Source organism: Parathielavia appendiculata (genome assembly GCF_033297405.1).
Source record: "Parathielavia appendiculata strain CBS 731.68 unplaced genomic scaffold N657scaffold_8, whole genome shotgun sequence".
Taxonomy (NCBI): domain Eukaryota; kingdom Fungi; phylum Ascomycota; class Sordariomycetes; order Sordariales; family Chaetomiaceae; genus Parathielavia; species Parathielavia appendiculata.
In genome coordinates, this window is record NW_026944227.1 from 390,255 (window position 1) to 894,635 (window position 504,381).

A 504,381-nucleotide genomic window follows, 5' to 3' on the forward strand; every position below is an offset into this window, starting at 1 on the left:
CAATGCCTCCATATCTCTGGGAAGCCATGCGGACCCGTGCTCATGTTGTTCAGGGTTAGCAAGATGAGGGATCTGGAGTGCGGTCAAGGGGAGTCACTCTGGCTTGAACAATATGACAGCAATAGAGTTAACGCAGTCCAAGAGCACATGAGTGACGCCTTGGATTGGAATGTTGTACGGAACAACGACCAGAACAACAAGAACTCAGGGCTTGGAGGAATCGGGCCGCAAGCGACAAGATTCGAGCTCAAGCCTCTCAGGTAGCCATATTTGGAGCGCAACCCGCCGTCCCAGATAGGAAGTCGTCCAGTTGGGCCAGTATTTGTTCGGAGCTCCATTCATTCGCGCCACCTGCCTTCTTCATGACAATCGGTTCAAATGTCACAAGTCGCCCTCTGTTTCCCCGAGTTGAAGAACTGTTTTGCCTTGGAATGTTTTGCGCCTCCCAAGGACGCCCAGTCGCTGACTGGATTGGAGGAGTTGAGAGAATGCACGGTAGAAACTCGCGGCGGGGCTCACCGGTGTCGCCACCTCTCGATTTCACTGCTTCCTGCCACCGGCCGAATGCCTTCAGCTGAACGATAACAAGCTCTCCTCAGAATCTCCGTAAACTCATCAATTCCAGCGACAGGCCCGTCGCCTGCAGCACCACGAGCAACCGAGTGAGAGCAAAATCGTATTGACCGCAAATGATGACCCTGAATGCAGAAGTTTTCCGAATGATCTCTAACCACCAACTCCACGCGCAAGCCACCTTCACGGTCCTGGCGAGTAGGTGCATTGCTGGTCGACCCATTTACTCTGTGACGTAGAGTACATGCCGTGCCATGCCGATATGCCATTGCTGGCAACCCAAGAGATAGTGAGATTATCCGCCGTCCGCTTTACGAGGGAGGGGCATCACCACGGCCGCCACGGCCACGACCGAAGCCGCCACGGCTGTCGAAGTCCCAGCGTTAGCAAGAATCGGCCCAAAGGGCACCGAGATTACAAGCCAACTTACAACTGAGGAGCAAAGTCGCTCGGCGCACCGCCCTCCTTGCCCTCACCAGCATCCCGGCGCCGGTAGCCGCCCTCCCTGTCACCACGGTCACCACGGTCACCACGGCCACGGCCACCAAACCTCCGCTCACCGCGCTCCTCGCCCAGCATGCCACGGGGAGGGGCGTGCGACCGCTGCTGCTTGATGTGGGTAGCCGGAACAATCTCGGCGGGGAGGTGCAGCCACTCGCGGAGGTAGTCGAGACCCTCAGGGGTGAGGGTATAGTAGTAGTATTGCCAGGAGAACTGGGTCTTGACGTAGCCGCGAGAGGTCAGGGACTGGCAGGCCTTGATGACATAGAGGTTGCGGATGCCGGTCTCGTGGGTCGTCTCATAACTGCAACAGTAACGAATTAGCATTCGCGGCTTCTTTTTTTCGAGGACCAATGTTCGGCCGCCGGGGTTGGTTCTCGCGTATCGTGACTGAAATGCAGCACATCATTCGAAGGGACAATCGAAGGCATCGCTTGTTTGATGGGTTTCGGGAGGTGGACCTACTTCTTCGCGGCGACCATGACACCCTCACGGAAGAGGTACTGTCTCAAGAAGTTAGCTACAGCTGCCAAAGGAGTATACATCCCCCAAGTCCTCCAAAGGTTCCCCAATCTTTGCGTCTTCGCACAAGAATACTCTCAGAGATCGTCATACCTCGTGGATCGCCTTGCGATCAGCCTTGGGGATAAGCATCTTGGCGGCTTGACCGGTGTCGACACAATTGGTGATCTTCCAGGTTGCTCTGGGGAGGTGTCGGCGTGGTGAGGCGGGCTCTTCAAAATTCAAGGTGGCAGCGATTTGTGGGCTCGCGCGCCAAAATTCCGATATGCTAGTAGGGCTCGGGATTTGCGGGGCGCACCGCCACAGGTTTGTCTTGGTAGATGAAAACTCTTGGCGCGGCTGAAAGTGTTATGGCTGGGGGACCCGCTTTCAGCCATGCACTCCTCCACCTCTTGAACCTGCAGCAAGCGTTCATCAGTTGCGACAACCAAACCGCTTCACAACAACGGAGTAACACGCGAAATCTAGCACAGTTCCAGCCGACTTCTCACAACGCCTTGGCAATTACACATTACTGATTGGTGCTCCGTTGACCAATATATCCGCCGGCGTTTGAATCGCCATCAGCACCCATCGCCAGTTGACTCAATCTTCCACCTGGTCGCTTGGCTGCGCAATGATCAACATGGCACCAAGCAAGATCAACGTCCTCATCACGACCTTTGCCGGCACTGGCCTGCCTTCGACACTTTCTCTCGCTCTACCGCCAACAACTCCGATCTCGGCTCTTTTCGACGAGCTCGACAGTCGCCTCCCAAAATCCGCTACCAGCTCCTCCGCCCGCCTCCTCCTCTCAACTCTCTCCAGCCGTCCCATCACCCTCAACTCGGCCCTCCCCATCTTCTCCCTCCTTTCCACCGTCAACACAGACCTCTCTGATGGTGAAAATGGTCTTGAAGAATCCGCCGACTTCCTCCCCTTGCGCCTCTCCGTCCCACTGCCAGGCGGCAAAGGCGGCTTCGGCTCGCAGCTCCGCGCGGCGGGCGGGCGCATGTCGAAGCGCAACAAAAAAAACTCGACAGCCGAGGAAAACGGCTCGTCGCGCAACCTCGACGGCCGCCGGCTGCGCACCGTCACCGAGGCCAAGGCGCTCGCCGAGTACCTGGCCATCAAGCCCGAGATGGAGCGCAAGGAAAAAGAGAGGCGGCGGCAGCGGTGGCAGCAGATTGTTGAGATGACGGAGCGGCGGCAGGAGGAGATTAAGTATGGCTCCAAGAAGGTCGGGCTGGACGGGAAGTGGGTCGAGGATAAGGAGGTGGTTGGTGAGAGGACCAGGGAGGCGGTGCTGGAGGCCATGCGGAAGGGGTCCTATCGGGATAATTTGGCTGGGGAGCTGGCCGGGGGGAGCGGGTCGTCGGCTGAAGAGGAAGATGGGGAGGACGAAGTGATGCAGGACGGGGAGGAGAAAAGCGGTGGTGGGTCGAAGGCTACTACTCCGCCTTCAGAGCCGGAGCCCGAACCCAAGTGGAAGGGGAAGGAGAAGGAGGTGGGGAATGGAAATGGGAACGGGAATGGGAATGGGACAGCGCGGAAGTTTTTGGGGTTCGATGAGGACGACGAGTTCATGAGCTCAGATGATGACGAGAGCGAAGGTGAAGGATCAGAGCCGTGAAGGATGGTTATCTCAACAAGCCGTTCTATTCAAGAGGGCCAATGCTTGGAGCGAATTTTTGTCTTTTGGCTGCAGCGTTGGGATGGCGTTTCGGGGTGCTCGGACAAATTACAGCAATTAATGATACCAACCACTTCACACATGCAACACGAAACGCATTGTATTGGCCTTCTCTCCTGCGCTACTGCTGTCATTGCATAAGCGTACACCGCCGAGCACCCTAATCTATGTGCATTCCCCTTACTGCCGCCAGTCTAGTGTTAACAGGGTCCGGGGCGCATTCCCGACGCCAACTATTCCGTCTCAAACATTCCATTACTGATCCAGCTTGACCGGGAAGTTGCCAGCCTCTGTTGGCCTGTCAGTACACTTTGCTCCCTCCAGTGCTTGAAAGGAATCGAGAGATCATCGTACCTCGCTGTGCATCCCACCGCTCATACCAACCGCTGGGGCACAGGGACCGGTAGGCGAGCCAAAACTGCCAAAAGTAACCCGGTGTTTAGCATCCGCATTTCAAGAAAGACACCTGTCTCTTCGCAGGGGCTTCAACAGCCTTTACCAGGTCAACAGCTGGCTAGGACGGGGGCGGGCTAACCTGGCGGCAGGGGGCAAAGTCCTCGCCCTTGGCGAGAATGCACTTGTGGTAGTCGACGTAGTTCTGCCAGCAGTGCTTGGTCTGGTTGGTGTTCGGGAAGCGGGCGTCGACACCTAAGAATGGAAAATGTCGTCAGATCGTGTCCCATGCGTCATCTCGGCCCATGGTCTCTCCTCTTGCCCTCCCCTCAAATCCGGCCCTCTGCCCTTCCTCCTCTTCTTCCCCAATTCGTCTCGCAGAAAACCAATTCAACTTCAAAGGCGGGCATGTGCAAGGTAAAATTCGTGGTGCGTGCATACCAGCTGCCGAAGGCGTTAGTGATACGTTTCTTCGTCATCAAGTCCGCATCAGGCCATGTTTTCTGCCGAGGGAATTTGCGGGCTGGGGGAGCTTCGCAATCGTACCTGTGACGAACTTGAAGGGCTTGGTAACGCGCTCGTCGTCGGACATGTTGGGCGGATCTTGAGGCTCGCGAAGAGAGGAGGCAGCTTCGGTGGGTTGGCCCGGAGTGAATGCAATTGCGTCGTCGTCGGGAATGGTCAGAGCTCGGGAGAGTTGAGGTCGGGTCGACGGGTAGGCAGTTTCGGCTCGCAGCACACAGCATTGAATGCGCAAAGTGGGCCATCTGAAGACGGCGGATGATTGGTTGGTGGCCTGAGCTTGGCTGGTGGACTGATCTCACTGGCCAAATCTCGCTGCTTGTGGGGGGCAACAGCTCCAAGGAACTTGAACCGAGCTCCTCTCGCCGTCGCTCGCCAGATCATCATCTCGAACTTCCCGAGGCTTTCCCAGAACACCCGAACAGGCTGTTGCGCAACCACAACCGTTTCCTTCAGAGGAACCTCTCCGCTCAGATCTTACACGAGATGTTTGCCACGCGGTCTCTGCGAATGTTCCGCCCCACGGCTCGCATGATGCGGCCGATTCCGGTAAGCCAGTGCTCGATGCGCCAGTTTTAAGTACTGCATCAGGACTGACCCAGCGCAGAAGGAGGAGCAGAGTGGTACGTGAAGCCAACGAGCGACGGCGACACCGATCAAACTCTTGATGACTTCAAATCTGGCGGAAGTTGTGGGGTATGGAGGCTGATACGAAACCCCGTCGATTCACAGCGCACACTGTCTCGCAGCGTCTCCGCCGTCTCAAGCAGATTCCGCCCGAGCTGATTCCCCTCGGTGAGCCGCCAAAATGCGCCCTCTGCTATTCTTTGTGGCCTGACAATCATGGAAAAATGCAGGTGTTGTCGTTGCTTTCGCCGTCACCGCTGCCGCTTACTCGTGCACCCGCCACCTGATCGTCGACAAGAACATCCGTCTTAAGAGGCAAAACCGTGCCGCGGATGCCGCTGCCCATGGCCACGCAGAGGAGCACCACTAAGGAAGGGTAGCCATGTGTTGGGTGTGGTGGAATTGGGCTCTTTAGACTTGGATGGTCGAGGGACTGTACAAGAATGGCGGGTCGGAATGATCGGAAGGAGTAAGGGCGTGTTTACCCCAGTTTGTGTCTCAGTACCTGTCCAAAGGCGTGTGAACAGACGCCCATCTCCTTGATTAACAGAACGATGCCTGAAGCTGCCCTAACGCCGTAGCTATGCAATTTCTTTGGTATCATCAACTTCCTTTCCCACCCTTGCACTCGACTCGGGAAGAGCCCTGCCCGCGAGACGTCTTTCTTCGTTGAACAAACCGAAGACAATCCCTTCATTCCGGCTTCGGCCCAGCAACATCCAGCCCTTCTAGCCCCTGCATTGGGTCTTCAGGCCTCGCGTTCTGCGCCTGGACCGCAGCCAACCTATCTTCCTCGTTAACCGCATGCTCAGCTAACCAACCTTCCTACAGTTCACCCACAGTTAGCATGACTTTACTCAAGAAACAAGAAAATGAGAATAACCGTACCTGCTCCCAAACAGCTGTCTTCCCGCCGAGCCCCTGCCCGGCGCTCTTGGGCGCCTTGGCCGCCGCCACCTTGATGACGCGCCCAAAGAGCTCGGCCTGGTCCATGTTGTCGATGGCCTCCTTGGCGTCCTCGGCGTCCTCATACTCGACGTAGGCGAACCCGCGGTGCGGCTCGTCGGCCGCCGTGTTGGGGTTCTCGTTGCGGGGCAGCGACACGTCAGCGATCTCGCCGAAAGGGAGGAAGGCCTCTTGCAGCGTTGTGATGGTGACGGCGGGAGCCAGGCCGCCGACGTAGATTGTGGATTTCCAGCGGGTTGTGTCTGTCATTCTTTTCTCTGGTCCTCTTCTTTTTCAGTGTTCCTTGGCTTGATTTGGGGGTTGTCCACCGGGTGAGAAAGGTGTGGGGCGACGTGAGAAGAGAGTCTTGTTGCTCTGTGTTCCTGTTGCTGGGCGGTTATCTCTCCGTCTTCCTATTACTTTGTAACCACTCGTTCCAACCTACGAATATCGGCCACTGTGAAGGCGGGGGTGTACACTTCTGAAGGCCTGTCGGGGGAATGTTGAAGATGGATATCACGTGAACGTGCAGCAGCGCAGAGAGCTTTTGACCTTCAGCTGTGGAATGGGAATTGGGGATGATACCCCACCATTACTTCAACAACCACAACCCCCTAATACGTCATTTTAGAAGTCGAATCGTACGCAAAGAAGGGTAGACTATCAGGACCTACAATTTGTAAGTTATGAAGGACTAATCCAACAGCTTCTATACCACCAAAAGCGAGAGCAACCGATTCTTGTTTTTCTTCCCATCCAGAGTCGAGGTGGGGGATGCTGCAGGGTTAGGGTTCTACGTGGTGCCTGGACACCTGCCAAACTTCTCAACGATCCCCTGCTGGCGCATGCCAGGACTCAGGAGTCGAGCTGGGAGGCAATCTGGCAACAGGCCCGCACCAACGTGATTGATCGACCAAAACCATTCGCACCTTCAACCCTCTCTCCCTCGCATCTCAGCGTCTTCTCTGCCGTAGGGCCTCTGGTGGCTGAGCATTAGAATTTGGACTTCTTTGCGGTTGAAATTATTTTCCTTTTCCCAGTACAACAATATAGCAATCACAGCGACCACTGAATATCGGCACCTTCTCGGCCTCAATCCCGTCCACAGCACTCGCCGCCATGGTCCGGCTAAGAGAGATTCCGCGGACGGCGGCCTTCGCTTGGTCCTCCGGCCCAAGCCCGATTCTGGTTACTGGCACCCGGTCAGGCGCCGTTGATGCTGACTTCTCGGACGAGACCAAGCTCGAGCTTTGGGACCTCAACCTCGACGCCTCAGAGGAAGGGCTGGAGTTGCAGCCAGTAGCTAGCATTAGCACCGAGTCCAGGTTTGCTCGTTCCATTGCACTGCTGAGATTTGTGTAGTATCTGACAGGTCAAAGATTCTACGACATAGCATGGGGAGGCCCCAGCGACGAGCACCCGCGGGGCGTCGTTGCTGGCGCGATGGAGGACGGCTCGCTGCAGCTGTGGGATGCCGCGAAGCTGCTTGCCGGAGAGGACGCTCTCATGTCGCGCGATACCAAGCATACGGGGCCGATCAAGGCTCTGCAGTTCAACCCACTGCGGCCCCAAGTACTGGCCACCGCAGGTGCAAAGGGCGAGCTCTTCGTCTGGGACATCAACGACACCTCGACCGCCTTCCGCCTCGGCACCGCCGCCGCTCACGACATCGATTGTGTGGCATGGAACCGGAAAGTCTCGAATATTCTGGCGACAGGCAGCGCGGGTGGCTTCGTTACGGTGTGGGATCTAAAGACTAAGAAAGCCTCGTTGACGCTGAACAATAACCGCAAGCCCGTCAGCGCGGTTGCCTGGGACCCCACCAATTCCACCAACCTTCTGACGGCCACGTCGGATGATAACACGCCAGTCATCCTTCTCTGGAACCTCAGAAATTCGCAGGCACCCGAGAGGACTCTGCAGGGCCACGACCAGGGCGTCCTGTCGTTGTCGTGGTGCCAGCAGGATCCCGGACTGCTGATATCTTGCGGCAAGGACAATCGAACGCTGGTATGGAACCCACAGACTGGGGAGCGATACGGCGAGTTTCCCGAGGCCACCAATTGGACCTTCCTGACGCGCTTCAACCCTGGCAACCCGAACCTCACGGCTACCGCCTCCTTTGACGGGAAGATCGCCATCCAGACCTTGCAGAACACGAACCCCTCTGCGAACCCCGCCGCGCAAGCCAGCACGGATGACGATGATTTCTTCTCCAAAGCACCCACCCAGCTTCAGGGGGCATCATTCTCGCTGGCGAGGGCACCCGTCTGGTTCGAGCGCCCGGTTGGTGTTTCTTTCGGGTACGGCGGAAAACTCATCACATTCAAGAAAAACGACTCTTCGCCCGGCCAACCCAGGTCGTCAAAGATTCAAATATCCAGCTTCTCGGTCGATTCCGACATTGGTTCAGCCACGGAGAAGTTCGAGGAGGAACTTAAGAGCGGGGACATTGCCGCCATTTGTGACTTTCATGTTGCAGACGCCAAGACGGAGGAGGAGAAGGCCGACTGGGAGGTTCTGAAGGCGTTGAGTGAGTCGGATGGTCGTGTCAAAATCGTCGACTATCTGGGCTTCGCCAAAGATGAGGACGGGTCTGGCGTAACCGAGGAGGCAGAGGCGTCTGAACAGAAAGAGGAGCAGAGGGAGACTGGGCTGGTCCCACCACAACTCAACGGCGACGATGCGGCTAAGAAGCATAAGCGTGTGACGAGCATGTGGGGCGATGTCGATGAGGGCGACGACTTTTTGTCCGACCTCGCCGCTACCAAGGGCGCCAAGACCGACAACCCTTTCCAGCTGCTCGGCGAAGGCAACACGGCCGATAACCAGGTCACCAAAGCCCTTATCGTCGGCAATTTTGAAAAGGCAGTCAATATCTGTCTGGAGGAGGACAGAATCGCCGACGCCTTCGTCCTTGCCAACTGTGGCGGCAAGGACCTAGTCGACAAGGTTCAGAAGGCCTATCTTACCCAGAAAAAGGGCACCCCGAGCTACCTGCGCCTCGTCCACTCAGTTGCCAGCAAGAACTTGTGGGATGTCGTGTACAACGCCGACCTCGGTAACTGGAAGGAGACCATGGTCACTCTCTGCACATTTGCTGAGCCCTCTGAGTTCCCTGATCTTTGCGAGGCCCTCGGCGACCGCATCTACGAGTCGGGCTCGAGGAAGGATGCTTCGTTCTGCTACCTTGTCGGGTCCAAGCTTGAGAAGGTGGTGGATATTTGGATTGCCGAGCTCCAAGAAGCGGAGCAGGTTGCGCTCAAGGAGGCGACTAACGATTCCAATTTCTCGGTTCATGCCCGGTCGCTGCAGCACTTCATTGAGAAGGTCACCGTCTTCCGTCATGTCACTAAGTTTGTGGACAACGAGAAGGACCTTACTGAGGGGTGGAAGCTCGCGTCGCTGTACGACAAGTACACCGAGTACGCAGATATCGTTGCCGCCCACGGCCAATTGGCTGTCGCACAGAGATATCTGGACCTGCTCCCGAATAGCTTTCCCGCTGCCGAAGTGGCCAGGAACCGCGTCCGGCTGGCTACGCAGAAGGCTGCGCCGCAAGCCGCCCCTCGTCAGGCTGCTCCCACTTCCCGTTCGGCTTCCCGCACCGCGGCGCCTGTTGGCTACCAGCCCCCGGCAGCTATTTCCCAGGTCGGACCCAATCCCCTGAACCCATATGCACCACCCGTTCCGGCCCAGCCTGTTGGTGCCGCGGCGAATCCATACTCGCCTCCGGTCACGTCCCAATATGCGCCGTCCGGAACGTCGCCGTACTCACCAGCGGGCGGATACGCGCCTTCCCCAGCAGTTGGAGGATACGGGCCGCCGCAGACCTTCAATCAGCCCGGGCCACAGGTGCCACCTCCTCCGAAGAGCAGTGGCCCTCCGCCCAACATCAAGAAGGACGCGGGTAGCTGGAATGATGTGCCCATGGTCACGAAGCCGCCAGTCCGCAGGAACACGCCGAGTGTGGCACCTATCACTTCCCCGTTCCCGGGCCAGGCAGGCTTCCAAATTCCTCCGCCAGTCGGGCCTTACCAGCGGAGCGCGCCCACTCCCCCTCCGCCGCCCCCGAAAGGATCTGCGCCTCCGCGCAACGTGACGTCCCCACCTGTTGGGCCGCCGCCAGCAGGCCAGCACCCAGTCCGGCCGGCTTCGACCGTGTCGAACGTCTCAACCAGCCAGTATGCGCCTCCGCCGACGGCCTCAGCTGGAGTGCCGTCTCCGATGGTGCCCCCGCCCATGCGGACGGCCTCCCCTTACAACCCTCCTCCTGCCGGTGCCCCGCCGTCCAACAGATACACGCCGGCGCCGCCGGCGCAAGGTTACGGCCAGGGCCCTACCTCAACGCCCCTCGCACGGCCTCCGTCGAACCCGTATGCTCCGGCTGCTCAACCCGGGGCTCCTCTCTCTGCTCAGTACGCGGCCCCGCTGCCGCAGGCGTCCCGCCCGCCGGTTGGGGCGCCGCCAATGGCAGGTCCTCCGCCGGCAGCAGGCGGCCCGCCTCCCGCGGCCCGAGCACCGCCAACGGCGGCGGCACAGGCAGCCGCACCACACCCGCCCCGAGCTGCTGCGGCGCCATCACCACAGCCGCAGCAAGCGGGCAGGCGGCCGCCCGGCGACCGGTCCAACATCCCACCAAACGCGCAGCGCATGGTGGAGCTGCTGAGCCAGGACATGCAGCGGGTGGCGGCCAAGGCGCCGGCGACGTTTGCACCGCAGGTCAAGGACACGCAGAAGAGGCTGAGTCTGCTATTTGACCACCTCAACAATGGCGAGCTTGTCCGGCCAGACACGGTGGAGATGCTGGGCAAGATTGCCGAGGCGATTGCGGGGAGGGATTATGAGAGTGCGTCGAGGATGCAGATGGAAGTTTTGAGGGAGAAGAATGACGAGTGTGGGCAGTGGATGGTAAGTTCCTCCATTCCGCGCGTTTTTTCCTGGGGTGATTCTGAGTTGTGCTGACGTGACTTCTACAGGTTGGGCTCAAGAGGTTGATTAGTATGAGTAAGGCTACGCCTTGAATCTGGATTGAGGGGAGGCTGGGGAGGTTGAGGTAGAGGGTGGTGTGACCTGTGTTATGGCTGGGGGTAGACTGTAGGCATGCGGAAGACAAAATGCGATATGGTAGAGTTAGGTTCGTGAGCTTGTGTTTGTTAAGCCCGAAGCATCATAAGACGGCCGTGTATTCGATCTTTGTCTAGCCTTGAGGTGGAAGCAGAGGAACCCTAACCCTAGTTAATTTTTGATAGCCTCGATAAGAGGCGAGTTCTCCATGCGACAACACAGCAAGGGTCCACATCATTGGCGCAACAGCTTGGTCAATGAGAGTTCGACGTCACCCACACAGACGGTTCTGCCTTTCAGAACCACAATTTCCTCCGAACTGAACCGCGGGTGCTTCGTCATTCAGCGTGTCATACAGACCAAAATATGACGGAAGTGCTGACGCCAGAGGAGCAAGCGGCTGCTGCTCGCGCCGCCGAGCAGGTTCGCTTGCGCAAGGCCCGCCGCGAAGCAAAGATAAAGGCCGGCGCCGAGAACAGGTTGAACAGAATCACCGGTCTCGGTGGAGGAGTTCAGCGAGGTGAGCCGTCTAAGACGGCTATTCAGAATCCAAGCGTCACCAGCAGACAAGCTAACCGTTCCAGTCGTAACAGACGCACCTCCCCCAACATCGGCACCCTCCGCGACAACAACAAGCGATGCAGCTGCCCAACCCCAGCACGCCGATCCCGAAGAGGTCGACATCTCGCAGCACTTTTACCAGCCCCAAACCACCCCACGCGTGGCCCCCCCGTCCAATGTCAACATCGACGACGCCCAGCTTCGCCAAATGATGCTCGGCACCGCTACACCCCCCCCAGGCATGCCCGGCATGCCGCCCGTCCCGCCAGGCATGGAAGACGACCCGATGCTGCGCATGATGATGCAGATGCTCGGCGGCGGCAACGGCAACGGCCAAAACCCCTTTGCAGCAGGAGCAGGAGCGGGCGGCATACCCTCCTTCCCCGCTTCCTCCTCCTTCGGCGCGAACAACAACAACAACAACAACACAGCAACAACAGCACCCCTCCCAAACCGCTACGCATCCCTCTGGCGCCTGCTACACACCCTCGTGGCCCTCGCGTTGGGCCTGTACATTACCGCGTGCACGCCCTTTACGGGAACCAAGCTGTCGCGGGACCGGGCGGCGGCCGCGGCAGCAGGGAGTGTCGTGGAGAGGGAGAATCTTGTTTTACTTAATAGTGGTGGTGGTGACGGAAGCGAGGTGACGCGGAACTTCTTTTGGGCGTTTGCCACGGCCGAGGCGCTGCTGCTCGGGAGTCGGTTCTTTGTCGAGCGAGGGCGGAGCAGGCTGGAGGCTGCCTTTGGCGGCGGGGGTAGTGGGTTGTTGGGGTTGGTGGCTGGGTTCTTGCCGGCCAGTGTCAGGGGGAAGGTGGAGTTGGCGATGCGGTATGGCGAGGTGCTGGGGACGGTAAGGCGGGATGTGCTGGTTTGTGTGTTTGTGCTTGGGGTGACGAGTTGGTGGAGGGGGTAGTCATCTAGGGTCTTGTTTAGGTTACTTGGGCTGGAGAATGGTGATGGATGCTGGTAAAGGAGCGAGCGGTTGCATTAGTGTTACCAGGTTGTGACTATGCGTTTGATCTACCTACATTCAACGTATCCGAATCCTCTCTGTGTTGGAACGGGATGTAATACTGTTGTAAGCAAGTGCCCGACTGCAGCCAGATAACAGTGAACGGTCATTTTCGTGTTGCCCTGGTGCAGGAGGGAGCACTTTAAGAATCCTTCCGTGAGGAGACGAGTCCCGAATCATTGATGGACTGATCCTCCCGGGAGGTATAATCCCTCCTCTTCGAGCGTCGGTTCTATCCCCACAACCTTTGCGCTTTCCAGGTCAAGCCACTAAGCTTGAGTCTTGATAAGTCTTCGCCAGACTTCTTGATTATCAAATCGTGAGCCTGCAACATACACTCTGATATCCCCAGTCCGCAGCTGGATGCCATGTATAAGCCCAAGTAGTCGTTTCAAGCGCTCTTGGTACCAATACAGCGACAAGCACTGATCACACAGCGGCACACACGTTGCAAGACAACAGGTTAGAGATATCGATCAACGAGGAGTGCGCATCATCTTGAGCCAGACGGCACGCTACCTGGTCAAAATGTCTCGTGGTTTGCGCCAGATGCTCTCGAGACTAGCAAACAAACCAACCGTCTGTGGGCAGCCCTAGGATAATAATACCTGACACTCCCTATTATCCCTAGTGCATTTTCAACGTGCTTAGGCTGGCCTTACCTTCTTCCCGTGGCTAGTCCCCTACGAGAGACTCATGCATGCAAATGCCCAACGACTCTGCAACCCGCAATAGCAAGCATTTGCCCTCTCAACAACCGTGTGCTGAATTATCTGCGTCATCAAACATCCCTGCGGCGAGAAACCGGCAGTAGAAAGATGTTTCTGCAATGTCGACCAGACAGACAAACTACCTAAGGTAGCTGGGCAACTCCAACCAGGACAGTCAACCTTGAGAACATTTCGCCAGGACTATCCATCCATAGATGTACCGGGAACGAGGAGCCAGAAAAGCACCATGCCGACCATCAGATCAGATAACCCAGAGGGGAGCTTGAACTCGCTTTCTCCTCATGTACCATCCTGACGATCAATCCCACTCCTGCAGATCTAAGCGGCAACTACAATTTTCGACAACGTCCAAAAGTGCCCAGGGCAAAGAACAGGCAAACCAGCCACACCGGCTAGGTCGGGCGAATGCTATGTTTCCTTTATATTTTCCTCCCCCCAATGTCCCAACCATGCCCACCACCCATGCACCCCCCATTCCATGCCACAATACCCACACGGTATAAGATGATAGTAGCTACTCACATTCACTACTCAGCACAACCCAGAGAAGACCCAGAAGAGCAACAGGCAAAGTGAACAGAGAAAACCCGTGGTATAGCCCGCCTCCCGGCCCCTCCCAAAGCTAGCCCATGCATAAAGAGGTATCTACGCAGAACCGTATAGGTGGTATATATGTGAGAGAGTCTGAAAAGCTCCCAGGGGAGGAGAAAACAACAAGCCCGCAGAGAAAACATGTAACGGCGCCTTTCCCAGCCCCCTTTCTTTCTTTCTCTCTGTCTCATGCCCCAAAGATGGTCCATCCGGTTAATGCATTTAAAAAGATCCAACCCGCCGCCGCCCGCCCAAGCCCAAAAGGTATGTTATGTTAAAAAAGCTCAACTACCCATTTCACCTCCAAACCGGACGTGGTACAAGAGAACCAGCCAAATGCAATTCCAAGCCCCTGTCCATTTCAAATTCATGCCATCCCATGGCAACCTGCAATAGAAGTTCATGACTCTGTCTGCGTCTGTGTTGGAACCGGAGTCTGCTGCGTCTGAGCACGCACCTCCTGACCCTGGCCCTCAGCCGAAGCCTCAGCCAGAGCAGGTGCCTCAGCGAGAGCTTCTTGAGCCTGGCCCTGCTCCCCCTGAGCCGAGAAACCATTCACTCCACTGTCACCACCACTCCCACTTCCTATGACAGCCGATTGGGCACCGGCCGCGCCAGACAAATACGCATCCAACTTCTTCTTCAACACCTCGCTCCGCACGGGCTTGGCCAGGTAATCATCCATGCCCGCCGCTAGACACTTTTCCCTGTCCCCCTGGATTGCCGACGCCGTCATGGCAATCACCAGCACCTTCCTGACCGACTCGAGCTCGTCGTGCCGCAACAGCTTGGTCGCCTCGTACCCGTCCAGCACCGGCATCTGCACGTCCATGAGGATGATGTGGTACGGCGTGCCCCGCCTCGCCTTCTCGCGCAGGCCCTCAACCGCCTTCAGCCCGTTGTCATACGTGTCCACGTTCGGATACCCCAGCCGGTGCATGTATTGCACCGCGATCCGCGCGTTGATCGTGTTGTCCTCGGCGATGCAGATCCGGAGTTGGTCTTTGGGGATCTTGGAGAGGTCCGGGGTCGTCGAAGCGGGCGCATGAGGGGCCGCGGTCGGGGCGTGAGAGGGGGAGGGGAGCTCCTCAACGGTTGGGAGGGGTTGCCTGCCGGGGTAGGAGCGGCCAGGTTCTGGGAGGACTCCGCGCGGCACGATCTGCTCGTCACCGGCGACTACTTCAGGCCTGGCCTTCTCGAACGTGACGGTGAACCAGGCGGTTGTGCCGACGCCCTCTTTGCTTTCGAGGCGGATCTTGCCCTTCATCATGGTCTCGATCAGGGACTTGCAGATGCTCAACCCCAGCCCACTGCCGCCGTATTTCCGCGCTGTGCTCGCGTCCGCTTGGCTGAACGGCTGAAAGAGGTTCTCGAGCTGCTGCGGCGAGATGCCGATTCCCGTATCCTTGACCCAGAACGTCAGCGTCGCATTGTCTTCGGTCTCGGAGTCGATCTGGGCGCCAATGGTAATTGACCCGTCCTCAGTGAACTTAAGGCTGTTCCCGATAAGATTGCCAAGGACCTGGTGCAGACGAATGGGATCGCCGTAGATGAGCATGGGAGGCAACTTGATGTCCTGGATGATCTTGACGTTCTTCTTGGACGCCTTCTCCCTGTTGCTATATGAGACAGCCCTGACAACCTCGCGCACCATCTCCTGGGGGTTGAAGGCAATGATGTAGAGCTTCATCTTGTCAGCCTCCATCCGGGAAAAGTCCAGAATGTCGTTGATGACGGCCAGAAGCAAGTCCGCGGAAACTCGGATCGAGTCGGCCATCTCGAGCTGCTCCTTGTTGAGGTTGCTGTCTCGCAGCAGCTCGGAATTGCCAATCACGCCATTCAGCGGTGTCCGCAGCTCGTGCGACACATTAGCGAGGAATATCGACTTGGCCTTGGTCGCGTCCTCGGCAAGCTTGACGTTGCGAATCGCCTCCGCCTCGGCGTTCTTTGCCTTGGTCTCGGCCTCTATCGCCTTGGCCAGCGCTCGTTTCTGGAGCTCCACCATTGAAATGTTCTCAGCCGACACCTTCTCAACCGCCTTCATGGCGAGCGCGTTGGAGAAGCTGATGCCAATCTGGTTGACCAAAAGCTGCAGGACGCTGACGTTGCGATCCGTGAAGGACCCGGGCGCGCCTTCGAGGTAGAGGACGCCCAACAGCGGCTTCATTCCGTGGCAGATAGGGATGGCAATAATGGCCTTGCTGCCTGGGTTTCTCCGCAGCCAAATCTCGCTGACATTGCCGAACCGTTCATCGCTGAGTAGGTCCTGGAGGAAGATGACCTCGCGGAAGCGGGTGCAGTAGAGCACAACGTTCTCCGCCACAAGATCCGTCACGCTCAGCGGGATGCCCGGCATATGTGCTTCAGCACCCTTCTCGGGATCACCGCTAGCAGCAACGCACCAGTCTGAACTACCTTCGTCCTGAACGACGATGGCAGCTAGCGTGGCCGAACCGCTACAGGTCTGGAGGATCACGTCGCACATTGTCTTCAAGAGCTCGTCAATTCTCAGCACCGAAGAAATGACCTGTGACGACACCAGGATTGCATGCAAGTCGATCATATCGAGCGCAGGCAACCCGACCCCGGCTTCTGGTTGCATCGAGCCCCGCCAAGCCGTCATGCGCTCTCCCCTCAGGGCAGCCACGGCGGCCTGGGAAGCTTGCTGGGATTCGTCAGGGCCGTCGCTCTCACCAGTTCGATACTGAGCGGCCGCGGCATCGCCGGCGAAGTCGGTCTGGACTCCCTGGTCAAGAGTGCGAGGATTCCGCATGGCCCGCTGGAGCAAGATGCTGTGGTCGCTCTCAATCCGGTCCGCAACGCCCGTCGCGCCGAACTGGCGATACAGGGCGATGGCATCGCGCAGGGCGGAACGCGCAGACCGTCTCGCCGCGTTCCTGATGAAGATATTGGCCATCAGGTAGTTTCCGAGCGCCTCCTCAAAGGTAAAGCTGTGTTCCGAGGCATGGTCCAGAGCCTCCTCGTACTGCTGGATGGCCGTGCCATGATTGCCGAGCATCTCCGAGATTGAAGCATCGAGCAGCTTCGACCACGCAAAGTAATTGACGCTACCGACAACCTGCCAGTCCTTAATCTTCCTGTTGACCGCCTCAACCTCCCGAACCGCTTCCTCCACATGGCTCTTGAGCATATCCGGTGAGCGAGGGTCCCCTTGGCGGCGCAGGACAGCACCAGTTAAAGCCAAGCCGTAGAAGAACATGGCTAGCCTCGTGTTGCGCGCTGACCACAGGAGATCGGCGCGTTCCCAACAAACCTTGCCGATCTCAATTGCCCGCTCGTAGTGCCCGTACAGGAACAAGGGCACGATCTCCATCGTCTCGTAGATCAGCAGCGACCGGCCGCCGTTGTTGGTGTTGGTCGTGAGCCAATTCTTGTAGGTGACAGTGTCATGGTGTTCGTCGCTCATGACCCCCATGGCATCCGATACGCGCGTCTTGCCTTGGAGTGCGCGGCAAACTTGTCTGAGAGCAATGAGGATCGTGCCACCTCGCGTGTCGAGATGCCAGCTCGGTATCTCTTCACAGCCATACTGGCAAAAGGCCTCCAGATCGGCGCAATTGTCGCTGGCAAAGAACTTGAGCTGCGCCGCGAGCCCAAAGCTGAGGATGGTCGATATCCTGTCTCCTGCGGCGGCAGCGTAATCCACCATTCCCTCGAGCTGGCCCACCGAAACGCTTATGGGATCTTGAACGTGACCGATGAAGTTGGCATAGATCATGTAAGCTCGAGCGACGTAGAAGGTATCGCGGCACTTATCCAACAGCTCGAGGCAGACGCTCGCCAACTGGGTCGCGAGCTTGCCGTTATTGAACCGCGACAGGGCGATGATGGACATGTACAGGAAGGCCATGCCCGACTGCGGGTACGCGCCTCGGGTGAAGTGTGTCTCCACCATGAGGAGGGTCAGCTGATAGAAGATTGCGCAGTCGGCCCACCATCCGGCGCTTGCTGTCTCGGCCAGCACCGCCCCGACCGATGACAGCATCGGATCCGTCGCCGAGGGGGGTTCCAGCACATGCTCGCGCGCCATTGTCTCAATCCTCTTGGTCAAGTGAGCAAAGTGCTCATCGCACTTCTCCATTGTCGGGCTGTCGTCTAGAACCACGTCGAGGGCTCTCAAACACTGTTCTAGCGAGTCCAGGGCCTGCTGTGAGTCGCCGCTGTGCGCGAAGATCCTCGACTGTAGCACCCACGCGGGCGCCTTGTCGAGAGTTGTCTTCGCGTGGTCAAAGATCGTCTGCAGGACCAGATTTGCGGCGTTGTGATGACCCATAAACAAGTAGCACTCGGCTGCTTGAAGATACAGCTGGAGGGTCTCATCATACGACACATCTTCAGCATTCTCGTCCCAGGGATTCGGCTGTAGTAGTGCCACAGCGTTACTGTAGTACTTGGACGCGGTGGGACGTGCGCCGCTTTCGGTGGCCTCTTGGGCGCGCTCAAAGAGCACCTTGCGGAAGGACCGTCGAACGCGGACTCGCTTTCTGATTATGTCGACAGATTCGCAGATGTGGGAAGCAGCATTGTCTTTCAGCGCCGGATTATCCGAGTAGTGCTTGAGGAGAACCTGGGCTATGACAAAATGCATCTGCCGGGCATTGCACTCTCTCAGTGCCGAGGCGGCTTGGATGTAGCGGTCGTGGGCGAAGCGGAAGTGGTCGTCCCGGTCGCTAGGGACGATGATGAAGGCTTGGATGGCGGCCTCGAGACCGGACACGACATCCTCCTGCGAGGATGAGGTGATCAACGGCTCGCCCGGAAATTCCGGGCAATCGTCGGCAAACCGTTGCGCGTCCATCAGCTTGCAGATCAACTCGAACGAAAATGTGTGCCCCAGGAGGGCCGCCCACGCAAGGATGGACCTGGAAGCCGCCGGCAGCTCGCTCAGGCGGCGTGTGATGAAGCCTGTGTCAAGCACATCGTAATCCTCCTCTCCCTTGAACTGATCAAAAAGCTTGTCCAGATCGTACGTCCAATGGCCGGCGATGTAGTCGTACCATATGCACTTCTTTCGGTGACCTGCGCTGAGCATTTCTCGCATATAAAAAGGATTCCCAGCCGTCTTGGACTGGATGACCAGGGCCAGCGGCAGCACCTTCTCCTTGGGCAGTGATAGGGTAGCCGAGACATAGCGGACAATGTCTTCCTCCCCAAGCGGCATCAGCGTAATCCTGGTCATGATGGGACCACCGGTTCTAGAAGAGTCGTCAGATTTGGCCGGGCTCAAGATGTCGCGCACAGTCTCGAAGGACATCTCTTCTGGGCGGTATGTGATGATGAGCATCAGCTTTAGCCTGGTGCCGACGATCTGGGCGATGAGCTCCAGGGATTCATCGTCGGCATATTGCAGATCATCCAGGCAAAAGCATATGAACTTGTGCTGAGTGAAGACCCTCAGTACGTCGAGGAAGGTGTTCATCAGCCGGTTAGTCTTTGTGGAAGCACCGGCACGGAGGAAGTCCCGCGAATTCCGCGACGACGACTTGCCGGATGACGCCGCCCGCAGGGCGGAGCGGCTAGGCGACAACTCCGGGGAGGAGCCATGTCTCTTGAGTTCAGGGCTAGGCGCCTGGGAACCGGAAGAGGAGCGTACGGGCTGTGCTTCTGCCGGCGGCGGGAGGAGAAAGTCTGGGAGGCCTAGAGCCTTGTGCAGCATCGGCCACATCGGTCGGACGTAATGTCTGAGGGATTGGTGAAACGGCGTTTCCGTGTTCCTCTCACCCTGCGCTTGGCGGAAGAGGGAGGAGAGAAGCTTTAATAGCGGCCCGAATGGTGTTCTCCTTGCCCGGTCAAACTTGGCAGTCGCACAATAGCCCCTTCGGCGGGCATCTCCGAGAACGGACTGGACCAGGCAGCTCTTGCCGAGGCCGCCGGCTCCCTCGACCAAGACGATATCGCAATAACCCTGTCTCCTAAACTTGGCTGTGCCGAGCTGCCGAGACAAGCTGGCAGACGTTGAATCTGTTGTCACAGTGGGGCCATGTCGTGAAGGCTCAGACGTTTGATCGGGGGTGTGGCCGCCATCAAAAATCGCGTTCATGTCCCATGGACGGAGGGGGCGAGGGCCGCCCGACAAAGCCGAGACACCGGAAGAACTGGTTGAGACAGAAGTTCTCGCCGAGTCAGCTCCGGTGGCTGGGGGTGAGGGTTGCAGTTCCGTCTTCTCTCGGGAATCTGCTTTTGGGACTGAGCCGTTCTGACGGTTCACACCGCCCGCCGAATACCCGCCGTCGCTAGAGGTGTCTCCGACATCGTTGGCGTCAGTACCGAAGCTGGATCCATCGGAATGCCGGTGCATGGCGCTGGTTTGAGTCACACAATGACTTCTTGCGGCCTTTTCGATGAGCTTGATGAGCTCATTCCGCTCTGCGTCTCGGCCTACCAACTCCGTTGTCAACCTGAATGAGGACGAGACGTCTCTGGTACCTATCGGCCAGTCTCGCAGGGCTGCCGAATCGCCGGCGCCAAGCATTTTTTGGACGGCAACCAAATCGTAGCGCAAACCACCGGCCGAATAATACCTATCGTTGACATTTTTTGCTGTGCATTTTTGAATGATCCTTCCAATGACCTCGGGAACATCCATGCGTATCGCGGTAACGTTGGATATCCTCCGGCCAAGCACAGCCTGAACGACGTCCAGCGGCGTTTCTCCCGGGAACACGGGTTGTTGCGTCAAAAGGATCCAGAACAGGATGCCAAGCGAGTAGATATCGGTGCGGGTGTCTGGCTCGGCAGGCATTCGTCCCGTCTGCTCGGGGCTGATGAACTGCAGCTTGTGTTTGGCACCCAGTGCTTTGGAGAGAGCTGACCAGCCGGTACTCGTCAGCCCGTGTTCAAAAGATCGGAGTCCCGATCCGAACGAAACCAGCTTGACTTGGTTCGTCTCAATGTTGTAATGGAAGGCGTCGCCTCGGATTTCACCGTGCACAATGCCCTGTCCGTGATGGACGATCTCCAAGCACTGGGCTGCGCCAATGGCGAAGTCGAGGAAATTTTGCAGGCTGATCGGCGGTTCCAAGGTTGGGTGGTCATTGTGGCAGGCCTCCCACCGGTCGTGTTCCTTTTTTGCAAAGTAAAATGCGGGCCCAAAGTCGAGGAGCCTAAACAGACTATTCGGGCCCGGGTCCTTGTAGATGGCCACAATCAGGGGGCCTCGGTCGCCGGGCGCTGGCGGCAACCGCACGACATCCAGCGGCTTGACGATACGCTCTCCTTTGGGGTCGACACTAGAGACCAAGCTTTTTGATATGTAGAAGGCCCTCTCCTCGCGCAAAACGTGATACGATACCTTGGCGACCACGCGCTGTTCGATGAACGTAGTACCCGTCATGGCGGTGGAGGTGGTCGGCGGAAGGGAACCGGCCGAGCGGTCGGAGAGCGGCTCTGATCCTGATGATACATTCGAGCAGTGATCTGCAGAGGATGCGCAGCTGGCCGGAGGGGGGCTCCCACGGTGATGGGGAGTGGGCGAAGCGATGCCCGCACTTGCGGCGGGTGGACGGGTCGAATGGGGCGAGACAAACCTCGTTCCGAAGACGTGCCAGTTGTCGTAGGTCGAGTGGTAGGGGCGCCGTGAGTCGTCCCAGGTGTAGCCGGCGATCTGGTGCAGTCGTTCGAGGATGCGGGCGGGCGACTCGAGCAGCTGGTCGTCGTGAGGCCGGCTAGCAGGCCCGGCGGTGGCGGCGGCGGCAGCCGAGTCCATGATCGCGAGCAATACCTCGGGCGGTATCCGCAGGACTCAAGTGTGGTAGGCTGGCCGGACAGAAATCAAGTGAGGTGAAACGGTCATGTTATGCTGCTGTAGTTGATGCTACTGCTGCTCCTGACCACTGCCCGCAATGGGTGGGAGCAAAACGGAGAATCGGCAAGCGGGGGCCGTGGGCAGAGGGCAAATAGCTGCACTCCAGAGCGGGACCCGCCAGAGGGTTCTCTGATTTCGCAAGCGGCCGTGATCACGGATATTCTCGAAGGCGGTCAAAATGTGTCTCGTGAGTTTTTACAGAAAAGAAAAGGGGGCTTGTCGGCGCGGTACTAGCGTTGCTTTGCGGTGGTGATGGTTGTGATGGTTGTGATGCGAAGGACCATAATCTCAGGACCCTGCGAGTTGTAATGCGTGCCGTGGCGAGGCCGACCTTGTTTCGGGGAGGCGGTACGGAGTACCTAAACAGTAACCGACGACCGAGCTCTCAGCTCAGGGCCCCATCCAAACAGAAACTCAGAAGTGGTGTGGTCACTGTGCTGGTTAGGGTCGTGCAGACCGTGGGGCCGAATTGGATGCGATGGGGCCTGTGGCGGCAGATGAGAGGTTGAGGGAGGGTTGCCGAAACCGCCGAGCAGCAGTGAGTGATGGACTCGGAGGCGGCAATGACAAAAGCAATCATGTAGAGGGGGACAGTCACCAGGTGCGGGTCCCCGGAACCCCGGGAAATGCAAGATCCCATGCGGATCCGTTCATACAGAGCATGAAGACACACTGCAACTCGGACAAGCGATTTGCACAGGCAGGAAAGAAGCGTCATCCTCTAAACATATTCACGGCCATTCTCTACACGTTTCGTCTTGGTTGGGAATGGTAACCTGCTGGGATCAATGCAAAGCAGCGACGACTTGGCGGCCAGCAGTATCCGCAAAATGGCGTGGTGTGCGAAAAGGGAAGCGCAATTACACTACGGAAAGGGATGGAAAGCGGGCTTTGACGGTTGTCAGTCGTTTCCAAGTTTTCCCATCATTCCACCTTGACCGGTTTGATCCTGCCGCAGCCCTCCTTTTTTAGGAGCAACAGCTCCCTTTAGTAACCTCGACAGGTCGGCGCCAAGATATACGTTGTCGGCGCTGAAGAAGACTGACAAGACCAACTCGCGCACCTAGTGTATTTGTGTCGGCACTGTCGGGTCATCGTATATAAAACCTCAATCGAATATGTCCAGCTGCGAAGAGTTCGGGGCCATTTGAGCCTCGTCACTTTTTCCCCGGTGACGCTAAAGCACCGTTGACGTCACTGAACAGCTGCAGCCAGTCAAGTGGAAGTGCTTCTGTTACAGCCCTGTCCGCCGACTTGATTTGAAGAACTGAAGTGAAACGACCGGACAAGCCATTCTCGCCAGCCACATCCCATACGAAATGCCAAGCATTTTAGTGAGAGTAAACCGACGGGAGGTAATAACAGATATAGAAGAAAGAATCCCCATCAAATTTTGTATTACCGGTATTCTATGCCCCTTTATCGGCTTCTATGCCGAACCGCTGGCAGAAAGTCTATCTAGTATCTAGTCTCCCAAACCAATACCACGGCCAAACAGCCGGACGTCAGGTTTTGAAGAGAAAGTACCGTGCGCCTCACGAACAATACCCGCGGCCAGTTCCAACCTGCCATGCACGCGAAAAATACTGCTTCCATCATCTCGGTCGCACACGACGTCAGAGCCCTTTCGTGCCTGGCCGGCTTCCGCGATTCGCTTCCCTCGTCCCTTATGCTCCTGACGCGGGTCTGGCAGGGAAGACGTCTGTAGGAACGCCGTTAGCTGACCCTGACCCCGACCCCGTATTGTAGAAGCTCTGCGCAAGCCGGCGCTCCGTGTTCTGGCGCGTGTTGACAAAATCGGGATAGTTGAGTGTCAGCTCGACGGCGCCGCAAACAATGTTGTCGACCGCCTCCACGCCGAGCATGAACGAGTGGTCCTGGTTTCCGACCTCGTACCGCCAGCTGCCGAACCGACCGCGCGACCAGATGTCCATGTCCTGGAGCTTGGGGAGGAGCTCCTTGAGCACGCCCTCTCTCTCGAGCGACGGCGTCGGGTAGCCATGGTCGAATTTGCGGTGATAAGTCGAGACGATCTCGTCCTCGGGCTTGATCATCTCGGTGTTGATGAGACCCTGGATGCAGTCCTTTAGGATATTCGCCTCGTCGACTAGTTTCATGCTGGACTGTGACACCTCGAGCATGATCGACCAGTAAGGACCCTCCTTTGCCTCGCTGCTCTTGGGCTTGCTTCCATCCGCATGGTACAGCGTCGGCAGCTTGACATCAGCTTGTGGCTGGTTGTACGGGGAGTAGTTGGAAAAGATGGTGGCGCGGTAGAACGGGCAGTTGCCCTCGGGGAAGTAGAGCTGTTCCAAGGGTTAGCGTTGCGTTCGGCAGCAGGAGCCGTGCGACCTGATCCTTACCCAGCATTTGTCACCAATTCGCTCCGGGCGCTCGCCACGGATACCAACGCCAATAACGTGGGTCGATGAGTAGAAGAGGCCCTTGGAAAGTTTGATCAGCTCCTGGTTGCCCATCTTCTCCACAAGATGGTCCACAGCCATTGTGTTGATGAGCTTGCCGTAGCCAATCGTGGTGCCGTCCTTCAACGTGACAATCTTCTTCTGAGCGTCAACCTTGGTAACCTCACCCTTTTGCCCGTACCGCTTCTTTTCCTTCGGGAGCGTATCTGACACAGCAACCCAGATGCCGCCAGTTCCGTCCCTCGCGGGGAACCTGAAGGTGGCATTGGGGCCCCAGTTGCCGGCAACTTTATTGAGGATAACGTTCTTGGTAACCAGCTTGACGTCGGGAGCGGCAACACGCTCACCAAGCCACTGGCATTGCATCTGGACATGTGGTAAGCATTGGGCCGGCAGAGCCAAGCACAGCAAGCGCATACCTTGGTAGTAGGCACCGCCCACACCTTGTAGTTGTAGGGCCGCATGAAGATATCCGCGACACCCTCGCCGCACGTCCGCAGAATCCACTCGTCAAAGTCCTTGGGCTTCGTTGTGGCAACACGAGAGGCCATGGCAGCGTCGATGAGCCCATCGATGCACTTCACCTGGTCTTCCTTGGGCAGCATCGAGATGTTGTTTTGGAATGGGTAGGGAACCCAGAGGCCCTTGTACCGGACGTAAGAAATGCGCTGGTGAGTATACCAGTCATCCTCCTTAGGAAGAGCCTCATCGAGGCAATCGTCAAAGTACTTGTAGTGCGAGAAAATAACGTGGCCGCCGACATCGTAGAGCTGGAACGGGTGCCCGTTAGCGGGGGGCTTCGTAGCGTGATGTCAATCGCCTGCCACTTACGAAGCCCTCAGGAGTAACGTCGGTGGAAGCAAGACCACCAGCCTTCTCGTTTGCGTCGACAATCAGCCACGAAGGACCATTCTAGCACTTTGGTCAGCAAAACAAGGGGTGGCGGCGGGAGAAAAGGTCATGAGCCTACGATATGGTTGAGACGCTTGGCAGCACCCAAGCCTGTCGGGCCGGCTCCAATGACAAGGACATCGACGTTGCTTTGGGGCTGAAGTCAGCGGACCTGATCTAAATTGATGATGTGGCATCTTTTGTCCCAAAACCTACATATCCGCCATTGTGAGAGCAGGTGGAGGTTGTAAAACGCTTGCGGGTGTCACGGAGGAGGATTTGGCCTTGGGTAAGGAGCAACGAGAGTGCTGGCTGTGCAGAGATGTTAGATCTGTATGAGTTTAAGCAAACGACCGATGATCACCTATAGCAAATAAAAACTAAAGGATTGTGGTGTTGATGTCAAGAAAAGGAAAGCCCGCTATCACACCGCGTCGTTCCTTCCAAGGGTGATGAGGCGGTAGTTACATTTTGAAGGTGTCGACCACATTTTTGAACCCCCGCCCGCAGCGATGCAGGTGTTGTCTGGGGTTCTTGCTGTTGCCAGGATTGGGCCAGGCCGCTGCCAAGCTCCAGGAAAGAGGCAACAAAAGGGGCGCTAAAATTGTACGCGTCTCGAAACGGCTGGTCAGTGGGATCTGCGATTGCATGCAACCCTGTGAGGCGTCGTTTCGAATCTCTTGGGGAACGATTTCTCCCATTTCCATGGATCATCCCGCGATGCCTCACTTCGCTTCGCGGTGGGGCATAACCTTGTTTGTCGGCATGCACGGCACCGGCAATGGCCCATGTATTGTACTTGTTCGAGCCAGGGGTACACAGTGTGGAGACAACATTGGTGTGTGGCGGCCACGGTTGCAACACAAAAGCCCAACAACGCTCATCATCTCGGTTCTCCGAAATTGGCGTCGACAATCACGGAGGAACAGGAGAAGTCGGTGGGACGACCATGTCAATGGCGAAGCGGTGTCCCGTTCTTTACTGTTCTGTGATATGGCGATGGCTGTGCCTTGACCCGCTCTCCATCTTGAATCCGAGACCTGGAGAACGGGCGGCGAGTTCCCAAGTTTTTGTGTACACCGCATATCGACCCACCATGCCGGCTGCGCTTGTTTCATGATCGCGATCGTCAGGGCAGCACGCCAAGTCTGAGTAGAATACCAGAACACAGCCGCCAGCGAATCGAAGGGATCAACATGAGCAACAAGGAACGGTTGCAGGTAGAAAAGGAGACTTGATTGAGCGAGACGAGGATCATCCGCAATGGGTCGTTCGAACCGGGTGCCGGTCTCAATTGGAGGCAAAGGGTGACGTCGCTCATGTGTGCGGGCCGGCTAATCGAGGCACGTTGTACGGAGTACGGCTTCGACAACAGATTTGAGGTCACAGCGGCGGCCTGGCAGGCTGCGTGAGCAGAAGGTTGAAACAAGCCAGGAAAGGGACGCTTCCGAAAGAACGCTGGCAGGCTGTATGCTTTGTGCACCTCGAAAGTCCCACCCTGTACCATGCCTGCATATAATAGTTGCCTGCAGTTTCATCACGGCGCTGCTCGTAGGCCAACGTGCCCGGCCCACAGGACGCGTGTACGACTCCTGTACCTGCCTCGCCCGCCAGAGGCCCGTGTGGGATGTGTCCAGCGCTGGTTCGCTTTTTCATTCAGTCAGTCTGCCGTCTGATACAGTAAGGCTGTGCTGGAACAATACCTTATGGGGCTACTCCGTTGGGGCGGTCAGCGATCTCGGCATGATACACACGGCACGGCAGGCTGATGGGAAGCGTCCCACGCAGCCTCAGCGCGAGGATCTGGCCGCTCCGAGATCCCTTGGCATGAATCTCGTTACCGTTTTGCAACAACGTCATAACGGGCTTCTCTAACGCCAATTCTCACACATCGTGGATCGGCGGGTTCAGGTCTTGAATCAACACCGCTAGCGTCATCGCCGCCAGCCTGACAACGACCTCCAACCATCACCAAACGGCACACCTCATGCATCCTGAGATGGCAGTGGAGCGAACGACACTAGAGAAATTCGATACTGTATTGCGCCGTCCCAAGCAGAAGACATTGACCGCACGACTCGCCAATGAGCTTCCAACCCGATGCACCTAAAGTCAGCACAATCGGCAGCGTTTGCGTCTGATGCCCCAATCTGACTGACACTCAGGTATCTTACCTACCGGCCTTACTTATAGTACTTTCTACTTCTTATTTTCTAGGTACAGGTAGTTTGCTAGAGACAGGTATTCATTCTGTCTTGCGTACGTTGTCGCAACCAGGGAAGCCCGAGTTGCGTTCCACAGCCCCACCCAGTACGTGGCGATCGGGAGGCTGCTGAGATGCAGGACAGCCCGCACCAGAATGCAATTCAACCCAATTTGTTTGCGCGAGATCCTGCTGGCAGAAGTTTCGGTCCACTCCTTCTCCCCTCTCATGGTGCCGATCCTGTAGTCAAAGAAAACGTTAGGAGCAGAGCCCACTCTGGGGCCGGTTTACCGACCGGAAGCCTGACAAGCCATGTTCCATAATAAGTCCACAACATGGTTCTGTGTCATTAAGTAATGTACCATTGTTTGACTCGTGGAATCTAACCAGTGCCCCATCTTCGAAGAACATATTCTGCATAGTTGCTGAACCTAGAAGTTGTTCTTTGCGGCTCTCCTGTATCAGTTGCCTTGCAGGTAAGGATCAACAGAAGCATCCATTCCTTTGACTGATCGCTCCACGCCACGTCCCCACTATGAGCCGCCTCCACGGACAGGGTTCCGACTCGGCAAGATCTGGAACCGTTTCCTCCTAAAACCAATTATCCTTGGCACAGTGCAAACGCAACTTTCCCCTGAGAGGTGCCAAGTCTAGGCTTGCTCTTTCCACAAGGCGACCGACCCCAATTAATTGCAAGACGTCCGCAACCTAAGTCCATGCTGCAGATTCTCACGTCGTCACTCTTCGCCGACCCTCTCGACATACACGATTCCCAACCGTCAGTCGCAGCTGGCTTTGACCATCCATTCGTTTTCTCCGTCTGGCGCTGCCGCTCGAACCGCCAACGGTTCCCCGCTTCCTGTCGACACGTCCGGGACCCCATCAATTTTTGACTCGAGATTGCGGCCGGTTCCAGCACCACAAAATCCAGGGATAGAAATGGGCGTCGAAGAAAAGACACGGGCGTCGGGCGATCAACCTAGAGAGGGAGATGGCCCGATTCTTCCGACCGTGGACCCCGAGGCCGAAAAACTTCAACCACCCAAGCCGTCACTGCATCCCGCTTTATACGTGAGGTGAGTCGATCAATGCCAGTGACGGACGGTACGCCTTCGACCGAGCGTACGGTTAACCCGTAACCCCGACAGCGTCTGGATCGCACTCAGTTCTTCGGTCATTCTGTTCAACAAATGGATACTCTCAACGCTCGGATTCGGTAAGGGCACCGAGATTGGGAGGACTGGAAGGCTCAAGACGAGATGCTGAGATTTGGCAGCGTACCCGGTCATTCTGACCACCTTTCACTTGACCTTTGCGACCATCATGACACAACTCCTGGCACGCTACACGACGCTCCTCGATGGACGCAAGACAGTCAAGATGACGGGCCGCGTCTACCTCCGCGCAATCGTCCCAATCGGCTTCTTCTTCAGCTTGAGCTTGATTTTCGGCAATCTCACATATCTCTACCTCAGCGTTGCGTTCATTCAGATGCTCAAGGTTGGTGCCGACGGTTACACTTTCGACTTTCCGCCAGACAGTTGTACTGATCCAGGCCCAGGCCACTACTCCTGTTGCGGTCCTTCTCTCTAGTTGGGCCCTCGGCGTCTCGCAGCCGAACCTCAAGGTCTTCCTCAATGTCTCGGCCATCGTCGTGGGTGTTGTCATTGCCTCGATCGGCGAAATCAAGTTCGTCTGGATCGGCTTCATCTACCAGATTGCCGGCATCATCTTTGAGGCGCTTCGTCTCACCATGGTCCAGCGACTCCTCAGCTCAGCCGAGTTCAAGATGGATCCTTTGGTGTCGCTGTACTACTTTGCCCCTGTCTGCGCCGTCATGAACTTTGTGGTGGCCCTCTTCTGGGAGATCCCCAAGGTTACCATGAGCGAAGTTTACAACGTCGGCCTGTTCATGTTCTTCCTGAACGGAATGTGCGCCTTCCTCTTGAATGTCTCGGTTGTCTTCCTGGTAAGTCCACTCTTATTCACGGAACCCACCGCGGAACTGCTTGCTAACCACGCCCCTCAATAGATCGGCAAGACCTCATCCCTCGTCCTCACCCTCTGTGGTGTTCTCAAGGACGTCCTCCTCGTCGTCGCGTCGATGATTATTTTTGGAACCCAGGTCACTGCCCTGCAGTTCTTCGGCTACAGCATCGCGCTCGGCGGCATGATCTACTACAAGCTCGGTTACGAGGCCATTAAGGGCTATGCTGGCGAGGCCGGTAGGCAATGGGCTGATTTCGGCAACCGCCGCCCAATACTCCGGCGCGTGGCCGTCATCTTGCTGGCGCTGATGACTGTCTTTGTCGTCCTTGGCGGCTTCGCGCCGTCGTATGATGCGACGCACGTACTCGACACGGCAAAGAATAAGATGGGCCTGTCCAAGTTCTGAGCGGCGACGACAAGTAGAATGTAATTTCAAGGCATGACAATGGTGTGGGCGGACGGGGGTGCATTCCCCACGGCTTCTTTCTTTATAATGCCCACGTTCTTTTTCAAGACCGGGAGTGCAAACAAAACGGGCTAGAGGTGGTACGGTGCTTGCATTTTCTGGAACCTCCGGCTGGGAGCCGCTGAGTAGCGTACGGACGGATGGCTGGGAGTTTATCTTACAATCAATTTGTCGACATGAACATCGATCGCGGTCAGCGGCGATAGCGTGTTTGGTCGGGATTACATACCCAACTCACCGCTGTCATCCCACCATTCTTGTATAAGTCCGTTCTCCCTTCGTTTCATGTACTTACATCCAGAAATTCAGGTCCCGTTCCACGGTGTCATGGCCAGCAGAACACGGGAGGGTGGGCTGAAAGCGTCACAGACCATACGGACTTATGTAAGGGGATAGACTTGTCCGGACAGCATTCGAATCATATCATGTTGTGTATCGTCTTCCAGATCTGGCGAGGTGCCAAATCTAGTGGTCATCGCGGAGGGAATTGCATAGGAGAGAGAAAGAGCTCCACAACATAATCAAGCAGGGAGAATGCCTTGAGCCCAGGATTCGTTACACTCGGCAAGCGCATGGAGAACAAGTACGATGTGGCGGCAGGGGACAGGATATCAGCCAAATGTTGCCCGAGAAGAAATCACATACAAACTTTCTCTCGTTTCGGTGACTGGGCATGTCATGTGTCACAGACAAACGGGAAGCGTTGGACATGTCTCCAAGGACTACCTTGCTCGTCCTACTCTGCGGCATCCCACCGCTAGGCCAGAACATGATCGGTCACTGAGTGCCACGCTGCCGCCAGGTCCGACTTTGCTGCATCCTGCTATGCTCAGGGTCGGCCTTCCGTGCAGCATCGGGAGGCAACGCACTCATCGAGGAGCCACGTTAATGCGGGCCGAATGGTGTCGTCGAATTGCCGTGAAATTCAGCTAGTGAGCCTCAGATTTTTATTCCGCGAATAATGCTGTGTACAGCCCCGAAAAAAACCCGTTCGCCCTGCCCAGCCAGTTGTGAGAATAAATCGATCAGAAACCTGCATTACAGTCAGTTATAGACATCCTTTCTGACTCCAGTCAAGAGTACGGCTCGGTGTGGGAGCGACATACGCAGAGGAGTGAAAAACCACCGGTTCTTGCCGCTCGTGTAGCGCTCCTCCAGGACCTTCTTGACGGTCTTCTTCGCCTCCTCGCGCTGGCTGACCTCCTTGAAGGTATCGGCATTCAGGACCGACTTGAGGCCCTCGAGCTCGAGCGTGTAGCGGGTGGGCATCAGGTGGTTGTAGTTGATGACCTTGATGAAAGGCTTGACCTTGGAGCGCTTCTCCTGCCTCGACTTGGACATGCGGCGCGTGATCTTGCTCGGGTACCGCTCGATGCCCGCAACCAGGGCGTGGCCGTAGGGGTGTGTCTTGCTGCCGGAGTCGACGGGTTGGATGATGACAACCTGAAGAGCCCCGAGTCAGTATTCAAATCTCAACTCTTTTTGCCAAACCCGCAATTTTCCCCTTCTCATGCTGCGATATCCGTGCCTCTCTCACTCATCGTCGCGCATTGCCGTCTGCTAAACCCCGGTAGCACATGTCCGTCCCCTCGCAGCCCAACTCTAAAACTATCGGTTCCGTCGAGGAAAAAGCAGATCCGTTCGGATGGCGTACCTTTTTGCCGGCATAGCGACCCCGGGTAACGAGGCAGACCCTCGACGTCTTAAGGAACTTCATTTTGTCGGTTCTGTTGGGTATAGGACAACAAGGTTAGCGACCCAAAGAACATTGACCGGAGTCACTCCAAATATTGGGGACGCAGCATGTGTTCGGGACATACCTGTTGTTTCCTCTGGCCTTTCCTAAAGTCGATTGCGGGCACAGAGAGTGAGAGCTGAACTGGGCTTGGACGTCCCCCGAAATAATTTCCAGTTTGTGGGCTCCCAAAATTGAGGTGGGCAAACACCGCGGATTGGTCAAATGGCTGACTAAAAGCTGGCCCGTGCGGATTAACCGCCAAGCTCAGCATTGAGCATGTAACATTCGGTAGAAACCCCACTCTCAGCTTCCTCCATTGGGCTCCGAAGAGAATAACCCTCCAAAATTGCACAGCGAGAGCGCCGTCCTGCTTGTTGATGCTTTAGACTCCGCCACTTCCCGACTATCCAGACGCACCCTCCGATAGCGTATATAGCTCCATGACAATGGCCACACCAGTCTACATCATTTCCCGCGTTGCGGACCCCGTCTTCGCCGTCTTTATCGGCATTTCGGCAGCCGCGCTGAGAATCAACCGTGAGGAGAAGGAGAAGGGCAGGACCACTCGGGAGACACTTGAGGCAGGTCGTCGGTAGGTTCAACATCCAGCTGTACGAACTCACTATATTTGCTGAGACGAGTCGGCACAGTCGTCTTGGTTTCCCAAAGAGCTCTTAAGTCGTCGGCGTTACTCGCTATCTAGATGCATCAAGATTTCGAACCTGGTAAACGAAAGACCGGAACGCCACCCTCACAGCCCTAAACGTCAAACGCCGAATCCATATACAAGCGCACTGTTGTGTTTGTCCGGCCGTCATGATGCGAAGCCCGGTCCATACTCCTTCTTCATGGCCTCCCGCACCATTTGGCCGCAGAGCTTGGCAGTCGGGTTTGTGCTTACCGCCAGGCCCTTTGCGATTTCATTCCCGTACCTGCCACCCATGGCAAAATCCCTTGATGCCCGCTCCTCGAATTCCAGCTTCAACCAGCTCGCCTCAGGCCTCGCCGCATCCACCGAGGCTGGCTTCGAACCCATCAGCTTGGAAGTCATCAGATAGATGGCCGCTCGCTGGGTGTGGGCGTTAGACAGTGTCCTCGCGACCTGCGGGTGCAGTCTCGAATACGCCACCTTGGGCGTGAGCAAGGAGATGGCATGGTCGAGGTCGCCCAGCGCAGTTTTTGCTGCCTCTAGCCGCTCGGCATCGTCGGCTTCATGGAGCAGTGCTAGCAGGCTCTCTGGCGCGTCGGCAACAAGCATCGCGTCTCCGTATAGTCGCCTCAAAGCTTGCGCCCTGTTATTGCGGGCGCTGGCATATTGTGGGTGTTCCTGGATGAGCTGGCCGAGCCTTGAGACACAGTTGCGGTACTCTGCAACAATGTCGATATTCGCCGCTCCGCTGGATTGTTGCCTGGTCTGTCGCATCTCGAGCTCCTGGATCGACACGATGATGTCGCGTTCTTGCTGGGAGATTTTTTGGTACTCCTCCGGATCTGAAATATGGGGGTCCTTGGGAAGGGTGGCATCAACCTGGACCAGGAGAGAGGGGTCGGACTCTGGGTCCTTGATCTTTTCGAGGACATTGATGTCGCGCCGGCTCAGCTCAAAGTACGCCATGGTGTCTGTTGATTGAGGCGTTCTGCGTCGTGGTGGTCCTGCTTCTTGACCGTTTTTGGTGGTATCTTGTGGTTGAGCAATACGAGAGAGTACAAATGTCCGAAGCAGTGGAATGGAAACCAAAGCAAATTGGTTGGCAGTTTTCAACCTTGGTGTCTTATGGGATATTCGTGGTGGTTTGCACTCGGATGGCCATCACAGTGGCAGGGTATGGTACGTTATCGATGTTGGCTATTTCACGCCAGAGTGCAGCGGTCGCGTGCATATGATGCTTAGGTCGCTGTTGCTGACCGTTGCCTCCGTCTCGGGTCGTGGTGCGGCTCTCTCGGCAAAAGGCGGCTTTGTGCGGCTTTGGTGGGACATCCATTTCAACTTCGGTGCCATTCCGCTTTCCCATCAACCAACGGGCGGCTCATAGCACCAAACACTCCCAACTCGGCTTTACCGCACCGTTCGTCATTATGCGCGGAGACGTGACAGGCGAGCCAGGACCGTCTGAACCTAGGGAAATGCAGCTCAGTTGCAGAAGGCAATGCTTCAATGGGCAAGAATGTGTTAAAAGTCAGGTATTAGGAAAGCCGTCTCTCCGCATATCTCCGCATAAGGATTTCTTCTACAGTGGGATTTCCATCCGCGCCAACATCATCAGACAAGCCGGGCTCCTCTGGTGTATCGGCTCTGCTTCAGGCAAGCAAAGGACTGGCCCGACCGCGGGTCTCGGGACCTCTGACGTGGGCAACTATGCCGGTCTTTGCCTACCTTAAGCCCCCCCTGGAAACCTTAGGGGGATTGTTAAGCCGAGTTGCTGTCTTCATACCGTCATGGCCCCATTCATATAAGCCGTGAGTCCCTCCTACTACCAATGATCTGAAATTTGATAACCAACGAACACCAAGCCATATCGAGCCATCCATTTGAACGAACTTCTGAACTTTCCGGCAATCAGGTAATTATCAACTCTGCCACAGTGCTCTATCGAATACCTCCCTCCTCAGTCAATCACCCACTCCAAAACCATCCCTGTGAGCATGTCACCGTCTGCAACCTCGGACATCTACGCTTCCTCCGGGGCTTCGGACTTCGCAGTCCAGAGCCCATCGCCCAACTTCAGCGGCTACGACCACATCACATGGTGGGTGGGCAACGCCAAGCAGGCCGCCGGCTTCTATACCACCTTCTTCGGCTTCAAGACCATCGCCTACCGCGGCCTGGAGACTGGCAGCCGCTACTTTGCCTCATATGTCGTGGCCAACAACGATGTGCGCTTCGTCTTCACATCGCCCATCCGTTCGGCCAAGCATCTGCCCGAAGATGAGCCCATCTCGCCCGAGGACAAGCACCTCCTCCAGGAGATGCACGAGCATCTGGAGAAGCACGGCGACGCAGTCAAGGACGTAGCCTTTGAGGTTGACAGCGTCGACGGCGTCTACGACAAGGCCGTGGTCGAGGGCGCCGACGCCGTCCAGCCGCCCATGACGACGGGCGACAAGGAGCAGGGCCACGTGCGCACCGCCGTCATCCGCACCTACGGCGACACTACGCACACACTCATCGCCCGTCAGAACTTCCGCGGCGCCTTCCTGCCGGGTTTCCGCGCCGTCCCGTCAACCTCCGGCACAGCCACCGCCGCCCTGCCCCCGGTCCCGCTCGCCCGCATCGACCACTGCGTCGGCAACCAGGACTGGAACGAGATGGTGTCGGCCTGCGCCTTCTACGAGCAGTGCCTCTCATTCCACCGCTTTTGGTCCGTCGACGACAGCCAGATCTGCACCGAGTTCAGCGCGCTCAGTTCCATCGTCATGGCGAGCCCCAATAACGTTGTCAAGATGCCCATCAACGAGCCCGCGCCGGGCAAGAAGAAGTCGCAGATCGAGGAGTACGTGCAGTTCAACTCGGGCCCGGGCGTCCAGCACATTGCGCTGCTCACGCCCGACATCATCGCCAGCGTGTCGGCTCTGCGCGCCCGCGGCGTGCAGTTCATCGACGTGCCCAAGACGTACTACGAGACGATACGGATGCGGCTCAAGACCGAGAGGCGGGACTGGGAGCTCAAGGAGGACCTGGACGTCATTGAGCGGCTGAATATCCTGATCGATTATGACGAGCGGGGTTATCTGCTGCAGCTGTTCACCAAGCCGCTGATGGACAGGCCAACGGTGTTTATTGAGATCATCCAGCGGAATGAGTTTGACGGATTCGGAGCGGGTAACTTTAAGAGCCTGTTTGAGGCTATAGAGCGGGAGCAGGCAGAGCGGGGGAATTTGTAACTGGGCTTGGTCGTTTGCGATGACGACGACAATGATGTAGATCTATGATAGCATCTGATTCGGTATTTTAGCATCTTAAGTTTTGCGATGCGTTCTCGCTTAAAGCCAAGCAGCCTGCTCTTATCCAACATTTGTCCATGAGGGATGCTCCCGCACCGTGCCATGCTCGCCATCCAACGCCGCAGCCAACCACAAAAGCACTCATATAAACTGAAAATTCACCGGGCCAAGCCTATGAGTCTATAACCATCGCCTCGTTTGCAGTTCCCTTTTCTTGATGTCCCTGGCCATTCATCCCTTCTCCATCCGCCTCCGGCTGCCCCTTAATGACCCTAGGGTCGCTCTGACACCCAGGGCAGTTATGGATGATCTCGTGGGCATACACATCGCAGTCGATGCAAAAGTGGTGACCGCACACCGTGCAAGCGTACCGCCCGCTCTCGCTCACCCCAGCCGTCTTGATCTCGGGCATCACCACGGCGGGGTCAACGCCCACACCCACACCACCACCTTTTCCATCCCCCTTTTCTCCCGCAGCGGACGCCGCCACCGCCTTACCCTTACCGGCCATCATCTTCCCCCGCGGAACAGCCGGAAAGGGCACCAGGCAGGCAAAACACGCCGCCGACTTGCCGGCCTCGGACCACGGCACCTCGACCCACCCCTTCAGGGGGAAGAGGTGGTGGTAGGAGCGCGCCAGGTGCGTGCTTAGCACCAGCGTCAGGCCGCACACGGGGCACTCGGCCGGCAGGCGGCAGACCTTGGTACGGCAGCGCGTGCAGGCGTACCCCTCACGGGTGGGCCGGTTGTGGCAGGCGCAGAGGCTGACGTGGTCCTTGGAGGCGAGCGTGCGGGAGGGGAAGCCCATCATCAGGAGCGAGGCCTGGGTACTACTACTGCCGCCGTTGTTGCTGTTGCTGTTGGCTTCTTTGGCATCGGAGGAGGAGGAGGGGAATGCGTGGGTTACGGGTGGAATGGTGGCGGCGAGGAGGAGCTCGCGGAAGTGCTGCTCGTGGAGGGCGATGGCGTACGAGGAGGGGTCGCCGCCGTTGGTGCGGCTGCAGAGCTCGGCGCAGATGGCTACTTGGGCGGCGAGACCCACGATCGAGACGCGGATGCGGTCGGTGAGGAGGTTGGCTATTGTGTCGTGGATGTCGCCCGGATCGCTGGAGAGGAGGGCGCCGTATATGATGAGGACTTCGCGCGTGCCGTGGGACGGAGTGTGGCTTGTCCAGCGTTAGCCTGGGATCAATTGTGCCTTTCAGAGAGGTTATAGTGAACGAACAACAATGCGCCGCGGCACATCTCCAGGGCATTCTGGAGACTTGGATTTCCCTGCGGCTCCTGCTGCTCCGCCCACGCCCTCAGTTTCTCAATGTGCTCTGTGGGATTCCCGCCCATGTCGCTGATCCTGACGGCAATGCCGTCGCGCATACCGACAATTCCCATTTGGCTGATGGGGTTCTGTTCGAAATATTCGCGCACAAAGTCGACGGCGTAGTTGAGCGTCAAAAGATAGCGGTTTGGTAAAAGGTCTTTCTCGGCCATGGCGAAGCTCATGTCGAGAACCAGCATCAAATGTCGGATGATGCCGCGCTGGAGCGGCGTTGTGTCGCGCATAAGCCGTCGACGCTTCTCGGCCTCAATGAGAGCCTCAATAGTGATACTGCCATCTTCTGTCTCAACCACATTCTCCCAGGATCGCTTGATGTCTTCCCAAGCAGCCTTCGAGCGACCGGCCTTCGCTTTGCGGCTGTCGCCTGCCTTTCCAGCCCGGCGGCCGGCCTTGGACCGTGTGCCATAGGAGCTGGCATCACCACCCGTATCAGCGCGATTGCCTCCGAGGTCGTCGTCCGAGAAGTCCTCGACATATTCGCCGTCAGAGTCGGCCATCGCGGTGGCGTGCAGGGACGAATGGGTGGGTTGGACGGATGGGTTCAGGTTTTTTTACAGATTGAGAGTTCAAGAGTTATCTGACGCTCCTGAATCATATCTTCAAAGCGTTCTGTTGATTACGCCGAATTGTAGAGGTATTTTGTCGCAACTAAGAACACGGTGATTGTTGGCTCGGAAGCATGATAGCGAGGCTGCTGCCGAGCCAAGGGAAGCTTCAGGGTTTGGGCAGCCTTGTGATATGGTGCCTTTTTTTGGCATTGTGGGCCAATAAGGTGTCGGAGCACTTACCCTTGTTCAATGTGGCAGTTTTGTCTTCTCGCTCAGCTTAGATTACGACGTTGAGCCGCGAGAGCCAATGTTAACTTATGACGTTTCCTGCGTTCATGATCATGCACTTCTGTCAGATTAAGCGGCGTCTGGGGACTGAAAGACACGAATGATACTCTGCCAGTAGGGAACGTCGTGCGACAAGGTAAAGGAAGCTCTGCAAGGTTTTCCTGATGTAATAACTCCCATCCGTACAGAGTACGTAAATTCATTGACAAATTTCATTGACTCTAAGTATGGCGCTAGGAGTATTCTGTCCGGGTGAGATGAATCTTCGCAAAGACGGGACTCTGCAATAAAAACCAACGTGGTGTGATATAAGAAATATGCACCGCATTAAATTAGCATCTCTTTTCAGGGCAACATCATTATCTGAGACTGCCGAAGTCTTGTAGCTAACATACGGAGGATGTACACGTGTACCCGCAGTCGGGGCGGCGGTTCTCACACCGATGAGGAAGTCGGTGGCCTGGAGGGGCATGAGCTCCCAGTAAGACACCCAACGAATCAAAGAGCAGCCCAGGTTCCGGCTCCTCAGGGTCTTGCCCCACATCAGCTGCCTCTCATCGGTTACGCTGCATGTTATGACGTCACTCTGCCAGTGATCGAACTGGCTTAATATGCAACGGGCTAAGTTCACTTGTTCTTGCAGAAGTGCAACCTCCTTCTCCGTTGACGGCAGCTTGCCGGTCTCGCCGGTCTCTCGCCGATTTCATCAAGGTTCCGAGCATACGTATCGGAAGGTACAATACGTGCACCTAGATGCTTTACATGATAAATCAGCCGAACGGTGTCGGGCCCTGACAGCGGACCCTGGGCCGTCCGACCTGGCATGGTCTTCCACCAGGACAGATCGGTTTGCTTCCAGCTGCCGCCCGATCAGCATTCCAAGAAGTTCCGAGCACCCGGCAACCGAGACACAAGACGTTTAACGAATCGCTTCCACGAGGCAGACATTGAAGCTAGGCTTCGCGCTAGCGATGCCGCTTGCGGAAGTTCAGGGTGTTCGATAAGTGTACTCCCACCGGCATTTCCGTGCTCTGCCTACACCTCAAGCCAAGGCATCTCAGAACTCTCTACATAACATCAGATTTGAACGGCTGTAATGTAGCCCAGAATGGCAAGCAAAGCGGTTTATCGTGGAGGGGGGAGAGTACCATTGGTACGGATACGGAGTCCCCTGGTAGTGCCAGACAAGAAACAGCCCCTTGGTTTGTTACTCGCTGGTGGAGGCTCAGAATGCTACGCTACGGAACGGACGTGCCTAGGCGTCCAATGAGCTGCTCTTTGGCGCCAGTGAGCTGCTTGCCTGGGCAAGTTAACCCCCCCAGCCAAGTGTGAAAATGCGGTGCTGCCAGGTAAAAGGAGCCCGAGGGAGCCATATGGGAATTTAGGGAGCTGGAAATTCCCCATTTACACGACTCGACACTGTTACGTATCCAATCTTTCTCTCTCTTTGTGCTTATTCCCAGCTACACAGCGTAAGAAAAAGAGAGGAAGAAAAGCTGCATTGTATTTGTGGATATGGATGTTCAGGGTCCAGTAGCCCGATCGTTGATGAATTGGTTGATGGGGTCAGAAAGCGTGCGCATCTGAGAAATTTGTGGGTTTACTGTCTCAGCTCCGAAGGCATAACGTCATTGTTCCCCTTTAGTTGGCCAGTCTGCCAGGGAGCGTTAGCCAAGTCTGCCGCCCTCGAACCTCCCACGGTCAAGTATCCGAGTCGCTCACATCAGCTTTGCCCTTTCCAAAATACGCATCTCCACGGGTTCCCATTCAGGTTTGCCCACTCCCGCTAGTTGCCTTACTCGCACCGCTGCCACTTGCCAACTGCCACACCCACAAGGCATGCCTAGCAAAGCACACCGCTGTGCAACGACACGGGATCCCTGTTCTGACTCTTTACTAGGCCCGGTCAAACCGTAACCCATCTCCTGCTCCCTCCAAGTGCCAGTTTGTGCGTCAAATTGCCGCTTTCCAAGTTTGACGGCAATCAGGCCGTCTCTCTCCCGCGTTTTCTTACAGCGAGTCGCGGTGGTAACCAGTCTTTAATTTCTATTTTCTTCTTCTCATACAACACAACAGAGACTTCAATAAGCACTTTTTTTGTCATCCCTGTAGCATCAGCGGCCGTTGCGGTGGATGTGCGCCCAGGCCCGGTCTCGAGCCTTTGTGGCCGCCTTCAACAGCCGACGTCACCGGGACTCTTGCTCTCGGGGGGATGAGGGCACGACCTTGCGAACCACCGACCTCTGGAGAATCGCCTGAACAGCGCAGACCACCGAAACCAGGCCCTGTGTGGGTTGAGCCACGCCCTGCGCATTGTCCTCCGCTACCATATTGGCCCGCTCCCGATAATGCTGTGACCCGTTCGCATCCGGCATTGAAGACCGCAGCAGAACAAATGTCAGGTGGCCCCGTGGCTAGGGAGGAAGGGCCACAGCCGCTCAGCGCTCCAGGCCCGGCCTCTCATCAAGCAACATCTGCCAAGAAAACCATCACTTTTAAGGACGACTCCGAATTTGATAGCAGCCGAGAGCCCAACGTATCGGCCGAAGAACAGGACGGGGAACATGACGACGACGAGACCCCTCGAAGGGAGGCCGGACCTGCTTCGCCTCCCGTCAAAGATGTTGGCCAGCCCCGGACGGGAAGGTTCACAAACTCGGAGCCTGGAGATGCGCAGCGGCAGCTGGACGAGTACCGTGAGCAGTTGGCCCGCGACTTGGAGACGAGAGAATATTCTCCAAGAGGGGCGCAGTTGCCCGTGCCTGGCCCAACCAGGGTTTCTCCCATCCAGGAAGAAACTTCGCCGTCGCCGCAGCCCGTCTTGTCCGGTCTGGGATTGCCGACCACCTCAACGTCGACTGGGTCTGGCTCTGGCCATACCATTCGAGGGACTCCCACACCTGGGGCGATCTCAGGGACGCCTTCATATCCGTTTCCGCGAATGGCTTCATCCGGCATCCTTTCTCCAGCTTCTCACCGCCCTTTCACGATGCTCTCGCCAACTGTCCCGCCAGACGGCCAGCCAACCCCGTCCGAGGGCGTCAGGAGCCGAGACACCGTCATGTCAAACCCTTCTACACCATCCTCCAACCTGACTTTTTTGCCACCGGGGTGCTCGCAGCCGCTGGCGGGCCAACCTGATTTCCCGAACCCAAATCTCTACGAGTTGTCCCTCATGCTCTCGGCCGAGCCAGGTCTGGATGCCTGGTGGCACACCGTTGTGCAGATAATGGTCGACGTGTACAGAGCCGAAAGGGTGACACTTGCCGTTCCAGCCGACTCGACCGACATCGAGAACGTGCCTTGGGGTCAAAAGGCCACGTACAATGCCCACCGCGAGGACGATTTGAGCCTGGGTTATCTGGCGAGGGGCTCGAGCCTCGTTCCAAGCAGCAACGCCGAGACGCCTGAGAGCTATTCCCGACCTGGTGAGCTCCAGGGCCAGCAGGATGCCATACGGCCCGCGCTGCAAAGTAGGCATTCCTTCACCTCGTACGAGAAAGACGCGCGAAGGGCAGCAAATGAGCAGCCATTGCTTGCTCAGGGTCGGCCTCAGCTTCTGTCAAGGAGTAAATCTCATCATTATCCGCCCACTACCTCCAGCCGCGACCCTGACCCTGACGGTTTCAACAGCCCGCCCAGCCTAAACCAACAAGCGCTGGAGCAGCACGATTCGCTGGAGGAGCACCAGGAAATTCCAAGCTGGGAGGCGCCTTTTAGCGCGCCGCGGGAGGGACATGGGAAGATGTTAAATGTGTTGCAGGCACTCGACTACGAGGCTGACCCGCTGATTGACCATAACGGTGTCCTCCGCGTATTAGAGCGTGGCCGCGTGGTAGCGCTTACCAGGAGTTACCCGTACCTCAGTCAGGACTCGGCACAGAAGAAGCCGTTCGAAGCTGCGGCCAAGTCGACTGAGGCACATCGCAAGAAGCTCAGGAAGCCGCGGGCAGATTCTCTGTCGAAGCTATCCTCATTCCTCGGCAGTGCTGCCACCCTCTCGTCCGCAACGGGCCGCGGTCCCAAGCCTCAGTCATTGGAGAGAAAGTCCACGATTGCGTCTCGGATGGACGAAGAATCGCCTAAGACGCCCAGTCCTAGGTACGAGGAATACGAGCAGGCACCACCGTCTCCATGGTCCCAGTCTCCCGCCCCTTCTCCTGCCGTGAGGCCCGACCCGACTGAGAACCCCTTCTTCACCGACGCCATGGTCGACGAGGAGTCTTTCAACCCGACCTGCGCCCCTGACGATTACTCGTCCATGATGCCGCCAGAGGCCATTGGCGTCGACAACGCGTGGACGGTGCTGCACATCCCCTTGACGCACGTCCTTCTGTCAAAGCCCAACCCCTCGTTCAAACTCGATCCCTCGATGATGGAGCAGAAGATGTCAGTAAGGAAATCCCGAGAGCCCTCGGGCACTGCGAATATATCTCCAGAGCGCCCGGTCAAGGAAAAACACGCCCCGATTGCCATACTTTCTATTCTGAGTCCCATCATCCCGTACCCATCCAACCTTCGGAACTCACTGGAGCACCTCGCCCCCCATCTCGCCACCTCCTTCTCTCTCTGTCGCCACTATACTAATCTGGAGACCGAGCTCAACGGGCTGCAGAAGCGCAGACCACAGACGGTGGGTTTTGGCGCCCTTGGGCCTGACGGACGACCGCTTGCCGACCCGACTGCTTTGGCTTCGTTGGCATACTTGCCCGCCGAGGATACTCCTTCCCGGGGCTCTCTCGCGGGCAGTATGACTAGCCCAAGCGACTATTCAGGGCCTTCTCGCAGCACTGCCGGCTCTCCCGGTGGGACACCGGGATGGGATCCGTCGTCCCTCGGATTCGTTATGACTGACAAGCGGGGCCCTACGTCGAGTCCAGCGCCCGTTAGCGCTGAGAGCTACTTCAGCGCAGTTCCCAGGAGCCAGGCCAACGCGGGGCCTCGGCCGAGGAGAAACTCCCGGGAAGTCTCCACCGCCGAGAAGCGATCATCGCTACGCCTATCGGGGGGCAAAGCACAGCAGCATGACACGACCACACTGAGCCCTTCCGCGGCCGAGTCTCGAAAGAGTAACGAGTCCGTCCGTCAGGACACAGAAGAAACCGGATCAGCGAATGCTCAGCACAAGCGACCTCCCTCAAGAGAGAAGAAAGATCAAGCGTTAGCTGAAAGAGGTGGTAGTGCGGCGGCCCAAGCGGAGATGATGCAGAACAAGGCTGCTGGCACTACAGGCCCGGCACCGCATCGCCATACCCAGCTACACTCATACGGCGCCGATTTCGCATCAACTTTCCAATCTCTCCCTCCGAGCTCAACAATCGGCAGAGCGGTCCCTCACTCGGCAGCTGTGCCCTCGAGAGCCGGGTCGATATCGCAAACCGATATGACACCGCCATCTGACAAGCTGAAGGGACTCATCCTGGACTCGCTACCCGTTCACGTGTTCGTTGCTCTGCCCCAAACAGGCGAAATAGTGTGGGTTAACAGTCGCTTCCTCACATACCGCGGGCAGACCTCGGGTGAATTGGCAGCCGACCCATGGGGCAGCATACATCCGGAGGACAGAGATGAGTATTTGCGCATGTGGAGCCATTCCGTCAGGACCGGCGAGCAGTTCTCGAAGACGGTGCGTATTCGACGGTTCGACGGTGCGTACAGATGGTTCTACGCGCGAGCCGTTGCATCCAAGGACAAGAGGGGCGTCATCCTGCAATTTCTGGGCTCGTACATGGACATTCATGACCAACACATTGCCGAAGTCAGAGCAGCTAGACAAGAGGAGGTTGAGGCGTCCGAGGCCAAGCATCGCCTGCTCGCCAACTTGATACCGCAGATTATTTTTACAGCTACCGAGGACGAAGGTATCACGTTCGCAAACGAGCAGTGGCTGTCGTACACGGGCCAGAGCTTCAATGATGCCTTGGGGCTCGGTTTCATGGACTATGTGCATCCAGACGATCTGGCTAAGTGCCGGATCCCCCTTGGCAGACAGTCAACCCCTAGTTCCAAGGCGGGTTCGGTGGCACATGGCCGTTCGTTTTCGGCTGATTATACGGCTGTTCGCCAGGTCGGGAGACACTTCGACACCCCTGATGGAAGCACCACAATTCCCGATGGCTCGCTCCCACGGCACAACAGCTCCAGCAGCACCGGCAGCGGTAGCAAGGACGGGTCCGCCTATGACCTTCCGACTGCCCATCTCACCGAACTTGCTAAGAAAGGAGTGATCAAAGTGTCGACAGATAGCAGTGGGAGACTTTCGTATACTACCGAGATCAGGCTCCGATCCAAGAGCGACGAATACCGGTGGCATTTGATCCGCTGCGTTGAGATCGACAACGCCGTCTTTGGCAACGGCACAAGTTCGTATTTTGGGTCAGCCACGGATATCAACGACCTGAAACTCCTCGAGACCAAGCTGAAAGAGGCCATGGACTCTAAGGGCCGCTTTCTCAGCAACATGTCGCACGAGATCCGTACTCCGCTTATCGGCATCTCGGGCATGGTCAGTTTCTTGCAGGACACGACCCTCAACGAGGAGCAGCGAGATTACACGAACACCATCCAGACGAGCGCCAACAGCCTGCTCATGATCATCAACGACATCCTCGACCTCTCCAAGGTGGACGCCGGCATGATGAAGCTGAGCTACGAGTGGTTCCACACCCGCTCCCTGATCGAGGACGTGAATGAGCTCGTGTCTACCATGGCCATTGCGAAGCGCCTCGAGCTCAACTATGTGGTCGAAGAAGATGTTCCCGCGTGGGTCAAGGGAGACCGAGTGCGCATCCGCCAAGTGTTGCTCAACGTCATTGGCAACGCCATCAAGTTCACCAGCCAGGGCGAAGTGTTCAGCAAGTGCAGGGTGATCACACCCGATTGGGCGCATCTGCAGCCAGACGAGATCATGCTCGAGTTCTCCATCATCGACACGGGCAGGGGCTTTACCAAGGAAGAAGCCGAGCTAATCTTCAAACCTTTTAGCCAAATTGACGGCAGCAGCACCCGGCAACACGGCGGTAGCGGGCTGGGCCTGGTCATCTCGCGCCAGCTGGTGGAGCTCCATGGAGGAAAAATGGAGGGCACTGCTGTCCCGGGTAAGGGGTCGACTTTCACCTTCAGCGCGAGGTTTGGTTTACCTACCGAGAAGGACCACCCCGACACCACCCCGCCTCCTCAGTCAACACCGGGTCTGGTGCGAGACTCGCCCGTTTCATCTGCCCAGACCCCGTTGGTGAGTTCACTCCAAGGCACGGTCTTGAGTAATAGCCCATCGACAACGGTTGGCGGCCTCACTTCTTCACCGGCAGTTCTTTCTAGTGAGAGCTCGGATCTATCCGTGTCTTCGGGCCGGACTGGTACGACAACCCGGTCGTCCATGTCATCAGTGAATGCTGGCTTGGTCCGCTTCAGCCAAGCGGCCCGGGCCAGCGGACAAGACCTCTCTCAGATGAAACTGGAGATGCCGCATCGCAAAGACACTCCCAGCAGCAGGCCCACTGGCAGCGGAGAGAGTCCCGCCAAACACCATGCGCCGCCGCTCATCTATTCCATCCTAATTATTTGCCCGCAAACCCACAGCCGCGAGGCGACTACCTCGCACATCGAGATGACGCTGCCCAAGCACATTCCCCACCAGATCACTGGCGTCGCTACGGTCGAAGAAGCAGACAATCTTATCAAGGGCGAGGACTCAGTCCGCTTCACGCACATCGTCGTCAACCTTTTCTCCGCCGAGGAAATCATCTCCCTCATGGATAGGATCATGATGAGTTCATCTGCGTCCAAGCTTCTCGACCACACGACCATCCTAATCCTCTCGGACTCGGTCCAGCGGCAGGCTGTCTCCAGGCTGGTGGCGGGCACAAAGTACGAGAGCATCCTCTCGGACGGCAACGTCACGTACATTTACAAGCCGGTCAAGCCGTCGCGGTTCGCCGTGATTTTCGACCCGGCCAAGGAGCGCGACATGAGCATCGATCACAACCGGTCTACGGCCCAGAGGCTGGTGGAGGATCAGCGCCAGAGCTACGTCGACATGGAGCGCCGGATGGGCGGCAAGGGGTACAAGGTCCTGCTGGTCGAGGATAACCCGGTCAACCAAAAGGTGCTGCAGAAGTACCTGAGGAGAGTCGGGGTCGAGGTGGAGCTGGCGGCGGATGGTGTCGAGTGTACCGAGATGGTATTTGACAAGGGATGGGGGTATTATTCGTTGATTTTGGTGCGTTATGCTCTCTCTCTCTTCTATATATCTATCTCGGCTTTTTTATTTTCCTTTCCCCCTCCATCCTGGCCTTTCTGTCCCCATTTTTCTTTCATGGCGCCCCTCAGCATATAACACTGTGTTGGCTTCTTATCGTGGTTTTACTGACTTGTCTTTCTTTTCTCTTCTCTTTCCAACAGTGCGACCTCCACATGCCCCGCATGGACGGCTACCAGGCCTGCCGCGAAATCAGGGCCTGGGAGGCACAGGGCGGGTTCGGCTCGCTGCCCATCATTGCCCTCTCGGCCAACGTCATGTCGGACGTCCAGGAGAAATGTGTCGAGGCCGGGTTCAACGACTACATCACCAAGCCGGTCGACTTCATTGACCTCAGCAGGGCGCTGTCGAAGTTCTTTTGAGGCGCCCGCGTGCCACTGGCTTGGAGATGGGTTGGGTGGTGGAGGAGGGAAGAGTGGCTGAAAAGGAGAGGAGGTTCCAACTGATTGAGTTGGGAATAGGAGGAATCATGTGAGTTGGGGAAAAGGAGTCGTGTTATTGGATGAGGAGGGAGGGTGGAGGGGACGTGGTTGGAGTGGGCTGGTTGTACATAATGGCACGCGAGGCGGGGGGAGGGGAACGAGTGCAGGGGTTGCTTGATGGATGAACTGATGGCTCTTTCGGTCTTTTGGCGGGAAAGGGGACTAACTTTTGGTTGCGGCTCCGTTGTTGCTTGGGACGAGGATGGTTTTCTACTGGAGCATTTCTTCTTGTTTGCATTGTCGGGCGTCATTGCGTATCCTGCCCTTTTTGATTGATGGGTGGTGGCGGGGCAGGCAGAATACCAATATTGCGGTTTTCCAGTTTCATTGTACATTACAGGTTAGCCAAGGATGGATAAGGTGCAGAGATAATGAAGTAGGGATGGCCAGCAAAATACATATGGATCAAAAAAATCTTAAAAGGTTAGTAGTATAGTTAAGATGGTGGCGAGTGAAGATTGTGGTGTAACTGGGGCGGACACTCAAATCCTCCTCCTCAGCAACCTCAGCTTCTGTATCTCCGGAGGTGACGAGCATCGATTCGCCAGGCCGCCGCGGGGATGGCTCGTGGGCGAGGAGGTGGTGTTATGCTAGAAGCCAGCCATCACCGCTAGAGTGGCGCTTCTCGTAACCAGCTGGAAGTTGGAACTCAAGCTTTCAACCTTCGTAACTTGGGAGCGCCGGATTCATGCTCTAACAGGCCCAACACAGTACCACTATACGTTTCTTTTTGCTGTCTCCTTCATTTGTATTGCACCGTCGACGTCCCTCAACTCCCGAGCTTACATATGTACCTACCCAGAGCAAGATCTCTCGCACCTCGCGCCACTGCGCGCCTATAGACCGCTGCAGTCACTTCCCTGTCCGGTAATCCGTCTATATTCTACCCACCGAGCAGGAGCTTAGATTCCCTTCATTACGCACAGTCTCGAGAAGCATGACATTACAGAAGCGGTGAGTGGACGGGCGCGCGTGGATGAGGATCGTAGAAACACAACTTAACGCATGCCCCCCAACGCGCCAGTCAGTCAAACCGTATCTCTTTCCCTTTCGGCATGCATGCCATGGTGTACCGTCCCGAGAGGGATACTAGTACACAAAATGAAACGAACAGCAAGACTTTCTTGGTCGTGACGACGAAGCAAATAGCCACATATGCATCTTCAAACGACCTTGGGAAGCCCCAACTTACCACCCAGAGAAGCACACCTCACGAGACACAATGACAATCGACGGGGCCAGAAGACGGCAGAGAAAGAAAGAGAGGGAACCTTACAAAAATTCGGTTAAGAATACCCCCGAAATGCTGCGTGCGGGAAGTGTAAATAATCCGCGACCAGAGCCAGCCCCTCAGACGGGCGGCGGACTGTTGTCCAGGTACGGATCCGTACCTGCTGACGTGACTTGGCGCCTTGCCATTTCCAACCCACGGTATGTTGACCGTGACCCGGAAACCTGACGTCAAGTTGGGAGCGAGAGCAGCATGGAGTGCGTTCGGCTGACAAACTCAGAGCCCCTCCGCCCCCCCCACACCCCCCCCCCCCCCCCCCCCCCCCCCCCCCCCCGAGACACCAGCAAACATGGCCAAGCTGCAGCCTTGCTTGCAACTCGGCTCATTGACTCAACATAAGAGAATGAAACCAAGCCAGAACGGACAATCCAGGGCCCGAAACATACTGCCGGCCCAACATAACCGTTCCCCTGCTCTCGTCCCGTTGAGAACCTAAGCCGCCGCCGTCCAACGTTGGGCGTCATCCAACCGTCTCCACACCCCCCCTCTCAACCGCGCGGATTGATGGCCCAAGGAGAGGGAGATGGGGAAATTGGATGACACGTACGGGAGTACTGATTGACGTCTTCTAGAGCACCGGCCAGTTCCGGTGGCTGTCAGTCATGGTAATCTCCCAACTTTCCCTGACGATCCTCGAGGACGGTAGATCTTGGAAAAACAGAAAGAAATCGACTGCGGATCGAGACGCTGTAAGACACAAAACCCCTTGGCGGAGCGTGCTGCCGTCCGATACGGCCAACAAAATATCCCAATCAACCCGAAACCATTGCCGATCTCGTACCACCTTCGAGAAAATGAGCAGCTCGGATTCCAGGGCACCACCCATCAGCCATTGGGCGATTCATCACCCGTTCGGGTTTCTTGGGATAGAGTAGCTCGGGAGCGTGCATGTCTTGCATGATGAATTCTAAGGTTACACGTTCCGTGCCGTCTGTTCTTATTTCCATCCCAGAAGCGGCCGTGCTCTGGGTCATCATTCATCATCGTCGGGCAAAGCTTGCTTTATTAGACTGGTTACGCAGATGACACCAATTCAACAGGTCAGACCAGCCGGCCCGTGATCTCCAATTTTCCTGTGCCTTGCCGAGACCAAGAGCCCAGCCGCCAACGCCGTCAAACCGAACGCAGGCAAGAGTTCGGAACCGAGAAAGAGTCGGCGGCTGGACGGAGTGTTGTTCTTCCTCTCTCTCCTTCCCCGCCCCCCCCCCCTCCCACCTAGCGCCTCATCACCTCGTCGAAGGGAGACTGCCGATCCGACAGGCGGGGTATTCGCCTTCCTTTTCGTTCTGGCTGGCGCTGGGAAGCGGCAGCGAGTGAGACGAGACGGCAGTATTGGGGGAAATGCCGTCGAACGTCACGCCGTTGTCACGTGGCGACGGCGGATGAACGGCGGTCCCGAGAAACAGCAACGGCAAGGTCAACAGTTTTCGGCGGAAGAGAGGCCCCAAAATGCCGTGCCGTACTTTCATCGCCTTGCCGTCACCCCGAGCATGGGCTATGTTGCCCTGACAAAGCGAGTGATCGTGCATTGGAGCGTCAAGCCACGTGGTCTCCGCCACAGGGCCGCATCTTCTCGGCCGGGCCCCTGGAAACGATCTTGGGCGATTGTGGCAGCTCTTGCCGTCCTCTCTCGCTCCTCCTCCCTCCCATCCAAAGCCAAGCGCGCGGGCAGGATAAAGTCTATTTAATGAGTCAAAATCCGCCACCAAAGATTTCCGGACAATGCAAGTATCAGACATATTGTTCGGGGTACGGTACGGAGTACAAGGGCAGCGAATCGCACTGACCCTCTGCCGCTGCGAGGTTTGGGAATCGCAGTTTAGCCGCAAATGCAGCTCGGATATCGAGCCAATCCAGCTATGACGACGGGACAAGCCAGACATGAAAGTCCCGTGGGTGCGCTTATCAGCGTACCAGAGGAGCACGATTCTTCCAACCTGACATCTCCCGTGCAGTGTAGCACTGGACGATTTTACCGCGAGCGGCTGGCGGAAGCGCGGCTCCAGCGTCGCGTCCGTTGTTGTCGTTTTGGCGTCCCGGAGAGTGCCGTCTCACTGTCCCGGGGAATTTTCCAGGGGTCGGGAGAACCAAACCAGATCTTGGGCGGACGGCATGTTCCGGCCGGTGGAAAATGGGAGCCAGATGACTCGAGGCACGTGGCGTCATCTGGAACCAAGCGCCATCTTCGGTTCATCTACTGTGGTAGCTAGCGATGTTTTCTTGGTATACCGAGATTGGCTTCGCTAAGTGCTTTGAGCTTTTAGGAAGGCCGAGCCCGGCACGGGTGCGGGCGATGGGTCCCAAGCGAGCAGTGAAAGGGCTGCGAGAGGCGAAATGCCTGTTCGGCACAGGACTGAGACAAAGCCGCAGAGTGTGGCGTGTTTCGGGCTGCCGGCTGCTGGGCACTGAATGAGCTCGAGAACACGGAGCACGGGTAAACTCGCATCACTTGGAGTTATACAGTATTGTGGTAGGTTGGCTGCGGATCTGGACTGTGATTGGCAACCTCGTCGGGCGAGCATTGCCGATCAGGCAGACCTTGCGTCTGCAGGGGCATTTGCCTCGCTTCGAGCGCTTGTTCGCGCAAAAATGTGGCACAGGGGAGGAGCAGGCGCAAGCGCGCAAAGTGTGTGGTGTTTTACCACAGTAACATAAAGGGGCGCTTCTGTCCAGAGGAGAGGCGCGCCAAGGTGGTGGGGCGATTGCGCGGTCTTTTACCCTGCCCTAGAGCTCATTCCGATGGAGCCAAACCTTTCTTGGGCTTTACAGGCACCCCAGTGTGTGTGCCCCAATCCTCGTTACCCAAGGTACCTTACCGAACCTGAATGGGGGCTGCGCAGCCCTATACTATGTACAGTAAGTAACAGCATCGTTCATGGCTGTACGAGGACCTCGCACGCTGGCCGATGGACAGTCTGCTATTTCCTTGACTTATTTGAACTCTCCCCGCAATTCCCCCCTACGTGCATTTGGCGAGACGCCTCGAAAAGCGGTGCGCTCCAAATTCGGTTCTTTTGTGTCGTGCGAGTTTGGAGAGCGCAGCGAATGAGAAATTGTCCGATATCCAGTTTGAGAAAGCATCTGCTTTGTGGGGCGTCCCAAAGTGGTGTTGAATTACCCGTTCGGGACTCTCCGTGTTCTGGGGTGCAAAAGGCTTCCAATGTCAGAGAGTCGTCTGCGATGTGGCTTCGGCTGCCTTGCTTGCTTGCTCCTGAAGATTGCATCAGTCAGGTTTTGTGTTTGGATTCCAGGACAAAGCGTTACAAACCGTTCCTGGTGCCGATTGATGATCAAGAAGCGCCGTCTGCAAAAGACTCTGACCATCCAAGGCCCGGCTGGCACCGGCTTACAAAGGCCGGACCGCGGAGTGCCCTCCGGGCTCCCGGCATCCGCCGTTGCGTCTTGGGGTTGTCCATCAATTGCCATTCTCGGCCATTGCAGATCAGGCTAGGCGCCTCGGCGGTTGAGAAGCGCTCAGGAATGACCATCATGAGCCACCTTAAGACAATACTTGATTGCCTTCAAGGGAATGGCCCGTGCAAAGTGGCATTTGTGCGGACAGGACTGTGAGCACGGGTTCTCTCGGCATGTTGGGCAATGGTTGCTTTTCTTTTCTTTCATTTGATGGGAACAACAAGGGAGGAGGTCATCACATCATGGCGTCGAAGTGACGGGAGAGGGGTTTGGAATTGCAGGATCCCGTTGTGGGGTGTTTGGTGGGGAGAATCGATGCCGAGCCTCAGTCTGGAACGGCGCCTCCACAACGGCCACGCCATTTCCCCACTCCCTAAGAACCTAAGAACGGCATCTTCCTTCGCACAAGCCGAGCTCAAGACTGGCAGGAGCCGGCCGCTTGTCCCAGATGTTGACAACCTGACGCTGGTGTGACGACGGCGCTGAAAACATGACTTTGGAACACATACGCCTTTGAAGTCCTCCCTAAGGTACACACGGAGCACTAATAACTGCGGAGTGCCCGACAGTAGTCTGTCATTGGCGAACTTTGTCGTTGTTCTTCTCCTTTGGGATGCTTCCCATACACAATAGTTACAGGGTGATGGGTCAGCTCCAACTGAGCTGGGATAAAGCTCATGTCCGTGCTTTTACCGAACCAGTCCTGGGAATTCGGGAAGCTGAGCCTCAGTCACACCCAACCGACAACCGCCCTTGGTTCCAGCCTCCGACGCCCCCTACCTTACCCCATTCGGTAAGTACATAACCTTACTGTGTGGGCGATGGCGCCAGTCCATCGCATTGTTCACCAACAGGCCAGCAAAAAGAGGGAAGCAAAAAAAAAAAAAAGAGAAAAAAAAAAGAAACAATGCTCACCCCCAAGACAACGCCAGCTGTTTTGCTCTCTTAGAACCCATCTTCTGATTTTGTTTTCCCCTGATGAATGTTGTTTGTCTCATCCACCCTATATAGGCTGCCCGCCCCACCTCTCTGCCGTCCCGCCAACAGGCAAAAAAATATAACATCAGAAAACACCACGATAGTAATACAGGACTAACAGACTATTGTAATACATGCCAAAATATACAGCGACAAATATGCGGAAATATTGAAAGATAACGAGTCAAGACGGCATAACGAACGGGAAAGAAAGACACCGCTAGCGTGTCCAAAACGGCCTTCTGCTCGTCGACAGCGGGGGACAGTTAACGAATTGGGAAATAGCCAGGTCCCAACGTCTCAAAGAACCGAGCGAATTCTTGCGCGGTGTGATCTGCTGAAAGGATGTCGTCCTTCCCAGTCAGGTTGGGTAGCATCCAAAGTAGCTGATCGAGTCCGCGTTGCCGGAAGACATGGCCCATTTACTTCCTGTTCCAGGAATCCTTCTCCCTAGCCCCCTGACCCCCTACCCTTGCCTTTGCAACGGTGTGTTAAGCAAAGTCCCCGGCTGGAAGTTACCGGAAAGGGAAAGGACGGGAAAATCGTGCCCAAGCCGCAATGAGTTTGGCTCGATTGACGAGGCTGAAACATGGTTGAAATTAATAAGGTTCAGTGGTTATCTCCCGGTCGCGTGGCTGACGATCCCTGAACTCCAATCCCACCGTGGAGCTGCTCCTCTGGCGACCGAGGCGAGTGTCTTCGCTCGCTCTCGCCAAACTGCGGCGCGGGTTGCTGCTGCTGCTGATGGTGATGGTGCTGCCGTGGTTCTGGCGCCATCCCCGACGTGTAGTTCATCGCCGTCGATTGCGGAGACGGCGGATTGTCTGACAGGAGCGATGAGACCGAGTGCGGCCCGGTCCGCCCGGATGCGGCCTGCGGAGGCGGAGGCGCAAACTGGGGGGCATGTCCTTGATGCAGAGTCGAGGATGGCGCATCGCCGCCGTCCCGCACAGAGCTTGCCCCTGAGGCGTGCATCGGCGACATCTCCCGCCCGGGTCCTAGGCTTTCTCCTCGCACACGACCACCGCCGGGCCGGTATGACCCCAAATCACTCCGCTGCCGCGAGTGTCCTCGCCTCCGACCCGGCGGTGGGTTGGACAGCCCCGAGCTGTGTAGAAAAGGCGGCGAGCGATGCCGGTGTGTCGCGGTTGGCGGTGGCGCTGGCTGCTGGGGTCCTGGCGCCTTTCGCTTCCGCGGCGATTCCCCTACTGCGTGAACACGACCCAGTTAGCCCGGGCCCCAGAGCCTCATGAGCGCGATTTGCGTTTGGACGAACCTGAGGGCGTGCTGGCGGGCTGCTCGGCACCGCCCCGCCCTCCTGCCTGCGTCGTCGGAGGCTGCCAGTGGTGGAAGTATATGGAGGGTGACGCCTGTGCCTCATGTTGTTGTTGCGACTGCGCCAGCCCGGATTGGTGGGCAGCCCCTGAAGCGGTCCCCGGGCCCCCCGGGACGTTGGTGTTCAGGTTTGGCAGATTTGATCCACTTCCGACAACTGATCGTCCCGCCATCGTTCCCGGCATGGTCTGCCCTCTCGGCCTTGTCGGCGAGCCTGGATAGCCCGACATGTACGCGCTTGGCGGCCCTTGCGCGGAGCCTGGGGTGGATGGGACACCGCCGCCGGTTATCGAGTACTGTCCATACGCCTGAGCCTGCGAATCCCGCCTCTGGTGCTCTGAAGAGACCATTCCAGGCGGCATCAATGCAGGCGGATGGTGTGGAGAGGATTGCGACACCATGAATTGCTGGGCCCAGTCCAAGGCTGCCGGCGACAGCGCTCCGCCGCCCATGCCTGCGAAGACAACCGGCACCAGCGGTGGCGGTATCCCCCCTTGCAGGGAAGTCCTCAAAATCTCGCACTCCATCCTCCTCTGTTCGAGACGGTAACTTTCCTGCCGCGTCCTCTCTTCCTCTTGCCTCCTTTTGTCTTCCTCTGCCTTGGCAGCAAGCCAGGCTCTCATGGATTCCTCGTGCCAAGATGGAGCCGCCGGCAGTTGACCCAATGGCTGACTGGTTTGCGAGGGCGGTGGCGGCGGAACAGGTTGGCCTGCTGACAGGCTCGGTGGTGGCTGCTGCGAGGGTCCAGATCCCGGGGCAGGTTGAACGGGAGGCAGAGCCGCCGGCGGAGGCAGACCTCGGTGAGATGCCGACATGGGCTGATCGGACAGGTTGCTGCCCCCGGAAGTGGCGAACGGCGGCTTCTGACCAGGATCCAGATATACTAAGGGAGGAGAAGGACGGGACGTGCTCGGCGGGGTTGGTAGGTCATGGACGGGCCGGTAGCCGTACTGCACTGGCTTGTTAATGGTAAGCATCTTCCATTTATACAATGAACGGGAAAGATGGGGGAACAAAAGTGCAGGGAAAGGGGAGGTAAAGTAGGGGGATGCCCCAGAGTTGATGAAGGGGTTTGGGATACGAATATAGGAAAGGAGAAATGGGGGGATGCGGCAGGGTTTGGAAGAAGTGGAAATAACCTATACCTTTGAATGGGCAAGCTGGATGTGGCGGCCAGCCTAGGTAGTGATGTAGCAAAGACGGGTAGCAGGCGGGGCGTGTGGTGATGAAACGTCGAAGTACTATGACAGAGCCCACCCAGATTTGGCCATTGGCGTTGCTGCAGTGAAATATAAGTACCTGCTTAGGTAGGAAAAAGGCGGGGGCGGCTGGTGGGTTGAGCAGACTGTCCAAGAACACCAAGGACCAAGAACTGCTTTGGGTGCAGTACACTAAGCTACGCTCAGGTCGAGGCGGAGTTAGTGTCAAGCGGGAGAGACGAGGGGGACCCTGGCTTGTGGCCTCCCTGCCCCGTCCTGATCTCGCCGGCTTTCGTCCTGTGTATACAGGATCGTGGGAAACCAAGCCTGTTGCGGACGGGAATGTAATCCGTGGCTTCTCCCAGCGCACGAACATGCAGTCAGGAGCCGAAGTCAGAGCAAATTGGTTGACGACCAGGGGCCTAAGAGGAAGGGCCAGCAATTTGTAAATCAGTTTGATGGTTTACTCCGTACCGTTTAGGCAAGCAAGCGAGAGCGGAAACAATGTGGAGCAAAAGGCCGTCCCGGAAGTACCTGTGAGCGATTTCATTTGGAAGCAGCGCGTATCAGAACAGATTAGCACAAGGGTCTGGGGGGTTTGAGCAGCAAAAGTGTCCCGAAAGACTTGAGACGGAAACTGAGCGAGTAGGGTAGACAGGGTACCAGGAGGCTTCGTAGGACCTCAAAGACCAAGCTTGGCCGGAGGAGCGTGGCCAGGAAGGCCTCGAGATGCAGAGTCACCAAGATGATACCGGGAACCTGGCGAGGAATACCAGCGAGGGAACGCAGGATGTAGACTTGTTTGGTCCCTGTCCTGTCTTGTCCATCCTACCTTAGACTGAAGGAATTGTGTTGTTCACACCAATGGAAATCAGTATGACAAGGAAAGCTGGCTGGCTGGCTGGGCTGGCGCTGTTACTCAGATGGGAGAGGTGCAGAAGTCGAGTTTTGTCTGTTTTTAGTACCCAGGTTCCGGGCCTTGGACGGTCCGCTTGGCCGTTTTGTTCCAACACTGAAGTGGATCCGGGTTGGCGCCAAGGGTGTGCTCCGAGAGAAGTAGAGCAGATCGCACACCGGCCACACAGAGCGATGAGGCGATGGGCAAATCAGGGCTTCGAACAGAGGAGTGAAATTAGCGAGTCAGTTGGCGTCTGCTCGAAGCTGGGCGGTGCTTATTCCGCGCCTCCCTCGTCACTGGGAAGCAGGACAATGGTGTGCTTGTGGACATGAGCGTGTGTGTCAAATACCTGGGCCAAGTTGGTCTGATTGGGATAGGCTGCGGCGAATTGTCCAGAGGAAGAGCCGGATTCAGATGCAAGATGGTGGCCGATGTGGTATACATGTCGGACGGCCAAGACCGGAAGCCCCAACGCCACAGGACATTTGATATTCGGCCGGAGAGATGCACACCAGACAATCAAGCAAAGCCGTTTGGGTTCAGGTGCAGCTGCCGCGGGGCGGGGGGGGGGAGGGGAGGGGTGTACGTTCGGGAGGGTGTCAACCGCGCTCTGCGGGCGGGCAGTTGGGTGCAACCCATTGAAAAGCAGCAAGGAATGAGGCGCTACATCCTTGATGAATCGAGCCCTCCTGATGCGAGCACTGCTCTGCTCACATGTGACCGGATGGCTAAGACGGGGAAATGCCCAGGCTTCTGGGCGTCGAGCACCTTGTGCTTGCTCCAACAGCGCGCTCTATTTATGGCTTCGAACGTCGCCGTGATCATCCCATCAAGCGCTGGGCTAGGGCCTCTTGGGGCGCTCGGACAGCATGTGTTATGCGTTGGACAGGTCGACAGCCTGGGCTCGCATCGTGATGCGAGCAATCCTCAACTCCTCGAGCAGCCGAGGCGGGTGGGGAAACAGTCGATCCCGCGCTTGTAGCCGCATTGCAACAGGCTCGTGCAACAGCTGTACCGTGTACAACATCGGCGGATAACTGCGAGAGATGTCTTCTGGCCAATTCACGGTTCTTGCCGCGGGTTGCGGATGACAGTTGCAGATCGGTGACCGGAGGAGGCCGAGATGAAAACTGAAAAGCAAGCACCAGATCTCACCATGCAACCACGGTAGCGGCGACTGGCAGGACCCGGAGGAGGAGATCAAGAACGATGATACGTACTGTGCATTGTAGTATGTGCCTGGCAGGAGACGCCGGCACTTGGCTATAACAACGCAACTTAAGACACGAAAATCTGGGACGAACTCGAGCTCGTTGAGGTGCGGTGAACCAAAGTTGGAATTCTGCGGATGGAGGAAACACACCTGCCCCGAGTTTATTTTCAGGCAAGACCGTGCACTCGGTGACAGGGGCAGAGCAGGTGCATTCCTGACAGCAAGAAAAGCATTTGGTGGATGGAAAATGACAGAAAAAATAAAAGAGACAAACAAATCCAAAGTAAAGTAAATCAGGATACAAGGAGCAAGCCCTACATACAAAAAGTATATCTGCTGAAGAACCAATACCTGAGCTCGCTTAGGTAACATGAAATCATCAACCAGAAGAGTTGTGTCTGCCATGTACGGATTACTCCGTACTGTAACTTATCAGCCTACTAGGCCTGTCCTCCAGTAGGGCTGAGCCGATTTCGGTTAGAACGCCCAGCCACCTTGGCCTCGTGGCATGGTGGGCAGTGTGGCACTGGTACGCGGGCATGCCATTGAAAACCGTCCAAGCTTCGAGGCCTCATGAACACGACCTGCTTCACGATTCGCGCCAAGTCTATTTCTTCCACTGCAAGCGCAAGGTATTGCACATCAATAACCGCCAAAGAACCCCATTGTCTTACTACGTTGCATCGCCGCTCTCTAATCATCTGAGGGAGTCTCAAGAGTCGGAAGAGCGAACAGGAATGACAAATGATCCATGGTAAAGTAGTATCTCCAAGGCCGGCGCGAGACTCCTTCACCTCAGCGCTGTATGATCGCTCATTTAGAGGTCGGGTTTAACTTTGCCGCATCGTTACCAGCTGGCCCAGCTACCAAAGAAGTTCCGTTTTATCCATCCAAAAAAATACCAAACACCATTAGCTCTTCGAAACTAAACCTACGTCGTCGGGACCTGCCGCAGTGTCACCAGAACACACGATCTGCGCTGAACCTTAGTTCATCTCCCATGGAGCATTCCTGGGCCGTGGTTCCAAAGGATATTATGCGCCATCGCCCACGCGCGAGAGCGTTTACGACTGCAGCCCTACACAGTGAAGGACTTCCAACAATCGCTTGCCGGCCGCTGAACATGGAAGCGAACACGGTAGTTAACGGCTATCTAAACATCGAGCTGTGTGGAACACTGTACTGGGCTGCTTTATTCGCATCCTTCGTGCGGCACCGTACTGACTTGAGGCGCTAACGCGACAGCAAGTTTCAAGTTTGCCGAAAGGAGAAACCACCTTCCGGGGGACCATCGCGGCAGCCGATGCACGAGAAGTTCCAGCCGAGCTGCAGGTGCGCAGACTCATAGGCGCATGAATGTTGCAGCAATTCAGCGAACGATCAACCAGAGTCACTCCGTTTCGTTCTTGACAACTCGAAGTATCCGCTTCATTTCTGAACGATGTTTCCAACAATTCGCGATCCGGAACCTGAGTGTGTAGGATGGTCCATGACCAGGTATGCTGGCACACCAACGGATGATTGATGTGCGTTCTACAGGTTTCATCCAGTGCTTTTCGCCGGCTTCAAAAAGCGCTGAGGGGATTGAGAGAGTCTCAGCTGCCTGCATGCACGGCCGCTTGTCAGGAGTCCGCCCCTCAAGAGCTGCAGAATGCAGGCCCTCGCCCGTCCGGCCTGGAGTAAGCCCCTAAGGACCCAGGACGCTTGCAGACGGTTATGCTTAACCGCCCTCTCAGAAACAACATATTCAACGGCGCATGCTGGATCATTCAGGAGAGTGCTCCATCCAAGACGCCCGACTGTGGCACTGCGAGCAGCGTGCACTCCCAACCCTGCAGTCCAACTAGCTAGGCCATGTCTGATATGCGAATCTTCAAGCACACGTCGCTGGAATAGAGAAAACAGTTTGCTTGGCCCAGTAGCACCCTGGGCACTTTATTTTAAAACAAAACCAAAATCCAGTTCCTGTTCCTGTTGCGAGTTTGGCACATCGACTCAGGCAAACTCTCAGCTCCATGCCTGTTCAACGGCCACTCATCAAGAGCTACGGCTTGATCAGATGTTTGATGCAACACCCACCCCTTTGTAGCTTCTGATCAGTTTCTTGTGCCCGAGGAGTTTCTGCTGACAGAGATCAACCTTGTAGGAGCCTGTCACCCCATAGACTCCTCACTTTCTCGATGTCGGGCATCATCTTGGCCTCACATCACTCACACCCATCGGTTAGTGAGACTGAGAGAACCTGGATCGTTCTACAAGCCACCACAAGGAGCAATATTGCTGTCATCCCGCACATGCGGCAGCTCCAGAGGCCTCACTGATGATTATCACGTCAACGGAAGCGCCACTCGTTCATGGGGCTGCCTCCCGAGGCGTCCCTTTTGTCTATGTCGCCTTCACCCTATGCAATGTGATTCAAGCTTACTGACTCGAACTCCCCGCCTTGGTTTATCCATCGCATTCATGTCTGTGGCTAATTGAGCCCCTGGAAGCAACGGAACGAGGTACTAAACCTTTTAAGTTGACAGCAACGGATTAGGCACTAGCAAACCTGCCGTGGTTGCTGCCCTTGCGATGCCCATCTTGGATCGAACCCGAACAAATAGGTTCGTTCAAGGACGGCAGCATATGGCTGTTATATGGAAATGTGGCTTTACCGGCGTGTCGTGTCCCGATCCATCGAGAGTCTCTTACAGGAATCTGTTCCATTTGGATCGTTCCGGCGCAGAAGTGCGTAGTGTACGCGTGGCAGTCAAGGACCCCTGTTTATTACGCTGGACCTGGGTCCCTTGGTCGACCGACAACCTGAAACAAGACCACTCCTCTACTCAGTAATTTTTGCGACTGATGAGAAGGTACTTTTTAAGGCTGGTCCGAGCGGATGTCACGTTGATTGCAACTCTTTCAGGGCTGAACTTGGCAATAAGGCGGCTGATGCTGAAAACTGCTTCCGCGTCTTCGCATAGGTAGTATCCTCCGTCCCGGAATCAGCAAGTCCGGAGACACAACGGGGTCCCTGTTATTCTTCTCCCATCCGCCGACAAAGGGCAACTTCATTTCACCGTTGGTAGAGAGTGACGCCTACAGATGCCGGACTATATGGGGGTTTTAAGCCATGGAAGCGCGCCGGCCGATGAATGCCACCACCCCCCTGGTATTGTACGAGGTCTCCCCAACTGGTTCATCCGGGTATCAAAGCGCGTGACGTGTCTCCGAACAGCACTCGGTGGAAACCATATCACCCGTCGCGCGGCCGCTCGTGACGTGTCATTGGGCACAGTTCGATCAACGGCACGTCCGAGTGATGAATGCAGGACCTCAACAGGGACCAGAAGGCAGTCCAGGATGATTCCTGGATTCAAGCTGGCCTCCAGTCTTGGTATGGAACGAGAACCTCTGCATATCCGGTCCGATGCACAAACTACGCCATTCTATACTTCTATCATCGCAGCCAGTTTTCGGAACCGGCAAAGCCCACATCTGAACCGGGACCAGGAACGGAGCACCCGTACATGCGGTACGTAAGCACCAACGAGGCTCATGAGACGGGTCCGGCGACGAGAGCGCAACATCTCACCGACAAAAGTGCACCTTGGCATCGGCTTCCTTGCACATTGGACTAGGTATATGGCGTCTGCCGAGGGACGGTTACCGGCATTGGAACATTCCTGAAATCCCCCCTTTCGGCCGGGTCCCAGCATGACAAGAAGAAGCAACTGGCTTCCGCGACTGGGTTTGAGCAGCTGCGGTTCCCGCGTTCGCGTCTACATACCGAGCTTCGAGAAGGTTTGAGAAACGGGAGGCCACATTGCTCATCGGACTTCCGCCCGCGTCACACAACCCGTGAGAGAATGCTATGAGACAAGTGGCTCAGGGGCGACTGCTTGCTCCCTGGCTGCCGGAGGCTGACACTCCTGAACGTCTAGGATATGTCCCAGGGGGTGAACAACATGGTGAGCAGTTGTGAGCCATCATTCATGTGCCGGGATGTCTTTTCCCGATGCCATACTCTGAAGGGGGCCAAGTTTGGAACCGGCCGCGACTTGAAGATGGAAAAGGCATCCATAGGATACTGCAACGCCGGATAATCGATCGTCGACCACTTTCAGTCTCCACCAGGTCCACGACCAAGGAGATAGATAGATACCTCGCTTGTCTCGGAGCTCTCGCATGGTGTGGTGTCTCGGGGACTCAACAACGCCGTCGTCATCTCACACACAGCCAGCCACGCGGTCACGTACTGATATCTGTCTGAGACCTGCCTACACGAACAAGAGCAATACGGCGGCTTGCAGGACGCATACCGTACAAGCCCACAGGCCAGCGCTCAAGGGAAGGTCAGTTGCCCTATTTTTGCGATCAACAACTTAACAGCTCCTTTTCGATTCATCAGTGCCGGGTGGGGGCTCAGAAACCACGCCACTGACTGCATATCACGTTGTAATCCTGTTGTCTGTTTTGAGGCATTGAAGAGAAAATGAAGAGGAAAGGTAACCGATGACGACCCCCTCCTCACACAGATACTTGTCGAACAGCACCAGTACTGTCCGGAAGTGGTACAGTAACGCAAGGTCTGGCGGCCTACAAGATAACCATTAACTGCTTAAAATTGTGGTGCTGTGGCAGAACTGAGCCAACTTGATCAGCCCCGTGCCCATGGGCTGCAAACCGGCCTGCATAGCCAGCGCCGACTTTTTCCATTTTCCCCTTTCATGTTGGTAGCGGTTCGATTCTTCCAATGAGGAAAGTTACTGGATATGGAGTAGGAGCACCATTCATGTGACAGCTTAGGCTCTTCCTTTTGGAAAGATGCCATGCGAAGATGCAATAGCTCATCTCACAGGCAAAGAGAGAAGGGAGTGGGCTGTGAACAAGGGCTGCATGTCAGGGAAGAGTCGAGACGGTCAACTCAATGCTGGACGTAAGAATGAAGCAACCCGATGGGTCTTGTTTCCAACAGGAGCATCTCATAGCCAGCTAAGCAGATGTCTAAACACGACAAACGTCAGCCGCCGGTTGCAGGGCGTCTACCAAGACAAAAAACACATCGATAGTATCGCACACATTATCAATTTTGTTCCGAGAGTGTGCTGATGGCAGGTCTTGCCCAGGCACGGAAACTGTGCATCTATCAAAATTAAATTGAGAAAAAGGGTATCAAGTTCTGTGCTGGAGAAAACAAAACAAAAACAGACTTGCAAAGAAAACCCAACCACACCTCGAGACAAAGCAAAGAGATGGTAGAGAACGTCGCCGGTCGGAGCCATCACCACCGCCCCCGTTGATCCACCCAACCGTTTCTCTCACCCTTTAACCAGTCGACCGTCAATCGAAACCCAACCATCCACAACTCCCCAAGATCTACGCCCTGCCCGTCTCTTTCACTTTTTCCTTATCCTTCTCCCTACCAACCCTCCCTCTCTCCCACAACCTCCCCACCCCACCTCCACTCCTCTCATTCACCTTGCCCTTTTCCTTCCCCTTCCCCTGCGCTCCTTTATCTTTCCCCTTCTCCTTCTCCTTCACTATGTCCCCATCGTTCTCCTTCCCCTTAACAACCCCATCCTTCCCTTTCCCCCCTCTCTCCCAGTCCCAGTCCCAATCCCACAACTTTCCTCCTCCCGCGCTGCCGCTGCCGCTGATGCCCCACCTCCCCGATCGATGCCGCCTCCACTCGGCCCGCGCAACCTTCATCAGCAAATCCTCGTCCTTGACAGGAATCCACGCCGTCAGCGCCTTCATGGCGTTCTCAAAGTCCGAGTCCAGCAGCACGTCCCGCAGCGCGTGGATCAGCGCCGCCGACGTGGCGTGCAGGATATCGAGGCCCTTGGGCGGCTTTTCTTGCTCTTGAGTTACTTCTCCTTGTTTTTGAGCGTGGGTGTTTGTTGTTGTTGTTGTTGAGGCTGGTGTGCTGGGGATTGTTAGAAGAGTAGTAATGGGGGCGATGGTTGAGTTTGTTGGCGTTGTTGAGTGCGGCGGCGACGAGGAAGAGGACAGTTCGGGCGGACAGTCGCCCAACAGCATGAACACGTCCCACACGCGCAGCTGCGCGGGGAAGGGGATCGACAGGTTGAAGAGGGTGAGATACCAGCGCGTGCCGTACGCGGTGGCGTCGATCGAGAGCTCGTTCTAATTGTCATACCACGTCAGCACGCCTGAGTAAACGGCTGTCAATCCTTCCTTTAGCGGCGACATACGAGTTTACCAGCAACATCCCTCCCCGCGCCAACCAACCATCTCCTCTCGAAATCCCCCAGAGCGGCCATCAGCCCCGCAAACCCGGGCTGGTACAGCCTCTCGAGCCCTCGATACCTCCACAGCCGCACCATCATCACAAACGCCCTCTCCTCGTCAAAGTAGCAGAGCAGCGTCGCCGCCAGGCTCGCCATGCCCTGGACGTACCCCGTGCCGGGGAAGTACAGGGAGATGGCGTGCAGAACGCGAAACAGCAGCCGCTGCCCTCCGCGGTAGCGGCGGCGGAACATGATGTGGCCGTTGACGGTGCGCGGCACGTCCAGGTCGATCTGGACGTCGTCTGGCGAAGAGACGGCCTGCAGGCGGTGGAACTCGGCGATGAGGTAGTCTTCGGTCTCGGGGGAGTTGTGCGACTTGGCCGAGGTGGCGAGGAACGAGTACCACGCCGCGGAGCGCCAGCAGTCGGGGATGCCTTTCCAGGTGCGGTCAATGAGCTTGGGAGAGGTGGTGTCGAACTCGTACGACATGCCTTCGCCTTGTGGGGTCTGCGTCATGGGATGGGAGGCGCTGCCTTGGCCAGTGTTGTCGCTACTCTTGATCGCGACGGCCATTTTGCGCCACTTCTCAGAGCGCTCTGCTTCCTTGCGCTTTTGTGCCTCTGCCGTTTTGCCCATCTTATCTTCATCTGTGATGCCGGTGAGGCCGGCTTGGAGGGACAGCATCTCGCCGGCCTCGTCCATCCATCTTCGGTCCCGGTTCTGCGGCAGGCGGTTTGTGGCAGAGCGAATGGATGACCGGGTTGATCGCCTTGACACGGTCGACAGCTCCGAGGTGTATGTGTTGAGTGACCGTGCAGAGACCTTTCGACTGGGAGGGCGGATAAAGCCACCTGGGAGGGATGCCGAGTAGGACGTGGACGGGCGCTTGGTCAAGACATTCCTCCTCCTGGACGGGAGTTGGGACGATTTACGGTCCGTGGTCTCTGCTCTTGACACCGGGCGTTTCGGCACGATGAAGCCATATCGGTCGACCTCGGCGCCCTCAAGGTCGGCCCAGTCCTCAATACCACCAGCCAGCTCGAAATCCCTTCTGACCTGGCTATCTCGTCGCGGAGACAAGGAATTGGCCGAACGTGGCGTAATGGTAGCGGGAGTCGGATTGGGGTGATCGCTTTGTGGCGCCGGACTTGATGCTGAAGGACGATCGGAGGGACGAGACGAACTATCATCAAAAGGAACAATCGCAGTTAGCATCAACGCCCGAGTACATGACCGCCCAGAGCGCAAGGAAAACCGTACACGACGTTCTCTTCCTCTTCGGATGGGACCTCGGCTGTGGGCTCGAGACGTTCGACGAACGAGACGCGCCCCCCATCTTCCCAATTCAGGTCGTCGCCGGATTCATAGAGCGATCTCACCTTTTGTGATTCCCTCTCTACATCCATCGACGAGACGCGAATGCTGGGGACAGGCTGTGCGTCGGCCAGCGGCGCCACACGGGGCTTCCCAGCTGTCGCGTCCGCCTCGTCCGCCTCGAAAGCGTCTGGCACGGTGGCTGCGGCATTGTCGGTGGGGGTTGTCATCAATGGGTGTTCGGGTGGTGATGCAGAAGAGGATGCGGTCGCGTGGGCATCGTCTGGGACGGACATAATCAGCGATTTGAACGTGTTGTTCTTCCCGCCAAACATTATGCTACCCCTCGTGGAGAAGGATACGGCGCCCAAGTCGTCCCATAGACTGTCCTCGGGGATGTGGGTCGTGATGGGCGCAAAGGATCTGGCTGTTGTTGCAGAGGAAAGGGGCTCTGGGCTCTGGGCCTGTCCCTTGTCGGCGCTAGAGCACCCAGGCCCTGTCAGCTGTGGGGGGCCCTTGGGCATTTTAGGCGACCTAGGCGAGCCCCGCACCGGCTCCATGTCGGGAGGCGCCTCGTGTGATGCAGCCCTGTCAGCGCCAAGCATCTTCTTCCGCAACCGTTTCGATCCGTCAGCTCCGATGCCGAAGCTAATGCTAAGTTTCCTGGTGAGCGAAACGCGTCGTGCGGGTGATGATGATGCCGGCGATTGCAGGGTCGAAGAACTGGTAGCGGTCTCTGTATTGTAAGTGCGCGGCGGGATTGACACAGTCAGCAGAGGCGGTGCGACCTGATGGCTCGTGGTCTGTGGTGCATCGATTCTCTCAGGAATGTCGTCGTCATTGGAGTACACCGATGGTGTGTCGGCAACGTCGTTCATGAGCTTCTGATGGATGGCCTCTTCACCGTGCTCTTCCCGGAGTGTTACGGATGACGAGGTAGGGGCGCCGGAATCCCTCTTCCGCTCCTCGGCCTGCGAAGGCCTGGGCGGTCTCTGGGTGCGGAACAACGGATGCTCTTCGTGCGGCGGAGGGATCGGCGGAGGGCTGATGGTGACGGGAGAGGTTGGGGATGTTGAGGATGCGAGGGTCGACGGAGAGCGGTTTATGCGACGTGGGTTGCGTGGCGGAGGTAGAGGGATTGGGGGCTCAGCCTGCTTGGTCTGTTCGTACCGCAGTGCAACCAGGCCGGTGTCGTCTCGGAAAGGGGCAAGACGTGTTGCTGTTGGCCTCGCCTTGTGGCGCACACTGCCGAATTTCTGAGGTGCCATTGCCGTGTCGTTGCAATTTCTTCTCGACTCGGCGCGGCCAGCGCAGCACAGCTCCTTTGCAGTGTCTTTGAGACCTCTATGAGCCCAGGAAAGGATTGATACAATTTTGATTTCAAAAGCGCAGAAAAACGACAATTGGCTGCAAGAAGGTAAAGAGAAACTCGTTCTGACGCTCAAGCAAGGCCTGTGTGTCAGTGCCCGGCTATGCACAGCAAATCCAGGCCCAACTAAACACCTCAGTGCGGGGGGTCACGGATTGTTTGCTTGCAACTGCGGAGCCGAGAACTCCAGAACTGCAGAGGAGGGGATCGGTTGGTCGTGCAGAGATTGCACAAACTTGGGCGTACAACAGAGATTTGCCAGATTTAGAGATGTGAGCGGCAGGATGGAGGAGGTCTTTAATTGTCTCCCTCGGCTGCTTCCAATTTTACCAGTTGCGGGCAATTGGCCACTTCATGATGCGGTGAGCTCAGTGAACGTGTGCACACGCTGACCACACAAAGACTGCCACACTGCCGTCAGCGTTTGCTGGGCAGAAACACCAAGGAACCACTCAGGCTGCACCGGCTGTGAATTCACGGGGGTCAAGTGTCCGAACACTTTCATGTGCCCAATTTGTCGGTAGAAGTCTCTGCTGGACACTCATCACAGCTGACTTGACTGGCGGGATACCGATGTCCTGCAGCGGTGTCCATCAACCCTGCATCAGAGACTCAAGGACTGTAGATCACGCTGAAAAGGAGCATGTCGGAGAAGCTTGAAGCGGACTGTCGATTCTTGAGCGGGATCGGCAGAATTTTGTGGGTCTGTCAAGAGCCTGAGCGATGACCAAACACTTGCAAAGTACACTGTGGCACCTCTCTACATTAATTGTTCTCGTCTCTTGAAGAACCTATGACCTGGAGAACAGAGCCGGTCTCTGACCCTTCTGTTGTGTTTCTTTGTTTTACAGTGGTACATCTTATCAACAATGGAAGGCCTGCCTCACTCTCCCTTGTAATTTCTTTTCTGACCTTTTATCATCCGAGCCTCCCGTTGTACTCCGGACGAAGTACGAATAGAGTTCTGGAAGCGGATTCGAATCTGACCCCGCCAGGTGCCCCCGCTTTGACTTCCCACGCTGCCGAGTGGGGCTTTCCCTCTTCCACTTCTTTTCCTCTGTTTACACCACACTCACAGAGCACAGACCCGACGCAAAAGAAAAAGTAGAGTTGCGACGACAGGCAGAGATAGAGACGATAGCCCAGTCGATAAGCGAGCTAACCTGTACATGACTCCCTCCAACGGAAGCACGGGTCCGACTTGGGCAATTCGACTGCTTGATTGGACCGTTTGGACGTGGCAGCAATTTAGCCAACTCATCCGCTCCCCATGCCCACGGAACAGAGAGTCAACCAGTACCGCTATTGGAAGCATGTGCTTTGCTTCCGTCTCCGTCCTACCACATCCGGCTTGGTCGGGCGTATGATTCCATTGTGTGGCAGAATGACACATATATGGCCAGGGAAATTGAACGTGAGATATGCCCTGTGAGGAAATAATAACTCATCAGACCCTCAGCTCTCGTGCTCCCGGGGAGAAGAAAGCCTTGTTCCAAAACGCTCTGCCCGATCCTGTTGTCGACTTAACTTGAATTGGGTTTCTGCGACCAACGAGGCACGACAGCCCGCTGCACGTCAACACGCGCCTCACAAGCCTCCCAGGGGCAAGTCAACTCTCACGCAGCACTTTAGCACAAACAAATTCGCATGCCATGATAGCATGGCGCAATGACGTATTGCTGGTCTGGTCACCCTATCAGACTCAAACGAGCCAGGCACCTCACGAAGCTGCTGATTCCAACCAACCCGTTCCAGCCAGCTGTCAAGTCCAATTTCAAGATCCCGTACTCAACTCACCACTCACAGAAACACCTCATAGCTCATCCAATCCCAAATCCAGGCTGTTCGAAACAAAATTCCCCATCAAGGCTTGGAATCCACCAGTCTGAAATCCATATGCCGTCAACCACGTGTGTTCCACATACCCGACCATCTCCCCTGTTGGCATCCGACAGCTCGGCGTACCTGGCCGTCACTCCAGCCAACCACACCGCCGCCAGCAGCCCATCAAGGCCCAACCCGGTTGTTGTCCCTTGCAGCTTGCATGTAATTAGCCACGAGCCAGCGAAGCCATACATAGAAAAAAGCAAACCAAACCATCGGCCACGACATCGGCAGAGGTGGGGGAGCGGCAGCGGCCCGAAAGCCAACAAACGCAGGGGTTTCACAGGGCGCAATCATCACATGGCCTGGTTCGAAGTACGTCCGTACCTAATTCTAGCCCGGTAGCCATCGTCACAAATAAAGACCCGACAGACAGCACCCTTCATTTCGCTTATGCCGGCAACGTCGTCGAGGTATCCATGATGTGGCACTGTATCACAGGACAGCAGTCACAAAGCGAAAGGTAACCGACAGTGGGAAAGCGAAGCGGGAGCACCTGAAAAGCAACGTTTCTATTCAAACGACCATAGCCCTTCTTGGTACCCAACTTTCCCGGCGTTCCATCGATACCCAGTGACTTAGGTCGACAACCAGCCCTCCAGGCCATCCCACATCTTTGTCTCACCCACATGCTTTATTCTCTCCATCGTTTCACCTCTCCCCGCTCCGACGGTACGCAAAGTTCCGTTCTGTGCCAGTCGCCTTCCATGTGCATCACCAACCCAGAAAGCAGAAAGGCCAGCCATATCGTCGTCACGGCGTGCCACATCTCGTCTTCCAATTGTCCCCCCAACTATCCTTCAACCAATCTCCAACACTTCTCAAGCCAAAGTCAGCAAGTAAAATTAGGCAGGTAGGCAAATGTAGGACACACAAGCTTCATCCACCACTCGCGGGCACACACACGCACGCACACACGCACACACGCACGCACACACGCACGCACACGCACACACACGCACACACACTCACATACACACACAGAGACACAGAGACACACATACATACACATACAGACAGGGAGACACACCCACCCAGAACCAATCACAGCAAAGTCAAACCACAAGAATAGCAGCGGTTACTCGGAGTAAAATTTAACCAAAAGAGAGAAACAACTAAACCGCCTCTTCATCCTCCCAGTTTCCCTCCGCAAACAACCTCCTCCCCACCCCACCTCGGGCCCCGGTACCCCCAACCCCACTACCACCACCACCCCCTGCCGCCTCAATCCTCTCCAAGAACTCGGCCGGTATGGTCGGAATATACTTCCTCTCGCGCTCCCTATTGACCCCTCCAAACCCAGCGCCGTAGCTGACCAGCATGTCCGTGACGCTCGGCAGCGTAAACGGCAGCATCAGCGCCGGGTCCATCAACAGATTCGCCGGCGCCTCGTCGTCGTCGTCGTCGTCGTCTTGTTGTTGTTGTTCCTCCCCGGCCATGGCGGCGGGCGGTTGTTGTTGTTTCGCCGCCGTCGGCGTGTCACCACCACCACCGCCGTGGCCGTTGGACCTGCCGCCGCCGCCGCCACCGCTTGTGGTCGTCTGTTTCCCCGGCGTAGCAGGCGGCGACGAAGAAGAAGTAGCGGCCGCGGCAGCTGCAGCAGCACGGTTCCTTTCCCTCCGCAGCGCGGCCTCCTTCTGAATCGCAACCAGGTATTTCATGGCGCTCTTGGGCAGCCCCTTCTCCCCAACCTCCGGGCGATAATGTGTCGCGGCGTGGATCAGCTGCTGCGGGCTGAGGGCTCTGAGCTGCTGGAGGGTGCCGACGAGGGCCTCGAGGTCGTCTGCACCGAGCGATGAGGAGCACTGCAGCCATTGCAGCAGCTGGATGACGGGAGCCAGGTGGCGCCGGGCGGCCTCGACGGTGGTCTCGCCCGACGACTTCATCTCGCCCTTTTCGTAATGCTCCGGCTGGCGGTTGTTTTGGCGCGCCCAGTCTTCGAGCGTCGAAATGTTCATGCGGATCTGCATGGCCTTGGTGCGGGCGAGGTATTTGCGGTTCGACATGATGCGGTTGAAGAGCTCGGCGCCGAGCCAGTAAATGAGTTGAGAGATGATCTGCGCCGTGATGACGGAGTGGACGTCGTAGAGGTCGAGGACGAAGAGCGTGGAGGAGAGGAGGGATGTGACGTTGCGTGGTGAGGGCTTCGCCCGTTGCTTGGGTGATGGCGGCCGTAGCCGTTTCTCCAGTGGCTCTTCCTTGACCTCCTTCTTCCGCTTGAAGATCTTCCACTCGTTTTGGAATGTGATGTCTTCGAAGCCTGGTATTGTCTCGTGGTCAAGCATGGCCACGTCCAGGACCTTGTCCAAACGCCGTTCGGCGTCCCTGACTATGAGTATAAAGATCTCGTTTATCAACTCAGCGAGCTGCGCTTGGAACTCGGTAGTAGCCTCGACGAGGCCAGCGTCTTTCTTGAGATAGTGTAATAGAAGGGTTGCATTGGACATCCAAAACGCGAGGATGGTCATGTCCCACTGGTGCTTTTCGACCACGGTGTTGATCTTGTCCATGGCAGTGATGAGCAGTTTCGCCAGCAGCTCGGGGCTGGAATGGTAGTGGGCGTATCTGGCGCCGAGAAAAACCATGTTGGCAGGGACGGGTTTCTGAGACGGTGACCGCTGCGGCGTCATGTTTGTGATGACCATGTCCAGTATCCTCTCCAGTTCGTTCTCCTGGAATACGAACATCTGGTCGTGAAGGCATCTCGACCAATCGAACTCTTGCTGTTCTTCCTCAAGCTCTTCCGGGGACTAGCGAGGTCAGCTTGGGATGCATCGCAAAACTGGTGCATTTGATGGCTCAATGGCATACCTCGGGCTGATCGTCCATACCCACGTTGCCAAGGTCGACTTCGAGGTCGCGCGCACTCTCCATCATCATGCGCCGCCGCATCTCGTTCTCAGCGAGTTCCTCTTCGAACTTGTCCTGGCTGAACCCAGGGTTGTAGAAGTCGTCGGCCGTCCCAGCATTTCCGATACCGTAGCCGCTAAGGTAGAACGACATGTCACTGTCAGGGGCTACAAAATCGAAGGCTGTCCTCCCTGTTGACGTCTTAGTTTCGGTAGAAGCGCCGTTATCTAGTAATAGTTTCGCGATGCCCTTGTGCCGGTTCGTCATGGCCCACATCAGAGCACTCCACTGATTGCGGTCCTGTTTGTTGACGTCGGCACCGGCGTCGATGAGCGCTTGAACGACCGAGTCATGGCCCTGAGCTCGACATTAGCGGAGGATGGGGGACCCAGCGACCACTCCAACCGACTCACAAAACAGCTTGCATAGATGAGCGCCGGGGTGCCCTCGTCGTCGGGCGCATTGACGTCGACGTACTCCCTGGCTCTGCCCTTGAGGATCTTGGCAACCGACTCGAGGTTGCCATTGCTCGCGGCCATGATGAACGTCCTCTGCAGTATGTCCTTCTTCTCGTCCTCGGATCTCTGCTCGTCGGCGGCGATTGTGTCCTCGTCGTCAAAGGCAGCGCTGGCCGCGTGGGCGGCCTGGGCGGCAAGCATTTCCATCAGGCGCGTTTCGCTGTCGGGGCCACCCTTGGTCAGGTCATCGCCGTAGTTGTCGTCGAGAGCCAGGTCGCTAAACGCCAGTGGCTTTGCGAGCATGGGCGAAGTCAAGAACTGAGATTGTCCTGGGCGAGCCATTCTTAGCCAGGAGCACATGGACGTGTGGGATGACGTGAGGACTAACCCTGCCATCCGTCGTACATCTCCGTCTCGGGCACCAGCTCGGTCGGGACATGTCGCCTGTCGTCGAGAGAACGGGGGAGATCGTCGGGCAGCACCCTTTTCTTCTGCGGCATTCCTTCAAAGCCGGCATCGAAGCCGCCCTGAGAATCCCCGAGATCCATGGCTCAGGGCGACGTAGAGTGGCATGCGACAGCCGGTCCTCAGCGGTTCATCAACTCATGGGATTCATTGGCGGTCAGACTGGCAGATCCTGGTGCGCATTCATAAACTCAGGTATAAGATGTTCGCAAGCCGTTGAATCTCGCTTCTTCAAATTTTCTTGGGTAGTAGGGGAGACAGAGAACAAGGCTCAAGTGCCCCAAAATTTAAAGGGATGATGAGCGATGCGGTCTGCTCGATATCCCCCACCAAGCCATGTTAGGCATGACCGAAGCTGGCTTGATCGTCCTGTTCCAGGGCCGAGACACCCCACAATACTGGCCCGTGCGCGGAGAGTCTAAGTTATCGATAGTGAGCGAAGGCAGTCATGGTTACAATCGGTCTACCATACACGTGTAGTCGGCCTAGGTTGTTCAAGTTGTCCCAAAACTGTCAAAATCCATACCCTGACAGATCACGCAGATTAGGCCGAGTGAATGTAATCAAAACAGGCCCAGCCCTACCTAGCCTTAGCTTTCAGCGCTTCAAGTATTTTGATTCTATAATCCTGCTGATCTGCTCTTCCCATCCTCTTTTTGGTGCTTTTCTGTCCCGTACCCTTGCAACCACCCCGCTGCGCTCACTCCAGCTTCATTTTGGCCTACGTTAAAGAGCCCGCTTCGAAAACACACGCAACCTCTTGACACCTCCGTCCGGTACCATGATGAGCTTCACATGGGTGAAGACCCGGTCCTTGACCAAGCTCTCGACCAGGTGTTCCATATCAGGGCCGCATTTGATGGGTCCTGCCACCTCGACCCATCCTTCGGCATCTGGTCCCGGTTCTGAGTCCCCCTTCCACTCGATGGCCTCCAGTTTCACCAGCTGCGGATAATTGCCCCGGAAATGTGCTGTGTCCACGACAAGGTTCTGAATATATCCTGGCGCCCCCAACCTGATGATGGCCCAGTCAAAGTGCCCCTTCGTGCGAGACCGAGCCGTCTCCCACCCGTCGCCCATGTCCTTGCCCCGGCCGGGAAGGATCAGGTTGTCCTTAGTCCCAAAATGCTGGTCGCTGCAGGACACAGCCACTCCGCCGTTTTGCGCGGCAGCGAGGTCGAATACGGCATCCTTGTTCACCGGAAAGACAGGCACGGCATGCCCAAAGAGCCGGAACCGGGCGATGCCTCCGTCAGGATACATGTTCAGCCGAACATGGGTGTACTGCTTCTTGGTGGGATTATCGAGCTTCCACCCGAATCGCTGGCTCGGGCCGCACTCCTGGATGCCGAGAATGGTCTCCCAGCCGCCGCGACTTCCCTTCCAGGAGAGGACCTCGTCGTCGTTCTGGCTGAAGCAGCCCTCGACTGAGATGGCCGGCGCGTGGTTGCCCGAGAAGAAGGCCGTGTCTACCTCGACTCCCTCGACCGTCCCAGAGGCTACACCTAGCCGGATCACCACCCAGTCAAACGGTTCCGGGTTGTGCCTCCTGGTCTCCCAGCCATCGTACCAAGCGCCCGTGTAGACCATCTTGCCCGGCTGCCGGATAGGGGCGGCCGGGTTGAGGAGGTTGGAGGCTTCGGCAAACCACTGGTCCGAGAAGCCGAGCACCTCGCTGCCGAGGGCGGCCGAGACGAGGTCTATGCATACCGTACGGCATCAGATAAACCGGCTCTGAGACGGGTCTGGTGGCTCAGACGAGGGACAAGAGATGAACAAACAAACCAATGCAGCCGGAGCGGAACGTCTTATCGATGTCCTCGGCCGAAATCCTGGTGGCCTTGACGGCATCGAGTTGATACTCAATATCCTCCATCATGATGATGATGCAATTGGCCGGACGGGAGCAAAGATCTAGAAAGGATCGCTGATGCCAATGATGAAGCTATACAGAATATGATGTTACTTTGAGACAGTCTCGCCAAAAGCGAAGAGAATTGTCTTATCTCTGGTCTGAGCATTGCGCTGGAACGTTCCACTCATCCATCCTCCGATCCGCGCCGGTCGACGTCGGCCGGCTCCGGTTCCACCCAGAAGCGGAGACAACACGATGGATCCATCTCGACTTCTGTTAGCACCGCTTATCAGACTTGCCAATACGTAAGGCGACGAGGTTTCCACTTGGCTTCCCGCTTTGGTCATCACTGAAAATGCAGGGAGGCGAGGGAGGGCAAAAGCTCTACGTGCCGACTGTGGATGGAGGGAAGTGCGCCCTTGCAGTTGGCCAGATCGGGCTCAAATTTGTGGTGATCTGATTGGCTTGAGTTTGGGAAGCTAACCACAATGCCGTCATCGCCGAGCCAAGGCCGCCAAGCCAGCCGTCACAGTCAACCCGCTGCAGCCGTCAACGACGAGCACACCACAGACAAGATGCTGCTTTCTTCAGCCGTCGACCATCGTGATGATCTCTGACCCTTCCGGAGCGTGGCTTGGCTTGTGACACCATATAGTTCCTCATTTTTCGTGCAGGCTCCCGGCGAGCTGGCCGTGTAGCATCACCCCCGCCTCAAAGATCTCGCACCATAAGACGCAAGCTTCCCCGCAACCCATGACAAGGGCATCCTACATCTGATGTTGAACTTCAAAACATCAGGCGTACAAGTCTCTGCCGCTGTAATCTCATATTTCAATAACCGTGCGATCAACCACTGCGCACAAATTAGCGTTCATCGGAATCCAGAAACCTAACTACTACTCATCTGGCCATCAAAAATGTCGCCCTCAGATGCTCCTCCCTTGGCCCAGGACGAAGGTCCTGCTCCCACCGAAAGCGCTCCTCTCCTGGGAAGACCCGGCGATGCGTTACAAAAACCCGACGCCCCAATATTTATGAATCTCCTTCTCGGTACGTCTCCATCAATTCCTACTCCTTCCCGACTCCCAGACGCTGACAGTTTCCTGCCCCAAGGAACCGCCTGGCTGGCGCAGATCGGCGCGGTGCTCCTCCTAACCATCGTCTGGACGGCCGTCTTTGCCCACACAACACTGCCGCTGGTTTCGCCGCACCCGCTGCTTAATTCGCTCGGCGTGTTCACCGTCCTGCAGGCTATCCTCGTCCTGCAGCCGACCAAGACGCCCGAGGCCAAGGTCATGGGCCAGCGCGTGCACGCCATGCTGCACGCACTGTCCTTCTCGCTGTTCGCCGCGGGGGTGGCCATCATTGAGACCAACAAATACCAGAACAGCTTCCCCCACTTCCACAGCGCGCACGCCTACCTGGGCGTTATCACCGCCGCGCTGCTGGGCGTGCAGTACCTTTTTGGCTTCACCATCTTGCTGACGCCGCGCATTTGGGGCGGCGTCGACAACGCTAAGGCCATGTGGAAGTACCGTATGTCATGTCACCCACCACCCGTCTCCCCCCCCCCCCCCACCCCCTTTAAAAAAAAGCCACACATGGAGAAGTGAAAGGCAAATTTTAGCTGACATCTCCCGTGTCTCGTCGGTGCTCCCGCAGACCGATTGGTAGGCTATACGGGTCTTCTGACGCTCCTGGCGACCGTCGCCCTGGCGGCTGAGACGGACTACAGCAAAGGCGTGCTAAAGATTAACCTGTTCGCGGTGCTGGCGGCCGAGGCGCTCATCGTCGCCGGCGTCTTCCCGCGAATTCACTTGCGCAAGCTGGGCATCAACACCGGTTCTGTGCACTTGCCCATCGCGGGGGAGCCCGGGGCCAGGTGAGAAGTGCGGTAGAAAGGGGGTGTGTGGGAGAAGACGGGGCATGTGCGCGGCATGGGAGATAAACTTACGAGTTCTGATCCTTGCGCATGTCTTTGGATGTGATGCTATGATTGGCTTTTTGTCCTAATACCCAAATGACATCTGGCATTGGGTTATCCGGATGTTGCTTGGGCATCCAAGCAGCCTGTTATTCGTCATCTGAGGTCGGCCTGAAGGTGTTCGAGAGTTGGGTTCACTCCTAAATAGCCACAAGTGGCCGACAATGGCTGTATACCAATCCTGGGGCGACATCGACAAGACCGACAACATCCTCATCACGACGACGGAGACGCAGTCGTGCTCGAGTTTGGCGGTGGCAACACCATTGGCTTGGGCCGACAGCAACAGGGACGGGCACAATGGAGGGCGAGGGACAGGGCTTCCGAAAGAGTACGGTACGGAGGCGCTTGGGAGCTGAATGCTCGGACGGGGAAGTGAGCGCCGTAACTGCGAGATAAACATGAGGACATAATACGCTTGCCTGCCTGGGCACACTGACCAGGAGCAATCTCCAAAGAGGCCCCAGGGCAACTATAAGCTTTGACTCTCCATTAAAACTCTCAGGGTATACAGACGCCAAATATATTCTAGCCTCCATGATACATGCTGTCACAGGCCAAAACACACACAATGATTGCACACGTCCCTCTCATTTCGTCTTCCTCAGCTCATTACTTCGTCCTTGCACCCAGCCACCTCGAGTTTATGTTACTCCTCGGCCCCCCACAACGCAATCAGCCACCGCCCAAAACCCTCCATTCCGATCGTCGAATGCAGGTGTGCCCGCTCGCACATTGTATTAGTCGTAATATTTCGGAATCCATCTCCCTCTCCCTTCTTATCTTTTCGCTCCGCTGTTCTTTTGATTGTTGGTGGTATTTCGCATTCGACTCGCTTGGACCCCGACATTCCACCGAGCAAAAGGAGAAGCAACTTCTGACCGCCGCCAAAAGGTATCATAAAAAAGGAGTGTCGTGAAAACATCCAACCGCTGAACTCCGATGCTCCTTGCTTGCCCGTGTAGTGCGTCAAACCCGACGCGGGTATCATCTCCATGATGGCTGTTTCTAAGGGTAGGGGGTCGACGTATCCATCGGCCAGTCGTCCTCGGTGATGCTGGACCAGAAGATCCAGACGAGCACCACCGACACTAGGGTGAAAAGCGTCTCGAAGAGGGCGCCGTCGATGGCGCCCGAGGTGCCGTTGCAGATGTAGGGGCTGACGACAAAGTCAAAGACCTGTCCCGCGGCGAAGGCAACCGCAGCTCCCACAAGGTACATCATGGGTCTTGTCTCGCCGAGCACCCGCAGGACGAGCACCGTCTCAAGCACGAAGAAGAGCACGATCCACAAGAGCGGAATCAGCAGGTACAGCACGTAGAGCGCGATGCTCCTGTTAGGAAGGTCGTAGCTCGAGTTCCAGTACCCGGTGAAGGAGAAGCCGGTGTCGAGGGCGATGTAGCCGACGCCGATGAGGAAGAGCAGCGCAGAGCCGAAGAGGAGGCCGAGGGATAAAGGCGTGCCGTCGTCCATTAGCTGGTAGCCGACAATGCCATTCAGGAAAAGAATCCAGGTGGTAGCCGCAATGGCCCCAATGTGGATGGCGCTGAATGCCTGTGTGAGGTTATTAGACCTGGCCACTGCCTCGATAATTGATTGCCTACTTACCAATCGCACTTTGGAATCCAACGGGAAGTCTCCTACTGAGAAGATTTCGCATATTGAGACGAGGAGGTACCCGAGGAGAAATGCTTGCATTTCTCTGCAAGATGGTCAGTCGGCCGGCGGAGTCACGGTACACAACCCGAGCTCACTTACCTCCGCCCGACAGCAGCCCGTTTCCTCTCTGAGCGAAGCAACAGAAGGATGGTGACGACGACTGCAATGCCGCATAGTATTATAGATCCTGAGAGGAGGTTAGCCGGCGCATCAGATGAGGTCATTGGAGCATGACGCACCTAAATTGCCCAGGTGCCTGTCACCGGAGAGGGGAACCCCCCTCAATTCGCAGCCCTGCCATGGCCCTCGCTGGTTATCTGTGGGTGATAGAAGCTGTAGAGACATGTGTGAGCAGCCCGAAACGTGTGCAGCCTCCGGAGTGAGTGGCGGGGATTTCCATTTCGGTGATACTCACATTGCAGACCGGAAGCGTTGTGTCTCGACAAAATTCCTAGCCGGCGACATTGGTTAGCAATCAGCCACGTGCAAAACCTGCGCATCACAGATTGTGTCGCTCACATCGAAGTTGCCAAACTTTGTTGAACCCATTGTGTAATGTGGAGCTCGGCCGTGGCAGGTCAATGATGAGTTCGAGCGACGAGATGCGACCGAATGCGACGCGCGGGTGTGTGTCCGTCAAGTATCAATTGAATGCAACGTCGACCTTCGTGAAGAGTCGGTAAAGTATTATCGTCTCGCTGTTTTCCGTCCCTCCCAATACATCGGCAACCGTCCGATGCAAGCAGAACGTCGACAGGGAGATGGCGATGGTTGGCGGTGGATAATTGCAGACTCGTTCCAACCTCGACGACGTCACCCCCAGGTCGCCTAACCTCTTTCGCAAGTGAGAATCCCACCTCTTCTGTTTCATACAATTCTCTCCAAGCGTCCGAGTAACTGTGCGCACCAGTGCGATGCGGCTTCGTAAGGAGCGATTGATGGGGCTGGGTCGTGATTCGGGCGTTCGGCCGCGCTGTTGCGGGATGAATTGCTGTGGTGACAGCTGCGAGAATGGAGCGCAGGCCGGGCCTGGGGTTTGGTCTGAGCTCACTCGAATATAATAAAACTCGCTGCCCTGTCGCAGACTGGGCAACTGCCACGCCTCGAGCCACTTTGAGGCAGGAACTGGGCCCGGCTATTCAGAGACCTCCCTGTCGCGTATACATCCCCTATACCACAGTAAATTGCAAGGGCAGACATGTTCTTCAGAGCGAGGATTGACGCAGAGAGTCACTCACAGAGTGCCCATGCAATGCGCTCTCAAGCCAGGCGCCGCGGATAACCTCGCAAAGGCTAATAGCAATAGGAGGAAGGCGCTATAGTCCAGGGCAACGGTAGGCGTGTAGCTATTGTCCTTGAAGCGCCCTACGTACCTATTTAATTTGAAGGTACACTAGAAGGCCTTTCTCAAAAGCAGACACCCTAACGGCAATACTCCAAGAGATAAGATCTCTTAAAGGGCCAAGTTCAAAGGACTGCTGCGGTTTGCAGTAACTACTGCGCAATGCTGTAAGAAGTTCAGTCGGGAAGTCGATGATTCATGACCAATGCATAGTTACGCAGTGTACTATCAAGAATGTTAAAGGAGGTCTGCTAATAACCGGCCCCATGGCAAGCCCCGCTTGGGTGGCACAGGAATGGACCCACATTACGATCTGAGGACAACGATTGGCCAGTGATCATGAGGTACTTGCTCATCCAGGGGCCAAGCCCAGCCTCTCGCGAAATGACACCGAGACTCGAACCAACCAGTTTCGATTCACTTGGCCAGGAACGGCAACTGGAACGTTTTGTTCCAAGGAACATTTGATCTCGGAATGTCAAAGTTTGAGAAAGATGAGGGCAGCTCGGCGGCTGTAACAGCTTACTATTAATTAATTCGACGATATCCGTATAGAGACATGTACGTGCGCTTCGAATGCTTGTTAGAGGAACGGCGCAGGCACTCGTATGCGGCGAAAGGGAGACCTTGGTGCCCCCGACCTCGCCCTCTAGCCGTTGAAAGACTCTCTCGACCTTGTTGCTCAAAACCGTATCCCCGACCAGTCAGCTGAGAACGTAGCTTCGAGCCTTTGACGGTCTTGCCAATGGTCAATGAAAGTACTGATTTAAGATCCCTACTGAACAAGGTGCATTTTGAATGGCGTCGACCTTTGTCCAAGCCACATTCGTACGTTGAAGGCATTTGTTGGCCTGTTGGCTGGCCTGGTTTGCGTTTACTAGAGGAGGATAAACGGATGCAAAAGTCAGTTATCCCTCGCATTGCCCTTCTCGTAGTCTAAGTCCACCATTGATCATCCAAGGTCTAACCCGCATGTGATCAACGCATGCACGTGAATTGCTTCATGGAGAGACTGGCCAACTGCGTGCTCAGTCCTGTTCCAGCTGATGTACATCGGCTGAAAGATCTCGAAAGCTCTTGCCGAGAGAGCAAGGTTTTCACCCGAATTACTCTGGGCTGCATAAGAGACTAGTTAAAGCGCTACCTTACTTGCGAGCACGGTGCATGTATCAAACATAAGGGGTGCGTTGCTCCCTGCAGGCTTAAAGTTTGAAATCTTCAGCTGTGTCCGGACAGGCATGTGGACAGAGGCATATATCCAGCACGAAGTCAGTCAATACGGGCCGACAAACCTCCCGTAGTAACCCACCATTGATCATTGACGGGGCCGACTCCGTGATGCCCAGGTCCGAGAAGGGACCGGCGAGTCATGCTTGAAACGGCATACCCCGGGTCGGGACACCGCTGCGCAAAACATGTCGGGAGGAAGAAATTGAGGGGAAAAGAGAAGGCCGTCAAGGCGCTCTGATCATGAAGCAGCACCAGAAGATTACGGGCCCCTTAGAGGGATCCAAGAGTCCGCCTACCCAGACTTGGGACGCCACTGTTTGCCGCTCGAGTTCGCAGTGATGCCGCCTCGGAGGCGGGGCGGTTTGGTGTTGTGTTGCACGCAACCGTTTGTTTCAAGTTTCTGCGTCGGTCAATGTTAGCCAAATCCAACATTTTTTGCCCTTTTGGGCAAGCTGTCTGCCTGCCTGTATGACCAGCGACGTGCCGACTTGCCGATTTTCCTGAGTGATTTGCAGTGATGAGCGTCCCAGCTGCCGGTATGACTTGGCAGGCAGTGCAAGGCGCAGAGCGAGAAGTTGGATGCGACAAGGGGAGGACCCATGTACTGTGGGTTAGTGGCTCGGCAGCCATGCGGATCCCATGCCGCTAAGACGGACGGCGCGGGTCTCACGTCAACGCCAACCCGGACCATCCTTACTGCGCCGCCGCTGCGACCCGGAGACTCGTGCACCCTGATAACCCAACTTTCCACCTGCACGTTCGTTTCATGATAACAGCCGACCCATGAGACCCTCCTCTGCGGAGCCCGTCAAGCTCGGATATCTCGCCCCAAGTCCCGCCACAACATCGACCATTGTGCAGCTGCACTCCCCGCGGACGAGGGCTGCTGCCAAACAGCCCCATATTCTTCAAGATTCCTGTCGCCAACCCAGCCCGTATCCCTTCCAACATACCCCTCCGAACCCTTCCCGCACGCAGCGAGCGACAGCATCCTCGGCCCGGCCGGGAGCAGTCATCCTGGCTACTCACGCCCCAAGGTCACGGCCACCCCGTCGACGAAGCGGGCTCTTCGGGGTCTGAGGACAACGACTCCTGGACCGACACGGGCGACCTTGCCGAGCAGCTGGCCGACGAAGATCCCCTGCGCCAGCGGCTGGACAGCGCAGCCCTTGACGACGACATCCTCGCGGGCGTCTTCAACAAGCGCCGTGCCAAACATCACAACCGCCAGTCCAAGCGCGTCCGGTATCGAGAGCCGCTGTCGTCGGGTAGCAGCCGGTCTACTTCACAACACCGCGGCGTCGTCCTCAGCAAAGAGGCTATCCGCATCCCCAGCGTGGTCCATCGCAGAACGTCCAGGGCGGAGCGCCTACTAGCCGCCATCATGGCGGGCGGCGCACGATCTGTTCACGGCCTGACCGGCAAGCCGTTACTGTTGGTCTAGCAACCCGTGTTTAGTGACGCGCCATATGTACTGACGAAGCTGCAGTTACTTTACCTCAATCTTTGTATCATTAGGCGTTTTCCTTTTTGGATATGATCAGGGCGTCATGTCGGGCGTTATCATGTACGTCTGTGATCCTCCTCTCCCATTCTCGGCTGTTCTAGCTAACCTACCGCCGCAGTGGGGATTATTTCAAAGAGTATTTCCGTGACCCGTCACCAGTTGAGATCGCGACCATGGTCGCCATTCTTGAGGTTGGCGCTTTCATATCCTCCCTCATGGTCGGCAGGATCGGCGACATCATTGGGCGGCGGAAAACCATCTTTTACGGATCCTGCGTCTTCTTTGTCGGTGGTGCCTTGCAGAGCTTTGCCACCAGCATGACCATGATGATGACCGGCAGAGTCCTCGCGGGTTTGGGCGTCGGCATGTTGTCGACCATAGTGCCGGTTTACCAGTCCGAGATTTCCCCTCCCCATAATCGGGGTAAGCTCGCCTGCATCGAGTTTACGGGAAATATCATTGGATATTGCACCTCTGTGTGGGTGGACTACTTTTGCGGGTTCATCAAAGGGAACCTGTCCTGGCGTCTGCCCCTGCTGATGCAGTGCGTCATGGGCGGTTTGCTCGGTCTGGGGAGCTTGATCATTGTCGAGTCCCCCAGATGGCTTTTGGACAACGACCACGACGAGGAGGGCATCGTGGTCATTGCCAACCTGTACGGCGGCGGCGACATCCACCACCCGCGCGCCAGGGACGAGTTCCGCGACATCAAAATGAACGTCCTCTTGCAGCGGCAGGAGGGCGAGCGTACCTACCGGGAGATGTTCAAGCGGTACGGCAGACGCGTCTTCATCGCCATGTCGGCGCAGGCGCTGGCCCAGCTGAACGGGATCAATGTTATTTCGTACTACGCACCGTTAGTGTTTGAGCGAGCCGGCTGGGTCGGCCACGATGCGGTGCTGATGGCCGGCATCAACGGCATCACCTACGTGCTGTCGACCATCCCGCCGTGGTACATTGTGGACCGGTGGGGCCGGCGGCCGATCCTACTGTCAGGGGCCCTCGCCATGGTGGTCTCGCTCTCGCTGATATCGTACGTCATGTACCTCAACATCGAGTCGACGCCAAAGCTGGTGGTCCTGCTGGTCGTCGTTTACAACGCCGCTTTCGGCTACTCGTGGGGCCCCATCCCCTGGCTCTACCCGCCTGAGATCCTGCCCCTCAAGATCCGCTCTAAGGGCGCCAGCCTGTCGACAGCGACCAACTGGGCCTTCAACTGGCTTGTCGGCGAGATGACGCCCATCCTGCAAGAGCTCATCGCCTGGCGCCTGTACCTCCTCCATGCCTTCTTCTGCGCAGTCAGCTTCGTCGTCGGTACGTTCCACCGAAACCTCGCTTTTCCATCCCCTCCCGGTCCAACCACCAGACTTTCATTTGTTAACATTTCTTTTTGTCTTTTGCTCCAGTATATTTCCTCTACCCAGAAACGTGTGGCGTCCGCCTCGAGGACATGGACGCCCTGTTCGGTGACTCGACGCGCGCCTTGGGCACACCCGCCGAGTCGCCCACCCCGGCTCTGCGCGCCGAGTCGGACGCCTTGCTCGGCCGCGCGTCGCCTGTCCCGCCGCTCGATGCCGCCTCGCCTGGAGGTGGTCGATTGAGGGTGGATAAACCCTATTTTGAACGGCACCCTGCTAATGCTGCGGCCATCCCCTGGTTGGATATCGACCCCGCTGAGGATCTCCGGGCGAATCGGGGCGGGAAGCCTTTGCGGGAAGCTGGGAGTCGTGTGGCTGAGGGGAAGGGTGCTGCTCGCGGTTGGGGTGGGTGGTTGGCGAGGATGATGGAGCGGGGAGGGCCTGGTGTGGAAAGGAGTGGTGGGGGGAGGTATGTGCCCGTTGAGCAGAGGGAGGACTAGCGATTGGATGCGTCGATGGGTCTCGAGGAAGATACCAGACGGTGTTGGGATGGGATTTGGCTGGCATACGTTACGGGTGCATATAGATGGCGCCGGAAGCTTTGGCCAGTACTTGCTGGCACTGCATGGCAATGATTCTTGCTTGCTGGTTACATTAGATCGTAATCCAGGTTGGTTACGTAGATGGAGGCTCTGCTGGGTTGCAGGCCTAGCACAGTCTTTCTGGTTTGATCTGGAATTGCTGAATGCTGGGTTGTGCTCCTCGCTTGCTTGCAGACATATTTCCTTCGCGATATGTACCGAACTACTGCCTACCCTGTTCTAGTTGTTGACTGCTCAGAGACAGACTCGAACTATCGTCATGAGAACTACTACCCTGACAGAGAACGGCTATTGCTTGTGCAAGTGGAGGTGACCGAAGGCGGTCCGTGCACCTGCCGTCAAATCTCAAGTTTTACGGATAATCCCACCTCAGTTCAGAACTTTACCTACGCAACAATCGTAACCGCGCCTCCCGCATCACCATCGATGGCCACCACCACAGAGCTCCTCCACGCATACCGTCGCCTCCTTCGTGCCGGCCTGCGGGCCGTTCAGTTCTCGCAGCCGTCCAGCTCAACGGTCAGGGAACGCCTGCAGGAAGGGTTTCGAGATCCCAAGGGCACGTTTGACGCCAAGCGGGTCCAGCGCACCATCTACTTCCTCAACGCGGCGGCCCAGGAGCGTGGGCTGGAACACAAGATACTCAAGAACCTGTGCCGCGTGCATTGGGAGAGGATGCGCGATCTACGGAGGACGCCGTGGAAGGTCAGGATCCGGACGGAGACGGAGAGTAAGAAGAAGAAGAAGTGAGTGTTGCCTCCTCCCTCTCGTTTCAACTTAGTCTATGGATGGTGCTTTCGGAGGGATGGGCTGTGTTGACTTTGTGTTGGAAAAGGGGCTTGGATGTCATCCAGGGCACGCAGTATGAGCATTATGAACGGACAATCGCGATGCTCAACGATGGCATGGGCTTGTGTCTGCGATGAGCTACGATGGCTTCAAAACTCATTCAACTGAGGCCAATGGACTCGTTAAGAAAAATGGAGGCAGCTTCCACATGTCCCCGGCGAGTTTCGCGGCTCGTACGAAGACTGGCCCCTCCCAGTCTCCCTCAGCCCTGTGGCTAATGCCGGTCGGAGCCGAGCCGTCGCGGTTGGCCGCGGCGGTTGGACGACGGCATTACCGTACCGAAGACTCTGACTCTGATGCGGCTTGAAGTCAACCCAAGACGCCGCTATCGCTCGTCAAGAGCTGGAAGGAATGTTGGGAACTTCAAGCGCACACAGCGCCCCACATACGCCGGGGCCGTCAAGCATATGCTAGCATCATTGCTTCTGATCTACAAACTTGCGTTTATAGGACCGAGGTTGTCAGGAGGCCGGATGGCGTGAGGGCGCGCTGAGGATGGTACTTGAAGTGGTGGGCCACCTCCTGTCACAGCTCGTGCCGTGGCCCGCAGGAAGGTATCAAATCGCGTCCGCTTCTTTGTCGGCATGGCGGGCAGGTCGGGTGGATCTTTAATTCAGGTTGCTTTTTGATATAAGTCCCTCGACCGGGTGTTGGGCCCATCCATCAACTCATCATGGCAGAAGAGAGCCAGTTCCCGAGCGAAGCAACGGCTTTTCGTCGATTAGAGACACAATGCTGCAGCTATGACGTTTACCCCACAGAGCTCTTATTAGAATGAAGCCATCGTCGAGCACCCTCCAAGTCCGGTCAATCAGTGCCGTGATGATCTGCAAGCAAATTGTATCTCGTCCTGTTTCGTTCATGAAGTGTTCAACTTGGCTGCGAGGGAAGGGATTTCCAGAAACCCCGCTAAGCTCGACCTTTGCGCTAAATAAAAGGAGCCGGGGGTACGGAGTATGGGTCATTGGACCTAGACGGTTCGTAGATTGGAAGCAGCTAAGGTTACTGTAGACGTGAACTTTGACCACCACACGACTCAGGTAAGCTAAGGCAGGGAGGGTAGCTTCTTTGTGCAGCAACCCCGCAATTGAGCTCGTCACCGATACCATCACCACCCCTCCTAACTGCAATCGCCGTTGCACAACCTGCCGGACTCGACGCCGATCAGCCAATTGACGCCCGACCCCAACGGGCAGGGCATCCGTATTGGGGCTGCCCATCTCCGCCCTCTCTCCTCGAACTCTTCGATTCTTTCACCAACCCAACTCTCCGTTCCTTTTCCCTGATCGACCACCCATCGACCGATCGAAGTGACCGCAAACGGGGAAGCTCCCGACCACACTGGCGGGGGTTCTTATGGACCCTCACCCGCCGGCCAAGGCCCTTCCGCGACCGTGCTGCTGATGATTCTGGTTCTGGGATCGACCGAAACCACCGTCTGCTGGCTGACGGCTGCCCGGTGCGAGGTGCTAGCCACGGCTTGACGAGAACGAGGCGAGAGAAGAGACGGGACGAAAGGGGAAAGCACCACATTAGCGCGAGACAAGACACGAACAGTAAAGGAAGGAGGGAGGGGCCCAGGGAGCTATTATGCCTGCTGAGCTCCAGTCCGCTGCCCACGACCACGATAACCACCGCCTCCGCCTACTGCAAAATGGTCCAGCCCACGGCGCCCGCCCTCAGTTTCCGATCATGCCTCCCTCTCCGACCTCTTCTCAGCAGCAGCAGCAGCAGCAGCAGAACGATGACCAGCAGAAGCACCAGGAGCCACAAGAACAGCGCAAAGGCCATTTGGGGAAGCGCCCCAACACCAACCTCGACGAAGATGTGTGCCCCGACCCGCGCCTCGCCTCAGCGGCGGCAGCAGCCGCAGCCTTGAGCCGCAGCACTGTCGCCAGCTCACCCGCAAGCAGCAGCAACAGCACGACCGCCGCCAGCGACACTGCCATCTCGAGCTACCAGCGCCTGGTCAAGCGGTACCGCGTCGAGGTGGCGGCTTCGGCGTCGAGCGTGCTGTCGACGCTGACGACGTTTCCGCTCGACAGCGTCAAGACGCGCATGCAGACGTACCGCTACGCCGGCTTCGTCGACTGTGTGCGGCACACGTACCGCACCGAGCACCTCCGGGGCTTCTTCCGCGGCGTCACAGCGCCCATGGCCAGCATCACGCTCGTGCGCACCGTCTCGTTTTCCATATATCAACGGTCTAAATACGTCTACTGCGACTGGGTCAAGCGCAAATTCAGCGTCGACGTCATGGCGCACGTGAGCTCGTCCGGGTCGTATCCGAACGGCTGGTCCGTGGCCACGTTTGGGGCGGCCGGCGCGACGGCGGGGAGCTGTATTACAGTCATTGCCTGTGAGTGGGTTTTGTCCCGTCCATGTTCGAGAGGGTGACCGGATTACGTGGGGGTTTGAGGGAAGACTGACGCGTGAGAGGCTAGGCCCGTTCGAGTTGACCAAGCTCAGTGCCCAGGTGTCGGTGCTGTTGGCGGACAAGAAGAACTGCCCAAAACCCGAAAGCCACGCGATCGCGGCGAGCTACCAAAACAAGGGCACCTTCAAGACGCTGGGGAACATCATCAAGCACCGCGGCGTCACCGGGCTGTACACCGGCTTCAGGTTACATCTGAGTACGTTACCTCTATCCCCTTTTTCATGTCGGAAAACAGAGGCTCTAATGACTTGGCCCGCAACAGTGCGCGACACCCTCGGCACAGCGACCTACTTCATGACGTACGAGAGCAGCAAGCAGCTCCTGACAACCTTTGGCGGTGACGGCACCCACTCCAACCCCCTCGCCGTGCTGGTGGCAGGCGGACTGTGCGGCATCGTCTCATGGGGCTTGATTTGTAAGACTTTCCATCCCCCCCCCTCCCCCCCAACACCAAAACAGCCCCTTTTTCGCCCCCATCTTTTCTTTTCTTTCCTTCTAACAAGTACAAACCAGATCCCATCGACTCGGCCAAGTCCAGATACCAGCGCAACTCGCTCATGTACTCGAAGGGCCAAAAGGTCGAGCCCGTTAAGATCCACTTCTTCCAGCGCAACATGTACACGGGCCTCGGCGTGTCTATGGGCCGGTCGTGCGCCGTCAACGCCGTGTTTTTCTCGTCGTTTGAGTTCCTCAAGAAGCGCATCAAGGCGTGGGATGAGCACTAGCGACTCTTTTTTTTCCCTTCTCTTTCTTATTTTCTGGCTTCCTTCTCCGTTTCTATGTCTCTCTGGGATTGGTTGGCAAATCATGGGTGTTTGGGCTGGCTGGTCTGGGTGCTTTTTTTTCTCTCTCTTTATCTACATTCTGTGGCTCTGTCTGGTACATTACTTTTATGGAGGGTCCCGTACCTGGGCTACTACATACCGTCATTTGCCTAACTTATTACACTGTAGTTTCTCGTGTTTACCGCCTGGTCTTTGGCCCCCCCGGGGCGGCGAAATTGTATCAAAATCGGGCTGGCGGAGGGTTTGGTTCACCCTGGTGGGTTGGTTCCGGCTTGGTGCGTGGTGGTGGTCGTGGTTCGGTGCATTACAAACGGAATTGGGATTGGGGGCTTGTATTTGTATCATGCGTATCTACATTTGCAAAGCGTCCTTTGAGGAGTTGCTGTTCTCAAATCCTTTTTATGGGGCTCCTTGGTGTCTTTCTCGCTGGGGCTGGGCAAATCCGGCGTTCATCATTTCTCCGTGCATGCATTGTTTGTTTGCGCTGTGAGGCGGCGGGCGTCAATCACTTTTTCATGATTCCTGCTGGGGAGAGGGCATGAAACTAGGCCCAGATTAGCCTGGACGGGAAGCAATTTTTGTGGTTTGTGTTGGAAGAAAGCAGCCGGATTGATGGCCATATTAGATACAGGCTTATTGTTTGTCTGTAGCGGGTTATCGGAACTCAAGAAGCATCCAGCAATGAGCTTCTCCGGGTTGGTGCTACTTGGATCATGAAGGTCGCGGATAGTATGAGCCATGAATGTGATTGTTGCTTGGGCGTCAAAGGGAACAAAGAAGAAATGGACCAACGGAAACTCCGCGAGGGGAGAGATGGAGCGGATGTGTTTCCGACTGGAGTTTGACGCCGGGCACCGCGGATGGCGAGCCGGAGAACGAGGCTGATACGGTCATTGTACGGAAGGTCACCGACAACAATGGGAGACATGCAGGTTCAATATGACAGGTGGCTGTGCCATGTCGAGGGGCTTTGTTGACGGGCCCTACTGTGGTCCGAGTCGAGGCTTGGGCTTCGTCTTCTGGTCAACATTGACCCGCCGGAGCACTGTAGTCAGACGTAGAAGGTCAGAAAAGGTGCGAGATGATTCTCAGGTTGGGATCATGAAGAAGCCCGTGGTGGTGACAGTTGGGGGTATACTTATATATGTGGCTGTCATCCGAAATGAAGCATGATGGTCCAGAGTGGTCGTCCGTGATAGACGGCCCTGAGCAATCTTGGCAGAGCACCTGGGTAGAGATCCTCCGATTCGCGGTATTTGCTCCTCAAAAATGCGGGAGCTGCAGCATCGAATCATCCACGAGCTGGGGAGCGGCGGTTTCGGCACCGTGTACAAATCCCGCCTCATGCCCTTCGGCCGTGTCATCGCCGTCAAGGTCCTACATAAAGGAGACCAGGAAGACGAGCAATGGGAAAAATCGACAGACCTGGCATACAAGGGAGAGGGGACCATCCTGCCCAGTCTCAACCACGTACGCATCTCCCCGTCCTCCGTAACCTCCTCTTCGTTTCTCATTGCTCACTAACAGCCATAGCCACATATCATCCGAGCCTTCCACTCCCAGGGCTGGGGCACCCCGCAGGTTGAGATCTTCATGGACCTGATGGACGGCACGCTCGCCGATCTCGCCTGGTCGCTTGTCCGGCCGTACCGCGCCCTGGCGGACACCGTCCTCTGCCAGATCCTCCAGGCTCTCGACTACCTCAACGGCCTGGGACTCGTCCACCGCGACGTCAAGCCGCAAAACATCTTTTACACGCGTCCGCCTCGTCCGTTCCCCGGTAGTACGACCCCGGACAGCACCATGCTCCTCCTCCGCCACCACCACTTCCGGCTCGGTGACTTTGGCCTCTGCGACAGCGAGTCGGCCGTTTCGGCAGCCCTCTCCCCGCGCGGCAGCTACCCGTACATGGCGCCGGAGCTGCTGGCGACGCCGCGGCCGCGGCACGCGCAGTCGCATAAGTCGGACGTGTGGGCGCTCTACGTGACCGTCTTGTGGACGCTGAATGTGAGGGGCTTGCGGCGGACCATGGAGAGGACGGGCGTAATTGGGGAGGTGCTGGCCGACGAGGTGTTTTACCTGGACAATGGGCTGCAGCATCTGGAGGGTATGGCGCAGGTCAATCCGCGGCACAGGGCGTCGGCGAGGCGGATGTTGAAGACGTTGGGTTGGAAGAGGCCTGTTGAGTGAACGTCTGGTGGTGTATCAAGGGGATATTTTGTTGGAGTCACTGGTTTGGTTAAGGGGCTGTTGGATAGAATTCTATGGCGAATAGACGGCGAAGCATGCTTGTGGTTGAGAACGGCTGGCAATACGGAGTAAGCTCGTGTGGGTTTGAAGAAGACCGTGGTAGGTGTTGGTGAACCACTGCCAAATTCGCAGATGTTAAAGCTTCCCTTGACTCCGTGCGTTGCTCAGCTCGGTGTTGCCCTCAAGATGAGACCAACCAGCCCAACCAGCAACAAAGAGACAACCATAGCCGTGATCGTGCTGGCACGAGTGTTTCAGTTCCACTCAAGGTAACATCAGTTCCGTTGACCATCACCGCCGAATGCGTAGAGTTGGCAGAATCGAAGGTACCTCGAAAGTCCACGGTGAAATTGAGAAAGGTTTTGTTGCGGACGCTGATCGGTAGGACGCCCTCAAGCGTGAGAGAAAGCGCGTCTCGCGATATCGATCCCCTGACGATGGTTCCGTTTGGGAATGTTGTGTCAACGACTGCTGTGTTGGAAGAGAGTGAGGATGTTGTGTCGAAAGTCGCAGCTTCGCAGAGGCTGCCACCTGGACGGAACTCATGCCAACGCACATCCCACATCGTTAAACCGGGATTGTAATCTTCTTTCGGGTGACCCATATAGGTGCCGTTGAAATACACGGTTGAGGAGATGTTTGACGCAGACAGACTCAGTTTTACCAGGTCGCGAGCGTCGGATATCTGCCCTTGAGGAGGGTTGTGATATTTCGATGTTGTTGCGAAGTGGATATTGTGAGGGAATGAGTAGCAACCGCTCCAGTCCAGAGGGTCAACATCATCGACGGGAGGGTCTGGCCGGTAGGCGTCGAAGCCGAGGATGAAGGTATTGGTCAGTCCGTCAATGTCGTACTGCGGCCCAAGTGCAGCCACTCCCAGCATCACCTCCGGAGATGCCGTGGCCTGCACGCCCTGGCTTCCACAAATGCCCCCGTCTCTAAGAACCTCGCCCTCCCCGTTTTCCAAGCTGTACTGGACTGTGGTTTTGCCAACGTAGTATGGCCCGGAGCAATCCTTGTCGCGGATTTTGCAACGACCCGTTGGAGAAGTAGTGAAACGGTGGCTGGGAAGATCGTAGTAGAGATACCGCGGGAGAACACCGTAAACGGCGCACCCAGCTCCTTCGCCTGAGCCGTTACCGTCAGAGCCGCCATCAGAACCCCTGTCCGACCCTGACCCTCCTCCTCCTCCTTTTCTGGCACCAACTGCACTCCCGAGGAGGCAGCATATCGCTCCGAGGAGCAACCATTGAAGACTAGCCGTTCGCATATCAGACGTGAATTGTAAATTGTAACTAAAAGTATCGAGTATGGGTAGAAAAAAGATGAGTGATACATGGATGAGGTTGATCGGGGCAACGTGCTTTCCTCAAGTATGTATACCCATCCGTACCTACCTTGCATTTCTGTCAGGGGTTCAATGCTACCTCCTTTCTCGGAGTGTTTACTTACTTCGTCTTCGTCTAACCTCCAACCAGTCATATGAGGTCTTAACGATGTTAACCGCTCGGCGCTCGCTAAAGCACAACACTGCCACCTCGCCGACCCTCTTTTCCAGCGTCTGACCGGGCCGAAAGGAAGTTAGAGTGTTGATTTCAGTCTTGGGTACGGATACACGCAAGGCGACTGCAAGGAGGATTGGCAAGGCAGCCTTGGGGATGTGGATGTGGCATGAAATTCAGTGAAGCTATTGCGTGACAGTTCTTAGCGACTTCTAAGACAAATGTGATGGTTTGCAGCACATCGCAGAGGTCCTATTGAGAAGACACCAATTGAGGGATGCCATCTCATTTCATATTTCAAGTTCCAGTCGTTGTAAGGCTCACAGCGCCTATCCAGGAAGACGAAGCTTGATGAAGTTGCCCGTTGAAATTGAGCCTTGAAGGTTGTACACCCGGCGTGTTCTCATTACCCGGCCAACCGGGGCTGCAGTCAGTGTTATAGTGTATTGTGATGCTCAAACGCCAGTTCAAACCCACGTCTATCTGGCTGCCACCCATCTCTCCAACAATGGGGTATTTAACCAGGAGAGCCAAAAACAAGATTCCACTATTGCAAGAATATAAGGCATGTGCGCACGTGCTTCCTATAGGAGGTAGTGAAATCCAGGCTCCCAACTCTGGTTTTACAACGCAATTGATTATGCGGGTGATACGCGTAGAGATATTGATGAATAGTTTTTCTTGCTCTCCCCTCAGGTCGAAGCTCAAACTTGATATTCGAGGAAACTCTATGCCTTGTCAGTTCTTGGCAAGCTCAATGAAATTCTTGTCTCAAGACCTCGATAAAAAGATTCATCAATAACTTCACGCGTATCACCCGTATCGTCAATCGCGTTATATGATTCAGAAAAAGGAGCCTGGATTCACTACTGTACTTCGTACCTCCTGTTCTTAGCGCGTGTCCGCATACCTTACATCGCTTATAATAGTGGGGATCTTGTTTTTTTGGCTCTGTTGGCTCACTGCCCGAATTGTTAAGGGGGGCGGCAGACCAGATTTGAAGTAGGGTTGACGGCTTTGAAGGAGAGTGGAAAAGCACCCTTGGACTACTGTCAGAAACAGCCGCTGAGCCCCACGTCAGCCTGGCGCCAATTCGCAGCCGCGACGCCCCACCCAAAATTTCAGCAACAGCAGCCCCAATTCCCAAGGCTGAGCTAAACCAAGCTTCCGTCTGCAACCTCCGTCTGCAACCAAGCCAGCACCAACAGCGAATCAGCCGATTGCGGAACTACCCGACCAGTTTTCAGGTCATACGGGAGCAAGGCCGAGGGTGGGAGATAGGAGAGAAAGAAAAAAAGAAAGGAGAAAGAACTGAATTCGGAAATGGCTTCAAGCCAACACGTCCTCCTCTCCCCAGCCGAGCTCGCCTACCTACACGCCTCGCTCTCGCTAGCCCCGCCCATCCGCCCAGACGGCCGCTCACCCACCCAGTTTCGCCCTCTTGTTGCCGAGACTGGCATTCTCCCCGGCACAAACGGCAGTGCGAGGATATGCTTTGCAGACGGCACCGAGGCGATTGTCGGCGTGAAGGCCGAGGTAGAGAGGACGGCGCAACGCTCCGGAGATGAGACCGTGTTCTTGGAGGAGGGTGGGGCAGGCGGTGATGACGATGACGAAGAGGAGGAAGCAGGACAGGGGCTGGAGAAGAGGAAGGGGGACGCCTCGTGGGTGGAGATGACGGTTGAGATTCCAGGACTTAGGGATGATGATTCCGGGACGGCATTCTTGGCCGCCATGCTGAGCGAGGCCTTGCTCGCCGACGGCGGGTTTACCAAGCGGCTGTGGATCAACAGGCGGTTCCATTGGAAGCTCTATCTCGACGTACGTTCCGATGCCTGTACAACACACCATCCTTTTGGACCAGCTGACGCTTGACAGATTATCCTCATCTCCCCACCACTCTCCTACCCCCTCCCTCTGCTCTCCCTGACAACACATCTAGCCCTCCTCTCCACCCGCCTCCCGCGTCTCAAATCCGAGGGCGATGAAGACCCCTTCTTCGACGACGACTGGGCGGCAGCGCCCTACCTCTTCCCGCGTACCTCCTCCACCAACATCGCCACCGCCAAGTCTACCACCCCCGCTGCCGCCATCCGCCCGCCGATAACCCTCCTCGTGATGGCCGTCGGCAACAACATCATCTTCGACCCATCCAAAGAAGAGCTCGCCGTGGCCGACGTGGCGCTCGCCGTCTCCGTCACCGGCTCGAGCCCATCACACTACGCCGCGACGGGGACGGGGGAAGAAGCGGGGAGGAACCTGAGGCTGCTGTCCATCAGGACGGTCGACCCTCCCTCGAGGCTGACGCCGCCTGGTCTCGCCAACGCGGCGAACACGGCGTATGGGCCGAGCAATGGGACGATGGGGACGCAGAAGATGGCCGAGGCGAGGGCGGCTGAGACGGAGGCTGCCGAGGGCGTGTGGAGGCCGCCGAGGGGCGGGGCGAAGAGGATGGTGCTTGGAGCGTTGGTGCAGAAGGTGCTTGAGAGAGGCGGCGTGGTGGATGAGGTGTTAGATGCGCTGGAGGGGGTTGATTCGGGGTAGTGAGTTAGGGAGTGAGAAGAGGGATGAGGGGCAAGGCAAGAGGAAGGAATTGCCGCCATGTTACTTCTTCCGCCCGTATCCGCGCCGATCCCAACCGGAATACACCCCCAACTAATGTACATACAACCCACCTGTGTGTGTCTAGTACAGAATTCACACCCACCATCATCAATCAAAAGATACCCAGCCACTTCCCCTTGGCCTTCTCCACCACCGCTCGCCTCTCCTCGTCAGTCAGCCTCCTCACCTCAGGCTCCTTACTCTGCACCTCCACCACAACAGCACCCTCCCCACCCTCCGCCTGCTGCTCCCGTACGCCCTCGCCCTCCCCAGCAGCCGCAGCCGCAGCCGAAGCCACTCTCCCCGCCTCCTCCCCTTGCTCTGCCCTGTCCCCATACTCAGTCCGAACTTTGGCCATGGGCTGGTTGAAGAGCCCCATCTCGTCCGGCAAGCCGTGCGCCTTGCGGTACGCGGCGCGCTTGGCCACGTCCTCGACGTTGCGCTTGCGCTTCTCGCTGATGCGCGCCGTCTTGTGCGCCTCGTGCAGCCGCAGCACCTCAATCAGCATGCGCGCCGAGCCGATGGGGTGGTACAGGTAGTCCGAGGCCGGCGGCAGCAGGTCGGCGAAGGGTGAGGTCGCCTGGAAGTTGATGGCGAAGGTGTAGATTGCTAGGGTTGAGAGGGTGCCCTGTGGTAAGGAAAATTATCTAGGTTAGTGGAGGCCGGAGGGGGGTAAGGGAAGAGAGGGGGGGAATAGAAGGTGGGTGGTGAGCGGTGGGGGGGTGCGTACGACGGTGATGACGACGTGGATCCAGCGGCTGTGGAGGAACCAGTGAGCGCGCGTTTGTGGGGGCGGCGGCAGGCCTGGGTAGTCGCGCGCTGCTTGGGCGGTGGCCTCATCGGCAGTCAGGTCGCCGCCGTACTGGCGCGGGGGTATCTTTTTGGGCAGGCGGGAGCCGTGCGAGGGTGGGTTGAAGCGTTCTGGTTTGGCCAGGACCCGGGGGCCGGAAGCAGGTGGTTTGACGCCGCTGCCGCTAATACTGCTGCTGCTGCTGCTGCTGGATAGGCGGAGGAAGAGGCGGCGCGGAGCGGACGACGAGCCCGCCCGGCGCCAGATCCGGCCGGATTGCGGGAGTAGGAACCGGGGGATGGAGGCTGTTGTGGACGCCATGATTAATCGGTCGGTTCAAATCCGGTCGCGGGAATAGTTAGTATGTAGCACCGGCCGTGCTACCCTGGTCGCTGAAAGAGCAATTGGCTTTGGCGACCCTCGAGCATCTACCCCGAAATTCAGGATGGACGTTGCGGTTGCGGCTCAATCTGGACGATTGACGAGTGGTCAGAAAATGGCATGCATCAGAGTCCTGCATGTTCCAGCAGCTATCCACTTGAGGTTAGCGCCATCACATGGTTATGTGCGGAGCTCGAGCCAAGTGATTCTGCCAGGCGGGCAGGGCCTGGTGATCCAGGAACCGAGAAACGCTCGGGCGCGCCATGCCGGTGGTTCCCGAGATCGCCCGGAGCGACTGACTAACAGTGCGAAGCTGATTGGCCCACATGATGAAAAGAGTGGGTATCTCATTCAGTCCTGCTGCGATGATGATGTGGGCTTGGCAAAGGCCAAAGGCAAGGCAACTGAAAAATTCCGGGACAGGTTCGGCGCAGCAGGCGGTGCAGCCAACTATAACACCTCATTCCCAAATTTTTCTTGAACTCTTTCCTGCATCCTACGCATCCATTTTCTTCAAGATACCCTCTTCTTTACCAACACCTACCTTTCCGTACCCTTTACTTCTAAGACCCAACCGCCAAGATGGGCTTCGCTCCTGGTACGTCCTTGTTAACTCCTGCTCACCTCCAATCTCTCGGTCTCGGACTCGGCTGGAAGCCTGGATTATCGTGACCTGTCATCGTGTTATGCACTGCATGGCCGCCACGAGCCATTGGCACCACATACGCGCCTGGATGGTGATGAGATCATATCCCTTTGTTGGACTTGACCTTATACCTGGAAGTGTTGGGTGCTTGTCCCGTGCCGCCTGCAGAAGTCGAGACTCGTCGCCGGCCGCGGCCCTGCGCCATTTTCCTTGTCGGAAAACCGAAGAACCGCTAGCCGGCGAGCGAGGCTCAACGATTGATTCTCTGCGCAGCAGATCACCACAACCGAGACCTTCCGCAAAACACGCGTCTTCCACACGGTCTAGCAGTCACCGTTGCTAACAGCCTACGGCATAGGTGACGCTAAGAAGGGTGCCAACCTCTTCAAGACGCGCTGCGCGCAGTGCCACACCCTCGAGGCCGGCGGCGGCAACAAGACGGGCCCCGGGCTGCACGGTCTGTTTGGCCGCAAGACCGGCTCCGTCGAGGGTTACGCCTACACCGACGCCAACAAGCAGAAGGGCATCACCTGGGACGAGAACACTCTGGTATGTGCCGTCTCTTAGATGATGAGAGAGCCGAGTCTTCGAGCTTGCACTAACTGTTTTTGTTCCAGTTCGAGTACCTCGAGAACCCCAAGAAGTACATTCCCGGCACCAAGATGGCTTTCGGCGGTCTGAAGAAGGACAAGGACAGGAACGACCTTATCACGTATGTCTCCCACTTTTTGTCACTCTCTTCATCCACACCGCAGCGCGAGACTGACCAATGCCTCACAGCTTCCTCAAGGAGTCGACGGCATAAATATCGGCATCCAAGGTTTAAGGCGTCGTTGTATTATTACCAAGCCAATCTCATCACCGGCAAAACAAAAACCAGTCCCGCATTTAGGGAGTTGGCTCGGCTGCGGCGAGAGGATTTGTCGTTTTTGCTACCGCTACACTGTTTTGGGCATTAGACGGGGCGGCTCTTGTAAACCACACCATATTACTACACTTGTACCATAGAAGAGACGACGACGACGAGATCACTAGACGATGTGCTTGGCGGCGCAGCCTGATGAATGATAATTCCCTGCTCTTGTTCCTGATATTCAATCGACTGCTTTTCAGGGTGAGGATTGCGTGCCGATATACCGAATGCCGAAACTTTAGGGCGCAAAGATGGGTACATGTACGTCGGATGGTGGTCAGTTAGATGTATTGCTGCTGTAAGGTTTACGGATCTATAGTTGCAGACGGAGAAGCTCAGGAGCTGTATACGTCCGGGTAGAGTCGTCATCAAGAACATATATATCCCTCGTAGATCTGTCAAAGCTGCTCGAAAGCCTTCAATACTCTCGCACCTCACGTCCCTGTCCCAAGTCACAACACAAACATTCCCTCGCTCACTTCTAATTCCATCTTTCACGATGGGTGTATCTGACTGGTTCAACTACTTTTTCTCATATCTTTGCTACTTCCTCTCAGATCTCGGGCTTTACTCTGACTACAGGGTCATCGTCGGGCTCGAGAACGCCGGGTAATCAAGGCTGCTCCAAACTAATCGCAAACAATGCGCCAGGCTCCGCTTTTGTCACATCCGAATCACTCCCCGACTCCGAGACGCTGACTGTGGGCAAGGTTTCCTTCACCACTCTGGACGTCGGCAATCAGCACGGAAACCGTGCGCTATGGATGAAGACCGTCTGCGGGACCTCGGCTATCATCTTCATGGTCGACGCCCGGGATACTGAGCGGTTCGACGAAGCCGCGGCGGAACTGCACGCCCTCGACGCTGCCAGGGGACTTGAGCGGGTGCCGTTCCCGGTGCTGGGCAATAAAATTGACTGTCCAGGTGCAGGTACGTGGTGAATCCCCCCAGTGGTCTGTTGAGATAACTCAGGCTGCCGCTTCGATTATGCTGTTGCTAACCTACGGTTTTTTATGGAATGGTCACTAAGGAACAAATCTGGTGGAATCGACTTCGGGTAATCCGTACACGAAATCAAAAATAGGCCAGTCAATGTTGTCCTGTGCTCCGTAGCCGAAAGGGTAGGATACCAGGGGGGTATTAAATTGCTTGCGCACAATTTACACAGTACATGTATAAAATTTACATACCTGTTCACGATCACGCGTGAATTTCAAAAGGTGCTGTGCTTGTGACATCTAATTACATACGGCGAAGGGCAATGTCGATCCCAAATGGGCGCCAATGTCAAGATTTTGATAGCTATGGACGGCTAGATTATTTAGAGCGCCAGCGGTGTGCTGAGATCCAGTTAGGTATGCGATTTGCTTCTCCCTGCAGATTGTGATAACAATCCTCCCCTCGAGAGGCTACATGACCCTGCAAAACGCCTCCCAGAATAGGTAATGTCACAACCATGTAAGGTGTGCTGCGTACCTCATCGTCTATACAGTGACGCCCACATTCCGTCAGTCTCAGGCTGTGTCCCAGTGCTATGCGAAGGACGTATGATTTATTGTCAACCGCTCGACGCGTTACTGAGCATATCAGAGACAGCATCCCAGGATAGGCGGCTTTGGGGGTCGCTGGAGTAGTTGGCGTTGATCAGGCACAGCGAATGTTATCGTCGAATAGCCTCTTCTTTTGGGTTCTATGCTCCTTAGAAGTGATGATATTCGGCGCGGGCAATACGAATGGTGATTGATGGTGACCCAGTGATGCTGCTGCAGAGACATGACCATTAGCTCACCTATCACTCATCCCTGCCAGTAGCGGAGGGATGGTTTACTTGAGGTTTGCCAGCACCCCTTGAAAGTCCAGCAACTGGGTAACTTGAGGCTCAGCCATCTACTTTCTCACACATCCTTCAAGGATGAAGCCAATGATCCGTCAGTTTCTAAACACGGAGCCATCTGGAAATCGCAAATTCATTGCTGGTGTCGGAAGCTTGCAAGTCGCGAACCCGGATATTCCCCGATGAATAAGAGAAAGACACGGCAAGACCTAATTAGACTCTTGATTGTTCCAACCACAGGGCCATGAAATCTGACAATTATCGCTGTACAGAATGAATTACAAACGCCAAAGCGTTTATCCAAGAAAAATAAAGAAAGAAAACATCGCTGGGGCAAGTGGAAGGCGGCCCCTGCCAACAAGGGTTCGATCGGGAGTACCGCAATCGAGGGATTACGGAGAGAAATGGGCGGGTCTGGTGGTGAAGAGGGTGGGGAGGAAGGGGGGATGGTGGAGGAGGCTCCCTGCAAGGCGGTGTATCTGGGGAAAGCAGACATTAGTCAAGGGTCTCTCGTAGGAACAGTGTGCATTGATGTTCTGCGCGTTGCATGCAAGCATATCCGTACCCGCGATGGACTCGCACATAGTGCGAGCAGGGCCGTCCGGGGGGATGAAGTAGAGCACAATGGGCGCCGGGGCTGGCCACTATGATGATACCGCAGAAGATCTTCGATTCTTGACGCTACTCATAATCAGCAGGCCCCCGCCGAATAAGAACATGAAGAAAAGGAAGATAAAAGATGGGAATAGAGAAGCAAAAAGGAAAATGAAAAGAAAGAGAGGAAGAAAAGAGACAAAATGGTTGAGTACTAACCCTCAACACTATACCAAAAAGAAAGATGAAAAGAAAGAGAGAAGGAAAACAGAAGAAGGTTGAGTACCTAGGTAACCCTCAACACTACCTTAGGCGGTTTGTCCTAATTATTTTCTTTCTGAATTATCAAAACAAGGATTTGGCTGGTGGTCCCCTGAACCACCAACTCTGAAACACTCAAAACCCACGTATTTGCACAGGGAAGCGACATCTGAATCAAAAAGTAACCAACAGAGCTGTTATTTCGACACAGAATAAGGTTATGCCACTCGGTATCCTACCCATCAAGAACGTCACGGTACTTGTCTGCATCCCTGACGCTCGGCTTGACCTCCTGCAGCGCCCTCTCCCAATCCTCCATGGTGATGACCGGATCCACCGCGGCAGCAGCAGCATCACCGCGGGCGTCGTCAACGGCCCCCTCCTTCTTCTGCGTCAGATACGCCCGCTCCAGACACGCCTGCGCCGCCGCCTGCAGGAGGTTGCCCAGGTCTGCGCCCGAGAAGCCCGTGCAGCGCATGTCGAGCGCCACTTTTTCCAGGTCGGCCTCGCGGGTGCCATGATGATCATCTATGCCTGCAGTATCCGGAGAGGTGGTGGTAGTTGTGGTGGCGAATTGCGCGTTAATATCCGGCATGTCCACGTCCGCATCCCTGCTGTTCTTTGCAGTAGCTGCTGCAGCTGCCGCCACGTCTCTGCGCGCCTTGGAGACCGTGTTGCGGTACAACGTTTTGAGGATCGCGACCCTGTCTTCGGCCGAGGGCAGGCCGACGTAGATGCTGGTTCCCAGCCGGCCCGGGCGACGGATGGCTTCGTCGATGATGTCGGGCCGGTTGGTCGCGCCAATGACGTAGATGCCGGACCGGTCGCCGACGCCGTCGAGCTCGGTGAGAAGCGTGTTGACGACGCGGGCGCTGGCGTCCGAGAGGGAGTCGTCGCGCTTTGGGACGAGAGCATCCATCTCGTCGAAGAACAGGATGCAGGGCGCGGAGGACTTGGCGCGTGCGAACAGCTGCCGGACGGCGCGCTCGGATTCGCCGACGTATTTGTTGAGTAGTTCGGGGCCCTTGATGGAGATAAAGTTGGCTTTGGACTCGTTGGCGACCGCTTTGGCAACCAAGGTTTTGCCGCACCCCGGTGGACCCCAGAGCAGGATACCTGCTGCGGGCTTGATGCCGACGCGGGAGAAGAGGTCTGGGTCCTTGATGGGGCCAATAATAGACATTTCGAGTTTCTTGCGGACATCTTCAAGCGCGCCGACGTGGGCCCAAGTCGTGTCCGGAATGGTGCTGAAGCCTTCACGTTTGGAAGCAGGTTGCACGCGCGACACGGCGGCTTTGAACTGAGCCATGGTGATGCGATTCTCGTCCCAGTGGGCGTGGCTGTCTTCAAGAAGGATCCAGTCGCGTTGTCTTTGGGAGGCCGAAAGGAGGTAGTCTGGGGGTTTTGAGGCACGGGCCTTGTGGATGAGCTCGTCGAGTTTGGTCCGACAGCTTACGGATACCGCGGCCTTGACGACGTACTGGAGATCGCTGCCAACGTAGCCCGGGGTCATCTTCGCCAGCTCTCGAAAGTTGACGTCGTCTGCCAGACTCAGATCGCGCGTGAGGGACCTGAGGATCGCTTCGCGGGCTGTCTCGTTCGGCATGCCTATGTCGATCTCGGAGCTGAAGCGGCGGCGGATAGCTGGGTCGAGGGATTCGGGTCTGGTGGTGGCGGCAAGCACGACGACGTTTTTCCCCAGGGGTGTGTTTTGTTTGATGCGGTCCATGCCATGCATAATCTCAGCCACAATGCGGCCCTCCATGCCCTTGTTGGCGCTCTCGCGCTTACCGGCGATGCTGTCAATCTCGTCGAAGAAGAGGAGACACGGGGCGAGGCGGATGGCTTCGTCAAAGACATCGCGGATGTTTTTCTCGGACTCGCCCGACGTTCCACCGATCACGGACGGCGCCGAGACTGGGATGAAGGCCGTACCAACGCTACGTGCGACAGCGTATGCGAGAGTCGTCTTTCCGCAGCCAGAGGGGCCGTGCAACAGGACGCCGTTATCATAGCGGTAGCCCATCTTTTCACAGGCTTCGCCTGCGCGAAGGGGAAACCAAAGCTCATCCAGAAGCCTTCCCAGCGTCTCATCGACGCCTGCAATGTCCAAGATGGAGACGCCGGCGGGAGGGCTCCGGTCGACCTCCTTCGGACCGCTCTTCCTCTTCTTGGGCCTCGGCTCGCCGTTAGCTTGCCTATCAGCGGCAAAGGCAGATGTGCCATCAATTCCATTGGGAGTTTCCATGCTAGGGGCGTCCTTAGCGACCTCGGACGATGGGCCACCAGGTGTTGTCGCAGGTGTTGTTGCGGCGGGTGTAGAAGTCGAGCTCGCGAAACCCCAGGACTTGGCAATCTGGCGGTTCAGCAGGTTGTGCTCTCGCTCGGCCTTTGCTGCCTTTGCTCTTTCCAGCTCCTGCGCCTCGAGCAGGTCGTCCGAGTCCTCCTGCTCGTCGACCTTGGCCTGCTCCTTTCGCACTGCAAGCACTCGTTCAATGGAGTCCTCCAGGGGCCGCTTCTTCTGCCGTGCCAAGCTCGAATTGGAGCGCTTGATGGTGTCGTAGACGAATCCTACCGTTAGCCGCGGTTTGCGGCCCTTCTCGTTTTCCTCTTGTTGTTCCTCGAGTTTGAGCACTATCTGGTAAACGTCCCGGTCTAAGCCCAGGTTGCCAAAACCTCGGCGAGACATGGTGGAAAATTGAAATTAACAAAAGACAAACAGGACAAATCACAAAGCGCCCGCTCAAAGCCAGCTGCCCAGGGCATCATCCAAAAGTGAACTTTGACCCAGCGCGGCAGCGGTGACGAATCTGGGTCATCGCGTGTGAGTGGATGATGGACTTTCGAAAGGAGTCGTGCATGAGGAAAAAATGTCGTCGAATGGATTGCAACGGTCAAACCGTGCAGTGGGTCTGATCTTGCTCCGTATTTAACGAGCGTACTTGTACTGTACAGTCCAGCCTGAATGTGGCACATGGCATGCGCTACACAAAGGGGAAAATGGAAGCAGTAAAAAAAGGAGAAAAGCTAATCAAATGAAAACAATAAGTAGAGTTAAGAAATTAGGTGAAAAGAAATAACATAAGATAAGAAGGAGAAGATAGGAAAATGAAATGAAAGGAAAACGAAAGAATAACAAACTCGAACCATAATAATTAGCCGCATGCTTGAAGAGGGTCCCGCGCTCGACGAAAGCGGATGAAGGGCTGGACTGTGATACCACCACATTACATTACACCACGAATAACGCTGGCTTCGAAGTTTGAAGTCCAATTCCAAGCCGCCTCAAGCAACGTAATCGTCGATGACAAGAAGAAAAAAAAGGAGATACTGGACGAAGACTGAGAACGGGAAAGAAGGTGGAGTGAAAACCAGGTAAGAAGGAGAAATGAACTCAAGAACTTCACGTTGATGCATATACTGTGGTACGGCATTTCTGGACAATGGTAGCAGCTCGACCCTAACCCCAACAGTTTTAGTTGGTTTTTTTCTTTTTGGTTTTTTGTATGTATACAACAAATATTGGCGCTTGTCTTCAACTTCGAATTCGTCTACTGTCGGTACATCATCAAGCTGGGAAGACGAGCGAAGTGACCATACCGATGCAAGGTGCAGGTATGTAAGTATCTTTGTCATGGTAAACCCAGGGTGAGGACGTGAGAGAAGAAGGAGAGAAGAAGATGTTGGCGAAGGCATACATCATCCCCCCAAATAAACATTTATGATTAAGCCACTGGGAGGCTTCCAAGGATTGAGACAAGCGTATCACCAGAGTCTGCATAAAGTAGTCAAGTCAAGAAAGGCAACTCTCTGAGATTAATGACTGTTATTCTCCGCCGTCTCCTAGGCTCATCAGGCTGTCTGACATTACTTTCACACTCAAATCATGAAATCAACCCCATATGCCAGCTCGTTCCTTCTTGAAATCGTCTGCAACTATGTCCATGTCCATGTCCATTTATGCTCTCCGCCTGTCTTCCCACCACCAAAAAGTACGCCATCCCACCCAGCCAAATGCAAAGCCTCGTAGAACGCCACATCCGCCAAACCCATCCAGAACCTCCCTCAATTTACACCAAATCAGTCCGTAGTCAGCAACGAGCAGCAGCGAGTCGAGAACTTCTAAAGACAACTCCACCCTCAGACGCCATTGGCAGTAACCCGCAAATCCTGGGGCACCGCCCAGCCATGCGATCGAACCGCCCTCTCAAACGCCTCAATCGCCTCGGCAACGCCATAGTCCTTTTTTCTCCCCGCCATGACCCTGCGATCCAGCCTTGCCGGCTTGGGTTCCAGACTGCACATAGCCATGCGCACCTGCAACAAGACGCTCTCCATGCTGCTAACGGGACTCCAGCCCGACGACGTCAGCAGCTCCATGCACATGGCGCCGCCCGCCGTGACATGCCCCCCGCCGCCCTCCATAAAGGGCAGGAACCGCGGGCGGACGACGCGCACAAACGGCGGCGCGAAGGGATACCCGCCCCCGAAGCGCACTTCGAGCACGACTGACGTGGTGCCCGCCTTCTTCATGTCCTGCGCCAGCGGCAGCGACGGGTTGAAGCTATGCAGCTGGACGATCCACTGGTAGAGGTTGCTGATGCTGTCAAAGTCCATGTACCAGCCCAGCTCGTGGAGCGACATCCTGGACTGGAGGGTCTGGAGGCGCACCAGCTCGCGGCTGAGGGACTTGGTGGCGGCCTCGGTTGCGAATGACGGCGGCGCGAGCCGCAAGAGCGACGACAGATCGAGCGAGCCCGGTTCAAAGTCGGTCATTGCTCGGTAGATGTTGATGTTAGCTGGGGTGGGGGGGCGCGCGCCGCCACTGTGGATGTCAGATAGGTTTGCTTTCGGGGGGTTGGTTTGCAGGCCTTAAACGTACACGTCCTGTGTCATCGCCATGTCCATGCTAGAGGCAGGCGACGCCGACTTCTTAGTTGGCGGGCCGTCGATAGCATCATGTTCGTCATCTGTGAGCAATATTGATACGTCTTCAGCGTCCTCTTCCCCGTCGCTATCCTCCAACTGGTGCACCGCTCGCTTGGTAGGGCTCAACGACGTTGTACCGGCTGCTGGGCCAATGGTTCGGAATGGGATGGCGGACAATGGAATTTGCAGCGGCTTGCCCGACTGCCCATAAATCTCGAGCCCTGGCGCCTGAGGGTAGAACGTTTCTTTCTTTAACGCCCGTCCTGCTTGGTGATCTGATCCCTTGTTCGTACTCTTGTTCCCTGTGCCATTATGAGTCACCCTCCCATGTGCCTGGACAAACAAATACCGGCATTGATGCCAGTCGAGTTGAGAGACCACAAAATGCGGCGTACGCGCCACGAATTCGTCCGACGCATTGATGATCTCGTTCAGGCTCAGACACGAGGTGATGTTGAGATCCGAGTTTGGCCATGCGTGTTGCCCCCCGGAGCTGTAGCTGATGCTCGTGCTGGAATGGGGACTAAAGTAAACACCATGACCGTAGGCGCGGCCACAGCGGATGTCCTGAAAGTCCAAGCCGGTACGCACGATGCTGTGCCAGTTGGCTATATTGCTTCCGTGCCAGGCAAAGATGGTCGGATTCTTGTGGATAGGTTTGCGTGCGGCAACCTCCTGGAGCGCCCGGTTGAAGCGCAGCTCCTTGTCCGGCGAGCCTTGAGCAAAGCGAAACTGGATCCAACCGTCCATTCCCAGGATGCGCTCATGTTCTCGGTTCCTGCCCTTACCAGCTACTCCTGAGAGCCCTTGACACCTCGTGTTCTGCCCTTTGGACCCGCCTGCTGGGGTTTCGGATCCTTTCTGCGCTGGTTGGGTGACAAGGCGCGACCGGTCGACTTGGAAGATACAAGAACGGTTCGAGGACACGATCCACCGGAGAAGGGATGCCGCGGCCGGAGAAATACGCTCCATGGAACGGAGGGTGCTGTGAGGATGGCTAGACAGCCAGTCCCCGATCTCGAGAATGGACGGCAGAGTATCAAGGACGTGGCGCATGGCAATTCCTTTGCTGGTGTCGTCCATTGAATCGAACTCGGCGTCGTAAGGGTAAACATCAGCGATGCCCATTTCCGCCGGGGTTGGATGAGGTTGGACCACGCCTGGATATGGACCATACATGGCGTCAAGCGCCGGCCCGGCTGTGCCCGGCAGCTGTTGTATCATAGCCCAGGTGGCGGCCGACTTACCCATCACGTCAATGGCAGCCGTTTTCATGGCAATATTGACTTCTCGTACACGTGCATGGAAGACTCCGCTCTCGCTAGGCGTGCGGAACGCGAGCCACCGAGCCGGGGCCAGATGGTCGACGAAGCCCTGGCCGCCCTCACCATCGAAAACCAGACGGGACTTGTCAGCCGTCACTTTTGCGTTCAGGGGAGTGGCCGTAACGCTGAGCAGGTCTGGGACCCTGAGGCGCAATCCAACTGGAAGGGAGCGAATTGGGAGCTTTGTTTCCGTTTGAGGCGCGACGCCGTAGCCATATCCCCGAAATGGCTGAATGGCGGTGTAGCACAGACTGACGAGAAGGTCGACGACGTAGGGTTCCGTGAGTATCTCGTGCTCCACGGCAGGACCAAATCCCATGGCCATGTACTGAAACAAGCACAGCGGGTCAGAGCAGACGTATGGCCTGAGAGCCTCGAAACCCTTTTCCAGCCGACGATGACACCGCAGGCAGTACTCGGTGCATTTGACAAAGTAGCGCATGGCGAACTGCATTGCTACGAGGGGCAGGCTGCGCTCATTTGCTGGACCCTCCTCCAGGAGATGGTCCCGACCGAGAATATCATGCCCGTCTGCTGCGAGGTCCGAAGTCTGGGATGCTTGGCCGGGAGCAGGGGGCTGCGGTGGCTGGTCGGCCTCAGTGCAGAAACCAGTCCGTGTCAGGAAGTATTCGTTTGCCCCCTCCCAATCCAGATGTGAGTTTTCGCGGATCTTCAGCAGAGAGATAAAACTCTCGTTCAGAAACGATTCCAGAGAATTGGAAATGAAGAGCTTCTCGAAGTGAGCTACGTCTGCATGCTTCGTCTCGCTGTTGTCAAGGGCTAGAGCGTGGGTGGATTCTGCAAAGGCGCCCAGCGCCTGGTGGAGGGATGGTTTGTATTTGTTGCATTTCCCGATGCGAAATGTCACCTCGGTGTGAGATGCGGCCTGGGCAATGACACGCTCCAAAGGGTCGTATTTCTTCGCGAAGCGAATAAGTAGGACGACATAATCGGGGAACTTCACGTCCCAGGCCTCCATGGCTTCGTCCGACAGGGCTAGTTTGTCCACGCGGACGGAGATGGAAACGATGCCGGTTGCGGCTGTCCTGCCAAAGCTGTCGAGGAAACCGACCTTGTATCCGGCTTGCTTAATTTGGCGCAGATCCCGTCTGATGCGCTGAAGTAGAGGCTTTGGTGTATCTACGGGCTTCGCGCGTTGATGGAACGATCGGAAAGTCGACGAGGGCAGGCCGAATTCGTCTCCATCGGAAGGGTAGTCTGCGTCATACGCGGCATCGTAGTCGTCGTTTTCATCCTCATCGTCGTACTCGTCCAGGCTGTCATCCTCGCCGCCGACGTCACGAACAATCTCCTTTTCGAGACGACCAGCAAATACGGCCACCATTTCGTAGACAGAGAGGCCAGAGAGACAATCCTGAGCGACCTTGACGGCAGCCTCGACAGGCGGGGGCGGATCGGGGTCGTCGGTCCAGAGCAGAAACGAGTTTCCGTCGGGATATTCGCTGACATCCTGGGCCAGGACTTGGATGTGTATGTCTCGTGTCAGGCTGTCGTGGTGGTATTTGATGACGACATTGCCGTCAGAATCGCCGTTTGTCACAGAGAGCACGCCGGAAATGGCACCGCTGGCGACTTTCTGGGCGGCCGTGGAAACATCTGCTCTGAACTTTTTGAAGCCCATGGCTGCTCCGGTGTGAGAATTCAAGAAGAGAGGCGCCGGTCCGGGCAGGGTGAGGGTAGAAGTCGGTCTGTTGGGTGCTGCCTTGCCAGATTCGTTGCGGACTGGGTTGGGCTGGGCAGCTTCTCAGGATGTCAGTCGCCCAGTCAAGGCAAGTTGCGTGGCTCACGACGAAATTTAGAGCCTTTCCTTTGGACTTTTTGATCAATTGGTCAACGAAAGAGCTTCCTTGTTCTGCCTTCTCTCTGCCTTCTGCCTTTTTTGCACCATGTCGTCCTGGTCTAGTCAAGAATGAAGCGACAACAACAAACACCAATGTGTTTCTTGTGGCAGCGTAACAGGTCGGAGGGAAGGCTGATGCAGGGACGGGAGGTGGATGACCAGTGAGGGTGAGGTGATAATGTCAGATGCCGCTACGCAACTTTGCGCAAGTTGAGATCTGATCAGGCCTCGGAAGTCGGCTCCGCCGAAGGTCCAGGAAGTTTGACCTGCGGACTTGTGCGAGATTCAGTTTGCTCTGTTGCCCTAGCATCATCAATGCCCGGTAAACTTGACGTATTTATCTCCCGCAACAAGTGCACCTTCCATCCCAAGAAACGCGCGGCAGGCAGCAACAGCGGGGTTTCAGCTTGAAAGGGAACAGTCGCAGGGCTGCCAGCTCCGCGAGTCGCTTTCTCTCCTGCCAACCACCGACAGGCGCGCATCGTGTCAATCGAGGACCGGGATTTCAGCTCAGGTAGGTAGCAAACGATTTGAACGTCAGGGGGAAGTTGCAATTTTCTCAACTCACAGAACACCCTACCGAATCAGCAACAGACACATCAATGCCAGGCACATCCAGCTCATCCCGATAAAGACGGCGGCAGCCATGCATCGCCCTAAGCAGTTGGGTGGGAACCAAAAATCGGTCATGATAGCTCGAACGATTCCCTGTATCTCGTAGTTCAGCTTGTTGCATGAAGCCTTTCGCGCAAGGAGACTGTTCCAAGTTGCACGTCGTTCAGACTCGGTGGAGTAAGGTAGCAATGTGGCAGCTGTGCCAGACAAGTACCAGCTGTGACAGCCTGACAGGGTATGCGCCAGCTGCCAGAGCCAAGCTTCAAGCTGGCCGCAAGCTTCAACCGCTATCCATGATCAGAGATTCAGAGAAGCCATCTTATTCTTGACCCAACAACGTTCTGAGTGAACCAGATAGGTATCTAACCACACCACTTCTACAGCTTTAAGGTAAACCGTCACAAGAATTCAACCGCACCTTGATATAGGACTCGAACCGGAAGTCGTACGATGGACTGAGCCAGAGCAGGAAAAAGCGACATTAACCCCACCGCCTCCAAAACACCAGCAGTGGGCGCTTCGGGTGTAAGCAATGGCTGGGGACTCGGAGCCTTCACGGCCAAGACAAAGTAGTGCCGCATCAGGCACACGGAGCATTGCCATCCACGCAAGGCAGCAGTCCAAACGACCTGTCCAGGCCCAGTCCCAACATGTCGCCGATCCCGTTCTGCACGACTTCTTGAGCCCTTCATATGATGCCGCCTCTTACCTCAACATTACTCTACCACCTTTGCAGACCTCGTCCCGAGTATTCGGAAGTCAGGGCTCCAACCAGGGCGCCGTGCCTCTTGCGGAGCTCTCCATCCAAACTCAGGCACTGCTGTCGCAGCTCAACGCCCACACCACTAGACTCACAGACACGCTGACTGAGCTTACAAACGACATTCTCAGGAGTGGCGGCCGGCTGGCCTACGAGGTAGAGCTATTGCGGGGCGAAACGCTCGGCTTGGCAGAGACTCTGACCGAGGGACTCGAGGACGACATTGCCAAGTTTGTGCCGGGCGGCATTCGGGACAGCATCACGGAGCCGAGGGGAGCGGCAGCCGACAGCCACGCGCCATCCTTTCATCAGCGGCGCATGTCACTACTTGCGCCGCCAGCAACCACTGCCACAACCGAGAAGAACAACACTCCATCAGGCGCAGCCCAAACTACCGGCCCACCCGACGAACCGCCCTACATCGCGCAGCTGCGCACTCTGACTCTCGTGCGGTCCCGCCTCGAGTCTGTCATCAAGATCTTTGGCGACGCCATGGAGTTTGTCTTCCCGCCCTCCGAACTGTCCGTGAGCTCGTCGTTCCTCTCCGTCTCGGCGCCCGACGCCGGCGGCGAGAGCCATAGCACCGAGGAGAAAGGGCGGCAGGTGCTGCAGTCGCTCCGGGACGAGATTGCCCGTCTCCTCGGCAACGCCGAGGACCCGATCAAGGGCATCGAGGATGCCGCGCGCCGCATCGAGGAGCTCAAGGAGCTGGCCACCGTTTGGAAGGGCACGGCCGAGGAGAAGGGGCGTTCCCGGTTCATTGAGAGCCTGGCCAAGATGGTGGAGGACAGGCATCGGGAGCTGCTGCGGGATGCGGACCAGTCGAGCCGGCGGGACAATGCCAGGCCTCAGATGGCGACGAGCAGCACAGGGGCGGCCGGTGCTGAGGTCGAGACCGGGCAGGCCGAGACCAAGGGGTATGGTGCTTACGGTCTCATCAGCCAGCTGCAAAAGCTGCGGAGTGGATTGTAGGGCGGCCGAGTGTGCTGGGGTGACATACTCGGCGAATTGGAATCGCTCGCATGTGCAAACACGAATATTCACCTGAGTTGGGAACTGTGCTTCTCAAATCGCACAGATCCATCAAGAAGTGCTCGTATTGCCGCCGCCATGGTTGGTGCCACGACTCAGAAGTAGTCGGCTGTTTCTCCCTATCACCCTCCGTTATTTGACCGCCATCTTGTTTCTCAGGCTTCATGTTGTCATGAGGGATATTGAGTGGATGATCCTGCGGGGTTCGCCATCTTCCTGCTAACATACCGTAAAATAACGTTGACTGGGCCATTCGATGCTCGGAGGCTTGCCCCACGTCACAAGTGTTTGGTTGACTGTGCTTACTGTTAGGGGTGAGGACAGAGAGTGTGACTGGTTGGGAGTCCTAGGACCTGTGCAGTCTCCCACCTTGGGACCATGCACTAAGACTTCCAATGATGGGGAGAGCCCAGGGAGAGTCCCCAAAATCCAAGGACAGTTCCCTATTACAGGGGACCCACCACAAAGACTTTCACACTCTGCCCCATAGACACCAGGCCTCTCACAGCCTCCCACCTCGCCGCATTGTCCTACCAACGCTACCCCAGGGATCGCACACGATCTCAGTCTGGTCGATGTCGCCCTGCACATACGGTATGTTGATCTCCTCGAGCGGCTGAAATTCTCCGTGTGCGTCCTTGCGCAGCGGAAGCGGTTTTATCCGAATCTCGCATGGTTTTCTCAGCCGAAAAGACCCAAACAATCATCAGAAACAAGCTCGATTGCTCACAGGTGACCACTCCTTGGTGCCTGATGTCTGAACCCCGACGAAGATGAATACTGGATCTGGGTGGTCGAAGTCGTTGGAGCCAACGTTCAACAAATCCGCACGCCCATATGAATTGTGCGGCAAAGCAACCCAATGACCATCCTTGTCCAAGCTGTAGGACGCACCCAGGCCCATTGCTGCCAGTCACCTTTCGGGATGACTTTTTGCCCATGTGGATCGTTCGGCATGCTGCCGGTTCAGTTGAGCCCGTATGTCGTCGGCCAGAGGATATCATGGTTCATGCGAGCATCCCAGCCGATGAGAGGAGCGATAAACCACATTGAAGGAGGCTTTGCCCGGAGCAGCCGCGACGGATTGGAAAACAGGAGCGAGAACTTGATTTCGTCCATTCCCAAGGTCTTCGTAGCTCGACCTGACTCTGGTTCACCTCGGCTTTGTACCGAGTGGGTGTAATGTTGGCAGCTGAGATGTTGGCAGGCGAGGGTGTGTCTTGGCCGATGGTCGACTTCAAGGGTCTGGGGAGAAGCAGAGTCAGGGAATGATTGGAAATTTTATAGACCTCTCGCTTTTCGGCTGCTGCTCACGGGCTCTTTATATAACCTTCGCTAGATCCTTTGCCTCGAGCGTCATCCTACCATCTCGTCCTTAGACGCGATACGTTTCCATAGCCGGGGCTTGTGGCTGGCTGAGCAGGCGGGCGCATAAATGCCCAACGTTATCACATTAGGATTACTTGGAAGTTTCGCATTGTGGGCTGGGAGGCGGAGAGGGAGAAGCGTGATCAGACTGTAGGTAACGTTAGCTGGCACTGCTGAATCAGCTCCAATGATACAAGCCACGCGCACGCAACTCCCTTGGGGAAATCTTGAAAGTTTCAATAATTTCTCCATCTCATCGCTAGATGAATGCGAGCACGATTCGCCCATATACCTGACTCCGACAGCAAGTGTTCGGCGATCGCGCACGCAGCGACGGAGGGTCAAAGTTTTTGCATTGCGACGAGATATCGCTGCAATCAGCGTTCATATTCCAAATTTCAAGCCACGTTTCATTGGAATGGAGATAGAACAAACGTCGAGCCGGGCTGTCGATGTTGAGAGACATCGTATGGTCACCGCTCCTTCCGATCGACGGGGACAGGACTGGCCCAAGTCCACCTGCACCCTTTCGGACAGGCCGTATCCTGTAATTGTACTAAGTATCCATGTCGAGGAGATGTTGATCTGGGCGCTTGGGACAATTGGTTGAGTTCTTTGCTGTGGTATCCGTGGGGATTTGGGAGTCCGCTCGATGTTTTGCCAGCTAGGAAATATCGAGCTACGACCGCAACGCAAGTTGTGCTTTGAATAACATATAAGAGAGGGCCAGAATAGACTTGGGATGACCTAAAAAGAGAGAAAGGGAAAGGAATAAAGTGCTCGCGTTCATCCAGGCGTGGCAATTTTCTCATTGAAACACGATTCTGGACCAGCTATTTAGGTACTGTAATTAACTATCAAATCGCTCTTGTAACTCGGGAGGCCTCCCTGCAACTCCCGAGAACCTACAATCACTTATATTCATTCGTTCGACATTCGCCAATCAGAGTATCAAATGTACAACGAGTATGTTGCTAATGTGCATGGGTCTCGCTACTGTGTCCTTTTTCAATCAAGTTTGCTGTATGCACGTGAGATGCCTCATGCCCTCCTTGGGGTACCAGGGTTACCAGGTAACTATTCGTCTCTGGTGTCTCGACTTGGCTGTGCTCTGGGTGGCAGACAAAGTAGTGTTCTTCGCATTCGATGGGAAGGACAACGATTTTGACTGGGACCGTCTGTGAGGTGAGAGAGTGGTACCAGACTATTTCCGTAGGAGGATACGGGTGCGTAGGAGGCATGCAGTCTCGGATTGGGTTGCTTATTAGACACCGGCGGCGTCATCGGAGAGCTGATATCGTCGTCGCGAGCGCCTTACATATTTGGTTGGGTAAGACGGCGGCTGCGGTGGGTATGCCACTCATGTCTAGCAAGGTAGCAGCACTGCGAAGAGCAAATCGTCCCGCACGTATCCGATGGATGAATTGGAACTTCGTAAAGGAGCATGTTAGGTTGCTGGCGGATAACGGGAGGCGCGTATGCGTGGCACCGCGCCGAAATCGCTCCTGCCTGCTCCCAAAATAGCCTGGAATGGCGATAAAATTCACGGGTTCGCTGGAGATATATGTGGCCAAGCAGGTAGGCCCATATCACGGGACGGGAGGGCCATGCGAGGCTGCATGAGGGGAGCATGGGGTAATCGGGTAACGTTGCTGTGGCTTGGTTTGGCTTCGCGGCTGTAAGTCTGTGTGAGACAGGCAGATGCTAGATGGCAGATGATGCTCAGATTCCAGTCTCCTGAGGTATGTTGTTAATTTCAAAATCTCATATCAACCTCGCCTTGCAGCCTGCATGTCAAAATTCCTTGCTCCGGTTTCAACCCAACGTCTTGATTTTCGTTAGCAGCAACAACAACAAATCACCCAAGTGTGGACCAGGTTTCGGCAGCGAGCAAGCATGCTTAAGTAGGCCTTCTCAGGGGACAGTTCTGGAGCAGCATCAATTGCCCTGCCTCGCGTTCCGGACCCGTTCCCTTGTCCACGCGGCCGTGTCCAACGAAGTGCACCTTGATGGTGGCCCGTCATGACAGGGCAAACATTCCTTCGGCAGGCATCAACAAGCTCGGTTAAGAAGACTTTACAAGAAGCATTGGAGCCTTTACTATTTCTTCATATTCACCTCAATTTCCATCACTTCGCACCCTCGTTCCAGCCCAGAACCTCTTCAGCGCTTCTCCCTCTCCAACAGTCATGCCACCGCAACCGATTATCAGCAGGCGACCATAATCATCTGCTGGTGTGCCAAATTGACGAGTTCCGAGATTCCCAAGCCAGCCCAGCCCAGCCCATGTCCTAGTCACACGACAACAAGCCCCTTTCGGTATAGCATCAATGTAAACAACCCCCACGTGGCGGACCGGCTGGCTCTTGACCGAGGCCGATTGAAAGAGGCAAGATGACAACATCATCACTTTCCCAATTCGTCTACCGAGCGTCCCTGTAAAAAAAACCTAAACACCTGGAAAAGCCCCCCTGCTTCATAGCGTCGAATTTCCCTGCCCGTCTCCTTTCCACGACATGTGCCTACCTTCCTTCCTCGACCACCTTTGTCTCAGCCTCTCACGTCATGTCCTTGTACAAGACAAGACCGCGTCCGTACATACAGTAAATAACGCAACCAGTAACGACATGGACCCCCGTACGCTACCTTACCTAGACAACAACCCCCCAACACCCATTGAAACCCCCAAACTCGCCCACCCCAGTCCCTCCCATATCCCTCATCAAACCAAGACCGAGCAAAGCGCAAAAAAGAAGCCCACAGCAAGGTAAGGTAAGGTAATCCGCGTTTTCAGCCGGAAACTCCCCTCTTCCGAAAATCAATACACACCTCGCCGACCAGGTCCGGCCCGACGGCCGCCACGAGCTCGGCGATGCGCGACTTGAGCGAGCCAAACTGCGCGATGTCCTCCGTCTCCCAGATGACCAGGTGCGAGGCCACAATCAGGTTGTCCGAGAAATCGGACCGCAGGACCAAGCGGTCCATGTCGACGTGGCGCATCTGCTCGAGCGACGGGATGCCCGGCATGCTGCTCGTCAGGAGGAACGCGTTGTCTTCCTCCTCCTCCTCCTCATCATCTTCTTCGTCGTCGGAGTCGGAGCCGGAGCCGTGTTCAGTGGGCTGGGGCGTGTTGGTATCGGCATCCTCTTCAGACGCGGTTTCTGCGGGTTTAATAGAGAGACCTTCTTGGGTGGCGGGGACGGCTGCTTCGGGTGGGTGAGAGGCCGAGGGACTGCTGTTGACGACGCCCTCCATGCTCTGCCCATTGCCATGGCCGCCTCCTGCCTCAGGCCTCTTTCTCGACGATGAAAAACATACATAGTGCCCCTTGTCAAAGAGCGCCAGCGCCTCCTTGTCCAGCAGGTACCACCTCAAGTCCTCCGGATCGAGGACGTACTGCGGCTTGTACTCGATCTTGTAGCGCATCTTGGCGCAGTTATGCACGTAATACCCAGGGTACCACCAGCGATAGCCCGCCTCGCGGGCCAGGGCAATCTCCCTGAGCGCGCCCAGTTTGCCGGGGTTGAGCCAGTGGATCGATTCGTGGTAGAGAAAGTAAACGGCGCTGACACAGTTTGGCAGCAAGTCGAGCACGCCCACGGCCACCAGTTCCCCGTCGATGCGGTAGCACTGGTGGAAGGAGCCCAGCGGGCGCTGCTTACCGTCCGGGCCGGCTATGCTCCCTCGTCGCAACGGTGAGTTGCACAGGAAGCGCCTGAATCCATTGCGTGAGATCTTGCTTGGCGGCTCGCGGTGGACGATGCGCTGATAGTTTTCAAAAACGGCGTATTTCTCCTCGGTGAACGTATCCGGTTCGAGCGTGACGGTGAAGACGTGGTCTGGGGACGGCGGGGACTTGAGGACCTCGGCCTCCGGCTCGTGGATCCTCTCGACTAGGTCAAAGACGTTGTGGCGCCTCCTCGCCTCGGCGCGGGACCGAGGGTGCAGCCGGGCCGCCTCCCTGGCATAGCTGTCTCCGAGGATGTGGCGGTTGAATCGGTTGACGGCCTGCCGCTGATCTTTTGTGGGCTTGAACTGGGCCGAGTCCAGCCGCAGAGTGTAGTGTGGGCAGCAAGAGTGTTTCTGATTCGGCCGGTACAGCAGAGTTCCGGAGCGCCTCCAACATCGATCCACGAGCTTTTGATAGAGGGCAGGCGTCAGGGATGTTGCGATGGCATAATAGGAATACCCTGCAGAGCCAGCTGTCAGACATCTCGCTGGACATGGGTAGGGAGCAGTTGGTAAGCGTTTGCTTGTGTGAGGATGGGGGTGGGGGACAAGGTTGGAAGGAGGTGTGAGTGAGCAGCTGATTCGCAAAATTAAGAGGGGCTTAAATTTTGAAATATCACAAGCACATGTTTTGGGACGTAGATGTCACAGTCAACCAATAAGGGAGGAGGATTCACGTTTTGTAGACTGACCACGGCGAGTCTGACGGCAGTACCCGCACTCGGACGAGTTGCTATAGCCTATGGAGTCCAGTCAGCATCTGCGTCCAGCGCCAACCGAGGGCGCCAAAGTATGTAGATATCACAATGTTTGTGAGAGCATGTGTGCGGATGAGGGTACGACAACGAGGTTAATGAAACAGAGAAGGCTTCCGTCCCGCTTAGGGCCACTGCGCACGTGATGGAAGAAGGTTGGGAAGAAGGAAATGGCCGTGTTTCCATGAGGGTAGGGCCAAAGTCTGGGGAAGTCTCGTGGTAGCGGCCGTTTCTCTGACAGGAGAAAACGAGTTGCAGCACTTGACTGAGCGTGGGATAACCAACGCAGGTAGGCCCCAGGAAACTTTCTGACGTGTAAGAGAAAAATGCGTAACACAAATCGGAAGCCACTAGGCGCAGAATGCGGGAGGAGATCGCGTGGCCGCCTGGGTGGGTTGGCCAACGATGGAGTGGCATTCATGCACATGGCCCGGATGGTTGGGTGAGATGGCTTGAAACGTCGGGACTCACCGATTGGGAACAGGAACGAGTACCGTTGTGCAGTATCATCAAGAGCCTGCATGCCTGTGCCCTCCATTTCCATCCTGCGAGCCCTAAGGCGGTGGAACCAAGCGGGTAAGACCCGGTTAGGCTTTCTCCGGCCCGGCAGCCTTCTGCGGGGGAGGGCTGGGCGGTTGGGCAATGTGTGAGGGCCACAGCCGCGGCGCGGCAGATGGTCAGACTCAACTTAGGTCCTGGGATCCAGTGAAGATATTATGTATAGGGGAACCGGCGACGTTTGTAATGGCCGGAAGCGGCGTGGCCAGATCGGAGACCTGGATGTGCCAGCTCGGGTGCGTTGAGCAATATAGAATCCGCAAGACTCGAGGCCGCTGACTGGATGGCGCGCGGCGTGGAATTCGGGACCTGCGGGCGTCGTCCGGAGGCTCCCAGTGGGCACTGGACGATAGGATTCCAGGATCCTGTGAATAGATCGGCGGGACTTGGCCGGGATGAGGGAGCTGGAGCAACAATCGGTGCTGAGTCGTGAGATGCTGTGAGATGCTGTGTTGCTGTTTTGAGATCACCCGACCGATGCCCCGCCCTTAAGCTCCGAGTGAACGTGGGGGAGCGAGACACACGAAATGCAAACGGGAGGTGACGGTGACGTCCAGCACAGCATGAGATGCCTTGCCTTGGCACTGCCAGAGAAAATCATATATTTCGGCAGCAAGAGCAAGAGGCTCCCGACGTTCGATGGTTGGTGACCCGAGTCAAGAGATGGGGATTGGATAACCGGACCAGTTCAGCATCTGAGAGCATCTACTGACCCCCACCGTCGGTGCCGTTTTCGCCTTGCCTGTCTGCCCCGCATTTCCCGCCACTCTGGGCTGGAGGGCACGCCTAACAAGCAACGACAGAAGTAGGAGTTCTGTCTGCATTTTCTTGACGTACCATTGACTGCTAGTAAAACAAATCTGAAAATTGACATATGTCTCTCGGCTTTGGCTTACTTTTTCGCAACAACATAGGCAGGAGGCTCAGTGTCTTCGTGCCTGCCGAAAGACTTTCAAGCTTGTTGATCATGAGCTGATGAGGTGCAGTGATGGATGGATGAGACTTTGTGTGGACCGCAAATTCAAGGGTCCAATCGGTTCCATAGCCCTGTTTTCATGGCCCGTGCACGCTCGGTCGGCTACGAGCAGTGCGGGGCACGAGATCTTGATCAGGGCGAGCAGGGGCGACGGAGTGAACGGAGTCGAAATTGGAGATCCTATCCGTACTTGGTATTGTTGTTCGCTTTAGTCTGGATTCTGGGCGTTTCGGACCAAAAATATTCTGGAAGACCCCTTGTGACGTGCTGGAACTTGCCCTTGTTGGCTGCGATTGCGAGCACGGAGACTGTGTGTAAATCAGCCACCCATGGGGATGCCAGCCGGTGCCTTACGTACATTCGAGGCTTTTACTCGCTCGAGCAAGCGTTGGTCAATTCCAGGCAAAGCAGAATATTCTCAGTTGACCGCTCGGAGTGATCGGGTTATTCTCTCGAGCAACGATACCTTACTCGGCGTCCTCTGGCCTGTTGTGTAAACTTGCAACCGTTGCTGCCAATCCGTGAGAGAACCCAAGTCGGGGAGCCGCTGCAGAACTTCCCGGTCACCGATTCAGGTCCGTCCCGTCAACTGCGGACAAGGAACGGGAGGAATGTGGAAGGTACGGTAAGTTTCGAGGTAAAGTTTAAGGGATTGCGCGCGCAGCTCACACCACGGCAGCTCCACCACACCAGCGTTTTTTGCGTTGGCAGCCCCGTTCAACAGGAATTGGCAAAAATTTCAGAGCCCTTGTTGCTCTTGTTGGAGTCTTTGTTCCCCCTCTCTCATCCTGCTTTTGCCCATCCGTTTTCCCCATCCTCTCTGCGCACGTCTGCCTTTGTCAAGGCCATTGCCTAGACGCCAATGTGGGGTATTCACCCACACCCTTGGGAAGACCAGTACTCCGGACAGTACATACAGCCAAAAGCTATGTACCTAACCCCTGCCGCCGCTTCAGATGCATGCGCAGTGGACAGGCCAGGCTTGTTAGCTTTCTTTTGCCTCAATGGAAGAGGCTTCTCTTTTTTCATGTACCTTACGACGTAATGTACTATTAGACTATAAAGACCAACCTGCTCCTCTTTTATCCCCAGAAACTGCCCCTCCATTCTGTGCTGGGGGCAAGCAACAGCCTGCCCGCGCACCAGCGGTCCCTTCCGTCACAATCCAGTCACTTCTGCGGGCGCAAACTTTGGGTACTCTCTGGACATCTCAGCACCCTCGCAGCGCATCAATCAAGCCTCGTTCATTTCCTCTGGCCTACCTCTGTAGCCCCGCTGCACTTTCTCTCTCCGCAGCCTGCTGCAAATCGTTGGGTGCTGTCCGTTGTTGGTGTGGCCGACTCTCGTTACCACCGCCACTTAGTTAGCTGCCAAGCGCGTGCGCGTTAAGAGCCAAAAAGTCTTTTTCGACGCCAGACCGCGCACCTACGAGCCCTTCTGCTGACTGCGAACCGACTGCGAATCGACTGCGAACCACAAAGTCTTGACCGCCTCTTTGGCTCGTCCGAGGAGTTCGTGGACGGAGCCGGGCTCACTTTCGCTTTGTGGAGACCTCCGTCGCCTCCTCGACTTCCTTCCCTCAAGCCGAACAGACCCTTGCACAAGACCTTTGCGCCGCAACAAGCCATCGGCCTGGTTCACTCGTTCAACATCTGCGAAAGACTCGGTGCTCCTGCCTCGTCTCTGAAGGATCCTTCGCCGCGGCTCTTCTGACTTCGTCCCGGAATTGAACCCTCAACAAACCGTACAACTCTTGGGGACCGCATCAAATCCACAGCGCTGAATCAAGCCAGAACAGAGCTAGTCGACCGAGATCTCCCCGCCTCATTCTGACTCGACACTTGAGCGACGACCATGCTGCGGACGACTTGTTAAGGACAGGCCGCATTTCTTTTCCTTCCACGACTGTCTCCTGCGGCCCGAGGATTGCCCGGAAGCTTCGGAGTCTGCTCAACCCCTACTCCGCGAGGACCTCTCAGTGCCACTTCGAACATCTTAAACACTCAGTAACCGGTCGACGGAATCAATCAGTGGGAATTATGGCGGCAAGTGGGAACAATCGTTCTATGGAGTCGCGGACGGGGAGGAGTAACCAGAGTGAGTTGCCCCTATGAGTTCGCGGGGGTGCGATCCGGGAACGGAAAGAACATGCATATGCAATTTTCCGTCGTGGTCCCCACTCTGCCGAATCCCTCCCGAAAACAGCGCGCAGCTCAGGAAACCTGACCTTGTATCACAGGATACAACTCGAAAGGCGAGCGCCTAGTCGCCGGCGTGGTGCCATTGACCGAGGACAAGACGTACGTGATGCTGATTCAGTCGACAAGGCGCAAGGGTTGGGTGCTGCCCAAGGGCGGCTGGGAGACGGACGAGGAGTGCCACGAAGCCGCGGCCCGCGAGGCGTGGGAGGAGGCGGGCATCTTTGTGCAGATCGACTACGACCTGGGCGACATCCAGGAGACGAGCCCGCGCAAAAAGGCATCGTCATCGTCGTCGTCTTCCTCGAGCTCGTCGTCCAAGAGCAAGGACTCATCGCACAAGGACGGCAAGGACACGTCAAAGGACAAGCAGCGCTCGCTGTACCGCTTTTACGAGGTCACCGTCACGAGCGAGGAGCAGGACTGGCCCGAGCGCGAGAAGCGCGAGCGCAAGTGGTTCACGTTTGCCGAGGCCAAGGAGCTGCTCAAAGACCGGCCCGAGCTGCAGACGGCGCTGGAGCGCTCGACCATGAAGAGGTAGCCGCGGGGCCATGCCATGTTGAAGGACGTGCCGGTCTTCCTCTTCAGTCCGTTGCCGCCCATATCCCCACGGTGGTCTATCACACCATGCAGCTTAAGGCAGACCGGCGTGTCAGGAAATGCTTGGTCAGCTTTTCTAGTTGCCTTTGGGATGACGATTGCCGCTCTTAATTGGACCTAGGGATTTGAAGAGCGGGACTCGCCGGCCTCCGTGAGCTTCCTTTTCTGGCTCTCCGGGTCGTTCTCGATATGGCAAAGGAATTCGTCCTGGTTTGCTTGTTCCTATCTGCTTTCTGTGCTTGGGGGTTCCGTCTCTCACGTCTCTGAATTTCTGCGCCATCGCCTGCTTTGGGGGAGATGGGACGACAGACGGGCCGTGCTTGGTCAGAAAGACCCGAGTGCGTCTCCCTGAGTTCCTAGGAACGGTGAGGCAGCATGGCCGGCATGCTCCATCTCTTCGGTTTCGGTTAACGGCAACAAAGGGGCACTTTCGGTCGTCTCCTCGAAGAATCGGTTGAACGGGTAAATCTGCATCTGTCTTCAGGAGTTTTGCGAGGGCGGGCCATGATAGATCTGTCATTGTATTTTTTCCTTTCCTTCCTGCCCTTTCCCTCTCTTCTTTCGGGAATCAAAGACACATACGGGGTGGGCATTCATGGGCAGGTCGTGTCTCTTGGGATGTCGGGTGCTCGAGAAAAGAAACAACGAAAATTCTAGGCGGGTTTGGGCGGCATTCTTGATTTTATCCAGCGAATTGCATTGTTGGGGGGCCGGGTTCGATGCAGAGCCATCTGTTAGAGGAGCAGCGCGTGGAAGAAAAGCCTCCTTAACGTCGCCAAGCTAAGTAAACAGTAATAAATGCATTCTGTCATTGGCCGGGTAACCAACCATTTCTTTACCTGGGATTGTATTATCAGACCCGGCCCCTGATTTCCAACACGTCGGGGCCGACTCCGAATCCATTGGGTTGATGCTAGAGGGCCGTGGAGAAGACGGACTTGGAAGATACGTTTTATCGGTTGGACTGGGAAACCCGGTGGCACCTTGCAGACACCTCCTGCTTTGAGGTCCTGGTTCGGGCTGCTCCTTCCACTAATGTGATATCGAGCTACCGCACCTGCCCGCCGAGTAGAATTTGTGCCGAACGGTAACCTCCAGGCCAGTCTTGGAAGTTTCCAAGGGTTCCAAACTTCAACCTCTCACCGTGCCCCTTCTCCCTCAACTTTCTGCGTTGATGTCTTGGATCTGTCCTGACCAGGCGCTCTTGACGGGCCGCCATCTACGGTCAGGCTTATTTGCTTGAAACTGCGATGCTCGCTGTGTCAGTAGACCTCGGAAGCTTCAAGGTCGCCGGAAAGACTCCGAACCTGACTCTAACGCTGTCGAGCTCGTTGAAGCTCGCCCTCCCTCCCTCGTGGGCCCACCCTCCAACCGCAGAAGAGCTGCGCCAGGCCTCCTCCGCAGGGACAATTTGGATATCAAAGGCTGGAGCCTGTCAAATCGAAGTCACGACTCTGATTAACGGCCAAGCGCCCGACGCGGCGACCCTCGACCCAAGCATAACGGCTGCCATTGCTAGCTTTCTGCCAGACTGTCCAGTAAGTAGCGCATTGTTCTTAGTCCGGGGTTTGTCTGACTTCACAGGTCTGGAAACACACGGGGCTCCAACTCCGGGCAAATCACGCCTCCCAAGCTCGGTCTGATCAAAGCGATGCTTTGGCTTCGTACTTTCTTCATCACCCAGACCTCTCATCCGAGATGATCGCGCCACCCGACGTGTCTGCTGGTCAGTTCCAGGGGCTGAGATGCGAGGTTGATTATGGCTTCACAACAGCGAGGAACAGAGCACACAGCCAGGCCCAGGCGTCACAACAAGCTTCGACAGAACCCTTCAGTTTGATACCGCAGGTACCTGAAGCGACACCAAGCCATTCATACGTGCTCAGGAGCAACCCTAAGAGGAGCAGAAAAGCGACCATGGCTCACGAGGAAGTCAACGACATCATTCCCGGCTCCCCGCCAATAACACAGCATCACATACATCCAGGCCATGACGGCGACGAGCAAGAAGACGTCGAGCTGCTGGTATCAGAAGCCATTGCGGACATGGCTTGCCTCTTGGACTTTGCATTTCGCAAGCTCATCGGGATCAAGGGAGCTGTCCTGGGGATGAGAACCATCAAGAGCATGGCGGCGCCCTCGTTGATCAATATTGCCCCGGCTGTTTGGGATCTCAATTATCTTCAGGTCAAATTACGCCCCCAGTCTTCGTTGACGTTGCTGACGAGAACCACAGACCATGTCCATCCACGCAGAGGTTATCCCATGGATTGCTTCCGGAATCGCTCGCTTGACGAATGCCCGGTCTGCGGCTCTCCGAGAAAAGTTGACGTTTCTTGTTCAAAGGAGGACGCCGGGTGATAACGCCCAGGGACCAGTCGACCAGGAAACAGAGACTAGAGACGAAGTGAGAAAGAGACTATGGTCGTTGTGCCAAACGCGCATCCGGCCGGAACCAATCAAGGCACCTTTCGTCAGGAAAGTGGTCCCAGAACAGGAGACATCACAGCTTGTCCTCGCAGAGCACGAACTAGAAGCGTCTCCACCTTATATCGAAGATTTCGACAGCGATGCTCTTGTCACCATGGCGCATTACGAACCGGTGCCCAACCAAGATCCCTATGCTGCTTTGCCTGAGAACCAGGCTGACCCAGACGAACCCGTGATGGACGATTCCTTGCTGGTACTCGAGCCGTACAATCCTGATGTTGGAGCGTCATCGTCGGACGGATGGATGCGTAGCTCTGAGGCCGAATACTTCTACACTGATGGGCAAGGAAACGTCTACCCGATAGAGAGGGAAATTGTTCGGGAGGACCACCAGATCGATTGGCCGTCAACCCCACAGCTTCTCGGCTCTGACGAGTTTGATCACGGAAACGAAGAAGACCCGGAAGAGGGTTTGGATGGCAGCATCAACCGCACATATATTATGTACGATGGAGGGCAACCTTGGCCCCCTTTATCGGGTGTCCACATCCACACCGAAGATGACCTGCCATACCCGCTGGCGCCGTATCTCGGCGACGCACCGTTCAACGATCGCGCGGGAGACTGAATTCACCCAAACTCATGCCGTTTACCATACACACAGCGTTGTCCAGGCTACCGGCGGGTAGAAACGGGAGACTGATGGTCTCCCAATCTTGGCGTGACTTTGATATGCAAGTCTGGAGGGTGGCTTGCTTGAACGCGCCTAAAGTCGTATGCTCGGATGGGAGACATGGGTATCGGCGATGATGGCAACCTTCTTCCATTTTCCTCCGACTTCCTCGCGAAGCAGGCCCTCGTGGCTTGAGCACGATCCCTTGCGACCCACCCTGGACCGAACCAAACCACTCTCTTTCCTGTCCGGTGCTGACAGGCCCTCATTTTTTTGCGGGCTTCTTCTTATCCTTCTTGACCTTCTGCTCGGGTTTCAGGGTGGCGTAGTGAATGTACCATATCAGCACGCATTGGAGGATGACGGCGAACAAGACGATGAGGAGGATGGTGAATAGGACGGGCTGGTCGTTGAGCACGGCGACGGCCTCTGGCGTGGCGCCGATGCTGCCGAACCAGTCAAACTGCCCCATGTTTTTGTTTGCTGGCTTTCTCGGTTCGAGATGTTGGCGGGCGGTTAGGGATGACGCTGGGGAATGAAGAAGGATATTGGATGTTTGAGAACGGATGAATGACAGCTGCCAGCGGGGTATCAAAGAACAAGCTTGAGCGGTCGCCTGCGCCGTAACAAGTAATTGTTGAGTTAAGGGAAAGGAAGTACGGATATTACAAGTTGATGGTGATCATGAAAGAGGTTGAAAGAAGGTGGAAAGGGAAAGGGAAAGGGGAAAGGGCTGGAGGTGGCCATATGAAACTGTCGACGTCACAATAGATCCGATTCAGCGGAGTTCAGTCTTCCCCTGCATGCGGTCTGCCAATGCATGAGCCGATCTCAAAAATGAGGGCTTGGTCTTGGGTCTCTTGGCCTTGCACAAGCGCAAGAAACCGCCCAAAATACGGGGGCTTGATTCTCGTCTGTGTTTCAGGCCCGCGCCAGACTCGAATGATTGGATCAGGTAAGCCAGAAACTGATTGATTGACTGCAGTTGACATGGAATCGTGGAAATTTGAGCCTCTAAGCCAGTCATGGCGACAAGACACCTTGGACTTTCAATGAGATCGAGCACGGTACCGGCTACAGAACTATCTTTGGGACTGCCGATATACTGCCCTGGGAGGCAGGAGGAGAATTGATGAAGGTCATAAGTCTAGTCAGGATGTCGGTGTACTCCGTACGAACTAGCTGGACCCACTCACCTGCAGAACGGATTGTGCCCGAGAAGTTAGGCATTCGCAACTTCTCCTTGGCGAGCTTAGACCCAGAAAAACTTGCTGGCTTCTGAACATATCGCATGCCGCCCCGGCCGAGATAGCAGCGAGACGTGACCCGGAGGAGTCGAGCGCCAAACCAGCAGCCACCCGGGTGCGACCGAGTCAATTGAATACGGGGAGCTATGAGTGTAGCACGTCCGGCTACCAGGAGACTCATCTCCGGGCGCCTGGCCGCATCGCCTGTTGCTCCATGCGCTGCTCCGACGCCGACGACGGCACCATGTCAACAGGTCTTTGCACACCAGTTCCACAGCTCGCGACAGTTGTCGGCGAGGCGGAGGCCACGGTTCGCCAATGTGCGCGCCGCCGACATGGGCTTGATGAGCGAGAAGCAGATCGACGACTTCACAAAAGAGAAGTTCCCCCAGTACACCAAGGAGGAGCTCGACCACCTGCGGACAAAGTATTCGCCCGCGCAGATTGCCGCCCTCGAAGCCGGTGAGGCCGCCATCAACCCGCGCGACCTGACGGTGCAGGGCCGCTTGCGCAACGACCCCTACACCATCCCCTACATCGACGACTTTGCCGAGACGCAGCCCGTCATCGACAAGCGGGCCAAGAACAAGGAGGCCCCCGACCCCTCGGCCCGCTTCATGAACATGGACGAGTTTACCCAGGATCTGATCATGTGGGCCGACAAGTTCCAGGTGGGCGACGTGACGGGGCAGCTCAAGACGCTGGTCGACTTCGTGCCGGAGGAGTTCAAGAAGGTGCCCGAGGGGAACTGGCCGGGCGACGTGCGGGAGGAGGCGCACAAGGCGTTTCAACAGTACCTCGAGGCCGAGGTCAAGCGGCAGAATGAGGCCAAGGACGTCGACGACGTGGGCGGGGGGCCGACCGACGCCGATATCCTGCAGTACATCCTGGAGCGGTCGGCCATGACGGACAACGGCCGGACGACCAACACGTCGCTGGCGCACGCGCTGCCAAGCAAGGTGCCCGGCGTGGCGGGCCTGTACAAGAAGGCCATCGACCCGGCCGACATGGGCCTTGACGACATCGGCGTCTACCAGGACCTCAAGCGGCGCACGGGCATGAGCGTCGTCGAGATCCTGCGGCTGCAGACCAAGCAGCTGGTGGACCGCAGCGTGGCCAATCAGACGCGTCTGGGCAAGGTGCGCAAGACGTCTGTCATGTACTGCGCCGGCAACGGTAACGGCTGGCTCGGCATTGGCGAGGCCAAGTCGACCGAGCCGTCGATCGCCATGCTCAAGGCCCGCCTGATGGCCATCCGCAACATGCAGCCCATCCGCCGGTACGAGAACAGGACTATCTACGGCACTGTCGAGGCCAAGGTGTCGGGCACGGTTGTCAGGATGTCTGCCCGTCCGCCAGGTGCGTCCCCCTCGTCTTTTCCGTACCCACAAACGTTTTTGGATGCTAACCGCTGTGACCCGCAGGATTCGGCCTACGCGTCTCTCACCGCATCTTTGAAATGTGCCGCGCTGCCGGCATCACGGACCTCGCCGCCACCATCCCGCGCTCGCGCAACCCCATGAACTCGGTCAAGGCGGCTTACAAGGCGCTCCTCACCCAGCCCGACCCGGAGGAGATTGCCATGGGCCGGGGCAAGAAGCTGGTCGATGTTCGCAAGGTGTACTATGGCGGGGCGGTGTACTAATCTGTCTGTGTTCTTGTCCTAACGCTAGAGGTAGATGGACCTTGTAGAAATCTTGTACCATATCATGTCGGCAGCATTGCGCTTCCTGGTAAATAGTTGGAGGGCTTTTGGGTCCCTGTCTGATTTTGATGCGTAGTGGTGAGATGGACTTCTCTGGACGCAGTTTGGTGTGTGTGACACGACGCCACAGTATCTTCTCCGGCAACCAGGCAAATCCGGATACGCCGGTTCCATTCTAGGCGCAGCTTGGATCCCCGTCGGCATGCCAGGCGGCATCTAGAAGCCCTTTCTCCTTGTCTCTCCATGGGCGCGCCGCGCCCCTCCATCCATTTAGCGTCGGGCATAGTTGAGGCAACTCATCCATGCCGCTTACCGCCCGCCACCACCCCATCGGCCATCGACTTTGAAAACCAAGCGGCCGGTATGGCATATATCATGGTTATCCTGCCCCTCAAGAGTAGAACTACCTGAGTATCAGTAGCACGATTCAGCCCTCCTCCTGATCATGCCCGGCCGCGTCTCCACCCTCGCCCCAGCCAATTTCCTGCTGCAGCACGATGCTGTAGACGCTCGCCTTGAGCAGCGTGAACACGAGGCTGGTCTTGCGCTCGAGCTCGCGCAGGCCGTCGAGAATGTCGGTGGCCGGGGCCGTTGCGAGGTGGTCCAGGAGGGTTGCCATCTAATAGAGTACATGAGTTTGTCTGCCTGTCAGTTTTTTCTCGTTCACTGACATGTGTCGATCTGTTTTCCCTCTCCAGGGCTGTACTGGGCGGGATACTAGAAGTCTGTAAAGAAAACAAAAACGCACCTTCCTCATGTTCTCTGCTAGCCGCTCATACTCATCTAGGACTTCTTGCTCGAGCGGCGTGAGCTCGGGCGGCGAGATGAGTAGTGAGCTATGTGGACGTGGTTGGGGGTCCATTGCTTGTGCTGGGCTGTTCTATTAAGGCAGTGATGATGTTGAACTGTTGATGTTCGATAGGGGAGATGCGATTGACGCGGCCAAGTGCGGGATGTGGGGTGCCGAGTGTGGGGTCGCTTGACGCCGCAGGCAGCTATGAAACGATGGAACCCCGAAATTGAATTCATGCGCTTGAACACACTTCACGAAAGTTTCAGTTATCATGCAAATAATGTCGTGGTGTGAAATATAACTGTGGATTCAGATCGTTATCAGTTCTAGCTCCTTCCGCTTTCAGGGGTTTGGAGACATTCGGGTCTATTGGATCTCATTCAAAGGTCAGTTAAACTTGCATATGTACTGTACTCCGATGAGCCGCTGGTTTGGAAACAAAGGAGGACAAAGACTCAGGCTGTCGGGAAGACTACCTTACGCCACAATCCTACAACCACTGAAGAACTATGATATCAGTGTGAATTACAGCTTGAACAGACATTCAGCTCAGTTCTCTGTTTTCTCGGTTCTAGAAAGCTCGCAGGTGGCATGAAGTGTGACTCTGGAAAATGACCCCACTTCACGCATTCAGCCTTAGATGGCCCGTGCAGTTGCATCTTTGAGCTTCTCATGAATTCCACCATCACCCTTGGCAGGCAAAGCGGTGGAAATCACAGCCGCCTCACCACATCCCGAATTCACCAGCCATCTCTTCCTCCAAACTTGAATCGCAACTACCTGCAGCTCTCTTCAGACGATTTCAGAACCTTGCTCTTCAACAAGAAGCGCCGTCTGACCGACTCTTAATTAGTTATTGTTGAACAGCAAAACGTTGGTCCCCAGCTCCCGACTCCAAGCTACCCCTCCTCGACAATCCCACTTGAACATTTGAGACACAACCACAGCCTACTTACACTTCCGCCACCTGACAGATCAAAATGGCCACCACCACAGTGACACCCGAGGGTGAGTTTTTTGCGCATTCCCTGCGACACTGCTCCCTTCACAGTGATTGCGATTTGCGCTACCGTGAAGCTCCTTGTTAGCTCAAGCTAATCGCATTCTCTCCACCCTCCACAGTCCTCTGGGCGCAGCGCTCATCCAACGTCGACGCCGAGAAGAACTTCATCTATCTCACCATCAGCGTGCCCGACGTGCCGCGGGAGAACCTCAAGCTTGACCTCAAGCCGACGGGGCTGACATTTGAAGGCCACTCGGACACGCTCAAGAAGACGTACCACGTCGAGCTCGAGTTCTACGCTGAGATCGACCCGGAGGCCAGCAAGGTTAACCACACGGCGCGCGACGTCGAGATGAAGCTGCGCAAGAAGGAGCTCAGCGAGTCGTACTGGCCGCGGCTGCTCAAGGACACCAAGAAGGCCCACTTCCTCAAGACCGATTTTGACAAGTGGGTGGACGAGGACGAGCAGAACGAGGCCGCCGAGGACGACTTTGCCAACTTTGGCGGAATGGGTGAGTAGTCGTGACTTCTTTTTTTTCTCTGCCACCTCCTCTCCCCTCCCCGAGAATAGGGCCGCGAAGGAGTGTGTACCTGGTCTGGGCTTGTATTGCTCCCATTGCTTACCCCTTTCGCGTGAACCCATCGCTTGGACTAAAACCTGGCACGACAGGAGGACTCCCGGGGATGGGTACGTAGCTGGAAGTGGTCGTTACGATACTGCATACTTGCACCCGCCACATGGCCTGCCCCTCTTCTGCTACCTGGTAGTAATGCAGCCGGCTAACCGTGATTTCCCAGGCGGCGGCGACTTTGGCGGCATCGACTTCTCGAAGCTCGGCAGCGGCGCTGGCATGCCTACTGGCGACGACGAGGACGACGAGTCAGACGACGACATGCCGCCACTCGAGGGCGAGGAGGAGGAGGGGGAGAAGAACAAGACCGAGAAGGTAGCCGAGGATGCCCCGGACGCCAAGGAGGTTGTCACCAGCTCCTAGATGCAACAGGTTGGGGGCAACAACCCTTTCGCCGGCGACATGAGACGCGTGGAGATCCCGTCGCGGATTGGGAGGTCGATGATGAAGCTATGAGATACGGATCGGCTAAACGGGCTATAGGTCGCTTCGCCAATGGGAGCTCAGGAGCGGGCGTCAATGACGAAGCAATCTGATGTATTGAGACAGGTCTATTCCCTCATGGTCTCGGCGAATGGAGCTCTTCGTCGCCTTCAAGTTTGGGCTTGCTTGCGCTGATAGTGATACGCTGATCTGTCCAGCAGTCATTGATTGACACGGAACGCCTGGGATTCCACGAGATACCTGACTATTGCCTTAGGAAGTGGGAGCGAGCTGGGAAACGTGTAACGATGGAATCACAGAGCCAGCTCCGAATAGGCCGTGCTCGGGCTACTGAGTTGCAATTTCTGGAAAACGAACATGAGCGTGGTCAGGCAGGTTGGCGTACCCTTTGTCAATTCAATCCTCCAATCAAGATGCCATTGTTCTTCTTCTCTCGCGCCAACGAGGTGGCTGCTCCCCATTTTGTGACGGCCGCAAGGGAGGGACCAATCTGCATGCCTGTACAGTGCCACATTTGTGTCCTCGTGGACATGTGTTTGCTACCCGATTCTGATCAGACTCATTTGGAGTGTGCCCAAAGGAACGCCATGCATATATATCTGCTACGACCTCCTTCCGGTTCGACGACTTGTGTTAGGATGACAGAGCATTGAAAACGACACATATCATCAGAAGCTGAACTTCCAAGCCACTCCCGCACTTTGGCCTCGAGGCACGTTTTTGATCCAGAAATAGGATTTGGGGAGGTCCGTTAGTCAAACAAAACGAGCATCACCATGCCCTCAAAGGCTTCCATAAACGGCGGCCCGTGTCTGGCGCCAGCCCTGAAAGCATCCGCGCCCTCGAAACGACGGCGCGTTGAAGCGTCGGCGCCATATACGGCAAAAGAGGCCGCCGAATTTGTGCGGATGGGCGCGTGCATGGTTGCCTTGCCGCCGGACGAGGGCTGGGTTGATCCTTTCGAGTGGGAGGTGGCGGGGAGAGGGGTGGAATATGTGTCGGGACGGTGAAGGGTATAGGTCCGGGAGGGAGTAAGGGGATGGTCGGCTGTAAATGCTCTTGTTGTGCTCAGGATTTCATAATATTTCGTGTTGGGAACCGTTTGGTTCTTAAGAACTCGTCTGAGGAGGAGAATGGGGAGGACGGGACGAGTTGAGCAGCAGATCAGGTTGCTCAATGAGAGCCATGTCACGGTAGAGAGTACTGTACTGTACATATAAGGTATGTCAGACGCTTCTGACTCTCCTCTTTTCGATACGCTTCGGCGATATGTTACTACCTCCCTCCTAGCAACGCCCCTCCGACCCGGCCCTGTGGCGATCGGCGATCCCGCTGTCATCCAGCTCGGAAATCTCGCTGGGGAACTCGCCGTGGATACACGGGTGAGGGTGTCGCGCACCGATGACTTTTAATGTACTAGAGCTCGACTGCTACAGTTGCTGCGGAGAGGGACAACCCGTTGTTCGGAACCAGGGCGAGACTAGAAGTGTCTGGCTGTGGTCCCATTCGAGTTTTGGGAATTAAGGAGTCAAGGCCGCGGATGGGGTAGTACATTGTTGACCCAATTGACGTGCAACGGTTCGGGCAGCAAGGGGAGCGGGTTGAAGGTGCCCCATGTGTTGCTGGCGGCGGTGGTGGCTTCTTCGGTTATGAGAACGGGGGAGGGTACATCTCACGGCCAGGCCCCAGGAGCGGCGGATATCCAGACGAAGGCGTTGGTGCCCGGGTGGTCATGCAGGATGTAGGAGGGCGCGTTGATCTTGTGTACGAACCGCAAGTGAATTATACAGTAACCGCAAAGCTCACAAGTGCCAATCTGTGCCTAAGAGATGCTCAGCCGCAAAGTCAAAGCTGTGCCCGACCCGTCCAACCCAAATGCCAAACCGCCCGAAACCCATTTCGTACATCAATAATGCCGCTAGTAACCCGCCTGGATACGGGGAATATACGCTCTCTGCGCGCCTATCATTTAAAGAACGTCTTCCTCCATCGGGGCATCACCGCCAGCAGCAGCCGGGGGGGCAGCGGCGTTGCCCGTGTTCTCAGTGTTCGCGCTGTCAAAGTAATCCGCCATCTCCGAGTCGAGCTCCTCCGCCGTCTTCTTAACCGGCCGGTTGCTGCGAGCACGCCGAGCCGGCTTCTTGCCCCCCTTGCCAGCCGCAGCACCGCCCTTCGCGCCGGCGCCGTTCTGCTTCACCGTGGCAGCAGACTTAGGCTGAGCCTTGGGCTGCGCGATGCGCTGAGAGAGCGGCTTGGGCTGAGGGATAAGTTCTGCAGAAGAAACCACAACTTCGACCTTTGACCAGAGTCAGCATTGGTGGGCAAAAGCTTCTGAGAACACGCTCGAGTCTTACCTTGACGGGCTTGTTATCGATGAGCAGTCCGTTGAGGGTCGAGAAAGCCTTGCTGGCGCCGTCCGCATGGTGGAAGGTGACATGGGCAATGCCGCGGCTAACTCCACCGGGTCCGTATGAGAGCTCGACCCTCTTGACCTGACCAACTGACTGCTGGAAATAGTCCTATCGAAGGGAATCCGTAGTTAGCGTCAAGCAAAATTTCGAAATCCCGCGCATTCGCATCCGTGGGCAGTCGACGTTGAATCCGACAAGGCATTCCGTCATGCAGGCGTCCGAAAGGAGGAAACCAAAAAGCAGCGAGCAGAGCAGTGAGCGAAGTCTCCAGGGTAGCGTCACCGGCGACTGGCAGGTGAGCCACGTCCGACGTCCACTGAAACCATTCGACCGACTCCAGGATCCAGACCACGGACCCCTGTTGAGAGGCGACAGTGTGTACGACGTGGCCCCGGCCATGCTAAGCCCTAACCCTAACCTGGATGTGTCCTCCAGAAAGTCCCAAGGAAGCCCCGAGAAGCCGGATTATCCCAGCAACGAAAAACAGCCAACTCCGCCACCATGTAGCCGACGAACTTGGAAAGGTTCGTGAAAGAGAAGAGCCGCATCCTTTGCTCACTGCTAAACTCGCTGATAAGCAGTATCATCAGGCTGGTTGCCAGCCAGCTGAGATATAACGTAAACACCCAGCTTGGCGGTTTCTGTCTGATATGTCGCCGGCGCCCTGTGGTCTGCGCACTGTTTCCGAGTCAGGGGAGCTTGCCAGGCAACCCAAACGGCGGGACGTGCAGCTAGACGGGGGCTTGCTCAACTTCCTGGCTTGACAGCCTCGATGACGCAGGAGAGCAGTGCCAGCTCTGCGCACCCGGAAGGAACTATGGCATCATGACAGGCGCACTCCAAAGCGCTGGGGTCCGAAGATGACCACCCTCATTGTCCACCGAGGACAAAACGTCGATAGGATATGCCGCGAAAGAGATGCGTCCACGGAAGTCCGAAGGCGATACGGCCTCATCGGTAATAACATACCTTGATCTGGCCTTCGGAAACATCCTTGGGCTATGACGAGGTTAGAAGCAGAACTCATAATGAGGTTGGTGTGATGATGCGACTTACCAGGTTGCTGACCATGATCTTGCTCTCGCCGGTCAGGCCAGCGGTCTTGGCGGGCGTGGGCTTGGCAGCGCCGCGCGCGGGCTTAGCGTTCTTCTGAATGCCGCCGGCCGGAGCAGCGGGTGCGGGCCTATCGGCGCCAGCAGCACGGCGCGTAGAGCGGCGACGGCCTTGCTGGTTGCGCCGTTGACTGGTAAGGATCTCATCGAGAGACTGGTCCAGCTTGCCGGACATGGTGGCGAGAGGAAATTGCGACGTGAATTAGGTGTGGTTCGAAGGTGGTGATGAATGGCTGAATAACGATCGCAGCTCTTTAACTGTCGAGCGCGATGCAGAAGCTTTGAAAGGCTTCGCTATCGATGGTTCAGAGGCAGGTTCGAGAAGGCGGTCGTGCGATCGCCGGGTCACCAGGTTTTGCTGCTGCACGTCGCGCCAAGTCGCGGTCGGTGCTTGAAAGCAGCAAAAGGGACGAGATATATCGCTTTATTTGTTAAAATGGGTTATTGTCGGCAGAGTCAAATAATCCAGGCAAGCGAGGATTGATGCAAGCCTGAAAGGAGCGAGCAGGAGGATGATGGATGTGATTGATGTGGTGGCTGATGGAGAAAAGACGGGGAAACAAGAGAGCGCACCAGAGTCGCGCGAGATTTTGAGGGAAGCAGTCGCTGCGGCGCAAGAGTTGGTTGGGCAAGAGGAGCCAGCTGCCAAGACAGGAGGCCTGTGAAAGTGGCGCAGACTCCCTCAGACATGACGCTAAGCTACAGATGAGCTAGCCGGCTTTAGCCACAGTGAGTGGCTGAAGACCCTATATTACAGGTACATACTGTATGTAGGCGTCTGGCGTAATGGACCGTAGGGCGCCACCGGCATCTACGAAAATGTAGTCCGGGAGGTTCTTAGTATTATAAAACACTCCCTGAAGCTATGTATTTGACCGTTAAAATCGTCAAGTAACCCGCTTACATCGACATTACTTATTAGGATTATACTCGTATAAGAGAAGGATAATCTCTCACTTCCAAAAGAGGATCTAACAAACGCTCATCCCTAAAGAAAAATCCTAATCTGAAAATAAAGGGTTAGACGAATATGATCTTCCCCCCTAAAGAGGGTTAGCTCGTTGAACAGCTCCCTTAATATTGAAGAGAATTGATCTCTAAGATGTTGAGGAGGCTCGTTCGTAATTGAAATACTCACCGAAGAATTTTACGTAGTGGAGGTATTTACAAAAACTGAGACACCTACTCAGCTTCTCAGAGGTGCGTTGCGCCATATGGGAAATCCGGTCAAGACGGACAATCAGAGATTCAGAAGTGGTGCCGCCCGGCTCGGTTGACAAGTTGATCGCCTTCACATGGCAGAAACTGCTGATGGAAGAGCCTCCCAAGCATAATCTGCCCGACGTTAGTTAGGTACTGTAACCCACGTCATGGAACTCAACTCGTTTTCGATAAAGCCCAGCTAACTGTCCTTCCGCCAACGCTCAAGACCGCTCGCTCGGAACAGCATTACCAAGTGGACTGTAGATTTAAGTTGTGGCGCCCTGTTTATTGAATCCTGGGCACCGTCCACCCTGTTTTCTTTGTTTTGAAAAGATCCATTTAACACCATATTCTGATAGCTTTACGGAGGTACTCATTCGTGGCCCTAGGTGACGGCATGCTTACATTGCGCGGGGACGAAGCTGAGGCTTGGGAGAACGCGGTTTGCCAGTGCATAAAAAGGAACCGACCACATACTGAATAATCATAGGTTTGGCTGCAAACTGTTGATAAGCGCTACTGCACCTCGGAAGACATATCCTTACCATGCACCGATTTTGCACATGTACAGTCGGAGTTGTGAAATTGGCTGCACTGTGTTTGAAATTCACGGTGGACAGCTTTGTGTTTCCATATAGGCAACCAAATGTCAAGCCGCATGCATCACAGTTGCCGATCCCCATGTAAAAATTGAGATCTTGGTGTGGAAGGACGGGGCATGGATATAATCGAATGGGTTGACTACCAACGTCTCATTACTTTACCTTCCTGCTATCCCTTCGAGCCCTTCCAATTCTCCCCATTGCACCGGCTGCCGAAATCTGCCACACAGGACCAACAAATGTGCCTAATAAACAACCGGCCCGCTGCACAGGAGCCCTCCACCTCGGCCTGGTGTGCCGTTGCGCCCCTGCGATCTTTCTTACGGCTTGGAACTGCCTCGCCGCAGCCGTAGGTCTCTTTCGCAAGCAGCTGCCGGGAGTCCTTAGAAAACTCCCTGCCGTAGTGAAAGAACGTCCTCAAGTATTGCATCGTACACCCCTTCTTGACATCATGCCAGCTATCTTGTCTTGGTGGTCGCCGGCGCGGATTGCGGCCCTGTTGTCAATGGTGCTTTCTCTTTGTCGGTTTCACGGTCGTCCGTCGTTGAGTTGACTTCGAAAAAGGTGTGCAGAATAATCAGCACCGCTGCCGCCGAGCCGAGAAAGATGGCAAGGCGGTAGAGCTCCCCGTCCGTGATCATGGTGTGATTGGGATCGACGGAGCCGGATGTTGGACCGGTGGTGCGGTTCTGCGTGAGCTTTGTTGACGGCGAGGCTGAATTCGCGAATATGTGATTAGTTTGAGAAGTACTGCGTCATAGGCCAAAGGGCGCCGTACCTTGCCTGTCTGATGTTGTTCTGTCGGCTGGTTGTTGAGAACAGCGCGCGATGTGGACAGCTTTCGAGAGCCGTCGCATCACTAACCGACGTTATCGTTATCAATATCGACGCTTGGCCATCACTGAAAGAATGTAACGGTAACCGTACGGAAAACAGACTGCGTATATGTCAGTAGCATACACTACCATGGAAGCACAGTGAAGATTACAGGTCACGTGCAGCAACCCTGTAGCCGGGCGGAAGTTAAGGGTTGAGTGCAGTGGAGCACAAAACGGAGCCATTGAGGGTTCTCAGCCTGGGCACTGTTTCTTGGACATCCCCGCCTGGAAACTTCGAGTTTGCCTTCGGGCAAATTCCGACAACCACCACACAACAGACCACCGCCTTCCGCGTCGCTCTCCATCGAGACTGTCCCCATCACCGCCTACCCTCGCGCTGTCAGACCCCACACAATTCGCCCACCATGCCTCCCAAGAAGGACCAAAAGGGCAGCGTCAAGAAGGATGCCAAAAAGATTGTCGAGGACAAGACCTTTGGCATGAAGAACAAGAAGGGCGCCGTAGCCAAGAAGACGATTGCCCAAATACAGTCGTCTGTGCAGGCAAGCGGGAGCGCTGAGCAGAAACGGAAGGAGGCCGAGAGGGCGGCACGCGAGCGCGAGAAGAAGGCTGCCGAGGAGGCCAAGCGGGAGGCCGAGGCGCTCCTCAACAAGCCAGCCCAGGTGCAGAAGGTGCCGTTCGGCGTCGACCCCAAGACGGTCGTTTGCATCTTCTACAAGAAGGGCAATTGCGAGAAGGGCAAGAAGTGCAAGTTTGCCCACAACCTCGATGTGGAGCGCAAGGTCGAGAAGAGGGACTTGTACCAGGACACGCGCAACGAGGACGAGGAGAAGAAGAAGCAGGAGACGTCGGCCGACTGGGACGAGGAGAAGCTGCGGTCCGTGGTGTTGTCCAAGAAGGGCAACCAGCGCACAACCACCGACAAGGTGTGCAAGTACTTTATCCAAGCCATCGAAGACGGCAAATACGGCTGGTTCTGGGTTTGCCCAAACGGTGGCGACAAGTGCATGTACAAGCATGCTCTTCCGCCTGGGTGCGTACTCCAAGTGATGTGCTTTGTCTTGGTTTCAGCTAACCCCTTGTCCAGCTTCGTGCTCAAGACAAAGGAGCAGAGGGCGGCAGAGAAGGCTCTGTTGGACAAATCGCCGCTCAAGACGCTCACGATCGAAGAATTCCTCGAGTCAGAACGGCACAAGCTTACGGGCACCCTTACACCGGTGACTCCCGAGACGTTCGCCAAGTGGAAGAAGGAGCGTCTGGATAAGAAGGCGGCAGAGGAACAGTTGCGCAAGGCCAAGGAGGCGACCGGCCGTGCCCTGTTCGAGAGCGGCAACTGGCGGACGGCTGACGACGACGACGAAGAGGAGGACGACGACGCATGGAACCTCGAGAAGCTACGGCGGGAGACGGAGGCGCTCAGGATCAAGAGAGAGGAGGAACGGCTGGCTGCCATGCATGGGCTTCCGCTGCCGAACGGTGGCACGAATGGTGTGGCAGATGAGGCAGCAGAGCCAGAAGGCGAGCCGGGAGCGGATCCAGAAGCAGTGCCCAACACCTGAAGTTCCGCTTGCGGAGGACGACCAAACCACGACGCCGCGCGGCCAGGTGAGGGCAGCGAGCCCAGAGAGCGCTCCTCCTCAACCGGCATGTGGGGTCGGCTATGCTGCCGGGACGTCTGACGAACGTTCGAGACTGGGTCACAAAGAAAAGTGTGTCCAGATTCAGCAAGGTTAGAACAGGGTAATCTGTGACAGAGCCAAAGGCGCAGGACCGGCTATATAGGGCTACGCCTAATATATCTCGATGTCGGAGCACTACTGGCCCCGAGCTGTCTCACGCCGTCTCCCGCGATGTGCTCACCCCGGGCAGTCTACTCCTGGCCATCTGCTCGATTGTCAACCGTGTACACACTAACGTTCACCGCATAGTCCCACCACGACCAAACTTTCCCGTCTAGTTCAACCGACGGCCTCTTCAGAACTTCTCAACATACGGCCTCAGATCAAGCTCATGCGTGAAGCTCGACCGATGCTGCGTATGCAAATGCCAGTAACTCTCGGCAATCTTCATGCCCGTCAGCAACACAGGCTCGCACACCACTGGCGTCTTGAGAATCGAAACTCACAGCATCAGCACTAATCTTTCCGTCCTCCTTTCCTTCGTTTACCGTATATCCCTTCGTCCGTGGGATATCAATCACACCGTCCAGTACCACATGCGCCACATGCACGCCCTGTGGGCCGAACTCCCTCGCCAGGCTCTGGCCCAGCGCCCGCACGGCGAATTTACCAGCCGCAAAGAGGCCGAAGCGGGCCGAACCGCGGACCGAGGCCGTGGCGCCCGAGATGATTAGGGACGGGGAATGCGGGCTGGTGGGGACGGATTCCAGGAGAGAGGGGAGGGTCGCCTGGGCGAAGTTGTAGAGGCCTCGGCTGGTTCAAGTCAGTGGGAGGGGGGTGCCATTGTCAGAAGATGATGGAGGTAGGTAAGGTTAGAGGGGAATTTGGAGGGGGAGGTGGGAGAGGGAATAATCAACGTACGCGTTGGCAGCCAAACTGGCATCGAGCTCCTCGACCGTCGTTTCAAGAAACGGCTTGACGCCGAACCCGGCGCCGACGTTGTCTATCATTATCATCCCCGCAAATCAGCACACACCCAATTCTTTCCAAATAAAAGCGACCACCCCACCAACAGCACGCAAGGTAACGGAAAGAAATGAAGATGGGAAATCTTACAAACAGCGACGGCCAACCCCAGGCCCTTCCCACCCTCTCCATTGTCGCTCTTGCCGGCAAACTCCCTCCTGACGACCTCCAGCGCAGATTGTACTGACGCCGCATCGGACGTGTCGGCGCTGACGCCAACCGCCTCGCCGCCCTGCCGCCGAATCTCGGCTACGATGCCCTCGTAGCTCTCGGGCTTGCGCGCCAGCAGCACGACCGGGTAGGCCCGCGCGAAGCGCAACGCCACGGCGCGGCCTGTGCCCGGGCCGACGCCGGCGATGAGGGCGTAGAAGGATTTGGAGATTGTTGAGGCTGTTGGGGTCGTCATTGTGGGTTGTATTTGATAAAGGGGGTTGGGTTGGATTGGATTGGATTGGATTGGACTGGACTGAATTGGATTGGATTGTTGAAGGTGGTGTGGTTTGAGGATTGTCGTGGGTACTGGTCAGTGGTGCAGGACGATGTTACTACGAGGGAGGCACGAGAAGTGGACGTGATAGAATTTTGATAGACACTTTAATATATGATGGATGTGTGTTCAAGAGGTGGGCGGCTTCAAAGAGGCGAGATGTTTGGTTGCTTATAGTTGAGTCTGGTATGACGAGATCACGTCGTTGAATTAGTAACCCCGGCGTGGGAGCAGTGGTGATTAATAATGTATGTTGTATCTTCCGCCGTGAAAGGATGGTGGAATTTGGATGATGGATGGCGACTGCGTTGCTGGCTTCGTTTCAGGTTATTACGCTGCTCTTTCCTGCGACTCGGGCAACTCCGTATCGTGAGGGAAGTGGACTCGTAGGTGTAAGGATCGGCAAACTGGTTCTTCTTGAAGGTGTGCTTGGTGAAGATACAGTGGGCCCAGAGCTTGCAGTTATCATGAGAGTTTACGAGCTAACCTTATCCGTAAACCGCCACTCGAATCGTTACCCTAGATAATGCCCTGGGTTACTCCGTACCACTCTTATTTCCAACGTTCAAAATTATTGTCCTCCCTATGACAGACTTGGTAAGAAATCCAAGGAGTGAGTAGGGTCTGGTGCTGGCCGAAGCACCACCGTGATGTCTCACCCTGAGCAACTGATACCCACTGCGGGAGTTAGGGCTCTAATTGGCGGACCCCCGTCTCGGTATCCGTACCCGACGGGCCCTGCCGCCCCCGCTTTGCGGCCCTCCTGGCTCCCGACACGGGTGTGTCTCCACAACATCCGGCCTTAACACCGCCAATCGTTGATCTCGTCGACTTCCCAAGCACTGAGCGCCATGTGATGTCGGTACAGGAACCGAAAGGGACATATATGTCTTGTCCTGTTCGCGATGGAACCAATACTGTTGACTGCTCCATAACAACGGCATAACCGTATCCGGGACATTCCCGTTTATCGTCGCACATTTCCGGTTTCTCGCCATGTTCCAAGCACTCATCTCGGCACTCCTTTCACTTGCAGGTATTGGGGTCGTCTTGGCCGTAGCTCTGGCGGTCACCATATGGCGAGCCTTCTTTACCCGTCTTGCCTCGGTGCCCGGGCCGGCCATTGCCCGCTTCACGGACCTGTGGTATGCCTACCGCATCTACCGGGGCAGTTTCGAGAAGGACAATGTCCGACTCCACCAAAAGTATGGTACGTTCGTCCTGATGGGCTAACCCAAGTATGCATTTGGTCTGAGTTATGGCTTGTATGAGACAGGACCGGTTGTGAGGTACGGCGTCAACCGCTTCAGCATCGCCGACCCCCAGGCAGCCAGCATCATCTACGGTCCTGCCAGTAAATTCACCAAGTCTTCCTGGTACCAGACCTGGGGCACCCCTTCCTCCCACGCCTGGTCGCTCTTCAGCGATCAGGACGCCAAGCGCCACGCCTCCAACCGCCGCCAGTACCAGAACACATACAGCATGTCCAGCCTCGTCCATTACGAATCCTACGTCGACGAGTGCGCCCATCTGTTCTGCCAGAGACTGTCCGAGATGGTCGCCGGCACCGACTGGAGCCGGCCTCTGGACATGGGCCACTGGCTGCAGTGTTACGCCTTCGACGTCATCGGCATGATCACGTACTCGAAACGCATCGGCTTCCTGGACTTTGGCGAGGACGTCGGCGACGTCATGCGGAATCTCGGCGACCACCTGGCCTACGCGAGCGTCGTCGGCGTGTACCCGCTGATGCACCCGATCCTCTTCCGGGTGCGGAACTGGCTGGCCGGCTCGCGCGGCAAGGGGAGGCAGTTCATTGTCAACTTCACCCAGGAGTGCATGGCGGCGCACCAGGCCACGCCCAAGGCACAGGTTATGGTTCCCGGAAAGAATTATGGCAAGGGCGAGGAGCAGGGACAGACGATGGACTTCCTCTCCAAGTTTGTCCAGAAACACTCGCAAGACCCGGCCGTCTTCACCACGTACCACGTTCTTTCGGGCTGCGTGTCCAACATGGTGGCCGGTTCCGACACGACGTCCATCAGCCTCAGCGCCATCCTGTACCATGTCCTGCACAACCCCGGCGTCCTGACGAAGCTGCGAGGCGAGGTGGACCAGCACTGCCCGCAGAACAAGGCTTCGCCCCATATCACGTTTGCCCAAAGTCAGGGCATGCCGTACCTTCAGGCCGTCATCAAGGAGGCGCTGCGAATGCATCCGGCCACGGGCCTGCCGCTCGAAAGAGTGGTTCCCGAAGGGGGCGCAACTATTAGCGGAGTCTTCTTTCCAGAAGGGGTAGGTTTAACATTTTTTTTTCCCCCCTCAAGTTGGCCTTTTCGTGCCATTCTCCCTCCGCAACAACTGGCTAATGGGGACACTCTTCTCCAGGCGATTGTAGGAATCAACAGCTGGGTGGAGCACAACAACAAAGCGATATTCGGCGATGACACAGACAGGTTCAACCCGGACAGATGGCTCCAGAAGGACAAGGAGAGGATCGGTGCCATGAATCGGCATTGGATGCCGGTAAGTTCTTCCCCTCTCCTCAGCTGCTATAGCGGAGTGACCGTGATGCTGATGAACAACCCAAGTTTGGCCTGGGCTCTCGCACCTGCATCGGGCGGCATATTTCGATGCTCGAAATGTGCAAGCTGGTGCCGAGGTTGGTTCGGGATTATGATATGGAACTCTGCAACATGGGACAGTGGCAGACGAAGGACCATTGGTTTGTCAAGCCCGAGAACTTCAAGGTTTTGGTTCGGCCCAGGCTGGTCGGCGATGGGCCGTGACTTGGATTGGTAGTTGCGGTAAAGTACCTGTGGAGTGTTATTCTCCGTGACCAGGTACTTCAAATCACTAAGGTACGTAAGGAAAAGTAGCTTCCCTCTGGGGACCGACTTTGTGGACCTCCAAGGTTGACAATCGAGCACCTCACGTTCCAAAGATTTCACGTCTCGTACGGAGGTTTATTGAATCAAACCGTGTACCTACAATCCAACGGAACTACCTACTTGCTGCACTCAATTCACTAGGGAACTTGCTCGACTTGCTAGCTTCTCAAAGCTAATCATCTTCCATTCACTATGATCAACCAAGCCTCGGTCCGAAGCATCGGGGGTCGTCCTTTCACCTTCTCCTCACGGAATGAAGGCAGAAGAAAATCAATCTTCTCGCTCATGTTTCCATCTAAGTTAAATATAGCCAAGTGTGAAGAATTCAAAACGTTCGAGAGGATGAGCCGTATATCCCCGCTTACACGTCTGAACTGCTACGTGACGGACGGGTTGGTTGCTTGTCGAACCATAGCCTCGAGCCGCCCGATATCCCAACGCTCCAGTGCTGCACTCCCAGCTACAGACCGTGTAATATGACTCTAGCCCGCTCATGCTCGTGAGCCAGAGAAGTCGGCCCCTCGCCATCAGGCCCCTTCAAGTTTCCCCGCCCACTTCCATCTCGTAGACTCACACCGCTCGGTACTGTTGGCCAACGTGCCCCGAGCATGATGTGTGCTCGGCATCACTCCCATGTCGGCCCGCCAAAGCAGAAGTTCTCGGTCATTTTAGGGGCGAGTTGGCGAGATATCTCCGTGTTTGTACAAGTAGTACATTGACCGATGTCTCCCAAGTCTTGGCCTTTCGGGTGGACGTCCTCCACTTCTCCCGATAGCACGACAAGGGTCACTCACCTGCAGGCATGCGAACTGGAATGCAGCCAGAGAGAAGTGTTGGGTAACCCAGCGTCATGCACCCCAGATTTGGATTTCTGGGGTACATTGCGGGGGATGGAGAATGCGACTCCATATTCCATCCTCGATTGAGATGGGCATCCGGATTCCGGGATCGATCGTGGAGTATTCGGTGTCGAGAGACCGAGGGGGCATCAAGATGCTCATCGCACTGTGTGAGAGAGCTCACTCGATGAGAAGCAGGACACACATGCAGACTTATGAATACTGGGCCGTCTATATAAATCAAACCAAGTCCCACCACCACAGTGGCGATGGCATCAAGTCCTAGCAACATAAACCCTTTGCTTTAAGCCTTGAGTCACCTCTTTCAGTACCTGCCTTATCCTCAAGCCAACAACATGTTTACCCGCCTCGCCACTTTTTCATGCTGCCTCGTGGGCCTGCAGCAGGTTCTCGCAGCGCCAGCCCCGTCCCCGTCCTACCTTGATTGGAGAACCTTCACGGCCAGAGGAGTCGACCTGGGCGGCTGGCTGCACCAAGAGGCCGTTATCGACCCCGGCTTCTGGTCCCAGCACGGCGGCAGCGCCCGCGACGAATGGGAGCTGTGCGTCAACCTGGGCAGCCGCTGCGGCTCCGTGCTGGAGCAGCGCTACGCCAGCTACATCCGGCCCTCGGACATCGACCGGCTGGCCGCCGCGGGCATCAACGTGCTCCGCATCCCCACAGGCTACAACGCGTGGGTCAAGGTGCCCGGCTCTCAGCTGTACACCGGCCGCCAGGTCGAACACCTCCGGTCCATCTCGCGCTACGCTATCGCACAGCACGGCATGCACGTCATCGTCGACATCCACTCCCTGCCCGGCGGCCTCAACGGCATGGGCCTCGGCGGCCGCGAGGGCGGCTACGACTGGTTTCAGAACCAAACCGCGCTCGACTACTCATACCGCGCCGTCGAGGCCGCCCTCGCCTTCATCCAGACCTCGGACCACCCGCACGGCTACACGCTCGCGCCCATCAACGAGCCCGTCGACAACCGCGATATGTCCAAGTTCGGCACGCCCGAGTCCCTGAGCGAGGACGGGCGGGCCTGGGTGCTGGCCTACTTCCGCGGCGTGCTCGACCGGGTGCGGCGCGTCAACCGGAACATCCCCGTCATGCTGCAGGGCGGGTTCCTGGGCGAGGAGTACTGGTCCCCCTTGTTCGAATCCGAGGCAAGAATCGTCTTTGACGTGCACAACTACTACTTTGCCGGCCGGCCGGCCACGTCGGCCAACCTGCCGCAGTTCCTCTGCGCCGACGCCCGCGCCTCGGCCGGCGACGGCAGGTTCCCCGTCTTTGTCGGCGAGTGTAAGCAACACCTTTTTTTTCTGTTGTTTGTAGACTGTTATTGCCTTTCCCATTTTATGGCTGCCTCGAAGGAAGCCATTCTGCTCCCGAGATAAGCGCGTTCTTTGATTCTGAGATCCCTCCAGTCCGGACATTTCACAGGATAGAAAATTCACGAGCTGACATCGTTCGTAGGGTCCATTCAGGCTACCAGCAATAATACACTGGCCAGCCGCAGGGTGAACCTGAACACGGGCCTGCAGGCCTGGGAGAAGTACACCAGCGGGAGCGCTTACTGGACGTATCGGTTCTATGGCAATGTTCCCGTTCAGGGGGAGGGTGTGCAGGGGGACTATTGGAGCTATGAGAAGTTCATGGACCTCGGCATCATTGACCCCTCGAAGGGAGTCAGCTGTGTGTAAAGGAAAGACGGGTGAATGCCGGGGATGATCTGCCAGGGAATTAGGTGAATCGGTGACCGGATGGCCAGTCACAAGCGGGAGTGTTAGTTAGCCTGGTATACGGAAGGGATCTTGGGCACTCTAAGTCAGCACCTCCACTCTTTCAGGCCGTCTGAGACCTCTGCCCATATGCCCAGAGCATCATCAAGTCCATGTTTGCTTTGAATTGATCTGTAGCTATGCCAAGAGAGATAGGGCAACCTCCCGACGGGCTTTTGTCGAATCTCCCTAAGGTACTGCACCTTACTTACAGTAACCTCCTACCGTAGACATCTCGCAATACATGCATAGCGACTACAAGCTGAATCAATTTTGAGCTGCCAACACCACCAAAGGCTTCCTACTCAATCTCTTCCTTCCCCCAAGCCAAGTTTTCTTATTCATTTCGGCGAGTTATGGGTGCCACGTGTGGCAACATCTAGGACTCTCCCAGCGGATTCAAGGCTCATGGTTCTCGCCCACGAGTTTAGACTCAACCCAAGGGAGCACTGCTCTTGGATAATGTCTTCTTGTCATTATACGGTACCAAACCACTCGCAACACCAAAGAAGTCACCCATGGATGGCTGACCTCGAAGCTCAGACAGACAGTGTACGCTTCTCACAGAGCAGGGTAGACCGCTGGCGTGCCCGGGAAGGTATACAATGACCGCTACACAAGGTAATTGCTGAAAGCAAACCCACCTATCAAAAGGTTCTAATCACCCACCCCGAGGTACCCAGGATACATGCTGGCAGACTTTCCAACATCCCGCCCACATGGAAGGTAGCCACTCCCGTTTCCACCCAGGCGCACTCTACGCGGCCTCCTGAGTAATGACAATCTCCTTTTCTCTCTCCGCAATCACCATATCCTTCACCGCAACAGGATGGTCTCCAAACAGCTCATCCATCTGCTCCAGCGTGCGGCCCATGGTCTCCGGGTAAAAGAAGATGTAGCACAGCATGGCGAACAGGTTGAAGACAAAAAACACATAAAAGTACTTGAACTCGATGGCCGTCAGCGCGTCGGGGGTAAACTGGGCAAAGATCAGGTTGACGGCCCAGTTGGTAAAGGTAGTAATGGCGTTGCCGAGCGCGCGGACTTCGACGGGGAAAATCTCGGCCGGGTACACCCACGAGATGATGCCGAGCGGGGTGTAAAACAGCGAGAAGATGAAGTTCATGGCCACCATGCTGCGCATCTGGTTGCCGTTGCCGGCGTCAAAGTACTGCCCCTGGACGGCGTTGACGAGCAGCGCCGCGGCGAGGCCGGCGGCCGACACGATCAGCGGCTTGACCCGGCCGACCTTCTCCAGCAGCCACAGGCCGATGGTGCAGTAGATGATGGAGAGGGCGCCGTTAATGCCGATGATCATGAGCGACGTCTGCGCCGAGATGCCGAGGATGCCGTATATCCGGGGCCCGTAGTAGTTAATGACGTTGATGCCCGAGAGCGGACCGAATGCTTGCACGCCGCAGCCGAGGAGCAGGCGCTTCCGCCAGGTCGGTCGCGTGACGATCGACTTCCAGCTGATGTCGCCCATTGCGCGGTCGGCCAGGATGGCCTCGCGGATTTCCTGGAGCTCTAGCTCAACGAGGTCCCTATCCTGGCCCGAACGGAGTCTGTCCAAGACAGCCCGGGCCTCCTCGTGCCGGTCCTTTTCCATCAGCCAGCGAGGCGACTCGTGCAGAAAGAAAATGCCGACGAGCAGGATGAGACTAGGTACGTTCTGAAAAGCAAGGGGGAAGCGCCCTGTGACACACACTCAAGTCAGTACTACTGCTCTCCGTTCCTAGGTATCTCATATGATTGACCGACATGAGAAAGAGCCCGCCACAAACGAGCAGCCGTAACCCAACCACTGGGCCACCAGAAAGCCCCAGCTCAACATCCACTGGAGCAGGCCCGAGAGGATACCCCTGAACTTGGCTTCGGACAGCTCGCCGGCGTACATGGGGATGGTCGAGGTCAGCATGCCGACCGCCACCCCGCCAATGAAGCGGCCGACGATGACCATGGGAATGCTGACAGCGCCCGCCTGGAGGGACGCTCCGAGACACGATACGGCGGAGCCGGCAAAGATGGTCCGTCGGCGGCCGAGCCGGTCGGCGGCGAACATGTTGATGATGGTGCCGAGAATGGCACCGCCCTGGAAGGCCGACACGATGCCCCCGATGGTTGTGTCGGACGGTTTGCCGAATGAGTCGACAAAGGTAGGGAGCGCAATGGTGGACGTGATGATGCCCGAGTCATAGCCAAAGAGGAAGCCTCCCAGGGCTAGGAACACAGCCGACAAGAAGGTGGTTGCGCGGCCCATTGTGTTGATTTGCGCACAAGGGCAGGTACTTTGCGTAAGTGGTAGTCGGCATCACGAGGAGCGGAGGCAAGGTCGTGTGCTCGATTTTTGTACTTGATGGCGGACGCTGTGGGCGATCAATCTTGCCCTAGCAATGGCCCCCCAGCACACACCCTTGCGAAGGAATCGCCACATGTCGTTGTCGAGGTCGTCCGAACGCTCCATCTCGGACATGACATGGCCCGAACAGCCCCTGAAGCACGGCGTCGCATTCGGACAAGGTGATGACCCAAGTGATGTCGCATCACCTTTCTTACATGTGTCCTCCACATCCCGATGCCTACCCCGGATCCCCATTCGTTGACATGCGAAGCTACCGGTCCCGGCGAGGGGAGAGTTGAGAGGCAGGGCCAGAACTTGCGGGCTTCGGTGTAAAGACGGTGTAAAACAGCCCGACGCTGATCATTGATTATGGAATCTCAGTGACTTGGGAGTCTCCTCGTGCCGAACAACACATGGTCTGTGGCAGCCCGACTTGACATCTGCGGAACCAAGTTACCAACAAGCAGCGCCGACAAAAATGGAAATCGTACGGTGTGGCATCCACGGCTTCCACGAGGTGCTCGGCATCGACGTGGACGAGATCCGCTTCTTTTGGATTCTGGACTCGCACGTCGAGAATGCCCGGCAGACGGCGTACCGCATCACGCTCGCCGCCAGTCCTCAGGGACAAGGTGGCGACGACTTGGTCCTTCTCTGGGACACCGGCAAGGTCCAGAGCAGTGAGCAACGGGACATTGTCTGTAGGCCAAAGGGCGGCTTCCTGTCAGCAACGTTTCACTACTGGCAGGTGACCGTGTGGGGTCAGAATGGCGTTCCGACGACGTCTCCGTCGAACGAGTTCTTCACGGCCTACCCGCGGTCCAACCGGCTGCTTCCCCCGTACAGCATGAACCAGACCTATGTAAGTCGAGCGTGGTTTAACTGAATCCGGTTCTGGTGTGCTGACCAACAGATGCCACACTCGAGCCTCATCTTCAAGACCTGGTTTGAGGACGAACCGAACCGCTGGAAGGCCGTATGGATTGGAAACGGCGGAGACAAGCCCTTGTACCTTCGCAAGTCCTTCGCGCTCGCCGAGAAGCCAGTTCGGGCCATCGCCTTTGCGTCGGGTCTCGGCCACTTCAACCTCTTCTGCAACGGGTTGCCGGCCTCCTCCCACGTGCTCGACCCGGGCTGGACCAACTACCACCGCACCGTCCAGTTTGTCGCCTACGACCTGTCCGGCAAACTCGCCGACGGAGAGAACGTCGTGGCTGCCCATGTCGGCAACGGCTTCTACGCCGGAGACCAAGGCGACCGATTCTTCTGGCCGACGTACGAGGACAACACATACGTGCGATATGGAAACGAGCTGTGCTTCTTCGCCGAACTACACCTCTTTTACGAGGACGGCCGGCGGGAGACAGTCATCTCGGGACCGGACTGGAAGGTTAGGGCCAGCGCGACGTCGCTCGCCAACGTCTACGCCTCGGAGACGCACGACAAGAGAGAGTACCCCGTCGGATGGGATGCTGCGTCGTTCGACGATTCGGCGTGGACTTGTGCAAAGCCTCTGACCGGCCCCAGGGGGAAGTTGGCATACCAGAGCCAGCCGCCAGTCATGCTCCACGAGACGGTGCTGCCGGTCTCGAAAAAAACCATCGCGCCGGCCATCGTCAGCTTCGACCTTGGACAAAACATGTCGACCATGGTGCATATCGAAGTGAGTGGGCCGGCGGGCGCCGAGGTCATTGTCCGCTACTCGGAGACGGTGGACGAGCACGGCGCCGTGTTGATGCCCGACCCGCTGTTCAAGGAGTTCGAGACGGGCGTCTACTCCAGAATAACTTTATCAGGCGAGGGCGTCGAGAGTTGGGCCCCCGACTTCTCCTTCACGAGCGCCCGGTACATCCAAGTCGAAGGCGTAGCGGTCGGGCCGGGCCTAGGTCTCCCCGTTATCCACTCGGTTTGGGGCCGCCACGTCTCATCGGCCGCCCGACGGCTGGGCTCCATGACGACCGACAACGAAGACGTCAATGCCCTCATCAACATGTGCCACTGGTCCATCTCCAGCAACCTCTTCAGCTACCACACCGACTGCCCGCAGATCGAGAAGTTCGCCTGGCTCGAGGTGACGCACCTCCTGGCGCCGGCAACCCAGTACATGCGCGACATGGAGAGCCTCTACTCCAAGATCCTTGCCGACATTGCCGACGCGCAGGAGCCCAATGGCCTGGTGCCCACCATGGCGCCCGAAATGCGCTACATGTGCGGGCCCCTCCACGACACCGTCACCTGGGGCGGCGCCATCGCGCTGCTGCCTGAGCTCCTCAAGCGCTACTACGGCTCGACCCACACCTTCTCCAGAATGTATGTCCCCTGCACGCGGTACCTCGACTACCTACGGACCAAGGAGCGCAGGGGCGGGCTCATCGAGCACGGGCTGGGCGACTGGGGCGTCGACATCGCCTATGGCAACCACCAGGCCAACATTGAGACGGCTATGTATTATCAATGCCTTCGCAACGTGGAGCTCATGGCCAACACGCTGGGCTACACGACCGACGCGGCCAAGTACCGCGCCTGGGCCGAGCGCATCCACCGGGTCTATAACGAGCACCTCCTCGTGCTCCCGTCCCACCCGCGCTCCAACCGGTCCTACGCCTTCTATACCTCCCTCGACCACGCCGACGGCAGGCACGACTGCACGGCCGTGGCGCAGGCCATGGCCCTACAGCTGGGCCTCGTCCCACCTCAGCACAAAGCTGACGTCCAGCACGCGTTCCTCACCGCCTGCTCCCCAGACGGTTCGTCACCCACCATTCGCGCGGGCTCCATCGGGCTCAAGCACGTGTGGAACACCTTAGCAGATCTCGACCGCGCTGATGTGGCGCTGGCGATGGCGCTGGGACCCTCCCGCCACGGCAGGGATGGGGAGGAGAATGGTCTGGCGCCGCCGCCGCACCCGTCGTACCTGCGCTTCCTCCGCCGCGGCGAGACGACGCTGTCCGAGTTCTGGCAGGACCACTGCCGCAGCAAGTGCCACGACATGTACGCGAGCGTGCTCGAGTGGTGCTATGGCGCCGTGCTGGGCGTGAGAGAGGTGACGGATGGGTACCGCGCGTGGACGGTGCGGCCGCCGCTGGGTCGCGGAGGAGAGAATTTTGGGAGGGGGGTGGAGGGCACGGTCGAGTGTCCGTATGGAAGGATTGAGGTGAGGTTTGAGAGGGAAGAAACACGAGGAAAGGCGAGGTTGAGGGTCAAGGTGCCGGTTGGGACGACCGCGACGGTGCTGCTTCCTGGGCCCGAGACGGCGGTGGAGCTGATGCGGGAGGGGTGGGACGAGGGGCGGAGGTTAAGGAGGCAGGGGCCGAGCGTTGAGCTGAATCATGGGACGTACGAGGTCGAGATCTTGTTGTAGAGTAAAGAGGAACCGTGTTGGTTGATCACCGTCTTTTGAGACTATTCAGTGGCTCGGTTGTTGGCCGTCGCTCAGCTTCCCCAGCCTCGTCCTCTCTGCCGCCGGATTCTCTCCAGATCTGTGACCCCAAGCCTCTAAGTCGTCCGGGGTAGTTCATTGAGAGCTCCATGAGAGAACTGACTGGAGATCTCATCCTTGATCATTTATTCAATCTCGCTGTGCTGTAGACGCAGGGATTTTTGTGGCAGCAGGGTTGTTGGTAACCGCTGGGGCAGCCCAGGCGGCAACAGGTGCGTCTGGCTCCGGCACGGGCCCCAGACGCGTCCAGGCTGATGATGAACTCCTGCGCCTCGGTCCCACTAACCGCACTCATCTGGCCGTACTTCTCTGTTCTTCAGGCTCAGCCCGCGCCTCGTTGCAACCTGTTAGCTACAGCAACATGTCAGTTGTCACCAGCTTACTTAGAAAGTTCGAGTCTGCCGGGCTTATTGTGAGCCAGCCGAATCAGCGCGAGCACGCTGGTCGGCATGGTTGATGAACGAGTATGGAAGGCTCGGTAGTGAAAGTCGAAAAGGGTGTGTTTTGAATATTTGCGTAGTATTGAAGTGCAATACTTTGGTCGATTACCCAGAGATGGAGCTGGAGCTTGAGGTACGGCAACAAGGCAGAAATACAGGTGCCAGCAGTTCCACCTACCTGATCGAAGAGGGCTAATGGTCAAATTGTCGGGAGAACTATGAGAAGCATGAGCTGGCCCCCCCCTCTGAATCAGGTACATTAAAAGAGCATCAGGAGCCACAGCTTGATTTGTGAGGAGTTAACAGGAAGGAAATGAAAGCTGAGGTCAGGGCACGAGGAGCGGAAGTGCACCCTAACCCGAAAATTACCTGTCATTGTCGCGGCTGTTGTGTGTGTGTGTATTGCAATGTTACCCTACACCACTTGGATATTAGTACTCACCAGTAATACACTCGAGCGCGTTAGAACTTAGCTCTCAACCTGGCACAAATTCATTCACTGACAGGATCGTTGGAATTCAACCTTTCTCTCAATTCATTTTACTTTTTTTCTTGCCGCGAGATCACTCGACGGAATATCGGGTTTGTTTTCATCAATTCTCATCAACAACTGCGAAAATCTAGTACACCCGACACCAATCTTCAAATCGGTTGCGCGCACAGGATGCCTTACGATCCGAACTGGGAATTGGAAGGCTTGGGCGGCACTGAAGCCGACTTCAGGAGCTTTTCATTTGAAGATGATGCGGACGGCATGCGGGCCGAGGAGGCGGGAGAAGAGGAGCTGAGCGATGAGGAGGAAGCAGAGGACATGGAGGTCGACTTGCCTCGGCCACCTCAGAGTCATCCTCCAGAGAAGGATCCCGATGTGACACCCAGACCTCGTTTGCCGTTCCCCGGAGCTGTTCCCACCGGGGGACTACCCCATATGGAAGTGGTCCTTCATTCGAGCCGTAGGAGAGTCGACTTCTCCGCACCGCCCGATGACCTTGCAGGCCATCTCGACGAAACAGACCTGGTCACCTCAAACATTATACCCCGACCAAGGAGTAAACGGCCGGAAGAGAAGACGGAAAAGGCCCCAGCCGCCCCTCCCCCGAAGACACACCCGCCCGTCGCGGCCCCTCCGATACCAACCGTCACACCTCAACCGAAAAAGCGCGGCCGCCCGTTTGGATGGGGACTCGACTACGGCTCATACTCAACACTGAGCGCAGGCTTTCCGCCCAGGTCATCAACGCCGCGGCCGAAACCCAAGAAGCCGGCCAGCGAGCAGAAACAGAGGCGTCGCCCTAGGCGCAAACCCGCTCCCACCGCCCGCCAGATTTACCTCAAGCTCAACCCACAGTTTTTTGCCTTCCGATGCGAGTGGGAGAACTGTCCGGCGGAGCTCCAAAATCATGAGACACTCCGCAAACACCTCCTCATCGTCCACGGCCGGCCCTCAACAAGATCCTCAACAGCAACAGTCACACCGTCACCACCCGCCGCTGCATTCTCATCACAACCAGCCCCCGCACCAATACAACCAGCCTTTTCCTGCAAATGGTCCACCTGCACCGCCGTCCTCCGCACCCACGACTCGTTCAAAGCCCACATCGAGAAATTCCACCTCCTCCCCTACCACTGGCACGCAGGCGACGGCCCTCGAAACACCACCCCTTCTTCTTCTTCCCCCTCTACCACCACCACCACCGCCACCACCTCACCCCCGCATAAACTCCCCTCATACCTCTTCAACGCCCTCGGCGAGCAGGTGACGCCCTCGGTGCACGACCAGCAGCTCGAGACGGAGGACGACCGCAAGAAGCGGCAGGCGCGCATCAACCGCGTGCTGCTGCTGCGGGACCGCAACGCGCCCGAGGAGCCGGGCTACACGGCCCGGGAGCTGGACATCATCGCGCAGGCGGTGGCCGAGAAGCGGGCGAGGCAGCGCATGCTTAGGGAGTATGCGGAGCGGGTGTGCGGTGGGGTTGAGGGGATGGAGGGGTGGAGGCCTTAGGGGGAGTGGAGTTGGGCTATGGGAACTGGGTTGCGGGTATTGGGGGATGTTGCACAGGGGGTTTGGATGTTTGTTGAGTACAGTCACTGGCTGGGGATTTCAGGCTGGTTTGATGAGAGGTCGTTGGGTTCTGGGTAATTGAGCCTTCTGAATCTACCTTAATCAGCTGGACATGGACGTGCAGCAGTCAAGGGCATACGGCAATGGAACATGGGCGTTGTTGATTGGAGTAAGCTGCCAGCTGGACTGTTGGTAGCCATATTGAGAGGTGATATAGCACATTAGGTGTTCTGCTACGGAGTCACATCTAGATGCTAGACTCAAGTTGACGCTGGAAAGTCAAAAGCACCCATATGAACATTCATGCCAACATCGTCCCTTAGACGGGTAGCCCAGCATGAGACAGGTCATGACTGACTGACGGAGACAGGTATAAAAATCCGATCTGCTTGTATAGTATCTGGAGGGGCCTCCTCGTGGTGTACTGTGTACGTATTGGTGGAGGCCATCGGCAACTCTGGCATTCCATTCCAGTTCCATGCGGTTCCTAGTTATTCCCGGCCTAGGTTGCTCAAGAACAGGAGGTGGTCAACTAGAAAGGTGTTCTACCCGCCTTCTATATCTTACAATGGCAGCGACGGAAAATTTCCGGTGTGCCCTGCTGATATGACGTCAAAATTTTGCCTTTATTGAGAAACAAAAATTTCCGTTGTTTTACGCGAAGCTAGCTTCTCAAAGGCAATCGACATCAGAGGGCCGAGTCCGGAGAGGCGAGGTGCGTTGGTTTGTCATCAAAACTCGGTCTCCATGCTGAATCCAGCCAACACGAGAAAACGTGCTACCGCGGATGAGGCGAGACAGTGTGCAATTCATGCAGATCGGGAGAATGGCCAGCTTAATGGCATGCCAATCTGGTGAACTCGTTGCGATAGGGACGGATCCAGTTCATCTTGGTTGAGCCCTGTCGCCGTAGGACATCAACCCGCGTGCATGCTTTGCGAGAAGTAGTTGTGATGCAAATAACTTTTCGTCCCTCCAGGCTGTCCGGGCTGAGATGAATTTGTATGGGCTGATGACTGCTCCGTATGGTAAACGGTGGCAGAGCAGGGCGCAAACACGGCAGTTGAAGAGGGCATTGGATATACGAATAGGCAGGATACCAAAGTAAGGTAGTACGGATTTGGGTGCTACGATCGGATGGCCGTCTGGCCATGAAGCATTCAATCCACGTATTGATGAGGAATCTCCATGGACGTGGGAAATGGAAGGTGCATGTGGAAGGTACTGTAACTCCGATGTGTCATGCTCAAACGCCAGGCCAATCCCACTCTAATTTGGCTGCTACACACACCTTTGCTTTAGGAGAGACCAGATGGCTTAGGATAGCTGTTGAACTATTGAAACCGTAGATATCTTCGAAATAGTCGTCAAAAGGCAATTTCTGGAGATTCTGAATATTAGTTTAAGATCTAGGAGCTTCTCTATTAGCTACCTTACTAAGCTTTTAAATATGTACCTCTTTTTGCTCTGAACTACTCTTTTGCTTCTATAATACGATCTGTACCCTATGATATATTATCATTATTATCATTCCTATACCGCTTGATGCAGGAGGCACCAGAGGGATGGCATGGTATGGGTGTAACTATGGCGGCATGTCCCGTGACACCCCATTGCCCCTGTAGAGGCTGCCTGTTAGCGTCTCGATCCCTGCGGCGATGCGGCCAGGCGCTCGTCGGTGCACTGTGGGCAGCTGCCATCTCCACTGGAAGACCGGCCACCAGCTCACCAATGACCAATCCTGGCACCCTGCCTCCCTGGATCAGTGCAGCCGTCCGACTCCCACCTTCATCCACAACGACAACCCATCGCCTTTTCCGAACCACCATGGTCTTCTCCCCATGATCATCTCAAAAACAACTACTCCCAGGATGCCGTCCACAAAGAATGGGAATGGAGACACCCATTTCCACCAAAAGGTGAAGGGCTGGTTCACGCGCAACTCGGCCAATCGCGACCGCGACACTACCACGCCCGGCACCCAGCAGCACCCTGGCCAAAGCGCTCCGCGCTCCGACACCAAGAGCACCTTCCGGCAGACCAAGTTTTGGACCGTCGGCCGACTGCGCAGCGCCACAACCGCCAGCGAGGGAAACCCGCTCGACAACGAGACCCTGAGCCCGACCGCCCTCGCAAACCCCTATTTCGCCCATCAGGGCCAGCCCGGCCTCCGCCACCATAACGATGGCTCTGTGCCTCCGAGCCCGCCAGACACCCCGTCCGTCCACGTGAACGCCCCCGACGGCGAAGCGCCCGAAACAGCCGCCACGGCCGCTCGCAAGGAAGAGCTCGCGAGGAAATTGAGGAGAGTGGCCAGCGCGCCAAACGCTCAAGGCCTGTTCTCCAAGGGGCGCAAGGGCGGCAGCGACAGTGATGGTGACGGGGAGCGGCCTGCCACGGCCGAGATGGGCAAGGAACCGCTGGAGGAGAGCAAGGACTCCAACACGGTGGGCTTCGCTGACAGCGGCAGCGGGGGGCCCACGGCCGGTTCCGAGGGCGGCTTGGCGCCGCCCGACTCGGACAGCCTGGGCGCCCTGCCGCCGCCCAACCAGTCGGCACTTGCCTTCCGTAGGACGTACAGCTCCAACTCGATCAAGGTCAGGAATGTCGAGGTGGGGCCGCAGAGCTTCGACAAGATCAAGTTGATTGGCAAGGGGGACGTGGGCAAGGTGTACCTGGTGAGGGAAAAGAAGAGCAGCAGGTTATATGCCATGAAGGGTCAGTTTGTGTTAGAGTTGGTCTAATGCCTTGGATGCTTGTTGACAGATTGCAGTCCTGAGCAAGAAGGAGATGATCAAGCGGAACAAGATCAAAAGGGCGCTGGCCGAGCAAGAGATTCTGGCGACGAGCAACCACCCGTTCATCGTGACGCTCTACCACTCGTTCCAGTCTGAGGACTACCTCTACCTCTGCATGGAATACTGCAGCGGCGGCGAGTTCTTCAGGGCCCTGCAGACGCGCCCAGGGAAGTGCATATCCGAGGACGACGCCCGCTTCTACGCGGCCGAGGTGACGGCGGCGCTGGAGTATTTACATCTGATGGGTTTCATTTACCGGGATTTGAAGCCAGAAAGTAAGTTACAAGGCTAACTCCCTCTACTTCGACGTTAGCTGACCCTCCAGACATCCTCCTCCACCAGTCAGGGCACATCATGCTGTCGGACTTTGACCTCTCAAAGCAGTCGGACCCTGGCGGCAAGCCGACCATGATCATTGGCAAGAACGGCACCAGCTCAAACTCGCTTCCGACCATTGACACCAAGTCGTGTATAGCCAACTTCCGGACCAATTCGTTTGTGGGCACGGAGGAGTACATCGCGCCCGAGGTGATCAAGGGCAGCGGGCACACGAGCGCCGTTGACTGGTGGACGCTGGGCATCCTCATCTACGAGATGCTGTACGGCACCACGCCGTTCAAGGGCAAGAACCGCAACGCGACGTTTGCCAACATCCTTCGCGAGGACATTCCGTTTCCCGACCACGCCGGCGCGCCCCAAATATCAAAGTCAGTCCTCACCCACTGCTTACCTATCCCCCTACCTCCCTTTCCCATACTAACATGTTGGGAAAAACATAAAGCCTCTGCAAATCCCTCATCCGCAAACTCCTCATCAAAGATGAAAACCGACGCCTCGGCGCCCGCGCGGGCGCGTCCGACATCAAATCGCACCCCTTCTTCCGCACCACGCAGTGGGCGCTAATCCGGCACATGAAGCCGCCCATCATCCCGCACCAGGGGCGAGGCATCGACACGGTCAACTTCCGCAACGTCAAGGAGAGCGAGAGCGTCGATATCAGCGGGAGCCGGCCATGGAACACCGCCGCCGCCGCCGCCGCCGGCGCAAAGGGCGTGCCGCTCGACAGCGGACTCGCGACGCCGGGGGCCGAGACGCCGGATCCGTTTGAGGAGTTCAACAGTGTTACGTTGCATCATGACGGGGAGGACTGGGGGGCGAGCAGTGATCGGGGGTAGCGGATGAGTGGGGGGCGGGGGTATATACTGGTTTTTTGACTTTGGTTTGTTTGGCTGGCATGAATCATGTGTGATGGTTGATGTTCGCTGCTCTTTTTCCTCTTTTTCTTTCATTCCGCTTGTGACCAATCATCACGCAATCCGCTCCTTTGATTAAACTTGTCCCTTCCTTGGTGCGGCTTGCACTAACGGGCATCACAGCAAGGGCAGACAGAGTACAGCGCGCGATGAGGGATGGAGGAGGCAAAAACACTGCGCGGGAATGCCGGCAGGAGATGATGGTGGTTGGCTGCCCATGTTCATATCTTCACGCTTCACTTGGACGGAGTTACAGGGGCCTTGGCGTTCTATCATCCCCCTTCTTCTTATCTCTCTTGAAGGAGGAAACGGGGAAGGGTCTCTGTTGACAGAAAAGAAGGACGACAGATGAAGAGGGGTGAGGAAGGAGGTTAAGGCGGCAAACTGAGACGTGAGCATGAGAAATATAGCCTTGGTGGATTTGATCAGGCTTTGGGGAGTGGTATCTACCTGCTCCCCTGACTCCGCATGATGGGGCGTCTTGCGGCTCTGAGTTACTGTACTTATAGTTCAGTTCAGCCTTGGTTGGTTTGTTAGCGCGGGATTTCGGCATTTAGACTTGTTCCTATCCTTTCACTATCCCCTTTCTTAGATCTTTCTTCCCTCTTCCTTTTTTCCTGATATCTCTCTTTGTCTTCGTCATTACTCTTCTCTTACTTTCTGCCTTCCTGCTGATTTTTTCTTCTTACCTACTCTCCCCGCTGTTGTGTTTTCATTTTTCTTATATTCCATTCTTCCGTTCATGTCTGAGGCATGGTAGTACCCGCCGTGGATGTGCCAGGCTCCCGAACAAACCAGACCTGGATTTGAAGGTAACGGGATAGGTCTGGATCACCAAAACTAGAAGGCCTTAGTGGGCAATTGGTGCATGTGCGCAGGTTGGGGAGGCTCAATCCGTAGGAAGCTGTTGCCGAATTGAGAGGTAGGTAAAGGTACGATCGGTGAGCGGCTATTGCCTTTTCCATAGTCTCGCTTCTTCATGTCCTCCTCCGCTGCGGGCATCGTATCAGTTCGAACTCTTGTCTCCCGCTTGTTCGTTTGTATCACCAGAGAATATTCTACGTTGCCCACGGCCCATCACGACGACGGTATTCATTCGTGTTTACATTAGCTTCACAAACATTCTTCACAACTGCTGTACAACACGACCGACCGATGGATCCGTCCGCGCAATCGCCTCCCGCTCAAGATCCAGCCGGACCACAGGCTCCCGACTGGATGTCCAACTCCGCACAGGATGCTAATGACCAAGCCCAGGCTTCCGGCTCGGCTCCTGGCCTCGCACAGCGGCTCACTGATTCGACTTACGCCCTTATCCAATCCGACATTGACCAATTCTTTTCTGACCTTGACCAACCCGCCCTTGACCAACTTTCCCCTGACGACAACCCCATTGTCCAATCGCTCATTGACAAAATCCTCGCTAAACAAGCCGCGAATCAACCAGCCCCGAACCAACTGGCCTTCAACCAGCCAGCCTTCAACCAGCCAGCCTTCAACCAGCCGGTCGCGTTTCAACCCTATGTCCTCACCTGGGCAGACTACGACCCTGTGACGGCCAAACCTCGAAGCTTTTAGCGGAAACCGATACCCACGGCCGAAGCCCTGCGGGAAGAGCTCAACCGCCCTCAGAGCCCCCCATTCAACCACGAGGGCGGCGAAGATGTCGGCGGCCCATTCCCCCGCGTTGTGGTCATGCACAGCATACCGAGGGAGGACTACGCCAAGGTACTCATGGGGGTGGGCGGAACACACCCGCAGGGTGCCGCGCAGCTGGCAGTGGAAAGGGCGTTTATCGAGGCGATGAAGTTCAAGGGCAGACGATATCGCCCGCCGGAGGGGCTCGAGTGGTTGGCGGGGAAGAGGAAGATGGTGGAATGGAATGACGTCAAAACCGCGACGGAAGGGAGTTATATTTGGGAGTATCCCGAGTTTGTCGACGCTGCTGCTGAGACACGTATTGGAGCAAAGTGGGCGCAGCAGATAGAGAGGAATAGTCTTCTCTCCAAAAATACACGACTTGCCAGGGAAGCTAAAAGACGGGAAAGCTGCTCGGGTGGTCTTTTGTCGAGTAGGGCTCTGGTTGCAGGGAGAAAGGATTGTGTTGTTTTTGCGCACGCCTGCGCCGGGCAGGGATGGAATGGGAAGGAAACTGGTATGGGAGGTGCGGAATGGGCCGATGAACCTGGAGGATGTTTTGCTCGCTGCGCTCAAAACCGGCTGGTCAGCTCTGGACGCCCGCAGCCGGGTGTCCGGAATCGTGGCCGAAGCGGTGCACCACCGGTGGCTGGAGATGTTCGATTTTTTGGACCCGTGGGTTTTACCGAAGAGCTTGAGCGAGCAAATGGCGACTTGCTACTCGCAGATGATGCGGTCGCTGGAAGCCAACTCGGAGGTGGACGATGACATACCATGGCGAGATCTTCTCGAGCGGGTTCAACGCCGTGTCGCCTTGCTCCACACGCGCCAAGCTGCGCCAGTTCATCCTGAGCTCTTCATGGGGCTTCATTCCTCGCCGCTATAAGGGTTAAGGAGTCCAAGAAAGCCACATCGCCAGAGGTCCGTCTGCGCAGACTAGCGAGCTCTCGTTCGGCTCAGCAAAAGTCCCTCGGCATTGCTAGCCAGGCTTGAAAAAGGGTCACGGCGACTAAACCAGGACTGGAAAAGAGGGATGTGTTTTTCCTGATAGCAAGTGTATCGGTTGCGTGTATTGGAAGTGATTAAGACAATGTCAGCAGCCTTCTGCAAGGCTCAACCTCGTACTGGCCGTTCTGTTTCACTATGAGTGGTATAAGGTGGCTCATCATGTACGTTTCCTGCCATTCGAAATTTCGTGTGGTGAGGCTTTTGAACGAGGTTGTGGATTGAGTTCGAAGAACGAAGTCGACATCCCAACTCCAGAGGCCAGATTCTCAATTACCATAAACTGTATGTAAGGCACAGGTACAGTACACAAATACGCGTAGCCGTTTTTGCAGGCCTGGTGTTAGTACAGTATTCACTGCGGGGCATCAGTGGCCAGGGCGGCGTCTTGACCAACCGGCGAGGCTGGCTCGGCTGGCTCACCAGGGGCCTGATGCGGCGCTAACGCTTGGCCGGATGGCCGACGTCAGCGCATCTCTCAAACGCACCTAAAACACACACACCGCTACACTTCCATTCAACAACTCAGGCTACCAACAGTAACCACATCCTTCTAAGGTATTGAGGGCACCCGCAATCTGCTCATCCCGCCCACAGCGGCTGCCGCAGCCATGGAGACGCTCAAGAGCATATTTGTGAAGCCAGACCCTCAGGCCCAAGTGCGTTCCCCTACCCACCCGCCATCCACTCGCTAACCACTCACGCTTCTGCCCGACAACAACAGTACCGCAAATGCAACGCCCTCCTCCGCAGCAACATGCGCAAGCTCGACCGCGACATTGCGCAGATCAAGGCGACCGAGATCAAGACCAAGAACCTCATCATCGCCGCCAACAAGCGGGCGCAGCGCGGCGACCCCTCGCGGCAGCGGCAGGCGCAGCGCGAGGTGCGCGAGTTTGCGCGCGAGCTGATCCGCACGCGCAAGGCCGGCCAGCGCCTCGTCACGGGTCGTGCCCAGCTTGCGAGCGTGCAGATGCAGGTTAGCGAGGCGTTTGCGCTGCGCCGCATCGAGGGCAACATCCGGGCGAGCGTGGGCGTCATGAAGGACGTCAACGCGCTGGTGCGGCTGCCCGAGTTTGCGCGCACGATGCAGGAGCTGAGCGTCGAGTTGATGAAGGCGGGTATTATCGAGGAGATGGTTGGGGATGTGCTGCCCGTGGATGGGGATCTGGTGGGCGAGGAGGAGGAGGAGGCGGAGAGTGAAGTGGATAAGGTGCTGGGCGAGATTCTGAAAGATCGGATGGAGACGGCTGGGAAGATGCCAAGTGCGCCGCTGCCGCAGCAACAACAGCAGCAGGTGCCGGCGCAACAACAGCTCGAGGAGGATGATGAAGAGGATACCGAGGCCATGATGGATCAGATGAGGAATCGGTTGGAGGCCCTGCGGAGTTAGTTGGGGTGGGTGGGGGTACCGACGTGTAATGTTGCTATGCTCAAGCGTGACGGACATCGGGAATGGCGGCGTTGGAGGCGTTTCGGGTTATTGGTTCGTCTGAGCAAACATCTTGACATACACACTTCCTTTAAAGCTTGCTGGTATACTGGGATATATTGGTCACGGCGTATCCGGGGCAGAACTGGTGCTTCTACTTTGAAGTCATCTCTGTACGGCCCGGGTCTCTTCAGTTTTTGCCCTGCATTAGTATCTACCTTCAATCTTTCTTTTCCTTGTTGTGTTTATCTCTCCTGTTCTGCTCTTTGGCTTTCTTTCCCCTGTATCTCTCATTTCCCTCTATGAGAGGAAATTGCGACCTCCATGGAGCTAGGAATTGCGCCGGAAGGAAGAGGAGGGAGGGGGGGGGTTTCATAGGCTATAAAGAAAGGAGCCGGTCTGCCGTAGCCAACGTCTACTTCTCGACGAGTACTTCTCATTTGTGGCCGATAAAGGACATGCAGGGCTCGAGGCGTATGCTTCTCACCCAATCTCAACTCTTATATTAGACTTGTGAGAGAAGAGTATTCTTCGGTTAGAGGCTTATGCCGTATGAATAGTCTCAAAAGGCTCACAAACAACGTAACCAACTGGCCCTTACTCACTCCCTATTGTTTTCAGAGGTCTACTAGCGAGCCCCAAAGCCCGAAGTCAACAAATTCCGGTCCCCCGTGTGGATCTCCCGGTATTCCCACATGCCCGGGTACAGTTGCCGCAAACAAAACCTCAGGGCCTACTCAGATATCACAACCCATCAGGCGGTAAAGCCCCAATGTGTCGTCAACCTCCTCTGCATGTACTGACTGTACATAAAAGGAAATGACCAGCATCGAGGTATCCCTAGCCCCAACAACCTGTAACATTAACCATTCAGCTGTGCTCTCACCTCTCTCATCTCACTCCTCTCTCCCCGAAAAGGAACAGAATGAGACAACGCCGGCGCGACAGAAGAAAACAAACTGTTGGTGTGCGACGGAGGACGCAGAAGCGAGGCCAAGACCCTCGAGCCTCTCACAATGGGGAGCTATCACCTCGCCCGTCATTGGTTGGGATCGGTCGGCTGTCACATCTCGTAAACGGCGTGATATTGGGTTTACCTACACCACTCTGGAATTCAGCAGAGAAAGATTACCAAACACTGCGTCCGGCGTCTATGGAAAATTGCGGATACCGGTGAATGATTTGTGCTGCAGGCGAGTGCGACGGGAGACTGGTGCCCATAGCGGGTCAAGACAAGGGGTAGAGAACGTGATTGATCTGCTTTGCGCTCCCTCCCAACGCATGCCACCCCACCTCCGGACTTATTTGGTGGTGTCGTTCGACCGTAATCAAAGTGTGTTGTGGCCTATCACTTGGCTTGTCCCATTCATGTCGGCGCGAGAATGGGAATGATGCTGAGATGGTGTTGTCCTTGAAGCTTGAAGCGTGCACTTATACGGAGGTATTGTACTACCTAACCTCCTCATATCCATCTGTCATGCAGGACTGTAATGTGATGGGATTGAGATCGTGAACGATCGATAATTGGTTCTTGGAATGTTCGTTCCCCATTTGCCTTGGGTGATAAACCTCCTATATTGGCGCACGAAAGTGTTGCAATATGGTTTGTTTGAGTATCCTCTGAGCCGGAGAAGGACAAATAGTCCGTACATGCCAACTGCACAGTTTGTTTCCTAGTTATCGCGAGGCACTGCGTGAAATACCCCAAGGTGCTCGACCCTGTATGGCCGAATGAGGGTGATGCAGTGGCCTGAACCATTCTCGCTTTCATTACTGGAGAGAGATCATGGTGTTCGTGGGCAGCGTTCCAGTGAGTCATTCGAAGTGCGCTTCAGTCCTCTCAACCATTGGTGTGCTGTTGACTGATGACGACCACTCGCGCTCGAGAACCGAGAGAGGCGATGCTGATGGGTGACAGCCGTTTCTGTGCTGCTTCCCACGTCGGAAACAGCATGGTAGCAAGAAATTTGAAACGAGTAGGCTTGATGGTATGACTATCCAGTCTTGAAGTGAAATACATGCGATTCGACAGCAGAAAGGAAGCCAGAGGAGCGTGTATAAGCGAGGCGTACTCCACTCATCTCCGCTTCCGGGGATCCGCATCTCCGAACTGGCCTCGGACGAAACGAGGCGCATTCGGGGGTGGCTGATCTTGCTGATCCAGCCTTTGGCCCTGCGAGCTGAAAAAGAGCTTGGCGAAGCGCGTCACCTCGCATGTCCGCTTGAGCACAAGACCATACCGCGACTCCAATCATGCTGCCAAAATGCCAGACGATAAGGTCATTGGCGGTTCAACGGGCTCTCGGCTGCGAGGAGGCCCGTCATGGAGAAGAAACCACGTCCATCACGGCAGCCGTTAGTGGCTTGGGATTTGGGTTTCCCAAAACGCTTACGATCCTGTTGTTCCGGATATGCAGCTCGACGATGAGTCGGCGGTTTCCGTCGTACCACCAGACCTTGAATCAGCTCTCCTTTCACAAACCAACTCCGTCTGGTGATGCCGTCAAATGAGTCCGTACGAACGCGACATGTCATGCCTAGCCTCCCACAACTAGAAGAGCAAACGGGATGCAGTGCCTTGTGACGCAAGCCAGACAGCCAATATCGCGCAATCCATCCATCACCCCCAACTCAGCGCTTCCCGAAGAAGAAAATGCTGGTGAAGAAACAGGAAAAGCATCCATGTCGCACCCCAAGCACTATCATCGCCCACCAGCGACACCGAGGAGCTGGGAGCTGGAACGGTCGCTTCTCGGCGATCTGTGAGTGGGGGCGGCGCTCTGCTGCCTCCGCTGCAGCCCAACGTCCAGCCCACGTGTTGTTCTGACCACTCAACTGTGGCTTGCACCACCTCACCCCCACGCCGACAAGTTTCAACCCAATCCGGAGTCCCCTCGGTGGACCATTTGTCGCGGGCCATATCCGTAACTCAAACCTTACTGGGATGAGGTGAGGACCTCTCTTTCCTCTGAATTTTAGGTTTTCATTCTTCTCAGGGGTTCTTTTAACGGCGGCGGTTTCGGAAACGCCCACTTCTTCATTCGCGAGCGAGACAGAGAGCAATGGGTTGACAGGGGATTTCGTTTACCGAAAACAGCAGCTTGAAGAAGAAAGGGGGGAATCTGCTCGGGGAACTCGATATGCCATCCATCTCTTCCACCCTCTCGGGTCTTCATTCACCGAGCCCATCGGAAAGGAATTTCGCCCTTTTTGCCTTTTGCAGATTGTGCACCCAGTCCCCACGTCCCGGACATTTGCGCTGCCAAGGGGTCGGGAAGCGATGACACAGCCGGGGCACCGTTCCGGTCCCACTCAAGATCCAGGAGCCCGGGCATGTTGCATGATAGGTGTGACGGGGTGTTAGATGGATAGGATGGGGCATTCCTGGGTCTCGTCTCGTCTCGTCTCATCTGATCTTCAGGGCGCCCTGCCCTGTTGTTTTCGCGGTTGCTCGGGCAGCATGCGATAGTTACCGTTCGTTGGCTTCAATGCGTGCAGCCCACGACCGGATGTACCAGTTTTCCCCTTGAGAGTAATTCAGCTGATGCGAGGTCCAACCAAATGGATCCGAGTTTGAGGTCTGATGAAGCTGGGTACTTGATTGAGAAAGAGGAAACAGGACGGCCGAAGGGGTTGAGTACGTCCGGGAAGAGCGTCAATTCACCTTCCCGCAAAACAGAGAGGTCCGTTGCAGGAACGGGTACCGGTCAAGTCCCGCGACCCTGAAGAACCCTTTCTTGCCTGCCCGGATTTCTGTGGAAGTGTGCTGTTCATCAGTATTGTTCATTCCGACGTCCTGGAGTGATGCATCGCGTGGAAACTGACAGGTCAGTGTTTGTTTGCTGTGACTTCTGGAGTAGTCGGCTGCAGACTCGATTTCGGCTGTCGAGCATCACATTCCGCGGCACCAGCTCCGCCGTGTCAGTGGAGAATCCCACCAGCTTGGAAATAAGAGCCTGGGCCCTGATGAAAGCTCAGGGGGAAAAAGAAATGGGACAAAAAGAATGCCTTGTCGTCATCTTCGCTTCATTTTGGCTGATTCCAACAGCTTGGGTTGATGTGGAGCCGGGTTACGGTCATCCTTGCTCACCGTTCCACATCGATCCAGGCGCCCAAGCTTCAGCCCGGACGAGGTGGGTCCGAGGTCCAGTCGCGTCAATTATTCCTCCCATCACGCATTGAGGCCCGTGAAAGGGCAAAAACGGGGCCCTCGTGTTTCGCTTGGGGAGAACAGCGATACTCGTATCGCACTACTCTACGATGATCAGGAATGGTAGTTATTGCGCAATTCGGCAGTCTGATAACACCCGACTCGCCAACGAGTCACCTTCTCTTCACGTCCAAGTGCTATCGCGATCTTCATCGCCGAGCCCACTGATAAGTAGCGCCTGTTGCGGCCCAGACCGCTGTGTGGACACACACCTTGACGGACAGGCCCTGGGGTAAGGAACGGAAGAGCGGAGCCCGCATTGCGCGCTAGCGGGCGGGACCCGCCTTCCGGTCCATCTGGCGCCGTCCGCCTGGGGATGCCAAGTCGGCAGGTCCGTCTCACAAAGTTACGGGTAGGCAGGGTAGTTAGCTGACTGTGATGGGGCCGGTGCACTTTTTGACTACCTTTGGAAAGCTGTCACCGACTTCTTAGAGTAGGAGATTGCGACAAGACCCAAGCTGTGAGGCTCCCCTATTTCAAGCCAGTTTCATCTGTCTGCATCCTAAGGTATGTACTAACGGCGTTTGTATCGATAGCGAATGCACCTGAGCTGTCCGCATCTCGGCCGGGAGGGAGTTTTACCCTTACCCGTCCGTAACCTCGCAGGCGGTCAAATAACCGGCAGCGAACAGATCGGGACCCGACGCCACATCGGCAAACTGCCGAGAGGCCCCCCTTTCGGCGACGGCAACGACCATGCTCACAGCCGACATGTACGGCCGACATCATGTGCATCCCACCATGGCCCTAGATATTTTTGGTTAATATGAAGCATGCGTCCTGCCTGTTCGTCCTTCATATCGTCTCCAGCAGATACAGTCAGACGCAAACGACGCTGGAGTAAGCAATCAATTACCTACTCCCCATCGACGCCCGTTGTTTGTGTTCCCCAGTCTGACTCAAGGCCGCAAATATGGGATTGCTGTAGCCAGCGATCTATTTCTGGATACCAGCGGGTAGCTAGGCAGCCCTATAATGAGACGGCAGCTGTTGTGTCGGTCGCGTAGGGCTTGCGCCCTCTGCATGCAACCACTCAACTCATACAACGTATAAGGTAGCCTCGCTTGCCCGATACGGCATCTCCCGATGGCATCGATGGCCGCCGTTTTTGAGCATCGGAACGGGAAAGCAGGCAAGAAGCCAGATGTGAGTGAGAGCTGACTAGTGGGCAGTTAGCCTTGCCGTCACGCTGCGTGCGCGCGGTTATTCAGGTATCTATCTATGGCTCGCGCGATAACGGCAAGAAGCCAGGCAGAAACAACACGAGGATAATCTGGTAAGTGCCCAACGTGAGGGGTGATGATGACGTTACATGCCACCGTCACCAGTTTCTGCAGCTTCCGCAAATTGCGGTGAGTGACTACAGATTTAAGAGATAGAGTTGGTACAGCGGGAAGACGCGGAATTAAGGACGCCTGGCATGGCAGCCCAGGTATTCTATTCCGAACCGCCCGCGGTCAAGGTCAGCACCATCAATTCATCATCAATGCGCGTTGGCAGCCAGCTATTTTGCGGTTGTCTCAATTGCTTGCTGCAAGGAGCGGGCGGTCCCGAACCTGATTGCAGCGTTGTCGGCGACTTTGTCGGGCACGTATCGCCGGTGTCGGTGCCGTCAGGTGCGAAAAAAAAACCTGAAAAGGGGGAGCAAGCAGGTTTTTCCCTGGTTTGTTGGCGCCTGCAACCAGTCATGCGTCAAGGTTGCGCTGCGACAGGTTTGCGCGTTGGTGATAAGTCAATTGTGAGCAAAGCCAATCCATCAAAGGGAGAGATACGCCGGCAAGCAGCCGACGGGAGTCAGGGGAGAGACAAGCAACAACGGCGTCTGCGAGAGCGCCTGTTCGTTTTCCGTCTCCCCCACAACCAACTGCCACCCTCAATGTCCATGTTGAGAAGGGTCGCTGAGTGGTGTCTTTTGCAGTTTGCAGGTTGCCATTTCAAGCGGTGAGGCGTAGATGCGGCAGCTTTGTATGTTGATTGCGTATCGAAATCGGTAGCAGGGAGGGGCTGTCTGTGATTTTCCGGGGAAAGCAGACCGGGAAGTTTGGGACCAGGTTGGGATCCTTGACTTCGCCAAGGCGGCGGATTGGGAGCCGGATCGAGGTTCAAACGGTCCCATCTTTTCGTTTTCCCCAGGAAACGGTTGCCTGGGCCGTTATTCCAAAACGCTGGCTCTCTCCCATGTAAACCCGGGGCGCTGGCCCAGAACGCTCAGGGTCCGATGAGGCCTTCCCCAGCTCAGCCAGCCCCGGTGAGGGATCGAATGAGTCGCCCACGTATTGGTGTCCTCGTGTCCCAGAAGTCTGGGGGCGGCGGCTCGATGGGTCGTCGCTCGTCTTGTCCTACCCAATCCCGAATTACAATCCAACTGAAGACTGACAACGTCTGGGCTGTGTCAGCCAGCGGCGAGGACAGCAAGTGTTTTCTGACTTGAGTCCTGCGATAGAAATGCAAGGAGCGGAAGGCGGTCAGACACCGCAACAATTTCCCCTACAGCAGGGTGTGCCGTGTGCACGGTGAGAGGGCGTTTGTCCAAGCGTACAGTATGCGTGGGGGCTAGCCGGTACCAATCCGCGCAAATCAACGACCGCGGACGGCACTCGCCGTTGGGCGTGCAGCTTCCAGACAGCCCTGTTGGTTGGGTGTGGGCGAATTGAGTGGGAGGTCACGATTCCATCCCGCGGGCACAACCCGACGGCCAGCAGCGTCCGGGGCCGTCAATGTACCTCCCTACCCTGGCCGAGGCAGCACCCTGATAATGAGCGCCGCATCCCGCCTCCCCCGTGTTGTCACGGTCCCCTTCCAACAACCCCTGCCTTGGTTTGCTTTTCTAGACCAACGCTACGCTTCGCCCGAGTTGCCATTTTTCGCTTTTAATCTGCCCCACGGCATCCTGCTTTCTGGGAAGCCCTACCTTGCTTTCTCACCCCCCCGTCCACCCGCGAGCCCGGAGGTATAAGACCGCTTCATCCCATCTCATCCAGCTTGGTGCGCCACATAACCGCTCGAACAACTACATCATCAGCAACATCATCAGTCCAGCACGGACATTCTCCTGCACGGATCCACAGGACCTCTACCTCCGTACCAGGCACTCTGCGTCATCTAACCCACCAACAATCGCGTCCTACATATAGCAATGTTCGGTTCATGCGGCTCGACACGCTCGTCGAGCAGCTCTCTCGACTCCTTCACATCCCGCAGCTCCTACAGCAGCATGTCCTCGCCCATGGACATCACACCGCGCGCATCGTCGCGCAGAGGGCCCGATCCCGAGTGCGCCTTTCCCTCGTGGCCGAGGCGGTCATCTCTAGGTGAGGGCGACTCGGAATATCGGGCGACATCATACATCACCGACGACGAGCTGTTCATGGATGTGTTTGAAGACGATGCGTGCAGCGTCTCGAGCCAGGGCAGCGCTTCCCCCGTGCACTCACCAGCGGCACCGGTTCTCACCGAGGCCGATTTCCTCCAGTTGCAGCGGGAGCAGCTGGCTTACCAGCGCGAGATGAGGAGGATCCTCTTGGCCGAGAAGGAGCTGCGGCGACGACAGGCCGAGCAAGAGCATCAACGGCGGCGGCCGGGTCCCAAACGGCGAACCGGTTCCGCATCCTCCAAAAAGGCCAAGAGCAAGCTCTCGGCCATGACCACCATCGCCGAAACCGACTGAGCGCCCATCGCCCTCCATCACAGTTGCGAATCGCAGTTTCATCCCGATCGGTAAGTGGCTTCTGTTCGCCGTGTACCGCTTACATGCCCGATATGGTGGCACATCTAAGCGGTGCATTATCCGAAACTACTCAAATGCGGCCAATAACAAGTTGGCTAACACACGGCAACAGACAGTCACAGCCACTATCACACTTGTTGACTCATACTTTCGAGCACTCGTCATCAACATCAATCAATGCTCGATGGTTACCCTCGTACCGAGGATAGAACTCGGAAATCCTGGCAGTGGCCACGGTTTTCTGGATCGGACATGAGCACCAGCGATGTGTTCAGTTCGGTGTCCCATCAATGTCTCGGCCCCTTCTAACCGAGGCGTTTTCTTGCAAGACATGAAAAAAACCTGGAAGCAAAATCCCGACAAGTTTTCGCTTGCCAACAAGCGCATAACATGGAATCCTCGGCGTCGGACCGCCCCGACCGAGCGCACCCGAATTTCCCCAGCTTGCCGGAAAGGATTCTAGCAACAGGCAAAAATGGTGCAGCCGAAAGACGTCCATGGCCTGTGGGGTGTCTGGTGCCTCGGGCCACTCACCCGATTCATCCGACAAACCATTTACACCCTTCACCGCCTCAGCATCGGGTTCCACTTTCGCACACCGGCCGGTATTTTGCCGAGGAGCATCCGTACTCTGAACGCTTCCACCAATGGGAGAAGAGGCGGTTCATCCTCCGTGACAAGACTTTGATCTTCTCTCTTCCTCTTTTCCCGTTCGGGCTTTTGTTTCCTCACCGACGATTCTTGTTTTCGGCCGGACCGACAATTTCTTTAACTTCTGCATCGCATTTCTAATCCTCCCTTCTCAAATCAGCGGTGAGCACACTGGTCAGCAAGGCGGACCGGCCCGCCTTTAATAATTTTCTCCGGGGTCTTTTTTTTTTTTGGTTTGGTTTTTTGTTATGGCTTTATGAGCCAACAGCCGGCGTTGGATGCATTTGAATGCAACGTGTCTTGCAATTTGTGGGACTGAGGACTTATCATTGATCGGGGGATACCAAAAAGTTTTCATTGTTCATGGGTACACTACACATGGGGTTTTCAGTACGCACTGACACACACATGGAGGGCATTGGGGGATCATGATCTGGAGTTTTATGTTTTGGTCATTGGTTTGGATACCCCTACTTTCTGTTGTACCCTGAGCGATACCCCCTTTTTGTCGTTGTTGCTTGTTGCCTTGCCGGCAGAGCTGTGTGTTTGTGTTGGGAGATGGGTTTGGCTGAGGGCTTGGTCTCCGTAATCATATTCGGTACTGCAGTAGATAGCTTCGAAGTTTGATGGTCATCATCATCATCTTGTCTGTCCACATGACTGTCGTCATTGATTTGTATGTTTGGTGACTCGCAAGAGATTTGCGGATATGTGGGCGACGAAATTGCAGTGGCTTGCCCCTGAGTCAGGTTCGGTAAGGGTTAAGATGAGATTGACGGCAGGCCATCATGATGTACATGTCCAGACGTCCTTTTGTTGTTAGTTGCTTATCTCTTCGAGGTGAACTTGGTTTGAGAAACCCCTGGCATTCGGGTAGCCCTGACAACCGCAGGACTGAGATCGTCTTACCACCGTGGTTGGGGCGTTTAGACTTAAACGCTGTAAGAACATCAAGCTTGTTGTTGACATATCGAGTCCCCTATTCTGAGACAGTGTGGTTTTAATATAGACAGCGGGCAATCCACCATTCAATAGAATGGCACATATCACCACATCGTGTCTTTCACACATTGTCCTCTTTGAACTCATCTCTTCCAGCTCGGACGACAATTCCGTTCAAGTGTAACTCTTGTATGTCCCGAGCAACAACAGCAAAAGCACAGTGAGAAGCTGCTTCAAAGGAAGATAGACGTCAGTCCAGGTTCCATTCCTGCAGCAGTCGAATGTAAGGAGCTAGGCGATCGGTTCCAACCTGATCTCCCCAGAGCCTCACAGATAATGTCAGGGCATGCCTTAGCCAGTGATCTCGTCTAATAATACAATATCACGGTTACATCCCTGAATTTTCATACATCTCTCGGTCTCATAAGAACGCCATGGCCAGCGGGATTTCAAGTTCCGCCCGTAGGCTGCATGCATTGCTTACTCACTTGAGTATCCTATATTGCTTGCGTCTCAAGTATAGCAAGGAGGTGCAGGGCATGCCTTCTTCCGCATGAGTCCGAGGCTACCACTCAGCTAAAGTCCTCATATCAGGCAACTTAGTATAGATATTCTAGGTGGTGATAAAACAGAGGCCTACGATGGCTGATTGCCCTTACCAGGCACGTAACCCTGAAGCAGTTCTCGCACAGTTTTAGCTTCTTTGTCTATAGACCTCGGCCTCCTGGAATGTCTCGTTGATATAGCCGGGCATCAATCAGGACACTTACTTTGTCTCCAAACTGAACTGTGTCAAGCAAAGACTGATGTTGTCCGAGTCTTTTGGGACAACCTTCCACCTCTGGGACCAAGATTGACAGTGTGGCACTCGAAGAAATGTCACAAGCAACAACCGCGCAACGTAAGGTAGTTTAATGTCTGAGCTACGTGGCAAACCTAGCGTCTGATGTCAGCGAAAGAGAGGCATGATATTGTGCCTTGTCGGCTCCTAAAAGGCAGTGGGGATTATTGATATCGCGTCAGGTCTGGATTGTCACGGGTAAGAATTCAGGCAGGCAGCAGCACGGGCTACTTGGCTCCTACCTTGGGGTAGGCAGGGAGTGGCAGACTCCAGAGTAGAAAGGAGGAGCTAACGTGGCCATGGCCATACGGCATGTTCACTGAAGTGTTCAGCAATCACAATACCTTCCGGCCTTGGGCTTGGGTTCTAAGGGCCGTGATGGGAGAAACCGAGCATCACTCAGGCCATTTGAGTTACAGAGTACCAGGTTGCCCCTAGTAAATCTTTGTGCTCAAGCACATGCAAGACATATCAGGAGAGTTGTGAACCTCAGCAAGTGACCCATGTTGTTGCTCGCCAGTATCCTGTGTCAAGTCTCTTTGGCGCCGGCTGGAAGTCGAAAGGCGTCAGGGCACCTCTTATTGATATCATCATTGAGCCAACAGCACTTCTTCCAGGGAGTATCTAAGATGAGGTAGGTGCTTATATCTAGGCGGGTCTTGCTTTCGAATGCCTTGAACAGCGATGAAGTTCCACGGACGAACAGAGGTTGTCCAGGGACTGCAGGCTGGGGCTGAACCATGACTGCCCGTCCAGCCGTCCAGAGACACTGGAGGGAGCAAGTGAAATCTGGCAGGTTCTCACAGAGATTGAAATGTGAGTGTCTATTTGTTGCTGAATGAAGAGTCTCTTCGTACTCCTCTGTCTCTATATAAACCTCCGACGTCTTCCGCCCTCAGGGCGAGTGTTCCATCTGATCAGGTACTGGATCGTTGACAATTCGACGTCTAAGCCAAACCGGATCTGGGATATCCAGTCGTTCCACATCAGATATACATGGCGGATCCCTCTCAGAACATTGCGATTCAACGTCGAACCCACCTCCCCCCCCCGCAAAAGTGTGATCCGAAGTTCGGCTTATGCTTAGTGCGTGACGAGAAATGTGGATTGAACTAGGCGGCGGCGCGATCACCCTGAAAACACACTTGCTTAAGTGTAAGGGATATTTTTGGGTTACAATGTTAATACACCGTAGTCTAAGATGGTTAAAGCGGAAGCCGGCCATGCTGTTTCTGGCGAGGCTTGGCCGCTGGCATGGTGTAAGGCATTGTGTAGAGGCTGAAGGATGCTCAGATGTTTGTGGCGGCATGGACGGATAACTCAGCCGCACCGATCAGCCATGCAAAGGTGAGGTAACTTGACTGAACCCACCCCAGGTGTGGGAAAGGGTTGGGCGAAAGGGGGTGATGATCTGGTTCATGCTTTCGTCTCCCCATAACTATCAACGGTATAACGATAGCGGAAGAAACCCATCACCGTCTGCGGTGTGGCGGGCTTATATTTGATGCGCGGGATTCCCTCGTTGCAATCGGAGGGGATGCTGTCAGATTTGAGCTGGCCCATGAGCGGACGAAACTGTCGTGGTTCCTGATGGTCTATCGAGAGAAATATGGCAATCAAGTGGTTAGCAATGAGATCCTGCCAGGTTAGACCGAAAGTGCCCGCCAACGCCGTGATCAATGGCATCGGCGTGATAAAATTCATTGGCGGCATGTCACCTCGCTTGGCGTTCATGTTGAGACCCTTTTTGAGTGTGTGATCCGTCGGGGCCCGGCATGCGATTGACTTCCGCGAAGAGGCACGGAGCCAATGAGCGCCATATGTCGCTTTGGTGCGAATCACACTGCCCTTTCTTCGCCCGCGTTTCGCTCGTTCCACAAAGCCGTTGTCTACTCCAGGGGTTCATACACAGTACACCGTTGACTCGAATCGGCGCCCGTTAGTCGGGTTTCAACAAGGAGTTTGTTGGCTCGGTGGATAGGAAACAGGTGTCGACGTCTCTCGGAAGGCGGCGGCGAGCTGCACATGCGAGCTTCGTCATCACGTTGCTGGGAAGCTGTTGTAGAGACCCAGAGGTGGAGACAGAGCCTGCGGTGAAGGTGTCGGCGGACAGAAATGGACGATACGGAATCGAGTGCCTAGGTAGGCGAGGATAATTAGGATCTCGATCGAGGCGTTGAGGCGTGGCGTTTCGAAGCTTGACTCGACCTGACTTGTTGCACGGCGAGTAGCCGGGGAAAATGACGGAAGCGCGGACCTATTGCCGAACTGAATGGATGATGCGTACGGAGTATCCGTAGATAGGTTCAGCTCGTTTGCAAGTGCTGCGAGGAGATGCTTCAAATGGGCAAGTTGTCTATGTGGACCTTGTCTTATGCTGCAGGTTTGCCGGCACGGCGTTGACTTGTGAGATATACACCGACAACTCCAACAGGCTGTAAGCTACCCGGGAGCTGTAGGCACAGCCAGGTGCAGCCAGGTGCTGGTGTGATGGCCATATTACATGACGTTTCGAGATCTGCGAAAGGGAGAAGCAGCTGTCATAGAGTGGGCGGGCAGGAAGCCAATGGCAGCATGTCCTCGCTGATGCTGAGGAATAGGAGTCACGGGCCAAGGTAGATGGTTGTCAGAAAGCAAATGCTGCGATATCATGCCGTGCAGGCGGTGCACCGAGATTGCGAATGTGCACCACTAACGTTACGCCCAAGGACGACGATAATTGAGATGTCCCTCCCAGTCTATTCGTACGTTTACAAATACCTCCTGGTAGCGACTCAGGCAATGGCAGCAGAGGCGGGGGAAGGGAGGTTTTTTGATGCCGCCGGCTGTGGATCCGCGAAAGGTTTGCAAGGAAACCCTGGGAGCGCGATATGCGATGGAAAGGGAGTTGCCGTCGGTCCCGCCCTTCCTTGCTTGCATGCGGAGGAGAGATGGAGCGAGAGGCCAAAGCGCCGTTCGGTCCCGCTTTACCCTCTTGCTGTTCGGGATCAGCAGATTTGAAAATTTCCCTCTCACTCCCCAAATCAATGGAACTGGATCGGTGGCGCGATTGATACAGCCTTCTCCTGTCCAAGCGTTCTTCGGCTCAAACCTTGACCACAGGCGATGAATTTGTCAGTCTCTGAAATCATTCTGCAACCGGTCCGAGTGACAACAGCCCCGGCGGTGACATCCGGGGTCCCGGAAGCGCCGCCGGAGAGGAAAACCGCACCTTGTCCGACCGTGCACGACTAAGACGCCGCTACCCAAACCTCTGTCTACAAGTTCTGATGCCCCCGGGTGATTGACGATGCCGCGGGCCTTCCAGAACGACTGAAGCAGATGGATGAGGTGACATTTGGCTTCGTTTGCCGTGGCAGGGCATATGCAATCACTCAAGTCTGACGTCGGACAGCATATACGACCATGCCAGGCACGGAGCGCGTGGGACTGGGCGCTGCCTGGTCGATTCTTCAGAGCGCTGCACAAGAGCACGGGGCACAGGGGCCACCGCAGGGCCACCGGTCCCAGCAGTCGGGTATGGGCCGCTTAAACGTGGCCGCCCGCCCTTCGTGGCAAAGCGACCTTGCAGACGAGGCCACAGCTTGAGGCCGCGCGGGGCGCCCTATTTCGCCCCAGCTGCAATCTGTGGGGAGAACGGATCGCATACATACGAAGAAGCAGGCTGTTGTGATGCATGGCCGGCTGGATGGCATGGGGACTTCTTTGACGACCCTGGAGCTTAAAGTAACCCAACCGGAAGTGTTGCTTTGGGTTTCATTGTCCGCGAGTGCAACGTGCTTGCAGCTGGCCAAAGGGATGGCACGGGGGTCTGATCTGTCAGCTCAACTCTCAAGAACGACAGTTTTTGCTTGTTGCATGCTGGTATGCACAAACCACAGGCAGCCCATCCGAAACAGCGTCAAGGGCGAATCAAGTTTTGCAGCTGCAGAACCGTTGACCATTGCCCAGGGACTGGAGACTACCAGGGAGAAGATATGGAGGCACGTGTTTCTGATATGATTGGGAAGCCGTGATGCGCATGAACAAAATCCCAAACCCATCTGATTTGAACCGTGGATGACGGCATCCCAGTGGGCAGGGCGTGACTTGAGGGTGTCTCGACGTATGGGCTCTGCATGCATGTTAATGAATCTGCAATTCTCAGATAGAGTGTGGACCTGCAGGATGGGTTGTAGTACGTACACTGCACCGTGATGAATTCGACCAAAAAGTTGGGGGTTTCAGAAGCGCAAGAAAAGCTGGTCGTACCTATGCAAGCAGCATCATCCTACCTTTATCATTCAGGCTTCACCGCTTAACTGTAATGATACGAATCCGAAGAGACAGTCTGCTTTGTATCTCCGGGAACTTTAAGTTTGACTTGAAAGCGTGAAGGCGGAACGAGCCGGAGATGATCAGCAGGGTTACAAGCGCTCAACATCCTGCTACCTTTATCACACCTACACATGTTGTAATTATTGTACAAGCGAGTCTGTGTGCAATAGATTTGGCTCTGTTATCTCCGACTTCGACGGCGAACCTCAAACTCACTTCTCTACACAATGTCCTTGAAGGCCAGTTTCTGCATTTCGAATGGATTCAGGGGCAAAAACTGCCACGTTCTCTGGCTTTCTTATTTGTTTTAAAGATTGACGAAGACTCGAGGCGAAAACAATGGGACAATACCGCAGGTGGTATCGAGAGATCGAAGGCGGGATAACGATAGGATCCCTGCGCCCATCGTGATGGCAGCCGTGATTGGCTGCAGGCCAGGGATCTACGAGCCAATCGCCAGACAAGGCGCTTAAGAACCCTGCCGAGGGGTGTAGGCTCTCCACTTCTAGCTGCCGCCAAAGCTCATCCATTCCCCACCCCACAGCCAACCAGATCGTGAATCTTGCAAGTCGCAAAATCCTAACACAACCATGAGCCATGATTCCAGATGGCGAGACGAACCCGATGTCACTCGCCGTGCTTTCATTCAATCCGAGATCGGCCGAGAGAATTCTTGTGATAGAGCGGCAATGGCAAGCGAGAACGAAATCAAGTGAGAGGAAAAGAAAAAGAAAAAGGCTGTTGGTCTCCGATGATTAACGGCACAGCTGCTGCGGGGCAAAGCTCCGCCTGTAGATCGTTGCAACGTCACCGGCAAGGTACGGGAGTACCGCTGGATATCAATCAGGCACGGCGAGGTACAGACGGTGCAAAAAGGCACAATTGGATGGCCATGCCCACTGCCCAATTCGCAGTGCCTGTCGCGCATTAACACAGCGCCCAGTCTGGCACATTGCCAAATGAAGCCCACGCGGTCCGTGGATCACGGCACACCCGGCCTCTCAACCCCGAGGCGGCCCAACCCAAGAAGACCTTTTCTCCTCATCTTGTCAGTTGATTGACGAGAAACGGACAAAAGAGTCTTCATCTGGAGAAGTGATCATGGGGGCCCCTCAGGAGCAGCATCTAAGATCTCCTCAGACGCTTCTCACACGCCAGGTCACGACCAAACCAGCGCGGCGACCTAATTATGGCAAATATTGATGAATGTAATCCGTACCATGTACGTTCGGCTGCTGCAGACCAACCACGGTTGATGCGGCCCGCTGCAAAAGCAGAGCTCAAGTCCAGGCTACTGCGCTTCCCACCAGTGACAGACCCAAACCGAAGTCACCCTCTGCTGTTGCAGACCAGGGTACGCTCCAGCCCAGGCGCAAGCCGCATTCCTACTCGACAAAGCACCCTGGTTCCTCACCCGCAGTTAGTTCCCCCCTAGTCAATGCGCATTCTGCCATCTCACCACAGAAACCCCCCTTGGCCCTGGCCGGCCCGCATCTGCTCCCAGATTCGCGCAATGGGGTTGCAAGCGAAAGAGGAGGCACGAAGAATTCGAACAGAGCAAAGGAGGGACCGGCCTTCCCCTTATACGTGCTCCGGGGTCTGCCCAGTGGCAGGTCAAGTCCATGCCCTTAAGCGCCTACCATGGCTGGGCTGGTCTTATTTTCCGGCACACCCTTGTGGCAGCAGAGTGTGTCTCCTTTGGATTCCCATTTTTCTCCTCTTTTTTTTGCGGTTCTGCTCTTTTGTTGATGCACGACGTGGATGCGCCAAAGCGGTAAAGAGAACGAGCCATCAGCGCCGGTAACAGAAAGTCGGGAGTTGCAAGTCTCGGACTTACACCACGCCCTGGCCCGGGACGGCACCTACGTCCCCGCCCGTTTGCCGCTGAGGTTGAAGCCTCTCCTACACTCCTTACAATACACGCCTCGAAGATACCGTCATTTGCCGCACGACAAGCGCCGGACGACTTACAACACCCTTGGAGGCCTTTGCATTAATGAGGCGAGGCCAGTAGACTTATCCTTGCCGCCCCCATACAGGCCTACCTGCCCACCCCTCCTTTCCTGCGTCTATCTGAGCGGACATTTTTGGTTCTCTCCACGCTCCCGCGAGTCCCGCCCAAAAGAAACATTCCCGGTGCAAGCTGTGGTTGACCCAATACCCTCCCAACCCTCGTCTGAGCTCGTCTCTTCATCCCGTCCTTCCCCCCACCGCACCACTGCCAGCAGACTACACCCTCCCGTTGGGGTCTTCGTCGGCGAAGTCACTCTCCGCCGTCTACCGCATCGACGTTTCCGAGACACGACGGCACGATTATTGCTCACACTTGCAACGGCTTGCCGACACATGCTGTGGGATACTCTGGAAGCCCGGCATTGGTAGGTGCACCGAACGTGGAGGAACCTGCCGGCCACGGGAGCTGACAGCGGGAGACACTGTTGTTCCATGTCATGGTTGGGGGTTGGACTGTGTAGCCTCGCCGCTTGTCCTGGTTCGCCGCTGCACGTTCCGGTTGGGTGTAATTCACCTCCCCATCGGTACGTTTTTGCGTTTTTCAACCCCTTGTGCTCGTCGACCTCTGAATGCTCTCGGCTGCCTGGCTGCCGAACGATGGCCGGGGACTCTGGGCTCGAATGCTGCCGGCTACCATCGCTTGCCAAAACCCGCACTGATGCCCTGCAAATGCAAGCAGCCGGCTGATCTACAAGCAGGTGGCTTCCACAAGCCCGTGAATCTTGAACAAGTCGGAACATATCTAGCGCCCCGTTGCCCGCCATGTCCGCCGCCGGTCCTCATAACTCGCGGAGCCGTGCTGGGTCGAGCACTGCCGCCCATGAAAAGCAGCGCCTCGCCCACATGCACGGCTACGCCATGGCGACGCCCAGCACAAGCAACGTCACCCGCTATTTCGAGCCATGTGCGGCAACGGCGTCCATGTTTCTGTACGCCCAAGGGACCTCAGTCGTCTGCTGCAACTACGACACTCTGGCGATAGAAAGACGGTTCGCACGGCATTCGGAGGAGGTACAGCTACTGGCCGTCGACAACCACAGCGACATTGGGGCGGGGAGATTGGTGGTTAGCTACGATGCAGGGCAGACGGCCATTGTGTGGGATCTCTTGACGGGAGACGAGGTTGCCCGGTTCGCCTCGTATGAGAATCTCACATGCGCTGCCTGGATGCGCAATGGCAATGTCGCCTTTGGTGAGTTGTGACAACGGTCACGGCTTTGCTGCCGTGGAGCTTAGCTGACGAGAGCGCAGGCAACATCCAAGGCAATGTGATCCTCTTCGAGCCCACAACATCAGAGCACCTCTCCGCGAGGACGATCGACCAGATTGCCATCACGGCCATTTCACCTGCAGCCGACTGCAGGACATTTGCAATTGGGTATGCCTAGCTCACTTCCCCGACTTGGCCTCCACGTTAACGTACTCCCATTTTAGCTACCAGAATGGCTCGCTCCTGATAGCGACACTTCAGCCAAGGTTTACAATCCTGCATAATCTCACCACTTCGAGAGGACCGTCTCCGATTGTGACGCTGTCGTGGCATGCATCGTCTCATCGGTCAAAGTCCGACATGTTGGCAGTACAGACGAACGACGGTGACCTTCGAGTTTGGAGCGTAGCCAAGGCGTACAGCACTGATGACCCGGCCAAGATTGTGCGCATCTTGAAGAGAACGGAGAACTATCTGACTGGGCCTAATTGGATGGGTTGGTCCAAGAACGGCCGGATCATCCAATATTCAGAATCGTGAGTCTCTGTGGGTTTCGCAAATGAATGCTTGCAGCAGCACTAAGCATCATAACAGTGAGACGATATCGTGGGATGTGCGGACAAAACATGTCACCTATGACACGATCCCGACTCTGGAGACCATCCGCGGGCTCGCGGTCTATGGCCCAGCGGCCACACTCTTCACGCTCGGAGCTAACAACACCGTTCAGCAATTCGACCTCAACGCACCAGCCATGATGGTTGCTAACGTACAGCACCCTGCAAACCTGCTCCCCCCATCGCCCCCTATTTCGCTAGAGGCAGAAGATAGTAAGAACCAACCTGCCAATGTCCCCGAGTCAGAATCCCAGGTCCAGATCACGTTCCGGCCAAGCGAACTGTCCGAGCCGGAAGAAGACAGGAGGTCACCATTGGCCCGATATCTCCAGACGCAGTCGGACACCTCAGACACCGAACCGTATCGGCCCGGCACCCCTGGTTCGCAGATCAGCCGGTCGAGCGTGTCAATATCGTCGTCCACGTCGCAAACAGCAGCTCGCCGGTATCCGGAATCCATTGTCTCGCGGGGCATGACCGAAAACACGTACATTTCAGCCGGCTCCTCGCTTAGGTCTAGCCATGCTCACCTCCGGGAAAGGCGGGGGGAGAGGGAATCGCTGTCGACCACAAGCTCGATCTCGATGGGAAGCTCTCACTATCGCTCGGCTCACAAGCCATCGAGGTTACGCCACGAGGTGCCTCGCAGCCCGGAAGACTCGAGAGTCGTTGATCTCTTCAAGTTCACCAAGAGCCGTCTCGCGGACGTGCCATACAAAGCTCCGTATTCCACTGACCATAGCCGCCTGACCAACGACGATCTGCGGCGACAGATGTTGAGCACTATTTTTGGGTGGCACAAGGATATTGAAGATCTGGTCCGGGACGAGATGTCTCGCCATCCCTTGGGCTCGACCAACCGCATCTTGTTGGCGAAGTGGCTCGGCGATATCAGCACCGACATCATGGCCATGGGATCCGAGAACATGACCTCCTCAGATTGGATGCTTTTGGCACTGAGCGGTATTGGCGGGCAGGCATCTCAGAACAAGCTGGGCCGTGCTTATGTGCAGCGTCTCTTGGAGGGCGGAGATGTTCACGCTGCCGCGACGATCATGGTTGGCATGGGCGACCACAATGATGCGGTCGAGATTTACATTTCGCACAAGAGGTACATGGAGGCGCTGATCCTCACCTGTCTCTTCTTCCCCTCGGCCTGGGAGCGGCAGGAGCAGATTGTCAGGAAATGGGGTGAGTGGGCGGTGCAACATGGTCAACAGCAGCTCGCCATCCGTTGCTTTGCGTGTACAGGCCGGGAGTCGACGGAACCGTGGACCTCGCCGTCCGCGGCGCAGCTCAATTTCCCGAGCATCACGCAGACTGTTCCCGAGTTGGCCAGCCCCCCGCTTTCGCCTCCGGTGATGAACCACGGCCCGCAGCGGAGTGTCGCCAAGAATTCGGCGCTGAAGCTTATCACTTCTTTTGGCGACGGGCAAGCCAAGAACAGGCTGTTGGCGAATGTGGACGACGGCAAGACGCCAATCGCCGCTGCGGGAACTCCCATTCTGCGGTCGGCGCTCTCGCCCGGCGGCGATGATCCGGCTACAGCGGTCCTAGTAGGGAATCGCAGTCAATTCAACACGCCAGCATCTGCTCGCCCGGTGCAGGGCTTCGGCCGTCAGCGGCTCCCCTCAATTGGCGAAGCCCCTGATTCCGGCTCCCGGGAACTCCTCACGGCGGTAACGAGACCGGGCGGAGACCCTTACGCCAACGCATTCCAGTCGATGGATGTTAGGGACACCGCCGTCAGGAACCTTGAGCTGACGAGACCGAACACGGCGAGCCCGAGGTTGGTGAAGGAAACCGTCAAAGGGCATCCTCCCCCCTCTCCGTCCCCGGCGGCGGTCGCTGCCTTCATGGAGGGCAGAAATTCCAGGAGGAACGGCTCTCGTAGCCGGATTCCCGAAGGCCTCGATCTGTCACTGCCCACATTCAAGGACTCACTGCCAGACGATCTCACGTCGCCAGAGCCATCGGCACACTCGTCGGTCCGGTACCACTGGCCGTCTAGGCGAAGAGGCCCTGGCTCGGTCGCCAGCTCCGTGACATCGGCGGCATCGAGCGTTGCCAGAAGTCAGCGCGGTCATCACCATAGTCAAGGTAAGAGCTTGGATGACTACATTCACAGCTTGGATACAGCGCAGAGCAGGCAACAAACTCGCGGGAGCAGCCGTGACGGCCGCCACGGGCGCGATCGCAGTCAATCACGCCAGGACAACCGCGAGAAGTCGCGGGATCGCGGGCGGGCTGCCTCGCGCAGTTTCACCCCCAAAGGCGGGAAACGGTCTCCCAAGTCGCCGGTGCCGATGTCGCCAGAGGATCTGATCAACTTGTCGACGCCGAATCCGGACGTCGACCAGCTACACTCTCGGTCGGGTATCAGGGGGCGGCTAATTGATCCGTCCCATGAGCTGGAGCCGTCAAGCCAGCCGAGCACGGCGAGAAAGGTAGGCTACGCGAACCGAGACAGTTCCCGCGTGAGAGGGTCGAGCCGTACCGGCAGTCAAAATGGCCGAGGCTCGCGTCGCGCGCGGAGTCCCGACAAACGCCATGTCCCGCCGGCACTGGACCTCCGCGGGCGCTCGACATCGCGTGGGCCGCCGTCGAACCGATCACCGTCGTCGCCGCAACCCATGTCGGCAAATCTCCAGCAGCATCACTACTTGTCCGATGACGAGGAAGACTACAGGCAAGCTGTCGAAGCCCAGGAGAGGTTTCGGAAGAGGAACAATCGGAGCGCAAGCAGGGCTAGTCGCGGAGACGGCCCTACTTCTCCGGTGTCCGTTCGATCAACCGCCTGGTCAACTCGCGAGACAACCAGGGAGAAGTCGGATATCCGGCGAACTACATCGCACGCCGGGTCAGAGGGCTCATCTCGCCGCCGTAAGATCGGCGCCCCGCTGCAGACTCCGGCGCCGATGCAGCTTATTACAGATGTGTCTGGGGACTTGAAGGTCATCAAGGATGAGAGACAGCTGAAGAAGGAGGCAGCCGCGCGGGAGCTGGAGGAGCGGCGGAAATCGCTTGCCAGGAGGCCCTCGGCACCTCCCATCATGCATCCGGATCAGATCACGCCTGCGCCGCACAGCGGGACGCCGCCCTCGCTCATGGCGCTTCCGAGCACGACCTATGTGCCGCCCAAGAAGGAAGATCTGCCGTCTCGCAGCGCGAGCGTGGACCCGTCCGCGGGGAGGAGCATGTATGCGAACCGCAATGGCCCTGTGATTGGGCTGCCGGCGACGCCCCGGGCGATGCGGCTGGTTATGGAGTCCGGGTCCGGTGGGCATAACGTGCCCATGCCGCCGATCCCAGCCACGTTTGTGCAGGCATCGCCTGCCATGCCGGCACAGTCGCAACGCCAGTCACCGAGTAGGCAGTCGCCGAAGCGGGTCGACAGTGAAACAAAGGAGCGGCATATCGACGATATTCCCATGCTTCTTCCATCGACCGTCTACACGCCCCCACCCCCCGCCAATTCAAGGCTGGCCGCTCAGATTGGGAGATCCATGTCGGCTCCTCCCGTGGATTTGGTGCAGCCACACAACCACTCCAGGAGACCCTCTGCTGTCAACTCGATATCCTTCCAGGGCCGAAGGCCGTCTCACGATGCGAACGCTTTCCCCAGCCGGAGACCATCCCATGACACAGGCATCCCGCCGCCACCTCCGCCGCCAGTACCCCCGATGCTCAAGGAGCTGCAACACCTCGCGCAACCCCCGCCTCCGCCGCCCGCGCCACTGCCACACCTCGGAAACGGCCCCAAGCCGGTCGTCTACGGCGGCAGCTCGGGCATGATCGAGATTGTCATGGACGATGACCAGCAGCAGCAGCAACAGCAATCACAGCCGTACCAACAATCGCAACAGCCCCCTCCCCCGCCGCCTCCCATCCCCGCCGCCATCCCCGTTAGCGAGGCCACCGTGCCCATCATCTCGGCGCCCAACCCACCGCCGCGCCACGGCAGCGTCAACCACAACCGCGGGCGAAGCAGCGTCGACAACAGCATCGGGGCGCGCATCTCGCGTGCGACGGAGCGCATGCGCTCGGCCAGCCGCAACCGGTCGCAGCAGCAGCAGCAGCAGCAGCAACAGCAACAGCATCAGAACAATAGCAGCAGCAACAGCAACGAGATGCAGTACGTGCCGGCGCCGTACGAGAGCGTGCCCCCGCCGATGCCGATGCCGCCGCAGCACCACATGAGCTCAATGAGCTACCGGCTGCAGAACCAGATGGTGCTGCAGCAGGTGCAGGCTCAGGTTGCGCAGCAGGAGGGGAGGAATGAGTTCCGCACGGGGTTGCATCGGAGTGAGATGATTTAGATCTAGATGGGAGGTGATGGGAGGTGTACTGCGCTATGAAAGTAGGAAGGGAAAGGGGGGTGTTCGAATTCGATTCGCCATGCTGAAGGCACTCAGCATTCATAACCATTTGGACTTTGGGGACCTGTCAGAGGAAGCGCGGGGTTTTGAGGTTGGGGGAGGAAAGTTGAGATATATGAGATACCTACTCACTGGTTCGAAAAACATGGTGTGGTGGCGGAGGGAGCCTAATCGGTTGAGATGAGAAATTGGAGTGATGAAGGTGGAAGGGGGAAGGGGGAAGGGGAGCAAGGCATTGATTGGTAGTTCCCTTGCTGCCTCTCTTCCTGCAAGTTGCAGTTTGCGGGTTTGCATTTGAATGTTTGGGTTTCTTGGTACTGCTTTACAAGTCTTGCTTTTCCGATGCTTTGGGATACCTCGTTTTCCTCTGAATTTCTTCATGACCTGACGACATGGCTGCTGAAGTGGTGGATGGATGGATTAGGGAGGGTAGGTGTGCAAGGATGAGGCAGATTGGATCTCGTACTTAAGCCTGTACATGCGGATGGTGGATGAGAGAACAGGCAAGAAACGCTGGCTGATGGACGGGTGAGAAGGTACATTGTTGCCTCGCGGCATCGTGGTGGAATGGTGTTCCGTTTCGGGGGAGCGAGATTTGTGAGACGATGGGACTTGTAATGTATGGCATATAACAGACTTGATTGATGTGCATTTATTCTGACTTTTTCTGTTTCAAAGCTAATTGATGGATTATGTCTCTTCCCATGGCTCTCGGGGGGGTGTGGTCCTGCTGGGTCAACTCCACGGGTGTTCAAGCGACCAACGAGCAAGTTGTGTTTCCGGGACCATTCCACAATCGCAAACATAAAGGAAACACATTTTGAGACTGAACAGAACCGACCTGGTGGATCTTGAGTAGTACGAGACAAATAAAAAAAATGACAAAAGTTGGAGTCGACATCTCCATCCCGCCGCTCTGCCCCAAGCTCCCAGCGATCGTTATCCAGCGCGCCATCTGACGGTGAAGATGTCTCTGCAGAGTGAAACCTCCCTCAAGTGTCATCTTCATTGCTTAGGGCCACGCGCAGCATCGCAGGTTACCCATGCGAGTGGGTGGCCACCGCGAGATTCGCGCTGGGCGCCGCTGGGGGGTTCTTATGGGAATGGAGTCGAGACTGCGAGAAAATCGAGTGCCTCCTAAACCAAACTAACCATTACAGTTAAAATTTGAGAAATTAGACCTAATACATATAGTGCGGTGGGTTTGCACTCACTTCTTCGTGGAGAGTATACAGGGTTAGGGTTTGTTTCGCATGGTTGGGCGAATCGATAACGAAACCTTATCTCATCTCACTTCACTCTATGATCTCCGTTCCTTTTCAACCATCAGCTCTGCCGGCGCAGCGCTTGCATGGAGTCGAGGACGGCAGGCTTTTCATGAGGAGAAAATGCATTAGGACAACCCACCGCGGGGACGCAACGCCCAAACTGCGACTAACAGTCTGACGCTCACTAGCACATTCCAACAAACCTAAATCGCGACTGACGACGGATCCTTCACTAAAACCGGGAGACCTCCACCATGCTCACCACCGCCCCCCGCCTCTACATCCGCCGCCCGTCCCCAACAACAGCAGAGTTCACAGTCACCACCTGCCCGCCACTGACCCTCCCGCTCCGCCTGATTCTCCTGACGCTGCACCTCCTCCGCCTCGTCCTCGTCGCAGCAGCGATCCTCACCCTCTACTCCCGCTTCCTCCTCTTGCCCACCACCACCACCACGACGACCAAGCAACTTCTCCCGCTGCTCCTCGCAGGCGACATCCTCACATTCCTGACAACCCTCCTGCAGACAGCCCACTTCTCCCCACCGGGCCTCTTCCTCACCCGTCTCGTTGCGCCCATCCCGGACTGGGCCCTCGCCCTGCTCTCGCTCGGCGCGATTTATGCGGCCGTCTGCTTCCAGCTGCACAAGACCGAGTCGGTTCTGGTATTGCGCGGCTTGGGAATTCAGACGTGTTCGTCTACTTCTTGTTGTGCTGCAGCCGTCCTGGGATCGGGCTGGGGTGGTGTGGGGCCAGCGAGAGGCGGAGGGCCTTCAAAATGGGGGTGGGGCACTCGGACGCGGTTTATTCCCACTGAGAAGATACGCGATGTGTTGATTAATGAGGCCTTTCGTGGGTTTGAGGTGCGGTATTATCTCATTGTTGTCGTGGAGGGGGAAGAGGAACTCGTCGTGTTGTTTCCTGGGTTGCTGCCGAGGAGGAAGATTGTGGAGGCGGTTTGGAGAGGGATTAGGGGGTGTTTGTTTGAGGGGGAGGGGGGTGAGAAGGGTGATGAGTAGCTAGTATATTTGTATGGCAGGATGGAATGGATTGGAACGGGGCTGGTTTATTTATCTGTCTGCGCTGCTGTCTAGTGCGCCGGCGCTCTTGTTTGCCTTGATGACGCTCCGCCAGTTTTTCGTTTTGGCCAGCTCCTCGGCGCTGGCAAATCCCTTGCTCTTCGCCCACTTGTCGTTGGCCTCTTCCGGCGTCGCCAGTAGCTGTTTTTTGAGCACAGGGAGATAGGTGCCCGACGCCTTGGCCGTGTTGCCACCCTCAAACACCCGCTGGCTGCTGCTCGGCTTCTCGGGCGAACCCGACTCGGCTAGCCTCCGACTGAGGTCTGCCTTGCGCGCCACCGAATCCAGCAGCTGGTTCGCCAGAAGTTCGTCCATCTTGCGCTCGCGCCAGCACTCCCACAGCTGGTCCACCATCCCGCTGGGCCCGTGCAGGTGCGATGGCTTGTCCTCGCCCAGCCAGACCCAGTCGATGCCGTCCTGCATGTTGGCATTGCCCTCGACGTCCGGGTTGTGCACCTCGACCGCCGCCTTCTTGGACATGGCCTCGTCAACCTTGGGGAAAATGCAGTCCCACAGCACGAGCGGTACCTCGTCGGCCATGGTGTAGTTTGGCTTCCGCGGGTGCCTGTCCACGTCGAGCAGCTCTGTGACGATCGACGGCTTCTCCAGCCCCTGGCCGATCATGAACAGGATGGCGACCATGTGTCGGATCTGATGCCACAGAAACGCCGAGCCGCGGACGTGGAAGTAGTATACCTTGGGGTACGTGCCCTCACCTCTCAATCCTTCGGGTCTGAAGTCGGACTGGCTCAGGTAGGGCAGCGCCGAGCCGGTATCCTCAACCTCGACAATATCCGCCTCAAACACCCTTCGCTGAAAGTTAGTGATCTGCTTCGCCCCGTCAACCTTGCAATAGTTCCGAAAGTCGTGCACCCCCTCGAACAATTTGGCCGCCTCCCGCATGGCGTCAATGTCCAGCCACCCTTCCTTGGCCTCTCTTTTCTCGTCCGGATCCATCGTGGCAGGCAGCGGCGTAAAGGCGGGCTGCGTGAAGAAATACCGGTACTGCCTCTCCCAGCACGAGAAGCGCGCCGAGAAGTTCTCGGGCAGCGTCGGCGCCCACGCCAGCACCCTGATATCCGGCGGCAGCAGCCGGTTCAGCACGCGCGGGTAATTGATCTCGTCGGCAACCGGATCCCACACTGGTTTCCGATCTCCATCCCTCTCCCCCTCGCCCTCGCCCTCACCCTCCCTCATCTCGACATCTGCCGCCTCCTCCCCCGTTTTACCAACATCCTCTCTCCTTTCCCCAACAGGCCGATTACTCCGCACCTGGATCCCAATGACCTGGCCGAACGCGCTGACGCCGCGGTCCGTGCGGCCGCACTTGGAGTAGTCCCAGGGCGCAAAGTCGACCTTGTCGGGGTCGTCGGGCCAGATCAGGCAGCTCTTGACGAGCGCCCGCCACAGCGCCTCCTCGACCGTCGGCACAGCCACGCCGGCCTGGTACTCGAAGCCGCCGTAACGCTTGCCAAGGTAGGCTAGCTTGAGCGCCACGAGCCGGGTCGAGTACTTGGACGGGTCGAGCTTCGACGACGACTTCTTTTTTTTCTTTTCCTTCTTTTCTGTCCCGGCTGGCGCTGTTCTTGTTGTTGCTGTACCTGGTTGTGATGGCGCAGGGGTTGTGGTCGGGGATGACGGTTTGGTCTTGGCTTGTTTGTGTTGCGGTTTTGACCCGTCTGTGGGGGGGTGTTGTCTCTGCAGTTGCTGTTCTAGTTCCCTGACGCGCTCGACTAGCTGGTCCTTGGTCCAGTTTTGGTAGTTGGAGTCGGCCATGTTGAGTGAGAATGAGGATGAACTGAAGGGGCGACCGTGCTGGTGAGAAAAAAAAGGGCCGAGTGATGAACACAACAGCAGCACGCTAGCTTTGGCTCTATGCCCTTGCGCCTGGGCGAGTGTCCTCTGAGCGACACGGCTGGTAGCGTTCATGTGGCCATTAAATGTCAGTTCTGGCCCTTCACTCAAGTCACCTCATCAAGTCGTCTCAGATTGGTTTGTTCAGAACAAATGTCGATTTCAGTGCTAAAGGACCCGCTTGGCATTGCCGATAAGACATGTGGGATACCGATAAGCACCGGGAACTTCATATGTAAGTGAAAGGAGCCCGCCTCGCGGTTCTGTTTGCCCTTTCGTACGCCTGTTGGTTCATCGTCAGATATGGAAGAACATACAATTACAATTCTGCTGGTAGGGGATGAGAAATGCGGGAAGTCTACTTTTCTATCGTCAGTATCCTGCAGGGAGTCCAAGATACAACCCTCAGAAGGCCTAGTAATAGCTAACTCCCCACAGAAGAATAAGCCAGGGCCGCCAGAACCTCCACGGCAAGACTCCCATTGCCCTCCTCAGAGACCTGGACCAGCCCTTTGTTTTTGAGATTCGCTCGCGAATAGGCCAGTACCGCTTCGAGTTTTACGACACCTCCAGCCCTGAAAACTGGCGACTACTCCGGCCAGACCTGGTCATCATCTGCTACGACATCAGCCAGCGGTTGGGCCTGATCAACCTCCAGCGTGTGGTAGGTCCCCGAAATCAATTCCCCCTTTCGAAGCGACCATGTTTCTGATGCCGCTCCCAGTGGATCAAAGAAGTCCGGAGGGCGTTCCCAGCAAGCGACGTCCTTCCGGTCCTGGTGTTGGGTCTCAAGCGGGACTTGCGGTCAGAGAGTGACCCCAACGGCATCATCTATCCGCAAGAGGCATACCAAGTGGCGCAGGAAATGCGTGTCGACAGATACATGGAGTGCTCAGCCATGACGGGCGAGCTGATGGCCCAGGTATTTGACGACATCTGCAACACCGCGCTCAAGACTACCACGCCTGATGGGGGCCAGAGCGTGGGAGGGTGCGTGGTTATGTAAACGGGATTCGCGTCGAAATACCGGTAGAAGGGTCGCTCAATACCCGTTCTCAACTGACGGCACCGCGTCGGTATCCATTTCTTCTCCCTCGGCATCCATCTCGTCCCCATCGGCCGGCTCCGGGCGGCCCAGCACCTCGCCGATGATGTCGACAATCTTGTTCTGCTCCTCGTCGCCGAACCGTTCCTCCATGTCCTCAATGGCTGTGCTCAACAGTGCACTAGACAACGGGCGCAGGTTGAGAATCGAAAGAATTTCGCCCTTGGTCAGCTCGCTCGAGAGATTGGCCTCGCGCAGCTTCTCGAGCAACTGAGAGATGGCGGTCGGGCTGTAGGCTTGGGTTTCATCTTGCTTCTCCAACGGACTGGGTTTTTCCTTCAAGTAGGTGACCACCTGATCTTGCCAGTTAGCCAGCGCCGGGGAATTTCAATACAATGGCAGGGCGTGAAGACCAACCTCGGTCATGATCTGGTGCGCATTTCCAGGCACGCGTCGATTTTGTTCTTTGTTTCGCTTCCTCTGGTCGATGATGTGCTGGTAGACCTCGTAATTGGAGAGAAGCGCATTTTGCGCCTCGAGGATTTTCATCTTGTCTTTGCCGGTGCCTTATCTGCGACACTTGCGACGGGTCCCCCGCTGAGAGTTGGGTCGCAGGGGTATTGTCTCGAGTCGGCAAACGTTTGCCAGCAACTTGAAAAGCAGATCGATTGCGAAATGCACAGCTGATGTACGTGCCTGGCGCGCTTCAATCTGTCATCAACGAGTCCCTCATCAAGGGCGCGACACGGGCTGCACTGGCGCTGTGAAAGGAGATATTGTGGACAAAGTCTAGAAACCAGAAGACTGAGTACACTGTATCACGGGTCGCGGTTCCGGAAGCTTGAGAAGCTGCCCCTCCAACGTCTCCACCCCACATGATGCACGTCCCCGATTCGATTCTCTCGGCCAATTGCAACTCCACTGTCGTGCCCCGCCCAAAAATTCTCTCATCGTCATTGCCGGCCAGGCAGGTACATACAGTACCATACAGTACCGGCGACTGTCCAGACCACCGTCAAAACCATGGAGGCGAGAAATCTGATTCACACACGGCGACCCTGTAAAGAAATTTCGGTTTTAACTAATTCCAAAAGCTGCCCTGCGGTGAGCCGCTTCCACCGCCCGGGCCAGAGTCACCCACATGTTTAAACATTGCCCGCCCCGACGTATTTTCAAGCCGGTCATCTTTTGACTTTCGACTTTTTCAAGATGACTCCCCTGTGATTGTCTCATCGTTCCTGTTCCTCCCATTTGGCTTCTTACTTTTCATTATTCCCTCACCCGTGCCCGTTACCACTCGATCGATCCGAGCCGTCCCCGGCCCCTCTTTCACACCTTGAAAAGTTGCCCAGCTTCCCTCGGCAATCTTGTTAGCGACCGGTCTCCGGCTTGATAGTCGATACATCTCCGGCCGTCGTCCCTCTCGTCCAACCTCGACAGAGCATAGAGTGCCTCACAACCGTGGTCTCATCCGTAGCAACATTGGTCGCGCCGTGTGGTTGAGGTCCTCCTCTGGCTTGAGCATCTGTCCCTGCAGAGCACTTGGGGGAGCTTGTCCCGCTCCTGCACCCCAATCTGCTCCCCAGGTTGCCTGCCGCCGCCACCCTTCTTTCTCCGATTCTGCTCCGCACCATCGTTCCTCGTCATCGCGTCATTCAACTCAGGTTCAGCTTGGACAAGCTAATTGAACTGCCATTATGGTTCGAAACATCGTGGTTCTCGGCGGCAACTCGCATCCCGCCCTGGTCGACAGCGTGTGCAACATGCTCGGCCTTCCCGCGTGCAACCGCATCCTAACCAAGTTCTCGTCCGGGGAGAGCCGCTGTGAGATCCAGGACTCGGTACGCGGCAAGGATGTCTACATCATCCAGACTGGTTTTGGCGGCAATGGCAGCAAGCTCAACGACCACTTCATGGATCTGTGCATCATGATTTCGGCGTGTAAGACAGGCTCGGCACGGAGGGTTACGGCGGTCCTGCCCCTCTTCCCCTACTCGAGGCAACCCGACCTGCCGTACAAGAAGTCTGGCGCGCCTCTGTTCAAGGCCGGTTCCGAGAGCGGCAGAAAGGACTACACATTTGATAGCGTTCCAGCCACACCAGCTCCCGGCGTCCCTCGGACCGCTGGGCTCATCAACGGCACCGACATCACAAACCGGCTGGCCAAGACAGTATTGACCAATGGCGTCAATGGCGCCAACGGCGTCGGCTCCATGTCGCCTGTCAAGCAGACCAACGGCGAGAGCTACTTCGGAGGAAATGGCGTCGCCAGCCCTGTGCAGAGCACCACTATTGGCAGTTACACGACGCACGACTACCAGAACGTGTCTCACATCGGAGCATTCCAAGCAAAGCCAGGGTACAAGCAATGGGTTGCACAGGCGGGGACATTGGTGGCCAATCTCCTGACCTGTGCCGGGGCTGATCATGGTATGATGTTCCTGAAATTCTATGCAGCTTTAGTATCCGGGCCTGGGAGCCGGCAGTGGATTCCACGGTTTTGAAGTGCTTTGCACTGTTCATTGTCCCGGAGTGAGACCTGGTGCTAACACACACCTTGCAGTGATTACCATGGATTTGCACGACCCTCAAGGTATGTGTAACGCTTGAGTGGCTTCTCGTCTACCGCTGCCAAGGCGGCGGCTCTGCTGTGTCAAACAGCCGCCATGACCACTTTTATGCTCCCATGACTCCTGCGGGCGAACACTAAGATATGCTGACGGCATTGTAGTCCAAGGATTCTTCGATGTACCCGTCGACAACCTATACGGCAGGCCCCTCCTCAAGCGATACATCCAGACGCACATTCCAAATTACAAGGATGCCGTGATCATTAGTCCTGATGCCGGTGGTGCAAAACGTGCGACAGCCATTGCAGACAGCATGGGTGTCGACTTTGCCCTCATCCACAAGGTACTGGTTTCTTTTCTCCCATCTCAGTCACTTACCAACCATTATGGCAGGAACGACGCCCAACCAAGATTACAGACAGGCAGAACGCAAGCATGATGCTTGTAGGCAACGTGGCCGATCGCGTATGCATTCTCATCGACGATCTTGTAGACACGGGAAACACCATTACCCGGGCCGCCAAGCTCCTTAAGAAAGAGGGCGCCACCACCATCTACGCACTGCTCACCCACGGCGTGTTCAGCGGAGACGCCATCAACCGCATCAAGGCATCAGCCATCGACAAGATTGTTGTGACCAACTCGGTGCCGCAAGACGAGCACAAGGCGCTTCTGGGCTCCAAGCTCGACGTGTTGGATATCTCGCCCATATTCGCCGAAGCCATCCGACGCGTCCATCACGGTGAATCTATCAGCGTTCTCTTCAACCAAGATTAACTGCACGGAGTCTGGGATTATCAAAAAGGTGTGCATTGAACATAACATGGCATTTGGCGTTCTCTTCTTCTGTCCATCTCTCTCTCCGGTCATGATCCCCCTTGGACAGTATACAAAGCCACAGCGCATTGGTGGTAGCAGTGCAAACATCTGTCATCACAGCATTCGTCCACATCAGCGTTCTTTCTTCTGGAGTTCCGGGGCCTTTGTCATCTTCTGTTTCTGTTTTTTTCGTGTGTGTCGAGATATCAAATTTGGGGTAGAAGACAGACTCGGGGTGGACACCGTTGCCTAGGACTAGACAAGCCATGCAGACAATGCATGCGCATACCATCATCCACAAGTTGAGGGCCTGGGGGCTGGGCAGTAGTCGTGTTTTTATCATTGCTGCTGTCTCTCTCGCTACGCGCCAGGACTAATGCTCTGTCATTCCCAAAGACTCCACCATTTGATCTCTGAACAACGCGCTGTGGTGCAGAGGACTGCTCATCGAAGGCTATGTCGTCTCTTGCTCGGGTGCTCGGCATGTTCCATACTTCTCTCCAACCGAGGATGAAGAAATAAGTGAGTTCAGGGGTTGAGAGCAGTGTTCTGGCGGCTTTTATGTGGAAAGAACCAGCTTGTGGTATCAAAGAAGGGATATCAAGACTTTTATAAATGTAACCAAGCGATTGGCTGTGTGGCTCTGTTGTACATATCTCGGCATGAAGATCTGCGATCCGAGATCCGGCCCCGATGCGGGTGGTCAGCTGGGCCAGATCGGCCGTCTTGGCATGCGTTGAAAAAGCCCGGAATGACGTCCTGCCTTGTTCAGTGTTGTTTCCCTTCTGGGTATCGCCTGGCTTTTGCCTGGATTCTATGCGAGGATCACAGGCATTCGGATTATACTTTCTGTATGTACGTCAACAGATTGACGAACCAGCGGCGAGCTGAGGGTTCTGTCGACCTACCTACTCAGTGGAAGAGAACAGGAGCAAGAACCAAACCAAACTCTGGAACGCATCTCAGATTGTTCCCTCCACACTCGACTTTTAGTACCACCTTGAGGTCCATAAGCCCCCTTGTCCAGTCAAGTGACTAGTCAAAACAAGCGTTTCCCACTGCCAGCACATTGAAAGATCAGCGCCCGAGAACGGCTGTCCGGCACTTACACAAGCCGCTGATGTCTTCCCTGTCAAGATACTTTACCCCCACGCACCGCATACTACACACAATCCACGTCATGGTACTGGCTCAAGATCACGGGCAACTAGCCTTGCGAGAGATAGGGTAAGTTCCCCTTCTCAGCATACGGTTCTCCCCACCATTCCAGACTCAACGCTCCAACCAGAACATTACCGTTTCCCCTACCTGTACTTCCTCGTATCAATTTACCTCATTTCCACACACCAAAAGTAGGTAGCAACCCCCTTCCAATCTCCGTCCTGTCCTAAAAACCAGTCACCTCCTCTGTTTGTCCTCCTAAGATATCCTTCCGCCCAACTCAACAGGCATATTGGCCGGTACCACCACTACTACTACTACACCGTACAGGGAAAAACGAAAACAATGCCCACAAGCATCATCACCAGCCCCGCCGGCGGCTGTGGTGTTGGTGGTAATGGCGGCGGTGGTCCGATCCGGCACCTAACATCCCACTCCGACTCCCGCCTCATCGTCGCCGTCGAGTCCCCCGAGTCCGTGTGCGGGTCCGGATACGAGACTCCCATGAACAATGGCAGTGCCGGCTTGTCGTTCCCGTTTCCGTCCTCCTTGCCCGCCGTGTCTGGGCCAGCTGTATCTGCTGCTGCTGCTGCTGGTGATGGTGATGGTGCTGGTGGTGGCGGTGGCTTGAGACGGTCGAGAACTCATGATGGCGGTTTCGAGGTGGTAGTGGATGGTGGCGCTGGATCGGGGGCCGTGGTGCCCGCGGGGAGGGTAAGGAGTGGTGGTGGTGGTGGTGGTGGTGGAAATGTGCATGTTATGCATGTGCAGAGGAGGGGGAATGGAGGTGATGATGAGCACGGAGGCGCGCAGGGGAGTGTTGATGAGGCGGGCTTGAGGGATGGTGGGGGGACGAGGAAGGTCGGACTGAGGGATCGGATTGGGTGTTTCCAGTGGACTTGGTTTACTATGACGATGGTATGTGCTGACCACAATCCCCGGAGAGGTGAGGGGAGAGTGGTGTGTGTTATGGGGAGGGTGGTGCTGAAGGGCGAGATATCTAGGCTACCGGGGGTATTGCGAATGTGTTGCACTCAAGTATGTGACTTTTCCTTTACTTCTGCTGAGTCTCGACCTGGAATGGGGAGAGTTGGCCGCTGATGGTGTGGACAGTGCCGTACAAGTCGCAATGGCTGAGTAGCATTGGGTTGGCTTTCCTCTTTTTGAACCTCTGTCTCTTCGTCATGAACTGCGTCTTGATTTCGCTGCGGTTCTACTGGCGGCCCGGGAGCCTGGTTGCCTCGTTCACAGACCAGTTTGAGAGTCTGTTCATCTCGGCCATTGTAAGTTGTGCTCACGCACGCCACCCCCTGAGTACGAACAACTAACATTGCCAAGATTGTCTCGTAAGTCCTGCCACCCTCTCCCATCCCAGTCCAGGCTCTCATATTTCCCGACAGAACAGCCACAATACTGATAACCATAACCCAATACGGCATTCCCCATACCGGGCCGTGGCTCCTCACCGTTATGGAGGCCCTCTTCTGGATCTACCTTGCCGCCAGCATCCTCATCAGCGCCGGCCTCTACCTGACTCTTTGGTCAACCCAGTATGCCTCACCCTGATTTTCCCAGCCCAGTCTCCCAAAACAAAATACTTCCAACACAGCACTCTAACAACCAAGCCAGAGCCTTCCCAATCCACACAATGACCCCCGTTTGGGTCTTTCCAGCATACCCCCTCCTCCTGAGCGCCCCTTTCGGAGGCAACCTGATCGCTGCCGCCGTCCGCACGGGCCGACTGCCGTCCCTCCACGCCGTGCCCGTCGCGCTGGCGGCCGTCACGGTGCAGGGCACCGGGTTCCTTATCAGCTTCATGGTGTGCGCGGCGTTTCTGTACCGGTTGATGACGCAGAAGCTGCCGAGGGATCATCAGCGGCCGGGCGTGTTTATCTCGATTGGACCTGGGGGGTTCACGGCTGCTGGGCTAGGTACGGACTTTTCTCTCCTTTCCCCTTTCCCTTGCTTTCTTGGGTTTCTACCCACTCCTCCATTGCTAAGGTGCGGAGAAAGCCGAGGGATGGGGTATGATTTCTACATGCATGACCGCAATAAGCAAGAGCAAAAGGGGAGGCTAACGGGGTGTGTAGTGCAGATAGGGAGTCAGACGACGGCCATCTTCCCCCGTGAGTTCCTAGGCTCAGAGCACACGGCCCACGTGCTGCGGATTCTGGCCTACATGACCGGGCTGTGGCTGTGGGGACTGAGCATCTGGTTCTTCTTGGTCTCGGTGGGCTCGCTGTGGAAGTACCTGCGGCCCGAGAGCAAGGGGAAGCTGCGGTTCCAAATGACGTGGTTTTCGTTTGTGTTTCCGAACACCGCGCTGGTGAGTGGAAAGACCACCTATGAGGGATAGGGTGAAATAAGGGGTGCTAATAGCTGGATAGGTGACGGCCACGGAAGCACTCGGCGCCGCGTTTGACAGCCCCGGACTTCAGATCTTTGGTTGCGTGCTGACTGCGTGCTTGATGCTGGTGTGGGTTTTGGTGTTTACCAAGATGCTGCGTTGTCTGTGGAGGCGGGAACTGTACGTTTCTCTCGGTCCTCTTCCCCGGACTCCTCCTCCTTTTTCTCACCCTTTTGAGCCCGAACATGACGAGAGATGGATAGATGGGCAACAGGCGTCTTCTTGACACAGCTCGAATGACAGCGTTCTGACAGTCAAACAGGCTCTGGCCAAAGGAAGCAGACTAGAAGTCAGTTCTCAGTCAACACCTGGGGATAGATGGTGAGCGCCTCGAGAACACCATCCCCCGGTTTAAATAGCGATTTCGTTTCATATATGTCGGCACTGGAGGATTTCCTCAGGTCCTTGGGAGTCTAGTATGCATGGTTCTGGCGTTCCGTTTGGTGTCCTGGTGTCATGATTACATAGCGAATGGATATCCCCTAGTACAAGAAACAGAAATGGACTCAAGACATGCTCTCATTTCACCCCTGGCAAAACATGAATATCCTGCAATCCCACCCGTTGCCGTAAGAGTCTAAAGAACTAAAAGCTTGCCTTGTTCTTATCCCCAGACCGGGAGAAAAGGAATACCCGTCCATTCCAAACCCTTTCTCTGCCTTTATATCCCATCGCTTGTCCCAATAAAACCGACCAAGTACGATTAAATGTAACGCACCAGCAAACGCCTCTCCCGCCCCGCCGCGGTTCTAAACACTTTGTATCTCTTCCCAGTCTACCATTACCTCATCTTGACCGCCGTTAGCACCCACACCGCAGAGCGCCGTAAAAGTCGGCCATCGTCATCCCTGCTTGGCCGTCCTACTTGGGCAACCAGGGAAACTTCCTCCTATTCGGCTCTGCCGCAATGCCCACAGGCTCGACCTGCACACTGCGCTGGTAAATGTCCTAAACAACAGCCCAAGTCAGTAAACATCGCATTCCGAAACGGCTCCCAAGGGAAGGGGCCAGAAAGCAATGAAGCAGAAAATATACACACCTCCTCATCCGTCGGCATCCGACAATCCATAATCAGCTCCCTGCACGACTCATTCCGATGCAGATTTTGGTACGGCTGGCCCTGGCTCTTCATGATGGGCAGCAGCACCTCGCCGAGGACCTCAAATTTCTTCCAGTTGATGCGGTCCCCGTTGGGCCCCACAAACGTCCGGCTGCCCTCCTCGGCCGAGACGAGATCGCGCCGGTGCAGCGGAATGAAGGGGATGCGCGGCAGCGGCGAGTTCTCCCACGCGAGGCGGTACGCAAAGTGGCTCTTGGCCGTGCCCATCAGCAGGTTCAGGCCCTTGTACCGCTTCTCCACCTCGGGCGTGAGCAGCGAGCGCGTCTGGCCGAGGCGGTGGATGGCCGTGCCGTCGAGGCCGGCCAGCACGGCGGCCAGGCCGTTGTAATTGTTCAGCTGGCGGAGCTTGAGGGCGATGGTCATGAACTTTTCGAGGCAGGGGGCGCGGTGCTTGGCCTTGTCGCGGATGAGGATCATGTTGGCGACCCACTGGGCGATGTGGTTGAAGTGCGAGACCATGCGGTTGACGTTTCTCAGGTTGCGGCACTTCTCCTTCTGGTCGGCCGACAGGCTGACGTGGCGCACCAGGTCGCGGATCCGGATCGAGCTGAACATGACCCAGTCTATGCGCGTCATCTCCTCGGCTATGTCGTCCGCGTCGAGCCCCATAAACATGTGGTACCGGAACTTGTTGAGGGGGACCGTGGGTGTTGGTACAAGGGTAGCCGCCTCGCGCTCGTAGTCCTCGACCGAATAAAACTGAAACCGCGCCAGAACCCGACCGCCGTGCGAATCCAAGCCGGATAAGTCCGAACTCTGGGACGGACGCCGCTGGCTGGGCACGCTAGCGTCCTCCAGCTGCAAGGAGCTCATCGACTCTGCCACACCGCTCCGTCTCTGTCCCGCCACGTCCTTGCCCTCGTCATCCTCCACGGGATCCGAACATGCCCAATCCGTGTCGTCGTCTTCGGTGACCTTGTGGTCGAGGTGCAGTCGCATTTGCTGCGCAGCCGCGACAAAGACTGGCTCCAACGACAGTTGCCTGATCAGTTCCTCCAGACTGTTCCTCGTCGCCGACCTCGCAAAGTCCCCGGGGTACAGCGACAGCCATTTCGCCACGACCTCGACGATCCGCATCTGAGCGTCTGTTTTGATCAGGTATTGTGCACCTCGGTCATTCCGCAACTGGTCCAGCCGTGTGCGGATCGATGCTAGCAACTTAGAAGGGGCGGCAAATTTTCGGTACAGACAGAGGAACACGTCGACAAAGTTGTGGTCTGCCTTGGACATCTTGGGTGCCAGAAGCCTGTCGACGAGCTCGCCGAGAGTCACACCCATCTCCTTGGCCGGTTGGCCAGCAGGGCTCTCGTCATTACGCTGCAGGATGGGAATGTCGTCCGAGTTCTGGAATGACTCTCCGTCGGATTCGTCGACGTTGAGGAACGATTCGGCTCCGCCATCTAAGCGAATGCCCGGAGTCCGCAGCATGCTTGACACTGTCTGTTGCTTGCCGTCCTCGGGAATGGCCGCGCTATAGTTTAGGCTGCTGCCTGAAGCGCCGCTCTGATAATCCAGCCTCGGAGACCTAGAAGGTGGCGGCGGTTGCGGGAAGCCGCGCAGAAGCGAAAAGTCAGAACTGGCCCTGCTGTGCTTACTGTGCTGACTGATGGGGCGCCCATTATGCATCTCCACGGGCGCATCGAGATTCGCTGTCGAAGCAGCACGCCGCCGGGTGCTGGAACTTTCTGCGTTGCCTGATCACTGCTCGTTAGTCGCGTCTTACATGGCAATACCTGCATAGAACTCGTGCAGCAGACCAGCGGGGCCGTGAACGTCATGGTGCCGCAGCACACGCCTCGAAGACGCAGATCTCACCTCTCCGATTGGCCAGAGCAGCCCTCAACATTGCTTGCAGGCATTCTCGAGCGCTCCCCGGCGCGTTAGACGCGGTTCTGAAATGGCCGGCACAGGTAGCAAAGACGGAAGCGAGCCCCGCCAGATCGGGGTGTCGTAGGTCGTCGGGCGTGTCACATTTTGTAGCGACCAGGACGGTCGGCAGGGAGGAATTTGCGAGCGCGGCTGTGCCCAGTTAGCATGCGGCCGGCCCGGTCCATCTCAGACAAGGTACTCACTCACCTATGATTGGGGGCACCTCCCGCATTGTCTCTTCGTCCATGGCATCGTACAGGATCAGTGCGCCGTCCATGCAGGGCAGGCGGTGTCCTCCGATCTGTTTCGGCCAGTGGATGGGCTGGTTCGGGTCCAGCTCGATGCCCTCGAGATCGAGCTCAACTAGAGTGACGAAATAGGGGGCGCCGTCGAGCTCGTGGTGCATTTTTGTGATATTCGGGGCCGACGGTACGGGTGTCCGGCAGAGGTGGCGGATGAAGGTGGACTTGCCCACACCTTCGGCGCCAATGACGGCGATATTTATGGATTCCATTGCGTGTTGGGCATGCTCAAACTGGGCCAGCGGGTCAGTCGGTGTGTCTTTTGCTTGGTCGGGATGGCAGTGGCGCCTCCACGGCTGACCGTCCCTCGACGAGGCGGAACAGAGAAGTGACAAACGGCTTACCCAGGGAGTCGGATTGGTATCGCTCAAAGATTCTTTCCGGGGCGGGATCCACGGCTGACGTTGCTCATTGCCAATACCAGCACTCGTCGCCGGGACGCGTTGCGGGTCGGGACCTGGGGCCGTCGCAGGCTCGGTCTCGCGGCCGGGTTGGGGGTCGTGGAAGCGGAGGAAGAAGGGGTCGTCGACTATCGAAGCGAACGAATCTCGAATGCCGGCGGGGGGGGGGACGTCGTCGACGAGCAGAAAGGTGCCCTCGGCGGCAGAGGCGGAGGGAGGTTGTCCGGATGGCGGAGCGAAGCTTGGCTCGGTTGTGGCAGCACTTGTAGCACCGGCGGCGCCAGCACGAGCAACCGCTGCCAGCGGCGGGGTAGGCCTTGACAGCAGCTGCGGCATCGCTACCCCCGGATGTGACGCTTGTCGGTGCGTCTGCACCCGCATTTTGCTGTTGGATAATCTCCTAATAAGAAGAGAACATGAGGAGCATCCCGCATCTGGGACCGAACTGGGATCTGGAGGAGTCTCAATTGACGGGTTCAATTGGGCCGCTCGGATTGGGACGCCCCCGTCAGTCAGGGTCAGGGACTCGTTTTCAGGGTCTTTAAATGGACCCATCAACTTTCAGGTGGCTTCCCAACCATTCCCGTCCTGAAAGCCGGGCCAAACAAAGGTCCCAATTCCTTGACAGCTTTTGCTGATATCCCCTTCAACAGTTTGGAACAAACGCCGGTGGGTGACGGAGAGTCGAGATGCGTCGGTCCTCGACGCTCGGGCTGCAGCCGGCCTCTGGCATGGTAATGCTCCGAGCAAGGTCCCCACACCCATAGACATGTTTCCGTCGGCTTGCCGCTGCTTGGACACCTGTGACAGACGGCGTGTTTGCGTTGCATACCCCGGCTTGGCCTGTGGTGTTGTGCAGCTTTTTGGATGGAGGTCTGGGCCGCAAAATGACGGCGGCACGGGTCCCGTCGTCGCTTGCACCCTGGCCCTGTCTTCGTGGAAATCAGGAGGGCATCCGGAGCCAAGTCAATGAACCCAGAGCCTGAACAACTGAGGAAAGGACGCAAATGGACACCAAGTCTGGGATATGAGTCTTGTGCTGGTTTTCCTCCAGGCTTCTTGTGCATGATACTAGTGACAACCTCTAAGGTATCCAACATTGAGCTGCGATTCTGATCCCGCGTGAGAGCCAAGAAAAAGCGGTAGAGAGCGTTAAGGTTCTGACAAGTTGGGGTGGGGAACCAGGGTAGGGCCCTGTTGTTGAAACCCAAGTTCGAAACATCGATGATTTCAAAACTGTCTCGCTTCAAGCCCAACCACCACCGCCGCAGGAGCCACTGGTCATGTCTTTTCGATGCTTCTAGCACTCACGCTACCTAGGTGGTAACTTATTTAAATTGTGTCTCGCGACTTGCAGTCGCACTCAACGTGCAAGACATGACCTGGCCTACTACCTGATATCTGTCGTAACGGTACGGGGCCGTAGGTGCTCCCGCGGTACCGTTCCGTACCCATGCATGTTGGCATCAGAGGCGTTTGCTCTTTCGGCACAAGCATCAGACAGAAGCCTCGCCTCACTTCCATTCCAACCAGAGCCTGGGAAACGGGGTCGGGACACGAACCAGAAGAATGCCAACAAACCTAGCTCCGCAGACTCACCTGCTATCCCCCGTCTTCCGGATCTACCTCCAATGGGAATTGGTTTGTCTGCAACCGTTTTGTTCTTCGCGACTTAACACACCCATCAACTCGGTTGGAAACTCTCGGGGATCTCCACAGGAAATAGCGGGATCGTGGACGTAATTGGGCCCGGTGATTGAAGGCACAATTCGCAATGTGTACGCCTGTTGGTTTGAGCCAGTCGCCAGGGACATTCCAGTTTGGGGCCTGGGCAAGCAGAGTTGGAGCAGTGGCGCTTGGGGATATTGTTGCACTCTGGAAGATCACCTTCGTTGCCAGTGACCTTCTCTAGTTATACTAGGATGCCATTGTTGTCGCTGGGCTCGATGCTACTCCCTACCCTACCTTCACCTCGGACACGCGGCGGAGTGTTCAAGGTCGCTAGGAATGAGCCCGACCTGCTTGGATCGGCTCCAGCCTCCGATGATGCACCGAGGCCACGTCTAGCGGGGAAAAAAGAGATCCTTCCGAAAGCCGACAGGGATCGCCAGTTCGAGCAAGCTAAATGAGAACTCTTCTAACGCTTCCTCGATTCGGCGGGCGACGACGCTAGCACAGAGCAACACAATCGAAAACCATGTGTGCCTCCGCAGCTGGACAAGGCAGCATCACACTGAGTGCAGGGTGAGGTTGATGAGCGCTGAAAACATGCAACTTCTCGAGCATGGCCTCCAATCCTGCACCCCCAGACTTGTTGCTGCCATCATGTTTTTTCAGTCAAGTGACCACTCTGCTTGGCCCGCATCCAGACCCCTGGAAGATCTGGCGCTAACTCGTGTAAGCAGGTCCATGGACACATCTCCCCTTGGGTGCTCCCTATTATCGAAATCGGGCAGATGATCAGCTCTGCATTTCCCCGCGCCGAGCAAGCATCTGCCGTCGTGCCTTGCTTCCTGTTGGCTGTTCTTTCAAAACGTTGATAACCGGCAGTGACCATGGGATTGTGCGAATCCCACCGAGCTCCATTCCAACGGTCGTGTGCTCTGCATCCCTAGCTGCATCGACTACCGGGGGGGTCGTCCGGGGTTCGGCTAATGCCCCTTACCCATACATACATACATACGAGGCATTAACCCTCGTCGTGTGGCTTCGACTTCTCGACGAGTTCTGAACAGTCAGCTCAGAAAGCCGTTGTGTATGTCACAGATCTTGAGAAGACTTCGTCTTGCCAATGACTTCTTCGCCGACCTAGGACACCGGCAGCCACCCGCTTCTGTCCAACTTCGAGTCGCATCAACCGCGCTAAATCGCATCATTCAGACGCTGCAAAGAGAATCCTGGGGCAGACACTTTGGAGCCAAGTCGTTACTGGTTCCTCCCAGGCGCATCCTGCTCTGTTCCAGAAGTCTCTCCCTTTTCTTGCCAGGGACATTCCCGAACTTGTGTTGGCTCGACACACACCTCCAGTTGTTTGCGCGTCTAATGTTTGCTCAGCTGCCTTGAACAATGCAGTACAGGGCCAACTACACAAGGGAGCAAGTCTCTGGCCCTCGGGCAAGCGGCAAACCGCACAAGGCGCCAGCCAGGTTGGCTGAGGGGCAATTCGATCCAGACGAGCTCACGCGACGTCTGTATCTCGTGTTGGCCGAACAAAAAGCACAGGCACAACGGAGGCAGAGGGCACGTGGAGAACCATCAAGCCGGAAATATGGGCTCGGCCGGCCCTCTGGCACTCGCAATCGCGATAGTGCCAGGCCAGGCGAAGAAGCAAGGCCAAAACCCAACGAACCATCCGCGGACGTCAACACGGAACTGAGGAGATCCGAGTCGGCCAAGCGCGAGACCTCTCACCCGGCGCCCGCCCCAGACGCCCCAGCGACCCAACCAGAAGCATACCATCACGTGCCCAAAGAAGCCGCCAAACAGTTCACGCGGACAACCACAGTCGAAAACATGCGCAGCAACATCGACCTCGTACACAAGCTCTCCAAACGGGCCCTCATGTTCCACCTCGAAGGGCCTTCCAAGACACTCCGCGCCGGCCCAGCCGGGGGTCCCAAGCCGAATCTCTCACCCGCCGAGCTCTCGCGCGTCCTCCAACAAAGCCAAACCCAGCGCGCTGCGCACCTCGACCGTAACCAGTTCCAGCGCACCCGCATCCTCAAAGAAGCCGCACGCCTAGACCACTCCCAACAGCACCCCCACCAGTCCCACTACAAACACACCTTCCAAGACGAACTCTCCCGCATCCTACCACACAGCAGCGGCAGCACCAACACCGACACCAAACCCGCCCGTCGCAACAGCACCGGCACCGACCCCTTCTCCCCAACTCACGACGCCTCCACCAGCCAACACAACCGCCGCTCGTTGTTGCTGCTCCCAACGGACCACCGGAACAGCCTGACGCTGGACCCCCTCTTCGAAGACAGGACGCCGCCTCCCGAGGACCTAAGCCGCTTCCCACCGCCCGACCGTGCCCGCGTCGACTGGACGCAAAGCGACGAGCCGCACGCTAGCAGCAGCCGCGGCGGCGGGGGCCCGAAGCTGCTGCTCCTTTCGCCTCTGCTGCGCAAGGCCGATTCGCTTTGGGCGTTGAGAGGGCGAAGGGGAAGTCGGGATTCGTCAGGTTCGGGGTCGGGATCTGGTGGGGGGGAAGGGGCTGAGAAGGGGGAGGGTGCCAAAGGGGGTGGAACCGAGGATGGAGGCGAGTCGCCTATTGCGAAGGCCGGCAAGGGGTTCTTTGGGAGGTTTAAACGTTAACTTTTTTTCTGAGGGTAGATAAAGAGGTTGGAGGGGAAGGGGGCGGGAGCGTACCTTGCTTGGCGTCATGACATGGGGATGTGTATGGTAAATGATAATGATACGATGACCATGCGTGCGGGCATCTCATATCGCTCGCGCGGTGTGTTGCCCAGGAGCCCTCAATGGCGCTCCCGGGTGGTGATTCCACCAAACTCGTACAGAACTTAACAATCCAAACACCTCCCTAGCTTGCAGGGCTTCAACAACCCCCTTCCTCCCTCAGCAACCGCTCAATAACCCTCGTCTCGGCAGCAACCACCTCTTCCCTGACCCTCTCCACGCCCTCCCTCTTCTTTGACAACAGGAACCGCACCAATTCGCAAAACTCACGCACCCCGTCGCCGGTGTCGCTGGGGTCCATCCTCGCTTTGCGCAGCGCCTCGGCGCCCCTGCGCAGACCAACATCCTTCGTCCAGGGCTCCTGTCGGTTTCGACCTGTGTTGGCTGTGAAGGGGCCTAGGCCGGGTATGTTGAAGGCAGAGCCGGGGGTCTCGGCTGGCGGGAGGGTGGTGGCCTGGATGCGGGTCAGCTCGGCGGCGAGGGACGGGTATCTCGCGAAAAGGCGCTGGAAGGCGTTGCGGTGGTCGAGGAGAATGCTGTAGGGGTCGTCGTCGGCCGGGGTGTTTTGGGCGGTGTTCAAGGCTGCGAAGGTTTGGTCTGACTTTGGAGGGTCGGGCGGATGGTTCTCTTTGTGTTGCTTGCTACAGGCCACCGAGCAGCTGGAAAAGAAGCCGGTTAGTGACACGGTCTGTTTTTGAATGGCGGAGGTAGGGTGGATGACGTACTATGGCACGGAGCATCGCGGGCACTTGTACTTCCCCGGTTGTATGCCGCATACGCCGCAAAGCTTGGGTTCAAGTTTCTTTGGTGGTGATGATGGATCGGCATCTGGAATCGCGGTCGCATCCGAGGCGGGATCTGCTGCGTGCGGCGCGGTCGTTTCGGTGGAAGCAGCGCCGAGCATACTCGACTGCTGAGCAGAGGTCTCGCCCTCGGCAACCGGCAGAGCGTCGTTGTTTCTGCTGTCGCTGTGTCGAAGACTCATCGTCCTCTAGAGGTCGATGCGCAACATGCAGCGCAATTCAGACAGTAAAATATGTGCGAGTGACAATGTGAAGTTGAATAGGTCTGGTGTTATACAAAACCGGCCCCAATCAGATCTGATATCAGGCGATTTGGCTGGTTTCGGCTGAAGACTGCAAGCTTACTCGAGGAGCCCGGTCGCGTGCTGCATGTGATCGGTCAACGTGGTTCGTCGGAAGCCGCGAATGATGCCGGCCGTGATAGGCTTGTCCAGTCGATCTTGAATCCAACGCTGGATTGAGCGGCCCAAGCCGGGGCCGCCAGAAAAGTTTTAGGGCGAGAGCAGCTACCGTTATGACGCATCTCAGAAAACAGGGGTCTTGTGGGGTCTCGTCAATCGGAACTGCTTGGTTTGTCAGCCGCCCAACGCTGATTGATGCACGGCGGCGGTGTTCGCATTAGCTGCGGAAGTATATTCGCTGCTTTTTCCTTTTCAACCTCAAGCCTTTGCAACGGGAGTTTTAAACGACACCCACGATGCCGTCAAACAAGTTATCACGAGGCTTCGCGCCTCTAGTATCCAACGCTACACGATTGATCAAACCTGCGACATGTCTGCGCGTCCAACAAACTGCAGCGGCAATTAGACAAGCGCACACTACCACCTCCCCCAACACTACGAGCATCCGAACTACACGCCTCCGCCCCCGTCTCCAGCCAGCCCAGGCCCGGCAATCACCCTTCCTCCCGCGCACCGCCCGCCGCACGATCTTCATCCAGACCGAAAATACCCCCAACCCAGACGCGCTCAAGTTCCTGCCCAACCACCGGGTGCTGCCCGAGGGCATCTCAACGCCCTTCATCGAGTACCTCTCGCCGCGCTCGACCATCGCGCCGCCATACCCCTCGCCGCTCGCAGCGCAGCTCATGAACATCGACGGCGTGACGTCCGTCTTCTACGGCACCGACTTCATCACGGTGACCAAAGCCGCCGACGCCAACTGGGCGCACATCCGGCCCGAGGTGTTCGCGCTCATCACCGAGGCCATCACGTCCGGGCAGACCATCGTCAACGTGAGCGAGCGGACCAAGGATCAGGGGGCAGCGGCGGGTGCCCAGCAAAGTAACGAGGGGGCGGAGTCGGACGACCAGGACAGCCTCGCGTACGACGAGAACGACAGCGAGGTTGTGGGCATGATCAAGGAGCTGCTCGAGACGCGGGTGCGGCCGGCGATTCAGGAGGACGGGGGAGACATTGAGTTTCGCGGGTTTGAGGAAGGCTATGTCCTGCTGAAGCTGCGCGGGGCGTGCCGGACGTGCGATTCGAGCACGGTGACGTTGAAGAATGGGATTGAGGGCATGCTGATGCATTATGTGAGTTTTTTTCCGCTTGGGCTGTATCGTGGGCTTCGTGGAGAGCGCACCGTGCTGACTGTCTCAACAGATCGAAGAGGTGAAGGGTGTGCATCAGGTGTTGGACCAGGAGGAGGAAATTGCCATGAAAGAGTTTGCCAAGTTTGAGGAGAAGCTCAAGGCGCAGAAGGGTGAGGTACCGCCTTCAGCACCGCTAGATACGATCTCTGGTTGAGCTTGCCGGCTGTGCCAGGGGCTTGTATCAATTCGACACCAAGTAGGATTCTCTCGAGAGATGGCATGCCACGGCGTGCTCTTAGTACTAGATACGCAAAGCAGCCTAAATATCCCTGGGCGGTTCTTTAACCTTGAGCGTATATGGCTTGTATCTCGCCGAGACACCTGTCTCATACTACTACCTGCTAATATACAATACAAAGCGCCGTTGAGCATCATGTCCGCAACACAACCCCTCGGAATTGGGGCCATTCGAAATTTGTCCCTTGAAACTGCATGTGGCTCGGCTGGGTATACCACAGTGCTGCCGAAGATGGGCTCCCAGGATCTTTAACCGCGGCCTGTCACAGCGTCGCAACAGATTAGGATCGTCCACCTGAGGAGTTTAGGCCAAGGAAAGGGGTCCTGCAACGGGCTTTCGAATTCTTCAAGAATGCATCCAACCCGGAAAGAAGTCATCGTCAACGAACACTGTCCAGATATCGTATGCATGAAGCCCCAGCTGGTGCGTGACCGGTCAACTTCCCCTCTGGACTGAGCACCGGCACTGTAGGCCCACCACTCGTTTCCAGCAGTTTCTCTTGCTTATATTCAATGCTATGTTCGGAAGCGAATGTCACGGCCACGCGCATGAGCGTGAGCTTGTTCCGCGGACCATCATCTTTGTTCCGTGCTGTAGTGTACGTACTCCGTACCAGATGTGGGTCGCTTCCCCTCGTCGGAGGATTACTCCCGTACGACAGTGACTATGAATAAAGCAAAAATCTGGGGTAAACCCCTGGCAAGCCACTCAAAGCCCGGTCTGTATTCGTAGCGTAGGAACGGAAACATGGGGTCTAATCAGACTGCGTGGAGTCGGACACAGCGGGGTACCGGTGCCGACGGTAGGACTGGACGGCCCAGGTTTTTCGGGCAGGAAGCATGTCCAATTGAGGGGTACTGCTCTTACATGGAGGTACCTTAGCGACATGAGTGCAGAAGGGGACGGAATCGATATCCGTATTTTGTCGCTTATTATTACCAGGATAACTCGCCGACTTCCAGAGGGGAACTTTGGTGCTTTGGGCTGATGAGCGACGGCCGTTTTGTGTTTCTCGAGTTCGTGGATCTCAACCGACATTTCAGCTGATGCATTACGCACTGTCGAAGACGCCCCTGATATTCAGATGTCCGGTGTCCGTTTGCGCTTGGCCATACGGAGTAGACGTGGATCTGCCTCGGCACTACGAATAACAGCTCCAGAGCATGCCGGATCAAGGGTCGGTAGATGACGCACTAGCCCGGCTATGTGCGGGACAGGGGAGACGGCTTCCGGGCGAAGTCATGAGATGGGCTCGATGGGACAAAATCGAGGAACTGACGTCGAAGTGGCCTAGCCCACCGTCGGATTAAGGTTGGCCAGAGGAAGTCAGTAACGACGAGCGGCAAAATAAGCTGCCTGCCGACAATGACGGACCGCGTGATGCTTTTGATCCATTGGCCTCCACAGTACCTCCACCCATCGCTCGCCTGGGCCTCTCGAGTTGTGTACACACTTGGATCGCAGCCCGTCACCCCGAGAATCACCGGCAGCTGTTGGACTGGACTCGATGTCGCGTACGGTACCGACGTCAGCCTCCCCGGCGACTGATAGATTGCCGCGGCATCGGATTTTGCGGGGTACGGGGTAAATACTGCGGTTGCACTGCCGACCCGCCGTTGCTGGGGGATGGGGCAGACATCCAGATCACGAACGACGGGATGAATATATGGGAGCTTGGAGGTCGGTGAGGGATGCGCAAGGTCGGGTGAGTAGCATCAGCCACTGAGCGCCATGAGCCAGACTCCCTTCGAGCTGCATCTTGCAACCGTTTTGGGCCGCCTGCAGCGCAGGAAACGTGCAGCATTGCCGAAGCTTTGTGGGGTTGTGCCTTTGAATGTACGATGGTAGCGGCTTACAGCAGTAAACCAAGAGTACTAGACAGCGATCTGCAGGAGCAGATACAAGCCTGGCTTACACCATGTCACGTAGAAGCCATCGTCGACAGGGAGAGAGCCTTGGTATGCGGAACTGCATGAGCGATTTCGGTGCCTCCGAGTCATGCTTTGTCGTAGGCTGGACGTCGTAAGGTAGTCGGTCGGTCAGGTAACCATTGTTCGTGCACAACGCATATACAATCGAGCTCGCGTCCTTGAGCTCGGGCAGAGGTGGCGCCGGCCAGGGCAAGGCTCAGTCGCCCTCCTTCCCCGTGAACCTCAGGAACCCCGGGGTGTCGATTGGTGGGGAAAGCAAGGATCCGGCTTTGACGCATGGTGCGAAGTGCCAGCGGAAGCGGATCGTGCCAAGCCGGCGTCCCCAATACTGGTCTCCTGTTCCCTGGAGGTCAACATGCAGCTCGAAGCCGAGAACTGAACACCGGGCGTTTCACGGTCTCATTGTCAGCCTTGTTGACTTCAGCGTCATCATTTATCAGTGAAGCGGCCAAGTAGACAATCCCAAATGATGGCAGCCGCCCTTTTGCGAGACGTGGCAAATGTTGTCGTAAAGGGAACCAGAAATGCGTTTACTGCTTGATTCTTCTACTCGAAATCGTGGTGTGCCAGCGACGTGGTAGACTCGATCCAGAGCATTTGTTACATGTAACGAGAAACCCAAGAGAAGCGTGTAAGTCGGCCACCGAGGTGACGTTTCCGGGGTCTCTCCTGTATGACTGGACAACACCAAAGGGTACGGTCGTACTGCAAGCACAGTAAGGTACCTTACCGCGCTAACACTCACCTGGCCGGCTTGTGAGTGGTCGAACAGCTGCAATGCTGCAACGCCCACCTAGAGACCAACCCAAGAGGGACCCGGAAGGTGCAGTGCACAAGGCGTCCTGTTGAACAGACAAACGACAACACCATCTCTCATGATTTGCGCAGTTTAGATGATCCTTTTGAACTGCGCTTGAATTTTCGCCTTCCCGCCCCTGCATTCCATTCCCGATACTCCACTCTTTCTGGGAGAGGCCCGAGCTTCGTGGCTTTTGCGCGTTCGAGTTCTCTTTGTCTCTCCAATCTCCATGGTCTCGTTGAATTCCATCTGTAGCGGGACCGTTGACGAAAAGCGCCGAAAGCGCCAGGCCTTCCGAGCCTCGCGTCCCTCTTACTGTGTACGCATCAAATTTCAACTCCGACGTCTCTCGAATGCTAAGCCTCTGGCGATTCCCTTTTGGATGAGCCAGCTCCTAATTTCTCTTCAGAGCATCCGGCTGTTTCCCATCACTGGACGCCCTGGGCAACAAACATCCAGAGCGACTTGGGTGCCTCTGGCCTGACCTGATCGACCAGGATCCAACCATTGAGAAGAGGTGCCTCCGAGCTTCCCCGCCCACACCTCACCCAGGAGAGACCCTGTCCATTCAGTGCACGAGCCCGCTGACCTGGACCTCGCCCTCATCGATCTTTGAGAACTCGACACCACAGATCTACTAATAACCTTCCATCCTCCCCACCTCGCCCGCTCGCCCCCCTCTCCCCTGTTCGTGTGGTTCGGGCGACGTCGAAGGACGTGCTTCTTACTAGGCCATCAAAACTTAAACCACAACATAAACCGTCCTGTTGGCACGCGATCTACCATCCGATTTCGATTTGTTTCTCCACGGTCGGCTGAGCCGTCCCGCCTGCAATGGGAAATCGCGATTAGCGCTGTCGCATTCTTCCACCGAGCGGCGCCACTCAATAACCGGCCGCACTCTCCTGCGAATCAATCGCCTTGGTTGTTTTGACGAGGTCGGGTCTTTGCGTGACCACCGAACATTGCCCGGTCAAATCCACCGAGGACCGAACTGTCTCAACATCCTCGCCGATCTAATCAGTTACCATCTCATCAAACATCGCTTTCCGATTTGTCTAGCCAGCCGCGACGACACCGACCGACCACGTTCAGGCTCCAAGGTCTCAGTTGTATCCTTTCACGCTCTCTTGTTACGCCCGTTCCAGGTGCATGGGAGAGAAGGATAGAGGAATACCCAATTCAAATATAGACATAAATCCGTCTGCAGTTTTGTAAGTATTCTCCCCTTCTGTGTCCGCACACGTGCACCAAGCACAGCGTCAACAACTCTTTGCATTAGCGACCTGAAAGAAGACCTTTGTGGTTTCTAAGCCTGTTGCCGGGTACACCGACTCTTGTTGACCAGCGCTGACACGAAATCATTAGTTGGCTGCAGTCAGGGGTCGCTGCTGCCGTTCAATAGTCACGCTTGTTCTCTCAGCATTTCCGTTTCCCCGGATATATCGCGCCGTTGCGAGACTCCGTTTTGGCCCGCGGTTTGTTCTCACTTTCACCATGAGTTCCGGTACGATCAAGCCTGGCTCTGCATCCAAGCCTGGCCAAGGGAGCGTCCCAGCTGGTCCCCCATCCAGCCAGGCAATACTGCTGGACAAGCTGAACAGAAGGTCAACGCCCGACTCCGAGGCACTCGCAAGCTCGGATGACGAAGCTGAGCATCACCGCCAGGATAATTTCCCTCCCCCCGTTCAGCCCCCGCAGCCGGTGCGCCGGTCATCCTGGCTCAACGACACATCCCAGCAACCTTTGTCCCGCCAGGCCCAGAGGAAAGGATCCTTTGCGAGCACTTCAATGTCGCCAACAAGCTCCCACCCGGCTACTCCTTCCGGCGACGTAGGTGTCACGGGCTGGGGTTCTCACCCGGCCACGGCTGGCGTCCTTGGGCGGACTCACTCAGGGGGAGCCGGCTCATTTCCTTGGGGAACGGGCATATGGGGCAGTGAAAGAAAGGAACCCCCCTCTCGCTTGACTGAGGTTCTACCTTCACCCACCTCCACGATGGCACCGGGGGCTTCAAGCAGCTCGTTCTTCGCTGGTGATATTGGTATGACGCAGAGTTCGCCTGCTCCAAGAGATACCCCCGGCTCACAGATCCCCTTCCCCATTCCCTTGCACCCGACTCCCAAGACCTACCGTTCTCAGTCCTACTCGGTCGGCCAACTTGAGCCCGAGACCATGGCCGCGTCGATGGGTACGACCTCCATTATGGGGACCCGTCGCCCGATGGGCCATCCCGGCCTCCAGCACCGACCGTCTCGGCCAAGTATGCTGAGTGAGATGTCGAATGACAGCATGCTAGGAAAGGTGAACGAGGACGACGATGACGACAGCAGCGGTTCTATGCAAGGAAGCCAGCATCAGGATGCCGCCAAAACAATCGAAATGCTTACGAGAGAAAACATGATGCTACGCCAACAGCAGTATCAGAATGCACGACTCCGGCCCCGCGCCTCAACAGCAAGTGCTTATGGCCTGAGCTCTAGCTACCTGCAAGAGCCAGTGCCGGAAGAATCGGACTACGCAGTCGATGAGCTTGAAGAGCTCCATGAAGGGTCTGATGCGGCAACCCGAAGAGGGCTTGCCCGGAGAATGAGTGAGTTTGGTGCCGGTACGCTCAGGACTCCGTATATGGTGGAGAACAGGAAGTTGGAGAACGTCAAGAAGGCGTACTGGCAGAGCTCGCTCGGTTTTGGCGGACTGGGCGACCTGCCTCAAAGCCGTCGACACTCGTTTGCGGATGTGCCAACCCGGCAGGGCTCAATCAGCTCCATCGGGGACGCTGTCCCGCCTCATGATTCGGGGGGTCAGGATCTTGCTCACTCGCAGGATTTCTCGGCTGCCTATTCCGACAATCACGGCTATCCCATCAACAACCCGGGTAAGGATGCCTCGACGAGTACTGATCCAGTTGGCCTTCTAACCATGACTCCAGTTTCGGCCTACTTCAATGGCGGCGCTGGCCTCAGCGCCGGTTCCCAGCAAGTACTGGCCCAATCCGCATATGGCAGTCACTTCGCCTCTCCCTACGCCGGCCTGCCTGCATCATACTCCAACCGACCTACGTCGCCCCAGCGCAGCATGTATGGCATAGCGCAGCCGCGACACAACCAGTCGCTGCACATCGTGCTCTTCAAATGCGCCAGGGCCGATGTCTTCTACATTCAGGAAGGTACTGGACTTACGGTCAAACCTGGCGACCTGGTGATTGTGGAGGCGGATCGCGGAACGGACCTGGGCACCGTCGCACGGGACAATGTCGACTGGCAGACTGCAAAAGAGCTCAAAGAGCACTATGCCGAGGAGCATTACAGATGGCTCATGATGTACTCGCAGAATGCTGCTGCGGCACACGAGGGCGCTGCCGCCGGCCTCATGGCGGCCAATGGTCTACAAGGGAGTGCCGTCGGCGGCATGGGCCCTCCGAGCCAGCATCACCATATTCAGGAGCCCGGTGCGGTTGAGCTGAAGCCCAAGCTGATCAAGCGCCTTGCGCAAAGTCACGAGATCCACGCCCTGCGAGAGAAAGAGGGCAACGAGGCCAAGGCAAAACGGGTCTGCCAGCAAAAGGTCAGGGAGCATGGCCTCAACATGGAAATCCTGGACGCCGAGTTCCAAATGTGAGTCCGCTTCATTACGCAGTACTCAGGATTGGCCCTCAAAACATACTGACGTCCAGCAGGGATTGGAAGAAGCTGACCTTTTACTACTTCGCCGATACATACATCAACTTCAACTCCCTCGTCACCGACCTTTTCAAAATTTACAAGACACGCATCTGGATGTCAGCAATCAATCCTGCATCGTTTGCCAGCCCCACCCTTGGGCTGCAGGCGCCAAGCGGTGTCGGGCCGGGAGCCGTGGTGAACCGCTCCAGCGCATCGGCTCGCCATCAAGAGTCGCAGCAGGAGCATCAGCATGCAGGCCGCGGCGTTCAGCCATCGTTCGGGTCATCTTCCAATGCCGAACGTGCAGTGGCCACGGGATCTAACTACGCGGGTACCAACTACCCTTACAATCCGTATGGCGCCTTTGGCAATGCTGCTCGGGCAGGAGGTGTTGCATACACTCCCGGCGCGATGCAGGGCCTCGACGCCTTTCCCGGCACATTTCCACAGGCTGGGGATCTCGCCGGGCGAGGGCGTCATCTTAGCCCCCAGTCCGCCACGGGCTCCCAGCCTGACCAAGCTTTTCCCGGTCTTGGAACGCAGGCAGACTTGCTCGGATCATTCCAGGGCTTGTCGCTGAACTCTCGTTAGACACGGGAAGGTCGGGAATAGACCGGCTACGCGTTATTGCTTGATCTGATGTGAAATTTACATGCGCACCAGACTCCTTCATCCGGGATGATGTTGCACAAGTACGAGGAAAGAAGAATGTTGACAACGCAAAGGAATTCATGTCACCCGCAATCATTTCGCTCATGAGACTACGGGACACGTCGGAAATGCAACGGCAGTTCTGGCTGTCGCAATGGCGGGCCATTTTTCGATGGGCACATTGGTTGGCATCTGTTGGGGAGTGTCGGTTCGGAGTCTTCGGCTACGGCTCCTGTCGCTTCTTTCTCTTCTCCAGCGATTCAACGATACGTTCTTTCATCTCTGGCTAAGACGGCTCGGCTATATATACAGCTCTATTTCGTTCTTTTGCTTTACTTTTCCCTCGGAACTTTTAATACTCGAAAGATTGGGTTGGGACGGAGACTGGGACACATTCCTTTTTCCTCCTTCTCCTTTTTTTCTTACTGTTTCCTTCCTTTGATAGCGACTCGGCGAAAGTCGCTGGCTGCTGACTTTGATGGACGAAAAGAACTTCAGGGTCTGCTTATAGACAGGGGAAATACACACACAGAGACAGATACAGAGAGAGAGAGGGGGGGAAACGGAGCCAAGGGGGCTGACCGAGGCTTAGGGCCTTTCTATTGACATTGGGCATCGTGTAAATTTTCAGAAAGAGTACCACAAAATGGGCTACTACAGGTTGAGTTTGGTTTGGTTACGGGGGTGGGAATACCTGTACAGCGCATAAAATTAAGACTTGGCGTGCTCGACTCTGCTTGTCTATTTGTTTTTTTGGCTTGTCACACAAGCTGTCGTCAGATGGATTTTCGAGTTCGTGTTGGAATCTGCAGGAGTGTTGGGGTCAATGTTCGTTGCCTAGGTGGAAGATAGAGGATGAATACTACACATGTCTGAGAATGGCCGAGCTACTGCGCCAGTGTCGCCAGCTGAGAGAAGGATGTTGTTATCTTTCTCGAGTGGGGGCGCTTTTGATCTCTGTCTCCCGAGTCCGAGTCTGTGAATGATGTGCAACTCGCCTAGTGGCCCGCTCCGTGGCCGCGCCTTCCTCGTAAGTAGTCGAGTGTATAGACGGAAGGGCACCATGGACAGAGGCTTCCAATCCTGCCCGAATATCCCATCTTTTGCACCTTACATCGGTAATCATCAAACCTAGAATCGCCGTTTTAGGTTCGAGGCCTGTTCTCGAAATTCAACCTGAACCTGCCACAAGCGTTGTATTGCGATAGTTGCATCGTCCGCGTGATCCCGTGAACCATCTTCTCCTTCGCCTGTGGGTGGAACCATCACATTCTTATCTTTCTCCCGTTTCTTTCTGATCTTGTCTTTCAATCCAGCATGCCGCCGAAGCGAAAGGCCAAAGGCTCAGCGTCCCCGGCACGTCGGACAGGTCGCACATCCAAGACCTCGCCTGCCACTGACGAACATGAAAGCGATACCATCACGGCAGGACCAACAAAGAGGGCGCGTGAGGCTTCCTCGCGAGCTGCCAAGCAGAATGCTGACTCGGACGATGATGACTTTGGGACATATGGACGGTAGGCTGATTGCCCGGCTGGAATCGGGTCAAAAACCATCCCACTAACAGGGAGTGCATGAACAGGGCCTCCTTAAAGCCAGCGACCATCGAGCAGCATTTGATGGACCAAAATAAGAAGTCCAAGGCCTTCATTCAGGGCTTTAAGGAGCAAGTCGCACAGGCACGAGACCAACTTCACGAGATCCTGGCAAGACTGAAGCAGGACCTGTGCGTACCTAGAGCACCCCTATCCTACCAAACTTCCCTATCACCTGACATCTTTGATGTGCTCATAACTGACCGACGTACTTGAAGGGCCAGACCATCCCACGATGCCGCTGCCGGCGATGACAGTTACCACCCGTCAGCGTCAGATATATTTCCCACCCTGCAAGCCGCCGCCGCCCAGTCGTCCTCCACGAAGGACGATAACCCCCTCTTCGAGCAAACGCAAGCGCTCCTGCGCCTGAGCCGCGCCATCCTCGCATGCCATCGCACAGTGGAACAGCACGCCCGCTACGCGGAGAAAGTGACATCCCCGCGCGTGACTTGGGCACAGGACGAGGAGGGCATGAGGAAACTGCTGGAGTATGGGAGGCTGTATGGCGAGAGGGTCGTCGAGGGGTGGATTACGCCTCGAGATCAGGACGAGGGTGACGAGGATGGTGATAGTAATGGTGAGGAGGAGAAGAAGAAGATGAGCGAGGCCGAGAACTTGGCCAGGGGGCTGTTTGAGTGGCGAAGAAAGGGTAGGGGCCTGCCAGGGAAGGCGGAGGAGAGCTGGGGCGTCGCGGCCAGGAGGCAGATGGTTGTGCTTGCTGGGGTTGTTAGGACGCTGCCTTCTAAAACCTAAAAAGCAGTGAGAGATATGTGGGTTGGCTGAGGATGGATGGGATTAACTGGGCGGAGACAAGCGGATGTTGCTATTCGGGTGGGATTGCCTTTCGCTGGCTGGTGCTGAGATTTGGGGGTCGGTCATGATGAAGGTCATCTGTGATGACTACAGTAGCTAGAGCTGAGTTTCATTCGGGGGTACGAAGATCGAAACCATCCCAGCATGTCCAAGCAATCATATCAACGGTGTCTTGCTTGAAGCACAGCAATGCAAGCAACGGATTTTGATGTGGGCCGATGCCAAGACCTCCTGTCGAAGTCGAGTGTGTGGAGCTCAAATAGCTGCACTAGCCCGTAACGGGACTAGCGGCTCAACCCTTCGGTTAGGGCTTTCGCTTTCCACAATCGCAGAGTTCCCGAATTTTTGTTCTCACCGACCTCACGAACTCGGCGGATTCTTCGACCCGACTAACAACAGGAATTCGAGGCTGGTGCGTATGTCCCTTTCCTCACGACGGCGCCTTCTTTTTCTGTTTTTCTTGGTTCAATCAACCTCAATTTTTCATTGCCCGACTTCGTTGGCAACTTCGAGCTTACCTGCGAGAATACATAGGCAAAATGGGTGCCCTTAAGTACCTCGAGGAGCTTTCGAAGAAGAAGCAGAGCGATGTCGTTCGCTTCCTTCTCCGGGTTCGCTGCTGGGAGGTTAGTTAACGCACCCTCGGATACTGTGGACGGAGGCCTTCGCGGTTCGGTCGGCGACGGATTCGACTTTCTGTGCTGTCTGGATCCTCGCCAACCAAACCACGGACCTGGCATCGTTCTTGCTATACACTCGTTGAACATTGCTGAGAGTGCATCAATATAGCTCCGCCAGTTGAACGTCATCCACCGTGCCTCGAGGCCCAGTCGCCCCGACAAGGCTCGCCGCCTCGGCTACAAAGCCAAGCAGGGCTATGTCATCTACCGCGTGCGTGTCCGCCGTGGTGGCCGCAAGCGCCCTGTCCCTAAGGGTGCGACCTATGGTACGAACTCCGCAAATGCGCTTCTCTCGGGTTTTGTTTTGTGCAATTGGCACATGGGATTTCATGAGACTGACTGATTTTCTCTGCGTGCAGGCAAGCCCACCAACCAGGGTGTGAACCAGCTTAAGTACCAGCGCTCGCTCAAGGCCACGGCCGAGGAGCGTGTCGGCCGCCGCTGCGCCAACCTCCGCGTCCTGAATTCGTACTGGATTAACCAGGACTCGACCTACAAATACTATGAGGTCATCCTCGTCGACCCCCAGCACAAGGCCATCCGCCGCGACCCCCGCATCAACTGGATCGTCAACCCCGTCCACAAGCACCGCGAGGCCCGCGGCCTCACCGCCACCGGCAAGAAGTCGCGCGGCCTCAACAAAGGCCACCGCTACAACAAGACCCGTGCCGGCCGGAGAAAGACGTGGAAGCGCCACAACACCCTCTCTCTCTGGCGCTACCGGTAAGCGTCTCGAGGGAGACGATCGTGATGAACTTCGCGGCTTGGACGGTGTCTCGGCTCTGTTTCTCGTGGCTCGCTCAGTGGAGTGGCATATCGGACAGGCTGGCTCATTGGGAAACCACGGCGAAGCCAAGCATCGCCGTGATGACATTCGGGAGTATTGGGATGGGGAATTCGATTTAGTCGAGCAAAAAAGGAATGGACTGGCGCCCCACGGGGTGTCAATGATGTTTGTCCACAAACCTTGCATTTATGAATGGCATTGTGATTCCCGGGCATCGAGTTTGGTTTTGAAAGCAGCTCGTTTCCCACCTTCGCTTTCCGCTGCGTCCCCTGTTGCTGTGACTGTTTATGCTTGTTCAAGTCTCCCACTAAAGGCAAGCTATAGTTAACTTTCCAATTGACTCGGGATGTCAAGTGTCCTTGAAGGCGCCCATCGCACTCCTCCTGCCGCCGTTGCCAGTTATATTCTCCACATAAGGTAGCCTGCTGCCACTTTGGTAGGTAGGAAGTACGTAGTCGATTCCATTCAACTGTTGGTGTTGGATAGCTTGGAAAAGTAAGGGTGTCGACTACCGCATCTCACGTCGTGTTCTGCTCCTTTCCACCCTCACCGAAATACACATGAATCTAGAGCTTCACAAAAAGAAGTACTGGCAAAAACATACAACACCAGGGTCGCCGGTCGTCAGCGACCCAACTATCAGCTTGACGGTCAGTAGCTTGTCGGGGGGAAGATCGGACGGTATCCCGAATTCTCTTACGACTCTTTGTGGTTGGTGCAAAGTATGCCGAATGTGGAAGCTTAGGGCACCAGAAAATGGGATACAACAACCCGAAGGATGGGATGTAAACTGAAGCAAAATACTACACCTCCACCGGGGTTTTAAACGTTGGCGCGATACAAGCTCCACTCACTAACTGAAATAAACAGCAAGTGTAGATACTTTAAGTTTCATAGAGAAAGCATCTTAAACTCAGTACTCGATACTTCCACCCTCAGTTGCAATCACTCTCCGTAACCTGTCTGGCATCGAGTGTGCCAGCCGTAGTAAAAGGTCCTCCGGAATTGCATCCCATGCCTCTTGAATAGCCGTACGGAGAGCCGAAAGACTAAGTCGTTGAAGATCTGGATAGTAGTCTTCAACGTAGCTCTTCAGCCATTGTCAGAGATTCTCTATCGGGTTGAGGTCCGGGCTTCGTGCAGGCCAGTCTAATAGGTCAAGTCCAAGTGCCGTGATGAGACGCCTCGTTGACTGAGCTATATGGGTAGCAGCATTGTCTTATTGGAATGCGAATCCGCAGCTGTAAGACTTCCAGAACTGCCATATAAGTGGAAGTATATAACGCTGATATTTCTCAGCGTTTATACCCCCATATCCCTTCTCCTAGAAGAACCCGGGTCCCTTGTGCTGTCTAGCGAAGTGTCATGGGTGGGACAGGCTGATAGTCCAATGGCAGTTGTATTCGGGCTAAGCTACAGTCTGGGCTCTATTCCGTCAGGTACGGGCAGGCTTGATTGTCAAGACGTAGCTCCAGGAGCTACGAACAGAACTCGCGGCAGCGAGGTGCAGGATCTTCAACCCGCAGGGGCCCCCACACGCTGGGCCCCACTCGTGGGTCCTGAGGCACGGCGCAATCGCCGTGACACGAAGCAGCCCTAGAACATCCAGCCATGTAAATTTGTCCGAAGAAGTGCCCAAGTTCGAGGGTCATCGTTGTCGTATATAGTAATCCACCTCTTCCATAAAGGGTTATTGGTAGCCCAAGTCTCATCGCTAAAGATAACCTTTTCACAGTCCTCGGGAGTAGGTCGTAGAGCCAACTGCTTATATGTGAAGGCGAGTCGTGCGGCCTGGTGCTGAGTAGTCAGTTCAATCCTGTAGGGGCGTTTCCTCCTTAAGTAACCCATCGATCGTAGGGCTTTAAGAATCGTAGTCTCTTGGAAGAACTCAAGCCCCGAGGTATAGTACTTCAAATCGCCCTATGGGAGCTCGCGGAAGAGGTTGTCAGCTTCGAGGTAATGACGGAGAATCTCTTTCTGCGGAGTACGGATCAATGGGAGTCTGCCTATATGGCCAGCTTTCTGCGGAGTGACTGAGCCGTTATAGGCCTACTGCACCTGCCGTTGAGTCGCTCCCAAGGCCCGGGCATCGCTTGATAGGACCACTTAGCATGATTGCATAGGGCTCGCACCTCTGTTTCTTGTCTTGCAAGAGTTCTTGGGTACGGCACCTCGTGGATGTCGTGGCTTGGCCCGTAGGCTCTGTGCGTTGCGGCTGCCGGATTCGCTGACATTGTAAGCGGTAAAATCGCTCCCATCAGGCGAGTTATGGATGCTTGTATGATTGATCAGAGCGCGGATATTCATCCTTGAGTTGCGAAGGTCGATCTGTGAACGACAGTGGAGCGAATAGCGTACGTATCCGTAAAGAAAATAACTGGCTTGACTTCGAGGTACTTTACGATAAGAATTGCTAGGAGAGTGACCCTGTAGATGATTAAAGATTTCGGTAGAGCTGGATAGCGTAAATACTGTACATAGTAGACCAACTTGGTTAGTGGTGGTACTTGTATCGCGCTAACGTTTTAAATCCCCGGTGGAGGTGTACTGCCCATGGTCGTATATGTTCGTGAGAGTGAAGAGGGCCTGGTCAAGAAGGGAGGGAAGCGGTGGAGTCGGGTGAGATGGCAGGTGGGATGGGAGGCAGGGGGATTGAAGGTCTTGAGGCTCACTTCCATTTGAAGCAGCGCTCGCCTGCGTTCACGGCAAAGTCTTTTTCGGCTGTTCGTTCCTGAAGCTTTATCCCATCGAAAACCTCGAGAATCAGGGACCACTCAGATGGGTGTGCGGGTTGTTGGAGCTTCGTGGTGGATATGGTACTTGATGGAGCGCAAACGAAGAAAGTCATAATGCATGATTATACGGATACATGGCCAACAAATCCAGCTACGGGTCTATCTTGCGGGGTTGTGTAGCGCTGGCCATGTTATGGCTCGTGGAACCACGAGAGGACGTCGATGTAGGATGATCATCTTTTAGGACCGTACCACAAGGCACGAACTGGTCTCGTCTCATAGCACATCATCCAGAGTTTCCTACACTAGGCGTTTTGGATCTATGCAAGCATTCCCTAACAAGAGAAGCAAGCAGAGGAACGATCATTTCCTTTGCAGCAAAGGCATCAGCGCCTTGTCCCAATCTCATAGCACGTTTTCAGTCACAAAGGGAACAAGATAAGAATGCACTATGTGTTCGTGTCATCTGCTCTAAATACAGGCAAATCAAGGCAGGCCAGGCCAGCGCGTGCGAGCCAGCCCGGGCCAAACTGCTGCTGCCGGATCAGCCACCCATGACGTACGCCCTCTGCGCCATCGCTCCGATTTGCCCCTGAAAGCAAACTTGATGAGGCAGAGGTTTGCGCATCGATTCGGAGGGGCGACTCGAGGGCGACACCGGGCGGGCCGCAGAAGAAATCAAAGGAAGACATCCACCGAATTCCAGTGCCGCCGCAGACTGATGTCGAGTTGACAGCATGTGGCGGGGAAAGAATATAACGCCGGTACCAACTGGAAGAGCGCCAAATCAAAACCGTGGACGCCCGTCAATGTTGAGGGGGGTTGCAATGAAGGCCAGCCAGTTACCTGGAATGTTGTCCAGATCCACCCCAGCACCTGAGACCCAAGCCGGAGATAGCCGTCCAATCTATAGGGTGCCTGTGCGAATCGATTTGAGTCCGTCTGCAAGGTCCCAGACTGTGATTCTTGCTCGCATGAAGACTGGGAGGTGACCGGAGAGGTCAAGCCAGCCCAAGGTAACTAGCCGCCGAGGAGCGAATATCTGCGGTGCGAAACCGCCGCAACAGTGGCCATGTAGAGTGCAAAGTACAACCTGAATTTGCAAAGGAGCCTCGCATCCCGGTGCCCTGAATCATTCTGCCATATCTCTCGGAGATGATCCACCGATATGACTGGCGCAGTGGATGTCTTAAGATGGCGAGCAGATCTGGGTGAAACCGAGAGAGGTTCCCGAGAGAATTCCGGGGGGCAGAAGTTGCGAGAGAACTGAGAACCAGATGGGGAAAACCGAGAGCCGAGACGAAACAAAGGAAAATACTCGAAGGAGATAATTACGCTCCCAGAACGCTCTATGTCGCCGCGACTGCCTCGTACCGATCGAGCGGATAGTGTACAACAAAGCGGGCCATCTCGAGACGGGTCCATCATGAGTCTCGAGGGAGGTGCTTATGCTCGATGGTTGTTATTTTTTCGTCGCCCAGTGAATACCGTGTCGCATCATGATGAAAATCGAAATGCCGTGCCAGTCGTCGCTAGTGGAAACAGTGAGAAGAGGAAATGGTCGTGACGGTCGTAGCATGCCGATAATGCCTTCGTGGCTAGTGTAGCAGGCGGAAAGAAGACGGGAAGAACGCGCGTCATCAAGCCCAAGACTCATATCTCCGCCGAGCTGCATTGGCAGCGCTGCGAACAATTGCTTAGACCCACTGCGTCTCGCCGTTTTCAGTAGAGCCCATTGGATTGAACTGAGGCGAGAATTGCTGCTGGCCGCGGGGCGGCGACATGGGAGTCTGGTTCTGCGGGCCGGGAACGGCGATGACCGAACTGCTTGGGTACATAGCACCGTTCATACCTGCGCCGTTGGCACCATTGACACCATTTGCGTAAGCTCCGGTCGCAAGAATCGAGGCACCATTGGGCATGGCACGGCTGTGGACAGGACGGATGGGAATCTGGCCGCCAGCTGGGTCCGTTGGCAGGACCTGCCCGGTATTGTTGGGGCCGGTCCGGCTATCGTATGCCTGGATCTTGGCCTGGATGCGACGGCCATAGGGCGTCGCGCGGATGCTCGGGAGGATGGGTCGAATCGCCTCGATAAGCCGGTGCTTTGACATGGGAGTTGCGTAGTCGAGGGCGGTCTGGATCACATAGTTTCCAAACGAGTCGCGGAGCAGGCGGTCGATTTCGCCAGGAGCCAAGAGCTCCGAAACGATCATGTCCCGAGACTGTTCAGAAGAGCAGCGCAGACATTTCTCGACGACGTTGGAGCTAAACTTGTGCTTGGAGAGGGCGCCGATGCGGCCCTGGAACTGCGCAACAAGGGGCTCTGTGAAAGTCTCCTCGTTGAGGTCGATGATGTACTGAACGACGTAGTTCCCAAATGGATCCTGCACCAGCGTGACGGCATGCTCGGTGATGCGCTCAATAAGCCACACCTTCTGGGCACCATCCGCATGGTCAATGCAGCGCTGGAGAACGCAACAGCCATGACGGTGTGTGCCCACTTCGACGCAGTGCTTGCCGACAGCATCGAAGATGAAAGAGGCATCGGCAGCGCTGAGCTTGTTCAGGCACTTTTGGATGACGTGGTTGCCGTTGAGATCCTGGATGAGCTCGACGACCTGGTTGCGCAGAGCCTCGACGATCAGGTTGATCTGGACCTGCGTGGTCACATGCTCGATCATCTTCTGGAGGGCTCGAGTACCATGCTGGTTCAAGGCGATCGTCACCATGTTCGACGCGGCATTCTGAATCAGGACAGTGCGCTCGTCGTCGTTGCAGTACTCCAGCAACTTCTGGCAGAGGTAATTGCCGAAGGGATCGGTCATCAGCTCCACTACGTGCTGGTTGGTCTCGAGCCAAATCATGTGGATCTGCTCGGGAATGCGGTTCTCAAGCTGCTTTTGCAAGTAGCGGCAGCCGTGTTGGTCCTTGCACAGAGAGTAGATGGTACCGCCGACTTGCTCAAGCGGCAAGTTGTTGAACCGAGCCATGGCTGTCAAGATCGTTAGCACTGCGTGATACGCCAGGAAGAAATGAGAAAGTGGGAAGGCGGAGCACGAGCTTACCTTCACTGTCCATCTGGCGGCGACTCTGGATGACGCGCGCCTGGCTGTCCTGATGCGAGCGAGGAGCAGGAGGCTGGTTGTAGAGGGGATTGTACCCTGTGAAGTTCTGCTGCGAATACATGGCAGGCTGATTGCCGTTTGCAATCGACATGTTCTGCATGAGCATGGGGAGAGTATTGTAGCCGCCAGGAGGAGGAGCGCCCATAGCATTGTAACCAGGGCCGGGGGGGTAGAACGGGTACGGCATCGCAGGAGCATGTGCGGCCACAGCTGGCGTCGCAGCAGATGGAGACTGCGCCGGCTGAGTCGAAGCCGGACCAAAGGGCGGTGCGTTGGCATGCAATGTCGAGGTGATGGACGGATAAGCGGAAGTGTCGCGGCCATTAGCCGAAGAGGCATCCGCCGATAGCTCGCGGTTGTGGCGGCTGGGCATGGCGCCGGCCGGGATGCGGCCAATGCTGGCGTTGTGGTTGTGGAAGTGCTGCTGGGCGTGGTTGTTGGCGTTGCCACCCAGGGTGGAGGTGCCGTTGGTCTTGACAGTCGGCACGTCGTTCGCAGAGTAGGACTGGTGCAGCTTGGGAGGTGAAGCCAAGGCGTGGGCCGTGGGCGGGGAGACGACCGAGGTTGCCGGCGTATCGGATGCAGCGGTAGCGGTTTCCGGGAAAAGCTTCATGCCGTCCACCGAGTGGCGGACGTTGGCCGGACGGTTGCTGCCGATGGTGCTGGCCTCGGACGGCGAACCGATCGAAGCACCGCCGTTGTGCTGGGTGGAGCCCATGGTAGACATACTCTGCTTGTGGCGATGCTTGTTAATACTGTTCCAGCCCTTGGAGGGATGATTCTCAGACCCAGAAGTCTGGAAAGGGAAAAGGTCGGGAGCAGCCGAGGATGCAGACGTCTTGAGGCAAATGTTAACCGGTTGGGTACAGAAACTATGTGAAGTGATGAAGTGGCAAGGTCAAAAGTTTGCAATGAGAACGTCAGGATACAGAGGTAATTTCTGGGATAAGCAACAAGCAAATCGGTAGACAAGCAGGTACAGGAAGATGAAGTCGTAAAAGTTGATGATGGGGTGGTTTGATGAAAAGGATGAATAATAGGTGGGAAATGTGGTTTGAGTGCTTGAGTGGGAGTGCGTGGGGCAAAGACCCCAGCTTCCCCGAACTTGGGACCAAACGGCCTGCAGCTGATTTTGCCAAAACAATAAGAGTTTCTGAAATTCTGCAGGAAAATGACAGGGACAAAGCTTCGAGGAATAGAAAGGTGAACGAGGGGTGCGAAAGATGCAATAGCCACCTCAAAGAGAGCCCGGCCTTGCTCGAACGGAACGAGACAAACTCACCATGCTTGGATATGCCTGCTGCCGAAATAAGGATGCGAAGGAGTCGGTATTACCAACCTGGGCTGTGTGCGCCGTTCCGGTCCCCGCCGAGGTAGAATCCTCGTCGCCAAACAAGAAGCCGGTCGTGTTGTTGCTGTCCTCGAGGCCGATGTCGGTCAAGTATGTCCGGGAGCGGGTCACGGGCATAGAATAGCGGTTGAGTCTGGAAAGAGGTGCTCCGTCAGTAGCTGAGCTCGTCTTAAATTCCCGTCTCTTTGCGAGATTGCATTACATCTGGGTGGAAAACCGAAGTTGGGGGAGCCGTCAGCGGTCCTCGGTGAGGTTGGAGCCCTCAGTATTATCCACGCTGGGAAGTGCGCAAGATGCTGGGCTCGCAATGTTGCCGAGGCAAAAGAAGAACGGCGTGGAGAAAGTTGATGTTTGAAGATGAGTGAGGATGAAGATGAAAAATGCGAAGCAGGTCTAAATAACAGTTTGAAGCTCTTAAAGAGAAAGCAAGAAGATATTGGACGAGTGGTATCACCACTATTGAGCAGAGGCGAAGCGCCGGTACACTACCCGCGGAACTATTGTCTCGCTATCCGCTGAATTGTGGATGAAGGGACAACATGAATAGGGTAGAGGAAGGATGAATAAAGGGTGAACCCAAAACTCCATATTGTGCAGTGTGGCCCAATTCAGGAGCACTTCGGACGGAACCAAAGCAAGGAGCCGGCGAGAATTCAGTAGAAAAGGCAAAGATATGAAGGCCATGTGATGGGGGAAAACAGAAGGGAAGCTCAACGGGGCACTGCTACACTGCTCACGACCATCTAACCGCCATACCCGCGAGGTCGTGGATGAATTTCAGAAGGTGGCCACTTACGCGTTTGTTGAACGATGGCTTGTGGGGTCCTGCCGGACTGCCTCTTCCTTCTCGTCTTCGTCACTGTTCCGCCGAGAGCCTGGCACCGAGCGTGATGGGATGTCGTCGAAGGGGAAGCGGGACGGCAGAGTGCCGGAAAGAGGCGAGGTAAGAAGCGAGCCGGACCGTCCTGGGCGGTTGAAGAGGCCGGGCGGAGAAGCGAGGCTCGAGGTCGAATAACGGTTCGGTCTCGAGAAGATCGAAGGGAAGCCCGAAGTTTCGCGATACTCAGGCGGTGTTGTCGGCTCGGACTGATGGCCGCCATACCGAGCATTCAAATCCTCCGCCATCTTCTGAAGCTCCATCTCCTCCAGCCGCTGCTGGGCGTCCAGCTTGTAGATCTCGGCTTCAAAGCGCCGTCTGTGCTCTCGAAGCCTTTCGTAGTCCATCCGTTTTTTTTCTAGCTGTGAAGAAGTCAGTTAACCGTTCCGTCAAAAACGCAGGTACAGGGCGAGCAGCTGCGACAGGCCCCCGATATCTCAAGGCAAGCCCCCTCCGAATACCAGCGATGGTATTCACTGCCCCAACAAAAATTCAGGCAACCAAGGCGTCGTCATGGCAGCGCAGGCAACCCACCAATTGAACTTTATGCAGAGCCTGTTGCAACCAGTGTCAGCCCAGCGCTGCCAAATCCGCCGGGAGAACAGGTGGGTTCCTCCTCGAACACCCGGACACGTACCGTGGTTGAAGCAAAGTCTTGCGGCTCGCCGGCGCGCGGAATCGGGGTAATCGACGACAGTGTTGGTACACGACCGGAGTCGGTGGTGAAGCGGCGCGGCAGCAGAGGCCCGTTGCGAGGAGGCGACACGAAGGCCCCGCTCACCTGGGGCTCACCACGGGGGCTCTGCTGGGTGCGGAAGAAGTCGTCCATCTCGCTCGCCCTTCCTTAATACAAACACAGCTACTTTCGTACACGCGACCGGCGAATTGGACGGCGGTATCTCTTCTCTATAGATCTGGAAGAGATTTGCGGTCAGCTGTCTGGCTCGGCTGTGGAGGAGTCCGAGGGCTCGAGCTCGAGGTCCGTTTCTTCCTCCGTTCGAGCAGCTTCCCGTCCCGATTGATCAGGTATCAGCAGCCGGAGTTGGGCGTAAAGAAGCTAATAAGCATCTGTATTGGCACGCGCTCCCCCGTTCGTCGTTGCCGAAGGGTTGCTGTTGCTGCACCGGCGTCATCGGGTCCCAACCCCCCCCCCTCCCAACTGCCGTGCCCCCTCTCTTGCGGCGCCTGCTTCACGCTGCACAGCTCAGCGGGCGCATGGACGGACTCGAGCTCAAAAACCTCTTTGCATGCGCTGCAGCAAACAGATGGCAAGAACAGACTCCCACTGACCTAGAGAAACAAAGTCTGTTGGCACACGCTGCGCCCTGGAGACCAGGCGCAACAGCAAAGGGGCTGAAGCAGTAGTACAAAAAGAGCGTTGAATGGGTTGAGGGGGCAAATTCAGAAGCGCTGCCCGCTTTGGGAGAGGTCGGTTTATGGACAACGGGTGTGGTTGCGAGACCCCTGGCGGGGCTGGGTCGCTTTTGCTGTGCTGCCCTGGTGGTCAGTGCAGCACTTGTGTGCGCTAAAACGGCACCCCAGGACCCCCACCCTCTCGATTGGGCTGCTCTGGACTTGTCTCTCCTCGTCTTTTCGGCTCAACGCAACTACAATGGAGGATGGACGATAACACACGATCACTCACAATCAACCGGAGCGGAGCTCAAGAGGCAAGAAACTATGAGCAGTTGTAGGACTTGGAATTCTTACACATCCAGCTGCTCGGTGGAGGGAAGACGCCACAGATCGAAACATGGAATCGACTGCGGAGAGGGTTCGAGCTTGCTTCTAGGCTTGCTGCCCAACAAAGCCGCCACCAACCCCAGATTCTCGAGCTTACCCCAATATCAGACCCTTTGCCCTGCATTCGCCTCTCTGTGTGGCATATAGAGGCAATGGGCATGTCACCGTGCGGATCAGGGTCATACGTGCAGACTCGATACGCCAAAGAGCTTCTTCTCGCTTCATACCTGCGCACAAGGTGCATTTATGGCGTAACATGGCGCCCATCGCTCGTCGTCTTTCTCACCGTGATTATCAATCTCGAGGCAGCGATCCAGGGCCTTCCAGGATGTTGCGCCCTGACAGGATCCTGAGCCATGATGGAAGCAGGTAAGTCGGAGAAGCAGCGGTGCACGAAGATGGAAGGACGGGAAGACGGCAGAACTGCAGGGAGAGTGTGTCTGGCTGTAACTGTGCTGCCGCCGTGCGGGCTGCAGGCCGTCCCCGGTTTCTTGTCAACCCACCGCCTCACCACTTCGGCCAACTGGCGAGTATAAGGCTAGGCGGGTCTCTTAGGCCCGGCCTTTGCGAATGCATGCCAATTTCTGTCAGGTGTTAAATTGTGTCTGGCCACTTTCCTTCCATGACTCTTATGGCAGCGAGAGCCACAGTACCGTTCGGGTTGTCGCCCTGGAGTGGGCTGGCTCAGGTTATTTACACTCGGGTATATTTCTTTCCTCCTACTCTCTCACTCACTCCTATTTTGATTATGTGGGGATCATCCAGAAACACAGCAGCAAAACAGCATAGTTCATCCGAACAGACGCCTCCGAGTTCTTGAGAGGGGATGGTACCATCCGGAGACTATTCGAGACCAGTTGCGAAAAATGAGCCAGTCTCCACCAGCCTCGCCTTGGACAATCTCCATTCACTGGGTTTGGCGAAGTTGGCTCACCAATACGCTATCAAGCCGTCTCACTTGGTGTTCTGCATCCTTCATACACGCAGATGCCTTGCCACTCGACGATCAGCTCATTCTACATACGATGGGACGGCAAAGTGGCGACACTGCAGGAATGCTTCTCTGCATTCTCAAAACAATGGGAGAGCGAACCATCACCCAAAGCTCCAGGAACAGCTCTCGCTGGGCGAAGGAGCTCGGCATTGCATTTACCCGGGTTGACCTTCCGGACATCGAAACTCAATTGAAGGAAATCTGACTATCAGACATACACCGCTCACACTTCCGGATTGGCGTGACACGGCCCTACTAGCTGAACACTATCTGATGATCACTTTGTTGGTATCTCGCGGAGCGTGGTCGTCGACTGTAACGCCCGCTCGAGACACATGTCTGACAGTCCTAGCACCCTGACGCTGCCAGGCGAGCCCGGGTACTTTGTGAAGAGACTCGAGAGGGAGTCTCTGCTCGTCATCCTGGTTCCCGTCCCCGCCACCACGGGCCGCAACCCCTCCTGGATGTTGCAGCCAGGGGTTTCTGGTGTGGAGCTTCTCACTCGACCCTCCTTGTCAGACTTGTCTGCACATCTTATGTAACTACCCCCCTTTTTCTCAACATTCTCTCTCTTCTCGCGGCAGATGTTTGTCTCGTGACACCAGCACCGAACTCGGCGGCCAATTGAAGTTATGGTCATAACCGCGCTAAACATTCCCATACCGCAGCCAATGCGAGACATCAGTCTGTGACAAACTGTTCGGCCCCGGCCCCGCCCCTGCCTGAGGAGGATGCGCGGAGGGTATCACAAAGGACCCGTCGATCTCGGTGCGACCGGGAAGACGGCTAGCTCAACAGGTCTCAACAATACTGGGGTAGTCGAATTACACTTATCGGAATGGTTGAGGGATCGCTATATATTTGGCCCGGATGCCAGGAACCGTTTGAGCGTGGCAAGTCCAATCCGTGTCCTGGATTTGCCGTTTAAGTATGCGGTTGCGTGGGCTGACATGGAGGGGTTACTCGGCCCAGACTGCAGAGTCAGCCTCAAATCCCAACCCCACACTCGAACCTGACTTGCAGCATGCAGCTGTCCAAATTGCGGTGAGTTCATAGTGTATGCCGGCACCGTTGTCAAGGTCTCTCCCTAAGAACAAAGGGGAGCGTATTGGAGAAAGACCGCGACGGACTCGACATGGTAGCTTGGGAAAACCTAATAATAACTCCAGACCCTTGTCGCTGTGCACGACAGTTAACCGCTTGCACAGCCTACCTACCTAAGTGTGGCGGCTCATGAAACTGAAAGGTGAATGGACTCCCTTCATCTGCAAGATGGATTCACACTTGTTGAGAATCCTGCATCTGACGAGGGAGGTTTGACTTACAAGGCAGGGGAGGCGGGATAATTGATGAGTTTCCTTCCCTTTCTGGAAACTCATCGCGTACAAATACATGAAGACTGTGACGACTACTACATCCGTACATCACTTCGGTTGCCCCGTCGACAATGAAACTGCTGATGGCCAATGTCTTGATGATTCTGTTTGCTGGGGAAAATTTCTATAAATCTGAGGCTTGACGGCGGGCTAGTCCAAGTCTATATTCAAGTTTACTGATTTTAAGATGGAATACAGATGGTACAGCAATATTACGCATACACTTGCCGTAATTAAATTTATTTCCTTCGGGTCCCACCAAGCTTCAAGTTAAACGTTATCCACACAACTTCAGGAGTCTTTCGTCGTGTCCCGAGAACCTCTACCAACCGGTCTAGCCTATCTTAGTTGTGCTTTTGGGGGGCACAACTCAATCCTACCTAGGTACGCTATCTCCCAAGTCGTGATCGATTTTTCAGCTGTGCCTATCCATCTTCAAGTCAAACAACGCGTCAAGTCAAGTGACCGGACCCCTGATGTGATGCAACCACCTCGATTAACCGCTGTGTTTTCGCGGTCTTGAATCACTGGCGTATATTATCAACGGGTGATGCATATCAGCGAGTGATGCATATCAGCGAGTGATGCATATCAGCCAGTGATGCATATCAGCCAGTGATGCATATCAGCCAGTGAGGCACACGTGGCACAGTAACAGTTTTTGATGGGGGCAGCAGTGCAAAAAGCCCGCAAATATTGTTAGTACATAGTCAGATGGTCGACCTTAGCAATTTCTATCGTCAGCTTGCGTTTAGTTCCAACAAAATCTGTCACTGTGCCTCACTCGCTGACATACCTCACTCGCTTATATGCATCACTCGCAGATATTACGTTACACGCTACTTTGGCTCATGTCTCAAAGTTGGACTTGAGGTTCCATATCATTCTGGCTTTCTGTTTTCTATTCACGACAACTCTACGTCCGACCATCATCCCTCCATTGACCCTCTTTTCAACTCAATAAGATTGAATGTCGTCTGACACTGAGCGAGGGTTGGGCATGTTCTTTCCGTTCGAGCGTTCCGACAGCAGTCGCTTACCAGAAAGCCACAGTTTAGGCAGCCATTCCAGATCACTCCACCTTCCCGGATAAGCCTCTAAGTATCTCGAGTGGAACATGCTCATGTCAGTTTGAAGTCGCCTGTTCCAAGCTCCCCAAAGACCCCTTGGGGTGAAGAGCAATAGAAACATGGGGTTGCCTAACTGGCTCAGGATGGAAGTGCTAATTGCCTGGCTTTGTGATGGCTCGCATTGACAGAGTAAGCACAACGCCCTCCTGGTGTTGAGCTTTGTCTCATTTCTGCCCCAGCTTTAGCGGCTCTGGGTGCGGAAAGAGAGCTCCGGACTGTCTCTGTTCTACATCCTCTTCAACCTCCAGGTTGCGACCGAGCTTCTCACCATCTCCTTGTTTTCATCGTCAATTGCCGGGCCCAGTCGCGTCATGTCTTCGTTCACGACCCCCCAGATGCCGGCGATATCATCAACCTGGCACAGTTCACTTTGGTCTGGGTGCCAGGGCTCGAGTTTCCGTGGGGAGAGGTCGGTTAATCGCCGGTGCCAAGCTGATTTACACTGGTTGGTTTCGTGCCCTTTGACCATGCCTTATTTGCTGTCGCACAATTCGTGTTGCTGTTTATGGCCCTGCGTCAGCGGAGGGTGAATCACAGGGACCTGTTAGGGGCGTCTGCGGGTGAGACAAAGCCGTTGCTGTCGAATTGAACGGAATCTAGCTCCCAATCGAGCATACATACAAGCGCAGCTGGAGGATACGAATACCTCATTCCACCACTCTAAACTCCATACCCTCAGGATGAGACACCACTAGCTTCGGCCGGCCCCTGTTACCGCGCGGGTGAGTCACCTTGCCTGCAATCCAGCAAGGCAGCATGACTACACTGTCCGCATGTTCCTCGGCATCACCCCAGTCCCACCAATCCACCATTGCGCCATTAAATCTACAGAGATACAAATCACCCACCTTAGTGTCGCTTGGGGGACGAATTCATCGCTCCCCCTGGAGGCGCCGGGTCGTGGTCCACGACTCCCCGGGTCTTAGTGTTGTAAAATGATCATGTTGAATCACACGGACAGCCTCGTCGGGGAGGTCGTAGATCTGAAAACCCGCGGTGCCATCGTCCAGGTCGCAACCTTCCCAAGGCATTTCGCTGCTACCGCCGGGCCGGCGATAGATGCTGACTGCGTCACCTAAGGAGCTGTCGAGGCCAGCCAAGATCGCCCAGTTGCGGAACGTGATCGGCCGTGTCATTGTCTCCGGGGCTGGGTAACAATCTGGTCCACAAATCTCTCCGGTGTAGATGACCTTGAGTTTGATGTCGAATACGCTCTTGAGCGTATTCGACTTGTGGGCATTCTAATGTGACGCTCAGAATAGACGCTCCTGGGCTGCGAAGCATGTCAGCTTTGTAGCACAAAGGACAAGAAACAGGGCAAGGTAAACTTTACACTCGATGTTCTAGGCCCAGGGGAAGAGCCCATCCATTTATGATCGTCGTGCTCATGCGCGACTGTTCCTCTCGCCACTGCTTCTCGGCATATTCGCGTTATCAAACCCGTTCGTGAATTCATGGGCGGCACGCCCCGGCCACACCGTCTCCTCCGCCCGCACCGTGAATGTGATTCGGGCGCCACCGGGAATCTTCAGGGCAGGCAGTTTTCTGACCTCCGACGGCGGCAAGACATGCCGCGCCTTCATCTCGTGACAAATATACTAGTGTTTAGTGCCCCAGTCCCACATAGCCACCTCAGCGCCAGGGTACAGCAGCGTGTACGTCTGGCCGGCGTGGAGCGCCCGGTAGTAGCGATCCGGGAGAGCCCCGTCGTAGTGCACTTCGTTACCAGGCGCCAACTGGTGGAGCCCGGCGTGAGTCCACTTCGAGGGAGAGGCGTGGTGTCCCGGGCCTGGTATTGGAGGATGAGCGATTTAGAGTACCTATCATTCAAGATCGCACGTGGCGAATAAGACAGGTTGTAGTTACATCAAGTCTTCTTCCCTCACCCTTATGTAGGGTGACAGGTTGTCAGTTTCAGTTTCGTCCATTGCGTCCATGAAGGTAAGCCTGGTATGGTATTTTTGAATAGGGAACCATCTGATTCAATCCGCAACCCTATTCGACACTGCCTCATGAAGGGTGCTTTAGTATCGGCAGGGCTAGGGCGACCAACGCCTTGACACCTGGTGGTTTCCTCCAATCACCTCCTTAGTAGAAGCACTGAACATCCGCGTCCGCGCCTAGCCCCATGTGACAGGGGTTACAATCAACACACTGCTGAAAACAGAGAAAGACTGACAATTATCCGTCGTCACGCAAGTCTCTGCGGTGTTGTGACCTTCCCGGATGTCGCCTACACCTTTCTTCCTTTCCCGTTCGCCTTGGGCGACCAACAACGTCAAGCAGGAACATCACCCTCACCACGCGCATCCGCCAATTTGATCAGGGAAAAATTGAAGCCTCCGGAGCCACCACCCTCGTCCTCACGCTTGCAACAGCAACACGACGCCTCCAGGCGCACGGCGTGTCGCAATGCTACTTCCCGAGCGGCACCAAGAGCGAGGACGTGCCATGCGACCCGGACGCCGACGTGAGCATGTGCCGCGGCAGCGCCGATGCCTGCGTCCCGTCGGGGCTCTGCCTATTCCCGGTACGGGGCCCGGCAAGGGCGTCAGGTAAAACGTCAACAAGTGACCCAATCACAACGCCCACGTCAACTGCAGAGTCAGAGGCTGTTTCAGGCGCAAAGGGGCTTAGTGCCGGGGCTAAGATGGGTCTAGGGATTGACCTCGGTATTGCCTCGCGATTCTGGCTGCGGCGGCCCTCTTGACATGGTCGTGGATGACGCCTCGAGCGCCGGCATCGGGAGCCACTTGGAGCGGTAACTCGTACCGTGACCCTGGGGGATTGCCAAATGACTCCAGTGGGCAAGGTATCGTGAAAATTGACGCCACAAGAAATCAACCGACCGAGTTGTACGCTGCTGGGGACATGTGGAAGGCTGGGGACCATCACTCTGAGCTTCCCAGGCCCGAGGGACGCGAGTCAGCAGAGATGTATGCAGGGTCACATCAACCATACTACAGCAGATCGTAGCGAAAAGATTAAGAAATGAACAAGGCATTGTTTGTTTGGTAAGGTATGACCTCAGGGGCCAGTGTGAAACAACACTGCCATCGAATTTGCACCATATCTATCAACGTCTCCCTCCACACCAGCTCATCAGTGAGGCAGTGAACCCAGATTTCGGACAGACGCAGCCCAGAACCCTCTTTTTTCAGTCCTTTCCAAACCCAGTGCCTAAGCACCCGCGCCTCGTCTCGCATGATATCAGTGCTTCAACTCCGTGCTTCCCTCCATCTCAATGCCAGGAACAGACCCAGAATCCACAGCCTACACACGATAGATTTCAAACCCAACAAACCCCGCCTTAGAGACCATCCCAGCGGCAATACAAATCACCGTCCCCTCGGCCCCAACCCTGCTCTCCGCCTCTCCCGCCTCAGAAGAAGTGGTAGCATACCGCTCCACAGCAATCTCAATAATGCCCCCCAACTGCGCGGGCCCCAGAACAACCTGGCGCGCGTCCAACGTGCCGTTGGCAGAGAGGTACTGTGCGCGGAATCCGCAGGTGCCCTGGGTCGCGTCGAGGGTGTGGTTGTTTTCCTCGGTCGGCGTCCAGGGGAAAGGGAGGGAAGATGGTAGGGTGGTGGAGGCCAGTGCGAGGCAGTCGGCTGCGAGGGCTGAGGACGGTGTGGTTGTGTCTTGGATTGAGTTTGCTGTGCAGTAGGCAGCGCGCTTGGTGAGCATGTTTCTGGTTTCAGCTTCCGGGCGGGTGGAGGTCGGGAGGGCGAGGGCCCGGACGGCACCGGCCAAGAGGAAGGTCGTGAGGGTTGTGGATTTCATTTTCAGGTAGTTCTTAGGTTGTCTCGGGAAATGAGATTTGGTTGTGTGGTTTAAAGTTCCGAGTTGCCGGGTGTTCTGTTGTATGGGAAGGAAAAGGCAGGCCGCAGCGATGGTTCGGGAGGAAGGTGCGAGATGGGTTTGCGTAAATGATAGGTTCCTGCTGGGAACAAGCAAACAGAGGTCGACGAGGAATTGGATAGCGGATCGTATTAGTGCACGACAAACCTCGTGCTACTGATCCGTGGATTACTGGGCCGCTTTCATCCTTCGATACCACCTGTGCCGCACTGTCGCAGAGAGGTAATCAAACGATTTTCTCGTATTTCATATCTACCTAGATACCTTAGCCAACAATTCTGCATCGGCTTTGTGCGCTCCCGCGCAGTTAGGCAGACGGTCCTGGTTCAGTGGTTTCCCAACAGTCACGCCTCAAACGGCGTCTCGAAGGGCCTCTCGGCCTGTGGGGTGATGCGAGCCAAATGGCGACGCTGCCCGTCCTTCCAGTCTACCAGCGCCGAGTGCTGGGTCACGCGGTTGTCCCAGACCACGACGGTGCGCTCCTCCCACTTGACACGCGCATGGAAGTCGGCGCCATACGCGAGGTGGTCGTACAAGAACTTGAGGATTGCGTCCGACTCTTCCTTTTTCAGGCCGACGATGTCGCGGGTGACTGTTCAGTAGACCAAGCATGGTCAGCTACTCTGATGTGAAGAAAAAGAGTGAGGGTTGGGCGAAGGAATGAAAACCCACACTGAGGATTTACATAGATTGCCTTCTCGCCGGTCACAGGATGCGTTCTGACAATAGGATGTTCATTGATAACTGGCTCGCGCCGCTTGATCCCACCGCGCAGGACGCTGTCGTTGGCCTGCTCGACGGCCGAGTGCCTCGCTTTTAGGCCGTGCAGCCGCCGCTGGAACAGCGGACTGAGCCGGTTGTAGGCCTCGACGGCGTTGGCAAAGAGCGTGTCGCCTCCCGTTGACGGCTTGTCCAGCACATACAGGAAGGTCGTGCCGGGCGGCTGCTGCTCGTACGACACGTCCGAGTGCCAGGCAACGGTGGACGTGCGGTTTGTGAAGTATTTATCGATGGATTCGTCACCAGCACCGCGGTGTACGAGGTGGATTTCGGGATAGCCTGTGGGCGCGCCTGATGTTGGGTGGATGTGATGGCTGTGATTCAGGCGTCAGCATGCGATATTTGGTGATGTGGAAGACCAGTGTTTCATCATACCGGCCGAAATACGACCCAAACTCAAGGGCTTTTTCAATAGGAAGGTCGGCAAAGTCTTGGTCACGGAAGGCAACAACCTTACGCTCGGCGACGAACCGTGCCAACTCGTCCTTGCCCGCCGAGCTGAGCGTGCTGAGCTGGATGCCGCGGACCTCGGTGCCGATGGTTGGGGTCAGTATGTCACCTGGACGACTCCATCGGGCAGCAGGTTTGGGTACGATGAGTCGGCGTCCTTGCCGTGCTCGTAGTGCTCGAAGGGCTCGAGCGGCGGGTATTTTTCATTGCGGTCCCAGGTTGGGAGGTAATGGGGGTGCTGCCGGGAGGTTAGGCCGAGTCTCTGTACAGAATTATTATGATTTATGAAAGAGTGTGGTATTTTCACCTTGGCCGCTTTGTAGTCTTTGAGTCCCGCTTCAGCCTCTGCGTCATACTTGGTTGCCAGCTCCTTGTATGGGCTGATGAGTGAAGCTTGGAGCTTCAGGGCTGCCACGTCGGGACCGTAGGGGCCACGACTTCTACTGCGGAAGGGGCCATTGTTGGGATGTTATTGGTGTTGGGCACTAGAGAGATTGATGAAGAGGAGTTTTCCTGTTCGATGAAGCTCTGGGCATCAGACAAGAAAGGTCACCGCTTTTATGTCCCCGAATTTCCATTCAGGACCCAAGTTCTGAACTGACCTGCGGGGTCGGCACACTTGACGATGACACCCAAACATGGAGTAGATTGCGCGACCCTCATCGATTTTAGTCCCAGAAGCTATTCATTGTAAATTTGCGCTGTTCGCGTGGCGATTGTGTGCCAACTTAATTTTGCTGATGGCGCCGTCCAGGCAGGAAGGTCCGATCTGATAACGACCAATTCAGCACCGCTCTATGGCAATTCAAAACAGGTTCTCGTGCTTACGACGGTCATAGAATTGCGTGGTGATTTGTTTGAGCATCTGTGACCTCCGGTGCAGAGTTGATCGCGTCATCACGTGTCATGTATGACTAGTCTTGTCCGCCCGATTGGTTCGGCCACTGTGCCACTGGTCCTACCGGTATTCACGTCTGGCTTGTTGAACTTATAAAGCACGCCATCTTGTCTCATATTGAGACAAGTTGCTAGGTCTCGCGTTTCGTGGCTTAGACGGAGATAAGGCAGTGCCGAGTTTGGAGCCCGGAGGGCTGATTTGAAGCAGCCGAACATTGGCTACCTTGAAACGTAGTCCGAAAGCCATGTGCCTCCTGTCACGTCATTCAAATCATTACTACCCCTATCTTGGTTGCTTTGAACAACGGTTCTTAGTTCGCTTCCAGACCTGGACAGGCTCTTCAAGAGAGAAGGGTCATGCTTATCATGAACCACCCGGCATCCTTCATAGCTCGGGCCCACGGTTAGGCGAGGGACGCCCAAGGAGCTTCCATTCTTCTCTCCATATCCTCACTCTGGCGAGTTAGTCTGTTGCGGCCCTCATCTTCATTGTCCCAGTTGCTCCCAGGCGGGTTAAGCTCAATGGCTTGACTTATCGCCTTCAGCCGTGGTGCCTGGGTGGCTAGACTATATGGAGAACCTCGTCATGAAGGACATGGTGGCTATGAGCTAGAAAGTTCTCGATATGCGTAATTCTCACCATGTTTGATTTCCAGGCACTTGTTGCCCTTGAGCGAAGATCTGACACAGATAATATTACTGTAACGTTACGTTACAACAAGTTGATGTTCTATTGGGTCTATCCGTCAGTAATTCGGAAAGTTGTGCATTCTCGTGCAGCTGAGATGACTCCGTATTTCAATTTTTCACATTTTTAGAATCTGACAACGCAAAACCTGCAAGGTCCCTGTCGTCCCCCAACTTTGTGGCAGCTCGACGTTATCGATAAAAGCGTAGTTCATCGCGGGGCAAAAATAAATGTTTGGCTCACATCCCGCCGCTTGCACCCCGGTCGCCTCTCACAGCACGACGAGCCAAGATGGGCGCCATCGACGATGGCTTCGAGGCCCTGCTGGAGCCCTTCTACAACGGCAAAAAGCTAACCGACCCGATATCCACCAAGGAAGACAAGTATCAGCTATTGCCAGCTTTTCTCAAAGTCAAAGGTCAGTTGGCGTGCCACTGCGAGGCTCTACGAGGCTCTGCAAGAAATGCAAGTCACTGTGCGACAAGCACACCACTAACTTCATGGATCGCAGGTCTCGTCAAGCAGCACATAGATTCCTACAACTTCTTCGTCGAGCATGAGATCAAGGACATTGTCAGGGCAAATCGCTCTATCCGTAGCGACCAAGAAAAAGACTTCTGGCTCGAGTTCACCGACATCCGCGTCGGAACCCCTACCCGCAATGACTACAGCGATTTCAAGGCCCGCGACGAGGTCACCCCCATGGAGTGCCGACTCCGCGACATGACATACGCGGCACCGGTCGTCGTCGACATTGTATACTCGCGCGAGCGGAAAAAGATTGTCCGTAAAGACATCCCGTTATGTCGCATCCCCGTCATGCTCAAAAGCGCCAAGTGCTGTCTCAGCGGCGCCAACAATGCCCAGATGGAGATCATGAACGAGTGCCCCCTGGACCCCGGCGGCTACTTCATCATCAATGGAACGGAAAAGGTTATCCTCATCCAGGAGCAGCTCAGCAAGAACCGTGTCATCGTCGAGGCCGACGAGAAGACCGGCGGCGTCTCGGCGTCCGTCACCAGTTCTACCCACGAGCGCAAGTCCAAAACCTATGTCATTCTCAAGAAAGATCGCATTGTTCTTAACCATAACGTTCTCGTCGAGCCGATTCCCATCGTTATCGTTCTCAAGGCCCTCGGCGGCCTCTCCGACTACGAAATCATGGAGCTTGTCGCCGGTGGAGACGCGCGGTACCAGGACGACTTCCTCACCAATTTCGACGAGGCGACCAAGGCTGGTGTTTATACGCAACAGCAAGCGCTTGAATATGTGGGCACCAGGGTGAAAATGGGAGGGCCCAAGAAGGGAAGATCGATCGCTGCGCCCCGTCGAAGTCCCGTCGAAGAGGGGTTGGATGCCCTGGCAAACATCATTATTGCCCACGTCACCATTGAAGACCTCGACTTCTACCCGAAAGCCATCTACATCGCCATGATGGTTCGGCGTGTCCTAATGGCCGCGCATAATCCCAAACTCGTGGATGACCGCGATTTCGTGGGCAATAAGAGATTGGAGTTGGCCGGGCAGCTGCTCTCTCTACTGTTCGAGGACATGTTCAAGATGTTCGTTGGGAGTCTCAAGAGCAATATGGAATACTTCTTCAAGAAGCCCAACCGGACCTCGGCCTACGACCCTGTGGGCCCCATCAGCAGTCAGGGGCAGTACATCACACAGGGCCTGAATAGGGCCATCCAGAGCGGGAATTGGCATGTCAAGCGCTTCAACATGAACAGGGCGGGCGTCACACACGTTTTGAGCAGACTGAGTTACATTGCGGCTCTGGGCATGATGACTAGGATCAGCAGCCAGTTCGAGAAGACGAGGAAAGTGAGCGGTCCCAGAGCCCTCCAGCCATCGCAGTGGGGTATGCTCTGCCCCTCTGATACTCCTGAAGGGGAAGCTTGTGGTCTGGTCAAGAACTTGGCGCTCATGACCCATATTACCACCAACGCCGAAGAGGAGCCCGTCAAAAACTCTATTTTCAGCCTCATCCCCGGCGTCGCACCCATCAGAATGTCCACCGGCACCGAGATGCACAAGCCCGGCAATTACATTATCCACCTGAACGGTACTCCTTTTGCCTTAACGTCCCACCCCAAGCAGTTTGCGGCTCGGTTCAAGACGATGCGTCGTCGCGGGCACATCTCGCCTTTCATTGGCATTCACATCAACGAGCATTTTTCGGCCATCCACATCGCCACGGACGAAGGACGTATCTGCCGGCCCTACATCATCGTCAAGGACGGCAAGTCGAGGCTCAAAGCGGAGCATCTCAAGCTTCTGCAGCTCGGAGAGGCGACATTTGACGATTTTTTGAGGCGCGGCGTGATTGAATATCTCGACGTCAACGAGGAGAATGATGCGCTGATCGCCATCAGGGAGGAAGACATTAACCAGTCGACAACCCACATGGAGATCGAGCCCTTTACCATTCTGGGAGCAGTCGCCGGTCTCATTCCTTTCCCCCACCACAACCAGTCTCCCCGTAACACGTATCAGTGTGCCATGGGTAAGCAAGCAATTGGCGCCATCGCTTACAACCAGTTCAATCGCATCGACACTCTTCTTTACACGCTTGTGTACCCCCAACGGCCCATGGTCATTACCAAGACGATCCAGCTCATCCATTATGATAAGCTGCCCGCCGGGCAGAATGCGACAGTCGTCGTCATGTCGTACTCGGGCTACGATATCGAAGACGCACTTGTGCTAAACAAGGCGTCTTGCGACAGGGGCTTCGGGCGGTGTCAAGTATTCCGCAAGTACACTGCTGAGCTGCAACAATACCCCAACGGACGGAAGGACAGGCTAGGAGGCATCCAGAAGGGGGAGGATGGCCGCACCATTCCCAAGCACGCTTGTTTGGACAAGGACGGGCTGGCCGTTGTGGGCTACCGCGTGCATTCCGGAGAGACCATGATCATGAAGGAGACGCCGATCGACCAGACTTCGACCGGCATCGGCAGCGACCGCGGATCGGACGACTTCCGCCCGGCCGCCATTAACTACCGCATTCCCGACCCAGCCTACATCGACAAAGTCATGGTTTCCAACACGGAGAAGAACACGGCCATCGTTAAGGTCCAGACCCGCCAGACCCGCCGCCCAGAACTCGGCGACAAGTTTTCATCCCGCCACGGCCAAAAGGGCGTCGTGGGCATCATCGTCGACCAAGAAGACATGCCCTTCTCTGACTCGGGCCTCGTGCCGGACATCATCATGAATCCGCACGGTTTCCCGTCACGCATGACGGTCGGGAAACTCTTCGAGTGCCTGACAGGGAAAGCCTCGGTCGTGGCTGGCCGCCGTGATTACGGCTTCGGTGACGCTTTCCGCTCCCACCCCGTCGAGGAAATGGGCAAGGTCCTCATCGACCACGGCTTCTCGTGGGAGGGAAAAGACTATTTCACGTCCGGCATCACCGGCGAGCCCCACGAGGCGTACCTCTTCAACGGCCCCATCTACTACCAACGCCTCAAGCACATGGTCCAGGACAAGATGCACTCGCGCTCGCGCGGGCCCCGCGCCATCCTCACGCGCCAGCCGACCGAAGGTCGCTCGCGCGACGGTGGGCTGCGGCTCGGAGAGATGGAGAGAGATTGTCTGATAGCCTACGGCGCGTCGCAGCTGCTGTTGGAGAGGTTGATGTACTCGTCGGACGCGACGCAGGTGGATATCTGTGAGCGGTGCGGGCTGCTGGGCTATAAGGGCTTCTGCCAGACGTGTGGCAGCACCAGTCAGGTCACGCAGATGACCATGCCGTATGCGGCTAAACTGCTGGTGCAGGAGTTGATTAGCATGAATGTGGGCGTGAGGATGCAGTTGGAGGATAAGTTTCCCCATCCAAGGTAGGGTGTGATGGCGTTTTAGTTGGTGCTTTTGTCTGTATGATACTGGTGGTTTCTGGCATACTTGAGTCTAGCACGGCGCTGAAGAATAAGTTAGACGGAATAGCTGTTTCTCACATGAATGCGAAGATCCTGGTACATAATATGCTGGCGCTTGTTGGTGTCCAGATCCTTCCAGTGATGGTATGTATACCTTCGCGCAGGCTCGCGTACTCAGCTCATCCATTTGCCCGAGACACTTTCATGCTCATGTCTCCAATCCTACTTCGTCTAGGTATCCATGCCCTCCGACGTGTTCCTCATGATCTAATTCAATACCATCATCACCCAAACATATTGTTCCCTTCCACCCGCCTCAGCCAGCCGTTTTGCAATGTCCTCCTTTTTAATCCTCCCTCCTCAACCCCTTTACCTCAACCCACCGCCCTTTCCCCCCCTCTCCTCCTCACCACCGGCCCCCTCCACCGTCCGCTGCCCAACGGCTCTCAACCCGCCCATCCAAACCTCGAACCCGACCGCCCCGTCCAGCCCAGGGCCCGTCGTCGCGACGTGCGGCGCAAAAACAACTTTCATCCATCGCTTCCAGCTGCTGCTACTGCCTCTCCTCCCAAGCTGGTAACGGTTGTTGTTCGCAGGCTGCCGGAACAGAGCGATGCGCGCGGCGATCTGTGTCGTCCAGACTAGGCCCAAGGAAGGGGTTTTAAGGGGGAACGGGTTCGTGGGGGAGGGGTCGTCGCCCCAGCCTGTGAACCAGTTTTGTTGGTGGTCTAGGAGCAGGGCTGGGTGGGACGGGGCGGTGCTGGTGTCTTCTCGGGGGTTGGAGGTCGATTGTGGGTGTGGGTGTGACTGCGGTGATGGCGGTGGGGGCTGGGGTTCGGGAGCGCTGGAGGGGAGGGGCACGGAGGACGGGGGTTTGGGATCGTTGAGAGGAGGGAGGGGCGGCCGGCTCCGGGTTGCGAGGGGTGATTCTTGGGTCTGACGTGGTTCGGTGGATTGGTACGGGTGGCGGAGGGAGGAGGCAGGAGTCTTGGAATTAGCGAGACCGCTGCTGCTGCTGCTGAACCGGTCTGCCACCTGATTGGAAACGACCACGGCCATGTTGTGGCGCTGGGCGAGGTCGCGCAGGTGCATGCCCAGTTTGACCAGGTCGGCGGTGCGGGCGCCCATGTTGGAGCTGTGCCGACCCGAGGAGCGCTCGAACTCGGCGCGGTAGTTGGCGGCGACTGAGTCGAGGACGAGCAGGCCGATGCCACGGCGCTCAACTTCGACGGGCACTTGGAAGGTCAGGATGTGGTCTTGACTTTCGAGGTCCGGAGTCGAGGTGCTGATGATGTTGTCGAGGGAGGGCCGCTCGGTGGGTGTCAGGCGCTGGAACAGGGGGTTGGCGGATAGCATCTGGGCAAGGCGGAGGGTTGAGAGCGGGGCCTCGGTGCTGATGTAGACCGCCGGGCGGCCCAAGCCGTGCGGCGCCGGCAGTTGGACCGAGAGCAGGAGGGCGAGGAGGAATTGGGTCTTGCCGGCGCCGGACTCGCCCGTGATCTCGGTAACGTATCCAGCTGGGATGCCGCCACCCAGAGCGCGGTCCAGCTCCGGGTCGAGGGTACTAATGGTCTGCCACTGTGACGAGAGAGAAGCGGCGGTGTTCCTCAGGCTGCTGCTGGGTGACTGCTGTGGATCTGGCTCAGGAGCTGCCCGGGTCGGGTCGTCCGACTCGGGACCCGCACCGGCTCCGGACTTGCACTGCTGTTGCGGCCGAGCATTCGGTTTCGGAGCCGGGTCGGAGACGCCAAGATCGACGTGGAGGGCATTCAGCACGGCATTGCAGAGCCGCTTGACGTCGAGCAGCGGCAGACGGGTGCGCTTTCCAATGTCGGCGGCCTCAAGTGTCAAGAGGTCGCTGGTTGAGAGTCCGTGGTTCTCAATGACCGAAATCAGCCTGGCAAACTGCCCGACAGGGAAGTGCGGGAGCACTCGCAAGAGATCGGTCATGGGTCACGGGTTATTGGTTTATTACCTCGTTGGTAACCTGCGGTATGCGCCGCATATCGGGGAATTGCAGATGTCAGGTTATGGCCGCTTGCTTTGGGTTCCTCGACCACTTGACGTCGGCAAACCGCGGCACGCGGTATCAGATTGCCGTTTTGCCGCTTTTCTGAGCTGCGGCGCGGGTTCCTGCACATTCGGGCGGGTCCATTTTTAGCCTTGTGGGTGTCCGGGGTAATTAAACTCAGAAGCTCGACGCAGGGGTGCGCCAGCCGAATTCAGATGAGGCGAGTGCAGGCAGCAGCTTCAACAATGGCGCTACTTTGCAAAACGACAAGCGCAGTCGAAGGCAGTCGGGTAAGGCGCAGTTCTCTGCAGACAAGGAGCCCATCACTTGCCAGAAATTCTCGCTGTCACGTCCCAACCTTCGAATGGCAAGATTCTCGGGTCAGCCCAGGATCGCATCTCCCGTTGAACCCTTGCTCCGCCCTTATCCCTCATCTGCACCATTGAGAGATGTGAGCGCGCCAACCTCGAATGGGCTTAGGCGCTGGCCTGCCACGGCTGCAGCCAGCGTATCAACCCCCGGTCCGCCCAGCAACTTGACCAGGATTCCGGCAGAGGCAACTGGCGCCGAGAGACGTTTGTACATGGCGAAACATTTTTATGCGCCTAAGACCCCATCCAATGGGTCCCGGGTCTTGTTGGGGTTTCTTTTGTTTCTCTTTGCGGCTCTGTCCAGAATGTGAGTCGCCGGTACGACGTCCATGTTTCAATTTCAACTCTCATTTCATCAAGTTCTATTCACTCCTACCTACTCCAGTACACTCATTTACTGTAGACATGGGTTTTCACTTGCTCCTTGGAGCTGCCTTCTTTGGCGCCTCTGTCCAAGCCTATGCCTTTCCCAGTCCGCGGCCGACCGACCCCTATGAGGCTCTCCCATTCAATGGCTGGTCTCCGAGGCCAACACCAGCGCCCGATGCCCATCTGCTGCTTGGACGCCGGATCAACCTTCCCGAGACCTATCTGGTAGCGCCGGATAACACCTGCGGCTTCATCAACGGCAATCCAAGTATGTTGAGCCAGGCTTTCCTGCGTTACCATCTGAGTCTCTGACTGGCATCGACTGAAGAATCGGCCTATGAATGCCCTGACGATGACATGCAATGTGTCTTCATCCCGACCTCGGGCAAGGTGCCCGGCGCCGCTGGCTGCTGCAAGGACGACGCTTGCGATTTTCGCATCTCCTGCGTCGAAAAGGCCGACATCAAGGACTGTGACAAGGCCTGTCAAGCAGACGCGTTGACTTTGAAATGGTAATTTGCCAGTCATGTTTCAGTGAGAAGCGATACCATGTCTGACACGGAGCAGTACCGGCGCTGCCCGATTTTGCGGCACTGTCGCCTTTCCCGGGGGGGTCACCGACTACTACTGCAGCACGAAGGAGGCAAAGAGTGCCCTGACAGCCCAGACAACTGCCAGCGGTGGCAAGAGCAGGAGTATGTCGACGGTCAAACCAACTAGCAGCTCGACATCTAAGAAGTCTAGCACTTCGAGCACGTCGAGCTCCTCCTCCTCGTCGTTGTCTGCTTCGTCCTCATCATCCACATCGTCCGGGACATCGTCGTCCAGCACCCAGTCGACCTCTACGCCCGCAACTGACACTGCCGCCGCCAGCGCAGCAACATCTTCAGCGGCACCAGCGACCTCGGATGCGCCATCCACCCCTACCGGCGCTATCATCGGAGGCGCTGTCGGAGGTGTCGCTGTCATCGCTCTGATCATCTTCGGCGCAGTCTTCCTTCGCCAAAACAGAAAGAAGTACGCCGGCATGGACGACCTGCCGCCTCCCCAGCCCTTCATGGCCGAGCCATCACTAGCAACTGCTCAACCGCCCACGGCCTCCTCGGGCATGTCGTATGCGCCGTCGTCCCACAGCCTGTCCTCCGCATCCGCCACCCCAGCACAAATGTACGCCGCCCCCGCAACAGCTGCCGCCGGCGCGGGCGCCGGGGCCGCAGCCTCTTTTGCCTCCTACCACAACCACCATAACAACCTGCAACCCAACGCCTACCCTGAACCCAGCCCCATGACCACCCCCTCAGGCAGCCCAGGACCGCATTACCCCCACCAACCGCACGCCCCGCAACCGCTCCCGCCGCCGTCCTACTACCACGCCCACAATTACAACTCTCCGGGACAATCACCAGACGGCGACGACGGAATTGCAAGCGCAACGGGCCAGCCACCGAACCGCAGCGACAGCTCAACGCCCGTGTCGACATACAACGGCACCATCCCCGTGAGCCCGGCATCTGCCCTGGGGCCGATGCCTGGGGAACACCAGCAGCAGCAACAGTCTGCCGGAGGAGGCGGGGTGATGGGCGGCGTACCGCTTGCGTTGCAGCCAGGGATGGGGTACAGACCGTATAGTCCTGGCGGCTCGTCGGCTGTGACTGCAGCGAGTTCGGCGTCGTCGGAAGTTGGGAGTAGCGGCGGGAAGGTGGTGAGGTCTGTTTCTGGGTCGCAGCCGCCTGCGGAGCAGGGGTTGGGGATCAGGGGGATGGATGGGCTTGGCCCAGCCGGTGGGAAGGGCGGCGCTGTTGAGTTGCCTTGAAAGGCTGGGGCAAGCAGGTTTGATGGGGTTGGGTGAGACTTACGATTTGCTTGGATATGTTATACCCATTTCTGCCGAGTCGTTTTGGGCGTTCAACCCTTTCTAGACGCCGTTTCTCCCTCCCGAAGCAGGGAACGGAGTTGTGATGGATTTTGAGCCCTATATCAGATACGAAGGTCAGCCCGGATGCGCAAGTAACGTGGTCCGTACAAGACACTGGCTAGTTTTCTTCTATTCCTGTACATATCTTACTTCACCACCGGTTGGACTTATCAACCTTGCTTTCGACCTGCATGAACGATTGATGTGAGGAAGGCATCCAGTCCGATGAACTTCCTTCCCATATCCACAAATCAACAACTGATGAACAACTCAAACGCTATGTAGGCAGCAATCCAAGTCACTCAACAATTCGCCCAAGATATCATCTGATGTCGTGTTTAACACGCAAAACTCGCCTGACGTCAACCACAAACCTCGCCCGTCACACTTCAGGTAAGTTTCCAAAACCAGTTTCATCCAAAAGAAACTGAAATGCCCACGGCCTAGTACTCGACCAATCTCAACTTCTTCCCAACCTCCCTCCTCCTCGCCTGCACCGCCGCCCGTTCCGACGGCTTTGTCTCACCGTTTGAGGCCTCGCCGCGCGCTTTCAGAGCCTGCAGAAGCATGCCGGCGTCGAAAAATCCATCTGTTGGTTTTTCGTCCCAGGTCAGCTGGTCATCCTGATCCACGCACCAATGGTTCGTTCTTCATTTGAAGGAAGAGATAGGAGTTGTGGGAGAGCCGCCAGGGGAAGCGAAACAAAAAGGAAAAGGATAGAAGCCAAAACACAAAAGACAGGGTTGACTTACACCCGCCCAACTCATCATCCTCACTCAAACCCAAACTCTCCTCGGTCGGCGACGACACGCTGCCGTTGGCGCCCACCTCCGACCCCTTCCTCGACAATCCCTCACCCGTAATCAACCTCCCCCTCAGCTTCGCCCTGTTATTATTACTACTACCAAACCCTCCACCACCAACCGCGCCCTTCCCAGCCCCAACACCACCACCACCACCACCACCACCACCCGCCCTCATCGAATCAATCTCCCGCGCCCTCGTGCCCCGGTTCACGGGACCCTTGGCAGCGGCCGTGATCCTCAGAATCCGCCTAATCTCAAGCAGGTAGGACTCGAGCGTGTCCACGAAGCGGCGCGTCTGCCTGTGCCGGGACGAGACGCAGATGGAGATGCCTTCGTCCTTGATGATGTAGCCGATCCCAAATCCGTCTCCGGACACGGGTCCGAAGCCGAACTGGCGCAGCGAGGGGTTGCCGCAGTTGGAGGTGGACAGGATGGTCGTGTTGAGCTTGTCCCAGCCGGCGTCGGCAAAGATGAGCGGGAGGGGTTGGTGGTGCGGGCTGGCGCTGCCGCGCGAAGTGGTGCTGTCGTTGCGGGAGCGGGCGGCTGTTGTGGAGGGGATGGCGGTCGTCATGGTAGGGGAGGTGGTGGCGGTGCTGCCGTCGAGGAGGTAGGCTGGTGGTTCACGCGGGGGGCTGCCGACGGCGGAGCCCCTGTCGGAGAAGGCGTCAGATGGGGAGGAGTAACCGTTGGTGGAGGAGAGGGTGCTGTTGAGGTCCTCGTTGTTGTCGACGGTGCGCTGCCAAAGGCAGAAGAGGGCGTACAGGTGGCGGTCGCATCCCTGGGCCTTTGCGCAGTCGCGCGTGGTGGCGACGTGGCGCTGGCAGGCCTTGCGGAGGGCCTCGATCTTCTGCTCGGCCGGGTTGTCGGCCCAGAAGGTCTGGACAAAGTGGACCGACTCCTCCGACACGGTGCGGATAGCCTCGGTGCGCCCATGCAGGTACGTCTTGGTCATTGCCGGCTCGTAGGTGCACTCGACGCGCCCGTACAGGCCGTAGTAGGCCGCCTGGAAGGCCATCTGCACAAAGGCGTCCGGGGAGAAGCCCATCGAGGTGATGAAGTTCTTGCCGTACGCGCTGAAGTCGAGGCACTGAAACTCGTTCTGCTCGATCAGGTCAGCCAGCCGGATCTCGGCGAAGCGCACGGCAATGCGAAGCTCTGGGATCATATCCCATTCCAGCTTGTGTGGTGTTGTGTTGACATCGCCGAAGCTTTCCGGGTCGCGCTTGGACGGATCCGGGCTGGTGGATGCCCACATAGTCGGGGCTTTGCCGTTGATGGTCCTCGCGAACCGGAGAATGGTATCGGTGTACAGATCACTTGCGAAGCGAAGCACCGTGTGCCCGTCAACGCCGGTGTGCTCAAAGTTGATGCCGGCACTTCCGTTCTTGCAGACGATGATCTGCAGCTTGTCGTACCACCGGTTCGTGCAGGTGCCGATCTGGACACCCTTTTCGATCTCGCTCGTGCCACAGAGCATGTTCTGGCAGAGGGCGGCAGCGGTCGTCGGCTCGGTGTAGTCCAGACAGACCACGAAGAGGGCCGTGTCGACGATGCTAAGGCAGTCGGCGTTGTTGGAGCCGGGTTCCCTCGTCAAGACATCTCGCAGGCCGGACCAGACCTTCCTGTTCTCGGTGCTGAGCACGCCCAGGGCTCCCTTGGCAGCTTCCTGAATCGGAGTTTGAGCGGCGTCATCAATGATAGTCTGCAGGTTGACGGCGATGTCCCGCTCCGTCATGATCAGGTCCGAGTTGTCGTCCAGGACATCAAACCAGTAGAACTGGCCGTGGCACATGACGATGATGTGCTTGGAGTCAGGATCCTGCTCTATCTGGCACCCTGCGTCGGTTGGCACGCGGGCGGTGCCAAAGAGTCGCGAGTACTGGTACATGCACAACGGCGTGCCCTTGACCGTGTCTGGCGGAAGTTCCTCCTTGCGAACGGCCCTCACAAACTCCAAGGCCGAGACCACCAGCGACGCGGCCCGCGTCACCTGGTTGTTCCGGGCGGGTGTCGGGTCATCCTCAAGCAGAAAGAAGGGGTTCAAGTTGAGGACGACAGGATTGTCAAAATTGAGGTACGAATCATACCCTTTGGGCGTTCAGTATCAGTAACGACGAAGCCGATGCTTGCCCAAGAAGGAGGGGGGGAGACGTACAGAACTGCTCAATGTAGCTCGTCCTCGCTTCAGCGTACTTCTTGAGCTTCTCGTTCAGCTCGGGTCCTTCATTCCTGAGAAACTCGTGCACGGCATGCCTCGTCTCAGCGTGCTCCCTGGGCGACTGAAGGGGCTTTAGTGCTGTGAGATATCTCTGGCAGGTGAGCTCGAGGTCCGGGATGGGGAGCTTGGGGAGCTTTTCCTGGTGAGCATATGTGACACCGCCCTTGGGCTGGTCGTCGTCGTAGGCCGTCGACATGGCGTGCTGGCGGGCCTTGAGGGTCGGGCTGATGGTGGATTTTGGCACTTCGGGAAATTCGGGCACGGAGCGAGGAGTGGCGGCGGGGGACAGCTGAATAGGAGTTGAGAGCGTCTCACCAAGAGACCTTGGCGAAGTGAAGATGCGGACTTGTGTAGGCATTCTCGTCAGCCAGGCTCGAAGATGGTCAAGCGTACAGAGGCGAGACACGGGTGCTGATATTCAGGCCGCGCAGCGCAGTGCGGTAAAAGTAGTGGCAGTCTTGGAGGCAGTATGGTGGCATTCCACTTGAGATGCTATGACAGGAACATGCAGAAAAAAGAGACGGAGTCTTTGTTGAAAGTAGGAGATGGGGACAGCTACCGGTCCTCGGCCGGGGCAGGCTCGGCAATATAAGCGGGCGGCGGCTGGACGGGAAGGCCGGAGACGTGGAGGCGAGGATAAGCAGCAGCAACAAACCAGGTCAGGTGGAGCTGTCATCCAACGGCCAGGCCCCGCGCTGACGGAGGAGGAATGTATTCTGACAAGCCATGGATGCCGTGGATGCCTTGAGGGACGTCAAGGCCGGCCATGCGCATGTGGGACTCCCAAGACATGCACAAGCAGGCGCGGACAAGGGGAGGAAGGCTAAGGACACCTCTTGGATTGACGGATCCAACAAGACCACATAGACCCATCATGCCTAGTGCAAGTAGCATGTGGCCGCGGGGGAGTCATGAGTAGGTTCCCATGGGTGATTGGACACGACATGCCGCAGTGGGTTGTGTGAAGCTTCCTCCGCAAGCCCGATGGTTCATTATGGATGCACGTTGTGCTAAACTGCCGAGCCATTTCGCACACAGCGGGGATAAAAGCGAAAGAAGAGATACGACGTACTGGTGAGGCCAACGGACCAAGGGGCTCCAACTGATCCAACTGCCACTTGCGGCAGTTCGTCCAAACCACAGGAGAGTTGATTTGCGAACGGGCGTTGGCTAATACGCAGTGGGTGGTACCTATCAGTTGAAGGAATAAAACGAGAAAAAGCTTGTCCTAGATGTTGGGGTCGCTAGCGTCGTTCCCATGGCCTTCACTTATTCTACTCGTTCCAATGCTTGGTTGGCAGTTGGCCGACCCAAGTCAAGTCACAAAGTCAGCAAATGCAGGTCATCTGCCCCGTCCGCGGTGGCGGCTAAGCTCGTACAGGAACCACCAATGCCGACCCCCGCCAGGCCTTCATCCCAGTCCACCTAGGTACCTACCATCGGATGTTATCACAGCTCTGTATTGCTGTCACGGGTCGAAGAGCGGGTGACTGTGAAGTGCCCGTCTGTTGCAGTAGACTTAGGTTGTCAGGGGTATTTGGGGAATGAATGACGTTGCGACTGTCCCAGCCAAACCACAAGAACTGATGAGAACCAAAGGGAAAGAAGCAGAAAGTGGACAACCGACCGGACTCGGCACAAGGGTCTGGAAATTACATACTGTGGTAGGCCAGCCTTTGCCGCCCAAGACGTTCCTGATGAGAGGATCAAAAGAAGCATCGAGACGCGCAAAGGCCTGCTCTCGGACAAGAGGATGTGGTCCTCGACTGTAACCTGCCAAAACTGCGGCAGGGAGAGCCCTCGGTTTTTCGAGCCGGTAATTACTGTACCCCGCACTAAGGTCAAAGCTCTGGTGCGGGTGGGGCGTTGTACCACCTGTATTGTACCTGCTCCCTGCCTTGAAGACAGTTCAAGTGTAATATCGCATTCTGCTAACGAGATGGGGCCTGATTTGTCTCATGTTTTAGGGAAGTCTGCGTTGAATGGCGAACGAATTATAAAGCCTAGAATGGTGCAGACCTTGCTCGGCAAGTATTTCCCAGTACCTGACTACTGCGGTTACGAATCCAGGCCTGGACTGACGCAGCATGTGAAGACAACTTAATAGCCAAGGACACACGCCCAGGCGGCACGATGGGCGCGATAAGCAGGGCGGACACTCGCGTTAGCGTGGTCTCTCCCGGCCGAACGGATATGGTGGGGCAGTGTCCATCGCAAGTCGACTCGGAAGCTTTCAGTTTTGAAGAGGAGCTCGAGAGGGTTCGACGAGAGGAGGAGCACACAACGCATTCGTAACCCGCATTGTTTTCTGAGCACGATGGCCAGATTGAATTGGAATTAGAAACAGTCAGAAACAGTCTATCCGCCAAATTGGCGCAACGGGACGACGCTCGACAAGCATCCAGTGCGGCAGCTTCGACTCGGAGACAACGAGCGGCTCGGGTTAATGGACCGCGATGCGGGGTGTGGATCTCTGTGGAAAACGCATTCAGCGGATACTCGAGTCGTGTAGCCTTGGGGGGAAGCCTCCACCGTGAAGGGGCCTTTGCGAGTGAATCTTCTCATGTGCATCTATACATGTAGAAGTCGGGTGTCTTAAGGGTTTTCAGACTGCCAAGCCCCTCGCAAGCCACTGACGACAGCGGGCAGATGGCCCATGCAATTCCATTGCCCGAAGTGGGGAGCCTGGGGACGATCGCCGCCTTCTCCGGTTTCTCCATTTTTCTCCATCTCCTCAGGGCCAAGATCCCCCGCAGGCGGGCTCGGCGGGCAAACGGCGGTCTCTATCAGTCACAGGGTCCTCATCTTCACTACGGATTATCCAGTTCTCTCCGACTCAGGGAGCGTCCAAGAGATTGAGGGTCTGTCCAGGAACTTTTATGAGAGTCTCCCTGATCCCATCAGGTACCTAGTGAATTGTGAATCCTCAGCTCCAGCCAATCCTCGTCTCCGTCCTGGTGCTTCTAACTCCTTGGAATCATCGACCGCGCCGAAATGTTATGGCGAATCTCAACGATTCCAAGGGGAATCGACTCGTTAGTGGAACCTCAGTTGTGCAGACGTACTAGGTACGTAGTTCACGCCTCGTCTAAAACATGAGCTACATAGGTACCTTACTTGTACCTACCTTCCCAAAGGCACCCTACATTATGGTGCAGCCGAGAAACGGCTGGTCTACAGCACGCATCTCTGGTCCCATCGCACTTATGAGGTGCCTGACATTGAGCGGGTGTTGAGTCGCCATCCTAGGCCCACCTCTCTCTCTCTCTTATTACTACGTGACACAAATCAAAGTTGATGCGGAACAAACATGAATGAGCATCTCCATGTGTAAACCCCTGGCCATCAGAGATAAGATAAGGTATAGCAAGGGGCAGCCAACCTCTCCCGATCTGGACAGCTACACCTACAACTCAGCTACTCCATGGCAGAGAACACCTCAATTCGTTCCATCTGTAGAAGAGGAGCCGGCAACTATCAGATTCGTATCTATGTTTCAGGCCTTCTCGTGAGCGACTGCCCTTGTGAGCGTGTTAGGCGCCAGCAGTGGTCACCTCAGCTGATAGTTGTGAGGGGTCGTTGGAGCGTTCATTCCGTCTCGCGGCAGCTCCGGCGCATTGCTCTTCAACCATCTCGGCGAATTCTGACGGTATATTCAGCGAGTCAACACCCGTCAACCCGCCACAACTTCAGCAACTATGTTCCGATCATGGTACGATCGGCTGGACGAGAAGACAGAGTTCTGGCTCGAATTCCAGACCGTCCACGATGGCATGGATGTTCCTGGCAACCACGGAGCCAACACCGCCTTCACCTGCTTTTCTGCCCTTCCCACCGAGCTGCGACTCAAGATATGGGAACAACTCATCCAGCCTCGCATCATCCTGGCAGCCTGCTTCGACTCGCGCTTCCGGGACGAGAAGCGCGAGCAGCTGATGCAGCGGCCCAAGAAACGGCCCATCCCTGTGCTGCTGCATATCAACCACGAGTCCCGCACCCTCGCTCTGCGACACTACGAGCTTGCTTTCGCCTGGAAGATCCCGCACCGGCTTGCCGGCCCGGAAACGAGCGTGCTGCCCGCCAGCAAGGAGGCGCACGTGTGGTTCAACTTTGGCCTGGATGCGCTGCTGCTGCTGGGCGAGCTCGAACCCTACGACGAATACGGCTTCAATTCGCCCATGGTCTACTTCCTCCGCCGCGAGGACACGAGGCGGGTTCGGCACGTGGCCTGCGCGTTTGAGGAGCTGCATTTGTCTCTGTACGAGTCGGACCAGGTGTTTGGCTCGCTATTCCACATCATCGACATGTTTCCTGCCGCCCAGCGCCTTTTGATCACCAGCACCCCACAGGACGCCGAGGTGCGCCACCTGGTGCTGCCCACGACGGACAACGTCGTGCAGAAGCTCTGGTCCGCTTTTATGAACGGAACAACATGTATGACGTCGTCGCTGGTCAAGCGGCAGATACTTATGATCCGGGAGGCTGACTTGCCCGAGTTTATCGTTCGACACAGCTAACATTCTATGGAATCCTTTTGGGTTGATACCAAAAGGAGAGGTTACGAGCCGTCCTGCTTGAGAGAGCGGCCAAGTACATGAAAAATCATCCAGTACACCGCGCATAACCTGAACTGACCCCCCCCCCCAAACCCACATCCCCGAATCGAAGAATACAGAGCCATGTTACTCATACAGGCCCTGATTACACACGCCTTGCCAGCACGATGCAATCTCCCTTGCCGCATATAATCGTGCCTTGCCGCAACGCGAAATATCACACACAACCCGCCCAAACACCTCAGGGACAGCACCCCAGCCGGAACAAATCCGAAATCCCGCTCAAAAGATTGGCCCTTCCTCTCTGAAAAACAGCCGAATCTCACCCCCCACCCTGTCATGTACCGCAATCCCCCCAGCTACATTGAAGGTGCGCCGTTTGAACCCCTCTCGTGGGCCGGCCCGTCTGTTGACCAGGGTGGGCGGCTCTAGAAAGGCGGCTCGGGAGGGTTTGGCGTCGGCGGGCTGGGCTCGGGCCTGGGGTTCGGCTTTGCCTCGCTTCTTATTGCAGGCCGGGCTGAGGGGCGGTGATGGGCCATGTTTGCGGGGCGGGGAGCAGAAACCTATCTGTTTGGGATTGGTATCAGACAAAGGGACCTATCACGTCGCGACAAGTCTGGGTAGAGGGCTCACGCTTTGGTTGGTTCGTATGGGAGAGCTTGTGTGTGTCTGGGTAAGGTAGTCCTGTCTTTGGTGGACGAAAGACTGTGGAGGACGGAGTTGGCGGGCTGGGGGAGCAAGGGCTGCTGAGGACGACGGGTTGGTAAATTTAGGGCGGTATTCTGTTCAAAGACGGATTTCCTGTCTCCGTTTTCAAGAGGAGATATATCGACTGTCGCTGTAGCTGTGCGTCGGGCAAGAAGGGCGGTGGGAGATGGGCTGGGTTGGTTGTTCTGGTCATCGACAACACTTTAAAGCAACCAGCTACCCATCATCGGCACCCGCTCCTCCCTCTTTCTTCATTCTCTCACATACACACACTCAGGTAATAGCGTTGCCCATCCGGTCCTGGCAAACGCCGTTGCATCCCAGGCGGGCAGGGGGGGGCGTGTGAAATGGCAGGTTTCTCTATTTCATAATGGGAGATGGCACAGTGGCCCTGTGGGAGAGCGCGCCGAGAGCCGCACGTGGCATTCCACTTCTCTCGGACCGTTTGATCTGCCTCGGGAAAGGTGGGGTGTGTGTGTATGTCTCAGTACGTTATGTGTGGTGCGGTAGAGAGAGAGGTGGTGGGTTACTTTTGCCTGCCGGCACGGACGTGCAGGTTGTTGTTCCCCTTAGCTTTCTGATGAGACATCCCGGTTCAGAGGTGTATATTTTTCTCTCTCGTCGTTCCATTTGACGAGCGAGGGAATCGGCTCATGGGTGGTGAGCACGAGCGTGAATAAAGCCCAACAAAGCTCGTAACCCAATATTCCGGAACGTTAGCGTTCTTGGACAAGACTGGAGCTGTTGGTTCATCCTGGGCATAGATTGCAAAGCACGTTTCTGCTGCTCAGGTGGCAACCCGCGGGAACGAAGGTACCATTTTGGTGGTGTACGGGTATGGGGCTCCCCTTGATAATAACGGAGCGTCTTAAGATTCGGCTGTCAAACTGAGTGGCCCGATCCTGTATGTCATCGAGTTGCATGCCTGCTGCACGTCCCCCTGCTGCAGAAGAGGTGTGGTACCTCATGGACCCGTCCGCCGAGCCCTTTGAGAAGATATATCCGGGTCCGTGCCAGCAGGTAGCGGCCGCTCCAGGCACTAAGCTGCAACCCTTCCATGGGCCTCAGCTTGGGCCGGGCGGAAAAGACTAAGCCGTAACGTCGTATCTTTGAGGGGAGAGATTCCTGCGAGACAACATGTTGTCTGGCTGAAAGAGCGCCTTCGGCTGTCCAAACCGGGTCTTCCTGTCTACGTTTTTGGTAAACCGTGATCCCATCTTCCGTGCTGCTCCTTAGAACAAGGGAAGGCCGATTCTCAGCCGGCACGGCATCGGTTAATTTTGAGCCAAAGAACAAGTGGAATGGCCTAGCAGTGCCATCAAGATCTACCACTGGCCAAGCCACTGCCCGGGCTAGTACGCAGAGCTATACGTGTGTACAGCGGCGGAGTCAGTTCCCTCATCCGATGACCGCATCACCGATGCGGGATTTGAATTGGGATGCTTCGGCTGGAGAGATTCTCGATGTGGCGCAGAGCACGTCCACTCGTGTTCAAGTGTTCCATGTGTTCCGAAGGCCTCGGTACCATCAGAGACGCAGAGATGGAGTCTACCCCTGACCCCCACAGCAACCCATCCCGGAGTGAGAATGTTTCAAATTCGGTCCGTGGGGAGCCACGCGTGACCACCCGCATGCCGTGGTTGGGTATGGAGTGATAAGAAAGAAATACATCATGCAATGGCTTGGCTCGACCATGGATGTAAGTACCGTGAAGGACGTTGGCACTTGGAGTCAGTACCTTAATCAAGATAACTCGTAGACACCCGTCCATCTTGCGCCCTCTGCCGATGGCTGACCCCCACCTGGGTTAGCTCTTATCAGTGGTGCGAGGAGGTGACTGGTCAGATTTTGTTTGCTTCAGTGCTGCATCTTACATGGGGTTCCAACTGATGCTCTCGTTTGTCTACTTTTCGGGCTGCAGGGATTCCCGTGCTCTCTGGTCAACCAGTCTGGTTGATGTTAGAAGGAGGGTCACCCAACCCTGTCCATCAACATCTGTCTTGGCGCCCCGCTTGAACCTGTCTGAGGGCTCGAGCGCCGTTTCTAGAAGGCTTCTCCGCCGATCGATTCGTCCATCCCAACTCCAACCCTGAAGGACCCCGAGCGCCCACTCGTTTCCAATCCGAGAAGCTCTGCATTGCGGAATCCAATGGTCACTTGAGAGCTGTTTCTTTCCCAGTTGGAGCTTTAAGGGCTGACTTCAGCCAGCTTATTACTCACTGTTACTCTGTTTCAATTATATTTCCTACGGCTAACGTTACTTCGGCAAACTGGAAAGGTTGCATTAGCGGCTCTCATTCCGACCACAGCCAGCCTCAGCTTTGGAATGGACAACCGCCACCGGCCAACAAGTTTGCTGCTAGGCGGCAGAGCAGATTTACTCCTCATCCTGAAAGCTTCTCCCATTGGAACCGGACGCTCGAGGTTAGATGAACGGTAAAGCCGCGGCGCGACAGGCCCTGCCCCTGTTCATTACCCTTGGGCCTCGCGCCTCCCCGTCCATCTACGCGCTCTTCGCCCGCTGCAATCTCGCTACCTGTTCATCCGAGCGAAGGATGTCGGACGGCCGGCCGTTCTCGGCAGTGTCTTCAGCAGTCGTGCTCGACGGGCTCTGGCCTTGGTTATCGCCGGGCAGGATGACGGCCCGGTCGACGGCATACGGCAGACCTCGGTGGCGACCCCGGATCATCATGGCGCAGATGACGACCTTGCTGAACGTCGTAAATTTCCCACAGAGCGAGGTCATGACGCTGGGATGGCCGAGCGAGAGCCCGACGTTGGCGCTGTGGACTGGTTAGTTTGCCCTGAAAGGGTACGTATCGGGTCTTTGGGTGCATACTACGCCGAGACGACCTCGAATATGATTGAGAAGACGGTGAATGCCTGGAACATGCGTGTGTCAATTGCACGATTTCGCCCCTCTAGAGCAGGGTTTAGCGTGGGAGTCGACTCACAGGGTCTTTAACGTCGGCGATCCTCTCCGCCTCGGCGATGCAGATGCAGAAAGTCCCGAGAAAGATGTACCATAAGTCGAAACTGAGTTGGTTCCGAACGTGCTGGAGCACGTACGACTTGCCGTTCGACTCGTCCAGCGTCTGATCGTCGTCGTACACGCCCAGCGCCCTCTCCTCGTAGGTATTTGACGAGCGGATGCTGACAGCGATCGGAAACACGGAGATGTACATCATGACCAGCAGACTGAACTGCACGGCCGGGTTGACCAATGAGAGATTGAACGTCGCCGTGCCCGTGTGCCGCGACGAGGCCGCCTGGAACAGCGCTGCGAGAATGCGGGGGCCCATCGGCAGGTCGTTGACCGACGGGTTGTCCAAGTCGAGGACGATGATCAGCAGGACGTCGACCAAGTTCATGACCACCAGAATACCGAACAGAATCCAGGTGGGGTGGCTCGGGAAGAGCAGCATGTAGCAGCGCCGCGGGTGGTCGAGCAAGAAGCGCAGCGTTTCCTTCACCGAGGATTGCTTGGGCGCGAGCTTGAACATGGTCCAGATGATGAGGCGCAACACGACCGGGTAGAAGGTCTCGCCCGCGTAGGCCAGGAAGGTCATGACCAGCATGGGCCAGGTGGCGTCCCGGAAGGTGATCATCGAGTCGGCGGTGAGCGTGAAGCCCAGGTTGTTGACCATCGTCTGAGCTGAGTAGAACGCCCTTTTCCCATGAGTAAGGACGAGCCTTTCTGTTGTGAACCGGAGAGACAACTTACCACCAGGTCTTATCCTGCCGTTGCTCTGCAAGCCAGTCGGTGTACTTCGCCGGCGCGCGGTGAATCCACGGCAGCAGGCATATCAGGCCAAACAGGTGCAGCCCGAAGAAGTAACCTGGGACGGTGCATCAGCTTGCTTGAAATGGCAGAGGGGGCCGTGTCGACGTGGTACCAGAAGCAATCTTGAGCAGCAGCTTCAGGGCGCGGTACTCGATGCCGCCGAGCCGCTCGCGGTCCCTGGCAGTAAGCCCTTTGAAGTTGGAATTGCGCCCGATGGTGACCTGCTGCGACAGGTAGGGCAGGTCGGCCCCAACACGCGACGTGGAGTGCGAGCGCCGTGGGGACGGTGGCCTGGTCTTGCCGAGGACGAAGAGAGAAGCGGCTACGTGCTCGATGGATTTGCTATGCGAGATGCTGGGGCCGGCCTCATGGTTGTGATGGTATCCCCTTCTCCTGGTCAGGCCGCTGGGGCCTGCCGGCACCGGCTTGATGGCGTCGTCGTCTGACGCGGGTGTTTGTCAGTTCAGCGCCGCGGAGGCTAGGGCGGGATGGGGAAAATCACCGTCCTCATCGTCGTGTTCATCATCTTTGGCGTTGCCCTTCTTTTCGACGAAGGATTGCCCTGGAGATGGCAGGGTTAGTCCGGGTTTGGATGGCCCACCGCAGCGAGCCGGTTTACCTTGGTCACGCTCCCTCGGCGGCGGGATGTATAGCGTCGATCCGCTCCGCGGCTCTTTCACGTCTTCACCGAAAGTGACGTGAACCGAAGGCACGGGATCGGGTTTCTCGGCCACATCGGAGGCTGGGTTTGGCTCACACCTGAAGACACGGTTAGTACGAGGACCTCGAGTGGACCGGCGTTTCCTGGCTAACATTTTCTGTCTAGTGTCTGGCTCCCGGTCTGCTGATATACTCTGCGCCTCGATATCCTGTGCCGACTCTGGCCCCGGCAATGATGCTGCTATAAGAGCCTTTAGCTTCTCACACAAACAGTCCATTGGACGAGGGGACATACCAGCCGTCTTGAACCGCTTCTCAAAGTACATCAGGCGGACAACAACCACGATGATGTTGATGACTGTGCCAACAATGTCAGTCATTTCACGCCTAATAAATGTACTCGGGAGTTCTTCGGGAGCAGAAGGGCTGCGTTGGGGACAAGGCGCTCCCATGACTCCCGAGACACCTGGAAAGGGGCAAAAAAAGAGCTCAAATCTGACATACAGCCGAGGTTGGTGATGATGGGAATGATGTAAATGTACACCTGTTGGTAAGTCTTGAGGTCTTTCACGTCGACGCTGAACGAACATCAGTCATAGAACCGGATATGATGGTCACTACCGCGAAAAGCAACACGCACGTGTTAAGACCGGACTCGGTCGAGGCACTGGCACCGAAGAACCAGGCATCGATGGCCGAGACATTGCCGTAGGGGTAGATGACTATCAAGGCCAGCAGGCCGACAAAGATGATCCATGCGTCTAGGTTGTGTTATGTGAGACTGAAGCCGACTAGAAACGCTTGCCTGGGCGAGCTTACAATGTAGGGTGATGAAGTTTATGTCCGGTTTCCACATGTCGGCGATGCAGGTAAGAGATATTTCTGTCTGTTGCTTGGGCTACCGTCCTTGAAGGTCGACTGAGAGAAGATGGGACACCTTGGGAATTGGGCGAGTCACTCGGGTGCTCTTGAGCGAAATCCCAGATGCTCGGGCTCCTGAATGGAGGTGGTGGGTGCCATCAAATGGCATATCCGACAGAACACTTTATCCCTCCGGTACCCACAGCTCTGGCCAGCACCACCAACCTGGGACAGCTATCGCCGGATTGTGGGTGCAATTCCCATTGGTGCCTGTCGGGAGGCTGAGCAGAATGCTTTCGCTCATCATAATGCGGCCTGATGGCATGCTGTGGCATTCACCATTGCCATTGGGCCTTGCGACTGCGTAGGACTCAGGAAACAAGTTGGGCAGGAGGGTTGCACAACAGAGCCAGAGCTGCGGGCGGACAAGTGCCGCGCGGGAGCACTAAGATAAACACAGAGTCTCTTTGTATGTATCAATCACCGAATCTCCTTTTAGCTACCTTCCATGTGAAATGCAGCCTTGGAAGCGCCTCTGTGATCATCACCTCACCACCAACAGGGCAATCACATACCCCGTTTCCCCCTGTCTCGACTTCCTATTCATCGCTCGTGTAAGTGTTACATAGGGTATCCAGCAAGCCGCACACGACATTAACGTTGAGACTTCCTGTTCCTGACTTTGGTGTCGTGCGCTTTGCTTCAAGCTCGTGGAATAAGGTGCAAAGTCGAGGGGTGCGGCGAGCTGCGAGGTTCAAGCTGTTGGTCGAGCGCATGCTTGTTTTTCAGGTCTTAGCTCCAGCATCCCACAGAGGAGGCCTCCGCCGTCTAATAAAGTTTCAGGGAACCACTCCTATTGGTTAGGACTAAGCTTACTGGCAAAATCCCGCACCGAAACTGGAACGACACTGGCCGGCTTTCAGGAACTGTGTAAGGTACCAATTCGGTACAATGGCCTTCAGCATCAGGTACCGTCATCCGACGTTAGCCCATGTGCCGCTTTCCTTTCCTTTGCCTCCTTTGGCAAACCGAGGTCATCTCATTGGCCAGCCCTGGTTCAGCCCGCCCGCTTTTGCCGGCCCGGCTTCGGGAGCCCCACGTACCCCGCCAATTCACTGCAGGCCCAGCGAGCTCCCCGCTACATCACATGGAGCTTTCACATCTCAATGTTTTTACCTAGGCATATGTCGATTATCGTGGATCCGCGCGCAGTTGACCCACGGAAACTCATTAATTTACGGTGTCGGATATCCTATGATGGATCCTCGATTACACATTGAAGCTCAAACATTGATGGAACGCAAATGGGAGCGGACAGACCAGAACCGCGTCTTGGGAGCTCCGCGGCATTTACACCCTGAAATGGCGCGTTTGTCAGAGATCCCGAGTCCCACCCGATTCCTGATAGCCGAGCAAGGGCCGAACGAACAAAGCGACAGGCATTGGAACCGTGTCGTATGCACGGGGTCGAACTCCATAGGAGGCGGAGTTGACCGCGGCTTCTGACATCCATGCCTGCCCCTCTTCTCTCGCGCTCATCAAAGACGACACAAATACGCCAACCCTTCCTGTTTGGAAGCCGATTGAGGAGAAACTTTCACGCTGCCACCACAGGCATTGTATTGTCCTCATTCTTCTTTAAAACACAAGAAGCGATTCCGTCACAATGGCTCCAATTAAGCCGCATTGGGTGCAGCCATCCCACCCCGATATCCAGGAGGTCATCATCAACGAGGCCGAGTTCACCACCAAGAGCATCTCCAAGATCGCTCTCCCTCCGTTTGGCTTGTTCGCCAAGCTCGAATTTCCGCCCTGCACCGTGGCCGCCGAGCCCACGTATGCGACGGTTCAGATGGGCCGTGACAAACATCTGGATCTCAACAGCGACTTACTGTACATTAACCACTCGTGCGAGCCGTCCCTGGTTAGTACATTGGCACTTAGTGTGGAGGATTCTGTTGGATACACCACCTGAGGTCGGTTATGGTTGACCCTCCCCTCCAAACCTCGTCTAGATCTTCGACACCGCCAGCATGAACGTCATTGCAGGCCCGAAAGGGCTACAGCCCGGCGACGAGCTGACGGTACCCCTCTCCCGGCCCCCCTCTCATCAAACCCAACCCCTAAACAACCGCAGTTCTTCTACCCCTCCACCGAGTGGCACATGGCGCAGCCCTTTGACTGCTTGTGCGGCACCCCCTCCTGCCGCGGCCGCATCGCCGGCGCCCGGGACATGACGGTCGAGCAGCTCCGAGGCCTGTGGCTGAACGGGCACATTCGCGAACTGCTCGAGGAGCGCGAGAGCGCAAAGAAGCACACTACTGCCAATGGCAGTACCACCCCCACCATCACCACCACCGCCACCGTCGTCAATGGCAACGGCAACGGCAACGGCACCGGCTTCAAGGCGTCTGAGAATGGCACCGACAGCCACCCAGCCACCACAGCCGACCAGACAGTTCTCGCCCTGCGCGAGGCTCTGGCCCATGCGGAAAAGGTGGTCGACGCCGCCCGCCTGGCCCTCGTGTCCTACGTCCAAGCTCTCCAGCTGGCCGGTCTCGGAGGAGCCCACAACAAGCAGGCCAACGGTTCTTTCTCGTCCTTCCAGACCGGCAACGGCTTTGACGCGGCCAAGCCTGCCAGCATCCAGGAGCCGGCCGGGGCTCAGCGCCGCGGCCCGACGTCACGGGAACTGAGCGGCGAGATGGGCGGGGATACGTCAGTGCTTGGCTAGGCGGGGGTTGGTGTATGCCGGGACGGCTGTGGATTTTCAACAATGATGCGGCTGTCTGGCGTGCACTGACGGAGGTTCTTTTGGGTATTTGTCTGTGGGCTTGTTTTCTGTTCTGATCATGGTTTGATATTAGCACTAAAGAGGGCGACTTGGAAAAAGCGGCCGTCGTGGCGCTACAATACAACGTGATGCCCTCTATACTCCTGGCTTTCCCGCTTTATGGCTCAAAACTAACCTCACCTATAACACGATTTCATGGTTCATTCAAATTTCTGCCCTATCAACTTTCGACGGCTGGGTCTTGGCCAGCCGTGGTGACAACGGGTGGAAGGCGGCACAGGAAAGGGGCACCATCGCTTGCACCTGTTGTGTGACGCATGTGCTTTCCAGCTGTGCCACACCCCCCTGCCGCGCTCAGTTCTGTACGCGGCCCTGATTGGAGACGATATCTGACGGTTTGGGTTGCAATCCATGGATGCGAACCCCGGCTCGGATCTTGTTTCTCACATGCTGTGCCGCCAGGAGAGCAGGACAAATAGATCCGGTTCTGATCTGACGCCGTCGAGAAGCTGATTCGTCCTTCTTGCACCAGATCGCGCGCTCCAGATTGTCGTCCCATGATGAGCGCAATCTCCAAGCTTCGGGACTTTTTCAAAGTATACTTTGCTCTGTCTCGTCCTAACGTTAGTAACTTCACCAGCTGACCATTAGCAGTTCCTCGGCTCCGTCAAGGGCGACCTTTCTAATATCACCGCGCCTCCTTATTTCCTCGCGCCGCACTCTGTGACCGAGATCGGGACCTGCTGGGTGGAGCGGCCGTCCCTGTTTGCGGCGCCCGCCTTGGAGCCCGATGCGGAGCTGCGCGCCCTCCTCGTCCTCAAATGGATCCTCGCCAGCCTCAAGCGCCAGCTCTACATCGACGGCGGGCTAGGCCAGGGCATCAAGAAGCCCCTCAACGCCTTCCTCGGCGAGATCTTCAGGGCGGAATGGTCCGACGGCAAGGCCACGGCCAATCTCGTCGCAGAGCAGGTGTCCCACCACCCGCCCATCACGGCCGTCTACATGTGGGACGACGAGCACGGCATCCGCGGCGAGGGCTACGCTCGCGTCGAGATGACCTTTTCCGGCAGCGTCGACATCCGGCAGACGGGCCACGCCATGCTCCACATCGACCGCTACGACGAGGACCATCTCATCTTCCTGCCCAGTTGCAAAGTCAGCGGTTTCATGTCGGGGGCGCTATTCCCCGAGCTGAGCGGGACCTACCACATCGTTTCGTCGTCGGGTTTCGTGTCTGAGATTGTCTTCTCGGGCACGTCGCTGCTGGGGACGGGCCAGCGGAACGCCGTCAAGGCCACCTTGTACCGGCGCAACGACCCGTCCAAGGCTCCGCTGTACGTCATCGCGGGCTGCTGGAGCGACCGTCTGACAATCTTTAAGGGCAGCACTACCAAGGGAGAGGTTGTGGAGGTCTGGGACCCGGCGCGGCCCGAAAACGGAGCGTCGGAAGCGCGCGTTGAGCCCCTCGAGAGCCAGGACTGCTGGGAATCGAGAAAGGCCTGGCAGGGTGTCATTGCGGCGCTCCGGCGCGGTGACTTTGGCGACACGGTGACGGAGAAATCCAAGGTGGAGAAGGCGCAGCGGCTGATGCGGGCGGCCGAGAAAGAGGAGGGGACGACATGGCAACCACTACTGTTTGCTCCCTTGTCAGGGCCCTATGAAGTCTTTGAGCGGCTCGGTTCTGCCGTGGGATGGCGTCTGCAGGCCGACAAGACCAAGGGGGTTTGGAAGGTGGACCGTGGAGAGGTGAAGACGCTCCGCCGCCCGTTCCGTCCTGGCTTGACTCCCCTAGGTCGAGAAACCACGGAGACGGCAAAGGGTTGATGGCTGTTTTAGAATCACCAGGCCCAAGCTCGGCGTGCATCTTGCTAAGGGCACTCCCTGTTCCCATTAAGTTCACTTGGATGACAGCATCCTCTTGGTCTTTTGGTACCGTGTTACGCGTCATTGCTTCGGCCTGCTGGATATTTCTGAACAGCGCCAGATGATAGGGGAATACTGCGGTAGGGTATTTGTGCGGTGTGTCCGTATTGTACAACTTGCGAAGAAACATGACCGAGGAGAGTATGTGATGCTGAAGCCAAGTGTTCCTTCAAAATAATCCGTGAGATCCAGTGCTTATCGCCCTTGACTGACCTGCATAGAATGGCCAGGCCGTGAGCAGCCTTCATCCCAACTCCCGCCGCCGTTCCCTCCCCAGCCCCACAACCGCCCTATATGTATTGGGTCTGCATTCCACCAGTTACCCGCTCCTCCCACTTGGCCATGGTGAAGTGGAAGGATATGCGGGTGTGGGCTAGAGCCCCTCCCCCCTGGTCTGGCGAGACTCCCCGGAGCTCACCAATTCGATCCCCCGCCGAACCGCCGCCCCAGCGAAGTAAAAACCCCACGGGGGTTTTCGTAGCTACCGACCTCCACAAGGGGCTCGGTGGTGGGTTCGTTGTCTTTCTTCTTCTTCCCTTGAAGTATTATTGCGCAGCCTCAACCCGTCCTAGTCTCATGTATGATGCAACCACAAACCCCTTCCCGTCTCCGACGCCGCTGTCGATTTGGGAGCGCCAGCCATGCCATCAAACAGCAACAGTGTTGTACAGAGCTCGAGAGCAAAACCCCACTCCTCCTGATCATGACCTCCCCTTCCTAAACCTCGCCCTCGCAAAAACAGGACACGGCGCATCGCCCCCTTTGATACCGCCCAGCAACCAATCCGTCAGACCAACCACCTTGGCACCAACTCCCTTCTCCCACTGACCCCCTTCCTGCACATGCTCAATCGTATGGCTCAATATCCTTCCCTCGCTGTCAAAATCGAAGATGAACAACCCAGTGAACTCCTTGCTCCCTCCCCCGGAAGCGGGCTGCGCCATCCCCACCGGCGCCTTCACCTCGGTCTTCCTCTCCTCCCCCTTCAGCAGCCTCTCCACTGCCCCATCCTCCTTCTCATCACAAGTCTCTTTCTTACCACTAATTCCCGGCATCTTCCCGGCAGTATTACCGTTGTTATTCTTCCCCTCCCCATTCCCGAAACCTAGCCAACCCCTCACCTTCCCCCCGCCCCCGCCGACCGTCCTCCACCGCACAATCAGCTGCTCGCCACACGCACCCTCGGGCCTCCTCCCGCCGGGTAGGCTGGCGTACACCGGCGAGTCGACCATGCGCTCCGACAGGATCTCTAGCCGCACGTTGCCGACAAGCGGAACACGGTTCCACGCGATTGGGCTCGACCACAGCGCGGCGATGTAGGCCACGCGGCCCGTCACCGTCGGCAGGTGCGGGTGCGTCGAGGGGAAGAGGTGCAGGGTGATCGATGGGGACAGGACTTGTTGAGGGAGCGGGGACTGGAGGAGGGTGGGTAGGTGCGATTGGAGGATACGGAGGGCTGTTGAGAAACCAACAATGGTCAGCGTTCAGAGATGGTTTGGGCGGGTGGGTGGGGGGAGCGGACGTACTCTTGCCGAGCTTGACTTTCCTCTCGTCGAGCGGTTTGTGGTGGTTTGGGTCTGGCGAGAGGAGAGGCGGGTAGGATTTGAAGAGGGCTATCTCGGGAAGCGGGTTTGGCGGCACCCGAGTGTCTTGTTGGAGTGTTGTTAGGTTCTTTCTCGAGGGGTATGTCTGCTGGGGGTGTTGTGGCGGACGGGTGGTTGTCGAGAGATGGAGAGATGGTTGTTGGCGCGATTCAATTGCTGCAGGAGATGGCCATGGTGGTGGTGCAGCGGTGCAAGCTGCTTTCGACGTCGACGATGGCCGCGCTGTCTTGCCGTGCAGAGGCCAGCGCAGGATCCTCGCTGGTGCCGACATCTGGCTATGTGGTTCGGTATGTTGTCCGCTCAGTTCTGGGTCCCCGTGGGCGACTGACGGACTGGCTACGGTTTTGCACCTGATTCGGTTGCTCAACGGTAGCGGAGGTACGGAGATGTATTAAACGTGCAGTTGGTCGATATACTCCGTAAGTCAACCTCTTAGTTCTTAAGCAGGATGATGTCAGCGATTGTTTCTTCAGCTTTGGTACCCTGAAGACGAACACCCGATAACGATATAACGCTATCGATAGGTATTTAACGTGTATATATCTGTGATGTTATCACCCCTGATTTATTCAAACCTGACGATTGCCATAGTTGAGACTGCACATGCACTCATCTGTGAGATACCTATGGATATATAATTAAAGTCACCAAGATGGGCAGGTTCAAGAAGGGATACTGCATTGCTTAAAGTGAGGTAGTAGGTATGCTGGGCAAGATGTTCTTGGTATGGAAACTTTCCATGATTTCCTAAGTTACGCTCGGAGTACCCATGTGGCCCGCTGAGATGCCGCTGGCTGACCGCTGCCACATGACACTCGGTGCACAGGATCTCACGAGCTTTGACAAACCTCGGACTTGCATCTCAGCGCCAGAGACACAGTACGACAGCACAACTAGAACCAAAAGTGCTCAAGCAGTATCTTAAGCTTCTTTCTGCTTCAACATCCACAGTTTTCTTGCGGTTTTGATTTTTGCACGCTCTCAGAACAACGTACTAGCCGCATCCTGCCTTAGTCCGAATAACCGTCACGTGACTCAAGCCCCTTGAACAGGCCCTTTGCGCTCTCACCTGGACAGCGCTGGACCATCAACCAATCGCTCTTGACGCCCTGACGCAGCCTTGATTCCAAACGGCCATCCAGTTTGCCGACCGACCTGCTGCCTTCCACATCTCAACCTTCCAACTGCCTTCAACGGACCCGATTTTCTCCACGAGCATCAACCACAACCACTTACCCTTGACTCGACCGCATCTGCAAGCCCTCGCGCATCAGCCACGATGAATCCCGAGTAGTACGTAGCATTCGGGGATGCCCCTCTGGCGCCTGCTGCCTCTCCGTGATCTTTTGTTTGCTGACCACGAATGCTCCGTTCCAGCGTCTTCTCTGCCCCGATTATTCCATTCGATACCTCGCGTTGCCTGTCAGACCACATGGCCGCTGTGCAGCTGCTGACCACATGGCAGATACGACTACCTCTTCAAGCTGCTGCTCATCGGCGACTCCGGTGTCGGCAAGTCTTGCCTGCTCCTGCGGTTCGCCGACGACACTTACACCGAGTCCTACATCTCCACTATCGGTGTCGATTTCGTACGTTGCTGCCCGAAACAGCCCTGCCGTAAGACTGCGAGAAACTGACCCTCGCAGAAAATCCGGACTATCGAGCTCGACGGCAAGACGGTGAAGCTTCAGATCGTACGCCACTCAGGCCCGGCTGTGCATGGGAACTCGGGCTAGTATCAGCTGACTTTGGACAGTGGGATACGGCCGGCCAAGAACGGTTCCGCACCATCACCTCTTCCTACTACCGCGGCGCCCACGGTATCTGTGTCGTCTACGACGTCACCGACATGGACAGCTTCAACAACGTCAAACAGTGGCTGCAAGAGATCGACAGGTACGCCACAGAGGGCGTCAATAAGCTGCTCGTAGGAAACAAAAGCGATATGGCGGACAAGAAGGTGGTCGAGTACACAGTTGCCAAGGTATGCCTTTCTCGCCTTTCCCTGCAGTTTCCCACCCAGACAAGTACAAGATTCTAACACTCCTCAGGAATTCGCCGACAGCCTCGGCATCCCCTTCCTCGAGACGTCGGCCAAGAACGCCAGCAACGTCGAACAGGCCTTCCTGACCATGGCCCGCCAGATCAAGGAGCGCATGGGCAGCAGCATCGCTACCAACAACACGAAAGCCAACGTCAACGTCGCGCCCGGCCAAGGCGTTGGCAACAGCCAGTCCGGCGGCTGCTGCTAAGCCAAGCGCACCCGGCCAGTCACCAGCCTTGTGCATCTCGCATTTGGCGCCATTTGATGTTGCCACTGCTCTCGGGTGTTTACGGTTTCTTGCATCGGATGGGTACTTCTTTCGGACACTACTACAGAGCGTGGTTAGATCTGCGGGCGGGGGGGTCCGGTTTTGATGGGAGTGGCGGAAGGGGGTTGGGTCTCCTCTAGGATGCGCGAGGGAGTTTGGAAGTATTGCTCGCTTGGGTTTTTGCACCCCGCTCCAGCGCAGGCAGCCGCTGTTGAGGGGGACCAGCCTTATTACCCCGGGACTCGAGCAGTCTGGAGCCCTCGAGCAGAAGGCTGGGGCTTGCCGGCTCAAGAGGTCTGAGAGGGTGGGAGCAAGGCCCAGGCGCAACAACAAGACAGAACTGGGCCGGGGAGCTGGATTTGTCCCATTTTTCCCTTACCGCTACTGCCGCTGCCTTACACTATGCTACTTACAGCTCTGTGTCTGTATTTTCCCGTCTTGGTCATACCTGGGGCTCTTGTTTTTGTTTATTGACTTCGACAACGGTCTGTTGCCCCTTATTCGTGCTGTGTTGCCCCTTATTCGTGCTGTGTTGTGGCTTGGTGAAGGTGAACGGGGCAACTATGCGTAATCATGATTCTACTCGAAATATGACGGGGGGAAAGTCAGCTGGCGACCTGTCTCGTCATGACCGTTTTTTGCATGCAGGCGTTTTGCTATGACCGTAGCGTGGGAAACAGCATCAAGCAGAAGTTTCTCGCTGTAGCTGTTTGGTGTCTACCTATTTCAAGCAGGCCTCCACCATCTTGTTCTCACATTGTCTGGCTCCCCTGGTCAGAGATCTCGAGACGACCTTTCCCTCAAGCAGGCTCTTTTGCCCTGGGTCCTCGACCACGTCGCGGTTCACATGCATGTTCAATGAAAGGAGAGGGACATAGTGAAGTCTCCCTCTCTGACATTGCCGCGCCATTGCCCTTGTCATGAATTTGCACTTGAGGCTCGCCATAAGGAGGCAAGAGGCGCCGGTGTTTGAGTGGATGAGATGCCCGGCCCGATGATATAGCATCCAAATGCCACTCATGCTCCTCTATTTATTTTTCTCTCCTACCAAACCAGGACTGAGAAGAAGCATTAAAGCTCCATATTGACCCCTCCATCCAGACTATGCTCACTGAAAACCGCCTTTTGGTATCTGATTCTGTCCTGATTTGGAAACTACAATCTGGTAGCACAAATGGGATGACAGACAAAACACAAGAGAGTAGAAGATAGGAAAAGGAATGGAGATAAAGAAAAAGACAAAGAACGTGAATTACAAATGCAATGCCGACCTAGTCAAGTGACCTATCCGCCCATGGCCCATTCTCCTCTCCGCTCCTCGGGCGCCCGGTAAGTGACTCTACAAAACAAGTCATAGCCCCCAACTCCAAGCGCAGTCGTAAGATCAACTCGTTCGCATCTCCGCAAATCCCCATTCCAAACCCACTTCTACCAGTCCCTCCCCGTGTACCACAACCAGAGTAGACCATCAGCCCCCGGTAAGGCTACCGGTTTTTCATGATGCTGTTATGATACTCTTTAAAGCATCTCAAGCCAGGCCGAGCCACTTGAACGCCTTGGTACTCCGCATCCTCTCAACATCCTCCCTCCGCCGCAAGTAAAGCGGCATCAGCCGCCTCATTTCCTCGTCAGGCATATCGTCATCATCCTCATCGTCCTCGTATTCCAACCCCTCCCCGGCTGTCGGGGAAAGGGGCTTTGGGTCTCTTTCCTGATGGCGCCGGCTGTGGGTATGGGTATGGCTACTGCTGCTCCCGCTGGCGGTGGCGGTTCTCGACGGTACGGAGTGAGGTGAAGAAGAAGAAGAAGAAGAAGAAGAAGGGGCGGCTGCGTAGTTGACTTCGCCCCAGCGGATGCGCGAGTCCATGGGCGCGTCGTCGCTTTTGGCATGGGTGGTATGAGGATGCCTGCTGGGTGTTGTTGTTGAAGGTGCTGTGATCGAGGCGGAACGAGGCGGAATGCTCCGGTGGTTGGATCGTGGTTGCGGCTCTGGCCGCGTGGGTAGTGTCGACTCGGTTGGGGAGGATGGCGGGGTGATCATCAACGACGTCGAGTCGGATGCTCTCTTCCGTGAAGAGTGGGAGTTGCTGCCGATGGGGAGACTACTGTAAGCCTTCTGTAGAGGGGACTGGGAGGATGGGTGTCTATAAAACGGGCGCTCGGGCCTGTAATAGTCCGACACGGAAATCAAACTCTCGCGGATCGCCGCGAGGAAAGCAGTTGTCTCGATGCCGGTGGCCGAGGATGCCAGGAGAAAATTGGCCTTCGAAAAGGAGCAGGGCTCCACCAAAGTGCCGGATATGCTTGATTCCCGGCTATTGAGACAGCGGAAGCCCTCGCTGGGGAGTCGGTTCTCGTCAAGCAAATTTAGAGGCTGACCCGGGGTCGACGCATCGCTGTTGACGATGCCCGCTACTTTCATCATCTCGCCGCCGATGAGAGTCTGCAGGGCCAGCACGGTCGGGAGGTGCTCTGATGGGTACTCGATGAGCAGGAAGCGGACGTTTGAATGGGTTTCCAGGTACGTCTCGAGATGCGGGATGATCAAGGCGGCGAGCAGGGCGCGGTCGGCAAAGGGGTTGCTCTGGATCTGCTTCGTCAACGGCTGCGCAGTGAATGCCTGCATAGCATTGGCAATGAGAAACCTGTCTCCCGGTTAGCTCCTCGTTGCTCTCTGGCCGAGATCAGGGTGGCATACCGAATATGTAACCGGGCGCTCCGTGAGTCCCCGCTTGTCTTGAACCCAAGTTTCTCGATCTGCCCGACAACTTCCGATACACGTTCCTTCTTCACCCCCGTCTCGGCGCCGACAGCCAGAATCAAGTCTAGCTTTGGCTTCCCGTCAGGCTCAACCACCTGGCCATCGCATTTCAGGGGCCTCCATAAGCCCCCTTCAGACAGAAACTCGGCACTGTTAGTGGGTGAAGTATGCTGGTTTTGCAGGCCGAATTGGGAGCCCATGTACGATCGCAGGAAGTTCTGGATGGAGACGGCGGTCTCTTCATCCATGCTGATGCTGAACACTTTCGTACTAAAAGGCGTGGCTTTGGATGTAAGGTCCGAGGACGTCGGCGAGTGGTTTGGTGTGGGCAGGCCATGGACCAGGTCCTTCCCTAGCCACGGCGAGACACCGCTGGTATGTTCATCTTCAAACCTGGTGTCGTTGACTTCCTGGTCTTCCCCCAGTATCAAGTGACTTCTGCCTTGGAAAGCGTCATGGACCGGTGACGCAGGGACAGATATTGGTAATCGTGGAGTCTTGCAAACTTCGCTCAGACGTCGCACTACAAAGTCGTGCAGGTCGTCTGTTGTCGCATGGGTGTAAAACACGACCAGATCCTCCAGCATTGGCAACACAGACTCAAAAGGTTCACTCTCTGTCTCAGTTGCTTGCACAATCCCCGGTTCGCTTGGATCGACGGCCGCCTCTTGCTGAGGTAAGGACTCGCCTTGTGAGTCTGGGCCGGCCCCGGATGTCTCGTCATGGGCGCGATCGCTCTCTGACTCCCGCGTGGGCGACAAATTTGGCTTGAACGTCCGCGTTGTCACGTGGAAAGCAGGTTCGTATGATCGGCCCTGCAGCTGATGGACGTTGCCGGCCGCAACTTCACCAACCCAGGGGATCGGCGGCGACGGGATGCGGATCTTCAGCGGCGGTTTTCGCTGCGCGGTTAAGTCGGCTTCTTCCGCCGGTTTTGTTTCAGGTGAAACGTGGAGAGCGGGTTCCGCTAAAATAGACGCCTTAGCGTCGGCGGATCTGGAACGCCGAAGAGTTTCGGAAGCTCCGTCGGCACTTGGAACTGGCCGGTTCTTGGACCGCGAGGGGATGTCGACCAGCTTGACTGTGAGGTCCACGTTGGGAGTCGTGGGTTGGAGGAACTCGGTCTCCTTGTCAAGCGCATCTGCTGCTCTCATGGCCCGGATGATGCGGTCCTCGATGATGTCGTCGTCGGCGACATGCATGCACCCTGCCCATGCATCTGGCGGTCCTTGCCCCTCGCTCGACCCTTCCGGCTCTGGAGGCTCATCCTGTTCCATGTTCTCTGATAACTCGCAAGTCGATGGATATGAGAGTGTCGTTGGCGATAGCTTAGCAACCCCATTTCTCGCCAGCCGGATGAAGGTGGCATAGGCCTCTTCGATATCCCCGTCCGTCTGGTGCTCCATGATGGCTGAGAGACATGACACCTGGGCCGACATGGTTCCGCCGTGCAGGAAGACGATCCGATTATCGGTTGCTGGCTCGGAAGGGTGCAAGAACTCGAGAGCCTTTGCATGCCGAGTCTGGGCAGCTGTGTGGTATCGGTGGATGAGCTCACTGGGATTGAAGGGTGTGTCTGAGCTGGCTCCCCTCAAGTAATGTTGAAGGCCGGGGAGGATGAGGAGATGTTGAGAAGGTGGCAGAAGACGCAGCTGAGTCGAGACGAGTTCGGAGGGGCCCTCCAGGGCAACGATATGTCCGGCCCGCTGTGGAGAGATTGGCACTGCCATGTTGAAATCGGACTCGACAACGGTCGTTTCAACAAGCGCGAGGCCGCGAGAATGAGATCGTCGCCGCCACGGCTCCCTTGCGAGGACCCAACGGGGCAAGCAGAGGATCCGACTTCTAGAATATTAAGAAAAAAGAAAGGCAATCCTGACGAATCTGGCAGAGGTCGAGCCAGTCCCGAGCTGGCGGGAACGATTCGTTGCGTACTGTGTACTGTGTAAGCCCCGAGGCGCCAACGGACCAACGGCCTTGCAGGGCAACGACGAGTGGCTTTGAAAAAGAAATCGAGATCGGCCAAACATAGACTAGGAAGAACCCTCGATGACGGGAGGGATAACGTTATGAGGGAGACAAATACGATTAGGTGACGAGCGATGAGAGTTCGAATGATGGGACTGCAGCCAGCCCGAATGCATGCTATCAGGTTTGGGACTGTGAGTTGTGTGTTATTGAAGCTGAAGCTCTCGAACCCAACCTCAACTCGTCGAGCATGTCTGCGCCACCATGCTGCGTGCAGAGCAAACAAAACAGAAACAGGACTAGATAAAACCGGGAAATGAAAGCTGGAAACCCAAGACATACGGGCATGCAAATTATTGAGGCAAAGAGGGGATGGGATGGTGACATGCATCGCTGCTTTCCATTCTTGTTTCTCCCGTGCCGCCCTGTATCTGTACTCCGGAGCTTGCCTTGTCCGTCGTTCCGCCTGAAAATGTGCAAGAAGCCACACCTTGGCGAACACGCGGGAACTCTCCCCGCCGCCTGCATGGAGGCGTCCATACAGACGCGTGATTGGGCTTTGAAACAAAGTTGTGCCATGTGAGGGACCCAGAAGTTTGGGCATGCTCCCGAAGTTTCTCTCGTTCCTTCCATGTAAGCGCCCGAGTGTGCACATCCACCGGATAAACCTGCAAGGCCCTAGTTAGAACCCCGACAATAACGGGCGTGTTAGGTAAATGGAGAAAGACGGGACGGCCAACATTGGCCTCGCTTCCCGCTGCACACGTTGTCCAATGCGCAGCAACGGAGAAAGGGCTTGCTTTGGACGGGCGTTTTCAGCTGCAAGTTTGTCCTGAATTCCTCCAGGAGGGGCTTGCATTCAGAAATTAATCCTTTTGAGCGGGCAGCCTTCCATCTGTTTGGATGCCATCATGGGTGCCTGTTCTGGCCATGTGATAGCTTCGTTGAAATGGGCGGGAGATTGAAGACTGATTCTCGGTCTCGGTCTATTCAAGAGGGCTACGTGGATTGGAAGTTGCCAGCTCAGCAACGCGACAGACAGTTGACAATTGCAGACGGAAGCCGCGAACCTGAAATTGGACGGGCCGTCTGATGCAATTGGCGCTAGTCCGCCAGAGGCAATGGGGATGCGTCGGGCCGGGGCTGCAAGTGCCGGAGATTTCCATGCGGTTGCTGACTGGCTCCACTTGCTCAGGGGGAGGCCAACTTCGTCAAGCTTAGCGCGCCTGGGCATCCCGATCTGGCATGGCATTATGCAAAAATATCTCGACTCCACATCTGCTTGTCCCATTACCTCAGAGTCTCAGCCTCGCTGAAGGCCGTGAGAAGGGCTACCTACGCTGAGGTCAAGAAAGACAGAGGGGACTGAGACAACTGCGAGGACGGTGCATCAGGACGTCAACCAGATGGCGGCACTGCATCCTGGATTAACATGCAGTTGCGGTGCACCATCCAAAGTCACACATCGGCCAAGAGACTTGGAAGGACCTTAAGGTGTGACAAAGCGGCCTCGACTGTGTTACGGAGGCACTCTCGCCTCGTGATTGCAAAGTTTCATTTGCCAAAAAGAAAAAGGGGTGTTTGGAAACAGGCATCTTTTAACGGCTTCACCATACCACAGTCGCCACCAGGACAAAACACCATGGAGCGCAAGCGGCTGTGGCGGGAGAATGGGTATGGTAAGCCTTCCTTTCTTTATCTGCCAACGCTTGGTACAGGCAATCCAGACTTTGACCTCGGCTGCAGTTTCCCGTTCACCCCTACGTGGTGTTACTGGCGACTTCTTTGAGGTCTGCCCTGGTGCTGTCATCTCGAACCCTGGGAATGCAGCCTCAAGCTCTCCGAACAGAGGCCGCCACCATGCCTCTCAGCATTTCCGACTCTCATTGCTTGCCGGAGATGCGTTATGATGTTGGCAATGATCGCCTGTCATAGCAGCCACCATCCCCGGATTCTGGTTCTGCATCTCCACCGAGGCTGCGGAGTCTTGTGGAACAGTGCGGGCACTTGCAGCCGGTTGTCCGTCCTGACAATCAAACTGAATCAAAGTTTGGTGGCGTCGGGGTCACCACGCGTGTAGCCTCAAAAACAGCGCAGTGATCCTGGTCTTTGGGAGGAGCATGCGAAGCGGCTGGGAGAGTTGAGTATCACGGGTTTCTCCGAAGTCCATTGTCCTATTCATCGTCTTCCATGAGAGCAGCGAGCTCGGCCTCCTCTTCAGCACTTAACAGGCCCTCTCCAGGCACCTCCTGCTTCTCCTCGTCCACGGCTTTTTCCTGCTCCTTGACGGCAGCATCCAACCCGGCCTTCTCCAGTGGCCACGTCCGGATAGTGCCGTCAATGCTCACACTGCAAACCCGTTCGCCCGAGCCGCCTGGGCCCCTGAGGATGACCAGTTCCGTGACCTCGTCGTAGTGTCCCGCAAGCGAGCAGTAGAGCTTGCCCGAGGTCCTGTCCCAGAACTTGATATCCTCGTCCCTACCAGCCGTGATGACCCACTGGTCCGTGACAGCCACAGCGCGGACATGATCTCCGTGGTGGAAGGTGTCTTCGCAGGTGAAATTCCTCAGCCTTGACAGACACTTGGCTGTACCATCGCCGCTCGAAGTCCACAGGTCGACTTCGTCGCCGTCATGGTCAAGAACCAATTTGTACACGGTGGTCTCGTGCTCCAAAATGGTCCGGCGGTCCGTGCCCGGCGCCTCGGGAGACGTGTCGACGACCTGCTCCCACCCGTCCAGCCGGATCTTCCACCGGCGGATGTGCGGGTCGCTGCTGGCGCTGATGAGACTCACCTCCCCCTCAGTCGACGACGCGTGGTCCACCACCAGGTCCTGTATGCTGAGCATGTTGACCTCGCTGTCCTGCAGCGTGTGCAGCCGTGCGCCCGTGGCAATGTCCCAGACCATGATCTTCTTGTCGGCACCACCGCTGATCAGGAGGTCCTTGCCCCCAACCTTTGCGCACACAACGGCCTTGACAAAATCTGTGTGGCCGACGTATTTCCGTCCGGGCGTTCTCGTGGCTAGGTCCCAAGACCAGACAGTGTTGTCCCAGGACCCGGCAAAGACAATGCTTGACTCGGGCCCGCCTTCAGCGACGCAGCAGACAGGGGCAGTTGGGCCGCGATAGGCCGTCTTGGTGTCTTCGGGATCCTAACGTATGGTTAGCGTTTCCATTGCTTCGCCCCTTCGGTTGGGGCCCAGATATGTACGTTGAGTTTCACCAGACGCACAGCCCCGGCTGACTCTGCAACCAAGAGGGCCGAGGACGGCCATCTGGGATCGGGCACAGCAGCCAGGATCTTGGACTTCAGAATGATGGGGTTGCCATACTTGTTGCCAGCTTTGGCTGCCCGGCGCTGCCTCTTTTCCTGCTCCGCGCTGCAGTATATCTCTGTTAGTTATCACATGATCTGTCGGGGTCTCTCTCAGGGTTCACCTGGGGTTCCCTTTTTCTGCACTCACTCGGTCTCAAAAAAGTGTCGAGGGTCGGCGGACTGCATCTTGACTTTTTTCTCTTTCTTCCGCAGCAGTAGAACGGAGAATGGCTAATCAAGGTTGTTTTTATAGCCCTTTAAAGTCCTGCTGCCTGGCAAAGCCGGGTTGCTTTTGTTGCTGCCTCTGTGTTGATGAGTGATGAGTGATGGAGTCTTAGTGGTGCTCAAGGGCCAGGCGGCGGCAGCTGGCAATCTCTGTTCACCGCAGTTTGAGATCACCGGAGTGGAGCCCCGGACGCGAAAAGTAAATGGAAACGCGGTTTCAACGCGTCTCCTTCCAAAGCCAACAACACCGGTCCCGACTCAGAATACCAGAAATCAAAAGCATGATGGAGTTCCGAATCTAACAGCGCCGGCACTGAATGTCTGAACTCGTAATCAGAATCTCAAATTGACAGCATGGCGGCGACGTCCATCGTCTCGCGGCCGCGGCCACGGCCAGCGCACACCCAGGGCACCACGCGCTGCGCATACACGCCCGACGGCACAAAGCTGGTCACGGTCGGCTCCAACAACACCATCCGTCTCTACAAGACGGGGTTCGACGGCGAACCCACAAACATCGACGACTGCCAGGAACAGAACCTGGCCCTTGCCACGAGCAACGACTTCTTCATCGCCGGCGCCGAAGATGGCACCGTCAGCTACTACTCGCTCGAGCAAAACATGTTCGACAAGTTCCTGCTCCGCACCGCCCTGCCCGTCCGCGACGTCGCCGTCTCCCCCGACAACAAGTGGTGCGCCGTGGCCAGCGACGAGCTGACCGTCAAGCTAGTTAGCATCGCCGACAACACGAAGCTGCTCACCCTGAAGGAGCATGGCAAGCCGACCAAGCACCTCTCGTTCGATCCCAAGGGTAGCATGCTGGCTCTTTCATGCACCGACGGAGTCATCTACGTCTATTCTTTGACGGCCGAGCATCCGGAGCTTATCCGCAAGGTCGATGGTGTCATTGGACGGATCGAAACGGAATCCGAGGCCTCGTGTAGGGCGGCGTGGCACCCCGACGGCCGCGCATTCGCTGTACCAACGCCAACAAGGGATATCCAGGTCGTGTCCAAGAATGATTGGGAGAAGCAGCGCGTTTTCTCCCATGGTCACGATGGCGACATCACCTCGGTTGCCTGGTCTCCGAACGGGGCCCTCCTCGCATCGGCGGGCAAGGATAAGAAGCTGCTGATATGGCAGACCAAGGACCAGGCGGTCATCGCGAGATATGAGTACCCAAATGTCATTGACATTGCTTGGCACCCGACCAAAAATCTGGCATCTTTCACCACTTCCGATGGCGAGGTCTTCATATGCGACGAGTTTGTCCCAGAACAATTTGTCTCCCTGTTGAGCCTACCCAAACAGTCTGCCCCGTTCATCCATGACCCTCTAGCAGAGATTGGCCCCAATGGGCGCAGGCCAGAGACAAACGGCACCAGCTTGCCATCACGCCCAAGGAGGGGGTCCTTGGACAGTCTTGACGATCTCCTGGACGGTAATTTGGAAGACGACGATGACGGCTTTGTGGTGGATGATGATGGGGCCGGTTACACACTCAATGCCGCCAGGAAACGTGCCGCTGACGACGATGACGTCTTCGACCAGCGTCCCAGCAAGCGTGGGAACTTTGTCCAGCCGCAGCTTCACCCATCCTTCCAGCCGGGATCAACTCCTTGGCGTGGCAACCGCAAGTATTTGTGTCTGAACCTGATCGGCTTCGTGTGGACAGTGGATCAAGACTCCCATAACACCGTGACGGTGGAGTTCTACGATCACGAATACCACCGAGACTTTCACTTCACCGACACGTTCCTCTACGACAAGGCGTGTCTGACCGAGAGGGGCACACTCTTTTCCTGCCCGCCTAAAGACGACGCTCCAGCAGTCGTCTTCTACCGCCCGCATGAGACATGGACGCAGCGGACCGACTGGCGCATCGAGCTGCCCAAGGGCGAAGCAGTCTTGGCCATGTCGCTCAGCGACACGTTCATCACCGTGACAACTACTGGGAACTATGTCCGGATATACACATTGTTTGGCATTCCGTACCGGGTATATAGACCCAAGAGCACGCCCATTGTCACCTGCGCCAGCTGGAGGGACTACTTCCTGACCATGGGCAACGGGCCCGTCGGCGCCGACGGCATGTGCCGGCTGCTGTACACCATTGAAAACATTAAGCGGGACGAGGTCTGCCAGAACGAGGATACGGTAGCGCTGCCAGAAGGCGCCACGGTCAAAAGCGTGTTCTTCTCCGACAACGGGGTACGTTACGTCCCTCCCCTTCATGTGTCCTGACTGACCCTTTCCAGGACCCCTGCATCTACGACTCAACCGGCACGCTCCTGACCCTCCTCCACTGGCGCCAGCCTTCTCGCGCCACCTGGATTCCGCTCCTGGACACCAAGCTGCTTCCACGTCTCGCCTCGGGCCGCAAGCGCGAAACCTACTTCCCCATCGCCGTCGCCGACAACAAATTCCACTGCATCATCCTCAAGGGAGGCGACCAATACCCTTACTTCCCGCGCCCCCTCCTCTCCGAGTTCGACTTCTCCATCCCCTTGACCTCGGCCCCTGCCAAAAAGCCCCGCAAAAACAAACCCACAAACCCCCACGGCGGCAACGGCTCGGACGAAGAGATGCTCTCCTCCCCCGACTCCGACACTGAAGAGCCCACCCCGCAATCCGAATCCCTCGCGCTCACTCAGACCTACCTCCAGAAATCACTCCTCGCCTCTCAGCTCGCCGACCTGCTCTCCGCCACCCGCCCCACCGCCTCCCAGCGGGCCTTGCTCGCGCGTCTCGAAGTGGACATCGACAAAACGCTCCTGCAGATGCTGGCCATCGAGTGCCGCGAAGGCGGGGAAGAGAGGGGCATGCGCGCGTTGGAGATTGTTCAGCTGATGCGGGATCGCAGTGGGCGGATGGTGGAGGCGGCCGGGAAGATCGCGGGGAGGTATGGGCGGGCTTTGCTGGGGGAGAAGATTAGGGAGTGGGGGGAAGAGGTCGCTGGTGGCGCGGGGGATGGGTGTGAGGAGGGGGATGAGTTTGATTAGAACTTTTTTTTAAGGGCCTGGGAGGATTGGTGGGATGGTGGTGATGGTTCACAGTCTACGGCGGTGACAGCTCGGTTTGGAATGCTCTCAGCGTGGATAGGGTTTGTTTGGTCATGCCATGATGGTTCACTCGCCAGACATGCCGTGTTTCGTTTAGTTTGGGCATGGCATTGCCATTGGTGATGGATGGGCTGCTTGATATTTCGAGGAGTATGAAGAATAGGTCGCTCTCCGTTTCGAAACCATACCCGGTTCTACACTCCGACCAAGGGTGAACCCACAAACTCATAGGCTCGCTACTCACTTCAGTCTGATAACGGGAGGGCAGATCGTTGAAACGGACGGGCTGGCTTTGGTAACCTTTCGAGCTATTCCGTAGCCTGTTTATTGCCTTGGACTCCATGGAACCTTTTTATAGCCGCGGAAAGCAGCGTGGATGACGCGGCAAGATGTCGTGTCAGACGACCCAAGAAGCGGAGGTATATAACAGCTCGACGTTTCTGGAATGCTTGCTTCCATTACACCAGAGCGGCCGAGTGAGGAGAGAGCGGTCTGCCAGGTGGAAGTGGAAAGAAGAGGATCATGCGTTCAGGGCCTCGGATGGGATGATGGACAGAGGATCAAAGGGTGAAACAGTCTGTGTGCTGGTTCAACAAACCCCTTCTACATGCGCCTGGATACCAAACGCATGAGAGCAGCTAAGCACATGTATGCATCCATGCAGACAATAAGACTTGTGGATGACACTTTGGTACCAGGGGCGAGAAGGTGAAGCTCAGCCGCGGGCCCAGCTAATAGAGAGAAGCACTGAGATGCAGCTGACGGGAGTAGAGCCGTCTTTGGTCGTTCTGATGAATGACAGGATTGCCTAGGAACAGTCCAGCGCGAGAGCTGAGCATGGAAACGTTGCGTTCAAGCGGCAACTCGACAACCAGGTTACCGAGAAAAAAAAAGCCGTTGACATGAACCACGATACAAGTGAGTAATTCACTAGGGGTTGGATGTCGTGTAGCCATTGTGTCTGACAGCTGTGGTTGATGATCGCACAGACGATGCAGAGAGCTGAAAACGGAAGTGCATTCGGCCATGGTCACGCACCGGCAGGGGTCGGTTCGGCCCTCATCAAGCATCTCGGGACCTGCACGGCAGAAACCACCAAGAAACCAGGTCTACCTGGTACCGTATGCAGCTACCAGACACATCGGAGCTCGAATTTCACTACCGAGCTTCATCTGTGGCCAGGCATTCAGCGCCGTAGGTTTCATGCATCGTGACACGCCGGAGAGGAATATCCTGAATCGCAAGATACGGAGGTCGCGGACAGAAAGGACCTACTGAAGGATTGTGACAGCAGTGCCAGGAAGCTTGTTGTCAAAGCGACTCAGATGAGTAGCAGACGGAGCTGAATAGACAGGAGGACAAGATGGGTATTCGAATAACATACCAAGCGGCTGCTGCCTCGGGGAACGGCCTCCGCAGGAAGCTTTCCAAATCCCGGTCTTCTCCGCATGAAACGGGGCGTCAGTCCTCGACGCCCTGTTTGCCCAGAACTTGGCTTAGCGGCATCCAAAAGTCTTCATCAGCCTGAGCCATCGTCGCACCTTTTCGCCGCATGCCACACGGAGGCAGGTGTGAAACGACAACTCGAAGCCAAAGAAGTTCTAGAACCTTGTCTGGAAGCCGGGCCCTCTGACATGGGGAGACATGCGCGGAAGAAGCCAGCCAAGTCCCCCCAGATTGCATCGTATATCCCAGATTCCAATTCAGAACCCCATGCCCGTGCGGATTTTGGCCATCTCCCGACAGACTGTAAAATTATGTCGGGTGCGAGCACTCACAAATCGACGGCGATCCTAGACTATGGTTCCAGGCTGGAGGCTGCTGATGTGAGTACTTCCTTCGTTTGGGTATCGTCCCATCTCCCAATCCGGTCTGGACATTCCACGAGGGTCGATTGGCCATTTGAAACCTCTATCCGTAGTTAGGCCACCGTCTTTGCGTGTCCTTGATGTGGCGCGGCGGATATGGAGGGACACGGAACTTGGGGAGCGATCTATCGACTGAACATTCCCCGATTTGGCATGTCCCGGTCCGCTGCTTGCCCCCCTCCCTTTCCCCTCTTCTTGTACTTGTACCCATGGAACGTGATCGTTGCACTTGTCTGTCGCTGTCGCTCTCGTACCTAGATGCTTTTGAAAGAATCCGGGTTGCAACAAGGGAGTCACCTACCTTAGCTGGGGACAATGACGGGATGAGATATCTGGAAAGTGAGATCAATGGACTCGAGAGCTAAATCAGGTGCAGTATCCGTAATTATTCGTAACTTATCAGTTTCTGGAATAAAAGCTGAGACCTGATCCCGCTTGTTGGGCCAGAACGCCTGGGCCACACCGCAGAATTTCAATCTAACCGATGCCCAGATGCTACACCGCACCCCGGAGCCTTGCGCGGGGATTGAAACAAGTTTTCCGCCTTCGTTGCGTACCGGCAGGAGCTGCTGGGGGAGCGCACGGACGTTTGTCCCACCTGCAGCACTAAACGGCTCGAGAACGGCAATCTTCTCAGAGGCCCATGCCTGCCCGATAGTTAAGGTACTTGAACTCGGAGTAAAACTTCTGCACTCCCGGAAGGGACCCCTCATCGACCACCGATGCTCTCTGCCCTGCTTCCTCGGAGCTCTTTGTGGGCTCAAGCGGTCGTCTGGTACCTTTGATAACCTCTGCATACAGTATATAGCTCACATGTTTTGTGTACATCTCCGAACTCAAGCACGACTTTTTGCTGTTGTGCTGTACCATACCTTACGGGCTGCCTCTTGCGGTAGCTTTTGTACTGAGTGTCAGCCTCTTCGACACACTCGCCTTTGACCGACCCGGCCCTCCTTCTGACTTGCAGCGCGTCGGATTTATTTGCAAACGGCAACCTTACCTTGCTTGCCCTGTGCATCCACCGAACCCTCCAGGTCCACCTGCAGACTGCATCCCCTGGGCAAAGCAACTCCCCAGGATCGGTGTCTAGTGTCTCCAATCGGTCGATTTCAAACAAGCTCCATCCGTCTCCATCTGCCTTAGCCCCAATCCCTTGCTCCACCAAAGAGTGATCGAAAATCCTAAGGAACGTCCCTCTCTCCGCTCCTAGAAGCACTCGAACATTCTCCTCCCCCTACTCCGCTGTCTCGGTCCCTCCCGGATCTGCGATAAACGTCGCGACACACATATTCTGCCCTGCCGACTGTTGAGAACCGACAAGCCCACCGCCGACCGCCGCTGCCACAGCCCGGGTTCGCTCCCTGCGACGGCCATTGTCCAACATTCTTGTCCGAAGCTGCAACGACACAAGGACAACCCGAGATTCGAAAAGCCGGTGGAGATCGGGTTTATGCAACGAGGTACGGGAAGCAGCAGGGGATGAATGCAGCGTCTTGATGAAAGCCGCACAGCGCAAAGCTTGAGCTCAACTCGCTGGCGCGCGCACGATCGAGCCGTTGGCGACGTGGCGATGAGGTACGCCCGGCCGGGATTTCTATCACCAGGGTGATTGGTAGTTGCTCGCGGATGGTTCGCCGCGCTGCTTCCGGCTTTGGGTTGGGAGAGAACCGCGCAGCGCATTCGGACCGCCCTGGTCCCGGGGCCATCTCCGCAGATCTTGGCTTTTTTTTTTTGCTTTCGCACGCAGCTTGCATCGCTGACCGAGTCTGCGTCTCTACAGGGCAAATGGCCGCTGTCACTGAGAGCGCGCCGAGGAACCAAAAGGGCGAGGTGTCGGATTCTTCAATGGGTGTGAGAACGATCCCCATCATTGCGCCCACAATCCAAATGTCGACGCCGTCTCCGGGTGAGCCAATGGACATGACCACACCGACGGGCTCGTCTGCCCCGGCCTCAGCCACCAAGAGCCCGGAGCGCGGGGCCAGGGCCAACGGAGGGCCAAACGACCGCCTGCAGCCACCGGCTCCGCAACACGAACAAACACCTCACGAAAACACCATGCCGGCGCCGGCAACAACTGCACAGCCCGTTCATCAGCCCAAGGTCCAGACGGCATTCATCCACAAGCTATGGAGGTACGCTTCCGTCCCCGCCATGCATTTAGAGCATATTCGCTAAGCCTCGTCATAGCATGCTGGAAGATCCCAAAATACAGCATCTTATCTCTTGGACGGCGAATGCGGATAGCTTCGTCATTCAGCCCTCGCACGAATTCTCCAAGGTGCTAGCGTACGATCCCTCCTCCGCGTGTACCTGTGTTGGCCGTGGCTGACCTAGGACAGGCAATACTTCAAACACACCAACATCTCCTCTTTCGTGCGGCAACTGAATATGTATGGGTTTCACAAAGGTATGGGCTGGCAAAATATGCGGGTGGGAAGCTCTGTAAACGGGCGCTGACACCAACACAGTGAGCGATGTCTTCGCGCATGGGACGCCTGACTCGACCATGTGGGAATTCAAACATGGCAATGGAAACTTCAAGCGCGGAGACATGATTGGGCTGCGCGAGATTCGGCGCCGCGCGTCTCGCCATGCGCTCGTTCACCGAGAGTACAACAACCAGAAGGGACCGCCGTCGCAACCTGGCACGCCCGCCGAGCCCATGGCGCCCATGCCGGACGCGGCCAATCCGAGACTGAGCAACATCGAGCACACACTCTACGATCTGAGCGCCCGGTTGCAGCGCCATGAGGAGAATGCCCAATTCATGCAGGTCAAGCACCAGGCCATTTTGGACACGGTGACCCGTTTGCTGCAGTTCAATCAGGAACTGTCCCGCGCCGTCCTGGCCCTTGCTCCAAGCCCCGACAACCCGATACATCGGGACGGTAAGTATTCGGCCGTCCCCCCTGTTTGGCGGTACCAGTATAGCCTGATATTTCTCCGATGCTAGTCTCGATCCTGCAGTCTGAGGTACAACGGCAGATGGACATGTTCCGCACCCTGGAGGAGCCCCATGAAGCTGTGTTTGCCAACACCCGGTCGTACTTCTCTAACGTGGAGAACGCTCCCGTATCGCCGCGGCAATTGCCCCAAGACGACCCCCGCAGAACTAATCTCGCAGTTCCCCAACCTCGGCAGCCAAATTACTACCGGCCCTCGGTACCCTCGAGCCTCTCCATCAGCACCCGACGCCCATATGGATCAATAGGCGGCAATAGCACGCAGTCCTCGCCATCTTCCGTCCGCGTCCAGGCGCCCCCACCGCCACCGCCTGGGCCACATCCTCTGGCCAACGTGGAACTGCCCCCTGGCAGCCTCGCTCGGCGGCATACCTCAGCCGACATCCGCGCGCACGGCTGGCAGCCGAATCCGCCACCCTTCGCATCCGGTCCTTCGTCTTCGCAGTGGCCGTCGTCGCCGAACCGCCTCGCGCCCGGCGACGACCAGCGGATCCGGGACTCCTTCTCGCACTACTCGCTCCAGAGCGGGTCGCAGCCCCACTCGCGGCCCGCGACGCCTCCGCTGCCGCACCTTTCCAACGGCGGACCGCCGCCGGCCGTGGATGCCTTTGGCAGCTGGTCGTGGAACTCAGCAAACCGCGGCGGCGACAACAGGAATCTGATGGTCAAAGACCATTCGGCGCCGCCAACGCGGAGGGGCAGCATGGCGCATATCCTGAATCCGACCGACACGGCCGAGAGGCCGGACGAGGACGCGCTGGACCCGAGGGGAGACGATGATCGGAAGCGCAAGAGGTTGCAATGATGTCACATTGCGCTGACTTGGGCGTATCTCTCATGTGTTGTTTCAAGTCTGCAGCCGACGTCCATTCGTCCTGACGCCGCTGGTTTATACGCTGTCGTACACCATCCGCCTCTCTGGCTGAGTTGAAGGGCTACTTAATATTGGAAAACTTCGTTTGAATGTCTTGTTATTTATTGTACTACTAACGCCAGAGCATGTTTGTTCGATGACAGCCACAATGCCCTTGCACCGGGGAGCCATAATACTAGTAAATATCAGCCGTCGGCTTCTCACTCTATTTCGCTCTGTTCTTCCTCTGTCATCATATCTCGGATTTGTCGTCGTGGAGATAGTTTCAAGCATAAAAAGTGGGATTTGGGAACTGGGGGCACATTCGAATGTCAGGAGTGCCAAGGCCAGAGTATGGTCCGTTTGGCTCTACCTCTTCCCCTTTCCCTTGTTCCTCTCTGTCTTTCTTCTGCCGATGCTTTCCAAAGGCTACTCACATGCTTTCCACCCGACCTGGCGGCTGAGAACTTCATTCCTACTCGCTTTTTCCGAGTATGTGGCATCGACGAGGAGGCTGAACGAAACGGCGGCCAAGGCGAAGGAGGTTGGACGTGGGACAAACAGCGTGTACGATGGTATGAGTCCAAGAGTTGAGAGCGGTTGTGATTGTTTTGCATAGTCGGTTGACCGGGTGGGGGTGGATAAGGAGGTTTTACTACCCTTGGCTACGGCGGGTTGTTCATGAGTCTCCAGAGGTTCGTGGAAGTGTGTATGTATGACCCTTTTTTCAGTTGTAATCCTTATCTCTGGTTTTACCCGTGGGCAGGAGAGTGGGAAAGCCAAAAAACACATTGGCCCACGGGTATTGTTTGGGAAGTATACCGTAGCACTCTTATCCAGTGGTATTTGGTGAAGCTGAATGCAACCATGATCATTGTATCATCAACTTTGACTGGCCTACGGCGCGTTGGTTTGTGGTGAAGCTCACCCAGAATCGTGTTGAACTCATGTTGTTCGGTTATCGGGCGAAGGGAGGAAGAGTCGGGATGGCTCGTTTCTCAGGGATCACATATTAGACAGCCCAACGAACCCTTGGGCGTGGTGGAGATTGAGGGCAGTCCTGCTGGAGTAGAGGAAGTTGAATCAATGTTTCCCCATATCCACTGTGGGCCGATTATGTGGCAGGCCATCAATCTTCGGCATCGGTGCCAGTTTCGCCGGCCTCGGCCCTGGCCTTCGCATCGGCCGCCTTCCTATCGGCCGCCTTCCTTTGCTTCTTCTTGTTCTTCCTTTTCCTCTTTTTCTCCCCGCCCGTCTGCCCCTCTACCGCAGAGCCTGTCTCACCCATCACAACATCACCTCCCACATCCGTCTTCTCAGTCTCCGCCAACCCTGCAATGGAATCCCCTTTGTCGTCCTTCTCCCCTTCCTCAACCCTAGCCTTCTTCCTCCTCGGCATCCCCTTGTCGTTCCCCTTCTCGCCGGCCTTACTCTCGCTCCCGCTCTCGGACAGTCCATTTTCACCACCACCACCACCACCACCACCACCAGCAACAGCAGTACTGCTCGAAGAAGTAGCACCGCCCTCCTTCTTTCCCTTCCCCTTCCCGTCCTCTTCTCCCGCCTTAGCCCTGTTTCCCCTATTCCCCCTACTCCTAACAAGCGCCGTCTTCCCCACCTCCTCCTCACTCTCACTCTCCCCGCCGCCTCCGCTTCCTACACCTGCCAACCCCCTCTTTTTCCCATTCCTCTGCCGCTCCCGCTCAGCAAGCTGTCGCGCAGCGTTCCGCCCGAGAACCTTCCTCCGCAGCATCATTGTCACCTTATCCTGCGCCCCCGCTCCCGACGATGATGACTGCGCTGAGGGAGACGGGGACGGGGAGTAACCCACCCCAGCATTGGGGGGTTGCGAGTAGAGGAGGTCGGCATCGTCGGCTTGGGCCTTACGGGATGGTCTGTCCTGTGCTTGATGTGGAGGCTGAGTTCCATCAGAAGGGGTTGGGGTGGTGCGGATGGTGAGGGAGGAGAAACCGCCGCCGGTTGATGTTAGCGTAGTTGGGGAAAATGTGGAAGCGGTGCGGTGCTTGGATAGGGTGGAGAGGATGCGCTCATGCTTGGCTGTGGCTAGGGCGATGCGGTTGAAGATTTGGCTGGCATCGGGGGCGACGGGAGGCTGAGAGTTCTGGTTGTGCTGGGCGGTCATTCTTGGAATGCTATTGTGCGCGATGGATTGTGGTAACGTGGTTATGGTCCTGATGATATTGCCATGTGCCCGGTTCAATTGGTGAAGGTCGGTCGGGAGGTCTCAGGTTGGGTCTTGGATGGTTGTTGGAAATCCAACGCTAATGGTTTGAGTTACGAGTGAACATACACTTGAGTTCCACAATTGTGGTAGCTTGCTGATGAGTGTGATGCCCAGACCCGAAAACGAACGTTCAAAATGTGAGGGTGCAGAATAAGTCGAGCAAGGTTGTTGAGAGCTAGCTCTGTTGCATATAAAATTTGATTATCCGAACATTGCTCCTTGTTGGTAACAAACCAAGATTATGCAATTAGAACAAAATTAAACTGCAATTATCAAACCGAAGCTTGAACGACGACGATGACAGAGTCTCCCTTCAGCATCCCCAAAACCTCGATCTCAGCCAACCCTCTTCCACAGCCAAGCCAGCCCCTTCGTCCGCGTCCGAAAGCCCTTTCCGTCCCTGCGGGCTTCTCAGGCCCCTGCCCCTCATCTCGTCTTCATTTTCGTCCACATCATCATCAGCCGCCAGTGCCTTGCCATCACCTTGGCTCGGACCCTCGGAGCATCCGCCTCAGGACGCGAGGATCGCGCCCACTCTACCGACACGGCGCAAACTTTGCGTGATTCCCCGTACAGACCGCCTACTTCGTCATCCCAGTTGTGACCCCGCGGCTCCGGGCTGCCGTCTTCGACCGTGGCCATGGTCCCCGTCCGCCTCAACAGCCTCGATTCCGGGGGCTCTTCCTCGTCCCATGTGGCTGCATGCTGGCCAGGCTGCGACGTCTCACCCTTTTGGGCTTCCGCAGTGCTGGTTTCCGGACGAATCTGCTGCTGCCTTGCGGTGGGTTGCCCCGAGGACTTCTCCGCACCATCACGATCCAGCTGTGTCTTGGGGTGGAGGGGACCTTTCACGGTTCGGTTCGTTCCAATCTTGCGGTGATAAGAGTGATCCCGGCGTTCCCTCCTGTGATGATCTGTAGGCGATCTTCCCCTCTCACGTGTCGTCTCCTCCAACCTTTTCCGGAGTCTCTCAATCTCCGGTCCTCCTCGGTCACATTCCGGTTCATGTTGCCGGAATCTCAGTATGGATTCTCGTCTGTCTTCCCTCAGCAGTTCCATTTTCTTCCTCGCTTTTCGTAACCGTAAATGTTCCAGATTTTTCTACATCCCCTTCCGCTTGCCGCAGTTCGCCTTGAAACTCCAGTTGATCCAACACGCCTGTTAACCTTTCTTCTTCTCTTCCCGCTTCCCAGCGTTCCCTGTGAAAGCATTCAATTTCCCGTAACCGCTCTAGTTTTCCCGAAAGGACTTTTAGCCGTTCTTCAACCCGTTCCGCTTCTCCTTGACAGTCCGGTTCTTCCAATATGCCTTTTAGTATCTCTTCTTCCCTTTTGTGCTTCCTGCCGTGCCATTTGAGACCGTTGAGATTCCCATTCCAGCGGCCTCCGCAACTCGTCCTTGGTCCCGTGTTCTGCCATCGGATAGGCTTTCGGCTGGGTTCCCGTTCCACGATCCTGATACGGTCGTTTTCCTCGGCGCTGCTGCCCGATGAGTCGCTATCGCTGCCGTCGTGCCACGTATCGATGACACCTCGATGCGGCAGGGGCGATTGGGGCGGGATGCGATTACAGCTCCGCCGATGACCATGATTAATAACCATTGGTGTGTTGTCAAACCTCACATCCCTTGTGGGATATCTAGAATATCGAAACCGCGGCTCGATCCATCCTCGTGAAGCCCAACGTCCTCCCATCTCCAAGACGGCGGCGAGGGTGATCGCAGTCGTTCTCAACCAGCAGAAATCCCGAGCTCCTCGCGCGAGAACAACATGATCGCGGAAGGCAGCGTGCACCACTTCGCTGCGTTTTCGTCCGTAAACATCTTAGCAGCGATGTCATCGACATCCCCGGATCTAGCGCTGTTGGCGCGGGATGTAGCAACGAGCAGGACTCGGATGACGGTCCACGCCCACCTCGGGCATTCATTCCAGCAGTCCCAAAGTACAGCTCGTCGGCCACCCCATCCACCCTCTCGAGGTTTCTGAGGGGTTTCATTTCATCCTCGCCTTCTTTCGAGACAATGTACCGAGACAAACAAGTCGCCAGGTAGCCGTCCATGTCGCCCCGGGTATCCAGTTGCAGGCGGGCCAAGGCATTCATAGCCATACTGGGGTTCCTGATTGGAGAGCGAGCAGCTTCAACGCATCGGCGTGTAACCTGTAATCGCCAGCGTGGTGTGCCGCGCCCGCGGCGACTTCAACTGCACGTTTGTTGTTCGGGGTTGGCCGGGCTGAAGAACATACCGCTCCAGCTTGGCTTCCTGAAGTGCCGTCCCGGACGCAGATGGGAAGATGCATTCTTGGGCCTTGGTCAATGGCGAACCCTTTGAAGTAGCCGCCTTTCGTTTGGGCACTGTGCCAGAACTTTCATCTCGCACACCGCTTTGGCGAGCAGGAATTGGGTTGAAGGGCCTGCTCCTCATGAGCTCGTGGTCGTTGCGCTGAATGGATTCGATGAGAGCTTGAGCTCTCTGCAAAAGGAGCAGGTTTCGCGACTTCATTTGACCGTCTGGATTCTGAAGCATCAACGACGTGAAGAGGTCAAGAAGGCTCATGGTTGAGCCTTTGTCAAAGACCGGACAACTCTAGTCTTCGGCAATCGTGTCCAAACCTGAACATCGGACGAAGATCCGAAAACCGGACGGATGCCCCCTCCCATCCAAGAGGGAAGCCGCCGCCACGAAGAGATCTCTGAAATTCCAGATCAAGCCGTCACCCACAAACCTGCAATGAATTTGCTCAAAATCAACGTGGCGCATCTCTCCACTAACAAGGTGGTGGTTGCCGACATGGAATATGAACAGTTGTTCCCCGCTAACTTCGTGATCGTGCAGCACCCGCAGGCATAAACAAAGTAGATGGATCTGAAGAATTGAGGTCGTCACTTGCATTCAAGCAAGATTTTTGTTCCGCCAGGCGTACCTCCGTAGAGCCCCTAGGATGGGCACGATTCACATCTTCAGCGCGACATGAATGCCTTCCGGGGTTACATCACGAGATCGCGAAAGAAGAAGGTTGAAGAGCTTGTAGGAACGAGTATTTTGTCTTCCTCTGGCGAGAGAAGCGCGCCGGTTGATGGTTTCACGAGCTCTGAAGGAAGGGTCGAGGCTTCCATGGCCTTGTAATCGCCGCACGCAAGAAGCATCTCGGCGTACTGCAGCCATAGGATGGGCACGGTGCTCAGGTGTTCGAGTCGCAACGAAATGCTTCCTTGCATCCTTGTTTTGGCCAAGCCGGCGAAGACGACAGAAGGCCTCGAAATCAGCCTCCCAGTCCTCCTCAACATCCATCACAAGCTGAACCGTCATGTTTTTGTCTCCATTCGATGGGTCGTAGACAAGGTCGATCCGCTTCTCTGCTGCTCGGGGTCAATGGACAGGGATTTGTGCTCACGAGAGCAGGTTTGCTCCGATGGATGGCCGATGATATTCGATTCTCTTGGCCTCCGGTATGGAGATTGCCGAGTGAGAGCGAGCGTCATCTCGGGCTTTTCTGGTTGATCCCAAAAACTCCGTGCCTCTTCCGAGACGGCTATGGATTGATAAGGTCGTTGGCCAACATGATTGGGACGGGAGGGCGCAGGCCGGTTATCCACTGGCGTTCCTGGCTGCCGTAGAGGCTGGGCCTCATGGAGGGTGATGACGTCTTCGCCGGGCATGGTGACCTCGACATCGGTGATTCAGCGTGAACTTGGATGTTTGAGCGGCTACGCTGGCTTGTAACTGTGTCAGGTCGGGAGATGGTAACCGCAGGAAGCTTGATGATTCTGACCCCGACCGTCCTTTTCACCTCGTCGAGAACCATTCTCGCGGCGGGGAAGGGCAGGTCTCAGCGAGCCCCAGCCGCCCCAAACGCACCACATGCATGTGACAAGGGTCGGTGGGGCGGTGCTGGCCACAAGCTGCCTCAAGAAGACCATTGTGCTACGTCGTATGCATGATGTGGTTTGCGACTTGGCTGGCATATCCAGTCCTCCCAGCTGCTCAAATAGTTGACGTGGCCCGGTCCTGGGAGCTGAGAATGCGTTGGGCGCCATCTATTCCGAAGTCAACCAACCATGGATTTCCTTCAAGTCGAAGCGGGCGACGGACCTCAACAATAGAAACAATGGGGGAACAATGTACTCGGCCCGTGTTGATGATCAACGGACTCGATATGGGAGAAACGATTACATGAGATTCGACCACCTCGCCTCGACTCACATGACGGTTGGGTGCGGAAGAATCGGCAAGGTCGAAGTTGATTGTCGCTTCGTCTTTACCAAGTCTCGCTGGGGCATCATCGGCGAGTCTGAGCAACCGGGCGGCATCATTTACCTCGACCTGAACTTCCGTCAACCCCCTGACTGCAAGCTTGAGTCAGCAACTGTTACAGTCATACTTACCGAGGACGATGAACGGGGTCAGCATGCTTGCCCGGTCAAATTTACACACCACTATGGCCCCAAAGAGCTCCGTGGCCGGGAAACGCCCGTCCATATGAGGAGAGTGAAGAAGCTCGCGCCCGAGGTGCAGGTCCTGGACTACGGCGGCGGAAGGAAAAAGTCGTGCGGACCCACAATCGCTGGTCTTTTGCTGGCAGCATTTCGCCAGGCAAATGGAGCCACTGGGATAGAACTCTGCAGTGGTATGTGAATTTGTGGTGCCTTTCCCCATATTGCTGCCGCCCCGGGGGTGAAAGGACTCTGGAATGAGTTGCTTTGCTACCGAGATGCTCCCGGGTCGCACACAAAAGCAAACAACGGCTGACATTGGAAGTTACGGATCGCCGCGAGAATACGCTGGAATTGCAGCCAACGCACAGTAATCTGTTCCATACAGCCTTTGCGCTCGAGCACAACGCGAAGAAATTCTATATGATGGTCCGCGTTAGCGGCTAGCTCGCCTGGCGCTCCGACGAGGTCAGAGACCGGCTCAAGTTTGGGTGCAAAAGCCAGGAAATAGTTACCAAGATCGAATGGACAAACAGGTATCGCTGTCCACTTCGGCTGGACAGGATGGCCCAGGGCCTGAACCTCGCCATGCAGCTAGAAAACCAGGCTCAGGTCCCGATCGGGATTCCCAATGCGTTACGTGCGACATTCCATCCCACGATCCCGAACCCGCTCCCTGAGACACGGAAGGGCCAGCAGGCAATAGCTGGCTCCCGGCCGGTGCAGGATGCGAGCAGCAGACCAATGCTGGAACCGGGACAATCGACAGAGTCCACATTGGCACCATTGCGGACAACGCATGCCTTGGAACATCCCGTCATGCGGGGACTGGAGGACCTGAGTATGGTCTCAAGCCTGGCGCCGTCGACAACGCCCCACCATTTCCCCCCTGTCCCGATCAGGCCTCAAAAGCACGAGTCCGATCAAGAGTCGGAATCTTTGATGATCAGCGCCACTCTGCTGAACTCAACAAAGCCTGGTGATGGGACAGTCAGAAGCGAGTCTGCTCAGAGCGCTCTCCAAGAGAGTCACCAGCAGGACCAGCAAGGATACCATCCAGTTGGCGCGTCGGCTGGCAAGCCGGAAGTCGACGAGGCAGTGCTGAAAGCCCAGGACAGCATGACACGCGCCGACGAGAACACGCTGCTCTTGCTGCAGTGGGTGGGGAGCATCGGCATCCAGCTTCTGATACTGATTGCGGGTGTCCTGCAGATCCCGGCCGGGATCAAAGCGAAGGATTCGGGATTGGCAGCCGATGGCAACGGAGAAATGGTCAAAACAAAGCAACCTGCGCGGCTGCGCCTGGCAGTGCCTTGGCAGGAATCGCGGAGAGACTACGACGGCGAGACATGCGTTGGCTCGTCAGGTCTGGCCCCAGGAACTGCGTTTTCGGTACCAGGTAAAGCCAAGGCGGTGGGCGAGAGCGCGGCAGGACGACAGCGACAGTCAGAGAAGGAGGATGAGGCAGAATTTGAGGGTGTGAGATGAACCGCGCTTGGGAGGAAGAAAGAGGTAAGGTGGCTGAAAACACAATATCCTTTTCACCATGGTGGCTCCCCTTCACCGTTACTAGTATGGCTCACATGCACTTTATGACACGGTAATGAACAGTCGCCATCTCAAGTGAAGGGGTCACCTGGCAGTGTAACAGGGGGTGGCAGGGAAATTTTTGATACAAATACGTTCATAAAGCCTGCAGGTTCAAGCCCACATTCCGCTGCTCTCACTTCTGTGGCCTTAGAACCACTGGCAAAAGGTTATCATTTCGGCTCTTCTAGCTTCCACCACGGCAACTACCTCACGGCCCAAATCACTTCTATATTCCAAGCGTCTTCTCAACCCGACTTGAGCATGTGCTGGGAACGCATATTCGTATCTGCAGCATCCAGCTGCACTCAGAATTCAAGCAATTGCATTCTCAAGTACGACTTGGAGGACGGAAAATGCAGCGACTTGCGCTCGAGAGACCGCCGGGGGTTCCATCCCATCCATCCAATAAGAGTGGAAGTACCTGTGCCCTGCGAGTATCACCTCAGCATCCACTCAGAGTTGCACACCGCTGTGCGCGAGTACAAGATCGCCATCACGGACAAGTCAAGAGTTAGCCCAAGATGGAGTTGCTGGATCCAGAGGTTTGGGAACGCATCGAAGAGTTCGAGACAGACTGCCTCCAGGACCTGTGGGACGGGCGGGAAGGCATCATTCGCTCATACCTCGAGAGCTACGTAAGGCTGCCAGACCCAGACCATCCGGCCTTCGAGTCGGAGTGGAACGCCCATTTTCGGACCTGTCTCGACAGGCTTCGCAAGGCGACCGAGGTATTCAAGAACGACAAGCTTCTCCTTTGCAATGTCGACTGGCCGCATCAGCCCCTGGAAGGCTTAGGACACCTTCTGGTGCTGGAGAATCGGGGATAATCCTCAGCCTGACCCACTTGAACCGGTGGTAGGGTATAGGTCCAGACTACGACGCCTTTAAATTCCCCCTCCTCCAGAAGCTTCAAGGAAGTGGTTCAGATAATGGCCAATGGCTATGAATAGGGGGTCGGAACGGGCCGAATACCACCGTCACCTTACCCAAGGGCCGGTGTTTGTAGACGGAGGCAGGCACTCCAAACAATCAAAGTATTAGCAGAGTGAATTTCGACCTCGCTTCCCTACCTTGCCGAAAGAATGACATAGTTTGAGGTGTTGGGTTCATGAAACACATGTTCGCCTGAACACCGCTCCAGCACCTTGACGGTCAGACACGTCCAGCCAAGCATCGTCAAGCCCCTAAGGAGAGCATTCCGTCCGGATAAGGCAGTTCGTTAGGCCACGCCTTGCTGTCGATCTCCGCACGAGGAGATGTCGTGGCTTTGAGAGACAGCCGAAGACCGCCGTTTGGCCATGATCGACGGGTATGACGGACAGTACAACAACGGCCCACCCGACGATGACCGATCAAGGTTGGTTAGCGTGTTGGCGATCAGGCAGGCGGAAAGCCGTCTTGGGAAGCTCGGGAAGCTGGCCGTCTCGAAACTGATCGGGTGAAAGGGGAGGAGGAGAGTGTTGACATTCATCGGTCTCTTATTAGAATGCACTTGTCACGGTGCTCCTGTTTTTAGCAGACACCTATGCAATGCCGATGTCACGAGGGACGCCATGTCTGCCCGGTTCCTGCCTAGCAAAAGCTGGCCTCGCTGTCCCGGCTGCTGTGCGACGTGCAAGGCCGCGGAAACAATGCATGCATGACGCAGGAGCCTTTTCCAGCGCAATTTGCCTGCACTTCCATTGTTGGTTGGAATATCAGGACGTCACTGGAACATCCGACGCGAGACGCCACACCCGCAGTCGCGCCTGGGGCATGGGATGGATCATGCACCTGCGTGGGGGTTGGCCAGTGCATGGATGGTTCTGTTGCCGAGAGATTTCGTTCCTGAAATGATGCTGTCTCCACTTTGGGTTTCCAACGCCGTGGAACCGACAGATTGTGAAGAGATGAACGGATCACGGTGCATCTGGCGAGCATGCCCCATGTAGCCTCAAGAACGATAACGTCACGTGTACAGAATAGCCCTGCGCAGTCGAGTTACTGCTGCACTGTAAAGTGTTCAGATAATTGTGCCTCTGCGCCACTACATAGCCCCGAACTGCCAAAAGCCACAAAAGTGAGAAGCTCTCATGCTTGCTTTGCTTCAACCAGGCCTAGCCCAAGTAACCCGGTTGTCTGGAAATGAAGCCAAGGCCAAGCGGAACCGGAAGCTCCCCGCGAAGCCACGACCGGGGTGAGCTCCAATCATCGATGGAACCGCGCCAACCTCGACCTCGACCTCGACCCCGACCTCAACCTCTCCACTCCGCGAGGCAGACCCACGTTGTCTGTCTTCCCGGGCAACGGCCAGAAGCTGCCTTGCTGCAAATCGTGCGGCTGACCTGTCTTGAACCAACCGTGCGCGCGGCACTACGGAGTATAGCTGCAAATATGTGCCGTCCATTGCTCCAATATCTGCCTCTGCGAGTGCAGGGGCCGTACAACAGTGTGTTTGCTTGTGGCATCTCATGCCAATACATCAATAGTGCTGAATGCGTCGCGACAAACCGCGAGTCCGTTTTCAACGTGCAGGATTCTACGGATCCGTATTGTACCCGTACTGTACCCGTACTGTACCCGCATTGTCTGCAAACTGCGAATGCCGCCCAGACGGTAAATTTCCAGGGTTGAGCACCCGGCCCGCCCATCATCAAAGGGCTCGTCCCATCTCACAGGAAAGATCCACTTCCAAATCTGCCAGGGTCAATCAATCACACGCCGACCTGAGATTGGTCCTGCTTTCTGCGGTGGCCGGGGAAGTTAGCAGTTTGCTCATGCGTCCCTTTTCTACGACTGGGCTTGACATGCTCTCTCTCATCAGACCATACATCCTCACTTCCTAGCGAGAGCACTTGTCTCGGTGGCTTCTGATTGACCACACTAGCCAGCGAATCCCTCGCTAACGCCTTTCTTTTTTTTTTTTCTTCTTTCGCTTTTGCAAGCACTCCCGTTGTATGGCGACATCCTGTATGTGACTGCTTGGTTCCATTGCAGCCTCACCAATCCCACTCGCTCGCTTCCTCGGCCGCTTCCCTTCCCCTCCCTTCTTGCATGTCTTAGGAAAACGCGGCCAACTTGGAGTCCAGCCACACGCGTTTCGAATCCGTCCCTTCTCCCACAGCATCCTCCCACTTCGACTCTGACGGGAACAGATCTAAATGCGCCCCTGTTGACCCTCCATGTCTTCAATACCAGAGGCGTCGGCGAACGGTAGCAGGAGCAGTAGAACCGGGACATAACAAACAGCTCTTCGCGACGCAAAGTAGCTCTTGTCCCGCGCAATGGACCCCGATTCGTCGCCCTCGTCTGTCGCGACTGGGTGGACGACAACACGGGCCTTTCAGCAGTCACCACCACTGACAGACCCTGCGCATCGAGTTCCAGCATCCCCAGAGAGGGCCGTGATACAGCAGCCTCCCAGGCCTGAGAAGGACGGCAAAAGGGCAAAGACGGGACGCGGACCTGCAGGTCTCGGGCTGGGGAAAACAAAACCATTGATCTCCGCAAATTCGCAAACGAAACCTCTACTCCCAGTAACCGAACGTAGGTCGCACGAGGATAACCTTGCGGCTCGACGTGCAAAGAAGCGCAGCCAGGATGAGGACAAATGGGATATCACTCCGGATGGGGGCTCAGCCGGACGCGAAGGGAGGCAGTTTGCCGTCGCGAACGTGGGAAACAATGGCCGCATATATTTGAGGTATGGCGAACTTGCGTTTGCAGCTGCCACATGAGACTCTTTCCCCTGACGCGCACTTTGATGTCGGCCGAAGCAACTCTGACGCTTTGCTGCAGACCTACCGTTCGCCCCGCACACCAGCGCTATCCGCAGCCCAACTTTGTGTTCCCCATGACGCCGCCCAGCACCGCCGGACTCGAGGCTATAGCCTCGGATCAACGCATGGGCGCACATGCGCAAGTGCCGCTCCGCGAATGGACTCCCTCGCATCCTCCTTCCTCCTCCCACAGCGCGGGACGGGAAGCCTCGGCAGAGAAGCAGATCAAGATCCGGCAGCGACAACGCCGTGCCATGTCCGATTCGACAATACCCGACACCAGTGTTGCCCGAGAGTCGGAGCCAGGGGGATTCAAGGTGGTAATCACTAAGCCGGGCGAGGAGCAGAGGCCCAGGACCGTCGACGAAATGGACTCTGATCGCCCGCCATTATTAGAAGTGGCTATTCCTTCATGGAGAATCGGCACGCCCAGGTTCAGCATCCGCGGCACGCCATTCTTTCGAGGCTCCTCGTACGCCCCGACCGAGGACGTCCGCTTGAGCAATACTTCCTTCCTCCGTCTCGCACGCCAGGATGGCACCCCGAGCGATTCGAAGAGGCTGAGCTACTTCCGCATCTCGGGGTTTCTATCCCCTTCGGCCGACTCCTCCAACCTCGGCTCGATTCGCAACCCGCCTCGATTACGAACCACATACATGTCCACCCACCTCGTTATCGAACCTTCCATGTTCGACGTCTTGACGTTCAAACCCGCCTGCGATGATCGCGCCATTGTCCGGTACTCAGCGTCCGGCACCGTGACCGCAGCCACGCCGCCGCGCCTGGTGGCCGAGATTACGTCCCCTAGCTTCGTAGACTACGAGCTGCTATCCGACTTCTTCCTCACTTACCGCTCCTTCCTCGAACCATCTGACCTTCTGCGCATGCTCTTTGCACGACTTCAGTGGGCGTTGTACAGGACCGATGAAGCGGGCCAGGTGGTCAGGGTCCGCACCTTTGTTGCCATCCGCCATTGGATCCTCAACTACTTCATCGACGACTTTCTATGGGACCACAACCTCCGCGTTATACTAAGCAACCTGCTCAACGGACTGGTTGACGAATTTTCGCAGGATCAGCAGGCGCGCAAAGTCCCACTTAAAATCTTAGCAGAACTCAAGAAGTGTTGGCGGAGAGTCTGCGCCCAATTTTGGGATGGGCCCGAGTTCGATGCGTCGCTTGGGCCCGAGGCGCCGGTTTCTCCTGGGGGAATCGCTGGCCATCGCGATTCAAAGTTGGATTTGACGGTATCGGCACAAACTAGCAGTGAGCCGCCGCAGTTGGCCGACTTGGGGGTCAACTCCAGTCCTCTCGGACGCACTAGCTTCTTTGCTGGTCTAGCGAGGGCCGGTCATATTGACGCGGTTGTGGCCGGTGAACGCCCGGCTACCCCCGAGAACGCCGCAGATGACGATGGGTTGGACAGGAACGGCGCGATCTCGCCCACCAGCATCACTAGCGTGGATGTGATCTCTTGCTCGTTCCCGACGAAGACTGCGCGGTCGCTCACGAGACCCGGAGCCCGCTATGCCGCCGCACATCCGGTCGATCCCGGGGTCATGCATAGCGCTGAGCCGGTCGCCACCACCCCACGCGCTGTCGTCGGCAAGCGTGTCCGCCGCCAGCCCTCCCACAAGCGAAATGCCAGCCTGAGCGACTCCTTGCGCGATCATCCGTCCGCGACCGACGGTCTCTACAAAAACGCCGAGTTCCTTTTGGCGCTCCCCTATGCCGGAAGCCTGGTTCGCGGAAACCTGCTACCGCCTTCCCAGGCGCTCGTTGAGGTTCATCCACCGAACACCAACGCGAGGCAGACGACAATCTTCCAACCTGTCCCAGCTGCACCGAGCAAGGAGGCAAACACCGTGGCATCAGCCATGTCAGGGCAAGGCATGAAGCGGTTGTTGGGCAGCGTACGACGTGCTCTGAGCACTAAGGGCCAGCACCTGTCCCCAACTCAGGGCACCTTTCTCACACTATCTCCGATTGGGCCCAGAGGCGCGACGATCAACAGGCTCCCCGGCACTCCAATAGTACCGCAGACACGAGGTCATCAGAAGGGTGGTCGACCACCGGTCCGAATCGATCTGCTTGGCGCCCAGGTTGCCGAAGACTTCAAGAAAGCTGTCCGGGAAGATTTCCAAGCCCAGTCCGAGAAATCCGACCAGAACTCGCCTCCCGCCAACGCGCAAACCGCCGATGTGGTGGCGGGATCCTCGACCTCCCACCTCGGCCCTTCACTCTTAAGCCTCTCGAATGACCACGTGCTGAACCGACCTACGAGCGACATGGGCATCACGACTGGCAGCAAGTCGATTGTTATTGTCGATGACACGTCGCTTCCTGAGGGTTATCCTGTTATGACGGGTGCCTTGCCGGCGGTCAACTCATCGGTAGAAGCATTCGCGGAGGCCTTCGTGCCCAGCGGGGCAGACCCGACACCACCGAACACACCGCCAGGGCGCCCAATGGGGACGCCCAGGAGGTCTTCATACATACTTGGCCAGCACATGCTGCGTCACTCGCATTCGGCTGACCCTCTGCCACCGTTTATTCCTGATCTCGATACCATTGGGGTGAACGCACGGCTATCTGAGGATCAAGCCCGTCCTTCCCTCGAATTTCTGAATCAGGCACCAACCCCAGCGTCCACCAACGGCGCAAGAGGGCATACAAGGCAACCTTCGAGTCAATCATACCATTCGAATCGCACCCGGGGCTTGGCTCGCCAAGCTTCCTTCGCTCGCGGTAGCTTCCATCAGGCAACCGTCCGCAGCTTCGATGCCACAACGGTTTCCGGCGAATCGGTCGACGAGGTTTCCCCGGCCTCCCCGGCCTCCCCAACCATGATCCCACAACCACTTCGAGTCCTAAGGAGAAGGCCAGGCGGAGATCTTCGTGCTGTTACCAATGTTGGCGATCTAGATCCGGCGATGGTCCGTCAGTCCAACTCCGCCGGGTCTCTGACGACGTACAGCGACTCCATCCGCAGCTCGTATCTCCGTAGCGCTGTTGCGGACTCGAGCGGCGATGTCGATGGCGTCGCCAGTAACTGTTCCCCCGGCCACGCCGAGACCTTCTCCCTCGGCGCCATTGCCGAGCAGCACCCCAAGCGGAATCTGTCTTTGTTCAGCACCCACTCGTCCAAGCCTGTCATGCGGCCCTCGTTTGAAGCTGAAGCGCAGAAGCTTGCGTTGATCCCTGATGACATGGATGATGATGGAGGCGTCGAGTCTGCGCTCCTCAAGTTGGAGGGCAAGTACCCGATTAAAAAGATGGCTCCCAAGCTGTCGATGGACCTGAGTGCGCCACCAAAAATCGATGTGGCTCCGGATTTGGGGGTCAGTGAGGATCCCGCAATACTAGAGGAGAAAGAGGAGCGTCGCATTGCCCAGGTCGGAGATGAGTTACCTCCACCTTCCTCGTCGACCGCGCCGTCTACCATCACACACCAGGGCGGCTTGTTGGACGTTACAGGCCGCCATGAGCGCCATCATGCTGTGCAGTCTTTTTTGTCGGATGATTCTCGGGCATCCTACTCGTCGATCCCGCTGCTCCAACGTGGTCTGACGGACGACGGGCACAGCAGGCGGACGGACACACGGGAATGGACTGATCGGTCCATCCTGCAGGGACCTGATGAGGACCCCGCGACGCCAGACGACCGCAGCGTCCACGACTCCCAGCATCCTTCGTATGACTTTGTCAAGAAGACGGATAGCATGGATCGCATCCTCCAGGGGGCCACTGTGCCGACACCTGGATCGTTAAAGGGCAGTCTCGAACACTCGTTCCTGGATGTTGACAGCGATAATGAGAGCGATCTCTCTTCGGAGCTGTCTGCGGAAGCGCTGAATGAGGAGCATGAAGTTGGGATTTTTTCGCCGTCGGACATTGGAGTTGCCATCTCCACACTGCCCGCCCATCCCCTTGGCGAGAGCCAGCCTAGTGTGAGGCCCGAATCCCAGAGCATGACGCTTATTCAAGCACTCCAAATGTCTCCCGAGGCCATTTACATCCCGACACTACAGGACCATCAAGTCTGGGAGAAACCGCTGCCGCCTACCCCTGACACCACGCCAACCTCGACTGGTGCGCCGTTCCAGTCCCCTATTTCCTCGTCCACCGACCCGACCGGCACAAAGGAGGCGCTGCGCAACGCGCCTACATTCCAGATCCCCGACCCCGTTGCCGAGGCCCCCAGCGCACCTCGCAACAAGTGCTCAGTGCACCTGCCCTTCATCCTCGCCTTCGACAGCGACATCCTGGCGCAGCAGTTTACCCTCGTCGAGAAGGACGCGCTCAATGAAATCGACTGGAAGGAGCTGATCGAGATGCGGTGGAAGAACGCCGAGCAGAACGGCGTCAACGTGCGCAGCTGGGTGTCGTTCCTGCGCGACACGGACGCACGCGGCGTCGAGGTGGTCATCGCGCGGTTCAACGTCATGGTCAAGTGGGCCATCTCGGAGGTCGTGCTGACGGAGGACATTGAGGAGCGCGCGCGCTGCGTCATCAAGCTCATCCACATCGCCGCCCACTGCCGCCGCTACCGCAATTTTGCTACCATGGCCCAGCTCACCATAGCTCTGACCAGCAACGAGGTTAGCAGGCTGGCCAAGACGTGGGCCATGGTCCCCGCGAGCGACCGCCGCACGATGAGGGAGCTGGAGGCGCTTATGTCGCCGACGAGGAACTTTTATAATATGCGCGCCGAGATGGAAGGAGGAGGCGCGGCCGTCGCCGAGATGGGGTGTATCCCCTTTGTGGGCATCTACACGCATGATTTGCTCTTCAATGCGCAGAAGCCGAGCGAGATTGCGAGCTCGCCTACGACGGCGCCGCTGGTCAACTTTGAGCGGTGCCGGACGGCGGCTAGCGTGGTAAAGACGCTGCTGAGACTGCTCGAGGCGAGTCTGCTGTATAACTTTCAGCCGATCGAGGGGATTACCGAGAGGTGCTTGTGGATGGGTGCGCTGGCGGATGACGAAATTCGACGGTTGAGTGAGGCGCTGGAGTGACCATCGTCCGGACAAGTGTGAGGAGAGGCACGACAAATACGAAACAAGACATGGCGAGCAAAGAAGTATTGATACGCCTTACAATCATCCAAACAGGCAAGACCCCTATACAACACGATGCGGATACAACACACATCATCATCACCATCATAAATAAGATAGACAACCCTGCGCCGATCTGCTCACGCACTTCGTACCAAACAGCAACAACGCTACATGCGCGTCGATCATCAGCATTTGATTGCATTTACAATACCAAAACCCGTCTCGATACATCTATACCGATACACACCAGGCTCATGCCTAATCTACCACTGTATTTTCTAATCGCTAAATTTTATATCCCTTCGTCCTTTTGTCCTTCTTTGCGTTTGTCATCCTCTTTTCTTTTGCTCTGTACCTATTTGATTTGGTCACTTTGTTCTGCCACATATTTATGGAGTTTTGATAGGGGAGTTTTTCCGATGTGCTCTTTCTTTCCTTTCAAGGTTCTCCCTGAGAGGCTATTGAATACCCAGGTTGCTTGTTTCTGGGCCAGCGGGCGCTTGGAGTCATGCCTGACGGCGTGGTTTGGTTTTTTTTTGGTTGTGTTTATTTTACTGGCTGCTAGGTTGACTTTGAGTTGGTGTTGATCGGGCTCGTAGTTGGATGGGTGGGTAGATGGGTAGATGGGATCGTGCGGATATCAGGGTCCCTCTTTTTCACTCCTCTCCTTTTCTCTGGCATATGCCTGATTCTTGGAGCGGGCTCGGCTGGAGTGCGGTTGTGTTAGAGGAAGCTGTTTTCCCTCAAGTGTCTGAGTCCATCTCGCTGAGGACGAGTGAGCATGGTGTAGTGTATGTCTGCGGTGAGAGAGAGTTCATTTGCTGTAGAGGCACTTGTTTGGACCTTGGTTGGGGAGGGTTGGACACAGCGTCAAGTACCAACCAAGAAGTCGACTTTGCTGCTTCATTGTTTGTGCATGTGTATTGTGTGAGGAACTGCTTCTGTTTGGTCGCGGGCTGTCTGGAATTGCTTTCTTTCATGGTTTTTAGGGCAGCAGCTTGCCTGGGTACTGCTTGAGGGAATGCGTGCTCCGTCATTTTCCGTTCTCTCTTAAGCTTGGTTGGTAGGTATATCTGCTCTCTGCAGAGCTTGGTTTTGTCATGCTTCGAGGGTCCCGACTTGACGCTCGTTCACATTGGGATCGTGGGGAGTCCTCTCCCTCACGTTGTCACCCTTTCCCTTTGCTTGGCTTTAAGCTCTCCGGTCATGGAGAGTTGAGTCAATCGACATTCTTCGGTCTCTCGAGACGTCAATGTACACGCTTCCTCTTTCATTTGTGGACAGCGTTGCTGTTCCCCATGGATATACACTCCGATTTCTGTGTCATTTCTTCCGGCACATATGTTGCCGCCAAGGATGCCTCTGCTCAGGTCGTGTGGCTCTACCTATCGAACTTATATTTCGTCCGAATGTTAGCGCGTTTGGCGCGTTGTATCCGGTCACGGCCTTCAGTGTCTGCTGTTTCTCAACTCGCCGTGGCTATTGCAAACTTCTTCTCCACCAACATCACACAAACGGCAATGAAATCGCTGCCAGTCCAGGAACAACAGCAATTTCCTTCAGTTTCGGCTCGTCGTGCGCATTATGGGGAGATTACCTAACGAGTTGTACGGGATGGTAAATAGGATTTAAACCTGATTTGGTTCGCAGCCGCTGACTCGAAGAACAAAATCGTCGCCGAACTTCATGAAGACTTATGCCGGTGTGGCTCTGCGCACGTTCGGCCATCGGCGTGGGATACTCGGGACTATTTGTCTGTCGCCTGGAACACATACTACCACGCGCCCAAAGAGTTTTGAGTCTAACTTGTGCACGCTGCGCCTCGTTCACAAAGGCTTCCGTGTGCCAGCGACAAAGTATCTCCTCAGCCATGGCTTCTTCTCATTCGACTCGATCTACCTGGGCAGCACGGGCATGAAGAAGCGAATCCGAGCTTTGAGTCGTCACGATATACATGGCGCAGCGGCTGCGTTGGCCGGAAGAATCGAATACTGCATGAGCAATGCAGATCAAGAAGTTATGGCTCGCACCTCCGACCTCCGGATGGATCTCGACCTACTCAACCGCCATCTTCAGCTGCTAGACCAGCGGCGATCCGATGGCAGCAGTGCCACGCTCGGACAGATCACGGACGGAGAACAAGTTGCCACAGATCAACTCGCAACTCCTCTCACCGCGCGGTTCAAGTCGGTCACGGCCTTGGAAGTGCGCAACGACCGTCCTCAAGTCTCTCGTATCTATGGCAACGACCGGCCAGCCCTGGCCCTGCGAGGGTTGCGTTGCCGACTTTACGAGACAGGTCCTTACTGGACTAGAGGACCTCTACATCCGGGGCGAGGCAGCTGGTAAGACCTTACTTCCTACCAAATCATACTTGCATCGAGCACCAAATTTACAATGAGACCCATCCATCTAGACGTCTTCCGTATCCTAATCTGGATAACAGCCAAGCAGTGCTCTCAGATTCGACGCCTGGTTCTTTCTTGCGGGGCTGACTATTCACAAATGATCTGAGTGTCCTCGCCGAGCTGGAGAACATTACCAAACTCGGTATCAGCAGCTGTTTTCCTGGGCCGTTGAGGTTGCACCCTCAGCACCAGGGGCTGACGCGGCTGCGCCTGGACGATCTCTGGGTATCGTCAGCAGATCTCATCAACATGTTGTTAAGAGGCCCTAGCCGTGCCCAAGGCAACGACACCAACATTGGCAGCCCACTAGTCGAACTTGTGCTTTCGAGGATAGCTCTGGGCCGGCCCCTTTCGGTGACGACAAATATCACAGACGGTAACTTAAGCATATTTGCATATTGTGAATAATCATTCGCCGTCAAGTTCCCTGCACTATGCACCAAAGATGCTGACCGAGTGTTTAACATCAGAACAGGGAAGTTGGCGTCGTGTTTTCAAAGCGGCGAGAAAGCATTGTCCCAATCTGACAATCCTCCGTCTCGAGGGGCTCCGATATAACCCTTACCGGGCCACGACGTCGCTGGACCAGATGGAGCACCTGACTTGCCCGAGGCAAAGAGGCTGGTTGATCTCGTCCGCTCCAGCCGGGGTGGGAATGCGTACGCCTATCTGGGCGATGGAACGTGGCTGGCGGAATGTCTGTAGAGCTAGCGAGTGCTCACTGACGGTATTTTGTCCATTCTGCTCGAGATGGCTTGGACCGGCACTCATTCATAATACTTAATTGTCACAACTAGTCCTAGCTGTTTCAATGCTGACTTTATGATTCTACTTTGGCTTGTTTGTTAGCGCGGACTTAGGTATTACACTCCTCTCACTTTCAGTTTCTGACATTCTTCCTTTCCTTTCCTTTCCTCTCCTTTCCTCTCCCTCTTCCTCGTCCTCGTCCTAACACTTCGAGAAACCAACAGATCACAAAGAAGACCAGCCCTCCGGGGCCAGCGCCATGTGCTTTCCGCCAAAAAACTCAGGTGCCAGCGACAGCGCGACCCTGTCCCGTTCGGCTTTGCGCACCCTCTCCTCCCAATCCGGCGTTAACTTCGGCTCATAATAAGCCCACATCGACGGCAGAAACTGCACATCTTGGACACAATACCGCATAATCTCCTCCTTCAGCGGCCGCTCACTAAACACCTCATACCTCCCACCGAAAGCCGGCACGAACAGCATTCTCCCCTCGACCTTGGCCGCATCCCACGCCTCCCGCTCCTCTAGGCTCAGCCGAGCGTCACATTTGATGCACGCTGCCAGGTCGCGGACACGTTCCCGCGAAAGGGACACCACATCGCCGTCACCGTTCAGGCCGACCTGGCTCCGCGTTGCGAGCTCCATCAGCTGCAGATCGCGGACGCCGGCGAGGCGGATGCCGTAAAGGCCGTGCAAGGCGTCCGAGTCGTGACGGACGTCAAAGAAGACCTTTGGGATGGCCTCGTCCTCGAGGACGGCCTGGAGGGTGCGGCCCGTGGTTGGGCTCGGGGCGGTGAAAGCCTCTCCACCGAGAGCATGGACGTCTATTAGGTAAGTCCGGCGGAGGGGGGAGACGTGGACCTCGACGAGGGCGATGGTGCCGTGGCGGCCGAGGTTGACGCCCTCGAGGTCGATGTAGAGGGAAGGGGGCGTGGTGGGCTGCGAGTCGAGGGTGTCGATGAGGGAGGAGATGGCCGAAGGGTGTCGACGAGACAGCTAAGCTGCGGACCAGCCGAGGGGAGAACCGCAGCAGATGCCATCTCGTGGCCCAGAGACCAGTCAGAAAGACGGAAACATGAGACGGCGTCTACGCATCTGGCGATGGTGTGTCAGACCGCGATAGAAGACAACCGAGATCAGCGACTCGATGGGCATGACGTCGGCGAGGCCAGACTGGAGCGATATAGAAAGACGGGTAAATCGGCTGACAGTGCCTTAGGAAAGTGTGCAACAGCTGAGCTGACCGTGTCAGTCTGGTAACAGCTAGCATAGTATACAGAATAGATGGGCACGTCCCTTCTTTTCTGAACGTGGAAGTCCATCCAGGCCAGCGCCATCTGTGCGTGATCTATTCTTAACTCCAGCCTCTAGCCAGGATGATAGTAGCACGACCATCATCAATACGGCAGTCCCATACTCTCTGTTGTCGCAGGGGACGGTTGGCTGACACCGCACTTGAGCCAGGCAGGGAACAAATCTTAACCATCCGCCCGCCAGTATGCTCTCAACCCTGACGAAACACGTCCATCATCCTCCCTATCAGGTCAGACTGAGGTCAGTCCTACACAATGCAGTAGCTGTGAATCCCGAGCACGACGATGCCCATCAAACAGATTCACCAGGCCAGATGCGTGGCTCAGGACCGCAGGCACATCACGAGCGCCCTCAGACAGTGATCCGTCTAGTTAATAACTTATAAGCAATGACGTCGGGCACAGACACGTCGTGACTGTTCACGGTGTCGAACAAGGGGCCCTCAACCGATGGCACTGGAAACTGCTCCCTCTCGTTTCCCTACCCCGTGAGCGTCAGGTGACTCTGGTCTCACTCGTGTAGTCATGAAGATACTAATGTCGATAATTAATGTCTTAATGACCATCACCCACTTGAATGACTGCACAATAGCCACCTGGAGCCGGTTATGACCGCTGCTTTTCTCACTGGTATTTGAAGTTGAAACCTTCGGTGACAAGGGCTGCAGGTGACGGACGAACTGTCATGAATCTCAGTAAAACTCATTATATGTGGTCGAACCGCAACACCAGGACTGCGAGGTTGAAAAAGCCATCTGTTCCATTACAAGACGTTCACGCTTAGGGGGTCTAGTCAGGGTCAAGTCCGTCGCTTCCCAGTTGCTGCAAAGATCGACCGCTTCTCATGAAGCCGAAAGCAGAGCAAAGTGAATTCCTACGGCAAGGCGGGATAACGATTAAGTCCACCCCTCATGACCCCACAGGGCATTCCCCCTCTCCAGAGACTCCAGAGAGGGTATCTTTCCCTCATTAGTGCGGTCATGTGTTACCTTGGGCCAGAGGAACGAGCCCATTGCAACCAGCATCCAAGCCAAGACAAGACGGAAAGCCATTTCGTGTGGGAATGAGCGACAAGAAAGACGACGCCCATTGTGTCCGTCCGGGACGCCTTGACCCCAAAATTGCCATTTTATTTTCCGCCATCTCTCGTCTACCAGCCAGACTCCTTGGGAGCCGCATCAGCCCACTCAGTCGTGGTGGTGGCAGCGGCGGCACCAGTCTCCCAGCTGACGGGCTGGGTCTCGGCCCAGTCACCACCAGTGGCGGCAGGGAAGGCAGCAGGGGCAGCCTCCCAGTCACCAGCACCAGCGGCGAAGCCCGACTCGATGGCGGTCTCGCCCACCTCCTCAACACCGGGGAGCTTCTCCTCCTCGACCTTCTCCTCAGCCTCAGCCTCGGGGTCGCGGTCTGCCAAGATCGTCAGCGTTGATTTCATCCGGCGGTTGATGCGGAAGACATACAGAAGTAGAGATCAGGCATCACGTCCCACGGGGTCTCGCGGTTGTAGATGGTGCCGCGCAGGCGGAGGACCTCACGCGCGAGCATCCACCAGACCAGGCCGATCGAGTGGCGACCCTTGTTGTTGGTCGGGATGGCCACGTCGACGTACTCGGTGGGCGAGTCGGTGTCGCAGAGGGCAATGACGGGAATGTTGACGTAGCTAGCCTCCTTGATGGCCTGGGCGTCGGTGCGCGGGTCCGTAACGATGATCAGGCGGGGCTCCTTGAACGACCGGGTGATGTAGTTGGTGAAGGAACCGGGGGTGAAGCGGCCGGCAATGGCCTGGGCGCCAGTGTGGGCGGCGAACTTGAGGACGGCACGCTGACCGTAGGGACGAGCCGAGATCACACAGACATCCGACGGGTTGTCAATGGCGGCGATGATGCGGGCAGCGAGGGTGATCTTCTCCCTGTACCATGTATGGTCAGCCGTCTGCCTGTTGCTTTCTCGTCTCGTCAGGTCTTCCGGTCGCAAAGCCCACGTACCAGGTCTTGCCGATGTTGATGATGTTCACACCGTCGGCACGGGTCTTCCAGAGATAGGCTACACGAAAAAACCTGTCAGATACTTATGGATATGGCGAATCGATCGGTCGGGAATATTTACGTTGCATGTGGACGCCCAGGCTGTCGCAATGGGTCAGTATGCGCTGCCAAGTGCTTTAACGACTAGGAAGAACTCACTTCTTGGAGCCAATGTGGCATTGAGCAGCGAGCAGCTGCTCAATGTCGGTGCTCGTGGCATTGAAGATGGAGGGGAGGTTTGCCGGTGCCATCTTGACGGTGCTTTCTCTCGTGGACGTGACGACGGAGAAAGATGTCGAGGCTCTGGCGTTCGGGGATGGGATATTTTTCTCTGGGCCGAGCAAGCTGCAGCGGAGCTCTGCGATTTTGGCACACAAATTCAGACTTTTGTGGGGAGCCCCGCCAGGGTTCTGCATTTGGGCGGAGAGAAGTTGGCTGCCGCAGGCGGGCCGTTGCCAGCTGCTAATGCCAAGACAAGACGAGCCTGGTCGATGAGCGGAATTTTGAGCCACCGTTTTCCCGGCAGGCTATGAGCTGAGGTGAATCGAGAAGCTAATCCTGAATCAACCTAGCGCTATTGGCTCCAAAATCTGGGTCGCATGCTGCAGCGAAGAAAGTTGAGAGGCGCGAGACGAACTGACGAGCACCCGGGGAGACAGTGACCCAGACCAAATATTCGTCATGCCTCCTCGGATACCCGCCCCGCAGGGGCTGCGAAGCCTAACGCGTGAGACATCTCATCAAGTGACGGCCTTTGATTTTGTGAGAGCTAACACTTCATGGCAGTATGCATTCGTCCGACTCCGACTCCTTCCCCGACCGCCAGCCTGCTCCCGATGGTCCAATCGGCCAATATCTCGATGAGGGAGAAGAAGAAGCGCATGAAGCAGGACCCCTACGGCTGGGCCCAGGCACAGCAGCGCAAGAACGCCAACCTCAAGCGGCGCGAGGAGCTGGCGAAAGAGCGCCAGGGCAGCTGGGGTGATCCGGTGCACGGCGTCACCACGCCCTTCGTTGAGTCCTTCGACACAGCCGGTCAAGAACCCTTCAAAGCCGACGCCACAGAAAACGGGGAATCTTGCCCGTTGCCCACTTCGCCACACCTCGTCAACTACCTGCTCACCAAGGAGGAGCTGGAGAAAGCGATCGAGGACTCGCGGCGGCTGACCCAGCCGCTGACGGGCCCGGACAGCCCGGTGTCGGACCCGGCGCGGGAAGAGCAGGAGCTGGAGGAGCACGCGCAGAAGCACGCCAAGGCGCAGGAGGCGCTGCAGCGCATCACCAGCCTGCAGAACGGCAGCGCCAAGGACCGCAAGCACGCTAACATCCGGCGCTGCATCGAGACGTTCGGCCGGCACGTCACGGACCATTCGCTCGAGAACCCGATCAAGCCGCCGGCACGCGGGTACGTGCCGCGCGAGATGCCCGTCCGCGCCGGCCCGGACACGGGCAGTAGCGAGGTGCAGATCGCTATCCTGACGTCCAAGATCCGGGCGCTGGCGCTGGCGCTGGAGGGCCCCAAGGGTCACAAGGACAAGAACAACAAGAGGAGTCTGCGGCTGCTTTGCCACAAGCGGCAGAAGCTGCTGCGGTACCTGGAGAGGAAGGAGAGGGGAAGCGGGAGGTGGCAGCACTTGGTTGAGACGCTGGGTCTGACACCAGCGACGTACAAGGGTCAAATTTCGATCTGATGCTACAGAGCCAGCTGGTGGGAAGAGAAGCGTGTTAAAAATCCAACAAGTTGTGTAAACTTATCTATGTACAATACCGACAGATAGACAGGAGGACACGCAACGATTACACCATCTTGCAATTCCCCGTCACCGCTTGATCTTCGCCAGACGCCATAAAATCATGCTCAAGGTTCCCGAAAATCCTACAACTGTAACCAACAAGCAGGCCCCATCATTAGAAGACACTGATGTAATTGCCGATGCGCTCTTTCTGGTTTTGAGCTATGCATTCGGCAATCCAGGTGATGTTGCGGATTTCCTGGATGGCCGTCAGCACAATAACGTTACCCGGAGGAAGGAAGGTTGAGAACGTACCTGCTCTCTCAACTTAACCCACGCATATACAATCGCGTATGTGAACTGCCGCGTAAACGCGCCCTTGGCAATCTCCATCTCCTTCTGGTAGAACATATCCTCCAGGCTCCGGCCGTCCGACCCCGTGCCGCCAGCCATGTTCCCCGGCCCGCCGGGCCCGCCGCCCAGCCCCGCGGCGTCGAAGAAGGCCTTGTAGTCAGCCACCCCCTCCACCGCCAGCCGCACCCCTTCAAAGTCGTCCGCCCGCGACAGCATCAGCGTGCCCTCGGGATACAGCCGGCCGAAGCTCGGATACAGCTTCTTGCGGTCGGCCTTGGACAGTTCCGTTCCGAACGAGTTGAGCGTGATATTGATGGCCCTGCGGTCGGCTTCAAACTCGAGCAGCTCCGACATGACCTCGGCCGTCGGGGTACCGGCCATGTCCGGATGGGAATTGACGAAGCGGTAAAAGTCCTCAAGGTAGTTCTTGTAGAGCGTGTTGCGCACAATTTCAATGTTGAGCTCGTCCAGGTCCTGGTGCGAGAGGCTGCCCTTAAAGTAAGGGGCCAGGGGCGTCTCGATCAGCACGCTGTTGTACAGCTCCTCGATGTTGGTCGCCACGCACAGTACCGGCATCGTCTCGAACCACCCCAGCGGGTGGCACCGCTCCAACAGCTCCCGCGTGTCGCGCTCGTGTAGCGTGCCCGTGATGAGCAGCGCCACGTTGTCGATCATGTAGCCGTAAGTCACGTAGTCCATGAACTGCGCGAGTAAGCCGACCGCATTGGCGCGGACGTAGCGGAACTCTGAGACAAGCTTGTCGGTAGTCTTAGCTGCAAGGCTGGATGTGGACGGGTTGGGTGGCAGTGTCGCAAGGAAGTCGCCGTAAGCAGGGCCTAGTTGGAGCTTGAGATCTAGGGAGAAAGAAGGTCAGTCAAGCAGTAATTTATCGGATCTTAAGGAGGGCCCAGTACCGTCGATAGTCTCGCATTGTGTCATGTTGGTGTAGTTGTTGCTAGTGAGCAGGCCGTTCCGATAGCCACGGACGATGCCCTCGATGTAGCTGGAGCGGAGAAGGGATTATTAGTATGCCCCCCCCCAATCATTGCGCACAGCTCACGCCACAACATACCCATTGTTAACATTGAAGAAGAGGCCCTCCATTTTGAGCCGATGCGTGCGAAGTTGTGAAGGACAGATCCCAACACGTTGGAGCTCGAGGTGATGCGGCTCGGGACGGCGTTGGATGGTTGGCCCGAAGTTGTACCGTGCATACTCAGAACCAGATTCAACTCATGCCGACGACTGCATTGCCTGACGGGAACGCCCAGATGTTTGAAATTGGTACGTACCTCTCTGCCTGCCCCGATGCATCGCTTGAGCTTGGACCTCCGGCCCCACCTTCAACTCCAATCTGGTGGTAAAAAATTGTTCGTTGCTCTCAACTTTTTCTGCGAGGTCTCGAAAAGTGCAAGTACCGCCGCTGTTCAGGCCGCTTTCCTACTCTTCCACCGACAACAGCAAGCGCGGCTGCGGGCACCATCAACGAGCCGCCATCATGCCTCTTTTTATTCTCACCGAGACCAGCGCCGGGTAAGTGCACCGCCCTCGATGGCAGCAGCAAGGCTTGCAAGTGCACAATTGCACCTGCTCGTGCTTTTGTTGCTCTGGATGGCGCGGACTAATTCAGCTAACCTGCGACTGCAGGTACGGCCTGTTCAAGGCTGCCGACAAGAAGCTGCTGGATTCCGATAATCTTTCTGAACGTCTCTCAACCGTTGACAAGATTGTTAAGGAGTAAGTGCCACCAGCGTGCCATTTTCGCGAGGTCGTGTCAAATACCAACGTCCTACAGAATCAAGTACAAGGAATTTGCCAAGTTCGACAGTGCTGCGAGTGCTCTCGAGGAAATTGCTGGAGTGATTGAGGGCAAAGTCACACCAAAACTCGCCAGCCTGCTCAATGAGTTCAAGGACGAGAAGAAGGTCACCCTGGCGGTGGCCGAGAGCAAGCTGGGCAGCGCGATCCTCAAGCTTCCCGAGCTGAACATCAAGCCCATCTCTGATTCTTCCACTACCGATCTGTTCCGAGCGATTCGCCAGCACCTGCCAGAGCTGATCCCCGGTATGCTGCCAGAGAACTTTAAGGAGATGTCTCTCGGCTTGTCGCACTCGCTCTCCCGCCACAAGCTCAAGTTCTCGCCCGACAAGGTCGATGTCATGATCGTTCACGCCGTGTCTCTTCTTGACGACCTGGACAAAGAGTTGAACACATATGCCATGCGGGTGAAGGAATGGTATGGCTGGCATTTCCCAGAGCTGGCTAAGATTCTGCCAGACAACCTATCGTACGCCAAGGTTATTGTCACTCTAGGCATGCGCTCCAACGCTTCTCAAGCCGACCTCTCCGAGATCCTCCCCCACGAGATCGAGACTGCCGTCAAGGCCGCTGCCGACATCAGCATGGGCACCGAGATCACGGAGGAGGACCTTGAGAACATCAAGCTGCTTGCGGAGCAGGTCATCAGCTATTCCGAGTACAGGAGACAGCTTGCCGAGTACCTCGAGAACCGCATGAAGGCAATCTCCCCCAACATGACGGAGCTTGTTGGTGCCCTCGTTGGAGCCCGGCTCATAGCTCATGCTGGCTCTCTGATCAGCCTCGCCAAGAACCCCGGTTCCACCATCCAGATTCTCGGTGCTGAGAAGGCGCTCTTTCGCGCGCTCAAGACCAAGCACGCGACTCCGAAGTACGGTCTTATCTACCATGCTTCGCTGGTCGGTCAGGCCTCTGGCGCCAACAAGGGCAAGATTGCTCGCCAGCTCGCTGCCAAGCTTGCTCTTGGTGTCCGCACTGACGCTCTTGCCGAATTCGACGATGATGCCGACGACGAGACGCGTGCTGCTCTGGGTATTCGTTCCAAGGCCAAGCTCGAGCACAATTTGAGGTTACTGGAGGGCAAGCCGCTGTCAAAGGGCGTTTCGGTCGGCCCCAACGGCATCCCGCTTGGCGCTCCCTCGAAGTGGGACATCAAGGAGGCTCGCAAGTACAACATCGATGCTGATGGCCTCAATGGTGCGGAGGCACTGGCGACGAAGCGGCCTCTCATTGAGGAGGTTGATGAGGAGATGGCTGAGCTTGATGTCAATGGAAAATCCGATGAGGAGATGGCGGAAGCTCCGAGCAAAAAGGAGAAGAAGGACAAGAAGGAAAAGAAGGAGAAAAAGGACAAGTCCAAGAAGTCCAAAGAGGCCGAGGCTCCTACACCAGCGAAGATCACCGAGAAGGATTACGAGCGTCTTGCCGATAAGGCAGGCATGTCGGTATCCAAGTTCACCCGCAAACTCGAGAAGGGCCAGATCAAGATAAACGCCGACGGGACGGTCGAGGTCCTCGGCAAGATCCTCTCCAAGGCCCAGGAAGCCGAGGAGCAGGCGGGTGCGACGCCGGTAAAGCCCAAGAGCTCCAAGCGCAAGCACGAGCCCGAGGAGGAAGCCGAGACGCCGGCCAAGGAGGATAAGCCCAAGAAGAAGAAGAAGAAGCACAGCAAAGAGTAGGCGGTTGCCGCTTGTGCTGAGTTCATTCTCTTTCACTTGCTTGTCTGTAATGATATACACCTTCTGGCGTACCGGCTGGTGGTTTTTGGCGTTTGGATGGGCAAGAGGACGGCGTTCTTTGGAGGGGATTGGTTGGTGTTGTGTATTCGTGCCGCGCTCCAGCTTCGCGGCGATGAAAAGAAAGGAATGGGAGGGGAAGGGGCTAGTTGCCGGTTGCCTGCTCTCGCCGGCACGCATTCTTAGCGTGAGGTTAGCCTTTAACTACTGTATCTTCATTACGTCTGACCTCGGACAATCATTCATGCTGATGCAGTGAGCGAGTTGCAACTTCCAAGTGCTTCGCTTAGTTATCGGTTATCGCCAGTTTGCCCCACTAAGTTGATGCCCATTTCTACAGTACCATCCATTCGTTGCGGCACCTCTTGCCTGCCTCACCCATTCAACCCAAAACCATAAAACACATCACAACATGCCAAACTCCCCGCGTAGACGGTCGCGGTCGCGGTCACCGCCACGTCGACAAAAGGCTACTGGAGGCTTCAAGTGGAAAGAGAAGCGCTCGACCGACGCGGACGAGCGCCGCGACGACCGGGGCCTGCAACGCGGCTATCGCGATCGCTCGCCGAAACGCGACAGAGACAGAGAGCGCGACGGCGACTACGGAAGGGACAGAGATAGATCGCTGAGGCGGGATCGCGATGGTGCTCGGGACCGAAACAAGGGAGACTCGGGGAGAGAGAGGGATCGGGAAGGGGACCGGTACAGGCCCAGCGATCGCGACCGCTCCCCGACCAACAAGCAGCGGCGGGACAGAGACAGAGATACGAAAGATCGGTCTCCGCGTAGCAATCGTGATCACGACGGGGACCGCGATCACGAATCCAAACCCAAGCGGGACAAGCCCCCTACCTCTACCACCACCAGCACTGCCGCAGCAAAACCTTCACGGGGGGGAGGAGGAGCAAGCGAAGAGATGATTATCGTGACCGTCAACGACCGGCTCGGCACAAAGGCGCAGATCCCGGCCTTTCCCAGCGACACGGTCGGGCAGTTCAAGATCATGGTCGCCATGAAGATCGGGCGGGAGCCGCATGAAATTATGCTGAAGAGGCAAGGGGAGAGGCCGTTCAAAGATGCAATTACGCTGGGCGACTATGGGGTTTCGAATGGCGTGCAATTAGATCTGGAGGTTGATACGGGGGACTGATGTGTGTGTCAACCCCACCCGTTCTCTGGATCGTTTCTGTCTGGGTTTAGGAGCCGGGTGCTGGAGGGGTGGTGTTACTGTTGAGGAGAAGGGGTTTGGCTGTTTTTCGGAGATGGGGTGGGACAAGGAAATTTTATCTACAGTGACTGTTGCGGCCGGTTGAGGATGATACTTGATGTGAAGTCGGTCACTCGGTGGACGGTACCATGAGAAGGTGGTGAGCAATGGGGCAAGATGCCGTTGTTGAAGGCTATGCTACCGAGCTGTGGTCATCCGGTCATCAAGAATATCCCCCTACCTGGATAGAAGGCTACCAAACTAAGTAAGTTAATCCAAAGCACGAAAGATACTCATCCTCAAGATGGCTTGTCTCAAATTCCTTTATTTAACTCTCACCGTCCTCATGCCCCTCCTCCACCTGCGCCCTTCGCCCGCGGAACGTTCCTGCAGCAGATTCATTGCTGGTACCGTCCTCTTGGGGAATATTGACCAGCATATTTGGTCTGCCATTGACACTGCCATCGCCGGGAGGACGGGCCACATATTCGACCTGCGGATTTGGCGCTGCGTAAGGGGGCGGCGGGTTCTGCATTGGATGCTGGACAGGACCGGCAAGTCTCCCTTGGGATTGGGTGTGTGAGAGTTGCTCTTCGTCGACGCCGGATTCGCTTACAGCATCTTCGTGGCTGGCAGCTCCGTGACCTGGGTCTGCATAGGGCCTCGGTGGTGGTGGGAAAGGGGGCTCACTGCGTATGGCGAGGAAGGCCTGCTGTTTGCCCTGGGTTATGTAATGCTCTTTGAAGTCTGCCGTCCCCGTTAGCCAAGGAGTTGAGTGAGTTGGAAATACCTACGGTCTATGCAGAGCTGCTCGGCAATCGCTCTTTGGTGACATCTGAGTTTTGAGCAGCCGTCTATGTCCGAGTCAGTCTCGCTGAGGAACCGATCGGCAAGGACGGGAGAGGTTCCTCACGGCCAAGGCAGAAAATAGAGAGCCTGTCGACGTATTTCCGGCATTGATCAACACGACATGTGTCTGTGTTGTATGGTCAATGATATGAACCACAAAGACGTGCGCAGCATTGCATTGAAACCCACGCATAGGGCAAAACCTGCGGCGGCCCTCGGATTCATGGATCCAGTCTCGCGGATTTTGGCAACGTGACTCGGCACAGCGATCTGGTAAAGGTCAGGATGACTGCAGAGCTTAGCACACGCTTGAGGACTGACGGTTTTCGCAGTATAGCCCGGAGTTGGTTGCCTTGTCACATGTCCGCACATGACAGGTGTGCTCGTTGCAGAAAGCCAACAGTTCGGTCTTGAGGGCAGTGCATTGCTCCACCGTACATGTCGCGTCTAAACATGTTAGACTGCGAATGTGGGACGGGGACTGGACGGGGCGCACTGACGGGTGGTACAGTAGGCGAGATACTCGTCCGCCTTTGCGAGGTAGTGTTTGGCCTCCCCACAGCCAGTTGCCTGGCACTTGATGTCTGCAATGTTTGGTTATCACCCCTGATCGAGCTTTCTTTGCTGGAGGCTGCCCTACGGCTCGCACAGTAGGGGAAATCGCCCTCGACGATGGTCCTGCAACCCCCGGATTTGCATTGGTCTTCAAGAACGTTAGATCATATGGCTGAGCCTCAGGAGGGCAGGCGTAAGACATACGCTCTTCACAGCAGTTCCGGTCCTCTTGGCGCAGGTTCGTACAATCTTCAGCATGGCAGGCGTCTGGCAGTGGTGAGACTGAGACACATGTACCAACGATGAGAGAAACAACTCACGGGCTTGACAAAAGGTGGTTCTTGGGGATGCTCGTCTCCCAGGGCATCTCGGCAAAGCGCACTTGTCTTCTCTCGGTCAGACTCTTGAATTCAGAAGTATCGAAAGTAAACGCACGCTCTGAGCAGACGTCGAAGCGAGCATATCTCGGGAGAGCATTGGACAACGGGTCAAAGTTTGGCTCGAGATACTGGGCGCGGGCTTGTGTGCAGTTTGGCACAGGACATCTTGCATCTGGACGAGTATTCTGAGCTGGCAGTTCGGGTCAGGGGCATCTGAGTGGCTTACGAATGGGGCAGACCGTGTCATGGCGAGGTTTCTTGTAGATGCAGCGCTCGTCGCCGTGGAAGTGAATGCACGTGTCTATAGGGGCTTGAGCTGGGAATGCTATGGACCTTGAGTAGGCGGGTCATACGCTGCTTGCAGTATGGAGACACCTGTATCGAGCCGTTCGAGTGTCGGTGGTGCAGACCCGAGGGCGAGCTTCGGTCGGTAAGGGACAGAGGTGGTCTCACACCGCTGCCTCTCCGGTCGTCAAATGCGCCATCGAGCGACTTGAACAGGACCTCGTTGGTACAGCCCTCGCTCCTGCATTCAATCCTGCGGCTCATTGTCATGGGGCGTTGACGAGATAACAGACAGCTGGCTAAGAAGGACGACGAGTTGAGTGAGGAAACTGGCCTTCTTGGAAAGGCGGCAATGGAGAATTTATTCGACAGTGAAGACTGGCGAGGCTGGACATGACCACAGCAGCTGGGCGACTGGGTGCAAGCCAAGTTTCGGATTCCACCACCTGTTGATTGGCGCTGCCACCGAAAGTTAGCTTGATAGCGGCGTATGGCTGCAGACGGAGGAGGGGCCGCACTGCAAGAAGCCGCAGCGGAACCGTCTCGTCATCCAGACTCGACGCCCGGTTTCTGGCAGGTGCCAGTGGCTGGACTCATGCGGACTATCGCACCTTCCCAGGCACCCAACGTTTTAGGCCGCCCGACACTATAGTAGACTCAATCTCCAATTTGAGGGGTGTTTTGCATCGGAAAAAGCTATAACATTGACAGGCCGCAAAGAAGGATCCTTGATGGCGTTGATCGAAGCATTCGAAGGTGCGTTGTTAAGACTGGATAATTGATACAATCCAACCCTGGCTCGTTTGTTAGCGTGGAACTTTCGTGATAAGCAATACATGTCATCTCCCTTCCCTTACACTTTGGCCTTCTTATAACGTTGTATTTTCGTGATATCTTTCTTTTTTTCCCCTTCGTCTTTATCTTTCATCTTTTTTTTTCTTCTTATATCTTGTCGTTGCATCCCCGCCTCCTAATTCTTTTTCTTCCTTTCTTACATTCGTTTTATCCCATTCATGCCTAGTGCCCCGCCATGTGCCACGCTAACTGACACGCCAGGGTTGGACTGTAGTAGAGTCACATGATAGCGCTCCGCGCAACGCGCCTCGACAAGGGCGTTGGCATTTGGATGCGCGCCCTTGTCCTGACATCGGCCAATTTGCTCTAACTGTCCGGTCTGCCTGCAAATCTGAGGAACAAAATTACTATCTCAGCATTTCAGATCCATCCTGTGGGGAAGCACCTGAGATTAAGCCAGTTCAACTGGGCTCAACAGCCAAAATTCCATCATTCCCACAGAGCTGTGCTGCCTGCCGGCCATTCTACAAACTTTAATACAACAGAAGTCGAAGGGAAAATGGCTACTACCCCGGACACACAAACCATCACAACAACAGCAACAACAACAACCAAATACACCAAGGCTTCCTCCGCCTCTTCCACGATGATATCCCTCTCCAAGACGCCCCTCCCACCGCCCCTCCTCGCTTCCCCGCGCGGCACCCCCTTCGAGCGCGCCGTGTGGTCACTCACTCACCAAATCCCCGCCGGTTCGTTTAGCACCTATGCCCTGCTCGCCACATATCTCAAGTCTTCCCCGCGAGCTGTAGGAAACGCCCTGCGACGAAACCCTTTTGCGCCCGAAGTACCCTGGTATGTATTGTACAAATACATACGCCCCCTCCCTACCTTAACTGTCCCCTCCTCTTTCTGTCCAGGTTGCGGTACTGACATGATCCCAAAAGCCACCGCGTAGTCGCAACAGGCGGCACACTAGGCGGCTTCAAGGGCAAAATTGCCCGGCGCGACGGCGAGGGCATCACGCTGGCCGAGAAGCGGGCGCTGCTGCGCAAGGAAGGGGTCCGGTTCGACCCTGTGAGCGGCCGGGTGCTCGGGACGCCGTTTGCCGGGTTCATTTGAGTTCTCGGCATCTCACCCGTAAGGCTTACTATTACCAACAAGCTCCCTTGGCTCAGGGATGCGCAGGTACTGCGCTTGAATTGTGTTGAGGTGGTTCACAAACTGGTTGTGAAGGGGCATTTACATAACTATGTATGGACGGGGAGGAGGGATAAGTTTGATTTGGTTGGCCTTGGGGGGTATCAAGGAGTCAGGCGTATGAGAATGAGTTCAATCATTGAACGTATTATTATTTGGCTTACACTTGGCCATGCAGCGCTATTGATGTTAGCATCTGTGCTTCGCAAATCTCAGATTTGATCTCGGAACAGGAACAGCAATACACCAGCAGCACTTCGCGACAACACTTGGCCATCACACATCTGCCGAAGTAGCCACGACGTAATTTACCTATGATACATACCATATACCCGGTCTGAATGAAGCCGGCTGACCCGCGCATCAAACCTCTCGGTGAACCGTCCCTGCATCCCAAACGCCGCAAATATTTCGTCGCATTTCGTCTCTCAGATGCCACCCTTTTCCCAGATGCTCCCGGACAGACCGCCTGATGAAAAAGCCAACGTCGCCCCCGATGTTCCCCTAATGTACTGGTACATGCAATGCAGTGTGGCTTTTTAACCCGTCCCTCGAATGGCCAAAGCAGGTGATGTGTAAATAAGCATTACGCGCTTCATTGGTGTAAAACGCCCCGGTGATGAGAGTGCAAATGACGAAACCCCGACTTGGCCGACAACCAGACAGCTGGATGACAAAATCAAGCGAGAAGTGCGTTCCTTCTGCGAGGTGCGCGCGTTTTTCCGAATGCAGCGGTGGATGAGCCGATTACTAGTGCTGCTCATCGCCGCCACGACGAGGGCCCATGCCGCCGTTGCCGCGCGGACCACCACGACCACGGCCGCGACCGCGACCTTCGCCCCGGAATCCGCCACGACCACGGTAACCGCCGCGGCCGCGCCAGCCACCTTCGCGATTGCCGCGATGGCGGCCCGGCACTGACTGGAAGCCATCATCGGCAGGACCGGACGGGATAGCCTCAGCCTCTGGGTGATCATCTGCCCAAGACTGCGTGTTGGACGGCGCAGCGGGCGTGGCCGTCAGGCCTGTCTCCGTCTCGCTGGGCTCGCGAGGGATCTTTACATCGACCCACTCTTGCGTTGAGGTTGGCGATGTCTCGTTGCCCGTGTCCCACTGACTCTCGCCCGCGGCGTTGGCGGCGTCGTCGGCAACGTCCGTGTTGCTGTGCGCAGTGCTGCTCGAAGAGACTAAAGCCTCCTGGACATGCCCGTTAGTGAGGACGGTAGCGCTGCCATCGTCGACCTCGGTCAGGGAGGCGTTGGCGACCGTGGGATCGGTCTCGGGCTCCTGCTTGGATTCGACCGCGTCAGACTCAATCGGCGGGGACTCAGTCGGCTCGGCCGGCTGGGAAGTCGGATCGGTCTGGGTGAAGGAGGCAGCGTGGGCGATGGCAGCCTGTTTGACTTGGGCGACTGGAGGAGGTCAGCACTACTGAAGGATCTTTCCAGGATACGTTGGACTTACAGGTCGTCTGCAGCGTCTCGCCGGTAGTGCTGCGCGTCTGCTCATCCGCACCCTGCACCAGCTTCAGCATGGTGGCAACGGCGTTCTCGTCACCCGAGTAGATGTGGAGCAGGACGCCTTCGAGAGCCTGGCTCTCGTCAGACGTGCTGTCGGCATCCTCGACGCGGCGCGCGGCAGCCAGGCGGAGGAACTGCGAGAGAATGAGAAAGTTGTCGTGCAGAGCTGTCTGGGCATCTGCATCGGCCTTCTCTGTGAGCTCGGCGACCGCATCCGCCTTCTCCTTTTCGAACTTCTCCGTCAGAGCCTTCTCCTGCTCGGCAAGGCGAGCCAAGTATTCCCGGGCGACCTTCTTGTGCTGCGCAAGCTGCTCCTCGAGCTGGAACAGCTGGGCCTGCAGGCCAGGCTTCCTGAGGTGGGCGGCCTTTTGATCGGCATTGATGACCTTGGTGGCTACAAGGTCGTCGAGGGACTTGCCGGGGTGCTCGGCGATAATCGCATCAATCTTGGCAGTGCTGGTCTTTTCACAATGTTAGTGTTCCATGGCGTGGGACACACAATGAGGCGGGTAGGCGCTCACAATTTTCTTGGTGATGTTGCGGATGCTCCTGCAGCGGGTCAGTGATGTATCATAGCAATATTTACAGATTTCTTACTTTTGCAAATCACGGATGTGGGCGTTGTCGCCGTCGTCCTGGGCATCACCGGCGGCAACGGAGCCGGCCTTCTCGGGGGTGGGGGCACTGGGCGCCGGGGACTCGGTGCGCTCCGCCTGACCCTTCGCCTTCTTCTTCTTGGCCGACTTGGACTCAATTGGAGCTGGGAGGTTCTGGATGTCTGAAGCCGCCATGTCGAATATGCTGGGATCGCTTAGATGAGAATTGTAATGGTTGGAATCGGAATCGTTCGCTGTTTGTTCGCCGGGAATCACTGACTAGGTCTCCCACGTTGGACGGTTTGTCAGAGGCGTGGTGCGACGAATCAAAATTAGCGTTGGTGAAGAAACCGATTGCCAGGTTTGTGGAAAGAATTGGATGAATCAATGGTGAAGAGCTGCAAGCTGTGCGATGCGAGAGGCAGGTTGGTTCTGGAAATTTTTCTGTAAAGTGCGTGCCTGAAGTGACGCTGCTCAGACCTCACGCACTGCAAACACGGGCCACCTGAGCTGCCCCTCGGCGATTGGCCAGAGAATTGAAGCTCAAGAAGGATACAGAAGCTGTCAGAAGACAACTTCTCAATGCATTCGATGTATCTTTGAAAACTATTCGCTTACACGGCGCAAGTCGTCTTTCACAGGCCGTATACCGTCACTGTCCGTAAACAGTACAACTCAAGGCCTTCTTAACTATCCGCATCTAGACTTTCCCATTAGTTGTTGCCTCCCCACACCGAGAGCTTGGTGTCGTGTGCCCCCGTCGGCCGACTTGGCATGCCAGTCTCCACATTTCCATGAGGAACCGTCCGTGCGATAGCGTCAGTTCCGTGCAGTTCTGAGCCCGACCTGATCGGTCCTCTCGGTTGATGTCACTGGGACTATGGTATTTGCTGTTCCACATAGACCGACAGATCCCTCATCCCCTGAATTTGGCAAGCGAGTCCTGGACAACGCTTATGTAAGTACCTTAGGTGATTACTGGGCCACTCTGCCTCAACGGGTTCTTACCGCAGTCACTCTCCTGACGCTCCGTGCGGTGATGCCTCGTTCACCTCCTTGCTTCGCCTCAATCGCAGTCTCTTTCATGAGGCTAGTCAGTCGTCAGTCAGCTAATCTGCAGAGAGAGACAGCATCTTCACTTACGTCTGCATGAACAGCATGTAGTCCAAAAAAATCTTCCCACTTCGTCAGAAGTTGCTCCACTAACACGACCGCAATGTGAGGATGGATACCATGACATCAGCGTTCTTGCTCACGTTGCAGTTCGAGTGAGCCTTGACAATCTTCTTGACGGTCGCACGCGGGTACAGCTTCTGCCCAACCATGTTGATATTGAGACAATAATTGAAGAGTGCTTGCAAAGGGACAATACAGTGCCTTTGTTGAAGGTGAGCGTTCTGCGTGATGTGATGTTGTTTTGGCTGTTACAGCAACCGAGCTCTGGAGCTTGGTTGTTGACTTTGAGGAAGCTGCAAAGCCAATGGAAGAAGACTAAGCGCCAGCCCCACCATTCATTTCATGGTGATAGGCACTGGGCAGACGGGTTAGGGTTACACTCCAGCGTCATGTACCTTACACAATACTGGCCCCGCCGAGCGAGGACCATTTGGGTGCCCAAACTGCGCTGCGATTGAAGTCAAGCATCGACGAGGGAGCAGTGCTTTCGTCTTTACCTTACCCCAGTCTTGCAAAACTACAAGGCAAGATGATGAGCCGGCGGATGGTAAGGAGAATTTTTCCGCGCTAAGTATCTAGGCTGACCCTTTTTGGTGACAGTTAACAAAAGAGGACGAGGATGCCATGGGAGATGAGGTCGAGGTCCGCCGCGAGGACCAGGACAAGATCAACAAGTTCAGCCGTCTACACCAGCACGAATTGTTGATAGAAGAGGAGCTGAAGACTAAAAATGTGGGCAACTCTGCCGACATACCATGGCATTTGTACAGAACACAGCTGATTCTATGTTGCAGAAAGAGAAGGAAGAGCTCGACGACATCACAACCGAGTTAGAGCTGGTCGACGAGGACGACACCGTTCCGTGAGTCGCCACCCCTGTCGAGCGCAGCATCGCCACGCATTGGCTGAACAAACGAACAGTTACAAGGTCGGGGACGCCTTCTTCCACATCCCGCTCCCGCAGGCCCAAGAATTGCTCGGCATCTCGACGGCAAAGCTAGAAGAAGAGATCGAGGCGCTCGAGGACAAGTTGAGCAGCATCCGCGGAGAAATGACGCAGATAAAGGTGGAACTATACGCAAGATTTGGGAAAGCTATCAACCTCGAAACATAATGTCACCAATCGACCGCCATTTTCAAACCTGAGCGGCCCGCCTGGAATGTGGAAGAGGTGATATTGGGGAAAGGAGCCTCAAGCTTTTGTGGCCAATGTGTTCTCGACACTAGTTGCGACCTCGTGCACTTGCCTTGAGCCCACCGACGCAGAGACAAGACGGCCGGCCGATGACCACCACAAGTCATGGCCCCGAAAATGACGACGAGTCCTTCTCGGAGACCAGTCGGATGCTGGTTTCAGCAGGTTTAGTATGACTCTGAGGCATACCTGACACCCGTGAGAGAGCGCCGGCCAAACCCCCTTACGGAATCTGACGAAACCGCGACAAGTCTTTCATTCATGGCTTGGCGGCTAGTCGGATGGGCGATATGGAACCCCGACAAGTATGTGGATATGCGCCGTTGTCTCCAAGTCCTTCTGTTCTTTAAGGACAATGATGTCCGTCGATGCCTGTCTGCTCGGGCTATCATTGCGTTGTGCGATTTCATTGTCCAAGTTGAAGCTCTAAATACATGACCCAAGGAACAAGGCTGCCAGCGGAGTCTAGAGTCTAGAATCGAAACTGTCTACCACCATCACAAGAATCTCTGTCTTCAGTCCACTGCTACCCGCAAGTGGTGTCTGTTGATCTACGCAATTCCTCATTCTCCAACTCCGCAGCGGACTTTTGTCATGTAAATTATCCTGGATCTGCCAACCATTTAACAAACTGGCCACCGTGGCCTCCGTCCCCTGGTAACACCCAAAGATTGATTATTGATCCTCTACGCAGCCACAACATTAATCAACTTCAAACGCTCTATGCGGAACCATCCAATTCGGTTCTTAGGCCCCGACGACTGGCAAAGGACACAGCCCTGAACGTTACCACAGCAACAGCAATCCAACTCACACAGGGTTAGGGTTTAGACCTCTCATTGCCCCGCCAAAACCGACATCGGTTGTGTGACGGGAAGCATCGTGTCGCGTCTCAATTAAACAACCATGGGCCATGGTCCCAGATATATCACCCCTTCCACTCAAGCCTTCGCACGGAACCCAAACCCGAAACAGCAATCATGGCGTCTCAACAGCTGTCTGCCTCGGCAGCCGCCGGCACAGCAAGGGAAAAGACGTATTTTGAGCAACAGCGGGAGGAATTGATAGGCGAGATTGCTATGGTGAGGATGACGCCCCAATTGAATAAGCACTAAAAAAAGGTCCCCCGTCATCATCATACGGTAAATGGTTCATCCATGCTGACTGACGAAACTCGGTGTCGAACTGCAGAGCTTTGAACACGTGCTGGCCAACATCAACAAGCTGAACCGGTCACTCGAGGCCGTCATTGCGGTAAGCACTCTCTGAGAATACGGGACCCAGCTGTTGTTTGGGTTTGGTTAAACTAAAGGTCATCAAAACAGGTGGGTAATGAGTTCTCATCCGTCGAAGCGCTGTGGTCGCAATTCGAAAATGTCATAGCCAAAGACGAGCCCGAGGAGGGTCACGGCAAGGCGGAGGAGGAGCGGGGTGAGAGTGGGAATGACGGTGATCATGTCAAGACTGAGAGCGAGGCTTGACAAAAGTCGAGGTTTTGTGGTCGGAGACTGGGAATGGATTTGTTCTTATTATGATTATGATACCCAATATACATAATCAAAAGAGCACACAAGGAACTGATGTTGAATTTCCCATTCTTAATCCCTACCCCCTATCCTTAATCAACAATCAACAAGAGGGATTACCTTCCGTTACACCACGCGCAAGGCCTTGCTGGGAACAGTAGCCAGGCACGAAGGGCCCAACGAGAGCCTAGCAAGCTCTTCATTCCCGTTCCGCCCATCCATCCGTCAGGGGTATCGCCATCCCTTCTAAAACCCTATAGTGTTCGAAGAGAAGGTATACTCCAGTAATACATCAGTGTCCCAGTTGCCCATAGCCCATCGTCTGCATCATCCCATCATCCATCCTCCCTGCACAGTCAAGAAAAATATGCCAGAGTAAACAGAATCCCGAAGTCAAGTCGCCCGCTTTGTATGACTCGCCGTCGCCATCGGTATGGTCATGACAGAAAAGGAAACAGTGATGTGCGGGGTGCCAGAAGAACAACGTAACAGAGGGAAAGAGCAGAGAAAAATAAAAGGAGAACAACAGCAACAGCGCATGTCGTGTCGGCATGTCGGCATCATGCATGCATGCAGAGAGTAAAAAGTCATGATCAGCCCTCCTCTGCTAGGGAGGGGCCGTCCTATCCCCAACCCCAAGTCCCCCTCCTCGCCAAACCCCGCCTCTCTTCCCCCACCAACTTCTTCCTCAGACAAGCCTGCACATTCTCTTCTTCTTCTTAACAACCGGAATCTGCAGGCCGTCGCTCCCAAACGTTATCTCCCCACCACCACCACCAAGGACGGCCGTACTCCCTCTCCTCGCCTTCCCACTCTTGGCACCATCACCACCCCGGGAAACAAGGCCGGAGGACGAGGCAGCGGCCTCTGCCTCTGCCTCGAGCGCCTTGCGGTCGTTGGCCACGACCGTCAGAATGGCGCGCTCAAAGATCTCCTCGACGCCCTTCATCTCCTTGCTGCTGCACTCCATGTACTGCGCGCCCATCTTCTTGGCGACGGCCAACCCTTGCTCAGTGGTGACGGGCGTGAGTCCCTGCGTCTTGAGCATCTCGATGCAGGTCTTCTTGTAGCGCAGGTCGGATTTGAGGCCGACTAGGATCAGTGGGGTGTAAGGGCAGAAGTGCAGGACTTCGGGGTACCACTGTGGATATTTTGCAGTGTTTAGTTAGGGAGAGCGGGTGGAAAACAGGGAAGGATGGAAAGACGAACCTTGTCCATTACATTCTCGAGCGAATTGGGGCAGTCGATGGCGAAGCAGACAAAGATGAGGTCGGTTTCCGGGTAGGAGAGCGGGCGCAACCGGTCGTACTCCTCTTGCCCGGCGGTATCCCACAGCGCAAGCTCCACCGTCTTACCGGTGGGCGGGTGTACTGGGTAGGTTATGTAGTTCTCGAAGACGGTCGGGACGTATTTCTGCGGGGCGGGGGGGTCAGTATCGGATGATGCAGGAATGCAGTTCCGTAAGAGAGCCGCGACGAGACAGCGTTTCAAAACACCGGCACGTACCTCTGGAAAATATCCTTGGCTGTAGCTAATCAGCAGGCAGGTCTTGCCGCAGCCGCCGTCGCCGACCACGACAATCTTCTTGGAATATGCCGGCCCCTCGGTCATGGTAGTGCCCGATGATTCCCTGCCGGTCGACGAGGTGCTCATCACTGTGCTGACGGTTCCGTCGCTTGACCTTGTGCCGCGCGTGTCCCGCCGCTGCGAGTCGGGCCTCCGAGAGGCATTGCTATCGTGCCGCTCGTGCATGTAGGTCGAGTTGCGATACTGGTAGGACGCCATTGTGTGTGTCTTGGGAGGTGGCGTGGCTGCGTCAGGTTGCTTGACGGTGGAATGTAAATGACAAGCCACCGAGGTATCAGACAGCGCCCAGCCTGCTTCGAGTTTGCACTTTGCAGAGCAAAAGTGTGCAGTCCTGAAAAGGATATCTTCTTCCCCACCCCGCCCGAATGATGTGTCGGAAATCTCGAGTCAATTGTGGTGTGCAATAATGCAAGAGATAATGCAAGGTGTTGACTCGAGATTTTTTGGCTGCGAGTGATAGATGCGTTGGTCAGAACCTGGAAGGGATCGTGCAAATCATGAGGCGAACAGGTACGACTGGCGGGAAGTAAACGGTCGGCTGGGCAACCGATCCTGCGGATCGGCGGATGACACAACTGCGGGGCTACAAACGGTGAAGCGACCCACTGCAATCCAGGGCAATTTGGAACAAGGCACAACTGAAAGTCAGGGACAGGGCACTCTCCAGAGCTGGGTAGTCTCCAGGTCCAAATGCTTAGGGTATCTTCTTCTGGTGTTGCTATCGAGCTGTCAACAATGAGGTCTTCGTTCCTGAACATCGCCTTTATCCCTTGTTTTCTCCGAGTTTCTTCAAGGAAAGAAGAGTACCTACCTAGGTACCTTGACCCATCAACCCAACAAAGGCAAGCGCCAGGCCAGCCCTACCATGGCCGGCAAGCAGACTGTGGAGCTTTCAGCTGCCTTGGTCGCCCGCGGCTAGTGCGCTTTCAAGGGTTGATCGGCTAGGTGGACAAGAACTTTTTTCCCCTTCCAATTCCAACCTGAAGTTTCTTTCAACCTGTTTGGCGCGTTTGCGAGGTCCAAGAAGTTCGGCCTCCCAGCCACACCAATTTTCAGGCATCACGGCTGGGTTTGTCGGAAGATGACGACGGCCCGTCGGACAGTCCCCTAGCCTTGATCAAGCTGGAATTTCTTATCCCCTCATCGTCGCTTGGAAGTGGACCTTGTACAAAATTTTCAAGTGAAGCCCCTTCACCCTCATGGGAGACAGCCATGTCAGATTCCAAGTACATCACGCTCGTCTCGAGCGAGGGCTTCGAGTTTGTCGTGCTCCGCGAGGCGGCCCTCGTTAGCCCGACCATTAAGGGCATGTTGCGGAGTCAGTTTAGTGAGGCACAGACCGGCCGCTGCACCTTTCCCGAAATCAGGTATGGCATTCCTCTATCCCTCACCTCATCTCATCATCCGCATCTCCGATGATGACAAGCACATCCGCTGCGTTCTTTCTGACAGACCGCTCTCCCCTGATGTGCACCACGTGTTACTATCGACGGGATCGACCGGACTGCATGAGCGTCATCTACACTTGATCTGACCTATTCCATCACCACTTTCATTTAATGCAGGCGCTGGCAACCAGTAGCAGAAACACGAAGTCCCAACGCAAATCTTAGCTAACAATACCTTGTCATACAGCGCCGTTGTCCTCGAAAAGGTGGTCGAGTACTTCCACTACTGGTACCGCAACCGGGACAAGGAAGACGTGCCCGACATGGACATTCCCGTCGAGCTGTGCCTGGAGCTGCTGATGGCGGCCGACTACTTCAACCTGGACGCCAAACCCGCTATGAGGGACGCGGTGTGAGTAGCGGTGTCTGTCTAAGCTCAGCTTCGTCGTTTTCTTTCGCGTCCGGGGTGTCAGTGCACGATTTGCGGCAACGGCGTTTGTCGGTGGTATGGGCTGGCTACGGTATGCGCGGTATGGCGTTATGGAAGATCATTCCAATGCTACGGTTGTGGCATGAACGGGAGTCAATCGAAAGTTGACGACGCAAAGCCTGTGAGGGCTTTCAGACGACGTGCTTGCTCTAAACCTTCTGCCACTATCTCTGCACTCCAGCTTGTCTCAACACACCATCTTAGCATATGCGTCTGGCCCTTTCTCCCCCGTGGGCACGACGTCTAAACCGGATGGAAGATCGACACCGTCCTCCGCGATCTGCTTGGCTTACGACTCTCACCGAGTTTTCGCTTTATTGGAGAGGAGACATGTCTCGCAGAGCGATTTATGGCATTATCGTCGTATGAGAGATATGACGAACCATTCTAACATGGAACGATTCCCCAATTTGCAAACCAAAAAACCCAAATAGAAACTTGGTAACCATGGCTCAAAACGTGATACGGAACCACAACAGCTTTCCTCAAATCCACGTCCTTCTCCCACTCACATATTGGACTTAAACAAGCCATATAAGCCATACCCTTGACCTTCGAACGAGCACACAATACTCGATACGACAACCCGCCTTGCCACCTCGCCGACGGACCCTGCGAGTTGACAATTATCCCCTCCCACGCCCTCGTCCGACCCATCCGCCTCTGCCACCTCTCCCACCACCACCTCTCCCTCCCCTCCCCCTTCCTCTCCCACCACCGCCTCCTCCTCTCCCGCCCTTGCCACGCCCATACCCACCACCACCACCGCCACCAAACTCAGCCGGCGCAGGGCCCATCTCCCTCCGCACCTTCCTCTCTCCCTCGCTCGCATCCCAGAGGTTCGTCACGCCCAGCATCTCGCAGAACGTTGCCGTCTGCGGGTTCGTCCACTCGCGCGGCATCTCGTCTGTCACCTCCGGGTCGATGCCCGGCCGGTGCACGGGCGCCGTGATAGTAAAGTTTTCCGGGACGGTCAGCTTCTCGTCGTCGATCTGTTGGTCTACCCAGCGGCGCTGCTCCTCGATTAAGGAGAGGTAGTGGGCTTCGCCTTCGTCGGGAGGGGTGGTGGCGGTGCGGTCGCCTATTTTCAGGAGGGGGTGGAAGGTGCGGAGGATGGAGAGCCATTCCGGGTCGTACTTGAGTTGGAGTGGGTGGGTTAGAGGGGAGGTGGTCGCGGTGGTGGATTTTTCGGGCGAGGTGCTGTCTGGGAGTGGGATTTCCATTAGTTGGAGGAACTTGCGGCCGGGGAGGCACTTGTCGAGAGCGAGGAAGCGTGTGGTGGTGTTGTTTATACCCGGGGGCACGGGCTGGCCGGGTATCTGGCGGGTGACCTGGGCGGGTTTGGCGAAGGAGGCGGGGAGTTGAGCGCGGAGGGACTCGGTTGTGGGGGTTTCTTCAGCGGGTTCTTCTTCTGGGGCCGGTTCTACTGCAACTTCACCATTGCCGTCTTCGTCAAGGCCAAGGTCAATTTCGTCTGGATTCACAGCGGGGGATTGCTCTGGGGCTGCCTCGGGGACTGGTTGGGCGGTTTCCTGGCTTCCTTGGGCCAGCTTGCTCGGCTCAAACTCCTTGATGGCGGCGAACTTGCAGTGCAGATGCGCCGAGAACCAGAACCGCGGCCGCAGCCTGTTGAGAACGTACTCAGCAGCCGGGTTGCCCAAGGACCCGTCTCGCGACTCTCGCTCAAAGTCGGGCTTCATCTGAAATAGCCGCCGTTGATTTCCGTGCTTCTCAATAGCGCGCGGCCAGTCATGGCTGATGCCGATGTCGACCTGGGTGCGCAGCTGCAGCAGCTTGCGGACGTCAATCTCGCGCACATGGTAGAAGCTCTTGATGTCGTCGGTGTTGAAGGGCAGGCGCTCGTAGTGCGGCTTGCGGTAGTCGAAGCCCTTCCAGATGCCGCTCATGCCGGCGATGCGCAGGGGGCCCAGGCGGAGCACGTTGGCGGCGCCCATGTAGTAGATGTTGGGTGCGACCCAGCCGCCATAGTACAGCTCCCAGAGATGAGAGGACGCCTCGTGGTTGCCGGCGACGAAGATGGTCAGATAGGGGGCCTTCCGGGCGCCGCTGTAGTACTCGTGGAAGTCGCCCAGCTCGCGGTACTTGGCGGGCACTGACATGACGTTGAGGTCGGCGGCATTGCGGACGGCCTGGAAGTCGCCGCCGATGATGAGCAGGTCGACGCCATCCCACTGGCGCTCGTAGCACGCCCTATCCACAGCGGCGTAGATTGCATTGAGAGTGCCGTGTCCCTTTGGGGTGCGGTCAGCAGGTGGTCACAAGCGCGTGCAGGGATAATTGGTTTGCATACACAACCCTCGACTGCGATGCGGACGCCGTTGGTCACGAAAGTATCGCCCGACATGATTATTGGATCGGAATTTCCGAAACAAGCAAGTGGCATATTTCCGAATACTTTAAACCATCGTTGCACCCAAAATAGCCGAAGGTGATGGATAATTGATGTCTCGAGAGCGTCTGGAGCCCGTTGTTGTTGTTGGCAAGTGTTTCGGTGATGACTGATCCCCAATATTATGTTACTGCGGTTGGAGAGTTACAGCTGCATCGTCTACACACTGCTATCCAGTTAGCAGCTGCAACTTGGTTAATTGGCCGTCTCTTTGTGCTCAACTTCACACAGGACCTGCTCCGTTGATGAGTGCATTCCCTGTCAAGTTTGCTCAGGTTAGGTACCTCAACATGATCTTTTCGGCTGTTCCTTTTTCGCACTCAATGCCCCGATGAGCAAAGCCAAGGCGCCATACGAGGGCGCTTTTGCCGCTTTCGGTGAGAATTGTTCTATTTACGAGCCAATTCCACCCTAATTCTCCCGCTCGTGCACGGCGCGAATCGGAATTCTGCAACCAGCCCAAACGCGATGACGATTGTCCTTGAGTATAAAGAAAACCAGGGGCGCCGTCCGGAAATAGATTACTTCATTGCTATGCCTTTGCCTGAGAGTCGTTGTTTGTTCCAACCTCAAGTTTCCGTTCACCGTAATTGACCACACAATTCGCGTCTCAGCAACGACAAGAAAAAGAAAGAAGGAAAAAGAGAAGAAAGCCATGTTCAAAAACTTCACCTTCAGATGGATCCGCTTCCGCCGGCCAACGGGGCCTCCGAGCCCGCTGCCCTCGGGAATCGAACGGACCTTCATCGACACGCCCGGCGGCAAGATTGAGGTGCTTCACGCCAAGCCGCCGCAGCAAGCGCGCCCCAACGCCTCGCCCCTCTTCTTCGTTCACGGCGGCATGGGCGGCGCCTGGGTCTGGACCGAGTACCTGCAGTTCTTCGCCGCGCGGGGCATCCCCTGCTACGCCGTGTCGATGCGCGGCCACGGCGACAGCTACTACCCCTCGTTCTGGCGCATGGTGTACCGCACGACTTTGCGCAATCTCGCCGACGATGTGCTGGCCGCCCACCGCTGGGTAGTTGAGCGTGAGGGCGGCAAGGAGGTCGTCCTGGTCGGCCATTCCAGCGGCGGCGGTTTGTCGCAGTTCTTGTTGGATAAGAAGGACCTAAAGGTCAAGGGACTGGTATTAACGGGAGCTATACCTGGGTTTGGATCGTGAGTTTGCTCTGTGTCTGATGGTGTGGAATATTCTGCTGATATGGGTGTGTTCTATATTGCAGGGATCGTGTCTACGATAACTGGAGGAAGATGGATCCGTGGTTTACAATCCGGATGATCTTCCACCTGTGGCACCCGAACTCGCCTCTGTCTCACCCGGCCTTCACGCGTAGGGCCTTCTTCAGCCAGGAGCAGACTGACGCCTATGTCGAGGCGTTTCACGAAAAGATCAGCCGCTACGAGAGCTTCCTCTGGCCCTTGGCCATGACCAAGCCCTTCGTCAACCCGCAGAACATCATCTCGCAGATCGCAGGCTGGGGCAGCGGCCAGCGTATCATGGTGCTGGCCGGCGAGAGGGATAAGCTTGTATCACTGGACATCAAGGAAGACCTCGCACAGATGTACCGCACCAAGTACAGTGCGATGGTGCAGGAGAAGCAGCTTCAGGCCGAGGACGCCGCCGTTGTGCCCCTCTCGGGGGAGTCTGGCCCGGATAACGCGGGCCATGGAGTCAGGTTTTGCGTCGTCCCCAACGCTGGGCATCATCTGCAAAACGATGTTACTTGGGAGACGGGCGCAGAGAAACTGCTGGCCTTCTACGAGCAGCTGTGATACTCCGCGGCGAGACCTGAACGCATAGGAGACAGGCCTCCCCGTGTATTTTGGTGAACTCCTCTCCACTACCGATACCGGCGTTTGGGTCTGATACCAGGTGTGATTATAAGAGTAATACAAATGTTGACACGTCTCTCTTCTGCCATACCTGCACAACGGGACTCAAGCATGGTGCCTGCTAACTTTGGATGCCCAGTATGCCTTGTGCCATGGGACAAACCGATGTGTTCAGGGGCAACCTCGGCACTCGCTGCCGCGTTAACTTCAACGGATGCGCGCTGCCAACTAGGCTGTCACTCTACTGTCGCAACGCCTGCAAAGTTGCTCAAGGCTTGGATATCAATCTGACGGCCGCTTTACCTGCGGCGGAGGCAAGGCAGTCGAACAAGATGACCAGCTGGCATCACTATCGGACCTTAGATCAAATGCTCGGTAGTGGAGCACATATGGCATCCCCTGCTGCTCGCCCTCCCTGGCATCTTCCCCCTTGAAGGCTGGAGAGGCCCTGAGGGTGACTCCGGGGGCAGAGGAAGGAGGTCTGGCCAGAAAGTAGGCTCGTCGGGGTAGAGTTTCGGCATCTCGTCTCCTTTTTGGAAAACCTTCGTGCCTGGTTGACAATGTTCTTTTGGTTCCGCGGCCATGTATTGGGAAGATAAACACGTGAAGGGAGCGGAAGAGTGACATGATGACCAAGGCTTGTTCCTTCCCTTATCAGGCAGCGGCCGCTTCTGGGTCGGGTTTTTGTCACAGGAACAACTGCCTGCCTCTTGATGGCAAGAGTATATGGACTCTTAGAATGCAGTAGCAGGCGCGCATGTCGTGTGGGAGATGCGTGACGTTTCCATTCAATTTAGCCCTCGCGCTGCGCCAGGCACGCCTTCAGCGTGAGCAGAGAAATCCCAGGTGTTGAGCATATATTATCCATAGAGTTAGAATTACGTATTCACGGCTTAGGCGGTGATGCTCGCCAGTCTGCGAGGGCTTGCTGTCTGATCTGCCCGGGAGGAGCCCCTGAGGATTATACAATTACGAGGCAAGCATGTTCATATTATGGTAAGGTGAACCATCTATACCTAGGGGAGAAGCAGGTTCCTGGGAGCTTCAAAAGAGAAATAGATCTTATGTTCTTCAAGTGCTAGTGGGTTCGTACATGGACATGATGCACCTGCTCTTGAGCAGCAGCCTGGGATTAGAAATGAGGACAGATGTCAACCGGGAAGTATGAAAGAGGTTAACCTGTCGAGGTGGTATCTTATGATACCGTCAGTCTAGGTATCATGGCTAGCATTTGCCACACCTCACTCGTTGACTCCTGCTCTCAGAACGCAATGGACACGGAGCAGACACCATCTATTGCTCCGGTTATCCTATATGCACAGCTCTCCCTTCGACTAGTATCTACTCTGAGAGGAGCAATACTGTCCTGTACCTCTACCAAGCAGATCGAGTCCCTTCACTGCGAGCCGGCTGGTCCAAAAGACCGAGGTCTTCAGCGCCGATTGTGACACAACAGTGACAATACAGGCGCTCTACCGTGATGCACAGTCCAGGACAAGTTTGTTTTATTTTCCTTTTCCTGTCATCGAGCACTCTGGCTCATGATACCCGTCAAACTCGGAACTCAGAGCAAAGGTTCACTTTAGCTTTGCCCCTGAAGTGCTCACACGAGTCTTATAGCCTAGGGGGGTATAAGCTCATCAACCACGTCTACCTCGCTTCGATGCAGAGAAGTTACGTTCGGCAGCCACGCGATACGGACCATGTTGCCGTCCCTTCGGCCTACAGATAAGTGACAGTAGTCCGTGGACGACACTTGCTATTCATGTCGACGCAATGAGCATGGCAGATGCCGAGGCGGGAGTAGAGACTGCCGAACCAGGCTCATGATCAGGCTGCATGTTCCGCAATGGAACCGACTCTCGGAGCTCAGAGGACTGATATTAGGTGCATATATTTTGAAAATAAGAAGCTCGTCAGCCCCCAGACTCGACCATACTGACGACGCAGCACAGTTGCTGACGGTACGGGCACCACATATGATTGCTTTCAACGGCAGCATGCCTCTAGTATGGATAATGAATCCAGCTCTATGTTTGGTCAAATCAGATGTTCTCTTATTCCTTCAAGTCGGGCGTTGTAAGTTCCAAGTCCAACTTGACAGCATCCCAGCCTCGATCAGAAATATCAAGCTCTCTTCTCAACGGACAGTCTCCAATCTACGCAGAATGTCAGATTTCTCAAAGGCATACAGGAGCACCCAAAGAGACATAGCCTCGCGTCTACGCTGCCTTCAACAGGCGTTCAACACCGATTGAACATTGCAGCCCTCGGGCATGGACTCTTCCGGAACCAAGGGAGACAGGCACCTCGAGTCACCAGCCAGATCCTTTACCGGCCCATACATAACAGTACCTCGTCTCAAGACTCTACTTCGCCACGGAAGATGACCCCCTGAAACCCAATCAGGACTGCCTGACTACAAGCACCCCTCAAGCTTACTGCAAAGATAGCCCGCGCCGGTGACGGTGATCGGCAGCTTCTCGAAGTTACCAGCCCTGGTCATCGAACAACCTGATACAGGTCAACGTCGAGGGGGTGGCTGTGCTACAGCATACAAGGACGCACCGGACGGTAGTCTAGTGTGTAGCGTCTTCTTCCGCCACGCTAATCAACGTCAACTTCGCGTTTACATCCTTGTCTCGGCTTCCCGTCGTCCAGACTTCGCAACGCAACCCCAGATGTGGCATGCCCACCAGCGATCTCAGCTTCTTTCTAACGAACAAAACCTCGTCATGAGGTCTGGAGCCAAGCCTGAGGGGCATCACGATCTGTCTGGCGACTACACATTACACTAATCATGCAGGCATGGCCAAGCCCTCCTCTACGCCTAGCCCCTGGTCCCTGATCAGGGCCAGGATAACGGAGTGTGGACTACTGCGAGACCGGGAGATATGCTGCCCGGTGCCGCAACAGATCAGGCACAGCACCAAGCCAGGTTGACGCCTCTTCGCAGCCCTCTCCCCCTTCCGGATACACCAACCCGAACCCAACCTAGCGCGATGCATCCACGGCAGAGAAGAGGCCATGCGCTGCAGTCTGTAGTCTGACATGCTACATCTGCTGCCAACAAGCGGACCCTCCCATCCACTCCTGAAACTATCTTCGACCAAGTACCCACCATGGTGGCATTTGTCAGGGGTCAACACACACCCAACCCAACCCAGCCCCACCTACCAAGGACGACCAACCTCAACATATCGGGGCCAGAATGTCAAACCAGTTTCAACCCCCTCTCCTCCTCCTCCCCTTTTCGTCTCGAATCTGCAATCTTGCAGCTGTCAAGGCCAAATGTGAGCAATACTGCGGTACACCATCCGCATGCCTGAGGATGCCACACCACAGTGACCAACACACCGTCACGCAGTTCCAGAACAGGTGAGAGCCAAGCACTACCTAGATCTCAATCCGGCAAGGACGTACTGTGTCAAGCCCCCAATCGGGGCAGCACATACCGAAATCGCAAGCTCGCTACTGATTCAGCACAAGACTGAGACACACATACACATATGTGGGCAATACAATGATGAGAGGCAAAAAAAGAGAGAAAAGAACGAGAGATAGTCGCCATCGGGGCTCGTTCGCCCCAACCGCCGAAGTCAGGTCAGACGACCAGAGAAGCTGCTCGCTGCAGTGTCACCATATCTGGCGCGCATCTTATGGTACGAGCAAAATCACGGTGTGACAGGACGGGAGAAGACGACAGGAATCACAGCACGGGCACACCGTCCGACCGACACCAGCCGGTTTTTGCCCCGCCGGCCCCTGCCGCGCGCGCCCCATCCCTCTCCCCCCCGCCTCCCCACAGGCTCCGCCTCCGGCCCGGTCCGGCTTCTGGGTCTCCATCTCCCCGGCCGAGTGCCTCACGATCCGAGGACAGATAGTATGGGTGGGTAAGTTGGTCAATGCGAGTCTGGACATTGCCAACAACTCGCATAGCAAGTGGCGTGAAGCTTCTCCTTCTGACTCGCGCGCCTATCTCCAAAGCGCCATCTGCTTTGGTTGTGGTGTCAATGATTCATTCTTTCATGCTCGCCCGCAGACAGAAGAGGCATTGAAGATGGTGTGGGGTTCCAGACCGCCAGCCCTGCCTCGCCCCTGGAACGACGCTAGCGAACAGTGGAATCGTCGCACCATGACTACCGGGCCAAGGATGTCATGGATGGAGACCCCCGGCCCCCCTCCTCTAAAAGAACAAGTCCCAGCTTGTCTTGCATATCCTCTTAACAGGCTTCAGTGATGTAACTCGGTACTGTGTAACGTTAAAGCTTCAGCCTTCTCTCCTCGGCCAGCACACCACCAACCAACTGTCCCCTTCGAGAGGAAAAGGCGGGGTTCTTTCTTCATGGCCTGACTCTGATCCATGGCCAGCATGACCACCCCTGCAACCGTCAACAAGGTGGTAGTCAGCGGGTAAGCTCCAAGAAGGGTTAGGGCTCAGCATGCGACTCGACCTCCCATTCAGGGGGCCATGACCAATGGTGATGCATCCCCGGTTTAGCCTGATCAATGAATCTGCGCCAATGTTGGAAAACCATGGAGCGCTTGCGTCGGGGTCCCCTTATGGCTCTGCTTCAATGCCTTGGCGCTGTCAAGCCTAGCGGCGAAGAACGTGTGTGTCTGCTGCCACTGCCCTCGGTAGTGAACAGGGGGGCCTCCAGAAAGGGGGTTGGGGACCCTCCTTCCCACCCTTCTTTCGACGATGTTCTGCGGAGAAAAAGACTTCGTTGGAGATCACACGTTGTGCACGACGGCAGGGCATGGGCTGGCTGACTGACGATTGACGTTAGTTGGGAGCTCTAGCTCCGGAAGAGCGCACTCCATACGAAGTGAACATTTCTGTGACCGCATTAGTCTAGGACGCCGGTAACATCGCGCCGGTGGGGGCCGAAACCACCCAAAAGCTCCGAACCCCTCCCGCCGTTGGAGAACTCGCCAGAAACACAACAACAAGAGGAGAGTTTCTATTCCCGAACCTGACCCCTCCACCATGTCCCGTCGAGAGGAGGGGTTCGGCCCGGGCACATAAAAGCAACAAGCGACCGAGCAGTTGGGTTCAAGCCGATAATGACTCCTGCAGCAGGCATGGCCGTAACTCCCAAGAATACACACACGGCGTGAAGGGGCGATGCCGGACTGAAGTCCCAAGCCCTTTCAAGCATTGAAGGAATGCAGCCCTAGCAAATGAGAATCAGGAGCCACACCCCTCCGAAGAGTCGAAGAACACGGCCTGGTGTTGGAGAAGGCGAGGAGCTGGAGCGACCGGGATTTCTTTCTCGTCTGCCAGGCTTCAGTGCCAATCGTTGGACGGACTTCCCATGTGATGAACCACAAATTCCATCGACGTGATTGCCCATTTTGAGGGCGTAATGTTTGCTAGGCCTTCCTGGTCATTATTCTCAGCCATGTCCGATGCGCTGTACTGTGTGGTAAAGGAGGGCGGAATCACTTCCGCAGTGAAAACGAGCGAACATTTCGCTGGGTATGACCTCCGCTCCCCCCTGCTTGCTGATAGCTACGTGACTCCCATCTTTCAGCGCACCACATGGGACGAAAGCCTGGCGCATGATCCAGTGCTAATCCGCCCTCGTCGCTCACCCCTCCGCTAGCGCCGAATACCAAGGCGCCATGGTGGAACTTCTAGAAGGTCCAGCTGAACCGGGATCAAACGTTAGTGCCGGGGCAGTGGAGTGAAGACGGGCCCGACTGGTTGCTCTGCCAGTGCGAGTCATCCTGATCATCGACAGATCTTTAGCGGTCAGCAGTGGTTGGGAGATCAACCAGGACCATGCCGTGGGAGACTGGGGAACAAGTCTCACACCTCCTTATCAAGGCGGAACCCATGGGCTTGGTGGCATGCACGTGTACCGTGTCTGTCGAGCCTGACCGGTGAGAGCTCCAAAATAGGTAGGGCCAGCCAATCCTGGTGACCCAGAGACCCTGGCGTGACATCGTTGAGGGAAGCCAACCCCGGGGCCATGTGGGGCCGGAACGGCCTCAGGACACGTGTGGAGCCCGCGGATCCGAGTCCCAAGACAAAGGGGCTCCGGTGATGTTGTTGATCCCCGACTTTCGAGCTAACGTTGGCTTGCTATGACGCCGCCGCTAACCTCGTCGCAGACATCCCATGCTGATGACCATGAAAGCTATGGGGCGCGGTGGCGACCTGGTCGAATCCAGCTTAACCAAGATGTATGTCAGGTCGGTTGGAAGCCCAGCTCGGCATTGGTTCGATGGCTTGAGGAATTTCAACGTACGCTAAGTTGATGTTTCGTTTTACCAGGACTTGCAAGTTGGCCTTGTTAGTGTCGTGGAGGCAGGGCGAGCCTTTCCTCATCTGGTTCTCAAACCTCCTGCCAGGGCTGGCTGGCTGGCGATCACAAGCTCGCGATGGCGGTCAACTTGCGGCTGACATCAACTCTCGTTTCGGCTTGCCCGGGCTGAAGCATGGCTGCTTGGGCAGCAGTCGTGGACGCGGCGGTCTTGATACCCCTAATAAACAGGGATTGTGTCAAGGACATTTTGTTGTCGGCAACCAGGATACGAATGGCTGCGCACCCTTTTGCAACAACTGTTCAAGGGTCCGTCTCTCTGGAGCTTCAAGGCCGACCAAGTTAACGAAGATCAATCTCTACCAGTGGGAGTCTTACTAGTTCAGGCTTGATCCGCGGGCTTGCATGACGCTTCGAAATCGCAAACGGGCCAGCCAGGGGCCACGCATCGGGTCAGATACGCTGGTGATGGGACAATCGTCATCGCGATCCGATCAGACACCCGGAGAATCCAGTTCGCATCATGCCGAGCCTGTCCGGGGCGCTTGCGAACTAAGCCATTCAAGCCCCTGAATCTTCGGTCTGCGGCCTCTCATGAGACCTGAGAAGACTCGAGTCCGCCGGGTTCAGAAATCCGGGATGGAGTTCTTTGGATTCCAATTCCATGTCCGCGGCATCAACCGGTCGGGTCTCCGATGAAAGCAGAAACCCTCCCACCGGCACGGCTTTGCTTGGGCTTGTCGATGATGCGCCTAGCCACCACAGGCAGGCTGGGTCAGATGTCGGCTGGGTTCAATTCTTCCTTTGGCCCGGCGATGCCGTGCTGTTTGGATTGGCCAGCATGGGCTGCACCAGGCTTGTCGTCGGGGTTTGCAACCGCATATCCATGCCGTTCTCGACGAAAGAGCTAATGGTCGAGATCGAAGAGAGAAATCCCCGGCGAGTTGGCTGCTGGAAACCGAACAAAGAAACAACAGATCCCTAATATTGTGCTGCTGGCGGACAAGCAGTCCGCGCCCTGATATTTACCCTGTTCCACAGCGTCAAGCTAATGGAAATGGGAGATCTGCGAGCGCAGAGAGAACACATCAAGCTAATGTCCTGTGAAACGCCAGACATGTCGGGCGGGTGCATCAACGAACCCAATCTCCGGCGCTGACATACATGCAGTTCTCCGGACATGGTGCCATTTATCGATTCCACATGCAAGCGACCGAACTCATAACGACTCTATCACGAATTCTGCCCTTCCGAAGCAAGTTCTGCACTGACATTGCTCGGTTGACGAACTGATGAACAAGCCCTGTGAGCTGGTTCCCGGAGTCAACCAAGCTGTCACAATTCCGATCCGATCAAAGCATTTGATCAGGCCTTGCGCTTCCTGGAATGCAGATCGCCTCCGTTACCCCAGCCGCCCAAGTGCTGATAGCCTGATAATGATGGTGCAAGTAAGACACGCACTCGCCGGGGCTCCGAATCGCCAATGCAGTTGAATGCTTGGGGGATTCGTCAGATCGGTGATTCGGAACCCTGACGAGTGATCTCGTTGGGATCGTCGAGAACGACAACAGCCACCTGGGTAGGCACTGCAACCTGCTCAGCTTTGTGTCTGAGGAGCTTGCTTTCACGTGAGACGGCTCCGCTAGGCTCTGTTCGCAGCGAACTGCTGCAGGGGTGTGGTTGAGGCTCTGCTTTGTGAATCACTATTGTACGGAGTACTTGCAGTCCGATCTCAAGCGGTGCTCTTTCTCGTACTCTTCGGACAGGCCGGTACTGACTATGTCTCAATTTGGTTTTCAAGGGCACTTGCGCCAATTGGACTGGTGCCCGAAGGATGTGCAGTCGATTATGCATGCTGCAAGATGGTGACGAAACGTGTGACGACACCCGAAAGGATACATGCATGTGGAGTATGAATATGCCAGAACTGTTCGCATCGACCTGCAGACTGTCAGGCTGGGGCCGGGGGATGCGAGATGAGTTCTGAGATTCGTCGTCTGCAGTGTCCTGAAGAAGCCAAGATGGTGGGTATGAATTGTGTGCGAGTTGTTCTGACGAGCCAGTTCCGGAGGAGGTGTGCTAGACAATGTGCTTCAGAAAAGTGATTGGCTCCAGGTAGATCCTGCGATAAACTTGATCGGTATGAGTGTGTGCGAATGACAATTGCAAGGGATCAAAGAGCTTTGATGTTGAAACTATCTGTGCATACAGTGGCGGAGTCAGCATCTGGCCGAAGTCCACGTTGTCATCTACTGTAGTTGAGTCCCTTGCGCGGCATTCGGAAGAGTTGAATTGATGCATTTTGGAAAGCGAAGCCAAGAGATGCTTGTGGTAACCGGAAGATGGGTCCGGTCAGAATCGATTCCTTTCTGGTCGGAGCAAGGAAGACGGAGCTGCGGGGGGTCGAGATTGCTAGCGGCCGTTGAGGATCTGTCTCTCCAAAGGGAGACTGCAAGACGCGGTTGTCCCTTTTCAACTTACCGTATGTGACGGGGGAGAACTACCGGGTGTCGGACCGATCGGTCGTTCCTGCATCCCGTGTGTCTCACCGGTTTCCCCTTTGTCCACCCTTCAGGTTCGTGATCCCGACCTAAAACGGGGCCTTTCAAAAGGAATTCTGGCTAAGACGGAGTGGGTAAGGTATCCGTACCTCAGACCAGATTGATACAACCCACGTTATGATTGGTGCCAGACCGAAGTTGCAAATAGAGAATCGTCGAGTTTTGCAGAGGGAGGAGGACGGAGTGCCAAAAACAGCTAGATGGCAACTGCGAAGTCCGATTCCTTCAGGCGAACCTGACCTTGCCGCTGTCTCTGTCATGGACTCGGAAAATGAACGCAGATTCACTCAGTAAGGAGTATCAGCTCATGAAACCGGGCATCTGGTGCCTTGCGAGTCACCGCAGGGCTGTCGGAGGTTTTTGGCTTGTCATTCTCCACTCCACCCCCGACGAGACTCTGGTGACCAGATGACGAAGGACCCCGTCGACTGGTGACGGCCGGCTGTGATGTATCACCATCCAAGCCTGCGACGGCTGCAACCCGAATTCTCCGAATACTAGTACTACGAAGTATGCCTTGGGTCTGCGATGTACCTCGCTCGTCATTGGCGCGGTAGTCTCTGTTACTGTCTCCATCTCATCTCTGTTGTCGTCGTGCTACTGACAGGGTTTTTCCATGCCTGGTAAAATGGGAGTTAGGGAAATATACTTTGTACTAACCAACACACCGCTTTGCCGAGTTCGGTATATATATTGGAGGCGGCAGCGCAGCCGTGCCGCCCGCGGATGGAAGCCGGAAGGCGGGCATTGAAGATTTGCATCGCATCGAGTGCCGGCAGCTGGAGGAGGGCCCCGATTGTGTAACCCGGCGCCCAGTCTCGAACATTTCCGGCCGGTGCTGTTCTAGATCCGGCCCCCGTGCAACTGATGATATTGACATCGTATGATGCTGTGGGCTTCGGTGAAGGAGCCGAGGTGCCAACGGCAGCCAGGGTCACCAAGGCAAACTCATCGCATACTGTGGTATGTGGTATGGACAAGCATAATCACCATGGGGTCCTACAGCGTGACTCTGTGTCTGTGTTATCGGCGGCGTGACGATGCAAGAGGCCATCCGGAGACACTGCCAGATCTGGAAATATTCCGGGCCAGGCCGTCTGTGCGTTCGACATGGCCGATTCCGAGTTCCGGAGGGCACGCTAACGACCCGTGTCTCTTGTGGCTTGTTCGGTAGTCTACACAGTACGAAGTAGCTAGATCTCGTTGTCAGCCTTTGGAGTCGATAGCAACGCCGCAGATTGGTTTAATCAGGTTGTCGACATTGGATTGATGGACAAGCGCGAGTACGGAGTAGCGTCAGGCAAATGGTCTATTAGCCTTGTGATTCGGAGCGGGCTTCTCAGTGTATTCCCCCTATCCAGGAGAATCTCTTCTGTCTGATTTCTGTTGCTTATCAGCCAGTGGGTTTCATGATGTCCAAGGGACGCAGCATTCTTTCATGAGTGAGCAAACTGCACGTATGTAGTGTGGTGACCTGATGTTGAAGAATTTCACCTAGTTTCGGGTTCTGGATTGGCTCGGAGTGCTGCGTGCCGTCCCCGGTAGATGCTTCGATTGGCTCGGCTCGACGGAGCGGGACCGGGAACGCCTGGTCCGTGTGCTGCCGGGCCCGGATCGTCGCAGATCAGGGGACAGTTGCACAACCGTGAGCTTTGGATTACCTGCCTGTCATATTCTCCAAGTTGAGGGTAAGATCATTGCGGGAATAAATGGTGATTCCATTGCAGAATTGAGAACAGTGAGCCTCACTTAAACTCGAGATGTAGACGCTTGGGCGATACACAATTCGATGGGCGGTTCGGTTGGGGTTCGTTCAAACCAAAGTGAGCGGCGCCATCATCGGCAAGGCAGGGATAAATGTTTCTGTTTCGATCCCGTTTCAGATCGAGTGATGCAAGCCACCAACGCCCATTGGGGGGGTGACACTCCGTCGCTCATGATCAATCAGGTAGCGAGGATGTTAGTTATCGAGCTGCATTCATTTATTAGCGCTCCAAAACATAATATACAATGCACATCTTGATTGTCAGATCAACTTTCCCACATGCACCACATTCTGTCCATGCAAGGGTTGCCAATTGGCATTTCATTCTCGCAGCGGCTGGGGATGCAACTCAATACCTCCATTACTCGTGGCGAGACTGGGCCACATCTGCTCTGAACTGCGGGAAGCGAGGTAAGCTGTGGTAAGAGCTTGGATGCAACATCCATGGATGCTAGCCATTGCCAGTCTATACAGGACAGCTTCTCGCGGCCATGGCAAGCCCCCAGGTGACCTCTAGGAATCTCAATCGTATCCGTACCCGACCTCGCTGCAGCGGGGATGGGTGTGAAAAGAGACTGGCATCATGACGCATGAACCAAGGTCCCGTCGTCCAAATGAAGCTCTTGGGAAACAGCAGCGCCTGCCCGTTGTCAAGCATCGACTGCCTGAGGTTTGTTCCGAAGGGGAATATTGGCGACTCCAAGTCTAGGAGAGAGCGATGCACCGCTTGGAAACGGGATGCTCGAAGGTACCGTTCCATCCAGGCTGTTAGTGTGGACAAAAATAATGTATGCAGAAATTATCCTCTCGAATACCCCTTTTAGCAGACTGGACGGTCGCCTTCTCTTCATGAATCTCGACATGGGCCCACAAGCCTTTGATTGACTTGACTTCCATTTCCACTCGAGCGAGAAGGTCGTTTCGCAGGGCTAAAGGTATTTTCTAAGGTACCGTTTCATGCCAATAGTTGGTCTCCAAGTTCACGTTTTTTTGTCATGGATGCTGCAAAGAATGCCCTAAGTTTCCCTTGGCGGAATATCATATAAGGTACTTGTACCTTCACGATAGTGTTGCCCTTCGTCCAAATTAAGACATCACACTGGCAGGGACCGAAAACTGCATCGGAGTTCCTCATAGTCAGCCCGTGTCGCACCCAGACACGCCGCCCACGAGCCGGCAGGAATCAAATCACATTGACGAAGTGTATCCGAAATGTTACTGTCGCAGCGGGCGTGGTCTTCTTTCCCAACAACGCTCGCTTGGAAGGTGAGGGGGGCAGTCAACCTGGGATGTCAGATATTACAAATCTAGCGCACCGTCCACGAGGGCGGGATGCTGTGATGGATTTCTTGAGTTCAAGCGGTCAACCCAACTTTGTCAACAACAACCCGAAGTCGAAACCTTCCACCGCTGTTCGCCTATGCCCCGCTACCGCGGAGGGAAATCGCACCAACATCAGAAGCATAAACACTACATCCTGCTGTTGAATGCGCCCATAACGGTGCATTAATCCTCCTGATGGAGCCAAAGGGGGCGGTCTGGGCATGCAATGACGACAGCTCGCCTGCATTGACTGCAGAAATTTCCGCCTGTGCTGAAGTTTTGGTCGAAGTACCGGCCACAAACGTGGACCCGCACATGGCAGTGGGGCTCCGGTTTGAGAGGGCTGAGCTTGGTCCGGTGGGGACTTTGGGGCAGCTTATCAGATGGGACCCACCAGCAGCGCACAGACACCCGAGACGTTGACGCTGGAGCTCGAATCTCCCGAGAACAGCCCTTCCTTCCCTCTCAATCTTGAAGCATGGAGACAGGCAACTTTGACTGTTGATCCACAGCTTGTCATCCAAACAAGCATCGAACTGCCGAGAGCCTCTCGACCAACTGGCGTCTTTTCCGAGCCCTGCCGAGCAAACGCTTTAGGCGCTCTTGTTTGCCGCCCGGTAGAGGATTTTTTTCCCGAAAATCTGCCCAAAGCGAGGCGACCAGTCCGACACGATTTCTACGTCTCGCGCCTAAAGTGCCAGACCTCAAAAATAGGGTGGACAGCCATCAACGAAGAGCTTTCGATGCGGTGTGAGGAACTTTACCCCGAAATCACGCTAACGAGCCGTGTCTGCATGAAGCTTCCAGCCGCTCGCTTGCCCGCCGCCCTGAAATATCGGGACATGGCTCACGGGTCGGTTGCTGCTCGGCACGCACCCCACACTTTGTCGTCTCCGCGGCTGCAATCTTCAACCGGCCGGCCGCCAACATGGACTGCCGAAACTAGAGCGGTTCGACCTGTAGGCTGCTGGGTGGCCGCCATCTCCCTCGAACGGCTGAGCTTGCCATTCAAGCCCTTCGCCGCATTTGTCACAATGCGCCCGTCCGCCACCCACTACACCAGTCAGTCCACTTCAAAGCCTAACCAGCGCGATGTGACCACGGCTTCATTGTTATTGTGTGGTTGGCCTGCCCCGTGTCCTTCCTACTTCCCTACACCAGCGTCCTGCTTCCCGCTCGGCACTCATCAAAGCATCCCATGTGCACATACAGTCAAGCATCTTGTCTTACAGGACCAAGCTCAGAGCCGAACCGTCCCGCGGCCGTTTCTGGATATGGCTCCTGCATTGGTAATTCTGGTCTGCCATGTACTCCGTGAATACCCCAGGCTTCTGTGGAGATCCTCATCCAAGCACCCGTGGTAACAGCGGCGCCACAGTGGCATTGGAGGAACCGCTCACCGCAGCGTCCTGATAGCGCAACACCACACCTCACGTCTGTCTCGTCGCATACTGTAGTTTCCTTTTGCCAAAGTACAATGGGACTCATCCCAAGCCGAATGTCAATTGGACGGGGCAGGGGGTGTTAAAGTTCAAAGAAGACTTCCGTTTAATAGACGTAAGACGGCCGACTTGACCATCTGATTTCCAGAGTCTTACCATGGTACTCCTCACAGGGTCGCGAATGCGGGGAAACCCTGTCGCATGCAGTGGGAAGACCAGTCATCGGGTAGAAGATTGGTCTGAACACAACAACAATAGACTTCCTTGCGGTTCCAGGACTCAATCATCAATGCAAGGGAAACTCTTCTCGTCTGGCAACGTAAGCCAAGACGATATGAGTTCGGAGCTCGGTAGGCCCTGATTTTCTCTTGCGGAGCTCTGTTACCAAACGACCACCTCCGATCCCTTCGACTCCAGAGCTTGGTACGCCAAATAAGAACAACGGTACACTTGGCTGACCGCGGCAGGCAATGGAAGGCACTGCCATCCAACGAAGAACCTCACCGCCAGCTTCCCTTATTAGAGCTCGACTTGACAATCGCGGCCACTCCTCATGAAATCTTGAACTCATCCTGACACCATCGCCAGCTTATCATGGCGGGAATCGAGTGTTGCGGGGCGAATAACCTTACTGATATTCGCTCTTGCAGGTGAATGGCTGAAACGATGGTCAGAATCTGACGATCGGTATTAGCCCGATAAACAAATTCAACGACCAAATAAGGTACGGTACCTTAGGTATGACACAGATTGGTCCCCTTAAGATCCAGCGGCGGGAGAAGCTCGACAGAGGGGAGGCAACCCTGCTTGTCGCTCCCTTGCTTGCCAATGATAATAGCAACGTCCAAGATTTCCCTTCCTGTGTACAGTGTAAAGTCTCGGATCGCACCCGAACGGCACAATCTCTGCTCTTCCCTCGTGTCCTCTACCCGAGGATGGGATATCTTTGTCTTTCATTATTTCCATTTCCCACGTTTATTCCCTCAAGTCTGTCACTGCGTTAGCCCAGGACTGCTCCTGTTAGTTGCTTGTCAGTCACAGTGTGAAGGTTCGAGCATATGCGTCTTGCTAGAGCGCGAGCGTACGGAGAATTAGGACCCGCCCTGCAACAGATTGAATCAGCTCGGGGTCAATTGGCAGGGCAATTGATATGGGACAGCCAGCTTGACGCTGCCGTGTAACGTCGACCCAGCTCACGGAAAGCCGCGGGTGTATCCAGATGGCGCCTTTTTGGTGGCACCGGGACCGGGATCCACCCTTCCGGTGATTCGGACGGGAGTGGACCTGGATGGCCCGGTCCTGGGAAAAGGGCCGCAGCACCGCATCTCTGACTTGGTTTTGAGGTGAGCTGCGATGGGCTGACCACGGCAGCGGAACCATTTTGTGAGACATTGTGTGTTCCCTAGCATTAGCGACACACAGCGGAGGCCGGTGCAGCTGAAATAGAGGGAAGAAGAGACCCGCAGTTCGAGCCGCAAGGAGGCAGGTCTTCCTTTTTGTCTTTATGTCTCGCTTTTTTAATGCCGACGGCCGCCGGCAACTGGATATTATCTTGGGGGTCACAACATCGGTGGATGGGGGACCTCAATGCTTTGACGGCAGGTTGGGGCCGGCCATCAGATGTGATGTTGCACCATAACAATTGACTAGTTCTACCTGTATCCCTTGCCGAATGCATGGCGTATCTTTATTGTCGCATTTCAGATTGTACGTCGCTCGATCTGCTGCGCGTGAGAACCATCTCACATACCTCACCAAAACAATAGACGATTCCCATTCGAGGCGTTACCACCACCGAAACAACGCGGAAGTCAAACGGGAGAGAGCTGGTTAGAAACAGGGAAGATAATTTTATGAAGTTCAGCTCACAAAACACGATGGTGTAACTGAGTCGAGGACTTCATACCGCTGCTTTCCGGCTGTATAGGTAGGAATCGTTCTGGCCTCTATCCCGTACCCCACCAAGTTTGACAGTGTGATGAATGCCAGCTCTTCCCTCCATTTTCTTTTGTACCGAGCATCGGGAACGAGTACAAAATTCGCACTCTCCATAGAACGAAGCCTCCCGTCGCCTCCCCTCTCTCTCTTCCATGTCTCGCCATTTCCGATTGTTCCGTGCTATTTGGCTTGGCGAAAGACAAGAGAAGCTGTCGCGGGCTGGCCTCGCTCTGGACCCACTGCTCGCGGGGAGCTCCTCCACCCTTGCAGGACCCAGCCCCGGCCCCGGTCAACCTTGTCGCCGGGATCCTTGACTTTTTGAGGTCACCTCTAACCCCGGCCGGAGCTGCGGCCTCTTCAGTTTGACGCAGGGTGTCCCCTTGCTGCAGCTCGTCCTCCGAGCGGACCCATACGGTACCTGGGGTACAGCAAGGGCCCTTGCTTGCCATCCAAGTCCGTGCGAGGCCAGCCGGGAGCGAATTGGAATCGCAACCAGATTCTGACGGGCTCCACCCGACTGGACAGAAAAGGGAAGGGCGTCCAGCCCGCGGATGACGAGCCGTGTGTGCGTTGTGTGCTGCTCATCCTTCCTGTGGGTTAAATTTCGCAATTTTTAGCAGGTGGTGTTTCTTTCAACTTGTAGCCGCAGCACACGTCTGTGACTGGTTCTTCTGGAGCTACCCCTTCCTCTCTTCCCACAACTGAACCTGCTTGACCGCTGGAAGGGACGAACCTTCCGTCCCTTTCTGGCGATCCGGGGGTGGGCCTGGCAACCTCACCTTTCCGTCCCAAAGAATCGCAGTTCCTCATCCTACGTGTAGGTTAATAAAGCTACGGATTACACACGAGAAGCATCAGCTACCTGCCGTCAGCCGTCTCCCAATTGACCGTCGTATTCGAATTACTCGACGTTTATCTCGGCTGTTCCAGGCCGGGAACCGGGGCCTGCATGATTCGTCAGGTAATGCGTTGTTGGTTCGAATTGATGCCCCGCGATGAGCAGAGTCTCCGATGCTAGGTCACGTTCAGTTAGTGGAAGGGGGGTCGCTAGCGGTGCCATGGAAGCGAGAATTGTTCGACCTTACGAGCCGCTAGCTGCATCAGCTGCTGCAGGGCATTCCAAACAGCTTTCTGACTTTTCCTGTTCCTCTTCCTCCAAGGTCCTCATTTGGTCCGTGGCGGCCACGGATAGTTGCCGTTTCCGGGCAAGCTAGGGGGCGAAATAACGTTACCTGCTGTGTAAAAAAACAGAATCTGCAAGGGGTGCTATCCGTAAACCTCACACCTTCCTTCAAGCGGCCAGGGTGTTTCCCAACCAAGCAACAACCCCTACCCTTGGCTGACTCGGTCCGCGCTCAATGATAAACTTTCCCACCAGGTGCGGAATACGTTGACTGACATGCTCCTCACACCTCCCTCTTGCCGTTCATTGCCTTGTCATTCCCACTCCCAAATACGTACAGACCAGGACGACATAACTATCGGCAGTGTTACAGCCGACGTCTTAAGAAGCTCGAAAACTCCGAGAACCAGCCTCCTGGAATCCATCGGCCCCGTGGACGCCCGACTGAGAAGGCACATAATAACGACCCCGACGAGCTGCAGGTCGAACCGCTGTGATCGTGGGGCATCCTGCATCCGCCGTGTCACTCCCTTACTATCACAGGATTCCTCCGTCGGCGAAGAGGCAACCGCAGGTTCGGGGGGGGGGCCTGCTTTCGATCTGGTTCTTCCTCTTACAGTACACCAACCCTCTCTCCGTCTGCAGTCCTGGACAAGCTCATCTACCCCACTCGTAGAGAAGCCGCGCGCCGCAGCTCACCAGGTCTTCCAGTTGCCATCGAGTTTCGCCGTGCCGTCCAGTGTCTGTAGAAGAGACAGCAGCAGCAGCTCCGAAGCGTGCTGGTGCCCGTGTGCCACCCATTGACCAGATCGCCTTGCAACTCCGTACCCGGTGCAAGCGCTGGTCTGGGCTCTGGAGTATCTGTACTTGTACAAATACAAGTACATTCATACCATCACACCGCAGCACCCCGACAGCCTGGCCTCCCCACACCGTCGCGTCTTGAGATCCATCACCACCCGCCGTCGCACCGCCGCTATCGAACTCGCCTTTCTTCCCCGCACCGGCAGACCTGAGGAGTGGTCGACTGTGGGACGGCCCGGAGGTATAGCGAACCCGCTGATATAGCTGCATCGTCCCCATCGTGCTCGTTCGCAGATTGCTCCGCCGACAACAGCCGGCAACCGTTGTTCGAGCCGCCTGGTCCGCTGCCGACGCCCGCCATCCCCATCCTCAGATCGTCTCCGCCTACATAAGCCGCCAGGCCCTCGAAACTACTTCTCATACGGATTCGACAGGTGAGCCGAAGCCGCCGAGGATTGGGCTTTTGCGGCCATCGCGATCAGGGGCTGATCACAAGAGAGAACCGGAACGATAGCACTGGCTGCGTCCTTCCGGCCGTGTCGGCCAATACTAGATTCCGTCTCCCGCAAGAGGCAACCACAGCGCGCCAGCTCCAACCACAAGCCAGAAGGCTCCCTTTGCCTAGCCGGGAACCACACCCGGCGACCTTTCCTTGGCCTGTCCAGTTCCCCTTTCAACTGGCTTGCTCTTTTTCTCTTGCACTTGTGAGAGTGGCCGGGTGGAGACATCTGTGCGACCGGTTCCTGGTCTGAATGACAAAGGCGGGCGTACATCAGACACGCAGTCCAAAATCTCCGGACGTATGAAGGGACGAACCCAGTCCCGACAAGCAGTCGCCCTCATCACTCAGCGTCCCGTACCTGGATCTCGGCCAGCCCCGTTCGGCAGTCTGCGACCAAAGAATACGCTGTGCAACAACACGGCATCCGGGCACCGACAGGGCTAACGTTAGGAGCCGCCGCTTCGCCTCGACGATCTGCAGAGGTGGTGGGTGTGTTCGCTCTTCCCGGCACACCCTCCCCGGCCCTAGGTCTGAAACCTGATGCATGCTCGACACTTGGAGCCTGCCGGACTAGCTCCAACCCCATCCTTTTCGCGCTATCGCGAAATAGGCAGACCAGGTACGAAGCACTTTCTCCTCATGCTTTCCCGGTGTGCCGTCATTACGGCGCCCGGACCTTATTTCCTCGAGTCTGTTCTTGGCTTTTTGGTGCTTCGTCAGGGTGGAAAGCTCTTCACATATCCTTATTAAGGGCTTGAGATCTGCCCGCTTTCGTCACCATTCGATGAGAGTTGGGTTGGTGCTAGGTCATCCTTTTTGCTTGACGGGAAGAGTTCGTTTCCTTTGCGTGTCGCCACTCCGCCCGGCCCCTCTCGAGCCTCTGCCGGATAAGCTTAAAGGATCTGGGCCAACCGTCTGCTTCTCATTCCCATCCGTTCCCACGGACCTAACATCGTACAGCAAATCGAAAGGCCCTCGGTCGCGACCCGCTCGAGCGAGTTTGGGCCACTGCTCGAAACGAGAGTGTAAAGGATACACGAAGTCGGCACAGCCCATATCTCAGCGATCCGGATCCGCGGATCCTGTCATCAGGTTGGCAACAAAAGCCCAGCAACCGTTGAGCTAGACTCGGCCACGCAAGCCCAGGCTATACGCGTCGCGTGGGTTCCCCTGCTAGAGAGCTCTCCACCATTCCCGGTTCCCCACGTTTTGAAAGGTGGAAAGAGGCGAGTCGGCCATAAAAGGACTTGCGCACCCGCGCACCCAATCGCGGTCCGCCATCGGTCCTCCACAAGGCCCAAAATATCAAATCTAAGTCTAAAGATCGAGAGACTGAGAGCCAGCATAGATGGATGTCGGGGACATGGTCACCTCGGACACGGGGAATCGCAATTTCCGGTGCGATTGGGAGGGCTGTAGGAAGGTGAGTACCCCCTCTCCCCTACCGCCCGAGACGAACCGCCAGCAGCGACGGTGGCAGCTGACTTACATCATCGCCAGGCCTTCAATCGCAAGTCGGACTTGCAGCGGCACTATCGGATACACACAAATGAGAGGCCTTTCGGCTGTACCTGGGCCGGCTGCAGCCAACGTTTCATCCAACGGAGCGCCCTCACCGTACACATGCGTACGCACACGGGTGAGAAGCCTCATGGATGTCTGCATCCAGGATGCGGCAAGAAGTTCTCAGACGTGCGTAGTTCCCCTGGCCAGGCCTTGTGCCAATCATGCCTCCCCGCTTCTCCACGCTCTTCTTGCTGACTTCAGCATACAGTCCTCGAGTTTGGCGAGGCATCGCCGGATACACACGGGCAACCGGCCGTATAAGTGTAACCATGATGGCTGTACGAAGAGGTGAGAGCCTTGCTTTCCCTTCCGCGCCGGCCTGGCACTAAACGGCCAATGAAATAGTTTCTGCAGAAAAACAACCATGGTCAAACACCTCAAGCGTAGCCATCATCCTGGGCGACATTCCCCCGAGATGGAGGACATGATATCCGATGGCGGGAGTGACAGCCCGCCATCGACGCCCAACAGCCACGTCGCGATGCCGCTTCAGCCCAGTCTCGGATTCGGACCCATTACGGGCCAACCCGCGTACCCAGCCGGGTACCCCCAACAGTCAACCCCCTCGTTCGCGCAAACCGCGCAGCATGCCCCCTACGCCCTGCAGCCGCAGTACGGCCATCGCCACAGCCTGCCGCACAGCCAGCCCACCCCCGACTACCATGGCCTTTCACAGCCACAACAGCATCCACCGGCGCTCGGGCAAGTCTTCCAGCGGACAGCGAGCCTACCCCACCAATTGCAGTACCATCCACAGGTCCCGCGGCAGGGCCCTGAGCGGCCCCCGCTTAATATCCCGCCATCGCCGTATCCAACAGGTGAGCACGATATAACGAGCAGCATACCACAGGCGAGCCCGGGTGGCTTCTCAGTCACGTCGGGGCACGGCAGCCCAGCGGCGCAGCAAGACTTCTACACACACCTCCCGCCGGGCAACAGTGCGGCATACACACTGCGCCCCAGCGGACCGACCGCACACCACCAGCCACATGCAATATCACCCGCGTCAACAGCCCCAATGATGGCGTTGCAGGGCCAGCTGCCCCCACTCCAGCAGCAGCAACAACAATACCGCCAGGAACTGCATCGACACTTCTCCCCGCTCCGTCCACAAGACGGGCAGCGAGCGGCCCAACAGCAGTATCACCTGCAGCAGCATCAGCAACTGCAGCAGCAACTGCAGCAGCAACAACAACAACAGGACAACCAGCCAGACCAGCAGCGGCAGCAGCAGCAACATGAGCAGCACCAGCAGCACCAGCACCCGCAGCAGTCTTGGGGGTTTGATGGAGAGGTTGCGGTCGTGCAGCAGTACCAGTCGCCGACCGATGTGACCGCCATTGGCTCGTTACCGTTTAGTGCGGCCAACAACTTCGAACTCTGGGACCCCGACAAGCTCGACTTCAATGAGACTGGCATGACAATGCCGAGCACGAGGATAAATGAAATGAGCTAGGGCGTAGTAATGCTCCGCGCTGCTCCGTCCTCGTCCGCCGCCCAGGTTTCTTCGGACGTTGGCGCCTCTCGGATGTTGCTGCTCTGGTCATTATGATTGTCGTTGCTGGCGATGGGTTGTTGTTGGTGTTGCTCCGTTCACGGCGCTGCGTTTATGCTTGGTGCTCTTGTCGGTTTCCATACCCCCGGCTCAAGCTCTTGGATTGGCGGGCTTGATTGCTGGTCTGAGCTGCTCCGGCCTCGGGTTCGTTTCAGGCTGCTGGCATCGTCATCAGCCTGAAGTATCATTGTCGTCGTGGCCTGGTTGACGTTTCAGCCCTGCCATTACCATCCCATCGACTTGACCGGACCCGCGTTGTCCGTAGTCTTGGGTTCATCAGGGGCCAAGCAAACAAACCTTGTTTGCCTGGCTCTCTCGACTCGTCTGGTTACCCAGGCCAGGTTGCTGGCCTGATTCGGCTGATTGCATTCTCATCGGTCCCGTCCTTGTCGACTCTGTCGTGGCTCATGATCATCACGGACCAGGCATTGTTTGCCTGGCCCTTTAGCTTGCGTTTGGCATGGATCGGACTGGTTCAGCCACACCCCAGCCAATTCGCGTGATTTTCAAACTCGCAGAACTGAAGAAACCAACCGAGTCGTCTCAGATGCATGCCTGCGGATTCTGTCAACTCATCCGAAAACGACTGCCGCGAGCCCTTGCCGGGTTAATAGTTGGGCATATCAATATCAAAACCGGCCCAGGACACCACTACGTCTTTGGACAGTTTCGGGTGTTGCTTGCTTGGGTGGTGGTCATGTTTCCAGACATCGTCGAGCACGTCGATCAAGCAGATCGCATCGTCAACAAACATCGCGTCATCGAATACACGGTCGACAAAGGTCGGTGCTGGTCGGAGGTCGTTCCTCCACGGCTCATATCTTGGCATCTGTCCCAGTTCTTTTTTCTTTTTCCCTTTCTTTTTATCTTGACGGCGGACGCTCAACATCAATACCCTGGGTCGATTCTTCCATTTCGCGGCTGAGCTGATTTCCATCGGTTCAGGAGCTGCCGTGTATATTGCCATTCCTTCCCCCCGGTCAGGTTTGGCCTCTCTCATTGGTTTTGGTAATGATCGTTCAACGCGTTGCTTGGTCGTTCTGAGGGGTGGTTGATGGGCGATCCTCGTCGGACTTGGCTATCAGAGGTCGCTTGGAAGTGACGCGGTGAGGAGGCCAGCGGGAGGGAAAAGCTTTCGACTGCGTGGCCTCTCCGGGGCAGTTGGCCGAGTACAACTTTGAGTCTTGCTCACCATCTGAGGTCAGATCGCGCTGGGTTCTCGCTCAAGGCCTCCCAACCGTAATTCAACAGACCAGTCCAACTGACTGGCGGCAAGACCATGCTCAACACACGTTTCATGGCCGGCCGACTCCCCGCTTGAACAACCGGATCGGTCACTCTCTCCTCCACGCCAAGGACGAAGCGGTTATCCATGAAGGAATGACCACCCTTATCCCCAAGGTCCAGGCAACACGCTGCCGTGGAGAAAGGTGCCCAGACAACGAAAAAATTGTCTCGACATCCTCCCCACAGGGAAAGCTTCCGTGGCCTTGACTACTGAGGTAGTCTCACCCACCGCGATGAGAAGCCGAAGAGAACGCAAGCAAGATGCTATTGTGGCTTCGCTCGTTTCCTCTTGCAACTCATCTCGCTGGCTGGCAAGTTGGTCGCTTGCTCATTCGATCACGCCGGTCGGTTCCGATGCGATGCGGCGGGGGAATTTGCATGAACATGGTGGATAGGTTGCCTTGGCCAAGGCTGGGGATGTTATTATGATTGTTCCGAAGTGAACGACCTGACTCTCTTATTGTTTCTCTCTTTTCTCTTGTTTCTCGGCGTTGGCGGTCTATTTGGGTCGGACGGATCTGAACGATTCTTATGAGTAGCCCGGAGGTTGTGGGATGGATGGTATGGACGGAATGGATCGGAATTGAAACGGGATGTTGTTATGGAAACCAGACAGAGGGTTGCTTCGGAATCCCGGAAGTGGAGCATACCTATGATGAGCTTGGGTTGGGTTTTCCTAGACGGCCCTGGTATTTTGACTCCTGGAGGAGACATCATTGCTGCGTCCATACGGAGGGGTCGAACTGGGGGAGACGGAAGAGAAAAGGAGGAAAGGCGCCCGGAGTTAGGGCATAAGATAAGAGGTGGATTCTCGGTGCCTTTCCCGTTGCAGGGATGACGCCTGTTTGACATTGCTCGGAACCGCGGCGAGAGGGCCGATCTCGTCATGCGGTGTCCCCGGTGGATATTGGTCGTCGGTCAGTCGGCCGGCCCCGCCGGAGGAATACTCGGCGGATTCCATGCTCGTGTATTGTTGATTTGGACTTTGTATTATGAACTCTTGCGTGGTTTGATGCTGGACTGGGCTCGTGTATTTGTAATAGTCGATCAAGGGGTTTCCTCAGCACATACTCAACGCATCTGGTCCCGTCAATTGTCTTGTCGTTTTCCACTGCAGTTGAAACTATTCAGAGTGACGTGATGCCTCAGTGCAAGAGGGAGAGGAGTTCATCCTTCTTCACGGGTCAAACGTCGAGCTGGTTGGCGCGGTAACTGAGCCGGACGATCCGAAGCTGTCGTCCAACGGTGCATGGTGACACTGTGATTGCTGTTGTGTTTGGCCGAGTAATTCGACACGTGTCGCAGACTCGGGGAAGTTGCCCAATATGGGGGGAAGCTGACGGAGGAAAAGGCAGTATTAGCGATGAGGAAAAGCATGTGGGTTCGGGGATATGCTGGGGATGGCTATTTCAAACGAGTTAGAGCACGATGCTGGCAGAGTGATGTAAGCCTGTGTGTTCTCACTGACATACGGATAGACCCAGCAGCGCTCGGCCAGGCGGCCATGCACTTGGTGTTGACCTGCATAAATCACTCTCGCTTGGTCGGTCGGTGGTATGAAAGAATGATGTCAGTCAACGGCCTCTAAACCTAACAGAACCAAATAAAAGTTCTGAGAGTCCGAGGAAGGTGAGTTGTCGGTGGTGAAGAAGCTAGACAAACCGAGGGGAGTGAGAAGGGGGAGCGAGAATGGTTCAGGTCTGAGAAACATGGTGTGGAATGCCCTTTTGCCTGAACTGCGCCGTAGTTGTGTGTACCCGCGCCGGGCATCAGAGCCGCTTGTAGTTCCGGCTCAATAACCAACCTGCAGATGCAGACGCCGATGTAACTGCAGATCAAAGAGCTCGCTTGGGTCGGGTCCGGGCTCTGCTTCTGGAAGAAGTCTGGCGCGCTGTTGATTCATTTTGGGTGATGGTGCAGTGCGAACCTGCGAGGGTGCGGCTGTGGCATTGGCATGGAGTTGAGATGCTGAGCTCGGATGGTGGACAGAAGAGGAAAGAGGCCGATGGGTGGGAGGAAGAAGAAATGAGGAGGACACCTGGAGTTGATGAGTTAGCAAGGCCAGTGATCTAAGACATAGCACATGCCCGAATTCGGTCGGACATACATAAGGCGAGGTACTCGGTACGTAAGGTAGTTAACTGTGTCGGGACAGTGCCTCGGTCAACAACAACGAAGGATTGGCAGCATGTGGTAGTTTTGACCCTTGGCACCATCCAAGTTTTCTGGCCAGCGGGGACTCTTCAATGCGGCTTTAGATGCTCTCGTTGCAGAGTTGGACGAGTCGGAAATGGCGTTCGACATGTGTCATTAGCGCTTGGCCACTTCTTTTAAGTCGCTAGTGTGATTGATTGGTGGGGATTTGCCGCCATGTCACAAGCGCTGATGATCTCGGCGGCGGCAGCCGGCTGGCAGGCAAACAGAGGGTGATGATGAAAGGCGGACTCCGTAACTTATCCGTATCCGTGCTTCGTATCAGAGGTAATAGTTAAGATCTAAAAATGGGAATTTGTGCGCGGTGCCCACTGGAGCCGGCCACTGAACTGAACTCTCATATCCGTATTGTCAGGACTGGCCCCCTATATACCATTGGCGAAAATTCCATCAAAAGAAATGACGCTATGTAACGTTCCCTCCAAGACATTGCTCCATCTCATCCTCATGGACCTGATTTTGAGGTTACTTTGAGACCGGACGGGCTCGCTGCGGATGCTCGCCATGAGACGGAGCACCCCGGTCCCTGCTCAGGCCCGGTGCGTGGAACTGCCGATGCCCAGGATTGGCTCGAGGTCTTGGCATCGGCAAGGGGGCAAACAACGACCGCGCAAAGACGAGGTCGACCTGATCAGCAACAATTGTGGCTAGTCACGATACTTAAATATCTACTTGAAGCGAATAACGTCACACAGCATTGATTCAAGGCCAATTCGTGGCGGACTAACAAACAAAACATGCTTGCAACTCTCGTCGTTGCCGGGATCGCAGGGTGCGCGCTCGCGCACGGAGACCACGGCAGCGGGTCGCAGAGGCCGGTAGTCGACAAGAATGCTAGTTGGATGGTGAAGCACATGGCTGGTATGCTCAACTCTGTCAACTTGCAATTGCTGCTGGGTCCCAGGTTTGTTGACTCAGTTGCGCATCCGCAGAGGAACACCACACCGACACCTTCGACGCCGCGTCCTTTTTTGCGCTGCACGACTTCGACGCCGACGGCATCTGGGCCGCCGACGAGATCCTAAGGACATACGGCTTGATGGACGAGTCCAACAAGAACGTCGCGGAGGGGCGCAAGGACGAGATTGTACGCGAGATTCAGACGCTGCTCGACCGCGACAATGACGGACGCATCAGCCGCGACGAGTTTGTGCACTTCATCGACGTCGAGGGCAGGACCCTGCCGGACATGGGCACGGGCCCAGGGCACCACGGCGACGACGAGTACGAGTACGAGATCCACCACTGGGAGAAGTGAGCACACACCTGCAGCGCACCAGTTAAGCATTGCTGACGGACCAAGGTACCATGACGAAAACACGAAATTGGAGGATCTTACGCACCCGGAGGACATTGAGCACTTCAAGAAGCACGAGGAGATGGAGGCCGAGCAGGAGAGGATAGAGCAGCTTAACAGGCAGAGCATTGTCGAGGCCAACATACCCGCCAAGTTCCGGCGTGATTAGCTGTCTGGACAGCCAACGGATACCCAGAGAGATACGGGGCACATACTACCACATACCACGTACAAGTAATGGTAATGACACTGGCAAGTCCAGCAACGACGACGAAACCGACAACAGCAGCCACCCTCTATACCACCGCGCTAGACCTTCTAATGAACACGTCAAACACGCAATGCCATACCCCGGGCGCATATGTCTTGACCAGCTCAACATGCTCGACCTCCGCCCCGGCCCCTTCCTCCCGGCCCGCTTCCTTTGCATCCTCCTCCGTGCCCCACCGGTCAAACAACCTCTGCACCTCCACCTTCCGCGCCTCAATATCCCCGTCGGCCACATTCTCGTGCAGATGCAGCCAACCCTGGCCCGCCACCATGCCAAATGCATCTCTCCACACGGGCTCGCTCGACGGCAAGAACCCACAATTCACATGCACCACGTCGCCCGCCCACCCTCGCCTCCTCGCCGCGGCAATCCGCCCCGCCGCGAGCGCGTTATCCTCTAGAAAGACTACGATCTGCTCGGCACTAGCATGTATGACGGCGTCTTGGTCCATGTCAATCCCGTCAGGAGAGGAAGAAGTGGGAATGATGACCTTAACAGTAAACCCATTCCTCTGGGCCCCGCGCCTCAGACCCTCCACGCTCCACGGATTCACCTCCCAGCAGAGCACCCGCATGCCGAGGCGGGCGTACGAGAAGGCAAAGTAGCCAATGCCTGCGTACAGGTCGACTGCCCATTTCTCTGTGCCGCCTTGCCCTTGCCTTCGTCTGCTTTGTGGGTAGATCATCGCTTGCCTCTTTTGGTGACGATGGTCTGGGAGGGAAGAGGGAGAGGAAGAAGAAGATGGAGAAGCAGAGGCCGAGTGGAAGGCCAGGAGACGGGCCTTCTCCTTGATGTTGCCCCGGCTGAACATGGTGTGCAGCGGGGCCCAGGTTTGGATGAGACCGTTTTGGGTTGTCGAGGCCCAGAGGGCGGCCGAAAAGTCTAACGTGGCGAAGTCTGTCGGTTTCGAGGATGATGGTGATGGTAAGGGGCCAAAGTCGCCGTGCAGAGGGTGCAGATTTCTCGGGGCGCGAAGGAGATTCTCTTTCTCGGCTCTCCCCTCGTCGGCTGACCCAGAACCTCCTTTGCACAGTCCATCTGATGGCTCTGCAAAATGCAATGGAATTCCCTCGTTGATGGCCAGGTGGGTTAGCGGTGGCTTGGAGTTGCCGGGGGAGAGTTGGCCGAGGATGCCTGCCCAGAGGCACTCTTTCTGGGCGCCGGTCAGGGACGACAACAGGGCTGGCCAGGGTTGGGCGGTGAAGGAGCCGCTGGGTAGCAAGACCATGGGCTCGTAGACCACCCAGCGCTTGGGGGCGCGGGAGAGGAGCAGCTGGTTGATGTCATTGTTGTCGTTGACATCCATGTTGTTGGATCGATCGACCAGAGAGTCCAAGGAGGTGGGCGGAAGTGAATCTAGCCATGAGCTGACGGCGATTTGAATGGGGTTCTGGTTCTTGGGCTTTGGAGGGCGTGACATGTTGCTGTTTGGATTACTACTGCTCCCAAAGGGTTGAAACAGCCATAGTAATAAATCGGGTCGATATATGAACTCAGTCCACAACGGACGAAGTGGGGCGGCTTTAGAATTGGATGGCCTCAACGGCTCATGGCAGAGAGAAGGGAAGGTGCGATTAGTGTGAAAGGTGCAGCTCAAAATTCAACCTCAATAACCCAATCATCACACTTTTTATTACACTTTCTCACTCTGAGCAGAAACATAGCATGGTAAGAGGTGCCAGGCACTTAACGCCGTACCGCCTTGCCGCCTTGCCGACTCTCCCAGTTGGTCTCCACAGCAGCCATACATCCGTGCATCCGGTTGGATACAAGACATTATGGTAAATATATGCCTTAAAACACCTTATAGCGTCTAAGTCACAGCCCGGTTAGCTCAGCTGGTCAGAGCGTCGTACTAATATAACATCCCTGTTATATCAAGTTAATGCGAAGGTCAACAGTTCAATCCTGTTACTGGGCATTTCCTTTTGTTCAACATTTGTGTTGACGTTGTCTAGTTATCTTAGCGGACTTATATTTTTGTCTTTTGCAAGTGTGTATGTACTGAACTGCGACGAGGTGGTTGTTAGATAAGGATGGAGAGGTATAGTAGTTGCATCCTTATACTCCACTATCCATCACAGATTTGAGCCGAGGTACGAGGTGCTGCTACCAGCACCATCAGATCGACCTACAAGGTTCCGAGGAGCATTTCGTGAACCACCTAGGACACATAGGTCACGACGTGGGAATCAAGGAGTCGTCATGTCACCACCTCAACCAGCCCAACTCCTACTACTGCCGCTTTTTCGCCTGCGCCCTCAACCTCTGAACAACAATATCAAACCTCTTGAATACCATGAACCCCTCGACAAACACGCTTCCCATCCATAACCACCACACCTTACTCCCCCTTTTCACCCCATACTGCCTGAGCCTGCTCCTCTCAAGCCACCACGTCTCGGTACTATGAACCACCAACGTTGGCCAAAATAATACGTCCCTGACAAACCAGGTGAAACCTCTCAATCCACCAGGAAACCGCGCCGCCTCCACCACCCTTCCGACCGCCGTGCCTCGCTCAACCAGCCCCGCGCATATCAACCCAAAGCATGCAGAGTAAACCAGCACCCCGATAATAATGGCCAAGTCGTACGGCGCACGCGGGGGCATGTACTCGCTGACCACGACCACCTGTTTCCCCTCCGTGCTGTCGTCACCCTCATCGGCGCCCTCCTCCGAGATCCCCAGCGCAGCTCTCGCGGACCGAGTCATCTCCACCAGCCTCGCCCTCCGCTCTCCCCAGTCTGCTAGCGGGGGATCAAAGGCGACCGAGTGGGTTGTGTCGGAGCCGGGCAGACGGAGGGTGATTGAACTGAGGGAGATGTCGAGCATGATGGGATCATCGCCATCTTCTTCTTCTTTTTCCCTTAAAGAGGCAGGGGCGGGCGGGATGGCCGGGTAGTGAAGAAGAATGTAGCGCATGTCGCGACGGTGATCGCTGTTCATGTGGGCGAGGGTGCGGGCTTTCTGGGTGTGGGGGATCATTGCGTCGTCGGCGGTTATCTTGAAGGGCTTTATTTTGCTAGTTGGTGTCCTGTGAAATGAAGTCGGCGAATTGCGATTCGTGTTTGTAGTGGAGAGGATTCGAAAAGAGTTAAAAGAACAGAGGACGTGACGTTGATATTGACCTGCCAAGACAGCACTGCACACACAACAGGACAGGGGTGTGGGTTGGTGGATCTCTCCGAACCCGATAATCTTCGGAGATGGTCGTCAAGGGCTGCGAACTCTCTGCTAAACGGGCATACGGCGCCTCAACCTGGCGGAAGCCCACACCTGGCGGCATTCGATAAGCCAGCCGATCAATCACCCCGCAGCATCACATGCATCCATGCCTCGATCAGGCAAGAACAAGATCCAGCCATGGTTGGTTTATCGCGGCAGACAGCGGACCCCCAAACGGGAATGGGGAAAAGGGAGTTCATAGGGAGGGGAAGTAAGACAGGGGAAATTGGATGTAGGAAGGTAGTTCAGACGCAAGAGGAAGGGAAAGGAAGCTACATAAAAGACAGTGGAAGAAGGAAGAACGGAAGGAAGAACATACGGGAGCCTAAGAACAATGAAAGCCGGCATGTTGCACCTGTTACCTTGCCGAGTCCCGCGCTGACCTACAACCCAAGCTTGGATCGTAATAACTTATTGGAAGGAGGTGATCCCTGAATATATCATTAGGTCGAGCGAAATATGTGCATACTTTACAATGCTTTTCTCGCCTACTCTGTTTCAATAGCCTTTACCCCTGATACGGGTATATCCGTTGCCATCAAGATACCCCAACTTATTGATTACGGCATCATGGCGTCCCAATCAAAATTCCCACTGCCCCATAACTCATTGAGGTTGAGTCCCAACGCTTCAAGGCTAAAGTCCGGATTGAGCGGTTGAATCTGCACCCGCGTTAGCAAAAGTACACCAACCACCTCACCGGGATGGTAACTAACCTGCGGTATCGCCGACGGATCCGCGGCGTTAGGCATCCACCACGGTGTGCCAGGCACCTCAACTTGCTGCCCAGCGCCCTGCTGAGACGACGACGGCTGGAAGGGGGTCACAGACTGCGCCGTTGTCAGTATACATACATCACCAAACAGATATCGCATGAGACAAGACAACACCAACCTTAGACCGAACAAACATCTCCGCCGATGACGGCGGCGGCCCACCTCCCACAACTGCACCACCGCCGACAAACGGTGTCCCCCCGACCATACGGCCCTGCTCACCTCCGCCACTTCCCCCAACCCCAACACCACTTCCACTTCCACTCCCGGCCCCAGCCACACTCTGCTGACTCCCCAACGGCATCTCCTGCTGGCCAGCCAGCAACTTCCAATGCAAGTGCACAAAGCGCTCCGCGCTCGCCGCCTTGGCCGCCTCGGGCGTCTTGGTCCCCAGATGCGCCTCCAGCAGCCCAAACGCGGCACACATGATGCTGTACCCCCACGGCTCATTGTTGCCGCACCGGAGAATCCTGTCCTCCTTCATGGCGAGGCACTTTTCGAGCAGCTGCAGCGTGTGCTGCGAGTTGATCATGATCATGTTGGTGCTCCCGCGCGGCTGGAGCATGGTCACGCTGGTGAGGTTGATGGCCAGCGTCAGCGAGTCTTCGCGGAGGAAGTTAAGCGTGCGGATCCCCTGCTGTGCGAGCCGGTCGTGCAGGAGGACCATATCGCGCGCCGCATTGTAGTAGATAATCTCCGAGTACTGGTACTTTGAGTTTGCCTTGCGCAGGCGCAGGAAGGGCTGGTGCAGCGGGATGATGTACTGACGTAGTTGGATGTGGAGGACCGTGTATGCGAGCAGGGGCTTCTTGAGGACGGGATTCTGGGATGATGCTGAGGACTCGATGACATCCCAAGACGGGAGAGAGTCGATCTCTTGGTTGATTTCGTTGGTATAGCGGATCACACGGTCGTAGTCTAACTCTTCGGGCGGGCCGGTCAAGACGCGGCTGAGCTCGAGACGGAGGGGCAGGCTCTGGCGGCTGATGTGCTGGTACGAAGAGAAGGTGTATTCGGTGGGCGGGCGCGAAGGGGGCAGTTCTTGGGTGTCTTCGTCAAAGTCGTCATCGTCAATGTTTCGCGGCTGGTTGACGTCGTAGTGGAGGGAGCTGAGGATGGACGGGAGGCCGTGGTCGAACGAGGCCTGCAAGTCGTAGCTCTGGATGGTCGCCCAAAGGCGGCGGCGCATCTCCTGGTTGAAGGGCGAGATCTTGTCGCACATGTGGCTGGGCTCGCGGTGGAGGCCCACTGAGATGGCATCCTGAGTCATGGAACCGGCGTTCCGCCAGAAGCGCTTCTTCTTGACCGTGTTGACGCGCTTGGCAAGATAGACCAGGCAGGCAATCTGGTAGTGTATCAAACGCCGGTGCTTTTGGCTCTGGCGTTCCTGCCACTGGTCGACGGCCTCTACCCATCGAATGGCGTTTACGTGCGTGCTGGACAGCATCTTTTCGAACTTGTTTGGCAGCTGCGACGAGAGGCAGCTGGAGACGGCCATGATGGCCAGGACAAGAGCGGTGAAGGCGGCGTTGCGAGGTTCGGACCAGAACTTGGCATAGTCTCTACGGAAGCTTGGGATGTGGACAATGCGGTGGACTTGCTCGAACTGGTCCAGATAGATGTTTACCAAGCTATCTGTCTCCTCTTTGGAAGGGAGCAGGGCCTCCAGGGCGGGTTCGGGTTCGCGGAACTTGCGCTCCCGCTCTTCGGCGCCCTTGAGCCGGTCCTTGGTCCGGTGAATGTGCAGTGGCCGAAGCCATTCCTCCGAGGTCTCCTTCATGAAGGGACACAGACCGGAGAGCTGCAGGGTCAGCAGCTGTTGAAAATTACTGACTCCAGGAGTCAACACACCTCTTGAAAGGCCAAGTAAGCACTGTGCGGGCCAAAGTAACGAGTCTTGAACTCCTTGCCCCGGAAGAAGCGCAGCTCTTCCCGGTCGGCACACGTCACCTGCGTCTGCAGGAAAGGCGGCACCTCGACCTCAGCGTCAGCGCACCCATCCAACTTGGGAGGGTCCGGGGGCGAACGGGCATGGACAGTGCTGCCGTCGAGCGAGAGCTGCTTGACCAGAAGAGACTTGAGCTGGGCGACCTCGAGCTCGAGGCGGCGGATGCGGTCCGACTCGCGGCCGTCCTTGCGAAAGTAGGGAGACTCCCCGCCGGTGCTCGGCAGCGACAGGCGGGCATCGAGACCGGCGAGGGCAGTCGGCTGCAGGCCGAGCTTGTTCGGGGGCGCCAGGCCGGGTCGCGTCTCATACTCGCAGCGCTCCGGGGTGCCCGACTGCAGACAGCGCGAGCAGGGGAACTCGCGGTCGCACGACAGCTTCCGCCGGCGGCACTCGAGACACGACAACCTCACGCGCTGGCGCTTGCGGGGTGGCGGGCGGCCGTCCGGGTCGTGATGGTCATGGTGGCCCAGCTGCGACTCGGTGTTCGCGGGGCTTTCGCTGCGCTCGCTCGGCTCCGACATTGTCTCAGCGGAGCTATCGGACCTGGCGCCGAACAAGCAGCAAGCACGCCACTGTTACCTAAGGCACCGAGTGGCAAAGGAGGGCTGTCCTGGGAAGCCGGAGTAAGTTTCGGATCCGTTCCGTTCGAGTCTGAGCCGAGAGTTTTTATCAATCGATCTGATAGCGCAAGAACCCCATCAACCAGGCGATCCAACAGCTTATAAAAGCACACACACTCCCACCTCTCTACCATCAACAGAAGGTCGTACAAAGTGACAAATCTCTCACAGAACGATGACGGACCCCGATTTCGGATCGCCAGATTATTGAGAATGACCTATGTTCTTCGTTTTGTGTTCTGACTCAATTGCTCGGAACTCCGAGCAATTGCCGAAGTCTCTGGCTGGGCGGGGGCGGTTTCTCGGGTGCAGACAGAATCCTGTGAATTTAAATCCGAGATCGCCGAGGAGCACGCCCGACACAGAAGGGCCGTCAAGTCTTCCTTGTTGTGTCTGGTGTTACATCCTCGAAATGAAGCTAGATAGTTGCATTGGGTTTGGGGGGGGGGGGTGTTGTGGGAGGGCCATTCAACTTGTTTGGCACGTCCTGAGCTGTTCTGGAGTTCCAGGAGGCCTGGACCTTTCCTAACCCTCATGAGGCATTCGGTTCATTCAGCTCGGAGCATTCACATGTCACACTACAGAACAAATGACAAACGAGGTCGAAGGATACCCTCGGCCTGAGTAACACACTGTCAACCCCATAATTAGAGTTTGGGGAACTGCATGGCCCCGAGGCCCTTTGTCCTCATGCTCGACCCAGATGCTCCGGCCCCCTGTTCTCGGCCCTCTCCGAGTCTTGCCAAGCTGAGCCAGGGTCCTGTGTGTGACTGTGTGCGACCGAACAGCGGCTCCTGGCACGGCGGTCTTGGCATCCAACGTCGCTCCGTCTGGCCACCGTTGATCTTCCAAATATGCAGTGCACTGAACCAACATGATCATGAAGCACCTTATCGTGACCCTCACTGGATGGGCCTGCCTTCGGGCTGTGTCTGGTGCGCCCATTGCTCGTGGAAAGGCATTTGACCGCTTCATCACCATCTGGCTCGAAAACCAGGTACAATACATACCTACTCCGTACCAACTACCCTAGGCCCCACCAACTTACAATCTGCTGCCCACCAGGATTACTCCAAGGTCGTTGCTGACAGCAGCATCACCGATCTCAAGAGGCAGGGCATTCTGCTGACCAGATACTACGCCCACACCCACCCCAGCCAGCCCAACTACCTGGCTGCCGTCGGCGGCGACTACTTTGGCCTCAACCACGACAACTGGGTGCGCATCCCCGAGAATGTCGCAACTGTCGCCGACCTGCTGGAGGACAAGGAGATCACATGGGCCGGCTACTTTGAGGACCAGCCTGGCCCGGGCTACATGGGGAATGCCAGCGACGGCTCGACAGGCAACGGCGGCTGGGACTACGTCAGGAAGCACAAGCAAGTGCCTGGGCCAGCCTGCACACGATGGTCAGAAGCACTTGGCTAACACTCATCAGCCCATTTGTGTCGTATGACAGCATCAACATGAATGGCGAGCGCCTGCTGAACCTCGACTCGTTCGATGCCTTCCAACGCGCATTCGCCGCAAAGAAGGTGCCGCAGTTCGTCTTCATGTCACCAAACATGATGAACGACGGTCATAACTCAACCCTGGAGACCGCCACAAAATGGTCGCACGGGTTCCTCGAGCCCCTGCTCGCCGAAAACGCTTTTGACGAGTTGACCCTGATTGCCCTCACCTATGACGAATCAGAAACGTACAGCGAGCCGAATCACATTGTCACCCTGCTCCTTGGAAGCGCCATACCACCGGCCCTCAAGGGTACCGAGGACGACACCTTCTATACTCACTACAGCATACTCTCAACCGTTCAGGCGAACTGGGGCCTACATAACCTCGGCCGGTATGATGTTGGCGCAAATGTATTTCGGTTTGTGTCCGACATGGTGGGGTACACCGGCAACAAAGATCCGGAGAATGCAGCCGCCGTGAACAACTCTGTGTCGTACCCCGGCGTGCTAAACGACGACGATTCAAAACGGTTGCCGATCCCAGCGCCAAACACAAAGCTTATCGGCGCAGGCGGCTTGCCTATTTTGCCCTCGATCGAGAAGGCATGGTCAGGGACCAAGAGATGGCAGACGCCATACGACGGCAGTGGAAGGGTGTTCGATGGAGACAACCCGCCTGTGTATATGCAACCAACAGTCAATTCATCTTAGATGGCGACTATCTTTCTGCTAAGCGCTTGCTCCGTCTGTTCCTGCTGCCCGTGACCGGCCACCCCTCATCTTTCTGTCAGACAGAAGGCGTTCCCGCGCCGTGCTTTGGTGAGTCCTTGTATCAAGAACGAGCGTCACGTCATGCAGATGTCTGCCTAACGGCATCCAGGTCAATAAATGACTGAATTGCTGCAGCCGATTCACAGAAACTCGCCGTCATTCTATGCACGCCTCGCCCTGTACAATCCAGCCCTGGTTTGTTCGTTAGCGCGGCACATGGCGGGTGATTCCAGTACCAAGACATTGAGGGGAAAATAGAATCCAAGTAAGAAAAAAAGAAAGGAAAGGAAAAGAAAGATATAACTAGATGAAGAAAAAAGTAAGAGAATAGGGAAGAGGAAGACAGAGAAGTAGATGAATACGAAGAGGAAAGGTCGAAAAATTATAAGCAAGTGGAATTGAAAGGAAAAGAATTGTGATTCCCTCTCTCATGACCATGAGGGTCCAAAGTGGCTGTGCTCTTGGAAGTTAGTAGCACCTTAAAAATAAGGACAAACTTGGGCCAGTTCAGAACACTAATCCTCGTGGTATTTACTCGTGCTGTCGATGAAAGAACACTTCCTCCTCTATTCACTCTGCAAAACACACCTCGGCCATGCCTTAGTGCACCATGCTCTTGCCAATCTCGCTTCGCCACCCGTCGGCCCTCTCAAAACCATTCGAGTGCGTCTGGTAGTCCATAAACGCCTGGTACACCTCCTCCTGGCTGGTCAACACAAACGGTCCGTATTGGACCACCTTTTGCTCCAGCGGCGTGCCGGCGATCAGCACGAACCGCGCGCTCTTCTCGGCCGCCTCATCCACCGCCGCATACACGGCCTGCCCCTCCTGCCCAAAAACGACGTTATGAAACTCGCCAATCACCCTCCTCTCGCCACCTCCTTCCTCCCCAAACACCACTTCCCCCTGAAGCGTATACGCAAACGCGTTCCACCCCTCGGGCAGCGGCTGCACAATCTTGCCGCCCGGCTTCACCTCCACATCCAGCAACCACACCGGCGTGTACGCCAGATCCTTCACCGAGTCAACCCCATGACTCTGCCCACTAATCACCTTGACCTTGACCTTGCCCCCATCCGCCTGCACAACAGGCACCTCCTCCGCCTTCAAGTCCCTGTACCGCGGCTCGCACGCCTTCAAGTGCTTGGGCAGATCAACCCACAATTGCAACCCGACGTTCGGGCTTCCGTCCTCGTTCGCGACAGGCATCTCGGCATGGACGATGCCCCTGCCCGCCGTCATGAACTGCAGATCGCCCGGCCCCAGCCGGCCGCGGTTGCCGGCAAAGTCTTCGTGCTCCATGGCGCCATGCAAGAGGTACGTGATGGTCTCCTGGCCGCGGTGCGGGTGGTCTGGGAACCCGGCGCCGGGCGAGACGGAGAAATGATCCAGCATGAGGAAGGGAGAAAAGTTGCGGAGTTTGGGAGTGCCTATGGAGCGGCGGACGCGGGCGCCCGCGCCTTCGGATTGCTCGACGGCGAGGAAGGATTGGCGGATGAGGCGGGGGAGGAGTTTGGTGGTTGTGTTTGCTGCCGACATTGGGATGTAGTTGTGGTTGTTCGTGGTGGTGATGTTGTTTGTAGTGGTCGTTGCTAGGATTTGAGAGATGATAGAACTAGTGGTGGTCAAGCTGAGTAGGTCTTGTCTGAAGATGAGAGCTACGACTGAGCAGATGGCGACGATGACAGAGATGGCGATGGTGGTGCGGGAGAAGGTCCTCATCGAGTTGGTTCGAGGATTGAAGTGTTTATATAGAGATGTACCTTACACCAATTGCGATGATCATCATTTCTCAGCACGACAAAGAAAACACATCAGCCTTTAAAATAAAGGCCAGAATTCTAACGGACATTCGCATCTTGAAGACTGCCCCTCATCGTCGTCATGACTAAGGCTATGGTAAGGAAACCGTCGTCGGCAGAGTTTTGGCGGGGCAAGTAGCAGAGCTTGTTTCCTTATCGAGTTAGCCTCATTGCTTACGTCAAGTGCCGTAATCAGGCAAGAACCTGAATGAGCCATTGCTCTGAGCTGCGCTGACTCGCTGAGTGGTTGCTGATTGATAACCTCCTCGAAGCAAAATCCGTGTTGAATCAGTTGTAATTCAATTGCTCTACTGTGCATACGCTCAACAGAACAAGGGACTTGGAGCAATGTTAAGAGTTGGGAATCCAATTACTCCGTAACCGATTTAACCCGTGGACGTCGTCGCTGTCGTATGTCTTGGCGGCCCAATCCAAGGCTTCCTAGGGGTGGGCGACTGCATGCGCTCGATCGAAGCTTCATTTTTCGAAGTCGGTTCTAGGGTCCCTATAGAGGTACTTCTGCCCATTCATTACCATTCTCAAAAAAAAACAGCCCGAGTCTATTCCTGTTTACTCAACATCCCCAGCCAAGTATACTAATCCTCACAAAGTAAACCCTGAGCCGTACAAAGGAATGACCACAACCCAAACAGGGGCGTTCGCTGGTTCAGCGTCGAGGCACAGCAGGACCGCAACGTCTGCTTCCCCAGTCCCGCCACAAACATCGCGATGGGCCTCAATGTCCTCGTCAAAACCGAAATTCCCTGTCTATGACCGGCGCGGTCAAGGTGTAGTGTACCCGACGCCACAGTGCTGGTAGCCCTCCTCAAGAGCTGGTGGCCTTAACAGACGCGTCCTGATGCGGGGCAACATGATTGGTAGTGGGGGCCGAGTTGTGACGGTTCATGAACGCCTCAAGCCGGTTGACCACCTTCTCCAGCGGGTTCTTAATCTGAAGCGAATCGGTCAAGTCCATAGCTTCGCGCAGAGCAAAGACGGCACTCTCGGCGGAGACATACATTACTGTCTTGGCCGCCGCCTTGCCGCTGGCTACGACGTAGCCGCCGGGGGTCCTCTGGAGAGAGCCGTTGTAGACCTCAGTCACGTGGCGCATAGGAGCGTAGGCAACCTTCTTGGCCTCGTTGATGAGCTCCGGAGACGGCTTCTTGACGACTGGGTACTTCTCCTCCACCTTGGACAGCGTCTGGTCGCCGAACTCGTCCACCCGCTGTACGTACGGCGTCACGTACGACAGCGGCTTGTTGAGGAGCGACATCATCGGGGCGGCAACCATGTTGTAGGCCGTGTAGCCTAGCTGGATCGACATTCTGCCGACCGGGTTGGTCTTGAATACACGCACGCCATCCTGGACGGCCGGGAGAGTTAGGAGGTGCTGCATGGTTGTGCGAGTCAGCTGGCTGTCCCAGAAGTGCGGGGATGCAACATCGGATGGCATCAATATACCCGGAGAGTAGTCGACCGCGGTGAGTCCCCGTTGAGCACAGTTGTCGTTTTAGCTTCCGTCATGGTTTCTCTGCTGGAAGTGTTAGATATGTCTTGTAGTGGTGAACAACTCGGAGCGTAAATGGGAAGGATTCGCCCGAGAGGCGATGACCAGACGCAGAGAGATGGTGCGGTACCTCGCGAGCCTGATCTTCGGTGAATGTTGGGATCAATGGATCAATGACACCAAGGGTAGAGGTTTCCAGCTGACAGGACGTGTAGGAGACTCGTCGGAAGCAAATACGTCTTTCAAATCGGAGTGAGAAAGAAAGAATGGGAGAAAGTGCGTGGAAGGTCTGTCTTAAGTGGCCCGTAATGACTGCCCGTTCTCGTAAACACAATGCACCCGGATAGTCAAACACGGCAAGTGCGACGCCACTCTCTTCATATGATATGGGCTCCTTCGAAGTGCACAGAAGCCAACCAGCGCCCAAGGCATTCTATCGCCATATTGCTGGTTGCATGTGCAAAGGTGGGGGTGCTGTCACAGCATCGGCCATCCAAAACGGTCAAACCGCCCGTGCGAAGATAAGACGCCGTCAACGGCTGACATGTGAAAGCCCAAGTTGGCGCCGTTGCAATGCTTTGAACTTTTCCGTTTCCCGCTTTGGCGGAGTCAGACCATTCCAATCGGACTGCAGTGGTACATCATGGCGAGGGTGCTTGATGCCACTGGATGCTTTCGGTCAGCGAGATGCTTGGCGATCTGGGAGTTTTGGGCAGTCCACCCAAATATCGACGTGCGCGCTATCTTACGTGCCAAATAACGTGCTATACGAAGCTGACGGTGCTGTCTCAAATCGTCGAGTGTATTGCTGTTTTCCAATTGCCAGACCGGGAACGAAAGTCGTCGATCAAAAGTCTCAGGTCGTGTCATCCAGTTGAAGCACTGTGCTTGGCATCGAGGATCCCACCAGCAAAGCCCCACTTTGAGCCACTGCGATCTCGGATCCACACCGACGTAACCTTCGACAAGGATAGCATTTTCACATGCCAGACTAAAATTCATTGATTCGTGATGGACACAACGGGGGTTCTCATCAGCGTTTGATCAAGGAAAATTGACTTGCCAAACCTTTGAATACCGACGCCATGCAGCATACTGTAAAAGAAAACGTCTTGACCTCGGAGAAGCGTCATTGTTGCCACCATTGTTGCGGGATTCATTGCGTTCTCGGAAAGTATACATCGCCGAACCTTCTCGACACACGTTCACTGACCCATACTGTGGTAGGGCGCGGCTCGTGTGGAAAAAGGGCAACGTCGCCGGCCCGGTATCCATCCAATTGACGGTAAACTCGTAAGCTCTTCGAGCCGATTCGGCCCGAACGATACTGTACTAGTGAAGAAGACATCCTGATGCCAGACTTTGTCCCCTACCCACAAGGTGGTTACAACGGGTAAATGAGTGCTCGGGTTGCAATGAGCATCTCTTTCCGTCCTCAGAGATGATCATTTCCATCGCAGCATCATGTTTTATCGCCTTTCGGATACTAGCCTATCCCAAATTCAGAAGCTTTAGATGTCAACACCAAGCTCGCTCCAAAACACAGGTAGCACCACCTTCAGTCAGAATCGTCCGACGATCCGTAGTCAACTAACCCACCCGTTGGTCTCGCTCCCTTCGTCTCTACAATCTCACCTTCCTCCTCCTCCTCCTCCTCCTCCTCCTCCGTCAGAGTAACACTGCTACCATCTTCCGCCACACTCCCAGTCTCCACATCACCCTCCATCACCACCCCTCCAAATTCAGCCTTGGCCATAATTTCATTCCCGTCATTATTCACCTCGCCGTCCTCCACCTCGCCCTCTGCGACCTCAGACTCCTCGCCATCCTCAACCTCCTCCTTCGCAGGCGCCCTCCCCGCTTCAAACCTGACTCTCTTCCCACCTCTCCCATAAGCGGCTCCTCGACCCCGACCGCGACCGTGGCCGCGCCCCGGTCCGTCCCAGCTGCTATACTCGCGCTTTCTAGTAACGCCGTTATCATTATTAAATGCGTCATCACCTCCCATCGCAGCCTCCACTACCCTCGTCCTGGGCGACCGCCGCGGGACATCACCGACCTCAAACCCATCGGGCAGTTGCGCCCCAGAGGGGAACGCATAGATCGAGGGGAACTCGATTACCGTCCTGCCTGCCAAGGCACTGGCGAGCGTTTCTGTTGAGGAAACCGGGATGAGGAGTTTGGCGTTCTTTGGCTTCTTGGAGTCGGTGGTGGTGGTGGGGCGGGCTATATAGTGGAGGAAGAATTGCCATGAAGTGAGTTGTTCTTCGAGCGTTGTTTCGATGTGGGGAGCGGTGGTTGTTTGGGACCAGGCGGAGGTGAGCGGGTATTGGGTTGAGTAAGCGGCTGCGGGCCAGGTAGAGGTCGAGGGGTCTTGTGTTGCCGGCGGGATGGGGTCAGGGTGTTTCCTCTTGATGTTGTAGTGGTTGTGGTGCGTCTTGCGCTTTTTCTGTGAAACAGGAGAGTTGTCAGCGTCCGCTTCGTTGTCGATTTCGAGCTGGTCGCGCTGTTCTCTGGATTGGCGGTCGAGTTGGCCGCGGTGCCGGTCGAGCGTCGATTTGAGAGCAGCATGGAGGGGTGTGCCGTCTAGGCTTTTGTAGAGGATTCGGAGGGGCGATTGGGATTGTTCGACGGGAAGCCCAAGCTGTGAAGCGCTGTAGACGAGCCATTCTATCTGCCAATTGATTGTCCCTGTCCGCCTGTTGAAAGCCGTCCTGTTATCCCTCTGCCGCGCCATGCCCTTGGGCATCGTCAGGACCTCGATGTCGAGGTACTGCAGTCGCCGTCGGACGTGCTTGTCAAAACCATCAATGAACGCCGGGCCCTCTCGTAGTCGTTTATGCGTTCTGTAGGGGTGTGATTGCACCGGGACATGGCGTAGCTCGTCGCCGTGCCAAACCTTTTGAAACAGCTTATCCTCGTTCCTTGGTCGCAGGTCCTTCTCGCTCAGCAACCGGCGGGCTTCGACGACGTCCTTCTCAACTCGTTGGCGGGCGCGCTCAATCGACGTGAGAAAGTTGTAGTCGTGGTCAATTCCGGCGGGAGTTTTTAGCTGGCTCAGGGGCATGAATGCTCTGGGATTGCGGACGCCATCGCAATCGGCTCGTGCCTTGTGCTTTTGGATACATGGCACCGAGCAAGTGCGCGCACCACATCGCGGACACTTGTACTTGGGCGGCTCATTGTGGCAGATGCCGCAAAGGGAGCTGAGCACTGTCCCAGACATGGCGGCCTCGTTCCCAACTTGGCTTGGAGGTGTCGAGGGTCAAATCGGCGCAATTGGTTCGTTCAAGGGATCTTTCGTCTGTTTTGACTTAGGAACCGATCACGAAATCTTATCGAAAGTTTCCATTGTGGGGCCTACTCCAGTACCATTTGACGAATCGGAAGGCTTCCTCCCAGAAACCAAGTGGACCATTCCTTCAATCGACTCGGAAGTGAACCACAAGCGGCGAGGCGGGCATCTCGACTCGAAATCTCTCACGCTCTGGACAGCTTGTTGCAGCACATCCACAACATCAGGTCTGAACGCCTGCTGCAACTTCCGGTGCTCCTCATTGTCATCCTTTACATTGAAATCTCAAGTGAGACTCTTGATGACGGTGTTTTGGGATTTCGTCCCCATGTTAGCCCCCAGCCTGTTTTCCGCATACCGCAGCAGATGCTGCTTGATGCTTTTTGGGCTTTTTGCGTTGGCGAAGCCGGCCTTGTCGAGGCTCACCGCAGGTTGCCAGAGACTTGTCCAAGACCTGTCCAGTTTTAACCCGTCAGCCATGGCGAGTGTCATTGCAGCTGCGATTCGACAAACGCACCAATTTCGAGCAGCACAGCGCCGAGGGCGTAGATGTCGTGGATCTTGCTGAACAGTTCTTTGGGCCTCTGCTGCCGGTCAGGGTGGCGATACACGTCCTTGCTCAGACAAGTGTCGGCATGACCTGGGGAGAAGTATCCCAGGGGCGGGTTGAACTCAAACTCGAGAACCCAGGGCTCGGAGAAGTCGGGGGGTTTGACACGACGAGTCACTAGGCGGGTCCGTGTCTACCCCCGGGAAGAAGAGAATTTTCTCGCTGCGGAAGCTTTTGTGCACCTGAGAATAATGCGTTGAGCAAAGTCAGGGCATCATGGAAGTGCTGCTGCTTGGGCGTTCACCAGCTGAAGCTGTGTGATGCACCGAACAAGCTTCAAAGCAAGCCAAAGTCTCCCGCGGAGAGATGGTACAATCGGATCCTCCGACCCTTAAAACATCTAACAGACTGATGGGCGAGGGATGGAAGCCTTCATGAATGCTGAAGACATGGGCAATTTGATTCTCCCTTGACAGTCAGGCCCAGCCCACGCAGTTTGTCGTCCGGAAAAGGACCTCCTCAAGCTGATGGAGGACGTTCGCCAGCCTATCCACAAGGTCTCAGATTCTGTGGTCCAGCTTAACGGAAACAGGTGTCTCAGGGGAATAGGAACGGTCCTCGAGAAGGAAGTCCTTCCCATTCCAACTGACGATGCCACACATGTCTCCTGCTTTAGGAATCCCACCAAAGTGTTCTCTCAGCTCACGACCGCTTATTTTGAGGCCGGTGGCGTGCCCAGATATCCGGCTTGTGGCAATCTGCAGCCGCGCGTCGACGTTGAAGCCGAGAGCGTTAAAGCTAGAGTCACTTTACAAGTGCTGTAGGTGCCTTAGGTTGACTCCTATTGAGGTTCTGAGACACCACAACCTGATGTGCCCGTGAGTCCGGCCGTTTAGATCGCTAATCTCAACGACGATGGGTACCACTCGCTTCTTAATCCAGCAGAGACCACCATAGCCGCTGGATTGACTTCAGACGTTTCAATAGCGACCCAACCGGTGTCAGGGTGCTGGCGCTTGTCAGCGGAGCCGTCCAAGTAGCTGCTTGGCGAGAACAATATCTCTCCTGCGCGGCCTCGGAATTGCTTTTATTGACCCCAAGTCGGCGATGCATAAGCTGATGTCCTTGGTTTCAAACGTCCGCTGCCTGCTCGTTTTATTCTGCTTCTGCACTCCGACATCGAACTGTTCAAATGGCGTTCTGCCGCCGTAAGTCTGTTCCTCAAAGAGCACATGCAGCGCGACGGTGACGGATAACTCATACTCGAGGGTTCGAGGAGCAGTGTCTTCACAGCCTTGATCCTGACGTTCTCATCTTGTATCTTGTTTTCGAGGGCTCTTGTGTCCTTGAACATTCTGCCGAGCATCAAACGGACAGTGAGGCGGGCGAAGCCGCCGATGAACCGCTGACAATGGACATGAGCCTGGAGACTCGGACCGAGAAATACATGATGTTATCATGATGGTGGCCGATAAGACACTTCAGCTATATGGAACGTTCAGGCCACACTCTACAAGGTGGCTTATTGGCGAGATGTTCGATGCTCTGGTAGCGTCGTCGCTGGCGCTACTAGCTGGTAGCAAGATTTAGCAGTCTGATCTAGCCAGTCAGGCTATTGAGATCATGGCGCGGAGAGCAAACAATCATGCAGTTGCGATGACCAAAAGTGAACACTCGCTATTTGCTTCTGGATCCCCTTAAAGACCTCGCCGTGACAGACATGGTCTTCCACATCGCCCACCTCGCCGTCACTCTCAAGCCTCCAGGGATTCTGCCCGGCCCGGACGGGGTCTGGATCAGATGAAGGATCATATACTCTATGAATTACAGAGGCTCTCTTCCTCAATATTAAGCAACAATTACACGAAAGGACCCGCGGCAGAAGAAGTAACAACCTTCTTGCAGCGACCAATTGCTCGGCAGCCTTTCCCACATTAGGTCGAGTATCAACAATGGAAGCAGGCGAGAACAGACAACGACGGGACAAGAGCAAACGGCCAACAATGACAGCAACCTATCTCCCTACGACCCGGGTGGTTCGGAAATGCCTTGAGCAAAAGCCTCAAGATACTCTCACAGAAGCGCGGGTATGACAGGGAGAACAGCGGAAGACTCTGAATGCTCACGTCATCCGCAATTCACCCATTTTCCCAGCATTCAATGTTTAGCGACGATAATTCCACTCAAGAGTCAACTGAATCTGGGCAACAAGAACTCGGCGGCCCGGGGTCGCCTAAGGGCTGACAGAAAGTCCGTCTGAAACCGCATCATGAGGGTATCACAAGTGCCGTGTAGAGGCAGATACAGTTTTAGGGTCCTTAGTTGAATGTGTCACTGAACAGAAAGACCGAGGGTTTTTGCATTATTCCTCATATATTGTCGTTGTTACTATACCTTCCTCAATGTTAGAGGCTCGGCGCAGCTTCGCGACTGGGCAGACGTCGCTCTGTTGTCCGTTTGGTGTCTACTCAGCCCCATCGCCGTCGATGATCCTGATGAAATCATCAGCAGCATTAGTCTCTTCAAAATCATCATCGGTATCCGTGTCGCAGTGTATCCATCTTCAAATCGATGGGCGGACTCCTCACTTTCTGTGACCCATTCCCGGCCTAGATTATCCGATTCCTAAGAATACTGAGACCGCAGGTCGGATCCACCGTTGGTGACTTGGTCTGTTAGATCGCGGTATTCAGTCGGTACATATCTGATTGAAGGCCTACGAGAAAGCTTGTCTATGGCCGTTGACAAGTCCTGCGACACGTCCGGCGAGATTTGGATGTCAATTCTCGCTTCCTTTGACACCCCTTGAATACGGGCATGACGATATCATCATACCAACTCGAACTCATGGCCAGGCGATCATCCCAGCTCCAATGCCCTACAATCTTTCCCTCCGAGACTTGCCATAGACAAACATGTTCGTCTCAATAGTATCGATTTTCCTTTCTGTATGGGTCTGCTCGTATGGATCTGCTATATTGTACTGAGTTCATTTCGACAAGGACATCAAGGACGGGCAGCCCGACTTTCCGGCGCACCAGGGGATCAACGGCGGTAAGGTGCTGAGCGCCTCGGTTGCCTCGCCGTGCTCTCATACCTGCCAGTTGCTCAACTCCTGCTGCTGATGTGGTGAATGAGACAAATGGTGTTGGCCTCCAGTCGCTGTGGTTGATGTGGATAGCCAGGGAGTTCCGACATTCCGCAGTGTCGAGCCGTTGATGTGGTCCTCTTGTCATCATACAGTTGTTCTTGCCATCGAGTTTGCTGCGCGAGAGTTCGTCCCATGTTCGAAGGTGTGGCATATCAAAGGTTTGAGGACCGTAGACTCTCCATGGGTGGCCTTCTTACTCACTCAAGCAGAAGGGTGTAAATGACGTCGGGCGTACGAGACTTGAGATTAGAGCTCGATCAAGCGGAACGTGAAGATCCTCGTTTGTGACTGCGAGTTGTGCTATCGCGTATGCTGTCCATTCCTGTTGCTTATGGATATTAGGTACTCGGACATATGTGTCAACAAAGGTCATTGTAGCATTCCGCTGTGGTGGTGTCTTGAGGAGCGGAGCTTTACATACTGGAGTTAGGGGAGTTGTCCCCTCTGCGTAGCGTCAGGCTGGCGTCATGGTTTTAGAGGCGCACAACCCCGCTTTCCACTGCTCATTCTGGTCTCCTCCCGGCAGGCTCAGGGCTTTCGGTATACCTTCCATGTCCTTGCAAGGCAGAAATAGGGCGAAGTGGCTTGACTCCGCACATCCGTAGTCCATTGCACGGGGTTCTCCTCGTGTTGAGTTTGAGCACAAAACGAGTTCTTTGACGCCGCAGGATTGTATAATAGGGAGCCAAAGCTTCCATGAGCACTCCCACAGGCCATCAAGACTCAGGAGCGCAGGGCGTGGATACTACCACTACCTAGTACTTCGACACTCCTCGAGCCGGACCCAGGGTTGTTAGCACCAGGACGGGTCGGCTCCAGCTCAGGGGTGAGTGATCCTGAGGAACTGGCGCCATCGTAACAGTCTGGGCCTATATAGCTTCAAACCACGCGCCCCTCATAGGTCATCCATCAGCTACTCATTCTCAGGAAAAAAGATACTTCTTTGATACGCATCCCTGCCTCAGCAGCTCAACCACCCAAGCACGACTAGTCAGTCATAACGCTCAGCAAACCTGATAAACGACGACTACCTGAACTGCGTTTCAATGAAAGAAGACCCCAAACTGTGCCTCGAGAAAGGGAAATAAACAAAGATTCGGTCCAGCTGGCTCCGTCTGTTTCAGAACGAAGCGAATAATACCCAGAAAGGTACCAGGAACGCCATTACACATAAGGCAGTAAAAGTGTCGTTGCATAACCACCAGCCATCTCTCAAGAAAAGAAGTACTAGATTAAAATAGAAGAAACAATAGCAGAAGTTGCCCTCCTCCTCGCGAAAGTGGTATAAGCGAACAGAATGTACAAGACACAATAACCATGATTCCGACATGGGAACGAACACAACAAATCTGCGGCTGACCCGCTACCTCGTCTTTTCCAGATTTGAAATCACAGCCATACCAGACCTCCCCCTCCCCCAAGCGCGCCCCCAACATCCCATCTCCAATCCTCTCAACCCCTACATCTATCTCCCAACCAACCCTCCCTGGTATCTAGCGCCCACCCCCAAGCGCACTGATCCTGGCCCCCGATGGCCGATGAATCAGGCTCTCCGGCTGCTTACCCACGAGGCCCTGTTGGTGTTGGTGGACATCGGCCTTGTCGCCCAAGGCGGCGGGGTTGCCGGGGGGCATGGGGATGGGGTTTGACTCGGACTCGTGAGCTCCGATGCCGTGCTCATCGTGGTGAGCGGCGAGGTCATCGACGTCCTCGTCGTCCTCGACAATCTTCGTGGGGATGTCGTGGACGGCGTGTCCATGTCCGGATACGGAGTGTCCGTCCGAGCCGGCACTGTGACCGTGGCCGTGGCGGCCTCCGAGGAGGAGATACTGCGCGGAGGTTCGCTCAGGGGTCGTGGCCGCGGTGCTCGCGATAGACATGCTAGTGCTGCTGCGGTTGGGAATGAGATCCGGTGTGGGCGGAATGCTGGAGATGCGGCCGCTGTTGGGTCGGAGGCGCGTGGTGGTGGTGGTGGTGCTGCCGCTATCGTCACCGACATCGGACGTGGCCGCCGACGAGGTGCCGTTGCCGTCGTCACTGTGTGCGACTGAGAGAGAACTCCCTCTCCTGCTTTTTGAAAAGTCCCGAGCTCTAGAAGCCGGCGATTGCGGCCTCCCGAGCTCGGCGTCTTGGGCGAGTTGCAGGCCTTCCACAGCGGCCTGGCACTGTTCCGCAATGTTGCGGATGATGTGGGCGATGGCGTCCGTCTTGTCCTTGAGGTGTCGGTCGGCCACGTCAATGAACGTCTGGGTCGAAATGCGCCTGCTCGCCAGCTGCAGGTTCTTGATGAAGCGGGCGTCGTTCTCGCCCACACCTTCCTCTGTGCGTGAGTCAGTCGCGCCTGCAGTAGCTGTTCGCAGCGACAGGAACTTACGTTCAGCGATGGCGGCAGCCTCAGCCTCCTCCTGCGCGGCAAAGCCGGCCTCAATCTCGGCAGCCAGCTCTTCGGGCGACGTCAGCGTCTTGACCAGATGCTCCATGTGATGGTGCTGGCCCGCGATCAAGCTGCGCAGGTGCAGAACGACGCGGCGGGCCTCATCACGTTGCCGGGATATCGTCACGTTGGTGTGCTGCAGAGCGCTGAGCTCCTTCCTGTTCCTCTTGCGCTCCCTCTCGAGCTCCTCAGCGATCTCCTGCTGGAGAACAAGAGCCTCCAGAGCGTCGTCACGCTGCTTCTCGGTGCCAGCAAGCCGGACTGAAAGCCTGGTGGCGTCGTCCTTTTGCTGCTCGAGGAGACCAGCAAGACGGCGGTTTTCGCGCTTGTGCCCATCAATCTTGACCTTGAGGTCCTGAGTCTCCTTGGTGAGGGTATCGGCAAAGGCTTGGAATTTGAGGAACTGTGTTGTGTCAGAGGCGAGCACCGATTCATCAAGCGTTTACGGCAACCCACCTGCTGCTTCCAGCTTTCCAACTCCTCAACGAGGTAGTTGTTCCGCTTCGTAACCTTGCTGAGCTCTGTGTCCAACCTGCCCTTAAGGTTGATAAAGTCCTGCCACGCCTCCAAGGCATCTCTCGAGTACTGGTTCCGCTCGCGCACAATCTCGTTGAGATGCCTCATCGAGACCTTGGTCATCAGCGGCTTCTTAACGGACCCGCCAAACACAGCCTTCAAACCAGTGTTACGACCCTATATATTGTTAGATGTGTTCAGCTTAGACAATGCCAGAGAGATCTCACCATCTTCTCGCAAACGTGGTCCATGACGGCCATGACGGCATCCTGGTTCCACCACTCGGGATCCTGAATGCATTCCACCTCACCGCGCATAACGATGATCTGGCCGGCGGGCACCAGCTTTCCGCCCCCATATGCCGAGCGAAGGTGCTGGGGCACACCAGAAGGCGTGACATCGCCGTTGAGAGCCTGGGTGAGTCTGGTGACGAACTTGTTGCGCTGGCCGGGTTGGAGGGCGGTCGGCGGATTCGAGGTGAGAACAAAATTACGGTCGAGGTCCACCACGAGAGCATCTGTCGGCGCAGTGAATAGCGACCTGCACTCGGCGGTGATACCGAGGATGTACGGACCGGGCTCCTCGACTAGGTCCTTGGCATGGCGGGCATGGACAACCGGGACGTAAAGGCCGCTCCACTCGTAGACTCGAACGCAGAACCGGACCGTCTCGGCGGCCATTGTCAGCATGGCCGGGTAATGGCTGACGAAGATGATACGGCGCGTAGGAGATATGGCGGCCTCGATGACGCCAACAATGTTGGGGATAGACAGACAGCAGAACAGCGGCCACATAGCAAAGTTCTGGAAGCCGGTTGGTGAGGATGGGAACTGGTAGCAAAGAGCGTAGTCCTTCATATCGATCCGAACAAGGTCGTTCAGACGCGGAGCCGGGAAGCTCAAGATGCGGGATACCTCCTCAGCGTGGAACAGATTAGTAGCCTTGTTCCAGTGGATCCACATGCCACGGAGATAGTCGCCGAGCAGGTTGTACAGAGGGTAGCGGGAGAGGAAGGACAAGCAGTAAGGAATCCAGTACTGCTCCTCTGGGTTGTCGTAGAAGTCGGGCTCGGTCCTCTTCCTCAGCTCCCGGATGGTCTCAGCCCTCTTCTCGTCGGCGCGCGACCAAACTCGCAGGCAGATACCGTAGAGCGTATGAGACGAATCCTGCTGCAGTACGAAAGCGTGATGGACGCAGTGCGGCTGGCTGCGGCCGGTACATATCTCGACGTCATGGGGAAAGCAGGCCTGGGACAGACGGTTAGCCGAAAGCACTCCAGATTACGGGACAGCTGAACCTACCCTCATCGCAGCGTGCAGAGCCCGGGCAATCTCATTGTCCTGCTCTAGCCTTGGGCTGCTCCCCAAGATTTCGGGGAGCCAGAACTGGGGGACGGCGCCCTTCATGTGGCCGATCTTTCCCTGCACGGGCGTTGGGGCCTTCACCCACTGCGACGGCTCGCGGCCGACGCCGCAGACCATGTAGGCATGAGTAAGGGTCTTGGGCGTCCTTTGCTGTGGCTTCATGTTGAGGGTGGAGGGAATCGGCTGCGTGATGCGCGAGTGAAGAGACGAGGTCCGGCTCGGGATAATGAGGTTGCCGTCGGCCTGATCGCGGGTGACAGGGCGGCCCTCGCGGTCGCCAGTCCGAGGGCGGGTGAAGGAAGCGTGTGTGTTGAGGGAGGGCGGCATGTTGGTGGTGTCGGGCGCCACCGGGCTGCCGACGGGTTTCTTGATGAATGACCTTCGGGCGAGACTGGCGGGACCGATGGTGGCGACTCGTCCCAAGTCGTAATCAGTGGAACAAACCACAGCCGGCCGGGCTATGATCGGCCGCTTGGACCTGGAAACAGGCGCCCGGGTGCGTTTCGATGTTTCAACTTGTCGAGTGAGAAGATGAAGAGATCAGGCCACTTGCGCGGTGGACACTTGGGTTTTGGGGGGAATGCTCTCGGAGAGAGACACAGACTTGCTGTTGATTCTCTTGTGCGACCCACGCGCTGGACTGCTGGGTTGTCCCTGGGAGAAAGGAGACAAGCTCGAATTCTCGAATTGGGAGAGCCAAGGCGCAATTGCAATGTTAAACGAGAGGGAGGCAGGGAGCACGAGGAAAAGGAAAAAGAAGGTTCGGAGCTGGGAGAGGGACCGAGCGGCATGGGGGAACGGGGGACATGGGAGATTGTCAGACGCACACCTGAGTGGCCGCAGGCAAGGAGTCCAAGACGTGATGGATCATGGGAAAAACGGAGCAAATGGGGCGTCCTGAGGCGCGCCGAGCTCAACAGGATGGATTCGCCAGTTCGTTGCAAGCACGAGAGACCCCAGAAAGAAAAAGCACCTTTGCAGCTGCAGGTCCAACAGCAGCCAAGCAGCTTCGGGCAATTGGGGCCGGCGAGCAGGGAGTCGGGGAAATAAGGTGGAGGCGCTAGGCCAAGCTTGGGAATCCACGCAGACAACCCTGGCCAGGGGCAGATGCAATGGGTTCGCCCGCCAAGATATTGAAATCGTTTCGAACCTGTCAGCACCTTAGCTTCCTGCTCCAGACCAGGATCACAGCTCCATTAAACTTTGTGCCTCCTTTTTGTCAGCAGAAACAGTGAGTCAGGATGGATTTTCTTGCAACTTCCATCACAGATTCTACATTTGAGCATTTCGTTAGTTGGTAGATCTTCTTATCCCACAGTGTTGATGCTTTCATTTGGTCCTGGAGAGGGATGGCGCCGTCGGACAGGGTTCGTCACGGGTAGCTGCGCCGCGCCTTGAACTGCCCCAGCCATGCAATTTGAGAATGGGAGAACAAACGCCAGTGGGTGTACAGAGAACGCATGACCGATACAGACCGTTAATCGGCACTCAGTCTGTACGTCCTTCACACAGCATCTCAAAGGTAGGGAACCAAAGAGAAGGTTGCCATCCCATCCCAGGCTTCCTTAATCCCTACCTTGCGCAGCGCCACATCCTCGATGAGAGACACGGACTCTCTGTCACCCAGGGAAGCCAGGCTGTCGGGTCAAAGGCGCCAGTCTCCGTCCGAGCTTCTGCAACCAGCTGTGTGCTTTTGAGAAGGCGAGGTGCAGGTGGCTTTCCTCTCGTCTCACAAGCTGTGTCTGAGCAAAAGACGAACTTGTAACTACTTGTACAGTAGTGTGCAGACAGAGTGCCCAGGATCCGCGCGGGCCTCCTAAGGTCTTGTTTGGAGAGTCGGCCACAATGTCCCAAACGGGCAATCCAGAAAAGGGGATCGGCAAGGCCCCGACCTACCGGCAGCCGGCAGTCACATCCCATTGCTCTTCACACTTCACACAGTTCACAGAACGGCCTTGACAGACGAGACGAAACGGTGTCTGCCATGTGGTGGGATGGGGAATGGACAGGGAAGACTGCTGGGGGTCTGGGACAAAGCAACCTAACAATCAGGTGTACCCCCACGACCGTTTCGCGAACCGGGTTCGGGCGGCAAAGCACTTGTGTTGGGAAAGATGACCCAAGAATTGCTGCAGCGACGCAACGACTGGCAGTGGGCACTCTATATCAAGCCGCCGCCGCATGTCAACACCAGCTTGTTGGAGCAATTGCTCCAACGCCAGCCCAACCGAGCGAAGAACGACTCTGCCACCTGCTCGCATTGGCAACTTGCTCTGACCTGTCCGTTGCATCCTTTGGCTTGACCAACGTGATACCTGCATAGGAACATGCACTCCAAGGCGGGGCAACCCGACTCCAATTGGGTGTGTATTCCCTCAGATCGCCTCCAAATCTCGCAGCTGGTGTTGCAAACGGGCTGCGCTACGACGTCTTCTGCCGTGCAGATATGCAAGGCAATCAACCAAACAATCTGGTTCGTTTGACCGCAGACTGACCCCTAGAAACTGGCTGTATACAATATAAGCAAGACACCATGCCAGCTCCCGCCAGCGACAAACACCCCAGCGCGTGACATTGGCGATCGGACAGACAGTGAAGACACCGGGAGCTACAACTAATTGAGGCACTCGGACATGAGACCCACCCCTTGTTACTTCAACGGGAGCCTACTTTAGGTGCTACATTGGGGCACCAAAACGGCGCGGACAACAGACTGCGATTGTGGGGCCCTCGCCCATCAGTTCCTCGCCCAACTTGCTCAAACGCGGCAGGATATCGACAAATGCGACGCCCCTAGCTCACCTATCTTACTCTGACATACCAGCAGCATCATCAAGTCATTCTCCGGATCTTTTTATACGGGAGTCGTTAGGAGTTGAGTGAGTGAGAGCGCCATCATCACCACTACAGACAGGCACCGCTCCGCCGCCATTCACGATCTGTAATCAAGACTAGAGTGCAGCGCCACTTTCTTCTTGAACACGTGGAAGCTTAAACCTAATGAGAATGAAGCCAGATGATGTCACGCAGCTATGTAATCATTAAGCGCTCGAATCAGTTCTCAGCTTTACCCGTCTCATAACTCGTAGAGGGACGGGAATTCAAGAGAGAACTTATACGGACCATTGCTACCAGTTGGCTTCCTTCTGCATGATCCAAGACATTTACTTCCTTTATATATCAAGGATTGATAGTATGCAGCGTTCGTCCTCATTTCTCCTACTGTCTCCCTCGCAGGGTCACGCCAATACAAACATACTCTCTGTCCTCTCCTTTGACGTCCCCATTTTCGACGCCTCTTACACTCGCTTTCCGAGCCAACACTCACAGCATCCCTCCAGACTGAACATCAGCGCGCCGAACCACGGACCCAAACATCCAGGTCATTACCTACCGCCATCCCTTATTCAAGCAACTGGCAGGATGGTTGCCTGAGCAAATTGGTAGACCTGAAGTTCCATGAGCATGCCAAAACACCAGCCGCCGGATGCCAACACCATCGCCTTAATCACAAACTCACACACACCAAAAGGCCAAGGACAAGCCCGCCAGGATCGCTTTTTTCACATTTTTAACTTGCTCGTCTCGACCCGACATTGTCCAGGTTGAATGGGATACAAACCCCTCGCCACGGGTCAGTCGTGCATCTTCATCCCCATCCCATCACAATCTCTCGCGACCCTCCCAGCTCTCCTCCTGCACAGCAGCTCATATCACACTGCATCTCAATGCTCACAAAAGCCTCTTACCCAGTCCATCGATAACAAAACCCCTTCCCAAACCACGCCGGCTCGTCCATGTCACCACCAGATGCATCATGTCACGACCATGCGCCCCGATTCCCCTAGCATTATCGCAGAACAAGCGGTGCTTGAGAAACCCGTGAAATGTCCTTGAGTTGCCATCCTTAATCGAGAGCCAGCATTGTTTTCCGTTTCGTAGCGTCGTCGCTCGCTTCCCCGAACTCCCGACCCAGTGAAACAAACGATACTGGGAGCCTATGCCGCCGCGCCGCCGATAGATAAAACGAAAAAACAATCCCAAATCCAGAGATAGAAACTAGTCATACAGAAAACCTCGGCCAAAGACCAGGTGAAGGAGGTTCGGTGCGTGTTTCTCGAGGATGAACCTTTACTGGGCTGCCGGCTGAGATTCGCGCGGGCGGAATTCACCATTACCGCCGCGCCCACCGCGGTAACCCCGACCGCGGCCGCCGCGGCCCCGGCCACGTCCACCGCGATACCCACGGTAGCCTCCGTCGACGCTGCCCTGGCCAAACGTCTGAATGTTCTTGCGGGTTTCCTCGCCACGCCACTGGGCTCCGCCGAGCTTCTGGCCGGCATTCTCCCTGTCCTTCATTTCGCTCGAGATGTTGTCAAAGAACGACTTGTTCTTGTTGTATGCCGGCTCCACAGGGGCCGGTGCGTCAGCCGCAGCCTCGGGAGAGGCCACCTCGGCCGCGGGGCCCTCACCGAGCGGCGAGCCTGCAATGGCCTCCTTGATGACGTCGTGCTTGTTGAACTTTGCATTGGCCGACGCAAAGTCAAAATCGGTGTCGGGAACATCCACTTTGGCGGGACGAGGGCCGCGGCCCCGACCGCCCCGATGGTCACCCCGATGGTCACCCCGATGGTCACCCCGATGGTCACCCCGATGGTCGCCCCGAGAATCGCCTCGATGGCCTTGTCCTGTGCGAGCAGCGTGAATCCTCATTTCGTCCACCTTCTTCGTCAAGTTATCCACGCCATTTGCCTCGACTTGCTGCTGCAAGGTCGAAGCCGAGCCATCAAGCTTCGCCATGGCGACTGCCACAGCATCCTTGGCAGCTTGTGTGGCATCCCTCAACGCCGCCGCGGCGGCGGCAGCGCTGGTTGGCTCAGTGACAGGTTTAGGTGGGGCCTGGGCCTGAGCAACCTTGGCAGTTAGAGCAGCAGGCAGGGGAACCGCAGGCAGAATTTGTGTAGGACGGCTGTTCTTCGGCCCGGTGGGAATGGTCACGGCTGGCGCCGCCGCTGCTGGGGCGTTGTTGGCAAGAGACGCAGCCGTTGCCTTGACCTCGTCAACTGTCGGTTTTGACTCCACAGGCGGCGGTGGGGCAGCGGCGGCTGCTGGCTGCTTGGGCGCCTGGCTCATGGCCTTGGGCTCAGATGGAATACCGGTTTGCGGAGAAGGCGTGATCGATTTCTTGTCGGCAGAGGGCCCAATGGGAGCCGGCTTCTGTGTCAATCCTTGGTTGCTCGGCGTCTGGTTTGCCGACTGCCGACTTTGGCCCGGAACACCCACCGCGCCCGGGGGACCACCGGGGCCGGGCTGGAATTGGTATGGGTTCCAAGGACCGTGTCCCATCGGCGGGAACTCCTGTCCCGGCGGAAACCAACCAGGAGGAGGGTATGGCATGCCACCAAACGGACCAGGGCCGGGAGCCCCGGCGCGGCCCCAACCTGCCATATGAGGAGGGAAATAACCGAAGCCAGGCGCGCCAGGCGGCGGGCCTTGCTGGTTCTGAAGACCGGGGCCACCGACAGGACCTTGAAGACCTTGGGGGCCAGGAGGACCGGGCGGGCCAGGAGCGACATTCGCGGGCCGAGGCCGAGCCTTATGCAGAAACTCGTTAGCAACTCCTCACCAAACGGGTTTGTGCTTGGGGGATGATTGTGTGGCCACATAATCAGAAGGAAGGCAACGGAAATCTCAACATTGTTTGTTTGCGCATTTCAGACAAGTAAAGTTTTACATCCGAAATAGTTCATCATGAAGGTGGCTCTGTTAGGGATGGGAAGCTTAGCGGACACTTACACCTAAAATCGCGGGGTCATTGGGCACCGCAGGCGGTTTCTCCTCTTTGGGCGGCGCCGGGCCCTCTTCAATCCTCAAGTCCTTGACATCTGTGCCGCGAAAGACGATGTACTCGTAGATCTGGTCGGACGGCGGGACGAACTCGGCGACTTCCCGATGCTCGGTGCCGAATGACCTCACGTTCTCGAGGGAGACGGTCGAGTCATCCGAGTTGATGCTGTGAAGGGTGCCGACATAGCTATGGCATTAATGATTAGCTGATGAGCTCGGAAGCTGAGCGTGCCAGACTCCACGAACCGGATGTCACTCCGGGATATGAGGGATATCCTCGCTCTGTAACATTGAGACCAGTTAGTGGATGGTAAGAAGGGAAGCGGGGAGCAATCCGGAAGTGAACGCACCCGATAAATTCGGACATCTTGATGCGAAGGAAATGTGTGTGACGAAGTGCAAGTGCTGCCAGATGCGCGTTGGCCGAAATCTGCGGGTATCAAAAATGAAGAAAATGGAAGTGAAATAGGCAATGTCTTTTAAGACAAGGTAGGTCAGGATGTGGTTTCGCCTGGCGCCCTGCGCACCATGATCGGGACTGTTGTGGTTGTGTGCTTGTTGGAGGTCGGAAATTGAATGCGGGAAGGTTGCACAAACCACCGGAAAATTCAAGTTCAGCCATCTGCTTTCTCACGTTGCAAGCCACCTGATCCGTGCACTCGAACTCCACTTGGTCTTGCATTGCCAGCACGCCACAGTGCAGCCACAGACTGAGGCTTGCAGGAGACCTCCGGATCTTTCCATGCGTTCTTCCAACATTTATCGAGGATGCCGAGCAATGTACAGATCTCCCTGACTTCCTTGCAGCTACCTTCAATGCATCATATGCTACATGTCTTAAAACGCCGGGCGCCGCCTCATGCTCACTCTCTCACCATTACTGATCAACCCCCATGGTAGCCGTAGAGAAACGGCTGAGTGCTCTGGGCGCTGTAGCCCGAGTAACCCGAAAAGCCTGACATGTCCGAGTAGGCACTATTCAGGCTGCTGTGACTCGGTCGATTCTGCGCCTGGGGCGCTTGCTGCACCCATTGGGGAAACGAGTTGTGATGCGCATACGACCAAGGACCAGGAGAGTAAGGCGGAGGCGCTGGGATGAGGTTGTGCATCTCGGTGGGAATTCCGCTGGGCCGGTTCTGGGCCGAGTGTCTGTAGTCGTGCTGACCGCCATACCACATCCTCTCGTCTGGCTGCTTGAGCCGGTGGGTACTGGTGCCAGTGTATCCCGGGTTGCCACGGGATTTTTCGCCCCAAAACATACTCCCGGAGTCGGCCCATTCGTCGACGACATCGGCAATGGTCTGGATGTGACCGTACGAGGCAGGCAGGTAGCCCTTAGGACGCCAAACAGAGAGGAGCAGTCCAAAGATGGCAGCTGCTAGGGAGAAGGCCCCAAAATAGAAGATCTGGGGCGGATGCATGTTGACACCGAGCTGGTACTGCAGGTTGATGGCGAGACCGAACATCCAGTGGACGCCGGCCTTGAGGATAAACAAGAAGAGCGTCCGCCATGATGTGAAGGCAGCGAGGATCGAGTTGTAGTGACCGTTGGTGCCCCGCGGCCCGATGAGTTCACGGTATACCTTCTCGTCTCTGGATAAGTTGACGATCAGCTCGGCGCAGTGCAGAGACAAGGTGACGACCGATTGGAAGGCCATGATGAGGAAGACGGAGCCCACGAGTCCAGCGGCTCCGTGGGCACTCCACCCCATGTTGACAACAGATGTGCCATCCGTACACTGGCGGGTGCTGCAATTGGAGTCGGTTTTGCCGGTGAAAACCGGCAGGAGTGACCATGATCTCCCCAGGACGCCATTTTTAGTACCTTTCAAGAGATGGCCATAGACGCCGCCACCCCAGATGCCTGCGAGTACCGGAAGGATCCAGAGGAGGATGAGAATTCCTCTCACATGGTGGTGCGCGGCAACCATTGGGCTCTGCCTCGGCCTTGGTTTGCAGGCCCTGGCATCTTCCATGGCCAGATGGACACTCATCATGCACCTGCCAATCCTCGGCTCGACGCGGTGACCATCGTGCTCGTCGATGATGCATGCTCGGACAACGTCGAAGGGATTGGAGCTCCAAGTCGGTATGTGCGTCTCGGCCAGGGCCCAGTTGGTGATGAGGGCTTGTAGCAGAAAACCTGCGCCGAGGGTGATGACGGCAACGGCATTGATGTGGACGCCGGTAGTATCGGCGTCATCGTAGTCCTTGTCTAGTAAACGAGCCAACTCTGGGTTTAAGCTCAGGAAGATCAGCGAGGTCGATCCGTACGAAATGACGATGCCAGTGAGATACACGGCGTTTGGTATTATGCCGTTGGCGCGGCTGTGCTTCGCCGCGGTGAGCAGACGCAGGTTCGAGTTGAAGTCGAGTTTGCCCTCACGTTGTAACGACCAGCGGGGCGAGCAAGTGTGGACGTATCCCATGCTATCGTTAAGCAGGGTGACTGGCAAGTATTGGTTAGAAGAGGCTCATGTGGGCGAGAAGCAAGGGGCCGCCACGTTGCCGTACCGAGAATATTAAGCCCTAGAGGAAGGATTTCCCTCCACATATGGGACAGTACGATATGGGCAGCAGCGCCATCTCGATGTTCCAAATACACGCAGATGCCACCAGCAAGCAGCGTGCCGATTCCGACAATCCAGCTCACCACGAGCCCAAACACACACCACGCTCTGGTGAAGACGCTGTCATCGTGCTTCTGAGCCGCCATGACAAGCGTGCCGGCCCATCTCTTGCACTTCGGGAGTTGGGAGAGAGAGGAAAGACAGACAAACAGGATCACATCCAACAGGACCGAGTCGGCGCCCCAGCGCAGAGCCTCGCCGTCATTTTGAAGGCGCCTTTGGAAGGGAAGGGAAAGCAGGGGACCTTTCCAGCCGCACTAAAATGGAGCTAGAGAGAAGCCAAACCACCACGTCCCAATGGCACAGGAAACTAGTGGCCGCCATGCAGGTTCCCTTGAGGCGGCGAGACAGCCGCAATCCAGTCAAGACAAAGTTGCAGTGCATCCCGGCGGTAACAGTGCTCAAACATCGCTTGATGGGAGCCAGAGTTGTTCAAGAGGTAAAAAAGCCAAGAAACGAGTTGGGAAACAGAAGTTCATGATTGATCCATAAGAATAGGTTAACCCGCGGGTGTCTTGCATTGGCTCTTGGGAGTTCCGAAGCCGATATTTAAACGGATAGGCATAGGAGCGAGAGATGCGTGGCACCTTTAACACCCAGGCACCGTGTTGGTTGGCAGTTTATTCGTGGGGCCTGCTCCCTGGTGGGCTGATGTGTAAGGCACGTTACGGGTTACGCTATGTTCCTTCCCATTCTGACATGGTGCATCGTTACTTACCAGTAGTGCTCTGACGATGAGGGAAGTGAGCCGACGAAAACTTTACGACTCTTTTGAACAAGAAAATCAATTGCAGTGATGAATTCAAGACGTCAATAATGGATTTACTGGATACAACAGTTGTTCATAATGATTTATCGCAGTATATCGAGATTTGTGAATAGCCTACGCAGCTCATGTAAATTATCGCTCCAATGACGTTGCAACATAAAGCGCAGTACAAACAGATTCAAGAAAGAAAGAGGAATCAATGAGTTGGATCAAGTGCACCTGACAAAGAACAAAAGGATGAGGTACCCATCATAAGGTAGTACACGTAGTCCACTTTGTGTACTCCGTACCTTTGATTTGATTCAGCCCAGGAGAACTGCTGATCGGTTCCATTGTTTCCACTATGCCCTCCTGACAGTAAGGTACTGTAAGCTTGTCTGTGACTCTTCGTAATTGAAACTTCTGGCTTTACGTGCCGGTTGACTCTATCGGCGAGACGGATCACATCAAGTCCAAGTAACTTGAGATGACGACACATTTGCTTGAGCTCATTTCTCAAGTCATTCTGAGGTAGAAGCGTCTAATACCAGGTGCTCGTATTCCCACCTCTTTAGCGCAGAGACGTCTCTGTATCCCGCCCTTCAAGCCCCGAAACCTGGAAGGTCCCCACTTCGAATTAAAACCACCCCTCCAGATCAGGCCCCACCAAAGCCATCATCGCCATCTTTCACAAGCCTCACACCTGCCTGAGCCATTCAAAGCACCATGGCCAGTAGACAGTTGCGCAAGCTCCGGAAGCAGCAAGAGCTGCTCAGCCTCCAAAATGAGGCTGCAGAGAGGTCTGACGATTCAGGGGACGAGCCTATTGTGACAAAGCCCCGTGGCAACATCTTCTCAGGATTTGCAGCTCTCGGCGATGAGGGTGATGATTTTGACGACGACGATGAGGAGCAGAAGGGTGAAACAGAAGACCCCCGGGAAGCACTTCGGGAGCAGGCAAGCGGGCATGCTGAAACCAAGAAGAGCAAAAAGAAGTTGAAGAAGAAGAAAAAGAAGGGCAAACAGGCCGAACCGCCCGCATCAGTCAAAGATGAGCGCGAGTCCATTGATGAGATCGACCGGGTGCTAGAAGAGCTCAAATTGGAGGCTCAGCAGGCGACCGGGAGTGCCATAACCCCGCCTGTGGCAGACGAGTCGACCGGCGGACTCAATGAGCTCCTGCGCATTAATCTCCAACATCTCAAGGCCATGAACGAGATGCGCAGGCTCTTTGGGAAGGCCATGGACATGGCCGAGATTGAGGAACGCGCCCAAGACACTCGCCAGCGGGCCTTGCCCGAGAACATGGACCTCGAGACCTTCCTGAGTGCTCGGGCAGCTCACCCTGGGCAAGGGCCCCAGGGCAACAAGAGTATGTTCGACACCATTCTGCGCACAAATCCATTCATCGACGGCAAGAAGACATGGCCCCGCGGCTCAGCCCAAGGTCTAAAGATGATCCGCGTTACCGAGGGTTCTCGGGACGAGGTCGAGTTCGCCTTTGCCCATGACAAGGCCTACGATGCCCTGGAAGGCAGTTTTTTTGGGCTGGTCCAGATGTACGACCCCATGCAGATCGTCTACTTTTTGCACCGCTACCCCTACCACATCTCCTCGCTTATCCAAGTAAGCAAGGTCGCTCGACAGGATCAGAACACTGCGCTCGCAGCCGACCTCATTGAGCGTGCCCTCTTCACCTTTGGAAGGGCCAGCCTCAGCGAATTCCGCAGAAAGCTGGAAAAGGGCCAGGCGAGGATGAGCTTTGCCAGGCCCGAGAATCGCCAGTTCTACCTCGCCGGCCATAACCTCATCCAGAAGCTGGTCCTGAAAGGCACCTACCGGACAGCCTTGGAATGGGCCAAGCTGTTCCTAAGCATCAACCACGATGACCCCTACGGCATGCTCAATTGGATCCACGTCCTCGCCATCCGCGCCCGCGAAGCGCAATGGTTCATCAACATCTGCAAGTCCGACCTCTTCAACCGCCCGGAACCCACCAGCAACATCTACGCACACCAAACCCTCGCCCTCGCCTACTTCCAACTCCAAGACCTCGAAAGGGCCAAATACACTCTCATAAAAGGCATGGAGACCATCCCGTGGGTCTACTGCGCCCTCTTCAGCGCCCTCAACCTGGACACGCCCAAGTCCCTCTGGGGCATCCAGCCGCGCGACCAAGACGAAGCTCTCCACACCCAGCTCTACATCCACACGGCAAAAGACCTCTGGAACACCCCGCAACACATCTCCCTCCTCCAATCCGCCGCAGCGGCTGCGTCAAGAATAACCGACCTCGCCGCCCTCCCCCCATCTCCGCGCGTCACTCTCTCCACAGCCCGCTTCATCTACCTGGACAACACGCCCGCCCTGATGTCGGCCGTCCCGCGCCAGATGCTGCACTCCGCCGTGCCCAACTTTGATTTCGACCCGCTGCCCCCGCCGAGGGAGCAGAATGTCTTTTCCAGCTCGACGCAGCAGCTGCCGTGGACGACGATCGAAAACGAGCGCATCTCCGCCAGTGGGGGGCGACGGCGCGAAGATTTGCAAGCTGCGGTTGCGAGGCTGAGAGAGGAGATTGAGCGCGAGGTGGAAGAGCAGTTGCGGATGAGGAGGGAGGAGGGGAGGGAGGTTGCCGGGGAGAGGGAGAGGCAGCAGGAGCGGGAGCAGGGCCGGCGGGAACCCGCTGCACCGGGGATCATGAATTATCTGAGATATCTTGTTGGTGAAGGGGGGTTGGAGGTTGGTGGTAATTGGGTTGGGGAGTGGGAAGATCCTCCTATGGGAATGCCCGGGGGTTGGGGGGATTGGGGAGAGGAAGAGGATGACTTTGAAGGAGGGGATGATTTTGAGGAGGTGGATGAGTTTGAAGGGATGGATGACTTTGAGGGTGGGGGACATGGTGATGAGGAAGGAAGGGGTTGAGCGTGAGGGCGAACATTAGGCTCGTGTGGGCTGCTCTTGCTAGTTTGGCTGTGAGGAGGTCAGACTGTCCCCCGGGACCCTGAAAAAAATAACAGAGGAGTTGTGCTAGGTAGATATGCACTCTGGAATAGTTGGAACCAAATGCGCTGCTACTCTTAGTTGTATTCAATAGTTCGTTGTTGGCTTCAGTCATCGAGAGTTTTGGCGAATGGTCTTGCACCAACACCAGTCTTGGCACGCGCTGAGGACTGCACCGGCAGAGCGGCTGCTTTGGAGCGTCTTTGTCCGGAGATGCTTAGCTCTCACTCAACAGCAGAACTCCCTTCCACACCTCGGAGGTAAGGGACCAGACGCCAGAGACACGGCCACCTTGGAGTGTGTGACCGTGACTTAGACGTGAGCACGTTTCATGTTCAGGGCCCGTACAACTCTCTGATGTTGTATGCTGTTTGGCGTGTGGCTGGGCCTTGCAGTTGGTATGGGACGTCGGACGATCCCAGTTGAAGAGTGTACGGAGTACAAAGCGCTACAAACTCGGTAGCACCTTGTACGGCCGCGTCTTGCTCTCGCATCCAGCCTCATGTCGAAACCCAACCCTCAGTTTGTAGGGTGGAACACCTTTGATGGCCCGGTGATACCAACTTCCGTTGGACTCCTCGACTTTTGGCATGCCGAAAAGCGTCAGCAATGCATTATTAATGAACCATCCATCTCCTTCCACCGCATGGCAAAATCATCGCATTTGGCCTGACAGTACGGACACAAGCGCCTTTTTGGCTTGATATGGCACAATTGTCGCAATCTGGCAGGTTCCGTTCCTTAAAGAGACCCCTCCCCCGCCCCTCGGCAGCTCCATCCTCAAACCAACACCCCACTATCAACGTTGCAGCTACAACCCTGACGGCTGTGTCCTTCCCTGGACCAGATTGCTTTAAATCGACACCGAACCTTAGTTTACAGAGCCATTGCCTGTTCACACACCCAGCCCGATCGTCAAGCATCGTGTAGTTCAGCAGTCCTGCGGATTCGCATCGCCTGCCCGCCGCGCTCCACGCAACAAGAAAGCCTTCCACGTCAATCTCCCGGAACCGAACGAACCGAACTAAACTAGACACACGCACACACCATGGCCGACGCCGGTGCCTCCGTCCCCGATGCTGTCCCCGGGCACAAGTACCAGTTCAACGTGAGCATGTCGTGCGGCGGCTGCTCAGGCGCCGTCGAGCGCGTGCTCAAGAAGCTGGAGGGTGCGTTTGCAATGTCCCAGCCTTCCTTGCTTAAGCCTTCTTTCCCATTCCGCTCCACCCGTCCATAACATCACATCTTTCCCCGTCACATGAAAAGGAGGGAAATTGAGAACAGAAATGCTAATCCTCCTTTGCGCTCAACAACAGGCGTTCAGAAGTACGAGGTCTCGCTTGAGACACAGACGGCCACCGTCTTTGCCGACGAGTCGCTGCCCTACGAGAAGGTGCTGCGCACCATCGCCAAGACGGGCAAGAAGGTCAACAGCGGCGAGGCGGACGGTGTCGCGCAAAGTGTCGATGTGCCGGCTGAGTAAGATGCGCCGGCAGGCAGGCAGGCCGAGTGAGGCCAGAATGGGCCATGCCATGGAAAGGGTCGCGTTCAACCTGGCTGGGGAGGTTGGGATGGTATGGGAATGGAAGGATAGAGAGGGGCGGTTCTCTTGGCTTTGAGTTATATACTGCGTAGGGTTCAGCGCCTTTCTGACTTCATGATATTGGCCCGCGGAGGTTCATTGCTTGTTGCTAGGCAGGGTGCGTTTGTTCATACTGGTCTGCAGATAACGCAACCTTGATCAGTCCTCATTTCTCTCTTTGCCCTTCTTGTTGGTACTGTGTGGTACGGTGATCGACAAATCTGCAAGCCTCCGTCCAACGGCCCTCACGCCTACCTTATGATATTTCAGACAGTGACCGGTAGCCGCATCACGGCCAGTCAAGCATCTTAGCCATCTTGACGATCCATCGGTAGGCAGTCATCTTTACCGCTTATCCGCCTACTCAGGCACAGGCACACGGCTGGGCTGCTTGGAGATGATGCTCATAGAAGTCGGATTGCCTGGCCAGCCAGGGTGGTGTAGTTGTGAAGTTAGAGAGATTCGCTTCACCACTCCGCATGTCGGCGTCACCATTACAGCCGGAAATAGGGGTATCAATACAAACAGACCACCTCCCTTCCCTCGTGCATCCTATCGTGCTGCTGCTTTGCTTAGACCATACACAGGTCTAATATGTACAGATTCCTCTCCGTTGAATACACAGGCGGGATGATCATCCACCCAACCAATACCTGGTCGAAGGTAAAGTCTCTGTATCCCAATCCTCATCTCCTCTTTTCCGCAAAGCCTCTTTCCTTAACATTGAAACACATCTCTCTCTCCGATTCCCTCCATCCCAACACCAAAACATCAAGCCCCAGACCCAGCCTCTTTAAGCATAGAACGCCAAGTCAAAACCCCCCATTCCAACCATGCTATTATGACACCCTCCTCTTTGTCCAACGCCAGATCTAAAGAGAAAACACTCACCCCTCCCCCGTCAACCCTCTCACCAACCCAACCGAGACACTCAACAGCACCCCAAGCACCACAAACCCATGCATCCTGCCCGACCACACCCCGTTCTCCTTGCCCAGCCACCCAATCACGCCCAGCGGAAAAACAAACCCGATCAGCATGCCCTTGATCAGGGGCCCCGTGGCCGCGCTGAGGCCGTACACGTCCTCGTCCATGCCCATGCCGCCTTGCATGTCATCACCACCACCACCAGCACCGGAGGGATATGACAACTGGGAGGTACTACCGGAAATGGCGGTGGTGGTGGGTAAGCGCTGCTCGTTATCCAGCCAGGCGTCTTCCATGGCCCGGAGCGTGTCGGGCGAGGGCAGTGTGTCCGGGGTGAAGCGGGCGGCGTGGATGGCGCGGAAGTGGGTGCGGAGGGTGGAGACTTCCGAGGGGTGGAAGCCCGCAGCCAGGAGCCGGTCGAACCCTCGTGGTTGTTGGCCATGTCTTGTCGCTGTGGTGGTAGTGGATTGTCGGGGGTGGGTGTCGCCAGCGAGGGCCAGGTTGGTCGTCTGCAGTCGAGGCAGTGGGGTGCGGGAGGGCGTTGTGGTTGATGGCTGGTGGGGTGATGGGGGAGGGGCAGTCGCAGCGGCGGCTTCTTCGGCGAGCAGAGAGGGCGGGAGAACGTCGCCTATGCTGCAGTTTATGAAGACGCGCTGTTGTGGGTAGACGCCGGCGGGGGCTTTGCCTTTTGGATCGGCATGGTGGGACAGCGGGGGTGGAGGGGGCGCTTTAAGCACGGCACTCAGGACGGAGGCATCCGGGAGAATGCGGCCGTTGTGGATGAAGCGGAGGTGGGCGAGCGAGGCTTGGGCCGCCGGGCTGGGTTGAGCAGGTACATCGTTCTTTCTGTTGGCCGCGGCTTCGGCCTCGGCTGCTAGGCGGCCGCGGATAAGGTGCTTCAAGGCGACGACGGTGGTCTGGTGTGGTGAGGAGATGTCGAGGTGCAGGTCGGGAAGGGCAACGCTGAAGCGGATGGTGATATGGAGCGGCGGCGCAATCGACGCAGATGGGAGGGGCAGGGCGGACGGGCTGCGCGCCGGCGGAGGGCGGCTGTCTCGAGGAGGTCTGGTCGGGGAGGAAGAAGAGGACGACGAGGAACTGCCCCCGGCGTTACCCCGGCTGCTGCTCATAATGCTGGTCGTGGTCGACGCAGTGTAAGAAAAAGCTTGCTCAAATAACCGCAGGGTCACATGTTACCCAAGACGAATTCGTTGAAGGCTTAAGTCTCCTACGCCCCAGTTGTGGAAGACGTGCCGGTCCGTTGGATGATCGCCGTCAAGGTGGCATGACAATGCCTGTCATTGCCATAACTGGCTGGACCACTCTCCACTCCCCACATCTCGGCTATCATCCTTGGCGTGCATATCACGGAGCGCTCGTATGCAGGAACCAGAACGACATCTGATAAAGGACGTGTACAGAATCGTCATCGATTAACTTATAGTATGTCGGAAGAAGTACCTTATGCCTTGTGCCATTGCGGTGTGAACCATGTAACTAACATAAGCTGTTGATCCCTTCCAATAAATTTGGATCAAACCCTGATTCAACCGTCCTCCAACGCCTCTAGGACCATGTACCATGGCATTTGGGGTATCTCCTCCCTTTTTCGTGTCCGATATGCCGTTCTGTCCCGTATGCCAGGTTAGTGCTTGTGTGAGTCGACTCTGAAATCATCGTCTGGAAAAAAAAAGGAGAAAAATGTCGAAAGTTGTCCATTGCGGGGAGGAAAGGAGATAAGTCGTCCTCGAAAGAGAGATGTAAAGGTCGATGGCCTTGGTTATCTACGGCCTTCGCCAAAACGACGCAAGCGCATCCTATTGAGGAACCCGCTGACGGCCGAGCGGGCACGCTGCAGCCTCCGGCCGCGGCCAATGGTGTGCTCGTGCTCCTCGAGGGTAGCGACGACGTGGTTGACGATGCCCATAACGGCCCCCTGCACGTTATCGAGCGTCAGGGCCGAGCACTCGCCGTAGCCGCCGGCGTGGATGGCCTGGGCTGCCTGCTGGCCCATCTCGGTGCTGACAGGCTCGGTGGTCGGCAGGAAGGAGAGGCCCAGCATCGGGTGCGCCGGGCGGAGGTCGCGCTTGAGACCGAGCACGAAGATGTGCTGGTCATGCAGGGAGGCATCGAGCTTGGGCTTCCACTGCAGTGATACGTCAGCTAGAAGATGTTTTGCATAGGAGCACGGGGAAGGGACGGAAGACATACCACCTCGGCAATGTTGGATAGGTTGGCCTTGTCCTCCAGGCTGAAGCAGATGATGGCGGCGTGGAAGAAGGTTGAGAGGAGCGGGCCGGGACGCTCGCCAGCCACGATGCCCGGGAAGTCCCAGAGCTCGACGCTGACGACCGAGTCGTCGTGGGCGCGGACAGTGATGGCCTTGTAGTCCGGCGCGAGGGAAGGGGAGGTCTGGGAGCGCTGTTTAGCTGCGGCCTTCACTCATTTCAACCGGCTAGGAAATTTCACCGAGACAAACGAGTTGTCAACCAGACGGCTATGAACACCACGCATTAGCATCGCTACGCAACCTTTTTCCTTCCGGCTCCATTCGCGCGGCAGGGGCAGAGTAACTCACTTGAAGAAGGCCGTCTTGCCGGCCGCGACATCACCAACCAGGCATATCTTGATGGTGCGCGAGGCAACCACCGACGAAGCGGCACCCGCAGAGGCGCCCGTGCCTGAGACGCGCGAAAGCGGGGAGCCGACGGGACTGAAGGGCCGCGGGCCAGGCTTGGGAGCGGCGACGTCGATGGCCGCAACGTTGCTGGCCGTGAGGGGGACGGTGGGGCCGGCAAGGCCGGGCGCAAGAGCAAGGGGAGCAGCGGCCGAGGTCATGGTGGTCGTGGTGCCGTCGGCCCGGTGGCGGGCGGCACGGGAAATGGTGCGCTGGAAGACAGCGCCCAGACGGCTCCTCTTGGCAGCGGACTGGTTGCGGGCCGCCTCCTCTTCCTCGTCATCGTCGTCGGTCGGCTGGGAAGGGTGTTAGTGGAGTTTCACCAACTGCTGGGGAAAATGAAAGGGAAATGAACGGAGTCTTCGCCGTCCAAGATAAAATGCTCCGTTCGCAGGGATGACTGCTGGCTATCGTCCTTCATATGCCATTGATGGCGCCTCCGGTGCTGGGATGCGCTTGACTGGCACCCGAGTAAGCGAGCAGTCACCTAGACACCTAAGTGATCTGCTCACTCAGCTGGGGCCCACAGCGTAGCCCCGACTTTCGTGCCAGCCAACCAGCAGCAGGCCCCTTCCGCTCGAAATCGCTGCTCAAGGGAAAATCAAGGGACACGACTTACAGCACTGCGCTTGTCGCCGACCCGGGCACTCTCGTTGACGCTGAGGGCGGTGCCCTCATCCCCAACGTGGCCGCCTTGGGCAGCAGCCAGGACGCTGTCCCCCTCCTCCTGGCGCTCGAGCGACAGCGCCTGGAGTCTCTTCCGCCTAAGAATCGTGTCAGCGGGTCGCCATGTCGGAAGATTCTGGGAACGTTGAAGAGCCGCAGCAATCTGCGAGGAGGTTGACTTGGTGCAAAGTGCGGCAGACGAAGAGGAAAGTAATTCTTGGTACTTACCAATCCTCCATCCGAGACGAGGTCTTGAAATGCAGGTGGCCATGCCCAACCACGAAAGCCTGGCCGTAGAAGTCGGCCGACGTGGCTGGGCCGAGCAACCGGGAACCACGCGTGGCAGGAGCAGCAGCAGCGGTGGCGGCGGATTCACCGGGGCCGCGAGGGGGTGCGACCCGGTCGCCGCCCCGAGCCCCGTCGTCCGATCCGACCGGTGTGGTCGGAGGGGCGACGGTGCCCGGAGCCGCGGCGCTTCCGACCGCGGAGTCGAAAGCCCCGGCGGCATTGCCGCCCACGACACCACCCAGTTCCTCGGGAGCGAAGGCGACATCGAGCTCCCAAGGTTTCGGCGTGGCCGACCGTAGGTTGCCCAACAGCGGGTGCGCAACTGCCATCTGTTGCGAGATGGCCGGTCGCTCAGGCGGCGACATCCTCGCGATCTTGACGTTATTTGATTCAAGAAAAAAGAAAGATGATGAAGAAGCCGAGGGCGAGCAGCAGCGTAGGCGGCGATGTTTTGGTGGTGGTGGTGTCGGCGAGGAAAGGGAAACAGGCAAGATGGCAGCCAGGCTGAATAGAAAGAAGAAGAAGAGGAAGGAAAACTGAGATCGCTGCAAAGGCGGAAATCTCATGAACTGCAAGAACGCGTTCGATCTCGTGCTAGCGCGCGTTGGGCAGGAAAAGTGCGTGAAGGAATGGCCAAAGTGCCCCTTTCTGAGTCTTTCATCTCATCTTACGGTGATATGCCTCGATGTTGTGGCTGCTGGATGGGGGTTTGATAGGGAAGGCAGCCCCTTTTCCGCATCTATACGCTTCACTCTGAGCGTCTAACAACTAGCCAGGCACAATCACAGTGCAGAGCAAGAGGATTCCTTCTGTTGAAGTCCACGGAGTTGCTTGGAGACCCAGGGGAAAGGAAGTTGGGATGTTGGGGACTCGATTCGAGTCGAGTAAGAACGCCATGAGTTCATAGCTCCGGTACAATAAAGAACCGCAGCAATTGGGAAGGAGAACGGTCTGATAGCAAATTCGGCCAGACGATGCTGAAGGTATCCAGTTTTGGTACGTGACAATGCGACTCTAAAAAAACTGGCCTATCCTCCTGCAATTCTCTGCTAAGGTACACTGTCTATCAGATGGTTCTTCTCTGCGAATGCCAGGAAATGGATGCGACATTTGGTCCAAAGTTGAGAGACTCGTCTTCGAATGGGAAACTGGTAATGATTCGCTGACTTTGTGCTGGGAATCTCACATGAGTCCAAGATACCCTGACACAGTTGTTGTTGGTGTTTTCGAAGAGTGGTTCCCAACAGGAGGGGTCTTCTTGTCAATGGGAAGACTTGACCAACTCTCCAAAAGCACAGAAGAGAAGCATTTGCCCTTGAAGTAAGTATGAGAAATGGTAGAGCAGTGTTCCAAGACTAGGCCATCCTCTCTAATGACAAGAAAGGTATACTATACCCAGGAGGCTTTGATTTCAGTAAGATCTGAGCTATGTCCGTTTAAACCAGTGCTCGTCGTTCACTTGCAAGAAATCAAATGCGAAAGAGAAGTCGTTGTTTGACATTCTGTTATCGAGACGTGTATTTGGTTTGATGCATACAACCTTACCCCTTGCTAGCGCCAAGCACGGTCCAGTTTGGTCCCACCCGGACAGGATCGCGCAATCGCAATGGAAACTATATCTCACAGCAGGCGCCCTGCCAATGACGGACAAGCTTTTGGCCGACTGTGACTCTGAAGCCCTTGTTGAAGACTGTAAGCAACTGTACCTGGAAATGGCTGTTCCAAAGCCAGATTTGGACATCCAAACTTGAAAGTTAAAGATTACTAATTTACTGTCGGGATATCGTATTGTAGATGGTTAACAGCTTCACGATATTAATTCGCCTTGCCTTCCTCTCGAGCAGTGCGTCTCATGAACTCAGCAGTCCCAATTCGCACTCTCCTCCGCCGGCCCTGGACCGCTGTACCTAAAATCACGCTCACAAGAAGACTGCACCAATTGAGCACCATGAGTGAGAAGCTGAAGCCTGCCGCCCGTGTATCGGGCAGCCGGCAGGATGTTTGGTAACTACTTGATTTCTTTATGTCTGAAAAGAAGAAATCACAGTCACTGACTTAGATGCCAGGTCCATCATCAATGAAGCCGCTGCTGCCTCGCCCAAGCAGCCCATCATCAACATGGGGCAGGGCTTCTTCGGGTACAATCCTCCAGACTTCATCCTGGACGCTGCCAAGCAAGCCCTCGACCGGGTCGAATGCAACCAGTACTCCCCAACCAAGGGCCGTCCGCGCTTGAAGAAGGCCATCTCGGATGCGTATGCCCCCTTCTGGGGACGTAAGCTCAATCCCGATACCGAGATCACCATCACCACCGGCGCGAATGAGGGTCCGTGCAGCCTGAGACCGAGGTCCGTCGTGGTTGCTGACTCCCAGCAGGAATGCTAAGTGCCTTTATGGCCTTCATCGAACCAGGGGACGAGGTTATTATCTTTGAGCCCTTCTTTGACCAGTGCGTTCCATCATCACTACAGTACAGTACTCATAGCATATTCTAACCCCAGCCAGGTACATTAGCAACATTGAGATGCCTGGCGGCAAGATTGTCTATGTCCCCTTGCACCCGCCCAAAGAGGGCGCAGTCAAGACACTCCCAGCAGGCGAGTGGACTATCGACTTTGACGAGCTCGAGCGGGCCATCACACCCCGGACCAAGATGTTGGTCATCAACACACCGCGTACGCCTCCTCGTTGATTTTGCCAAGTACCCAATGCTGACCTGAGAAAAGACAACCCCGTTGGCAAGGTCTTCACCCGCGACGAGCTGCAAAAGATTGCCGACCTGTGCCTCAAACACAAGATCATCATCCTCTCCGACGAGGTCTACGACCGCCTGTACTACGTCCCCTTTACCCGCATCGCGACGCTGTCCCCAGAAGTGGAGCAGATTACCCTGACGGTTGGCTCGGCGGGCAAGAACTTTTACGCTACAGGGTGGCGAGTTGGTGCGTCCATTTTCCCAATCTTGACTTGAGTTTCACCTTGATGCTGATATCAACTCACAACCGCCAGGCTGGCTCATGGGCCCCCCGCACCTCATCCAATACGTCTCGGCCGCCCACACCCGCATCTGTTACTCGTCCGTCTCGCCGCTGCAAGAAGCCTGCGCCATCGGTATACCCTCCCCCCCCCCCCCCCCCCCCCCCCCCCCCCCCCCCCCCCAAAAACCCCCCCCCCCCGGCTCCCCCCCCCCCCCCCCCCCCTCTCTCCCTCCTTCCCTCCCAACGAAAAACTAACCAACCCACCCATTTTGTCTGTTCCAGGCTTCGAACAAGCAGAAAGCCACGACTTCTGGACTAACGCCATCACCGACATGCGCCACAAACTATCCCTCTTCAACGCCATTTGGGACGAGCTCGGCGTCCCCTACTCGGAGCCCGAAGGCGGCTACTTCGTCATGGTGAACCTGTCCTCGGTCCAGATCCCCGGGGGGTACCCCTTCCCGCCGCACGTGGCCGAACGCCCGCGCGACTTCAAGCTCGCATGGTTCCTGATCCAGGAGCTCGGCGTCGCCGCTATCCCGCCGAGCGAGTTCTTCACCGACGCCAATGCCCATATCGTCGAAGATTATGTGAGGTTCGCGGTTTGCAAGCCGGATGAGGTGCTCGAGGACGCCAAGGAGCGGTTGAGGGGGTTGAAGCGGTATCTGAAGAAGGCTGGAAGTAAAACAGAATGATGAAGGAAGGGGATGGTGGGTTTCAAGGGAGTTAGGTGAGACAGGAGTGAGGTTACGGTGAGAGGGAAGTGGATCGTGGTAGACATGCTATTACGGTTATAGACGGGGTCTCTTGCCAGCTGGCTCGTACTAGAAGAGATGTTCCTGCAAGCCCGATCACTAGAATTGGTGTCGATCTCGCGAGTATTGTCTGTGACTTAGGAAGATGCAACGTTACAGTTGGAGAGGCCATTTGCAAACTTGTTCAATCCAGTATCCAGCTGTTGCAGACTGCTTTCTCCCTGTATATGTCTGAACTCTGATGTAGCGGCAACCTTGATACGATGAAGTCTTCTCATACAGACTCGGAAGGCGGTTAACTGGGTATTCAGGAGTTCAGGGGCGACTCCCATAGTAACATGAACGACAGACGAGTATGAGAACACATAGGCTTAGCGGCCACGAAACAAGCGATCAAAAAAGGAACACAGCAAAGTGGGTGACGGCACGCTGTTCAGCGGCCGTTGATTGCCAGGAAGCCTCAGGAGATCAGGAGACTGAGGATGTGGCTGCCTAGGACATGGAAGGCAACATGGCGGCGACGCCCACCAGTTCTCGGGACCGGCCAACGCGCTGGCACCGCTACCTACCTCCTTCGAACTGGCTTCCCCAGCGAGAATGCCTCACACCGCGCTCCTACCCCAATCTATCTAACAAAACTGGCCTGACATGGACAACCCTGACAAGTCATGGTATTCTTTTCCCAACCCCTCAAGGTACCGACCCAAAAACGCCGGGCAAACAAACAGGACAATGAAAATGCAGATGCGAGCCCCATTACAGATACAGACTGTTGCACGAGACGATATCCCGCCGAATCTTGGACAAGCTCGTCTCGAACTTATCTTTGAGCTCCTCGCTGCCCATGACTTTCGCCGCCTCAGCCATCTGGCGGAGCAGCTCCTCCAGCCGGCGGAAGAGGCGAATCAACGAGCCCTCATAGGCGTTGGTCATTTTGCTACAAGCGGATGGTTAGCATCATCAACGCAGCTGAGAAGCGTAGAAAGAAACTGCGAGAGGAACGTACCAGATCTCGGAAAACGGCCTCCCATTAGCCCACGCCAGCACCGTCTCCATGAGCTGCCACTTCAAGCTCTGCACGTACTCATCCTCATTCACCTCGAGCTTACTCTCGGCGCTGACCTTGGCAATGACCCTCGCCTGCGCCTGGATCTCGCGGAACGGCTTGGCCAGCTCCTCCTTGAGCGTTGCCGTCTCGACCTTCTCGTCAAAGATAAACACGCTCAGCACCGACGCGCACAACTCCGGCGACAGCTCGTTAAAGAACCGATTGAACAGCAGCTCGGCGAGCAGCAGCTCGTGCCCCTCGGTCGACGAGATCTCGCACGCCACGCGCGCCTTCATCTGCACCACCTCAGCTTCGTTGATGAACCCGAGCCGGCGGAGCACGCGCTTCCGCGACTTGAGCTCGTCGAGCTGCGCGACGCTGTGCGCCTTCATGATGGCCCGCTTCTTCTCCTTGATCTGCTCCGCCAGGGCGAGCTTGGCCTCGAACTGCTGCCAGAGCTGCTCGAGAAGGGGCGAGTTGTGCAGCGGGTTCGCGATGAGGCGGGACTCGAGAACTTCAATCTTTCGCAGGAGCTTTTTGAAGGATTCGTCGGTGATGCCCATGTTTTCGAGCGGGTCGACGAGCGGCAGGCCGTCGGGGAAGCGTTTCTTGGCTTCCTCGAGCAGCTTGCCTGTGTCTTTGCGTTCTGATTCCGAGGTAGCGTCCCTGGGAACATGCAGACGGACCTGGGAAATGGCTTTCACGCAGGTCAGCAGGCAGGGAACAACTTCCCACCTGCCCTTCTTTCCGGGCTGCAGGGGGTAGACGCCCTCGGGCACGGCAACGTCGCCCTTGGAGTTTTTGTCGACTTCCGCGCTGTTTGACGCGATTCTGAGCAGGGTGTCGACGAAGTAGGATTCTTGGGCCGGCCAGTCGGGCTGGCCTGCCTTGGCCTTGCGGGGAACAAAGTCCATCACGATGCCCCAGCCATAATCGGCCCCGCTGGGTGTGACAATGTGCACCACCCTACCGGGCTTCATGAACTTGACGCAGTAGGTCGGGTGCTGCATGACGGCAATCATGTCCTTCTGGTACCCTTCCAGTTGCTGCCGAACGCTGTGGTACTCCTTGACACTTGCTTCATCAGGAATAATCACGCTGTCGCGCTGCTGCTGCAGGTTGGCAAGGTCGCGCTCAAGTTGCGGCACGCTTGAGGTCGTCTGAAACTGGAAAAAGCACCGCTCGAGCATATATTCGGGTGAAATGGCCTCGATGCGCAGCAGATTCAGGATCATGTTGTACCCGAGGTGGAAGGCCGAGTTTAGCTTGTCTTGGTGGCCGACCACAACGCTCCTGGCCACGTCGGGCTCCAGCTTGTCGTCGACCATCATGATGACGATACCACGGTCATCGAGACCACGACGGCCAGCTCTGCCCGCCATCTGGATGTATTCAGACGAAGTCAGCGGCCGCCGCTGAACGCCGTCCCACTTTGTAACCTGGGTGAAAACGACGGTCCTCGCGGGCATGTTGAGACCAATCGAAAAGGTTTCTGTCGCAAATAGGACCTTGATTAGGCCTTCTTGGAAAAGAATCTCGATGGTCTCTTTGAGAATGGGCAACAACCCAGAGTGATGGACGCCTATGCCCTTGCGGAGTAGGGGGAGAATGTTTGAGATCTGAGGCAGATTTCTGTCCTCATCCGAGAGCTGTTTCAAGGCGTTCTCGAAAACGCTGTTGACCAACGCCTCCTCATCTGGGGCGTTGAACTTCATATCTGAGGTCTTGAGCGCCAGCTGCTCGCACTCGCGCTTGGCGAAATTGAAAACAATGACGGGCTGGAAGTTCTTCTTCATGATCATTCTGATCAATTTGGCAATGTCGGACTTCTCGTTTGGTGCCACGCCTCCCTTGTTGGTCTTCTTGTTCTTTCCATGGCCATTGCGCTTGGCGCTCCAGTCGGCCGGGTCTGAGCCCTTCTTATTCTCGATGGCTGCCATGGCGGTGTTGAAGTTGTTCTCTTTGAAGTTGCCCTTCTCGTCCACTATCAGATATATGCCTTCACCTCCCGCGGGAAAGAAGTAATTCTGCAGCGGTGTCGGCCGGAAATCGGTATAAACAACGTGGCAGGCCTGACGGTGAATTTTGGCTATCCATTCGGCAAATTGGAAGGCATTGGGGATGGTGGCCGATAGGAATACATATCTAACCTTATCCGGGAGAAGGATGATGGTCTCCTCCCAGACGACACCGCGGGTCTTATCGCGCATGTAGTGGATCTCGTCAAAGATGACCCAAGCCACCTCGCGCATTATCTCGGAGCCCCGGTACAGCATGGACCTCAAAATCTCGGTCGTCATGACGAGACAGCTTGCGGTCGGGTTGATTGTGACGTCGCCCGTCATCAGGCCGACGTCGCCAAAATCGGCTTGGAACTCGCGGTACTTCTGGTTGCTGAGCGCCTTGATGGGACTTGTGTAGATGACCCTCTGGTTCCGCTTGAGACATTGGGCAATAGCATACTCGGCAACGACCGTCTTGCCGGCACTGGTATGGGCCGACACCAGGACACTCTCGTCGCGCTCGATCGAGGCAACGGACATGGCCTGGAAGGGATCGAGTCTGAAGGGGTATGTCCTCGCGGGTTCTGCGGGCGGTTTGTGCTCTGAAAGGGGGATGTATTCGTAATCGAGATCTGGTGGTAAGGCAACTTGGTGTTGGATGTTGTGAGACAAGACGAGGGAGCCTTCATCTGTCGATGGCGCGAAGCCCTTGGCTGCCGTGACTTCCCTGGACTCGGCCGTCTCGAATGTGTCGGTGATGATGGGCTCGGCCTCGTCTTCCATCTTCCGCCTTTTGCTGTCGCCCTGCCCTTGGTCATCGGTTGTTCCGTTCATCTGCTCGTCCATGTCCTCCTCCGCCTTGATAGCAACAGGCCTGCTGCTGCCATTTGCGCTGTCAGCGCCGTCGATCGTTTCGACATCGGCGTCGGCCTTGCGCTTGGGAGCACGCGGCTGCTCCTCAAACACCGAAAAAAAGTCATCCATGTTGCGAATTACCGAGGTTCATGAGATGCTGTGGCTAGCGCAGGACAAAAGTTCAGGGTATGGGGGATTGAATATGCGGGAGCGGTGGCTCTCCAAGTCGCAGGCGCGCTCGGGTTCGCTGAGGTGGTCAGGCGCAGTTCGAGATGGCGAAAAAAAGTCGTCGCACCGAGCCAGAATCTCCACCTTTCTGCCAAAGTCGTTTCCAGGCGGTGAGAGGAAAGATCAACGTAGCACAGTACATCCAGTCTCGGAGATTATTCCTCCATGCACATTATAATTTAACGGGATAAAGTTTAAAACTGGTACGCTAGTAGATAGAATATGATTGATGCATTGTAATCCGTGTCTCGGATTTTCTTGTTTTCCTGCTTCGTCTAGTGCTCTTGTCACACTTTGTGCGAGCTGATATGGTGGTAGAAGAGTCCCGGCCTCCAAGTACCACGCTATCTCCATGAAAGGCATCACTAACAGAGCCGCCAACCAACACATTGATAAAGAGTCGGCCTTTGGCCAACCTTCTTCCATCTGCAACCCCCTCGTGTCATTTGCCAAGCCGTAGTCGCAGTCGCGCCGACAATATGACACTCCTCCAGCTCTCGCCGGAGCTCCTGCTCCTCGTTCTCGAGAACCTGGCATCGGCTTTCTTCGCGCAGGACGTCCGGCGCTTGACCGTGTGCAAGAGATGGTACGACATGGCCTGGAGGGTGTTTGCCCGGGACCTAAAGTTGACTGAAAAGTCGCTGAGAAATTCACCGACGACGATGCTGCCCTTGAAAGATGCTAGCCCCACATTGCCATGATCCAACTATACCTCGGGGACCTGTCGAGCCCTATGCTCGCACCGGCAACACTGCGCGGCCCGTCAACTTTTTTGGTACGGTTACGGGTGGCTTTCCCGCTGGTAAGTTCGGTCTGCCGTGGAGGAGTGGCATTCTCAGTTTCAGACTTCTCTGTCCAAGCTGGCTACGACTCTCCGGCGATCCCCCGCTCTACGGTCGCTCGAGTTCAAATCAAGGAACATAACGACGGAACTTCTACAGTACAAGTGGCTGAGAGCAAGATCTTTGGCCAACCTTCTCTCCGTTGGCCACCTGACGTCGTTGGTATTCGACATTGCGAACTGTGAGATCAGGGCGGCATAATGAGTGTTCCATTACGGATCTGTGCTGCGAGATCAACGCGTTGCTCCCCTCACTTCGGCGGCTCCATTGCCGCATGGGTACGATATGCGAAAGCATACTAGAGCCTCCACCAGCCGACACGTCCCTTGCTCCCAAGGGAGTCATCGTCAGCCTCAGCGTCTCGGAGCTGTCCGACACAATCACCGCGTTCCGTCTGCCCCTGCTCCCCTCGAGGACGCCCCGTTTGGAGCAGCCATTGAGCGAAAAGCCGCAGCGCTCGCAGCACAGATGCAGTACTCTAGGATGGTGAGGGTTATATCTTACGAGCTTCCGTCTCTCGAGATGTATGCATTCGATGCGATAACTGGAAAGATATCGGCAGTTGCCCAACAACCTGGAATGGGATGCGGAAGTGTGACGGTAGAGGAGGAGCCGGTCGAGGGTGAGGAGACGGACCTATTTGAGGACGAAGCACATGTCACGCCTTTTGTCGTGTTGTAACATGCACCTTCGATAATTGCAGTCACCGCCGCGCGATAGATCCGTGCCGCATTCCATCAAGAACACGAATCCGACCCCTTGACTTCATTTGGCTTAAACGGTACAGTTCCTACTGCTCACAAACGGCAACGGCTCACAAGGCCGCACCAGGTGTCCCGGAGTAGGGAGACCGTTGGAACTTCTTTCTCTGAAGATGATATCCTACCGAGGATATTGCAGACTCTTTTGAACTTGGATGATGGTCACTACGGCGAGGTCGTCTTCGGCCGGCCCCACTCGGCGCCCTCGGCTTCCAAATTGTGGACCCATGATCACCGAGTCCGAGAAGATTGCTTGGAGGAAAGGGAATGTCAGACTGGACCCACAACCAAAAAGTTCCAACTTCTACATGCGATTGCCATCGACTCTCAACCCGACCGCACTGTGGCTCGCGCGCAATTTCTTCTTCTTCTTTTTTTTTATTAGCTCACAGAATTGCTCCCAAGACTGCGTCCCGACTCTTCTCCCCGTGGCGGAAATGGCGAACACGTTCAAGGTCAAGCTCACCAACCGGAATCCTAAAAGGCCCATCAAGGGGCTCCCGGCTTTCGTTGATCTGGCCGACGATGCCACGGTCGAGGACGCCAAGATCGTGATTGCCCGCCAGGCGGGCATCAAGGATTTCAACCGTATCGGCGTGTATGACCCGGTATCCAAGGAGACCCTCAAGAATCGCAAGGCCCGCGTTCGGGATGAGGCCGGTGTCGCCAAAACGGCTGAGCTGGTCGTCAAGGACCTGGGTACGCTCCCGCCGTCTGCCCTCTCCATTCACATCTGCACCAGCTTGCTAACTTAACCAATTGCCCAGGCCCTCAGATTGCCTGGCGCACCGTCTATCTCGTCGAGTACCTTGGCCCGATTCTTTTCCATATCTTGATCCCGTTCATCCGGCCGTACATCTACGTCTTCTCGCCCTTCGCGTACAAGAATGAGATGGAGACCCCTCTGACACGGGTGCAATGGCTGCTGTTTGGCCTCTTCCACCTCCACTTTCTGAAGCGCGAGTACGAGACCGCCTTCGTGCACAAGTTCTCGGCCAACACGATGCCCGCCCGCAACATCGTGCGTAACTCGGCCTTCTACTGGCTCATAGCAGGTCTACTCTGCGCGCTCGACATTTACGCGCCGAACAACCTCGCGGCTCGAGACGAGCTCTCGCTGCTCGACTACGTCGGCCTCGCCATGTACGCCGTCGGCGAGACGTGCAACTGGATGGTGCACCAGCACCTGGCCAGCCTGCGCAAGCCCGGCGGCACCGAGCGCGCCATTCCCAACTGCGTCGGCAGCAGTCTCGTCACCTCCCCCAATTACATGTTTGAGGTTCTGGCGTGGACCGGCGTCATCCTCATCAGCCGCAGTTGGACTGTCGTGGTTTTCATCTGCACCGGTATTGTATTTATGCGCAGCTGGTCGCGCGATAAGGAGAAGGCGCTGCGTGCGGCGTTTGGCGATCGCTACAAGAAGAAGCGGTACACCATGCTGCCGGGACTGATCTAGCCGCCTGAACCGGAGGGTTCTACAGAGTGTGTTGCGTATACGATAGATCGCCGGTTTTACAATACGGGCCGGATGGCGGTAATGTCATGGGATAGCAGTGAGTTAAGGAGTGATAAGTCAACTCGGAAACGCACTGGCGACGAAACTGGGACCTGGCCCCTGAGTTACTATCAAGCAATGGCAAGGGATAGGAGCCGTCTCGGAAGTACTGATGGTGACGAGACATGATAAACTTTGAAACAACGAGAAGGCTGGTTGTAGCATTAGGGGACAGCGGACGGAGACCAAAAGGTCCTAGAGTACGATCCGTCAAATTCATATATCATCATAGTCATGCCACGTGATGTCGTATGGTTCGGCCTCCTTGCAAACCATCACCGCTTCTCCTCAGCGATCTATCCGACTCAGTCAGCTCACACACGCTCCCTTCCCTGGCAGTGACCCCGGCAACGGCACCGTCTCCGGTCTATGCCTCATCACGAAGTTTCCCTCGCCATCCCTCCCCACTCCCAACCGTTCCCCGTCTTCCTCACTATCAACTCCTTACTCAACCCTCCCTTCTACAACCACAATCCCCTCCTCTCCGCCATCCAGCACATCTTCGTCCTCACCCTCATCACTCCCACTCCCACTCCAACTCCCTTCGTCCTCACTCCCATCAGAATCCCCCTGCTCAACCAACCTCAACGTCTCCTCCAAAATGACAAACTCCCGCTCCAACATCTCCGCCCAGTTCTGCACATTACCGATCTCCTTCACCTTTCTCGAGTGCACCTCTGCTAGTTTTCCGAGTTTGTCGTTCTCCTTTCTCAGCGCATCCGTCGCGCGCGCCACGTCCCGCTCCTGCCTCTCGATCGCCGCGTTGTTGGCGTGCAGCTGGGCGGCGCGGGTCGTGAGTTCCCTGTCCAGGAGGTTACCTATCGATGCTAGCACGGCGGAGCGGGCTTGGTCTATCTCGCGCTGGGTTGATAACGCTGGGACGGGGGTTGCTTGCGCTGGTGCGGGGGCCGATGCTGATGCTGGTGCTGGTGCTAAGGGATGGGATTGATGCAGATGAGAGGAGCTAGGGAGGGTGTTGCTTGAGGGGGTAATGCTGGCCTGGGTGGTGGTGCTGCGGGGGCGGAGACTGGTAGGGCTGTTGACGCTGGTGGTGGTGGTGGATATAGCTGAGGCTGCGCGGTGATGCGGAGGTGGCGAGGTGGTCACCGAGACAGAGACTGATGAGGAGGCGACGGAGGGGGTGCTGGATGGCTTTGGGTGTGGTTTGGCCCAGGTGGCGGAGAGGAGGGACGAGAAGAGGGTGGCCGATCTTGACGAACTGCTGGTCTGGCTAGAGTGGGAGCTGCTTGCTGGAGCAGATGCTGTGGCTGTTGTGTTGGTGACGGAGGGCGCCAAGGGTTGTGCAGGGCTGATAGAGGCTGCCGTGAGTCGGACTGGGGCTGCTAAAGACGACATGTTGAGGGTGCTATTGTCCAGTTCTCCTCTTCTTTTCCAAGTCTCTCCAGGGATAGACGTAGAGATCAACTCAATTGGAAACATTCACAAATGAAGATGAGAACCGGTCAAGCATCTGTCCAGCAAGCCGTTTGTGTTTTCTTGAAAGGATGAATGTGGGTGAGACGGATTGAAGCGGGGTCTTAAGTTGTGGAAGGTCAAGCGGCTGATAACCAGGCCTTGAAAGCAGTGTTACACCAAGGTATACAATTCTTTAGTTCCCATTCAACAAGAAGGGGGTATCAAGAACACAGGGACCATCACTTCAAGCAATGTTCGATTTCTCAAACAATTCCAGGCCAGTCATTCGGCCCTCACTCAAGACTGCACCAATATCCGTCCAACCATGCATCCAACTCACAAGACGTCGTGGATATCCTATGCAACCAACCCCCCATGCCCAGACGCCATGCACCGTAACAAAGACACGCCGCGTAAGACTCGCAGTTTCAAAACCCATGACTCCAGCCAAGATATCCCAGATACCTCAGCCCAACCATCCCATCCAACATTCTCTACGCATTCGACGAGAACTGCCCCTCAAAACCCCCCAACCTTCATATTCCCACCCCCATTCAACCTAAAAGGTAACATCCCCAACGGTCCAGCCCCTGGACTCAGCGCTGAAGACGGCGTCACAATGCCGTCATGCGATGAGCCCACGCTACTCATCGAGTTGAGACTGGCCGTGGTCAAGCTCGCCGTCGAGCTGGAATTCATAGTTCCCGTGCGTGACATGGCGCCTCCGCCCCCACCAAATCCAGTCCCACCACCCATGCTAGCTCCCCCTCCTCCACCGCCGCCCATGGACGAGAGCATCGTGTCGGACCGGTCACGCTCAAACACGCCTGAGAAAGCCAGCGAGAACGAGGCGCTCTGCGGAGTGGACGGCACCGTGGCCTGGACGGCCGGCCCCAGGGCCGCGCTCTGCGGGGTCATGGGTAGCTGGACTGCGGTGGTGGTTTGGGCGCTGTTGCTGGCGGTGCTGTATGGGGAGTTGATGGGGTCGGACCCCGGCTGGCGGAGGAAGTAGGACCAGGGGGAAGACATGATCAGGTCGCACGTTTCTTTCATGCTCTGCTGAATGGGGCGGAGGCGGGCTTTGGTGTCGAGGGGCAGCTGGACGTCGTTTTGCAGCTGCATGATTTTTCGGATCAGGACGTACCACGACTCGAGGAAGCTGTTGCAGAGGCGCCAGAAGGACGGCTGCGTCCGGATGCCGGGCTCCTTGAGCTTGATGGAGGACAGCCGGGCCTTGAGCACCTCGGTCTGCTGAATCGACGTGCTACACTTAGTAACGAGCGCTCTCCAGCACTGAGTCAGGTGGTCCAGTGAGCGCTGCGCGGCGGCAGTCCGCATGGAGGACATGAACTGCGTATTCATGGTGGGCAACACCCGCATCACCAGCTCCGTTGTTTTCTGTAGCGAGAGGAATATCCTCTCGAAGATGCGGTCTTCTTCGGTAAAATCTGTCGAGAGATTGCGTATGCCCGTGGTGCTGGTGGAGGCAAAAGACTCCCCAGACCGGGGCGTCGGAGCGCCCGCCATCGCCGAGCGGCCAGAGCTGTTGACATACGGCATTGAGACGTCTGTCGCAACCCGTAGATTGCTCGGATTGTAGACGAAGGTACCGTTCCGCGACCTACCGTTGATGGGCCGGTCGGCAGTTGGCGCTACCGAGCTTTCGCGGGAATACGGCCGGATGGTCTCGCCTAGATCAGACCGACTGATGGAAGGAACCGACCGATGATTGCTTTCTGGGGCGACCTGAGAACAGGTCACGCGCAGCTCCATAATGCTATTGTAGAGCTGCAGTAACAGAGTCCGGATGTATCGGGGGTCGCCATTGTCCAGGAACAGGTCAACGTTGCTCATAAGCAGCGAGGAGACATGTGTATAGGCGTTGATGAGCGTCAGGCAAGCTCGCTGCACGTTTTCATTCTCCTTCTGGCCAAACCCCTCGTCTGCCTGCTCATGTCTCTGGATCTCCAGCTCCAGCTGTTCGACATGCGCATTGGTGTTGTAAACCACAATCTCGAGGTTGGATCGTCTCGACGTCCCGTCGTTTGTCAGGCCGACCAGCGTCTGGATCATGGGATGAATCTGGAAGATGGAGTAAAGGACGCCTTTGGCGGCTTCTAGAACAGGGTCTAATCCCTTGGATTCGCGGCGCCGCTCGGGCAGAACGGAGAGTCTGCGGATGTAGACAGGCCGTTGTAAAGCGGGCTCAGCCGGGCTCCCTTGGTTGGGGCTTTTTACCTGCATGGCCGCTCCATTGCCCTGCATCGCTGAACCATGGCTCAACCCACGGTAATGGCTGAACCGGTTGTTCACGTCAATTTCCTCCAGTGTGCTGAGCTCTGACCTCTTGGACACCATGCCCATGCGGCGCGACCTGCTTTCGGATCTATCTCGGCTCGAGGTCTGGATGATGGTTTCTGAGTTGCTGCGAACCCGTTCGTTCGGGTTACCAATAGTAAGCGGCATGACTCCTGGCCTGCGCTGCGCAGTATTCTGCTGCGAGAGCCCACGGTAATGGGAGCGAGTCGGGATTGGTGGGGGCCGCGGCAGAGCGGGCGATCTGAGGTCAGAGATCTCGTTGCCGTTGACTTTGATCGGGAATCTGCCACTAAAGACTCGCTTGATCGTTGGCCGCGGTGTTTCGATGCCCTCGGACACGCCGTCCGCCGGAGATTCCGCCCGCCCGCTGGCTTCCTGCTTTAAGAACTTCTTGATCAGCGCCGTTGCGGCGACTTCCGTCAATTCGCTCTCTTTGCCAGGTCCATCGCCCTGCCCGCCAGTTCCCTGGACTTGCAGTATCTCTGGGGGGGGGAACTTCAGCGGGTTGCCCTCGAACTTCACCACCGACAGCGACGGCATGTCGGCGAAGCAGAGCGGGAGGTGCGTGATCTTGTTTTTCGGTATCGAGAGTACTTTGAGTGATGACAGCTTGACGATTTCCGGCGGCAGGACTTGCAGCATGTTCCGGCCCAGATCGAGAATCTCGAGAGACTTCAAATCGCAGAGCTGTAAAGGTGTCTGTCAGCCCCTGCCTCTCTGCCAGCCCGCTCCCCGCAGCCAAATAGCACTCACCGCAAGAGGAAACTCCTTGATCCTGTTTTGTCTGACGTTGAGATATCGCAAGGATGTACATTCGGAGAACCTGGCCGGAAAGGTCTGCAAGTAATTGTGCGACAGTGCAAGACTGTGCAAGCTGTTAGAGACGCCTCCAGTGAACCCGAGGCAAAAGGACGCCTACCGCTCGAGTTCGTCCTTTATTATGTCGACCACCTCCTCGGGCAGTGTCTGAATCTTCCTCCTGCTGAGGTCGACGGTCAGGCCGGGCTTGAGCGTGTCGCTGACTCCGCTGGCTTCGGCGGCCTTGGCCTCGTTCTCGTGGGCCACCCGCATCGCCTCTCTCGCCATGGCAAGCACCTGGCTGGGCGAGACAGGCTGGCCCGCCGAGAGATTCGTAGTCGACGGGACATCTCGAAGGCTCGGGACTGGGGGAGGCGGTGTTGGATTCGCAAGTGCAGCGGCCGCAATAGCCCGACGGGCCTGCGCCGGGTTATCGGGCAGGCCCCGGGAAAAGTCCACATAGTCCATCAAGGCCGCCTTCGTCACTCAATCTCGCTCTGGAACTAGGCTTCAGAGGACTGAGGCGGAACAATTGGGACAGACGGCGCAGATGATGAAGCCTTCTGCTCCCTTCTGCAAAGCAGACAGACTGATACTGTTAAGCCGCTGGGCGCGATGGTGACAGATGGTCGGGTGGGTTCATTGTGAGAGGAACCTCATGCAGTCGGGACAGGGATCGGGAGCAACCTTAGCGGTGAAGTATGGAGAACGATGTTGACCGCCAAATTGGGCAGCAAGCGGCGAGCGAATTTCTAATGCCCCAGAGGCGGCAATGTCGAGAATATCGATGGAAAGATTCAGAAGTCGGGCCACATGAATCAGAAATTGCCTTGCTCTGTCCTAACTCTGGCTTGTCGTCTCGGGCCCATGTCAGGTTGCGAATGTGCCCAAGATAGGGGTTAGCGCATGTCACAAATAGACAAGGGTGCACACGCTGCACGCGAGGCAGTGGGACGGGAAGAGCCCCACTTTTTATGGTCCGTGCCATTTTGTTATAGACGTTCCCTCATCAAGACTAGCGTGCCACGGAATCTGCAAGGAACAAGGCATGACTCCAGTAGAAAAAACGTCACCGGAGGCGGCAGGATTCAAGCCCTCGATACCCTCCCAGAGCCTCACTGCCCTAGTGGTTGGTTGCAGACAGACACACATCCGAGAGGTGACAACCACAAAAACGCCAAAGTTTCATGGTGAAACGAAACAGCGCGAAGCAATATGATGGGAGCTTCTCGAGGGCCAAACACACCAGGAACCAGTTGGCTGCTCTGGTCTCTGTATCGTGCTCCTCCGTTGTCCCGAGTTCTGTCCAACTATCTCTCTAGGGCATCACCACCGTCGGGTCAGTGTGACTCCTCCGTACTATGAAGGCGGACAGTGTATCGGTTGCATCCTGGCGCAGTCAGCAGGCAGCTGACGTCTCTCAAGGCCTTCGGTTACTTACCCCTTCGCCTTGAGAAGCAGCGTGCGTTTGTTTGTCACGGAATCGATGACAATCAAACCCTGATTTGTTAGCGTGGAACTCTTTCCGTTCTTTTCTTTTCGTACCTTTTTCTCTTCTATTTCCTTCTTTTCCCTCCATATACTTCTGTTACAATATCTTCCCAATTTCCTGCTCTCCTTTCCTTCTTCCTTGCATTGGCCGTTCTGCTTCACCATGTGGTACGCTAATAATCCGTAGACCAACCCGTATGTCTTGTCAGGTGTTTGTGTTGCAATTGTAAATACAATCGAGCTGTAACATAACCCTAACCCTAAAGCAGAGTGTATCCCAGGTATCGGCTGCGGGCGTTCCTCGGCCACTCTTGTAGACATGAATCGGTGTTGAGGGCTGATTGCTTCAAACTCTAGGTCTGATCCCATATTTTGAAGACTCTCAATTGGTTTTAAAAGAATTGAGCACCTTCTGACTGACCAAGTCGACCATTAAAGGTACTCAGCCTCGTCCAATTTCCAGGTCCGACACTGCACGTGTTCAACGACACGAAATGCAGCGCCGAGGCAGAGGATAAGAATGAAGCTTGGGCTCCGTATCCAAGAAACTCGATTTCGTGTTTCAAGTCAGGGAACTAGGCGTCATGCCTTTCGCCCGGAGTGATTCGCTTCGGGATATTGACTTTACGCTTCGTCGACAGTTCAACAAGACAAACTTCAGGTACGGCCAGTACATACATGTTACGAGCGTCCGAACTATCAACTAACAAATAGCCAGACCATATCAACGCGAGATCATCGTCGCCGCCCTCGATGGCAAAGATGTCTTTGTTCAGGCAGCCACGTCGTTTGGCAAGAGCCTGTGCTTCCAGTTGCCCGCCGTGATCGACCGAGGAAGTATGTTCCAAGTAACCCACCTTCATACGACAGAGCGACTGACCGTATTGAGTCACAATTGTAATCTCTCCGCTGTTGAGCCTCATGGTCAGTCCACGTCTTGGTCCCTGCGACTGTTCCTGTATCTAACCCAGCTAGATGAACCAAGTTGAAGCCCTCCGTGCAGCAAACGTCGACGCCCGCACACTCAACAGCAACACTCCCCTCTCCGAGCGGGATTACATCTACCAAGACCTGGCCACGGGCCATCCGCTGACCCGCCTCCTCTACGTGACCCCCGAACTGTGCTCCACGGACCGCTTCCGCGAGCGTCTCAAGCTGGTTTACGAGCAAAAAGAGCTGGCCCGCATCGCCGTGGACGAAGCCCACTGCATCTCGGAATGGGGCCACGATTTCCGCAAGGACTTCAAGCGCCTTTCCTGGTTCCGCGAGACCTTCCCGGACGTGCCCATCATGTGCCTGACGGCGACCGCCAACACGCAAGTCCGCCGGGACATCCTCTCGACGCTGGGGCTTGATAGGACGCCCGACAAGCTCCGCGAGTTTACCATGACGGCCCACCGCCCGAACTTGCACCTCGAGGTGCGCTTCACCAGCGACGAGGCCAACGACCGCTACGACGACTTCGTATCCTGGCTGAAGGGGGTCTATGCGCGGCGGTCCGCGGCGGACCGCAGGCCCGAGCTCGAGGCCGCCGGCGAACGCGTCGAGGGCGTGCCAGGCATCATCTACACGCTGTCGCGCGACGAGTGCGAGTCGCTGGCAGCGGCGCTGCGCTGCGACAACATCGGCGCCCGGCCCTTCCACGCCAAGCTGCCTAAAGAAGTCAAGGAGGACACGCTCGCGCGGTGGCTCGCCAACGAGCCCGGGTATGACATCATTGTCGCCACCACGGCGTTTGGTATGGGCATTGACAAGGATAACGTGAGGTTTGTCGTGCACTGGCGGTTGCCGAAAAGCTTTGAGGGGTATTACCAGGAGGCTGGGAGGGCAGGCCGCGATGGGAATGCGAGTTACTGTTTCTTGTACTATGCTCGCGAGGATAGGGATCGCGTTTGTAATATGGTGATAAGGGACGGCGCAGGTGTGCGGGATGGGAGTGGTGACAGTAACAAGCAAGCGAGGCTGGAGAGTCTGAACCGGCTTGTCGGATACTGTGAGGATACGAGTACCTGTCGGCATGCGGCCATTTGCAGGTACTTTGGCGAGGAGAAGGTGCCCGAGTGTGACTATGCTTGTGACTGGCATAAGGATGCGCAGGGGTTGAAGAAGAGGATGATGAGGGGCCTTGCGAGCGAGGAGTGGGTTTCCACGCAGCGGCAGGAGGGCATGTATGATGACTATTACTACAGTGATTAGACGGGGGACATAGCCACGATACCCATTTGGCGGGAGGATTAGCAAGACACATCTTCTTCGAGCTTCTCACATCGTTGCTATATGTATCATTCCTTGATTGGGTATCATTCCGCGAGCTCACTCCCCTCCACATGCTCGAGCAGTTCCGGGCGCTCCTTGATCAACGCCTCCAGGTTCCTTTGCCACTGCAGCCACACCATGCCCTGCAGCACGGCATCGGCCAAGTCATCCAACTTATTTCTAACCTCACGTGCCAAGCCCTTTCCACTCCCACGTACACCCTTTTCTGCCCTCCCTTGTTTCCTTCCCGCCCTCTCCCACTGACCCACATACAACCTCGCCATCTTCTCCGCCTGCCCGGGCTCCGGCATCACCATCCCTTCATCCCTCAGAAGCCGTCCCACAGTATCCGTCTTCACCTTCTTTATTCGTTGCCCATCCACCTTTCCTGCAAGATCAGTGTACAAGTAATTCACCACCCCGCCCGGCAGCACCGATTCGACCCTCCCCTCAAAGCGCCCGCCCTCTGTGCCGTCGGCACCGTCCAGCGTCTTCCCGTAGAGCGACGCGAACAAGGCGTGCAGCATGGCCTCGAGCGAATTTACCCGCAGGGTCCATTCAAAGACGGCCGCCTGGCCGCCGCTGCGAAAACGCTGGCGCTCGATCAGCACGTGAGTTGGGCGCAGCGGGAGGAGGTGGGACTGGACGAGGTCGACGGCATGCCGGGACATTGCGGCGGGGGAGAAGTCTGCTGGGTCGAGGTCTTTCAAAGTGCATGTTTTGGTGGAGGTGATGGTGTTGTGACTTAGAGCAGGGAGAGTCAAATCCAGGCATTTCCAGACGTGAAGACGGACTGGCGTGGTTAAGGGGGTGGTCTTGAACTGTTCCTGAGAGGGATCAGGGGCGACCGGAGTGAGGAGGCTGAAGGCGAAGTTCCTGATGCCCATGTCGATGCTGAGGATGCGGGCTTCTGGCGGAAGTGGCTGATAGTTCCTTGCCGCATGACGAATGCGCTGGACTAGGACTGGTTTCGTGCCGGTTTTGGAGATGCCGATGGATGCGCAGACGCTACGGAGGGTCAATAGGGTTAATGCAGTTTCTTTGAGGAGGGAGGTGGTGGTCATGATGGAATGTTAGGGGGTGCATGGGCGGATGCTCCTGGATGGATAAGTGAGACACAAGAGGTGACGGCGCCGAACTGCTGAACCTCATGGACAGATTTAATAACTTCTGTAAACAATGGACCCGACCTCGGGAGGCTCCGTGACGGAGGTTGCAAAGACCAGACATTGAGACCAAACACTTTCGGTATAGGCCCCACTCACTAGCCACATGAGCCACCCAAACTCTTGCAGCCAACACCATCGTCCCTTTGGTCCAAGGGACCTCAATGCACTACATCAGTTCTAAAAAACGGCACAACTCACTCAGAAACACAGTTGCACTCCAAGGGCCGGTTGCAGTTAGGGTCGAGTTTACAAGCCGGGATAAGCCCCGATGTAGGGCTAAGCCGGCGGGCCCGGGCCGGGGCTTGGCGCACCAAAGGTTCGGACGCAGTAGGAAATCGCCCAAGACTCGCAAGGCATAATGCATTGCAAGTACAGCGATTTATATCAATTGTTTGATGCAGCAACAATGAGATATCCGTGATTACATAGGATGGTAGTGGTGTTAAGTTTGTATAGCTCGTGTGGCTGGTAGGCGGTGTCCTATACGGATCCAAACCAAGAGGGTATGGTCTCTTATCTGACAAAGTCAAGTTCACCGCAACACTGCCCTAAAAGATCGGACAAAGCAAATCTTTTACGGTGATCGCCGATTCGCTGAGCGTCCATTCAAGCCCGGCAAAGTGGAACCTTCGGCTGTCTCGCCGAGCCGGTCTTCACATTCATGCCGAACAATTTCTTGTTCTGTTGCCAGACGCCTGCTTACTGATCAATTTCTCTTTCGAACTGTCGTTGCGCTGATTCATACAGGGTTGTAACTAACAGGATTTGGAATTGCGCCTTTTTAGCTCTGCATCGCTGCACTCACTTGAGTCAGCACTGAACCATTCAAGTTACAGACACGACAGCGGCGGTCCCCTGCATGCCATCGGATTTGTCAACCACGCTGTATAATAACCCCTCCACCAACCCGCGATACCCGCTGTCTCGCAGAGACAAGACCCATTTCCATGCAACCCGTTTCACTGTTAGCTAGACGCACCCTGCTCTCGTCCAAACCAGCTGCAGGTCGAATCAGCACTATAACCCGCCACTTTTCGCAGACATCCCTCGCCATGGCGCCCATTTCCAAGGAGACCGACTTCCTCGTGATAGGAGGCGGCAGCGGCGGCCTCGCTTCTGCCCGCGCTGCCAGCTCCAGGTACGGGGCGAAGGCGATGGTCATTGAGGGCAAGCGGTTAGGCGGGACATGCGTCAACGTGGGGTGAGTGAGGACCCTTCCATCCTGAAATCGCCGGGACACTGACCCAGTACTTGCAGCTGCGTCCCGAAAAAGGTGACCTTCAACGCCGCCGCTATCGCCGAGACTATCCACCAGTCCAAATCGTACGGCTTCAGCGTACAAGAAACCGCGCCCTTCGACTGGACCACCTTCAAGCAGAAGCGTGACGCCTACATCCAACGCCTCAATGGCATCTACGAGCGCAATCTCGCCAACGACAAGGTCGAGTATGTGCACGGCTGGGCCAAGGTCATCTCGCGGAACCAGGTCGAGATAACGCTCGACGACGGCACGAAAACGGTGGTTAACGCCAAGAAGATCCTCATCGCCGTCGGCGGCAACCCGACCATCCCCCCACAGATTCCCGGGTCCGAGCTCGGCACCAACAGCGACGGTTTCTTCGACATCGACAAGCTACCCAAGAAAGTAGCGCTCGTGGGCGCTGGGTACATTGCGGTCGAGTTTGCGGGCATGTTCAATGCGCTCGGTGTCGAGACACACCTGTTTATCCGTCACGACACTTTTCTGCGGGCCTTCGATCCCATGATCCAGGAGGGTGTGACCAAGGAGTACGAGCGGCTGGGCGTCAAGCTGCACAAGCGGAGCTTGCTCAGCAAAGTTGAGAAGGAGGAGGGTACGGGCAGGCTCACACTTCACTACAAGGAGGGAGACGGCGAGGGTGTCGTCTCGGATGTCGACCACCTCATCTGGGCTGTCGGTCGGACACCAGCGACCCAGGGCCTTGGGCTGGAGTCAGCCGGCGTGAAGCTGACGGAGACGGGCCATGTCGCCGTGGACGACTACCAGAACACCAACGTCGAGAACATCTACGCTCTCGGCGACGTAACCGGCCAGGTTGAGCTTACGCCCGTGGCTATCGCTGCCGGCCGCAGGCTAGCCGCGCGGCTATTTGGGCCAGAGCAGTTCCGGACCGCCAGGCTGGACTACTCAAACATTCCGTCGGTGGTCTTCGCGCACCCCGAGGTCGGCTCCATCGGGCTGACGGAGCCGCAGGCGGTTGAGAAGTATGGGCGGGAGAACCTCAAGATCTACAAGACGAATTTCACGGCCATGTACTACGCCATGATGGACCCGGAGCAGAAGGGCCCGACCGCCTACAAGCTTATCTGCGCGGGTCCGGAGGAGAAGGTGGTGGGCTTGCACATCATGGGCCTCGGCAGCGGCGAGATGTTGCAGGGTTTTGGCGTTGCCGTCAAGATGGGCGCCACCAAGGCGGATTTCGACAACTGTGTTGCCATCCACCCAACGAGCGCCGAGGAGTTGGTCACGCTGAGGTAGAGATTTGATTTTGGGAGAGATACCATGCATAGACCTTGAATAGATCGTGATTGCGACCAAGTGCTATGTGAAGCGTCATCTTAGATTGGGCATGTACTGTGCAAAGGCATTCGCAGGTGAGCATACGTCCGCCGTAACCCTGCACTGCCACCAACCACCGGCTTTGGTCTGATTAAATATTGAGAAACTCACGCAATTATTCACCCTATTGCTCTCTTTCATTGGGGGGAACAATGTAACAGGTTCGGTTCGCTGCGTGGATACAACAACCCTAACCCTTATTCTCACTTGACATTCCAGTCCGGCGTGTCAATGCACCACCTGCGCAAAATGTCACGCCACCTCTGTTGAGCTCCATCAACTTTCCCTTCGCTAGCGTCACAGCCCGTGATTGAACCGAGCTCGAATTCACCTCATCACCACCGCTACCATCTCCATCACCACAATCAAGTCAAACTCCCCACTCTTTTATTTTAAGGTAAGCATGCATAACTGCACCTCCAACTCCAAAATCCACATCCGGTGCCGAATCAATCGAACTGACCAGAACGAACGAACGAACGACAGAAAAAGATGCTCGCCCGTGCAACCCTCCGCACCAGCGCCTCGGCCTCGGCCGCCGCCCAGCAGCTCGTCGCCCGCCGCGCCTTCACGACGACGCGTGCCCGCCTCTCCTCGCCCTACCACTACCCCGAGGGCCCGCTCTCCAACCTGCCGTTCAACCCGCGCAAGAAAGGGTTCGCAATTGGGTACTGGACCTACTGCTTCGTTGGATTCTTCATGCCGTTTGGTATTGCTGGTACGTAAACATGGGGACACGTTATTGCGCCGCTTGGGGAGGCAGCTCGGTCGGTTTGCGGGGGACGCGAGGCGTTTTGAAGAAGAGGTGGATCAAGGGAGGTGGTTGGTGGTGTCGAAATATTTGGGGCTTGACATTCTAGATGAGTGCTGACGCTGGGCCGTGATACAGTCTGGCAGACTTACCATCCTGCCAAGTAAGCTTGTCATGGACGGGGCTTGAATAGTGGTTGTAGAGGGTGACGCTTCCGGCTGAGGTTGGAGGGTGGGCAAATAGTGGCATGGGGTCTGGTCCTGCTATTGGGGAAGGGCTGTGTATATGATACGGGGCCGATAGAGTATACATCCAGACCATTCGTTTCCTTCGGCTAGTTACGCTGTCGGATTCTCTGCTGTGTGAGATGTTTGGCCGTAGCTCCAGTGGCAGCACGCACGATTCAGGCTGAGCGAGGCATCATCTCCTGCCTTTTCCCCTGCCTTGCTTGGTGCTAGAAATTCACCCAGTACTTTGCAATTGGAATAGGCACAATGGCTCCAATTCTCCACAATTGCAGCATTTGCCAACACGAAGCATGAGAACTCCCATCATCATGAGCCAGCATGAAGGTAAGGGATGCTCTGAGCAACTCCTCATCACCACAATGGCAGATCGTTTGCAGTTATTCTGCGTGGATCGAATCAGAGCTGAAGTCCCTTCGTAGTTCTGTCATTGAGCTTTGATTCCTTCCACGGCTGGATTGGGACCTAGGGGGCCAGGGCAAGTGATCAAGTACCGAATTGGTTGAGCACCGAGCGAGCTTCAAGCTGCTGTGGGGCTTATGTGCACGAGCAGCTAGCGCACAGACCACGGAATATGTATTCAAAGATGTCCTGCCATCCCATGCATTTCCAGGGGCATGTGCGTGGCCCGACCTGCAACACCAAACCTGAATTGCGAGCCCGACTCACGGCTCTTCTTGCGCAGGACCGCGCCCAGCCAACACGAAATGGTCTGATACCGACTACGCCTCTCCACCATGGACGTGCCGCCAGTCAAGCTGTCGGAGCTACTCCGGCACCCGGACGACCTTGACAAAATCGCGGCGCTCAAGGCCGAGTTCACGCGCAAGAAGGCCGCCGTCGACTCGCAGCTGCGAGCGGGCCTGCGCGAACAGCTCGAGACTACCCAGGCCGGCATGAACGGCCTGGCCGACGGCCAGAAGACGGTGCAGCAGATCAAGGACGAGATGATCAAGATCGACAAGATATGCTCCGAGTCGCAGAACATGATCTCAGACTTCGCGACAATCAACCTCGTCTCCCAGGCCCACCGCAACTTTGGCGCCGTCGAGGCCATGCGCCGTAACCTCGAGACCTTCAACGACCGCCTGAGCGCCATCCAGGAGATGCTGCGCCGCGACGATGAAGACGCCGAGAACATGCCCAACCTGCTGCCCGTGCACTACGAGCTGACGCAGTTGCGCAACATTCGAGACGACGCCATCGAGCAGATTCAGCGCGCCGACGACCCGAGCCTGCAGTCGACGCTGGAGGATTACTTTGAGCGCTTGGACCAGGCCATCGAGTGGTTCGACGAGCACATCAATCTCATCGCGAGGAGTCTGATCAACCTTGTGGTGGCCGACAACACGAGTTTAGTAGTGCGCTTCGCATTGATAATAGAAGCAGAAGAGCGGAGCGATCAGAGGGTGCTCGCGCTCCAGGAGGCGCTCAAGGACCACAAGGAGATGGCGACGCGGTTCCAAAGTATTACGGACGGCGCAAAGAAGGTGCGCGGATACAAGGACAAGTTCCTCGAATGCATCAGGAAGATTGGCGGAGGCCAGTTTGAGCAGAGCAGGGAAGAGTTCATGGGGGACCCGGCCGAGCTGGAAAAGAGCCTGCGGTGGTACTTCAACGACCTGAACACGGTCAGGTTGGGCATGGTGCAGTTGATGCCCAAGAAGTGGAAGATTTTCAAGACGTGGACAAACATTTACCACAACATGATGCACGATTTTTTGATTGGCATCATCGAGGACCCCCAAGCCAGCTCCGCGCACACGCTGGAAATTGTCGGCTGGCCCGAGAAATACTACCGCAAGATGGCTAAGCTAGGGTTCAAGCAGGAGGAGCTGACGCCGCACGTCATCGACAACCGCGAGACGGAGCTCGTGCGCGATTTCCGCGCACTCATCATCAAGTTCCTGGACGAATGGATCGGCCGCATTTGGACTCAGGAGATCAAAGAGTTTTCCGAGCGCAACGTTGAAGGCGCGAACCTGGACCAGGACGAGTACGGCTACTTCCGGAACAAGAACCTGGTCGATTTGTGGAGGATGCTGCGCGGGCAGCTCGACGCCGCGGCCAACTCGAAGCGGGCCGACGTGGCGGAGGGTGTGGTAGACGCCATGTTCCAGCGGCTACGGCAGCGGCAGCAGAACTGGCAAAAAATGCTCGAGGACGAAGCCGCGCGGTACGAGACGGGCAAAGTGGTGGACCTGGAGGGTTTCCAGCCGCTGCAGGACTGGCTCGTGGCGACGGCCAACGACCAGATCGCGTGCATCGACGATAACGAGGACGAGGGCCGGGTGGCGTACCTGACCGACTTCAAGAAGAAGTTCAGCACGCTCGTGACGCCTCAGTACATGGACCGCGCCGAGGCTGAGGTGGCCGCCCTGCGCGACGGTTACCTCGACCTCAGCACGTGGTGCATCACCAAATTTGCGCAGCTCGTCTTCGCCGTCGACTTCAAGACGGTCATGCCTAACTTCTTCACGCCCCGCTGGTACACCAGCACGGACATGGCGCGCATGGTCGCCACGTTTGAGGAGTACGTAGGCGACTACCGCATCGTGTTGCACCACTCACTGGTCGACATCTTCATCGAGATCTTTGCCGACGAGCTGCTGATCCGGTACTTATCGTCGGTGCGCAACAAGGGCGCCAAGTTCCGCCGGTCGGACCAGTTCCAGGACAAGATCTTTGACGACCTTAAGACGGCGTTTGACTTTTTCAACAGCCTTCCGAACCCGGCCGTGGGCAACTCGATTAAGGAGACGTGGCGCGTGACCGAGCCGTTTCTGCAGCTGTTGTCAGTCGAGAAGGAGGCTGTGTCGGACACGTTTGCCGCGTTCAAGGCGGCCTACTGGGACCTGCAGATTAGTTGGGTCGAGGCGGTGCTGCGGTCCAGAGATGACTTTGAGAGGAGCATGCTGAATGCTGTCAAAGCGAGGGCCGCGCAGATGGATGTGGTGAGGGGCCCCGAGACGATAATGAGTAAGGTCAAGTGATGCACAATGAATGATATTGTCCTGGTACCACGGCACGAGTTTGGTCCGAGCCCCCTTTTTTGGCCCGTGTGCTTCTCTGGCAACTGCCCAAATAGGAAGTCAAGCAAACACCGAAAACGAAGATTCGGTGTTTGGCCCAACTGCCGTCTTCGTCCATACCCAGGATTCGATCACCTCAATATCCAAAACTTATGACAGTCAAATCGATGAATGGTCAACTCCTTCTGATTTTCGACTGATTCTGGATTCGTTTCGGACAACAGAAACTGGGCCTCCACTTCGCCACAGGTTGAGAGACCCATCATAGCATCCGCCTTCGGTTCTTACCACAACGCCAATGCGCGGATAGTCTCATCCTGGCTTCATGAGATTCCTTCGGACGCAGGCAACGGCAGCGAAGCAACCCTCATCGCTTCGTCCGTTCACGAACAATCTTCTCCACGAAGGCGTAAAGACCAACAGTCCAAACCCGGTACAGCCGCAACCACAATCACCTCGTCCCTCTCCCATCCGTAATTCAAATCCAGCAACCAGCAATAACCAGCTGCCTCCATACGGGTACCCAAGACCAACCCGATCCCCCACTCGACCCCAATTTCAAGTCCCGCTCTCGAGGCAAACGCCCAACCGTGCGCTGTTCCAACCCAGCAACAACGACAAGAACAGTCCAAATGACATCGGCACGAACATTAATCACCACTCGCTCCGCTCAAAATATCCAAAACTTCACCGCCCATTGCACGTCATGCCACCCTTCCCTCCCCTTCCCAACCCCCTCCACCCCATCCTCCCCGGCATCCTGCCCCCGCTGCCAGGCCGCACAAGCTTATACAGAGCGTCCGCACCACACCCCTACCTTTTTGTCATCACATCTCTTGCGCATTTCGGAGGTGCTCTCCTTTGACGAGACAGTGGCGTATCTGAACCAGGCTATCGGCTCCCGGCTGGCAAAGGTTTTAGAGAGGGGTGTTGGTAAATACGGGGAAGGGACCCCGGCGAAGGCGGAGAAAGGAGTTACCCGACGTTGGTTTGACTTTGATTTCGTGAGGGAGGTGGCGAGGGGAGGTGGCGAGGGTGAGGAAGGTTGTTTTTGACAGGTTTGAAGAGGATGGGCCGGGCGGGGGAAGGGGGCTTGGGGTGGATCGGGAGAGAGGGGATTGAATCATCGGAGAAGGAAGGGTCGAAGAAAGGATGAGGAGGTGAGGAGGCTTGGGAAGATGGGGAGACGGTGAGCAAAGTAAGGTGTAAAAGAAAGGAAATGGGACTTGCGAATGGGACAGGGACAACAGCTATCAACCTATTAGGTCGTATTTTCAAGAAGCTTGGGACTGAACTCAAACAAAAGGATATTTGCTTTCGACAACCTTAAGGGGGTGTTCCTCCAATGAAGATTGAGCGTCCGCATGGTGCGTTACTCAGCCGTTAAACAGGACTGGTGGTGAATCCTGATGTGCAACACTCGCCGCGTAGTAGGAATAACAATTACCGAACGCCTAGATCTAAGCAAACCGTCGCCGCCCTGCCATGCAATGCAATGCAGATCAACCCACCCTTCCGTAAACAATGAATGAACCTACCAAAACCAACCGCGTAATCAATCGTACCCTTACCCAACGGCCCATAGAGAACAACCAGCCATGGAAAAGCCATTCTGCCCAAACCCACCCTCACCCGGCCGCCTTCTTTCTCGCTGCAAACCTTCGAGTAAACCAGCCACCTCCCTCCTTCGCCTTGCCCTCTTCTCCATCCAACTTTAGGCCCTCCCCAATCATACCGGACAACTCATTTCGTGGGTCACCCCTCCCCCCCTCCCCCGCACCACCAGCATTTCTACCACCAACCACCACTTCCGCAAAAAGCCGCGGTTCCGCGAACGAAACCTGCCTCTTCTCCCCTTCCTCCCCACTACCGCCGCAACCACCACCCAAGCCCCCTTCCCTCGCAAGCGTGGTCCCATCTCTACCCCGAAACCGGACAACCCCACCACTAGGGGCATCACTACCGCGCACACCACTGCCACCAGCAGCCTTCTCAACCGAGCTAAGCCTCAACCCGGGCCGGTTAGGCGGGTTGAACACCCTCTGGGCAGGCGTCGTCGGGGCGGGCGGAACCCGGTACCAGAAAGACCCCTTGCGCGGCTCGGTCGGGGCCGAGCCAAACGGCTGGGTGGCGCGCTGGCCGCGGGTGTTGAAGGCGCGGTATTTGGATTGCTGGGCGATCGCGTCTGGCGTGGCGGCGGCGGCGGCGGTGGTGGTCAATGGGAAGGGAGAGGAAAACGGGGTGGGGGACCAGTCCATTTCGTCTCCTCCCCCTCCTCCAATGCCTGCGGTCGAACTGAAGGGTGAGGGTGATTGTTGGAGATGAAGGGTGTCGATTTGCTGGAGGTGGGCGGTTAGGGTTTGGGCGGCTTGCGTGTGGGCATGGCCCATGGGCGGCTTGTTGGAGCGGCGTGGGACGGATGGCGAGAGGTCGACTGGGGATGGGGGGTTGGGCGAGGTGGGGGAACGGGAGATCTCGTCGAGAAGGTCGGCTATCAATTTCGTTTCGTCCAAGCGTGAGGAGGGGGACGCGGGGGTTAGTTCCGGGGGATCGTGAAGGAGCAACTGACTTGAGGTGGCGCCGAATAAGGGGGCCATGTTGATATGAATTGCGCGGGGAGCGAGAATGAAAATCTGAGGTGTTAGCGAGTGTCAGACCAGATGGGGCATGGGTATGGCTTACGAGCGCAGCAAACGCCGCGACAAAAGCATGGCCGGCGGTCTGCATATTCAAGAGCAATGGATTTGGAGAGGTTAAATCCCAGCCGGTCTGCAGGAAAATGCGGAGGGCGACGGCCATGGCTTGGAACAAATACCATCTGGCAACTCCGCTGATGTGTCGGGTGAAGCCCCTAAATATTTGGGCGAACCGTGGATTCCACCACACACCTAAGATACTTGCAAGAATGCTCCATCTCAGCAGCCGAACCGCAGACGGAAGATGGGCAACGAAGGGCCCGCAGACCCTGAGCAACCGGAAAGTTAACAGACTCTCGTCGGCCTCGAGCCACACGAAATACTGCGAAAGCAAACCGTGTACCACCACCGCGTGCCAGGCCAGCTGCAGCACAAAGCCAGCGATCCACAACCACCTGCCCGCCGTGTCGGCCCTCTCCAGCCAACCCAGGGTCTTAATGCTCTTGCTCCTGCTCGCGCTGCGATCAAGCATGCGCCGCAGCAGGTCCGTCTTGGCCGTGTACGCCGCCTGCTCGAGACGTTGGCGCACCTTCGGCTCGCACTCGGCGCATATCTGCGGGTAGAGGCGCTCCTGGTTCTTGCGAAAGCGGTAGAGGCCCTTCTCGCGCTCGGTGTAGTCCGGGTCGTCCGGGTCGGGCAGGTACTGCGCAAGCGACGCGCTCAGCAGGTGCTGATTCTTGAGGCAGGTTGCACAAAAGATGGGGTCGCTGGTCGGACTCGAGGGCGGAGAGAATGCCTGCGGGACGGCGTATTGCCGGGGGGTGGCTTCTTTGTCGGTCGCGACAGGTGGATCGGTGATGTCGCCGTTCTTGGCTGTCAGCATACCTAGCTGTTGATCCCATTAGGGCGAGTTCAAGTACCTCGTCTAGATAGTTGGTGGCATCGCAAAAGGGACAGTCGAAGCGTCGGATCTCGGCATTGTAGAGAGTCGAGTTCTTGCGGCCGCAGTAGAAACACGTCAGATAGGAACTGCGGTAGAGTCGCGGCATCTTGCTTGTGTTGCAAAGGGAGCGAGCATTGCAGACCGACAGCACAATGGGCAAAGCGACAATGTTATGTGCTGGCGGCGGTCAAGCAGTTTGTCAATTGTTGACTCTGTTGACCGTTTCCAGGGCAAGATTCTGCCGGGCGGTCGTGATTTCCAGATCGTTCCCGCTGGGCGTCAGCCCCATATGCAATACTGCTAAGCACAAGTGTAAGGGGCAGCAAGTAGGGGATTACAATTGAGAGGCGTTAATGTTCAGCATTTCGGTAGCGTTCAAGGTTTTCCATATTCGGTAATATAGTGGGTCCGTGCTTGCCTTACCATAACTGGCATTGTTGACAACTTCCTCTCTAGCAACGTGCAAACCATCTTAGTAACAACGAGTCACGAACCATATATGGCCTTGGCTCTGGAATTCTAATGCATGGCAGTATCTTCTGACGTGGTTGATGAGTCGATACTTCTGGAAAGGCTAAGAAAGCTATCGTCTTTTTGGGTCTTTTCTAAGTGGCACACCAGCGTGCAATTCATTCGTTCTTTACAAGTCAAGTCACTCACTCCCTCAACTCGAGCACCCTCACTCTTTTTCTGGAATACAGGGCACAGCTACACGTGTTGCCTGAGTTCGGAGTCACTCACTAGGTGAGTCACTTCGCTTCTCTCACATGGTTAAGTCTTGTTAACCAGTGTAGTCGACTGTTTTTTTAATCAGCCATTCCACCCTTAGGGCATGAAGGATTGATGCCCAAGACATATGATTCCGACGGTTGCACTTCCGGTTCTTGAGTCGGTTTTCCTGTCTTATTTTCGGCGACGTGCAACTTTCGTTATCAGTCCTCTCGTCTTTGGGCCGTTGATTTAGGAGCCTGTTGTGGTTATCCTTGAACAAAAGCTATCCCTGAGACCTCGACACTGAGGCTTATGCTCAACCATATCGGCCACTCACACGCTGCGGCTTGAGCAGCACTCCTCTCATACAAGCCGCAGGCGGCCTACATTCTCGTCGCTTAGTCGACGACATCACAATCACACCATGGACCCGCATAAAGGCACAGGCAACGACACGGTGGGCCAGCAGAAAAACACCGATCGCGGCGGCTGCGGCTTGCTGCGAACTTTCACCCACAAACCTGACGACAAGAACAGGTTAGAAGCCCATCACAAAGGTGCGTCGGCCAATTCCAACCCAAACACAGCAGCGTCTGCTCGAATATCAAGCTCCAAACCAAATTTCACCGACGACGGCGACATGGAGCAAATCCTCCGTGAGATGGTCGAGGATCTCGGTCCTGACCGATTCGCTTTTTTCGTTTATCTCGGTCTGATTGGCGTCATTGTCGTCTCTACCATCGGCTTTTTTTTTCTCTCCTGGTCCTGGATTACGGCCATCGTCATGGTCTTCCTCACTTTCGTTGTCGTAAGTCCGCCGTCTTTCTCGTCTCAATAGCCTGCTGATCACCCCAGTGGCGCCATATCTCACTCAAGCACGAGCATCCTCGGCCGCAGACCGGCCGCCGTTGGATTACCCGCCGCGACCCGTCGACTCCCAACACGGCCAGCCTCCCGGCTGTCTACTTCCTTTACATTCTCGGCTCGGGCGGTCATACGACCGAGATGCTCGAGACCATCCGGCGCAAGTTCGCGCCCCAAGCCAACCTCCACCGGCGCTACCTCGTCACGACCGGCGACACGGACTCGCTCAACCGCGTCGCCCAGCTCGAGGCCCTCATTCAGCGCTGCTTCCCCGACGCCCGCGCCGGCACCATGGACGCCTTCCGCGTCCCCCGTGCGCGTAAGGTTCACCAGCCTCTCTGGACGGCGCCCTTCACCTGCCTGAGCACTGCCATTCACGCCGTCAACGCGCTCACGCGCGAGCCCGACGCCCGCCCCACCACCCGCCACGGCAACCAGTTCAAGTACCCGCACGTGATCATCACCAACGGGCCCGCCACGGGGTTCATCGTCTGCCTGGTCGCGCACCTGCTCAAGATCTTGTACGTCATGCCGCAGAACCGCCTTAAGATGGTGTACGTCGAGTCGTGGGCGCGCAGCCGCAGCTTGAGCCTGACGGGGAGGCTGTTCCTGTGGTCGGGCATCGCCGACATCTTTTGCGTGCAGCACGAGGAGCTCGCCCGGCGTTTCGGCCCGAGGGTGGTGTATGTCGGCAACGTCGCGGCGAGGCTCGCACCTCCGGGCTAGCAGCCTGAGGTGTACTGGCCTCCGATGGAGAGCGTGCTGGATCGGTTGGGCTTGCGGCCGCCGGAGCGCGAGGTGCAGACAGGGGAGGAGAGAGTGGAGGGTACAGAGCAGGAGAGAGGGGAGCAGGAGTGATTATTGGATGCGGCTGGGTTCGGTGAGGGATTTGTCCGGGTTATGGCGTTTCAAGGATGGGTATCCGGAGGACTCAGGTTTCAATGGTTTATGGTTTGAATTTGGGGCACCGATATGGGCCCATCAGGACAGTTTGAAATGGGTGGAGATTCCCAGGGGTAAAAGGTCCGCTAACTTATTTGGCTTTGGCCTGCACTGCAGGCCAGACTGTATATCGAAGGGCAGATGCTGTCGGTTCAGGGTCCGGCGGCCCAAGGAAAGGAAGTCATGCGAAGCGTTTGCAACTTTCAGTGTACAAGGCTCTATTTTGTCGTGAACATCGGTTTTATACAGGTTTACCCGGCCAGATACTCTTACCAGCCCAGCTCAGCCCCTACCCTCCGGTTCCACCTGCCCCTACACCAACACATCCAAATCCTCCTCGTCATCCGCCCCCTTACCCTCACCCACATCGACGACGCTGGCATACGCCTCGCTCCGCTCGGCCTCGAGTTTGGCGATCTCGCTGGCGGCCCACTTCTTCCACGTCTCGTAGACGGCGTCCTCGAGCTCCATGCCGACCTGCAGGTCGGACTTGCCGAAGTAGGCGCCATACATGCGCGCCTCCTCGACCGCTATCCTGCGCTCAATCTCCTCCTGCTGCCGCAGCTGATAGAACTCTTTGCGCGCCTTGTCGTAGGCCGCCGCCTTGCTCATGCCTTTGACTTCCATCAGGTATAGCTGGCGTTGGACGACGCTAGACAGAGAAAGGGGAAAGGTCAGTTTTGGCTCTCGGTCCCTTCGCGGATGTGTGAATTGTGTACCTACCTCTCACCGCTCAACGCCATCCCCGGTTGGCGCAGCCCCTTGCTCCAGTCGCGGTACCGCGCGTCCTTGCCGTCCAGCTCGAGCACCAGCATGGGCCGCGCCAGTTCCCACGGGTGGTCGCGGTAGAAGTCCTGCCGCAGCTCGTCCTCCGGGTGCACAATATTGGTCGGGCGGAACATGTTGCGCGGCGGCCGCTGGGCGGCTTTCCCGCGGGCTTTGGGCTCGGTGTGCTGGATTGGGTACGGCCGGGTGAGGATCTCGGCCGGCGGGATGTGCGTCACAGCTTTCACCCATGGCGCGGGAATGTTTGGCTTGTTAGGGATGACAGAGCTGGATAGGTGTGATTGGGCTGTCTCGTAGACGCGCGCTGCCAGGAATTGGCGGCCGCGGACCATCTTGACGGGTTTTTCCACCCAGGAGGGATGTGTAGATCTCGAGTCTCTGTGATGGGGAGATCGAAATTGATGCCGGGGACGGTCGGGACGTCGTTGAGTCAGCTCAGTGGGGGATCGCAGTTGTCTATGGCGAGACCACTGGAGTGTGACCTCGTTCTTCCAAGTACTCTTTCCCCCAAAATAGCAGATGTCGTTTGGGGTGGTCGTCGGATTGCCGGCCAATGTGGAGCTTCATGGGCACAGCTGCTTCCATTCATTGCACTGCATGATTGCAGATGCCAAAATTTTAGTGGAGAACATGTGCTGGCCCCGTGCCAAGCCTGCCCCACAAATGCCGCTACTGTCCGGATACTTGGCGGTGGCTTCGATAAGTCGACTTGCCCTGGAACTAGACTTTTTTCTCGCGGCATCAAAGTCGCCGACGGACCTGATCAACGGCATCACATCCACGCCCTTCTCCCACCCCGATCTCGCGACAATTGGCAGAATTACGGGGGGCGAGAGGCTGGGCTGACGGCAGGCCACCATGTTGGGCGACAGCTCATGAGAGTCCCCAGCCGAATTGACGGGTCGATATGCGGCGCGATCCTCTTTCTGCACCGCCCGTCGCTGTCGTCGAATCGGTCTGCCGCCACGTCTATTCCAGGCTGCCTTCATAGCCCCGGCGGAGGGCCTGTGCAGAGCTCCCACGGCGCCTGCGCTGTCGGACGACAAACCGTCTGCAACAGCTCCGACACTGCGACGTCCAGACCGAGATTAGCGGCGCCTCAGCGGCGCCCGCTACTGTCCCTTCCGGTCCTTCGGATTTCCCACACCCGCTTTGGCAGCTCTTCCGGGCCCTCCATCCCCGCTATTCGTTCTAACCATTCGGTCGCTGTTGCCGAATCATCTCCCGTCCATGATCTCGACAACTATGACATTCCGGACGACGCGCCTCTGGGGACTCCAGACCCACGGTCTCCCCGCCCACCCAAACGACGGCCCAGCTTCTCCAAAAAAGAGCTGCTTGCTCTCCTCGACTACTACGATGGTGAAGAGATTGGCGCCGTCGAGGATTACCTCGAGTATCTCCGCGACCCCTACATGCGTGGCTATGCCCAGCCCAACACCCAGAAGATTGCGTTTGCCCGTACCGCCGAGGACTTTGAGTACCCATCCATGGAACAGGTGATCCAGGCTGGCGAAGAGGAGAAAGGGACCCTCTGGGAACTCCGCTTCGCCGTGCTCACGCGCCTCAGGACGCCTCACAAGGTCAGCCTCGACCACATCTACGAGCTCTACCAGCGCCTCCCGGAGCCGCGCATGCTCTACCTCCACTCTCGCTTTCGCCATCAGCTGCTGCGCACCCTCGGCCAACCAGATGAGCGGGACTCAGGGTCGATGCTGCGGTACTTCGAGGTGATTGCCGACGTCAAAAACACAGGCATACCCTTGACAACAGCCGAGTGGAACTGCGCCATCGCCTTCGCCAGCAAATATGTAGGCACCGTCTCCGAGACCGAGGTCGAGGCGGCCTTGAAATTGTGGCGCGAGATGGAGTGTGACGCCGGTATCAAGGCCACCAACGTGACCTTCAACATCCTCTTCGACGTTGCTTGCAAGGCCGGTAACTTTGCCCTGGCCGAGATGATCTACCGCGAAATGGAGTCGCGCGGCCACTACTACAACCGCTACCACTACACCAGCCTGATCCACTTCTTCGGCCTCAAGCATGAGACGGGCGGCATGCGTGCCGCCTACAAGGAGATGGTCGAAGCCGGCGAGATGATCGACACGGTCGTGCTGAACGCCATGATCAGCGGCCTGCTGCGGTCGGGCGAGGAAGCGCCGGCCGAGCGGCTCTACGAGCGCATGAAAACCGCCACGCTGAGCGAAGACAGCAACGCCGCCACGACCGTCCCCGTGCGCACCCCGACCTCGGACCGCGCCATCACGCAGGCACTGCTCATGTTCGCCAAGATTGCCCGCCGCCACCCGCGCTCGCGGGCCGCGCTGCAGCGCATGACGCTCCTTGCCCCGGACCTGCAGACGTACCGCATCCTGGTCAACCACTACGGCGTCAAGCGCGGTGATTTGGCAAAAGTGGCCGGCTACATCGACGAGATGAAGTTCTTCAAAATCCCGCTGCACCACGCCATCTTCCTGGCCCTGTTCAAGGGCTTCGCCCACCATGGCGGGTATGAGCGCTCCGCCTGGAGCGAGCGCCGCCTGACTGGGATCTGGAACGCCCTGCTGGACGCCCTCGACTCGGGAACGCCCGGGCTGGAAGTCAAGACGTGGCTGGCCGTGTGGGCGCTCCGGGCGTTTGCGAAATGCTCGACCAGGGAGAGGGTGTTGGATGTGTATGACGCGCTCAAGGCGAGGTGGAGCCTGGGTCCTGTTGATGAGCAGTTCATGATTGATTTTTTGAGTAGTCTCGTTAATAAATAGAGGGACAAAGCATGACCAGGGTCTAAGGGTCTTGAACCGTGTACGTACATTAAGGTGGTCGCCATGGTCCGGGCTGGGATCTGCGGTGAACTTGTACAATAGCGTCTAATATCCTTGCATATATGAGTGTACCATGGGTGGCGGCTGAAGACTGGAGCCGCGAGAGTAGAACTGATGAGAAAGACGATACGCTGGACGGTTTCCGCTGTCCCGTCATCGACCGTTGCTTGACCTGTTACCGGCTTGTCTGCCAGATCTTGAACAAAATTTCCAACAAGGTCTGCTTTTGGACTCGTAATGTTCGGTGGGGTTCGTTATTCCTCCACACATCGAACATGCGATGACGAACAAAGGAACGGGCGAGAAGTTATATACACCACAGATACAAGATCGTCCACCATTTCCTATCCTCAGCCCCGGACTCGTCAAGCAACCCATGAATGAAGGAACACATTAGTCGTGCAGGGGTATCGTCTATCGCTGCAGTCTATTCATGCGGGCGTAAATAACGAAGCAGCCCTCGCTGAATACGCTCAGAATGTTCGTAACCTCTCTCACAACGCCCCGACAGCGCCGGTTTCATGCAAGCGGCGCACCAAACAGGAGAAGAAGAAAACAGAAAAGAACGAATCATCTAGGTGGCCCAGTCTTCAGCATCGTCTCCCAATCCTGTTCAATCCCACTCCCACCACTCACCCGTTCGGCGTTGTCGGCCAATAGCACCCTCGGCTGTCTGCCGCTCATGATCCCGGGGCCAACAGAGATACTATTCCTCCCAAAAACCCTGCTACTCTGTCCCACCGCTGTATTTGCAGCCGGCTGAGCACCACCCGGGATCCCAACACCACCCCTATTGGTATTATTCTTCGCCGCCGCCGCCGCAGCAGCAACATACTCCTCATTAACCTCCTCAACCACCTCAACACTAACAGTTTTGATGATCCCCCGCGGCCATGCCTCCGAGCCAATGTCATTGCCTTCCTGCTCCACCTCCTCATCACTGCCATACCCGTAGCCTTCATCCCTGCCACTGTCACTCTCACTGCCACTGCTCATGTACTCTCCTCTCCTGCTCCGTTCACCAAGATCGTACTCGTCCCCCTCCGAATCCGCCGCTTCCCTAGAGCCACCGACACCACCCCGCCTGCTGCTGCTATTAGTAGCACTCTGAACGAGCCCAGGCCCCTCAATGATAAGGTGCGTCGTCCGCTTCCGATCAATCTCAATCCCAATCTCATCCCCCCTGTTACTCTCCCTTCCCATCGACAGTTCATCATGGTCATCACCCACCGTGCCGCTCGCGCGCGAGCTGGCCCTGGTATTGTCAGCAGCAGTAAGGCGGTTGATGCTGCGGGTGCTGCCCGCTCTGCTGCTGGCGGCGCTCCTGGCGCTCGCCGAGGTCAGAGTGCGTTTGCGGGAGGAGTGACTGGTGCCAGCGGAGGAGGCGGAGCTGTAGGGGTCTCGGCGTTTGTGTGTTCGGTGGTGGTGCCGGCGGCGGGTGGAGTTTGATGTGGATGTTGTTGTTGTTCTTCTTGTGCCGGTGCTGCCGCTGGTCATAGAAGAGCCGGAGTAAAGGGGGCCGAAGGATAGGAGGTTGGAGGTTGTCAGGGAGAGGTTCTGTTCGAGGCTTTATGGGCAGCGTTAGCAGCAATAGGTGAGAGTAAATCACGTTGGAGATAGGGTGGGCTTACGTGGCCATGAGAGAGGCGTAGAAGAAGTGGGTTGTGTACGTGCTGACGCGGGATGTTTGTGAGGTTTGTGCGGTCCACACAATGACGAAGATGCCGGAGCTGCGTGGCTGAGTGAATATGGAGTTTGGTGGGAAGATTTCCGGAGACTTACACGAAGCTCAGGGCAGATGTCGCGTATAGTGGCCCTGTTGGTTGGCTGCGGGGGACTTCGCGGATCATTAATATTGGAAACAGAGAGAGAAACACCCAGGTAAACACCGAAAAGACTAGTGAGTAGTCAGCGAATGTCAAGAGGTCGGCACACAGCGAAAACATACCGCCATGAGCGTAGCCAAAATTGGCTTGTATGCTTGGGTCCGCGCAGGCCCCAACCACAACAGGATTCCATGTCTTCTCCAACGGCCGGCATTGGAGGTACCCGACCATGACCGAGGCTAGGTTGATGACAGCCATTCCCACGATTAGCCCAGCCAACAAGATTCTCCAATGCCGCGCCCCTCTCAAGGGGCCCATGAAGAAGAGACATATTGAAATCTTGCTGAGGGTGGCGCTGATGACAGGCCATGGCTGGCCTATCACTTTGAACTGTAAAGCCCGTGCCGGGTCGGATGCGGTGCTCTCGAGGATGCTAAAGATGGTTCCCGACAATGCCAATACCTGGTTCCTGATCAGATGCCCTGTCCGGTTTCCTCTGCATGCTCTGGCCAACCCACCGTAGCCGCCCCACTGGCATAGTCGTCCGCCCCGAAGCCGCCACTTTTTCCCCACCGAACGTAAAAGCGAGCAAAGGTAGTGGCTATGGCAAAGCACGCCGTGGCCAGGGAGAAGGAGAGAAGGACCGGCCCTCGAGAGAGGTCGGCGGCGGGATCAGCCATGTTGGAGTGATTTACTTGACATGAAGACTCGACAAGGCATCAATATCCCGGCGTGCCTTAAGAGAAAATGATGGATTAACCAGACAAGGATATGGAGAGGGTCCCTCTCAGATCTTATGGCTGGCCCGGTATAGGGCTGGCTGCTGGAGGGACGGCTTAGCCGATCACGTCTAGTGGGTGCGGGCAGCCAGAGGCCGATCAGAAAGGGCCCGAAACCGCGGAGGAGTTCGTACCAGAGCAAGAAGAGTCTGGTTCCGGGGAAAGCTAGTGGCCGACTTGGGGTGTCGGAGACCCTGCATATCTGGCCAGCAAACACACTTGCGCAATCCGAGGCAAGTAAACGATGTGTAGGGAGCCAGAGCATTGGGACTATAGGAAGATCCGCTTGCTATGGTCATGGTTATGATGTAACAGCAGCTACCCTGATCCTGCTGAGCACGGCGGAAGGCCACCTTGCCCACGCGAGCCCCGAAACGAGGGATGCCCCATCCACACAAACAGACGAATAGACTCGGAGAGTCGGGTATGAGAAAACAAAAAGGGTGATCAACGCACTGAGCCCCGGAATTGGCTATCGGCGGAGTGGTCCAAATTGTGGACAACACACGCGACACAAAAGCCGGGGATCTGTGTCAAAGCCGACTCGCTCATGCGCTGTCGGCGACAGGGGAAACGCCTGTCCCTGTCGGCCATTATTCTGACGACTCGCTCATAGGAGACGGGCTGGCCGTGAAATGTGCCAATCAAACTCAAGGTCAAAGGACAGAAGGGAGAGATGTGAGTTGAGACTAGACGGGCCTTGAGATGAGCAGAGAAGGGGGGGTTTCAGGCGCCAGCTGAGTTGACAGTGCAAAACAATTGCAACTCAACGAGGGAGTCGAAGCTGTTTGAACGAATCACACCTCACACGTTAGAACAGCCGCCAGGAACTCCCAGGTTGTCGGCTTAGTTCGCCGCGCATGACTTTTCCGAGCCGTTCCTGCCGTCGCTGTTTGGAAGTGTATGATCTTCCCGATCGAAGGAGCTTGGAACAATTCGAGACAGCGCACGGACCACATGGCGCTTGTGAGAGTGAAAGTGCCTGCCAAGCCGGAAACCAAACGTGCCTTCCAACAACCTCGAACCATCAGTCCCGTCTTTCCATGTCTCCCTGCCACGGTACCAACAGCGAGCCTGACCGAGGCGGCTATTGAGTGGAACTCTCAGAGTTGATATACCTACCGGATACTGTGATGGTGCAGTGGTCTGATGAATCATCCTAGGCCGGTTGGGGCTGTAGAAGAGCTAGTCGACAAACGGAGGGATCGAAAGCCCAGCATCACCATTACTTTTCACAAAGCAAACCAAAGCGAATGCAGGTCCGATTTCCTTCTAAGTTGTTCATCACAACTCAAAAAAATCCGGGCATAGTCTGTTTTGATCAAGTGCCTGCGAATCGAGTCAAATTGACATCCATCCCCCCACCCCAGGCAACCCTCCCCTTTTGCCCACTCATCAACGATACTTTCCATCATGATATCTTCGATATAGCAGCCAATTCTCTACTTCTCTAGCTCTGGAAATGACTGATTTGCCGAATAATCAACAAATCATGGGTGGCTGGCTCAGTTCAAGGATAGCCACCTACCGTAACCAAGGTCGTGTCTGGAAAGAAAGCCGACGAAACGGCAAGGGGCATCTTCAAAACCTCACGGGCACTATATCCTCCGTACGTGGGTCAGATTCACTCAACTCAAACAGACCAAAGCGGTCCCTGATGCCGTTTGACAGCACGTCAGTTTGCTATGCGCTGGGCTGGAAATATTTTGGCTGTCGGGAGCCCTGGGCTAGGGTTGGCAAAACGGAGTCGAAAGCCCAGCATGAACGCCGACTTGTGTGTTTTCTCTCTTTTTCATCTCAACCTACATTGTCCTCGTTGATTTTTGGAAAATATCTTCGTTTGGTTTCGACCTCCTTTGCAGTGCCAACAACCACCTCTGCTAGTCTCCCTGCATTTGCAAGCGGCCTCGTTTGCAGGAAACATCCGCCGTATCTAACGACCCATCGAACTTCCGGCCACAGCACCGCTCCCTACAGTCATCATGTCTGCCGCCAGTTCGAACTTGGATGACCTAGAGCTTGCGCTAGCGCTGCAGCGTGAGGAGCTACAGCGGCTCAAGAAGGCACGAAAGGGAAAGGGTCGTGAGGGGAAAACGGACGATTTCACCCTCGCCATTCAGCTGTACGAGGCTGAGTTGGAGTCGGGCACATTAGTTGCCTCTGACCACTCCCTGTGTGCAAGCATCGCGCGAGCAGTCAGGCTAGGCGCTGACGTGATTAGCGCCATCCACCTGGAAGAGGAGCAGGCGGTCCTGGATCGAGAGTTTGCGCGCAAGTTGATGAGCCCAGAGGGCGGCATGCCGATTACGACACCTGCCAACAAGCTCGCTCCGACCGTGCCAGCCCCCGATGAGCAGCTTCTGGCCAGACTCGAAGCTCTAAACGTGTCGCCCGAGGAGCACCCGCCGGAGTCTTCTGCATGGGCTGCCAGCCGGCCTGTTCGAGGGACAAGACAAGGAGGCGTGCAACCCAATATTGAGTGCATAGGCTGCGGCGACAAACAACATCACACGAATATTTCTCGCTGCCCTTGCTCTCACGAGTACTGCCGTGAGTGCCTGGCGAGCCTCTTTACAGCATCTCTGTCCGACGAATCCTTGTTTCCTCCTCGCTGCTGCGGCCAGCCGATTCCGCTCAATTCCTGCCGGGCCTACCTTCCGTCAGAGCTCGCCAGACAGTTTCTGGAGAAGAAGGTTGAGATGGAGACACCGAACAAAACATATTGTTATCAGCCAACATGTTCCGTGTTCATCCCACAACAGTTCATCGACGGGGAAGTGGCGACTTGCACTGGGTGTGGGAAGACGACGTGTGTCGTGTGCAAGGGTCAGTCGCACGAGGGTGACTGTCCCCATGATATCGCTGTTCAAGAGCTCCTCTGGGTCGCGGCCGAGAACGGTTGGCAGCGGTGCCACTCTTGCCGCCGCTGGTCGAATTGGATATCGGATGCAATCACATGAGTAAGTAACGTTGTTCATTGGATTCACTGAATTCAGTCCTCGTGCTGATACATGGCAAGATAGCATGCCGCTGCGGAGCTCAGTTCTGTTATGTCTGCGGATTAGTCTGGAAGACGTGTGGCTGCGCGCAGTGGAACGAGGCACGCCTCTTTTCTCGCGCAAATGACATCGTTCATCGTGACGGCGATGCCGGGCGGCTTGGCGATGTGGAACGGGCGAACCGGGTGGAGAGGGAGCGGCAGAACTTGATGCGGAATCATGAGTGTGGGCACGGGACCTGGAGGCACCGCGGCGGTTCGCATCGCTGCGAGGTGTGCCATGACGTCCTCCCTCGGTACATTCTTGAATGTGTGCAGTGCAGGATCATGGCATGCAGGCGTTGCAGGTTCAATCGTGTCTGACCGGACCTGATGCTTGAACGGCTTGGGCAGCAAGGACTACGCCGGGTGTTGCAGACTGTAAATAGTAAAGACTTCGGAATTATGCGGCTGGTCGTTGCGCATACAATCCCCTACCAGGCTACTCGCTCCCAGGCTACCTACCACATAGGGGCTGCCAGAGTCCTAGATTAGTGCAAAACCCCGAGACACGCAGATTTGAAGCCCACATCAATGCCGGACTCATACAAGCTGATTGCGAATTGTGAAGTATCGTTCAACTTACAGCGGAGCTCCCACGGCTCATACGAGTAAAAGCCATCCTCAACTGTCTTGCGAAACAGGCCCTTATCACCGCCGGCATCAACACTACGCAGAAACTCTCCGCCTACACCTTGGCCTGCGCAGCCCTCATCATCGGCAGGGTTGCCGTCAATGCAAAATCATGCGTCATCTCCCTACTCCTAACCTTCTTCGCCTGTTCCGCCGTATACCCCCTCGCCTCAACAGCAGGATTATAACCCAGCCCATTCACCCTGCCGACCGTCTCCGAGTCCACCAGAGTCGCCTCCTTTCCATCAGCCCTCCTATACACCGTCACCACGGCCGCGCCGCCCAACCCCAAATTATGCTGCAGCGCCCACCTCGTCCCTTCCACCGCCCTGTTATTCGCCCACCCCCGCAAATGCCACACCAGCTCGGCACACTGCGCGATCCCCGTGGCGCCGAGCGGATGCCCCTTGGAAATCAACCCCCCGCTCGGATTCACCAGCACCTTCCTCCCGGGACCGTACGTGATCCCGCCCGCGCGGACCAGCTCGTGCGCCCGGCCGGGCTCCGCCAGCCCCAGCGCGTCGAGCACCACCATCTCGTTGGCGCTGAAACAGTCGTGCAGCTCGCACACGGCGACGTCGCGGGGCGCGACCCGGGCCTCGGCCATGGCGGCGCTCGCGGCGCGTACCGTCATCTCGCGGCCTACGAGGTCGATGGCGCTCTGCGAGAAGAGGGAGGGCCCGTCGGTCGCGAGGTGTTGGCCTGCGATGAGCACCGCTTGTGGAGCGAGGTGCGGGCGGGCGTCGAGGAAGGCTTGGGAGACGAGGACCGCGGCGGCGCCGCCGTCCGAGGTGGGGCAGCATTGGAGTTTGGTCAGTGGGGGGTGGATTTGTGGCGAGGACAGGATCTGCTCGAGGGTGTACACGTCTTGGAATTGCGAGTAGGGGTTGTTGACTGAGTGGGCGTGGTTGATGCGAGCAATCTCGGCGAAGTCGGCGGGCGTGGCGCCGTATCTGGGAAGGTGAACAACTAAACATGTGGATAATCTCAAGGGGGCGAAAAGGGATTGGATGTCTCACTTCTCCATGTACTCGCGCCCAGCGTTGCCGAACATCTGGGCTGCGCCGGGGGCCTTGGACAGGCCACGCGTCGTGGCCATCATGGCGTAGGTGGTCCCCAACGGCGACTCGCGGTCGTTCCAGAAGCTCTGCAGACTCCCGGGCATCATTTTCTCGAAGCCCACCACCAGCACGCAGTCGGCGCCGCCGGCCGAGATGATGTTGCGGGCCATGGCGAGGCCCGTGGAACCCGTCGAACAGTTGTTGTTGACGTTGTAGATGGGAATACCAGTCATGCCAAACTGGTAGAAGACGCGCTGGCCACAGGTTGAGTCGCCGTAGCAGTAGCAGGCGATGCCCTGCTCGACGTCGTCGTAGGTGATCTGTGCGTCCAGCATGGCCTTGATGCCGGCCTCGTAGCCCAGCTCGGTGTAGTCGACCTTGCCGCGCGGCTTGATGAACTTGGTCATGCCCACGCCGAGGACGAAGCACGGCTGTTTCTGCTTGGGCGCCATATTGTGTTTCTCAGAGGTGGTTGCCACAGGATATCGACAGTTTCAATGGAAGTGTACTAATGAATATGCAAGAAGTGATGATGTTAGGGAAGAAAAAAAAAACACCCGTTTGTAAGGCTGTCGTCTCGTGCTATATTGGCCCCTTGTCTGGGCTTCCGGCTCTCCCTTCGGGCCCCCACATTTACCCCAGATGCGGGGAGGTTGAAACCTGGAAATGCCGAGGCTCGTTGACAAGCCCTGAGCAATTGCCATTGCCCGAGAACGACAGACTAAGAGTCGTGGTTTTCACATGTGAGTAGATCGTGTCGACTTGCAGGATGAATGATGGGAATTCGCATGCCCTTCATGAAGGCTTGTTGACAACTCTGTCTTTTAGAGCATCATGAAACACCTGGTCTCCGAGCCATAAACTGAAGACAACTTAGCATAAGACGGGGTGAACTGAATGAGATAGCGAAACTCCACTTTCCCTCTCACCACGTTGACCGTACTGACTCTCCCCTGTAACCGGTTCCGGATCAAATCGGGGCTTGGCATGATCGGAGATCCACATTCCCGGGCGAGTGGGGCATCGGCTCCGGATTGCCAAGCAGCCCGGCCGGGGATGGGGCCGAGTCCGGCTTCGGTAGCCATGAAGACCGAAGGGGAGTGTCCTTCAGGTCTAATATCCACGTATTAGTCCAGCTAAACGAGAAGACTAGGTCCACAGAACGAAAGCCTCTTTTCCCATGCCTACCGCACCTACTAGTCCAAACTCGGCCCTCGCTCCTCAACAATTAGTAGGTACACATTAGGTAGCCGGTGCGCATCCACTGCGCTTTCCTCAGCATCGTTAGAGCCAAAATACTCAAGCACGGCCGGCGAATACGGGCGTGTCGACGCGACGGCGAGGATGCCGCCCGAGAAGAAAAGGCCGGCTCTCGCGGCAGAACGAGGTGTTGTTCGCGCGCAGGGAAAGGTCCCCCCGATTGCCTCGAGGGAGGAAGTCAACTAATACTAGAGACGAGATCGATCCAGGTTTCCTCATATCCCGGGTCGTCGACAGCCTCCCCATGCATTATATCATCAATATAACACTCGCCCACAAGCGTGTAGCCCTGTTTCTCATCGCATCGCCGAATGATGAACGGCACAGGGGTGCCATAGATGACGCACACCTTGTCTCCGGGCTGCGTATCGATGGGACCAACTCCTCGCATATTCGACGCGGTCCTGAATAGCCGCCTCCCGACACAAGCCGTGGCAACTGCATCCAAGAACAGGTTCCCGTTCCCGCCCCTGGAGATATCTTTCAGATCCTGCAGAGTAACAATGCCATGGCCGGACGACGCGCCAGTGCCGTCGTCGTTCAGGCCCGTCTGGTTCTGAGAGTCGCTTGTCCTCCCAACCTCATCCTGCCCTTCTTCGGGCACACCGACCCCAAACGCATCCAGTTCAAGCGCCCACCAGAGCCGGCCAGCGACAAGGCAGTGGGCAAAGTCAGCCAGCATGCCGCCTCGGTCCTTGGGCAGCCCGTACCAGCTCTTGCCTGCGGCCAAGGCCATCGCCAGCCCCTGCAGGCTGTGCCTTGTGTGGCCGTGCCGGGCAAGCACCACGTCGGCGTCCCCTCTGTAGGTGTGAGACCCTGAGGTGGGCCCCACGTCGTTTGTAGCGCTCACGCCTTCGAGCATGACGCCGTGGACGCCGAGTCGGTCCGCATCAACTGCTTCCTGTTCGGCGGCCCGGAACTGAGCCGCCCTGGACAGACCAGCGGCAAAATCTGGGTGTGCATCCAGCGGCGCCAGGACTTGTGGGCCAATGTGATGCCATTGTGGGATCCAGGATGGGAGGGTTGAGTCGGGTGGAACGACGGTGGAAAAGCGCCGCACCTCGTGCAAGTCCGTATGGTGGACATGGGACAGGAAGGCTAGACATTTTGTAGAAGAGATTATCGCGGCCGCCACCCTGCGGTAAACGCCTGCAAGGGACTGCCCGTAATCGGGCGTAATGTAGGAATTGACATGATCCGTCGTGGGCAAGCCGAGAAGCCCAAAGATCTTGTCACGCTTGTCCTCACACTTGAACTGCCTCGTGAGGGTAAGGAGCTCGCCGAACGAGAAACGGAGCGTGTTGAAGTAGTTTTGCAAACGGGAGATCCTGTACATAAAGTACGCGTTCATCATACCTACGGGGACGAGGCGAACTGACTCGTCGGGTAGGTAGGTCGGTAAGTAGCCGGAATGGGCGCCCTGGGCGACCCAGCCGGGCACGATGCAGTTCCAGTTCGTCCGGATGATAGCTGCAGCCAGTCCAATCCACTCCCACGGCATTTCGCATGCGCCCCAAATTGCCGTGGCCCGCCGCGCCAGGGCAATCTCCTGGACGACCCAAAGACGGGAGAACCATCTTTTGTTGTACAGCTGCAGGACCTTGGCCCAGACTGGGCTATCTGCAGCAAGGAGCCCCTCTCCATCAGATCCCGAGAGTGTTCCGCAACTCTGAATCCGGTACTGGGGCCTTCCCACCCGCAAGGCATGTTTTGCTGCCGCCGCCGTTGCCGCCCATGTCGAGACCACCGAGCACACTCCGGCGAAGGCCTTCGAAGATGCCCTCGCGACCGGGTCAGAGACTTGGTTGGCATCCTCATCCTCTCCGAGCCACACAAGGACGTCGTGCGCATTTCGAAGAATGTCACCCATCCCGGCCACCTGTTGGCTTCGCTCCTGGGGGTTGCTCTGGTCGATGCAGAGAGCGTCGGCCCACACGACCCGTCTCGAAGCCTCGCGCCGAAGTCGGTGCAGAGCCATGTAGAGGTTGCGCCCACTGCCACCTCTTGTCCGTTGCATTCAATCATAGGGCTCTTCAGTCCAGTCCTCGACTGCCCAAGGGCTTCCCCTTCCATCCACGGCTCCCACCCCGTCCACGGCTCCCTCCCGGTCATCCACGTGTACGAGAGGGCCTCGTAGGCGCCGCGGTTGTCGCACATGGAGCAGACGTGCATACGGCATTGAAGCCTCGCATCGTCCGTACCAGGGAGGATCTCGAGGAGGCGGAAGTAGTCTTTTGAAGGGAGGCGTGTGTAGAGCGGTGACGATGCCGCAGCGTGGTTCTCCGAAACGATAAACAGAGGTTTGATCGCCTCAACGCCCTCTTGTAGAGAAGGGGTACCCGCCTCGTTGTGGCCGACCGCGTTACTGAAGGCATTGTCTCTGGACATGAGCTCTCCCATGTCCCGGTTGGAGATTGTAGGACCATGGCCAGGAAGTACGAATCCAAAAGATTGCCTGGCCGTTGACATCGTCTGTGCGTACGGCCGTCGTTCCTCGGCTGCCGTGAAGGAAGCAAGCTGGCGCTTGTGTTCTTGCTTAGCCCCATCACTAGCACTTCCTATAGAGGGAATCGATTCAGGGTCTGGAAGTGCGAATTCCACAGATTGGGTGGCCATTGAGATGGTCTGCGCATAGGGCTGCCGTTCCTCGGCAGTCATAAATGAAGCGAGCTGACGCTTTTTTGCATGCTCAACCCCATCACTGGTACTTCCTGCTGTGGAAATGGGACGAGTCGCTTCTTTGGAGGTATCGCGAAGCCTCCTGGGAGGGAAGTACCTGATCATTTGTGTCAATGGACGTGAAGGCGCTTCCTCTGAGTATTGAATCTAATCGGCGACGGAGCCCGGTGTATCGGTGAACAACTTCCTGCTCGTTATTCCTGTTTATGGCTTTAAGTCCGTCGCTTCCAGAATGTCTTAAGGCACATTGCGTGGGTTGGCTTACCTGGACCATCATGACTCAGATATAGCTCAGCCGCACGAGGCTAGACATATATGCATCCAAAGCGGAGGACTTTACGCGCTCTTTCTTTTCTGTTGCGTCCTTTGTGTCTGGTTCGTCAGTTCTTCCCAACTTTTCTGTGCCCCGTCGGAACTCACCACCCAAAGCGGAATCCATGAAACACCGTCGTACCCTCGTTATAACCCCGGAATTCCGCGTGTGTGAGCATCACCTTCATCACAATGTCAGGATTTCAAAAGAATAGTTCGAGGGCTGTCCGTACGGCTTGCAATAGTGGGATATGCTCGAATCTGTTGTTGACATATTGCCTCAGCTTTCTATCGCAGCCCATGCTCGATCTTCTTGAACCCCCTTGGGATAATGTGCGAGTGGTGATCATCTCCGTCGGTTCCCTCACAGCGCTTACCCTCGGAAGCTTCATCAACCACTGTTTGAAGCAGCTGCCGACGCTCCTCCTCCATCAGCCCTCTTCGGACCACCGTCCTTGATCCCCTCCTTCGCTTCCTTGCCCTCTTTATCACCCCTCCCTCTACCCCCGCGCCTCCTCCCTCCGCGTCTGCTGCCCTGCTCACCCCCTGCTTTCTCTCCCGCAGGGCCAGCAGGGACCGGTGTTGGTGGCGCAGGATCTTGCTTTGCAGAGGCAGGTGCCTGAACTTGTGCCGGTGCCTGTGCCTGAGCCTTACCCGGCACCGTAGCAGATCCCGCCACGGACATAGACCCACTAGCCGCAGCAGCAGTAGCATTCTTCCCCTGCCCCTGGCCAGACGCCTTCTTCCCCATCTCCTTCCTCTCTAGAACCTGCACCGTAGCCTGCGCAATCGCCACCGGACTGGCCGCCATAGCCTTGGCGAGGCCGGTGTGGTTGGCAAAATCGACATAGGCGAACCCCTTCTTGCGGTCCATCTCGACGCTCGTCACGGTGCCGAAGGCCTGGAGGGCCTCCTTGAGCAAGGCTTCGGTGACGCCCTGCGAGTGGTTGGCATGCTTGACGAAGGCGCGGGTTGCGCCTGGGCTGGGCGTAGCGGCGGCATTGGAAGATTTCTTGGAACCGCCTCCGCCTGGTTGTTTTTGAGAAGAAGCGGACTTCGGCCCGGAGGGAGGAGTTGGGGTTGCTGTTTGGGCTTGTTGGGAGGGGGCGGTCTTGGACGGGCCGGTTGGTGCGGGCGGCACTGTGGGCTGAGGTTGCGAGGATGCGGCCGGTTGGTTGTCCTTCTTTTTCAGCACCGTGATGGGTGGTTTTGCTGCTGCTGGCGCTGCGGGGTGTGTCACTTTGTCGGTACCAGCGTCCCCCTTGCCATCTCCCTTACTCTCTCCCTTTACCTTGGCGTTATCCTCGCCGGCGCCGCGCTTCCTATTCCTGGACTTACCCGAAGCTAGAGGCTGCGTCTTCACGAAGGCAGACTGCGCCGTAGGCTCAGAGGGTGTAGACGGTGGTGCGGGCTCAGGGGCGGGTGGTGTGGCTGGCTTAGCGGTCTCCTTAGCAGCGGTGGCCTTGGCCTCTGACTCGGCCTTGGCGGCGTCTTGACGAGCTTTGCGATGAGCGTTGCCCGGACTAAGGCCCAAGTCGCGTTGCAGGATCCTGGCCGCAGCTGCTATGCCCGCTCGGCGGCTCTTAGGAGGGGGCTCCTGACCTCCGGGATGTGAGGTGGGCGGCGCATTCGATTTCATCTGAGCCGCAACAGCTTTTGCAGCCTCGGCAGCAGCTTCCGCAGCAGCGGCAGCCTTCTTGGTGAGTATTTTGACTGACTCCTTTGACGGGTCAGACGTCTTCTCCGAGGCACGTTCCGGCGCCCTCTCCTTCTCGGACCTGCCATCCCTAGACCTTTTCTTTGGCTCCTCAGGGGCTGCTGGAGCAGCTTTGCCTTTCCCTGCTCCCTGTGAGTCCTGACGTGCATGTTTCGCGCTCTTCGCAGCGGCCGCCTCTTTGGCCTTGGCAGCCTTTTTCTCCTTGAGGTATTCAACCAAGGGCGTCGTCGTCAGTTCAACTTTGGGTAGTTCCTCAGCACCCTGGCCCGCTTCCGGCGCCTCCTTCTGCGCGTCAGGGTTCGCCAGGGCCTCGAGGAACGCCATAAACTCTGGGTCTTGATCAATGGTACCTTGCCGCCCATCGACGCGCTTCTTGCCACCGGGGATTCTCTTATAGATGGCAAACTCTACTGTGGGCGGAGAGACCAGGGCAGGGTCGTTGTATGTCTCCTTGGCGTCCTCCCACCTTTCCGATTGCACCTTCTGCAGGAGTGCTGTCAAGTCATCTCGCCGCACAACATGCAGGTATGCGCGGGAGGGTTGTGATGGTTTTGACGGACTGTATGAAGGCATGTTAGTGCTTGCAAAGAAACCAGGAGGGGACGGCGCCTCACTGTTGCGACAATTTTCCCGGCCAGTACGAAAACCAGTCGACTTTTCCACGGCCAACCCTCCATTCATCGCCCAGGATGGTGACGAATTCCTCCTCGGTCATTCCCGGCGGCAAGCGGCGCACCACGACCTTTTCGCCCTGCACGGGCGCTTTCACCCTCGGTGCCTTGGCCGCATCGTTCGAAGACTGGCCGACGACGCCGTTCGTCTTCCTCGACAGTAACTGAGGAGTGCTCATGTGGATATGGAGTTCCGTTGCGAGCGGCAAATGGATTAAATCCAGGCGAGCGATTGATTGGCTCTCAATGGTATGGGCGATCAGAGTAAGGTATTCCGGAAATCGAACTGGAAAGCAATGAGTCGATAATGGCGGGGTCGGAGAAGAGTTAAGGGGAGGGAAAAGGGCGGACTTCGTGCAATGCGGTAATTCTACTCTCGTCTCGTTCTAATTTCGCCTGATTTACGGTTTTGCTATTCAGGTGTTCAGAGTCGACGGACCGTCCCTCCCTTCAATCATGTTACAGGCTTGACCTGTGGGCGAGGAGCTGTGTGAGACTGTTGAGTGAACTTAAACCACCAGATGATGAGATCCAAGAGAAATTGATAAGCCCGGTCATTTTAACGTTATCGGCCGACCCACTCCCTTCTTGGCATAGTACGCCATAGGGCCGCAATTTCTTGGACAGAGCGCCCCCTCCGCGACATCAAGACAACTGAGGGGACCCAACCCGATGTTGAACGAGTAGCTTGCTTACTGTATATGCGATCGCTCTTCGATGGAGTTTTGATGAACATGAACGAACCTCCCCCTTCACAGCTTCTCGATTAATTCCAACATAAGTCGCGTTCTCCATACGACCTCGGCCTGCATCACCCCGCAAAGAAGCGCCGCTTCGATAATCGCTGAACAAAACCAACCATAAGGCCCGAACCTGTCTTCTCTTAGGTGCACGTCACCATGGCTACGGTACCAAAGCCGGGGCCGGCAAACCTCCGGCCAGGCGCCGGCCTAGACGAGTGGCTCGAGGAGGCCAAGCAGTGCCACTATCTGCCGGAACATGTCATGAAGCAGCTCTGCGAAATGGTCAAGGAGGTGTTGATGGAGGAGTCCAACATTCAGCCCGTCGTTACCCCCGTCACAATATGTGGCGATATCCACGGCCAATTCTACGACCTACTCGAGCTGTTCCGTGTCGCCGGCGGCATGCCCGGCGACTCCAATGTCCAGGCGCCCATGACGAGCACGACAGTAATTACGTCCGACGAGATTGAGCCGCCGTCAGAGATCACAAATTTAAAACTCAAAATGAAGGTTATAAGGTCCGGGACAACAGCAGAAGGCGGGTCAGGGGATCACAACGACGACACGTTTCAGGAGGAAACCACGCACACTGCGCCGCCCGCCGACTCAGGCGCGCAGTCGGTCGACACCCGCTTTGTCTTCCTCGGCGATTTTGTTGACCGGGGTTACTTCAGCTTAGAGACGTTCACACTTCTAATGTGTCTAAAAGCAAAGTGAGAAATCATTACCTTACTCATTCTCAGCTGTGCATCCCCGTTAACAAGCGCACCCCAGATATCCCGACAGGATAGTCCTTGTCCGCGGCAACCACGAGTCGCGCCAAATCACCCAAGTCTACGGCTTTTACGAAGAATGCCAGCAGAAATATGGCAATGCCTCAGTCTGGAAGGCATGCTGCCAAGTTTTTGACTTCCTCGTGCTCGCGGCCATCGTGGACGGCACCGTCCTCTGTGTGCACGGCGGGCTGAGCCCCGAGATCCGCACCATTGACCAGATCCGCGTCGTTGCGCGAGCGCAGGAGATTCCGCACGAGGGCGCCTTTTGCGATCTCGTGTGGAGCGACCCAGAGGAGATCGAGACATGGGCCATCAGCCCGCGCGGCGCCGGGTGGCTGTTCGGGCACAAGGTTGCCACCGAGTTCAACCACGTCAACGGGCTGCAAACTATCGCGCGCGCCCATCAGCTAGTCAACGAAGGGTACAAGGTAACGTCACCCCGGCTTTCCCCCTTTCATTTCGCATCGGTTTATTGACCTTAATCCCAAGTTCCACTTCCCATCCAAATCCGTCGTCACCGTCTGGTCGGCGCCCAACTACTGCTACCGCTGCGGCAACGTGGCTTCCATCATGACCGTCTCCAACACGGGCGGCGGCGGCGGCAAGAGCAACAGCCTGGACACCAAGTTCTCCATCTTCTCGGCCGTCCCCGACGACCAGCGCCACATACCCGGCGGCCGCCGTGGCGCCGGCGACTATTTCCTCTAGAGAAGGCGGCAGCGGCAACATGTCCGGAACCCTCATCAAAATACAAACAACAACGGAGACAGAGACCATTGGAAGATTATGCCGGGTGATGAGTGGCAGTGGCCGTGGGTATACAACCAGTCTTCTCATCATCGCCCATCACCCGTGTCCGCGCTCGTGGTCGCCGCCGGGCTCGAGGAGGGAAAGGAGCAAAACAGGCCTACAATGTACCGTCAGCGCGCCGTAGCCCGGGCTATTGACGCCCAAGCGTGGGTGGACGGCCGGAGGTGGCTTACGCCCCCCGAAGGAGTGGGAATTATGCCTGTGAGAATAAGACATGGAGCCGAAAGGGCACGTAAGTGGGGCCAAGGAAGGGTTTAGACGATTCGGAGGAGGGGGGTTGAGCTGAGAGGAGGAAGAGGTTGGTTGGGTGAGACCTAAGAGCGCAGCAAGCAGTGAGGATGAAAGACAGGGTGTCTGTGGTAATGGGGCGCTGTTCATTTGGAGAGAAGAGATGGGGTGGGTCTTGTTTGCTATAGCGGACGACGGCGTCTTTGTATATTATGCATGCATGCATGGCTTTCATTAATGAGGAACGATGAGATGGGCATTCTGATAACCCCTTGCGCTCCGCCACTGCGGCTTGGTCATTGCAGCTGTGTGTATGAAGGAAAGATGTAGGAAGCCGAACAGTAGGAGGCCGTGCGTCAGGCCGTTTCTGCAGAGACTGGCAGAGAATGCGAGCAGAGGATGATAAAATTAATTGGAAGATATTCGATTCCATTTTTCGCGTATGACACCGCCGTCTATATACCAACTCGTCAGCCACGCCACTCGGGCTGGGTTCTAGAGCATGAATGGTGATGTATGCAAAGGGAGGAAGAACAGACAACAACAGCAGCACCATGGGAGGTATCGAAGTATCGTCCGACATACGGATCCCACCATTATACACCATCATTATTCTTCCTCCTATGACGTGTGTCACCTCTGGCCCTTCAACTCTTCCTCGACCTCCTCCTTGACCAGCTCCCGGACAGCCTTCCAATCGTTCGCCACGTCGCGCACCCTTTTCTCTTTCTTATCCAACCCGACAAACTCGGGCGGCAGCACCTTGGAATCAAATTCAAATCCTTCCTCGTCCTGCAACGCGAGCGTGACGGCACCAGCAAACTTGGCGGGGTGGGCCGTCGAGAGCGAGATGATGGGCACACCCGGGACGCCGTCGCCGGCGGCGCGCGCAGCCGACCGCTTGGCGGCCTCGACGCCGACGGCCGTGTGCGGGTCCAGCACGTAGCCAACCTCCTTGTAGATTGCGCGGATGGTATCGAGCGTCTCCTGGTCGCTGACGCGCTCGCTCTCAAAGGTGCGGCGTGCCGCCTCGAGCACGTCCTTGTACACGGGGCCGAAGCCGCCCTTGGTCTTGAGGTCCGACAGCCACCGCGCAACTTCCTGCCCGGCCTGCTTCTTGTTCCACTCGTCGTCCATGCCGGCGCTCGACGCGAACTCGTAGGCGAGGAACCAGAGAAGGCGCTCAAAGTTGGACGAGACCAGAATGTCCATGGCCGGCGAGAGCGTCTCCTTGACGCCGTCCTCGTGGGCCTTGACGCCGTCGGTCTCGAGACCACCCTCGGCGGCCTTGCCGTAGGTGGGCTTCTTCTCGTACCGACCCGTCTTCCAGAAGCGGTCGAGGATGTCGTTCTCGTTGGTCGCGATGACAAGCTTGTCGACGGGCAGGCCCATGCGATGGGCAAAGTAGCCGGCCAGAATGTCTCCGAAGTTACCCGATGGAACTGCAAAGCGGACCTTGTCGCCGACCTGGAAGGAGTCGGGTTGTTGGCGGGCGAGGGAGAAGTACGAGTAGAAGTAGTAGACAGTCTGGGCGAGGATGCGCGCCCAGTTGATCGAATTAACGGCGCCGAGCTTGTGGGTCGAGTTGATGTCGGTGTCGGCGAACAGAGCCTTGACAATGTCCTAGGCAAAGTGTTAGTGAATGAAGATGGAACCGAGCACAGGCTAACCCACCTGGCAGTTGTCAAAGTTGCCAGTGACGGCGAGGTTGTGAACGTTGGCGTCCAGCACTGTGGTCATCTGGAGCTCCTGGATGGGGCTCACGCGACCTTTGGGGTGGAGCATGAAGACGGAGACATCCTTCTTCCCGCGCAGGCCATAGATAGCGGCCGAACCCGTGTCGCCGCTTGTCGCGCCCACAACAGTGAGGTGATACCTATCCCGCCCCGTCTTGCCCTCGTTCCGTCGCACCAAGAAGTACTCGAACAGGTTACCGAGGAATTGCAGGGCCACATCTTTGAAGGCGAAGGTAGGCCCGTGGAACAGCTCCAGCAGGTGAATGTTGTCTTGGAGGTGGATGAGTGGGGTGACTTGGTCGGAGCGGAAGGTCGAATAGCTGCGGCGGATGATGTCCTTGAGGTCATCGGCAGGGATTTCGGAGGGCGAGATATAGAGCGACAGGATGTTGAAGGCGAGGTCGACAAACGGAAGGTCCTTCCACGACTCCCATTCCGGCGCCGTTGGGACCTCTTCGGGGATGTACAGACCGCCGTCCGAGGCGAGGCCCTTGAGGACGACTTCCTCAAAAGAAAGCTAGAGCAATTGAAAGAGTCAGCGGGGTTATTCTTGTGATTATGGACGGCGTGACGTGTTGCACGCAAGCCCGAGGACCTACACCGCTATCATTGCCCCGCGTGCTGAGATAGCGCTGCGACGCGGTGTGCGTCTGCGCGGGGGAGCCGTTGGCAACAGCACCGTTGGACATGTTGGCGCGGAGAGTGATGTGTCGATGCTTGGACCCAGCTGCTCGGGAAACGGGGGCGGACAGTCACCGAGAGACGGTGAGAAGGGGCAGGAGTCACAGAGGCATGGTCGGATAGCGGTGCCGAGCATCGGCGGGCGGGGCCTTCAAAAATTCAAGGCCGCTTTGCCGTTGTGAGACATCAGAGTTTTGCCCCGCACCCAAAATCAACGTTCGAACCAGATTGTGGGGACAACGGTCCTGAGTCGCATCAACAATTGACAGGGGCATGGCCCGAAGAATTGACGCAATTGCTGTGTATGGCATGCCAGTTGAGCATCTGGTTCTGGCGAGAAAGAAGCGGCAAACCGAGATCAGGGTCTCAACCTCGTAACTAAGTGGTGCTCAATCCTGACCTGATGGTGGAATCAGATGAGGCGCCTGGCTTCACATCCCATGGTCGATGTTTGCCAGACACACCCACGTTGCGCTGCATCTCGAGTTGGAATTGGTGGGTTACCTCGCAGACTGTGCTTGCGTTAAGAAGTCCGGCGGTCCTTGATAGGCAGTCTTCCGGTGCAGTAAGTATTCATGGCGTACTGTCGAGTCTCTGCCCGAGGGTCGTCAAGCAATCTAGCCTCGGGGCCTACCTGGAGCGTAATCATCAAGCTCCAGACCTAGTAATTCTGAGCTAGCTATTCCGGGGCGACCGTGTTGAGGTTTTTAGTCAGAGTCCGAAGAGCAGCAGTCGAAAATGGAGTGAAGTGCGGAGTCAAAAAGAGTGGACATCTACCTTGGAAGTCCACGATATGTGAGTGCGGTACATTCCCGGTTGGAAACTGAATGGCGTGGAGGGGCATCAGTCAGGCGATACAGGTCCCTTTGACCCCAGCCGTCGAAGATTCTCTTTGCAGGAGAATTGATTCACTCCGTATACAGTCGGGTTGGCCATCGCCTCATCCTTCGATGAGGACGTGAGTCTGCAATTCATCGGGTGAGAGTTGGTGTGACAAAGTCCAGCGACTGGCGATGAGTTTTGACCCACCAAGATGTCCCACAGTTTGCGCCATTGGCCGGCTCCATGACGCGGGGTGAACGCGGGACGTGGGTCTACCCTATGCCGAGACGGAGTCCAGACGAATGACATACCTAGCCGCCCAGCCCCTTGCTGCGCTAACTTGCAGCCGGTAACATGCGCCGTCTCCGCAAATCGACTGCTCACCTTCCTCGTCTAGCCCAACTTCGAGTGCATTCAGTTCCATAGCCGAGTAAAAAACACAATGGCCTGATGACTTGATGGCCTTCTGGGATTCTTATGGTCGTATATACAGCTTACTCCGTACATGTAAACAAAGCACACATTCAATGTTTTGCGATACCTGACATGGCTCGATGATGTCGCGATGTGGGCCCCGTAGCTCCCAAAGGTCTCCATTGTACCCGAGATCTGGGGCCGTTATCAGAGGCCTTGGCCGAGCTCAATCATAAACCCATTCGCCGCGATGATCGCCAGTCATGATTAGCTCGATCAAACAGAGAGCGCAGAATTCCCAAATTGGGATTGTGCTCATGTCTTGTCGATTGGGAGCCTACTCTCATCTACGCTTGTTTACCTGAGAATTCAATCAGGAAGGACACAAGCAAGAAGGATTGACCGGTTCTCTTCTCTCTTATAGTTTTACTTAGCAGCCATCAGCGTCTTCTTTGTTCTCATCCCATGATTCAAGGAAAAGGCAACTGACGCCATTGCTGTTCTATGGCGTCTTATCTGGCGCGCAGGGGTTGATCGTGTGTCGAATTTTAAGCAGCCAGCCAATTCGCTCCCAGGTGCACCAACAGGGATCGCCGATAAGGCTGCTATGCTCCCCCTCATCCGTTGACTTGGGAGCCAATGTATTTCCTCCTCCTCTCCTCCATCCTTCGTCGACGACTCGAACGCTGGAATTGGGACAGACTGTGTCTTGGGCTGCTTCAACAGACAGATCCAGACCTGAAGTCCGTCTTCGACGGCCATCATCATCAATTATACTCGAATGTTACCATCTCCTATCCCTTGCCGCGTCGTTCTGTCGACCTACCTCCGCCATCGAGTCGGGTCCCTTGAATCGCGTCGATGCCGGTTCACCACGTTCCCTCAACCATAGCGACCTTGTGAAGTGCCGGATACGGCCCGTACCCGCCATCATCATGGCGACAATTGCTCTGTCCCGACCAGTTGTGCCACATCGCTCCTCCTCTTCCTCGCTAACCACGACCATCACGCTCGACACCCACCCGGCGCAATGCCCCGTTCCTGTTCCCAACAAGCACATCCCGGTGTGTCCTCCAGGGCGCATTCCCCAGGAAGAGCCCTCCACACCGCCGCCGTCTCCGGGCAAAGAGGAGGACCAACGGCAGCGCTCGCTGTTGTACCCCCCGGACAAGTACCCCTCTGTCGAGATGGGCCCGCTCCGTCTGTACAAACTTGACGCCGACGACGTGGCTGCCGCCTTGGACCACATCAGTCGGCAGCCCGTCCCGGACCCCTCCCAGGTCTTCCCCTGGCTCCATGGCCTCCACCCGGCCAATACCACGCAGCAGACTTTCTTCATGGCCCGGAAGCGCGCCATCAGGCGGACTCCTCCCTGTCTCCGCGGAATCACCGTTGTCAAGGCCGACGGGGAACTGAACTTTTCCCGTCTCAAGGGTGCCATCGCTCCGCATGAGTTCCTGCAGCTTGGCGCCAGTGTCCCCGAGTTCCTCGACGCTGACCCCAAGGAGGGCTTCTCGGTGCGTAACTTCCAAATACAAGCCGCCAAGGCGGCCATGACCTCAGATATTGTCGTCTACGGCGACGACGACGTGGCTGTGCGGAAGCTGGGCTGGGATATTGCTGCGGCCCAGCAGCGGTGGCGCGACAAGCACGAGGCCCAACGGCACCCTTTGCCGCGGTACAGCACCTTCATCTGCGTCAGCCCGTTCGCCGAGTTTGAGGAGAAGTATCCCGAGATAGTGGCTGTCAACTCGCGGGGGCTGCTCACTGGCCGCATACTCGACTTTTTCCACCAAGAACGGAGGGAGATGTACGAGATGACGCGGGCGTCCGAGATCTCGCACAATGTCTGGCTGGGCCCGACGCCGGACTCGGGGTCCGAGGGTGAGCAGTTCTACGACATCCTGATTGAGTGCTGCGACCTTGGTCGACTGAACCCGGCGGCACTCCAAGCCATCTGCTTGGGCCCGGATGACGAGTCCAAGCAGTCGCACCTCGACTTCCCCTCGTCGGGCAGCATCCTCGCCCCGACATGGTCCCAGGCCGAAGCAGACGGCATTCTCGAAACATGCAAATGGATCTATCACCTCGCTCACGGCACCCGCCCTCCCCTTCCCCCATCTCCCGCCGGCGACGACGACAACACTCCGATGATGGACGCTCCCCGGCGCCCACGCAGAATCCTGCTTCACTGCAGCGACGGCTACACCGAATCAACCATGCTTGCCGTAGCCTACCACAGCTTCGCAACAGGCCAGCCCGTGCCGCAGGCCTGGCTCGACCTGCACACGACCCGCCAGCGTAACCTGTTTGCCTATCCCTCGGACGTAGCCCTCCTGTCCGCCATCGCGCCGCGCTTGCTTTGCGAGTCCCCCGTCTACAGCAACACCTCACCACCATCGCCATCACCCCCAACGACGACAACAACAAACAGAGCAGCCCCTAGACATTCATCCCCGCCCACCCCGGCGGACGTCGCCGACCTGCTGGTCAAGTCGGAACCGCGCTGGTTCACGACCTTTGACGGGTCCTTCCCCAGCCGGGTCCTGCCGTACATGTACCTGGGCAACCTGGGGCACGCCAACAACCCCGACCTGCTGCGGGCGCTGGGCATCGGGCAGATGCTCAGTGTCGGGGAGACGGCTATGTGGCGCGACGGAGAGCTCGAGGCGTGGGGCGGGGAGGAGAACGTTTGCGTTGTGCAGGGGGTGCAGGATAACGGGATCGATACGCTGGCCGGCGAGTTTGAGCGGTGTCTGCGGTTTATTGGTACGTTTTCATGCTCTCTCTCATTTCTTAGATTCGACGGCTGGCAAGAAGATGACTAACATGGCATACGGTATCTCAGACCGCGGCCGCGCAAGAGGCACGGCGACCCTCGTGCACTGCCGGGTTGGCGTCTCGCGCAGCGCCACCATCTGCATCGCCGAGGTCATGCGAAGCCTGGGCATGTCGTTCCCGCGCGCCTACTGCTTTGTGCGCGCCCGCCGCCTCAACGTCATCATCCAGCCGCACCTGCGGTTCGCCTACGAGCTGCTCAAGTGGGAGGAGCACTTGCAACTGCAACAACAACAGCAGCAGCAGGAGCAGAGTGGTGCTGATGGCGAGCAAGAGGCGGCAAGGGGGAAGCAGGGGTTCAAGCGCGAGTTGGAGTGGGCCGAGATTGCGCGCGAGATCGCCATGATGAATATGCCCTATGCCCGATGAGGCGGCCATCGTCGCCGTGGCAATTGTTGGTGCGGAAGAAGGTTGTTCGGATGGCGGCGTCCTCCCCTGGTGGGAGACCAGTTGCCGCCCATATCTCGCGAACTTAGCAAGCACTCACGGTTCCTCGCATCGGATGTGTTCTCGCCGAGCACAACACATACTCTCACCCTGCCTCGAGCCTGGCAACAACGGACACATCGGGCACCAAACCTCACGCGACCCCATTCATCACTGGATTGAGATATCCATGGGAAATCCTCGGACCCAGACACAAGGCGGTACACGAATCTTACACTCAGCACGCGCACAGAAGAGCTACCTTTCTCATAATGACCGGATACGACATGATTCTCAGATCTCCTCTTTCTCATCTCCCTGTCTTTGGGCTTCGAATTATGGCCATTATTTTTTCTCTTCACTCCTAGCCATGGGGATTTCATCAGCCGACTATTTGGTCCTTAGCGTTGTGATTTCTTGTTCTACTAGCAATCTGGTTATGATATCGAGATGAAATGTGGGATCTCAAGTATTGGACGGAGGGACGGATGGATGGATGGGTATTACTGCGATCTTTTAAGCGTTCGGCTTTGTACGGCACAGGAGTCTGGGGATTGGTTTCCTTGGAAAATCCTGGGTATGGTATGGTTATACCGTGGCTTGGTTTTCATCTCTTGGGATGGACACCGGATACTCGGCCTGTTCATCACTTGCATCTTATCTTGGATATGATTGGGATTATGGTTAGCGATTTGGGTTGGATCATAGGCGGAATGGAAACAACATACGTGACAGCCTGAAATGGGCTCAGTGTGCGTTGTATCTCACTGCCTGGTTCTCTGGCTCAACGCGGCCACTGTTCACAACGAATGTTTTGCTCTGGTTCCCTCTCTTTTCCTGTCCCTCGACTTCTGGAGTGGCGGAAGGCAACATCATTGGGTTCCAGGACATGACGAAGGTTTGGAATGGGGTACGATGCCTCTGGGGAGCAACAATTCAGGGACGTCTTGATTCTTACTTTGTGTCCTTCCAAGTTCTTGTCTTGGGATGTTCAGCCGGCGCATGTCCTCAATTTGTAGAAAGTAGGAAACGGATGTCGAGCCAGCAATGTCATAATCAACAACACTGTTAACGAATACCCGCAATGCATTGCCTAGGCAATGCTACCGCTATCCACCACAGATCGCTTAGTAATCACGAATACTTGTGATAATACACAGAACTAAACACCAAACGCTATGCTCAGGGAGAGATCCCGCATCTCCTTGCCCATCCTGTTGGGTACTGTGCCGGTGACGCCAGAACCGAGTCCTTGCCTCTCTGTCATGAAACCAACCAACTAACCATAGAAGATTTTGCAATCATCCCGCGGAAACTTGTTTGACACATCTTCTCTGGTAGTGACTGGGGTTGGGGCTGGGCCATACAGGCTCTGCTCCTAACAATCTCCGGGATCGTAACCATCATAGGACGGTCTGAAATTTCACCTCCAGGCCTTCCTGACACATCATCATCTTCCATGGCGGCTTGGGATGAGGCTAGTCCATCCTGGTTTTGCTCGCAACCATCTCCAATATTTAGATCATCCCCGTGGTGACTTCCTGACACATCATTTTCTCCCATGGAGGCTTGGTTTGAAGCCGGTCCATCCTGGCTTTGCTCGCAGCCATCTCCGGTATTTGATCATGCCCCCGAGGAGTTCCTGACACATCATCCTCTCCCGTGGCGGCTTGGGTTGAAGTTGGGTCATCCTCAGAGTGGCTTTGCGCGTAACGATCTCCAGTATCTGAATCATCAGTAACCGAATCACTCGCCCCATCATCACCCACGCCCAAGTCTGAAAAACTGCCCAACAAGTACTCCTCAGCCGCATCAGTCACCGCAACAGAGGCATTCGGAGCATTGCCCTCTGCATCAACCAAATCTTGGCGAATGGAGATGATGTCGATTATCCCGGACAAATCCTCTTCGATATCGGTCAACACCTACGAACCGTATCCCGAGGAATCCATCTTATCGTTGCCGTCGAGAAAACTATAAGAGAGGCCGGTCAGTATGTGGGCTGTGCTACCGGGGGGTGGGCCTGCTCAGGACGTACGAATACTGCCGCACGAGGACGCCTTCTCCGCCGTTTTGCAGATCAATATTGTAGATGAAAAAGTTGCCGTCACTGGTGGCCACCATGATTTGGGGCGAGCTGCTGGACATGGCCACAACGCTGCTCAGAGGCGAACTATTCGGCTTCGGAATCTTGATGCTCGCAAAGTCGCGCTGCGGCTCCCATATTTCTGTCATTGACTGGGGTAGATAGGAGCCGACGGCACCGGCCACGCTGCGGGTCATGATGTTTGAGGATCGGCGAAGCATGCTCGCAAAGGTTCCACTCTGCCTCCTAGTGGCTGCGCTGCCCCCGTTGTTGCTGCTGGGGCCGGCCTCTGGTATATCGCTGCTAGGTGATGACCCGGCATTGCTGCTTGGCGAATACTCGCCGTTGTCGATGCTCCTAGACCGGGACCAGCGATTCATCCGAGGGGATCCCTGTGTCTCAGGCTCGGACGCAGCACCGCCTCCTGCATTGACGTTTTGCGCGTTGATCAGTCGGAAGATGTGGACCGTGTCCGAGGTGGACGACGACACGCACAGCAGGGTGGAACTGAGGTTGAACGACATGCTGCAGATGGTCGAGGGATAGGTGCCGCGGCGGAATTGAAAGAGCTTCTGGCCGTCCGGGACGGAGAAAACCCGCACGATCGTGCCGGTTTCGGATGCAGTGGCCACCTTGGTGCACTCGCTATTCAGCGCCACGCGCCACAGAGGCGAGCGGTGTGCTTCAATGACGTTGAGGGCCTTGCCAGCGACGGTGTCGTAGATGATGAGCTCGCCGGACGTGGGCGGCACATATTTGGAAAGAGGAGGGGCGTGGGCAGGCCGCCTCTCGTTCTGTTCCTCTCGCGGCTTGGGAAGCGGATATGCCATGTAGCACTTCTCTGACGAGGGCGAAAGAGCGAAGATAGCGTGCGGGTTCGGCGACGTCTCGATGGTGTTCAGCAACGCCATGTTGGATATGTCATAGAGGTAGATCTCCTGTTCGAGGACCACCGCCAGACGTTTCTTGTTCAGCCGGACTGCGAGAACAGAGGTAGGAAAAGTGAGCTCGCAGATGATGGAGCCACGCTGCTTGTATGTCAGGGCATGCTCCAGAGAGAAGCAGGGACAAGTCTCCCACTGACCTTGGTATTTTGTATTACCAGGTGGCGAGGAGAGCGGACCATAGCAACTAACGAGGTCGAGAAGAGCATTTCAATAATATTAATATTCCCTTCATCGCTGTTGAAGACTTTGGAGAACTGATCTGTGTGGTAGATGCGGAAACCCTTGGCGGTGCCGACAGCCAGACAGCTGTGGTCCTGATTGAAGGTGACGAAGTTGAGCCTGCTGCCCGACATGGTGCCTGGAGCTTATAGAGCCTGGATACAATCAAGTAAGTTCGTGTCGCAATTGCGGGATGTCTTCGGCAGCCTGATCTTTACGGGTGATTTACTGCTTGCGGTGTTCAGAAGTTGTTGGATGACAGAGAGACAGGAGCTCTGCTGCCTCCCCGGTTCTGGAACCCACATGCGTAGCTCCCCTGTCAAGAAGCTCGGACTCCAGATCGCCGCTACGGGGCAGTGGGCCATGCATTAGGTAAGGTACAATCCAGCCCTAGTTTGTTCGTTAGCGGAGCACATAGTAGGCATGCAGCAGTACGAATGGAAAACAGAATTGAAGAAATAACACTGAAGGAAGAAGATAAAAAGAAAGACATAGAAGATAAGATGAAAAGTAAGGGAAAAGATAGAAGAAGAGGAATACAAAAAAAAAGATGGAAAGGACGAAGAAGAGGAAAAGAAAGAGTGATATAACGTTAAGTGAAAGTTAGGAAGACGGAACCGGAGGTAAGTGCTGCGCTAACAAATTAACCAGGTCAAATTGTACCTAGAATGCTGGCTACCTTGGCGAGCACATGCATGATCTGCGTCGGTTGCGCAGGCTGTTGAGTGGGCCCCATGTCAACAACATCCATCTGGAGACAGCGACCGGCACAATATGTAAGGACAACCATCGCATGCTATGAGACAGCTTATCACGAGAAGAAAGGAACTTAGGTAAGGTATGATAGATTCCGAAGAAGGAAAAGTGACAAAGTGGATCACTATAAAACAGTAGCAAAAGTCAATTTGTGAGAGCCTGAGGAAGAGAGAAGTAACGCTCAGCTCGACTAGGTGGCTCGCAAGACATTCCTGATTATTAGTTACAGGTACTAGTACTCAATTTGAATTCACCTTGGTTGGCAAAATCCCCATCATGCATCCATTCCCGATAGGTACCTGAACTCACCAATGTCCATTGCACTAAACCCCTCCACATCCTCCATCAACCGCCCACCATGTCCCACTGCGAACGATAGATGGCTACACAGGGAATATGTCCACAGCATTGCCGTTACTCGTGGTTGTACCTGACTTGCCCGTCGCCCAGTGTTCGCGCAACCCCTCCCTGCCACTTCCTCCCTATTCCGCCCTCACCTACTGCTCGTGGTGACCATGATATTCCTGAACGAGTCCGAGATCTCGCTCACGGTAGGCGGCACATGGCGCTGCTCCGGCGCCGTCGACACCCCCTTTGCAAGCCTCGCCTCCATGAGCTTCAGCAGCACCGGCGGCAGCGTATCATCCGTCGCCCTGATCGTCAAGCGCACCATCTGCAAACAACACACACGTCAGTCAGTTTCCAATTAATAAACCCCGTCTCCTCCAACCACAACCCACCAAAGTCCAAAGACGAAAACTCACCTGCGTCGCATAATTGGGCTCCAACCGCAACAAACACCCATACTTGCCCCCCTCTGACGTATGAACCACGCTGGCCCCCACAAAATTCTTCTGATTTGGGTCCACGCCGTTCAGGACTCCCCACCTAAACCCTTCCACCACGCCCCTCACAAAGCTCTCCGTAATCTCCCTCTCGCCCGCTCCCTTAGTCAGCCCAAAGATGCGCTGCGCCTCGCGCGGCTCACCACCAATCTGCTTCCACCGCCTGAAGAAATCCTCGGCCGACAACTCAGCGGGATCCATGAACTTGTGTATCGTAACAGGCAGCATGAGCGTGAGCGCCTGCAGGGCGCCCGCGAGGTAGCTGATGCGGATGGTGGGTGCCTTCTCAAAGACGCGCTTGGCCTCGAAAACAATGACCTGCTGGGCCTGGGCGCCCTGGGCGAGGGTGGTATCGGGCAGGCCCTTGATGTCCCAGGTGAGCTTGCCCTTTTCCGACTCATCCAGGTCGAGGGTGGTGGTGAAGGACGAGATGAGAGCGGGTGTCTTGTTGGTAAAGTAGAGGATAAGGCAGGCCATTTGGCCGCGGTACTCGGACCGGACGCCCACCTGCAGCTGGCCGTCTTCGTAGAGGACCCCGTCTGCCCGGAGGAGGAGCCGGTTGAAGCCCCGCTCCCAGTTGGGCGAGAGGTGAGCTGCGCTGGCCAAGTTGGGGGGCTTGATGGTTTTGGCTTCGGCGGGGCCGAGGTTGCTCATGTCGAGACCGGCAAGGTCGTTGGCGGCTGAGGAGGACCCGTTGGCGGCGGATGCGGTGCCGTTGGCCTGGCCGTTGACGGTGAAAGTCCGCTTAAGACCTCCTTGCTTGGCCATTGTGAGCTCGCCCGTATCCGCATTGGCATCCTTTCCGCCCACAATCCAAGTCCGCTTGTCACTCGTCCGGGAGTGTTTCTGATGGAGTCTCGAGAGCAGAGCCGATTCGCGTTCTGGGAACGGCGGCATCTCGTCGCAGACGGTCCGGAGGAGGTCGTCCGAGTCCATGCTCGCCAATGCGAGATACTCGCATGCTCTTTGTTGGAGCTCCGGGTCAAGCGTGTGACTGTAGACGCTGAACACGTTGACGAGCTGCGGTTTGATTTCCGGGAATAGGTTGACATATTTGACGAAGCACGACAGGATCATGCCACGAGTGCTCGAAGAGCATGCCGGGAGCTTGTTCTGGAGCGCCAGGAATTGCTCAATCGGGCTGCACCCCCTTTCCTCGGCGATCAGATGCCCGAACTCCCCAAGAATGTAGGCACCGATCTTGACCAGCGTCTCGTGGCAGTGGTCCTGCTTGCAGTACTGGAGAGTGTTTTGCGCAGCATAGACTTGCAGCTCCTCGTTGTTGGAGATGATCTGGATCACTCTCTGCCACACCTCGTCGCTGACGTGGTCTCCGGCCATGGCAATGAGACGGAGAGATATGTCGACGTACCACTGCACATCTGTGGCATACTTCTCGGTCAAGATGGCAATCTTGAGCACCATCTCTTCCCTGATAGCAAAGTCTGCGTTCTGGAGGTAATGGAGCAGCTCGCCGACGACGGCACGGGCGTTGGTGGAGTCGCACATGCTGTACAACAAGTCGAGTCCCTTGCGCCGGACACTGATATCTCTGTCCTTGAGCGACCCGACAATGACGTCCTGGTGCTGCTTGATGGGATCCAGCGTATCCGCTCGCGCAGCGAGATGTGTCATGGCTTCGAGACCCAGGTAGCGCACATTGGTCTCTCTCGACTGAATGAACCGCCCGAGACGTGACGATATCTGCTTCATCAAGGCATGCTCGGTATCGAGATGGATGATGAGATTGATAGCCTCAAACAGCACCGCGTTCTGAGCATTGTTTTGCTGCACGTTCTTGACCGTCTCCAAGGCGAGGTCCAGGATCTTCTGGAGGGATTCGCGAAGCATGCCCCGAACGTGGCTATCCTCTGCAGGCCGTTAGATGGTCTCCTTTGCGAAGTCGTGTCAGCAGGGACGTACCTGAAGGCGGGAAATATTGCAGGAGCTTCAGGAGCTTGACTTGGATCCAAGGACAGGGCACCTTGTAGTACAGATAATCTGGCGAATATTCACCGTCAATGACGATCCTCTTCAGGCGACCGGCGGCCTTGGCATAGGCGCCCTTGTATTGTTCGAGGTTGTCTTGGGCCAGTGCCGTGACCAGGGAAGTCACGGATAGAGCAACACCCAGATCCACGTCGTCCATTAGTGATATTATCCGTTCCGCCCACTGCGGCTGGACAATCCCCGGGTGCTTGCGGTAAAGTCGGAGCAGTGTGAGGGCAGCCTTCTTCTTCACGAACGCCTTGGAGGTTCTGCCTCCGGTTAGCGAGCAATCCGAAATTACAGTCAGACTCTAAACTTACGGTGAAATTAGTAACCTGTGTACCTCCCCGCTCAGCGCCTCTCCCATTTCCCGGCCACCGACGTTTGCGATTGCGTGTAGCGCAAGGCAGTTGAAGAGCTCGTTGTGGTCTAGCAGATCCTTCCGGATGCTGTTGACGACAAGGTGTATCAGCTCATGTCCCTCGTGCAGGAAGAGCGTCATGGCAAGGTAACCAATCTGCTTTTCCGAGTACTTGGTTGCAGAGATGAGGTTCACGGCTTCAAGGTGTCCGAAATCGACGTTCCATCCAAGGATGTATATGTATAGGAGTTTGCAGACGTATTTCTTCTTGTGGTATCCGCTCAGGTTGCCATCTTTGAACTTTTGCCGGATGTTGGCCAGCTCCTTGTTGATTCGCTTCTCTTCCAGCTCGCGGGCACGGGCATTCCGAAGGTCGGCAATGAACTGGACCAGTCCGCGCATGTTGGAGTTGCTGCTGCTGGACCGGCCCAGGAAGCCGGTTGGGCCTGAGGACGACATTCTGAAGGGTCTACCAAAGCGTGGTTTGGTTGGGAATCGAGAGGGCGTGTTCGGAATCTCCAACCGAGTTCGGATCGGGCAATGTTCGCCGTCCGAGTTCGATGTCCGTCCACTTCGTTAGGACCCGTCCGGTGAAACTGGCGATAGCGACTAGGCAACGTGTGGCAAGCCGGTCAGAGAAGGTGCATCATCGTGGAAGTCGTCGACAACACGGGGGGTAGGATTTGAGGATCGCGGAGCAACGGAAGACCTGGTTCTTGTGGTCGAGTGGGCGTGCTGGGTCACCGAGCAGACGTCGCCTCAGCTGCCTGCATCTCCCTCTTTGACGCTCGTGAATTCGAGCGCGTTCGTTGGCCCTCTCTAGGAATATGGAACTCGGAAACGCGAGGATTAATAGGGTGCTCGGCAGCGATGATATGGTTCAGGGGCTGCTGGGTCTCAATGTCCACAAAAAGATGGAGGGCAAGCAGTGTCGCATTCGGATCATGATCCTTGAATTTCCCCACATGGCCGCCCGCACTAGGGTTACCTAGGCAGTAGGTACGCTCCCTCCGTACATTCGTGTGTACAGGCTACACAATCAGTCACGATTAACTCTGATAGTAGTCTAGTCCATTTGGGTCAATAACGGATGTGGCTTGTCATGTGGCTCATTCAATCCTCGGCTGCGCTCCGTATCTAATCGGCTTCAATATTCCTGACATCACATCAACGCGGGCGCGAAATGCCAGGCCATTGCCTGCCAGCACTCCGAGGATGCGGGTGAACGTTACCCGGGCCTGCCGGCGCCATACCCTACGCCCATTTACTGGAACCCTCTTCCCGAGGCGAACATATGCCTTCGAGGCACCGAGCGGCGCCGTATTCAAGGTCTTCAACAGCCGCGCAAAATGGCTGCAAAAGGAGCGATCTGCTGCCAACCCTGACCTCAGCCGGCAGGCCGACTATCTGAAGGATGAAGTCGCCATGCGGGTGTGCGAGCGTCTGTTGGTCAGCCTCTCACAGTTTCCCAATTGGCCAATATCAAGACTAACCCAAAGACCAGGACATCAAACGCCAGTTCCCCCGCGTCCTCGACCTGGGCGCGAACTCGTGTAACATCGCCCGCGCGCTGACCCGCGAGAACCCGGACCCAGAACCATCCACGCCCACTTCTCCTCCCCTGGCAACCAAAATCTCCGAACTCATCGCCGCCGAGTCTTCCTCCGCCCTCCTCTACCGCGACGCCGACCGCCCCTTCAACAATGAGCTCAACCTAACCCGCCACGTCCTCTCCGACGACGAGTCCCTGCCCTTCGAACCAAACTCATTCGACATGGTCCTGAGCAGCTTGTCGTTACACTGGATCAACGACCTGCCGGGCGTCTTGACTCAAATCAACAGCGTGCTGAAGCCCGATAGCCCCTTCATTGGCGCCATGCTTGGCGGAGACACGCTGTTCGAGCTGCGCACGTCTCTTCAGTTGGCGGAGCAAGAGCGGCGGGGCGGCATCTCACCGCACGTTTCCCCGCTCGCGGACGTGCGGGACGTAGGCGGGCTGCTGGGAAAGGCCGGGTTTCAGATGTTGACGGTCGATGTGGAGGATATTGTCGTCGACTACCCGGACACGTTCGCGCTGATGCAGGACCTGCAGGCCATGGGGGAGGGGAATGCGGTACTGGGGAGGGAGATGGGCGCGATTGGCCGGGATATCTTACTCGCGAATGAGGCGATCTACAGGGCGCTGCATGGGAATGAGGACGGGAGTCTGCCGGCAACGTTTCGGATTATTCATATGATTGGATGGAAAGAAGGCGGGAATCAGCCGAAACCGTTGAAGAGGGGGAGCGGGGAGGTGAGTCTGAAGGATATCTTGGAGCAGAAATAGGGGGTGGAAGCGCGCAAGGAGTAGTGTAAATTAAGTACGGGGCTCCAGCACATATCCTGTTTTGGAGTATTGATTGCACTCCCCGTGGGTTGCATGATAATTTGGCCGGTGTTTTGCAGCTAAGTATCAGTCAAGCAACGTCCTGATGCTGGGATACCGCCTCGTGTTCCAAAGGTCACTTAAAACTCATCACAAGCGCCACCGCCTCTATGAGTACCAAGGACTAGTTTAAAAAGCTCTAATCATCGGCAAATCACAATTCCTCAACGCCATACTAAGTCTTTTATACCCTCCGCCAGTCGGTCATGACCCGGCCTATGCACCCCAGCCCCGCCACCTCCACCACCTTCTCGTGCCAGCTGAGCAGCACGCTCATGGCAGCGCCCGTCGATTCGGCAGAACCGCCAGGCCGCGGGCCGATCTGGCTGAAGCCGGTCGGCTGGGGCGTCATACGTGTCGGTGTGCGCGGCGCGCCGCCGGTCGAAGAGGACGTGGCAGCCATGCCCTTGTATCTGTTGGAAAGTCAAACCATTGTCAGGCCATGCACTCCCAAAGAATTGCGTATAATATCGTGTAACGCACAGATACTTCATCAACACATCCAAGCACTCACTCCCCCCGGGACTGCCATAGATCCGCTGCAGCATAGGAGTCATGTCGCTCGCCTTGATGCTCTGCAGCACCTCGATGACGGTCTGCAGGGCGGCCTCGCGCGCCAGGTCGTTGCCGCCGTAGGCGGGCGCCTCGAGACAGCCGCGCAGAGCGCCCTCGGGGTCGCCCCCGCGCAGCAGCTGCCGCACCTGGGCCTGTAGCTGCCGCACGTCGGCCTCGCTGACCTCGGGCTGCGGGGGCCGCAGCGTCGCCGTGTCAAAGTTGACCGATGAATCCTCCTGCAGCGTGTCGATGTTGATGGTGCGCCACGCGTCGCTTAGCGTCGCCTGCGTGTGCTCGCGAATGATGGACATGTTTGCGTGGGGATATTCGGTGAGGTCGGGTGTCGTTGCGCGGTGTGTGCTGTTCCTCGAATTCGGGAAGAGACTTGTGGTTTTCCTTTGTTTGGATTCGGAAGGGAACTAGGAGGTAGGGAGGATGGGCGGGTGCGGTTTTTCTCGTTTGTCCAGAGGTGTTGTTGGCCTGTGGAGCTTGTGGTTTGGCAAGAGCAATGGCTTGGGGGGGATTGCTTCGTTCAGGTTGAACTTGAAGCTGCAAGAAGCAGCTAAGCCCCGCACTGCAGCTGCTGTGGGGCCGCCGGAGCCCACCTCGACGACGGGACCCGCCCGGAGCCGGAGCTGAGGAAACGGGCCATGCCGAGCCGGGGCCCGGAAGTCGAACATGGTTGCAACACGGTAGATGGACAAACCGTTCATGTTTGTAGAATATTGTGTCAATCCTTCGGCCGCATAATTCCATGACCGGGGTATTGTATCTTGCGACTGGGATGACGGATGTTCCATCTGCAGACAGACAAGCCATAGTACTCAAAGAACCTCGGCCGACTACACGCAAGATCGTACACGAAGGACGCCTTTAATATCTCTAGGAAGAATTTATGGCTCAGTCTACAGCAACTGAGGAAGTTGGGGACGATTCGGAAAAGCTCCCTCCGTGTATGCCCCTATTTATTGTCTGCAGTTCTAGGACGTCGACCGCTCAAGCAATTTCACCGCCTGGGAGGTCTTGTCAGAGCGAGTATACCCCCGTGTCCTTTGGAGATTTAGTAAGTGACGGTGCCTGCCAACTCACACGAAGCACAATAGCAGTATCTTCTCCGGCCGATAGAGAGTCCTTCTCCATGCTCGACATCAGCAACGATGCAAGAGGATAATCCATCACATCGCCTCAGCAACCTGCACTAGACTCTCTGCATCACTTGTTGGCAGAATGGTCCGTTCGGCTCTCCCTCTCAATTCCTGGGACCGATCAGGGACGTCGACCCGGATATAATAAGCGGTACAACGAGCCTGAGGCGGGTGAGGACTGCAGCCAACCATGTGTCTCGCATCCTCGCCGTATCGAGCATGGATCTGTCACCACTGGGCGTGCCGCCATTTTCCATCCACACGCTTGAACGCCACACTGCCTTATCATCAGCCATCAAGCCGATCAACTCAGCGAAGCTATCTACCATCTCCGAACCCTACAGTAGCGCATACTTGCTGGTTGTCCCGTGCCATCGAAAACAGTCAGCGAAAAAGCCATTCAAGGGGGGGGGGGGGCGAGAACACCGAAAACACTGTCACGTAGTCTTCCCTTGTAGTCACTGTGTACGCAAACCGAACTATATCCCGGGTGACAGCGAAAACTCTTGTCCATCTCCTTGCCCACGCCCATGGCCCATGCCCCTGAGGATCACGATTATTCCATGTCCCCAGACCAAAGCCATCACCGCGCGCATTCAACTCCCTGGCACCGCATTCCATCACTACCACAGTAGGGACTGCGTAACGTTAGGGGTACTCGCCCCCGTCCGATCCCCCGGCCCAAAGCCCCACTCCGGGTTTCACCGTCCGCCTCGTCTCGCATCACCGTCATCATGTCACCAGTCCCTGGTACACACTCTGGCGAGGCGCATCGGCACGTGGAGCGCTGGCTTGGGTCTTGTGGACCGGGACCGTGTGTTGGGAAGCAAGAGGCTTTTCACCTGGCGACGTGACGGTTGCAAGTGGGGGTCCGAAGCGCTCAGTCAAAGGGTTCGGTGGTTGAATCACGAGTCCATCAGATTGACGAGGCAAGCTCCGTTTCCTGGAACTGGGCGTATGTAACTTAGTGAGTGACTTGCCTCAGTTGTAACTCGACTGCTTTTCATCCTGTTGATTATCGCTCCTCCGGTATCTTTTTCATGGTTTTATATTCTCGGTTTGACTGAAGCTTGATTTTGTGTTTCTTTTTCTTGGCCTGATTGGTGTCTGCGAATTGCCCGAATTGCCAAGAGGGGGAAAAAGAAGAAAAGGGGAAGCAGGTGGTTGGCAAGGCAGTGAACAGAAAACTGACGTATCATCAGCCAGATTTTGGCGACGACAGAGCTGATTGTCTGCGATCCAGATCTCTGGGACCAGGTGGACAGAAGCAGCAGCCAGGCAAGAACTGAAAACGGAGGACGGCCTCAACCGTGGAGGTGAAGCAAAACGGTACGGACGCTTAGGAATGAGATTCAAACCTGAAAGAGGAATCGCCATGGAACAAAAGTGGGTTTCTTCTAGAACAATTTCCGCTGAATTGACTGAAAGGATTTCTGAAAGGAAGCCTGACAAAGCTAATCTTGGCTGCAGAGGCTCTTTCATTGATCTACCAGGGCAGATGGACGCTTCACTGAATTGCCGAAGCCAACAACAAAGTCCAAGAAGCAAAAGATGAGCGATCACCAAATGCCTACCAACGTGCCATGCCATTCATATTTTGCTGCCCAGAAGAGCAATTCCAGGTTGGCTGGGCGCTGGGCCAGACGGGACGTGCCCTTGCTGTGTCCAATGCAAGCCTAGCGTTGCGGGCCACCCATCCCACCGGGATCGCTCCGCGGGTCCGAGCGCTCAGTTATGCGATGGCGCTCGGGATCAAAAGTGGGCCGCGCCGCGACGTCGATCGGCGTGAAGGGGAGCCGCACAAGCGAATGATGGCTCAGCGGCAGGGGCAGACAGATCAGTGCGTTTGTTAGCGTAGCGTAAACCGTGAAGAAAGGAAGTACAGTTTCAGAAATGACGAGTCGTCTGTTGGCCCCTGTTTTGCAATCAAGAACGGGCAGTTGAACATGATGTAGAGATTCGATAATATTGGGTGGGGGGTTCATCTCATCTCAAACAAAACGGCAGGAAGTCCATTGAGAGCCCCCACGCAAACTGCAAAACGGTACTCGTACGGAGGTACATATAGGTGAGCGGATCAAGTGGGATGAACGGAGAGCGCGCGGAGACGCTTACTCGGTGAAGTACTGTGTAAAAGGGGAAGCCCTGCTAAACGCTCCCCTTCTATATCTCTCGGGTACTGTACAAGGACAATTCGGGGCTGGAAAGTGTAAGTGTCGTCACGCCATACGCTGCACATGGCGAGATAGATGCGGCGCAACGGGTCGAAATTATACTCGGCGCGGCAGTGGCAGTGCAGCATGACGGCAGGAGAAAGACCTAGTCATCTTGCTGCATCATCTCATCCACAACGCCGATTGTCGTGCGGATCACCATAATACCTTACAGCATAATGACCGTGGGCTTCGTATTGGAGTGATACATGCTGGTATTCGAGCTTCTGGAAACGAAAGAGGACGGGAATCGAGATGAGGCTTGCAGCTGCAGCCACATACATAGCCCAGCGCTCGCAGCTGAGGCTGTGTGCAAAATCTCCTGTCCAGCCAGACGTCCACCCGCCGTATGGCATGAACTCCACCCAGGTGAATGAATGCAGGCGAAAGCTGAAACGGAAGTGAAGTGGAGAGTGGAATTTGAGCAGTGGGCCTTTGGTTCATGTGAATGTCAGAGCCCACACACACCCCGCCCGGCGGTCGTTCCCGGTGCAGCAGACATGACCCAGGACCGTAGTCCTGGGAACCTGTCTGGATCCTCCTCCCCCTTGAAGCGTGCATTAGTGCCATTTTGGTGCCTGCGGTGTATCCGAGCCCCTGGATCTTGGACAGTAGGATGATAACTAACTGATTGATATCTGCAAAAAGCTGCAACCTGCAAAGGAGGGATAATAGGGTATCGGTACTTGGGAGTTTATCTTTTCTTCCTCACACAAGGCTTCTCGCCGTCCCGGTCTGGGGTGACATATTTCCCCAACATCCTCTCCGCGACCATCCGGTAACCACCCTTGGTGCAATACAGGATAATACCCAACCTCGGGTTACGTTAACTATTCGGCAGCCTTCGTGTAACCCGCTGCCCTGACTAAAACCCACTCGCTCCCGCGTACCGATTAACACAGTCTGTCCATTAGACGCATCTCGCCCCTTTCTTGCCCAAACCAGCAATATGACCCAGCCCAGACGGCGTCGCGGAGTCCGCTCCGGCCTTCCCGGGCCTTCCAGAAAAAGTGCCATCACCAGAGTCAGCAACTAGTGCCGGCACTCAGAATATCATAGCACCTAGACGAGACTCGGCCCTTTCGGAATCAAGGTTCCATTCCGAACTGCCATCCCATGGCGCACGGCGGCGCATGGCTACCGCGGCGCAGACACAACCCGTGGGCAAGGTCCATGGTCATCGCGTAGTACAACCGCGATGAGGCCGGGCAAGGCCTGAGAGTTCATGTCAGTTATGGCTCGGGGTGACTCCGCTCGTTCGAATAGGATCTTGCCTTTTGGATTTCCCGTGTCCAAGTCCTGCTTTTATGCTCATGCGTCTTGGTTCTGTGCGAGTCAAAAAGCCGGAATGGACTCGAGTCCTCTCATTCGCGGCTTGCCAATTGCCACGAAAATCCGATTCGGCTTCGTTGCTCATGGAACCGCACCTCCTTCAAGGGCCCTTCACAAGACAGACTTCAAACCACTCCATTGCTTTTTATGCAGTCTGGGCTGAGCTGTCATTGGTGGCACTGATCTCGAGAGCTTCTGCTTCCAAGTGCGTCAACGAAAGCCAGGAGAACCACTCATCAGCAAATACTCATAACTTCAAGCCGAGATCTCAGCCGTGTAGCTACCGCGATTCTTATGTGTTGTACATCTTGTCTAAACACAAGGGGGTATCTTCGTTGATGGATCCAGCCCAGCACCCTTCGTGGCCTGAACGCTAAACGCTAAAGAGAAAGCCTCCGCTCCAAGCAGCTTGTGTACAATGTTGAAATATGGGGCGGAGCAAGAAAAGGGAGTCATGGACGTGTGCGGATGGCCCGTCCCCGCGAGGAGACGCAGCCATCAGAGAAACAAAAAGGTGGTACATGAGTAGAAAAAGAAAGGAGACAAGTCTATATGCCAAAACAGTTCTTTTCCCGCCGCCACCTCCCTAATCTTATCCGCCCGTAAACAGCCAAAATGCCATACCCGTTGAACTGCGGAAAAAGGGGAGAAATAAGAAACAAAATGGTGCGCCTGCTTCATCCCATATTCAATGGGCCCGTCCTCTCCCAGTGATCGATACGGTCAGAAACCGTGCATGATGGTGAAATAAAGACAACCGAAGGCGTTTGTCGAAATCGTGGCTGGTTGAAGAGTCTAGATATTAAGCGGTTGAGATCGGTAGGGTCGGGACGGCGTCGATGCCTAGGATTGCAAGTGTTGTGCCAGCTGCCTGTTATGCTGGCACCCCGTTGCTGGGTAATGCGCCGAAAAAGATCCGAAACGAGAAGTGACCACGTCGCCGCCGAAAAACCCATAGCCCGCTCCGTCTATTTCTCTGAACGCCGTGCAATCAAAAGCGAAACGAAATACCCGGAATGAAGCCTCCCTGGATTACCCTAATTCCTGCTGCTGGGAAGCAAGTGGCGGCGAGCCGAAATATCTTTATCGTCTGAGGGATGGTGATTAAAATGTTGTATCGAAATGCGAATAGGCCGCGCCGTCGCGGGCCATGGCTCGAAGAATGGCGTAGTTATGTTGGATTACAACCGAGTGTCGAAAGGAGTGTGAATTTAGACGGCGATTGTGCCCAGGAACTGGGCGACAAGTTACCATCTGATGTCGTTGTCGCATGCGGTGGATTCGCTGGTATGCGCCTTTGAAATCAAGGGATGCGCATCGCTGCGCGCTCCCATTGTTCTCGGCGTGTAGATGTTACCGAGGCTTGGGCGGCGGCGGCTTGGGAACACCTGTTGTGTCGTACGCCCCACGGCCAAAGTTGACTTGTTGTTCTGACCCTGAGACGGCCATTACGACAGATCTGATGGGAGGACGAGAGGTGGAACTGCGTGGGAGGACATGCATATTAGCGATCGAGTCCACTTCACCGGTATGAGTACGCCAACTGGCACGGGAGTAAGATCGGCGAGATTCCGGAGCCAAGGCCCCGTTCAATCAAAGCCGAAATTACTTCTCAGCTCAAGCAACAGTGACTCACATTGTGCGGAAGCCCGTCTGAAAAACCAATGTGAGCGGCGCAACGAGTGCTGGAGTAATGAAACGCTTGGGGGCGATGATGTGACGGAGCGGGATGCCCGGCCGAATCGTTTGCAAGGCCAGATAAGCGCACTCTCGGCGTGATGCCTGGTATCACTTAGACTGGTGGGTCGCAACCGGCGTGTGTGAGGTGTCGGTGCTGCTTGTAGGTGTCTGTTGTGCTTTTGTTCGGGCCCTCCTGTGATCGGAAATGACGGCTTTCGTGATGGTCCTGCGGTGGTTTCAAGTACAGCGTGAGGAGTCGATGTCAGAGTCGCGGGAGAATGAACAAATAGGCTTGGAACCAAGTCAATAGAGTGCCAACTGGCTACCAGGAGAGAAGCCCACAAGATGAAACTAGTGAAGCGTGTGGGAGGATACGATGGAAATCCAAGGAGAAGGACACGATGGGGAAGGGGAGCCGTCGGGCTTATAAGAAAGGGATGGGATTGCTAGGAGGCCGGGAAACGAAATGGCGACCATTCTTTTTTTTCTTTTCCCCTGCTCCTGCCCTCCCTGCACCCTTGACCCTGGTGTTGGTTTCGAGTCTTTCAGGTACGGTACCTGACAGCGAAGTACTTTTACCCCTGGGATCCAATACTCCGTTTCAAGTCTTGGCGGCATGGGGGTTCCGTTTGAGGGAACTGATTCCTATTCTGTCAGTTTCTTTTCTGGCAGGGCATGTTGAGAGCCCGGCGGAAGGGCTCGGCGGAGTGCCCATGACATGGATATGGCCGCTTGAAGCTTGGTATGTGGTTCCTGTGTACTCGTACCTGCCTCTCCCGGCCTTTTAGGTTCAGCACCGTGACCACAGTACATCTTCGCGACGACCGGATGATGTGAGCAGCACATGCACTGCGGCTGGGAAATAGTCCTCCTTACAAGCGGAGCCACTTCGCGAACATAGGTACGCTGCAGTTCCTGAGACCGCCTGATGCTCCGGCATCCATTCATCTAGTTCGCGTGCTGGTCAGAATATCCAAGTGCGGTCAACAGTGGGTCCGTGGTTCAAGATGGTAAAGAAAGCCGCCTGCCCGGGAATAGAAGTCTTATCTGGAAGAGTTACTGTATAGACGTGTTCAAGTTGCCCGTGTGGTCCGAACCTAAAGGAAAAATTTTCGCAATATAGCAGACGGGTTACGTCGTAAGATCCAAGGGGTAGAAGGGAATGGATGCGACGGAACTGGCCAAACACTGTCGACATGACCGGGCAGAGATCTGTGCTGACATCCAACACTGCAGGCACGATGGGGTTGGCGGCCCCCAAGCCTTCCCAAACGGAGAAGCCTGCAAAGGCCTGAGTGTTCAAGAGGGAAAGCACCGCCTATGCGCAGGTCGAAATTGGAGATACAAGAGCCTGACGTCCCCAGTTTGCGATGGGTCAGATCCGTGGACCACTCGCTGGGGCCAAACCCTGGCTGTGAATCGTCACGCCGAAAAGAGCCCAGCCGCCCACCCATACTGGAATTTTCGCACTCCACGACAACCAAATAGCAAAACTTGGTACTTGCGGGAGGCATGCAAAAGCGGAAGAGAGCTGCATCCTCGAACGCTTCTTTCGAGGTGCCATCAACCATTCGAAAAGCAAAGGGAACTAATATCTTTTGGTTCCGTTCCGATAGGAGACCTGCATCCGACCTGAGCAAACGCAAAGGAGCCCTCGGGCCGTTGCGCAACTCTACCCATCTCCAGCTTTGCCGTCTCAAGCTTTGCTAAGCCGACTTGCGAGTCGTTTTCAACCCCGACTTCCCCTTTTCACCTCCCCGTCTTCCAGCCTTTCTTCCCAACCCTCTCCCGTGGTTTAGGTGCACAACCGGTTGGTTGCGCATTCGCTGGACAGCATGACACCATCTCAGGCCGGATCGACGCGCCATGGCGATCAAGAGCCGTGTCGGCTGCGTTGCCATTCCGGACATTGAGACACTCGAGGCACGCCCAGTGCCAAATTTCCCATACACCCAACACATCCCCCGGATAATCCATCATGCATATGAGAGCTGCTGCGGGTTGCTGCGGGATGTCGTGGCACTGCATCCAATGCGTTCCTATTCTTAGGGCTCGCCCTGATAGCGACAACACCCTTCCGTCGCAGTGTTGGCTAACTAGAGTCCACGTTTCCCGTCGCACACTGAGGCTTGGTTTGGGCCCCGGATCGGTGGCTCCGTGTACATGACACCGGCCTTGGACGGGCATCCGTCAGCCATCCAGTCCCAGCTCGCCGATGACCTTCGGCCGTCGCCGCAACCAAAGAGAACACTGAGTCCTGAACTTTGACCCCCAGAACTTGCGGGGACGATGTACACTGCCCGACGACGCCGGCGTCATCATGCATCCGGGACGCGGGATCAGATTTCACCAGCCATTTGCCCGGGGTGCCTGGCTCCTGCATCGTACAATCACCGGTTGTGTGATGAAGACGTTGATAGGCAGGCCTTTTCCACGTATGCGCCCTCGCATGGATGTGTATCATGTGCCTTCTCCCCAGTTGGCAAATATGAGGTCCTGTCACACTCATCTCCAACGGCCACTGGCGATGTCAGCCCTCGCAAACTGGGCCCGGATCCGAAAGTCAATCGAACATAGGGCGCCCAAGACATCGATAGGTAGGTTTGATGACTCAACCGAGGCTGTGATCTGCACCTTTGGGTCAAAGCCGCAGTGTGTTTGCCGAGACGGAGAAATTCATTGGCTGCCTGAAGGCTCCGAGTAGTACCGCCGTTGCGGGGCGGTCCGTCGGAAGGAATGGCACAGGTTGTGGTTGTGTCGTGTCTTGACGAGCGTCGTGGCCCAAACGCAAGGAAATGGTTGGTTTCCGACCGAAATGATGCATGCATCAACAAGTACGGGTCTAACGTCTGCTGGCACAGATTTCTCTGTTTCCGCCACCCGATACGGACCAGAAAGGTATCATGCAACGACAACGGGACTCGTTGGCATGGCGCCGGGTTGACATCATGCAAAACCCGTGAGCTGAAGAAGATCGAGAAACCTGCTCCGAGGCAGCGGCCGAAGGTACGGGGAGGCATCCGACGCCCAGGTCGGTTGCCGGCATCGTCATCGGCAAGTCGGCGGTGTACCAAAAGGCCAAGTCGCAGCATGCGGCCGATTCGCTGGCTCCTCCCGACCAAGGTGAAGAGGTCGGAAGTCATCTGTACGGTCTACCCTACATGACAAGATCAATGCGATGATGCCCAACCTTTCCTTCAGCGTGCGGAACGGCAGAAGCATTGTGTGGTTGCATATCTGGACATCTCAACCTCCCCCATACCCAACACCCCCACATGCGTTGGAGCTCAGCACGCAGGCTGAACGGACCATCCGTTCAAGCAATATCGACAAACCGAGATCACATGTGCTAGCGCGCTTTGTTTCAGGCGGCATAGTGCCGCGGCTCTACGCACGAAGTCGCCGATGTTGCGTCCGTACGGGACGTTGGCCACTCGGTATCTCTCTACCACATGCATCTTTCCTCCTTCAGGCTCGAGCGTTGGGGCTGTACAGAACACATGGCGAACAGGCGGCGAGCTGAACCCCGTCCGGCATACCCTTAGCGGATCCGAAGCTCTGGAATGCCACAGCCAATTTGGTTGGAACTATCAAGAGTCCCACGAATCGACTCTTCTGTTGGCCGAAGCGTAGGAGTGCAAAGGGGCGTTTGCTTTGCACAGGATTTCGGAATAATGGAATATTGATGTATCACCAGCCCCTCCGAGACATGTCCCGAGACAGCAGGGCAGCTTCAGAGCCGGTGACCTGCGACGGCCTCACGATTGAGGCTCTCCCCAGAAAGCGTACCTCTCTTGTCGTTCCCAAACTACCGACATCCGCGACAAGGGAAGAGACCGAAGAAGGGAACGAAATGCCCGGTTCTGGGCAAGAAGCAGCTCATATTCTTTCGGATGAGCAAGCCGGGCAAGCCTCCTGTCCCACAAGCCGAACGTGCATTGCCGCGTCGTTCATCGATCGTTTGACCATCGGCGCTGGCTTATCTGCAAGACCTGTGGCGGCGTTGACTTGGCAGCCGAGCAATGGACGGAGCTGTTCCGTCCTCTTTGCAGTGACCCTTGCTGAAAACCCTTCTAGAAACATGCTAATCTCTGACAGACCAGGGCTCAAAACGATCAGGGCAGCCGAGGTGGAACTTCTCCATGACGCATTCTCGACGAGCGTATGCATTGTACAATCTCTACTTACAGTCTGTTCTCGGTTGAGTTGGTTGAGAAAAGACTGTACTTGTAAACGTGTACTGTGACCCTCACGAGGAGCGATCACAAAATTCCTAGGGTCTAAGACCCGGCAACGGATACCAAATTGAGCCATCCACAAAGCCGAATGGATTCTCATTGTCATCAGACGTGAAGGCTTGTGTCTCTAGGCGTCGCAGTTCATCAATCAACTTTGTGGGAGCAGCTGGAATAGCTCCTGCTGTGCGATGATGCGCACAACTTCGGACTCGGGTTCTTTCGGTAAGTCATACGCCGTCTCCCGATAGATCACTCCGAGCTGACATCATATCCCGGAGGAGACTTGTTGGGCGTATGCCGCACATGCAGTGGACACACAGAAACTCGTGCTGACAGCGCACGAAACACCATCCCAGCGTTGTTGTCCTGCGGCTGCATTGTCTTCTACGAGCCAACCTTTGGCTATGAAGCAGAAGGAGAGGGCAGGGTAAACGAGGACCAGAGAACAGTTATTCAGCAAATCACCCAGAACAGGAACCTGAAGCTCGGAACATTCCCTTGCTCTCCGACCAGCCGATTGTGGATGAAGCAGACCCGGAACGTCGCTGATGGGGCAGACAGCAGCCTGGTACAGTAGAAGTGTACATACAGTACTGAGAAAGATGGGAAGGGCACGATACCACCTGAAAACGTGCTTGGACCCTTCCCGCACGGGTCGTCCTTCCGGCCCTGCCTGGCAAAAGGCCCACGTGTGGTGGTGCCACAGATGGGGGAGTTGAAGCAGCTGCTCCGTACATCCGTACACAGTACAGCACTTAACACAGTATTTTACTCCACTGACGTCTCGGTGACCTCCGTTGGCCGAAAACGCTTCGTCTTACCGTCAAACAAGACCCCTGACGCGACACACGCTGGATCCACGCGGGCCCGATAATGATCGTACCTGCATTAGCCCCCAGCAGGCGCACTGCAAGTTGACATCAGCGCAACGCCCGAAACACAGCAGCTTTCCTCCGACCTCCTAGGTTTTCGTCACTTTTTTAATTATGCTCCCCCAGCTCGAGATGATATTCGGGGAGGCCGTTTGCCGTTTTCTTTGTCTACAGGCGATTCGTTGATTTTTGTCTTGAAGCGCAAATCAAGACCGCAATCATGTCCGGGAACTGATGAAGCTGGCTATGGTTTGTTGGTTTGAGGGCTTTGCCGCAGGGGAAAAGAAACCCTGTTGAAACACCAGTCAACACGAGCCGATCATGCGGGTCTGCATAGGCGAAGCAGGCGCTTGAGGTGATCTTCCTATTGATCCCCCGCTAACCACTGAGAATCCCGCTCCTCGCCGTGCAGATGGACTGAGGCTTTTCCTGGCGCATCCAGATCACATCATGTGACGGGATGCGTTGGTATGCAAGAACATTTCTCCCCAAGCGGCCAGATCTTTCACTTGTCTCAAGCATCATTGCCCGCCTGTTTGGCTTTGCGGCCGGACTCAGGATGGTCTCAGCAGCATCAAAAGGCGACAGCGGCTGGATAGGTGCGCTCTGGGCAAGCCATGTCTCTCATATTGTGACCGTCCGAACATGAGACGGATCGTACCCTGAAAAGCCATCTAAGATCACGGATGGCCGGCCTAGGCACCTCCGTACAGATATGCCATTTCATTACTGGTTCAGGTAAAGATGGGCGAATAACACAGGTAGTTCATGGCCGTTTTCTTGGGGCAAGGGGAACGACGCAAGAGAGCAGAAGAGGCGTAAAGGGGTTCACGGGCCTGGCAAAAACGGAGGCTGGGTAATGAGCAGGCCCACTGTTGGCCTCGCTAACGCTCAGATCCAAATTTCCAGAAGACCCAACGGAACATCACGCGGCGATGCCGCTAGGCTCCTTCAGGAGGGCTGTCCACTCGCTCCCGGGCGTTCGGTGACCGAAGCTCCACTGACCCACGCCTGCAGCTTGGCTTGGCTTCGGGACTGGTGGGGACAGAAGTGGCTCCTGAAGGCCGCGTGCATCGAGGAACTGTCCCCGCCGCGGGCAGGTGCTGCGAACCGCATAGGTACACGTGTACACAGTAGGGCAATGAAAGCTGCCTGTATGTTTGCTACGCAAGCTGAACAGCGATGACGGGAAATATCCGGACAGACGGACGGTACGGTACCGGATTGTTCTTGTACATATGTACATTCCGTTCATGCCCACCTCCGGGTGTGCACGACCTGAACGAGATGAGCTCGACATGGGGACAGGAAGGCGGCAGGACCAAGACCGGCAGCGACCCCGTTGTGGGGGAGAGGAACACTTTTGGAAGCCTGCGTGGAAGGACCCAAAAGGATTGGCACACCGGTCAGGTCAATACTCTTCTCTGTTTGGGCACGGCTTACATACCGGTACCTGGCCGCGCCCCAACGATAACTCATCTCTCACCTTTCCTCACCTGATGAGTGTCACCTCATTTACCCCGGAATGTCGTATCCCAGGGGCGTTCTGACCGTCAAACGGCGCCGCGTGGGACCGGCAAAGAATCCCGTCTTTGCAGCCAGCGCAGCAAATCCGTCATGCTGCCGGGCATTGCTCGGTGCAGAAAATTTTTTTTACTTTATTTTTCCCTGCCATGGATGTCTTTTTCTCATTGCCTGGGCACACCTGACACATGCACCAATCTAGGAGGCCCTACCAACAAACTAAGGACGAGCAGCACCCGGCTCGGCGAGCCGGGGGCTGGGCCTTTTACTTCTGTAACTACCGCAACGGAGCCAACACTGCGGCAGGCAGATGACTGAGGCTCTGTCACTGCCTTCGAAGTTGTGTCGATGGATTGCCGTTATCTGGCTGGGCTGAGCTGATTATCACCCCACTACCACCAACACCACCAACAACAAATCGCAAGCCATGGTAACGTTACCCACCAACAAGAGAAAAGACCACATCCCTGATAGGGATGAATCCCGGCAACCAGAATGAATGACAAACAGGCACACGGACGGGCCTGAGTGAGAGAAAAATCGCGCTTGTTGCCCTCTTGAATACGCCGAGACGACCGGCGCTCGGACACCGCACTTTCAGGCCCTGCCCGGTAAGGTGCCCGACTGGCTGGCTAGCTGGCGGACGGATCGCCGGCGACACAACTAGATCCTTCGTCCAGTTCAAGCGTCCTATATAGCTTGGTACTATCAAGGAGGTTCTGAGACTTCGCGGCTGGTGAGAGTGGTCGATTAAGTATCCGGGTTTGGCGGGATCTTTCAGTGGGTTGGTGAAATTTGAATGTTCCGAACAGTGAGGATATCAACGTTACAAAGGCGTGGACATTTGGCGAGTTCCTTTGACGTCAGGCTTGCCGGAAGCGGATTTACAGTACGTGTAAGTTGAGGCCAGAGGTGCCCGGCTTGGTACGGTAGCAGGTGTATGTGGATGTGATAGCAGGCACGGAGCTTGACTCAGTCCTCCTCCACTCCGCCCAAATCTTCTGAGCAGTCTTTGTGAGCCGTGTATCTATCTTGTGGCCTGGGGGCTGCGTTGATGAGCTAGACGACGGTGTCTTCCCGGTTACTCCCGGTTACTCAAACGGGCAGAAGCTTTGACTTCGCTCCAACGTCCGGCCACCCAAATGTTATTCCCATCCCCACGGGGCCAGAAGTGACACCGCCGTGCACCAGCAGTGATCCCAAGCCAATATCCTCCCCCCCTCCTCCTAGGGAGCATCTCCCAAAAGATAACCTGGGCAAAAGAAATGCGTCAGCCGCGAATCGAACGCGGGGCCCATCGATGGCAACGATGGATTTTACCACTAAACCACTGACGCTGCGATTTTACCTGATTAGGAAGCGCAGTTGTATTTCCTATAGCCTTGCGCAATGCCTTGAAATCCGGCCACTGACCAGCAAGCTTCCTCGTGCTCGATGACAAATCGATGGAGTATTGGTTTCTTAGACCACATTCTGGTACAAATCAATACATCCCAGCATGAAGTTTACTGTTCTCTCGCAAGGAGAGGAATGGAAAGGGGACGAGGATGAGGAGCAGAGAGGGAGCTGAGAAGGGGATTCGAGTCTGCAACAAAACATCCAAAATAATCAGACCAAAACAGATGCTCTACCAAAACCACTTGTCAGCCCAAAGGCTACGAACGGAAACAGGCTGTCATAGTAAGCAGCCCGAGTTCTGTTGCCCCTACCTACCAACTGAGGCCATCATCCCGAACGCAGCCTGGTTGCTCTAGTCGGACCTCCCAGAGCCCAACACTTCCTTGTGTGGTTGATCATCCCCTTCATCACCTTATCAGATGACACCGCAGTCGAATGCATGAATGACAAGATGAGTGTTTTAGGACGGGTTGGACTGTGATGCATGTCTATCTGGTCTCAGAACTTCCCCTTTCCGCGCAGCAAAACCACCATACATCCGACCCGATGCAACAAAGATGTACTGTATGTACTAATGCAAGCAAAAAACAACCCCCTTGGCTTTGGCTCACTCTACTCCTTGGCGGCTTTGCTTTGCCCTTTGCCCTTTCGTTCCCAGATGCCCAGACCCAACCCCCAATAAACAAATCCCATTGATCAGAACGCCTGGCTGATGGAAAGAGTCGACAATGACCCAACGAAATCGAGGATCGATGAATTACAACAGGTGAATGATCAAAAGGGAGTTTCATTTCCGCCTCCTGGCCTTCATAGCCCCCTTCCTTGCGTTTGCCTTCCCTTCCTTCCACGGAATATAACTTTATGAAGCCCTCCTGCCCGGCCACGTGCTGGGCTCGCTCCCTTCCATTATGTCTGAACCATGCCGTGCCATGGCGGAGAAGTCGAGCGCTTCTTTCTTCTCCGTGGGCCCCGCTATCGAGTAGCCGGTTATGGCTCCTGGCTAGGTGCTGAATGTACAGGTATCCTTCTGTATTGTCGAATGTATCGAACGGTCCTCAGCTCTCAATAACTAGCCACCAGAAGACCAAATCTAGGGAGACTTTCTGCTGGAGCGGTTGAGCTAGCCGGCGCCTTCCCCATTCATTTCAAATGCAGGACGCAAGACCATCCATAACCGGAAGCCCTAGCTCCTGTCCTTGGGAGTCGATGAATCCAGCTTGAGGTAGGCTTCTTGAAGAGCTCGAACCTCGATGCCGTCCATCTCAAGCGCCGCAATCCAATCCCTCAGCTGGATGTTCTTGCCCCTTTCCTTGTCCTCGCGCCAGGTTCCGAGCCGGGGGTATCTTGGATCCGACGTGAGGTGTTCCTTTTCCGGCGCCTTGGTACCGCCACCTGCGGCAGCCGACGACGCTTCTCCCGCGGCAGCCCTCGGCGTGCTGGGACCGCTACCCGACTTCTTCATCCACGAGTACTCCTTCTTTTTCCGACCGAAACCGCCCATGAGGTGACCAATAGTCTGGTTGGTGCTGGCCGTGCTGGATGCTTCGGCTAGCCTCGCGGCAGCGGCTCCCTTCTTGAGCTCCTTCTTCGAAGGTGCCTTGGCCGCCGTCTCGGTCTCGGGGGCTGCTCCCGCGCCGGGCGTGCCGGGGGCCACGGATCCGGCGCGGGATCCGGTCTGGGCCGGCTCTGGGTTTAGGCGCTTCTGGCGCTTCCGTAATCTTGCCTCCTCGATATCGCGCTCGATCCTCGCAGTGTCGCGAACAGCCTCCATCACGTTCTTCGGCCCGTGCTTACCACCCTTTTGTGATGCGTATGCATCGAACGAGCCTGTAGAACCGTGTTAACGAGCGCAAACGAACGAAACAGGACCGGTGATACCGTACGCTTGCGTGGGTTTGCGGCCGCAGCGCCTTCCGGTTCATCCGGGAGGGTTTCCAAACCGGTCGGTAGAAGAACACCCACGTCGGCCCATTCTGCAGGTATCACCCCGTGGGACGTCGTCTGACGGTTGATGGCTACCGTGTTGGCATCCTCAACCAACTCCCTCAACCTATGCTTGGTGGCGATGGACATAAGGGCCAGCTGATCGACGAGATAGGCGTCGTGGGGAAGGAAAGAACCAGTGGTCGTCACCATGGCGCCATCGGGCCCGGGTTTCGTGCTTACCGTGACCTTCGGCGGGGCAAGTTCTTGCGGAGGCCTCAGTTTTCCCGCGGGGTATGCGTTCTTCAGGTCAAGGTTCAGACCCAACCCGTGTTCCTTTGCGATTATCTCAACGCGATGGTGCAAGTTTGCAATTATGAGGAAGGGATTGGCGACCTCGACGCTGCGCGTAACGGCTAGCCTGTGAGCGGCTTCGTCCCACGCTCTCTGAGCCGCCTCGGCCTCGTAAGCCTCCTGGCTGAGAGTAGTGATGGCTTCGCCGGGCTGGTTTGCCATTCCAGCGCCATAGAACGAGCCCTTGTTCCCTGGTGTATTCGCTGGAATGCCCGTCCTCGCCTCCTGAGTGAATGAGCCGGCGTAGAACTCGGCTAGATACTGCTCCTCGGCACGAAGGTCGATGCCCGTGCCAGCCAGCGAGTCGGCAACATCGTACTCAATTTCCTTCGCGGGTGGTTTGGAAGGAGGCCCCATTGTGCCAGGCGCCGGAGGAGGAGGAGGAGGGGGCCCAATGGGAGCCATGGTTGCTGTTGTATATTGCTGCAAATTTGGAGGAGTCGCTGCGGATGCCGGACCGGGCGCCGGTGACGCAGGGTACGAAGGACGGGTCTCGGGGAGTGAGAGCATCGGTGTTGGCGCAGGCGATTGCATCGAGTTTCCATTTGTATATGCGGTCTGGTATTGTTGGGGTGCGGCGGATGTCGCAGGCATCTGGGGGCTCGCCGCGTATGATGGAGCTACGTATGGCGACTGAGCCGGCGGCGGCGGTGGAGTGGGCGAGGTGCGTGGCCGCTTGTTCGGAGGCATCGCATAGCCCTGCTGAGGCGTGCTCGCGTAGTTCGGCTGAGGCGTGCCCGCATAGTTCGGCTGAGGCGTGCCCGCGGGCGCTGGGGAGGGTGAATGCTGGGGCGGCGAGTATGCAGCGCGTTGCTGCATTTGGGGCATCTGGGGCATCTGCATCTGTGACATTTGCTGCAAATGGGGAACCTGGTGGGGAGGCGCCTGAGGCACCTGCGACTGTGGTTGCGCCATCGTAGGGAACGCGCGATCTGATCTTGCAACTTCCGCAGGAGGTGGGTTGGCTGAAGCAATGTACCAAGAAGACGAAGTTTGTCCTTTGCTCGGAGCTGGCGGAAACTGTTAGAAAGGTGTGCGCGATTGAATTTTGATTTGCGCAGGCCAGAATCCGAAGTGGCGCACCTGAACTCTGGAGAACTTTGTCGTTCCCCTCTCTCGCCTTGTCGCCCTCCTTCCTCTCGCTCAAATTATCAGACGCGCGCAGGCGACCCTGCGTTGCCGGCGGGAACCTCCCTCTCGGCAGCCCATCCGACGTGTTTCCCTTCTCTGGTCGGCAAATATGGACTCTGCAGTCTTTTCGTGAAATCGCGGTCTAGCTCTCGTTGCGGGATCGGCAATATCGATGAGGTTGAGAGGGCAGGCGCTGTGTAAATCGTCACTGCCTCGTTTGCTGCGGTCGGGTTCAAAATCAGAAAGAACCGCCTGGCTTCAGAGTCCGTCGCGTTCAAACTGGTCACGTGGAACGCTGCCCGGAGCGTTTCTCCGATGTGGGGCTCTTCGCTATTTCTTGGCTAGGCGCGCTTCATCCGACTCGAACTTACGAGCGTGTTGCAGGAACTTGCAAAATAAAAAGGAAGGAGTTCGCAGAGCTGCAACATCAGCCTGGATTTGTTTGGCCTCGATTCAACCTACCCCATCGCCTGCTGGCCGTGCTATTATTATTATTCACTTTGCACTCTGAATAGCCACAGCGCTCTCTGGATAGCGAAACCCATCTGCAGTCCCCCATTGTGGGATGTCAATTGTCGACTACGATTTCGACCATCCGTTCGCAGAACAAATCGCTGACAACTTGCATCGTCAAGCCGGCTGTGCCAGTTATCGAGTTACATCACGAAAACCTCGCGGATCCTGGATTGATGACTTGTCGGGGTCGGTTGGATTTTCGCAGATAGACTGTCTGACCCGCCAACGCCGGGATAACCGCCACACACGATGGCTTCCAAGCGGAAGGCATCTGCCATGGCATCCGCCGAGCCAGAGGAGCCTGTCGACCCGGCGGATGAGCTGATGTTTCTCTGTCTGGGCGGCGGCAATGAGGTCGGCCGGTCTTGTCACATCATCCAGTACAAGGGAAAGACAGTCATGGTGCGTTGCCATCACACTGACACCCGTCAATACACACAACAATTCCCGCTGACATGGATGATCTCTTCTACAGCTTGATGCGGGCCAACATCCGGCTTACGATGGTCTAGCTGCGCTTCCGTTCTTTGACGATTTCGACCTAAGCACGGTCGATGTGCTTCTCATTAGTCAGTAAGTATCCTGTGTGACCTCCATGCTACCTATCTGGCACGAGTCTTGCGGCGTTGGCTTGGAGCAACGAGGCACGACCATGGGAGAGACGGGTTCACCAAGAAAATTGGACTGCTGAGTTGTCGTTTGTCACGGCTGCCACAGCAGGACCTGGGCTCCTTGACGCTCCGCAGCATGTACCAATCGTACCCTCTTGTTGTGTATTCAGAGATATCAGAAATACAATATCTTGTCGCCCATTGCCCGCCGCTGCTCCTCGCCTGAGCCCCTCGATCCTGCATGCCCCTGTGTGAAGCACAGCCCCCGGTCCACGCCCGTTCTCCCGCTTCCGTCCTCGAGCCATGTCCTGACTGACGGGGACCAGTTTCCATATCGACCATGCGGCATCATTACCATATGTGCTGGCCAAGACCAACTTCCGGGGCCGTGTCTTCATGACGCACCCCACGAAGGCCATCTACAAGTGGTTGATTCAGGACAGCGTACGAGTTGGCAACACTTCGTCCAACCCGACAACGCAACTCGTCTATACTGAGCAGGACCACCTAAACACATTCCCCATGATCGAGGCCATCGACTACCACACTACCCACACAATCTCGTCAATCCGCATCACCCCTTATCCAGCTGGCCATGTCCTCGGTGCCGCCATGTTCCTGATTGAGATTGCAGGCCTCAATATTCTCTTCACGGGCGACTACTCTCGGGAGCAGGACCGCCATTTGGTGTCTGCCGAAGTGCCAAAGGGCGTCAAGATCGACGTGCTCATCACCGAGTCCACCTACGGCATCGCCTCGCACGTTCCTCGGCTAGAGAGAGAACAGGCGCTGATGAAGTCAATCACCGGCATCCTCAACCGCGGCGGCCGCGTTCTCATGCCCGTCTTTGCCCTCGGTCGCGCCCAGGAGCTGCTCCTGATTCTCGACGAGTACTGGGCAAAGCACAAGGAGTACCAGAAATACCCCATCTACTACGCCAGCAACCTTGCCCGCAAATGCATGCTGGTCTACCAGACATACGTCGGCGCCATGAACGACAACATCAAGCGGCTCTTCCGTGAGCGCATGGCCGAGGCTGAGGCCTCCGGTGACGGTGCGGGCAAGGGTGGGCCCTGGGATTTCAAGTTCATCCGCTCGCTCAAGAGCCTGGACCGCTTCGAGGACGTGGGAGGCTGCGTCATGCTGGCCAGTCCGGGTATGCTGCAGAACGGCGTGAGCCGAGAGCTGCTCGAGAGGTGGGCGCCGAGCGAGAAGAATGGCGTCATCATCACGGGCTACAGTGTCGAGGGCACCATGGCCAAGCAAATTATGCAGGAGCCTGAGCAGATCCAGGCTGTCATGACGAGGAGTTCGGCTGGAGGGAGGCGGGCCCCTGGCGGGGATGCCGAAAAGGTCATGATTCCTCGTCGCTGCACCGTCCAAGAGTACTCGTTTGCTGCTCACGTCGACGGCACTGAGAACAGAGAGTTCATTGAGGGAGTTAATGCTCCCGTGGTGGTAAGTTCTTCCTGCCCCGGGTCTAGGTGTGGTTCAAATTCAGCTAACAGGACAAGATTCTGGTCCACGGCGAGGTACACAACATGATGCGCCTCAAATCTAAACTGCTATCACTGAACGCGAATAAGACGAACAAAGTGAAGGTGTTCAGCCCTCGAAACTGCGAGGAGCTTCGCATTCCCTTCAGGACAGACAAGACAGCCAAGGTCGTCGGTAAGCTCGCGTCGATCCCGCAGCCCCTGAAGACGCCCAACGACGGCTCGCAGGAGCCCCAACTCATCACGGGCGTGCTCGTCCAAAGTGACTTCAAAATGTCTTTGATGGCGCCCGAGGACCTGCGCGAGTACGCTGGCTTGACAACAACCACCATCGCCTGCAAGCAACGCCTCAAGCTGAGCGCCGCTGGCATCGACCTGATCAAGTGGGGCCTCGAAGGTACCTTTGGCAGCATCGAGGAGCTGCCCGAAGCCAGGCCACGGCACAAAGATGGCACGAATGTTGAAGATAAGAGCAACGGTGACGTCAAGATGGAGGAAGCCGCGGACGAGGAGTTCCTCATTGATGAGGTCGTCGCCGCCTACCTGGTCATGGGCTGCGTTACGGTCCGCTACCGCGCCAGCGGCGAGGTTGAGCTTGAGTGGGAGGGTAACATGCTCAACGACGGCATCGCCGATGCCGTCATGGCTGTTCTTCTCGGAATCGAAAGCAGTCCCGCTGCCGTGAAGCGTAAGCCTCTCCTTCGACACCTTCCCCAACCCTACCACTGATAACTAATATCCACCAGGCTCGGCAAGCAGACACACCCACAGCCACGCCCACTCCGACGCCACCTCCAGCATCGTCACCCTCCCCCGCCGTAATCTCCACGCCAATCTCTCCCCATCCGAACGCCTGGAGCGCCTCATGATGTTCCTCGAGGCCCAGTTCGGCGCAGACAACGTCTCGCCGATCGCCGAACTCAAACTCCCCACACCCACTACTTCCCCCTCGCAACCCCTCCTCCTCAAATCCAAACCATCGCCAACCCCATCCTCCGACGCTGACGGCGGCGCATCGATGGACGTGTCCGAGGACGAGCAACAGCAAGAGTCACGACAACACCAGCAGGAACACCGGGAACGGGAGGAACGCGAGCGCCAGCAGCAAGCCGAGCTGGCGCGTCTTCACAAGTTGGGCATCCCCGTGCCCGGGGTGCGCATCAAGGTCGACAAGATGGAGGCGAGCGTGTGGCTGGAGGGCCTCGAGGTCGAGTGCGGGAACAAGGTGTTTGCGGACCGGGTGCGGGCTGTGGTGGAGAGGGCCGTCGAGGTTACTGCGCCGCTCTGGGGGTAAAGGGAAGTCACTTGTCGCCTTTTGCTTGGATGGGGGTTGGTGGCGAGGAGGGGAGGGATGAGGGGGTCGAGAGCGCAACGGCGCTTCTGTCGTTTGAGGCTATCTGACTACACCTTTGGCTGTATCTCTATTTCTTCTTATTTCGATCTATTTCGGCCGGTAGTTGGTCCATTAAGCAATTACAAGGCATGTCTTGCCGCTAGAGTGATGATTCCAAGTACAGGATCTTAATAGTGAGGCACACCCTTCTAAGAATCACAAATGGCAGCCACAGGTTGCTGTGAGGCTGACCGCTTTCAATGCGTTGGACAAGTCGAAACTGAGCATATACGTTTGAGGAACCAAGACATGATCAGTTCAACAAGGTATCCATATGTTTTAGTTTCCCTCCCGATGCATACGCCAGCTAAAGGTAGTAAATCGAAGACACCGTGTGAAACACACCATTTCCCTTTCGAAAGGAAATCTCCCAAAAAATCGCCAATCCAGTCGAGGGTATAATAACCGATCGAGTAGACAGTCGAGAGGCGAAACAAGGAGCAATGAAACGACAGAAATTTATACCCACGCCCACAACGTCATGGTATGCCATGATATCGGAAAAGGATCACCCCAAAGACTGAAAGGTAAGGCCAACGCATCAGGAATACAATCCTTCCTGACTCGCCGACTCAACCTCTAGTCAGTCGGTCCACTTCCGTCACCCGGGATTCAGCGCAGCCCTAGTCGTCGCCGTTGACGCCATGTTGCCCTGCGCTTTCTTCAGCGTCCTCAATTCCTCCTCCACCCTCCTCCGTTTCATCTGCTCCTCCTGTAAAAAGCGTGTTAGCATGCCATTCCCCGCTATATCAACAAAGTAATGGACAAGAAAGAGATGAACTCACCCTCATCTCCTCCTGGAACTTCTTCCTCTCCTCCTTCATTACTCCCCTGAACTGCTCAGCCATCACATTCGCCCCGGCCCTCCCCGCACCAGCCCCAGCACCACCCGCACCCACAGTCGGCGGCTTCAACCTCTCCGTATCCAACTCCTCCTGCACCTTCTCCAACCTTTCCCTCAACCCACTCACCTCAGCCTCCAACTCAGCCTTGGCGGCAACGACCTGATCCAGCCGTCCCTCAATCTCCACCCTCTCCCTCTCCGCAGCAATCGACTCCCGCGTAATCTCCTCCAAATCCCTCAGGGCATTCTCCAGCTCCGCCCTTAGCCTCACAATAGTCTGGTTCAGCTCCTCCGACTGCGCCGAGCTGCTCAGCGCAGCGGCCTCCGCAGCGCGCTGCTTGCGCGACCCGTACGCGCCGTCCAGCTCAGCCTTGGTGACGGCCACCTCGGTTTTCAGCTCGACGACCATCATGTTCATGCGGTCGAGCTCGTCGTCCTTGGCCCTCAAATCGCCTTGCAGCTTGGCCACTTCTGCCGAGGCCGACTCGGCGGCTTGGATCGCGGACGCCAGCTGGGACTGGAGGGAGGCGAGTTCGGCTTCGGCCTGCTTGCGAGCGGCGTTGGAGGCCTCGAGTTCGGATTGGGTCGCCGCGATGGAGGCTTCGGCGGTTTCGAGGCGGGACTGAGCTTCGTCGAGGTCGGCTTCAAGGGCGGCGATGCGGGCGGTGCGGTCCTTGAGCTGGTCCTGCACGGCTCTGGAGGAGGAGGCCGAGGCGGCCTCGTTGGCGGCCGTGGTCTTTTGGAGCGTGTCCATGTCGGCGAGGACCTGTCGGAGCTGGGCTTGAGCTTCGCTGGTGGCGCGCTCGGCCTCGTCGAGGAGGTGCTGGGTCTGTTCGAGTTCATCGGATTTAACTTGGAGTTCGCGGTCTTTTTCTGACTCGCTGCGGTTGTTGAGTTCGCGTTGTTGTTTGATTTGGCGTTGCAGGATGTATTTCTGTTCCCGCAGGCTTGTTGCTTGCGCGTACAGCCATTGGACCTTGGCCGAGAAGGCTGGTAGGGAGTATGGCTCGTTGATGTAGCTCTCAAGCTCGTTACTTGACAGATCGTCATCGTCATCCCCGCCTTGGCCCATGGAGCGGTTCTGCCGGCGCTCTGCTCTCTTCTGCTCAATTTCGGCTTCGCCCGTCTGGATAATATCCCACAAGCCCATGAGGACGGCATCAACCTGGTCAATGTTCTGTTTAGTGGCTGAAGCAGATGAAGACGCCTGCAGTGCCCCTGAGAGCTCAGAGACCACGGCTTCAAAAGCGCCCTCCATGTAATCAAGCTGCTCATCCAACTCGTCTCCAGGGGGTGGCGGTAGGCTAGAGTCCGTCTGTTCCAAAACCGCGTGGACTTGACTTGCGAGCGCTTGGATACGCGCACTGGCTTGGTCGAGCGACGCCTCCGCCTGGCTAAGAGAGGATGCAATTGCTGATGCCCCAGCCGAGGACGACTCTAATTCCTCGAGCGCCGCACTTAAGCCACTTTCCATGTACGCCAGCTGGCTTTCCAGCGTCTCGCCCGAGCCAGCAGCAGCTCCCGGACGGTCGAACTCGCCATTCTTTTCCGGGCTGAAGGCCACAATCAAATCGCGAAGCTTTCGGTTCAAACCCTCCAACCTCGCCTCCGTCTCTGCGATGGCCTTGAGGTGCCCGGCGCTTTGTATGCGAAGCGCTTCGGTTTCGGAAGTCATCTGTTCCTCGATGGCCCGGAGCCGTGCGTCAGCATCCTTGAACCGGCTGGTCTCGTCCAGCATCCGTGATGTCTCGCCCTTGATGCGCGCATGTTCTTCCACAGCCCTCGCGTGCTCGTCCATAAGCTGCTGCTCTCTGGATTGAAGTTGCGACACCTCCTCTCTGAGCCACTCCTCGGATGCTGTGAGCCGGGCGAGCTCGTCCTGCAACTGCCGCTCGGCCGCCTTCAGCTGGATGTTCTCTTCCAGAATGCGCTCGTTCTCCTCTTTCACCTTCTCCACCTCCTCGCGCAATTCCCGTAGTTGAGCATTCTGCTCCCGAATGGGCGACTTCATCGGTATCTCGATGGTGTTTTTGCGAGGCCGTGCAGCCGGGCCGCCTGGCTGATCGAGCGGCAAGTAGAGGCTCCTGTCAAACTCGAGCTCCTCGCTGGAAATATCCATGCTGTTGCGCGTGTGGGTGTATGTGTAGAGGCTCTCGGGGCTGCCAGGAATGCCATTCATCGTAAATCCAACCGGTATCTGTCCCGAATTCTTGGCCGAGGCGCGGTGCGTCATCTGCAGGATGCCGGCAGTGTGCTCGAGTAGCCGCCGCTGAGGCTCCATGAGACGCTTCTCGAGCGAAAATAATTCTGCGGCAATCTCCTCGCAGCGCCGCTCGCTCGCCAGCTTCTCCATCTCAGCCTCTTTGGCGGAGTCGCTCATGCGGTTGCCCAACAAGCTCCTTCTCTTGCCTTCAGCTTTTGCGGGCGAGTATAGCCGAGCCATGGATACGGCAGCATCGTGGTATTTGGACTGTATCACAAGATTCGCGCGGGCTTGCTCGACGCGCATCGACAGAGAATGGATCTGCTTCTTGAGATCATCCACCTCCTCCGGTGACAGGATCTCGAAGGCTTTGCTGTCGGAGAGGGCGGTTTCAGTCAGCAGATGCACCTGGATCGGGTCCTTCAGATCGACGAGGGCGGAGCTGTGCGGACGGTTCTCGTTCAGCTGTGTGGCCAGTCTCGAGTCAGATAACAGGATATAGGGGTGATGGATGAAACAGAAGATTTCAGAACCCGTACAGGATTGTATCGGGGCTTCTTTTTTTCAAAGCCGCTGAGGATGTCCTTTCGATAGCCCTCCACCAGTCCCTTTCCCGTTGGCAATACGGCGGGCGACATCCCGGGCAGAGGCAACATGCCTGGGGAAGCAGAATCATGCCCACTTTGTCCTACCCGTCCACCAGCCGAATTGCCTCTCCCGGTCTCGACGACGTTCATCGTGTGTGTATGGATGTGTAAACCGCCAGGCCAAGACCGTTGTCTCAAGGTCGCATCGGAGAACAAGACCTCCAATACAGGAGATCGCGCTTCGTATTCTCCCTTTGCACCTATTTCTTTCAGCCCCCTTAGAGGTTTCCAACTACAGAATCATGCGAGATGACAGGCCAGGTGCTGAAATAGTAGGCGTGTGCGTGTGGACCGGTTGGGCAAGATATAGGTGGGGTAAGAAAATTGATCGATTTGAAAGTCAGGAGCGAAGAAATCAAGGGCGCAACATGAAGATCAAAGGAGATGCAGCGCGAAAGTGGGTCTTGGTCCCCTAAAGAAAGTTGAGTCCACCGTGACTTGGCGCATGTGAACTTGCGATTTATGGGAAACATCCAGGTTTGCGTTTCCGTCGTGAGAGCAGATAAGCTGAGGGCCTGGGACGATCGGGGCAAAGCTTGGTTTTTGTTTGCTAGAGGTGAGTTCTCTTGTATAATGTCCGCAAAATAGAGTAACCAAGGCGCAACAGAAATCCGACGACGCAGTGACACCAGCCCCAACATCGAGATCGTGTTAGGAGGTGGGGCCGTGAGCATGACAGGGCCCACGCCGACCCAGGGCGCTGGGAGTGCGGCACCGACCAATGGGGCGACTCGAAACAGAAGCAGCTTCCAGTGCTGCCAGTGCTGACTGGGTTGTATTTTTAGCCCATGGTCGGTTTATCTTGACGGTGCATGATGCGGCGGTGGCAAGCCTTGATGCGGCTGGGCTATCTGCTGGTACCTAATCAGAGCCGAATTGGGATTATTGTGATTGCCATCCGAGAGTTGCAATTCGTCCTGTTTGCATGAGTTGTCGTTGTGCAGGCCGTCGAGTTCCAGACTAACGGCTCCATTGACTTACATGTTGCACTTGGGAGAAGAGACCCTGATTCTCTGTCCTGATCCGAGTTAGGTAGGATGTCCTTGCAGTTGTAGTGTCGTTTGGGACATATTCTCAAAAGGATGTGTATTGCACTCAAACCGGTACAGCCTCCATAAAGCCAGATTGAGTGCTCCCAGTTCCTAGGTCAACTCCACTTAAAACGCCTCTCGGACCTCATCCAGAAGCTGCTGCCCCATGGTTCGCCGTCTATTGCCGTCGCTTCCGGCCTGTTGTTGGGCCCCCGACGCAGCCCCTGTCGATGCGCCCTCACTCTCGAGTCTCCTCCTCATCCCCTCGAGCCTGTCGCTGCCTGTCTGAGCTCGCAATCCCACTACCCACCCCGGCACCCGCCATCTAGTTAGCGCGCCCGGCAGCAGTTCGCTGCGCCAGGCGTATCCCACAAGCCACCCGATCCCAGCCCCGAGGAGCGAGCCCGGCCATTGGAACAGTGCCAGTTGAAGCGCCATGAGATACTTGGTCGACTTGTCCGAGAATATCAATGCGGGAACGTCGTCCTGGTCACTGCCGGTCGGGGCGCCCGTGGAGAGAACGATTTTGTACTGGTAGATGTGCGGTACCATGGCATGATACTGGGCCAGGATGGCAAAGATTATGGGAGTCGGGCCAGCCGGCAGGAAGTCAAAGAGTCCCCAGCTGAGCGGCCGGAGAATAACCGTCAGCAGGACTGGCGTGATAAGAGATGTGAGCAGCCCAGACACAAGGACAAATGACTACCTCAATGTTAGCACCACTCAGCTGCACTCCCCCCTTGCAAAGAGTTGAGGCACGTACGGCAAACTTCCGGGACCCCCAGTGCTGCTCAACCACACGTAGGCTGTACAGTGTCATAGCTGCAAAAAGCACCTCAGATGAGTTGGTATAGCACAGCTGCCATATCAGGGCACGCCATGTCTGGCGGTACTGCAGGAGGTGGGTGTCGACCGAGATGTAGAAATAGTGCTTGATGTCGAAAAGGCTGGCTGCAATCGAAAGCCCAACCGTTCCCAGCACTAGGCTGCGTGTCACAGGTGTGCTTGCAAGCGACATCTCTGAGCGTTGTCTCTCCCGGGCAGTGTTACCTCAACATTGTCCGGCTGGGAAATGGTGGGATGACGGGGAATCAGGGGTGATGTCGATGATTGTGTCCGTCGAGCCCAAATCAACCTTTAAGCCAGAAGCTCGCACATTGGCGGCTTTATCCAAAAAAAGAGACTGAAAAAGGACAAATCTGGATGAGGATTGCTTATTGCAAGGCTGGAAGAATTGAAGCCTGTAGCTTGGAACGACATCAAAAGCATGCCACATCCAAGCGAACGATGTTGGATGACAAGATGAAAGCTGGAAGTGGTGCAGTGCACATGCCACATTTCCATGTCGTTCCTGAGACAAGAAAGACCCACCCAAGTGCTGTGGGCCCTGATGACACCGGTGGGTCTAACTAATTAAGGTAGCCTGCCTGGACGGGAAAGCTCTCTCCACTCCTTTTCGAGGCGCACGACCTGGGACACGCAACTTACGGGACAGGACAGGCTTCGCAGACCAGGTCACAAAGCTGCGTCTCCCTTGGCTGACCAGTTTGACAGCCCCTCAACCCGAGCCCACTCATTTTCAACACCAGCGATTCAGGATGGCGATTATACTCTGACGACCATACACGTTTGATAACTTGTCGTTGCTGTTTCGAGTTTGTATATGCACCGCCCTCGGCCCACTGCCGTCAAAGCTTCGAATACTCGCCACGCACACGTCGCCAAGATGTCCGACTTATACCTCTCCCGAATCCGCAGCTGGTTTCTCAGCTCGCCCCCCGCGGAATGGGCCCTTCAACGCCTCCGATCGGCTCTTATCGGAGCGCTCTCCCAAGGCCCAATCCCTCGACATGTAGCCTTTGAGATGGACGGGAACCGGCGGTACGCGCGAAGTCACAAGATTGAGACCATCGAGGGCCATTCTCTGGGCTTTGAAGCTCTGGCTCGGGTAAGTTCCTTGACATGTCCCTTACCTCGGCTGCCCCTACACTCCCATGATGTGCATAGCTAACCGAATTGTCCAGGTTTTAGAGGTGTGCTACAGGTGCGGTGTCAAGGTCGTGACGGTCTACGCTTTCAGTCTCGAGAACTTCCACCGGCCCAAGTACGAGGTCGACGGGCTTATGCAGCTCGCCAAAGTCAAGCTCGAACAGCTCATACAGCATGGGGAGCTGCTGGACCGATATGGCGCGAGTGTGAGGGTGCTGGGGCGCCTTGATCTTATCCCACCAGATGTCTTGGAGGTTGTGGAGCGAGCGGTTGCCACAACGCAGGACAATACGGAGTAGGTAGTATCTTGCACACCTCATGGTACGTGGCCGAGCTGACGGATGTGCCCAGGTGCGTTCTCAACATCTGCTTCCCTTACACGTCTAGGGAAGAAATGACGACCGCGATACGAACGACGGTGGAGGTGTACTCGACCACTCCGCGACCGCACAGCACCCCTTTCTCCCAGAACAGGATAACGCAAAAGATCCTATCCAAGCAAGGGGGTAGTTCAAACCCGCTCGAGTCCATCAGCGAATCGCCCTCACCCTCCCCGTCATCCTCCCCGTCCTTGTTGCACTCGGACGACCAAGACGACGCCGTGTCGACCGCGACGACGCTACACTCCGACTCGACAGCCGTCAAGAACGGTGGCGACCAGGAGGAAACGGTGGCCATATACCCTAACGTGGAGACCATCACCTCGGACACCATCGAGAAGCACTTGTACACGGCAGGCTGCCCGCCGCTCGACATCTTCGTACGGACCAGTGGCGTGGAGAGACTGAGCGACTTCATGCTGTGGCAATGCCACCAGGACACCCACATCTTCTTCCTCAAGTGCTTCTGGCCCGAGTTTGACCTTTGGAACTTTCTGCCCGTGCTAGTCGAGTGGCAGTGGAGGCAGAAGCAGAAGGCGAGAGACGAGACGCCGCGCAAGCGGGTGAAGCAGGCGTGATAGTGTAAACGAGAGTTGTTTTGGTTCGAAGACGCAGGCGAATGATTTAAGACCAGGATCAAACGTTTTGGCCGAGACATGGCGTTCTGGCAGCGAAAGAGACCGGCATTTCATATCAGCATACCGGCATCTTGGGCAGGGACGTCTGTTTGAAGACAATTATGTCAAGAAAGAGTTATCTATCGTATCAACGAGTGCACTTCTGTCAACAACACTGGTTTTTTGCCCGGCGTCGAATAGCTTCTCCCTCAATGGAAAGACGCGGTGACTTGCATGTGCTCCCGCTTCGCCTTATCTTATCTAAGGTGCTCCAACGAGCTGTGACGTATCAGAGCACTCTGTGGACTGTGGCTCCACATTAATGCTCCCACAGCCGGCAGAAAGCAGCTGGTCGGCGGTGTTGGCTCGATGGTCGCTTGAAACCCGTACGTCGAGAGTCGCCCTTTTCTTCTGCCCTGAGCTAAAAACACAGCAGTAGTCTGTCGGATGGTGGTTCCACGCGTCCCCAGCTTCTCGGTATGCTTCCGCATATGAGTACATTCTTGACAATCTCTAGATTTGAATTGCTGCGCAAAAGCATTTTTCCGGCCTCGGCCACAGACCCAGCCGACTCCCACGAGCGAACCTAGCCCTCGTCTGTCTCCCCTCCGCCTTTCTGGCCCGCTCTCTTTCACTTCCTAGCCTACAACTGCCGTTCCACTGAGCGTACCCTTTCCTTCGACCAAGTCTACCATGAAAACAGCGAAACCACCACCGGTGCCTGATGGCGCGGGAAGTTCCAGTCGCAGGCAGCCGGTGCGCCAGACGCGTGCCAACCCGCCGCGCACATCCTCCCTCATTCGCGCCAATCCGTTGGCGAGCGCCCCTGCTCCGGAGCAGCCCATCAACATCCTTCCTGGGGTCACGCACTTTGCCGACGCTATCACAGCCCTTCCCAAAGAACTGGTCCGTCACTTTACGCTCCTCAAGGAGGTTGACGCCAAGATTTTCGCTCCTGAAGCCGCCCTGTTCCAGCTCCTCCACAGCGCTCTCGACATTCCCGTGCCAGACGTTGCGCGACCGCCAAACGATGGTTCGAGCTACGCTGCCTCGGTATCGGCGCCTATGAGCATCACCGGTTCTGCCAACCCCGCTGCACCGGCCTCTGATGGCACAGCCACCAGTGTGTTCGATCCCGCCAACATCCCCCGCCGTACTATTTTCCGCGACACCGCACTGAAGATACAAGAGATGCTAGTATCGTTGGAAGAGAAGAACCACGTCATTGCGACCGCCAATGACGCCCTACAGAAGCAGTTGTCGCGCATCGACGAAATCTGGCCGCACCTCGAAGCCGAGTTCAGCGACGAAGCCAAATGGGGAAGCACTACACACTGGGCATACGTCGAAAACAGGCAGGCAAAGTCCAATGATAAGCAGGCAGAGAGATCACGCCGTGAAGGTGCTGCTACTCTATCCGCCGCTGCTCAGGCGCTGGCCGAGGAGGCAGCCGCCCGTAGCAGTGACCGGAAACAGGCCTTGGCTGCCAAGAAGAACTCCAAGAACCAGGTCGCCGACGCTGATGGCGACAAGAATCAAGAAACTGGGAAGAGAACGCAAGCGGGGAAGTCAAGAAAGCCTCTTCCTGACTCTGGCCCTGTTGGCCTCGGTATCACGTCCGCTCCTGCAGCGAGTGCTTCCGCGAACAAGCGGCGCAAGGTCGAGGCGAAACCGAATGGATCCACACCTACAGAGCGCGCGATGGGTTCGGTTTTCGGCAGTAACGCCTCGAAGCAAAGGACCACGAGTCCAAGGGAGACACCAGCTCCTGAGAGTGGAACGAAGAAGCGCAAGGCACTTCCTACATCGAGCAACCAGGCAAAGAAGAGGCAAGTTGTCTACGTTTATTTCAAGCTCTATTGGAGTCGAATGGCTGACCAATTCTCTCAGCCGGACCAATGCCGCCATGTCCCCGTCTGTCACATCTTCGCCCGTCATCGGAACGCTTCCCGATCCCGCCAAAGGTGGGAGGGGGTCGCCTGCCCCATCCGCTGCTGCCCCTCGATCGGCCTCGTCTCGCGCCCGCCAGAACTCTACCCAGTCGAATGCCGAGAATGCTCGACAGCGACCGGCCTCAGCGGTCGCGAACAAGCCTAACGGGCACCCGCAAGGCACGCCTGATCCAGGTCAGCCAAGCAATGGCCAGAAGGCAAACCCAGACGTCAAAGCTCAGAAGGAGACGACGGTCCCAATCGTAAACAAACCAAGTCCATTGAAGCCAGAGACCGACGAGCATCCTCCAGCGGCGGAGCCAGCACAGAACGGCAGCAAGAAGGAGAATCCCACAATAGCATACGAAGACTTAGTTCCGTTAAAGAAGGAATCATCATCCCTCGCCATTCAACCCACGCCAGCAAGCTCGGTCAGGACCAAGAGTGGCCGCGCCAGCAAACCCTCTACTCCGGCCATCGCAACGTTTGCCGAGGCTGCCTCGACAACCGCATCCACAGTCCCCTCGCGGTCGAGGTCTTCCCGGAACAACACGGATAGCGCCGCAGGTGCCTCAAGCACAACCACCACAACCAGCATCTCTACCACCTCCTCCACCACCGCCACGGCGAAGAGAAGCCACAAAAGGGGCGCCTCTGTCTCAGCCACGGCCACCCAGGCAGCTCAACAAGCTGCGGCGGCGGCGGCGGCAGCGGCAGCAGCAGAGAAGGACAAGGAGAAGGACAAAGAAAAGGAAAAGGACCCAGTCGCCAGCGGTGACATCAGCATCCGAGGTAATGCCAGTGGTGCAGGAGGCGGGAGCAGGAAAGACAAGGACAGGACCGCCGCGGTCGACTCCCACTCCCAGTCCCAGTCCAACACACAAGGTCATGGCCACAGTCATGGTCACGCTGTGGCTAAGGCTAGCGGGGCAGGAGCAGCAGCAGCAAAGGAAGAAGAAGTGGATGACGATGAAGAAGATGACGAGGACCAAGACGTCGGCGACGAGTTGTATTGCTACTGCAACCAGGTCAGCTACGGCGAGATGGTGGCTTGTGATGGCGAGGGGTGTCCGCGGGAGTGGTTCCATCTGGAGTGTGTTGGGTTGAAGGTTGCGCCTAAGGGGAATGGTAAGTCTTTTTTTCCTTGTCTTTGTACCCTCAGTAATACCGTCTTGTGGTGGAGAGGACTAGATGTCTGTTTACGCTCTTGCTGTCTCTTTTCCGTCACACCTGCCGTTTGGTAAGGGCAGGGTTAAATTGGCTTGAGGCAGAAGCAGAAGGGGTTGGGGGTTGGAGTCACAGCATCTTGCACTCTCTGCTCGAGCGGCTTTCCGCCAACTACCGTTTCCTTTGTTTCCTCTCATCTATAATATTGGTTGCGGTATCAGTGAGCGATTGCTAACATGACTTTTCCCTCTGTTAGCGAAATGGTACTGCGAAGACTGCAAAAAGAGGTTGAAGATTGGCGAGCGGAGGTAGGCTAGAGGTCAGGTGAAGAGCGCGTTCTCTGCGTCCACGTTGACTCTCATGCATCTCCCCTCTCGGCTCTCCTCTTCATCAACTGTCCCGTTATCCTTTCCTGATTTTCCACCTTTATACCCCTTGGGAGTTGTCCCAGCTATCGTCTTTCCTCAACTGTTGGCATATGTCGCAGGAAATTCGGACCGGTTGGGTGGGTGCGTATCCTTAGAGCAGAGCAGCAAGCCGCGTTTGCGTTGCCTTCAAACGCTTGCTTGTTTTTTAAAAGGTTCACGGTCCTCGCTCCCTGGTTTCATTGCTATTGCGCGTCACGAAAACAGATCCGCAGATTTGTAGGAGGGAATGTTGTAGGATGATTCTTTGTCTTGTTCGATTGGATTGGCTTTCATGTAAATGGTCGTCTCTGGAGTACGGAAGGTCGGATTATGGGGGAAGGGAAGGGGATTTGGTTCCCTGGGCTCCTGGCTGTTGGTGGGTTAGTGAAAGGGTGGATATAATCTCTATTTTGCTCGATTTCATGGCAGTCCGAAGTGCTCACGATTCCTACTTGGCCTGAGGAATGGCGTGCTTATTATGCGAGGTTGTTGGCAATCCGACATGGGCGGAAGGAGACTAATTTTTGACCTGTCAAGCCTCCGTTAGTTACTCGTTTCTGGCCCTGGATTAAATGCGAGCGAGAGCTGGTTGCTTGTGCACTTTCACCCTGCAGTCATGCAGCGAGTTGCGGCAGGATGGTCCATCAAGTCATTTTCTATGCGCCGGTGGTCATCAATGGCATTGAGATGTCGAAGGCAGTTTTACCTTGGTTTCTTGGCCTTCCAGATGTAAGGTACTGTACATTTACACCTAAGACACCATAGGACTGTACTCCGCACTCTCGAGCTCGTCTATGGTACAGTACCTTAGGACAGCAGCTCCGTCTGGGCTTGATGTTCAAGGGGCATGCAGACCATCAGTGGTCGGGTTGGCGGTGATTGGGACAATTTGACTGCTTAATTGTGCCTTGTTCCCAAGACGCTCTGTTGGTACGATCAGCGAGGCGGACCCCGTCCGTCTGCTGAAGTGAAACGCAGAGATGTCATGTGAGCTGCATGGTACAACGTTGTCCTTTCAGGCGCGGCCGCCGACTGGTTGGTGGAGGTATCCGTACTCAGCACCTGAAGCTGGTCATTTGGTGTCTGGGCATTTACTAGAAGTTCCTCTTCATTGTGTACGTCCGTACTAGTACACAACTAACGT

The 504,381-nt window shown here is 56.3% G+C and overlaps 187 protein-coding genes and 2 non-coding genes across 189 annotated transcripts; 96 read left to right on the forward strand and 93 right to left on the reverse strand.

Annotated features, from left to right (window-relative positions):
- Window positions 1–884: 884 nt before the first annotated feature.
- N657DRAFT_656777 (uncharacterized protein) lies at window positions 885–1,728 on the reverse strand (the record flags this gene model as incomplete). The annotated part of the gene is made up of 4 exons (XM_062794736.1): window positions 885–939; window positions 1,004–1,378; window positions 1,540–1,577; window positions 1,690–1,728. The coding sequence occupies 4 exons, from the start codon at window positions 1,726–1,728 to the stop codon at window positions 885–887; spliced, it is 507 nt and encodes a 168-aa protein (XP_062646423.1).
- A 265-nt stretch (window positions 1,729–1,993) lies between these two features.
- Window positions 1,994–3,373, forward strand: N657DRAFT_646371 (uncharacterized protein). Its single transcript, XM_062793111.1, has one exon. The coding sequence runs from the start codon at window positions 2,222–2,224 to the stop codon at window positions 3,206–3,208; it is 987 nt and encodes a 328-aa protein (XP_062646424.1). The 5' UTR covers window positions 1,994–2,221; the 3' UTR covers window positions 3,209–3,373.
- Window positions 3,374–3,523: 150 nt separating this feature from the next.
- N657DRAFT_656779 (cytochrome c oxidase, subunit VIb) lies at window positions 3,524–4,253 on the reverse strand (the record flags this gene model as incomplete). Its single annotated transcript, XM_062794737.1, has 4 exons — window positions 3,524–3,558; window positions 3,623–3,686; window positions 3,804–3,916; window positions 4,208–4,253. 4 exons carry the CDS (start codon window positions 4,251–4,253, stop codon window positions 3,524–3,526), a joined length of 258 nt encoding a protein of 85 aa, XP_062646425.1.
- Window positions 4,254–4,638: 385 nt separating this feature from the next.
- N657DRAFT_691156 (uncharacterized protein) lies at window positions 4,639–5,505 on the forward strand. Its single transcript, XM_062797088.1, has 4 exons — window positions 4,639–4,732; window positions 4,791–4,806; window positions 4,916–4,978; window positions 5,041–5,505. Exons 1-4 carry the CDS (start codon window positions 4,670–4,672, stop codon window positions 5,178–5,180), a joined length of 282 nt encoding a protein of 93 aa, XP_062646426.1. The 5' UTR covers window positions 4,639–4,669; the 3' UTR covers window positions 5,181–5,505.
- Window positions 5,208–6,242, reverse strand: N657DRAFT_646373 (RNA-binding domain-containing protein). Its single transcript, XM_062793112.1, has 3 exons — window positions 6,201–6,242; window positions 5,699–6,138; window positions 5,208–5,635 (listed from the first exon to the last, which is right to left on the reverse strand). Exons 2-3 carry the CDS (start codon window positions 6,023–6,025, stop codon window positions 5,504–5,506), a joined length of 459 nt encoding a protein of 152 aa, XP_062646427.1. The 5' UTR covers window positions 6,026–6,138; window positions 6,201–6,242; the 3' UTR covers window positions 5,208–5,503.
- Window positions 6,243–10,094: 3,852 nt separating this feature from the next.
- Window positions 10,095–21,824, reverse strand: N657DRAFT_620631 (uncharacterized protein; the record flags this gene model as incomplete). The annotated part of the gene is made up of 2 exons (XM_062790596.1): window positions 14,175–21,824; window positions 10,095–10,235 (listed from the first exon to the last, which is right to left on the reverse strand). Exons 1-2 carry the CDS (start codon window positions 21,441–21,443, stop codon window positions 10,095–10,097), a joined length of 7,410 nt encoding a protein of 2,469 aa, XP_062646428.1. The 5' UTR covers window positions 21,444–21,824.
- A 1,385-nt stretch (window positions 21,825–23,209) lies between these two features.
- Window positions 23,210–25,083, reverse strand: N657DRAFT_634691 (UDP-galactopyranose mutase-like protein; the record flags this gene model as incomplete). The annotated part of the gene is made up of 6 exons (XM_062791293.1): window positions 23,210–23,848; window positions 23,906–24,331; window positions 24,385–24,735; window positions 24,797–24,877; window positions 24,936–25,005; window positions 25,073–25,083. 6 exons carry the CDS (start codon window positions 25,081–25,083, stop codon window positions 23,210–23,212), a joined length of 1,578 nt encoding a protein of 525 aa, XP_062646429.1.
- Window positions 25,084–27,642: 2,559 nt separating this feature from the next.
- Window positions 27,643–29,946, forward strand: N657DRAFT_646380 (TPT-domain-containing protein). The gene is made up of 5 exons (XM_062793113.1): window positions 27,643–28,135; window positions 28,208–28,275; window positions 28,336–28,559; window positions 28,621–29,028; window positions 29,092–29,946. Exons 1-5 carry the CDS (start codon window positions 27,999–28,001, stop codon window positions 29,452–29,454), a joined length of 1,200 nt encoding a protein of 399 aa, XP_062646430.1. The 5' UTR covers window positions 27,643–27,998; the 3' UTR covers window positions 29,455–29,946.
- Window positions 29,947–30,382: 436 nt separating this feature from the next.
- On the reverse strand, window positions 30,383–31,413 carry N657DRAFT_646382 (uncharacterized protein). Its single transcript, XM_062793114.1, has 4 exons — window positions 31,335–31,413; window positions 31,169–31,241; window positions 30,621–30,957; window positions 30,383–30,547 (listed from the first exon to the last, which is right to left on the reverse strand). The coding sequence occupies exons 2-4, from the start codon at window positions 31,229–31,231 to the stop codon at window positions 30,540–30,542; spliced, it is 408 nt and encodes a 135-aa protein (XP_062646431.1). The 5' UTR covers window positions 31,232–31,241; window positions 31,335–31,413; the 3' UTR covers window positions 30,383–30,539.
- Window positions 31,414–31,698: 285 nt separating this feature from the next.
- Window positions 31,699–31,930, forward strand: N657DRAFT_681658 (uncharacterized protein; the record flags this gene model as incomplete). Its single annotated transcript, XM_062796409.1, has 2 exons — window positions 31,699–31,844; window positions 31,903–31,930. 2 exons carry the CDS (start codon window positions 31,699–31,701, stop codon window positions 31,928–31,930), a joined length of 174 nt encoding a protein of 57 aa, XP_062646432.1.
- Window positions 31,819–33,146, reverse strand: N657DRAFT_646384 (uncharacterized protein). Its single transcript, XM_062793115.1, has 2 exons — window positions 31,903–33,146; window positions 31,819–31,844 (listed from the first exon to the last, which is right to left on the reverse strand). Exon 1 carries the CDS (start codon window positions 32,865–32,867, stop codon window positions 32,067–32,069), a length of 801 nt encoding a protein of 266 aa, XP_062646433.1. The 5' UTR covers window positions 32,868–33,146; the 3' UTR covers window positions 31,819–31,844; window positions 31,903–32,066.
- Window positions 33,147–33,895: 749 nt separating this feature from the next.
- On the forward strand, window positions 33,896–35,134 carry N657DRAFT_656789 (4-hydroxyphenylpyruvate dioxygenase-like protein; the record flags this gene model as incomplete). Its single annotated transcript, XM_062794738.1, has 1 exon — window positions 33,896–35,134. One exon carries the CDS (start codon window positions 33,896–33,898, stop codon window positions 35,132–35,134), a length of 1,239 nt encoding a protein of 412 aa, XP_062646434.1.
- Window positions 35,135–35,160: 26 nt separating this feature from the next.
- N657DRAFT_646385 (TFIIH basal transcription factor complex, subunit SSL1) lies at window positions 35,161–37,215 on the reverse strand. Its single transcript, XM_062793116.1, has 2 exons — window positions 36,420–37,215; window positions 35,161–36,360 (listed from the first exon to the last, which is right to left on the reverse strand). The coding sequence occupies exons 1-2, from the start codon at window positions 37,025–37,027 to the stop codon at window positions 35,367–35,369; spliced, it is 1,602 nt and encodes a 533-aa protein (XP_062646435.1). The 5' UTR covers window positions 37,028–37,215; the 3' UTR covers window positions 35,161–35,366.
- A 2,546-nt stretch (window positions 37,216–39,761) lies between these two features.
- N657DRAFT_681662 (uncharacterized protein) lies at window positions 39,762–45,988 on the forward strand (the record flags this gene model as incomplete). The annotated part of the gene is made up of 2 exons (XM_062796410.1): window positions 39,762–45,587; window positions 45,770–45,988. The coding sequence occupies 2 exons, from the start codon at window positions 39,762–39,764 to the stop codon at window positions 45,986–45,988; spliced, it is 6,045 nt and encodes a 2,014-aa protein (XP_062646436.1).
- A 2,462-nt stretch (window positions 45,989–48,450) lies between these two features.
- On the reverse strand, window positions 48,451–49,462 carry N657DRAFT_473159 (uncharacterized protein). Its single transcript, XM_062787531.1, has one exon. The coding sequence runs from the start codon at window positions 49,280–49,282 to the stop codon at window positions 48,626–48,628; it is 657 nt and encodes a 218-aa protein (XP_062646437.1). The 5' UTR covers window positions 49,283–49,462; the 3' UTR covers window positions 48,451–48,625.
- A 620-nt stretch (window positions 49,463–50,082) lies between these two features.
- Window positions 50,083–51,067, forward strand: N657DRAFT_646392 (uncharacterized protein). Its single transcript, XM_062793117.1, has 2 exons — window positions 50,083–50,610; window positions 50,668–51,067. The coding sequence occupies exons 1-2, from the start codon at window positions 50,560–50,562 to the stop codon at window positions 50,848–50,850; spliced, it is 234 nt and encodes a 77-aa protein (XP_062646438.1). The 5' UTR covers window positions 50,083–50,559; the 3' UTR covers window positions 50,851–51,067.
- A 1,333-nt stretch (window positions 51,068–52,400) lies between these two features.
- Window positions 52,401–53,749, reverse strand: N657DRAFT_656792 (uncharacterized protein; the record flags this gene model as incomplete). The annotated part of the gene is made up of 2 exons (XM_062794739.1): window positions 52,401–52,966; window positions 53,068–53,749. The coding sequence occupies 2 exons, from the start codon at window positions 53,747–53,749 to the stop codon at window positions 52,401–52,403; spliced, it is 1,248 nt and encodes a 415-aa protein (XP_062646439.1).
- Window positions 53,750–61,797: 8,048 nt separating this feature from the next.
- On the reverse strand, window positions 61,798–65,638 carry N657DRAFT_620654 (RabGAP/TBC; the record flags this gene model as incomplete). Its single annotated transcript, XM_062790597.1, has 3 exons — window positions 63,930–65,638; window positions 62,634–63,852; window positions 61,798–62,565 (listed from the first exon to the last, which is right to left on the reverse strand). Exons 1-3 carry the CDS (start codon window positions 65,249–65,251, stop codon window positions 61,798–61,800), a joined length of 3,309 nt encoding a protein of 1,102 aa, XP_062646440.1. The 5' UTR covers window positions 65,252–65,638.
- A 1,136-nt stretch (window positions 65,639–66,774) lies between these two features.
- On the forward strand, window positions 66,775–67,723 carry N657DRAFT_473411 (uncharacterized protein). Its single transcript, XM_062787532.1, has one exon. The coding sequence runs from the start codon at window positions 67,021–67,023 to the stop codon at window positions 67,579–67,581; it is 561 nt and encodes a 186-aa protein (XP_062646441.1). The 5' UTR covers window positions 66,775–67,020; the 3' UTR covers window positions 67,582–67,723.
- Window positions 67,724–68,351: 628 nt separating this feature from the next.
- On the reverse strand, window positions 68,352–71,334 carry N657DRAFT_620657 (uncharacterized protein; the record flags this gene model as incomplete). Its single annotated transcript, XM_062790598.1, has 4 exons — window positions 70,933–71,334; window positions 70,500–70,873; window positions 70,048–70,443; window positions 68,352–69,986 (listed from the first exon to the last, which is right to left on the reverse strand). The coding sequence occupies exons 1-4, from the start codon at window positions 71,090–71,092 to the stop codon at window positions 68,352–68,354; spliced, it is 2,565 nt and encodes an 854-aa protein (XP_062646442.1). The 5' UTR covers window positions 71,093–71,334.
- Window positions 71,335–71,507: 173 nt separating this feature from the next.
- Window positions 71,508–72,885, reverse strand: N657DRAFT_598366 (Allantoicase; the record flags this gene model as incomplete). Its single annotated transcript, XM_062790041.1, has 2 exons — window positions 71,508–72,709; window positions 72,795–72,885. 2 exons carry the CDS (start codon window positions 72,883–72,885, stop codon window positions 71,736–71,738), a joined length of 1,065 nt encoding a protein of 354 aa, XP_062646443.1. The 3' UTR covers window positions 71,508–71,735.
- An 896-nt stretch (window positions 72,886–73,781) lies between these two features.
- On the forward strand, window positions 73,782–74,750 carry N657DRAFT_656796 (uncharacterized protein; the record flags this gene model as incomplete). Its single annotated transcript, XM_062794740.1, has 3 exons — window positions 73,782–73,914; window positions 73,978–74,400; window positions 74,527–74,750. The coding sequence occupies 3 exons, from the start codon at window positions 73,782–73,784 to the stop codon at window positions 74,748–74,750; spliced, it is 780 nt and encodes a 259-aa protein (XP_062646444.1).
- A 1,106-nt stretch (window positions 74,751–75,856) lies between these two features.
- N657DRAFT_574989 (uncharacterized protein) lies at window positions 75,857–77,056 on the reverse strand (the record flags this gene model as incomplete). Its single annotated transcript, XM_062789072.1, has 6 exons — window positions 75,857–76,402; window positions 76,457–76,550; window positions 76,607–76,694; window positions 76,747–76,840; window positions 76,923–76,958; window positions 77,027–77,056. 6 exons carry the CDS (start codon window positions 77,054–77,056, stop codon window positions 75,857–75,859), a joined length of 888 nt encoding a protein of 295 aa, XP_062646445.1.
- A 2,806-nt stretch (window positions 77,057–79,862) lies between these two features.
- On the forward strand, window positions 79,863–82,825 carry N657DRAFT_691172 (uncharacterized protein; the record flags this gene model as incomplete). Its single annotated transcript, XM_062797089.1, has 5 exons — window positions 79,863–79,934; window positions 79,993–80,513; window positions 80,569–80,646; window positions 80,705–81,900; window positions 81,993–82,825. 5 exons carry the CDS (start codon window positions 79,863–79,865, stop codon window positions 82,442–82,444), a joined length of 2,319 nt encoding a protein of 772 aa, XP_062646446.1. The 3' UTR covers window positions 82,445–82,825.
- A 147-nt stretch (window positions 82,826–82,972) lies between these two features.
- N657DRAFT_574881 (DUF1763-domain-containing protein) lies at window positions 82,973–83,472 on the forward strand (the record flags this gene model as incomplete). The annotated part of the gene is made up of 2 exons (XM_062789061.1): window positions 82,973–83,251; window positions 83,416–83,472. The coding sequence occupies 2 exons, from the start codon at window positions 82,973–82,975 to the stop codon at window positions 83,470–83,472; spliced, it is 336 nt and encodes a 111-aa protein (XP_062646447.1).
- A 1,615-nt stretch (window positions 83,473–85,087) lies between these two features.
- On the forward strand, window positions 85,088–86,557 carry N657DRAFT_575255 (mitochondrial carrier; the record flags this gene model as incomplete). The annotated part of the gene is made up of 4 exons (XM_062789086.1): window positions 85,088–85,758; window positions 85,835–86,028; window positions 86,095–86,247; window positions 86,346–86,557. 4 exons carry the CDS (start codon window positions 85,088–85,090, stop codon window positions 86,555–86,557), a joined length of 1,230 nt encoding a protein of 409 aa, XP_062646448.1.
- Window positions 86,558–87,497: 940 nt separating this feature from the next.
- On the forward strand, window positions 87,498–88,928 carry N657DRAFT_473989 (kinase-like protein). The gene is made up of 2 exons (XM_062787533.1): window positions 87,498–88,087; window positions 88,151–88,928. The coding sequence occupies exons 1-2, from the start codon at window positions 87,887–87,889 to the stop codon at window positions 88,805–88,807; spliced, it is 858 nt and encodes a 285-aa protein (XP_062646449.1). The 5' UTR covers window positions 87,498–87,886; the 3' UTR covers window positions 88,808–88,928.
- Window positions 88,929–89,259: 331 nt separating this feature from the next.
- N657DRAFT_634707 (uncharacterized protein) lies at window positions 89,260–90,349 on the reverse strand (the record flags this gene model as incomplete). Its single annotated transcript, XM_062791294.1, has 5 exons — window positions 89,260–89,298; window positions 89,424–89,845; window positions 89,983–90,162; window positions 90,261–90,273; window positions 90,320–90,349. 5 exons carry the CDS (start codon window positions 90,347–90,349, stop codon window positions 89,260–89,262), a joined length of 684 nt encoding a protein of 227 aa, XP_062646450.1.
- Window positions 90,350–91,542: 1,193 nt separating this feature from the next.
- N657DRAFT_620674 (uncharacterized protein) lies at window positions 91,543–93,098 on the forward strand. The gene is made up of 2 exons (XM_062790599.1): window positions 91,543–92,190; window positions 92,248–93,098. The coding sequence occupies exons 1-2, from the start codon at window positions 91,693–91,695 to the stop codon at window positions 92,911–92,913; spliced, it is 1,164 nt and encodes a 387-aa protein (XP_062646451.1). The 5' UTR covers window positions 91,543–91,692; the 3' UTR covers window positions 92,914–93,098.
- Window positions 92,860–94,281, reverse strand: N657DRAFT_664564 (uncharacterized protein). Its single transcript, XM_062795246.1, has 2 exons — window positions 93,704–94,281; window positions 92,860–93,601 (listed from the first exon to the last, which is right to left on the reverse strand). The coding sequence occupies exons 1-2, from the start codon at window positions 94,082–94,084 to the stop codon at window positions 93,086–93,088; spliced, it is 897 nt and encodes a 298-aa protein (XP_062646452.1). The 5' UTR covers window positions 94,085–94,281; the 3' UTR covers window positions 92,860–93,085.
- Window positions 94,282–94,726: 445 nt separating this feature from the next.
- Window positions 94,727–95,869, forward strand: N657DRAFT_664565 (cytochrome c; the record flags this gene model as incomplete). The annotated part of the gene is made up of 4 exons (XM_062795247.1): window positions 94,727–94,742; window positions 95,149–95,339; window positions 95,408–95,502; window positions 95,571–95,869. The coding sequence occupies 4 exons, from the start codon at window positions 94,727–94,729 to the stop codon at window positions 95,593–95,595; spliced, it is 327 nt and encodes a 108-aa protein (XP_062646453.1). The 3' UTR covers window positions 95,596–95,869.
- Window positions 95,870–96,202: 333 nt separating this feature from the next.
- Window positions 96,203–97,337, forward strand: N657DRAFT_681676 (Arf-domain-containing protein; the record flags this gene model as incomplete). Its single annotated transcript, XM_062796411.1, has 3 exons — window positions 96,203–96,208; window positions 96,261–96,633; window positions 97,294–97,337. 3 exons carry the CDS (start codon window positions 96,203–96,205, stop codon window positions 97,335–97,337), a joined length of 423 nt encoding a protein of 140 aa, XP_062646454.1.
- Window positions 97,338–98,083: 746 nt separating this feature from the next.
- N657DRAFT_474147 (uncharacterized protein) lies at window positions 98,084–98,520 on the forward strand. The gene has a single exon (XM_062787535.1). The coding sequence runs from the start codon at window positions 98,162–98,164 to the stop codon at window positions 98,411–98,413; it is 252 nt and encodes an 83-aa protein (XP_062646455.1). The 5' UTR covers window positions 98,084–98,161; the 3' UTR covers window positions 98,414–98,520.
- N657DRAFT_646414 (AAA-domain-containing protein) lies at window positions 98,233–101,265 on the reverse strand. Its single transcript, XM_062793118.1, has one exon. It carries the CDS (start codon window positions 101,079–101,081, stop codon window positions 98,628–98,630), a length of 2,454 nt encoding a protein of 817 aa, XP_062646456.1. The 5' UTR covers window positions 101,082–101,265; the 3' UTR covers window positions 98,233–98,627.
- Window positions 101,266–102,532: 1,267 nt separating this feature from the next.
- N657DRAFT_574909 (uncharacterized protein) lies at window positions 102,533–106,288 on the reverse strand (the record flags this gene model as incomplete). The annotated part of the gene is made up of 2 exons (XM_062789063.1): window positions 102,533–103,217; window positions 103,275–106,288. 2 exons carry the CDS (start codon window positions 106,286–106,288, stop codon window positions 102,533–102,535), a joined length of 3,699 nt encoding a protein of 1,232 aa, XP_062646457.1.
- A 1,183-nt stretch (window positions 106,289–107,471) lies between these two features.
- N657DRAFT_646417 (uncharacterized protein) lies at window positions 107,472–109,182 on the forward strand. The gene is made up of 2 exons (XM_062793119.1): window positions 107,472–107,512; window positions 107,587–109,182. Exon 2 carries the CDS (start codon window positions 107,655–107,657, stop codon window positions 108,852–108,854), a length of 1,200 nt encoding a protein of 399 aa, XP_062646458.1. The 5' UTR covers window positions 107,472–107,512; window positions 107,587–107,654; the 3' UTR covers window positions 108,855–109,182.
- Window positions 109,013–109,441, forward strand: N657DRAFT_474153 (uncharacterized protein). The gene has a single exon (XM_062787536.1). The coding sequence runs from the start codon at window positions 109,171–109,173 to the stop codon at window positions 109,402–109,404; it is 234 nt and encodes a 77-aa protein (XP_062646459.1). The 5' UTR covers window positions 109,013–109,170; the 3' UTR covers window positions 109,405–109,441.
- On the reverse strand, window positions 109,417–109,818 carry N657DRAFT_681680 (uncharacterized protein; the record flags this gene model as incomplete). The annotated part of the gene is made up of 2 exons (XM_062796412.1): window positions 109,417–109,581; window positions 109,645–109,818. The coding sequence occupies 2 exons, from the start codon at window positions 109,816–109,818 to the stop codon at window positions 109,417–109,419; spliced, it is 339 nt and encodes a 112-aa protein (XP_062646460.1).
- Window positions 109,819–112,880: 3,062 nt separating this feature from the next.
- On the reverse strand, window positions 112,881–115,661 carry N657DRAFT_474138 (uncharacterized protein). Its single transcript, XM_062787534.1, has 2 exons — window positions 115,238–115,661; window positions 112,881–114,472 (listed from the first exon to the last, which is right to left on the reverse strand). The coding sequence occupies exons 1-2, from the start codon at window positions 115,308–115,310 to the stop codon at window positions 113,073–113,075; spliced, it is 1,473 nt and encodes a 490-aa protein (XP_062646461.1). The 5' UTR covers window positions 115,311–115,661; the 3' UTR covers window positions 112,881–113,072.
- A 2,678-nt stretch (window positions 115,662–118,339) lies between these two features.
- N657DRAFT_681682 (NUDIX hydrolase) lies at window positions 118,340–119,039 on the forward strand (the record flags this gene model as incomplete). The annotated part of the gene is made up of 2 exons (XM_062796413.1): window positions 118,340–118,397; window positions 118,540–119,039. 2 exons carry the CDS (start codon window positions 118,340–118,342, stop codon window positions 119,037–119,039), a joined length of 558 nt encoding a protein of 185 aa, XP_062646462.1.
- Window positions 119,040–119,103: 64 nt separating this feature from the next.
- On the reverse strand, window positions 119,104–119,927 carry N657DRAFT_475074 (uncharacterized protein). Its single transcript, XM_062787538.1, has one exon. The coding sequence runs from the start codon at window positions 119,616–119,618 to the stop codon at window positions 119,175–119,177; it is 444 nt and encodes a 147-aa protein (XP_062646463.1). The 5' UTR covers window positions 119,619–119,927; the 3' UTR covers window positions 119,104–119,174.
- A 1,217-nt stretch (window positions 119,928–121,144) lies between these two features.
- On the forward strand, window positions 121,145–122,156 carry N657DRAFT_574972 (uncharacterized protein; the record flags this gene model as incomplete). The annotated part of the gene is made up of 2 exons (XM_062789069.1): window positions 121,145–121,285; window positions 121,335–122,156. The coding sequence occupies 2 exons, from the start codon at window positions 121,145–121,147 to the stop codon at window positions 122,154–122,156; spliced, it is 963 nt and encodes a 320-aa protein (XP_062646464.1).
- A 310-nt stretch (window positions 122,157–122,466) lies between these two features.
- Window positions 122,467–123,494, reverse strand: N657DRAFT_681684 (uncharacterized protein; the record flags this gene model as incomplete). The annotated part of the gene is made up of 2 exons (XM_062796414.1): window positions 122,467–122,729; window positions 123,398–123,494. 2 exons carry the CDS (start codon window positions 123,492–123,494, stop codon window positions 122,467–122,469), a joined length of 360 nt encoding a protein of 119 aa, XP_062646465.1.
- Window positions 123,274–125,278, forward strand: N657DRAFT_598406 (ribosomal protein s5-like protein). The gene is made up of 2 exons (XM_062790042.1): window positions 123,274–124,807; window positions 124,873–125,278. The coding sequence occupies exons 1-2, from the start codon at window positions 123,595–123,597 to the stop codon at window positions 125,091–125,093; spliced, it is 1,434 nt and encodes a 477-aa protein (XP_062646466.1). The 5' UTR covers window positions 123,274–123,594; the 3' UTR covers window positions 125,094–125,278.
- A 302-nt stretch (window positions 125,279–125,580) lies between these two features.
- N657DRAFT_575358 (uncharacterized protein) lies at window positions 125,581–126,015 on the reverse strand (the record flags this gene model as incomplete). The annotated part of the gene is made up of 2 exons (XM_062789100.1): window positions 125,581–125,772; window positions 125,902–126,015. 2 exons carry the CDS (start codon window positions 126,013–126,015, stop codon window positions 125,581–125,583), a joined length of 306 nt encoding a protein of 101 aa, XP_062646467.1.
- Window positions 126,016–127,067: 1,052 nt separating this feature from the next.
- On the forward strand, window positions 127,068–127,469 carry N657DRAFT_574866 (HSP20-like chaperone; the record flags this gene model as incomplete). The annotated part of the gene is made up of 1 exon (XM_062789060.1): window positions 127,068–127,469. A coding segment is annotated over one exon (402 nt), but the record flags the coding sequence as incomplete, so codon positions are not given.
- A 1,258-nt stretch (window positions 127,470–128,727) lies between these two features.
- N657DRAFT_474449 (uncharacterized protein) lies at window positions 128,728–129,679 on the reverse strand. The gene has a single exon (XM_062787537.1). It carries the CDS (start codon window positions 129,362–129,364, stop codon window positions 128,777–128,779), a length of 588 nt encoding a protein of 195 aa, XP_062646469.1. The 5' UTR covers window positions 129,365–129,679; the 3' UTR covers window positions 128,728–128,776.
- A 72-nt stretch (window positions 129,680–129,751) lies between these two features.
- On the reverse strand, window positions 129,752–132,061 carry N657DRAFT_598414 (uncharacterized protein). The gene is made up of 4 exons (XM_062790043.1): window positions 131,493–132,061; window positions 131,406–131,435; window positions 130,380–130,544; window positions 129,752–130,321 (listed from the first exon to the last, which is right to left on the reverse strand). Exons 1-4 carry the CDS (start codon window positions 131,721–131,723, stop codon window positions 129,995–129,997), a joined length of 753 nt encoding a protein of 250 aa, XP_062646470.1. The 5' UTR covers window positions 131,724–132,061; the 3' UTR covers window positions 129,752–129,994.
- Window positions 132,062–133,352: 1,291 nt separating this feature from the next.
- Window positions 133,353–134,070, reverse strand: N657DRAFT_646433 (uncharacterized protein). The gene has a single exon (XM_062793120.1). The coding sequence runs from the start codon at window positions 133,992–133,994 to the stop codon at window positions 133,812–133,814; it is 183 nt and encodes a 60-aa protein (XP_062646471.1). The 5' UTR covers window positions 133,995–134,070; the 3' UTR covers window positions 133,353–133,811.
- A 526-nt stretch (window positions 134,071–134,596) lies between these two features.
- N657DRAFT_656813 (uncharacterized protein) lies at window positions 134,597–135,751 on the forward strand (the record flags this gene model as incomplete). Its single annotated transcript, XM_062794741.1, has 2 exons — window positions 134,597–135,225; window positions 135,280–135,751. 2 exons carry the CDS (start codon window positions 134,597–134,599, stop codon window positions 135,749–135,751), a joined length of 1,101 nt encoding a protein of 366 aa, XP_062646472.1.
- Window positions 135,752–136,166: 415 nt separating this feature from the next.
- Window positions 136,167–137,243, reverse strand: N657DRAFT_656814 (NAD(P)-binding protein; the record flags this gene model as incomplete). The annotated part of the gene is made up of 4 exons (XM_062794742.1): window positions 136,167–136,256; window positions 136,318–136,624; window positions 136,733–136,814; window positions 136,928–137,243. The coding sequence occupies 4 exons, from the start codon at window positions 137,241–137,243 to the stop codon at window positions 136,167–136,169; spliced, it is 795 nt and encodes a 264-aa protein (XP_062646473.1).
- Window positions 137,244–138,120: 877 nt separating this feature from the next.
- Window positions 138,121–140,505, forward strand: N657DRAFT_646436 (cytochrome P450). Its single transcript, XM_062793121.1, has 5 exons — window positions 138,121–138,534; window positions 138,601–139,619; window positions 139,713–139,850; window positions 139,916–140,185; window positions 140,269–140,505. The coding sequence occupies exons 1-4, from the start codon at window positions 138,321–138,323 to the stop codon at window positions 140,111–140,113; spliced, it is 1,569 nt and encodes a 522-aa protein (XP_062646474.1). The 5' UTR covers window positions 138,121–138,320; the 3' UTR covers window positions 140,114–140,185; window positions 140,269–140,505.
- Window positions 140,506–141,320: 815 nt separating this feature from the next.
- Window positions 141,321–142,760, forward strand: N657DRAFT_620717 (glycoside hydrolase family 5 protein; the record flags this gene model as incomplete). Its single annotated transcript, XM_062790600.1, has 2 exons — window positions 141,321–142,359; window positions 142,534–142,760. The coding sequence occupies exons 1-2, from the start codon at window positions 141,411–141,413 to the stop codon at window positions 142,758–142,760; spliced, it is 1,176 nt and encodes a 391-aa protein (XP_062646475.1). The 5' UTR covers window positions 141,321–141,410.
- Window positions 142,761–143,595: 835 nt separating this feature from the next.
- On the reverse strand, window positions 143,596–145,098 carry N657DRAFT_634722 (general substrate transporter; the record flags this gene model as incomplete). Its single annotated transcript, XM_062791295.1, has 2 exons — window positions 143,596–144,533; window positions 144,600–145,098. 2 exons carry the CDS (start codon window positions 145,096–145,098, stop codon window positions 143,596–143,598), a joined length of 1,437 nt encoding a protein of 478 aa, XP_062646476.1.
- A 559-nt stretch (window positions 145,099–145,657) lies between these two features.
- N657DRAFT_656818 (glycoside hydrolase family 78 protein) lies at window positions 145,658–148,540 on the forward strand (the record flags this gene model as incomplete). Its single annotated transcript, XM_062794743.1, has 2 exons — window positions 145,658–146,041; window positions 146,093–148,540. The coding sequence occupies 2 exons, from the start codon at window positions 145,658–145,660 to the stop codon at window positions 148,538–148,540; spliced, it is 2,832 nt and encodes a 943-aa protein (XP_062646477.1).
- A 968-nt stretch (window positions 148,541–149,508) lies between these two features.
- N657DRAFT_475261 (uncharacterized protein) lies at window positions 149,509–151,604 on the forward strand. The gene is made up of 2 exons (XM_062787539.1): window positions 149,509–150,996; window positions 151,061–151,604. Exons 1-2 carry the CDS (start codon window positions 149,723–149,725, stop codon window positions 151,200–151,202), a joined length of 1,416 nt encoding a protein of 471 aa, XP_062646478.1. The 5' UTR covers window positions 149,509–149,722; the 3' UTR covers window positions 151,203–151,604.
- A 1,281-nt stretch (window positions 151,605–152,885) lies between these two features.
- On the forward strand, window positions 152,886–155,093 carry N657DRAFT_620726 (Pkinase-domain-containing protein; the record flags this gene model as incomplete). The annotated part of the gene is made up of 4 exons (XM_062790601.1): window positions 152,886–153,838; window positions 153,894–154,193; window positions 154,244–154,625; window positions 154,700–155,093. Exons 1-4 carry the CDS (start codon window positions 152,962–152,964, stop codon window positions 155,091–155,093), a joined length of 1,953 nt encoding a protein of 650 aa, XP_062646479.1. The 5' UTR covers window positions 152,886–152,961.
- A 1,233-nt stretch (window positions 155,094–156,326) lies between these two features.
- N657DRAFT_681697 (uncharacterized protein) lies at window positions 156,327–157,695 on the forward strand (the record flags this gene model as incomplete). The annotated part of the gene is made up of 3 exons (XM_062796415.1): window positions 156,327–156,722; window positions 156,804–157,128; window positions 157,199–157,695. The coding sequence occupies 3 exons, from the start codon at window positions 156,327–156,329 to the stop codon at window positions 157,693–157,695; spliced, it is 1,218 nt and encodes a 405-aa protein (XP_062646480.1).
- Window positions 157,696–158,425: 730 nt separating this feature from the next.
- N657DRAFT_634726 (uncharacterized protein) lies at window positions 158,426–159,207 on the forward strand (the record flags this gene model as incomplete). Its single annotated transcript, XM_062791296.1, has 2 exons — window positions 158,426–158,473; window positions 158,539–159,207. The coding sequence occupies 2 exons, from the start codon at window positions 158,426–158,428 to the stop codon at window positions 159,205–159,207; spliced, it is 717 nt and encodes a 238-aa protein (XP_062646481.1).
- A 703-nt stretch (window positions 159,208–159,910) lies between these two features.
- Window positions 159,911–160,673, forward strand: N657DRAFT_475372 (uncharacterized protein). Its single transcript, XM_062787540.1, has one exon. The coding sequence runs from the start codon at window positions 160,066–160,068 to the stop codon at window positions 160,636–160,638; it is 573 nt and encodes a 190-aa protein (XP_062646482.1). The 5' UTR covers window positions 159,911–160,065; the 3' UTR covers window positions 160,639–160,673.
- Window positions 160,674–164,385: 3,712 nt separating this feature from the next.
- N657DRAFT_646445 (uncharacterized protein) lies at window positions 164,386–165,815 on the forward strand. Its single transcript, XM_062793122.1, has one exon. It carries the CDS (start codon window positions 164,877–164,879, stop codon window positions 165,399–165,401), a length of 525 nt encoding a protein of 174 aa, XP_062646483.1. The 5' UTR covers window positions 164,386–164,876; the 3' UTR covers window positions 165,402–165,815.
- An 855-nt stretch (window positions 165,816–166,670) lies between these two features.
- Window positions 166,671–167,123, forward strand: N657DRAFT_691200 (uncharacterized protein; the record flags this gene model as incomplete). The annotated part of the gene is made up of 1 exon (XM_062797090.1): window positions 166,671–167,123. The coding sequence occupies one exon, from the start codon at window positions 166,671–166,673 to the stop codon at window positions 167,121–167,123; it is 453 nt and encodes a 150-aa protein (XP_062646484.1).
- Window positions 167,124–173,271: 6,148 nt separating this feature from the next.
- Window positions 173,272–173,943, reverse strand: N657DRAFT_475595 (uncharacterized protein). Its single transcript, XM_062787544.1, has 2 exons — window positions 173,490–173,943; window positions 173,272–173,428 (listed from the first exon to the last, which is right to left on the reverse strand). Exons 1-2 carry the CDS (start codon window positions 173,739–173,741, stop codon window positions 173,339–173,341), a joined length of 342 nt encoding a protein of 113 aa, XP_062646485.1. The 5' UTR covers window positions 173,742–173,943; the 3' UTR covers window positions 173,272–173,338.
- Window positions 173,875–174,450, forward strand: N657DRAFT_475536 (uncharacterized protein). Its single transcript, XM_062787542.1, has one exon. It carries the CDS (start codon window positions 174,011–174,013, stop codon window positions 174,317–174,319), a length of 309 nt encoding a protein of 102 aa, XP_062646486.1. The 5' UTR covers window positions 173,875–174,010; the 3' UTR covers window positions 174,320–174,450.
- Window positions 174,451–175,279: 829 nt separating this feature from the next.
- Window positions 175,280–176,426, forward strand: N657DRAFT_475538 (uncharacterized protein). The gene has a single exon (XM_062787543.1). The coding sequence runs from the start codon at window positions 175,696–175,698 to the stop codon at window positions 176,314–176,316; it is 621 nt and encodes a 206-aa protein (XP_062646487.1). The 5' UTR covers window positions 175,280–175,695; the 3' UTR covers window positions 176,317–176,426.
- A 283-nt stretch (window positions 176,427–176,709) lies between these two features.
- On the forward strand, window positions 176,710–182,093 carry N657DRAFT_574714 (uncharacterized protein; the record flags this gene model as incomplete). Its single annotated transcript, XM_062789050.1, has 4 exons — window positions 176,710–177,139; window positions 177,199–177,325; window positions 177,382–177,693; window positions 177,752–182,093. The coding sequence occupies 4 exons, from the start codon at window positions 176,710–176,712 to the stop codon at window positions 182,091–182,093; spliced, it is 5,211 nt and encodes a 1,736-aa protein (XP_062646488.1).
- Window positions 182,094–183,459: 1,366 nt separating this feature from the next.
- Window positions 183,460–184,470, forward strand: N657DRAFT_646450 (uncharacterized protein). The gene has a single exon (XM_062793123.1). The coding sequence runs from the start codon at window positions 183,676–183,678 to the stop codon at window positions 184,435–184,437; it is 762 nt and encodes a 253-aa protein (XP_062646489.1). The 5' UTR covers window positions 183,460–183,675; the 3' UTR covers window positions 184,438–184,470.
- Window positions 184,471–184,488: 18 nt separating this feature from the next.
- On the reverse strand, window positions 184,489–186,273 carry N657DRAFT_620734 (pseudouridine synthase; the record flags this gene model as incomplete). The annotated part of the gene is made up of 2 exons (XM_062790602.1): window positions 184,489–185,689; window positions 185,795–186,273. The coding sequence occupies 2 exons, from the start codon at window positions 186,271–186,273 to the stop codon at window positions 184,489–184,491; spliced, it is 1,680 nt and encodes a 559-aa protein (XP_062646490.1).
- A 381-nt stretch (window positions 186,274–186,654) lies between these two features.
- On the forward strand, window positions 186,655–187,357 carry N657DRAFT_574617 (P-loop containing nucleoside triphosphate hydrolase protein; the record flags this gene model as incomplete). The annotated part of the gene is made up of 3 exons (XM_062789041.1): window positions 186,655–186,722; window positions 186,790–187,015; window positions 187,076–187,357. The coding sequence occupies 3 exons, from the start codon at window positions 186,655–186,657 to the stop codon at window positions 187,355–187,357; spliced, it is 576 nt and encodes a 191-aa protein (XP_062646491.1).
- A 36-nt stretch (window positions 187,358–187,393) lies between these two features.
- N657DRAFT_656825 (uncharacterized protein) lies at window positions 187,394–187,945 on the reverse strand (the record flags this gene model as incomplete). Its single annotated transcript, XM_062794744.1, has 2 exons — window positions 187,394–187,750; window positions 187,814–187,945. The coding sequence occupies 2 exons, from the start codon at window positions 187,943–187,945 to the stop codon at window positions 187,394–187,396; spliced, it is 489 nt and encodes a 162-aa protein (XP_062646492.1).
- Window positions 187,946–188,947: 1,002 nt separating this feature from the next.
- Window positions 188,948–191,242, forward strand: N657DRAFT_475754 (phosphoribosyl pyrophosphokinase). The gene is made up of 4 exons (XM_062787545.1): window positions 188,948–189,826; window positions 189,960–189,989; window positions 190,128–190,309; window positions 190,360–191,242. Exons 1-4 carry the CDS (start codon window positions 189,094–189,096, stop codon window positions 190,741–190,743), a joined length of 1,329 nt encoding a protein of 442 aa, XP_062646493.1. The 5' UTR covers window positions 188,948–189,093; the 3' UTR covers window positions 190,744–191,242.
- Window positions 191,243–192,855: 1,613 nt separating this feature from the next.
- Window positions 192,856–195,088, forward strand: N657DRAFT_719733 (C4-dicarboxylate transporter/malic acid transport protein; the record flags this gene model as incomplete). Its single annotated transcript, XM_062797508.1, has 8 exons — window positions 192,856–192,864; window positions 192,951–192,984; window positions 193,060–193,229; window positions 193,327–193,496; window positions 193,576–193,877; window positions 194,037–194,272; window positions 194,334–194,473; window positions 194,616–195,088. The coding sequence occupies 8 exons, from the start codon at window positions 192,856–192,858 to the stop codon at window positions 194,638–194,640; spliced, it is 1,086 nt and encodes a 361-aa protein (XP_062646494.1). The 3' UTR covers window positions 194,641–195,088.
- A 126-nt stretch (window positions 195,089–195,214) lies between these two features.
- Window positions 195,215–198,426, reverse strand: N657DRAFT_575145 (ras GEF; the record flags this gene model as incomplete). Its single annotated transcript, XM_062789082.1, has 5 exons — window positions 195,215–195,301; window positions 195,393–197,167; window positions 197,289–197,492; window positions 197,550–197,877; window positions 197,989–198,426. 5 exons carry the CDS (start codon window positions 198,424–198,426, stop codon window positions 195,215–195,217), a joined length of 2,832 nt encoding a protein of 943 aa, XP_062646495.1.
- Window positions 198,427–199,989: 1,563 nt separating this feature from the next.
- On the forward strand, window positions 199,990–200,369 carry N657DRAFT_646456 (uncharacterized protein; the record flags this gene model as incomplete). Its single annotated transcript, XM_062793124.1, has 1 exon — window positions 199,990–200,369. A coding segment is annotated over one exon (185 nt), but the record flags the coding sequence as incomplete, so codon positions are not given.
- A 742-nt stretch (window positions 200,370–201,111) lies between these two features.
- On the forward strand, window positions 201,112–202,368 carry N657DRAFT_681708 (uncharacterized protein; the record flags this gene model as incomplete). Its single annotated transcript, XM_062796416.1, has 1 exon — window positions 201,112–202,368. The coding sequence occupies one exon, from the start codon at window positions 201,112–201,114 to the stop codon at window positions 202,366–202,368; it is 1,257 nt and encodes a 418-aa protein (XP_062646497.1).
- A 54-nt stretch (window positions 202,369–202,422) lies between these two features.
- Window positions 202,423–203,455, reverse strand: N657DRAFT_691210 (uncharacterized protein; the record flags this gene model as incomplete). The annotated part of the gene is made up of 2 exons (XM_062797091.1): window positions 202,423–203,129; window positions 203,196–203,455. 2 exons carry the CDS (start codon window positions 203,453–203,455, stop codon window positions 202,610–202,612), a joined length of 780 nt encoding a protein of 259 aa, XP_062646498.1. The 3' UTR covers window positions 202,423–202,609.
- Window positions 203,456–203,748: 293 nt separating this feature from the next.
- On the forward strand, window positions 203,749–205,251 carry N657DRAFT_646457 (HIRA-interacting protein 5). The gene is made up of 2 exons (XM_062793125.1): window positions 203,749–204,794; window positions 204,858–205,251. Exons 1-2 carry the CDS (start codon window positions 203,971–203,973, stop codon window positions 204,952–204,954), a joined length of 921 nt encoding a protein of 306 aa, XP_062646499.1. The 5' UTR covers window positions 203,749–203,970; the 3' UTR covers window positions 204,955–205,251.
- A 4,081-nt stretch (window positions 205,252–209,332) lies between these two features.
- Window positions 209,333–212,091, forward strand: N657DRAFT_574649 (uncharacterized protein; the record flags this gene model as incomplete). The annotated part of the gene is made up of 3 exons (XM_062789044.1): window positions 209,333–210,713; window positions 210,768–211,452; window positions 211,515–212,091. 3 exons carry the CDS (start codon window positions 209,333–209,335, stop codon window positions 212,089–212,091), a joined length of 2,643 nt encoding a protein of 880 aa, XP_062646500.1.
- Window positions 212,092–213,310: 1,219 nt separating this feature from the next.
- Window positions 213,311–214,091, forward strand: N657DRAFT_476016 (uncharacterized protein). Its single transcript, XM_062787546.1, has 3 exons — window positions 213,311–213,403; window positions 213,468–213,668; window positions 213,734–214,091. Exons 2-3 carry the CDS (start codon window positions 213,469–213,471, stop codon window positions 213,960–213,962), a joined length of 429 nt encoding a protein of 142 aa, XP_062646501.1. The 5' UTR covers window positions 213,311–213,403; window position 213,468; the 3' UTR covers window positions 213,963–214,091.
- Window positions 213,739–214,738, forward strand: N657DRAFT_646462 (uncharacterized protein). Its single transcript, XM_062793126.1, has one exon. It carries the CDS (start codon window positions 214,221–214,223, stop codon window positions 214,500–214,502), a length of 282 nt encoding a protein of 93 aa, XP_062646502.1. The 5' UTR covers window positions 213,739–214,220; the 3' UTR covers window positions 214,503–214,738.
- Window positions 214,739–215,095: 357 nt separating this feature from the next.
- Window positions 215,096–216,044, forward strand: N657DRAFT_646463 (60S ribosomal protein l15). Its single transcript, XM_062793127.1, has 3 exons — window positions 215,096–215,188; window positions 215,352–215,508; window positions 215,602–216,044. Exons 1-3 carry the CDS (start codon window positions 215,102–215,104, stop codon window positions 215,967–215,969), a joined length of 612 nt encoding a protein of 203 aa, XP_062646503.1. The 5' UTR covers window positions 215,096–215,101; the 3' UTR covers window positions 215,970–216,044.
- Window positions 216,045–220,461: 4,417 nt separating this feature from the next.
- N657DRAFT_575438 (ARM repeat-containing protein) lies at window positions 220,462–224,949 on the reverse strand (the record flags this gene model as incomplete). Its single annotated transcript, XM_062789104.1, has 6 exons — window positions 220,462–221,759; window positions 221,833–222,730; window positions 223,175–223,376; window positions 224,040–224,482; window positions 224,655–224,675; window positions 224,758–224,949. 6 exons carry the CDS (start codon window positions 224,947–224,949, stop codon window positions 220,462–220,464), a joined length of 3,054 nt encoding a protein of 1,017 aa, XP_062646504.1.
- Window positions 224,950–230,235: 5,286 nt separating this feature from the next.
- On the reverse strand, window positions 230,236–233,419 carry N657DRAFT_672552 (uncharacterized protein; the record flags this gene model as incomplete). Its single annotated transcript, XM_062795642.1, has 6 exons — window positions 232,645–233,419; window positions 232,032–232,115; window positions 231,665–231,862; window positions 230,995–231,152; window positions 230,842–230,946; window positions 230,236–230,604 (listed from the first exon to the last, which is right to left on the reverse strand). The coding sequence occupies exons 1-6, from the start codon at window positions 233,147–233,149 to the stop codon at window positions 230,236–230,238; spliced, it is 1,419 nt and encodes a 472-aa protein (XP_062646505.1). The 5' UTR covers window positions 233,150–233,419.
- A 152-nt stretch (window positions 233,420–233,571) lies between these two features.
- N657DRAFT_656834 (TauD-domain-containing protein) lies at window positions 233,572–234,916 on the reverse strand (the record flags this gene model as incomplete). Its single annotated transcript, XM_062794745.1, has 6 exons — window positions 233,572–233,819; window positions 233,900–234,321; window positions 234,383–234,534; window positions 234,567–234,695; window positions 234,765–234,857; window positions 234,893–234,916. The coding sequence occupies 6 exons, from the start codon at window positions 234,914–234,916 to the stop codon at window positions 233,572–233,574; spliced, it is 1,068 nt and encodes a 355-aa protein (XP_062646506.1).
- A 1,289-nt stretch (window positions 234,917–236,205) lies between these two features.
- On the forward strand, window positions 236,206–240,026 carry N657DRAFT_691218 (beta and beta-prime subunits of DNA dependent RNA-polymerase). Its single transcript, XM_062797092.1, has 2 exons — window positions 236,206–236,460; window positions 236,554–240,026. Exons 1-2 carry the CDS (start codon window positions 236,334–236,336, stop codon window positions 239,892–239,894), a joined length of 3,468 nt encoding a protein of 1,155 aa, XP_062646507.1. The 5' UTR covers window positions 236,206–236,333; the 3' UTR covers window positions 239,895–240,026.
- A 2,690-nt stretch (window positions 240,027–242,716) lies between these two features.
- Window positions 242,717–244,493, forward strand: N657DRAFT_634745 (uncharacterized protein; the record flags this gene model as incomplete). Its single annotated transcript, XM_062791297.1, has 3 exons — window positions 242,717–242,948; window positions 243,009–243,192; window positions 243,248–244,493. The coding sequence occupies 3 exons, from the start codon at window positions 242,717–242,719 to the stop codon at window positions 244,491–244,493; spliced, it is 1,662 nt and encodes a 553-aa protein (XP_062646508.1).
- Window positions 244,494–245,038: 545 nt separating this feature from the next.
- On the reverse strand, window positions 245,039–247,977 carry N657DRAFT_574763 (uncharacterized protein; the record flags this gene model as incomplete). The annotated part of the gene is made up of 3 exons (XM_062789053.1): window positions 245,039–245,184; window positions 245,348–247,489; window positions 247,557–247,977. The coding sequence occupies 3 exons, from the start codon at window positions 247,975–247,977 to the stop codon at window positions 245,039–245,041; spliced, it is 2,709 nt and encodes a 902-aa protein (XP_062646509.1).
- Window positions 247,978–251,317: 3,340 nt separating this feature from the next.
- On the forward strand, window positions 251,318–252,136 carry N657DRAFT_634747 (uncharacterized protein; the record flags this gene model as incomplete). The annotated part of the gene is made up of 1 exon (XM_062791298.1): window positions 251,318–252,136. The coding sequence occupies one exon, from the start codon at window positions 251,318–251,320 to the stop codon at window positions 252,134–252,136; it is 819 nt and encodes a 272-aa protein (XP_062646510.1).
- A 2,834-nt stretch (window positions 252,137–254,970) lies between these two features.
- On the reverse strand, window positions 254,971–258,575 carry N657DRAFT_598479 (potassium transporter). Its single transcript, XM_062790044.1, has 12 exons — window positions 258,147–258,575; window positions 257,968–258,088; window positions 257,832–257,905; window positions 257,623–257,685; window positions 257,481–257,568; window positions 257,287–257,426; window positions 257,170–257,229; window positions 256,780–257,109; window positions 256,608–256,722; window positions 255,838–256,552; window positions 255,723–255,766; window positions 254,971–255,666 (listed from the first exon to the last, which is right to left on the reverse strand). Exons 1-12 carry the CDS (start codon window positions 258,181–258,183, stop codon window positions 255,387–255,389), a joined length of 2,067 nt encoding a protein of 688 aa, XP_062646511.1. The 5' UTR covers window positions 258,184–258,575; the 3' UTR covers window positions 254,971–255,386.
- Window positions 258,576–259,369: 794 nt separating this feature from the next.
- On the forward strand, window positions 259,370–261,154 carry N657DRAFT_646482 (uncharacterized protein). The gene is made up of 3 exons (XM_062793128.1): window positions 259,370–260,112; window positions 260,204–260,272; window positions 260,326–261,154. The coding sequence occupies exons 1-3, from the start codon at window positions 259,855–259,857 to the stop codon at window positions 260,920–260,922; spliced, it is 924 nt and encodes a 307-aa protein (XP_062646512.1). The 5' UTR covers window positions 259,370–259,854; the 3' UTR covers window positions 260,923–261,154.
- Window positions 261,155–261,542: 388 nt separating this feature from the next.
- On the forward strand, window positions 261,543–262,806 carry N657DRAFT_681724 (Oxysterol-binding protein; the record flags this gene model as incomplete). Its single annotated transcript, XM_062796417.1, has 2 exons — window positions 261,543–261,578; window positions 261,637–262,806. The coding sequence occupies 2 exons, from the start codon at window positions 261,543–261,545 to the stop codon at window positions 262,804–262,806; spliced, it is 1,206 nt and encodes a 401-aa protein (XP_062646513.1).
- An 800-nt stretch (window positions 262,807–263,606) lies between these two features.
- On the reverse strand, window positions 263,607–264,780 carry N657DRAFT_681725 (uncharacterized protein; the record flags this gene model as incomplete). Its single annotated transcript, XM_062796418.1, has 2 exons — window positions 263,607–264,361; window positions 264,432–264,780. 2 exons carry the CDS (start codon window positions 264,778–264,780, stop codon window positions 263,607–263,609), a joined length of 1,104 nt encoding a protein of 367 aa, XP_062646514.1.
- Window positions 264,781–265,788: 1,008 nt separating this feature from the next.
- On the forward strand, window positions 265,789–266,761 carry N657DRAFT_681726 (ras-domain-containing protein; the record flags this gene model as incomplete). The annotated part of the gene is made up of 6 exons (XM_062796419.1): window positions 265,789–265,802; window positions 265,887–265,931; window positions 265,975–266,098; window positions 266,156–266,203; window positions 266,266–266,493; window positions 266,561–266,761. 6 exons carry the CDS (start codon window positions 265,789–265,791, stop codon window positions 266,759–266,761), a joined length of 660 nt encoding a protein of 219 aa, XP_062646515.1.
- Window positions 266,762–268,349: 1,588 nt separating this feature from the next.
- Window positions 268,350–271,312, reverse strand: N657DRAFT_574910 (uncharacterized protein; the record flags this gene model as incomplete). Its single annotated transcript, XM_062789064.1, has 2 exons — window positions 268,350–269,466; window positions 269,520–271,312. 2 exons carry the CDS (start codon window positions 271,310–271,312, stop codon window positions 268,350–268,352), a joined length of 2,910 nt encoding a protein of 969 aa, XP_062646516.1.
- A 209-nt stretch (window positions 271,313–271,521) lies between these two features.
- On the reverse strand, window positions 271,522–272,377 carry N657DRAFT_477266 (uncharacterized protein). Its single transcript, XM_062787548.1, has 2 exons — window positions 272,291–272,377; window positions 271,522–272,218 (listed from the first exon to the last, which is right to left on the reverse strand). Exon 2 carries the CDS (start codon window positions 272,181–272,183, stop codon window positions 271,731–271,733), a length of 453 nt encoding a protein of 150 aa, XP_062646517.1. The 5' UTR covers window positions 272,184–272,218; window positions 272,291–272,377; the 3' UTR covers window positions 271,522–271,730.
- Window positions 272,378–273,724: 1,347 nt separating this feature from the next.
- Window positions 273,725–275,055, reverse strand: N657DRAFT_574937 (WD40 repeat-like protein; the record flags this gene model as incomplete). Its single annotated transcript, XM_062789065.1, has 3 exons — window positions 273,725–274,705; window positions 274,765–274,933; window positions 275,018–275,055. 3 exons carry the CDS (start codon window positions 275,053–275,055, stop codon window positions 273,725–273,727), a joined length of 1,188 nt encoding a protein of 395 aa, XP_062646518.1.
- A 221-nt stretch (window positions 275,056–275,276) lies between these two features.
- On the forward strand, window positions 275,277–278,096 carry N657DRAFT_620790 (WD40 repeat-like protein; the record flags this gene model as incomplete). Its single annotated transcript, XM_062790603.1, has 2 exons — window positions 275,277–277,305; window positions 277,353–278,096. The coding sequence occupies exons 1-2, from the start codon at window positions 275,449–275,451 to the stop codon at window positions 278,094–278,096; spliced, it is 2,601 nt and encodes an 866-aa protein (XP_062646519.1). The 5' UTR covers window positions 275,277–275,448.
- A 1,177-nt stretch (window positions 278,097–279,273) lies between these two features.
- Window positions 279,274–280,353, forward strand: N657DRAFT_646488 (uncharacterized protein). Its single transcript, XM_062793129.1, has one exon. It carries the CDS (start codon window positions 279,605–279,607, stop codon window positions 280,079–280,081), a length of 477 nt encoding a protein of 158 aa, XP_062646520.1. The 5' UTR covers window positions 279,274–279,604; the 3' UTR covers window positions 280,082–280,353.
- A 1,456-nt stretch (window positions 280,354–281,809) lies between these two features.
- On the forward strand, window positions 281,810–283,795 carry N657DRAFT_656847 (uncharacterized protein; the record flags this gene model as incomplete). The annotated part of the gene is made up of 5 exons (XM_062794746.1): window positions 281,810–282,159; window positions 282,215–282,313; window positions 282,367–282,434; window positions 282,496–282,915; window positions 282,981–283,795. The coding sequence occupies 5 exons, from the start codon at window positions 281,810–281,812 to the stop codon at window positions 283,793–283,795; spliced, it is 1,752 nt and encodes a 583-aa protein (XP_062646521.1).
- Window positions 283,796–284,940: 1,145 nt separating this feature from the next.
- On the reverse strand, window positions 284,941–286,050 carry N657DRAFT_646491 (uncharacterized protein). The gene has a single exon (XM_062793130.1). The coding sequence runs from the start codon at window positions 285,984–285,986 to the stop codon at window positions 284,973–284,975; it is 1,014 nt and encodes a 337-aa protein (XP_062646522.1). The 5' UTR covers window positions 285,987–286,050; the 3' UTR covers window positions 284,941–284,972.
- A 648-nt stretch (window positions 286,051–286,698) lies between these two features.
- Window positions 286,699–286,995, reverse strand: N657DRAFT_477475 (uncharacterized protein). The gene has a single exon (XM_062787550.1). It carries the CDS (start codon window positions 286,898–286,900, stop codon window positions 286,745–286,747), a length of 156 nt encoding a protein of 51 aa, XP_062646523.1. The 5' UTR covers window positions 286,901–286,995; the 3' UTR covers window positions 286,699–286,744.
- On the reverse strand, window positions 286,873–288,003 carry N657DRAFT_477396 (uncharacterized protein). Its single transcript, XM_062787549.1, has one exon. The coding sequence runs from the start codon at window positions 287,779–287,781 to the stop codon at window positions 287,092–287,094; it is 690 nt and encodes a 229-aa protein (XP_062646524.1). The 5' UTR covers window positions 287,782–288,003; the 3' UTR covers window positions 286,873–287,091.
- On the reverse strand, window positions 287,817–288,641 carry N657DRAFT_634759 (uncharacterized protein; the record flags this gene model as incomplete). Its single annotated transcript, XM_062791299.1, has 3 exons — window positions 287,817–288,000; window positions 288,033–288,203; window positions 288,331–288,641. 3 exons carry the CDS (start codon window positions 288,639–288,641, stop codon window positions 287,817–287,819), a joined length of 666 nt encoding a protein of 221 aa, XP_062646525.1.
- A 396-nt stretch (window positions 288,642–289,037) lies between these two features.
- On the reverse strand, window positions 289,038–289,744 carry N657DRAFT_634760 (uncharacterized protein; the record flags this gene model as incomplete). The annotated part of the gene is made up of 2 exons (XM_062791300.1): window positions 289,038–289,444; window positions 289,480–289,744. 2 exons carry the CDS (start codon window positions 289,742–289,744, stop codon window positions 289,038–289,040), a joined length of 672 nt encoding a protein of 223 aa, XP_062646526.1.
- Window positions 289,745–290,258: 514 nt separating this feature from the next.
- Window positions 290,259–290,965, forward strand: N657DRAFT_681733 (uncharacterized protein; the record flags this gene model as incomplete). The annotated part of the gene is made up of 2 exons (XM_062796420.1): window positions 290,259–290,712; window positions 290,844–290,965. The coding sequence occupies 2 exons, from the start codon at window positions 290,259–290,261 to the stop codon at window positions 290,963–290,965; spliced, it is 576 nt and encodes a 191-aa protein (XP_062646527.1).
- A 117-nt stretch (window positions 290,966–291,082) lies between these two features.
- On the forward strand, window positions 291,083–292,006 carry N657DRAFT_681734 (uncharacterized protein; the record flags this gene model as incomplete). The annotated part of the gene is made up of 1 exon (XM_062796421.1): window positions 291,083–292,006. The coding sequence occupies one exon, from the start codon at window positions 291,083–291,085 to the stop codon at window positions 292,004–292,006; it is 924 nt and encodes a 307-aa protein (XP_062646528.1).
- A 3,365-nt stretch (window positions 292,007–295,371) lies between these two features.
- On the forward strand, window positions 295,372–300,884 carry N657DRAFT_575445 (uncharacterized protein; the record flags this gene model as incomplete). The annotated part of the gene is made up of 2 exons (XM_062789106.1): window positions 295,372–295,790; window positions 295,886–300,884. The coding sequence occupies 2 exons, from the start codon at window positions 295,372–295,374 to the stop codon at window positions 300,882–300,884; spliced, it is 5,418 nt and encodes a 1,805-aa protein (XP_062646529.1).
- Window positions 300,885–302,230: 1,346 nt separating this feature from the next.
- Window positions 302,231–303,626, forward strand: N657DRAFT_477608 (uncharacterized protein). The gene is made up of 3 exons (XM_062787552.1): window positions 302,231–302,546; window positions 302,622–303,274; window positions 303,376–303,626. Exons 1-3 carry the CDS (start codon window positions 302,514–302,516, stop codon window positions 303,422–303,424), a joined length of 735 nt encoding a protein of 244 aa, XP_062646530.1. The 5' UTR covers window positions 302,231–302,513; the 3' UTR covers window positions 303,425–303,626.
- Window positions 303,506–304,168, forward strand: N657DRAFT_477578 (uncharacterized protein). Its single transcript, XM_062787551.1, has 2 exons — window positions 303,506–303,713; window positions 303,808–304,168. Exons 1-2 carry the CDS (start codon window positions 303,587–303,589, stop codon window positions 304,119–304,121), a joined length of 441 nt encoding a protein of 146 aa, XP_062646531.1. The 5' UTR covers window positions 303,506–303,586; the 3' UTR covers window positions 304,122–304,168.
- A 141-nt stretch (window positions 304,169–304,309) lies between these two features.
- Window positions 304,310–305,421, reverse strand: N657DRAFT_691238 (uncharacterized protein; the record flags this gene model as incomplete). Its single annotated transcript, XM_062797093.1, has 2 exons — window positions 304,310–305,080; window positions 305,362–305,421. 2 exons carry the CDS (start codon window positions 305,419–305,421, stop codon window positions 304,310–304,312), a joined length of 831 nt encoding a protein of 276 aa, XP_062646532.1.
- A 1,126-nt stretch (window positions 305,422–306,547) lies between these two features.
- N657DRAFT_634765 (ribosomal protein S2) lies at window positions 306,548–307,672 on the reverse strand (the record flags this gene model as incomplete). The annotated part of the gene is made up of 5 exons (XM_062791301.1): window positions 306,548–306,804; window positions 306,858–307,306; window positions 307,383–307,440; window positions 307,504–307,523; window positions 307,581–307,672. 5 exons carry the CDS (start codon window positions 307,670–307,672, stop codon window positions 306,548–306,550), a joined length of 876 nt encoding a protein of 291 aa, XP_062646533.1.
- A 282-nt stretch (window positions 307,673–307,954) lies between these two features.
- On the forward strand, window positions 307,955–309,238 carry N657DRAFT_691240 (uncharacterized protein). The gene is made up of 2 exons (XM_062797094.1): window positions 307,955–308,148; window positions 308,208–309,238. The coding sequence occupies exons 1-2, from the start codon at window positions 308,103–308,105 to the stop codon at window positions 309,110–309,112; spliced, it is 951 nt and encodes a 316-aa protein (XP_062646534.1). The 5' UTR covers window positions 307,955–308,102; the 3' UTR covers window positions 309,113–309,238.
- Window positions 309,129–310,618, reverse strand: N657DRAFT_691241 (vacuolar ATP synthase subunit D). Its single transcript, XM_062797095.1, has 4 exons — window positions 310,581–310,618; window positions 310,423–310,511; window positions 309,470–310,362; window positions 309,129–309,413 (listed from the first exon to the last, which is right to left on the reverse strand). The coding sequence occupies exons 1-4, from the start codon at window positions 310,610–310,612 to the stop codon at window positions 309,330–309,332; spliced, it is 1,098 nt and encodes a 365-aa protein (XP_062646535.1). The 5' UTR covers window positions 310,613–310,618; the 3' UTR covers window positions 309,129–309,329.
- Window positions 310,619–310,905: 287 nt separating this feature from the next.
- N657DRAFT_646499 (Nop domain-containing protein) lies at window positions 310,906–313,255 on the forward strand. The gene is made up of 3 exons (XM_062793131.1): window positions 310,906–311,041; window positions 311,156–311,245; window positions 311,304–313,255. The coding sequence occupies exons 1-3, from the start codon at window positions 311,007–311,009 to the stop codon at window positions 313,003–313,005; spliced, it is 1,827 nt and encodes a 608-aa protein (XP_062646536.1). The 5' UTR covers window positions 310,906–311,006; the 3' UTR covers window positions 313,006–313,255.
- Window positions 313,256–313,260: 5 nt separating this feature from the next.
- On the forward strand, window positions 313,261–314,623 carry N657DRAFT_646500 (ubiquitin-like protein). The gene has a single exon (XM_062793132.1). It carries the CDS (start codon window positions 313,475–313,477, stop codon window positions 314,210–314,212), a length of 738 nt encoding a protein of 245 aa, XP_062646537.1. The 5' UTR covers window positions 313,261–313,474; the 3' UTR covers window positions 314,213–314,623.
- Window positions 314,334–316,920, reverse strand: N657DRAFT_646501 (uncharacterized protein). Its single transcript, XM_062793133.1, has 12 exons — window positions 316,407–316,920; window positions 316,280–316,354; window positions 316,109–316,225; window positions 315,994–316,059; window positions 315,878–315,940; window positions 315,759–315,821; window positions 315,619–315,702; window positions 315,440–315,565; window positions 315,308–315,388; window positions 315,183–315,245; window positions 315,064–315,123; window positions 314,334–315,016 (listed from the first exon to the last, which is right to left on the reverse strand). Exons 1-12 carry the CDS (start codon window positions 316,600–316,602, stop codon window positions 314,598–314,600), a joined length of 1,413 nt encoding a protein of 470 aa, XP_062646538.1. The 5' UTR covers window positions 316,603–316,920; the 3' UTR covers window positions 314,334–314,597.
- Window positions 316,921–317,779: 859 nt separating this feature from the next.
- Window positions 317,780–318,255, forward strand: N657DRAFT_574842 (DNA binding methylated-DNA--cysteine S-methyltransferase; the record flags this gene model as incomplete). Its single annotated transcript, XM_062789058.1, has 2 exons — window positions 317,780–317,988; window positions 318,081–318,255. The coding sequence occupies 2 exons, from the start codon at window positions 317,780–317,782 to the stop codon at window positions 318,253–318,255; spliced, it is 384 nt and encodes a 127-aa protein (XP_062646539.1).
- An 828-nt stretch (window positions 318,256–319,083) lies between these two features.
- On the reverse strand, window positions 319,084–320,644 carry N657DRAFT_575510 (uncharacterized protein; the record flags this gene model as incomplete). Its single annotated transcript, XM_062789110.1, has 4 exons — window positions 319,084–319,745; window positions 319,798–320,314; window positions 320,375–320,402; window positions 320,451–320,644. 4 exons carry the CDS (start codon window positions 320,642–320,644, stop codon window positions 319,084–319,086), a joined length of 1,401 nt encoding a protein of 466 aa, XP_062646540.1.
- A 721-nt stretch (window positions 320,645–321,365) lies between these two features.
- N657DRAFT_681746 (uncharacterized protein) lies at window positions 321,366–321,774 on the reverse strand (the record flags this gene model as incomplete). Its single annotated transcript, XM_062796422.1, has 4 exons — window positions 321,366–321,392; window positions 321,458–321,539; window positions 321,593–321,624; window positions 321,682–321,774. The coding sequence occupies 4 exons, from the start codon at window positions 321,772–321,774 to the stop codon at window positions 321,366–321,368; spliced, it is 234 nt and encodes a 77-aa protein (XP_062646541.1).
- Window positions 321,775–321,998: 224 nt separating this feature from the next.
- Window positions 321,999–322,739, forward strand: N657DRAFT_672583 (Prefoldin, subunit 4; the record flags this gene model as incomplete). The annotated part of the gene is made up of 4 exons (XM_062795643.1): window positions 321,999–322,172; window positions 322,226–322,357; window positions 322,420–322,487; window positions 322,547–322,739. Exons 1-4 carry the CDS (start codon window positions 322,155–322,157, stop codon window positions 322,737–322,739), a joined length of 411 nt encoding a protein of 136 aa, XP_062646542.1. The 5' UTR covers window positions 321,999–322,154.
- A 1,109-nt stretch (window positions 322,740–323,848) lies between these two features.
- On the forward strand, window positions 323,849–324,223 carry N657DRAFT_532910 (DASH complex, subunit Dad1; the record flags this gene model as incomplete). The annotated part of the gene is made up of 3 exons (XM_062787747.1): window positions 323,849–323,902; window positions 324,012–324,074; window positions 324,146–324,223. Coding segments are annotated over 3 exons (195 nt in total), but the record flags the coding sequence as incomplete, so codon positions are not given.
- An 811-nt stretch (window positions 324,224–325,034) lies between these two features.
- On the reverse strand, window positions 325,035–325,957 carry N657DRAFT_574945 (ras-domain-containing protein; the record flags this gene model as incomplete). The annotated part of the gene is made up of 3 exons (XM_062789066.1): window positions 325,035–325,487; window positions 325,556–325,759; window positions 325,853–325,957. 3 exons carry the CDS (start codon window positions 325,955–325,957, stop codon window positions 325,035–325,037), a joined length of 762 nt encoding a protein of 253 aa, XP_062646544.1.
- A 1,188-nt stretch (window positions 325,958–327,145) lies between these two features.
- On the forward strand, window positions 327,146–327,737 carry N657DRAFT_575197 (POZ domain-containing protein; the record flags this gene model as incomplete). Its single annotated transcript, XM_062789084.1, has 2 exons — window positions 327,146–327,300; window positions 327,569–327,737. 2 exons carry the CDS (start codon window positions 327,146–327,148, stop codon window positions 327,735–327,737), a joined length of 324 nt encoding a protein of 107 aa, XP_062646545.1.
- Window positions 327,738–328,319: 582 nt separating this feature from the next.
- On the reverse strand, window positions 328,320–330,176 carry N657DRAFT_634775 (DBR1-domain-containing protein; the record flags this gene model as incomplete). Its single annotated transcript, XM_062791302.1, has 3 exons — window positions 328,320–328,423; window positions 328,569–330,063; window positions 330,123–330,176. The coding sequence occupies 3 exons, from the start codon at window positions 330,174–330,176 to the stop codon at window positions 328,320–328,322; spliced, it is 1,653 nt and encodes a 550-aa protein (XP_062646546.1).
- Window positions 330,177–330,876: 700 nt separating this feature from the next.
- N657DRAFT_634776 (alpha/beta-hydrolase) lies at window positions 330,877–331,994 on the forward strand (the record flags this gene model as incomplete). The annotated part of the gene is made up of 2 exons (XM_062791303.1): window positions 330,877–331,379; window positions 331,445–331,994. 2 exons carry the CDS (start codon window positions 330,877–330,879, stop codon window positions 331,992–331,994), a joined length of 1,053 nt encoding a protein of 350 aa, XP_062646547.1.
- Window positions 331,995–344,249: 12,255 nt separating this feature from the next.
- On the forward strand, window positions 344,250–345,719 carry N657DRAFT_479903 (uncharacterized protein). Its single transcript, XM_062787557.1, has 2 exons — window positions 344,250–345,532; window positions 345,591–345,719. The coding sequence occupies exon 1, from the start codon at window positions 344,359–344,361 to the stop codon at window positions 345,337–345,339; it is 981 nt and encodes a 326-aa protein (XP_062646548.1). The 5' UTR covers window positions 344,250–344,358; the 3' UTR covers window positions 345,340–345,532; window positions 345,591–345,719.
- Window positions 345,720–347,556: 1,837 nt separating this feature from the next.
- On the reverse strand, window positions 347,557–348,638 carry N657DRAFT_479858 (uncharacterized protein). Its single transcript, XM_062787556.1, has 4 exons — window positions 348,441–348,638; window positions 348,222–348,300; window positions 348,135–348,166; window positions 347,557–347,945 (listed from the first exon to the last, which is right to left on the reverse strand). The coding sequence occupies exons 1-4, from the start codon at window positions 348,521–348,523 to the stop codon at window positions 347,645–347,647; spliced, it is 495 nt and encodes a 164-aa protein (XP_062646549.1). The 5' UTR covers window positions 348,524–348,638; the 3' UTR covers window positions 347,557–347,644.
- Window positions 348,639–351,132: 2,494 nt separating this feature from the next.
- Window positions 351,133–352,806, forward strand: N657DRAFT_575208 (uncharacterized protein; the record flags this gene model as incomplete). The annotated part of the gene is made up of 5 exons (XM_062789085.1): window positions 351,133–351,207; window positions 351,285–351,476; window positions 351,559–351,638; window positions 351,696–352,288; window positions 352,565–352,806. The coding sequence occupies 5 exons, from the start codon at window positions 351,133–351,135 to the stop codon at window positions 352,804–352,806; spliced, it is 1,182 nt and encodes a 393-aa protein (XP_062646550.1).
- A 4,175-nt stretch (window positions 352,807–356,981) lies between these two features.
- On the forward strand, window positions 356,982–357,936 carry N657DRAFT_480191 (putative calcium ion binding protein). Its single transcript, XM_062787558.1, has 3 exons — window positions 356,982–357,267; window positions 357,339–357,660; window positions 357,710–357,936. Exons 1-3 carry the CDS (start codon window positions 357,144–357,146, stop codon window positions 357,870–357,872), a joined length of 609 nt encoding a protein of 202 aa, XP_062646551.1. The 5' UTR covers window positions 356,982–357,143; the 3' UTR covers window positions 357,873–357,936.
- On the reverse strand, window positions 357,825–359,634 carry N657DRAFT_646530 (uncharacterized protein). The gene has a single exon (XM_062793134.1). The coding sequence runs from the start codon at window positions 359,392–359,394 to the stop codon at window positions 358,000–358,002; it is 1,395 nt and encodes a 464-aa protein (XP_062646552.1). The 5' UTR covers window positions 359,395–359,634; the 3' UTR covers window positions 357,825–357,999.
- A 161-nt stretch (window positions 359,635–359,795) lies between these two features.
- N657DRAFT_480230 (uncharacterized protein) lies at window positions 359,796–361,151 on the reverse strand. Its single transcript, XM_062787559.1, has one exon. The coding sequence runs from the start codon at window positions 360,960–360,962 to the stop codon at window positions 360,210–360,212; it is 753 nt and encodes a 250-aa protein (XP_062646553.1). The 5' UTR covers window positions 360,963–361,151; the 3' UTR covers window positions 359,796–360,209.
- N657DRAFT_t95 lies at window positions 359,798–359,895 on the forward strand. The gene has a single exon. It is a non-coding gene; the product is annotated as a tRNA-Ile (tRNA).
- A 611-nt stretch (window positions 361,152–361,762) lies between the features above and the next one.
- On the reverse strand, window positions 361,763–364,447 carry N657DRAFT_656868 (uncharacterized protein; the record flags this gene model as incomplete). Its single annotated transcript, XM_062794748.1, has 4 exons — window positions 361,763–361,864; window positions 361,895–362,032; window positions 362,097–363,779; window positions 363,830–364,447. The coding sequence occupies 4 exons, from the start codon at window positions 364,445–364,447 to the stop codon at window positions 361,763–361,765; spliced, it is 2,541 nt and encodes an 846-aa protein (XP_062646554.1).
- A 905-nt stretch (window positions 364,448–365,352) lies between these two features.
- On the forward strand, window positions 365,353–366,987 carry N657DRAFT_646534 (uncharacterized protein). The gene is made up of 4 exons (XM_062793135.1): window positions 365,353–365,543; window positions 365,612–365,925; window positions 365,985–366,862; window positions 366,926–366,987. Exons 1-3 carry the CDS (start codon window positions 365,421–365,423, stop codon window positions 366,709–366,711), a joined length of 1,164 nt encoding a protein of 387 aa, XP_062646555.1. The 5' UTR covers window positions 365,353–365,420; the 3' UTR covers window positions 366,712–366,862; window positions 366,926–366,987.
- Window positions 366,988–367,250: 263 nt separating this feature from the next.
- N657DRAFT_646535 (RmlC-like cupin) lies at window positions 367,251–368,684 on the reverse strand. Its single transcript, XM_062793136.1, has one exon. It carries the CDS (start codon window positions 368,491–368,493, stop codon window positions 367,372–367,374), a length of 1,122 nt encoding a protein of 373 aa, XP_062646556.1. The 5' UTR covers window positions 368,494–368,684; the 3' UTR covers window positions 367,251–367,371.
- Window positions 368,685–369,145: 461 nt separating this feature from the next.
- On the reverse strand, window positions 369,146–370,336 carry N657DRAFT_480253 (uncharacterized protein). Its single transcript, XM_062787561.1, has 3 exons — window positions 370,214–370,336; window positions 370,038–370,110; window positions 369,146–369,966 (listed from the first exon to the last, which is right to left on the reverse strand). Exons 2-3 carry the CDS (start codon window positions 370,098–370,100, stop codon window positions 369,400–369,402), a joined length of 630 nt encoding a protein of 209 aa, XP_062646557.1. The 5' UTR covers window positions 370,101–370,110; window positions 370,214–370,336; the 3' UTR covers window positions 369,146–369,399.
- On the forward strand, window positions 370,250–371,047 carry N657DRAFT_480250 (uncharacterized protein). Its single transcript, XM_062787560.1, has one exon. It carries the CDS (start codon window positions 370,470–370,472, stop codon window positions 370,959–370,961), a length of 492 nt encoding a protein of 163 aa, XP_062646558.1. The 5' UTR covers window positions 370,250–370,469; the 3' UTR covers window positions 370,962–371,047.
- Window positions 371,048–371,391: 344 nt separating this feature from the next.
- N657DRAFT_646538 (uncharacterized protein) lies at window positions 371,392–373,377 on the reverse strand (the record flags this gene model as incomplete). Its single annotated transcript, XM_062793137.1, has 1 exon — window positions 371,392–373,377. A coding segment is annotated over exon 1 (1,664 nt), but the record flags the coding sequence as incomplete, so codon positions are not given.
- A 183-nt stretch (window positions 373,378–373,560) lies between these two features.
- On the reverse strand, window positions 373,561–375,282 carry N657DRAFT_672597 (uncharacterized protein; the record flags this gene model as incomplete). Its single annotated transcript, XM_062795644.1, has 5 exons — window positions 373,561–374,105; window positions 374,635–374,726; window positions 374,790–374,888; window positions 375,024–375,190; window positions 375,220–375,282. The coding sequence occupies 5 exons, from the start codon at window positions 375,280–375,282 to the stop codon at window positions 373,867–373,869; spliced, it is 660 nt and encodes a 219-aa protein (XP_062646560.1). The 3' UTR covers window positions 373,561–373,866.
- Window positions 375,283–376,580: 1,298 nt separating this feature from the next.
- On the reverse strand, window positions 376,581–377,503 carry N657DRAFT_646540 (uncharacterized protein). Its single transcript, XM_062793138.1, has one exon. It carries the CDS (start codon window positions 377,228–377,230, stop codon window positions 376,853–376,855), a length of 378 nt encoding a protein of 125 aa, XP_062646561.1. The 5' UTR covers window positions 377,231–377,503; the 3' UTR covers window positions 376,581–376,852.
- Window positions 377,504–378,572: 1,069 nt separating this feature from the next.
- On the reverse strand, window positions 378,573–381,720 carry N657DRAFT_634787 (uncharacterized protein; the record flags this gene model as incomplete). The annotated part of the gene is made up of 5 exons (XM_062791304.1): window positions 378,573–379,399; window positions 379,454–379,916; window positions 379,970–380,206; window positions 380,257–381,276; window positions 381,331–381,720. 5 exons carry the CDS (start codon window positions 381,718–381,720, stop codon window positions 378,573–378,575), a joined length of 2,937 nt encoding a protein of 978 aa, XP_062646562.1.
- A 3,804-nt stretch (window positions 381,721–385,524) lies between these two features.
- N657DRAFT_681763 (uncharacterized protein) lies at window positions 385,525–387,607 on the reverse strand (the record flags this gene model as incomplete). Its single annotated transcript, XM_062796423.1, has 4 exons — window positions 385,525–386,988; window positions 387,190–387,427; window positions 387,487–387,522; window positions 387,591–387,607. 4 exons carry the CDS (start codon window positions 387,605–387,607, stop codon window positions 385,525–385,527), a joined length of 1,755 nt encoding a protein of 584 aa, XP_062646563.1.
- A 230-nt stretch (window positions 387,608–387,837) lies between these two features.
- On the reverse strand, window positions 387,838–390,445 carry N657DRAFT_620872 (uncharacterized protein). The gene is made up of 2 exons (XM_062790604.1): window positions 389,755–390,445; window positions 387,838–389,689 (listed from the first exon to the last, which is right to left on the reverse strand). The coding sequence occupies exons 1-2, from the start codon at window positions 389,954–389,956 to the stop codon at window positions 388,125–388,127; spliced, it is 1,767 nt and encodes a 588-aa protein (XP_062646564.1). The 5' UTR covers window positions 389,957–390,445; the 3' UTR covers window positions 387,838–388,124.
- Window positions 390,446–391,303: 858 nt separating this feature from the next.
- Window positions 391,304–393,637, forward strand: N657DRAFT_646546 (DUF654-domain-containing protein). The gene has a single exon (XM_062793139.1). It carries the CDS (start codon window positions 391,345–391,347, stop codon window positions 393,538–393,540), a length of 2,196 nt encoding a protein of 731 aa, XP_062646565.1. The 5' UTR covers window positions 391,304–391,344; the 3' UTR covers window positions 393,541–393,637.
- A 1,029-nt stretch (window positions 393,638–394,666) lies between these two features.
- On the forward strand, window positions 394,667–395,101 carry N657DRAFT_574759 (uncharacterized protein; the record flags this gene model as incomplete). The annotated part of the gene is made up of 2 exons (XM_062789051.1): window positions 394,667–394,787; window positions 394,935–395,101. 2 exons carry the CDS (start codon window positions 394,667–394,669, stop codon window positions 395,099–395,101), a joined length of 288 nt encoding a protein of 95 aa, XP_062646566.1.
- A 992-nt stretch (window positions 395,102–396,093) lies between these two features.
- Window positions 396,094–397,116, reverse strand: N657DRAFT_538406 (uncharacterized protein; the record flags this gene model as incomplete). Its single annotated transcript, XM_062787803.1, has 2 exons — window positions 396,094–396,305; window positions 396,363–397,116. Coding segments are annotated over 2 exons (966 nt in total), but the record flags the coding sequence as incomplete, so codon positions are not given.
- Window positions 397,117–397,540: 424 nt separating this feature from the next.
- On the reverse strand, window positions 397,541–400,123 carry N657DRAFT_691268 (P-loop containing nucleoside triphosphate hydrolase protein; the record flags this gene model as incomplete). Its single annotated transcript, XM_062797096.1, has 6 exons — window positions 397,541–398,273; window positions 398,339–398,539; window positions 398,597–398,624; window positions 398,706–399,100; window positions 399,424–399,568; window positions 399,699–400,123. The coding sequence occupies 6 exons, from the start codon at window positions 400,121–400,123 to the stop codon at window positions 397,908–397,910; spliced, it is 1,560 nt and encodes a 519-aa protein (XP_062646568.1). The 3' UTR covers window positions 397,541–397,907.
- Window positions 400,124–401,552: 1,429 nt separating this feature from the next.
- On the forward strand, window positions 401,553–403,536 carry N657DRAFT_646552 (PLP-dependent transferase). Its single transcript, XM_062793140.1, has 7 exons — window positions 401,553–401,762; window positions 401,825–402,084; window positions 402,135–402,207; window positions 402,264–402,433; window positions 402,485–402,700; window positions 402,768–402,869; window positions 403,019–403,536. Exons 1-7 carry the CDS (start codon window positions 401,707–401,709, stop codon window positions 403,429–403,431), a joined length of 1,290 nt encoding a protein of 429 aa, XP_062646569.1. The 5' UTR covers window positions 401,553–401,706; the 3' UTR covers window positions 403,432–403,536.
- A 711-nt stretch (window positions 403,537–404,247) lies between these two features.
- N657DRAFT_575322 (antiviral helicase) lies at window positions 404,248–407,526 on the reverse strand (the record flags this gene model as incomplete). The annotated part of the gene is made up of 2 exons (XM_062789094.1): window positions 404,248–404,428; window positions 404,498–407,526. The coding sequence occupies 2 exons, from the start codon at window positions 407,524–407,526 to the stop codon at window positions 404,248–404,250; spliced, it is 3,210 nt and encodes a 1,069-aa protein (XP_062646570.1).
- A 2,139-nt stretch (window positions 407,527–409,665) lies between these two features.
- On the forward strand, window positions 409,666–410,684 carry N657DRAFT_574982 (uncharacterized protein; the record flags this gene model as incomplete). The annotated part of the gene is made up of 2 exons (XM_062789070.1): window positions 409,666–409,927; window positions 409,996–410,684. The coding sequence occupies 2 exons, from the start codon at window positions 409,666–409,668 to the stop codon at window positions 410,682–410,684; spliced, it is 951 nt and encodes a 316-aa protein (XP_062646571.1).
- Window positions 410,685–411,227: 543 nt separating this feature from the next.
- Window positions 411,228–412,139, reverse strand: N657DRAFT_681772 (uncharacterized protein; the record flags this gene model as incomplete). The annotated part of the gene is made up of 1 exon (XM_062796424.1): window positions 411,228–412,139. One exon carries the CDS (start codon window positions 412,137–412,139, stop codon window positions 411,228–411,230), a length of 912 nt encoding a protein of 303 aa, XP_062646572.1.
- A 278-nt stretch (window positions 412,140–412,417) lies between these two features.
- On the reverse strand, window positions 412,418–416,206 carry N657DRAFT_691273 (uncharacterized protein). Its single transcript, XM_062797097.1, has 3 exons — window positions 415,438–416,206; window positions 415,272–415,383; window positions 412,418–415,205 (listed from the first exon to the last, which is right to left on the reverse strand). The coding sequence occupies exons 1-3, from the start codon at window positions 415,782–415,784 to the stop codon at window positions 412,719–412,721; spliced, it is 2,946 nt and encodes a 981-aa protein (XP_062646573.1). The 5' UTR covers window positions 415,785–416,206; the 3' UTR covers window positions 412,418–412,718.
- Window positions 416,207–416,297: 91 nt separating this feature from the next.
- N657DRAFT_646558 (uncharacterized protein) lies at window positions 416,298–416,696 on the forward strand. Its single transcript, XM_062793141.1, has one exon. It carries the CDS (start codon window positions 416,365–416,367, stop codon window positions 416,533–416,535), a length of 171 nt encoding a protein of 56 aa, XP_062646574.1. The 5' UTR covers window positions 416,298–416,364; the 3' UTR covers window positions 416,536–416,696.
- Window positions 416,697–417,165: 469 nt separating this feature from the next.
- On the forward strand, window positions 417,166–419,065 carry N657DRAFT_620897 (ATP-dependent DNA helicase). Its single transcript, XM_062790605.1, has 4 exons — window positions 417,166–417,468; window positions 417,526–417,644; window positions 417,697–417,731; window positions 417,783–419,065. The coding sequence occupies exons 1-4, from the start codon at window positions 417,392–417,394 to the stop codon at window positions 419,001–419,003; spliced, it is 1,452 nt and encodes a 483-aa protein (XP_062646575.1). The 5' UTR covers window positions 417,166–417,391; the 3' UTR covers window positions 419,004–419,065.
- Window positions 419,047–420,588, reverse strand: N657DRAFT_646562 (Ydc2-catalyt-domain-containing protein). Its single transcript, XM_062793142.1, has one exon. The coding sequence runs from the start codon at window positions 420,125–420,127 to the stop codon at window positions 419,108–419,110; it is 1,020 nt and encodes a 339-aa protein (XP_062646576.1). The 5' UTR covers window positions 420,128–420,588; the 3' UTR covers window positions 419,047–419,107.
- A 223-nt stretch (window positions 420,589–420,811) lies between these two features.
- Window positions 420,812–422,750, forward strand: N657DRAFT_672608 (uncharacterized protein; the record flags this gene model as incomplete). The annotated part of the gene is made up of 2 exons (XM_062795645.1): window positions 420,812–421,433; window positions 421,490–422,750. The coding sequence occupies exons 1-2, from the start codon at window positions 421,180–421,182 to the stop codon at window positions 422,748–422,750; spliced, it is 1,515 nt and encodes a 504-aa protein (XP_062646577.1). The 5' UTR covers window positions 420,812–421,179.
- Window positions 422,751–423,323: 573 nt separating this feature from the next.
- Window positions 423,324–426,820, forward strand: N657DRAFT_634799 (exocyst complex component Sec6; the record flags this gene model as incomplete). Its single annotated transcript, XM_062791305.1, has 4 exons — window positions 423,324–423,549; window positions 423,721–423,745; window positions 424,072–424,154; window positions 424,581–426,820. The coding sequence occupies 4 exons, from the start codon at window positions 423,324–423,326 to the stop codon at window positions 426,818–426,820; spliced, it is 2,574 nt and encodes an 857-aa protein (XP_062646578.1).
- A 1,667-nt stretch (window positions 426,821–428,487) lies between these two features.
- N657DRAFT_634800 (uncharacterized protein) lies at window positions 428,488–432,645 on the reverse strand (the record flags this gene model as incomplete). Its single annotated transcript, XM_062791306.1, has 12 exons — window positions 428,488–429,350; window positions 429,429–429,492; window positions 429,542–430,384; window positions 430,416–430,615; window positions 430,862–430,890; window positions 431,099–431,128; window positions 431,206–431,215; window positions 431,487–431,532; window positions 431,573–431,670; window positions 431,948–431,988; window positions 432,021–432,373; window positions 432,409–432,645. The coding sequence occupies 12 exons, from the start codon at window positions 432,643–432,645 to the stop codon at window positions 428,488–428,490; spliced, it is 2,814 nt and encodes a 937-aa protein (XP_062646579.1).
- A 265-nt stretch (window positions 432,646–432,910) lies between these two features.
- On the reverse strand, window positions 432,911–434,331 carry N657DRAFT_646564 (mitochondrial ribosomal protein). The gene is made up of 2 exons (XM_062793143.1): window positions 433,679–434,331; window positions 432,911–433,607 (listed from the first exon to the last, which is right to left on the reverse strand). Exons 1-2 carry the CDS (start codon window positions 434,071–434,073, stop codon window positions 433,268–433,270), a joined length of 735 nt encoding a protein of 244 aa, XP_062646580.1. The 5' UTR covers window positions 434,074–434,331; the 3' UTR covers window positions 432,911–433,267.
- A 134-nt stretch (window positions 434,332–434,465) lies between these two features.
- N657DRAFT_646565 (uncharacterized protein) lies at window positions 434,466–436,850 on the forward strand. The gene has a single exon (XM_062793144.1). It carries the CDS (start codon window positions 434,617–434,619, stop codon window positions 436,501–436,503), a length of 1,887 nt encoding a protein of 628 aa, XP_062646581.1. The 5' UTR covers window positions 434,466–434,616; the 3' UTR covers window positions 436,504–436,850.
- A 187-nt stretch (window positions 436,851–437,037) lies between these two features.
- Window positions 437,038–438,300, reverse strand: N657DRAFT_481085 (uncharacterized protein). Its single transcript, XM_062787563.1, has one exon. The coding sequence runs from the start codon at window positions 438,058–438,060 to the stop codon at window positions 437,134–437,136; it is 927 nt and encodes a 308-aa protein (XP_062646582.1). The 5' UTR covers window positions 438,061–438,300; the 3' UTR covers window positions 437,038–437,133.
- On the reverse strand, window positions 438,201–439,154 carry N657DRAFT_481015 (uncharacterized protein). Its single transcript, XM_062787562.1, has 3 exons — window positions 438,908–439,154; window positions 438,512–438,851; window positions 438,201–438,460 (listed from the first exon to the last, which is right to left on the reverse strand). The coding sequence occupies exons 1-3, from the start codon at window positions 439,067–439,069 to the stop codon at window positions 438,342–438,344; spliced, it is 621 nt and encodes a 206-aa protein (XP_062646583.1). The 5' UTR covers window positions 439,070–439,154; the 3' UTR covers window positions 438,201–438,341.
- A 1,996-nt stretch (window positions 439,155–441,150) lies between these two features.
- N657DRAFT_664647 (uncharacterized protein) lies at window positions 441,151–442,690 on the forward strand (the record flags this gene model as incomplete). Its single annotated transcript, XM_062795248.1, has 3 exons — window positions 441,151–442,097; window positions 442,134–442,137; window positions 442,188–442,690. The coding sequence occupies 3 exons, from the start codon at window positions 441,151–441,153 to the stop codon at window positions 442,527–442,529; spliced, it is 1,293 nt and encodes a 430-aa protein (XP_062646584.1). The 3' UTR covers window positions 442,530–442,690.
- Window positions 442,691–442,741: 51 nt separating this feature from the next.
- On the reverse strand, window positions 442,742–444,471 carry N657DRAFT_598630 (thiolase-like protein). The gene is made up of 2 exons (XM_062790045.1): window positions 443,858–444,471; window positions 442,742–443,791 (listed from the first exon to the last, which is right to left on the reverse strand). Exons 1-2 carry the CDS (start codon window positions 444,349–444,351, stop codon window positions 442,894–442,896), a joined length of 1,392 nt encoding a protein of 463 aa, XP_062646585.1. The 5' UTR covers window positions 444,352–444,471; the 3' UTR covers window positions 442,742–442,893.
- Window positions 444,472–445,337: 866 nt separating this feature from the next.
- Window positions 445,338–447,559, reverse strand: N657DRAFT_681786 (uncharacterized protein; the record flags this gene model as incomplete). The annotated part of the gene is made up of 2 exons (XM_062796425.1): window positions 445,338–447,153; window positions 447,246–447,559. 2 exons carry the CDS (start codon window positions 447,557–447,559, stop codon window positions 445,338–445,340), a joined length of 2,130 nt encoding a protein of 709 aa, XP_062646586.1.
- Window positions 447,560–448,541: 982 nt separating this feature from the next.
- On the reverse strand, window positions 448,542–450,717 carry N657DRAFT_575290 (uncharacterized protein; the record flags this gene model as incomplete). The annotated part of the gene is made up of 2 exons (XM_062789093.1): window positions 448,542–450,426; window positions 450,482–450,717. 2 exons carry the CDS (start codon window positions 450,715–450,717, stop codon window positions 448,542–448,544), a joined length of 2,121 nt encoding a protein of 706 aa, XP_062646587.1.
- Window positions 450,718–451,437: 720 nt separating this feature from the next.
- Window positions 451,438–452,765, forward strand: N657DRAFT_681788 (Metallo-dependent phosphatase; the record flags this gene model as incomplete). The annotated part of the gene is made up of 3 exons (XM_062796426.1): window positions 451,438–451,994; window positions 452,056–452,485; window positions 452,547–452,765. 3 exons carry the CDS (start codon window positions 451,438–451,440, stop codon window positions 452,763–452,765), a joined length of 1,206 nt encoding a protein of 401 aa, XP_062646588.1.
- Window positions 452,766–452,913: 148 nt separating this feature from the next.
- Window positions 452,914–453,885, reverse strand: N657DRAFT_481188 (uncharacterized protein). The gene has a single exon (XM_062787564.1). It carries the CDS (start codon window positions 453,703–453,705, stop codon window positions 453,061–453,063), a length of 645 nt encoding a protein of 214 aa, XP_062646589.1. The 5' UTR covers window positions 453,706–453,885; the 3' UTR covers window positions 452,914–453,060.
- On the reverse strand, window positions 453,729–455,520 carry N657DRAFT_656894 (tryptophan synthase beta subunit-like PLP-dependent enzyme; the record flags this gene model as incomplete). The annotated part of the gene is made up of 3 exons (XM_062794749.1): window positions 453,729–454,718; window positions 454,770–455,348; window positions 455,431–455,520. The coding sequence occupies 3 exons, from the start codon at window positions 455,518–455,520 to the stop codon at window positions 453,729–453,731; spliced, it is 1,659 nt and encodes a 552-aa protein (XP_062646590.1).
- A 2,163-nt stretch (window positions 455,521–457,683) lies between these two features.
- N657DRAFT_681790 (uncharacterized protein) lies at window positions 457,684–459,955 on the forward strand (the record flags this gene model as incomplete). The annotated part of the gene is made up of 2 exons (XM_062796427.1): window positions 457,684–459,517; window positions 459,597–459,955. The coding sequence occupies 2 exons, from the start codon at window positions 457,684–457,686 to the stop codon at window positions 459,953–459,955; spliced, it is 2,193 nt and encodes a 730-aa protein (XP_062646591.1).
- A 1,801-nt stretch (window positions 459,956–461,756) lies between these two features.
- Window positions 461,757–463,504, reverse strand: N657DRAFT_481224 (protein-vacuolar targeting protein Atg18). The gene is made up of 3 exons (XM_062787565.1): window positions 463,183–463,504; window positions 462,051–463,126; window positions 461,757–461,986 (listed from the first exon to the last, which is right to left on the reverse strand). Exons 1-3 carry the CDS (start codon window positions 463,396–463,398, stop codon window positions 461,938–461,940), a joined length of 1,341 nt encoding a protein of 446 aa, XP_062646592.1. The 5' UTR covers window positions 463,399–463,504; the 3' UTR covers window positions 461,757–461,937.
- Window positions 463,505–464,513: 1,009 nt separating this feature from the next.
- Window positions 464,514–467,674, reverse strand: N657DRAFT_575264 (Adaptor protein complex AP-2 alpha subunit; the record flags this gene model as incomplete). The annotated part of the gene is made up of 4 exons (XM_062789087.1): window positions 464,514–464,693; window positions 464,785–466,736; window positions 466,789–467,123; window positions 467,175–467,674. The coding sequence occupies 4 exons, from the start codon at window positions 467,672–467,674 to the stop codon at window positions 464,514–464,516; spliced, it is 2,967 nt and encodes a 988-aa protein (XP_062646593.1).
- Window positions 467,675–468,227: 553 nt separating this feature from the next.
- Window positions 468,228–469,781, forward strand: N657DRAFT_646577 (S-adenosyl-L-methionine-dependent methyltransferase). The gene is made up of 2 exons (XM_062793145.1): window positions 468,228–468,664; window positions 468,720–469,781. The coding sequence occupies exons 1-2, from the start codon at window positions 468,431–468,433 to the stop codon at window positions 469,539–469,541; spliced, it is 1,056 nt and encodes a 351-aa protein (XP_062646594.1). The 5' UTR covers window positions 468,228–468,430; the 3' UTR covers window positions 469,542–469,781.
- A 43-nt stretch (window positions 469,782–469,824) lies between these two features.
- On the reverse strand, window positions 469,825–470,671 carry N657DRAFT_620947 (Arp2/3 complex subunit; the record flags this gene model as incomplete). Its single annotated transcript, XM_062790606.1, has 2 exons — window positions 470,124–470,671; window positions 469,825–470,053 (listed from the first exon to the last, which is right to left on the reverse strand). Exons 1-2 carry the CDS (start codon window positions 470,504–470,506, stop codon window positions 469,825–469,827), a joined length of 612 nt encoding a protein of 203 aa, XP_062646595.1. The 5' UTR covers window positions 470,507–470,671.
- Window positions 470,672–471,463: 792 nt separating this feature from the next.
- Window positions 471,464–472,341, forward strand: N657DRAFT_481316 (uncharacterized protein). The gene has a single exon (XM_062787566.1). The coding sequence runs from the start codon at window positions 471,560–471,562 to the stop codon at window positions 472,301–472,303; it is 744 nt and encodes a 247-aa protein (XP_062646596.1). The 5' UTR covers window positions 471,464–471,559; the 3' UTR covers window positions 472,304–472,341.
- A 1,882-nt stretch (window positions 472,342–474,223) lies between these two features.
- N657DRAFT_481345 (uncharacterized protein) lies at window positions 474,224–474,715 on the reverse strand. Its single transcript, XM_062787567.1, has one exon. It carries the CDS (start codon window positions 474,568–474,570, stop codon window positions 474,262–474,264), a length of 309 nt encoding a protein of 102 aa, XP_062646597.1. The 5' UTR covers window positions 474,571–474,715; the 3' UTR covers window positions 474,224–474,261.
- On the forward strand, window positions 474,716–475,412 carry N657DRAFT_481346 (uncharacterized protein). The gene has a single exon (XM_062787568.1). The coding sequence runs from the start codon at window positions 474,861–474,863 to the stop codon at window positions 475,260–475,262; it is 402 nt and encodes a 133-aa protein (XP_062646598.1). The 5' UTR covers window positions 474,716–474,860; the 3' UTR covers window positions 475,263–475,412.
- Window positions 475,413–476,815: 1,403 nt separating this feature from the next.
- N657DRAFT_481349 (uncharacterized protein) lies at window positions 476,816–477,540 on the forward strand. Its single transcript, XM_062787569.1, has one exon. The coding sequence runs from the start codon at window positions 476,967–476,969 to the stop codon at window positions 477,351–477,353; it is 387 nt and encodes a 128-aa protein (XP_062646599.1). The 5' UTR covers window positions 476,816–476,966; the 3' UTR covers window positions 477,354–477,540.
- N657DRAFT_481361 (uncharacterized protein) lies at window positions 477,508–478,225 on the reverse strand. The gene has a single exon (XM_062787571.1). It carries the CDS (start codon window positions 478,134–478,136, stop codon window positions 477,663–477,665), a length of 474 nt encoding a protein of 157 aa, XP_062646600.1. The 5' UTR covers window positions 478,137–478,225; the 3' UTR covers window positions 477,508–477,662.
- Window positions 478,226–478,853: 628 nt separating this feature from the next.
- Window positions 478,854–479,979, reverse strand: N657DRAFT_481359 (uncharacterized protein). The gene has a single exon (XM_062787570.1). The coding sequence runs from the start codon at window positions 479,706–479,708 to the stop codon at window positions 478,956–478,958; it is 753 nt and encodes a 250-aa protein (XP_062646601.1). The 5' UTR covers window positions 479,709–479,979; the 3' UTR covers window positions 478,854–478,955.
- N657DRAFT_481388 (uncharacterized protein) lies at window positions 479,980–481,038 on the forward strand. Its single transcript, XM_062787572.1, has one exon. The coding sequence runs from the start codon at window positions 480,251–480,253 to the stop codon at window positions 480,809–480,811; it is 561 nt and encodes a 186-aa protein (XP_062646602.1). The 5' UTR covers window positions 479,980–480,250; the 3' UTR covers window positions 480,812–481,038.
- Window positions 481,039–484,465: 3,427 nt separating this feature from the next.
- N657DRAFT_t96 lies at window positions 484,466–484,536 on the reverse strand. Its single transcript has one exon. It is a non-coding gene; the product is annotated as a tRNA-Gly (tRNA).
- A 483-nt stretch (window positions 484,537–485,019) lies between these two features.
- Window positions 485,020–485,618, reverse strand: N657DRAFT_481463 (uncharacterized protein). The gene has a single exon (XM_062787574.1). The coding sequence runs from the start codon at window positions 485,386–485,388 to the stop codon at window positions 485,086–485,088; it is 303 nt and encodes a 100-aa protein (XP_062646603.1). The 5' UTR covers window positions 485,389–485,618; the 3' UTR covers window positions 485,020–485,085.
- On the reverse strand, window positions 485,585–487,870 carry N657DRAFT_481452 (uncharacterized protein). Its single transcript, XM_062787573.1, has 2 exons — window positions 486,481–487,870; window positions 485,585–486,424 (listed from the first exon to the last, which is right to left on the reverse strand). The coding sequence occupies exons 1-2, from the start codon at window positions 487,787–487,789 to the stop codon at window positions 485,781–485,783; spliced, it is 1,953 nt and encodes a 650-aa protein (XP_062646604.1). The 5' UTR covers window positions 487,790–487,870; the 3' UTR covers window positions 485,585–485,780.
- A 523-nt stretch (window positions 487,871–488,393) lies between these two features.
- N657DRAFT_646584 (uncharacterized protein) lies at window positions 488,394–492,115 on the forward strand. The gene is made up of 5 exons (XM_062793146.1): window positions 488,394–488,923; window positions 488,997–489,094; window positions 489,459–490,590; window positions 490,647–491,316; window positions 491,375–492,115. The coding sequence occupies exons 1-5, from the start codon at window positions 488,771–488,773 to the stop codon at window positions 491,920–491,922; spliced, it is 2,601 nt and encodes an 866-aa protein (XP_062646605.1). The 5' UTR covers window positions 488,394–488,770; the 3' UTR covers window positions 491,923–492,115.
- Window positions 492,116–492,622: 507 nt separating this feature from the next.
- On the reverse strand, window positions 492,623–495,805 carry N657DRAFT_656902 (uncharacterized protein; the record flags this gene model as incomplete). Its single annotated transcript, XM_062794750.1, has 3 exons — window positions 492,623–492,733; window positions 492,807–495,533; window positions 495,608–495,805. The coding sequence occupies 3 exons, from the start codon at window positions 495,803–495,805 to the stop codon at window positions 492,623–492,625; spliced, it is 3,036 nt and encodes a 1,011-aa protein (XP_062646606.1).
- Window positions 495,806–496,490: 685 nt separating this feature from the next.
- On the reverse strand, window positions 496,491–498,089 carry N657DRAFT_646586 (uncharacterized protein). The gene is made up of 2 exons (XM_062793147.1): window positions 497,510–498,089; window positions 496,491–497,448 (listed from the first exon to the last, which is right to left on the reverse strand). Exons 1-2 carry the CDS (start codon window positions 497,762–497,764, stop codon window positions 496,873–496,875), a joined length of 831 nt encoding a protein of 276 aa, XP_062646607.1. The 5' UTR covers window positions 497,765–498,089; the 3' UTR covers window positions 496,491–496,872.
- Window positions 498,090–498,205: 116 nt separating this feature from the next.
- N657DRAFT_646588 (Undecaprenyl diphosphate synthase) lies at window positions 498,206–499,962 on the forward strand. The gene is made up of 3 exons (XM_062793148.1): window positions 498,206–498,694; window positions 498,771–499,030; window positions 499,087–499,962. Exons 1-3 carry the CDS (start codon window positions 498,473–498,475, stop codon window positions 499,691–499,693), a joined length of 1,089 nt encoding a protein of 362 aa, XP_062646608.1. The 5' UTR covers window positions 498,206–498,472; the 3' UTR covers window positions 499,694–499,962.
- A 463-nt stretch (window positions 499,963–500,425) lies between these two features.
- Window positions 500,426–503,142, forward strand: N657DRAFT_656905 (uncharacterized protein; the record flags this gene model as incomplete). Its single annotated transcript, XM_062794751.1, has 3 exons — window positions 500,426–501,561; window positions 501,623–502,791; window positions 503,087–503,142. 3 exons carry the CDS (start codon window positions 500,426–500,428, stop codon window positions 503,140–503,142), a joined length of 2,361 nt encoding a protein of 786 aa, XP_062646609.1.
- Between the last annotated feature and the right edge of the window lie 1,239 nt (window positions 503,143–504,381).

Excerpts from the sequence above, each read along its gene's own strand:
- N657DRAFT_646371 (XM_062793111.1), top strand. The coding sequence starts at position 2,222 with ATGGCACCAAGCAAGATCAACGTCCTCATCACGACCTTTGCCGGCACT.
- N657DRAFT_691156 (XM_062797088.1), top strand. The coding sequence starts at position 4,670 with ATGTTTGCCACGCGGTCTCTGCGAATGTTCCGCCCCACGGCTCGCATG. Across the intron at positions 4,979-5,040 it reads GCCCGAGCTGATTCCCCTCG|GTGTTGTCGTTGCTTTCGCC; the intron begins GTGAGCCGCCAA and ends GGAAAAATGCAG.
- N657DRAFT_646373 (XM_062793112.1), bottom strand. The coding sequence starts at position 6,025 with ATGACAGACACAACCCGCTGGAAATCCACAATCTACGTCGGCGGCCTG. Across the intron at positions 5,636-5,698 it reads AGACAGCTGTTTGGGAGCAG|GAAGGTTGGTTAGCTGAGCA; the intron begins GTACGGTTATTC and ends GGTGAACTGTAG.
- N657DRAFT_646380 (XM_062793113.1), top strand. The coding sequence starts at position 27,999 with ATGGGCGTCGAAGAAAAGACACGGGCGTCGGGCGATCAACCTAGAGAG. Across the intron at positions 28,560-28,620 it reads CGTTCATTCAGATGCTCAAG|GCCACTACTCCTGTTGCGGT; the intron begins GTTGGTGCCGAC and ends ATCCAGGCCCAG. Across the intron at positions 29,029-29,091 it reads ATGTCTCGGTTGTCTTCCTG|ATCGGCAAGACCTCATCCCT; the intron begins GTAAGTCCACTC and ends GCCCCTCAATAG.
- N657DRAFT_646382 (XM_062793114.1), bottom strand. The coding sequence starts at position 31,231 with ATGAAGTTCCTTAAGACGTCGAGGGTCTGCCTCGTTACCCGGGGTCGC. Across the intron at positions 30,958-31,168 it reads GTCGCTATGCCGGCAAAAAG|GTTGTCATCATCCAACCCGT; the intron begins GTACGCCATCCG and ends GGGGCTCTTCAG.
- N657DRAFT_646384 (XM_062793115.1), bottom strand. The coding sequence starts at position 32,867 with ATGGCGTACTTTGAGCTGAGCCGGCGCGACATCAATGTCCTCGAAAAG.
- N657DRAFT_646385 (XM_062793116.1), bottom strand. The coding sequence starts at position 37,027 with ATGGCCGACTCTGACGGCGAATATGTCGAGGACTTCTCGGACGACGAC. Across the intron at positions 36,361-36,419 it reads ATGTGCCGCGGCGCATTGTT|CCACACTCCGTCCCACGGCA; the intron begins GTTCGTTCACTA and ends ACGCTGGACAAG.
- N657DRAFT_473159 (XM_062787531.1), bottom strand. The coding sequence starts at position 49,282 with ATGTCTGGCTTGTCCCGTCGTCATAGCTGGATTGGCTCGATATCCGAG.
- N657DRAFT_646392 (XM_062793117.1), top strand. The coding sequence starts at position 50,560 with ATGTCAGAGAGTCGTCTGCGATGTGGCTTCGGCTGCCTTGCTTGCTTG. Across the intron at positions 50,611-50,667 it reads GCTGCCTTGCTTGCTTGCTC|CGTTCCTGGTGCCGATTGAT; the intron begins CTGAAGATTGCA and ends AGCGTTACAAAC.
- N657DRAFT_473411 (XM_062787532.1), top strand. The coding sequence starts at position 67,021 with ATGACGTATTGCTGGTCTGGTCACCCTATCAGACTCAAACGAGCCAGG.
- N657DRAFT_473989 (XM_062787533.1), top strand. The coding sequence starts at position 87,887 with ATGCGGGAGCTGCAGCATCGAATCATCCACGAGCTGGGGAGCGGCGGT. Across the intron at positions 88,088-88,150 it reads TCCTGCCCAGTCTCAACCAC|CCACATATCATCCGAGCCTT; the intron begins GTACGCATCTCC and ends TAACAGCCATAG.
- N657DRAFT_620674 (XM_062790599.1), top strand. The coding sequence starts at position 91,693 with ATGGCTTCAAGCCAACACGTCCTCCTCTCCCCAGCCGAGCTCGCCTAC. Across the intron at positions 92,191-92,247 it reads ATTGGAAGCTCTATCTCGAC|ATTATCCTCATCTCCCCACC; the intron begins GTACGTTCCGAT and ends GACGCTTGACAG.
- N657DRAFT_664564 (XM_062795246.1), bottom strand. The coding sequence starts at position 94,084 with ATGGCGTCCACAACAGCCTCCATCCCCCGGTTCCTACTCCCGCAATCC. Across the intron at positions 93,602-93,703 it reads TCCACGTCGTCATCACCGTC|GGCACCCTCTCAACCCTAGC; the intron begins GTACGCACCCCC and ends TCCTTACCACAG.
- N657DRAFT_474147 (XM_062787535.1), top strand. The coding sequence starts at position 98,162 with ATGGGCGCCGGGGCTGGCCACTATGATGATACCGCAGAAGATCTTCGA.
- N657DRAFT_646414 (XM_062793118.1), bottom strand. The coding sequence starts at position 101,081 with ATGTCTCGCCGAGGTTTTGGCAACCTGGGCTTAGACCGGGACGTTTAC.
- N657DRAFT_646417 (XM_062793119.1), top strand. The coding sequence starts at position 107,655 with ATGGCTGGGGACTCGGAGCCTTCACGGCCAAGACAAAGTAGTGCCGCA.
- N657DRAFT_474153 (XM_062787536.1), top strand. The coding sequence starts at position 109,171 with ATGCTCGGAGGCTTGCCCCACGTCACAAGTGTTTGGTTGACTGTGCTT.
- N657DRAFT_474138 (XM_062787534.1), bottom strand. The coding sequence starts at position 115,310 with ATGGAAATGGAGGGCACAGGCATGCAGGCTCTTGATGATACTGCACAA. Across the intron at positions 114,473-115,237 it reads CTCGTTCCTGTTCCCAATCG|GGTATTCCTATTATGCCATC; the intron begins GTGAGTCCCGAC and ends CTGGCTCTGCAG.
- N657DRAFT_475074 (XM_062787538.1), bottom strand. The coding sequence starts at position 119,618 with ATGACAGATCTATCATGGCCCGCCCTCGCAAAACTCCTGAAGACAGAT.
- N657DRAFT_598406 (XM_062790042.1), top strand. The coding sequence starts at position 123,595 with ATGAGTGTAGCACGTCCGGCTACCAGGAGACTCATCTCCGGGCGCCTG. Across the intron at positions 124,808-124,872 it reads GATGTCTGCCCGTCCGCCAG|GATTCGGCCTACGCGTCTCT; the intron begins GTGCGTCCCCCT and ends TGTGACCCGCAG.
- N657DRAFT_474449 (XM_062787537.1), bottom strand. The coding sequence starts at position 129,364 with ATGACAGCGGGATCGCCGATCGCCACAGGGCCGGGTCGGAGGGGCGTT.
- N657DRAFT_598414 (XM_062790043.1), bottom strand. The coding sequence starts at position 131,723 with ATGTCCGGCAAGCTGGACCAGTCTCTCGATGAGATCCTTACCAGTCAA. Across the intron at positions 131,436-131,492 it reads AGATCATGGTCAGCAACCTG|CCCAAGGATGTTTCCGAAGG; the intron begins GTAAGTCGCATC and ends ACCTCGTCATAG. Across the intron at positions 130,545-131,405 it reads TTTCCGAAGGCCAGATCAAG|GACTATTTCCAGCAGTCAGT; the intron begins GTATGTTATTAC and ends TCCCTTCGATAG.
- N657DRAFT_646433 (XM_062793120.1), bottom strand. The coding sequence starts at position 133,994 with ATGATCACGGACGGGGAGCTCTACCGCCTTGCCATCTTTCTCGGCTCG.
- N657DRAFT_646436 (XM_062793121.1), top strand. The coding sequence starts at position 138,321 with ATGTTCCAAGCACTCATCTCGGCACTCCTTTCACTTGCAGGTATTGGG. Across the intron at positions 138,535-138,600 it reads CCGACTCCACCAAAAGTATG|GACCGGTTGTGAGGTACGGC; the intron begins GTACGTTCGTCC and ends TGTATGAGACAG. Across the intron at positions 139,851-139,915 it reads TGAATCGGCATTGGATGCCG|TTTGGCCTGGGCTCTCGCAC; the intron begins GTAAGTTCTTCC and ends GAACAACCCAAG.
- N657DRAFT_475261 (XM_062787539.1), top strand. The coding sequence starts at position 149,723 with ATGCCTTACGATCCGAACTGGGAATTGGAAGGCTTGGGCGGCACTGAA. Across the intron at positions 150,997-151,060 it reads AAGCGGGCGAGGCAGCGCAT|GGGGAGTGGAGTTGGGCTAT; the intron begins GCTTAGGGAGTA and ends TGGAGGCCTTAG.
- N657DRAFT_475372 (XM_062787540.1), top strand. The coding sequence starts at position 160,066 with ATGACCAGCATCGAGGTATCCCTAGCCCCAACAACCTGTAACATTAAC.
- N657DRAFT_646445 (XM_062793122.1), top strand. The coding sequence starts at position 164,877 with ATGGCAGCCCAGGTATTCTATTCCGAACCGCCCGCGGTCAAGGTCAGC.
- N657DRAFT_475595 (XM_062787544.1), bottom strand. The coding sequence starts at position 173,741 with ATGCATGCAGAGCCCATACGTCGAGACACCCTCAAGTCACGCCCTGCC. Across the intron at positions 173,429-173,489 it reads GGATGGGCTGCCTGTGGTTT|ACCCCCGTGCCATCCCTTTG; the intron begins GTGCATACCAGC and ends CTGACAGATCAG.
- N657DRAFT_475536 (XM_062787542.1), top strand. The coding sequence starts at position 174,011 with ATGATCAGCAGGGTTACAAGCGCTCAACATCCTGCTACCTTTATCACA.
- N657DRAFT_475538 (XM_062787543.1), top strand. The coding sequence starts at position 175,696 with ATGCGCCAAAGCGGTAAAGAGAACGAGCCATCAGCGCCGGTAACAGAA.
- N657DRAFT_646450 (XM_062793123.1), top strand. The coding sequence starts at position 183,676 with ATGCTCACCACCGCCCCCCGCCTCTACATCCGCCGCCCGTCCCCAACA.
- N657DRAFT_475754 (XM_062787545.1), top strand. The coding sequence starts at position 189,094 with ATGGTTCGAAACATCGTGGTTCTCGGCGGCAACTCGCATCCCGCCCTG. Across the intron at positions 189,827-189,959 it reads CTGTGCCGGGGCTGATCATG|TGATTACCATGGATTTGCAC; the intron begins GTATGATGTTCC and ends CACACCTTGCAG. Across the intron at positions 189,990-190,127 it reads GGATTTGCACGACCCTCAAG|TCCAAGGATTCTTCGATGTA; the intron begins GTATGTGTAACG and ends ACGGCATTGTAG.
- N657DRAFT_646457 (XM_062793125.1), top strand. The coding sequence starts at position 203,971 with ATGCCGTCAAACAAGTTATCACGAGGCTTCGCGCCTCTAGTATCCAAC. Across the intron at positions 204,795-204,857 it reads AAGAATGGGATTGAGGGCAT|CGTGCTGACTGTCTCAACAG; the intron begins GCTGATGCATTA and ends TGGAGAGCGCAC.
- N657DRAFT_476016 (XM_062787546.1), top strand. The coding sequence starts at position 213,469 with ATGCCGCCGAAGCGAAAGGCCAAAGGCTCAGCGTCCCCGGCACGTCGG. Across the intron at positions 213,669-213,733 it reads GACTTTGGGACATATGGACG|GGCCTCCTTAAAGCCAGCGA; the intron begins GTAGGCTGATTG and ends GTGCATGAACAG.
- N657DRAFT_646462 (XM_062793126.1), top strand. The coding sequence starts at position 214,221 with ATGAGGAAACTGCTGGAGTATGGGAGGCTGTATGGCGAGAGGGTCGTC.
- N657DRAFT_646463 (XM_062793127.1), top strand. The coding sequence starts at position 215,102 with ATGGGTGCCCTTAAGTACCTCGAGGAGCTTTCGAAGAAGAAGCAGAGC. Across the intron at positions 215,189-215,351 it reads TCCGGGTTCGCTGCTGGGAG|CTCCGCCAGTTGAACGTCAT; the intron begins GTTAGTTAACGC and ends GCATCAATATAG. Across the intron at positions 215,509-215,601 it reads CCCTAAGGGTGCGACCTATG|GCAAGCCCACCAACCAGGGT; the intron begins GTACGAACTCCG and ends CTCTGCGTGCAG.
- N657DRAFT_691218 (XM_062797092.1), top strand. The coding sequence starts at position 236,334 with ATGGGCGCCATCGACGATGGCTTCGAGGCCCTGCTGGAGCCCTTCTAC. Across the intron at positions 236,461-236,553 it reads AGCTTTTCTCAAAGTCAAAG|GTCTCGTCAAGCAGCACATA; the intron begins GTCAGTTGGCGT and ends CATGGATCGCAG.
- N657DRAFT_598479 (XM_062790044.1), bottom strand. The coding sequence starts at position 258,183 with ATGTGGAAACCGGACATAAACTTCATCACCCTACATT. Across the intron at positions 257,906-257,967 it reads ACCGAGTCCGGTCTTAACAC|CGTCGACGTGAAAGACCTCA; the intron begins GTGCGTGTTGCT and ends ATGTTCGTTCAG. Across the intron at positions 255,667-255,722 it reads TTCGAGGTCGTCTCGGCGTA|CGCCAACGTCGGGCTCTCGC; the intron begins GTATGCACCCAA and ends ACCAGTCCACAG.
- N657DRAFT_646482 (XM_062793128.1), top strand. The coding sequence starts at position 259,855 with ATGGCTCCAATTAAGCCGCATTGGGTGCAGCCATCCCACCCCGATATC. Across the intron at positions 260,113-260,203 it reads ACTCGTGCGAGCCGTCCCTG|ATCTTCGACACCGCCAGCAT; the intron begins GTTAGTACATTG and ends AACCTCGTCTAG. Across the intron at positions 260,273-260,325 it reads AGCCCGGCGACGAGCTGACG|TTCTTCTACCCCTCCACCGA; the intron begins GTACCCCTCTCC and ends AAACAACCGCAG.
- N657DRAFT_477266 (XM_062787548.1), bottom strand. The coding sequence starts at position 272,183 with ATGGAAGGAACGAGAGAAACTTCGGGAGCATGCCCAAACTTCTGGGTC.
- N657DRAFT_646488 (XM_062793129.1), top strand. The coding sequence starts at position 279,605 with ATGAAACGGGGCGTCAGTCCTCGACGCCCTGTTTGCCCAGAACTTGGC.
- N657DRAFT_646491 (XM_062793130.1), bottom strand. The coding sequence starts at position 285,986 with ATGACCGCCCAGCACAACCAGAACTCTCAGCCTCCCGTCGCCCCCGAT.
- N657DRAFT_477475 (XM_062787550.1), bottom strand. The coding sequence starts at position 286,900 with ATGGTGCGGAGAAGTCCTCGGGGCAACCCACCGCAAGGCAGCAGCAGA.
- N657DRAFT_477396 (XM_062787549.1), bottom strand. The coding sequence starts at position 287,781 with ATGGGAGGACGTTGGGCTTCACGAGGATGGATCGAGCCGCGGTTTCGA.
- N657DRAFT_477608 (XM_062787552.1), top strand. The coding sequence starts at position 302,514 with ATGGGGAGATTACCTAACGAGTTGTACGGGATG. Across the intron at positions 302,547-302,621 it reads CTAACGAGTTGTACGGGATG|ACTTATGCCGGTGTGGCTCT; the intron begins GTAAATAGGATT and ends AACTTCATGAAG. Across the intron at positions 303,275-303,375 it reads CATCCGGGGCGAGGCAGCTG|CCAAGCAGTGCTCTCAGATT; the intron begins GTAAGACCTTAC and ends TCTGGATAACAG.
- N657DRAFT_477578 (XM_062787551.1), top strand. The coding sequence starts at position 303,587 with ATGTTGTTAAGAGGCCCTAGCCGTGCCCAAGGCAACGACACCAACATT. Across the intron at positions 303,714-303,807 it reads GACGACAAATATCACAGACG|AACAGGGAAGTTGGCGTCGT; the intron begins GTAACTTAAGCA and ends GTTTAACATCAG.
- N657DRAFT_691240 (XM_062797094.1), top strand. The coding sequence starts at position 308,103 with ATGCCTCCTCGGATACCCGCCCCGCAGGGGCTGCGAAGCCTAACGC. Across the intron at positions 308,149-308,207 it reads GGGGCTGCGAAGCCTAACGC|TATGCATTCGTCCGACTCCG; the intron begins GTGAGACATCTC and ends ACTTCATGGCAG.
- N657DRAFT_691241 (XM_062797095.1), bottom strand. The coding sequence starts at position 310,612 with ATGGAGGGCCTCTTCTTCAATGTTAACAATGG. Across the intron at positions 310,512-310,580 it reads TTCTTCAATGTTAACAATGG|CTACATCGAGGGCATCGTCC; the intron begins GTATGTTGTGGC and ends TCTCCGCTCCAG. Across the intron at positions 309,414-309,469 it reads GGGTTAAGTTGAGAGAGCAG|GAAATCCGCAACATCACCTG; the intron begins GTACGTTCTCAA and ends ACGGCCATCCAG.
- N657DRAFT_646499 (XM_062793131.1), top strand. The coding sequence starts at position 311,007 with ATGCCTCTTTTTATTCTCACCGAGACCAGCGCCGG. Across the intron at positions 311,042-311,155 it reads CTCACCGAGACCAGCGCCGG|GTACGGCCTGTTCAAGGCTG; the intron begins GTAAGTGCACCG and ends CTGCGACTGCAG. Across the intron at positions 311,246-311,303 it reads GTTGACAAGATTGTTAAGGA|AATCAAGTACAAGGAATTTG; the intron begins GTAAGTGCCACC and ends AACGTCCTACAG.
- N657DRAFT_646500 (XM_062793132.1), top strand. The coding sequence starts at position 313,475 with ATGCCAAACTCCCCGCGTAGACGGTCGCGGTCGCGGTCACCGCCACGT.
- N657DRAFT_646501 (XM_062793133.1), bottom strand. The coding sequence starts at position 316,602 with ATGAGCCGCAGGATTGAATGCAGGAGCGAGGGCTGTACCAACGAGGTC. Across the intron at positions 316,355-316,406 it reads GTCTCCATACTGCAAGCAGC|ACACGTGCATTCACTTCCAC; the intron begins GTATGACCCGCC and ends AAGCCCCTATAG. Across the intron at positions 315,017-315,063 it reads CGAGCAGCTCTGCATAGACC|ACTTCAAAGAGCATTACATA; the intron begins GTAGGTATTTCC and ends CGGGGACGGCAG.
- N657DRAFT_479903 (XM_062787557.1), top strand. The coding sequence starts at position 344,359 with ATGGGACCCACCAGCAGCGCACAGACACCCGAGACGTTGACGCTGGAG.
- N657DRAFT_479858 (XM_062787556.1), bottom strand. The coding sequence starts at position 348,523 with ATGAGGACCTTGGAGGAAGAGGAACAGGAAAAGTCAGAAAGCTGTTTG. Across the intron at positions 348,301-348,440 it reads GCTGATGCAGCTAGCGGCTC|GCCCCGGTTCCCGGCCTGGA; the intron begins GTAAGGTCGAAC and ends CGAATCATGCAG. Across the intron at positions 348,167-348,221 it reads CAATTGGGAGACGGCTGACG|GATGAGGAACTGCGATTCTT; the intron begins GCAGGTAGCTGA and ends ACCTACACGTAG.
- N657DRAFT_480191 (XM_062787558.1), top strand. The coding sequence starts at position 357,144 with ATGCTTGCAACTCTCGTCGTTGCCGGGATCGCAGGGTGCGCGCTCGCG. Across the intron at positions 357,268-357,338 it reads GATGGTGAAGCACATGGCTG|AGGAACACCACACCGACACC; the intron begins GTATGCTCAACT and ends GCGCATCCGCAG. Across the intron at positions 357,661-357,709 it reads GAGATCCACCACTGGGAGAA|GTACCATGACGAAAACACGA; the intron begins GTGAGCACACAC and ends TGACGGACCAAG.
- N657DRAFT_646530 (XM_062793134.1), bottom strand. The coding sequence starts at position 359,394 with ATGTCACGCCCTCCAAAGCCCAAGAACCAGAACCCCATTCAAATCGCC.
- N657DRAFT_480230 (XM_062787559.1), bottom strand. The coding sequence starts at position 360,962 with ATGATCCCCCACACCCAGAAAGCCCGCACCCTCGCCCACATGAACAGC.
- N657DRAFT_646534 (XM_062793135.1), top strand. The coding sequence starts at position 365,421 with ATGATCATGAAGCACCTTATCGTGACCCTCACTGGATGGGCCTGCCTT. Across the intron at positions 365,544-365,611 it reads CCATCTGGCTCGAAAACCAG|GATTACTCCAAGGTCGTTGC; the intron begins GTACAATACATA and ends GCTGCCCACCAG. Across the intron at positions 365,926-365,984 it reads GACTACGTCAGGAAGCACAA|CCCATTTGTGTCGTATGACA; the intron begins GCAAGTGCCTGG and ends AACACTCATCAG.
- N657DRAFT_646535 (XM_062793136.1), bottom strand. The coding sequence starts at position 368,493 with ATGAGGACCTTCTCCCGCACCACCATCGCCATCTCTGTCATCGTCGCC.
- N657DRAFT_480253 (XM_062787561.1), bottom strand. The coding sequence starts at position 370,100 with ATGACGGAAGCTAAAACGACAACTGTGCTCAACGGGGACTCACCGCGG. Across the intron at positions 369,967-370,037 it reads CGCGGTCGACTACTCTCCGG|CACCTCCTAACTCTCCCGGC; the intron begins GTATATTGATGC and ends ACAACCATGCAG.
- N657DRAFT_480250 (XM_062787560.1), top strand. The coding sequence starts at position 370,470 with ATGGGCTCCTTCGAAGTGCACAGAAGCCAACCAGCGCCCAAGGCATTC.
- N657DRAFT_646540 (XM_062793138.1), bottom strand. The coding sequence starts at position 377,230 with ATGCCACACCTTCGAACATGGGACGAACTCTCGCGCAGCAAACTCGAT.
- N657DRAFT_620872 (XM_062790604.1), bottom strand. The coding sequence starts at position 389,956 with ATGGCGGCTCAGAAGCACGATGACAGCGTCTTCACCAGAGCGTGGTGT. Across the intron at positions 389,690-389,754 it reads TCTAGGGCTTAATATTCTCG|TCACCCTGCTTAACGATAGC; the intron begins GTACGGCAACGT and ends AATACTTGCCAG.
- N657DRAFT_646546 (XM_062793139.1), top strand. The coding sequence starts at position 391,345 with ATGGCCAGTAGACAGTTGCGCAAGCTCCGGAAGCAGCAAGAGCTGCTC.
- N657DRAFT_646552 (XM_062793140.1), top strand. The coding sequence starts at position 401,707 with ATGAGTGAGAAGCTGAAGCCTGCCGCCCGTGTATCGGGCAGCCGGCAG. Across the intron at positions 401,763-401,824 it reads GGCAGCCGGCAGGATGTTTG|GTCCATCATCAATGAAGCCG; the intron begins GTAACTACTTGA and ends CTTAGATGCCAG. Across the intron at positions 402,085-402,134 it reads CACCACCGGCGCGAATGAGG|GAATGCTAAGTGCCTTTATG; the intron begins GTCCGTGCAGCC and ends GACTCCCAGCAG.
- N657DRAFT_691273 (XM_062797097.1), bottom strand. The coding sequence starts at position 415,784 with ATGGACTATGTGGACTTTTCCCGGGGCCTGCCCGATAACCCGGCGCAG. Across the intron at positions 415,384-415,437 it reads ATAAAGGACGAACTCGAGCG|TCTTGCACTGTCGCACAATT; the intron begins GTAGGCGTCCTT and ends CAGCTTGCACAG. Across the intron at positions 415,206-415,271 it reads TCAAGGAGTTTCCTCTTGCG|CTCTGCGATTTGAAGTCTCT; the intron begins GTGAGTGCTATT and ends ACACCTTTACAG.
- N657DRAFT_646558 (XM_062793141.1), top strand. The coding sequence starts at position 416,365 with ATGACTCCAGTAGAAAAAACGTCACCGGAGGCGGCAGGATTCAAGCCC.
- N657DRAFT_620897 (XM_062790605.1), top strand. The coding sequence starts at position 417,392 with ATGCCTTTCGCCCGGAGTGATTCGCTTCGGGATATTGACTTTACGCTT. Across the intron at positions 417,469-417,525 it reads TTCAACAAGACAAACTTCAG|ACCATATCAACGCGAGATCA; the intron begins GTACGGCCAGTA and ends ACAAATAGCCAG. Across the intron at positions 417,732-417,782 it reads CTCCGCTGTTGAGCCTCATG|ATGAACCAAGTTGAAGCCCT; the intron begins GTCAGTCCACGT and ends TAACCCAGCTAG.
- N657DRAFT_646562 (XM_062793142.1), bottom strand. The coding sequence starts at position 420,127 with ATGACCACCACCTCCCTCCTCAAAGAAACTGCATTAACCCTATTGACC.
- N657DRAFT_646564 (XM_062793143.1), bottom strand. The coding sequence starts at position 434,073 with ATGGTCCGCGGCCGCCAATTCCTGGCAGCGCGCGTCTACGAGACAGCC. Across the intron at positions 433,608-433,678 it reads ATGGCGTTGAGCGGTGAGAG|CGTCGTCCAACGCCAGCTAT; the intron begins GTAGGTACACAA and ends TTCTCTGTCTAG.
- N657DRAFT_646565 (XM_062793144.1), top strand. The coding sequence starts at position 434,617 with ATGAGAGTCCCCAGCCGAATTGACGGGTCGATATGCGGCGCGATCCTC.
- N657DRAFT_481085 (XM_062787563.1), bottom strand. The coding sequence starts at position 438,060 with ATGACCAGCGGCAGCACCGGCACAAGAAGAACAACAACAACATCCACA.
- N657DRAFT_481015 (XM_062787562.1), bottom strand. The coding sequence starts at position 439,069 with ATGGCTGATCCCGCCGCCGACCTCTCTCGAGGGCCGGTCCTTCTCTCC. Across the intron at positions 438,852-438,907 it reads ATGCCAGTGGGGCGGCTACG|GTATTGGCATTGTCGGGAAC; the intron begins GTGGGTTGGCCA and ends ATCAGGAACCAG. Across the intron at positions 438,461-438,511 it reads TTTTGGCTACGCTCATGGCG|TCTTTTCGGTGTTTACCTGG; the intron begins GTATGTTTTCGC and ends ACTACTCACTAG.
- N657DRAFT_598630 (XM_062790045.1), bottom strand. The coding sequence starts at position 444,351 with ATGGCGCCCAAGCAGAAACAGCCGTGCTTCGTCCTCGGCGTGGGCATG. Across the intron at positions 443,792-443,857 it reads GGGCGCGAGTACATGGAGAA|ATACGGCGCCACGCCCGCCG; the intron begins GTGAGACATCCA and ends TCACCTTCCCAG.
- N657DRAFT_481188 (XM_062787564.1), bottom strand. The coding sequence starts at position 453,705 with ATGATGGTGTATAATGGTGGGATCCGTATGTCGGACGATACTTCGATA.
- N657DRAFT_481224 (XM_062787565.1), bottom strand. The coding sequence starts at position 463,398 with ATGTCGGGCAGCAGGCTCAACTTCGTCACCTTCAATCAGGACCACAGC. Across the intron at positions 463,127-463,182 it reads TGGTAATACAAAATACCAAG|CGTGGCTCCATCATCTGCGA; the intron begins GTCAGTGGGAGA and ends ACATACAAGCAG. Across the intron at positions 461,987-462,050 it reads GTCCTCGTGCGGCAGTATTC|TTTTCTCGACGGCAACGATA; the intron begins GTACGTCCTGAG and ends CCTCTCTTATAG.
- N657DRAFT_646577 (XM_062793145.1), top strand. The coding sequence starts at position 468,431 with ATGCGGGTGAACGTTACCCGGGCCTGCCGGCGCCATACCCTACGCCCA. Across the intron at positions 468,665-468,719 it reads GGGTGTGCGAGCGTCTGTTG|GACATCAAACGCCAGTTCCC; the intron begins GTCAGCCTCTCA and ends CCCAAAGACCAG.
- N657DRAFT_481316 (XM_062787566.1), top strand. The coding sequence starts at position 471,560 with ATGGATCTGTCACCACTGGGCGTGCCGCCATTTTCCATCCACACGCTT.
- N657DRAFT_481345 (XM_062787567.1), bottom strand. The coding sequence starts at position 474,570 with ATGGCACTTTTTCTGGAAGGCCCGGGAAGGCCGGAGCGGACTCCGCGA.
- N657DRAFT_481346 (XM_062787568.1), top strand. The coding sequence starts at position 474,861 with ATGCTCATGCGTCTTGGTTCTGTGCGAGTCAAAAAGCCGGAATGGACT.
- N657DRAFT_481349 (XM_062787569.1), top strand. The coding sequence starts at position 476,967 with ATGGGGAAGGGGAGCCGTCGGGCTTATAAGAAAGGGATGGGATTGCTA.
- N657DRAFT_481361 (XM_062787571.1), bottom strand. The coding sequence starts at position 478,136 with ATGGTTGATGGCACCTCGAAAGAAGCGTTCGAGGATGCAGCTCTCTTC.
- N657DRAFT_481359 (XM_062787570.1), bottom strand. The coding sequence starts at position 479,708 with ATGACTTCCGACCTCTTCACCTTGGTCGGGAGGAGCCAGCGAATCGGC.
- N657DRAFT_481388 (XM_062787572.1), top strand. The coding sequence starts at position 480,251 with ATGTATCACCAGCCCCTCCGAGACATGTCCCGAGACAGCAGGGCAGCT.
- N657DRAFT_481463 (XM_062787574.1), bottom strand. The coding sequence starts at position 485,388 with ATGAAACTCCCTTTTGATCATTCACCTGTTGTAATTCATCGATCCTCG.
- N657DRAFT_481452 (XM_062787573.1), bottom strand. The coding sequence starts at position 487,789 with ATGGCGCAACCACAGTCGCAGGTGCCTCAGGCGCCTCCCCACCAGGTT. Across the intron at positions 486,425-486,480 it reads GGCCGCAAACCCACGCAAGC|GCTCGTTCGATGCATACGCA; the intron begins GTACGGTATCAC and ends ACGGTTCTACAG.
- N657DRAFT_646584 (XM_062793146.1), top strand. The coding sequence starts at position 488,771 with ATGGCTTCCAAGCGGAAGGCATCTGCCATGGCATCCGCCGAGCCAGAG. Across the intron at positions 490,591-490,646 it reads GAGTTAATGCTCCCGTGGTG|ATTCTGGTCCACGGCGAGGT; the intron begins GTAAGTTCTTCC and ends TAACAGGACAAG. Across the intron at positions 491,317-491,374 it reads CAGTCCCGCTGCCGTGAAGC|GCTCGGCAAGCAGACACACC; the intron begins GTAAGCCTCTCC and ends AATATCCACCAG.
- N657DRAFT_646586 (XM_062793147.1), bottom strand. The coding sequence starts at position 497,764 with ATGTCGCTTGCAAGCACACCTGTGACACGCAGCCTAGTGCTGGGAACG. Across the intron at positions 497,449-497,509 it reads GGGGGTCCCGGAAGTTTGCC|TCATTTGTCCTTGTGTCTGG; the intron begins GTACGTGCCTCA and ends ACATTGAGGTAG.
- N657DRAFT_646588 (XM_062793148.1), top strand. The coding sequence starts at position 498,473 with ATGTCCGACTTATACCTCTCCCGAATCCGCAGCTGGTTTCTCAGCTCG. Across the intron at positions 498,695-498,770 it reads GCTTTGAAGCTCTGGCTCGG|GTTTTAGAGGTGTGCTACAG; the intron begins GTAAGTTCCTTG and ends CGAATTGTCCAG. Across the intron at positions 499,031-499,086 it reads ACAACGCAGGACAATACGGA|GTGCGTTCTCAACATCTGCT; the intron begins GTAGGTAGTATC and ends GGATGTGCCCAG.